This window comes from Dendrobates tinctorius, unplaced genomic scaffold, assembly GCF_039654945.1.
Source record: "Dendrobates tinctorius isolate UK_male_01 unplaced genomic scaffold, ASM3965494v1 ptg000174l, whole genome shotgun sequence".
Taxonomy (NCBI): domain Eukaryota; kingdom Metazoa; phylum Chordata; class Amphibia; order Anura; family Dendrobatidae; genus Dendrobates; species Dendrobates tinctorius.
In genome coordinates this window covers 7,499,284-8,017,499 of record NW_027361841.1, presented here as the reverse complement: position 1 = coordinate 8,017,499, position 518,216 = coordinate 7,499,284, and the positions used below count along the sequence as shown (strand labels likewise).

Below are 518,216 nucleotides of genomic sequence, written 5' to 3'. Positions count from 1 at the left end.
AGTCCGAAACGAGGGAGGAGATGTAGGTGGTTCTGAGCCATGGAGTGCTTTGTGGGTGAGGGTAATAAGTTTGTACTGGATTCTGAAGTGGATGGGTAGCCAGTGTAATGACTGGCACAAGGTAGAGGCATCAGCGTAACGATTGGCGAGGAATATGATCCTGACTGCAGCATTCAAGACAGATTGGAGGGGGGAGAGTTTGGTAAGAGGGAGACTGATTAGAAGAGAGTTACAATAGTCCAGATGAGAATGAATAAGAGAAACAGTAAGAGTATTTGCGGAGTCAAAAGTAAGAAAAGGTCGAATTCTAGAAATGTTTTTGAGGTGCAGATAACAAGAGCGAGCCAGTGATGTGGGGGGGGGGGCAAAAGAAAGCTCGGAGTCAAGTATGACCCCAAGACAGCGGGCATGTTGCTGGGGAGTAATAGTGGAACCACACACGGGAATGACAATGACGGGTATAGGTACATTAGTAGCTGGAGGAAACACAAGGAGTTCAGTCTTTGACAAGTTCAGTTTCAGATATTGTGAGGACATGATGTTAGATACAGCGTTTAGACAATCGCTGGTGTTTTCTAAAAAGGCAGGTGTGATGTCAGGAGAAGAAGCGTATAATTGGGTGTCATCAGCATAGAGATGGTACTGGAAACCAAATCTACTGATTGTTTGACCAATAGGGGCAGTGAACAAGGAGAAGAGGAGGGGGCCTAGAACCGATCCTTGAGGAACCCCAACAGTAAGGGGAAGATGAGAGGAGGAGGAACCAGCAAAAGATACAGTAAAGGAGAGGTCAGAGAGATAGGAGGAGAACCAGGAGAGAACGGTGTCCTTGATGCCGATGGAGCAGAGCATAGTAAGAAGGAGCTGATGATCCACAGTGTCGACTGCTGCAGAGAGATCCAAGAGAATTGGCATGGAGTAGAGACCATTAGGTTTAACTGTTAGTAGATCATTACAGACTTTAGTGAGGGCAGTTTCAGTAGAGTGTAAAGAGTGTAAACCGCATTGGAGAGGGTCAAGAAGAGAGCTTCTTAGTTTTGTATTTTTGTTGGAAGTATCCTTTATATATAGTATTAGATCACATACAGGTATTTAAGATGTCAATTGCCAGCAAATGCAAATGTTACTGCCAACAGTGGACCTTGTTTGGATGTCCAACTACATTCAGCATGGCAAAATATTCCTACAGCATAACTAACCTTATTGGTAGCATGCTAAGGTGTGCAAGTGTATGTATTTCTGTACCTCAAACTCCATTCTAAATGAATTGAGATGTTTAGAAAATTGTTTTTTCAATTTTTCATCATTTGCATACCATCAACATCTCTAATAATCCTGTAATTTCCGTAAGTCCACATCTTCTCCATCTTGATGTTACGATTTCAATGTTGAGAATTGCAGGAACATTTTGCCTTCAGTATTCTCTCCTGACTTCAAAACTGCTTATTTCCCAAACAGCCATTTCAATTTTCATTTTATTATAGCTGTTTAATAAAATAAACCTTAGCTCTTAACGGTTCCTGACGGCAGCAAAGACAGTTTTTCTGTATAGATATATAAGCCTCCTCAGCTCTGTTTAGAAATAGGAGGTGTCCATTACAACAAATATATTCATAAATATTCATGCTTTGATGAGAATAACTTTAGAAGCTTTGTGACTGATACTTCTGGCCATGCCAAGCTGAGGCTATCACACACCTGGGCATCACAGTCCGAAAGGAGGATAGCTGTTCCATCTTTGTCAGAAGAGATTGAACAGGGCCATTCCGAATAAGAATGGCACAACTGCACATGTGCCAACTCCCAGTACCGTAAAAAGAGGATGCCATATACTATGGAAGAATAGCTAGTATCTAACAGGCATGCCAAACTTCTCATATAACAACTACTAGACAGATCCATGGGCAAAGATGTAGGCAAAAGTATCTGATATTGATTTTTGGAAACTGATTATGTGTGGCCATGTTTTAAGATTTTTTGTCACTGAGCTATGGTTGATTTTTGTGAAATAATCATATGTCCATAAATTGTTAGTTTTCTCAAATTCTTTTGCTATTTTAATCCAGTATAGCTTTATTTTAGCAGTCAAATATATCCTTTAATTGTATTTATTCTTTATCTATTTTTTAAATACACTAAAATGTCTAGTATATAAGTTAGAAAAAAGTTGTTCAGATGTATACAGCCACTTACATTTTCATAGAATGTAGCAGTTTGTACTGTACATGTTATGAATAAATATAACACATAAGACATTTGTTGAAAAGTTATGAACATTTTTTTGCTGTATTTGCTGTATTTTGCTGTATTTACCATATGTTATTTCAATTACTTTTAGAAATGTTCTCTAATAAGTAATTTCTTATATGTTTATACTTTTCCCTCTGTGCTTTTAAAAAATGATTTTCTGAGTGTCTCTCTGAGTTTTCTTATTCCACTAGGAAATGTTTTGTGTCTGGAATATAAGTGTAAAAACAGAGCTATGTATTCCTCTCTTCTGTACTTATAAAGATTCAGATTGATTTATAAATGAATATAGTTAGTCATTGTTTCTTTTTACCAGAAATAATTTTTTCTTATTTTATTTTAATATTGATTCCTTTTGAAGTATCCAACACAATAGACAGTATTTTTACTAATCCTATCATTATATTGTAAATATACACACAGAAAAAATAAAGTCCATTATTTGAAATCACAAAAACATGATTTTACTTTTTTATTTAAAAATAGCAAACACAGTTAAGCTCACCTAACGTCCATTCCACTGAAGCCATAGTCTTCTGTAAGAAAACACAAAAATAAAAACAACCTGTCTGTCCTTCTGTCCCACACCATAATCCATGTCTGTGATAAATAGTTTTCAACCTTTACGGTCCCAAGATGAGACCATCCAGGCTGAGAACCACTGCGGAATGAGCTGCTGCAAGCTCAGCCACAGTGACTAGCAGTGACATCATCACGTTTACCACAGGTCCCTGAGGCTACATTCCCAGCTGGGCCCCTGAACTGCAGTGACCTCGGTGATATCACCACTAGAACAGTGAGAAAAAGTTTCACAGTGCAACAATGAGTTCTCACAGTGAACTGAGGCAAACTCACTGATTTGATATGCAATTGATGAAAAAATGTTTTCAAAATGTTGTTTTTCTCAGTATTGAATATCAGCACCATGCACAGAAATACATGCACTTATACATTTCATCATGCTATTACTGAGTTTACTAATGGTTGTCTGAGGACTGTTCAGTCATTCTGAGTACATTTTGACATGCAAATCATCAAGATCTGCTGCTAGCATCTCCCTTTTCTAGACTAATGACATCCCACATGTGCATGATGAGAGATAAATCCGCAGACGCTGCAGGCCGCACAGGCTATTCACAGTAGCACCATCCACATGCATTCTCATGTTCAAAAACATGGCTTTGTGCTGTCATGTTGAAAAACAGCTCCTGTGATACTTTTACATTTCTTTGCAAAGGCAATGAGAAGGATAGATCTCTATTTCATCTTCCATTGCTATATTTCTCTACACAATGATAGACTTTGAGAGCAATAGCGTGTACAGTGGGTACAGAAAGTATTCAGACCCCTTTAAATTTTTCACTCTGTTTCATTGCAGCCATTTGGTAAATTCAAAAAAAGTTCATTTTTCTTCTCATTAATGTACACTTTGCACCCCATCTTGACTGAAAGAAACAGAAATGTAGAAATTTTTGCACATTTATTAAAAAAGAAAAACTGGAATATCACATGGTCATAAGTATTCAGACCCTTTGCTCAGTATAGAGTAGAAGCACCCTTTTGAGCTAGTACAGCCATGAGTCTTCTTGGGAATGATGCAACAAGTTTTTCACACATGGATTTGCAGATTCTCTGCCATTCTTCCTTGCAGATCTTCTCCAGTTGTGTCAGGTTGGATGGTGAACAATGATGGGCTGCCATTTTCAGGTCTTTCCAGAGATGCTCAATTCGGTTTAGGTCAGGGCTCATGCAGGGGCATTCAAGAATGATAGCAGAGTTGTTCTGAAGTGTCTCCTTTGTTATTTTAGCTGTGTGCTTAGGGTCATTGTCTTGTTGAAAGGTGAACATTCGCCAAATCTGAGGTCCAGAGCACTCTGGAAAAAGTTTTCATCCAGGATATCTCTGTACTTGGCCGCATTCATGTTTTCTTCAATTGCAACCAGTCATCCTGTCCCTGCAGCTGAAAAACACACTTAAAGCATGATGCTGTCACCACCATGTTTCACTGTTGGGATTGTATTGAGCAGGTGATGGGCAGTGCCTGGTTTTCTCCACACATACCGCTAAGAATTATCACCGAAAAGTTTGATACAGGAAAGATATATATCTTTGTACCGTGTTAGCCATTACACTTAACTTCCTCCACTCCCTTGCAGTGTCCTGCACCATTGCCAGCAGCTGCTTAATGCCTGTAAGCAGCGCATGGCAGGGACATCATGCGATGCTCAGAAGCAGAACACAGCTGCCAGAATACTCAACGGGACTGTTCATTGCAGAGAGCAGTGAGTATTCAGTGCTCTTCAGTAGCGCGCAGTGGAAGCCAGAGCCTTCCAGCTGCTGCCGGCGGTCATGTGTGCCGATACTTAAGAGAAATGAATATTCTGAATATTTATTTCCCTTAAGTAGCAGCACATGTGACCGCTGGTAGCAGCAGAAAGCCGGTGGAGACATTTTGGGAGGAAAAAAGTGCATATTATAGTCCAAAAAATACGGTAATATTTTCGAAGTTATGATGAAGTGGCGAATGTAACGCATTTTCTTATGTCACTGGGTGGTTACGGTAACACTTTCAAATTAATATTGGCAGAAGGATGATGATATGTATGCCATGTTTCCTCTCTATGAATATATAAAAATCGTGATCAGAAACATGACAGTAATATCTCCAGCCTGGGACCTCCAGGGGCAAAGATATCATAGAGGTTGGGGATTGCATAATTTTCTAAAAAGAATTAACCACATCCCTGAGAAGCCCAGTTATGAGGTATGTGGGAGTGTCTTGTGTTAATAAAAGCAAATTCCTAACTATGATCAATGTCTGTCTTGAAAGATAAAGTTCACTGTAGTTCTGTCCTTTTCTAGAAAACAAAGCTTCCCTTCTTAAAATTTGAAGCTAACTATGTCACATCAGATTTATTAAAATGCTTCTGTTTATCCTTTTAATTTTAAATAACTTTTTATACTGTATTGCTTTGTCCATTTTGTAACATTTTTGTATATGTTTATGAACACTAGCAATGTTTTGGATTAAATATATCAAAATGTAATAGATTGCTCTATGTAATAGATTGCTCTATATATTGCACCCCTGAATCCAAACACTGTCTGTAACGTGTGTCTAATGGGAATGTATAAATGGTTGGTGGTGGCAGTTAGTTCTTTTTGTTATTCTGGGGTTTGGCAGTGACCATACTGTGCTATATACATATATATTCCATGAATTGGAATTGGATGTGTACAGTATATACCATACACTCACTGTTAGTTTCCCAATAACTGGACTTTTAGTGGAAAGATCCGTAGCCTTGTCCATTACTCTTCAGTCATTTGCGTAATTATCCTGACCATTGGAGGCAGCGGAGTGTTGTTCTCTGACAACTGGTGGCAGCTGTGGGAACTGCATGATCTCTTGGCTGTTATCCTTGACACTTGGCACTTGCAAAGGGAGCTGCCAACAGCAAATCTTGATGATTTGCTTGCCCAAGTGCATTCCGCATGGCAGAGCATTCCTCAGACAACCACTAAAAACCAATGGTTGCATGCCAAAGTGTATAAGTTGCTGTATTTCTGTATTTTATGTGATGTATATATATATATATATATATATATTAAAGGTTTGATTTTATCAGTATATATGATTGTATAACTGCTGAACTACAAAAATAGTTAACTGTTACTCATAATGGCTTACTCATGCCTCAGCTATACATAAAAAGACCCTTAATATTGGAAGGATTGGTGGTATATAATTATGTTGAAGCAGCCTTATGCTCTTGATATACTGTACATACAAAAGTATAAGCCGAGTTTTTCAGCACATTTTTTTGTGCTGAAAACGCCCCCCTCGGCTTATACTCGAGTGAGATGTCCAGAACATGGAGGGAGATTGGCAGCGGTGGAGCATTGGGTCACAGAGGTAGGAGGCAGCTGCTGAGGCTAACTTCGGTGCCCGCTGCTAAAGAGAAATGAATAGAGTTGAGCGAAACGGGTCGGTCATATTCAAAAGTCGGCGACTTTAGCTGAAGTCGGGTTTCATGAAACGAAGCCCAATCATAGCATGAGGTCAGCCATGAGGTCGGGGACCAGAGCGCCAAAGTCGCGTTTCAAAAGATGCTTCCAGCGTCCTTTTTCAGCCAATGATGGAGGATGCACACTGTGGGCAAAGCGATGACATAGGCATCAGTCACCACCATCTTTGAGAAGGGTATGCAAGTGATTGGCTGGCTTCGTGTGGCGTCACAGGGGCTATAAAAGTGCGTGAACGCCGAACACCATCTTACTTCTGCCGATCTTAGCATTAGGGAGAAGTTGCAGCTGCTGATTCAGAATAAGGGAGAGCGTTAGGCAGGGAAGAAGAGGAAAAAAACTGCTTCTGCTGTTAGCGATTTCCACTTACAACACAACACTTTGTGTGCAGTGACAGGGGAGGCTCTATTTTTGTGCATCAGCTCTGTTGGTTATTAGGCTGCCTTATAAGGCTCCCTGATAGCTGCATTGCTGGTTGCACACTGCTGTGCAAACTGCATTTTTAAAAGCAAAAATACTTTTCTTCCTCTTTTCTGCACAGTTACCAAGCATTCATTTTTCCACCCTTTTGTGTGTGCAGCAGTCCTGCTTATTAGGCTGCCTGCATCCATACTTGGACTGAGAGCATCATTGTCAGCGTCCTCAAATCTCTAGTGAGATCCAAATTCTCACTAATCCTATAGACACCCTCCACCTTGTCATACACCATCCAATTTCAGCCTGTTACATTGAGGTGTAATCTCTTCTGGGCCTGAGACAATAGTTCTGTATCCTCAAATCTATAGAAAGATACAAAATCTCCCCAATCCTATAGACACCCTCCACCTTGTCATACACCATCCAATTTCAGCCTGTTACATTGAGGTGTAATCTCTCCTGGGCCTGAGACAATAGTTCTGCGTCCTCAAATCTATAGTGTGATTCAAATTCTCACCAATCATATAGACACCCTACATCTTGTCATACACCATCCAATTTCAGCCTGTTACATTGAGGTGCAATCTCTACTGGGCCTGAGACAATAGTTCTGCGTCCTCAAATCTATAGTGATATTCAAATTCTCACCAATAGTAGATACACCTTCTACCTTGTTTTACAGTACCATATAGCTGGTGGTATTTTGGGTACATTGTCACAAAAATGAGTAAGTATGGTGGAAGACGCCATGGAAATGGGCGGGGGTTGCCAGCTGGTCCCGATGGTGGTGGTGGTGTTGCATCTGTTGGTAGTGGCAAAAGCACAATAGCACCTAAGGCAGGAGGTGTTGCACCTGCGTCATCATCTGGCTCCTCAAAGCCTCAAAAGCTCTCTTTTCTGGGAGTGGGTAAACTGCTTTTGAAGCCGGAGCTTCAAGTTTTGGCTTACATTGCTGACACAGCCTCCAGCTCTCTCGCCTCCTCTTGTGAAGTTTCAAAAAATAAAAGCACTGAGTCGTCAGTGGAGGCTCCTGGTCAGGAACAACACCTTTCCTTGTGTCCATCACCCCTACCAAAAGTTAAGGATGTGGCAGGCCACACTACCGATTACTCCATGGAGCTCTTTTCACATACCATGCCTGGGTTAGCAAGACAAATCGTGAATTCCCCAGTTCAAGATGAATCTGACATGGAGTGCACTGATGCACAACCACTGTAAGATTTTTCTGCTGGTACATTCACTCAGAGCACTACATTGTCCTCGCAAATTGAAGAGGAGGTGATGGATGACCCAGTTGTTGACCCAGGTTGGCATCCATTGGGTTAAGAGGGTGCCGCTGCCAATAGCTCAGAAAGGAGGAGGAGGATCCGCAGCAGGCAATGACATCGCAACAGCTGTTATCTGGCATGACCGTAGCAGTCCAAAAACATGTTACAAAAAACAAAAAAGTAGCAGGACAGCTTGGCCAGACGGTCAAATTAGCACAGCGCACAAGGTCTCAAAATGTCTTCCATAGTAGGAAGAGTGGAGTGCGGCACTTTTTTGAACAAAATCCTAATGATCAGGCAAAAGTTATCTGTAAGAAGTGTGCAAAGACCTTTAGCCGAGGGAAAAATCTGAGAAATTTGAATACCAGTTGCATGCTTAGACATTTAACCACAATGCACTTGCAAGCATGGACGGACTACCAAACCTCACGTAACACATGTGCACCTGCTCCGAATGAAGGTAGTCAGCAACGCTACATCGCTTCCCCCACTGTAAGACCACCGGTTAGCACACCACCAGCAGCAAATGTCGAGGTGTCATCACAAGGGCAATGCAGTCATGGAATCACTATGTTATTGCTACGAAAGACTGAATCTAGGCCATCAGCAACACCACCAACACCATCACCATCACCAACCCTCTCTCAGACTGCCATGTTCACTGCTAGTTCCACCATATGCAGCTCTCAAGTCCAGCTCACCCTACCAGAGACTCTGAGTAGGACAAGAAAGTACTCATCCTCTCATCCGTGTACACTGGCTTTGAACGCCCACATTGCCAAACTAATCTCATTAGAGATGATGCCTTACCGATTGATTGAAAGCAAAGCTTTCTGCGAGTTCATGGCTTATGCAGTACCACGCTTTGACCTACCCAGTCGGCACTTCTTTTCGCGAAAAACCATCCCAGCCCTCCACGTGCATGAGAAAGACCGCATTGTCCATGCACTCAAGCAATCAGTGAGTGGAAAGGTGCACCTCACAACAGATGCATGGTCCAGTAGGCATGGCCAGGGCCGTTACGTGTCCATCACTGCGCCCTGGGTTAATGTGGTGGATGAAGGGTCCACAGGGGACAGTGGTGGTGGGACAGTGCTGCCTAGCCGATGGTATAGGAAACAGTTGGCTGTAGGCGTTCGACCCTCCTCCTCCTCCAGAAGCGAAAGCCCGTCCATAGAGCGCAATCGCACGAGCACTCCATCCGCAGCTGCCAGTGTTGCACACAAGGTGTCCCACTATCGAAAAGCTAGTGGAAAGCGTCAGCAGTCTGTGTTGAAGATGATGTTTTTGGGCGACAGCAGACACACCGCGGAGGTACTGGCCGACTACTTGCATCGACAAACTGAGTCATGGCTGGGCAATCTACATCTTGAGGCAGGCAAGGTAGTTAGTGATAACGGCCAGAATTTTGTGGTAGCCATAGCCCTTTCAAAACTCAGACACATACCTTGCCTTGCTCACACCTGAACCTGGTGGTGCATTGCTTCCTCAATAATTATCCGGAGTTAACACCCCTGCTCCATAAGGTGTGAAGACTGTGCTCGCACATCCGCTGGTCGCCCGTACACTCCAGTCGTATGCAGAAGCTGCAGCGATTGCTCCACCTTCCCAAGCACCGCCTAATTATCGACGTTGCAACAAGGTGGAACTCCACCCTGCACATGGTTGAGCGGCTGTGCGAACAGAGGCAGGCCGTAATGCATTTGTGGGAGGATACCCGGACAGGCAGTTTGCAGGCAGACATGGAGTTGTCTTGTGTGCAGTGGTCAAAGCTGAAAGACCTCTGTAAAGTCCTTCAGTGTTTTGAGGAGTGCACATGGCTGGTAAGCGCAGATGACTCCATCATTAGCATGAGCATCCCACTTATGAGTCTGCTCATGCAAACTTTGATGCACATTAAGGAGCAGGTGTCTGCAGCAGAGGAGGAAGAGGAGGAGGGAAGCCTTGAGGACAGTCAGCCATTGTCTGCTCAGGGGAGTCTCGTGGATAAGGTGGAGGAAGAAGAGGAAGAGGAGGAGGAGGAGGATGATGGGGATGATTATTTTGGGGAGGAGGATGCTTCTCAGGGGGCAAGAAAAAATGTTGGTGTGGCAAGGTCAGGTACAGGGTTTGTGCGTGACTGGAGGGATGTTGATTTGCCAGAAAGTGCTCCTCCACCCAGCACTCACAGTGCATCATTGACACCTGGAACATTGGCCCACATGTCTGATTATGCCTTGCAGATCCAAAAATGGGCCCCCCGCATTGCCAAAATGATGAACGATGACGACTACTGGTTGGCCAGCATCCTGGATCCATGCTATAAAGGCAAATTCCAAAACATCATGCCACAGGAGAACCTAGAGCTAATATTGGCTAACAAACAATCAACTCTGGTAAACCGTTTGTTTGAGGCATTCCCAGAACACAGCGGCGGTGATGTTTTTCCAACGAGCCGTAGGGGGCAACATGGAAGAGGTGTTCGTGGTGCACACAGCCGAAGTGGTGTTGGACACAAGGGTTTCATGACCATGTTGTGGACTGATTTTTCAAGTACCGCTCACACGACTGGTAATACATCGATCAAAAGTGACAGGAGACAGCAGTTGTCAACTATGGTACCAAACTACTTCTCCTCCCATATCGATGTTCTCCCTCACCGGTCATTCCCCTTTGACTATTGGGCCAGTAAACGTGACGCCAGGCCCGAATTGGCACAATATGCCTTACAGGAGCTCGCTTGCCCTGCTGCTAGTGTGTTATCTGAACGAGTCTTCAGTGCTGCTGGATCAATCCTGACAGAAAAAAGGACCCGTCTGTCAACCCAAAATGTTGATGATCTAACCTTTATTAAAATGAACCATGCATGGGTTTCAAAGGATTTTGTCCCACCCTCCCCTGCTGACATGTAGGTTGTGAGAAAAATGGCTTGCTTTTGTCCTCCTCTTCGACGGACTTCTCCAATTACTCCATTTGCAGCTGCTGAATGTCCACCTCAACATATGCCATTTTTTCCACCTCCCTAACTGGGCTGCCTCCCCCCCACAGGGCCAGCGTCACCATCTGGTGCATGCACCCATGCGAGTGCCGTTGCCCTGGACAGGTGGGTGGGCACACTCTTTGGCAACGGCACTGGCACAAGATCCCTCATAGTAGAATCAAGTGTCTTTGATGGTGGGGGTGCACACCCGCCGTCAGACACACCGGTGTACTATGAGGGGCCCTGTGCCAGTACCGCCGCCCACGAGTGGCCTCCCCTGCTTGCTCAGGGCACCAGCACTTGCAATACTTACCTCTCCCTGCTCCAACACTGTGTAGTCTGGCCTGTTAAATACTTCACTGGGACTGCCAATACAAATTTGGTGAAATGATAGATGATGGTTAAGACGTAGCTATGCCCTGTCCTGCTGGGCTCTATCTTCAGATGATCAATGGCTTCCATTTGTTATGGACGTCAACTCACAATGAGATGCAGTGGTGGTTTATCATCAGCTTTCATGGTTTTCCGACTCACAGATGTGTGACATTCCTGCCCACATTTTTAAATGAGTCCTCTCATGCCAATCCAATAGAATCGCCTACAGCCTGTGGCTTCTGTCTTTTGCACTCCAAAGTTACCTGACAGATCATGATAGGCAGTGAGGACAATGTCTACATCTGTCCCTGTGATCACAATTTGATGGAGATGAGTAACAGTGATGGGTTCCACAGTACTGCGATACAGCAAACCTTTCTTCACAAGAACTGTTTTCTCTGTCTCCACAGACAAAGTAGTTGAGGGTCAGCATCGCCTCTGAGAATTCTCCCGGGAGTTTTCACCGTGATTAGTAATTCCAAAATTTCTGCAATCAGTCAACTTTCCGTCTGTACTTGTATCCATCTCGTTTCCTCTTGCAGAGAGTCTGGACTGTCTTACTGAGACTGAAATTTTATATGAAGATTGAAAAATACCCCAACAGTGTATACTGGTGTACGCTTCGAATACATAACCCTTTTTCTTCTTTTTAGATTCTTGTCTAATCCATACTGAGGCTGTGAGTGTCTTTGTCGGACTCCGGAAATATACACGCAGATTTTTAATGTTTAAACTATGCTATATATACCTGCTATCCAGTGATACTGTACCCTTTCTCAACTTTCTACAATCACGTCGAATCCATACTGGACCTGAGACCGTCTGAGTCTGCCTCCTGATATATAGACATAGGTTTTTCAGGTGTACACTATGCTACATATATACCTGTTATCCGGTGATACTGTACCCTTTCTCAACTTTGCACAATCACGTCAAATCCATACTGGGCCTTAGACCCTCTGAGTCTGCCTCCTGATATATAGACATAGGTTTTTAATGTTTAAACTATGCTATATATACCTGTTATCCGGTGATACTGTACCCTTTCTCAACTTTGTACAATCACGTCAAGTCCATACTGGGCCTGAGACCCTCTGAGTCTGCCTCCTGATATATAGACAAAGGTTTTTCAGGTGTACCCTATGCTACATACAGTATACACCTGTTATTCAGTGATACTGTACCCTTTCTCAACTTTCTACAATCTTGTCGAATCCATACTGGGCCTTTGAACGTCTGAGTCTTCCTCCTGATTAGAGATGAGCGGTGATCGAGTCGACCTGTTCACCAAGTTAAAATTCCAGCTGTTTTGGGCGGTGTTCGAGCCGTTCATCGAACTTGAACACTTTGCTTAAAATTCGTCTGTTCGAGGTTCCGTTCGAGAACGGTTCGTTCACCAAAAGCGTAACTTCATTTTCACATTAATAATGGTTTTCAATGTTAATAGACTGTTTCATGGCATAGTAGCTGTGTGTGGTAGCAAGCGGTGTAGTACACCTGTCAAGGAGCTACAACGTGTGTGTTTCTAATTATTTTTTACCGCATCTTGTCCAGAAAATCCTTTTGGGCCTTGTAGCACTGTCTGCTACTCAGCAGAGGAGCCCACCAGTGAACCAAGCTATGCCGCCTGTTTATGTAAGAACTTCGTGCTACTCAGCATAGGAGCCCAGCTGTTAAGCAAGCTACAGCACCTGTGGTTTGGACACTTAATTTTTTCATTTTTTCTGGAAAGCCGGTTAGGCCTAATTCCGGAATTCCGGTTGACCTGCACTTACTGGTAAATCCTCATTCGCGGGGAAGAATTGTAATCCCAGATCCCCATCACTAACGGGGTTCAGCGGGTTATCTGCACCTGTAAGCGACACACGCTGGACCTTTCAGTGTAGCGCGCATGCAGCCCCGGACATGTAAGGGCATGACAGACCTGTTATTGATCAATCTTGCGTGCCAGAGCCTCGCGTGTCCCTCTAGAAAGCTTGACACGTACAGCGGGGGCATGCCGGAGTCTAGTTCATTGACGGAAATAAGCTGACAAATCGCTAGCACAACTAAAAACAGACATCCACCACCACCCACAGAATCAACAAAGCTTGCAATCTGTCAATCTTTTCTGTAGCTGGCATGGTTGAGGTTTCCCGGGTGGAGTCGAATTAAGCCGCAGGCTCCACTCCTGGTGGTGCCCTTCTGGACATTCCTTTAAGGTTCAGCTTTGCAACCATACTGCCCCCGGAAACCAAACACTTTGCCTTCATGGATGCTGTTCGAAGGTTCATGGAATAACACCGCCCGATCAACAGTTGGCCTAATTTATGGTGGGAAGTCCGACGGTATATGATCGTCTTCGATTTCAGATTTTTACTTTTTTTTGTATTTTACATTTTTATTCCAGCCTTTCTTGACTTCATAAGGGCATGACATACCTATATCTGTGTCTCCTCCTCCTCCTTTTACTCCTCTACCTCTTTTCTCTATGTAGTTGCCGTTTTCCATATGTTATTTTTGTATTCTGAGCATTTTGTCTGCTTTGGGACACCTTAAAGGTGTTTTGTAATTGTTCTCTGTGTGTTTGTATGTGTTTGTGTTTGCATGCCATTGTTTTCAATGGTGTTCGACGTTGTTCATCGAACGTTCGACAAACATTCAACGAACTTGCCTCCTGTTCGACGAACCAAAATGAACTGGAACACCAGCGGGGTGGCTCAACACTACTCCTGAATATATAGACGTACATTTTTAATGTTTAAACTATGCTATATATACCTGGTATCTGGTGATACTGTACCCTTTCTGCCAGGAAGTCCTCCTCCACCCACCATTCTAAGTGTATCATTGACACCTGGAACATTGTCCCACATGTGTGATTATTGCTTGCGGATCTTCTTGTTATATTGTGGTGTGATCCATCCTGAGTAGTGTTGAGCATTCCGATACCGCAAGTATCGGGTATTGGCCGATATTAGCGGTATCGGAATTCCGATACTGACTTCCGATACTTTTGTCATATCGGATTCCGGAATCGGAATCGGAAGTTCCCATCATGCTTTGAGCCTGCTTGCTTTGATTAAGCCAATGGGAATCCTCCGAAGTGTGGGCACATCCTGTTAGGCATGTAGGCATGTTAACTATTGGCATGGCTGTGATTGGCTGCCGAAATGATGTCATGATGCACTATAAAAGCCAACGCAGCTGCCATTTCTGGTTCACTCTGCTGTGAATTCAGTTAGGGACAGGCTGCTGTAGAAGACTGTGAGGGACAGTTAGAAATAGCAATTCCACCAAACATCTAGTGCGTTACCCAGGCTACATAAACCACCACTGTAGCCTTCTTTGCCCTAGCAGCAGTGTTCACAGCTGTCTGCAAGGGCTGTGTGAGTGCAGCTCACGCTGTGGAGTGGGTCCTGCAGCCACGTCAGGCTGTAGGCCACCCAGTGTGATCACTGCTGCCTCATACATCTTTTAATTTTTGAGCTGCATTTTTTACATAATTTCAATCTAGTGTGCTTCCATCCGTATCCATATACGTTGGTTGCAAACACTAGTAGTAGACAGCGGAGCCTTTCTGCAGCCTTTCAGTGCTAGTGTCCACTTTGCTGCACTGTTCACGGCTGTCTGAGAGGTCTCTGACTGTGTGTGAGTGCAGCTCACGCTGAGTAGTGTGTCCTGCAGCTACGTCTGGTTGTAGGACGCTCAGCGTGTCACTGCCTCACACATTTTTCTTTTATTGCAGCTCATTTTTTCTTCTATTAGTGTGCATCCATCCGTCTCCATCTACGGTGGTTGCAAACACTATATAGGAGTACACAGCGGAGCCTTTCTGCAGCCTGTCAGTGCCAGTGCCCACTTAGCTGCACTGTTCACGGCTGTCTGAGAGGTCTCTGACTGTGTGTGAGTGCAGCTCACGCAGAGTAGAGTGTCCTGCAGCTACGTCTGGTTGTAGGATGCTCAACGTGCGTCACTGCCTCACACATATTTGTCTTTGAGTGCAGCTCATTTTTTCTTCTCCTATTAGTGTGCATCCATCCGTATCCATCAACATTGGTTGGTTGCAAACACTATATAGGAGTAGATAGAGGAGCCTTTTTTTCTGGCTTGTGCCCTGCCAGCGCAGCCAGATTAGTATTACCCAATTTTTTTGGAGTCTCATCTTTTGCATTGTAGGTTACCTGCCTGCATTGTAATAGCTCCAAAAAGTTGGTGATACTATCAGTTTCAATTCTTTGTTCACATACTTTGAGTTTGTTTCCAACAAAGAAACCACAAAAAAAGTTCACCAAACACTACATTTGGAACTTGTGTAGGCCACATCAGCTCCTATTAAAGTGTAGTCCACACACACACACTTCATAAAATTAGTGTTTCTTGTACCTGTAACCAGCTGTTCAGGAATAAGCACACTAAGGCCCCCCTTTGTACGTTTCTGCCTATCTTAAGCAGTCTGGCAAGATGAAGAAGGCAGGGAGTAAGGCGCGTGGGCGTGGGCATGGGCGTGGAGTTTCAGCAGGGAGAGGACGTGGGGATTCTGCAGGGAGAGGACGTGGGGATTCTGGGCCTGCTGCGGGCACCAGTGGATCAGCATCCCCCAGTTTTAGCAGGCAACAGTCCTTTATGTGCAGCTTTGTAGGACCTCAACGTACCCCACTGCTGCGGGAGGAACAAATTGAAGCCGTTGTCGGATGGATGGCAGCTAACGCATCAACTTCAATTACTTCCACAGCCTCTCAGGACCAGAGCACCGAAGAGCAACCATCTGTCTCTTCACCACCTGCCAAAGTGCCCAGGCAGTCAGAGAGACATGGACAGGAGCCATCACAGTCTCTACTTCTGTTCTCGGAATCTGTTGGCTTGGAAAGAGGGGGCCAGCCAAGCAGCATTCTGAATGTGAAGAAGAGGGAGTATGCAGTGATGCGCAACTTCTTTGTCCCTCTGAATCTGAAGAGGCGAGTGGGCCAGTGCCTATGGTCAGCACACCTCAGTACGCATCAGATGATGACGAGACTCAGTTGCCACTTTCTGGTGCGTACGGTGCTGGCGAGACAACCCCGGAGAAGCAGCTGTTTGAAGAGGGGAGGGAAGATGATGAGGTCCTTGACCCATCATGGCGTGAGGAAGGTGGTGGGAGCAGCTCGGAGGAAGAGATTCCCCTACCGGCCAAAACAGGAGGCAGAGGGAGGGGGAAGACTTGGTTGCCTGTACCCTCCACTTCGGCACCCGTTAGGAGCATTCCTCATTCCAAAGGCAAAACGGGCGCTCCCAAGACTTGCAGTGCGTGGTCCTTTTTTGACACAGTTGCAGATGACATTTGCTTTGTCAAATGCAAGCTGTGTCATCAGATAGTCAAAAGAGGGAGAAATGTCAGCAACCTCAATACCACAAATATGTGGAAACATGTGCGCACCAAGCACGAGTTGGAGTTGCAGAGACACCCTGAAGACGTAGGCCAACGTACAGCACCACCTACCACCTCTTCAGTTCGTGTTGGGGCCTCTTCCTCCAGCTCACACACTGCTGGTTCGGCTTCCTCACAGGATCGCCAAGGAAGAACCTCTGCCACTGTTGTCCGGAGACCCTGTCAGATTCCACCCATAGCAGCACGTTCCCATCCATCACAGCCATCGGTAGCACAGGCATGGGATAAAAGGCGCCCTTACTCGGCAAACCATCCCCGAGCACAGTCTCTGAATGCTGGCATTGCCAAACTTCTGGCAGTTGAAATGCTGTCATTCAGGCTGGTGGACATTGACACCTTCCGGGACTTAATGGCATTGGCAGTCCCCCAATACAACGTGCCCAGCCGCTTTTATTTCAGCAGGCGAGCCGTCCCTGCCCTGCAGAAACATGTTGAGGGCAAAATAAAACATGCGCTACTAAACGCCGTTAGTAGCAAGGTCCATCAGACCACCGATGCGTGGACCAGTAACCATGGACAGGGACGATACCTTTCCCTCACTGCCCACTGGGTCAATGTTGTGGAGCCGGGTACAGATCTGGAGAGTGGCGCTGTACGTGCTTTTCCAACGCTACGGATTGCAGGACTCCAGTCTGTACACATAGACTCCTCCTCCTACTCAAGTTCCTCAGAAACAGCAGAGCAGGAGCCTGTTACGACCGATATGAGCACAGCCGTGGCCAATCGTCAACAGGCTGTACTCAAATTAATTTCTTTGGGGAATCGAAGCCACACAGCGCAGGAGCTCTGGAATGCTATCAAGCTGGAGAGCGATGTTTGGTTTGGGCCAGCGAATCTCCAGCTGGGCTTGGTAGTGTGTGACAATGGCCGAAATCTCGTGGCAGCTCTTGGCCTAGGCAACCTCACACACATCCCATGTCTGGCACATGTGCTTAACTTGGTCGTGCAGAGCTTTCTGAGGGACTATCCGGATCTTGATGCACTGTTGCACAAGGTCCGCATAGAGTGCGCTCACTTGCGGCGTTCCAGCACGGCAAGATCGCGCCTCGCTGCTCTGCAGCGACGATTTGGCCTTCCGGAACATCGCATCATATGTGACCTACCCACCCGGTGGAATTCAACGTTACATATGTTGGAGCGGTTGTGTGAGCAGCAGGCAGCAGTCATGGAGTACCAGCTGCATCAGGCGCAAACAAGTCGCACTGTGCGCCGTTCACACTTCAGCACCATTGAGTGGGCCTCTATGAAGGACATCTGCCTCGTTTTGCGTGCCTTCGATGAATCCACGCGGATGGCGAGTGCAGATGATGCACTAGTCAGCATGACTGTCCCCCTTATCTGCCTGCTTCAACAAACACTGCAAGCACTAAGGGATGAGGTTTCGGAAGAGGTGGAGGATGAGGAGTCCCAAATGCCATCTGCTTCTGGACAGTCTGCGCTACGTGTTTCCTCACAAAGGCCTAGGCAGGGGACACTTTGTGAGGAGGATGAGGAGGAGTCGATGGAGGAGGAAGACATCTCTCCAGAGGAGGGAGGTACACAAACCTCTACTCAGTATGTACAGCGAGGGTGGGGTGATGCAGAGCAGGCCGAGGTCATGCCTCAAACAGGGGACAGCGGTTCTTTGGCAGTTGGGAGTCTGCAGCACATGGTTGATTTCATGCTGCAGTGCCTGAGAAACGACCGCCGCATCGCCCACATTCTCGTCTCGGCTGATTATTGGGTGTACACCCTCCTAGATCCTCGCTACCGGGACAGCGTACAAAGGCTCATACCAACGTTGAACCGGGAGCGTAAACTGCGGGAGTACGAAGAGTCACTGGTGCAGTCCATAATGTTTTCCATTCCACCCGACAGCATTGTTGCTAGTGCTTTACAAAGCAGCTCTGTGCGTCGAGGCAGTGGAGGAAACTCTGCACAAAGAGGGAGCAGAGGCAGCGCCGCAGCACAAGGCAAGACCACTATGGCCCAAATGTGGCAAAGTTTTGTGTGTCCACCACAATTGTCTACACCATCAGCGACGCCTCGAGTCAGCAGGAGGCAACGCTTCCGTCAGATGGTGTCAGACTACATGTCTTGCCCTGTCACTGTACTCCCAGATGGCTCTTCCCCCTTCAAGTTTTGGGTCTCTAAGCTGGATACATGGCCAGAGCTTAGCCAGTATGCATTGGAGGTGCTGGCTTGCCCTGCTGCCAGTGTATTATCGGAACGTGTCTTTAGTGCCGCAGGTGGTGTACTAACAGACCGTCGCACGCGACTATCTTCCGATGATGTTGACCGGCTGACTTTTCTGAAAATGAACAAGGCCTGGATCTCCAAAGACTTTGCCATTCCTCTTACACACTAAATTAGTAGTTGGCAACTGTATCCAGGTCTGCTGGTGTGTTCATTTTTCTACCACCTGAACTATAATCCCTGTGCTTCAACACAGCCAGTTGTCGCTCAGATGTGTCGTCTGCGCAGAGAAACACACTAGCTCCTGTGTTAGTGGGGTTCAGTAACGCCAGCTGATCCCCTGCTGTGTGGACGGCAAAGTCACCAGCTCCATCAACATCCAAACCACTACTGATTTTTAACCGTGCCCAACTTAGGTCTCTGGCTCCACTGTCTCTACTATTTCCCCTGACCTCCAACCCCGCCATCTACATCTCTGAAGTCGCGTCAGTACAATCTACACTTGTTCCTGTGTTCCTGTAGCTCAGACCCATCAGTTTATCCCCTGATGTGTGTCCGGCAAGGTCTCCTGCTCTGTCCACATTCCCATAACCAGTAGTGGGAATGAGGACAGAGCTGGCGAACTTGCCGGACAAACATCAGGGGATCAACTGACGGGACTGAGCACCAGTAACACAGGAACAAGTGTAGATTGTGCTGACGCCACTTCAGAGATGTAGCTGGCGGGGTTGGAGGCCAGGGTAAATAATAGAGACAGTGGAGCCAGAGGCCTAAGTGGAGCATGGATAGAATCAGTAGTAGTCAACAACCTCCATAAAAACCGCTGCCCATTGGCCTCTGCATGCGGCATGCGTAATCCTGGGCTCCAACAGTGTCAGTTGGTGATCAGAAGTGTCGTCTCCACAGAGCCAAACACATTCGTTCAAGTGTTAGTGGGGTTCAGCACTGCCAGCTGTTCCCCTGCTGTGGAGATGGAAAGTCTCCTGCTGCCTTCACCTGCCAAAATCCAGTAGGCCCCAGCCTGCTCCACGCCTAATCCTGGGCTCCAACAGCGTCAGTTGGTGTTCAGAAGTGTCGTCTCCACAGAGCCAAACACATTTGTTTGAGTGTTAGTGGGGTTCAGCACTGCCAGCTGTTCCCCTGCTGTGGAGATGGCAAGTCTCATGCTGCCTTCACCTGCCAAAAGCAACAGGCCCCAGCCTGCTCCTCGCCTAATCCTGGGCTTCAACAGCGTCAGTTGGTGTTCAGAAGTGTCGTCTCCACAGAGCCAAACACATTCGTTCAAGTGTTAGTGGGGTTCAGCACTGCCAGCTGTTCCCCTGCTGTGGAGATGGCAAGTCTCCTGCTGCCTTCACCTGCCAAAAGAAACAGGCCCCAGCCTGCTCCTCGCCTAATCCTGGGCTCCAACAGCGTCAGTTGGTGTTCAGAAGTGTCGTCTCCACAGAGCCAAACACATTCGTTCAAGTGTTAGTGGGGTTCAGCACTGCCAGCTGTTCCCCTGCTGTGGAGATGGCAAGTCTCCTGCTGCCTTCACCTGCCAAAAGCAACATGCCCCAGCCTGCTCCTTGCCTAATCCTGGGCTCCAACAGCGTCAGTTGGTGTTCAGAAGTGTCGTCTCCACAGAGCCAAACACATTCGTTCGAGTGTTAGTGGGGTTCAGCACTGCCAGCTGTTCCCCTGCTGTGGAGATGGCAAGTCTCCTGCTGCCTACACCTGCCAAAATCTTGTAGGCCCCAGCCTGCTCCACGCCTGATCCTGGGCTCCAACAGCATCAGTTGGTGTTCAGAAGTGTCATCTCCACAGAGCCAAACACATTCGTTCGAGTGTTAGTGGGGTTCAGCACTGCCAGCTGTTCCCCTGCTGTGGAGATGGCAAGTCTCCTGCTGCCTTCACTTGCCAAAAGCAACAGGCCCCAGCCTGCACCTCGCCTAATCCTGGGCTCCAACAGCGTCAGTTGGTGTTCAGAAGTGTCGTCTCCACAGAGCCAAACACATTCGTTCGAGTGTTAGTGGGGTTCAGCACTGCCAGCTGTTCCCCTGCTGTGGAGATGGCAAGTCTCCTGCAGCCTTCACCTGCCAAAAGCAACAGGCCCCAGCCTGCTCCTTGCCTAATCCTGGGCTCCATCAGCGTCAGTTGGTGTTCAGAAGTGTCGTCTCCACAGAGCCAAACACATTCATTCAAGTGTTAGTGGGGTTCAGCACTGCCAGCTGTTCCCCTGCTGTGGAGATGGCAAGTCTCCTGCTGCCTACACCTGCCAAAATCCAGTAGGCCCCAGCCTGCTCCACGCCTGATCCTGGGCTCCAACAGTGTCAGTTGGTGTTCAGAAGTGTCATCTCCACAGAGCCAAACACATTCGTTCAAGTGTTAGTGGGGTTCAGCAATGCCAGCTGTTCCCCTGCTGTGGAGATGGCAAGTCTCATGCTGCCTTCACCTGCCAAAAGCAACAGGCCCCAGACTGCTCCTCGCCTAATCCTGGGCTCCAACAGCATCAGTTGGTGTTCAGAAGTGTCGTCTCCACAGAGCCAAACACATTCGTTTGAGTGTTAGTGGGGTTCAGCACTGCCAGCTGTTCCCCTGCTGTGGAGATGGCAAGTCCCCTGCTGCCTTCACCTGCCAAAATCCAGTAGGCCCCAGCCTGCTCCACGCCTGATCCTGGGCTCCAACAGTGTCAGTTGGTGTTCAGAAGTGTCATCTCCACAGAGCCAAACACATTCGTTCAAGTGTTAGTGGGGTTCAGCAATGCCAGCTGTTCCCCTGCTGTGGAGATGGCAAGTCTCATGCTGCCTTCACCTGCCAAAAGCAACAGGCCCCAGCCTGCTCCTCGCCTAATCCTGGGCTCCAACAGCGTCAGTTGGTGTTCAGAAGTGTCATCTCCACAGAGCCAAACACATTCGTTCGAGTGTTAGTGGGGTTCAGCACTGCCAGCTGTTCCCCTGCTGTGGAGATGGCAGTCTCTCCTGCTGTCTCCGCATTCCAAAGACAGTAGGCCTCTGCCTACACCCTCCTATTTCCTGGGCTTCAACACAGCCAGTTGTAGCTCGGAAGTGTCGTCCACACGGAAAGAGACACTTGCTCCCGTGTCTCAGTGGGGTTCAGTAACGTCAGCTGATCCCCTGCTGTGTGGATGGCAGTCTCTCCTGCTGTCTCCACATTCCAAATACAGTAGGCCTCTGCCTACACCCTCCTATTTCCTGGGCTTCAACACAGCCAGTTGTAGCTCGGAAGTGCCGTCCACACGGAAAGAGATACTTGCTCCCGTGTCTCAGTGGGGTTCAGTAACGTCAGCTGATCCCCTGCTGTGTGGATGGCAGTCTCTCCTGCTGTCTCCACATTCCAAATACAGTAGGCCTCTGCCTACACCCTCCTATTTCCTGGGCTTCAACACAGCCAGTTGTAGCTCGGAAGTGCCGTCCACACGGAAAGAGACACTTGCTTCCGTGTCTCAGTGGGGTTCAGTAACGTCAGCTGATCCCCTGCTGTGTGGATGGCAGTCTCTCCTGCTGTCTCCACATTCCAAATACAGTAGGCCTCTGCCTACACCCTCCTATTTCCTGGGCTTCAACACAGCCAGTTGTAGCTCGGAAGTGCCGTCCACACGGAAAGAGACACTTGCTCCCGTGTCTCAGTGGGGTTCAGTAACGTCAGCTGATCCCCTGCTGTGTGGATGGCAGTCTCTCCTGCTGTCACCACATTCCAAATACAGTAGGCCTCTGCCTACACCCTCCTATTTCCTGGGCTTCAACACAGCCAGTTGTAGCTCGGAAGTGCCGTCAACACGGAAAGAGATACTTTCTCCCGTGTCTCAGTGGGGTTCAGTAACGTCAGCTGATCCCCTGCTGTGTGGATGGCAGTCTCTCCTGCTGTCTCCACATTCCAAATACAGTAGGCCTCTGCCTACACCCTCCTATTTCCTGGGCTTCAACACAGCCAGTTGTAGCTCGGAAATGCCGTCCACACGGAAAGAGACACTTGCTCCCGTGTCTCAGTGGGGTTCAGTAACGTCAGCTGATCCCCTGCTGTGTGGATGGCAGTCTCTCCTGCTGTCACCACATTCCAAATACAGTAGGCCTCTGCCTACACCCTCCTATTTCCTGGGCTTCAACACAGCCAGTTGTAGCTCGGAAGTGCCGTCCACACGGAAAGAGACACTTGCTCCCGTGTCTCAGTGGGGTTCAGTAACGTCAGCTGATCCCCTGCTGTGTGGATGGCAGTCTCTCCTGCTGTCTCCGCATTCCAAATACAGTAGGCCTCTGCCTACACCCTCCTATTTTCTGGACTTCAACACAGCCAGTTGTAGCTCGGAAGTGCCGTCCACACGGAAAGAGATACTTGCTCCCGTGTCTCAGTGGGGTTCAGTAACGTCAGCTGATCCCCTGCTGTGTGGATGGCAGTCTCTCCTGCTGTCTCCACATTCCAAATACAGTAGGCCTCTGCCTACACCCTCCTATTTCCTGGGCTTCAACACAGCCAGTTGTAGCTCGGAAGTGCCGTCCACACGGAAAGAGACACTTGCTCCCGTGTCTCAGTGGGGTTCAGTAACGTCAGCTGATCCTCTGCTGTGTGGATGGCAGTCTCTCCTGCTGTCACCACATTACAAATACAGTAGGCCTCTGCCTACACCCTCCTATTTCCTGGGCTTCAACACAGCCAGTTGTAGCTCGGAAGTGCCGTCCACACGGAAAGAGACACTTGCTCCCGTGTCTCAGTGGGGTTCAGTAACGTCAGCTGATCCCCTGCTGTGTGGATGGCAGTCTCTCCTGCTGTCTCCACATTCCAAATACAGTAGGCCTCTGCCTACACCCTCCTATTTCCTGGGCTTCAACACAGCCAGTTGTAGCTCGGAAGTGCCGTACACACGGAAAGAGACACTTGCTCCCGTGTCTCAGTGGGGTTCAGTAACGTCAGCTGATCCCCTGCTGTGTGGATGGCAGTCTCTCCTGCTGTCACCACATTCCAAATACAGTAGGCCTCTGCCTACACCCTCCTATTTCCTGGGCTTCAACACAGCCAGTTGTAGCTCGGAAGTGCCGTCCACACGGAGATACTTGCTCCCGTGTCTCAGTGGGGTTCAGTAACGTCAGCTGATCCCCTGCTGTGTGGATGGCAGTCTCTCCTGCTGTCTCCACATTCCAAATACAGTAGGCCTCTGCCTACACCCTCCTATTTCCTGGGCTTCAACACAGCCAGTTGTAGCTCGGAAGTGCCGTCCACACGGAAAGAGACACTTGCTCCCGTGTCTCAGTGGGGTTCAGTAACGTCAGCTGATCCCCTGCTGTGTGGATGGCAGTCTCTCCTGCTGTCACCACATTCCAAATACAGTAGGCCTCTGCCTACACCCTCCTATTTCCTGGGCTTCAACACAGCCAGTTGTAGCTCGGAAGTGCCTAGTTATGGGAATGTGGACAGAGCAGGCGACATTGCCGGACACACATCAGGGGATTAACTGACCGGACTGAACACCTGTAACACAGGAACAAGTGTGGATTGTGCAGACGCCACTTCGGAGCTGTAACTGGCGGGGTTGGAGGACAGGGGAAATACGAAAATCAGTGAAGCCACAGGCCTAAGTGGAGCTTGGTTAAAATTAGTAGAAGTCTACAACCGATCTTAAAATTTCTTCAATGCAGCCTCAGCCTGCTCCGTGCTTGTCCCTGGGCTTCAACTCAGCCAGTTGTTGCTCGGAAGTGCCGTCTTCACAGAGTAAAACACTAGCTCCTGTGTTTGTGGGGTTCAGTAACGTCAGCTGTTCCCCTGCTGTTTTGATGGCAATCTGTCCTGCTGCCTCCCAATTGACAGCACATCAGGCCTCAGCCTGCTAAGTGCTTGTCCCTGGGCTCCAACATCGCCAGTTGCTGCTCATAACTGACTTTGGCACGGGTACTCCCTCCTGCCCAGCTTGGTTCCAGCCCTGCCTGCTGTTTCCGGGAAGTGTCAATGTCAGTTTGCCACCCCAAGTTGCCATGTCGTGTTGCGGTTGGGTTAACCGAGGCTAGGGTGCCAGCAGTTTAGGTGCTTCCTATGTGAATTGCGGGTTCTGGTAAGAAAGGCTTGTTCCGTAGTGCCAGTAGGACAAGCACCCCCTGTAGGACTGTGTGATTTGGTAACTGCGGCCAGCTTGCGGCATGCCAACGTTGCTTTTCAGGGGTAAATTCTGCTACCCCTCCGGGTTCCAGCACCGTCAGCTGGTTCTCGTCAGAGCCTTTGGCCTAGGTGCCTCCATCTCGGTATCCGAGTTCCGGCAACGTCTGCTGGTCCTTGGTAGTGCTTTGTAGCACAGGTACCTCCTGCTTAGTAACCGGGTTCCAGCACCGTCAGCTGGTCCTCGGTTGTGCCATTGGCTCTTATTCCTTCTGCTGCCCCTCCGGGTGCCAGCACTGTCAGCTGGTCCTCGCTATTTCCATTTGCTCTTGCAGCTTATGCTACCCCTACGGGTTCCAGCACCGTCAGCTGGTTCTCGTCAGAGCCTTTGGCCTAGGTGCCTCCATCTCGGTATCCGAGTTCCGGCAACGTCTGCTGGTACTTGGTAGTGCTTTGTAGCACAGGTACCTCCTGCTTAGTAACCGGGTTCCAGCACCGTCAGCTGGTCCTCGGTTGTGCCATTGGCTCTTATTCCTTCTGCTGCCCCTCCGGGTGCCAGCACTGTCAGCTGGTCCTCGCTATTTCCATTTGCTCTTGCAGCTTATGCTACCCCTCCGGGTTCCAGCACCGTCAGCTGGTTCTCGTCAGAGCCTTTGGCCTAGGTGCCTCCATCTCGGTATCCGAGTTCCGGCAACGTCTGCTGGTACTTGGTAGTGCTTTGTAGCACAGGTACCTCCTGCTTAGTAACCGGGTTCCAGCACCGACAGCTGGTCCTCGGTAGTGCCATTGGCTCTTGTTCCTTCTGCTGCCCCTCCGGGTGCCAGTACCGTCAGCTGGTTCAAGAGGACAAAGAACAGGAAGACAACCACCAAGATGCAGAACAACAAGAGAGAGAAGACAAAGAAGCATAAAAAAACAAAGCAGAAGAACATTAAGCATAAGACTAATACTCTGAGCAAATGATATTATCTTATTTATAAGCAGAAGAAGACTAAGCAGTGTAAGGGGGTGAGTCCGTTCCTCCTCGTGGTGCCCCTGGAAAAGGCCTGCTGCTGCAGGCCAAACTGAACGCGGACAAATCCTGTTGTAAATCTTTTGTGACAGGCAGAACGGAAGGTGTAAACTTCTAACTTTTCTAGATAACAACTACAGGAATGCCTGACACAAACAAGAATATGATGAAGAAGAATAGGAAGAAGATGAAGAAGTTGAATATGTAGAATAATAATTGTTGAATAAGAAGAATATGAAGAATGTAAGAAAAGGAAGAAGAAGAAGAATGTAAAAAAGGAAGTAGAAGAATTTAAAAAAAGGAAGAAGAAGAAGAATGTAAAAAAAGGAATAAGAAGAAGAATGTAAAAAAAGGAAGTAGAAGAATGTAAAAAAAGGAAGAAGAAGAAGAATGTAAAAAAAGGAATAAGAAGAAGAAGAAGAAGGTAAAAAAGGAAGAAGAATAAGAAAGAAGAAGAAAGAAGAAAGAAGAAGAAGGCATACATGTCTGGCAAAATATAAATGAGGCTAACATAGTCAATATCTTTGTAACTCCTAACGTCTTTAAAAAAAAGTTTAATTCCTGCTATTCCATTTGATTGGGCTAAACCTCTATGGCTTTAATGTCTCCTCCACCTCCCACAATACATTCTACATTATTCTTAGTTGTTTTTCTTCATGTAGAATTAACCTACAAGGAAAGAAAGGGTTTTTTTTAATTCCGATATTTTGGCCCCATTGACTTGCATTGGTTCCCGGTATCGGAATCGGCGATACCGATACTTTTTTTTAAGATTGGCCGATCCATTCCGATCCGATATTTTCAAGTATCGGCTGGTATCGCTCAACTCTAATCCTGAGCGTGTGACAGTCTGTGGGTAACTCCTGCAATTTAGATGTACAATTAAAAATTACCCCAACAATAGTGTATACAGCTCTATGCTTGTGATACATTACCCATTTACTGCTTTTTATATTCTGGTCTAATCCAAACTGACGAAGTGAGTTATTTTCTGACTGTGGAAATAAATACTGAGATTGACAACAATGACCCCTACACTGTGTACAGCTGTACTCTTCAGATCCATTACCGTTTAACGGCTTTTTATATTGTGTTGTAATCCATACTGAGCCTGAGAGCATCTGTGTCTGCCTCCTGAAATATCTATGGAGATTTAGAATGTTTAAACTATACTATATATACCTGCTATCTGATGATACTGTACACTTTTTCTACTTTTTATATTCTTGTCTAATCCATACTGAGCCTGTGAGCGTCTCTGTGTGACTGATGGTATATATAGGGAGATTGACAATCATCCTTTGACTGTATAGAGCTGTAGGCTTCTGATACAATACCATATATCTGATGTTATTTTAGGTTCATTTTCTGCAACATTTTGAAGTTTGGTGGAAGAGGCCACGGACGTGGGTGTGGGGGGGCCAGTTGGTGCTGATGGTTGTGGTGCATCTACTGGTAGTAGCAAAAGCACAATAGCAGCTAAGGCAGGAGGTGTTGACCCTGCGTCATGGTCTGGCTCCGGAATGCCTGGAAGGCTACCTTTTCTGGGAGTAGGTTAACCGATTTTAAAGCCGGAGCATCAGGAACTGGTTTTGGCTTATATTGCCGAAACAGACTCCAGCAAATATGGCCTCCTCTTCTGAAGTTTCAAAAAATGCAAGCACTGAGTCGTCAAGTGCTGGCTCCTGGTCAGGAAGAACCCCTTTCCTTGTGTCCTTCACCCCCACCAAAAGTGAATTCTGCAGCAGGCCACACTTCACATTAGTCCATGTAGCTCTTTCTATCATACCATGCCTGGGTTATCAAGTCAAATCGTGAATTCCCCAGTCCAAGATGAATCTGACATGGAGTGTGGGTGGCCAGTCAGGGCAGTGGGTTAATCAGTACCGGGCCAGTGTCTCAAAGTGATGTGTCACGTTGGTGGTGATGACCCGTTCCGTGGCCCTGGGCGTCCATGCAAAGGGGTGAATAACGTTTATAGGTGAATGATACGTGACGCCACCTGTGGTTTCTGATCAGATTGGCCCGCGCTGCAGTGTCGCTTCTCTGGGACAGATGTTGTGGTGCAGCTAAGATGTAGAAGCCATGCACAGGTAGGGCCGTAGTCGCAGGGCAGATGAAAGAGTTGGTAGATGGTGTGCAGTGCAGGAAGTAGCAGAGCTGTGCGCCAGGCGCAGGAGAAAGATGACAGACACAGTCGTGCAGTTCCTTTACCTGTACTTGGTAAGTGCCGTCCAGGACCCAGAGTACAGATGGAGAAGGAGTTGTTCAGCCTGGAAGCACATTACTAATTCTCTCTCTGCAGATAGGTAGTGTGGCCTCCGTTCTAGCGCTTATCTGAGGTACTCGCAGTACTGAATTCACTGAAGTTCCCCCTGTTGACTCTCTTTTGGAACTTTCTCGTATGGCAGGCAGCCATCGCCTTTTCCTTCTGGCTCACACACGTCGCTGCTGGGGCCTCCGAGCCTTAGTTGGGAACAGAGCATTTACAGCTGCTACTTCCTCCGGTTTCTGCTGCAGGACCGTCAGTGTCCCTACAAACTCGGAGACCGGAATCCCGACCATGCGCTCCAGCTAGGAGTGAGCCTTAACTCTGCTCATCCTCCAGCTCCCCTTCTCACGTCCACACACTTCCCCTTCCCTTCACAGACTGCCCTAACTTACCTCCTCCCGACCACTGAGAGCAGCTCCTCAGCATTCAGGTTCAGAGGTCTCCCTGCTGGCCTGGAGTGGGAACTGTGTTGTGTGTTGGTTTAGGTGCTAGAGAGATCCTTCGTTGCTCCCAAGCATGACATCACACTCCCTAGGAGGAAGGTAATACCACTGTGGCGACCGTACTCCTGGGGGCGCCACAAGTGCACTGATGCCCAGCCACTGCTAGATGATTCTGCTGGTACATTGACCCAGACCACTACATTCCCCTCGCACTCTACACAGCCATAATCTGACCCTGATGAAACTCAAGTTCCTGTTCCCGCATACTATACCACCTTACACAGTAACAAAGAGGAAGGTGCAGATGAAAGTGCAGGTTCCTTGTGCAGGTGGGGGGGCATACTCATGGGCGACTGCACTGGCACAGGACCCCTCATAGTACGCAAAAGTGTCTCTGCCGGTTTGAGGCCCTGTGCCAGTGACGTCGCCAACGAGAGGGCCCCCCCAGCTTGCTCAGGATCACAGCACTTGCAAAGTTGAAATACTTACCTCTCCCTGCTCCACTGCCGTGACGTCTTCCGCGTTTCCTGACAGTGACATTCTGGTCAGAGAGCACGATGACATCACGTCTGTACGCTCTCTGCCTAAACAGTCCAAGTGCAGTGAGATGGAAGATGGGGACGACGAGGAATCCAGACTAGTACAGGGATTCCCTAGCGAGGAGACTTATTTAATCGTTTTCAATGTTGGGACAGCTATTTTTGGGGAGCACTATACTCTGGAGAATGATATAAGAGGCCAACCATACACTGGAACATTCCAAAGGTGGATATCAGACACTGGAGCAGCATTTACAGGGCCCATTATGCACTGGAGCATTAGAAATGGGGCCCATTATATATGGAGCATTATTTGGGCCCATAACACAGTGGAGCTTCATCCATGGGGCCCATCATATACTGTAGCATTATGTGGAGCACATCATATACTATTTCAAACATTATATGGGACCAATGATTCTGTATGGAGAAATATATGGGCCTCATTAATCTGTATAGTGCACTATGCGGTGGCCATAATACTGTATGGAGTAATATACTGTCCATTTTTGGAGCTATTGGAGAATTTAAAATGGATATCAGTCATGAGATGTAATAAGTGAAGTATTTTTCATTGTACTATACTGCTATTTCTCTGCCATATCAGAGGATCATGAATTGTGGCATGTGTTAAAAGAGCCCAGTGACACTCTTTGGCCCAGGGCCCACGAAAATCTGGAGCCAGCCCTACCCCCCCACAACTTTAGCCAAATAACCCTCATTTTTCAATGCCTAACTATTATTATAAAGTAAATTAAGGTTGACAATCTTAAGTAATAAGAATTGATGTTTTTGGCATTAAAATGGGCACTGTAGGTGTGTTTCCTATCCTCCACTCCCTGCCGACCTTGGCCGATTTCGTTCGACCCGACTTTTGAGAAAGTCGGGTTTCATGACACCCGATTCGACCCGAAAAAAGGCAAAGTCGTTCATCTCTAGAAATGAATATTCACTGCACTGATAATGAATATTCATTTCTCTGTAATGACACACACATTGTCAACTGCAGTAGCTGGTCCTGCAGCTGCCAGTTGGTCAAGTGTGCCGCTACTTAAGAGAGGTGAATATTAATTTCTCTTAAGTCACGGCACACGTGACCATCCGGCGGCTGACACTGTGATTGCTACTTAAAACTCACTGCTCTCCACACACATAGTTCTGGCATCGGGAGTGATGAGTATTCCAGAAGCTGTGCTCTGTGAGGAGTGCATAACATCCCTGTCATGCACTGCTTGCAAGCATAAAGCAGCTGCTTGCATGATAACAAGAGGTTGCGAGGGAGCATGGAAAGGTAAGTGTAATGGTTTATTTTTTTATGTTTTTTTGATGGGGAACAATCATACCAGAATAAGAATGGTGTCATGCGTACATGGATAGGGATGGAGCCATGCACACAATGATAGGGATGGAGCCAAGCACATAAGGATAGGGATGGAGACATGCAATCAAAGATAATTATGGGGTCATGCATGCAAAGATGGGGATGGCGCTATGCATACAAGGATAGGGATGGAGCCATGCATTCAAGGATAGGGATGGCCGGTGACTAATACAACAAGACACAGGGGATAAGGAAACATTTACAACGGTGGGCCCTGCGATAGGGAATGGGGGTGTGGAGACCTCTAGCTCTAACTCGCCTAACGTTCCCTATGCAGGCTCCTCACCTGTCGCCGATCACAAACCTGTCACCCTAGCGCACCCTACACCTATCCATCGCTAGGGAGCTGGCTGGCGCAGGCACTAGCCCCACCGCTGCACTAACACCAACATGAGGAAAAGTTACAAACAGGGAAACACTTAGCTTTGCTCTGATGCACTTGCTCCAGGCAACAGAGTCCAACACCTGGGTGCAGCTGTCCAGCAAAGGAGTCCAGCACCTGAGTGCAGCTGTCCAGCAATGGAGTCCAGCACCTGAGTTCAGCTGTCCAGCAGTGGAGTCTAGCACCTGAGTGCAGCTTCCAGCAACAGAGTCCAGCAACTGAGTGCAGCTCTACACCACAGCTGCCACTCCACCAAGCTTTGCAAGAATTATTCACTGACACTATAGCTGCCACTCCACCATGCTTTACACGAACTCCTCGCTACACCATAGCTGCCACTCCAGGACTCTGACTGAGCTGTCCTGGACTCTCCTCAGCTCCTTCCTTCACCCAGCATGGTTGGAAAAGCCCAACAATATCACCAACGTGAGTCAGAACAACTGACACACCTTTATTGAGTAAACACACCTGTTAGTGATTCCCGTGCAATTACACTAACCACCACCGGGGGAAAACTATCTCTAAAAACACCAGTGCAATGACCATAATGGCCACCGGGGCAAAACTATCTCTAAAAACACCAGTGCAATGACCATACTGGCCACCGGGGGTAAAACTATCTCTAAACACAAAGCTTAGAGAGAGGGAAAAAAAAGGTTACCAGAGCTCTTATCTGACATGATCCCGCATGGATCATGACAGAAGCCATGCATACAAGGATAGGGATGAAGAGCCATGCAGATAAGGATAAGTATGAGGAGCCCATGCACACCAGGATGGGGATGAGAGGACAATTCATACCAGGTTTATACTCAAGTCAATAAGGTTTCCCAGCTTTTTTTTAGGTAAAATTAGGTGCCTCGGCTTATACTTGGGTCAGCTTATTATCGAGTATACAGTGCCTTGCGAAAGTATTCGGCTTTCTGGAACTTTTCAACCATTTCCCACATATCTTGCTTCAAACATAAAGATACCAAATGTAAATTTTTGGTGAAGAATCAACAACAAGTGGGACACAATTGTGAAGTTGAACGAAATTTATTGGTTATTTTAAATTTTTGTGGAAATTCAAAAACTGAAAAGTGGGGCGTGCAATATTATTTGGCCCCTTTAACTTAACACTTTGTTGCGCCACCTTTTGCTGCGATTACAGCTGCAAGTCGCTTGAGGTATGTCTCTATCAGTTTTGTACATTGAGAGACTGAAATTCTTACTCATTCTTCCTTGGCAAACAGCTCATGCTCAGTGAGGTTTCATGGAGATCGTTTGTGAACAGCAGTTTTCAGCTCTTTCCACAGATTCTCGATTGGATTCAGGTCTGGACTTTGACTTGGCCATTCTAACACCTGGATATATTTATTTGTGAACCATTCCATTGTAGATTTTGCTTTATGTCTGGGATCATTGGAAGACAAATCTCCGTCCCAGTCTCAGGTCTTTTGCAGACTCCAACAGGTTTTCTTCAAGAATGGTCCTGCATTTGGCTCTATCCATCTTCCCATCAATTTTAACATTCTTCCCTGTCCCTGCTGAAGAAAAGTAGGCCCAAACCATGATGCTACCACCACCATGTTTGACAGTGGGGATGGTGTGTTCAGGGTGATGAGCTGTGTTGCCTTTACACCAAACATATTGTTTGGCATCGTTGCCAAAAGTTTGATTTTGGTTTCATCTGACCAGAGCACCTTCTTCCACATGTTTGGTGTGGCTCCAAGGTCGCTTGTTGCAAACTTTAAATGACACTTTTTATGGATATGTTGGAGAAAGGGCTTTCTTCTTGCCACTCTTCCATAAAGGCCAGATTTGTGCAGTGTACGACTTTGTTGTCCTATGGACAGACTGTCCCGCCTCAGCTGAAGATCTCTGCAGTTCATCCAGAGTGATCATGGGCCTCTTGGCTGCATCTCTGATCAGTCTTCTCCTTATTTGAGATGAAAGTTTAGAGGGATGGCTGGGTCTTTGTAGATTTGCAGTGGTATGATACTCCTTCCATTTCAATATGATCGCTTGCACAGTGCTCCTTCGGATTTTAAAAGTTGTGGAAATAATTTTGCATCCAAATCCAGCTTTAAACTTCTCCACAACAGTATCACGGACCTGCCTGTTGTGTTCCTTGGTCTCCATGATGCTCTCTGTGCTTCAAACAGATCCCTGAGAATATCACAGAGCAGGTACATTTATACGGAGACTTGATTACACACAGGTGGATTATATTTATCATCTTTAGTCATTTAGTACAACGTTGGATCATTCAGAGATCCACAATGAACTTCTTAAGTGAGTGTAACAACCCTGCTGGCATCACTGCATGGCCTCCCATCCCCCGCACACCAACTTACTTTCTGCTTCAAGCCATGCTGTGAATTCTGTCTGTTTCCAGCTCTGTACCTCTGCTCTCCATGTTTCCTGACTGTGTGTATAGGGGGCGGCGCCTGAACTCTCTGGTTCTTATGCAATCAGGGTGTACCTGGCTAATGGGTCCCTGACCAATCACCAAGAGCCCTGGACTATTTAACCCTGCCACACCCACTGGAACATTGCCTGAGCAATGTCTAATCTCAGTTAGTATCTTGCTACTGAGGAAGCCAGGCCCTGTTCTGTGTATTTCCTCCTTCTCTGGAGGAATACTTCTTGTCTTGCCTCATACCTTGTCTGCTTGCCAGGAGGCTGAATATCCTGGCCCTTGAGTCTTGGTTCCAGTACCCTGTCTGTAATCTGTCCTACCTTAATCTCCCTTTCTCCTTGTCCGTGGCTTCCTTCCCTGCTGTGTCTTTCCTTGTGTCCTCCCTGTCTGTGCATCTGCACCCTTGCAGCTCTGTCTGTGAATCTGCACCCTTGCAGCTCTATCTGTTCATCTGCACCCTTGCAGCTCTGTCTGTGAATCTGCACCCTTGCAGCTCTATCTGTGAATCTGCACCCTTGCAGCTCTATCTGTTCATCTGCACCCTTGCAGCTCAGTCTGTGAATCTGCACCCTTGCAGCTCTATCTGTTCATCTGCACCCTTGCAGCTCAGTCTGTGAATCTGCACCCTTGCAGCTCTATCTGTTCATCTGCACCCTTGCAGCTCTGCCTGCACGGCTCTCTAGCCGTTCTGCCTGCACGGCTCTCTAGCCGCTCTGCCTGCACGGCTCTCTAGCCGCTCTGCCTGCACGGCTCTCTAGCCACTCTGCCTGCACGGCTCTCTAGCCACTCTGCCTGCACGGCTCTGTAGCCGCTCTGCCTGCATGGCTCTCTAGCCGCTCTGCCTGCATGGCTCCCTTGCCGCCCAGCCTACTCCACACTCCTGCGGCTCTGCCTACTCCACACTCTTGCCTATATCCATACCTGCACCTCCTGTGTGAAAAGGTCCAAATCCTGTTCCAACATACACCACTCCCTCCTGCCTGCACCTGCTGTGTGAACAGGTCCCTACCTGTCCCTTCTCATACCACGCCAGTCTGTCTGTGTCTCCAAGCCGTGCCCGCCTGTCCTGTGTCTCCAAGCTGTGCCCGCCTGTCCTGTGTCTCCAAGCCGTGCCTGCCTGTCCTGTGTCTCCAAGTCGTGCCCACCTGTCCTGTGTCTCCAAGCCGTGCCCGCCTGTTCTGTGTCTCCAAGCCATGCCTGCCTGTCCTGTGTCTCCAAGCCGTGCCCGCCTGTCCTGTGTCTCCAAGCCGTGCCCGCCTGTCCTGTGTCTCCAAGCCGTGCCGGCTTGCCCTGTGTCTCAGCCTGCTTGTCACTCGCACCTGTCCATGTGTCCTGTTCCCGAGTGGGATCAGCAGCCACAGCCAGACGCCACCCTGGAATGGCACCCAGCCGCTACCTGCTGCACAAGCCTGACCTCACCATCAGAGGCTCCAGTGAAGACCGAGGTAGCTGCCGTAGTTACACCCCTTCCAGAGTAGTCTGGTTTGTGGCACAGTGGGGCCACAACCCCCTGGCTCGCGCCACTCAGCCAAGGCGCGAGCGTAACAGTTTGCTCAGGCCATGGTCCCCGCTGAGTCCCATGTCCCTCCGCTTGCGGAGCATGATGAACTTTCTCTCTGCCAGTATGAGCATCTGGAAGAATTTGTTCCGCCCTGCTCGGTTCCGCTTGTTGAGACTTCTGAACCCATCATTGTCTCCAATGCCATCTACAACCAGCTCCTGGCTTATGAGAAGCTCAACCCTGCAGACCCACCTACATTTTATGGGAACTCTAAAGAGTGCCAAGGGTTCCTGGAACAGTGCGTGCTCAACATCCAGGGGAATGCAGCCTGTTTCCCGTCTGACTGGCTCAAGGTGGGATACATCATATCCTACCTGGCTGAAGATGCTCTGATTTCGATCACTCCCCTCTGGGAAGCAGGGGATCCTATCATCTCGGACTTTGAGGCCTTCCTGGTGGCCTTCCATAAAGCCTTTGAAGTACCCAGTCCAGCTACGTCTGCCAAGTCTTCCCTTTCCAGATCCGAGAGGTGCGCCAGACGGGCTAAACCAGTGAGGAAACTGCCTCGTCAGACCGCGACCGTCCGAAACCCTCCAGTTCCTCCACCTGTTAAAGCAGCTACTTGAGTTGAACCCAAGAAGACTGTTAAGAGTGGGATGGCAAAGCAGCAGCCTGAAACCAGTCGTAAGATGGGCATACAGTATTGCTGCGGTTGTGTGGAACACCCGGACGGCTTTTGTCCGAAGGAGCGCAAGCTCCAAAACCTTGGGTCAGTGGGAGAGTCTGTCCTTGGTAAGAGTCCATCCTCCTCACTAAGATCGGTGACTGTTCGTGTGCCTTGTGGGAGCTTCGGCCCTGCAGATGTGTTAAATCTGCAAGCCAGACGAAGTCTGTGTAGGGTTCCTGTTCCACAGCTCCAGAATCCGGTGACGGTGTTTGGTGATGGTCGTGCCCTACTTATGAACAGTCGAGTGTCGAAGGGACAACTACAGCTCCAAATCGGAGCATTATATTTGGAGAAGTTTATTTTACACTTGCTGACCAGTTTGCCCATCGGTCCTTCTGAGCCAGATACTCTACTGCCCGTTCCGGTTCGACGACCCAGCGTGGTGCCGCACTTGGAGCTACCTAGTCACCAAAGGTATCTAGTTTCAATGTTACATGGTCAGGCTACAGTGTTACCTTCCCCATCTGTTCTGCTGGCTATTGGGTCATGGTGTGCTGATGTCACTGAAGAAAAGGAAGCAGTGGCGCCCTCTCCACACACCTCCTGTGACCAGTTCCCAGAAGCATCCCTGTCTCTTGAAAATTTTTCTTCAGGCCATGGGCAGAAGATGGATCCTGTACGGATGCCTTCAGATTCCATGTGGCAGGTGGATGAAGAAGTTGGAGCAGAAGCTCTTGTACGTCTGCTTTTTACCAACCCAGAGGAACAGGTCCAGTTCTCTTCTGATAACCGGCGAAGGATGGATCCAGTGTGGGTACCCTCAACTTCTAGTTGGCCGGCTAATGAAGATACTAAGGAGGAGGTCCAATTTACTTGGGATATCAGGCTGAAGTTGGACTCTGTGAAGGTCTCTTCTGTTTCGAGCTGGCCGGCTGATGTAGGGGTCAAGTCTGAGGCTTCCAGGTCCCTGCTTTCTGCTACCCAGGAGGAAGAAATCCAAGTCCTTATACCCTCTGTGTTGGAAGATGACTCCATCAGGCACCAAGAAGCTTGGCACTCTGGGATTCCTGATGGCACACATATTCCACCCTACCTGAAGGATGTCGTGTCAACCTGGAATGTGTGTGGTCCCGTACTCCTTCTTCTGGTCATTCTGGAAGGCTTGAGGAAGAGGGGCCGTAAAGAGGGGGGTGCTGTAACAACCCTGCTGGCATCACGGGATGGCCTCCCATCCCCCGCACACCAACTTACTTTCTGCTTCAAGCCATGCTGTGAATTCTGTCTGTTGCCAGCTCTGTGCCACTGCTCTAAATGTTTCCTGACTGTGTGTATAGGGGGCGGCGCCTGAACTCTCTGGTTCTTATGCAGTCAGGGTGCACCTGGCTAATGGGTCCCTGACCAATCACCTAGAGCCCTGGACTATTTAACCCTGCCACACCCACTGGAACATTGCCTGAGCAATGTCTAATCTCAGTTAGTATCTTGCTGCTGAGGAAGCCAGGCCCTGTTCTGTATATTTCCTCCTTCTCTGGAGGAATGCTTCTTGTCTTGCCTCGTACCTTGTCTGCCTACCAGGAGGCTGAATATCCTGGCCCTTGAGTCTTGGTTCCAATACCCTGTCTGTACTCTGTCCTACCTTAATCTCCCTTTCTCCTTGTCCATGGCTTCCTTCCCTGCTGTGTCTTTCCTTGTGTCCTCCCTGTCTGTGAATCTGCACCCTTGCAGCTCTGTCTGTGAATCTGCACCCTTGCAGCTCTGTCTGTGAATCTGCACCCTTGCAGCTCTGTCTGTGAATCTGCACCCTTGCAGCTCTATCTGTTCATCTGCACCCTTGCAGCTCTGTCTGTGAAACTGCACCCTTGCAGCTCTATCTGTTCATCTGCACCCTTGCAGCTCAGTCTGTGAATCTGCACCCTTGCAGCTCTATCTGTGCACGGCTCTCTAGCCACTCTGCCTGCACAGCTCTCTAGCCGCTCTGCCTGCACGGCTCTCTAGCCGCTCTGCCTGCATGGCTCCCTTGCCGCCCATCCTATTCTGCACTCCTGCAGCTCTGCCTACACAACACTCTTGCCTATATCCATACCTGCACCTCCTGTGTGAACAGGTCCAAATCCTGTTCCAACATACACCACTCCCTCCTGCCTGCACCTGCTGTGTGAACAGGTCCCTACCTGTCCCTTCTCATACCACGCCAGTCTGTCCTGTGTCTCCAAGCCGTGCCTGCCTGTCCTGTGTCTCTAAGCCGTGCCCGCCTGTCCTGTGTCTCCAAGCCGTGCCCGCCTGTCCTGTGTCTCCAAGCCGTGCCTGCCTGTCCTGTGTCTCTAAGCCGTGCCCGCCTGTCCTGTGTCTCCAAGCCGTGCCCGCCTGTCCTGTGTCTCCAAGCCGTGCCCGCCTGTCCTGTGTCTCCAAGCCGTGCCCGCCTGTCCTGTGTCTCCAAGCGGTGCCCGCCTGTCCTGTGTCTCCAAGCCGTGCCGGCTTGCCCTGTGTCTCAGCCTGCTTGTCACTCGCACCTGTCCAGGTGTCCTGTTCCCGAGTGGGATGAGCAGCCACAGCCAGACGCCACACTGGAGTGGCACCCGGCCGCTACCTGCTGCAGAAGCCTGACCTCACCATCAGAGGCTCCAGTGAAGACCGAGGTAGCTGCCGTAGTTACGCCCCTTCCAGGGTAGTCTGGTTTGTGGCACAGTGGGGCCACAACTCCCTGGCTCGCGCCACTCAGCCAAGGCGCGAGCGTGACAGTGAGTTTGCTGCACTGAAAGTAAAAAGGGGCCGAATAATATTGCACGCCCCACTTTTCAGTTTTTGAATTTCCACAAAAATTTAAAATAACCAATAAATTTCGTTCAACTTCTCAACTGTGTTCCACTTGTTGTTGATTCTTGACCAAAAATTTACATTTAGTATCTTTATGTTTGAAGCATGATATGTGGGAAAAGGTTGAAAAGTTCCAGGGAGCCAAAAACTTTCGCAAGGCACTGTATATGGTATGTGGCCCAATATTAAGGTGATTGGTCTTATCACAAAGCCCTAGACATCTGCATATACAATATGCATCCTATTAAAACATCTGCATCAATTCAGAAAATGTGCTATATTATATTTTTTACAGCATTTCTTTTTAGAATATATTTCTTAAGATTTCAATTATAATTCTGTAAAGTAGGAAACAAACAGATAGGCAATGTACCTTTATATTATCAGGAATAATTCTATGTGTTATGTATTATTATATGGTGTACTTGATAAGGCTCTTTGAAAGCTTCAGTTGTAATTTTGATATATTTGTCTATTACAAGATGCTGCATCCATCCCAGCTACTTTCTCTGTATGTCAATTAGGTTCACAATGGCATTCAAGCAAATTAATAAGGAACTGCACAAAAGCAGCATATAAACAAGGCAATAGCACATAGGCTGCAGTAAATCATACTCATATATTGCTAGAATACAACGTAGAAAAGACATACTGTAAATTACATCAGCAACACATCCTACCATAACAGCCTTTCAAGGTCATCAATAGGTACAATAAATTATTTTTTAATAAAGATGTTGCCACAAGAAGGCTGAATAATTTTCTACAATACGCTTGATATATGACAAAATAATATTTATCTCTTGTACGTACTGTATATGAAATAAATTTTACATAGAGAACATGTGCCCTTAATTTTAATTTACGATACCTTACTGAATAATGCAAAGTAATAAGTATGCATTGCTAAATTATAATCTATAGATATGTGTTCAGTGGGGGAAAAGTATTTAGTCAGTCACCAATTGTGCAAGTTCTCCCACTTAAAAAAAGATGAGAGGCCTGTAATTGACATCATAGGTAGACCACAACTATTAGAGTCAAAATGAGAAAAAAAAATCCAGAAAATCACCTTGTCTGATTTGGCAAGATTTATTTTTTAAATTATGGTGGAAAAAAGTATTTGGTCATTAACAAAAGTTCATCTCAATATTTTGTTATATATCCTTTGTTGGCAATGACAGAAGTAAAATGTTTTCTGTAAGTCTTCACAAGGTTGGCACACACTGTTGGTGGTATGATGTCCCATTCTTCCATGCAGATCTCCTCTAGAGCAGTAATGTTTTGGGCCTGTCACTGGGCAACACGCATTTTCAAATCCTTCCGAAGGTGTTCTATGGGGTTGAGATCTGGAAACTGGCTGGCCACTCCAGGACCTTCAAATGCTTCTTACAAAGCCACTAATTTGTTGCCCTGGCGGTGTGCTTGGTATCATTATCATGCTGAACTACCCATCCATGTTTCATCTTCAATTCCCTTGCTGATGGAAGGAAGTTTGCACTCAAAATCTCACTATACATGGCCCCATTCATTCTTTCGTGTACACGGATCAGTTGTCCTGGTCCCTTTGCAGAGAAACAGCCCCAAAGCATGATGTTGCCACCCTCATCCTTCACTGTAGGTATGGTGTTCTTTGAATGCAACTCAGCATTTTGTCTCCTCCAAACACAGCGAGTTTTATTTCTACCAAACAGTTGTACTTTGGTTTCATCAGACCATATGACATTCTCCCAATACTCTTCTGGATAATCCAAATGCTCTCTAGCAAACTTCATATGGGTTGACTTAAGCAGGGGACATGTCTGGCACTGCAAGATCTGAGTCCTTGGTGGTGTAGTGTGCTATTGATGGTAGCCTTTGTTACGGTGGTACCAGCTCTATGCAGGTCATTCACTAGGTCCTTCCGTGTGGTCCTGGGATTTTTGCTCACTGTTCTTGTGATCACTTTGACCCCACAGGGTGAGATCTCGCGTGGAGCCCCAGATCGAGGAAGATTATCAGTGGTCTTGTATATCTTCCATTTTCTTACTATTGCTCCCACACTTTATTTCATCACATCAAGCTGCTTGCCTATTGCAGATTTAGTCTTTCCAGCCAGGTGCAGGGCTACAATTTTGTTTCTAGTGTCCTTTGAAACCTCTTTGGTCTTCACTAGTGATGAGCGCGCACTAAAATGCTTGGGTGCTCGTTGCTTGGGTTGAGCAAATTGGAATGCTCGGGTGCTCAACCCAAGCAATGAGCCAATGTAAGTCTATGGGAAACTCGAACATTTTTGCCGCGTCTTTTTAGGGTCTAAAAATGTCAGAAATTGATGGGAACAGTGCTCAAATGATTTGGGAACATCATGGGGAAGACCTCTGGAAGCATTTGTGACTCCCAGGTCACTGCTGTGAACAATGTTGTCAGAGTCTTATGCCACTTAAATAACCCAAAAAAAGTTCCTCCACTACCTGGGCTATGTTCACACGTAATGTTTTTGATGCGTTTTTCAAGTTTAGCATTGCTTTCATCCAAGACAAATGCATGCACTGGGAAATGTCATTTAAACATTTTACAACCTTAGTTGGAGATGTGGTGTGTGACACACTATAACAACTCCTGGAGTGGACTCTCTAGACCGTGATACCAACCCACCTTGGACAAGCTGACCTAGTGAGGACCACCCCCTATACAGGGAGCGTCAGAGGCAGGCCCAGGGGTATAAAGTACCATGACTGCTGTAACCAGGTGTCCGGCTCAAAGGAAGCACGAGAGACCGTGTCAGCAGGATGAAGACTGGGACATGCAGGGTACAGGAGTGCGCAAAGCATGTACACTGGGGCTCGCAGGGTACAGGATTGTGCTGAGCATGCACACTGGGGCACGCTGGGTACAGGAGTGCGTAGTGCATTTGCACGTAGGTACGCAGAGTACTAGACAATGCAGAGCATGTACATAGAAGCACACCAGAGTACTAGACAGGACAGAGCGCCTACTAAGAAGCACGCAAGAGTACAAGGTAGTGGACCTGAGTACAGAGAGCGACCGTGCAGGCATCAAGCAGGCCTAGCAAGGAAGCCAAAACGATAATCAGGCGCCGCCTACAGGAAGAGGCCGCCTGATATAGGGAATAGGCACCAGGACTTCCGGGTCAGGTCCTCCTGGACGATGGAGACATCGCAGTCAGAGCTGTGGGTTGTGTGCAAGCGTGCCCGATGGGACCTGGGACCGGGTGCGCAGCCACAGAGTCAAGAGCACGTGACACGCATGCGCACCCTACGGTAGCCCAGTGCCATTTGCTAGACCGGAGGTGAAGATGTAGGGCAGCATACACCTGCTCCGGAGGTGTGCGGTGAGAGAGGCATAACACACATCATCAGACACATCCTGTTTCATTTATGATGGAGGGACTGTTAAAGGAGGACAGCCATCAGGCAGACTTTAATATTCTTAAAGGGACCACAGTTGGTTCTCACTATTCTTAGAGAGCCATCAGCCGGCTATGATTTGTTGTTCCCATTATTAAACAGTGGGTCTCCTACTGTATACTGTTACTGCCTATGCATTGAATGCCGGGCCTGCCCCAAATTTGGATACACCCCAATAACACCAAAAAAAGACTTCCTGGATAGCCAAATGAAACCAAAATTCCCATTATCTAATATATAAAGCTCAAGTGTGTGTACGTATGTATGTATGTATGTGTGTATGTTCGGGATTGGCATCCGCACCGTCACAGCTACAGCCAAAAAATTTTGGCACAGTCACATGTCTGGACCCCGAGAGTGTCCTAGGCTATGTTGTGAGGTGAAATTTTAACCCCGCGCATTCCAATTCACCAAACAATTTTGCCCCTATCTACATAATGGGGAAAAAGTGTGTTTGTATCAAGCCCCGCCCCTCATTATGATGTCATAATGGTTGCCATGGCGACGCTAATGTCATCATAGGTTGCAAGCCTCGCCGCTCATTATGATGTCATAATGGTTGACTATAGGATGGAGGATGTGTGATGGGTATATTGGCACTGGACTATGGGATGGAGGATATGTATGACGGGTATATGGGCACAGGACTATGGGATGGAGGATGTGTGATGGGTATATGGGCACTGGACTATGGGATGGAGGATATGTATGACGGGGATATGGGCACAGGACTATGGGATGGCGGATATGTATGATGGGTATATGGGCACGGGACTATGGGATGGAGGATATGTATGATGGGTATATGGGCATGGGACTATGGGATGGAGGATTTGTGATGGGTATATGGGCATAAGACTATGGAATGGAGGATGTGTGATGGGTATATGGGCATGGGACTATGGGATGAACGATGTGTGATGGTATATGGGCACTCAACTATGGGATGGAGGATATGTATGATGGATATATGGGCACGGGCCTATGGGATCGTGGATATGTATGATGGGTATATGGGCACGGGACTATAGGATGGAGGATAATTATAATTTGCTATAACTAACCACAGTTAGTTACTATGCCCGGGCAGCGCCGGGCTCTTCAGCTAGTCTAATATATAAAGCTCAAGTGTGTGTATGTATATATGTGTGTATGTCCGGGATTGGCATCCGCACAGTCGCAGCTACAGCCACAAAATTTGGCACAGTCACACGTCTGGACCCCGAGAGCGTCCTAGGCTATGTTTTGAGGCAAAATTTTAGTCCCGCGCATTCCAATTCACCAAACAATTTTGCCTCTATCTACATAATGGGGAAAAAGTGTGTGTGTATCAAGCCCCGCCCCTCATTATGATGTCATAATGGTTGCCATGGCGACGCTGATGTCATCATAGGTTGCAAGCCCCGCCTCTCATTATGATGTCATAATGGTTGACTATGGGATGGAGGATGTGTGATGGGTATATGGGCACTGGACTATGGGATGGAGGATATGTATGACGGGTATATGGGCACGGGGCTATGGTATGGCAGATATGTATGATGGGTATATGGGCACGGGACTATGGGATGGAGGATATGTATGATAGGTATATGGGCATGGGACTATGAGATGAAGGATGTGTGATGGGTATATGGGCACTCGACTATGGGATGGCGAATATGTATGATGGGTATATGGGCAAGGGACTATGGGATGGAGGATGTGGGATAGGTATATGGGCATGGGACTATGGGATGGAGGATGTGTGATGGGTATATGGGCACTCGACTATGGGATGGAGGATATGTATGATGGGTATATGGGCACGGGCCTATGGGATCGTGGATATGTATGATGGGTATATGGGCACGGGGCTATGGGTTGGAGGATAATTATAATTTGCTATAACTAACCACAGTTAGTTACTATGCCCGGGCAGCGCCGGGCTCTTCAGCTAGTTATAAATTAAATTTGGTAGTTCCATACTGTTTGCCAATGCATTTAATGGAACGCTTGGCCTGCCCCAAAATTTAACACACCCCAAAAACCCTTTGAACAGATGTCCTGGATTGCCACATGAAACCAAAGTTCCCATTATTATGATTTTTGTACTCCCAGAAAGTTTGCCCATGAGGTGAATACAAGGCCTGCTCCAAATTTGGACGTACCCAAATAACCAAAAATCAGATGTTCTGTATTCCCACATAAAACCAAAGTTTCCATTATTATAAATTTAGTAGTCCCATACTGTTTGCCAATGCATTTAATGCAAGGCCTGGCCTGCCCCAAAGTTTAACGCACCCTGAAAACCCTTTGAACATATGTCCTGGATGGCCACATGATACCAAAGTTCCCAATATTAGGAAATTGGTACTCACACTGTTTGACTATGCAGTAAATTGCAGTGTTAAGCCTGAAGAACCTGCATTGGAGAATTTCAGTGTTGAGGATGAAGAACCTGGAGTGGAGAATTTCAATGTTGAAGCTGGAGAACCTGCAGTGGAGAATTTAAGTGTTGAGAATGAAGACCTGGCAGTGGAGCATTTCAGTGTTGAGCCTGAAGAACCTGCATTGGAGCATTGCAGTGTTGAGGCTGAAAAACACCTGGCAGTGGAGCAATTCAGTGTTGAGGCTGAAGAAACTGAAGTGGAGAATTGCATTGTTGAAGCAGCTGACCGACCCCTACAGTTCCCATTATTAGGAACTGGGTCATCCATACTGTTTTGCAATGAATGCAAGGCCTGCCTCAAATTTGCACTCAACACCAATCACCCTTGGAAGAAATGTGGAGGAGGGCCTCATAAAAAAAATTCCCATTAGAAAGGAGCGAGTCTCGTATACTTGTAATGCCCATGCACTGAGTGTATGGGCTGACAAACATTTCCCCCTGGGAAGTACACATCAACATACTGTATAAACATTTTTTTACAAGCATCATAAACACCCTTGAAAACAATAACGCGGCTGTTGCATCACGGAACAAATTCATCCAGGTGATCTAGTGGTAGTGTCTGAAGAGACATGGAGGATGGCCTCCAAAAAATCTTTTCCCAATTTAAAGGAGTGGGTCTCCTATACTTGTAATGCCCATGCAATGTGGGTGTTTATTGTGGCACAATTTCAACATGCCCTTGTACTTTGCCTTGCTTTCTGCATGCACCATCACCATCATGTCCACTTCCCCGTCCCCTGGCACGTGCCTTGTTAATATTAAATGGACTACAATATTTTGCATATTCACTACAAAGGCCTGACATTAGAGCGAACTTATATGTGATCCATGTGTGGGAAAACCACAGTTAAAAATGTCTGGCCTGTAGTTAACACCTTTTTTAAGCAAACTGGAGTCAATGACTAGACTAAGACACAACAAAAACAGTTCAATGGAGCCCAAAAAAATGCCCCAATTTTTTTCCCACAGATACGTGAGGCGTGTGACGGAGATACCCCACTTTAAATTATCTGGCATGCATTTTTTTTAAACAGCAAACTTGTGTCAATAAGTAGGTTAAGACACAGCAAAAACAGTTCAATGGAGCACAAAAAATTCCCCAATTTTTTGCCCACAGATAGGTAAGGCGTATGACGGAGATACCCCACTTTAAATTATCTGGTCTGTATTTTTTTAACAGCAAAAGAGTGTAAATAACTAGGCTAAGACACAGAAAAAAAATTTCAATGGAGCCCTAAAAAATCCCCCAATTTTTAGCCCACAGATAGGTGAGGCGTGTGACGGAGATATCCCACCTTAAATTATCTGGCCTGTATTTTTTTTAAAAATCGCAAAATAATGTGAAAAACTAGGCTAAAGGATACAGCAAAAACAATTCAATGGAACACAAAAAATGCCCCAATTTTTAGCCCACAGGTAGGTGAGGCGTGTGACGGAGATAACAGACTTTAAATTATCTGGCCTGCATTTTTTTACAGCAAAATTGTGTCAATAAGTAGGCTAAAACACAGCACACAAAAATTAAACGGAAGGCTGAAATGGCACTATTTTGAGCGCAATGATGTGTGATGCCTGTGATGCAGATACCCCACTTTGAAGTATCTTGCCTGGTTTGTTTTATTGTTTTTTGGCAGCAAAATAGTGTCAATAACTAGACTAACACACAACAGAAAAAATTCAATGGAGGCCTAAAATGCCACAATTTTAAGCACAATGATAGGCAATCCGTGGGGCGGACAAAACACAGTGTAAAATATCTGCCCTGTAGGTAAATTGTTTTTTTTAAGCAAACTGGTGTCAAGAACTTGTATAACACACTCCAAAAAACTCTTACAGTACCACAAAAATGGCAGAATTTTATGGGCACTCAGATGTGATTGGTATGACGGCCAAACCCCCGTATGTATATACGGTCAATATCAGTAATAGGCAAGGCAGCAGCAAACAGCAATGATATGGACCCTCTAGCTGTATGCAATAAAGTATGCCACATACACTGCCTGCCTACCTATTACTGATATCTATATACCCCGTAATTAGTCCTTAGAAGGACTGTTGGTTTAGCTGGATTTGTGGACTCAACAATTGTATACCCACACTAACTGATACCCCACCTTTTCTGTCCCTGTCTCTACAGCAACTCACCCTGCACTGGTGATTCCAGAGCTGAGTGTGATGAGCAGGGCGGCGCCAGGTCTGATATAGACCTGATGGTGCTCTGCGGCCAGCCAATCTCTGCAATGCCATAACCAACATGGCTGCGGCATTACAGTGCATGGCAGACAATCCCTGCATGTTGATTCGTGCTCTAAAGAGTGCCAAACATGCAGGGCGGGGACCCAAGCTCCCACCGAGTAACTCCGGCAATGCTCGGCGCTCGCCGAACATTGCAAGCACTGCAATGCTCGGGTGAGTACCAAGCATTACTGAGCATGCTCGCACATCACTAGTCTTCACCATAGTGAAGTTTGGAGTGTGACTGTTTGAGGTTGTGGAAAGGTGTCTTTTATACTGATAACAAGTTCAAACAGGTGCCATTGCTACAGGTAATGAGTGGAGGACAGAGAAGCCTCTTTAAAAGTTGCAGGTCTGTGAGAGCCAGAAATCTTGCATGTTTTTAGGTGACCAAATACTTATTTTCCACAATAATTTGAAAAATAAATAATGCCAATTCAGACAAGGTGATTTTCTGGATTTGTTTTCTCATTTTGACTCTCATAGTTGTGGTCTACCTATGAGGTCAATTACAGGCCTCTCTCATCTTTTTAAGTGGGAGAACTTGCACAATTGGCGGCTGACTAAATCCATTTTTCCCCACTGTACACAATCTTAACATCACAGTAAATATCCATTTTTATATCCAGTCTTTTAAATATCTATCAACCTTTTTTCTTTTAAATACAAAATAACATTTCATTTTATATGTATGGTAGATTTATTTTGAGTCATCGGTGCTCATGTGTGGCGCCCCCAGGAGTATTGCTGCCACAGTGGCTTTGCCTTCCTCCAGGGAGGGTAATGCCAGGCTTGGAAGCAGTGAAGGGTCTCTGTCGCAGTTAACCTATACATGCAACACAGTTCCACTCCAGGCCAGCAGGGGGGACTCTGAACCAGAATTGAGGGGAGGAGTGCTCTCTGAGGGCCAAGAGGAAGGAGTGGTCAGTTAGTGTGAGGAGAGAAGCTGGAGGTTGAGCTGAGGAAGGAGAGCTCCCTCACAGTGAGGGCGCACGAACTGGAGCCTGGTCTCCACGGTTGTCCGGATACTAATGGTCTTGCAACAGATACCAGAGAAGTAGGAGGCTGTAAATGCCCTACTCCCATCTAAGACTTGGAGGCACAACAGCACGGAGTGAGCCAAGGGAGGAGTACGGCTACAGCTGTCTGCCATACAAGGTAGTTCTAAGAGACAATAAGAGAAGTTCTAGGAGTACTTCACTCAAATAAGCACTGAGAAGGAGATTGCACAGCCCATCTGCTGAGAGAGAATCCCTGAGCTGCTTCCAGGCTAGCCTGCTCCAGTACCATCTGTAATCAGGACCCTGGACTGCATTTATCAAGTAAAGGTACAGAAATTGCACCCCGCTGTGTCTTTGTCTGCTTCCTACCCTTCCGGCACTGCTACATCCCCATGCCCACCACATCTACACTGCCCTGGGACTACAGCTTCACCTGTGGGGAGCTTTCACATCTTGGCTGCACCATACCATCAGTCCCAGTGGATCTGCACACAGCGTCGGCTTAACATCTCACTTGCCGAACACCACGGGTGGCGTCACGAACTATTCCATTAACTATATTTCACCATTTCAATTCCCCCATTACTTGGGCGCCCAGGGCCAAAGACCGGGTCACCGCTGCTGTGACACATCCCCCTGACACCGGCCTGATACCGAGTACCCCACAGCCCTGGGAGGGCGACCCAACTTGGCGTCACGAACAGGATTACGGAGCCCAGTATCCCCGGGTCCTGTCTGCCATAGACTGTGTTTGTGTAAAAGACTGTGTTGGCGCCATTGACGCCATTGCCGCGCTGCTTGGCACGCGCGGGAAGCAAAAGAGGCAGGCCTTCGTGGGCGGAGCCTGCCATAGAGCGCGAAGAAGTGAAGTGCTGCGCGGGAAGTGAGGACAGCGCATGAGAAGGGGAGGAGCTGAGGCCTACAGCCCGGAGCGTCGGGCCTGTGAAGCGGCCTCCGGTGAGCTCACACAACCCCCGGCCCTGGCTAACGTTAACTAGGGGGGAAGAGAATGTCTGTGGCGAGCAACAATGCAGCGGCGGAAGCCGGCGCCAACCCTGCAGTGCCACAAGGAGTAGCGCCTGCCGCAGCGGTCCCCATAATGCCGCTGTCTTTGCCCTACCTCCTGGGAGCGGCCTGGCTACTGCAGTACTCGGGTGAGTCACATACCCTGAGTGAATTTATAGAGAGACTGTGCAGTTTGTTTAAAGTATACCCTCTGTTTGAAAGCCAGAAAGTGAACATCCTCATTGGACAGCTAACGGGTGCAGCACAGAGAGAGGTGAAAACATGGCAGGATACTGACAAGGAGACTGTTAAAAAGATTCTAGCCAAGCTGAGGAGCACCTTTGACACCAGCACTGCAGCTGAGATCAAGATGCAGGACAGTATAAGGGACTATGCTCTTAACCTGCAGGAGGTGCTGTGAGCAGTTAAGCAAGTTGATCCTGACAGTGTGAAGGAGGAAGATAAACTGTTAAAGGAGCAGTTCATTGAAGGACTCCTATCCAGTACCCACAGAGGACAGTTGTGCATCATAACCCTGCAAAACTCTGATCTGGACTTTGCTGATTTTAAGGACAGGGCTATTCGGGTACTGCAGGAATCAACTGACAGCCGTCCAGCGCCCCCTAGGCACCCAGCGATCACCTACCATCAGGAGGTAACATCTTTTCCTTCCATCCCTGTGGAGGCTGACGCACAGACTCTGGATAAAGATCCTACAGAAGAGCTGCGTCTTCAGGTCCAAGAGTTGACCAAAGGGATGGCTGCACTTACTAAAACCATGCAGTCCCTGCAGGTGTCCTCCAAAGAAAAGATTCAGCTTGCTTCCAGTCCAGAGGATGTCCTGTGGCTCCGGAGGAGGAGAGCCCCGCCACTTCGAGGAAGGAACAATGATCGCTATGACCAGGATGGATGTCCCATCTATCGTCGCTGCTACAAGACAGGTCATCTTGCAAGATTTTGTCCTTTAAACGAGCAACCCCTGGGGCAGAGGGCCAACCCCCAGGAGTAGGACCACAAGGCCCAAGGAACTGGAGAGCCAAGTATGTTGGAGGGAGACCGATCCTTCCAGTGGTGATTGATGGCATCCCCATGAACGCTTTGCTGAACACTAGCTCCCAGGTGACCACTATGCCGTACATTCTTTACAAGAGGTATTGGGCTGATTCTGAACTTACCCGTGGCCCAACTGATGAACTGACAGTAGTTGCCAGTAATGGTTAGTCTTTGCGGCAGATTGGATGTAAAGAGATTACTGTTAAAGTGGGTCGGGTAGAGCTAAAATCTCAAGGTCTGATAGTTGTTGATATTAATCGACATGAATGTAATCCCATGATGACTCTTGGTACAAATGTCATTGAAAATTGTCTTTCCAAGGTTATTGTCTTGTTGCAACAGGTGGCTGAGACTGCTGGTTCCAGTGAACAACGAGTCCTGTAGAAGGAGATCAAGGCCCTGATGCAAAGACAACAGGTAGAACTCTCTGGCGGAGAAATTGGTAGTGTCAGAGTGAGTGATGCTTTCCCCATTGCAATACCCCCCAGATGTGAAATGTTGATTTGGTGTCGGACAGCCATAGGCCTCAGAGGGAAGGATTACCAGGCATTGATAGAACCAGTATATTCTGATAGCAGGCCCACTGTCCTGACAGCCAGAGGGGTGGTTGATGTACGTAAAGGGAGAGTACCTGTACGCCTTTTGAATTGTGGGGAGAAGGAGGCCACAATACCTCGGTACGCCACAGTTGATAAGCTGCTCACTGTTAATAACAACTCTTTGCAGGCAGCAGAGCCCTTTTCTCATCCGACCAGGTGGAGGACAATGGCTCTGGAAAGCAGCTAGAGGAGTGGTGCCAGCAACTGCAGGTGGGGACTGACTCTACACCTTCATACCAGAAAAATGGGGTTTACAGAGTGACACAAGAATATGAGCGGGTATTTAGCAAATACCCACTAGATTTTGGGCAGGCAAAAGGGGTTCAACATCATATCCCCACTGGGGATCATCCACCCATTAAAGAAAGGTACTGGTCTATACCCCCAACACAATGCCAATGTGCTAAGAGTATGTTGAGAGAGATGAAGGAAGCAGGGGTTATCAGAGACAGTTGTAGCCCCTGGGCAGCTCCAATAGTTTTTGTAAAGAAAAAGGATGGTACCATGAGAATGTGTGTTGATTACAGGAAAATTAACAGCATTACACATAAAGATGCCTACCCATTACCCAGAATTGAAGAGTCATTAGCTGCACTTAAAACTGCTAACTACTTTTCCACCTTGGATCTCACCAGTGGGTATTGGCAGGTTCCCATGGCAGAAGCAGACAAGGAGAAAACAGCATTTACCACTCCGATGGGTCTCTGTGAGTTCATTTATATGCCATTTGGGCTCTGCACTGCCCCAGGAACATTTCAACGTTTGATGGAGTGCTGCCTGGGACACATGAACTTTGAGACAGTCCTGTTGTACCTTGGTGATGTCATTGTTTTCTCCAAGACGAATGAGGACCATCTGGAACACCTGGCTGAAGTGATTGAAGCTTTGTCCAATTTTGTCCTGAAGGTGAAGCCTTCCAAATGTCACCTCCTGAAGCCTAAGGTACAGTACCTCGGTCATGTGGTGAGTGCAGAAGGTGTGGCACCAGATCCTGACAAGGTCACAGTCATCCGTGACTGGCCGAAGCCCAGCAACCTCCATAAATTATGCCAATTCCTTGAACTGGTAGGCTACTACCGAAGATTCATCAAAGGCTTTACTGAAATAGCCACCCCTATGCAAAATCTTCTGGTGGGGCAGTCCAAGAAGGCCAAACAGAAAAATCCCACCTTTGAATGGACTGAGGAGTTGGAGAGATCCTTCACTCGACTGAAGATGGCTCTCACAAGAGATGAAGTTCTGGCCTACCCAGATTATGACAAACCCTTTGTGTTGTATACTGATGCCAGCAACGTGGGACTGGGAGCAGTACTGTCACAGTTACAGAATGGCAAGGAAAGAGTGATCTCCTACGCCAGCAGGAAGCTGCGTCCCACTGAAAGGAACCCTGACAACTACAGTTCCTTCAAGCTGGAGTTCCTCACCTTAGTCTGGGCTGTGACTGAAAGATTCAAGCATTACCTAGCATCAGCCAAGTTTACCATTTTCACGGACAACAACCCGTTGACTCACTTGGACGCTCGGCTGTCTAACTATGAGTTTACCATCAAGTACCGGGCAGGGCACAAGAATGCCAATGCTGATGCGCTGTCCAGAATGCCTAATCTGCCAGATGCAGGAGAAGACCTTGAGGCTCTTAAGAAATAGAGTTACCTCCCATCCACCGGCCACTTGCGGCCCAACGTGCTCAAGGAGTGAGAAACAGACGGTCTGGCTTGAAAGAAGTCACCCTAAATCCAATACCCCATCATGACTGGGCAGAAACTCTGGATAATGACCCCGCAGTCCATCTGGTGAAGGAGCTACTGTCACAAGCTGACTCACACCCAGAGTCGAATGCTCCTGAGGAAACCCAGCAGTTGTGGAAGGAGAGAGGCCGGCTGTTCATTTATAAAGGAAAGCTGTGTTGGAGGAGTATCAATGCCCGCACTCATGAGTTGGTCTGGCAGGTGATAGTCCCAAAGAGAGAGGCATCAAAGGTCCTGGAAGCATACCACAATGGAGCTGGACACTTCGGATGGAAGAAGTTGGAAGCATTGCTGCGGGAGAGGTTCTACTGGGCTGGTATGAGGAAAGCCATTGAGAGGTGGTGCCGAGAGTGTGGACAGTGTAACCTGCGCAGAAAGGATCGAGACAGCCAGAGAGCTCCTCTGCAGCCAATAGAAACCAAACAGTCACTCGAGTTGGTAGCCCTGGACCATGTGAAGCTGGTTCCAAGCCGGTCAGGCTACATCTATGCTCTTACCATTGTGGACCACTACTCAAGATTCCTGGTAGTTGTGCCTGTCAAAGATCAAACAGCCAGGACAGCAGCCAGAGCATTCCAACAGCACTTCTGTAGACCACATGGATATCCTGAGCAAGTGCTTACAGATCAAGGTCCCGCCTTTGAGGCACAAGTGTTCCAGGAATTCTGTAACTTGTATGGTTGCAAGAAGATCCGGACAACACCCTACCATCCACAGACCAATGGCATGTGTGAGAAGATGAACCAGGTAGTGATTGACCTACTGAAGACATTGCCTTTGGAGGAGAGAAATCTGTGGCCAGAAAAGTTGCCAGATCTGGTGGACCTCTACAACCATATTCCAGTGAATTCCACCAACTGTGCCCCAGCCTGCTTAATGAGAGCAAGACCTGGCAAGTTACCTATTGATTTGGACATGGGAGTCCTTACACCAGAAGTAACATCACCAGATGCTGACTGGGATACAGAAAGACAACCACAGTACAGAAGAGTTCAAGAATGCGCGGAAAAGAGTCTAGCTCAGGCAAGACAAAAGAAGGAGAAGCTTTACAATCAAAATGCGCCTGCAGTTCCCTTGTCACAAGGAGAACAAGTCCTCAAGAGGAAAAGAAGACTGTATAAGCTGTATGATCAATGGGAAGCTGAACCCTACACCATTCTACCCTCAAACTTTGACAATACCAAGGTGTGCCTTATTAGTAAAGATGGAGGAGAAACCTCAGCAGCCGTGTCAAGGGATCATTTGAAATTATGCCCTGACCAGTTAAGAGAAAGATTGGAAGAACAAGATAACATCCAACCCATAGAGGAAGAAAAGGTCAGCACCATACTTGGAGACTTCCCTGCTAATTGGACTAAAGTAAATGATGCAATAGTGGTGCCAGTGTTGACCTTTCCCCAACTGGTAGCACATGAAGAAGTGACTCAAGAAAATCCCGAAGATCAGGAAAATCAGGCAACAGATGCCACACCAGCAGTGGAGCCAGAGAACCCTCGCCCTGCCAGTGGTGAACCTGTTATGCCCATGGTGAGTCTAAGAGTTCACAGACAATCTAGTATCCCTGTGCCATGCAGAACCACCAGTAGTGTATCCAGTACATTACACACTACACCAGTATTACGCAGGTCTACCCGTACTACACAAGGTATACCACCCATCAGATATCGTATCTAGCTAAGTTTATGTAAATGTTGAAATTGTGTATATATGTAACTGTTCTCAAGTTTTGTGCCTACAGGTAATCTGTAAGAGTTTCCTTTGGAATTTGCCAGTTTTGTTTTATGGACATTGTACCACAGGACTTGTGTGGTCAAAAACTTTATTTATATAGTTCACCATTTGCCCAGGAATGGACCATGGACATTGATGCTTGGACTTGTCATCATATGACTATTTTTGGAGCTTGTGGCTTTTGTACATTTTTCATTTTTCAAAATCTTGTACAATTATATTTGTTATATGTTCATATGTTTTTTATCAGCCCAGGAGTGCTGACTTTCACTAAGGGGGAATGTGGTGCCCCCAGGAGTATGGCCGCCACAGTGGCTTTGCCTTACTCCAGGGAGGGTAATGCCAGGCTTGGAAGCAGTGAAGGGTCTCTCTCTCAGTTAACCTATACATGCAACACAGTTCCACTCCAGGCCAGCGAGGGGGACTCTGAACCAGAATTGAGGGGAGGAGTGCTCTCTGAGGGCCAAGAGGAAGGAGTGGTCAGTTAGTGTGAGGAGGTCCATGTGTGCAGATGTGTGGAGAGAAGCTGGAGGTTGAGCTGAGGAAGGAGAGTTCCCTCACAGTGAGAGCGCATGAACTGGAGCCTGGTCTCCATGGTTGTACGGATACTAATGGTCCTGCAACAGATACCAGAGGAGTATGAGGCTATAAATGCCCTACTCCCATCTAAGACTTGGAGGCACAACAGCACGGAGTGAGCCAAGGGAGGAGTACGGCTACAGCTGTCTGCCATACAAGGTAGTTCTAAGAGACAATAAGAAAAGTAGGAAGAACTTCAGTGTAACTCAGTACTAGGAGTACTTCACTCAAATAAGCGCTAAGAAGGAGACTGCACAGCCCATCTGCTGAGAGAGAATCCCTGAGCTGCTTCCAGGCTAGCCTGCTCCAGTACCATCTGTAATCAGGACCCTGGAATGCATTTATCAAGTAAAGGTACAGAAATTGCACCCCGCTGTGTCTTTGTCTGCTTCCTACCCTTCCGGCACTGCTACATCCCCATGCCTACCACATCTACACTGCCCTGGGACTACAGCTTCACCTGTGGGGAGCTTTCACATCTTGGCTGCACCATACCATCAGTCCCAGTGGATCTGCATGCAGCGTCGGCTTAAAATCTCACTTGCCGAACACCACGGGTGGCATCACGAACTATTCCATTAACTACATTCCACCTTTTCAATTCCCCCATTACTTGGGCGCCCAGGGCCACGGACTGGGTCACCACTGCTGTGACACATCCCCCTAACACCGGCCCAGTACCAAGTACCCCACAGCCGTGGGAGGGTGACCCACATGCACTACATCTGTTCAGAAGTTAATGATACACTTTCTTTAGATTTTTCCTCAAAATAGACTTTTCATTGGCATTTCTAAAAAAAAGGAACACATTCATTTACTAAGAATGTATTAATCTAAATCTGCAGGAGGAGTGGGCAGATTTGTTTTGGAATATGAAATACTTTTTGTTGTGTTGAAGTGATGTACCAAATTACAATGGAATAACCCTACAACTTAATAAACACAAAGGCTATGCATGTTCTTTATTGTGATGTTCCACTGCACTGACTTTCTAAGTGGGTTGAACCATGGTGGAGGAGGTGATGCCAATATCAAGCAAAGCGTTTTGTATTGCAGTTTCTGACCACCTCAAAGACATGTTAGTGCAGTTCCTGTCTACTGATTCCCTTGACTCAAATATGTCCTTGGCAATCTGTCTTGATAGGTGGTTGCTCAAATGGAGACACTACCACACTGCTGACTCTGCACCTCCACCTATACTTGGTGCACCTATTACTCTTACTTCTTTGTCAATGCATATTAGAATGACCAACTCGCATTAACAAGGGTAAGGCACCAAGCACAGAATCTTTATGGCAACTGTGGAGGGTCAGGACATCAGATGCATCCCTATCCAAAACAACTAGTGTCAGAAAGACACCAACACCTACTTGGGACCAAGGTTGCCCAACTGGGTGCACAGGTATTTTTCTATGATTTTGCAAAATTATTGCTCCATCCCAGTCTTATCTTGCAAAATCTGTGTGACCTAAAGACCTTTATTGACTGCATCTCAGCCAATTTGTTAATGCGAAGGTGGAAAAGGATCTTGGTTTACTGTAACTAAAATTATATTTTCCCATGAAAGTTAATGCTGTGAAGAGTATTACTTAGAAAGTTTCCCTTGAAATTATGTTATTTATTTTTTTAACTTGAAAACTTGTATGTTGCCATGTTCTTGGGCATGCCTTGGGTATGTAAATATATCCCAGTTATTGACTGGCACCAGAGTAATATTGTGCGCTGGTATCTGCCTAAAACTATACCCAGTGGTTTACTTGATATGCTTACAAATTTTTCTAATGTATTTTCTGTTTCTGAATCTGGAAAATTACTTGCACACATTATGATTGTCCCATTGAACTGGTACTCAACTCCAATCTTCCAAAGGATAAAATATATAATATTTCTGGACCAGAATGTCAGTCCATTAAAGATTATATAGCAGACAGCCTGAAAAAATGGTTCAGAAAGTTGTGGGAAGCAGGGTGTATTGCAGTCCGCGCTAGCCGAGGTTCACAAATCACCTGGGATACAAGATGTTGTAGCAGTGTACTCCTTTATTTCCTCCTACGCGTTTCGGCGCCCTTCCTGGCACCTTCCTCAGGGATATATCCCTGAGGAAGGTGCCAGGAAGGGCGCCGAAACACGTAGGAGGAAATAAAGGAGTACACTGCTACAACATCTTGTATCCCAGGTGATTTGTGAACCTCGGCTAGCGCGGACTGCAATACACCCTGCTTCCCACAACTTTCTGAAGGTTTTTTCCACGTTTGAGTGGTTGGTGGAGGTCCTGCAGCAGCTGATTCTGTGATATGCTCTCAAGCCAGTTGTGGGTTACACAACTGGAATAGGTGAGTGGAACTGTATTATACCGCTCATACTTTAAGTGTCACTAGTGATAGGGCACTATTGCGCCCCTTGTTCCCCCCACCATTTTTTGTATTGAAAAAATGGTTCGTCACACCATCTATATCACCAGTAGGCACCGGATTCTGTTTTGTTGGTAAAAGAGATGGTGGTCTCAGACCATGCAACTATCAGGAGCTGAACAAATAGCAATGGAAAATCAGTAATACTGCCATTCATTCCTGATTGCTATAACCAACTTTTAGGAGCCTTTCAGTTCACCAAGCTTGATCTCAGGGGTCTGCATAACCAGATCCATATTGGAGAAATGGGTATGAGTGAAAAACAGGTCACTGTGAATGTCTTGTAATGTCTTGTAGGCTAAGAAATACAATTTTGGCTGTTTTGCTATATATTGTTAATGAAAAGAAAGAGAAGACCAGGCTACAAAGCACTTCCACTCACATGCATCGAGGATCCAGATGCGTGGATGGATCAATTTAACATTTTTAGTTTTAAAAGCCTAGCAAAGGGTTGCTAGATATCATATGACAAATTTAAAAAACGTAATAAAATAAACACAATGCGCTTTGACTGAATAGCGTTCATACCACTTTGAACTTCTACCATTACCCATTCCCCTTAAGGCCTCTTTCACACTTCAGTTTTTTGCATCAGTCAAAATCCGCCAAAAGGACGGATGCTGGATCCGTTTTAGAGAGAGAGAGAGAGAGAGAATGAATTTATTTTTTTTTGTCCGGCACCCAGAAAGAATTTTGGGTTAAATGAGTGTCTGGAGGATCCGCCAGAAAAAAAACGTTGCAAGCTCCGTTTTGAAATCTTTGAGGATGGTGACGGACAGCAACTTTTGGCGGATCCTCAAAAAAAACGGATGCAACGGACAGCAATCCGTCACAATCCGCCATTAATGAAAGTCAATGGAGAAAAAAAACGGATCCTCAAAAGAAAATTGAGGATCCGTTTTTTTAAAAACCTGGCGGATTGTGACTGATTGTAAAAAACTGAAGTGTGAAAGAGGCCTAAGGTGATGTCGGTAAGTAGAAATGAACCACTCCAATTACAAAAGGTGTGGTGAAGTGTCTGCAGTCATCAACCAAATGGCAACTTGACAACTTGCATAAGATGTTCTCAACAACAGAAGCACAAAACCACACAAGTTCAAGTACAATGGAATGACAAAATATTAGAATAATATAAATAAATACTAATAAAGACAATGCATTTTGTTATATCTCTTCCAGGTTGTTTCATTGTCTCCAATGTTAATCTATCATATTTTTATTTTGTGTTTTTTATTTTTTTTTCAGTTTTTAGTTGCCTTATATACTCGAGTATAAGCCAAACCGAATATAAGCTGAGGTACCTAATTTTACCACAAAAAAACTGGGAAAACTTATTGACGCAAGTATAAGCCTGGTATGCATGATACACTCATTCCTATACTGGTGTTCATGGCCTCTTCATCCCTATCCTGATATGCATAGCCTCCCCATCCCCATCCTGGTATGCATGGCCTTCTCATACCAATCCTGGTGTGCATGGCCCCTTCATCCCTATTCTGATATGCATGGCCTCCTCATCCCCATCCTGGTAGGCTTTGTCCCCTTATCCCTATCCTGGTATTCATGGCATCCACATCCTCATCCCCATCCTGGTATGCAAGGCCCCCTCATCCCTATACTGGTATGCTTGACCTTCTCATTCCCATCCTAGTATGCATGGCCCCCTCATACTCATCCTCATCCTGGTATACATGGCACTTTCACCCCCATCCTGGTTTGCATGGCCCCTCATCAGAAAAACATTAAAAAAACATAAGCCATCCTGCTTATCTTCCCTGCTGTCCCTTGCAGCGTCCTGTACTGATGCCAGTAGCTGATTTATGCTTGTAAGCAGCGCATGGCAGTGTCGCCATACACTGCTAACAAACAAAGGACAGCTGCTGGAATACTCACTGCTCCCCATGCCTGGTCTATGGGCATATGGAGCAGTGAATTTTCATTGATATTTAATAGCGGGCACAATAACCTCAACCGCTGGCTTGCTGCCCGACTGGGCGATTACATGTGCCTGCTACTAAAGGGAATGAATATTGACTGCTCTTCATGCATATGGGAGTGGAGAGCAGTGAATATTCATTCCTTAAGTAGCGGGCACAAGTGATCAACCAGCCACTGTAAGAAGACGGCAGCTGCAACTAATGTCCCTGCTATTAAAGAGAAATTAATATTCACTGCTATCCATACTTATGGGAGTGGAGAGCAGTGAATATTCATTCCCTTAAGTAGTGGGTACACTTCAGAGCCCAACAGTTCTAGGAAGTCGGTTGCTATGGCTAACAGTGTGTCCGCTATTAAAGAGAAATGAATATTCACTGCTCTCCACTCCCATGGGCATGGAGAGAAGTGGATATTCATTTCTTTTTACCAGCGGGCACAGGTATTACCTGCAGCAGCTTGCTCCTGCCTCCTGTGACCCGCTGTCGCACCGCTGCTCCCTCTCCGTCTTATAGTCTGAAAAATACCGTAAGTGGGACCCTCACTCGAGTATAAGCAAAGGGGAGCTTTTTCAGCATAAACATATGCTGACAAAATTATACACGAGTATATACGGTATATTAAATTTTTATATTTTTAATATTTTTATTTCTAATATACCTTAATGTATATTTTCCAGGGATTTTATATTTATGAAATTCCCCATTTCCCTACCTATATATTAACTCCTTAACCCCCCGGTGCTTTTTCGGTTTTGCTTTTTCGTTTTTTGCTCCCCTCCTTGCCAGAGCCATAACATTTTTTATTTTTCCATCAACATGGATATGTAAGGGCTTGTTTTTTATGGACTATTTGTACTTTTGAACCACATCATTGGTTTTACCATGTCATGTACTAGAAAATGGGGAAAAAATTCCAAGTGCGGTGAAATTGCAAAAGACGTGCAATCCCACACTTGATTTTTGTTTGGCTTTTTTCTAGGCTCACTAAATGCTAAAACTGACCTGCCATTATGATTCTCCAGGTCATTATGAGTTCATAGTTACTAAACATGTCTAGGTTCTTTTTTATCTAAGTGGTAAAAAAAAATTCCAAATTTTGTTAAAGAAAAAAAAATTGCGCCATTTTTCGATACACGTAGTGTCTCCATTTTTCGTGATCTCGGGTTGGGTGAGGGCTTATGTTTTGCGAGCCGAGCTGACATTTTTAATTATATCATTTTGGTGCAGATATGATCTTTTGATTACCCGTTATTGAATTTAATGCAATGTTGCGGCAACCAAAAAAATGTAATTCTGGCGTTTTGATTTTTTTCTCAATACACCATTTAGCGATCAGGTTAATCCTTTTTTATTGCTAGATCAGGCGATTCTGAATACAGTGATGCCAAATATGTGTATATTTTATTTTATTTTTATTTTGTTTGGGGCGAAAGGGGGGGTAATTTGAACTTTTATATTTTTTTATTTTTTTAGATTTTTAAAACGTTTTCTTTTTACTTTTGGCATGCTTCAATAGTCTCCATGGGAGACTAGAAGCTGCCACAACCCGATCGGCTCTGCTACATAGAGGCAATTGTCAGATCACCTCTATGTAGTAGAATTTCTCACTTGCTATGAGCGCCGACCACTGGGTGGCGCTCACAGCAATCCAGCACTGACAACTATAGAGGTCTCCAGGAGACCTCTGGCTGTCATGCCAATGAACTGCTGACCCACAATCAAGTGACACGGGTCACGGATGTGCGTATTTCCGGTATATATTTTATTCTAATTGATAAAATATTTCTCTAACCGTATGGGCTTCCTCTCAGGATCGGTACTGGTCCTTTGTGGGGAATCTCTCAGGGTATATCGGAAGGATCTCAAAGGTGGATTCGCCGTCAGGACCATGACATAAACACAGTGATATCTGTTCTCAGTCTCAGGGTTACTGTAGAGAAAGCTCCCATAACTGATTGGTTAAAGAGAGGACCAAAGATAAAACAGCCAGAGTGATCAACAGAACAGGCCACTATATGTGTTATCCCGTTTACCAGGTGATGTGTCCTGAAATGTTTTGTCCACTAAACTAGGAGACAAACTAAAGTTTACCACCATCCCGGAAAAGGAACAACAGCAGGATGTGGACAACCATTGGGAATTCATATTGCAGAAACATTACTTTCAGAGTTGTGCCTGCTTGTAAAACTCCATTAGTTGAGTTTAGTCACTCACACCTAACCTTAATGTTATATTTTTAATATTTTGCTTAGATAGCTCTCCCATTTCTAACCTAATTCTTCCCAGGACTTTTCATTAAAATTTTGGTAATGACAAATTCACTGATATAACTGGTAGTGTTGAGCGATACCATCCGATATCCAGAAATATCGGATCGGATTGGATCGGCCCGATACACAAAAAGTATCGGGTATCGCCGATTCCGATACCGGAAGACCCATTCAAGTCAATGGGACAGAAATATCGGATTTAAAAAAAACCGTTTCTTTCCTTGTACATCCAGTTCGGGAGGGAGGAAGAGTGTGGGCGGTGCGTGGGCGGACACTGTGCGTGTCTGTGTGTGCGGGCGGGCTCTGTACGGACCTGCCGGGGGTCTGTGCCGGCTGCCGGGGGTCTGTACGGGCCTGCCGGGGGTCTGTACGGGCCTGCCGGGGGTCTGTGCCGGCTGCTGGGGGGTCTGTGCCAGCTGCCTGTATGGGCCTGCCGGGGGTCTGTGCCAGCTGCCGGGGGTCTGTACGGGCCTGCCGGGGGTCTGTGCCGGCTGCCGGGGGTCTGTGCCGGCTGCCGGCGGTCTGTATGGGTCTGCCGGGGGTCTGTGTGTGTGCAGGCATCGTCCGATGAGACTACAAGTCCCATCGGGCGATGCCTGCTACAATGACAGTGATTGACACATTAGCCAATGATGGGACAGTAGTAGTCCAATCATGCAGCTAATGTGTTGAATGTAAAAAGAAAACATACATACTACATACATACAACATTCATACAATATACATACTACATACTACATACATACTTCATATATACTACATTCATATAACATACATACATACTACATACATACTACATATATACTACATTCATACAGCATACATACATACTACATACTACATACATACTACATACTACATATATACAACATTCATACAACATACATATGTACTACATACATACTACATGGATACTACATTCATACAGCATACATACATACTACATACTACATACTACATGCATACTACATACATACTACATATATACTACATTTATACAGCATACATACATACTACATATATACTAAATATATACTACAGTCATACAGCATACATACATACTACATACTACATACATACTACATATATACAACATTCATACAACATACATACATACTACATACATACTACATATATACAACATTCATACAACATACATACATACTACATACTACATACATACTACATACATACTTAATATATACTACATTCATACAACATACATACATACTACATACATACTACATATATACTACATTCATACATACTACATACATACTACATATATACAACATTCATACAACATACATACTACATACATACTACATTCATGCAGCATACATACATACTACATACATACTACATATATACAACATTCATACAACATACATACTACATACTACATACATACTACATACATACTTAATATATACTACATTCATACAACATACATACTACATACATACTACATATATACTACATTCATACATACTACATACATACTACATATATACAAAATTCATACAACATACATACTACATACATACTACATTCATACAGCATACATACATACTATATACATACTACATATATACAACATTCATACAACATACATACATACTACATACTACATACATACTACATACATACTTAATATATACTACATTCATACATCAAAGATACATACTACATACAAACTACATATATACTACATTTATACAACATACTACATGCATACATACAACACACATATAACATGCTACAGATATACTACATACATACTACATTCATACTACATACTGCATACAATACATTCATACATTCATACAATACATACATATAGACATACAGTACATATAATATAGAGTACATACTCACCATTACTTGTCACATTGTTCCCCGAAGCCAGTGTCATCTGTGAAAAAATATGAAAAAAACAACCCACCGATACTCCCTGTTCCGCAGAAATCCACGAGTGTCCCACGCTGACCTCCCATGGAGAACAGCAGCATCAGCTGATGCAACCGCTCTCTAGGGGGCTCCAGGAATCCAATGATGGGAGGTAGGTATCCTTCCGCACTGTATTCCTCCGACACTGTAAAAAAAATAGTCGCTAGTCTCACTTTATGGCAAAAGCTGTGTGGGAACTTTCTCTTTTGTTCCTAGTATTCATAAATTGATAGTATTTTAATATTAACAGTATTTATTAAAGATAAAATTAGAAATATCTTAGAATAGAATATATTCCCAAGATAGTGATAGCACTTTATTGCAGATTAGGCTGCGTTGGTAATGTTTTAATAAAAATGTGAAGTTTTTAAATAAAAACTGGTACCAGGAGGCGATCCATAGCTAGCGGTTGTCACCAATTAGCACTTTGAGTTACAAGTAGTATAAATACAATTATTTAGACAACGTTTAAAAAAAAAGTGCCTCTCCCTGGAGAAGAAGTTTAATGATAGAATTTAAATTGTTAACTGCTGGCAGAATTGTTTGAAAAAATCTGAATCATTGCTTGTTCTTCTGTAACATCTTTGCTTTATTTTCAGCCCGCGGATGTGCTGGGTTTAACAGGGGGGAATGTGGCGCCCTTGCGGGTCCAGTCGCCACAGAGGTACTGCATCTCATCCAGAGGTGTGGTATCTCACAGCCAGGTAAGATGGGGGCACCTCACCACACTCTTTACACTGCATTCAATGCACACACTAGCTAGTCAGGGTACCTGGGCGTACCCTACAGGAGGAGAGCCTCATCTCAGACTGGTCAGGAAAAGGTGTTGGGAGCTAGTGGGGAAGGTAGGTAATGGGGAGGAGCTTAGAAAGTGGAGTGAGGTAGAGCAGCCAATGGGAACAGCGAGTGGGCAGAGCTTAGTGAAAGAGTGGGAGATTTGAAAGGAGTTGAGAGAGTTCCCTCAGGGGAAGAGCAGGTGTAAGGATGCGCTTGGAGCAGCTCCTGTCAGGAGGAGCTTCCTGATAGATTGGCTGGGAGGGAAAGCTCCTGTGAGGAAAGAGTGGTATTTCTAGAGTCCCATGCTGATTGTTATCAGGTGGGTGAAGAAATTAGGTCGCTGAAGGGTCTCAGCCCCTAGCCTAGCGAAGTAAACAACTAACTTAACTAGCAAGCTGACAGTTGTGGTTGCTGTATGGGCCACAGTGAATCCCACAGTTACCTTCCCAGAAAGGCAGCCACATAGGATCAAGAAACTGCCTGAGTGATGAATTCTGACAGTATCAGCGGCAGCTAGCCTGGGACACTGACTGTGAAGGTGCTGGAAAGGGAGGAAGGAGAGGAAACCAGTACAGTGAGACGGCCTAGGAAGGAACATACTGAAAGGGAGTGTTGGAGGGGTGTACTCATCTACCTGGAAGTTTACTGGACCCCTGACCTGGAGGACTCAGCACTGAAGTGGGCATCTGTACTGCAGACAAACTGTGAGTAAAGCCCATTGAGCTACATGCGATTGTGTCCTCCATTTTATTCCTGCTCCACTCCACACCACAACCCTACCAACAACTTCATCTATTCTGCCCTGGGACTACAGCCCTACCTGTGGAGGGCTACAACATCATGGCTGCGCCCAACATCCTTCCCAGAGGAACAACACCGCAGCGCTGGTCACCTCTGACCAGAATACCACAGGTGGCGTCACGTATCCAACCATAAACTTTATTCCCATCTCCATAAATACCACACAAGCAATTGCCTGTGACCGCCTGGGGCCACGGACCGGGTCCCAGCCACCGTGACACCACCCCCCCATTGAAGTCGACGGGCCTGGCTCCAAGTACCCCACAGCCCCCGGGGTGCATCAAGTGCAACACCTGAGATCTGGATACTGAATGACTTGTGCTTAGCCGGTTCATGGACGCTCTATAAACAGTTGTTAGGCTTCCACAAACATTGCAATGGTGACAATAGCTCAGATAGATAATTTATGTTTCTGATAACTAGTCTAATTTTGCGTTAGTCAACAAGTGTGATTAGTATCTAATTCTGTGGCCAATATGGCAAATCTATGGCCTTGGTTTTATTTGGTTTATTTATATACTCCTGGCATACTCCTGTCAAGAGTAAAAGAAAAGTCAAAGATGCTATATGATTTTTACAGGATGAAAATGATGAAATGGTAAGACAGGATGTTGAGAAGGCCGAACTTTTAAATTCCTATTTTGCATCTGTTTTCTCTCAGAAAGGAAATGTAACATCAACTGTTTTTCACTGTCCTATTAAGGGAATAGAAGAATCCAGGATATCTATAAACAGAAAGATAGTGAGGAAACACTTAGCTAACCTAAATGAATTCAAGTCTCCAGGTCCAGATGAATTACACCCCAGAGTACTGAAGGAGATAGCAGAAGAAATTTTTGAACCCCTCTCCACAATCTTTGAAAATTCTTGGAGAACAGAAGTCCCAGAAGACTGGAGAAGGGCAAATGTTGTTCCTATCTTCAAAAAGGGGAAGAAGGTGGACCCAGGCAACTATAGGCCGGTGAGTCTGACTTCTATACCAGGAAACATCTTTGAACAAATTATTAAACAACATGTATGTCAGTACCTGGATAAGAATGAAGTGATTAAACAGAGTGAGCATGGGTTTGTAACTAATAAGTCATGTCAGACTAACTTAATTTCCTTCTATGACGGAATCACTGATTGGGTGGATCAAGGAAATGCTGTAGATATAGTATATCTTGACTTCAGCAAAGCATTTGACAAAGTATCTCATACAATCCTTATTGAAAAAATGACTAAGTATGGAATGGACAAGGCAACTGTTAGGTGGATTCATAACTGGCTTAGTGATCGGACCCAAAGAGTGGTCGTAAATGGCTGCACATCCAGTTGGAAGAATGTCTCAAGTGGGGTACCACAAGGCTCTGTCCTGGGCCCTGTATTGTTCAACATCTTTATCAACGATTTAGATGAAGGAATTGAGGGTAAGCTGATGACACAAAGCTAGGAGGGATAGCTAATACTAGAGAAGAGAGAGAGAGGATTGAAAAAGATATAAATAAACTGGAGCAGTGGGCAGCAACTAACAGAATGGTTTTTAACAGGGAAAAATGCAAAGTACTACATCTGGGCAATAAAAATGAAAAAAGCATATACAGAATGGGAGGAATAGGGCTAAGCAACAGCACATGTGAAAAAGACTTGGGTATACTAATAGATCACAGACTGAATATGAGTCAACAGTGTGATGCAGCAGCAAAAAAGGCAAATGCAATTCTAGGATGTATTAACAGAAGTATAAAGTCTAGATCACGTGAAGTCATTATTGCCCTCTACTCCTCTTTGGTCAGACCTCATCTGGAATATTGTGTCCAGTTTTGGGCACCACATTTTAAAAAAGACATCAACAAACTGGAGCAAGTTCAGAAAAGAGCGACCAGAATGGTGACCGGTCTGCAAACCCTGTCTTATGAGGAAAGGTTGCAGGATTTGGGAATGTTTAGTTTGCAAAAGAGAAGACTGAGAGGAGACTTAATAGCTGTCTACAAATATATTTAAAGGGCTGTCACATTGTAGAAGGATCATCTTTATTCTCATTTGCACAAGGAAAGACTAGAAGCAATGGGATGAAACTGAATGGGAGGAGACAGATTAGATATTAGAAAAAACTTTTTGACAGAGTGATCAATGAGTGGAACAGGCTGCCATGAGAAGTGGTGAGTTCTCCTTCAATGGAAGTCTTCAAACAGAGGCTGGACAGACATCTGACTGGGATGATTTAGCAAATCCTGCTTTGAGCAGGGGGTTGGACCAGATGCCCTGGAGGTCCCTTCCAACTCTACGATTCTATGATTCTATGAGGCCGGGCACGTCTAGTCGGAATGTGGCCAGAAGTATACTATTGTTTCTGCTGTATTGTGATCCAGTCCTGACTTGTGATGTCAACTTTGTATGACTACGTGATTCTACTGACCTTAATCACATTTTGCCTGACTGCTTTAGCTGACATCCTTGTGCCAGAACACTTCTACTACTGTGATTTTGCAATATCTCCAGATTTTGGGTCTGTTTTTGGCACTCCAGTTACTGATCTGGGTAGCCTTACCAATTCTGCTTAAAAATTTCTCCTCTAGCAAGGTCCGGGTATTGAAATAGAGTTTTAAGGGTCAAGGTTAGGAATATGCTAATTGTAGTGGCTGGAGCCTAGCTTACATTAGCTAGACTTCTTGTACTAGTGTCCTAATTGTTAAACAAAAATAGGAAAAAGCACAGCTGAATTAGGAAGTCAGTCCAGGGTATTATTCACCTCTTTCATTTGATCAACAAAATCAGGTTACAAGGTTATGCATTTTAGTATTGCACCAACGCCTTCTTCAGGCCAAACATGAAGTTCAATAGGAGCAGTTGGGACGCCCTCACACCCAGGGCTGTGGGGTACTCGGTACCGGGCCCGATGAACTTCAATGGGAGATGTCACGGCAGCTGTGACCCGGCCCGTGGCCCTGGGCGCCCATTGTAAAAAGGGGTTGTTTCAGTGTGCTTATGGCAATGGAAGTTTATAAGTGATTCATGACGCCACCTGTGGTGTTCGGTAATGAAGATGTAAGCCGACGCTGCAGACAGTTCCTCTGGGACAGATGGTGTGGTGCGGCAGTGATGTTATAGCCCTCCACAGGCTGGGCTGTAGTCCCAGGGCAGAGTAAGTGAAGCGACACGTAGATGGTGTAGTGTCTGGCACAAGGGATGTATCAATGCTGGGCAGGTTGGCGCAGGAATAAGTGGAGGACACCAGGGCATGTAGTTCCAAAGCTTTACTCACAGTCTGTTGTACAAACAGGTGCCTGCCTCCATGCTGTGTCCTCCGGGTCAGGGACTCAGTCAACCTCCAGGCCAGATGGAATACTCCTTTCCAACACTCCGCCAACATGTGTTTTTCTGAACGTCTCCTCTTAAAGCGCCTTTAAGTGAAATATTCCTAGTACTGAGTTACACTGGAGTGCCTCCTGTCTGATGTTCTTATGAACTCTATTTGTACGGCAGACAGCTGTAGCCTGCTTCGGGGACTCCTTGCTACTAAGTCCTGGCTCACTATCCAGTTGCTGTTGTGCCCCCAAGTCTTGTGTGGGAATAAAGTGGTCACTACTTCTATTCCTCCGGTGTCTGCTGCAGGACCATTAGCATCCATACAACCTCGGGGACCGGGCCCCGGCCTTGCGCTAAGAATTTCTAGGAAGGGTTCTCTTCTAACCCACATTCTCTGTTCTCTTTTACTCCTCACGTTCCGTACTAATCTTTCTTTCTATGGAGAATCAGGCTTTCAGTCTATGTTGCTCTCTCTCTTCCTATCCCATGCCAGCAGACCCAGGTCACTGGGATCTGTGGCAGCACTTCCATCCATCTATCCCTCTTTCCGGGGATCTTCTCTCCAACTCCCTAACCGACTGACCTCTCATCCTAAACTCTTCCCACTCCTTGTAATGTAAACTAACTCCACCCACCTCCCAGCACGTTTCGTGTTCCATGTAGGGAGCCACCAATGGGTGCTTTGCTATACTCCAAGCAGGGAGTCGCCGAAGGTGCTTTGCTACACTTCTTTGTGGTGTGTGGTGCAGGTGTTGGAGTGTGGTGAGGAGTCTCCACCTTACCTGGGTAGTGGGATACCACACATCAGGAGGAGGTGCTGTATCTCTGTGGCGACTGAGCCTCAGGGGCGCCACTTACCCCCCGTTAAACACAGCACATCCGCAGGCTGCAAGGAAAACACAGTTGACAATACAGGAAAATACAAAAAAAAATTATATTGCATAATAAACAGGTCTTATACTAAACTTCCCAATGTGGGAGGCACTGTTTCTTGAACGTTGTAAACAATTTAACTGTCTATCTATATTTAAAGTTATGCTACCTAATTTTAATGTGCTATCGAGCAAATTCAGTATCAGCTTTGGAAACACATTTTCTAACACCACATTTCTTTTCTTTGTGATCTGTCACATTTTCTACTTTCTTAAGGAGTGACAACCGTCAACACCTGGTTCGTCACCTGCATCCTTTTACTCAATTTTCACATCTTTACTCATGTATTGTAAAACATTCTCTATATTTCTTTCTCAATTGGACCCTATAAAATCTGTCATTAATACTGTTACTACAAATTATCACTTTCTAATTTCTTGTTCAAAAATACTAAGCATTATTCATAAGTGCAAAGAGTAGACATTGGACCGGCCATCATGTCTGGAAATGTCCATATAACGAGGTAGTCATTGTTCCAAGGGAAAGGTTCCTATGTAAAACCAGGAGAAAGCACCTAAAGAGGTGCAAACTATTTACAAATACAGTTCAGGATCACTCAGCGTCCATGATCTCCACAGTTCAAGTATGAAAAACGCTGCCAATAAAACTGGGCAACAACAGGATCAACAAATAAACATCATAATCAAAAATAGAAAAACTGGAACTTGCTAATACCCTCCTGGGCAACAAAAGTTAGTTTAAATCAAGGGTATGGCTAGTGATCCCCTCCTGGTTTTCTGAAAGCTGGTTTCTTGGGCTGCTTCCAGGGGAGATCCTCTTGGTGTCCACCAGATGTGATTGCAGTGGTTGAAGATGCTGCCTGAGGTACAGCAGGGGCGGTTACTTCAATAGTTGCTGGTGGCGTCTCAGCCACCTGTAATTCAGCAGGAGTAGCAGCTGGTACTGAGGGATACCGTTCCTTGTTGGTGGGTGATGCTGTCACTCCGATCCTTGGTCTAACATCTGGGGAGGCCGCGGCCTGTTGGCGTTGGTAGGAGGCCACGCAGGGGCTTTGTGGCCAAGGGATCCCATGGTGCGTTTCAATGTCCCAAAGTGGCCAAGACTCTTCCAAGCCCTGAAGGTGTCGTATGGTGCACGTCTGTTCCAACTGCACCCTTCTCAGCAGGGATTTCTTCCATTTCCCCATCTCCGTCAGCCTAGGGCCCATGGATGACTCATCCAACACCTCCATTTCAAGCTCTAACAAGCCAGCCTCTGACACTGAGAATTCAGGGGATAGTCCGTTAGGAGTGCCAGCATCTATACCTGGTGCCTCCCGGTGGTGCAGTCCCGTTACCGGTACAGGCATGGTGCGGGCCCGAGTGGCAGCGGTGGTGGTTGTAGTTGTCCGGTCCACAGGAATGTCTGGTGGGACCTGCGCAGCCGTGTCAGGTCCAGACGGGAGCTCCCCTTCCTTCGCTTCAGCTCCCAAAGCTTCACACAGCGGCGGTGGTAACGTAGAGATTACAGGAGTCGCTGCCAGTGGTTTTGCAGCAGTCGCATGCTCTACGGGGTTTGTTTGGGGAAGATCCGGTGCAGCGACAGCGGGTACCAGTGACTGGGGTACCGCGGGTGTAGGCCCCTCCTGGGTGTGCTGCAGATTCAAGGTCCATAAGGCTTCCTGCCTCAGTTGTAAACAGTGCATCAGCTGGGCAATCTCGTCTTCCAGCTGCTGGCAGTTCATCCTGGAAGCCGGGTCAGAGCCTTCAGCCATGGCGCTGGGGAGATTCAGCTCAACCTCCTCGCGCTCCGCAGGCCTCCTCCCTTCTCCTTCCAATATGGCGTTCTCGCATTCTTCCTCCTTCCTGGGTTCTTTTCCCGCAACTGGCTTCCGCTCCTCCTTCTGGGAGCGGCATCTTCTTCCAACTCCTCCATACCAAGCCAGTATACGAACCCCTCGGGGTGTGGGCCATGTTGCCGTCGCATAGAAGTTCAGACAGGGGAGGCCCAGGACAGTCCGCGCTCTTTTCTTAGGACCACCCATATTGTCACGCCCTTCTTCACCGCACTGGCGGCCATTTTTAGTGTTCATTTTATTCTATTAAATTGGGTCTTCTGCACATTTTCAAAAGATTTAAGTCTTAGGCACACAGAACCCTTTGGCATCGGGTCTCATGATCCTGTTTGTGACGCCAAAAATGGGACGCCCTCACACCCAGGGCTGTGGGGTACTTGGTACCGGGCCGGTGAGCTTCAATGGGAGATGTCACGGCAGCTGTGACCCGGCCCATGGCCCTGGGCGCCCATTGTAAAAAGGGGTTGTTTCAGTGTGCTTATGGCAATGGAAGTTTATAAGTGATTTGTGATGCCACCTGTGGTGTTCGGCAATGAAGATGTAAGCTGACACTGCAGACAGTTCCTCTGGGACAGATGGTGTGGTGCGGCAGTGATGTTATAGCCCTCCACAGGCTGGGCTGTAGTCCCAGGGCAGAGTAAGTGAAGTGACACGTAGATGGTGTAGTGTCTGGCGCAAGGGATGCAGCAGTGCTGGGCAGATTGGCGCAGGAATAAGGGAGGACACCAGGGCATGTTGTTCCAAAGCTTTACTCACAGTCTGTTGTACAAACAGGTGCCAGCCTCCGTGCCGTGTCCTCCGGGTCAGGGACTCAGTCAACCTCCAGGCAAGATGGAATACTCCTTTCCAACACTCCGCCAACATGTGTCTTTCTGAACGTCTCCTCTTATAGCGCCTTTAAGTGAAGTACTCCTAGTACTGAGTTACACTGGAGTGCCTCCTGTCCGATGTTCTTATGAACTCTACTTGTACAGCAGAAAGCTGTAGCCTGCTTCGGGGAATCCTTGCTACTAAGTCCCGGCTCACTATCCAGTTGCTGTTGTGCCCCAAAGTCTTGTGTGGGAATAAAGTGGTCACTAATTCTATTCCTCCGGTGTCTGCTGCAGGACCATTAGCATCCATACAACCTCGGGGACCGGGCCCCGGCCTTGCACTTAGAACTTCTAGGAAGGGTTCTCTTCTAACCCACGTTCTCTGTTCTCTTTTACTCCTCACGTTCCGTACTAATCTTTCTTTCTATGGAGAATCAGGCATTCAGTCTATGTTGCTCTCTCTCTTCCTATCCCATGCCAGCAGACCCAGGTCACTGGGATCTGCGGCAGCACTTCCATCCATCTATCGCTCTCTCCGGCGATCTTCTTCTCTCCAGCTCCCTAACCAACTGACCTCTCATCCTAAACTCTTCGCACTCCTTGTAATGTAAACTAACTCCACCCATCTCCCAGCACGTTTCGCGTTCCAAGCAGGGAGCCACCAATGGGTGCTTTGCTATACTCCAAGCAGGGAGTCGCCGAAGGTGCTTTGCTACACTACTTTGTGGTGTGTGGTGCAGGTGTTGGAGTGTGGTCAGGAGTCTCCACCTTACCTGGGTGGTGGGATACCACACCTCAGGAGGAGGTGCAGTACCTCTGTGGCGACTGAGCCTCAGGGGTGCCACACAGTTAAATAGGAAAAAGTGTGGGAGAGAACTAACAGCAAGGGTGAGGACATAAATAAATGGACATAAATAAATCATATGACACAGTAATAAACAACCAATATAATAAAAAGAAAATATATTTCCATTGTCAATGATTTCCAATAAATCACTATAAAGCAGTAAAACAGTAATGGTCTCTGTTCATAGATCCAAATATGAGTAAGTTAGGATTGGGTATAAAAAATATTGTGCTAAGTAACTAATGTTATAAAGCTATAGCATTATTTACTTAGCAACTTCTCTTTTTTCTTTATTATACTCAGTACTAATTTACCCAGCTTTGTATGAACAAAAATCGTTTTACTGCTTTAGAAATGATTTATTAAACAGAATACTGTGATCATCATTAGTTAAAATTAGAGTTGAGCGAAACGGGTCGAAAAAATTCAAAAGTCGCCAACTTTTGGCAAAGTCGGGTTTCATGAAACGAAACCCGACCCTAGGATGAGGTCGGCCACGAGGTCGGCGACTTACGCGCCAAAGTCGCGTTTCAAAAGTTTGTTTTGCGCTCTTTTTCAGCCAATCAGGATCCACGGACACTGTGGGCAACGTGATGACATAGGCACGGGTCACCACCATCTTTCAGAAGGGCATGCAAGTGATTGGCTTGCTTTGGTGGGTGTCACAGGGGGTATAAAAGGGCGTGCACGCCGACCGCCATCTTACTTCTGCCGATCTTAGTATAGGGAGAGGTTGCTGCTGATTCTGTAGAGAGAGCGTTAGGCAGGGAAGAAGACAAAAAAACTGCTTCTGCTGCTAGCGATTTGGCCTGCACAACACACAAGTCACTGTGTGTGCAGTGCAAGGGGAGGCTATATTGTGGTGTATCAGTGGTGTTGGTTGTTGGGCTGCCTTCTAAGGCTTCCTGAGACGCTGGCATTGCTGTTTACCCACTGCTCCGCAAACTGCTTTTTTAAAAGCAATCCAATCTCCCTTATCCTCTCGTCACTTTGGTCACAGGCAGCTGTGCCATCGAGCGTGTCACATAGCGCTCAGATATCAGTGGGCCGCACACAATCCACAAGTGTCCACTGTCCACAAGTGTACGCAGAGATTCAAAATCTCCATTATCCTCTCGTCACTTTGGTCACAGGCAGCTGTGCCATCGAGCGTGTCAGATAGCGCTCAGATATCAGTGGGCCGCACACAATCCACAAGTGTCCACTGTCCACAAGTGTACGCAGAGATTCAAAATCTCCATTATCCTCTCGTCACTTTGGTCACAGGCAGCTGTGCCATCGAGCGTGTCACATAGCGCTCAGATATCAGTGGGCCGCACACAATCCACAAGTGTCCACTGTCCACAAGTGTACACAGAGATTCAAAATCTCCATTATCCTCTCGTCACTTTGGTCACAGGCAGCTGTGCCATCAAGCGTGTCACATAGCGCTCAGATATCAGTGGGCCGCACACAATCCACAAGTGTCCAGTGTCCAAAAGTGTACGCAGAGATTCAAAATCTCCATTATCCTCTCGTCACTTTGGTCACAGGCAGCTGTGCCATCGAGCGTGTCACATAGCGCTCAGATATCAGTGGGCCGCACACAATCCACAAGTGTCCACTGTCCACAAGTGTACGCAGAGATTCAAAATCTCCATTATCCTCTCGTCACTTTGGTCATAGGCAGCTGTGCCATCGAGCGTGTCACATAGCGCTCAGATATCAGTGGGCCGCACACAATCCACAAGTGTCCACTGTCCACAAGTGTGTGCAGAAATTCTAAAACTCCCCTGTCCTATAGACACCTTGTACCTTGTTTTACATTACTATATAGTTTGTTGGATTTTGTCTACATTTCTACCAAAAATGAGGAAGGCTGGTGGAAGAGGCCGTGGAATTGGGCGGGGGTTGGCAGCTGGTAATGATGGTGTTGGTGGTGGATCTGATGGTAGTGGCAAGAGCAAAATAGGACCAAATGCAGGAGGTGCTGACCCTGCGTCATCGTCTGTCTACATAAGGCCTCGAACGCTTAGTTTTCTAGGAGTTGGCAAACCGCTTTTAAAGGCAGAGCATCAGGAAAAAGTTTTGTCTTACATTGCTGACTCAGCCTCCAGCTCTATCGCCTCCTCTTCTTCAGTTGTAAAAAGTAAAAGCACTGAGTCGTCATTGGAGGCTCATGTTCATGAACCACACCTTTCCTTGTGTCCTTCACCCCAACCAAGATTGAAGGATGACGCAGGCCATACTACTGATTACTCCATGGAGCTGTTTTCACATACCATGCCTGGATTATCAAGTCAAATGGTGAATTACCCAGGCCAAGATGAATCTGACATGGAGTGCACTGATGCACAGCCGCTGATGGATGATTCTGCTGGTACATTCACTCAGAGCACTACATTGTCCTCGCAGAGTACAGAGCCAGATTTTGACCCTGATGAGACTCAAGTGCCCCTTCCCGCACACTATACCACCATACACGGTGACACAGAGAAAGGTGCACATGACATAGAAGAGGAGGTGATGGATGACCCAGTTGTTGACCCAGATTGGCATCCATTGGGGGAAGAGGGTGCTGCTTCCAATAGCTCAGATGAGGAGCATCCACAGCAGACATCGACATCGCAACAGCTGTTATCTGGCAGGCCCGGAGCACTCCAAAGACAGGTTCCAAACATCAAAAGAGTTGCTGGACAGCTTGTCCAGAGGGTCAAAAGATCACAGAGTGCTAGGCCGCAAAATGTCTGCCAAAGTAGGAAGAGTGCAGTGTGGCAGTTTTTTGAACAAAATCCTCATGATCAGGCCAAGGTTATCTGTAAGAAGTGCGCAAAGACCTTTAGCCGAGGGAAAAATCTGAAAAATTTGAATACCAGTTGCATGCTTAGACATTTAACCAGCATGCACTTGCAAGCATGGACACAACACCAAACCTCAAGTGCCACATGTGCAACTGATCACAACGAAGGTAGTCAGCAACGCTACATTGTTTCCCCCACTGTAAGCACACCGGTTAGCACAGCAGCAAATGTTGAGGTGTCGTTGCAAGGCCACAGCAGTCAGGGAATCCCACTGTTATATCAACGAAAGACTGATTCTAGGCCATCAGAAAGAACACCAACTCCATCACCATCATCAACCCTCTCTCAGTCCGCCCTGTCCACCGCTACTTCCACCATATGCAGCTCTCAAGTCCAGCTCACCCTCCCAGACACTATGAGTAGGTCAAGAAAGTACTCAGTCTCTCATCCGCGTACACTGGGTTTGAACGCCCACATTGCCAAACTAATCTCGTTTGAGATGATGCCCTTTCGGTTGGTGGAAAGCACAGCTTTCCGCGAACTCATGGCCTATGCAGTACCACGCTATGACCTACCCAGTCGCCACTTCTTCTCTCGCAAAGCCATCCCAGCCCTCCACCATCATGTGAAAGACCGCATTGTCCATGCACTCAAGCAGTCAGTGAGCGGAAAGGTGCACCTCACAACTGATGCATGGTCCAGTCGGCATGGCCAGGGCCGTTACGTGTCCATCACTGCGCACTGGGTTAATGTGGTGGATGCAGGGTCCACAGGGGACAGCGGTGGTGGGACAGTGCTGCCTAGCCCACGGTCTAGGAAACAGTTGGCTGTAGGCGTTCGACCCTCCTCCTCCTCCTCCAGAAGCGACAGCTCGTCCACAGAGCGCAGCCGTACGAGCACTCCATCTGCAGCTGCCACTGTTGCACATGATGTGTCCCCCTATCGAGCAGCTAGTGGAAAGCGTCAGCAGGCTGTGTTGCAGATGATGTGTTTGGGCGACAGACACACCGCCGAGGTGCTGGCCGAGTACTTGAAGCGACAAACTGAGTCATGGCTGGGCAGTGTACATCTTGAGGCAGGCAAGGTAGTTAGTGATAACGGCCGTAATTTTGTGGCAGCCATAGCCCTTTCAAAACTCAGCCACATACCTTGCTTGGCTCACACCTTGAACCTGGTGGTGCAGTGCTTCCTCAAAAATTATCCGGAGTTAACAGCCCTGCTCCAGAAGGTGCGAAGACTGTGCGCGCACATCCGCCGGTCGCCTGTACACTCCGTTCGTATGCAGAAGCTGCAGCGATTGCTCCACCTTCCCAACCACCGCCTCATTATCGACATTGCAACAAGGTGGAACTCCACCCTGCACATGGTGGAGCGGCTGTGCGAGCAGAGGCAGGCCATAATGCATTTGTGGGAGGATACACGGCCAGGCACTTTGAGAGCAGACATGGAGTTGACAGGCGTGCAGTGGTCGAAGCTGAAAGACCTTTGTAAAGTCCTTCAGTGTTTTGAGGAATGCACACGGCTGGTAAGCGCAGACGACGCCATCCTAAGCATGAGCATCCCACTTATGCGTCTGCTCATGCAAACTTTGACGCACCTTAAGGAGCAGGCGTCTGCAGCCAATGTTGATGAGGAGGAAGAGGAGGAGGGAATCCTTGATGACATTCAGCCATTGTCTGCTCAGGGACCTCTCCTGGATGAGGTGGAGGAAGAAGAGGAGGAGGAGGATGATGGGGATGATTACTTAGGGGAGGAGGATGCATCTCGTGGGGCAAGTGAAAATGTTGGCGTGGCAAGGTCTGGTACAGGGTTTGTGCGTGACTGGAGGGATGTGGATTTGCCAGAAAGTGCTCCTCCACCCAGCACTTGCAGTGCATCATTGACACCAGGAACATTGGCCCACATGTCAGATTATGCCTTGCGGATCCTAAAAAGGGACCCCCGCATTGCCAAAATGATGAACGATGACGACTACTGGTTGGCCAGCATCCTGGATCCACGCTATAAAGGCAAATTACAAAACATCATGCCACAGGAGAACCTTGACCTATTATTGGCTAATAAACAAGCAACTCTGGTAAATCGGTTGCTTGAGGCATTCCCAGCACACAGCAGCGGTGATGGTTCTCACACGAGCCGTACGGGCCGGGGGCAGCTTGGCAGAGGTGTTCGTGGTGCACACAGCAGAAGTGGCATTGGAGACAGGGGTTTCATGACAATGTTGTGGACTGATTTTTCAAATACCGCTCACACAACTGGTAATACTGCATCGATGGAAAGTGACAGGAGACAGCAGTTGTCAACTATGGTTACAAACTAGAGTTGAGCGATACCGTCCGATACTTCAAAGTATCGGATCGGAATGGATCGGCCGATCTTAAAAAAAAGTATCGGTATCGCCGATTCCGATACCGGAAGTCCCATTCAAGTCTATGGGACTTCCGGTATCGGAATAAGAAAAATCCTGTTTTTCCCTTGTACAGCCTCTCTGGGGTCTGTACGGGCCTTTCGGGGGGCTGTGCCGGCCTGCCAGGGGGTCTGTGCAGGCTCCGGTGGGCTGTGCCGGCCTGCCGGGGGGCTGTGCCGGCCTGCCGGGGGGCTGTGCAGGCTCCGGTGGTCTGTGCCAGCCTGCCGGGGGGGGCAGTGCAGGCTCCGGTGGGCTGTGCCGGCCTGCCGGGGGGCTGTGCCGGCCTGCCGGGGGGCTGTGCAGGCTTCGGGGGTCTGTGCAGGCATCGTCCGATGGGACTACAAGTCCCATCGGGCGATGCCTGCTACCATGACAGTGATTGACACATTAGCCAATGATGGGACAGTAGTAGTCCCATCATCCGGCTAATGTGTTGAATGTAAAAAAAAAAAAAAAAATTACATGCTACATACATACAACATGCATACTACATACATGCTACATTCATACTACATGCTACATTCATACTACATATATACTACATGCAACATACATACTACATATATACTACATGCAACATACATACTACATATATACTACATGCATGCAACATGCATACTACATATATACTACATGCTACATACATACTACATATATGCTACATACATACTACATATATACTACATGCATGCTACATACATACTACATGCATGCTACATATATGCTACATACATACTACATGCATGCTATATACATACTACATGCTACATACATACCACATATATACTACATACATACTACATGCATGCTACATGCTACATACATACTACATACATACTACATATATGCTACATACATACTACATATATACTACATGCAACATACATACTGCATGCTACATACATACTACATGCTACATACATACCACATATATACTACATACATACTACATGCTACATACATACCACATACATACTACATACATACTACGTGGAATTTCCCACACAGCAATGGCATAAAGTGAGACTAGGGACTTTTTTTTTTTTAAGTGGCGGAGGAATACAGTGCGGAAGGATACCTACCTTCCGTCATTGGATTCCTGCAGCCCGTAGAGAACGGCAGCAACAGCTGATGCTGCAGTTCTCTACCCAAGATCGTCGTGGGACACACTCGTGGACTGCTTCGGATCGTGGGTGAGTATTTTTGTGGTTTGTTATGTTAATATTTATTCCGTAAAAGACAATGGCTTCGGGGAACAATGTGACAAGTATTGGTAAGTATGTTACTCTATGTTATATGTACTGTATGTCTATGTATGTATTGTATTAATGTATTGTATGTAGTATGTATGTAGTATATATGTGGTATGTATGTAGCATGTAGTATGTATGTAGTATGTATGTAGCATGCATGTAGCATGCAGTATGTATGTAGCATGCATGTAGTATATATGTAGTATGTATGTAGCATGTAGTATGTATGTAGTATGTATGTAGTATGTATGTAGCATGCATGTAGTATATATGTAGTATGTATGTAGTATGTATGTAGCATGCATGTAGTATATATGTAGTATGTATGTAGTATGTATGTACTGTCCCATCATTGGCTAATGTGTCAATCACTGTCATGGTAGCAGGCATCGCCAGATGGGACTTGTAGTCCCATCGGACGATGCTTGCACAGACCCCCGGACATCAGCACAGCCCCCCGGCAGGCCGGCACAGTCCCCCGGCAGGCCGGCACAGACCCCCACAGGGTGCACAGACCACCGGCAGGCCGGCACAGCCCCCCGGCAGGCCGGTACAGACCCCCACAGGGTGCACAGACCACCGGCAGGCCGGCACAGCCCCCCGTCAGGCCGGTACAGACCCCGGGCAGTCCACACAGCCCCCCGGCAGGCCGGCACAGCCCCCCGGCAGGCCGGCAGAGACCCCCGGAAGGCCCGAAATGACGGCGCATCATGATGCGCACACACCGCGCATCATGATGACGTCAGGCTGTCAATCAACTTTGAAATTCCGATTCCGATGCCGACTTCCGATATTGAAAAAATATCGGAAGTCGGTATCGGAATTCCGATACTTGCGGTATCGGAATGCTCAACACTATTACAAACTACTTTTCCTCCCATATCGATGTTCTCCCACACAGGTCATTCCCCTTTGACTATTGGGCCGCTAAACTGGACACCTGGCCTGAATTGGCCCAATATGTCTTACAGGAGCTCGCTTGCCCAGCTGCAAGTGTGCTATCGGAAAGAGTCTTCAGTGCAGCTGGATCAATCCTGACAGAAAAAAGGACCCGTCTGTCAACCCAAAATGTGTATGATCTAACCTTCATTAAAATGAACCACGCATGGGTTTCCAAGGATTTTGTCCCACCTTCCCCTGATGACACATAGGGTGACAGAAAAATGGCTTGCTTTGGTCCACCTCTTCCTGGTACTTCACCTATTTCGCCTTTTGCATCAGTTGAATGTCCAACATCAACATATGCCTCTTTCTAAAACTCCCTAACTGTGCTGCCTCCCCCCCCATGGCCGTGGTCACCACCTAGCGCACGACACCGTGCGAGTGCCGTTGCCCTGGACAGGTGGGTAGGCCGACTCTTGGGCGCGGGCACTGGCACAGGGTCCCTCATAGTGCAATCAAGTGTCTCTGACGGTGGTGGTGCACACCCGCCGTCAGACACACCGCTGTACTATGAGTGGCCCAGTGCCAGTACCGACGCCCACGAGTGGGCCCCCCTTGCTTGGCCAGGGCCCCAGCATTTCCAATCTTTACCTCTCCCTGCTCCTCCGCTGTGTAATCTGGGACGTCAAATCCATACTGTGCCTGACACCGTCTGAGCCTGCCTCCTGATGTATAGACATATATTTTGAATGTGTACGCTATCCATACATGTTATCCGGGGATACGGTACCCCTTCTAACCTTTGTGCAATGACGTGCAATCCATACTGGGCCTAACACCGTCTGACCCTGCCTCATGCTGTATAGACATATATTTTGAATGTGTACGCTATCCATACATGTTATCCGGGGATACGGTACCCCTTCTAACCTTTGTGCAATGACGTGCAATCCATACTGGGCCTAACACCGTCTGAGCCTGCCTCATGCTGTATAGACATATATTTTGAATGTGTACGCTATCCATACATGTTATCCGGGGATACGGTACCCTTTCTAACCTTTGTGCAATGACGTGCAATCCATACTGGGCCTAACACCGTCTGAGCTTGCCTCATGCTGTATAGACATATATTTTGAATGTGTACGCTATCCATACATGTTATCCAGGGATACGGTACCCTTTCTAACCTTTGTGCAATGACGTGCAATCCATACTGGGCCTAACACCGTCTGAGCCTGCCTCATGCTGTATAGACATATATTTTGAATGTGTACGCTATCCATACATGTTATCCAGGGATACGGTACCCTTTCTAACCTTTGTGCAATGACGTGCAATCCATACTGGGCCTAACACCGTCTGAGCCTGCCTCATGCTGTATAGACATATATTTTGAATGTGTACGCTATCCATACATGTTATCCGGGGATACGGTACCCTTTCTAACCTTTGTGCAATGACGTGCAATCCATACTGGGCCTAACACCGTCTGAGCCTGCCTCATGCTGTATAGACATATATTTTGAATGTGTACGCTATCCATACATGTTATCCGGGGATACGGTACCCCTTCTAACCTTTGTGCAATGACGTGCAATCCATACTGGGCCTAACACCGTCTGAGCCTGCCTCATGCTGTATAGACATATATTTTGAATGTGTACGCTATCAATACATGTTATCCAGGGATACGGTACCCTTTCTAACCTTTGTGCAATGACGTGCAATCCATACTGGGCCTAACACCGTCTGAGCCTGCCTCATGCTGTATAGACATATATTTTTAATGTGTACGCTATCCATACATGTTATCCGGGGATACAGTACCCTTTCTAACCTTTGTGCAATGACGTGCAATCCATACTGGGCCTAACACCGTCTGAGCCTGCCTCATGCTGTATAGACATATATTTTGAATGTGTACGCTATCCATACATGTTATCCAGGGATACGGTACCCTTTCTAACCTTTGTGCAATGACGTGCAATCCATACTGGGTCTAACACCGTCTGAGCCTGCCTCATGCTGTATAGACATATATTTTGAATGTGTATGCTATCCATACATGTTATCCGGGGATACGGTACCCCTTCTAACCTTTGTGCAATGACGTGCAATCCATACTGGGCCTAACACCGTCTGAGCCTGCCTCATGCTGTATAGACATATATTTTGAATGTGTACGCTATCCATACATGTTATCCAGGGATACGGTACCCTTTCTAACCTTTGTGCAATGACGTGCAATCCATACTGGGCCTAACACTGTCTGAGCCTGCCTCATGCTGTATAGACATATATTTTGAATGTGTACGCTATCCATACATGTTATCCGGGGATACGGTACCCCTTCTAACCTTTGTGCAATGACGTGCAATCCATACTGGGCCTAACACCGTCTGAGCCTGCCTCATGCTGTATAGACATATATTTTGAATGTGTACGCTATCCATACATGTTATCCAGGGATACGGTACCCTTTCTAACCTTTGTGCAATGACGTGCAATCCATACTGGGCCTAACACCGTCTGAGCCTGCCTCATGCTGTATAGACATATATTTTGAATGTGTACGCTATCCATACATGTTATCCGGGGATACGGTACCCCTTCTAACCTTTGTGCAATCACGTGCAATCCATACTGGGCCTAACACCATCTGAGCCTGCCTCCTGAGACATATATTTTGAATGTGTACGCTATCCATACATGTTATCCAGGGATACGGTACCCTTTCTAACCTTTGTGCAATCACGTGCAATCCATACTGGGCCTAACACTGTCTGAGCCTGCCTCATGCTGTATAGACATATATTTTGAATGTGTACGCTATCCATACATGTTATCCAGGGATACGGTACCCTTTCTAACCTTTGTGCAATCACGTGCAATCCATACTGGGCGTGAGAACGGCTGGCGAGGAGACTTATTTGATTGTTTTCTATGTTGGGACAGCAATTTTTGGGGAGCACTATACTCTGGAGAATGATAGATGGGGCCCACCATACACTGGAACATTCCAAAGGTGGACATCAGACACTGGAGCAGCATTTACAGGGCCCATTATACACTAGAGCATTAGAAATGGGGCCCATTATGTTTGGAGCATTATTTGGGCCCATAAGACAGTGGAGCTTCATCCATGGGGACCAACATATACTGCAGCATTATGTGGAGCTCATCATACACTGTTTCAAACATTATATGGGACCAATGATTTTGTATGGAGAAATAGATGGGCCTCGTCATGAGATGTAAAAAGTGAGGTATTTTTCATTGTACTATACCGCTATTTCTCTGCCGTATCGGAGCATGATGAGTTGTGGTATGTGTTAAAGGGGCGCTCTTTCGCCCAGGGCACATGAAAACCTGCAGCCAGCCCTCCCCCCCCACAAATTTAGCCAAATAACCCCCATTTTTCAGTGCGTAACTTGTATTATGAAGTTAATTAAGGTTGACAAGCTTAAGTAAGAAGAATTGATGCTTTTGGCATTCAAATGGGCACTGTAGGTGTGTTTCCTGTCCTCCTCTCACTGCCGACTTTTATTCCCCATTGACTTACATTGGGTTTCGTGTTTCGGGACGACCCCGACTTTTCCCTATAATCGGACGATCTTGCTCGACCCGACTTTTGGAAAAGTCGGGTTTCACGAAACGAAACGCGACCCTAAAAAAGCAAAAGTCGCTCAACTCTAGTTAAAATGTAATATTTTATTATTGAAACCCAAATAACAGAGTAAAAAGAAGTAAAAAAATATAAGATTCAGAATATCCAAGGTTAGCAGACACAAGTATAACAATGTTATTTTATGGGAAACAGATCGCACATTGCACAGCCACGAAACATCAAGGCATGTTCTAAAATCTGAAAAAAATGTAATTTTTGAAATATTTCACTCAAATTAGTTTTATAATTTCTCTCTCTCCATGATGTAATGCATGGTGTGGTGTTGAGGTAAAATACCATTGTATGCACTTGTTTATGTCAAATACCGCCAGTCAATTAACATCAGTAGATTGTATAAAGTGCTTACCTATAGTGAGGCATCAATGACGAACCAAATTAAGTTTCCAACACATGCTCCATGTAAGCTTTTTCAAGGGGTACTGTTAGTAAATATCCTGCCAGGTATATATGAGGACTGAAATGAATGTCAGCTGAGTAGAAGAAATGGTGTGTGGTCAATGACAGAAGCAGTTGATTCAAATGCGGCATTAAGAATGGAGATTGCATGTCATGGTGAATTTTCCCAGTGATGTCACCACACCTGTCCTGGGTATCCTGGGTTTGCTACCTTCCCAATTGGGAAGATCTTTATAGTGGAGTAGGTGTGGGCTGAAGTGGCATGTAGAAGACAATTGAAAGAAGTGTTCTTTCTCTACACATGTGAAGTGCTCTTCCTGTACAGAATAAATATTGCCATCTACTCTCACATCAAATTGGAAATCAATTAATTAAATGTTTCATTGGTGTGCTTTGTAACTTAGTTTAATGTTAAAAGGATTTTGATTGAAATGATTCATGAAAGAGCATAAATCAGCTATTGTTTCATGCCAGATAATGATAAGATCATCAATGTATCTTATCCAGGACTTCATCTGATCAGTTGCTCGAGTCCCGTCATCAAGAAAAATCCTCTTCCTCTAATATTTGAGGAAAAGGTTGGCATACAATGGGACACAGACAACATCCATGATGGTGCCTCATTTTTATAAAAGAATCTTTCTGTGAAAACCAAAAAAGCAAAAGCATTATAAATGAGAATGAGCTGCTAAAGCTCCACAATCAAATCACACAGCTAGGCATCCCACTTGCCAGTCCCTAGAAAAAAGCCAGCTGGATCCAACTCATCATCATGTCATATGTATGTGTAAAGATACTCAATATACATTGTAACTAGCAACATATTAGGTTCAAGTATGATCTATAGATTTGAGTTAGGCCATCTGTGCTATCACAGATATAGGTTCCACAATTGGATTCTGTAGCAATATGTTATATGATGATGTGACCTCTAGGGGTCTCACTACGTTGATGTATGTACTATAGAGTTTAAGAACTTGTTGGTTAGTTGTTGTTAGCAGACATCTTGTAATGGAGGAATGCTTTGAAAGTCTCATGTAATAAAAAGCCTGGAGATATCCAAGGAGTGTGATCCATAACAGGAAACAAATAACAGAACATGGTGGCAGCTGGGCACAGAACCTGCAAATCCTCAGAACTTGTGTGAGGCTGAGACTGTACAGAGGATCACAGAACTTGTAAGTACAGATTCCCTGACATTACTGCAAAATGGAGTCTGGTCTGAAGCCCCCTCAGGGACTGGATGTTAGGGCTGGTGGAACGCACCAAATTAAAAAATAATAGTAGGTACATTCGCAGCCCGGGGTCCACCGTGCAGAGGTGGTACACTGCTGCTAGATAATGGTGGGAGTATAAAGCGGTGTGGAAAGTCTCACGTGGGTTAACGTCACCAAATGTGAACAGGAGCGAACTCTGTTAACCACAGAGCCTCACTACCGCTGAACATAAATGCTGGAGCCTGTTTAGCTCACAAAGCCCAGCCAATGAGTGCACAGAAAGCAGTCACAGAACTCTGCCTCAAGGACATGGGGTCAGAGTCCCTCTAGACCTTCTGAGCGCGCTGCGTCACAACTGCGTACGCCGCTATAGATGCTGACTATGAAGTGTAGAGCATGTGCACTGAGGGGTGCCGCATCACTGATGGAGACTGATGCCTGTCTCAGACTCTGTCCTACCTTCACCTAAGCCTGGGCGCTTAACAGGCTAGGCTGCACAACACATGCGTACCAAGGGTAGGGGTTTCTTAATGAGTCATTCACCAGAGACATTCATACATGCATACAACACTCACTCCTCATAGTCTGATAATGCAGTCTATACTAGCGCATGGCCGAGTGGCCATGCAAACCTTTTATAGCCACGTGCTTCCGGGACCTTCCTGGCTTTTCGGATGGACCAATCTGAGCTGGAGAAGGACCTTAGCACGTGACCTTCGATCTCCAATGGGAGATCACTCCACGGGCATGCTCAGTGGACCGACAGGAGGACTTAGTCCCTGGAGAGACTCGCTGCTGACCAGCATGCGTTGCTATAGTTGGGCCAGAGGTGGCAGGAGCAACCAAACCCACAGAGCTAGTCTGGGCAGAGCGCCGGGACCCACGAGTCTGCTGAACAACCTCCTCTGCGGCTGGAAAGGAATGGGAGACCGCCGGAAGCAAGACTCGGGATTCCCACTGTGCAGCGACAGGAACCCGACGCCTAACATTACCCCCCCTCCTAGGGCCCCCTCCTCTCTGAGGCTCGCTCCACTCAAATTCCACAATGAGAAATGGAGTGTGGATGTTCTCCACTGGCTCCCAGGTCCGAGCCTCTGGACAATGACCCTTCCAATCCACCAAATAAAACTTTTTGCCCCACATCACCTTGCATCCCACGATGGCATTGACCTCAAACACGTCCGAAGACAGGTCTGATCTCCCGGCAGATGACTCTGAGGACCGGGACATGTGAACAGGCTTAGGAATGGACACATGGAACGTGTTAAAGATAGCCAAGTGTGGTGGAAGGGCCAGACGGTAGACCACAGGGTTGATCTGCTCAAGGACCTTGAAGGGGCCAATGTAGCGCAGTGTGAACTTAGCGGACTCAACCCGCAGCCTGATGTTTTGGGCGGAGAGCCACACTAAGTCGCCAGGGGCGAAGGTCGGAGCAGGGCGCCGGTGTGCGTCAGCAGAGATCCCCATTCTCTCCTTGGAGGCCCGGATAACATCCTGAGTGTGATCCCAAATGTCACGTGCCTCCACCGCCCAGTCTGCCACCCTAGATTCGGTGGATGACACAGGCATGGGCACAGGGACGCACGAATGCTGGACATAATTTTGGAGGAATGGGGTCTGACCGGTGAGGTCGGCCACAGCGTTGTTCAAAGCAAACTCCGCTCACGGCAGCAAGGATGCCCAGTCATCCTGCCTGGCCAAGACAAAATGTCATAGATATGTGACCAGGGTCTGGTTGGCTCTCTCTACCAACCCGTTTGTCTCGTTTGTCTCGGGATGATAGGCAGAGGAGAGATTTAGCTCAATGGCTGAGAAGGGAACAGAGCTCTCTCCAGAACTGAGATGCAAACTGAGGACCCCGGTTGCTGACAATCTTATCCAGCATGCCATGCAGGTGGAAAACATGCTTAATAAACAACGCTATCAGGCCCCATGCAGAAGGTAGCCGAGAGAGTAGGTAGTACCAGATGCACCATCTTGGAGAAATGGTCGGTGACAACCTAAATGACGGTGCTGCCACTGGACTTGGGCAGTCCTACCACAAAGTCCATACCGACCATCTCCCAGGGCCTGTCTGCTACAGGTGTAGAGTCAGTGGGCCGCTGCCGAGAGGACCGATTCTGGGCGCAAGAGACGCATGCCTCAATGTAGTCCCTGACATCACGGGCCATATGCGGCCACCAGTATGTCCTCGCCAGAAGCTCAGAGGTCCGTTTGGTTCCAAAATGTCCACCCACCCTGGACGAGTGAGCTCAAGAGAAGACCTCCGGTCGCAGACGGGCAGGGACAAAAGTCTTGCCCGGAGGTACAGACTCGAAGGTGACCAGAGCCACGGTCCTCAGGCTCTCAGATGGGACTAGCAGCCGAGGCTCCTCCTCCGATGACACCATGGAGCGGGAGAGAGTATCGGCCCGGACGTTCTTCTCCCCGGAGAGAAAATGCATGGTGAAGTGGAATCGGGAGAAGGACAAGGACCATCTGGCCTGGTGAGAATTCAGCAGCTGGGCTGTTTGTAAATAGACCAAATTCTTGTGGTCGGTGAACACCTGGAAAGGGTGGCGAGCCCCTTCCAGGAGGTGTCTCCACTCTGAAAAGGCCAACTTCATTGCTAGCAACTCCCTGTCCCTGATGAAATAATTACTCTCCGCCGGTGTGACGGTCTTGGAGAAGAAGAAGCATGGGTGCTTCTGACCTTGTGAGTCCTTCTGGAACAGGACCACTCCAGCACCAACGGAAGAGGCATCCTCCTCCAGAATGAAGGGTTTATTCACATTGGGGCGATGTAGAATGGGTGTGCTAGCAAAATGGGATTTAATAGAGGAGAAGGCCTTGGAGACAGGTTCTGACCACAACTTGGGGTTTGCACCCTCTTGGTGAGGGCTACCAAGGGCGCTACCAAAGTTGAGAAGTGGGGGATGAATTGGCGATAGTAATTTATGAACCCCATAAAGCGCTGCACCGCTTTGAGAGAATGGGGTTCCTGCCAATCCATCACCACCTGTAGCTTGGCAGGATCCATGGCCAAACCCTGGGCGGAGATGATATAGCCCAGGAAAGGCAAGGACTCCTGCTCAAACACACACTTCTCCAACTTGGCAGAGAGGGAGTTTGCCTGCAGGAGGTCAAAAACTTTGCAAACATCTCTCCGGTGGGAGTCAATATCTGGAGAGTAGATGAGAATATCATCTATATAGACTACTACCGAGGTGGTAAGCATATCTCGGAAGATATCATTCACAAAGCCTTGGAAGACGGCTGTGGCATTACAGAGCCCGAAGGGCATCACCAGGTATTCATAGTGCCCATCCCTGGTGTTAAATGCCATCTTCCATTCGTCCCCATCACGGATGCGAATCAGGTTGTAAGCCCCCCGCAGATCAAGTTTGGTAAACACTCTCACTCCCCGTAGCCTATCAAACAGCTCCGATATCAGGGGCAGAGGATAACAATGATGGCATTAAGACCCCTGTAATCGATGCAAGGACGTAGATCCCCACTCTTCTTCTGGACGAAGAAGAATCCCGCCCCCGCTGGTGACACTGACTTCCTAATGAATCCTCTTGCCAGATTCTCCCTGATGTATTGCGACATGGCCTCTGTCTCTGGGAGAGATAGGGGATAGACTTGACCCCGGGAAGGCTCAGCACCAGGCAAGAGGTCAATAGGACAGTCATAGGGGAGATGTGGAGGAAGGGTCTCCGCCGCCTTTTTGGAGAACACGTCCGCATACTGTTGATAGTGTTTGGGAAGCGAGGAAAGATCTGCAGGGACCTTGGTGGAGGCCACCTGGATGCACTCCCTCAGACATCTACCCTCACATGACTTACTTCCCAAGGACCACTCTATATGGGGAGAATGATACCGCAACCAGGGGACCTCAAGAAGGACCTGGTCCTCCATGACGAGGAGGGATATCATCTCCTGATGAGATGGAGACACCGAGAGTAACAGAGGAGCGGTTTGGTGGGTAATCTGTGAGGGCAGAGTTGCGCCGTTCACTACTCTGAGGGTGACTGGCTTGGACATCATAACCAGTGGTATTGCATGCCGTTGAGCGAAGACAGATTACATAAAATTGCCCTCCACTCCAGAATCCAAGCAAACCTCCACCTCCAGAGTGGAAGAACCAAACCCAAGTGTCCCCTTAAAGGACAACTTGGGGGAAAACACTGCGGATTCTAGTGAGCCACCTCCTACGGCCTCTAGGGGCGAGTGTCTTCCCAGCCGCTATGGGCACCGGTTGGCAAAGTGACTGGACTGCCGGCAACCATCAGAGATCACAGGGGCTCGAGCGGGCCGGGGCCTGGATCCCTCGCGGGAAGCCCCCTGATGCTCGGACGCCCGATTGGGAGATTCCAGAGGTTTAGCAAAACTGGGTGCCAACCTAAACCTCTGCCTACACTGGGACCGCTCCAACCTTCGCTCGGCAAAGCAAAGGTCTATACGGGTGGAGACGGTGATAAGCTCCTACAGTGTAGCAGGAATCTCCCTGGTGGCCTGAGCGTCCTTCACATGGCCAGCCAAACCTCTCCAGAATGCCGGAAAGAGGACCTTATCTGGCCACTCTAACTCCGAGGCCAGCGTCCGGAGCTGGATGGCAAAGTGGCTGACCATGGATGAGCCCTGTGACAATGCCAGCAGCCAGAGCGCGGTGTCATGGGTGACTCACGGTCCCCGGAAGACCTGCTTCAGAGTGTCCAGGAACCGTGAGGCACTCTGCACCACATGATCACCACGCTCCCACAGCGGTGTGGCCCACTCCAAAACCCTGCCTGACAAGAGGGAAATAATAAATCCCACTTTGGCCCGCTCGGAGGGGAACCGTGCTGCCAGCAGCTCCAGCTGCATAGAGCACTAGCTCACGAAACCCCTACAAGAAGCACTTTCACCCGAGAACTTCTCAGGCAGCGGGAGGCAGAACAAAGTCAGGGCAGGGATGGCAGTGGTCACACGGGAGACAGCCTCTGTGGCTGCCTGAACAGCGACCGCAGTACCATCTGCAGCTGAGGCTGAACGCTCGAGATCCGCCAACCTGCCCTGCAGCTGCCGGATGGACTGCAGAAATCGCTGTTCGTCCGCCATTACTAGCCAGACCCTGGCGCTAGTATAATGTTAGGGCTGGTGGAACGCACCAAATTATAAAATAGTAGGTACGTTCACAGCCCGGGGTCCACCATGCAGAGGTGGTACACTGCTGCTAGGTAATGGCGGAAGTATAAAGTGGTGTGGAAATCTAGACCTTCTGAGCGCGCGGCGTCGCAACTGTGGATGCAGCTATAGACGCTGACTATGAAGTGTAGAGCACGTGCACTGAGGCGTACCGAGTCACTGATGGAGACTGATGCCTGTCTCAGACTCTGTCCTACCTTCACCTAAGCCTGGGCGCTTAACAGGCTAGGCTGCACAACACATGCGAACCAAGGGTAGGGGTTTCTTAATGAGTCATTCACCAGAGACATTCATACATGCATACAACACTCACTCCTCATAGTCTGATAATGCAGTCTATACTAGCACATGGCCGAGCGGCCATGCAAACCTTTTATAGCCGCGTGCTTCCGGGACCTTCCTGGCTTTTCGGATGGACCAATCCGAGCTGGAGAAGGACCTGAGCACGTGACCTTCGATCTCCAATGGGAGATAACTCCACGGGCATGCTCAGTTGACCGACAGGAGGACTTAGTCCCTGGAGAGACTCACTGCTGACCAGCATGCATTGCTGTAGTTGGGCCAGAGGTGGCAGCAGCAACCAAACCCACGGAGCTAGTCTGGGCAGAGCGCTGGAACCAACGAGTCTGCTGAGCAACCTCCTCTGTAGCTGGAGAGGAATGGGAGACCGCCAGAAGCAAGACTCGGGATTCCCACAGTGCAGCGACAGGAACCCGACGCCTAACACTGGATGTGACTTCATGTAATCTGTCCCAGACTTGGAGACATTGGAAGGAAGAGTTTACACTGTATGTGGATCTCACAGTGGCCCCCAGTGATGACAAATGGAAAGTAAAGCTGTTTTATTACCTTATTGGGGAAAATGGCAGATAATTAGCCCACACCTTACTCCCACACGCAGACAACCTCCTTCTAGCAGATATTGTGCCGGCATTTGATAAACACTGTGACCCAAAGAAGAATGAGACAGTGGAAAGATATAACTTTTTCACAAGACATCAGGAGGATGGTGAAAATGTGGACAGATGTCTGACAGAGCTGAGGAGGCTGGCAACAACATGTTGTTTTGGAGACATCAGGGACGGTCTAATCAAAGGCAGAATGGTATGTGGCATAAGAGACAGTCATCTCAAAGAAAGATTACTGAGAGAGGAAGACAAGACTTTAGAGAAATGCATGCAAATCTGCAGGGCTGCTGAGCTGTCAAAACACAGCCTGAAGACGATGGCAGGCACCAGTGATAATGATGATGATAAGGTACATGCAGTATCTATGAAAGGAAAGACAAGACCAAGCTCCCCTATAAACACTTTCCACTGCAAGTATTGTGGGAAAAGACATGAGAGAGACAAAACCAAGTGTTCAGCATATGGTGAAACCTGTAGATCATGTGGAAAGAAGAATCATTTCTCAGCTGTCTGCAGGCAAGGAACAGGCAAACAGTACAGACAGCTCCTCACTGTGACACCAGACACTGACAGTGCAGAGGACATTACATGGCTACAACTGCTGCCTGCAGCAGAGAAAGTCAATGTAGTCAGGCAGTCAGTAGGCAAGGATGCCAAGCAGCTTTATGCAACATTCTTGTTGGATGAGAAGCCCATTAGATTTCAACTGGATTGTGGAGCAAGCTGCAATGTAATTCCATCTGCTCTGCTGAACAAACAGGTTTCTGTTGAGCCAGCTGACAAGGTACTGGTGATGTAGAACAAAAGTGTTTTGAAACCGATGGGGACATGTAAGCTCAAAATACGGAACCCATGTAACAGAAAAAGTTATAGAGTAGAATTTACCGTGTTGCATGGTGGTAACCATGTACCATTATTGGGAGTAAAAGCTGTTCAGGCAATGGACTTAATAAAAGTACAGTCTCAGATATTTTTGTCTGTTGACATTTCCCAGGATGTACCAAATCCCAAACTAAACGCAGAGCACAAGTTGGATATTCAGAAAATAAAAACGAAGTATGCTGATTTATTTGAAGGTGATGGGTGCTTTGAAGGTACAGTAAATACAGTGGGGAAAAAAAGTATTTAGTCAGTCAGCAATAGTGCAAGTTCCACCACTTAAAAAGATGAGAGGCGTCTGTAATTTACATCATAGGTAGACCTCAACTATGGGAGACAAACTGAGAAAAAAAAATCCAGAAAATCACATTGTCTGGTTTTTTTTCATTTTATTTGCATATTATGGTGGAAAATAAGTATTTGGTCAGAAACAAAATTTCATCTCAATACTTTGTGATATATCCTTTGTTGGCAATGACAGAGGTCAAACGTTTTCTGTAAGTCTTCACAAGGTTGCCACACACTGTTGTTGGTTTGTTGGCCCATTCCTCCATGCAGATCTCCTCTAGAGCAGTGATGTTTTTGGCTTTTCGCTTGGCAACACGGACTTTCAACTCCCTCCAAAGGTTTTCTATAGGGTTGAGATCTGGAGACTGGCTAGGCCACTCCAGGACCTTGAAATGCTTCTTACGAAGCCACTCCTTCGTTGCCCTGGCGGTGTGCTTTGGATAATTGTCATGTTGAAAGACCCAGCCACGTTTCATCTTCAATGCCCTTGCTGATGGAAGGAGGTTTGCACTCAAAATCTCACGATACATGGCCCCATTCATTCTTTCATGTACCCGGATCAGTCGTCCTGGCCCCTTTGCAGAGAAACAGCCCCAAAGCATGATGTTTCCACCACCATGCTTTACAGTAGGTATGGTGTTTGATGGATGCAACTCAGTATTCTTTTTCCTCCAAACACGACAAGTTGTGTTTCTACCAAACAGTTCCAGTTTGGTTTCATCAGACCATAGGACATTCTCCCAAAACTCCTCTGGATCATCCAAATGCTCTCTAGCAAACTTCAGACGGGCCCGGACATGTACAGGCTTAAGCAGTGGGACACGTCTGGCACTGCAGGATCTGAGTCCATGGTGGCGTAGTGTGTTACTTATGGTAGGCCTTGTTACATTGGTCTGAGCTCTCTGCAGTTCATTCACTAGGTCCCCCCGCGTGGTTCTGGGATTTTTGCTCACCGTTCTTGTGATCATTCTGACCCCACGGGGTGGGATTTTGCGTGGAGCACCAGATCGAGGGAGATTATCAGTGGTCTTGTATGTCTTCCATTTTCTAATTATTGCTCCCACAGTTGATTTCTTCACTCCAAGCTGGTTGGCTATTGCAGATTCAGTCTTCCCAGCCTGGTGCAGGGCTACAATTTTGTTTCTGGTGTCCTTTGACAGCTCTTTGGTCTTCACCATAGTGGAGTTTGGAGTCAGACTGTTTGAGGGTGTGCACAGGTGTCTTTTTATACTGATAACAAGTTTAAACAGGTGCCATTACTACAGGTAATGAGTGGAGGAAAGAGGAGACTCTTAAAGAAGAAGTTACAGGTCTGTGAGAGCCAGAAATCTTGATTGCTTGTTTCTGACTAAATACTTATTTTCCACCATAATATGCAAATAAAATGAAAAAAAAACAGACAATGTGATTTTCTGGATTTTTTTTTCTCAGTTTGTCTCCCATAGTTGAGGTCTACCTATGATGTAAATTACAGATGCCTCTCATCTTTTTAAGTGGTGGAACTTGCACTATTGCTGACTGACTAAATACTTTTTTTCCCCACTGTATAGGCTAGAAATTGACCACACCGTGCAGCCTACCAGATTACCTACAAGGAGAGTGCCTGTAGCTTTAATGCAACCGCTGAAAGTAGAACTGCAAGATTTACAGAGAAGAGGCATGATAGCACCAGTCCAAAAGAGCACAGATTGGATCAGCAGTTTGGTCATAGTGCAGAAACCATCTGGCAAGTTAAGAATATACTTTGATCTTAAGCCACTCAACAAGGCGCTGAAAAGAAATCATTACCCCATGCCGACGTTAGATGATGTTCTTCCAGATCTATCAAAAGCTAAAATATTTTCTGTATGTTATGTGAAAAATGGATTTTGGCATGTGGCACTGACTGAAGAATCAAGTTTATTGACATTTTCTTCACCATTTGGTCTCTTTAAATGGCTGAGAATGACCATGGGACTAAAACCTGCTCCAGAGGTGTACAAGCAGACATTTATGCAGGCTTTGGAAGGACTTCCTGGAGTGAAGACAATAGCAGATGACATACTAATAGTGGGAGAAGGTGAAGATATGGAATCTGCAATCAAGGATCACGATCAGAAGATGATACAGTTTTTGGACAGATGCAGAGCAAAACACATAAAGCTGAACTAGGACAAATTCAAACTGAAAATAACAGAAGTGGCCTATATTGGACATCGTCTGACTTCAAATGGTGTAAAAGTGGATCCTGAAAATGTGAGAGCAATACAAGATTTGTCTACCCCTACTGATGGAGTACAACGATTTTTGGGCATGGTAAATTATCTCTCCAAATTTTGCTGTCAGCTGACAGACATGTGTGAGCCACTGAGACAGCTAACCCACAAAGATGTGCTCTGGGAATGGACAGAAAGCCAGGAGACTGATTTCCAATCAGTAAAGAAAGCTATTGCAGATGCAGCAACCCTAAAGTATTTCGATCCAGATCAAGAAGTAGTGGTACAGTGTGATGCTTCAGAAAAAGGCCTTGGAGCTACATTAATGCAGAACAAACAGCCACTCACATTTGCAAGCAGAGCCCTTACAACAACAGAGCAGGGATATGCTCAGATTGAGAAGGAACTACTGGCTGTGGTATTTGGGTTGGAGAAGTTTCACTAATACATCTATGGTCAACGGGTAAGAATACAATCGGATCAAAAACCTTTGGAGAGCATTACAAAGAAAACACTACTAAATGCCCCAAAGAGACTACACCGTATGCTGTTACGACTTCAGAAATATGATTTTGACATTGGGTACTGTCCAGGAAGAGACTTACTGATTGCAGATACGCTAAGCAGAGCTTACCTTCCTATCACAAATGATGAGAAGAAAGACATTGAAACCATCAATATGTGTAACTGTCTTGCAGTGTCAAAAGAAAAGTTAAAGCAAATCCAGACTTTCACAGAAAAGGATAAAAGTCTCCAGAGTTTAAAGACTATCATCTTGCAGGGCTGGCCAAAATACAAGCAACATGCTCCAAGGGAAGTTTCACCATTCTTGCACATAAGAGATGAATTGTCAGTGCAGCAAGGAATCATCTTTAAAGGAGACAGGGCGGTTATACCAGAAGTTATCAGAAGAGACATACTGAAAACATTGCACTCTGATCACTTAGGAATGGAAGGATGTCTACGTCGAGCGCGAGAATCTGTTTATTGGCCAGGTATGAATGACCACATTAAAAATTATATAGAACAATGTGAAATATGTGCATCCTGCAGTGATAAGCAAGCAAAGGAAACATTGCAACCACATGAAATTCCACGTAGGTGATGGTCAAAAATAGGAACGGACTTGTTCACATGGAATGACAAAGAATACCTGATTACAGTGGACTATTTCTCTAACTTCTGGGAGGTTGATTTGTTGCGGGACACAAGGGCAGGAATTAAAAAACTCAATGCCCATTTTGCCAGGTATGGCATTCCAGATATCATTTTCTCGGACAATGCAGCGCAGTTAACTTCAGAAGAGTTCAAAACCTTCAGCAAGAAATGGAAATTTGAACACCAGACATCTTCTCCCAGATATCCTCAGAGTAATGGCAAAGCAGAGCCAGAAGTAAAAATAGCCAGACTCATGCAGAAAGCAAAACAAGCAGGTACTGATGTATATCTGTCTATACTGGATCATAGAAACACACCCACCCAAGGCCTAGACAGCAGTCCGACACAGAGGCTCATGAGTAGGCGTACAAAGACACTCTTACCAACTGCTAGTCATCTGTTAAAGCCAAAGTTGCTGGGAAACATCAAAGCTCAATTACAGAAGAATCAAGATAGGCAAGTTTTCTATTACAATAAATCTGCAAAGGATCTGCCTGAGCTCCAGAGAAATGACAACATTCGGCTGCAGCCATGCAGCACGTTTGACAAACACTGGCAAAAGGCAAAAGTTGTCCAGAAACTAGGACCTCGGTCCTACGAAATTCTAACTGAGGAAGGAAGAAGACTAAAGAGAAATCAGAGATATCTGAGGAAATCACAAGAAAGAGATGATTCATGGCCTTTTGAGCAGTATCCTGACACCCAAGACAACGAGGCAGCAAGTACAAGTCAAGTACCAACAGGGACAGCTGACCATCAGGGTGAAGATTCTGGCCAGAGACAGGCAATATCAGAAGGCATATTACCAGGATCAGAAGAACTACCAGATGTAGACAGTGACACATCTTATGCTACTATAGCTGGCAGAATTATCAGAAAGCAGGCGCACCTCAAGGATTATATCTAACTGGACTTATTATGTTATAGCTTTAACTTGGTCATGATATACATTTTTTTATTAATTTTATTGTTCTTCCATTTAAAAGAGAAAGGATGTAGCAATATGTTATATGCGATGTGGCCTCTAGGGGTCTCACTACGTTAATGTGTGTACTATAGAGTTTAAGAACTTGTTGGTTAGTTATTGTTAGCAGACATCTTGTAATGGAGCAATGCTTCACAAGTCTCATGTAATAAAAAGCCTGGAGATATCCAAGGAGTGTGATCCATGACAGGAAACAAATAACAGAGCATATTCATTACATTTTTATTTAGAATATTTGATAAATTTACAGATCAGATCGCATAATCCCCCTATTCCGGACACAATTGGGTGTCCTGGAGGATCAATCAGATTTTTATGGATTTTTAGCAACAGATAAAAAGTAGTGATATTAGTTCAATTAACCATCAAAGGGAACCTGTCATGTGAAAAAATGCAGCCACAGTTTCAGTCACTGCTCTGTGTATAGAGTGTGTCAGCTTTACACGCACCCCTGGCACTGACAAACAGCAGGCCTTAATGTCATAATGCTGAGCTCCTGTTTTAAACTGGCCATTATTGATTGTAAAAGAAGAGAACACTTGGACCTGTAGACCTCTTGGTATCAACCCTTTCCCAAGTTACTTTCCCTAGAAGGTCTTACTCCAGCAAGTTCTAGTTCTTTAATGCACTAGTTCTTTTAATTTATTTATTTGTTCCTAATTGTCTGTTTAATTAGGATATAAAAGCATATCTGAATCTTCTTTCACAGGTTTAGTGATTTGAGAAAGTCACCAACAACGGTCATAGGCATTGTTTTTATTGTATTTATACTGAACGCTTATCATGTCACATTATTTCTATGTGCCCTCTGCCTTGTTGTTACTGTTGTTCCTCACTTTTAAGGCCGGTTTCACATTTGCGCTTCAGGGCGCAGCGACGGCCTGCGCACGGCCGCCGCTAAGCCCTGCCCCCTGCCGCGCCTCCACTGGTACCTCCGCCTCCGGGCGCATGACGCTGCATGCGTCATGCGTCCCCTATCTTTATCACTGAGGACGCAGGCTGTGCGCAGTATGAGTCTGGCAGCGCCTGCGTCCTTTTGACGGTGCGCCGAGCCCAACCAAATTGCAACAGGTTGCGTTTGGCGCCGGTCAGCGCACCGTCAAAAGGACGCAGGCGCCGCAAAAATGCATACTGCGCATGGCCGGCTTCCTCAGTGATAAAGATAGGGGACGCATGATGCATGCAGCGTCATGCGCCTGGAGGCGGAGCTACCGGCGGAGGCGTGGCATGGGGCGGGGCTTAGCTGTGCCCTGAAGCGCAAATATGAAACCGGCCTAACCTATTTAAACTGCTCTTGCTCTTTAGAAAGGCATCCGTATGACACTGAAAGGCTTAGACTTGTAACCCGATTTTATTGGTGTAATAAAAAGTGGTGAACAACAACCTCAAATTGTTCTCTTTAGCAGTGTTTTTTTCCAATTCCAATTTTTTCCTTTTTTGTCTACATTCCTATGAGAGTGTGGAACCCTGCCTAATTTTTGTGTGTGGGAATAGCAGAAGCTGAGATTCTAAAAATAAGACCTAAAAACAGACTTGTGCCTGGTTGTAGCACAACTCTCATAAGTGGGATTATTACCTTAAGAATCTGTTTATGTGTTATCTAACCTTAATCAAAGATTTTGCACTATGAAGTGCAATGTGTTTTTTCTTATCTAAATGTTCCTGATCAAAGAAGGAGACTCAATGCTCCCCTGATCAGCTGATTGGTAAGGGTACCAGAACTAAGACATCACTCCCCTCTGCCACTCCCATGCACCCACACCCGCTAACATTACATTTCTAGAAAGCCCATTAAGACTGAAATCACACAATTGTTGATGTGGTTTTGGTTCTGATTTTGAACCAAAAACAAGATTAAGTTCAAAAGTAATAGAATATATGAATAAATTGCTTAGACTTATTTTTTTACCAAATCCATTTCTTGCTTTACCTCAACTATTTTTTAGAAAAAGGCCTTGGTTAAACATATATCCAAGTCAGCATGCTGTGTGCTTTCAACCTTAATATTGTAAATCAGAATCTTAAAAGGAACCTGATGTCTTGTTTATGCTGCTTGAACCACGGGAACATATATCAGAGTTTGAATTAGTTATTTAAGTCATTCATGTGTTATCTTAAACAAGGAGACAGTTTAGAAAAAACATCCTGTTAGTTTGACCACGAATGATGCAACGTGGATGATTCTCCCTGTCTCGCACCCAATGAATGACACGTTTCTCTTAAGGGAAAGATCTGTAAGGATGTGTGTGCAGGGTAGGGGTAAGCCACCAGGGACTTGTTGGATTGGTCATCTGAGTTGCATCGTCCCTGATAATGTTTGTTCAGAATATTAAGAATGAAACATACATGGTGAAAGTAATGGAGCTAGATTCTAGTTCATGATGCATATAGACAGTAAGCTGCTAATCAGTGTTGGGGGCATGGTTGTGTGGGGAAGGTGAACAGAAGAATGGACTCGTCAGGAGAAAGAGGGGATGGTTTGTGAACTTTAGACAAATGTTAGTAATGACAGAAGAGAAACAGCTAGGAAAAGTGTAGAATGGGTGCAGTACCCTGGTTTGACCATAAGATGGCAGTGGGGAGTGTGAGTACAGGACTTGACAGCAGCTTATGGCTCTAGAAACCGTTAGTCATGGGGGTGGGGTTACAGGGAACCGGGAAGGATTTAAATAGGACAGGAGGGTTCCAGAAAGTTCCAGTCCCGGGAGGAGCTCATAAGGAGAGGACTCAGTGAAGGAGTACGGACAGTGTGGAGAGCTCAACTAGGGGACTGAGGAGAAAAAGAGTCAGGGGGGTGGCCCCGACACGTAAAACCGCAGAACAGACGAGGCCCCGGGGGTACCAAATTGACAACGACCTCTGACCGGTGAAGTGGTGGCGGTAGAAAGGCCTAGTGAGAGATTTTCAGGAAACCCCCTCCCTCTAGATAGTCTCCTGGCTCTAGCTGCTGTGTGAAACCTGATACCACAGTTGGTCTGCAGAGCTTCAGGAAGGAAGATATAGCTATGCTGGCTTCTCAGGCTCATTGGTCCCGAACACATCACACTTTATAAGGTTGGTATGTAATGTTTTTAGTCATTACTATTGTTTATTTAGCTTGTTTTATGAATGGATAGAGAAAGGTTTGTGGATATTTCATATAAATAAGGCAGATTTTCTTACAAATGAAAGTGTGCTTCTCAGGCACATTGTTCCCTAATGCATATTCTCTCTCTTGCTTCAGATTATCTTCTGAAATGGAGAAGAAAATGTATGATCTTTCAAAACCCCATCATGTTGAGGAAGTGGGAAACATGCTGTTAAATGATGATGATGATGCAGACCCCACAATGAATGAGGATTTTGAAGAAAGTGGGATTGATTCTCATGATGAGGTGGAAGTCTGTGAACTAAATTCTGAAACAGAGCAAGATGGTGACAGTGATGAGGAGGAAGAAGATATAGAATCTTATTATATGGGAAAAGATAAAAAAAACAAATGGAACAAGAATCCACCCATAAAAAAACGTATGGAACCTCATAACATTATCACTCACCTTCCTGCAGTTATGGGAACAGCACGTAATGCAAAAAATGCAGCTGAATGCTGGAATACTTTTTTCATAGATGACATTCTGGACTCTATTGTCATATACACTAATCAATATATAGTCAATATAAAGCACAAGTTCATCTGTGACAGAATCCTGAAGCCCACGGATGAAATCGAACTGCGTGCATTTTTTGGATTATTATACCTTGCAGGAGCTTATAGGGCAAATCGGCAAAGTTTGGAGGAACTTTGGGGTATAGAAAGTGATGGAATTGAAAAATTTAGCCTTGTTATGTCTCTAGAAGGATTCAAGATTCTAATTCGTTGCCTTCGGTTTGATGACAGAACTACCCGAACCGAACGTAAAACATATGACCGGCTTGCTCCAATTCGCGATGTATTCCAAAAATTTGTGGAAAACTGTAAGATAAACTATCGCCCTGGGGCAAATGTCACAATTGACGAAATGCTCCCTGGTTTTCGTGGCAGATGCGCATTTCATCAATACATACCATCAAAACCTAGCAAATACGGAATAAAAATGTATGCCCTTGTTGATGCCAGTAAGACCTACACATACAACATTGAAATTTATGCTGGAAAACAGCCAGATGGTCCTTACTGTGTCAGCAACAAACCCACTGATGTTGTGAAAAGAATGTCTGAGCCCTTATTTGGATCAGGACGCAATATAACTGCTGATAATTGGTTTTCAAATTGTGATCTTATTGATTATCTAAAAACGCAGAAGCTTTCATATGTCGGAACTGTAAGAAAAAATAAAAAAGAATTGCCACCACAGCTTGTTAATGTGATAGGGAGAAAACAGTACAGCAGTATGTTTGCATTCCATGATGGAAAGGTTTTGGTTTCCTATGTACCACGCGAAAAAAAAAAATGTACTTCTTCTCTCAACGCTTCATAATGATGATGCCATCGATTCTAAATCTGAAGCACAACAAAAACCAAAGATTATTACATTTTATAATGAAACCAAAGGGGGTGTTGATACAGCTGATCAGATGTGCTCAACTTTCAGCGTCAGCAGAAACACCAAGCGCTGGCCAATGGTCATATTTTTCGCTATGCTAAATTTGGGTGGTATAAATTCACAAATCATTTACCTTGAAACCCAGCTTGAACCACTCCGTAGACGATTGTACCTGAAAAAATTGGCCCATGAACTAATGCTTGGAGAGCTACGCAGGAGAGGTATGAAAACCATCAGTATCCCCTCTGGCCTTCAAATTAAGGCCCCGTCTCACTAAGCGACTTACCAGCGATCCTGACACCGATATCAAGGTGTCAGGATCGCTAGTAAGTCGCTATGTGATCGCTGGTGAGCTGTCACATAGACAGCTTCACCAGCGATCAGCACAGCGATGCCGAGCGCCCGGCATCTCTGGCCATCCTGTAAAAAATAGAATCAAAATAAAAAATATAGTTATTCTCACCATCCGATGTCCCGCGCAGTCTTCCGGCCTCTCTCCACGCTCCGGTCCCAGTGATCCTTTGCATGAATGACCGCGAGATGTCACGGTCTTGCGGGATAACAAAGTCTCGCGGTCATTCGTGCAAAGGATCACTGGGACCGGAGCGTGGAGAGAGGCGGGATGGCTGAAAGGGACATCGGAAGGTGAGAATAACTATATTTTTTATTTTTTTTATTATTTTTTTACACCTGATCGCTGGTCTCCCGCTGTCACACACAGCGATGTGTGCTGGCCAGCGGGAGACCAGCGACCAAAGAAATGTCCAGAGATTTCTTGCAGCGATCAGCGATACCGGCAGGGGGGCCGCTCGCTGATCGCTGTCACACACAGCAATCTCGCTGGTGAGATCGCTGTTACGTCACAAAAGTTGTGACTCAGCAGCGATCTCGCTACCGAGATTGCTTAGTGAGACGGGGCCTTTAGGCTCAAAAGATTCCGCCCAGATATTGATACTGAGAATCCAACACCTGTACCACCTCCCAAAAGAAGGAGATGCACCACCTGCACCATGGAAAGCGGGAACAGAAGGCTTTCTAATTATGAATGTCTCAAATGTCATCATGCAATCTGCCTGACACATGCAAAAATGTATTGCAATTCTTGCTCTTTGCTTTGCAAATGTGTTTTTTTCTGGGGAACCTTCAGGATCTAATTCAGATTAATTCTGTGTGTAATATTATTCTAGGTGCCTAGAAAATGTTTTTGTGCCAAAATTTTCTCTTTTTAATAACCGTTACTTGATATCATTGGGGGCTATTTGGTGGGAGTTTTGAAATTTGTGTATATCAAAGTTATTACTTTTATGTTGAGTAAATGGGTTTGTTTTGCACCTGATAATGTGTAGTCTCTTTTATTACATCCCTATGAAGGTCTCTGATCACTTTTAGATCACTGAAATTGAGAAAATTAGATATTCTAGGCATTTTTCTAGCCTGCGCTTGACAGGCACATTCCTCCATTACGAGTTAGTGCGAATTTTGTTCCTGACTGAGGGTTAATATTTTAACTATATATTCCGTCTATCTATCTATCTACCTACAATACCTGGTCAAAAGTAGTGGGGAACACCTTAATCATTGATTTTCATGTTTTTCATTTTGTCAAATTGCCATAAGTGTATAAGTTTCAGTCTCTAACAATGCAGTCTGTCTTTACTAATATTTTTAGCATTATTTGCTTGTTCCAAAGATCTCACTAAATTCAAGCATGGTCTTGTATTAGGACCTCATTGTTGTAACAAGTTCATGCAAATTGTTCCTTCTTAAATATTTCACAATCAACTGTGAGTGGTATTATTGAAATGTAAAGTGTTCATGAACCACAATAATTTAGCCATAAAGCAGCAGGCCACCTGACGGTAAAGTGAAGGTAGTCAAGTGTTGAAGTGCAAAGTACACCTAAGTTACCAGCTTTCTGCTGGCTCAATATTGGTTCCAAACCTCCTCTGACTTTAATATCAGAATATCAGAGAGATTCATGGCATGGATTTCCATGGCTGAGGAGCTGCATGCAAGCCTTACATCACGAAGCACAATGACAAATGTCATGCTGAGCGGTGTAAGGCATCCTTCTGCTGGACATTGGAGCAATGGAAATGTGGGGAGTGATGAATATTTTTCTATCCAACAGTCTGATAAACAAGTTTAGACCTCTTTACTCAAGTGAAGGAAAATCTTTATGCTTCAATTTATCAAGACATTTTGGACAATTGCATGCTTTGAACTTTGGTGCAGACCTTTTTCTATTCCAGCATGATTGTGAAACAAGTACAGTAAGCAAGGTCCATATAGGTATGGTTTTGTGTATTTTTATGTAGAAGAACTTGACTGGTCAACATACAGCTCTGGCCTGATTTCCATGAAACATCTTAGGGATGAGCTTGATCGGGATTGCATGGCAAATTCCAGAGGTGCGATATCATGCGGGAGAGGAGCCCTCAGCAGCCAATGCCTACTTCAGCTGGATGTGCATCCAAGGGTGCACATCCAGCTGAAGTGTATTTCAGGGCAGGGGCTCTCAGGCCAATGGGACACTAGTTATATCAGTGCATTTTCTCTTATGCAACATCAGAGTTTGACCTCACAAAGTCAGAAAACCTTCCCAGAAGAGTGGAGGCTGCAGAGGCAGGACTAACTCTGTACTGATGTCTAAGGATTTAGAATTGGATGTCATACAAGGTGTAATATGCAGGTGTCTCAAAACTTTTGTCCAAATAGTGTGTCTGAAAAATACCAATACCATAAGGCTAAGCTAGTGCCTTTCTATTTAAAAATGTAAAGATGTAATTTTTAAACAGAATTAATGTTATAATAATAGCCAACTACATCAATATGTGCTGACATCTATATATAACTGTCCTCTAAGAGTGTTCATGTCATAGCCCAGAGATCATCATAGTCAGTTCACATTGTGCAAGAGCATATGATTCTCATATAAGCAGGTGTTCATTTTATAACATTCTTCCTATCATTAATCTTTATTAAGCAACTAACCAAAGAATTCGGCAAGTGTTAAAGTTTTGAAAGATTTCGCTATAACAAAGAAAAAGCCAAGTTTATTCAAAGAATTTGCCAAAATGTCTGGACAGAAGTTTAAAAATGGATTATATTTAACGCACAAAGACCAAGCTTGTTCTTAAATGTACTCTCCCAAAAATAATGTGCATAGACTGGCATTAACTTTATATGTGTGATGTGATCTGGTATTAAATTTCAAACAAATATTTTTTCTTTATTCTTTGCAGTCATAAATGTAACTATTAAAAATTACTAAGCTAACACAGACCTGTGGTGATGTTTTAATATCAGTTGAGTATATCTTGACCTATCAGCAAAAATTTGTTAAGGACTACTGACACCTAGTAAAATGTTATCCTTTAATTTAAATTAGTCGAGCTGATATATACAAAACACTACAATAAAGGTAATTTTGCGCACAGTGTTTTTAGGAATGAAGAAGGGCATGATTCAATGAGAATCTAGATACATTCTAGATACATTCCTGGAGGGGTCTAGTTTCCAAAATAGCATCACTTGAAGGGGATTTCCACTGTTTAGGCACATCAGGGGCTCTCCAAATGTGACATGGCGTTTGCTAATGATTCCAGTCAATTTTGCGTTCAAAAAGTCAAATGACGCTCCTTCCCTTTCATGCCCTGCCATGCGCCCAAACAGTAGTTTTCCCCCACATATTTAGTAGCGGTGTACTCAACAGTAATTGTGCAAAAAATTGTGTGGTTAAATTTCTCCAGCTACACTTGTGAAAATGAAAAAAATTGGGTTAAAAAAACTTTTTTGTGGGAAGGAAAAAATGTGATTTTTTTTCATTTTCTTGGCTCTTAGTTATGATTCTCTGTGAAACACTCGTGGGTTCAAAGTGCTCACCACACATTTCAATAAATTCATTGATGGGTATAATTTCCAAAATGGCATCACTTGTGGGGGTATTCCACTATTTAGGAACATCAAATGCTCTCCAAAATGAGATATGGTATCCACCAATTTTGCTCCTTCTCTTCTGAACCCTGCCATGCACCCATAGAGTAATTTTCTCCTAAATTTGAGGTATCAGCATACTTAGGAGAACTTGCACAACAATATATAGGGTCCTATTTTCCCTGTTACCCTTGTGAAAGTTAAATAAATTAAGGCTAAAAGAACATTTTTGTGGAAAAAATGTTTTTTTTTTAATTTTCACAGATCAACGTTATAAATTTCTGTGATGCACCTAAGGATTCAAGGTGCTTACCACACATTTAAATAAGTTCCTTGAGGGGTCTAATTTTCAAAATGGTATCACTTGTTGGAGGCTATCACTGCTTAGGGACGTCAGGGTCTCTTCAAACGCAACATGGCTTATCCACTCTCGATGCCATTCAATTTTGCATTCAAAAACTCAAAAAGTGCTTCTTCCCTGCCAAGCCCTGCCTTGCACCCAACCAAAAGTTTTCCCCAGCATATGGGGTATCAATGTGCTTATGAAAAATTGCACAACAAATTTTGGCTTCCGATTTCTCCTGTTATCCTTGTGAAAATAGAAAAAATTGTGTCTAAAATAAAATTTTGTGAAAAAAGTGAACTGTTCATTTTTTCTTTTCACATTGCTTCAATTCCTGTGAAGCAGCTTAATGGTTACTAAACTTCTTGAATATGGTTTTGAGCACTTTGAGTTTTGCAGTTTTGGTTGTTTGGGTATTTTCTGCCATATAGGCCACTCAAAGTCATATCAAATGTGATGTGGTCCCTAACAAAATGGGTTTGTGAATTTTTGCTAGACAAATGAGAAATTGCTCGTCAACTTCTAACTTCCTAACGAAAAAAAATGTATTTCCAAAATTGTGCTGATGTCAAGTAGACATGTGGGAAATGTTATTTATTAACTATATTGTGTGACATAACTTTTTTCACAAATAACCGCAAGTCATAGCAAACAAATTTTACTACGATCATCAAGTAAAATATGTCACAAAAAAAACAATCCGTTTGAAGCGTTTTATAGTTATTCCCACATAAAGTGACACTGGTCAGAATTGTAACATTTTACCTGGTCATGAAGGTGAAAACAGGTTTAGGAGGTGAAGGTGCTAACAAGTACAATAATTTTATATTACATCCAGCTGAAGACACAAAGTACAGTTTCTGATACATTTTCGATTGACTATTATCCTTAGTCCTATTTTTGGTCCATTATGTTGCCTTGTGATCCATGCACCTACGACATGGGTGAGTAAGCTAAACTTTCTATGTCACATATTTACTAATGTGTGAGTCAGATTGACAAAATGGATTAGAGTACTACATGTAGTGATTTTTTTCACACATGTATAATTCACTTGCATTGGACCTTTTGCTGTCTATGTGTGGTCAGTATGGAACATAGTCAGAATGCAAACCAAAATTATGCACGTCTAAGCAAGCTCAATCAAAAATATGTGTTGCGTGCTTAAACTTATGGGATTCACTTACATAATTTATGTAACTGCTTGTCTGAAATTGCAAACATGGATTATCTTGGATAAAAAAAAATCTCTCTGGTTTCAATTGTATTGAAATGCATAGTCAGGTACAGTATAACAACTGGTCGTTAAGTGTTATTACTGTGTAGTAATGATGGACTATTCTGCTGCACTGGGCAGTCAAACATTTTGGGAAGAGATACCAAGAGAGCACATAGTAAACAAAAGGGAACAAAAAAGGCATAGTCAGGTAACAGTACAGAGTCAGAATACCAGGAAAATAGTGGATCAGAGCAAAGAGGCTAGGCAAATGAATGCTCAGAACGAGGTCCAAGGGCAGGCAGCAATAGATCAACAGAGGACAGAAATAGAAGGCAAAGTACCACCGGGCAAATGATGTACGAGGATTGGCAGAGATCTGGGACTGACAGTTTAGTTAACCCCTTCACGACCAATGATGCCACATAGGCATCATGAAAACTGGTGCCAATCTGACCAGTGACGTCTATGCGGCGTCATGACTTTAAAGCCCCCTGCGGGTCGGGTGACCTAGGTCACTGAAAGGTCACCCGACCCGCAGATACAGGGGGCTTTGTTCTTCGGCTTAGGGGGCGTCGCTTCACCCCCACGTGACTACGATCGCTCTGATTGGCTGTTAAAAGTGAAACAGCCAATCAGAAATATTACAATCCAGCCATGTCCTACGCTGCTGTAGCATCGGACATGGCTGGTGACAGCGATCCGACCCCCACCACCCTTTAACGGTGGTGATCTGCCCCCCACCACTGAATGACAGCGATGTGCCGCCGCTGTCATCATCTCCCCCCGCCTTCCCTCCGCTCGCCCCGGCTTCCAATCGCCCCTCCTCCCACCCCCCGGTACTCACCGAGTGCCGTTATGGCTCCCGGTGTCCCGCGGGCCCGGACCATGGGCGCCGCCATATTGGAAAATGGCGGGCGCATGCGCAGTGTGCCTGCCGGCTGCAATTTCCATTCATTCATTTTGATCACTGTGATAAACTCTCACAGAGATCAAAATAGAATGAATAGTAAATAAACCCCCCGTTTATCACCCCCATAGGCAGGATCAACTAATAAAATAAAGAAATTATTTTTATTTTTATTTTTCCATTAGGGTTAGGGTTGGAAAGAGGGTTAGGGTTAGGGTTGGAAAGAGGGTTATGGTTGGAAAGAGGGTTAGGGTTGAAATTATGGATAGGGTTAGGGTTGGAATTAGGGTTAGAATTAGGGTTAGGGTTGGAATTAGGGTTAGGGTTGGAATTAGGGTTAGGCTTGTGGTTAGGGTTATGGTTAGGGTTGGGATTAGGGTTAGGGGTGTGTTGGGGTTAGGGCTGTGGTTAGGGGTGTGTTGGGGTTAGGGTTGAAGTTAGAATTGTGGGGTTTCCACTGTTTAGGCACATCAGGGGGTCTCCAAAGGCGACATGGTGCAACCATTGATTCCAGCCAATTTTGCGTTCAAAAAGCTAAGCGGTGCTCCCTCCCTTCCAAGCCCCGACGTGTACCCAAACAGTGGTTTACCCCAACAAATGGGGTATCAGCGTACTCAGGAAAAATTGCACAACAAGTTTGCGGGTCTAATTTCTCCTGGTACCCTTGGGAAAATAAAAAATTTGGGGCTAAAAAAAATATTTTTGTGGAAATTTTTTTTTTATTTTCACGTCTCTGCGTTATAAAGTTCTGTGAAGCACTTGGGGATTCAAAGTGTTCACCAGGCATCTAGATAAGTTCCTTGGGAGGTCTAGTTTCCAAAATGGGGTCACTTGTGGGGGGTTTCTATTGTTTAGGCACATCAGGGGCTCTGCAAACGTTGGACGACCGCAGACCATTCCATCAAAGTCTGCATTTCAAAATGTCACTACTTCCATTCCGAGCCCTTACGTGTGCCCAAACAATAGTTCCCCCCATATATGGGGCACCAGCATACTCAGAAGAAACTGTACAACAACTATTGGAGTCCAATTTATCCTGCTACCCTTGTGAAAATAAAATATTGCTGGCTGAAAATCATTTTTTTGAGGAAAAAAAAATATTTTTTATTTTCACGGCTCTGCGTTATAAACTTCTGTGACGCGCTTGGGGGTTCAAGGTGCTCACCACACATCTAGATAAGTTCCTTGGGGGGGTCTAGTATCCAAACTGGGGTCACTTGTGGGGGGGTTCCACAGTTTAGGTACATCAGGCGCTCTGCAAATGTAACATGATGCCCGCAGACCATTCCATCAAAGTCAGCATTTCAAAATGTCACTACTTCCCTTCCAAGCACCGACGTGTACCCAAACAGTGGTCCCCACCCACATATGGGGTACTAGCGTACTCAGGACAAACTGGACAACAACTTTTGGGGTCCAATTTATCCCGCTACCCTTGTGAAAAAAAAATTGCTGGCTGAAAATCATTTTTTTGAGGAAAAAAAATTATTTTTTATTTTCACGGCTCTGCGTTATAAACTTCTGTGACGCGCTTGGGGGTTCAAGGTGCTCACCACACATCTAGATAAGTTCCTTGGGGGGGTCTAGTTTCCAAAATGGGGTCACTTGTGGGGGGGTTCTACAGTTTAGGTACATCAGGGGCTCTGCAAATGTAACATGATGCAAATGTAACATGATGCCCGCAGACAATTCCATCATAATGTCACTACTTCCCTTCCGAGCCCCTACGTGTACCCAAAAAGTGGTCCCACCCACATATGGGGTACCAGCGTACTCAGGACAAACTGAACAACAACTTTTGGGGTGTAATTTATCCTGGTACCCTTGTGAAAATAAAAAAATTGCGCACTAAAAAATAATTTTTTGAGGAAAAAAATATTTTTTATTTTCACGGCTCTGCGTTATAAACTTTTGTGAAGCACTTGGGGGTTCAAAGTACTCACTATGCATCTAGATAAGTTCCTTAGGGGGTCTAGTTTCCAAAATGGGGTCATTTGTGGGGGAGCTCCAATGTTTAGGCACACAGGGGCTCTCCAAATATGACATGGTGTCTGCTAATGATTAGAAGTAATTTGCATTTCAAAAAGTCAAATGGCACTCCTTCCCTTCTGAGCCCTGCCGTGTGCCCAAACAGTGGTTCCCCCCACATATGGGGTACCAGCTTACTCAGGACAAACTGGTCAACAACTTTTGTGGTCCAATTTCTCCTGTTAGCCTTGTGAAAACTAAAAATAGTGTGCTAAAAATCATTTTTGAGGAAAAAAAAAATATTTTTTATTTTCACTGCTCTGTGTTATAAACTTTTGTGAAGCACTTGGGGGTTCAAAGTGCTCACTACACATCTAGATAAAATCCTTAGGGGGTCTAGTTTCCAAAATCGGGTAACTTGTGGGGGAGCTCTAATGTTTAGGTGCACAGGGGCTCTCCAAACGCAACATGGTGTCCGATAATGATTGGAGCTAATTTTCCATTCAAAAAGTCAAATGGTGCTCCTTCCCTTCCAGACCCTGCCGTGCGCTCAAACAGTGGTTTATAACCACATATGAGGTATCGGTGTACTCAGGAGAAATTTTTCAACAAATTTTACAATCCATTTTATCCTGTTGCCCATGTGAAAATGAAAAAACTGAGGCTAAAAGAAAATTGTGAAAAAAAAGTACTTTTTTTTTACAGATCAATTTGTGAAGTACCTGGGGGTTTAAAGTGATCACTATGCATCTAGATAAGTTCCTTGGGGGGTCTAGTTTCCAAAATGGGGTCACTTGTGGAGGAGCTCCAATGGTTATGCACACAGGGGCTCTCCAAACGTGACATGGCAACCGCTAAATATTCCAGCATATTTTCCATTCAAAAAGTCAAATGGTGCTGCTTCCCTTCTGAGCCCTGCCGTGCGCCAAAACAGTGGTTCATGACCACATATGAGGTATCGGTGTACTCAGGAGAAATTGCCCAACAAATTTTAGGATCCATTTTATCCTGTTGCCCATGTGAAAATGAAAAAATTGATGCTAAAAGAAAATTTTGGTTGGAAAAATTAAAATGTTCATTTTTTCTTTCCACGTTGCTTTAGTTCCTGTGAAACACCTGAAGGGTTAATAATCTTCTTGAATGTAGTTTTGAGTAGCTTGAGGGGTGCAGTTTTTAGAATGGTGCCACATTTGGGTATTTTCTGTCATATAGACCCCTCAAAGTGACTTCAAATGTGATGTGGTCCCTAAAAAAAATGGTTTTGTAAATTTTATTGTAAAAATGAGAAATCGCTGGTCAACTTTTAACCCATATAACTTCCTAACAAAAAAATATTTTGTTTCCAAAATTGTGCTGATGTAAAGTAGACATGTGGGAAATGTTATTTTGTAACTATTTTGTGTCACATAACTCTCTGGTATAACAGAATAAAAATTCAAAATTTGAAAATTGCAAAATTTTCTAAAATTTGGCCAAATTTCTGATTTTTTCACAAATAAACGCAAAAACTATCGACCTAAATTTACCACTAACATGAAGCCCAATATGTCACAAAAAAAAATCTCAAAATGGCTAGGATCTGTTGAAGCGTTCCTGAGTTATTACCTCATAAATGGACACTGGACAGAATTGAAAAAAATGGCCTGATCATTACGGTCAAAATAGGCTTGGTCATGAAGGGGTTAAGTAGCTGGGTAATCACTTAGAACAGAGAACACCTGAAGGAAGCTTGGTATTTACCAGTCTTAGATCAGACAGCTTAACTGTCTATCAAAGTATCAACAGCTCAGCAAGCCCCTACACTAGATTGGAAAAATGAGCTGTCATTCAGTGTCAAAGAAATACTGAGGGGAGGAATCAAAACAGTTACTATTTAAAGAGAATCTGTCATGTGAAAAAACACTGCTAACCTGCAGATATGGGGTTAATCTGCAGGTTATTAGCGTTCTGAAGCTGTGGCACTGAAAACCCAGCTACCAGGGGAAATAGACTTCCAAACCTCAGACTTTGAATCATAGAGGTGCATCCACACACCAGGACTGACAGTTCAGCAGTGCATCAGTACAGAGCTGGCTGTCAGTCAGTGCCGGGGTGTGTTTATAACCACTGCTCACTATGTAGTGGTGAATGAAGCTGGGCTTCTGTGACTTAAAAACCTGAAGCTGCTGGGCGGAATGAAGTTAATATCAGCTTGTTTTTAAATGTGGGGACCACATAGCTTTAGAAAGCTATTAATCTGCATATTAACACCATATCTAGAGGTTAAAAGTGTTTTTTTTCACGTGTCAGGTTCCCTTTAATCACTAAGGAGCTCTACCTACAATTTAGTATTAAAGCAAGGGTTGTGATATTAGTAGCTGTTGAGGCAAAACTAATTTTTCACATGTCTATCATTGCTTTAAAACATTTCCTATTGCCGTTATTATGACAAACACCACTAGAGGGTGATATAATACCAAATAATATACTGTATAAAAGGCAAGCATACTGGGCAATTATATGGAGAAGCAAAATCGACAACTGAAGTTAGCCTAAAACACGTGAACAACATGCTAAAATATTTTTGTATCAATTTTAAAATGCAAATTTGCAGCATAGTATATATGCAGATGTTCAACTGTAGATTTTCCTTCTCTACTAAATCACTCTCCATCACACTTCACCTTTCACCTCACAGAAAGGAAAGTTCATGCCTATTAGCATTGAAAAGTGGCACATAGCAATGGAAAGCCAAATAAAGCCAGTAAAGTTTCCGACATGATTCATTAAACCACACAACATTTTATAGAGGTTTATATGGTTGTAGCTCTGCCAGCTCCACCCAGTCAGCATTTGGTTCTCATATCGGGCACAGTGACAAGGATTTTTTTTCTGGAAACTTTTACGATAAGGAATTTAAAATATATTATAGAATACAGAATGTTTTCTGTTTTTCCCTAAATTTAATCGAAAGAGCCAATTATTGCCCAGTGTGAACCTATGCAAGGGTCAACCAAGAAACAAAAGGCACTTTTCTCTCAGATTAATTGGTGTAAAAAATGCCTAATCCTTTCCATTTCATAATTCGCTGTTTCCAAAATGAGAGTAAATGGAAAGTTGTCAGTGAAGGGAATAGATCTTGTTTATAATCAGCAGCTGAAGAGTTTACGTCAAGTGGTTCCAGTCTACACAGTTCTGCAAGCTACACTAAATAGTCTGTACTCTAAGCTAATACATTCAGTGGCATGTAAAAGTTTGGGGACCCCTGGTGAAAACTGCTGTCATTGTGAACAGTTATGAAAGTTGAAGATGGAATGATCTTTAAATGGGGTAAAGTTAAAGATGACGCATTTCATTTGTATTTTAGGTAAAAATATATATATATATTTTCATCTTTTACATTTTAAAAATTTCAGAATGGAAAATGGGTTGATGCAAGAGTTTTGGCACTCTGTATGGTTAATACACAGTAGCACCCACTTTTGAAAGTAAAACGCTTTTAGTAGTCAGCCAAGAGTCTTTCAATTCTTGCTTGAGGGATTTTCATCCATTCTTCCTTGGAAAATTCTTCCTGCTCTGTGAGATTCCTTGGTCTTGCATGCACTGCTATTTTGAGGTCTACTCACAGATTTTCAATGATGTTCAGATCAGGGGACTGCGAGGGCCATTGTAAAACCTTGTGCCTTTTGAGATAGTATATGTCACGCGGGGCTTAGGTCAACTAAGGCAGAAATACCTGGGGCCCCTGTGATGTCCCTTTAACTAGGGGAAACCCTGTCTGACCCTCAACCCAGGGTTTTTGCTGAAGGTGCAAATGCCTGAGCCTCCACCCTTTCCTTATCTCCTGCTCAGCCCTAAGCTTAACCCTCCACCCTCCACCCAGTGAGGAGACAAACCACCAAAGCCCCAAACAATAAAGACAGACAGGGAGAACTTAAACTGCACCGCGCTGCATACACACAGGAATATACAGTAATGTGAACAGGGCACAACAAAACACAAATATGGGAAGGCGAGAAGGTAACAATGGATCATACGACACCAGATATGAATCTCTCTCTCTCTCCAACACCTCCACTCCAGACCGGAACCACTTGGTATGACACACAAGCTATAATCGGCGACGCCCATAGGCCAGCACGACTATTGAAAGACCGTGGGCGTGACCAAACATCCAACCTGATCTTCAGCTAGATTAACCCCCGATAGCCTGAGAAACTCAAGCCGGCGCCACTGAGGCTATAGTGGACGGAGGTGGAACTACCTCTGCCTGCCGGACGCTGTGGTGTGAATAGCGTCCGACATGACAGTACCCCATCTTCTATGAGGGACCCCAGGGCCCTCAAGACTCATAGGACCCGGCTTGTCCGGATGACGACGGTGAAAAGAACTGACCAGCCGATCTGCATGTATGTCCGAGGCTGGTACCCAAGTCCTCTCCTCCGGACCATACCCCCGCCAGTGTACCAAATACTGAAGAGTACGGCGCACTACTCGAGAGTCCACTACCTTGGAGACCTCAAACTCTAAATCGCCATCCACCATGACTGGAGGTGGCATCGGCGTCGTGTCCACAGAGCCTACCACCTTTTTCAATAAAGCCCTGTGAAACGTTGTGTATCTTGTATACCGCAGGGAGTTCCAACCGATAAGCAACTGGGTTAATGATGGCAGCAATCTTAAAAGGCCCAATAAACCTTGGACCCAATTTTAAAGATGGAATTTTGAGTTTTATATTTTTAGTCGCTAACCACACCCATTCACCCACACACAGGTCCGGACCTGGCACGCGTCTACTGTCAGCCACCCGCTTGTACCTCGCACTCATGCTCAACAATCGCTGTTTCACCCTCCTCCAGACCGATGATAATTGAGCTCCTAGCTGGTCCTCCTCCGGGACGCCCCCCGAGTCACCCTGACGTAAGGTACAAAATTGAGGATGTTGACCGTAAACACAAAAGAACGGAGACTCTCCCGATGACTCTTGACGGTGATTATTTAACGCGAACTCGGCCAGAGGAAGGAAAGTAGACCACTCCTCTTGGTTGTCGGATACAAAGCATCGTAAATACTGCTCCAGATTTTGGTTCATGCGCTCAGTTTGACCATTTGACTGTGGATGAAACGCCGATGAATGTGACAACTTGATCCCCAAACGTGAGCAAAAAGCTTTCCAAAACTTCGCAACAAATTGAGTTCCCCTATCAGATACTATGTCCGACGGAACTCCGTGGAGTCTGACCACCTCCTGCACAAACACCTGAGCCAACGTCTTTGCATTGGGCAAGGAGGGCAATGAGACAAAATGCGCCATCTTTGAAAATCGGTCAACCACCACCAGGATGACCGTGTTCCCCGCCGAGACTGGCAAGTCAGTGATAAAATCCATGGAGATTTCTGTCCATGGCCTATTAGGTACCCCCAGAGGCTGTAGCGTGCCAGCAGGATGGTCTCGGGGAGACTTGGCCCTGGCGCACGTGATGCAAGCTGCCACGTACGAGACCACGTCCTGCCGGATTTTGGGCCACCAGAAACGACGCGATACCAGCTCCAAGGTGCCCTTAACCCCTGGATGACCAGCCAGTACTGAGTCGTGATGTTCCCTCAACACCTTAAGACGAAGATGAAGGGGTACAAATGATTTGTTGGCGGGAAGTCCTGGCGGTACCTCCTCTTGGGCCTCGGCAATCTCCGCCTCTACCTCAGTCGTGAGAGCCGAAACCACTACACCTTCCTGGAGGATGGGTATCGGCTCTTCCCGAGGTTCTACCCCCGGAAAACACCTGGACAAGGCATCCGCCTTGGTGTTTTTAGCCCCGGGACGGTAAGTCACCAGAAAATTGAAACGTGTAAAGAACAATGCCCAGCGAGCCTGCCTAGGAGACAGACGCTTGGCCGACTCCAGATAGAGCAGGTTCTTATGGTCGGTGATGACTGTGACCTGGTGAGCCGCCCCCTCCAAGAAGTGTCGCCATTCCTCAAAAGCCAATTTGATGGCCAACAACTCCCTGTTGCCGATATCATAATTCCGTTCGGCCGGCGACAGCTTCTTGGAGAAGTAGGCGCATGGATGCATATCGCTCAAAGATGAGCACTGTGACAGTACTGCCCCCACTCCCACCTCAGACGCATCAACCTCCACCACAAAAGGTTTAGACACGTCCGGTTGCACCAGAATGGGGGCTGAAGCAAAACTGTTCTTCAGACGCTCAAATGCACGTATCGCCACCTCAGACCAGCTAGTCAGATCGGTACCTTTTTTGTCATGTCCGTGAGCGGTTTGGCTATAGTAGAAAAGTGTTTTATAAATTTCCTATAATAATTAGCAAACCCAAGGAACCGTTGGAGCGCTTTCAGATTATCAGGCCTTTCCCATTGTAGCACCGCTTGCACCTTAGCGGTGTCCATTTTAAACCCTGCGGCGGACACAATATATCCCAAAAAAGGCAACTCCTGAACAAAAAATAAGCATTTTTCCAGCTTAGCATAGAGCTTATTCTCACGGAGCAACTGTAACACCTGCCTGACATGCTCTAAATGAATGTCCCGGTCGCTCGAATAAATGAGGATATCATCCAGGTATACAATCACAAATTTCCCCAGGACATGAGCAAACACGTCATTAATAAAATGTTGGAAAACAGCAGGCGCGGTTGTCAACCCAAATGGCATAACCAGGCTCTCAAAATGACCCTCAGGAGTGTTAAAGGCCGTCCTCCACTCATCCCCCTGACGGACCCTTATGAGGTTATACGCCCCCCTGAGGTCAAGCTTGGAAAACCACTTTGCCCCCGCCACCTGGTTGAACAACTCAGGGATCAAAGGCATCGGGTATGGATCACGGATCGTAATCTGGTTTAACTCCCGGAAATCCAGACACGGCCGTAACCCCCCATCTTTCTTGTTAATGAAGAAAAACCCCGCTGCTACAGGCGACGACGAAGGCCGGATGTGTCCTTTGCTCAGACTCTCCGCGATGTAGTCTTTCAGAGCTTGTCTCTCTGGACCAGAAATATTAAACATCCTGGCCTTAGGTAATTTGGCCCCGGGTTTTAACCTAATCGCACAGTCATAGGCTCTATGTGGAGGCAGTTCTGAGCAACCCTTCTCAGAGAAAACATCCGCGAAATCCTGCAAAGCCTCCGGAAGGCTGGGCGTCACGGCGGACACACATGTGGCCAAGCAATTGTCCTGGCAAAAACCACTCCATTGGACTATGTCCTGAGTTTTCCAATCAATCACTGGGTTGTGCCTGGACAACCATGGAAAACCTAAGACCATTTGTGCTGGGAGATTACGGAGGACCCTACTTGTAACCCACTCCGAATGTAGGACCCCAATGTGGAGTTTCACCTCAGCCACAAACTCCGTAATCTCCCCCTGAGGGAGGGGAGCGGCATTAATGGTAACCACCTGAATAGGATGAGGGAGTTTTTCGATCTTAAACCCGGCAGTGCGTGCAAACTCCTCATCTATGAGATTGGTGGCGGAACCGCTATCCACAAACACTGATATTGGTAGCTCTCTGCCCGCGATAATAACCTTGGCAGGGAGCATACATTGAGATACCATCATGGAGGATATGCATACGCTCAGTTGGGTCTCCTCCATACCCACCGAGCTTAGTAGTTTTCCGCCGGTGTGAGCTTCTTCGGTAGCACAGGACAAGCGTTAACATAATGATTCCTTTTACCACAGTAAAAACATGCTCCGGGCTTCGTGAACCCAGGGACGCGACGCTCAACCTGTGACACCCCCGCAATTTGCATAGGTTCAGTGGGCTCACCTGCAGCAACCACACTTGCACCCCTGCTTTCCCCCAGGGGTAGCGTCTCCTGTGCCCCCTGACGCAAACGGCGATCAATACGTATAACCAAACTCATGGCAGACTCCAACGATGCAGGAGTCTCATACATCAGGAGGGTTTGTTTAACTCTTCCTGAAACCCCATGAATAAACTGACTCCGCAGCGCTGGGTCGTTCCACTGTGTGTCTACTGCCCAACGGCGAAATTCGGAGCAATAGTCTTCCGCCATACGTTCCCCCTGACGGAGGGCGCGGATTTTAGATTCTGCTAGAGCTAATCTGTCGGGATCATCATAAATGAGCCCGAGTGCAGAAAAAACATTATCGACAGAATGAAATGTAGCAGAGTCAGCTGGTAAGGAAAATGCCCATGCTTGGGGGTCCCCACTCAGTAATGATAACACCAGGCCCACCCGCTGAGCCTCATTACCTGAGGAGACCGGGCGCATGCGGAAGTATAACTTGCAGGCCTCCCGAAATATGACAAATTTGCTGCGTTCCCCTGAGAATCGTTCTGGCAGCGGGATCTTCGGCTCTGCACCGACACCTGCAGATGACGTTTGCACCTTCGCTACTACCAGGCCCTGCTGCTGAACTGCCCCTTTCAACTTGGAGACCTGTAAGGACAACGCCGCCAACTGGCGGGTTATGGAATCCATGGGATCCATGGACTCCTGAAAAATGTGGGCCGATTATAATGTCACGCGGGGCTTAGGTCAACTAAGGCAGAAATACCCGGGGCCCCTGTGATGTCCCTTTAACTAGGGGAAACCCTGTCTGACCCTCAACCCAGGGTTTTTGCTGAAGGTGCAAATGCCTGAGCCTCCACCCTTTCCTTATCTCCTGCTCAGCCCTAAGCTTAACCCTCCACCCTCCACCCAGTGAGGAGACAAACCACCAAAGCCCCAAACAATAAAGACAGACAGGGAGAACTTAAACTGCACCGCGTCGCATACACACAGGAATATACAGTAATGTGAACAGGGCACAACAAAACACAAATATGGGAAGGCGAGAAGGTAACAATGGATCATACGACACCAGATATGAATCTCTCTCTCTCTCCAACACCTCCACTCCAGACCGGAACCACTTGGTATGACACACAAGCTATAATCGGCGACGCCCATAGGCCAGCATGACTATTTAAAGACCGTGGGCGTGACCAAACATCCAACCTGATCTTCAGCTAGATTAACCCCCGATAGCCTGAGAAACTCAAGCCGGCGCCACTGAGGCTATAGTGGACGGAGGTGGAACTACCTCTGCCTGCCGGACGCTGTGGTGTGAATAGCGTCCGACATGACAGTATATTGTGAATTTTGATGTGTGGTTAGGATCATTATACATTTATAGAAGCCTGCCTCTTTTTAATTTAAGCTTTATTACTTATGGTGTTACGTTTCCATCAAGAATTTGTTGAAATTTCATTGAGTCTATTCTTCACACTACCTGTAAAATGTTCCCTGTGCAATTGGCTGCTACACAACCCCAAAGCATGATTGATTCATCACCATGCTCAATGGTTGGCTAGTAGTAGTGATGAATGAGCATTAAAATGCTTGGGTACTCGTTATTCCAGTTGAGCAAATCGTAATGTTCAGATGCTCGACCTGAGTAAGGAGTATGATTGAAGTCAATGTGAAATGCGAACATTTTTATGGTGGTCCCTTGAAGGTCTAAAGGGGGTCTAAAAATTGCTAAAAATAATGTAAACAGTTTTTGAAATGGCATGGAAACAGCATGGGGAAGATCCCTGGAAGCATCTCTGAATCCCAGGTTGCTGCTAGGAACAATGTTGTCAGAGTATTACGCCACTTTTACGGACTGACAATAAAACATAACGAACTGCACATTTGACTAGAAAAAAAAGTTAAAAAACATTCTTTCCAGGGAAAGAATTTGTACATAAGGCAAAATAAATAATAGAAAAACATGCTTCTCCGCACCTTGGCCTAAGTTCACATGCAGTGTTTTTGCTGAGGTTTTGCACATTTGCATTGATTTCAATGATAAAAAAAAATTCCACAGGAAATGTAATTTTATGATTCTAAATACCTTATCTGGCCATGTGGTGTGCAAGACATGATCAGACGCATTGAAAGTCTTTTTATTTTTGAAGGGCCATCAGACGACCATCACTATTTGTAGAGGGCTATCAGGCATCTTGTGGACAGATGAGACCAAGATAGAGTTTTTTGGTAAGCACATAATTCTACTGTTAAGTGAGATTCAGGGAGAGGGATGAAGGGGCTTACCACGCTGAGAATGTGTAGCTGGAAATTTGTCCCAGAGTTCATCCTGACAGTGCTGTTTCCACTAGTGATCACAGGAAGGTAGACGTAAAAAGGGGAAAGATTCCAGCACAACCATCCAGGGATAAAATGGATTTGCCTTTTAATGTTTTAACTACGTTTGAATAAAGAATCCATTTAATCCCTGGATGGTTGTGCCGGAATTTTTCCCCATTTTTTGTCAATTCTACTGTTTAGTATAAGTGGGATGAGGCCTTCAAATAAAAGAACACAATAGTTACAGTCAAATATGGTGGAGGTTCAAAGACATTTTGGGATTGTTTTGATGCCTGTGGCCTTGAATGTCTTGAAATGTGAAGATTCTCAAAGGATTTTGAGTCGCAATATAGTGCCTGGGGTCACAAAGCTGGTTTTGCAGTATAGTAGGTCATGAGACTTCCAGCAGGACAAAGACACACTTCAAGAACCACCCAGAAATAGATGGAAACAAAGCACTGGAGAGTTCAGAAGAGGTAATTCAAGTTCCAGTAGCGTAAAGACTCCTATCACTACTTCTTACATACAGATGCTACTGATAAACTGTGAATGGACACATTATATAATTTAATTTTGCCTGCTTTGATGAATTTCTGAGTATGGAACACAATAAAAAGCATAAATCAAGCAAAGAGTGCGTAGGAAAAACAGCAGCAAAGCTTAAAAACTATAAGGCAATAATCCCTGATTAGATGCCTGTCATATGCTACTCCTATTTCCACAACTCATCGTAGACTAATTGCAAGTAAGAGAGGTATTGTAGAATACAGAAGGAATTTGAATCAGCCCTGAAATTCTTTTTTTCTTGTACGTGGTGATAGGCATCAGGTTTCTCCCTCTGCACAGGAGGAATCCTGAGTTTTGCCTGCTACGGTCTCCCATTCAGTCACAGCTGCAGAGGAGCCTGCTCAGCAAAGACGTTATTCCCAGCGCCTTGCTCAGGCTAGTGCTGTCGGCTTGGTTGCTGTTGCCATCCATGGTTCAGCTATAGCAGCCTGCACTAGTCAGCGGCGAGCAGCTCCTAAGTCCCTTTTTCACTCCACTGAGCATGCCCGTGGCTCAATCTCCCATTGGAGTTCAGAGGTCACATGCTCAGGTCCCGTGACTGTTCCGATTGGACCACGGGGAAGGTCCCGGAAGGTCACCGCTATAAAAGACTCACATAGCCGCTTGGCCATGCGCTAATATAGACTCATTTTGTCAGTGGAATGTGTGATGATGGGTGCATGAGACTGGTGACTGACTCCTTATAACTCCCGCCCTCTGGTTGTGCTTGTTATAGGGTTTAGAGTTAGAGTCAGTGCCAACGGATGTCTATACTCTCGCCACTGTGCTCCTATGTGTCAGTACACATTAGCGTCGGTGGTGTCGTCCTGTACGTGGCACTACCGTACCGCTCCAAGTCATTGCACCCACCAGTGCAGTGCCGCGTGCAAGTTGTGCGCTGGTTAGCTCAACCCTGGGCGCTTAGTGGCACAAGACAGAGTGGCACCATGCACACTTGTGCGCTCCTTGTACTTTTATATTACTTTTCTGCTGACACCGCAGCTGCGGCGCCGAGCGCTGGTGGTCTAGAGGGACCCTATCCCTTGTCTCTGGGGCAGGGTTCTGTGACCGTTTAGTAACGCTCTCCCTGCCGCGTCCTGTGAAGATAACAGGCTCTGGCATTTGCTCCAGTGGCTCTGTGAGGTAACAGAGTTCGCTCCTGTACACACCGGATCAGTGGCTAACCCGCCGGTGTTCAGTTAATATTCCGCCATTACCAAGCAGCAGGTTACCATCTCTGCACGGTGGACCCCGGGTTGCGATCGCACTTTGTTATACTTTATATTTAGTGCAATCCACAACCCTAACACGTGGTAGAAAGAAACTGTGAAGTAACACAAGTAACACTGTCAGCGTTAATGAATTTCTTAGTACAGATGACCGTAAAACACGAATTAGTCAATGAGTGCATGGAAAAAAACAGCAGCAAGGCTTACAATTTATAAGACAATAATCCCTGACTAGATGCTTGTCATACTCTATACCTGCTGCCACACCTCACCATTGATAAATTGCAAATAAGGGAGTTATTATTGTAGAATATAGAAGGCATTTGAATTGGCCCTGAAATTCTTTTTTCTTGTACCTGGCAGCAAGAAACTGTGGATTAATGCAAGCAACCCTGCCAGCTTTAATGAATCTCTGAGTAAATATGACCTTAAAAAACATGAATTAGTCAATAAATGCATGGAAAAACAGCAGCAAGGCTTACAATTTATAAGGCAATAATCCCTGACTAGATGCTTGCCATATGCTATACCTGCTGCCATACTTCACCGTTGATAAATTGCAGATAAGAGATGTATTTTATAGAATATAGAAGAGATTTGAATCGGACCTTTTTTCTTGTACCGAGCAGCAAGAAACTGTGGAATAAGTCAAGTAACACTGCCAACTTTGATGAATTTATGAGTACAGGTTACCATAAAAAACATGAATTGGTCAATGAGTGCATGGAAAAAACTATCAGCAAGATTTAAAATTTATAAGGTAATAATTCCTGACTAGATGCCTGTCATATGCCGTACATACTGCCACATCTCACCTTACATGAATAGCAGATAATAGCGGTATTATTATAATGGAATAGAAATTATTTGAATTAGCCTTGAAAAATCGATTTGTTTAATGTAGCAGCATCAAAGACTGTTATTTCATCACCCCTGGTGGGTAATATAGTGGAGCGTTTCACATCTACTCAGATTGATATGGAGGATACCAGGATCCTCTGTACTTACTGTACAAACCCTCCTATCCAGGCTGTGACAGTGACTGTGTATGCAGTGTGAGAGCTCCCTATGTGAGGACCACCTGACAGCCCATGACAAGGCAATGGATCATATACTAATAGAACCCATAGGCTGGTTTCAAAAAAATGTTCCTTCAAATAGACGGTGGATCCACCTAAAAGCATTTTTTTTACATTACTAAGGAGTGGGTCTCCTGCACTGATAAAGCATTTGCAATAAGTGCAAGAGATGTCAAAAATTAGAAGGAGGCACTCCAATACCCCTTGGAAGACATGTAGTGGAGGGCCTTTTTCCCATTATTAAGGAGTGGGTATCCCAGACTTGTCATGCCCATACACTGAAAAACATTTGGCTGAAAATCATTTACCCCTGGGGTAAATTTATAGAGGGTAGCATGATCATCCTGTTCAAATGGGGATGGAGTAGTAGGAGGAGGATGAGACAGAAAAGATGAAATCCTGAAGTGTATACCCATGTTTGTGTTGGAAGGGATGCATGCAAATAGACAAGAAAAAAACAAAACATTGGATTTGAGTTGATGTTCTGCTGCTGTCAAGTGTTCGTGTACAGAAGTCTGACACAATTCAGAACTTGTTCATTTTGAAAAGAGTCAGCCTGTAAGCACTTTCAGTTGACAGGCAGATGCGCTTATCATATTTCCCCTGGTAGCAGTAAAAACCTGCTCTCACAAAATGCTAGTGGCAGGGCGGGCCACAACCTCCAAGGCATAGAGAGACAGGTCATGCCACGTGTCTTTAAAAACAGGGTGGCACATGTTAAGGAGCTGAAACTCCAAAGCCCTTCATCCAATTTTAATGTGGATACCCTCAAATGAAAGCTGAAAGTCTGAACTTCAACTGCATCTGAATTGTTTCGTTTAAAATTCATTGTGGTAATGTCTAGAACCAAAATTAGAAAAATGTTGTCTCTGTCCAAATATATATGGACCTAACTGTAACTACTAACCAGCAAAGGATAAACAAGCAACTGTGGGCTGATATTAATTGCCTAGGAAGTGGCATGGATATTGCACACACCCCTTCCAAACTAAGAACTGCCTGTGGCAGTGGCAAGTTGGGTAATAGTTGTGAAGTTGATGTCAGCTGGCATCAAGCCCACGTGTTAGTAGTGGAGTGAGATCTACAAGACCCCCCCGTACTAACCCCAAAGTCAAATGTAATACTGACAGACAGAGAGTAAAGTCCTTTAATTGAAAAAAACACACAGGCTCATTTGTTCCTCATCTGTTAGCCAATAATGCATTTGTCCCATGAAGAGCCCAACTCCGTACATCTGGATGCATAGCTGAGATGATGGGACCGCTCAGCCATGCATCCAGGAGATGTCATTAAGGTTACCACAGTTAATTTCCTGGCATACAGTGAACTCACATATTTCTTATGATACTCATTTTAATGAGTGAAAAGTGTGTTAAGGGCTCTTCTTAGAAAGGTGTCCCCTGTCCACCCTGGCACCTGTCCTGTCCCTATTAGAATGTAGAGATGTTAAGGAAGGAGATAGGTCTCTTTTAGATGTCCATTTTCATGTTAGTGTTATATCCATATTTTTTGCAGATAGAATATACAGGGTGGGCCATTTAAATGGATACACCTGGGTGGGCTGACTTCAAAATGGCCGTCATAGTCGCCACCCATCTTGAAAAGTTTTCCCCCTCCCATATACTAATGTGCCACAAACAGGAAGTTGATATCACCAACCATTCCTGTTTTATTTAGGTGTATCCATATAAATGGCCCACCCTGTATATACGAGAAAGACAAAATGCATTACTATACAAAGTAAGGGAAATTTCATTAATGTAGACATAAATGATGAAAAATGATGATAATAATAAAAGCAATTGATGACAACCAAAAGAACATGTAATACTGTATGGCTGAGAAATGTAACCCAGAAAAATTTGTAAACTTTTTTCAGTGTTATATATCACAAAAATGTACCCCAGAACCAGGAATAGTGTATGGCTAAAAATGTGAACAAACAATCAAAATGTTTAAACTTTTTTTGCACTGTTATATACTCCCAAAATGAGACAGAAAGCACATAATACTCTACTAATTAGTAATGTAATCCTGAAATATTTTTTTAAGCTTTTTGTAACTTTTACATAGCCAAGAAATGCAAGAATAACCGTACTAAACTGTATGGATAAGCCATTGAATTCACAAAAAATGTTTAAACTAAAATATTTTGAAAATCTAGTTGATGTACAGAAAGTGCAAAGCCAGGCAGAAATTATGAGGAGGGTCATCCATACACCCCTGAAAGGCAGCAACTGGTGGGTCTCATTAAAATATTGAATATTACAAACACTTTATGTGCTGTTGTCATCTGGTGGTGTGGAAAAGTGTTAATCCTCGCTTTGCTCATTTTTATGAGAGTGCGTCTGTCCGAATTCTCTGTTGACAGGCAATAGCGCCTGTTTGTTATGACCCCCCAGTGGTCCTAGAAACCCAACCATGGCAGCACAACACCTCGAAGGTATAGAGGGACAGCTCATGCCAGGTGTCCAGATTTGAGAACATATAGTTGAAAGTTTCAGAGGAATTAAGGAGTACGCTGGTTTTATTGGTCAGGTATTGCTTGACCATCTTTAAAAACTTTCCCTCCTTTTCAAAACTATCCTGTTATTAGGCCCTGGGCTGGTGTCATGAAATTGGCTGATGCCTCTAACAGTATAACCCTGCCTCTGCTGTGTGTCTCCCTGGCCTCTCTTCCTTGGTTGAGCAAGAAAGTTTGCCCTCTGCCACTAGTGTTGTCAGATGGGAATTTTTTAAACATATTTTCCACAATGGCTTTCTGGTCTAGAACTATTTTAGAAGACCTCTCAACCCCAGGAAGAAAAGATGCAAAGTTCTCCTTGTAGCATGAGTTTAGCAGGGTGAACAACCTGTACTCTTGTTTGGCTAAGATGAATGTAATGCCAGCGCCACGGAAAAGGCAGCGACATATGAAGTCAGCCATATGTGCAAAGCTCCATACAGCCAATACTTCCCTGTCTCCAGCATGATGGTGACTCTCCATCTCCTCCTCCTCCCTCTCTTCCTCTTTATCACCATCCTCAGCCCATCCACAAAGAAGAGACAAAAGTTGTGTGGGTAATTGCTTCTGTTGTGCTAACCACCAGCTCCTGTTCCTCCTCTTCCTCTTCCTCAGTGTCTACCTCCTCATTGATACCCAATCAGTGCTGAGCAGATAAGTTGAGGCTGGGCTGGCTACAATCTCTCTGTGTTATGTCTTCATCCATCCCCTGCTTCACAGGCAAAGTTTGATGTTTAATTGTGTTAATTGTGAGCAGCAACTGTTGTTTAAGTAATCACAGAAGGGGCATAGCTGCACTGACTGGCATCATTGTCGGTCAACATCTTTTTGGAGTCCTCAAAGTCTTGGAGAACTGAACAAATGTCAGACATCCATGACCACTCTTCAGTTGTTATATGTGAAGGCTGACCAGAATGCTGATGGGCCTGCTGGAGCTAGTACTCAACTACTGGCCTCTTCTGCTCACAAAGCCTTGCCAGCATGTGCAGTGTGGAGTTCCAGCTCATGGTGAAATTGCACACCAGTCAGCGAGCTGGCACATGCATGTGCTGCTGCAGCACTGCCAAAGTTATGTCAGCTACAGTAAACTTGTGGAAATGGGTGCTAACGTGGCATACATTGACCAGAACCTCTGACAAATCTGGGCATGTTTTCACAAACTGCTGAACTACCAAGTTGAGCATATATGCCAAGCATGGTACATGTTTGAGCTTGTCAAGCTTCACAGCCGCCACCAGGTTGCTCCCTTTATCACACACAACCATGCCTGGTTGGAGATTCAGTGGTGAGAGCCACAGATCTGTCGGGTCTGTTATTCCTTTAAGTAACTCTGCAATGTTGTGCAGTTTGTCTTTTAGACAAATTACTGTAGCTTCAACAGAGCCTGTTGCCACTTCACTGAGGCAGTGCTGCAGAGCTTCCATTTCCCAACTGATGTGGATGACTTGCTCTGAAATAGCACATCAGAGACTGAGGATGAGGAGGAGCAGTAGGATGTTCAGAAACATCTGTAGCTGGTGGAGGAAACCCTGGTAAAAGTAGGGCCAGCAATCCTTGGCATCAGGAGCACATGTGCTTTGTCAGGGTATGACTTGAGGATTTGAATTTTACATTGAGCACTGCCCATTTCTCAATGAGTAACGACCACATCTGAGCACTGTGATACTCAAATGATAACACTGAGTATCACCGAGCACATTCGCTGATCCCTAATTTTTATAGTCCCCAGACTCTCTTGTAGGGTCTGTAGGGTCTGCTCATCCCTAGTTTTTACAAATTTTAAACCACCAGTCTTTTACACAAAACATGCTAAACTGTATGAATGACAATATACTCAATTCTGTCACTAAAAAAATTGGCCATGTGCAGCAGCTATGTACAATATTTAGCAATGGATGGTGAAGCCCTAAGCCCTGCCTGGAGACTGTATTCTGCCACCCTATTTGCTCCAACAGTTGTCCCTAGGCTAAATGCAGAATGTATTGCATAGAATCAGAAAAATAACAAGATGAGCTGTTATGAATGAGTCACCGGAGGAGGAAAAAACAAAAACACAAGCTAAGTCCAGAAAACCGGAGAGGTTGGTAGCTAGCGGATTGCAGACCCCTGATCCTATTCTCCACAACTAACAGTAGCCGTGGGGTTTCCTACGGTGCCCCAGACCCCTCGTCACAGCCGGAGAGCTAAATAAGCCTAAAGAAAGAAAGGGGAAATCTAAACTGCCCCAGAGCAGACCCCAAAGCAATAGACAGTCCCCAACATGTATTGACGGTGAAAAACAGATGAAAACACAAACACAGACTGAAAGACAGGCTGAGCAAACGTTGGGGCCGAACTAACTAGATAGGAAAGGACAGAAAAGATGCTGACTGCAATCCGCAAAAAACCCTGCCAAAAATAATGTCCAACACGTCTGATAGAAAAGGCCCTGAAGTCACTAGACTTCAAAATCACTATATCAGCACTCAGGTATATTCTGAAGACAGAGCAAAGAGATCAACTGATCAGAGACAAAAATGGAATTCAGGCCGTCCCAACCAGGGCAGGCTGAACACAAACACTAAGTAAACAGACAAAATCTCATGGAAAAATAGCAGAGCAAAAACTTAGCTTTTAGTAGACAGGAACTAAACTGGATGCCAGCGCTCAGAGCAGAAAGGATCACCAGCAAACCTGCAGGGCGTCGGCTGCCTTTTATCCACTCAGAAATTCCGGATGTCCAATCACACTCCACCTGTTCAGATGACAGGTTCTTACCATCCAGATCAATTTCACTACCTCCTTTCACCAGCAGAGGGAGTTCATCAGACATCAGAGGTGAAGGAGAAAATGAACTCATAACAATGAGCCTTTAGAAGGACTTTTATTATAATGGGTCAGCATCAGCACCAGTAGCACCACTAGAGGACTCTAATTAATGAAACTGTGCATACACAGGCCTGGAACACTACTCTCTCCCTCCACTCACAACTGTCCATAGCTGTGCAATGATGTCAATGTGCCAAGCATGGAAGTGCTGGACCTTTTATAACCTCTGATGAGGTAATGTGGCCAGTCAATCACAATAATGCCACTTCAAAGATGGCTATGGCATTACGGTGACTGGCAGGCAAGCTCTGCCTGTTTATTGGCTGTGTAACAGGAGCCAAACATGCGAGGTGGGGATTCAAGCATTCAAATCGAGCACTAGCCAATGCTCGATGAGTGCTGAGCAAATCCGAGAACCCAGATACTGGAATGATATCTGAGTATCACTAATAAAGAACATTTGCATCTATTTAGTTCTTACTATGAAATGTACTTGTTGGTGTATTCTAATGTATCAAGTCTCCAACAGATGTAATACTAGAGTTGTATTTATGAACCTAGGAAAATGATAAATATTACATAGTAGGGAACCTAGATTGTGAGCCCCAATGGGGACAGTGATGATAATGTGTGCAAAACTGTAAATGCGCTGCGGAATATGTTAGCGCTATATAAAAATAAAGATTATTATTATTACATGGTAGTCCAGAAAAAGAAATGAACAATGGTTATTGATATATTAAAAGGTCTATCTCATGAGGACAACTTTTCAAATGGAGGCTAGAGAAGTCAGACGTCTGGATTCACTAGTTCACATTTTATTGCGAAGGGCAGCTAAGGCAGCACATATAGATGCAGCAGGTCATTCAAGTAACATATCGATGAGCAGGTTCACTAATACATTTTATGCTACATGTTCAGGATCACAGAGGATCCTAACAAGGTGAAGCTTCATTCACAAGTCCATTTCTTTTCTAAAAAAACAGACTGATTTTCATCAGGGTTTTGGATCAGGTTCCATTGGTATTTGGTCAGTACTTCAGTTGTTATTTTCAGTGATTTTCTTGTATACCCCCCCAAAAAAAAATAAACACAATGCAAAGCTTTATCTTCCCATTGCAATATGAAAAATTGACAGCACTTGGATTGCACATGGATGGTACTGTGTGCGGCCATTTTGAAGTCGGCCATTTTGGATACAACTTTATTTTTTTTAATGGGAAGAGGGTCATGTGACACATCAAACTTCTTGAGAATTTCACAAGAAAAACAATGGTGTGCTTGGTTTTAATGTAACTTTATTCTTTCATGAGTTATTTACAAGTTTCTCTTTGTTTACCGCCATTGACATGTCGCAGAGGTTAATAGAGGAGAGGATAGAAATTATGTTGATGTCTGGTGAATGCAGTACCCGGGTCATTGCAGCAGATTTCAATGCAAGACACCCTACGCAAGAAAACTGTCACCATTCCTATTTTATTTAGGTGTATCCATATAAATGGCCCACCCTGTAGAATACCTTATGTACGGACCCTCCATTGTGGAGCCAACTGCATAAACAACAGTGTCTCCATCTTTGAGCTACCTCATTGCCATCTCACCCTCATTGTTGCACTATATGTGTGCTAATTGTGCAAAGTTTTGTTCTTGTTTTTGATATGATTCCAGCAGCCTCCAATTTCTACTAGAAAACTGCTGTATAGATTTTCACTCAGTATGATACATTTCTCTGTTTTTGTTTATTTTATGTTTTCCATTGTATATTTTATGTTTCATAGACCTACCTTGAAAAAGGTCACATATGGGCCGAAATGTTGGCTTAATGTCTGTAATTCAAGTCTTCATATAAATTTTCATTTACTTCAACCTGAAGTGCCAAAGTTTACTTTTATTATTATACTAGCTGACGAACCCAGCGCTGCCCGGGCATAGTAACTAACTGTGGTTAGTTATAGCAAATTATAATTATCCTCGATCCCATAGTCCTGTGCCCATATACCATCATACATATCCACCATACCATAGGCCCGTGCCCATATACCCATCATACATATCCTCCATCCCATAGTCGAGTGCCCATATACCCATCACTTCACACATCCTCCATCCCATAGTCCCATGCCCACATATACCCATCATACATATTCTCCATCCCATAGTCCCATGCCCATATACCCATCATACATATTCGCCATCCCATAGTCGAGTGCCCATATACCCATCACACATCCTTCATCTCAGTCCCATGCCCATATACCCATCATACATATCCTCCATCCCATAGTCCCGAGCCCATATACCCATCATACATATCTGCCATCCCATAGTCCAGTGCCCATATACCCATCACACATCCTCCATCCCATAGTCCCGTTCCCATATACCTGTCATACATATCCTCCATCCCATAGTCCAGTGCCCATATACCCATTACACATACTCCATCCCATTGTCAACCTTTATGACATCATAGTGAGCGGCGGGGCTTGCAACCTATGATGACATCAGCGTCGCTATGGCAACCATTATGACATCATAATGAGGGGCGGGGCTTGATACACACACACTTTTTCCCCATTATGTAGATAGGGGCAAAATTGTTTGGTGAATTGGAATGCGCAGGGTTAAAATTTTGCCTCACAACATAGCCTAGGACACTCTCGGGGTCCAGACGTGTGACTGTGCCAAATTTTGTGGCTGTAGCTGCGATGGTATGGATGCCAATCCCGGACATACACACACACATACATACATACACACACTTGAGCTTTATATATTAGATAACAGAATAAAAAAAGTTTAAACATTTTGCTTGTTTGTTCACATTTCTTACCCATACACTATTCCGGGTTCTGTGGTACATTTTTGTGATATATATTACTCAAAAAAAGTTTACAAATTTTCCTGGGTTACATTTCTCAGCCATGCAGTATTAAATGTTCTTGGGTACATATTGTTGGTATATAATACTCAAAAACCCTTGCTCAAAACTTTATTATTATTATTACTATAATGCTTATTCACAGAGTATTTAATCTTTTTAGGTACAGTTAGCCGCGATATGAGCCTTAAAAACTTTTTAAAAATTTATCAGTATTATATTGCTCATTCATAGGGTATTACATATTCTCAATTACAGTTCTTTGCTATATAAGCCTCAAAGAACTTGTTACAAATTGTATAGGTATTATATTGCTCATCCATAGACTTTTACATATTCTTGAATAGATTTTGTTGCTAAATATGCCTAAAAAACTTGTTTAGAAATGTTATCTGTATTATATTGCTCACCTATAGACTATTCTGTGGTATGTATGGAGCACATTTCATCGCTATAAAAGCCTCAAAAAGCTTGTTAAAAATTAATTGATATTACACTGCATTCATAGACTATTCTGTGGTCTGAAGTATATTTTGTTGGTATATAACACTCAAAAATTAATATATTATTATATTGCTCATCCATAGAATTTTACATATTATTGGGTAGATTTCATTGTTATATGAGCCTCAAAAAACTTGTTAAAAAATGTATCGGTATTATATTGCTCACCTACAGACTATTCCGTGGTCTGGAGTACATTTTGTTGATGTATAACCTTCAACAAACTTGTTTAAAATAATATCGGTATTATATTGCTCATTGAAAGACTTTTACATATTTTTGGGTAGATTTTTTGTTGCTATGTAAGCCTGAAAATATTTTAGGCTGTGTGCACACATTGCAAATTTGTGGCATTTTTGTTGCATTTTTCGGCGCAAATTTGTCACAAAACTTGATGCCAGCAAAGTGAATGAGAAACCAAATGTATCATGAACACGTTAAGTATTTTTGACTGGAAGATTTGGTGCAGAAAATAATCTACAGGATGTCAATTCTCTGTGTATTTGTGTCCCACATTTTTCACCATTGTCTTCTTTCAACTTGATCAAAAACACAGGAAAAACATAAAAAACGCGTGGTTCTCCAACAGCATTTTTCCTGCTAAGAGATGTAGAAATGATGCATAAATTTTACTCAACGTGTGCACATACCCTTCTCATTATTATATTGCTGACCCATACAGTATTCTGTGGTCATGAGTACATTTTATTACTTTATAAGATTCCAAAAAACTTGTTAAAAAAATCTATTATTATTATTATTATATGTGTGCACACTTTGCAGATTTTGTGTCTTTTTTAGCACGGATTTGAGACAAAACCTGATGCCAGCAAAGTGAATGAGAAACCTAAAGTGTCATGCACACATTAAGTATTTTTGACTTACAGATTTGGTGCAGAAAATAATCTGCAGTATGTTAATTCTGTATGTTTTACAGCTGCCTTTTTCACCATTAATTTCACTCAAACCATCCCAAAATGCAGGGCAAAAAAGCACCAAAAATGCACATTTTTGCAGCTGTGCATTTCCTATCAAGAGATGCAGAAATAGTGCAGACATTTTACTAAACATGTGTACATACCTTTATCGGTATTATAATGCTCACCCATAGACTATTCTGTGGTCTGAAGTACAATTCCTTGATATATAACCCCAAAAAGTGCAGACCTTTATGAATCTAGGAGTAGCAATGCATGACAAGTTAAACAGAATGTGTATGAGGCGTTCCTTTATGTCTAATACAGGGTGTATCTCAGTCCCTCTGAGTCTTTTGGCAGTTCTTGCCTCTGTCATAAATTAACCTCTTCCCGACCGCCCACAGTAGATAAACGTTGGCGCTTGCTGGGCTTTGTGCAGCGCCGACGTTTATCTACTGTCGGCGGTTTTGTGCCCCCCGGGACCCCCTCATACCTTATAACGCGGGGATCCCGGTGCACAATGCATGCTGGGACCCCCGACGTCATCGAGACCTGATTGGTTCAGGTCCTGATGATGTCGCGTCACAGCAGCCAATGAGAGAGCTCGCTGGGAAAGCTGCTTGTTTCCCGGCGATCTCCCTCATTATAACGCGACTTCTCCTCTGAGCTCATGCTGACAGATGAGCAGAGGTGAAGCAGCGTTACAGTGTGACTAGATCGCTGCCTGGCACAGCTGATCGCTGCCTGGCACAGCTGTGTCAGGCAGCGATCTTGTCACACAGTAACGCTGCTTCTCCTCTGATCATCTGTCAGTGTGAGATCAGAGGAGAAGTGGCGTTACTATGTGCCGGGCAGCGATCTTGTCACATAGTAACGCTGCTTCTCCTCTGATCATCTGTCAGTGTGAGATCAGAGGAGAAGTGGCGTTACTATGTGCCGGGCAGCGATCTTGTCACACAGTAACGCTGCTTCTCCTCTGATCATCTGTCAGTGTGAGATCAGAGAAGTGGCGTTACTATGTGCTGGGCAGCGATCTTGTCACATAGTAACGCTGCTTCTCCTCTGATCATCTGCCAGTGTGAGATCAGAGGAGAAGTGGCGTTGCTATGAGTCAAAAATACAAAAAATAAAAAACACAAAAATAAAAAAAAAAGTAAAGAAAAAAAAAAGCAGGTAGGCAGGCTAGGGCTATGTCTAGGGTTAGGGCTAGGGCTAGGGTTAGGGCTAGGGTTAGGGTTAGGGCTAGGGTTAGGGCTAGGGTTAGAGCTAGAGTTAGGGGTTTGTTGGGGTTAGGGTTGGAATTCGAATTGGGGGTTTCCACTGTTTAGGTACATCAGGGGCTCTGTAAATGCAATATGACGCCCGCAGACCATTCCATCAAAGTCTGCATTCCAGAACGTCACTACTTCCCTTCCGAGCCCCACCGTGTGCCCAAACAGTGGTCCCCCCCACATGTGGGGTACCAGCGTACTCAGGACAAATTGGACAACAACTCTTAGGGTCCAATTTCTCCTGTTACCCTTGTGAAAATAAAAATTGAGAGCTAAAAGATCATTTTTGTGGAAAAAAAATGATTTTTTTATTTTCACGGCTCTACATTATAAACTTTAGTGAAACACTTGGGGGTTCAAAGTGCTCACCACACATCTAGATAAGTTCCTTGGGGGGGTCTAGTTTCCAAAAAGGGGTCACTTGTGGAGGATTTCCACTGTTTAGGCACATCAGGGGCTCTGCAAACGCGACATGACACCCGCAGACCATTCCATCAAAGTCTGCATTCAAAAACGTCACTACTTCCCTTCCGATCCCCACCGTGTGCCCAAACAGTAGTTTTCTTCCACATATGGGGTACCAGTGTACTCAGGACAAATTGGACAACAACTTTTGGGGTCCAATTTCTCCTGTTACCCTTGTGAAAATAAAAAATTGGGGGCTAAAAGATCATGTTTGTGGAACAAAAATGATTTTTTATTTTCATGGCTCTACGTTATAAACTTCTGTGAAGCACTTGGGGGTTCAAAGTGCTCACGACACATCTAGATAAGTTCTTTAAGGGGTCTAGTTTCCAAAATGGGGTCACTTGTGGGGGTTTCCACTGTTTAGGCACATTGGGGGCTCTCCAAATGCGACATGGCGTCCTATCTCAATTCCAGCCAATTCTGCATTGAAAAAGTCAAACGGCACTCCTTCCTTTCTGAGCTCTGCCGTGTGCTCAAACAGTGGTTTAGCCCCACATACGGGGTATCGGCGCATTTGGGAGAAATTGCACAAAAAATTTTGTGGTTCATTTTCTGTTTTTACACTTGTGAAAATAAAAAAAATGGTTCTGAAATAAAATGTTTGTGAAAAAAAGTTAAATGTTTATTTTTTCCTTCCGCATTCCATTCATTCATGTGAAGCACCTGAAGGGTTAATAAACTTCTTGAATGTGGTTTTGAGTACATTGAGAGGTGCAGTTTTTAGAATGGTGTCACTTTTGGGTATTTTCTGTCATATTGACCCCCCAAACTCACTTCAAATGTGAGGTGGTCCCTAAAAAAAATGGTGTTGTAAATTTTGTTGTAAAAATGAGAAATCGCTGGTCAACTTTTAACCCTTATAACTTCCAAAAAAAAAAAAAATTAGGTTTCCAAAATTGTGCAGATGTAAAGTAGACATGTGGGAAATGTTATTTATTAACTATTTTGTGCGATATCACTCTCTGATTTAAGGGCATAAAAATTAAAAGTTTGAAAATTGCAAAATTTTCAAAATTTTTGCCAAATTTCGATTTTTTTAACATATAAGCGCAGTTCATATCTAAGAAATTTTACCACTATCCTGAAGTACAATATGTCATGAGAAAACAATGTCAGAATCAGCAGGATCCGTTGAAGCGTTCTAGAGTTATGGCCTCATAAAGTGACACTGGTCAGAATTGAAAAAATTGGCCTGGTCACGAAGGCAAAAACAGGCTCAGGCGCGAAAGGGTTAAACTGAAATTTCTTATTTTTTATTACAAAAACAATTTAGATTTGCTTAAACTATGTATTTTTAACCCCTTTTTAACTTTTGCCTTATATACAGGAAAAAGAGGAAAAATGTTCCTTAACATTTTTTTTCTTGTAAAATTCAATTTCTAATCTGAAATTAAACATTTCAGTGTAATTTGTGAAGGAAGAAAGAACTGACAAATATTGGAAGGAAGAGGGGCTCAAATACTGTATATCCGTGTATAGACATAAAGGAGGGCCTCATATACATTATGTTCAAATTGTCATGTACTGATACTCCTAGGCTCATAAAGAATATGCACTAAGTGGAAAGCCTGCCAAAAGTTACAAGCAGGGTCATCCATACACCCTTGAAGGCACCAACTGTAATACCTCATTCAAATATTGTGAACAAAGAGTAGTTGTGCTACTCCTAAACACATGCCTTGCACATTTTTATATCTGCTAGATCCCTGGGAACCAAGTTTTCTTGGCAAATTGATGCTACATTTTTTTAATAAAAAGCAGGCCAAGCATTTTTTTTTAAAGATTACAAATCACCGTAATTTACACAAAGAACAATTAACTCTATGGATGACAATAGTCATTTTTGGAACAAAACATTTTATGAACTGTAGCAGGAAAAGCTGTTTTTAAAAATGTTTAACTACTAAAATTTTACATAAAGAATACTAAACTGTATGAATGACAATAGTCAATTTTTGGAACTAAAAATGTTGTGATCTCTAGCATGACAAGTGTTTTTAAAAAATTTTAATCCACAAGAATTTTACTCAAAGCACGTTTAATTGTATGAATGACAGCAGTCAATTTTTGGAACCAAAAATTTTGTGAACTGTAGCAGGACAAGTATTTTTTACTCGAGTATCTGGTTGCTCGCATGTGCTCGGTACTTGAAGAGCATTGGCTGTAGCTTGTATTTGGAACTTGCATCCACGCCCCATATGTTTGGCACCTTTTACACAGACAATAAGCTTGCAGGATTTGCCTTCCAGTCACTGTAATGCCATAGCCATCTTGGTGGTGGCATTTATGTGATTGACTAGCCACATTACATCATCAGAGGTTAAAAAAGAACAGGCGCCACCACACTTGTCTCACTAATACCATTGCACAGCTCAGAGACAGTTGTGATTGGAGACAGAGAGCAGTTATCCAGGCCAGTGTGCGCACAGTTTAACTAGTCAGGGTCCATTATTGTTGAAACTGGTGCTGATGCTGAACCTTCATACTAACAGTCCTTCTAAATGCTAATCTTGTGCATTGCTGTTCGTATCATACACATTCTGCATTTAGCCTAGGGACAGTTGCAGGAGCAGGGAGAGTGGCAGAATGCAGCCTCTAGACAGGGCTTTGAAATCCCTTGCTAAATTTATAGCTGGCACATGTGACCACATTCTTTTTGAGGGGGGTGAAAAATTTGACATCTTGAAAAGTTTCCCCCCCTTCCATATACTAATGTGAAACAAACAGTAAGTTGATATCATTAACCATTCCCATTTTATTTAGGTACCCTGTAGAGTAAAAGTGTGACACCATTGTTCTCAGCAGTGATCTGAGAGTCAGAGATGCTTCCAGGAGTCTTACCGATGCTTTTCTCCTTCCATTCAGCATTTTTTCCATACATTTCCACATTTTCACTGCCTTCCCAGACCTCCTTGTAGGGTCTGCCAGAAAAATGCTTGTGTTTACTATTAGCTCCCATTATACTCATTACTTGAAACGAGCATGTATGAGGAAATGCTTGGTTCAAGTGACGAGCATCTGAGTATTTTAGTTCTTGCTCATACCGAATCTTTATATATTTTTCCTCTCCCTAATGTAAAGCTGAGCTATTGGAAGTGTATAGCATTTCATAGCTAACTTGTAATTGTGACACATAAAATATTGTCAACTAATCTTTAATCCTCTATGTGACATACAGTGCTGACTTGCTCTGATAGCAGGATTGCATGCTGGACGCACTCGGCAACATGTGGTTCTCCTCCTGGGATCACCCAACAAGCCAGTCTATTCTTACCATATGTCCTTTGTTCAGCTCTCAATGATGGGTTAAGCAGTCTGCAGTTTCCATTTGCCTTTTCACTTTCAGTTATGAAAACCAAAAGGTGAACTGTCATGTGACAATCAATAGCAACTACGGTGTGTTTTATTATGTCAAAACTTGTCCACGACACCAGCAACAGCGTATAGAGACATTCTCATTACCATCACACATACTTAGTAATGCTTTCATAATGTAAGAATGGCATGAATAATACACATTTATTGTGAACCTCCTCGATGTTCCTTTCCTAGCAGATTCATAGGTTATAGAACCTTATGGAATGTTTCAGCTATGTTACATGTTTCTGTATGTATGTTCACGATCAAATAGACCTCAATTTTATTGTGACTATAAAAATGTTCTGATGGATCACTTCATCTACATCAGTTATATCCAGTAGGTATCCCTGTTTTTGGATTTGTGCCTTTAGGTGCAACGCCCAGGAAAAAAATTGTATGGTGAGGCCATTGCCTTCCCCAAGATGACAGTTAAGTGCTGCTATGCATTGAGTATTCTGCACAACCCCAAACAATGGCTATTGTTTCCTCTTCTGTTACCCAGAGCACTGTGATATCTTCCCACCCCCAAGGCTGTGTTGTGTGTATGCTTTTTCATATATTTATCTATGTATGTTTTTATAACTTGTTTCTAAATGTTTCTATTTCCTCCAAATGTGTTTAGCTACATAATATATATATTTTCTATATGTATCCTATGAAATGTAAATGTATAGAAGATGTTGGCCACAAATACAGCAGTATGAATTGATTTGTGTGTGTTGATCCTTTTCTAGTTGAATGCGAAATTTAGCAGGATTTATAGTCCACACAATATGTTAGGATGACCACCATCAATATTTCTAAGATATGCCAGCACATTATGATACATAGTGGTCAAAGCTCTGGGATCACCAATGGTCCAGAAAAGGAAGGAGAGACAATGCTATTTTACTGTAGTCCTGTAGCCCTTTCTTGCCTGGCTGCACCTCAGTAGTCTGTGGCCACCAGGCCATAGCCCAGGGAAAATCCTATCTGCCAGAATCTCTGGCTTCTCTCTTAATTTATAGTCCTTTCATGCAGGAAAGATCTCTTTGTACCGTGTTAGCCAGTAGATAGAAGAATATTTAGAATTCAGAGTCTTCAGTGGTTGATACCTTTTAATGGCTAACTGAAAAGATGGTTAGCATCTTTACAGTTAGCCATTAAAAGGTATCAACCACTGAGGACTCTCAATTCTAAATTTTCTTCTAATCCTTTCATGATGTCATATCTGACGCGTGACACATACAGTGGGGGAAAAAAGTCAGCCACCAATTGTGCAAGTTCTCCCACTTAAAAAGAAGAGAAAGGCCTGTAATTGACATCATAGGTAGGCCACAACTATGAGAGTCAAAATGAGAAAATAAATCCAGGAAATCACGTTGTTTGACTTGGCAATATTTATTTTTCAAATTATAGTGAAAAAAAGTATTTGGTCACCTAGAAACATGCAAGAGTTCTGGCTCTCAAAGACCTGTAACTTCTTCTTTAAGAGGCTCATCTGTCCTCCACTGAATACCTGTAGTAATGGCACCTGTTTGAACTTGATATCTGTATAAAAGACACCTGTCCACAACATTAAACAGTCACACTCCAAACTCCACTATGGTGAAGACCAAAGAGCTGTCGAAGTACACCGGAAACAAAATTGTAGCCCAGCACCAGGCTGGGAAGACTGAATCTACAATAGACAAGCAGCTTGGTGTGATGAAATCAACTGTGGGAGTAATAAAAAGAAAATGGAAGACATACAAGACCACTGATAATCTCCCTCGATCTGTGAACGGTGAACAAAAATCCAAGAACCACACGGGGGATCTAGTGAATGACCTGCATGGAGCTGGGACCACCGTAACAAAGGCTACCATCAGTAACACACTATACCACCAGGGACTCAGATCCGGCAGTGCCAGATGAGTCCCCCTGCTTAAGCCAGTACATGTCCAAGGCCGTCTGAAGTTTGCTAGAGAGCATCTGGATTATCCAGAAGATTATTTGGAGAATGTCATTTAGTCTGATGAAACCAAAGTAGAACTGTTAGAAACAAAACTTTTCGTGCTTGAATGAGACAGAATGATGAGTTGCATCCAAAGAATACCATACCTACTGTGAAGAATGGGGATGGCAACATTATGCTTTGGGTCTGTTTTTCTGCAATGGGACCAGGACGACTGATCTGTGTACATGAAAGAATTAATGGGGTCATGTATCGTGAGATTTTGAGTGCAAATCTTCTTCCATCAGCAAGGGCATTGAAGATGAAACGTGGATGGGTCTTTCAGCATGATAATGATACCAAGCACACCACCAGGGCAACGAAGGAGTGACTTCGTAAGAAGCATATGAAGGTCCTGAAGTGTCCTAGCCAGTCTCCAGATCTCAACCACATAGAAAACCTTTGGAGGGATTTGAAAATCCGCGTTACCCAGCGACAGGCCAAAAATATCACTGCTGTAGATGAGATCTGCATGGAAAATGGGCCAATATACCACCAACAGTTTTTGCCAACCTTGTGAAGACTTACAGAAAATGTTTGACCTCTGTCATGGCCAGCAAAGGATATATAACAAAAAATTGAGATGAACTTTTGTTAATGACCAAATGCTTATTTTTCACCACAATTTGAAAAATAAATCTTGTGAAATCAGACAAGGTGATTTTTTGATTTTGAATTCTCATTTTTACTCTCATAGTTGTGGTCTACCTATGATGTCAATTACAGGCCTCTCTCATCTTTTTAAGTGGGAGAACTTGCACAATTGGTGGCTGACTAAATATTTTTTTCCCACTGTACATGACATAGGGGTAGGCTGCAAATCAAACAAAGAGAATGAGGATGCCATCAGGCAGGAGGTGGTAACAGGGCTCCTATGTGGTAGCCACTGAATGTTGAACTGACTGCTGGTCCACAGTCCTCCAAATGAGGTTGCTCATCTACATATACCAGTCGTATATTCTCCTATATATTGTGCTGTAGGAAGTATTCTATATATTCTATGTGCTCAGACATCAGATGGTATACTCAGGATAATAAGTGACTGCCACATCATATGCTATAACCTTCTTTATTTGCTGTGGATTTGAAGTTGTTTACATTGGTGACTTGGTTGATCAATTATGTTTGAAAAAATAAATCATATGTATCTATATAAAAGACTTATGTTATGTGTTACCACCTTTACTCCAGTAATATGTTTTTTTTTGGAGTGTAGAAAAGCACAGAATACCTTGCTTGACTACACCTCTAAAAACATATATCCAGAATAATGATAGGAATATCTGACCACTACGAACCCTCATATGCACTGGTCTGAGTGCTGTTAGTTTCTTCCACAGGCAGCACTCAGACAGACAATAAGGTCATGTTAATATAGTCTAAGAAGCATCCAGAAGTAAACATATTAAAGGTGTTGCCGGTCTTAAGCTACAAGTCTGCAGTCACTCTACAGTATATGACTGCAGACTTGTGAATCCTCACATTGCACATTGCGGTGTCAGAAACGACCTCACTCAGTACAAGTGTATTGAGCTAGGCTTTAAACAGATTAGCTGGAATGTGACCAGGAGAATGCACATCACATACTTTTGCAGTCACATAATTGCCTGCTTCCGGAACCGGAGAATCCTCACAGTGTGTAATGCGTGCGATGTGAAAATTGAGGAGTGCGATGTGAAAATATTGAGGAGTGTATAGTCAAACAATGCTCCTGCAATGCTGATGTTACAATATGGAAAAATGGCAACATAAACTCTGATTAGTTCAACAAGTATCTTTATTGGATTGTGCGCATTTTCCTGATATAAGAGAGATAAATGGAGTCTGAAAACCTTATTTATACTACTTTTTAAAAAATGAATGTGAAGATTATCAAAGCAGAAGTCCATGGAATTACCAAACACTAATGTTAAACCATTAGTGGAATACTGGGGCACTGTGTTGGCCTTGCTTTGCACTCTTTTGTTAATTTGTACACTTTTTGCACCACTATCAACATACAACTGTACAACAAAAGTCTCGTAATCAGGTTGTCTTAAAAAATACCATATTCAATTGTAGGATAAAAAATAAACAATAAAAAAGTAAACAGTTGCATAAAACATCCCGATATTAACTTATAACTTACAAAAAAGAAGAGAATGGAACACCTTAATAATATAGTTTAATAAATAAAAGCCGGAACGACCAGTCCTTATTAATTTAACCCAGCAGATGAAGCTACGTACAAACAATACTACACAAAGAAGTCTATACCCCCTTAACCCATTCTAGTCTCTGAAAGCTGTAATACAAAACCTGAAGTGGCTTCACTTTCCTAGGATATTCTTGGTACTACATTGTCTTGTATGCATTGTTTCTTCCCATTTGAAAAAGGAATATTAATACAAGAAATGTACACAATGGAATAATATGAAAATGTCCATGGATCACTGAGCTCAGTCTATGCAGATAAGATTCTAGCACGCTTCTCTCTTTGCTCATGATGTCTCCTGTTCCTGCTCTTTTTGTTCTCTTGGACATGTTTCCACTTAGCTCCACCTTTATTGCGTTGCCTCTTTTTCTCTTTATGCCACATTTGCTCGCAGTATTCATCCATACTGAAGGTAGGGCTGCTGAGAAGTTGCAAATAATCTTTGTACCTCAGTCTTGACTCTGTGATTAACTCTCGGCCTCTAGCCTCGTCCTCTTCCATCTTCTGTGTTTGTTCCATCTGCTCGTTCTCTATCACTTTTACATTCAGCTTAACCAGGGTGTGAATGAATGTATTTTCTTGTGCATTACAATAATACATTCCAGAATCCTTCTTCTGTAGACTGCGGATCAATAGCCCATATTCAGTTTTAATGACTCTTTCGTCAGGTATTATCTGTGAAAAAAATAAAAAAATATTTTAATAACGATGCACTATTTTCAAAGTAAACAAGGTTTCATAAGAGATTGTACTTTATGGCACTACATTTTTTATTACGCAAAAGATCTCAAAACACTGTATTTTTGAGAATTTTGCAAAATATTGGAACGTAGTGCACTGAAAACCTTCTGCATAGCTGACTACCATTACACCGCATTACCAAAGTGCTTAAAACAAGGAGCTGGCCATATATTATACTTGCTTATATACAGTAGCTTCATCTTTACTAAGATGTTTAATAGAGGGGCTACAAAGACACTAAACATGAGAAAGGTTTTTTCCTTTGGTTAAGAGATGATGAGAATAAACAAGTTAAAAATAGTTGAAAGCCAATAATGCTAAATAGAGCTGTAAGGGCATAACAAGAGCATTTAGATAAATAAAGGGTAAAGGGGGTAATAATGAGGGTAGTAAGAAGGCATTAATGTAAAACACCAATCACAACAACACAGATTGAGACAGAGAAACTTATTGCTAAAAAAAGAAAAAAATAATCCAAAAATATTCTTCAACTACGTAAACAGTAAAAGATTCAGGACTTACAGTGTTGGCCCTCTCAAAAATAATCTAGGTGAAGTGGTGGAGGAGAGTGAGGGAAAGGCCAATCTATTAAACAACATCTTTTATACAGTAGCTACACAAGAAATCTTTTGACATATGATATGATAAGAAATACAGAAATTCTCCATTAAATGTCACTTGCCTAATCCCGCAGGAAGTACAGTGCTGCCACAAAAACACTAAGGTAATGGAATACACCCCTAAGCACTGCAGAAACGAAGTCTATGATTGACAGACCATTATTTATATATTATTATAACATAATAACAACAAAGGATGCCATATTACGGCCTCAAGAAGAAGCTATTTCCGGCCGAGTGATGTGCCTCCGGTCCGGCAGCATGCGCGGTATTACTTAAACAGTGCACACACTGCCCCTGTATGCCAGCACGTCCAGCCAGGTGCGGGAGCGCCACTTTTGTCCTACACCACGCCACCAATTCAGGTAAATACACGGCAGTGCTCCTACCATTCTTTTCATTAGAATAACCTACCTTAATGCATAATATAATTTACAGACATATTCCCATATGGATTACCATTTCAATTAAGGAGCTCATGTCATGCTACTAATGCAGGTAAATCCAACATTATTTATGGTGTACCCATCAACCTTCCCTATTATCACTGCTTAAATTCACTTTAACCCCTTATATAATCTTTAGATTTAGGCTATGTGCCCATGTAGCGTTTGTCAAGCAGAATATTCCTGAGCAGAAATGCACACCATGCTCCTGGGAAAACGCATGCGTTTTTTGACGTGCTTTTTTAAGCGTTTGTCAAGCGTTTTAGCATGCATTTTCCTAAGCGCTTTTGCTCATACAATTCATGGTATGCGGAATCTCGGGCGATTCCGCAAAATTAATGAACATGCTGCCTTTTTTACCGCTAAGCGATTCCGCAGTGGTAAAAAACGCACCATTGGCACAACATGAGTGTTTTCAATTAGGAATGTATGGAATACTTTTTTTTAAGCGTTTCCGCAGCAGAATCGCGCATTTAAAATCACCGCGGAAACGCTTAAAAAACGCTACATGGGCACATAGCCTTACCCTAATAAGGGTTACAACCTTTACTGAAGGATACAAATTATGCCACCAATGCAGGTATTCCTATGATCAACATCACCTATATATTTTGGACTACTACCCCTTCAACTCACCTTAACCTATAATGTAACTTCCACATCTATCCACACATGGACTGCCACTTATGTTGAAGAGCTTACACTGTACCTAAGGTACTTCACATCTACAATCTGCATATTGGGTGCATACATTTGGTCTTATTTTAATCATACTATCATTCTTCACAGCACCAGGGGCACCCACGATAAGAGTCTCTGCCTTTTTTCCATTTGTTCTATACTATATATCTCATACAACCAAGGTAAAAAATATTTATTATATTATTCTCCTATGTATGTTCTATTATGTTACTGCTTCAATTTGTGATGTACTGTACTTTTGCTATATTTAACTATATTTATTATAGCCAGTCGCCATATATACATTATATCATGAACATTGTGTTGTTATATAAATTATGAATAACCATTGTAGATATGCTCTTTTGGGTTGCTATATTTAGTACTCAGGTTATACAATGGCATTAATTCATTTTTTAACCTGTTCTTAACCTTATGACCATTTCCTTTTACTATCATCCTTGCTATATTATGTTTTTAATTGTATCTTATTCTTTTGTTTTAGTAACCCCATGAGTAAGACCCAGGAGGGTCGAAACGTTGGGTACTACAGTGTTATTACGTTATCTTGAACCTTATATTTTGTGGCACCATTTTTTCTGCTTAGATTTTCGCTTAATAAAACCACATTGTTTTGCATACTATTTGAGAGTGGGGTGAATTTTTTTTATTCATATTACATCTTCATTCAGTTGTCTGTGATTTTTCACACACTCAAAAAACAGCCTGAGTGCCATTAGTGTTTTTGATCTAATGTTTATCAGTGTTTGGTTAGGAATTCAGTCTGTACCATCAGTATTTCATCAGTGCTTTTCATGTATGAAAACAAATAAATTAGTCTTTAAAACAAAATTCCCGACCATCAGAGACTGGTCTAGGCTTGATTTACTTTTTAAGCTCCCTTTCCCTATTTCTAAAGAGACTTAAAAAATATACAACCATTTAATCTCATCGACAAAATTTTATAAAACAATGTTTCTCCTCTCTTGAGAAAAGGAATTAACCCCTTTCCTACATTAGACATACTATTCCGTCCATGTGACCTGGGACCTAAATCCCAAGGACGGAATAGTACGTCTAGCGCGATCAGCTGTGCTCACGGGGGGAGCGCAGCTGATCATGGCCGGGTGTCAGCTGATTATCACAGCTGACACCCGGCACTATGTGTCATGGGCGGTCACGGACTGCTCCGACACATTAACCCCTGACACACTGCAATCAAACATGATCACAGTGTACCGGCGGCATACGAGAGAAGCGCGCAGGGAGGGGGCTCCCTCCGTGCTTCCCTGAGACCCACGCAGCAGTGCGATGTGCAGCGCTGCTGCGGGGGCCTCCTTCCCTGCAGGTCCCTAGATCCAATATGAAGGCTTTGTCCTTCGGGGGCCTGCAGGGAGCCAGCTTCCTCATGCCTGCAAAGCGCCGGCATGAGGAAGCCTCCAGGACTGCCTGTGACAGATCGCTGATCTGTCACAGTGATCTGTGATGTGACAGATCAGCGATCTGTCACATGACAGTGATGTCCCCCCTGGGACAATGTAATAAAGTTTAAAAAAAGAAATGATATATAAAAAATCGCTAATTAAAAAAAAAATATTCCCTAATAAATTCATTTTTTGAAAATAAAAAAACAAACAATGAAAAGTATACATATTTGGTATCGCCGCATCTGTAACGACCCGCCCTATAAAACTGTCCCAATAGTTGACCCCTTTATTGAACCCCTTAAAAAATAAAAATAAAAAATGAAGCAAAAAATAATGCTTTATCATCATACCGTTGAACAAAAACTGCAATAACGTGCGATCAAAAAGACAGATATAAATAACCATGGTACCGCTGAAAATATCATCTTGTCCAGCAAAAAACGAGCCACCAAACAGCATCATAAGCAAAAAAATAAAAAAGTTATAGCTCGCAAAATAAAGCGATGCAAAAATAATTATTTTTTATATAAAATTGTTTTCATTGCATAAAAGCGTCAAAACATAAAAAAAGACAAATGAGGTATCACTGTAACCGTACTGACCTGAAGAATAAAACTGCTTTATCAATTTTACCGCACACAAAATGGTGTAAACGCACCCCCCAAAAGAATTTCATGAAACGCTGGTTTTTGTTCATTCTGCGTCCCAAAAATCGGAATAAAAAGCGATCAAAAAATGTCATGTGCCCGAAAATGGTACCGATAAAAACATCAACTCATCCCGCAAAAAATAAGACCTCACATTACTCGGTGGGTCAAAATATGGAAAAATTATAGCTTTCAAAATGTGGTGATTAGTGTTGAGCATTCCGATACCGCAAGTATCGGGTATCGGCCGATATTAGCGGTATCGGAATTCCGATACTTAGTTCCGATACTTTTGTCATATCGGATTCCGGAATCGGAATCGGAATAGGAAGTTCCCATCATGCTATGAGCCTGCTTGCTTTGATTAAGCCAATGGGAATCCTCCGAAGTGTGGGCACATCCTGTTAGGCATGTAGGCATGTTAACTATTGGCATGGCTGTGATTGGCTGCCGAAATGATGTCATGATGCACTATAAAAGCCACCGCAGCCGCCATTTCTGGTCACTCTGCTGTGAATTCAGTTAGGGACAGGCTGCTGTAGAAGACTGTGAGGGACAGTTAGAAATAGCGATTCCACCAAACATCTAGTGCTTTACCCAGGCTACATAAACCACCACTGTAGCCTTCTTTGCCCTAGCAGCAGTGTTCACAGCTGTCTGCAAGGGCTGTGTGAGTGCAGCTCACGCTGTGGAGTGGGTCCTGCAGCCACGTCAGGCTGTAGGCCACCCAGTGTGATCACTGCTGCCTCATACATCTTTTATTTTTTGAGCTGCATTTTTTACATAATTTCAATCTAGTGTGCTTCCATCCGTATCCATATACGTTGGTTGCAAACACTAGTAGTAGACAGCGGAGCCTTTCTGCAGCCTTTCAGTGCTAGTGTCCACTTTGCTGCACTGTTCACGGCTGTCTGAGAGGTCTCTGACTGTGTGTGAGTGCAGCTCACGCTGAGTAGTGTGTCCTGCAGCTACGTCTGGCTGTAGGACGCTCAGCGTGCGTCAGTGCCTCACACATATTTTTATTTGAGTGCAGCTCATTTTTTCTTCTATTAGTGTGCATCCATCCGTCTCCATCTACGGTGGTTGCAAACACTATAAAGGAGTACACAGCGGAGCCTTTCTGCAGCCTGTCAGTGCCAGTGCCCACTTAGCTGCACTGTTGACGGCTGTCTGAGAGGCCTCTGACTGTGTGTGAGTGCAGCTCACGCTGAGTAGAGTGTCCTGCAGCTACGTCTGGTTGTAGGATGCTCAACGTGCGTCACTGCCTCACACATATTTGTCTTTGAGTGCAGCTCATTTTTTCTTCTCCTATTAGTGTGCATCCATCCGTATCCATCAACATTGGTTGGTTGCAAACACTATATAGGAGTAGATAGAGGAGCCTTTTTTTCTGGCTTGTGCCCTGCCGGCGCAGCCAGATTAGTATTACCCAATTTTTTTGGAGCCTCATCTTTTGCATTGTAGGTTACCTGCCTGCATTGTAATAGCTCCAAAAAGTTGGTGATACTATCAGTTTCAATTCTTTGTTCACATACTTTGAGTTTGTTTCCAACAAAGAAACCACAAAAAAAGTTCACCAAACACTACATTTTGAACTTGTGTAGGCCACATCAGCTCCTATTAAAGTCTAGTCCACACACACACACACTTCATAAAATTAGTGTTTCTTGTACCTGTAACCAGCTGTTCAGGAATAAGCACACTAAGGCCCCCCTTTGTACTTTTTTGCCTATCTTAAGCAGTCTTGCAAGATGAAGAAGGCAGGGAGTAAGGCGCGTGGGCGTGGGCGTGGAGTTTCAGCAGGGAGAGGACGTGGGGATTCTGCAGGGAGAGGACGTGGGGATTCTACAGGTAGAGGACGTGGGGATTCTGGGCCTGCTGCGGGCACCAGTGGATCAGCATCCCCCAGTTTTAGCAGGCAACAGTCCTTTATGCGCAGCTTTGTAGGACCTCAACGTACCCCACTGCTGCGGGAGGAACAAATTGAAGCCGTTGTCGGATGGATGGCAGCTAACGCATCGACTTCAATTACTTCCGCATCCTCTCAGGGTCAGAGCACCGAAGAGCAACCATCTGTCTCTTCACCACCTGCCAAAGTGCCCAGGCAGTCAGAGAGACATGGACAGGAGCCATCACAGTCTCTACTTCTGTTCTCGGAATCTGTTGGCTTGGAAAGAGGGGGCCAGCCAAGCAGCATTCCTGAATGTGAAGAAGAGGGAGTATGCAGTGATGCGCAACTTCTTTGTCCCTCTGAATCTGAAGAGGCGAGTGGGCCAGTGCCTATGGTCAGCACACCTCAGTACGCATCAGATGATGACGAGACTCAGTTGCCACTTTCTGGTGCGTACGGTGCTGGCGAGACAACCCCGGAGAAGCAGCTGTTTGAAGAGGGGAGGGAAGATGATGAGGTCCTTGACCCATCATGGCGTGAGCAACAGGAAGGTGGTGGAAGCAGCTCGGAGGAAGAGATTCCCCTACCGGCCAAAACAGGAGGCAGAGGGAGGGGGAAGACTTGGTTGCCTGTACCCTCCACTTCGGCACCCGTTAGGAGCATTCCTCCTTCCAAAGGCAAACCGGGCGCTCACAAGAGTTGCAGTGCGTGGTCCTTTTTTGACACAGTTGCAGATGACATTTGCTTTGTCAAATGCAAGCTGTGTCATCAGAGAGTCAAAAGAGGGAGAAATGTCAGCAACCTCAATACCACAAATATGTGGAAACATGTGCGCACCAAGCACGAGTTGGAGTTGCAGAGACACCCTGAAGACGTAGGCCAACGTACAGCACCACCTACCACCTCTTCAGTTCGTGTTGGGCCCTCTTCCTCCAGCTCACACACTGCTGGTTCGGCTTCCTCACAGGATCGCCAAGGAAGAACCTCTGCCACTGTTGTCCGGAGACCCTGTCAGATTACACCCATAGCAGCACGTTCCCATCCATCACAGCCATCGGTAGCACAGGCATGGGATAAAAGGCGCCCTTACTCGGCAAACCATCCCCGAGCACAGTCTCTGAATGCTGGCATTGCCAAACTTCTGGCAGTTGAAATGCTGTCATTCAGGCTGGTGGACACTGACACCTTCCGGGACTTAATGGCATTGGCAGTCCCCCAATACAACGTGCCCAGCCGCTTTTATTTCAGCAGGCGAGCCGTCCCTGCCCTGCAGAAACATGTTGAGGGCAAAATAAAACATGCGCTACTAAACGCCGTTAGTAGCAAGGTCCACCTGACCACCGATGCGTGGACCAGTAACCATGGACAGGGACGATACCTTTCCCTCACTGCCCACTGGGTCAATGTTGTGGAGCCGGGTACGGATCTGGAGAGTGGCGCTGTACGTGTTCTTCCAACGCCACGGATTGCAGGACTCCAGTCTGTACACATAGACTCCTCCTCCTACTCAAGTTCCTCAGAAACAGCAGAGCAGGAGCCTGTTACGACCGATATGAGCACAGCCGTGGCCAAACGTCAACAGGCTGTACTCAAATTAATTTCTTTGGGGAATCGAAGCCACACAGCGCAGGAGCTCTGGAATGCTATCAAGCTGGAGAGCGATGTGTGGTTTGGGCCAGCGAATCTCCAGCCGGGCTTGGTAGTGTGTGACAATGGCCGAAATCTGGTGGCAGCTCTTGGCCTAGGCAACCTCACACACATCCCATGTCTGGCACATGTTCTTAACTTGATCGTGCAGAGCTTTCTGAGGGACTATCCGGATCTTGCTGCACTGTTGCACAAGGTCCGCATAGAGTGCGCTCACTTGCGACGTTCCAGCACGGCAAGATCACGCCTCGCTGCTCTGCAGCGACGATTTGGCCTTCCGGAACATCGCATCATATGTGACCTACCCACCCGGTGGAATTCAACGTTACATATGTTGGAGCGGTTGTGTGAGCAGCAGGCAGCAGTCATGGAGTACCAGCTGCATCAGGCGCAAACAAGTCGCACTGTGCGCCGTTCACACTTCAGCACCATTGAGTGGGCCTCTATGAAGGACATCTGCCTCGTTTTGCGTGCCTTCGATGAATCCACGCGGATGGCGAGTGCAGATGATGCACTAGTCAGCATGACTGTCCCCCTTATCTGCCTGCTTCAACAAACACTGCAAGCACTAAGGGATGAGGTTTCAGAAGAGGTGGAGGATGAGGAGTCCCAAATGCCATCTGCTTCTGAACAGTCTGCGCTACGTGTTTCCTCACAAAGGCCTAGGCAGGGGACACTTTGTGAGGAGGATGAGGAGGAGTCGATGGAGGAGGAAGACATCTCTCCAGAGGAGGGAGGTACACAAACCTCTACTCAGTATGTACAGCGAGGGTGGGGTGATGCAGAGCAGGCCGAGGTCACGCCTCAAACAGGGGACAGCGGTTCTTTGGCAGTTGGGAGTCTGCAGCACATGGTTGATTTCATGCTGCAGTGCCTGAGAAACGACCGCCGCATCGCCCACATTCTCGTCTCGGCTGATTATTGGGTGTACACCCTCCTAGATCCTCGCTACCGGGACAGCGTACAAAGGCTCATACCAACGTTGAACCGGGAGCGTAAAATGCGGGAGTACGAAGAGTCACTGGTGCAGTCCATAATGTTTTCCATTCCACCCGACAGCATTGTTGCTAGTGCTTTACAAAGCAGCTCTGTGCGTCGAGGCAGTGGAGGAAACTCTGCACAAAGAGGGAGCAGAGGCAGCGCCGCAGCACAAGGCAAGACCACTATGGCCCAAATGTGGCAAAGTTTTGTGTGTCCACCACAATTGTCTACACCATCAGCGACGCCTCGAGTCAGCAGGAGGCAACGCTTCCGTCAGATGGTGTCAGACTACATGTCTTGCCCTGTCGCTGTACTCCCAGATGGCTCTTCCCCCTTCAAGTTTTGGGTCTCTAAGCTGGATACATGGCCAGAGCTTAGCCAGTATGCATTGGAGGTGCTGGCTTGCCCTGCTGCCAGTGTATTATCGGAACGTGTCTTTAGTGCCGCAGGTGGTGTACTAACAGACCGTCGCACGCGACTATCTTCCGATAATGTTGACCGGCTGACTTTTCTGAAAATGAACAAGGCCTGGATCTCCAAAGACTTTGCCATTCCTCTTACAGACTAAATTAGTGGTTGGCAACTGTATCCAGGTCTGCTGGTGTGTTCATTTTTCTACCACCTGAACTATAATCCCTTTGCTTCAACACAGCCAGTTGTCGCTCAGATGTGTCGTCTGCACAGAGAAACACACTAGCTCCTGTGTTAGTGGGGTTCAGTAATGCCAGCTGATCCCCTGCTGTGTGGACGGCAAAGTCACCAGCTCCATCAACATTCAAACCACTACTGATTTTTAACCGTGCCCAACTTAGGTCTCTGGCTCCACTGTCTCTACTATTTCCCCTGACCTCCAACCCCGCCATCTACATCTCTGAAGTGGCGTCAGCACAATCTACACTTGTTCCTGTGTTCCTGTGGCTCAGTCCCATCAGTTTATCCCCTGATGTGTGTCCGGCAAGGTCTCCTGCTCTGTCCACATTCCCATAACCAGTAGTGGGAATGAGGACAGAGCTGGCGAACTTGCCGGACAAACATCAGGGGATCAACTGATGGGACTGAGCACCAGTAACACAGGAACAAGTGTAGATTGTGCTGACGCCACTTCAGAGATGTAGCTGGCGGGGTTGGAGGCCAGGGTAAATAGTAGAGACAGTGGAGCCAGAGGCCTAAGTGGAGCATGGTTAGAATCAGTAGTAGTCCACAACCTCCATAAAAACCGCTGCCCATTGGCCTCTGCATGCGGCATGCGTAATCCTGGGCTCCAACAGCTTCAGTTGGTGTTCAGAAGTGTCGTCTCCACAGAGCCAAACACCTTCGTTAGAGTGTTAGTGGGGTTCAGCACTGCCAGCTGTTCCCCTGCTGTGGAGATGGCAAGTCTCCTGCTGCCTTCACCTGCCAAAATCCAGTAGGCCCCAGCCTGCTCCTCGCCTAATCCTGGGCTCCAACAGCGTCAGTTGGTGTTCAGAAGTGTCGTCTCCACAGAGCCAAACACATTCGTTAGAGTGTTAGTGGGGTTCAGCACTGCCAGCTGTTCCCCTGCTGTGGAGATGGCAAGTCTCCTGCTGCCTTCACCTGCCAAAATCCAGTAGGCCCCAGCCTGCTCCTCGCCTAATCCTGGGCTCCAACAGCGTCATTTGGTGTTCAGAAGTGTCGTCTCCACAGAGCCAAACACCTTCGTTAGAGTGTTAGTGGGGTTCAGCACTGCCAGCTGTTCCCCTGCTGTGGAGATGGCAAGTCTCCTGCTGCCTTCACCTGCCAAAATCCAGTAGGCCCCAGCCTGCTCCTCGCCTAATCCTGGGCTCCAACAGCGTCAGTTGGTGTTCAGAAGTGTCGTCTCCACAGAGCCAAACACCTTCGTTAGAGTGTTAGTGGGGTTCAGCACTGCCAGCTGTTCCCCTGCTGTGGAGATGGCAAGTCTCCTGCTGCCTTCACCTGCCAAAATCCAGTAGGCCCCAGCCTGCTCCTCGCCTAATCCTGGGCTCCAACAGCGTCAGTTGGTGTTCAGAAGTGTCGTCTCCACAGAGCCAAACACCTTCGTTAGAGTGTTAGTGGGGTTCAGCACTGCCAGCTGTTCCCCTGCTGTGGAGATGGCAAGTCTCCTGCTGCCTTCACCTGCCAAAATCCAGTAGGCCACAGCCTGCTCCTCGCCTAATCCTGGGCTCCAACAGCGTCAGTTGGTGTTCAGAAGTGTCGTCTCCACAGAGCCAAACACATTCGTTCAAGTGTTAGTGGGGTTCATCATTGCCAGCTGATCCCCTGCTGTGGAGATGGCAGTCTCTCCTGCTGTCTCCGCATTACAAAAACAGTAGGCCTCTGCCTACACCCTCCTATTTCCTGGGCTTCAACACAGCCAGTTGTAGTTCGGAAGTGCCGTCCACACGGAAAGAGATACTTGCTCCCGTGTCTCAGTGGGGTTCAGTAATGTCAGCTGATCCCCTGCTGTGTGGATGGCAGTCTCTTCTGCTGTCACCTCATTCAAAATACAGTAGGCCTCTGCCTATACCCTCCTATTTCCTGGACTTCAACACAGCCAGTTGTAGTTCGGAAGTGCCGTCCACACGGAAAGAGATACTTGCTCCCGTGTCTCAGTGGGGTTCAGTAATGTCAGCTGATCCCCTGCTGTGTGGATGGCAGTCTCTCCTGCTGTCACCTCATTCAAAATACAGTAGGCCTCTGCCTACACCCTCCTATTTCCTGGGCTTCAACACAGCCAGTTGTAGTTCGGAAGTGCCGTCCACACGGAAAGAGATACTTGCTCCCGTGTCTCAGTGGGGTTCAGTAATGTCAGCTGATCCCCTGCTGTGTGGATGGCAGTCTCTCCTGCTGTCACCTCATTCAAAATACAGTAGGCCTCTGCCTACACCCTCCTATTTCCTGGGCTTCAACACAGCCAGTTGTAGTTCGGAAGTGCCGTCCACACGGAAAGAGATACTTGCTCCCGTGTCTCAGTGGGGTTCAGTAATGTCAGCTGATCCCCTGCTGTGTGGATGGCAGTCTCTCCTGCTGTCACCTCATTCAAAATACAGTAGGCCTCTGCCTACACCCTCCTATTTCCTGGGCTTCAACACAGCCAGTTGTAGTTCGGAAGTGCCGTCCACACGGAAAGAGATACTTGCTCCCGTGTCTCAGTGGGGTTCAGTAACGTCAGCTGATCCCCTGCTGTGTGGATGGCAGTCTCTCCTGCTGTCACCTCATTCAAAATACAGTAGGCCTCTGCCTACACCCTCCTATTTCCTGGGCTTCAACACAGCCAGTTGTAGTTCGGAAGTGCCGTCCACACGGAAAGAGATACTTGCTCCCGTGTCTCAGTGGGGTTCAGTAACGTCAGCTGATCCCCTGCTGTGTGGATGGCAGTCTCTCCTGCTGTCACCTCATTCAAAATACAGTAGGCCTCTGCCTACACCCTCCTATTTCCTGGGCTTCAACACAGCCAGTTGTAGTTCGGAAGTGCCGTCCACACGGAAAGAGATACTTGCTCCCGTGTCTCAGTGGGGTTCAGTAACGTCAGCTGATCCCCTGCTGTGTGGATGGCAGTCTCTCCTGCTGTCACCTCATTCAAAATACAGTAGGCCTCTGCCTACACCCTCCTATTTCCTGGGCTTCAACACAGCCAGTTGTAGTTCGGAAGTGCCGTCCACACGGAAAGAGATACTTGCTCCCGTGTCTCAGTGGGGTTCAGTAACGTCAGCTGATCCCCTGCTGTGTGGATGGCAGTCTCTCCTGCTGTCACCTCATTCAAAATACAGTAGGCCTCTGCCTACACCCTCCTATTTCCTGGGCTTCAACACAGCCAGTTGTAGTTCGGAAGTGCCGTCCACACGGAAAGAGATACTTGCTCCCGTGTCTCAGTGGGGTTCAGTAATGTCAGCTGATCCCCTGCTGTGTGGATGGCAGTCTCTCCTGCTGTCACCTCATTCAAAATACAGTAGGCCTCTGCCTACACCCTCCTATTTCCTGGGCTTCAACACAGCCAGTTGTAGTTCGGAAGTGCCGTCCATACGGAAAGAGATACTTGCTCCCGTGTCTCAGTGGGGTTCAGTAACGTCAGCTGATCCCCTGCTGTGTGGATGGCAGTCTCTCCTGCTGTCACCTCATTCAAAATACAGTAGGCCTCTGCCTATACCCTCCTATTTCCTGGGCTTTAACACAGCCAGTTGTAGTTCGGAAGTGCCGTCCACACGGAAAGAGATACTTGCTCCCGTGTCTCAGTGGGGTTCAGTAATGTCAGCTGATCCCCTGCTGTGTGGATGGCAGTCTCTCCTGCTGTCACCTCATTCAAAATACAGTAGGCCTCTGCCTACACCCTCCTATTTCCTGGGCTTCAACACAGCCAGTTGTAGTTCGGAAGTGCCGTCCACACGGAAAGAGATACTTGCTCCCGTGTCTCAGTGGGGTTCAGTAATGTCAGCTGATCCCCTGCTGTGTGGATGGCAAAGTCTCCTGCTGCCTACACAGTCGTACCACTACTGATTTTTAACCGTGCTCCAATTAGGCCTGTGGCTCCACTGTCTCTCGTATTTCCCCTGTCCTCCAACCCTGCCAGTTACAGCTCCGAAGTGGCGTCTGCACAATCCACACTTGTTCCTGTGTTACAGGTGTTCAGTCCGGTCAGTTAATCCCCTGATGTGTGTCCGGCAATGTCGCCTGCTCTGTCCACATTCCCATTATGGGAATGTGGACAGAGCAGGCGACATTGCCGGACACACATCAGGGGATTAACTGACCGGACTGAACACCTGTAACACAGGAACAAGTGTGGATTGTGCAGACGCCACTTCGGAGCTGTAACTGGCGGGGTTGGAGGACAGGGGAAATACGAAAATCAGTGAAGCCACAGGCCTAAGTGGAGCTTGGTTCAAATTAGTCGTCTACAACCGATCTTAAAATTTCTTCAATGCAGCCTCAGCCTGCTCCGTGCTTGTCCCTGGGCTTCAACACAGCCAGTTGTTGCTCGGAAGTGCCGTCTTCACAGAGTAAAACACTAGCTCCTGTGTTTGTGGGGTTCAGTAACGTCAGCTGTTCCCCTGCTGTTTTGATGGCAATCTGTCCTGCTGCCTCCCAATTGACAGCACATCAGGCCTCAGCCTGCTAAGTGCTTGTCCTGGGCTCCAACATCGCCAGTTGCTGCTCATAACTGACTTTGGCACGGGTACTCCCTCCTGCCCAGCTTGGTTCCAGCCCTGCCTGCTGTTTCCGGGAAGTGTCAATGTCAGTTTGCCACCCCAAGTTGCCATGTCGTGTTGCGGTTGGGTTAGCCGAGGCTAGGGTGCCAGCAGTTTAGGTGCTTCCTATGTGGACTGCGGGTTCTGGTAAGAAAGGTTTGTTCCATAGTGCCAGTAGGACAAGCACCCCCTGTAGGACTGTGTGATTCGGTAACTGTGGCCAGCTTGCGGCATGCCAACTTTGCTTTTCAGGGGTAACTTCTGATACCCCTCCGGGTTCCAGCACCGTCAGCTGGTTCTCATCAGAGCCTTTGGCCTAGGTGCCTCCATCTCAGTATCCGAGTTCCGGCAACGTCTGCTGGTCCTTGGTAGTGCTTTGTAGCACAGGTACCTCCTGCTTAGTAACCGGGTTCCAGCACCGTCAGCTGGTCCTCGGTTGTGCCATTGGCTCTTATTCCTTCTGCTGCCCCTCCGGGTGCCAGCACTGTCAGCTGGTCCTCGCTATTTCCATTTGCTCTTGCAGCTTATGCTACCCCTCCGGGTTCCAGCACCGTCAGCTGGTTCTCGTCAGAGCCTTTGGCCTAGGTGCCTCCATCTCGGTATCCGAGTTCCGGCAACGTCTGCTGGTCCTTGGTAGTGCTTTGTAGCACAGGTACCTCCTGCTTAGTAACCGGGTTCCAGCACCGTCAGCTGGTCCTCGGTTGTGCCATTGGCTCTTATTCCTTCTGCTGCCCCTCCGGGTGCCAGCACTGTCAGCTGGTCCTCGCTATTTCCATTTGCTCTTGCAGCTTATGCTACCCCTCCGGGTTCCAGCACCGTCAGCTGGTTCTCGTCAGAGCCTTTGGCCTAGGTGCCTCCATCTCGGTATCCGAGTTCCGGCAACGTCTGCTGGTCCTTGGTAGTGCTTTGTAGCACAGGTACCTCCTGCTTAGTAACCGGGTTCCAGCACCGTCAGCTGGTCCTCGGTAGTGCCATTGGCTCTTGTTCCTTCTGCTGCCCCTCCGGGTGCCAGTACCGTCAGCTGGTTCAAGAGGACAAAGAACAGGAAGACAACCACCAAGATGCAGAACAACAAGAGAGAGAAGACAAAGAAGCATAAAAAAAACAAAGCAGAAGAACATTAAGCATAAGACTAATACTCTGAGCAAATGATATTATCTTATTTATAAGCAGAAGAAGACTAAGCAGTGTATGGGGGTGAGTCCGTTCCTCCTCGTGGTGCCCCTGGAAAAGGCCTGCTGCTGCAGGCCAAACTGAACACGGACAAATCCTGTTGTAAATCTTTTGTGACAGGCAGAACGGAAGGTGTAAACTTCTAACTTTTCTAGATAACAACTACAGGAATGCCTGACACAAACAAGAATATGATGAAGAAGAATAGGAAGAAGATGAAGAAGCTGAATATGTAGAATAATAATTGTTGAATAAGAAGAATATGAAGAATGTAAGAAAAGGAAGAAGAAGAAGAAGAAGAAGAAGAAGAAGAAGAAGAATGTAAAAAAAGGAAGTAGAAGAAGAAGAAGAAGAATGTAAAAAAAGGAATAAGAAGAAGAATGTAAAAAAAGGAAGTAGAAGAAGAAGAAGAAGAATGTAAAAAAAGGAAGTAGAAGAAGAAGAAGAAGAAGAATGTAAAAAAAGGAAGTAGAAGAAGAAGAAGAATGTAAAAAAAGGAAGTAGAAGAAGAAGAAGAAGAATGTAAAAAAAGGAAGTAGAAGAAGAAGAAGAAGAATGTAAAAAAAGGAAGTAGAAGAAGAAGAAGAAGAAAGAAGAAAGAAGAAGAAGACATACATGTCTGGCAAAATATAAATGAGGCTAACATAGTCAATATCTTTGTAACTCCTAACATCTTTAAAAAAAAAGTTTAATTCCTGCTATTCCATTTGATTGGGCTAAACCTCTATGGCTTTAATGTCTCCTCCACCTCCCACAATACATTCTACATTATTCTTAGTTGTTTTTCTTCATGTAGAATTAACCTACAAGGAAAGAAAGGGGTTTTTTTAATTCCGATATTTTGGCCCCATTGACTTGCATTGGTTCCCGGTATCGGAATCGGCGATACCGATACTTTTTTTTAAGATCGGCCGATCCATTCCGATCCGATATTTTCAAGTATCGGCTGGTATCGCTCAACTCTAGTGGTGATGCATAAAAAATTTTTATTATAAAAAGCATCTTTTAGCATGCGACAGCTGCCAAAAATAAAAACCCGCTATAAATAGTAAATCAAACCCCTCATTATCACCCCCTTAGTTAGGGAAAAATAATAAAATAAAAAAAATGTATTTATTACCATTTTCCCATTAGGGCTAGGGTTAGGGCTAGGGGTGTGTTGGGGTTAGGGTTGGAGTTAGAATTGGGGGGTTTCCACTGTTTTGGCACATCAGGGGCTTTCCAAATGCGACATTGCGTCCGATCTCAATTCCAGCCAAAAAAGTTAAATGGCGCTGCTTCCCTTCCGAGCTCTGCCATGCGCCCAAATAGTGGTTTACTCCCACATATGGGGTATCAGCATTCTCAGGACAAATTGCAAAATAACTTTTGGGGTCCTGTTACTCTTGGAAAAATAAAAATTGGGGGTGAAAAGATCATTTTTGTGGAAAAAATATGATTTTTTAATTGTACGGCTGTACGTTATAAACTTCTGTGAAGCCCTTGGGGGTTCAAAGTGCTCACCACATATCTAGATAAGTTCCTTGGGGGTCTAGTTTCCAAAATGGGGTCACCTGTGGGGGGTTTCCACTGTTTAGGCACATCAGGAGCTCTCCAAACTTGACATGGCATCCGATCTGAATTCCAGCCAATTTTGCAGTGAAAAAGTCAAACGGCGCTCCTTTCCTTCCGAGCTCTGCCATGCGCCCAAACAGTAGTTCGCCCCCACATATCAGGTATTGGCGTACTCAGGACAAATTGCACAATAACTTTTCCAGTCCAATTTCTCCTCTTACCCTTGGTAAAATAAAAAAATTGAACCTGAAGTAATTTTTTTTGTGAAAAAAAGGTAAATGTTCATTTTTTTTAAACATTCAAAAAATTCCTGTGAAGCACCTGAAGGGTTAATAAACTTCTTGAATCTGGTTTTGAGCACCTTGAGGGGTGCAGTGTTTAGAATGGTGTCACTTTTGGGTATTTTCTATCATATAGACCCCTCAAAGTGACTTCAAATGTGATGTGGTTCCTTAAAAATAAAATGGTGTTGTAAAAATGAGAAATCGCTGGTCAACTTTTAACCCTTATAACTTCCTAACATCAAATTGTGCTGATGTAAAGTAAACATGTGGGAAATCTTACTTATTATTTTTTTGAGTGACATATCTCTGTGGTTTGAGAGCATAAAAATTCAAAGATGGAAAATTCCGAAATTTGCAAAATTTTCGCCAAATTTCCATTTTTTTTACAAATAAACGCAAGTTATATGAATGAAATTTTACCACTAACATGAAGTACAATATGTCACGAGAAAACAATGTCAGAATCACCGGGATCCATGGAAGCATTCCAGAGTTAATACCTCACAAAGGGACAGTGGTCAGAATTGTAAAAATTGGCCCGGGCATTAACATGCAAACTACCCTTGGGAGTAAAGGGGTTAAACATTGACCTATCTGATCTTGATGCAAGATCCATTTAATATAACTCGAATGATTTTTCCAGATGCATTCTTCTTTAAAAAAATCCTACAAAATACTGTCTCACTTGAATAGGAAACACAAATTTTTATAACACTAGGCTTATCAGAATCCAGTTTCTGTTGGAGATGTGGTAGCTACAAAGGCATGCTCTTCCACAGCTTTTGAATCTCCCCTGATATAAGACTATTCTGGATGGAGATAGGATTGACTCTGCGAGAGCTGGGAATTATTAAATGTTGGCAGCAGATTATTCAGGATGCTCTCCAAGCATGTTACAATAGAGCGTCTTTATTCAGGAAAAAACAGGAACAATATATGATAATGTCTGTAAAGAACTGTGGAATCAATGGCACTATATAAATGAGTAAAATAAACAAAATAAGCTTAATAGATCAGGAATAAATCATTTGTGTGTCTCTATCTGTGCAGATATACAGCAGGCTGCTTCTGCTTCTCTCATACACAGACACAGGAAAAACAGGAAATACAGTCACATGCTCTTCCTGTGTGAGCCTCTGGGAGTTTTTTTTTTACTGTATAAACAGCATACAAATCTGGCAACTGAACACTCATAGACAGGAATGGAGTTGTTGCACCAAACAAATTCCAACACCCCCACTCAACAACTACTTATCCTTTTAGTTCCACTGGGTTCTGAAGTCCGCAAACTTGACTCTTGATAATGGCTTTGTCATACCATCAACTATCATCTTGTCAGACTCACAATACACAAACCTCGAGTACACCACGTTCCACTAAGTCATGTAAGTGGTGATGTTTTACATCAATGTGCTTAGTCTTTGCACTAATCTTCTCACTGCTGGCAAGTTTAATGCATCCTTGATTGTCCTCATAGATAACTGTTGGTTGAGCTAGTGGCTTGACAAAATCTTCCAAAAGTTGTTTCAACCAAATTACTTCTTGACTTGCATAAGCAGCAGACATATATTCTGCTTCTGTAGAAGATAATGCGACTGACCCTTGTTTTCTGCTGAACCAAGAAATTGAATTTTCTCCTAACTTGAACAAGAAACCACTTGCTGATTTCTGATCACTTGAATCTCCAGCCCAATCTGCATCCCCATAACCTCTGAGAGTGAGATCTCCTAATGCAGATATCTTAAAATTTAGCCTTTAAGTTTCCTTAAGATATTGAAGAATTCTCTTAATTGCATTCCAGTCTCTTTGCAGTGGCTTGCTTACATGTCGACAGAGAATTCCAACTGTGGCTGTGATATCTGGATGAGTTGTGGTTGCTATGTACAGAAGCTCCCCCACTGCTTGTCTGTAACTTTCATTGCTGGGTAGCAGATCTTCTTCTCCTTCCATTTTTGGTTTCTGACATTCCAAACTGGTTTAGTATTGTGGAAATTTTAGAACTTTGGTTCAGAAGAAAACTCCCATCTTCTCTCTGGATTTGGATTCCCAAATAATATGTCACATTTCCAAGGTCTTTAGTCTCAAAGTGCTGGTTGAAAATTTCACCTAGCTTTGCAATTTCTTTTTCATTGTGGTAGCTCAGTAATCTTCCATGTCTGGAGTTGGTGAAGGGACTCCATCTCTTCATTAGCAGCATTTATCCACGTCTGTTTCTCGTGGACAGGCAGTTTTTTCATCTCTTGCGATGACTGTGGCTCTGGTTCATGAAGTGTTCTGACCGTATAAGAAAGGCATCTAGCTGGGATACCTTTGTTTGGCCTTTCGGATATCCTGACTGGAGGTTGACTTGGTTCTTCTGTGTCTTCCCTGGTGGCTTCAGAACTTATTCACACTTCAGTGTTTTCCTTTTAGGCATCTGGGTTTGGTGATTGAGTTTCCTGTTCTTGGCTTCTTAGGTTGAATAACTGGTGTAACTTCATGGAATTTGAGTGATACAGAGTTTTCATCAATCACGCCATAGGTCGTGAAAGGGTTAACGGCATAGGAGGACTGCAGTATTAAGCTAGGTTATCAAACTTGGAGTTATTCAGCTTGAGAAAGCGTCTTAGGGACGATCTTATTCCAATGTACAAATACATGATTGGGCAATAACAGAGAACTTTCTAATGAACTTTTTACACCTTGGCCAACTATAATGACAATGGAGAATTTTGGGCATCTAGAAAAAAAAAGGTTTCTCAATCATCACAGACAACAATTTCTTGCTGTAAGACCAGTGAGACTATGTTGGAATTGCTGATTAAGTAAAATAGTTCAAGGAAAGCCTGGATGCCTTTCTTGAGAAGTATAATTTTACTGGTTATGGGTACCAGATTCTGTGACATTGATCCAGAAAACAAGACTGATTGCCGTATGTGGAGTTGGGAAAGATTTTTTCCCCCACTAGGGCATATGCACACAAAGTCTTTTGAAGGCTGATTCCACCTGGATCCCACCTGAAAAAAAACATTAAAAGTCTTCTTCAAAGAAAGAACATAATGCATAGCAGTATAAAAACAACTTGCTGTGCATATGATCCATCATATGTCATTTCTTTTAACTGTTTAACTGCTTCCAAAGCTGGAAATCAATTAAAAGAGTAGATTGATCATTCTTTGGGCAACTTCCAATTGGAAGTCTCTCACTTTTACACTTTATCTTACAAAAAAATACTGTTGTCGTAAAATCGACAGATAGACTGACATGTGATGTTTATCATTAACATAAATGAGGCGCATTGCACCATATGTAACCTAGACAGTCATAGGTGAAGGGAAGCTGATAGGAAGACTGGGCGATTGAGAGAACTTGCCCGATTCTTGTTTATAGCGTAAAAATCCCAATGCCCATGAGGGTATGTGCGCTTAGCATCTTTTCCAAGGCAAAGATGCTTCAGAAAAAATACCGCTGGCATTTTCCTGAAGAATTTTTGCCTTGGAAAAGATGCTAAGCGCACATACCCTCATGGGCATTGGGATTTTTACGCTATAAACAAGAATCGGGCAAGTTCTCTCAATCGCCCAGTCTTCCTATCTGCTTCCCTTCACCTACGACTGTTTAGGTTACATATGGTGCAATGCGCCTCATTTACATCACAGGTTACCACGTGGTGACTAATCAGCAGTGCCCATCAGAAGACCCTGATGCAGGAAAAGGTGGAAAAGCGATCAATGGGGGAACAACAGTGGCAGATATGAGGATGTAAGTATGATTATTGTTTAAATATTTAAATATCTAACTACCTAATTCCTGTCACGGGGCAGTAAGGGGAAAAGAGGGGACGTGGAACCAGGGCCCCTGAACTGCCCCTAAGGCTAGGGGGGTTCCTGACTCGCCTTAACTTGGGGGTACACTTAATGGTAGTGAGGCTTAAGTCCCCGACCTGTTCCTATCTCCTGTTTTATCCCTGAGCTAAACCCCCACCACCTCCCCAGGAGGTGAGACAGGGAATAAAGTAAACTGCACCAAAAACCAAGGAAAAGGTAATACAGACACCTCGGGGTTAAATAAACTAAAAGACAAGACTTAGCTTGCTCTGCTACAATGCTCCAGGACAGCAGAGTTAGCCACTTGAAAACAGCATACAATTAAAGAACCACAGAACTCTGTCAGCTCCTGAACTCCAGCTTGGTTGGTCTCCAAAGAGGAACAATATCACCAGCAATTAGCTGGTGCACCTGGTGAGCTTATGTAGGAAGGTGGGAGTGGTTTCCACCTGCATAGATAATTAATCACAATGCAGTAACACCAGCGGCCACCGGGGGGAAAAACTCACCATCAGACTAACTAAACATGCAGTAACACCAGCGGCCACCGGGGGAAAAACTGACATTACCTCCTGATGGCCAGAAAGGGAAAAAGGTGATATATGAGGATCCAGATCTGACATCGATCCTAAAATGGATCGTGACAATACCTATCTGTCAATCAATCATCAACCCTGATGGACATTTTTAGATGTTATTGTTACTTCTGTGATTCCTCCTTGTATAAATGCAAAACTCCAATTAATATTCACCAAAAATTAACAATGATTGTGAATACTTGGTTTAATTTTACAATGTTAATACTAAGAAGACCTCCACATTGTACAATGACTAATATCTTAGCAGTGCTTATTACTGAAACTTTTACCTTAAATAACCTATTGTCTGTTTGATGTGGATCACATTATTTTTATTAATTCTTAAACAAAGACTGGTTAAAATGTCACCACATCTATAAGAACAAGCAATTTGGGATGACAGAATAAAGTTCACAAGAAAACCACTATAATAAAACTGGTATAACTGCATTGAAAAATATTTGAGGTACAGTGATGATTGGTATTAATGTTGTGACATCTTAAAGAAGCACTCCTATCAAAGTTTTTATCCTCTTATTATGTTGCAGTCATCTTATTATATAGCCCTGTGTACTTACAATTGCTCATTTTCCCTTCTACCCAGTTAATTATTTTCTAGTCAATTAGGTCTATGATATCACTTCATTAAAAGCAGACTAGATGAATCCTCCTAAGCTCTATGTAGAAACAGGAAGTCTATTTTCCTATCACGAGTTCCTTTTCAACTCCTGCCCCAGCTCTTCCGCTTCCTAACCTGCAAGGGACTTTGCAGTGATGACTCATGTAGGGAAAATAGACTTCTTGCTTCTACATACAGTATAACTTAGTAGGATTGAGCTAGTCCGTTTTTAATCACGTAATGTAATAGACCTAATGGAGAGGAGAATTAACTAGGTAGAAAGTGAAATTTAGCAATTGTCAATACACAGAGCTATATACTAGGATTACTGCAACATACTAACATAAAAATTTGATGGGAGTGCTTCTTTAATTACCAATTTTTCCTGAAAAAAGGAAATATTGTATAATTGCTTAAACTGTTGCGAATACAGAGTTTGTAGTTCGTTAATACAGTATATTAAGTTCTTAATGTCAAAGATAGGCATGCATAATTCATACGCTCATGAGTACATACTATGTGGAAACAACCAAAAAGCGTACATGAGTTAAAAAAGTTTCTACATTCAGTTAGTACAGTGCTGTGCAAATTAATTGGCACAAAGCATTTTTTTAAGTAAAATTGTAAGCTGGTTACCAGTCAGTGATTCAAGCCAGTTTTAACTGTTTTGAACAGGCACTCACACCTGTTCAAAGCAGTTAAAACTGGTTTGAATCACTGACTGGTAACCAGCTTACGATTTTACTTAAAAAAATGCTTTGTCCCAATTAATTTCCACAGCACCGTAGACCTCTTCAAGCAGTAATTTGGTTTCCAAGCGCAGAACTCAGATACTTCAGCTATTGACACTAATGTGTTATGAGGTCTATCTATCTATCTATCCCATATCTATGTAAGGGAGATGGCCGCACCGTGGGTATCTGCGTACTGGGGCCGGAATGGATGAGGCTGTGTCCCCGGTTTTCATGGGGAAGCTTGAGCCGACAGCACCCTCCTCCTGTCTGAGGGGGTTTGACTAAGGGCTACCAGGGGCAGTGCTGGGTGCGGGAACAGACGGAGTTGGCGGGAAAGTGCAAGCCGAGGCTAAGGAGAGTGAGAGCTCCTGCTTCAGGACCATTAGGAGCTGAGGTGCATGCCTGGCTGTGAGAGAGACAGTTAGTGATGGAGTTTGGAACCCGGCCATGACAGAGATGCACCGCTGGGACGGTGAAGCCCGTCGTGTGCAGGTCAGTACCTGGACTTTGAGGTGCCTATCGCTCTGTAATGGTCAGTGCTGCGGGAGTGCCGCCTGACAGAGACTGTGACCGGGTACTGCTAATTCCTGATGCCCCGGTGCATATTCATCGAATCTTGCCTAATTCTGACATGACTGTGGGCCAACACTTTGCCGGCCATGGGAGTCTCCTTACTGAGGACTCCACGGGACGTTTCAAAGACTCAAAGTTGCCAGCCGGGCACGTATTTTCGCCTTCTTCAGAACCCCCACGGATCTAAATTGTGCCGACGACTGTTAGCGCCATCATTCGCTCCAGGACCTCTTCTGACAGGAAAACGTCTGACTGATAAGTGACTTCTTTAAGAATGACTTTATTATTCCTGCATTGATTTTTCCCTACTACACCCTTGTATTCCTTATACTGCCTGCATTTTACCTCATGTTTTCCCTATCTCCCTGCATGGAGTAATACCCTGTTAAGTAAAAAACTTGATAACCCTTGATCTGCCTTCTGAGTGTCACTGCATCCCACAACCTGCTTACATCTATCTATCTATCTATCTATCTATCTAGTATCTATCCATCTATCTAATCTCTATCCCATATCTATCTATCCATCTATCTAATATCTATCCCATATCTATCTATCTATCTATCTATCTATCCATCCATCTATCTATCTAGTATCTATCCATCTATCTAATCTCTATCTCATATCTATCTATCTAATATCTATCCCATATCTATCTATCTAATATCTATCCCATATCTATCCCATATCTATCTAATATCTATCCCATATCTATCTATCTATCTATCTATCTATCTAATATCTATCTATCTATCTATCTTTTATCTATCCCATATCTATCTATCTATCTATCCCATATCTATCTATCTATCCCATCTCTATCTATCTATCTACCTATCTATATGTATATCTGCGTATCTGCGTATCTATCTATCTATCTATCTATCTATCTGTCATCTATCTCATTTATTTTCCTAAAAGGGTTTGCCGCTTAGTATTCAAACTTGAAAACCCCCAAAAATTCAGAAATAACTCAACATACAAATTATCTGCACATATAGCTCTGCACAAGAGGGGCACACTCTGATGCAGCAGCTGAAACAGTCACGTGGCCACCGCCATATAACATCAGATGGTGGATAAGACTGTGACTCTCAGTTGTTTGTATATGGCAGAAGTGCAACCTGAAGTTCAAAAAATTAGAGGCGGATGGAAATTAAAAATGAAATTAAAAGTTTAATAAATTAATATATTTTCTAGCTATAAAGACTCAGCAGTTTATGAATAGAAGAATATTACTTACTCTGTGTATACTTAAGATGATCAAATTATGTTTTCCATTGAGACCAGACGCTTATACCACCATAACACGTGGTCATATTTTGCAAATTGTTTCTTTCATGAGTTCCCTATATATATATATATATATAGTATGAATATAACATATACATAAACATTTCCTTTAAAACAATGTCTGAAAATCTAAATTCTGCTTAGTTATGTGATTTAGTGATGGCAATTTTCTGCATTGTATATGCTATTATATTTGTGTGTCTTTTGGCCCATGGTATGTGTCAATATTGTAGGTATATATAATTTCTCACAACTTTGTTGACAGCAAACTCCGTGAAATCATACTAGTATGTAAATCATAAGGGTCTAGAAAGTATAATAAAACAAGAGAAGGAAATAGGCAACACATTTGTTATTGGTCTTTGCAAATGCGGCCATCTCTTTTGTTGGGTAAACAGTCTTGCTATAACTAGAGCACATGTGAACCATCTTCTCAGAAAAGACAGCTGCTTTTGGGTGGTAGCATCTTCAAAGCATACCTTTCCTCAAGCTCCAGTAATGAGAATGGACATTACAATGACAGATTGCTTTCGGAATAAAAAAAGGCCACAGATGGACGTGTCACTAATGTGTTAGAAGATAGGTTATGTGTTTCTAGGTAAAAATGAAGCATGGGTTCCTGTGAAATTAATAGTCTGTGTAATGCATGGATATGCTCAGAGGCTTTCATACCTACAATCAGCTCTGGTAATTTTTTGAGTTTTGGGATTTATCTCTATTAACTCAAAATGCCCAAATTGGAGCATGTAAACTACACTGTAAATGTTTGGTTTCTTTTTACATTGGGAGCATTGATTCCCAGTGAAAGGTATTCAGCTTTCTATTTTACATGGTGGAAGAAGAAAAAATGGGATCTAGCAATCAGCGAAAATATCAATTCTACTGAAATTTTAGAAGAATCTGCATACGCCCAATTTCGGATTTTTTTGTCATTTAATTCCAGGAGGAGTAAACAAAATGGCTGGTTGCCATTTTTTAACCATAAAGTGTCATCAAATGTGAAAAATACAAAAAAAAATTATAATCACCTTAACACTCACCTCTCTGACCCCTCCGCATCTTCCGAGAGCTCCTGTGAGCACTGAAATCTTTGCACAAGATCACCACCCACATTGCAAGGTAAAAACAGTGTAAATATTTGGCCGAATGGCCGTGAGCAGAAGAAACGATGAGGAACAGAGAGGTGATGGTGAGGAGTGGTGGGGCTATAGAGGTGAGTGGTAAAGTAAGGCTGGAATCACAGTAGAATGTGGCATCTGATGCAAGAGCATCAGATGAGATACGGTAATGACCCTTGGCTCCAGCTCTGCTGCTAGCGGGAGCCGAGTGTCATGCTACTATGCTCCGAGCCTCTTGAATCAGAGAATAGCAGCATAGGCGCGGAGAAGATGGAGAAAGAAATGTATCCATTTCGTCCATGGCCTGACTCACTCTTTATCGGACTGCACTGGGATGACATCCGAGTGCAGTCCAATATTTCACTCGCACCCAATGAGTGAGTGAGTCGAGTCTCGCTGCCAATCGTAGCTCGTTGCGATTGTTTTCTCATGCTGAATTGGCATGAGAAAATAACTACAGATCTGAGCTGCCCAATAGAGTAACAATGGGCCGAGTACTATGCGATGTTTTATTGCATAGCACTTGGCTGTGTCATACGGTAGTGTGACATTGGTCTAAGTATAATGATTTTTTCCTATTATTAACATGTTACGTATATTATGTTCTGGGGTCTGGAGAGACTTCAAAAGATACTAATAGATATTAATTTTGTTTTGTCAAGAAAAACTTCTCCGCAAATCAAATTTCCTGAGGAAATCAGCTTGATCAGGTGATTTCAAATTTTCCCTGATCCGTTCATCTCTAGTAGGATCCGCTGTGAACTACTGTTATGTTATTGTTATGATATAGTGAATATAAGTTTTACAGATTGGTTTCTTTTCCACTGTCTTAGGCTATGTGCCCCCATTGCAGAAATTTTTACTGAATAAATAACCATGCACTACAGAGATTGGGGTTAATTTTAAGCCCTTCATGACATGGCCAATTTCTGTTTTTGCGTTACACTTTTTTCCTCTCTTCTTCCCATGTCCATAACTCTTATTTTTCTGTCCACATAGACATAGGAGGACTTGACTTTTGCAGGACGAGTTTTACTTTTGAATGACACCATTTATTTTACCATATAATTCACTGGAAAATGGGGAAAAAATTCCAAGTGCGGTGAAATTGTGGAAAAAAAACAAACTTCTGATATTATTTTTTGGGAATTGTTTTTATCGTGTACAATTTATTGCAAAAACGAACATGCAATATCATTCACCTCATCAATACAATAACAGTAAAATCAAGCATGGCCAGTTTTTTTAAAAAAAAGGAAAAAAAAAAGTTTCGGGTTGTGTTGCAATATTGCGAGACCCGTAACATTTTTAGCTGTGTGATTGCTTATTTTTTGCAGGGCGAGAGAACGTTATTATTTACTAGCTGAAGAGCCCGGCGCTGCCCGGGCATAGTAATTAACTACCAGTTGTTTAACAAACTATAATGATTATATCTATATATATAAAGCTGAGTGTATAGCCCCACCCACTCCACATAGCAACATTCACTATAATATCCCACATCATCTTGTCAGCAAGAGCTACTGAACTACTAACCCTAATATCCCACATCATCCCGTCAGCCAGAGCTACCGGACTACTACCCCTAATATCCCACATCAGCCAGAGCCACGGGACTACTAATATCCCACATCATCCCCTCAAAGCCACCGGACTACTACGCCTAATATGCCACATCATCCCATCAGCCACAGCCACCGGACTACTAACCCTAATATCCCACATCATCCTGTCAGCCAGAGCCACCCGACTACTCCCCCTAATATCCCACATCATCCTGTCAGCCAGAGCCACAGGACTACTTCCCCTAATATTCCACATCATCCATTCAGCCAGAGCCACTGGACTACTAACCTTAATATCCCACATCATCCCATCAGTCAGAGCCACCGGACTACTCCCCCTAATATCCCACATCATCCCGTCAGCCAGAGCCACAGGAATACTACCCATAATATCCCACATCATCCCGTCAGCCAGAGCCACTGGACTACTCCCCATAATATCCCACATCATTCTGTCAGCCAGAGCCACAGGACTACTACCCCTAATATCCCACATCATCCCATCAGCCTGGGGTCAGAGCCAGAGCACTGAGTGGAATGACCCTAACTTCCATACCAGAGATCCCTTTAAGAGAAGCCTGGCATCAGAACAAGAGCGCTGAGTGGATTTGCCCTGACTTCCATACCAATGATCCCTTTAATAGAAGCCTGGGGTGAGAATCAGAGCGCTGAGGGATTTACCCTCACTTCCATACCGGGGATCTCTTTAAGAGGGGCTTGGGGTCAGAACCAGAGAGCTGAGTGGAACTGCCCTAACTTCCAAACCAATGATCCCTTTAAGTTGCCCTGGGGTCTGAACCACAGCACTGAGTGTAACGGTCCTAACTTCCATACCTTGGATCTCTTAAAGAGAGGCCTGGGGTCAAAACCAATGCGCTGGATGGATTTGCCCTGACTTCCATACCAATGATCCCTTTAATAGAGGCCTGGGGTCAGTACCAGAGCATTTGAAGGCAATTGCCCTGACTTCCATACCGGGGATCCCTTAAGAGAGCCTGGGGTCATAACTAGTGTGCTTAGTGGAATTGCCCTAACTTCCATACCAATGATCCCTTTAAAAGACCCTGGGGGGTCAGAACCACAGAGCTGAGTGGAACGGTCCTAACTTCCATACCGGGGATCCCTTTAAGAGAGGCCTGGGGTCAGTATCAGATGGCTGAGGGATTTGCCCTAACTTCCATTCCAGAGACCCCTTTAAGAGGGAAGATGTGCCTATGGGATGGAGGATGTGTGATGGGTATATTGGCACGGGAGGGGGGATTCATTTCTGTCATGTGCTCTCTGCTCCTTTCTGAGGGGCAGACAATAGCGGGGAGCTTATGATCCCAGGGATGCTAGATTTCTCCCACCATGTCAGTGTCTGCAGAGGTGTTGACGAGTGGGAAAACTGTTGCTCATAGAAACCAATCACAGCTCAGCTTCTTTTAAACAGCTCTGGTGAAATGAAAGATGCTTAGTGATTGGTTGTAAAGAAAACTGCTGCTCATAGCAACCAATCACAGCTTCTTTTAAACAGCGCAGGTAAAATGAAAGATGCTTCGTGATTGTTGGTGATACACACACATTCAATTTTATATATATATCATGTTGGGACAGATGTGACTTTTTGATTGCATGTTACAGCCTTTTTTGTGGAATTGTGGCAACCAAAAATGCGTAATTTTGGCATTCTTGAATTTTTTTCATTAACGGTGTTTACCGGTCAGGTTAATTGCTTTTATATTTTGATAGGTTGGATTTTTATGCAATTCCACATATCTGTATTTTTTATTATTCTACTATCTTTATTTTCAATGGTGGGAAAAGGGCGTGATTTTAACTTTTAGTTTTTTTATTTTTTTTAATGTGACAGCCACAGAGGTCATCAGTTGACCCACAGCTGTCATGACAATCCATCAGCAACCTATGATCACATGGTTGATTGACAGCGGCATTTAACAGGTTAACAGTCGGAGACAGAGCTCCACTCCATCCCGCGATTGTTAGGGACAGGTCATGGCTGTAATACACTGCCATCACCTACTGGGGCAAGCCTGATACATACACCTGCTTCTGATTTGCGCCATACATGTAGCAGATGTCATGAAGAGGTTGAAGAGAAACAAAAGGTCGAGAAGTTCCTGTGAATTTGATGTCAGTGGGGATTTAGCCAGGTAGTTTTTGTCCAAATTTGTAGAAATCAGCACTAGGGTAAGTAAAAGGAAGTGTGCACCATTTCTGTAAATTATTAATAACAATATTAGATTTCACTTAGCACTTTGCCAAATATGAAGTTCTTTGACTTGTTGTATTTCCTTTCACATGGAGAAGAAACTTCTCTGAGTCTTTTAAGTCTTACAGCAGAAGGGCATACATTGTCTTTATTAAATGTCTTGTGAATAAGAAGAAGGAGTGGCTTTGACATTGATAAAATTGCCGACTGAAGGTTAGCGTGCAGGAATGACACCTAATATAATTCTTTCCAAATGTCTAATTAATGTTACTGCAGCTTTGCCCTTAGCGAGCCGCATGTTTGCACAGAGCATATTTTTAGTAACGTAAAGCCTCTAATAATTAAAGCAGGTCTGTGTATTTTGTTTTTTAGTAATACAATTACACTTGCTTATTTTCATTTACAGTCTACAGAAAAATAAAGCCTAACAGATGGCTTAGATAGCTGGAAGGACTGTGGGAAATGTAATGTGCTTACAAATATAAATATTATGTACTGCAGCAACATGTATTGTAAGCAATTCGCACGCAACGTGTCTAAACTATGGCAGGTTTACATGCAATATCTCCCTTCTGGAGAGCCAAAAAATGGATCAAGGTTTATCAATTCAGTTCCCCAAAATAATTAAACTCTCAGATCACTTTTGGTGAACTTCTACTAATATACATGGGATATGCACAAAAAATAACCTACCATATGTCGTCTACGGTACAGTTATTTTACTGCTTCATGACGACCCAATACTACAGAAAAGATGTCATAAGACATTCATATTACCCCAGCTGTCCATTATCAACAAACATGGGCAGACAGAATAACTGCAAAGAATTTTATTAAAGGGGATGTCCAGGACTTTAACATTTATGGTCTATCCATAGGATAGATCTTCAGTGCCTGACCGGTGGGGGTGCGTCACCTGGCATCCCCACCGATGAGTTGTTCCTGGTGTCAGCAGCGGCTGGAACTCTTTTATTGCAGTGCTGCACAGCACAATTCCGTCAATGGAAAAGTGGCCACAGCAGGGTACTGAAGATCCACCCCCTATTGATTTGAATAGGGGTGGTTGTGCAGTTTCCGTCCGCGGCCACTATTTTGGTGATGGAATTGTGTTGCACAGCTCTGAAAGCTAAGCAGTTTCGATCACCGCAGAAACCAGGAAGAACTGATCGGTGTCACATCCCCACTGTTCAGACATTAATGATCTATCCTAAGGATAGGCCATCAATGTTAAAGTCTCGGACAACCTGTTTAATCCATAGTATTGCTTATATATTATGTATACCTGCCATTGACATTTTTGAGGGCATCCATATGATATAGGGAATATCAGTCATGGACATTTCCTTCTTACGTAAAAGGGGATCTGTCTATACAGTATATAAATCATAGAGAGGAGTCAGACCATTGTACTGACTGATGCTAAAAGAGGTGAGTTCTGATAGCTAGACCCCCAAATATATCATCCTAATGAACTAATAGAACATTTGTTAAAGAATTTTTTTTATTTTTGTTATGGGTGTGCCAAGTAATCAAAAGTCCCAAAAAGAACCATGGGATTGAGCCCACCCCAAGAAGCTAAGCACTAAGCTATACATTAACAATTTACAGTAGTAATAAAATCCAATTTTCTTGTTTTAATTTTCAGCGAGTTTTTCATCTTCTAGCAACAGGCCCATGGCTTTCTTCACCTCCTCTACTTCTGCGTTAGAGAAATTGAGCCACTTAACTACCGGGAAACACTGACGAAGTCCATGTATAAATGATTAAGTGACAGACAAATGTACAAAATAACATCTGCTTAGCAACAACTGTTTGATTATACTCATGCATGTATGATATGACTGGTGATAACGGATAGTTAGTAAATCCTATGGGACAAAATTACAGTAATTTGGCCACGATAACTGTAAGTCCAGTAAAGGCTATCAGCTTTCATGGTTTTCATGTATACTGCTAAGTGATACGTTGTTAATTTATTAGTGAAGCCCGTCAACTTTTCCCCATAAACTTTACTGTTAGGAAAGAGATGTGTATTATTCTTTCACTGCCCCTTCACTGTTTAATATAAAAACCCTGAAATAATAATAATTTATATTCCTTTATTTAATCAAATCCCTTCATGCAGCGTGATTTATTCTGTTAACCTGACCTTAAGAACTTGGCAAAGAAAAATCATTTATCAGAAAAGGTTTTCCTACATGTCATAAAAAAATGAAATGGAAAATCATACAGGATTGGGAGTGCTTCCTCTGATAGAGATAAATCGCTTCCAATAAAGCATAAAACACATTTACAAAGGGAAGGACACACAATTTTCGGTCTTATGAAATCTGATAATATTTCCATTGTAGACGTACAACCAGGATGACTTACCTCTTCCTGCCGCTCCTCCCCTGTGTGCTGAATAAACCATCTGATAGATGCTTGCTGTGACTTAGGAACACATTCAAGAAAAGTAGAATTCAGCTCAACACCAAAAATGACTTTTTCCTCGGGAGCTTCATTCGAAGGCTCTGAATGAGATATAGAGGTAAAGTCAAGAAAATGCAATCCGTTCTTAATTTTCTTATAAAGAGGTAAAAAAACAATACAATGGGCTGTAGGTTACATAGATATACACAAGTGGGTTTTGTGCACTAACCTTGCAAACCCATTTGAGCAAGCATTATATCATCCATAGACAAGTAGGGAAATTTTAACAGCGGCCATGTCAGTTTTTTTTCTACACTGACCATACCAGTGCTCAAAATCCATGCCTATATTAAAGTTACTCTGCAACAACACTTACATTTGTCATCAGAACACAATGTCATATTATACAGATGCAGGTGTATGCACCTTGCCCTGAAAAATATGCTTTAGCATTAACAAAGCGCAACCACACAGTTTGCCTTGTGCAGCCACATTACACAAACTGATAATGAATACTTTGCAAGCCAAATTAGCATTATTTGAAAAAAATGATCTGATCAGCTGTCATGTGCCCTTAACAGCCGCGGTTGGAATCACGACCCACTCGTGGCTGCTAACTGGTTAAATGGCACTGTCAATCTCTGACAGCGGCATTTAGCTAGTGAAAGCCGGATGTGCGTCTTAGCTATGGCTGTCGGCGCCCGCGTCACAGAACCGTGTGTCGCCAATGGGTTGGCATGACATCCCGAGGTCTTCAGAAGAAAAAAAGAACATACCAAAACATTTTAGCACAGTCACAAGTTCAAAATCAGGTTATTTTTCTGAATTTTAAGAGTTTTTAAAATGTTCTTGTTCAGATATCCAATATTTTTAATACTTTTTTATGAGCATAATTTTTTATGTATTTTTTTTTCTGATGCCAGTGTAAAGAAAGGGAAACACATTTTTATTTTTCACTTTTTTTTGTTTGTTTTTTTTTAAATGGGTGGGCTAAAAATAGTGATTGGACAAGCGGCTGGCTTGTTTTTTATAATTTTTTTCTTATATTATTTTTTACAGACTCTTGCCTACCACTGAAACCTTCAAAAAGAACCTGAAGACCTACCTCTTCCGACAAGCCTACAACCTGCAGTAACCGCCGATCCACCAAACCGCTGCATGACTAGCTCTACCCTCACCTACTGTATCCTCACCCATCCCTTGTACAGTAGATTGTGAGCCCTCGCAGGCAGGGTCCTCTCTCATCCTGTACCAGTCGTGACTTGTATTATTTAAGATTACTGTACTTGTATGTATTATGTATACCCCTCCTCACATGTAAAGTGCCATGGAATAAATGGCGCTATAATAATAAATAATAATAATACTTATATCACACATTGTGCATTTTTATATTTTATTTCCTCTGTAACTGAGGCTTACATATTTGCCCTAGATGCATCAGCCTCCTGGCTGCACAAAAGAGCTGGTCTCGGTCTGTTAAGGCCCAGCAGATACTGCTCCCTTCCAGCACTCGGTGACCACATGATGTCTATGCCCGAGGAGGAAGTGAGGTTAATGCTTCCTATACTATATACACAGCTCTTGTTCAGCACTGTGTACACAGTTATAAGGAAAGCAGAGATGGTAATAGGCCATGTCTGCTTTTTCTGTGGGGAGACTGGCTTTGTCTTACAGCTGGCTCTTAGCTTTGGCAGCTGCACAATGACGTTCAGCTGCTTTCTCTGCAATGACATTCTAAAACAGCCCTATCGATTAAAATCTATCAAAGGAGTGACATGTAAAGTTCTTGTCCAATAATGTAAATGGATGGGTTGAATGGAAGATGACGTGAACCAGTGTACTCTGCAAGGATTGTGTTACAATGCAACAAAAATGGAGCCTTCAGAACCAACATGCAACTTTGCTTAGTGGACCTTCACCAGTCTTTACTCAGTGCAAATATAACCCTATTGGTATAAGACTGGTCTAAGTATTAAATATATCTGTTCACGTCAAAGTACTTTGCTTACTATACTTACTGTCATCCACATCCCAGCACTGTGTAAGAGGATCCCCATTTTTCACATCTTGTCTTCTTGAACGCCTTGGGAGAAGGTAACATTTGAAGTTAGTGATGTCTCACAGGCCATACTGTATCTTTTTTAATAAAAGTATTTTTTAATACTTTTGCATATCATGCAGACTTGCATTTATAATAAGCGTCTAGTGAAAAATTCTTTATGATTTACCTTTTTAATGTAGGTATGTATCTTGAACAAGAATTTCCATCCCAAGCACAGTATGGGTCTCTAGCAAGGCAGCAGTCTGTGCAAGCTTTTCCATATGTATCACACCTATGCGGTGACAGCTGAACCAGACCATCCTTCGAAGTAATGTAAAGCTGGTGCTACATTGAAAAAATAGAAATCTGGTCAAAAGAATCTATCAAATATGCACTTTGCAGGTGGCAATATGTAGTGGAGCAAGAAAAATGTAATACAATTGGACAATACATTAAAAAGGTTATATGAAATTCGAAATTTATATGAGACTCTGGACAACAGTGGCCCTATTTCTGAAAAAATGTATCTTTGTGTTTCTAATATGACCCCTTTAGGCTTGTTCACACGTCTGACATACACAGTGTAATAATGGTCTGTGATGGCGGAATTGGCTCTTGGCCTCGGGACGAACTCAAACCTTCAGGACAATTTTTAATTTTAATTTAAATGCATGTAATTGGGTCTAAATATATTGAGTAACTGAGTAAACTTAAAATCTCAGTCAGCTAGCCATGTGGGTGCAGTGGAAAATGTGTAACTCTTTAATCACCCTTGTATTGTGCTTTTGTTAGGGGTTTATGACCAGAGACTACATCAAAGTTGAATATGCAAGGAAACAAAGAAAGTGTAAAAAACAAATGGTTCAAAATGTTAAATGGAAATTATTTGCAAATATGATTTTTAGTATAAAAATATGCATTGCATTTAAGTTTAAAGAAAATGTCTCTAAAGGTGGACAACCCATCAGTTGTGACACTGTATGAAATTCTATTCAGGTTTTATGTACTTATTTACCGGTATGTCCCTGAAAGAGCTAAGTGATACAATAGATATTACCACAATACCATCTGGTACAATAGTTGATACACTTATTTCTTTTTTTTTTTTTTTCTTTACACATTTATGGTTCATTCTTAGTGAATGTCCAACCTCTGGGACCCACATTTCAGAAGGGAGCTTGCTCAAATAGCGTCCTGGCTGTTGGAATATTTACTATGAATGGAGGGTTGGCATGCTAAGCAATCTGTCAGCAAGTTTTTGCTATGTAATCTGGAGACAGCATGAGGTAGAAGCAGAAAGAGAGATTTCAGCGAAATGTCACATTTTAGGCTGTATGTTGTTGTTTCCATATAACAAAGGTTTTATCACCAGACGATTAACACAGACCAGACTGGCTCCCTTGTGCTAAATTGTCCTACCATGACCCTTCTGTGATAAGCAGCCCAATGTCAATAGACAATGTACACAGAAAGCTGGGATGTGGGTGGGATTAGCTATCTGAGCTCTCTGCTACTAGCTACAATTAAAAACTCTGATTGTGTCAGAATGGCTGCACCCAGTAAACTAAGTGATACATTGCTACGACACAGCTGTCAGGTGACCCAGGACCAGGGGCTCTTTCCCTGTCCCTAATACTAGAGAGCACCCTAGCTCGCCCCTGCTCCCTGGGATACTTCCGAAGGTGAAGATGCTGGGGCCTCTGGCCTTGTCTTATCTCCTGAGTTATACCTCCATCTGTTCTCTTCCCCCACCCAGGGAAGAGGGACACTACTGTGCCCGTAGTACACCAACCTGACAAACAAGGCAACACAAACAAGGGTTAACAGAAAACTCCAGGCATACAAATATTCACTCACATATAATAGAGGAATGCACCAGGGTGTGGAGGTAGGGGAATAAACCAAAATAGAGAAGGATAGGGAGTTACCATGCATACAAACCAAGCAATAATCACTAATAACTCCTATAGCTCTCCTCATAAGAACTCCTCTCCCTCCATTAGCCATGGAGCAATAAAGCTATCTCTGACAAGGATTTGTATCAGAGCCCAGATTATAAAGGAAAAAGGAGTGGCTAACTAAACTCAAATGTGAGTTTTCCAGAGATTTCCAACATGGCCGATTAATCCCTGTTCTGCCAGAAGGAATAAACACACTTAAATGAGGGAGAAGTGCTTCTCCTCAATGCCGGAGTAACAGCAATCAGACGCTGTAGTCTTCTGGCTCCACACTGTCACGGTAACCCTGTCACATACATCTTGGAATTGGAGTCTCTTTTCCTACATTTTATGCTACTGTCAGATGAGGTAGCAAAAACCTACTGACAGATTCCCTTTAACTTGTAATGCAGAAACCCCATTCTGTAGATTAGTTCTGGCATTCAGAGATGGTACTTAGATCTTTCAGAGATTTCAGACATACGCCATAAGTATGCCATAATTGTCTAAGATGGGAATACCCATCTAAGTCCTCAACAAAGTATTGAAATTTCAGGAGCCAATTTGGCAGTAATGCAGGTCATTTCCAAATATATCATATAGAATAAAACATTTATAGAGGACATGTGACCAAAAGTGGCCAATTTTTGAGCTTATGTTATTCCCGCTGCTCCCCTGATGGTTATGTTCTAAATTGCTCCAGACACATGAGCCTTATTAATTAGAGTTGATTTTTAAGGTCTTTTCCAAGGGGGCGTTGTTTACAGAGTAATAATGCAGAGAAGCCTAAAGACTTGTCCCCAATGTGACATGCCCCCTCGGAAAAAATAATCACTAAATAAAAATGCTCATATCACTGGAACATTATGACAGATTTAAAAGGCAAAAAAAAAGGGAACACTCAGGGAAGCAGTGAGAATAAAATATGAGCAAGCGCTGGCCACTTTTGATCTGGTGGCAGGTTCTTGTTATAGAAAACGTAGTGGATGTAGTTGTTTTATATTTAAGGTAGAATATTATTAATAAAGTGTTTCAAAATTAATATCTAAGGGGTAAGGTTTCTCCTTGTGAAGAGTGACATGCCAGCTCTGGCTTGTCAATGAAAGGAGGCTTATTCGCCGTGCAGTGCTCCTCTGGGAAAATAATTATATGCATATTGCCTCTTCAGAAAGAAAGAGAACTTTTACTCTACAGCGCCACCTATTGGTAGTAGCGATCCTACAAGTCACAATCAACCCTTTAACGAGTCTTGTAATATGACTTCGGATAAAATTAATATTAAGCTGATACATTTTGTAACAATGTTACTGGCTTATCCAAGTAGTTATTTTTTCAATACTGAGCCCAGGTTAAGCCATTACATGTGGCATAGAGGGGAATACTTTGCTAACTGGAAGCACCAGTTTAACTAAACTACTAGAATATAATTGTAGAGCAGCAATCACAAGGTGTAATACTGCCACCTGCTGCCAATTCTATAGCATTGCACATCAGGGCTGTAAACTAAATCAGTGCACGATGATACATTGAAATACATTTCTTTTCTTTTTTGCTCATGTCAGCTCATGCTCAATATGCCTCACTAATATTTAACATCATGTACATATCTATATGTCACATTGTCAGCCACTATCTTTTTTTATCTGTACCGTGTATCCTTTCCTACCTTTCTGAGAATGGATCATCTAACTATTGCTGACAATTCCTGAGCTTATAGAATCATTTGGCGACATTATAACCAATATTGGCCAAAGCACAGCTGGTCTATGTATGCCAATAACATGGTTACTGCAGGCCAGATAGGAGAAGCTGACCGTAAGAACTTGTGAGGTCCCTGCCATCATTATCCCTTGGAGAAATGACAAATCTTACGGGTTATTATGGATAACAATTATTTATTTCTACACAAACATTTGACCAGCATATTGTACAGAGAGCCATTTACAATTCTCTCTTACCTGCTTAATGGATAGCTCAATGTTTGTAATTGGTGATGGTTTCTGGAAAAGAAGCAACATTGGGTATCAGAACTGTCACTAAATACAGTCATGGCCAAAAGTGTTGGCACTAGAGATGAGCGGAGCATGCTCGGGTGATCTCCGAGTATTTGGATGTACTCGGAGATTTAGTTTCTGTCGCCGTAGCTGCATGATTTGCGGCTGTTAGACAGCCTGAATACATGTGGGGTTGCCTGTCTGTTAGGAAATCCCCACATGTATTCAGGCTGTCTAGCAGCCGCAAATCATGCAGCTACGGCGACAGAAACTAAATCTCCGAGTACATCCAAATACTCGGAGATCACCCGAGCATGCTCCGCGAAATCTCAACTAACGACTATATTCGCTCATCACTAGTTGGCACCCTTTAAATAGGTCCAGAAAATAAAGTGTTTCTCCAGGAAAATGTTTACAATTACACACGTTTTGTTATATACATGATTATATCCTCTGCGTGTATTGGAACAACACAAATGAACAGATAAAAAAAAAGGAAAATTGGACATAATTTCAGACAAACCCCCTCAAAATATGTTCTCCTGTGTTTTTGCTTGTTCTTTATTTTTTTTGGCTGGAGTTAAGAGATTCCAAATGTTTTCGCCTGATTCATTAACGGCAACTTTTTGACAAGTTGAAAAATCTGATGCAACTCTGCTCCAGTCTCCCTGGTGCAGTTCTATGCATATCTTTGTTTAAAAGTCTTTTTTTTTTTTTAAACGATGCCCAAAAAGTTGCAAAAAATGGATAACGGCAGAAAATAAAGCTATTTTTGACTTTGCACCATCAATTTGGTGCAATAAATCTCAGTGAATGCCAAAGGGCCAAAAAAAAGAAAAGTGAGTTAAAAAAAATTAAATACGGGGCCTAAATGTCAATAAAATTGGAATGCAAGTACATTAATGCTTCTGGGTCAAATCAAAGTCTTTTCAATGTTTGATCTTTTGTTTCCACTAAATAAACTGTGAACATTTTGGGACTGTTCTGCAGCCTTCATTAACCCCATGTTAGCCCTCGTCACTCTCCGCTTCACAACTTCTGCCTCTTCCATAACAAAGCTGCCTCCTCACAGTGTGTTGTGTCCACAGAAATCTGCCCATATAATGGGTTTCATAGCCGTGTTTATCACTGCCCTCATCTACTAAAACAGAACAGACTTTCTATTGACAGACAATTCTTGCCTGAAGTGGATAATTGGTTTTCAATACCTTAAATATCTGCAGCTCTTCCAGCAGAACCTCTTCCATATTCCAGATACCTTTGGCGACGCTAATTACTTTAAGAATTGTCCCAACATCTGAAAGACAAGAAGAGTCAATCATTTCATTACATTCATTTTAGTTCTACGTTATTGTAATAACTTCGCAGATTACTCACTGGCAATTGTTTTTTCCTTCCTTTCTTAGCCAAGTCATAACTTTTTTTTTTCCATGCAAGTTGGATCATTGAATGACACCATACATTTTACCATATAATGCACTGAAAAATGGCAGATATGTTGCCGTTTTCTGAGACCCATAACATTTTTATTTTTCAGATGAACTGTATTTGGGCTTGTTTTTTTTTTTTTTGGTGGTGAGCTGATCTTTTTTATTAATACTATTTTGGGATGCATATGTTGCTTTTTTATTCCATTTTGGGGGTGGGGAGATGTGGAAAAAAAAACCCAGGAATTCTGTCATTTTTATCTTTTTTTCAATCTTTCTTATTGCTTTATGTTGTTAATGGAGGAGTTGAATAATTTGATATTTTCATCAGTCTGATGTTTACTGCATCAGTTATTAATATGGTAACTCATCAGTATCCCATGATCACCTCGCAAAGGGGTCAATGACCACTCGAAACAGGGTATCCATAGTACTGAGCAGCTTTCATTGTCACACTTTATGGGGTTGATCAGCAAGCTCTGCTCTCTGCTGTTAGCAGTGAATGCCATCTGTATCACTCAGCTGGAATTTTCTAGTTATGGCACGGGCTCAGTTCCTGATCCTGCACCATACGCTCACATTTGTTAAGAACTGGTTAAAGTAAAAAATAATAATACACATTACAAAGAAAACTTATACATTTTAAAGAACATTGCTTCCTTAGATGTCTAAAAATGTTTTTAAAGGGTTATTCTCATCTCAGCCTTTTGTTAGCTAAGACAAGAGTATTTTTATCCAAACCCCATCACCATAGAAATAAATAACAGTTATGGGAATAATGTAGAACAATGTACCACGCAATTTCTGTACCTCCAGAATTAAGACAACGTACAGTATAAAAATAATGAAAATATTAATATAAAGGCCTGTTATTAGCATGTGACGCTTACACAAATGTCACTGTCAGAACCTGACAATTCCACAAAGAATGGGAGGTGATACAAAGCTACTTCTTAACTCTTACGCAATTTGTCATAAATCTCTTCTGACAATTAACCAATTTTTCCCCGACAGTATTAATACTCCCTTTGTCTTCAACAAAATGAGTTATTTAGTAGCTCCGGTATAAATGATACAATTTAGGAATCTCCCCTTAATGCAAAAAGGGTTATTCTCCTTTTCACAAATGGGTATTGTTGGAGAAAGGCTGGAAAGGCATTCTGCAATTTACTGCTTTTTAATATGTTCAGGCGTTCTTGAGATAATAACAGTATTCTTTTGTTTACAGCTCACTGCCTTGGAGACCGACCACCACTGCTAGACGGGAGAACACGAGCAGTCTTTACAAGCTCATTTCTACTGAGCTAGTAAGCACTATTTTGAAGCTGGCCAGGATTTCTGAAGGGTACCATGTAATCCTGGCCAGCTTCAATGAATTGCTTACAAGCTAGATAGCTATGGTGGTCAATTTCCAGGGCTACGAGCTGTAAACAAAACAAAAGTGTTACTACATCAAGAACAACTGCAAATGTTAACAAACAGTAAAATTAGCCACAGTGGCTCAGTAATTAGCACTGGGGTCCTGGGACATCTTCAAGGAATTTGTATGTTCTCCCCGTGTTTGCGTGGGTTTCCTCCGGGTTCTCTGGTTTCCTCCCACATTCCAAAGACATACTGATAGGGAATCTAAATTGTGAGCCCCAGTGGGGACAGTGACAAGAATATTTGTAAAACAATGAGGAATATGATGGCACTATAAAAGTAAGCATAATAAAAAATGGTAAAACTGCTTCTTTTTACAATCACTATCTGGCAATATTCCTCCATGAAGATGGGAATTATCATTTAATAAGAGTTTGGCAGCGCTTAAATTATTTATCACCTCGTAGTAAAGATGCTAGACAATATGAAAAGCTCTTTCAGCTGTATAAATATACACACTATAAAATCTCATGCTTTTACATGGTATTGGGACTTACTGGTTGCTTTAATTAAAATTGTTTTCATTTACAATAAAATTCATATACGTATTAAACTAAACAACATATTACACATATAGTTAGTTTGCTTCTAACAAATGTTACTGCAGGAACCAAGGCAATGACACGATAGTAATAAAATAATGCAATTTACCTGTCCCGAGAAACATGACATCATACTGGCCATCTTCTGCGATCACATGGTCAACCGCGATCTGCGTTAGCTTGTAGTCCACATTGAGTCTGGTGAACACAGGTTTACCATGCAGAGGGTACACCGACTTATACATAAGCGGGTGGTTCTTTACAAAACTAATAACATCATCTGGGAAGTCTTTGGTTGATTTTATCATGGGGTCATAAGTGTTGCTTGGGCACTGAAACAAATGATACAAACTTGTAAAAAAAAATGTGATATCTGGCAGAAAATCAGTATATATTACAATCCGCTATTAATAGGAATGAACATATTTGACTTCTAGAGCAAACAGTCTACAAAGCAGCATGCCTATACTAAGAGAAATGAAAATCATGGCAAAATAGCTCTACAAGGCATTTATCTAGGTCATAGCCCCATCTAGTGGTCACTGAACATATTGCTGACATTAGACGTGTAAAACGTATACACCTCAGTGCTAGAAGAGATCAACCTTTCCTCATGTACTCAAATATCCAGATACAGGACAGATGTATTAATTACTTCACATAATATATTTATAAGGGTGACATTCCTGTTTTCTATGTAAAAGACATGCAGCTTACTGTACATTAATTACATGCTCCTATGATTTACTGAAAAGTTACAGAATTCTTACAGAATTCCATACAGGAAAGATGTATATCTTTGTACCGTGTTAGCCAGTAGATAGAAAAATATCATTTATGATGACCTTTGACACTCTCAGTGCTGGAATGAATGTGTCGCATGGATTTATGTCTTTTTACATCAACTAAGGAATTTCCTTTTAAAACCTCGTGGGGGCATCACAACACAGAACTAGACCCCAATCAGAGGACCATAAAACATCCAGACTCCTTATCTATGAACTGGTCCAATGTTTATATTTATGTTTCTCCCTCTCCCATATTGATAGTTCTGCTTCACGTCACTTGTCTTATCTATTGCATTTTTTCTAGGCTGTATTGTGCATAAATATGTGACTTCAGATTTTGTATTAGTCTAGCCTGATGAAGAGACCTGAGTAGTCTCGAAAGCTTGCAATGTGTTACCATCTTTTCAGTCAGCCATTAAAAGGTATCAACTACTGAGGACTCTTAATCCTAAATATTTTTCTACAGAATTCCAGCTGTTTCTTGGCATTAGTCATATCCTTATTGTCTGATCCAGCACTTTCATTCTGACATGCCATAATACACCGCACTCTGTTGCATTACATTCATTTCTGCTGTATACATCACTTATAACCATGCACTATGCTTTCTGATGTGGAAGATGCTGGGTGATATAAGAGCAGTCCATTGTGAATAGCGCAATGAATCATGGTCTATCAGTCATGACGAAATAGTTGGAAATCTGGACATGTAACGCAATGCAATGTCCAATATTTGCAGGTATTTTGATGTGGGCATTTGATTGTAGACATATTGTCTAACATATGTTCTGATTTATTTTTGTTGCAGTTTTAGGACCCATATTTTTATTTTAGATTAAAAAAACTGTTAATAAGTTGGTGACATTCAGATACTTATATGTGTAGATATTTTTGTCATTATATTTATGTAATAAATAATCATTGTCTTCCATATATATATATATATACACATATACAGTTTAAACAAAAGATGAGGCAGCACATGCAAAGACAACATGCAGTTGGTGGGTGACAGCTCAGTAACCCAATAATTTAAATGCAAAATAAGCAGGCATCACACTGTAGGAATATCAAAGTGAACTCTTAATTTGCCATGTGTGCAAGAAAAAGCATTATTTCAGCTTCAAAGAGCCTTTATCTAATAGTTCATAGAGTGCTGCAGATACATATACAGTCATGGCCAAAAGTGTTGGCACCCTTAAATACGTTCCGGAAAATTGTCTATTTCTCCCAGAAAATTATTGCAATTTCATGTTTTGTTACACACACTTTTATTTTATTTATGTGTATTGGAACAACACAAAAAAGAGAAAAAAATGCAAATTGGACATACAGTAATTTCACACAAAACCCCCAAAATGGGCAGAAGAAAATTGTCATCACGTTTCCAAAATTGTGGGTAAACAACTTTGTTTCAAGCATGTGGTGCTCCTACAAACTCACCTGTGGCAAGTAACAGGTGTGGGCAATTTGAAAATCACACCTGAATTCAGATAAAAAGGGGAGATGTTGACTCAATCTTTACATTGTGTGTTTGCCACACTAAGCATGGAGGACAGAATGAGGAGAAGAGATGTTGAATAAGCAGCCCCAATCAAGTTCCAAAGAATTTCAAGTTGTCCAGCAGGCTCAGGGTGCATCAGTGTCAGCACAAATTATCTATTGACTTTTGAATGAAATGAAACACTATGGCAGGAAACGCAGGAGGATCCCACTGTTGACACAGAGGCATAAAAAAGCTAGACTGCAGTTTGCCAAAATGTATGTGAGTAAGGCTGGTTTCACACTTGCTTTTTTTTGCAGCGCGTTTTTCCCGCAAAAAAACGCATTGAAAAAACGCATACAAAAGCATACAACTGCTGCGTTTTTTTCAAGCATTTTTATGAGCATGCATGAAAAAAACGCAGCGTTTTTATGCGTTTGTATGCGTTTTTAGTGCGTTTTTACCGCGTTTGCGTTTTTTCCAAACATTAGGTGGACCCTCACACTAACCCAAACCATGACTTTACTAACCCTAACCCTGACCCTAACCCTAATCCTAACCCTGACCCTAACCCTAACCCTGACCCTAACCCTTAACCAAACCATACTTAACCCTAACCCAAACCCTAAACCCTAACTAACCCTAACCCTGACCCTAAACCTAACCCTAACCCTGACCCTAACCCTGACCCTAACCCTTAACCAAACCATACTTAACCCTAACCCAAACCCTAAACCCTAACTAACCCTAACCCTGACCCTAAACCTAACCCTAACCCTGACCCTAACCCTAACCCTAACCCTGACCCTAACCCTAATCCTGACCCTAACCCTTAACCAAACCATACTTAACCCTAACCCAAACCCTAAACCCTAACTAACCCTAACCCTGACCCTAAACCTAACCCTAACCCTGACCCTAACCCTGACCCTAACCCTTAACCAAACCATACTTAACCCTAATCCAAACCCTAAACCCTAACTAACCCTAACCCTGACCCTAAACCTAACCCTAACCCTAACCCTGACCCTAACCCTAACCCTGACCCTAACCCTTAACCAAACCATACTTAACCCTAACCCAAACCCTAAACCCTAACTAACCCTAACCCTGACCCTAAACCTAACCCTGACCCTGACCCTAACCCTAACCCTAAACCCCCTTAACTAACCCTAACTCTAACCCAAACCCCTAAATTCCATGGTTAACAAAAAAAAACGCATGTGCAAAAAAACGCATACATAAGCATGCCAATGCGCGCATATGCGCACCCATAGACTATAATGGGTGTCTTGCTGTAAAAAAACGCATTGCGTGCGCATGCGTTTTTTTGAGGCAAGTCGGACGCACCAAAAAATGCAACAGGATGCATTTTGTGCGCCTGAGCGCATACCGCAAAAAAACGCATGCGCGGAAAAACGCGTACAAACGCATGTGTATGCGCACATAAGCGCATCCCATGCAAAGTATAGGAAAAAAAAACGCATGCGCTATTTAGCGCTAAAATACCGCGAAAAAAAACGCAAGGGTGAAACCAGCCTAAAGGGGGTTTTACACATAGCGATATCGCTAGCAATATCGCTATAACGTCACCGATTTTGTGACGTTATAGCGATATCACTATGTCTGATACCTCCGACCAGCTCCCCCGCTGTCCATCGCTGATCGCGCGAGATTGGCCGGCTCCATTTCTCGTCGGGCGCTTCCTGCTGGTCTTCCTGTGGCGCCGACGAGCGATGTGTGGAGGCGGGCGGGAGGACGTCTTCATTGACGCGTCTGAAAGGTAAGTATCGTCCGCTGTATTGCTGCTGCATCGCTGTGAGATCTGCCTGTGTGGTAGCTCACTAGCGATCATTTAGCGATGCACCAGTGATCCTGACCGGGTCGTATCATGGTCGGGATCGCTGGTGCATCGCTAAATGTAACGGGACCTTAAGCCAAAATCCTTCATGGAATGCATCTTGTGGACAGATGAGACCAAGATAGAGCTGTTATATTGCTGCTTTGAAAATATGTAAATTGCACTTTATTGAATGATCACACAGTGATGTCATTCTAAATTAACAAACCTTTATATGTGTGTCTGCTGCACTCTACCAACTGCTTGATAAAGGGTCTTTGGAGATCAAACTTTGCTTTATTTGCACACAAGGCAAATTCAAATTTTCTTCACTTTTTTGATATTCCTACAGTGTGGTACCTGCTTTTTGCATACATATATATATCTAAAATTTTCACATAAGTTGTTCTTTCCACTGTAATTTGAGCATGCATAAGAACACCAATTATAGAGAAAACCAGCCAACAAGTCACTGGCATAGCTGATCTGAATTTACTAGAACCCAGCAGCTCTATGCTAGCATGTGATCGCCAGGTGCAATTAAAGTATCAACAAAGCTGATTATGTTATCTACTGCATAGCATATCATTGACCTCTATATAGCCAGCAAAGAAAAGGACAGAAGTGTTGGTAAAGTACTTATATCTGTTCCCCAGGATCCCAAGATTTGTCTTAAGTTGGAGATCCAACCTGCTCATGCTAGATTACAAGAGGTTTATTCTGAAAAATTCTTGCCATAAATTTAGTGTGGCATAGGAGCCCATGCTAAAGTGCTGAAAATGTATGGTTCTTAGTTGTTATCAGGTTAAATAACATCTTCTTAATCTTTATTTTCCATTGTCTTTCAAACTACAGTCATGGCAAAAGTTTTGGTACCTTTGAAACTGTTCCAGAAAATGAAAAAAATGATGAAAGGTTGCAAAGCATCGTCCATATTTTCAATAAACAGCCCCAATCAAGTTCCAAAGAAATTTAATCTGTCCTGCATCCTCAGGTTACATCAGTGTCAGAGTGAACTATCCATCAACATTTGAATGAAATGAAACCCTATGGCATGAGACCAAGAAGGACCCCACTGCTGACAGAGACATAAAAATATCTAGATTGCAGTTTTCCAAAATGTACGTAAGACAAAATCCTTCTGGGAAAGTGTGTTGTGGACAGATGAGACCAAGACAGAGCTTTTTTGTTATGCACATCATTTTACTGTTTCCAGTAATGAGACGTACAAACCTACAGTCAAATATGGTGGAGGTTCAAAGATGTTTTGGGGTCATTTTGCAGCCTCTGGCACTGGATTGATTGACCGTGTGCAAGGCATCATGAAATCTGAAGATTGCCAAAGGATTTTGGGTCTCAGTGTAGTGCCCAGTGTCAAAAAGCTGAGTTTGCATCCTAAGTCATGAATCTTCCAGCAGGGCAATGACATGAAACACACTTCAAGAAGCACTCAGAAATGGATATAAACAAAGCATTGGAGAGTAATAACGTGGCCAGCAATGAGTACGGACCTAAATCTCATTGAACTCCTATTGAGAGATCTTAAAATTGCTGTTGGAAGAACATATGAGACCTGGAGCAGTTTGTAAAAAAAAAAGAGTGGTCCAAAATTCCAGTTACAAGGTGTAAGAAGCATGTTGATGGTTATATCCCCAGTATTAGCCACTGTGCAAGATGAAATTACCTTGCAACTTCCTACTCAGTTTGCATAGGAAATTCTTACTCTGTGTGAGGTGATCTGTAAAAGCCTATTACTTCGGCCCAATACTGGTAAAATCAGGCCTGTACCAAAGACACAAGGATGTTTGGAACTGTGCCATGGATCATCGAGAAATGGGGGCAGTTCAACGGTTGAAAAGCCCCTTTTTTAAACTATTTAATCTAGTTTGGCACACATACATATAACATAACTTTATTACAAAAGACTATAATTTAATATATTCATAGACTGGATATATATTTCAATCAATGACCACCTGTGTATATACTTTTTCACATTTACGTCAGTTGTGTTACTTTAAAGTCAAACGTCTGCAGAGATTTTTCCTTTTTAGAAACAGCAAATGGCTGCATCATAAACTCATTTTACAACATAGAATGCAAGGTGTGTATTTGATTTCGGAGCTGTCGGAACAAGTCTCCGGACATGCACTACATGTGACTCATTTACACCATTATGTAATCTGCTTCAAAACTGAGAAGCGTGGCTTTAAACTTAAAATCAAAATTCCCTATTCTTATTTTATACTGTTTTTTTGGGGTGTGGAAATATGCCCAGATGTTTTGGTTTACCTCTAACATTTTTCCCAATTAAGCAGTGTTTACATTGACTGTATGAGGTGGATCAAACACACAGTAGATCATAAAGTTTCCATACACCAGTGGTCTGGCTACAGTGACATTAAACAGTAACCATACTGGCAAGAGACAAAAGCACATCAAAAATATGAAGTATTCCTGAAAAATCAATGCCAGGCTCAGAAGCAGTTTACGGGCAGACTGGATGGGCAAGTCTCTTTTCCATCTGTACAGCTTCAAACTAACAAATTTTTTTCTAATGCCCTTTTAGTTTATTGTTTATGGTTCAAATTTCAGTTCTGAACTACTATTGAGAACAGAAAATGCAAAAACAAGATGATAGATCACGACACATAATTTTATGAGAAAAAAACTATGGATTGTGAAGAACAAATCATTAAAGATAGGTGAACCCGAACATTAAAGTTTGGCATCCATACCGAACACATACTGTTCGGGCACAGACGACGAACACGGATTTCACCAGGAAGTCCATGTTACTGTTCGGGTTCGACTGCCCAACACTGGGTGTTTGTCGCGCTGTCATGTGCAAGACAGCACAGTAAACACTGCTTCTGATTGGTGGTGAAATCATCACTGTCGGTAAGAGAGCCATGGTTCCCACTCTGTGAAAAGACAGCATGAGTGCTCAGCTGTGATCGGAGGTGTAAAGTTTACTTCTGGTCCCTGGTGTCAACGGATGGGACTACAGGTCCCATCATCTGACACATGCTTCTGCTAATAATAGCGAGAGCAGGAGCGGCTGATGGGTGTATTCATTTGCCGGTTCCTGCTCTGTTAATAAATAATTAAAATGAAAAAAACCTGCGTGGGTTCCCCTGTATTTTTGATAACAAGCCAGGCAAAACTCACAGCTGGGGGCTGCAACCTACAGCTGTCAGCTTCAACGAGGCTGGTTATCAAGAGTAGAGGAGTCACCACGCTGATTGTGGAAACTTCACACTAGACCTCCAGCAGCTTGGATTGTGTGCCTCTCCACTCTTCCTCCAGAGTCTGGGACCTTGATTTCCAAGGTCTAGTGTGAAGTATCCACAATGAATGATGGTTTCAGGAGCCATGTCATCTGCTGGTGTAGGTCCACTGTGTTTTATCAAAACCAAAGTCAGCATAGCCATCTACTAGGAAATTTTAGAGCACTTCATGCTTCCCTCTGCTGACAAGCTTTTTGGAGATGGAAATTTAATTCTCCAGCAGGACTTGGCACCTGTCCACACTGCCAAAAGTTTCAATTCCTGGTTTTAAAACAAATAGTAAAACTTGATTGGCCAGCAAACTCACCTGACCTTAACCCCATAGAGAATCTATGGGGTATTGTCAAGACAAAGATGAGAGACAGCAGACCCAACAATACAGATGGGCTGAAGGCTGCTACCAAAGCAACCTGGGCTTCCATAACACCTCAGCAGTGTCACAGGATGATCGCCTCCATGCCACACAGCATTGATGCAGTAATTGATGCAAAAGGAGCCTCGACCAAGTATTGAGTGTATTTACTGACCATACATTTCAACAGGCCAACATTTTGGATTTTAAAATAATTTTTTCAAGCTGGCGTTATAAAGTATTCTAATTTACTGAGATAATGACTTTTGGGTTTTCATTGGCTGTAAGCCATAATCATCAACATTAACAGAAATAAACATTTGAAATAGATCACTCTGTTTGTAATGACTCTATCTAATAAATTAGTTTCACTTGTTATATTGAAGAACTGAAATTAGCTTTTGGATAATATTCTAATTTTGTGAGATGCACCTGTAAATGGCAGGATTCCCAAGTTATTATTCCTTGAATTAAAAATGTGTTTTATAGTATAATGTTTTGGAAATTGCATCGGGAAATAATATTTATCCCATATACATATGTCTTGTATTTGCTACATTTACTAGCAACAAGCACATCTTGTGTATCATGAATAAAAACATGGCTTTTGAGTTAACAATAATTTTAATAAAATAAATATATACAAATATAGCCATACATATCTTTCATATGTACACCAAAATTATATATTTTTTTAACAAAATATTTATTTGAAAAAGCAAATAAAACATATTTTTGATTAGTGAGGATGCCGAGTGGTCATTATCTTTGTCTGACAGGTGAAGACAGTTTCTGTATGACCGATGCCAGCTTTCCAGACATTCAAAAACCTTGTGCAGATTGTTTGGTCTTGTAAGGCATCCAAAACAGTATCGATGGCTTTCCTGGCATGCAGCCAAACAGGCCTGTCAAGTTCACGAAGATACCATGCCAGGCCTTTCCCAAACGCCTTCTCCCCATCATCATTCACTGTGCACAACACATAATCTAAAATGCCACTATCTACCTCGCGCCTGGTGGTGATGGTGATGGGGAGCTCTCTCCTGCACTGAACTCATCGTGGGATGGGTGAAGCAACAGGGGAGTTGTCAAGCGGAAGGATAGGGCTGCTGCTCTGACTTTCTTGCACTTCCTCTGAGGCTTGAGCTGATGCTGGAGCAGCTGCTGGGCAAGAATCAGATGATCGGCCTGCTGCTGGTATAACGTCCTCAGCTGAATCAGCCACTAGATCCAACAGGGTGATATCTGACTCCTAGGACATCATCCTGTAGAGGATGCTGTTGACTCTCATGTCTGTATATATCCACTGCACCAGGGTCAAGGGATATCATTCACTGGTTAAAAGGACAAAAAATTAAAAAAAAATAATAATAATCGCTATTATGTAGGTTTGAAACTTTTACTATTGTTAATCATTATCTTGACATTCAAAATTAAAATTAACAAAATGAATAAACATTGTTATGGCAAATATAATACTGGAGATCACATAAAGGCTACAAAAATATAACTACAGGCTTACGTACAAAATACATCAGGAAACTGTCCATGTGTGGCCTTACAAATACTAATTATGCAGTGCTGATGGCCATGTATACATTTACATAGTGGAAATTACAAAAATCTGAGAGGCAGTTTGCTTAAAAAAATGAATGTGCTAAAATTGTTATTATAAGACATACAGAAACACAACTTTAATGAGTTTTCAGGTACTTACTCATTGTTGTTTGCTCTTCTCGTGAACTGGCCTCATAGCTCAGGTACATCTGCTGGCAGATATAGGTCCAGGATGCATCTTATTGGCTACGGTCATGGTAGGTTTGGTCATGTTTGTCCCAAAGTTCTGGCTGCTCCTGGATCAGATTGATAAGCATCTCCACATTTATGTGTGGTGGACTTGTCCTGATCACAATGGAGACGTGTTTATGATTTTTTTTTTATAGATTTCCTGGATGCTCTGGACTTACATCTTTCTGCAATTGGCTGATGCAATCTCCTGGCCCATTGGAGAAATTTGCAAGAAAATCGCATGACATTCAAATCTATTGTCTTGCATTGGCAATTTCTATCGAATTTTCGCATCCACTAGCAGCATGGTGTGATTTTTTTAAAGTACGATCTCTATCCGATACCAGTTGAGAAAAAAATTACAGAGGAGCACTGTATCATGGAATAAGATTGGTCCAATTGCAATTCGATTTTTTATAGGATTGCACTCATCTGATTTATCCACAAGTGTGAGAGATTCAGGCCGATTATGCTAATGACAGTTGGCTGAAGCTTTGTCAGAGAGAATCACAACACAAGGGCGGAGAAGTCGGTGATGACATCCGAGTGTAGACTTGTATGAGTCCATATGATCTGAATATCTGAGCCACTTGAAGCATGGTGTGATTGTTTACTCATGTCGAATCAGCATGAGAAAATTATTGCAGATCTGCACTGTCACATAGTATAACATTGGGCCGAGTGCTATCCTATAAAACATCATTACATAGCATTCGACTGTATTATACGGCAGTGTGAGCTTACCCTAATGTAGACAATATTATGGATGGTAGAAGATAATTTATTTTCTATACTAGATGAACAAGAGACTGCCCTATTCAAATTTAAACAGTTATACGATAACACACATCCAGTTGAAGTTAGTGCTTGTGTCGGCGGGCTCCCCAGCTCACATGGGTCCGATCATGGTCGTAACCTCTGTGATCACTGCCGTTACATCCCTGCTCATATTATTAGATTAGGCGAGCTGCTTAGCACTATATCAGCTCTTTCCATAGAGAGAGCCACCCTAGTTTACAAGGCTAACATTGATGGGCCTGGCTGCATCCTGCATGGAAATATAAAAATGTGCAGTAAATTAGATATAATATGCATGAACTATTGATTGATATTTGGACCAAAATGCACAAGTTTTAAACCCATGTCAATGGCACTCATTGTCTTGTCCTCACACCAAAATCAAAATCGAAAACACAGCAACAGGACAAAAAGAATTCCAAAAACACAGCAGAAAAAAGGCAATGATATTTACCAACACAGGTCACAAACTAAATGCACTTACAGGATGCAGCAGACCCTCTTCATAGCCAAATACCTTGTATCTTGTGAATAGTAATTGAGGAAACTATTAATATCTGCCAAAAACATTGAACACTTGGAACCTAAGTTAGGCAAGCAAATAAAATGTCAATAAATGTATGACCATATTAAGTGAATCAACAAACTTCAAGGCTACCATCATTCAAAGGAGATGTCTATAGAATTTCTAGAGAAATTCAGCAATATCCACTTCCGTTGTGCATCTGATGGATACGATGTTACACTCACTTTACAAAACAAACACAAAAAAATATACAAATAAATGTTCCAACAGAAATAGCCAGTGGTTTCAGTTTGGAAAACTAATATTTGCTCAGGAGAATCTCTTATAATATACAATCACAGACTCAACACTTATGTTCTCTATTATATGGGATTATTTACAGCTGGTCCACTCAAAGCACTGTTCACAAAGGCGTCTAATAAATGGTCCTCATGTCTCCGTTTGTAAAATGAAGACTTTGTAGCAGAACAAGTTTATTTATCAATGACGCATATTGTAACCATGAAAATTCAACTGTGGCGTCTGCTGATATTTGAACAAGATATTAATCTCTTGTTTTTCCAAAGAATTAAGTTCCTTCAATTAATAAATGCCAGAATATAAACTGATCCACAAAGATAAAATTGAGTGAAACAGAGAATAAATCTTGTACCTTTACACCATTGCAGATCAATGCACCTGCTCTTTAACATTGTCTTATAAAAGGTAGGATGATGAAAAACGACGGTATGGAGACAGGGGCGTAACAATCGCAGTTACAGAAGTTGTGACTGTAATCAATCCCATCTGACCATCATGTGGGGGTGGGTTGGTCTGTGGGGGGGGGCAGTTGCAAATCTTCACCAGATTCATCAGTTGCAACTTTTTATAAAGTCGCAAAATTTGGCGCCACTTCACTTAAGACCTACTTGAGGATAAGGAGGAGGTCGCAAGACAGTTCAAGACATGAAAAAAGGGCCATTTTTTACTTTTCAGTAAATTCATAAATAACATGTGCCATTTTCATACGTTTGGCAACAAAGACGTGAAGTCAAGCCCATCAATAACCTTACTGGAGAGGTTAATGACATTATTTGTATATTATAACCATAACTACAATATAATAAAGCAGGAACTCAAGCAAAATTCCATTTATACAGAGTGAAAGTGGAGCTTATTGTTATTCTTCTATGTACATGATTTATTGGACAGATGTTACATACGAGTGACTGCAAATTTGTCAAAGGCTTTATGGTCGAAACATTGTTTTTATTTTAAGAAAGACTCATTTACATTTGATAATAAAAAAAGTCATCATTGAGATAATAATTTTGTTAAACTTCATGACAAAGGTAATTAGCTCAGTTTTCGCATGGCATCCAATCCTCTGATCCTTCAAATACACTTAGAAATAAAAATCTTGGCTACCTTGGCTTGGCTTGGGACCACATACATACAGTGTTACATTTCTCCTATTGAAACATGGTTATCCAAGTGGTTGTAACAGGTACCTAAGATTGTTATGAGTATGTTTGGGTGGCAACAGAGTAATATCTAGTTATCGATCTATCAGTTTCATTTCATATGATGAAATCTTTAGCCATTACATAGGGAAGTAATCGCATGCACATCTATTGCCTAACATTAATAAAATTGGAAACAGTCAACGCATTTCTGATCTTCCTCGGAATTTTTAGTTGCTGATGTTAGTTAAGATGAAAGCGGTATAAACATAACTATATTTACACTAAAGCCTTCTCAATGTGTCCCATAAGACACCAGCGAGGGCAATCAAAGGTTATGGTCTTCTTTTCGAGCAAGTAAGAAAACACTAATATTCCAAATTAAACATTATATTATCTTTAGCTGTAGGAAGAACAGCATCACTAAAAACACTTTGCCTATACTGCTGCAGAATACTTTTTACAGTTGTCCAATTTGCTAATTAGTAGTTTGATGGAAAGTCATACAGAAACTTTCCATCTACATAATGGTTCTACATAATGACTAGTGATGAGAAAACAATGCCATGACACTGCGCATTTCTTGAGAGAAATAAAACATAACATTTTGTCATGCCAGCGCTAACATGTTTGATAATTATTACATCCATACACTGCAACATGTCACTGAAAGTTTACAGTGAATTATACAGAATGGGAATGCTGATATAATTTTATTTATATCCATCTACGTGAAGATAAAAAATAGAGAAAACAAATCTATCGGAAGTTAGTCATTTAGGTCTGGAGCTTGACAGATAGTATGTGCTTGTTTTGTTACCACATTGTAATTACCATGCTGGGCATGGCACAAACAGATATGTTTAGGAATTTTGTGCCCTGAGAACATAACTGTCAATCACAGAGGTGATGGAGTGTTTGTGCATTGTCACGTGTGCATTCTTATACGCAGGAAACAACTGAGTACAAGTCAAAACAAGTACCACACACTAGACACCACTGGGATAAAGGCCAAATTACCTTTTGACCTAAGGGTCAGCCGTTAGGCATGTAATTTGTAACCTATGATAAAGTACACATGATGGATAGATGCCTGTATGGTGCAAGTAAAACAATTAAAGTCAATGTTTGAGTAGTTGTGAGAGTTTAAAGATCTGCACCAACGAGAAAATCTTTCTTTTCAACTATATTTGCTGACATGGATATCCCATTAGAGGCAACCCACAGTTGGAAAAACAAAAAAAATTTAGTGCAGCGATACCTTGATTTTCCTAAATGCTCTTATGAATATAATGTCCTGTCATCTTATAGTAACTATAATCATAATAATTCTGGTGAATGGGATATCACACCAACAATCATTATCATCCATACACAAGATAGGTGGTAGGGGTTAGAGATGAGCGAATATGTTCAGAAAACGATCGCCAAACATTAAGTCGGCACGAATATGGCACATTCGGATTTGCGATCGGAAAAAAAAGCAATTTTTTATTAAAATTGGAAAAAGGCGAGAAAATTTGTTAAAAGTGTGGGAAAATAATTGCATTGCCACTAAAGAATTTTAAAGTAGATAACAGATAGACAGATAGACCCCCAAATTGACTATTATTTCCCAAATTGTGCCCCCAACAACTCATTCCCTAATCCCCAATCCTCCCCCCATCACATCTATTTTCCTTGCTTGGGCAGCACTAAATGTATTTTAGTCCTGCCAATAAAGCCTATTTGAGTTTGAGTTAGATAGATAGATAGATAGTTAGACAGATAGATAAAAAGCCAGCAAATAAGCATCCGCGTAGAGTAAAATAACAGCAGGACCCGACAGGATAGAATAGATGGATTACATAAAGTACAGGGTGGGCCATTTATATGGATCCACCTAAATAAAATGGGAATGGTTGGTGACCAAGATCGTCACTCTGAACTTGCAGAATGGGCAAAACAAATATTGGAAAAGGACCCTCAGTTTACACAGAACATTATGTTCAGTGATAAGGCAAACTTTTTTGGGTGGGACATTTATATGGATACACCTAAATAAAATGGGAATGATGACAGTTTTCTTGAGTAGGGTGTCTTGCATTGAAATCTGTGGCAATGACCCGGGTACTGCGTTCACCAGACATCAACACAATTTCTATCCGCTCCTCAAGTGTTAACCTCTGTGACATATCAATGGCTTTAAACAAAGAGAAACCTGTAAATAACTCATGAAAGAATAAAGTTATGTTAGAACTAAGTACACCATTGTTTTTCTTGTGAAATTCTCAATTATTATTATTATTATTATTATACATTTATTCCATGGCACTTTACATATGAAAAGGGGAAATATAGACAAGTACAATAAACATGTGTATGTAAGACAAGGGACACACAAGTACAGAAGGAGAGAGGACCCTGCCTGCGAGGGCTTATAGTCTACAGGGATGGGTGAGGATACACTTGGAGAGGGTAGAGATGGTTATGCGGTGGTTCAGTAGACTGAGGATCATTGCAAGCTGTAGGCTTGTCAGAACAGGTGGGTCTTCAGGTTCTTCTTGAAGGTTTCTGTTGTTGGTGAGAGTCTGATGTGTTGCGGCAGAGAGTTCCAGAGTATGGGGGAAGCACGGGAGAAGTTTTGTATGCGGTTGTGGGAAGAAGAGATAAGGGGGAGTAGAGAAGGAGATCTTGAGAGGATCGAAGGTTTGGTGCGGGTAGGTACCTGGAGACCATGTCACAGATGTATGGAGGACACAGGTTGTGGATGGCTTTGTATGTCATGGTTAGGGTTTTGAACTGGAGCCTCTGGGCAATCGGAAGCCAGTGAAGGGCCTGGCATAGGGGGGAGGCTGGAGAATAGCGGTGAAACAGGTGGATTAGTCGGGCAGTATAGTGTAGGATAGACTGTAGTGGTGCCAGAGTGCTAGAGGGGAGGCCAGAGAGTAGGAGGTTGCAGTAGTCAAGGCGGGAGATAAGGGCATGCACTAGTGTTTTTGTGGTTTCATGGTTGAGGAATGTGCGGATCCGGGAAATATTTTTGAGTTTGAGGCGGCAGGAGGAGGCAAGGGCTTGGATATCTGGTTTGAAAAAGGGCAGAGTTGAGGATCACCCCAAGGCATCGAGGGCACGGGACGGGGGAAAGCAAGCAGCCATTGACATTGATGGATAGGTCTGGTGGAGGGGTAGAGTGATATGGGGGAAAGATAATGAATTCTGTTTTGTCCATGTCCAGTTTGAGAAAGCGAGCAGAAAAGAAGGCTGAGATAGCAAACATTGTGGGATTTTGGTCAGTAAGGAGGTGAGGTCAGTTCCAGATAGGTAGATCTGCGTGTCAGCGGTGTAGAGGTGATACTCCAAACCGTGGGATTCTATGAGCTGTCCCAGGCTGAAGGTGTAGATGGAGAAGAGTAGGGGTCCTAGGACTGAGCCTTGAGGAACACCGACAGACGGGGCGAGGTGAGGAGGTGGTGTGTGAGAGGGAGACACTAAATGTTTGGTTTGTTAGGTATGATGAGATCCAGGATAAAACTAAGTCTGTGATGCCAAGAGATGAGAGAATCTGTAGCAGGAGGGAATGGTCCACGGTGTCGAAGGCAGAAGACAGGTCAGGAGAAGGAGGACAGAGTAGTGTCGCTTGCTCTTGGCGGTTAGTACGTCGTTAGTGACTTTAGTTAGGGCAGTTTCAGTTGAGTGATGTGGTCGGAAGCCAGACTGTAATCGGTCAAAAAGGGAACAGGAGGAGAGGTGGGAGGCCAGTTCAAGATATACTCAATAAGTTTGATGTGTCACATGACTCTCTTCCCATTGAAAAAAATAAAGTTGGATCCAAAATGGCTGACTTCAAAATGGCCACCATGGTCACCACCCATCTAGAAACGTTTGCCCCCTCCCATATACTAATGTGTCACAAACAGGAAGTTGATATCACCAACCATTCTCATTTTATTTAGGTGTATCCATATAAATGGTTCACCCTGTATATACACATATAATAGATAGATATATACTGTAGATGACAGTGACTTATACAATTAGGACAGTGCTTGTGCAGCTTAGTGTACATGTATTTAATTATTAAAAGATGATTTTTCTGAAAAAAAAATGGCGTGGGCTCCCGCATAATTTTCAGAATCAGCAGAGGGAAACTCAATGGCTGAGGGCTGATGTTAATATTCTGGGAAGGAGCCAGCAGCCATAAAGGTTCACAGCAGGCTATTAATATCATCAAACAGCTGTTTGCTTAGCCTTTACTGGCTAGTTTACAGGGGGACCCCAGAAAAAAATTGAACCCCTGTAAAATGTAACTAACAAAGACTAGGCAGACAGCTGTGGGCTGCTGAAATTATTATTATTATTATTATTTATTTATTTATATAGCACCAGTGATTCCATGGTGCTATACATGAGAAGGGGTTACATACAAATTACAGATATCACTTACAGTAAACAAACTAGCAATGACACACTGATACAGAGGGGAGAGGACCCTGCCCTTGCAGGCTTATATTCTACAGGATCGTGGGGAAGGAAACAGTCAGTTGGGGGGTGGCAGTAGCTCCGATGTTGGTAAGGCAGTAGCTCCGGTAGTGGTGAGGTGACAGCGGGGTCATTGCAGGCTGTAAGCTGTCTTGAAGAGGTGGGTTTTTAGGTTCCATCTGAAGGATCTGAATGTGGTTGATAGTCGGACATGTTGGGGCACAGAATTCCAGAGGATGGGGGATATTCGGGAGAAGTCTTGGAAGCGATTAGGAGGAGCGAATAAGTGTGGAGGAGAGAAGGAGGTCTTGGAAGGACCAGAGATCACGTGAGGGGACATATCGGGAGACTAGTTCAGAGCTATATGGAGGAAACAGGTTATGGATGGCTTTTTTTGCTGAAAAAAGAGAGAGTACAGCACCTCCAAAAATCATACGATGATCTAATGCCTCTCGGCAAAATTGTATAACTGAACATGAGGTTCTTAGTTTAACATTCTGATCAGACTGTATGAAGCCCACTGCCATGTCATGGCAAACCTCGAAGTGGGTCCTACCACCCTATTGGAGCAGAGCTGTGTGCCGACCATCGCCACAGCAGCAATGCACCACCAGAGCAGATGGCATGGTATCATCAGACCGCACAGCTCCACCAGCACAGCTTTGGATGGCTTTGTAGGTCAGTATTAGTAATTTGAACTGGAAACGCTGTGGGAATGGGAGCCAGTGAAGAGATTTGAAGAGGGAAGAAGAGGAGGAGTAGCGATAAGAGAGATGAATTAGTCAGGCAGCATAGATAAGCATAGACTGGAGAGGTGCAAGAGCAGGGAGTCCACAGAGGAGGATGTTGCAGTAGTCAAGGCAGGAGATGATGAGGGCATGCACAAGCATTTTAATAGATTGAGGGTTGAGGAAAGGACGAATTCTGGAAATGTTTGAGCCAGAGGCAACAGGAAGTGGAAAGAGCTTGGATGTGCGGTTTGAAGGACAGGGCAGAGTCAAGTGTTACTCCAAGGCAGCGGACTTCTTGTACGGGGGAAAGCATGATGTCATTTATTGTGATAGATAGATCAGGTAAGGAAGATCTGTGAGATGGAGGAAAGATGATGAGTTCATATTTGTCCACATTGATTTTGAGGAACCAAGAGGAAAAGAGGAAGGATTTTGGGACCATGGATATTGACTCCCAGAATAAAAACATCAGCTCTCAGCTGCCCCAGAAAAGGTGCATCTATAAGATGCGCCAAATTTGGCACTTAGCCTCGCTCTTCCACTTGCCCTCTAGCGGTGGCAAGTGGGGTAATGGTGGGGGGGTTGATGTCACCTTTGAATTGTCAGGTGATATCAAGCCCAGAGGTTAGTAATGGAAAGGCATCTATAAAATACCCCCATTACTAACCCCATAGTTATATTATAAAAAAACACACAGAGAATAAAGTCCTTTAACTGAAATAATGACAGTCCTCTATTGAATCTAAATTAAACTATACTCACTGAATGCCTAATCCACTGAAGCCGATGTCTCCTGTAACAAAAATAAAATAATAAACCACAATATTCCTCACCTGTCTGCCGTAAAGATAATCCATAATATGATCCCACATGATCTTGATGACTGAGAGCAGTCACTCAGTGACTGCTCTAAAGGACAGCTGGTTACACACTGACACAGAAGGTAATCGCTCCTGCAGTGTATAGCACTGAGCTGCAGTGAGAAAGTTCACACAGTTCATCGGTGAATATAATGTGTTTCTTATTTTTACTAGACTATATATTTAATTATTATACTTTTTTTTCTTTTTTTAAGTTTCAGCACAGAAGCCGGCTGATGAGAGACTACTTCTCCCATCAGTGGCACTTGTTATCATTGTTATCTGTGACAGCAGTCGAAGCCTGAGCTGAGGTAAGCTCAGTTGGAAATTCCAACGCAGCAATGGCATAAAGTGAGACTAGGGACTTTTTTTTTTTAAGTGGCGGAGGAATACAGTGCGGAAGGATACCTACCTTCCGTCATTGGATTCCTGCAGCCCGTAGAGAACGGCAGCAACAGCTGATGCTGCAGTTCTCTACCCAAGATCGTCGTGGGACACACTCGTGGACTGCTTCGGATCGTGGGTGAGTATTTTTGTGGTTTGTTATGTTAATATTTATTCCGTAAAAGACAATGGCTTCGGGGAACAATGTGACAAGTATTGGTAAGTATGTTACTCTATGTTATATGTACTGTATGTCTATGTATGTATTGTATGAATGTATTGTATGTAGTATGTATGTAGTATATATGTGGTATGTATGTAGCATGTAGTATGTATGTAGTATGTATGTAGCATGCATGTAGTATATGTAGTATGTATGTAGCATGTAGTATGTATGTAGCATGCATGTAGTATATATGTAGTATGTATGTAGCATGTAGTATGTATGTAGTATGTATGTAGCATGTAGCATGCATGTAGTATGTATGTAGTATATATGTGGTATGTATGTAGCATGTAGTATGTATGTAGCATGCAGTATGTATGTAGCATGCATGTAGTATATATGTAGTATGTATGTAGCATGTAGTATGTATGTAGTATGTATGTAGTATGTATGTGGTATGTATGTAGCATGTAGCATGCATGTAGTATGTATGTAGTAAATATGTGAATCATAGAATCATAGAATCGTAGAGTTGGAAGGGACCTCCTGGGCCATCTGGTCCAACCCCCTGCTCAAAGCAGGATTCGCTAAATCATCTCAGTCAGATGTCTGTCCAGCCTCTGTTTGAAGACTTCCATTGAAGGAGAACTCACCACTTCTCGTGGCAGCCTGTTCCACTCATTGATCACTCTAACTGTCAAAAAGTTTTTTCTAATATCTAATCTGTGTCTCCTCCCATTCAGTTTCATCCCATTGCTTCTAGTCTTTCCTTGTGCAAATGAGAATAAAGTTGATCCTTCTACAATGTGACAGCCCTTTAGATATTTGTAGACAGCTATTAAGTCTCCTCTCAGTCTTCTCTTTTGCAAACTAAACATTCCCAAATCCTGCAACCTTTCCTCATAAGACAGGGTTTGCAGACCGGTCACCATTCTGGTCGCTCTTTTATGAACTTGCTCCAGTTTGTTGATGTCTTTTTTAAAATGTGGTGCCCAAAACTGGACACAATATTCCAGATGAGGTCTGACCAAAGAGGAGTAGAGGGAAATAATGACTTCACGTGATCTAGACTGTATGCTTCTGTTAATACATCCTAGAATTGCATTTGCCTTTTTTGCTGCTGCATCACACTGTTGACTCATATTCAGTCTGTGATCTATTAGTATACCCAAGTCTTTTTCACATGTGCTGTCACTTAGCCCTATTCCTCCCATTCTATATATGCTTTTTCCATTTTTATTGCCCAGATGTAGTACTTTGCATTTCTCCCTGTTAAAAACCATTCTGTTAGTTGCTGCCCACTTCTCCAGTTTATTTAAATCTTTTTGAATCCTCTCTCTCTCTTCTCTAGTATTAGCTATCCCTCCTAGCTTTGTGTCATCAGCAAATTTAATCAGTTTACCCTCAATTCCTTCATCTAAATCGTTGATAAAGATGTTGAACAATACAGGGCCCAGGACAGAGCCCTGTGGTACCCCACTTGAGACATTCTTCCAACTGGATGTGCAGCCATTTACGACCACTCTTTGGGTCCAATCACTAAGCCAGTTATGAATCCACCTAACAGTTGCCTTGTCCATTCCATACTTAATCATTTTTTCAATAAGGATTGTATGAGAGACTTTGTCAAATGCTTTGCTGAAGTCAAGATATACTATATCTACAGCATTTCCTTGATCCACCCAATCAGTGATACCGTCATAGAAGGAAATTAAGTTAGTCTGACATGACTTATTAGTTACAAACCCATGCTGACTCTGTTTAATCACTTCATTCTTATCCAGGTATTGACATACATGTTGTTTAATAATTTGTTCAAAGATCTTTCCTGGTATAGAAGTCAGACTCACCGGCCTATAGTTACCTGGGTCCACCTTCTTCCCCTTTTTGAAGATAGGAACAACATTTGCTCTTCTCCAGTCTTCTGGCACTTCTCCTGTTCTCCAAGAATTTTCAAAGATTATAGAGATTATATATACTGCTATCTCCTTCTGTACTCTGGGGTGTAATTCATCTGGACCTGGAGACTTGAATTCATTTAGGCTAGCTAAGTGTTTCCTCACTATCTTTCTGTTTATAGATATCCTGGATTCTTCTATTCCCTTAATAGGACAGTGAATAACAGTTGATGTTACATTTCCTTTCTGAGAGAAAACAGATGCAAAATAGGAATTTAAAAGTTCAGCCTTCTCAACATCCTGTCTTACCATTTCATCATTTTCATCCTGTAAAAATCCTATGGCATCTTTGACTTTTCTTTTACTTTTGACATATCCCCAAAATCCTTTATTATTGCTTTTGACATCTCTTGCAAGCCTCAATTCATTTTCAGCTTTAGATAATCTGATTTGTGCCCTGCAGGTTCTGCAGACAGCATTATATTCTTCTTTAGATATGCCTCCCTCTTTCCATTTTATAAACATTTTTTTCTTCCTTTTTAGCATGTGCTTAAGTTCTGTGTTCATCCATCCTGGTTTCCTTAACTGCTTCCTATTCTTCCCTCTTTTCGGAATTGTTAACAACTGTGCTTTGAGAATTTCATTTTTCAAGATTTCCCATCCTTCCTGGACATTTTTGTCTTTAAGGATATCCAGCCATTGGATCCCTCCAATTCTCTCTCTGAATCCCTTAAAATCTGCCTTTCTGAAATCTAACCTTGACGTCTGAGTCTTCACAGGTCTTCCGCCTCTAGTTATCCAAAATTGTGGTATGTATGTAGCATGTAGTATGTATGTAGTATGCAGTATGTATGTAGCATGCATGTAGTATATATGTAGTATGTATGTAGCATGTAGTATGTATGTAGTATGTATGTAGTATGTATGTGGTATGTATGTAGCATGTAGCATGCATGTAGTATGTATGTAGTATATATGTGGTATGTATGTAGCATGCAGTATGTATGTAGCATGCAGTATGTATGTAGCATGCATGTAGTATATATGTAGTATGTATGTAGCATATATGTAGTATGTATGTAGCATGTAGTATGTATGTAGCATGCATGTAGTATATATGTAGTATGTATGTAGTATGTATGTAGTATATATGTGTTATGTATGTAGTATGTATGTAGTATGTATGTAGCATGTAGTATGTATGTAGCATGCATGTAGTATGTATGTAGTATTTTTTTTTTTTTTTTTTAACATTTAACACATTAGCCGGATGATGGGACTACTACTGTCCCATCATTGGCTAATGTGTCAATCACTGTCATGGTAGCAGGCATCGCCAGATGGGACTTGTAGTCCCATCGGACGATGCTTGCACAGACCCCCGGACATCAGCACAGCCCCCCGGCAGGCCGGCACAGCCCCCCACAGGGTGCACAGACCACCGGCAGGCCGGCACAGCCCCCCGGCAGGCCGGCACAGCCCACCGGAGCCTGCACAGCCCCCCTGGCAGGCCGGCACAGCCCCCCGGCAGGCCGGCACAGACCACCGGAGCCTGCACAGACCCCCTGGCAGGCCGGCACAGCCCCCCGAAAGGCCCGTACAGACCCCAGAGAGGCTGTACAAGGGAAAAACAGGATTTTTCTTATTCCGATACCGGAAGTCCCATAGACTTGAATGGGACTTCCGGTATCGGAATCGGCGATACCGATACTTTTTTTTAAGATCGGCCGATCCATTCCGATCCGATACTTTGAAGTATCGGACGGTATCGCTCAACTCTAGTGATGAGTATATGGGCACGGGACTATGGGATGGAGGATATGTATGATGGGTATATGGGCATGGTACTGTGAGATGAAGGATGTGTGATGGGTATATGGGCACTTGACTATGGGATGGCGAATATGTATGATGGGTATATGGGCATGGGACTATGGAATGGAGGATGTGTGATGGGTATATGAGCATGGGACTCTGGGATGGAGGATGTGTGATGGGTATATGGGCACTCGACTATGGGATGGAGGATATGTATGATGGGTATATGGGCACGGGCCTATGGGATCATGGATATGTATGATGGGTATATGGGCACGGGACTATGGGATGGAGGATAATTATAATTTGCTATAACTAACCACAGCGCCGGGCTCTTCAGCTAGTCTGACTATAAAACTATTACTTGAAGAGTAACTTGTCTGCTTATTGCCTGCTCCTATGTAACTTTCTGTTAGATGTGCAGATGATATGTATGGTACTGTACATAATAGTAGCAATGTGCATGACACAATTGTAATGGCACTCAAAGTAATTATTAATTGTCCCTGTTATATAGTTGATCCAAATTTCTAGATTGTTCTATATGGTGGGCACATTGTCATGGGCATATCATTATGGATGTTATTACTGGGTTGGCACAGCTCTTGCAACAACAATACTGTATGGGCACAGAAGGCCCAATCAAAGGCAGTACCAATGTGTAGGTACTATAGTCCTGCAGTAAAGCACAGGGACACGAGATGCAGTGATGAGCAGAAGGCAGATCAAGAGTTAAAGGGGGTTTATTACAGGGGATACTCCATGCAGGGAGAGTATTGGTGATGAAGGGGGTGAAAGCAAAATGCATAAAACAGAGGAAACAATACAGTTGCCTAAGCATCTGGCAAACTTATCAGTCTGAAGTTCTCAGGGCGGTGCAGGCTTGTTTTTCCACAGTGGCGCCAAAGAAAACGTGTGAAGTCTCTGGCTTGGTCCTGAAGATAATAGAAGCGGTGTGTCCGGGTTCCCTTGAGCGAGGTCCTGCAAGGATGGAGCAACGTGCAGGTCGTGAAGCAGTCTCTGGTTCCACAGGAGTGTCGCAGAGTTCAGTGGCGGAGGTAGGATGCAAGCTAGCCAGCTCTGGCTAATAGTACTGTTCTGGAGTGGGCCGCGTGCCCACGTTAGTCTGTGGAATGGCACGCTTCGTCAATTCCATCTCAGAGGTAGGAGAAGGCACGCAGTCAACTCCCTCACGGTCAGCAGAGGTGCGTGGCAGCGTATGGCAGTGAGGGACGGTGTTGAGGAGTTGTCTCATGGAGCGAGTTAACTGTCTCCTGCTGCGTACTCTGTCTTCCTGCCGAGTCCCCCCTGTTCCTGCGCACAGCACCTTTTATCTCACACACCCCCTTCAGTCCATTGCAAATGCTGGTCCAGGTCTAAATGCTCCCCCCTGCAACAATGGTGACAGTCCCTTTGGTTCCGGGTCCATCTCCTACAGTCCCTTAAATGGGAATCTGTTAGCAGGTTTTTGCAATTTAATCTGAAAACACCACAATGTAGGAGAAGAGACCCTGATTCCAGGGATGTGTCACTTGCTCACCAGCTAAATGTAGAAGAAATACAATCAGTGTTATATCAGCACATAATCACTGCAGACTAGGTGTCACGTGCAAACCTGTGCAGTTATTCTGTGTAACCACACCCCAACACTGATTGGCAGCTTGCTAAAAATATGCAGTATATACAGGAAGCAGCAACAGTAGCGTTGTGGGTGGGATTATACTTAGCTTAGCATTCTGACCAATGCTACATCTACAGCAGAGAAAACAGGGATTTTATTAAAACTGCAGTAAGCAGCCAAATAAGTGATACATAGCTGGAATCAGACTACAGGCCCCAACCTACATCATGCTGCTCTCAGATTCCATAGCAAAAATGCAATTTAACTGTGAGGACAATCTGCTGTGAACACTACTATTTGAAACAAATTACAAGAACAACCATAAACATTTGCATTGCTCTTTTTTCAAAATGGACTCAAATCGCACTAGAGAGTAAATTAGTCAATTACTAATGTCATTTCTGTCATTGCATCTGGGCCATCATAAAACAAAGTTTGTAATCAAGTTTTAGGCATCAGGATTCTCCCAAAGCATGGGATAGATCCCAAGCATTGCCTGTTGCTGTGGTCTCTCATTCTGGCCCAGCCGTTGCAAGTGCTGCTCAGCATAGATGTCCGTCCCAGCATTTTGCTCAGGCTCATGAGATTCATTTGATTACTGCTGGCTCTCCAGCCAAGTCTATGGTAACCAGCGAAATGCAGGTGCAGCCTGGTGCTTGGAAGTCTAAGTCCAGCAGAGCTCACCAGACTGAGCATGTCCATGATGTGGTGTCTGCTCATTGGTGGTCAGACGTTTGCTGCTCTGTGGAGGTGGCAGCACCAGATTGGCCCATGAGCAACATCTTGGCCGACTGGGCATGAGTGTTTGGGGTGGAGCCTATTGTATAAATGGTCCCCAGCGGGCGTGCTAGTATCACTTATATGTGGTGTATGTGAGTGGATACTGTACAACTCTGTTTGCACGTGTCATGCTATACACTGAGAGTAATGACCTAGGCAGGTAGGGTTAGGACTGGGTAACTTCTTCTTGGCTTAGAATCTGTTTCCTTCTTGAGAGCGGTTAGCACAGTTGAGTTACAGAGCAAGTCCAACCCTCAGGCTATACCTCTCAGGGAAAGTGACAGAGTCGTGCACCAATCGTCACTTGAGTTCTTTTCCTTGGCTTGCATTAGACACCTTGTGTGCAGTTTGCACAGGTGAGTTACAGAGCAAGTCCAACCCACATGCTACTTCCCCATGACATTTAACAGTGTTTAGTGCCTTGCGTACTTTTAGCTGTACCACTCTGTGCTGTAACCGAGCTGGGTACTCTGAGTTGTGTTCACACCGTGTGCGTTTAAGGTGATTGCTTGCAGTCTAGTTCCATCATTGTTCACTAGCAGCAGTTATTTCATTTCTGGACAGTGGACCCAGGGTTGCGATTGAACTTTATTTATTTTTATTTAGTGCAATCCGCCAAGACTAACACAAGGTTCTTCTTGTCTTTGACCCTTTTAATTGTTTTAGTAATCTTTTGAATTATTAACATTCCCAATACCAATTTTTTAATGAAATATATGCTACTTAATAAAACCTGAGTAACAGGTTCAATTGCATAAACCCTGAAAGGTTCTGAGTTATTTGAAATAACACTGTCTATGTCAAATTCATTTTGAGGTTGACATATATTACTAACAAGTGAAAATCAATATTTGGATGGCATCCTAGGTAAAGTGACTAAGAAAACCAGAGGAAGTTTAAAAATTCAATTCACTGAATAATACAGGCTTTCTATGTTTCAATTGCCAAACTCAACTTCATCAAGTTGCAAAGTGCCATGATGTCTGCCAATTCCTAAATATTAAATATTAATGAGCTATTTCAGGTGAAAAACAAAACCAAGGAACGAAAATGTTAAAGTCACTGTTTTCAAATAAAACACAAACATTGTTTTAGAGATTCCATTACCACAAGCTGAAGCATGTTATTAGATAGAACGACTACCGGAAAAAGATTAGTCATGACGATAAAGTATTGTAAAAGGTGTCTCCCAGAGATGTATTGCAACATAGGTTACAACTGTCATAAAAAAGTGAAGCATTTAGTCAGTTAGCAATAAAATGTAATTATGATAAGCCTTAATGTGATCTAGAAAAACAGATGCAAAGTGTTTGACAACACAATGCACGATTGTCTAAACCAATAGTGGAATTCCCTTAAGGTGAAAACGCCAGATGAAGAGCTTTCTGAGCGTAGTAAGTTTAAAAAAGAGAGATTAAAATCATAAAAGGAGAATCTGATCACCTGATGGAGTTATGCATATATGGACCCAACTTCTCAAAAAGCATGAAATTAATTCAATAGGTGCAGCCAACCTGGTGCTGATGGAAATTCCTCCAAGGGAGTGCTGACAGTTTGTAATGAGGCTGGAGATACCAGGTGAAGGGCGCCCCACGATAGCAGATGTAATCAAATAGAAAAATTATCTAAAAAGTACCAGAAAAATAAAATAAAATTGTATTTAAAAAACACAATACGTTGAGGAAGGCTGGATACAGCCAAAATGCATTTTGTTTTTTAAATACAATTTTATTTTATTTTATTTTTCTCGTACTTTTTGGTATTTTTTCCATTTGATTACACCTGCTTTTGTGGGAATGCCCATCACCTGGTATCTCTAACCTTAAGATTAGTGTGATGAAGGGCAAAATTTGCAGATTTGCCACTATATTTGACTAATACAAATAGTAAGCAATTTTAAAAATTGAAACAACAGTATAAAAAAAATTACATACTGTGCCTGGGCGCGGGTAAGGGATTCTTCCATCATATTGTACCCACTTGTGATCCGGACTTTCTTTATGAGCATAAGGACCATTGAACACTCCCCTTATATCTGCCATGCTATAGACACATACAGCTGATGCTTTAAATATAGAGCTAAAAGAAATAGAAAATAATTTTCAGATGTTAAGATGAGCAGTTAATAAGAATCATCCAAAATATTTTAAAATACTGTAACCACTTTTTTTGACTTTAGCAACGGCTCCATCTCAGTGTGGTTATTCCACCAATAATAATTTATTTTCATTGCTTGCAGAAAAAAAAGACAGAATTCTTTTAGTATAAATGTAAATCTGCTAATGCGTGAACTGGAGATAAAAATCAAAATAATGCTGACAGCTCTGCTATACATCATATTAAAACAACATGAAGGAATAATGAGATCACTCAGTGAGGGGCTACTTCAAGTTCAAGAATGGTACACATGGAAGAAACATTTTCCATGATTTTGGTAGCATACCTTAATTACTCAACTTCTGCCTAGTACACGTTTACTATGAAAGGCTCTGTGCGACATCATCCCAGGGCTTATGGCTCATAGATCACATAGATATCATACACCATATGTTAAAGTCATAATAATTCCTATTATTAAAAGGTCAGGTGAAAAAATAAGATGCAGCTATTACCATTAGCTACATCTATCGTCGGACTACTTTGGTAGTCTGGATGTAATCTTTACATTTAAGGACCCAATGATTTTATGGACTGCATTTAATCCTAATTCAAGGTGTATTCTACAGAGGTTTGAAGAAACTGTCATGATTTATTTGAAAAATTAGAAAATAAAAAAAAACTTGCCATTGTTCCCTTATTTCCCTTATAAATGCAAGTTTCTCATGCATACAACAGTAAAGGTAAAAGGTTTTAAATTAATCATGTTTAACCTTAGATTTGTCATTTCAGATATTGATGAATGATGATTAAAGATACTGCTGGATTTTGTAAAGTTGATCTGGACTATCGGTTCTAATTGAATTAATTTTTTAGGGGTTTTTTTTGCTAAGCCAAAGAGTAACATTACTTGACAAGTTATTGAGCTTATTGAAAATAGAGATATAGGCATCCCATCTGACATAAACCTAGCCTCTTTTGACTTCCTCTTGAGTATCACGAGAACAAGGTCAATCTAAAATCAACATACTTGGAATGTTCCGCAAACCTCTCCAAATAGAGCATAAAGAAAAATTAGTCTGCTATGTCAACAATCATGATCCATTGCTCCAGTGAGGAGAGGCTAGGTTCATGCCAATATCAAGCAGGTGGACACTAGTAGAAGATTTTACTTATATTTTCATGCAATCAGACATGTGTTTTTATTACTGTTTATATTACTCATTCCTGTCCTTGGTGATTTGATGTTTCACTAATGAAATAATAATAAACTGTGAAAGTGCTTCCATCTGAACAAATTCGCAGCGGAGAGTGCAATCCACAGCTAGAACAGAAGCAATACCTTGTGGAAGTGAAGATCCCATACACAACTGGATTCCGATCATCCTTGGTTGGAAGTAAAAATACATCTTCTATAAAGGGTAAAATTGAAAACACTTAAGTTACCGACATTATAAGATAAGAAACAGGATAGAAATTTTTTTGAACAGATTTCAGTACGCTCGCAAAAAATTATTGGTCTAAAAACATATACTAATCATTGGCAATATTTCCATTTAGAGTCAATCTAATACAGAGGTTGGACAAAATAATGGAAACACCTAACGTTTTGGCATCATAATCTTCGAACACATTATAAACATACAAACCGTGACATATGGTAATGTTTTGTAGTTGATTATTTCTGTTATGTGATATGTGTATGTAAATTAACTGTTTGTTTTGCAGAATTGTAAGAACATTGATGAGAACCTGATACCAATGGCGGACCTCTCGGATTTTCAAAGAGGCCAAATTGATGATGCTTGTATGGCAGGCGCTAGTGTAACAGAAAGTGCCTGAATGCTTGGCGTGTCAAGAGGTACTGTCTCCAAAGTAATGACTGCATTTGAAAGAGAAGGAAAAACATCCGCATCAAAGCACAGGTCTGGCCGAAAGTCGAAATTGACTGAGAGAGACCATCGGACTCTAAAGCGAATTGTGAGAGAGGTTCGCAAAACCACGGCTCCGAAAATCACTGCTGAGCTCAATGAACACCTACAGAACGCAGTTTCCACGAAAACTGTTCGTCGGGAGTTGCACAAATCAGGATTCCACGAAAGAGCTGCAATTAGAAAACCGCTGCTTTCAATGACAAATGTTTCCAAGCCTTTAGAGTGGCGTAGAAACCTCCAGAATTGGTCCCTCGAGCAGTGGAAACATGTGATATTCTCAGACGAATCATCGTTTACCCTATTTCCGACCTCCGGCCGAGTGTACATTTGGAGGCAGCCGAAAGAAGCATTCTATCCAGACTGCCTTCTCCCAACTGTAAAACATGGCAGAGGTTCTGTGATGATCTGGGGTGCTATTTCATGGAGATCCGCCGGGCCAATGATATTCCTTCATGGAAGAATTAACAGCCGAGATTATTTAGGCATTTTGGGTGACCAAGTGCATCCTATGGTTCAAGCACTAATCCCGGAGGGGAATGCCATTTTTCAGGATGATAATGCACCAATTCATACAGCTAGAATTGTTGAAGCATGGCACGAGGAACATTCTAATGAAGTTGAGCATCTCATCTGGCCCACACAATCCCCAGGCCTCAACATTATTGAGCATTTATGGTCGATTTTAGAGATTCAAGTTAAACATCAATTTCCGCCGCCATTGTCGCTCAAAGAACTGGAGGGTGTTTTAACTGAAGAATGGGCTAAAATTCCTTTGGAAACAATTCACACCTTGTATGAATCCATACCTCGGATTATTGAGGCTGTAATCGCCGCAAAAGGTGGACCTACACCATATTAAAATAACTTTTGTTGATGTTTCCAGGTGTTTCCATTATTTTGTCCAACCCCTGTATATAAAGCTCAATGTGAGTGTGTGTGTATATATGTGTGTGTGTATGTCCGGGATTGGCATCTGCACCGTCAAAGCTACAGCCACAAAATTTGGCAGAGTCACACGTCTGGACCCCAAGAGCGTCATAGGCTATGTTGTGAGGTGAAATTTTAACCCCGCGTGTTCCAATTCACCAAACAATTTTGCCCCTATCTACATAATGAGGAAAAAGTGAAAGGAAAAGTGTTGGAGGCAAATTGACAGCTGCCAGATGTGAACAAGGGGGACTTAAAGAATGAGAGCGATGGCGCCAAAGAATATATACCATACAGTTGCTAAGGTGGGGCCCTGACATGGGATACTCACCACACACGGGGATATGAACACACACACAAAATGCGCCACACACTACCACGTGCTTCAACACATATACCACCTTCAGCACACATTTCACCACACATACAGCAACCTCGCCACATAAAAGACGAAACACAAAAGTCGCCACTCAAAACTCGCCACGCTGTCCCAGAGCTGTTTAAAAGATGAAAAATGAGCTGTGATTGGTTGCTATCAGCAACAGTTTTCTTTGTAGACAGTTGTGGTAACTGAGGCCTAGTGTTCTTATCATTTCTATGGTGTCATCGTCCTTCTGTAAAGCTGGAAATAGCACTATTTATTACCGTGCCAACACAGACCACTCTGACACAGACTGCAGGGGGAGCCCAGTATCACACAGGAGAGGATTAGATACACAGCTCAGCAGTCAGTATCACACAGGATAGGATTAGATATACAGCTCAGCAGTCAGTATCACACAGGATAGGATTAGATACACAGCTCAGCAGTCAGTATCACACAGGATAGGATTAGATATGCAGCTCAGCACACAGTATCACACAGAATAGTATTAGATACACGGCTCAGCAGACAGTATCACACAGAGTAGGATTAGATACACGGCTTAGCAGTCAGTATCACACAGGATAGGATTAGATGCACGATTTTTATGTGCAATATAATCATTATAATTTGTTATAACTAATCACAGTTGGGTACTATGCCCAGGCAACGTCAGGCTCTTCAGCTAGTATTAACTAATACTATATATATATATATATATATATATATATATATATATATACACACACACACAGCTCTGGCAAAAATCAAGAGACCACTTTCAAATGTTCACTTTTTCTGATTTTTCTCTTTATAGGTATATCTCTGAGTAAAATGTAAATTATTCTTTTAGTCTATAAACTTCTGACAACATGTCTACGAATTTCAAAACAAAATTAAATTGTATTTTTTTCTGATGAAGATTGATGGTCTAAATAAAAAAAAAAGTGCTTTCAGACCTCAAATAATGCGAAGAAAACAAGTTCATAATCATTTAGAAACAAGAATACTCTTTTTTTTAAATGGAACCTGTCACCCCTCCAGGTGTTTTTAAGTAAAAGATCCACCTTGTGCAGCACTAATGCTGCATTCTGTCAAGGTGGCTTTTTTACTTAGCGTCCCTTCCACTGCAGAAATAATCATTTTTAAAATTGTTCAAAAATACCTGAATTTTGACAGGGGGGCAGGTCTTTCCCCCTCTGACAGACGCCTCACATCCATCAGTCATTTCGTATTTGGCACCGCCTCCTCAGTGTTCTTTTGAAATGCTGGCACCTGTGCTGTACTATAGTTTCGTGGGCATGCGCAGTTAGCGCTACCCGATGTGCCCGTGCTCTCAGATCACATACTGGCCTTCATATAGCACGGCCACAGATCCCGCCCCACAGTCGCTTACGATTTATTCACACTGCGGGGCTGGGAATCTTGGGCATGAGAGCCGCAGAGAACTACTGTGCATGCCCAAGATTTCCAGCCCCGGAGTGTGAATAAATCATATGCTACTGTGGGGAGGGATCTGTGGCCACGCGATGTGAAGGCCAGGATGTGATCTGAGAGCACGGGCAAGTCGGGCAGCGCTAATTGTGCATGCCCACAAAACTATAGTACAGCGCAGGCACCAGCATTTAAAAAGAACACTAGGAGGCGGCTCCAAATACGAAATGACTGATGGATGTGAGGCGTCTGTCAGAGGGGGAAAGACCTGCCCCCCCCTGTCAAAATTCAGGTATTTTTGAACAATTTTAAAAACAATTATTTCTGCGGTGGAAGGGACGCTAAGTAAAAGAGCCACCTTGACAGAATGCAGCATTAGTGCTGCACAAGGTGGCTCTTTTACTTAAAAATGCCTGGGGGGGTGACAGATTCCCTTTAACTCAGGAAGAGATCAGAAATCAATATTTTGTGGAATAGCCATGATTTTTAAAAACAGCTTTCATGCATCTTGGCATGCTTGCCACCACCACCAGTCTTTCACACTGCTTCTGGCACAAACATTTAAGCAGTACTTCTTTGTTTGATGGCTTGTGACTATCCATCATCCTCTTGATTACATTCCAGAGGTTTTCAATGGGTTTCAGGTCTGGAGGATGGGCTGCCCATGACAGGGTTTTGATGTGGTGGTCTCTTAATTTTTGCCAGACCTGTAGATATACTTGTACATAAAAGCTATGAGGGATATTTAATTAAAAATGGTATTCTTATTTCAGTATTAATAAAAAGCTCTCTGAAGTAAAATATGCCAAATTGGCACATCTTGGATGACCAATGTGTCGCAAATTGAAATTTATGGTAATTATGAGATTAAGCAGATTTTCTGTATAATTCATGCCAGTTTCAGAGATAAAGTGTACTGGATCTGCTGGCCATCTTTATTTAGATGGACAGTGGAAAAAAATTAAAAAATATTTTTTTTTTTGTGTGCAGGTCTCTTCATAAATGTGGCCAAATATTTTTAAATAGAATACTAATCTAGTTGACATTGACTTGTCTCTTGTCCAAACAAATAAAGAAACTATTTACCTTTGCAGTCTCTCCATGTCATTATAGTGTACCTATGTACATCTCCCTTATATAAAATGATGTATGTTGAATATTTTTTGTACATAATCTAACAGCATATAGACCACACACATGGGATTACTAGTAAAGGTTACGTTACCTGCAATGTATGAAATCAGGAACGCACCACACCCGCCATGCATTTCGCAATGAAATGCTTTGTCCAGGGAATCCCTGATTTAATACACTTCATACACTGCTGTATTTGTTTCTCCCATTCGTATTGCTCTATTGTGATATTGGTTTAACATAAATGTCTTTTTAATAAATTTACAATAAAGATTTTTTTCTTAGTCCTCTATAAAGAAGTTTCAAATCTTTAAGTGTTTTTGTCTGTTTCATGGTTCTTTTTGGCAGTGCTATTAGTGGATCAAGAAATTTTGGTGCAGCAATTAAATGTTTGACCAAATATAGCAGGGTAGTTTTCATGTTGATAATTTTTTATGGCCCATGAATGTTGGTATAAATATCCAAATGACCTCTGGCAGAAAAACGGTTCTCCACTCATGATCTAGGCTGATCAATTCTCTGATCTTCAGGCTGATATATTCTATCTACCCTGATTTTTATTATGCTTGTGGAAAATATTCTAGACTGAGTACATCTGAAATAAATTCGTAGTTGATATAATTATTGGATTTTTAGCCTCTGGACATGATAACTGTGACAAATGTAAACTTTTTGAAACATTTTTATAGCACTATCACTATGTTTCAGGTACACAAAAAAACCCCCCACAAAACATAAAACTGACAATGATAATAAATAAATAATAACAAAAAATTGACCATTTTCCATCAAAAATCTTATTTTTAGAATTACCCATAAGTTGCAATATTTGTCTACACAGGCCTGACTACCTGAGCTACATCACTCATTGCTGAACTAAATCATGATAAAATATTTCTTAACAGGAAGTGACCTGGATGAGATTGTGCAGCATTTATGTAGCAATCAGTTTCTCTGAGGTCAATAATACAACTGCCAATTACATTTTCATCAAAAGCTGTTATCGAGATAAGACATGTCATGAGATAAAACTGTACACATCATATAACATACAAACTGTACTGAGAGGCAAAATTAGACAGGTGAACAAATTCATCCTAATTTATCATACTTTGTGATCTAAGAATCTGGAATGAATGTTACATATGAAGTCAGATTTACCGCCCATGACTGTTCATGTGACAGCCCTGTTCTACTTACAAGACACTTTCCTGAAGCAATGGAAAGTATTCAATCATTCATGGCTGAATATCAAACTGATGTTTTATACAGTATATGTCTCAAAAAAGATGAGTGATGAGTGAGATTCCAATCAACTTACGCAGTTCATCAAAGAATGTGTCCCCCCCATCTGGACCAGGTATGGAGCACACCAATCGTGCCTTCAGAAACGTAGTCCATTTATTTATCAAACTGCGCTGGCCTCCAATGTCATTCTGGAAGGAAAGGAAAGATTATATCAATGTAGTCTAATTTCGGAGAAAATTAAAATATGTGTTCTGCTAAAGGCAAACAAGAGAATAATATAATTAGCTGTGTCTAAGCTAGTAAACCCCATGAACTGAAGCATATTTAGGAGAAACATAATTATCACCACTAGAAATGTTGACTAATTGCATAACAGTTCATGTTAAGACATATGGATGAAATTGCACTTTTAACAGTAGAAATGTGCAGAATATCACAAAAAGTGACATTTCTTAATAAGACTTCACGCAACGACACAAGCAGTGACCTAGAGACTCATGTAAGTAATGATACCTGCTCATTAGCACAATATTCCAATAATTCATTTTTACTTCATATCATTACATCCCCTATTTACATGTGTTTAATGATAAGTAATACTGGCATTTGATTAACAAATTATTGATCACTGGGGGCTTTACTACTGAGTCCTTAAAATGGAGCTCTAAAGAGTGAAGGTCGAGCATGCACCCTTGTATAATGGACTGTAAGAGATAGCAGAGCACTGTACTCTGCTACAGTATTCCATGCAGTCCCATAAATAATAAAGTGTGCATGCTCAACCTTGGCTCCATTCAGTTCCCCTATTCTCAGGACTGCAGAGTGTCCCAGTGGTTGGACAACCTGTAGGACATAACTCATTAACTTGGCTCCTATCTTTTAACCCCTTTAACCCCAAGGGTGGTTTGCTCGTTCATGACCGAGCCAATTTTTACAATTCTGACCACTGTCCCTTTATGAGGTAATAACTCTGAAACGCTTCCATGGATCCTGGTGATTCTGACAATGTTTTCTCGGGACATATTGTACTTCATGTTAGTGGTAAAATTTCATTCAAATAACTTGGGTTTATTTGTGAAAAAAACGGAAATTTGGTGAAAATTTTGAAAATTTCGCAATTTTCCAACTTTGAATTTTTATGCCCTTAACCCTCCGTCAGGAACAATGGATCTGACAGGCGCAGCTCTTCTACTTTCATTTCTCCCTTCTCACCAGATTTTCAGGAAACCCCATTCCTCAAGATAGTCTCCTGGCTCTAGCTGCTGTGTGAAACCTGATACCACAGTTGGTCTGCAGAGCTTCAGGAAGGAAGATATAGCTGTGCTGGCTTCTCAGGCTCATTGGTCCCGAACACATCACACTTTATAAGGTTGGTATGTAATGTTTTTAGTCATTACTATTGTTTATTTAGCTTGTTTTATGAATGGATAGAGAAAGGTTTGTGGATATTTCATATAAATAAGGCAGATTTTCTTACAAATGAAAGTGTACTTCTCAGGAGTTTTGAAATTTGTGTATATCAAAGTTATTACTTTTATGTTGAGTAAATGGGTTTGTTTTGCACCTGATAATGTGTAGTCTCTTTTATTACATCCCTATGAAGGTCTCTGATCACTTTTAGATCACTGAAATTGAGAAAATTGGATATTCTAGGCATTTTTCTAGCCTGCACTTGATAGGCACATTGTTCCATTACGAGTTAGTGCGAATATTGTTCCTGCGGAGGGTTAAATCACAGAGATATAGCACACAAAAAACTTAATAAGTAACATTTCCCACATGTTTACTTTACATCATCACAATTTTGGAACCCAAATTTTTTTTTTGGAAGTTATAAGGGTTAAATGTTAACCAGCAATTTCTCATTTTTGCAACACCATTTTATTTTTACGGACCACAACATATTTGAAGTCACTTTGAGGGGTCTATATGATAGAAAATCCCCAAAAGTGACACCATTCTAAAAACTGTACCCCTCAAGGTGCTTAAAACCATATTCAAGAAGTTTATTAGCCCTTCAGGTGCTTCACAGGAATTTTTTGAATGTTTAAAAAAATGAACATTTAACTTTTTTTCACAAAAAAAATTACTTCAGGTTCAATTTTTTTATTTTACCAAGGGTAACAGGAGAAATTGGACTGGAAAAGTTATTGTGCAATTTGTCCTGAATACGCCAATACCTGATATGTGGGGGGAACTACTGTTTGGGCGCATGGCAGAGCTAAGAAGGGAAGGAGTGCCATTTGACTTTTTCAATGCAAAATTGGCTGGAATTCAGATCGGGCGCCATGTCACGTTTGGAGAGCCCCTGATGTACCTAAACAGTGGAAACTAGACCCCCCAAGGAGCTTATCTAGATATGTGGTGAGAACTTTGAACTCACAAGGGCTTCACAGAAGTTTATAACGTACAGCCGTACAATTAAAAAATCATATTTTTTCCACAAAAATGATCTTTTCACCCCCCAATTTTTATTTTCCCAAGGGTAACAGGACCCTAAAAGTTATTGTGCAATTTGTCCTGAGTATGCTGATACCCCATATGTGGGTGTAAATGATTATTTGGGCACATGGCAGAGCTCGGAAGGGAAGCACCACTATTTGACTTTTTTGGCTTTTTTGGCTGGAATTGAGATCGGACACCATGTCGCATTTGGAAAGCCCCTGATGTACCAAAACAGTAGAAACCCCCCACAAATTACACCATTTTGGAAACTAGACCCCGCCAAGGCACTTATCTAGATGTGCGGTGAGAACTTTGAACCCCCAAGGGCTTCACAGAAGTTTATAACGTACAGCTGTACAATTAAGCAATCACATTTTTTCCACAAAAATGATCTTTTCACCCTCAATTTTTATTTTTTCAAGGGTAACAGGACCCCAAAAGTTATTGTGAAATTTGCCCTGAGTACGCTGATACCCCATATGTGGGGGTAAACCACTATTTGGGCGCATGGCAGAGCTCAGAAGGGAAGCAGCGCCATTTGACTTTTTGGCTGGAATTGGGATTGGACGCCATGCTGCGTTTGGAAAGCCGCTGATGTGCCTAATCAGTGGAAACTCCACAAATGACACCATTTTGGAAACTATACCCCCTAAGGAACTTATCTAGATGTGTGGTGAGCACTTTGAAACCCCCAGTGCTTCATAGAAGATTATAACGCCCAGGCATGAAAAGAAAAAAACCCATATTTTTTCCACAAACATGATCTTTTAGTCCCCAATTTTTTTATTTTCCCAAGGGTAACAGGAGAAATTGGACCTCAAAAGTTGTTGTCCAATTTGTCCTGAGTACCCTGATACCCCATATGTGGGAGAAAACTACTGTATGGGCACACGTTGGGGCTCGGAAGGGAAGTAGTGACGTTTTGGAATGCAGACTATGATGGAATGGTCTGCTAGTGTCATGTTGCATTTGGAGAGCCCCTGATGTACCTAAACAGTGGAAACCCCCCACAAGTGACCCCATTTTGGAAACTAGACCACCTAAGGAACTTATCTAGATGTGTGGTGAGCACTTTGAACCCCCCAGTGCTTCACAGAAGTTTATAACGCCCGGGCGTGAAAATAAAAAAATCATATTTTTTTCCACAAAAATGATATTTTTGCCCCCAATTTTTTATTTTTCTAAGGGTAACAGGAGAAATTGGAACCCAAAAGTTGTTTTGCAATTTGTCCTGAGTAGGCTGATGCCCCATATGTGGGGGTAAACCACTGTTTGGGCGCATGGCAGAGGTTGGATGGGAAGGAGCACCATTTGACTTTTTCAACGCAGAATTGGCTGGAATTGAGATCAGACGCCATGTTGCGTTTGGAGCGCACCTGATGTGCCCAAACAGTGGAAACCCCCCAATGCTAACTCCAACACACCCCTAGCCCTAGCCCTAACTCTAGCCCTAACCCTAACCCTAGCCCTAACCCTAACACTGTCCCTATCCCTAGCCCTAACCCTAATGGGAAAATGGAAATAAATACATTTTTTTTTTAAATTTTATTATTTTTCCCTAACTAAGGAGGTGATAACGGGGGGGTTGATTTACTATTTTTGGCGGGTTTTTATTTTTGGCAGCTGTCGCTGTCGCACGCTAAGAGATGCTTTTTATTGTAAAAATAGTTTTTGCATCACCACATTTTGAGACCTATAATTTTTCCGGATTTTGACCCACAGAGTCATGTGAGGTCTTATTTTTTGCGGGATGAGTTGACGTTTTTATTGGTACCATTTTCGGGCGCATTACTTTTTTTATCGCTTTTTATTCCGATTTTTGGTACGCAGAATGAACAAAAACCAGCATTTCAAGAATTTCTTTTGTGGGGTGCGGTTACACCGTTCCGCGTGCGGTAAAATTGATAAGGCAGTTTTATTCTTTGAGTCAGTATGGTTACAGTGATACCACATTTATGTCTTTTTTATGTTTTGGTGCTTTTATGCAATAAAAACAATTTTACATAAAAAATAATTATTTTTACATTGCTTTATTCTGTGAGCTATAACTTTTATATTTTTTCACTGATGATGCTGTATGGTAGCTCGTTTTTTGCGGGACAAGATGACGTTTTCAGCGGTACCATGGATATTTATATGCATCTTTTTGATCGCGCGTTATCGCACTTTTTGTTCGGCAGTATGATAATAATCATTATTTTTTGCTTTGTTTTTTATTTTTATTATTTAAGGGGTTCACTAAAGGGGTTAACTAATGAGACAGTTTTATAGGGCGGGTCAATACGGATGCAGCAATACCAAATATGTGCACTTTTATTGTTTTGTTTTTTTATTTCCAAAAAATGAATTAATTAGGGAATATTTTTTTTTTTAACTTATTTAGCGATTTTTAAAAAAATTATTTTGACACTTTTTTTAACTTTATTACATTGTCCCAGGGGGGACATAGCTGTCATGTGACAGATCGCTGATGTCACATCACAGATCACTGTGACAGATCAGCGATCTGTCACAGGCATAGAATTAGACTTCCTCATGCCTGTGCTTTGCAGGCACTGAGGAAGCCAGCTCCCTGCAGGCCCCCGAAGGTCCCTGTCGCCATCTTGGATCCGGGGACCTGCAGCAGCACTGCACATTGCGCTGCTGTGGGGCCTCAGGGAAGCATGGAGGGAGCCCCCTCTCTGCCAATGCTTCCCTTTAACCCCCGGTACACCGCGTTTTTGATCGCGGTGTGGAAGGGGTTAACGTGTCGGGAGCGATCCGTGACCGCCCCTGACACATATTGCCGGGTGTCAGCTGTGATAATCAGCTGACACCCGGCCGCGATCAGCTATGCTCCCCCCGTGAGCGCAGCTGATCGCGCTAGACGTACTATCCCATCCATGGGCATAGGGGCCCAGGTCCTATGGACGGGCTAATACATCTGATGTCAGAAAGGGGTTAAGGCAGTGTTCCCCAACGCCAGTCCTGAAGAGCCACCAACAGGTCATGTTTTCAGGATTTCATTAGTATTGCCCAGGTGATGGAATTATTGCCTGTGCAGGTACTGCAATTATCACCTTGGCCATACTAAGGAAATTCTGAAAACATGAACCGCTGGTGGCTCATGAGGACTGGAGTTGGGGAACACTGCTTTAAGGGTATGTGTTATTTGGCATATTTTGAGTAACTTTTTGCAGCTGCTTTGGCATCTGCTTCTTTTTTCTTTCATTATGTATACAATAGTGAGTTGAAGCCAATTGAAGAATTGTCAGGGCACTTCCCTGAAAAGTTAAAAGAAGCTCAAAAAGATAGACCATATGAACAGCTGGTCATTTTGACATTGCAGCGCATACAGTAAATTCTATTTATCATTTTTCGAAGCTGGTTTCGGGGTGGACTCACTGGAAATACGTGGTGAGCACATACCTTATCCACAGAACAGATGACAAATGTATGCTCACTGGGGGGCAGGCTGATGAGACCAGCAAGTATCCTGAGAATGGAGGACCGTAAGTCACCCATGTGAACAGAGCTGTAGCAACACTGATGTAGACACTGAATGAAGCAGTGGTTGAACTTGCTCACTACTGTTCTATTCACACAGCAAGCAAGTTCCCAGCTGTCAGACCTTCATTGTGCACACAATTGTGTTCTATTTCATGGATAGGTAATACAGTATGTGTTAAGGCCCCTTCACATTTAGCGATGCACCAGCGATCCCGACAACGATACGACCCGGTCAGGATCGCTGGTGCATCGCTAAATGGTCGCTAGTGAGCTGCCATACAGGCAGATCTCACATCGATGCAGCAGCGATACAGCGGTTGTTACTTACCATTCAGACGAGGCGATCCTGACGTCCTCCCGCCCGCGTCCACGCGTCGCTCGTCGGCGCCAGCAGGAAGCAGCCGACGAGAAATGGAGCTGCGCGATCTCGCGCGATCAGCGACAGACAGCAGGGGAGTCGGTCGGAGGTAAGTATCACACATAGCGATATCGCTAGCGATATCGCTGCTGCGTCACCAAATCGGTGATGCTTTAGCGATATTGCTAGCGATATCGCTTTGTGTAAAACCCCCTTTAGTCATGGAACATTACCATTAAGACTAGCTAAGTTGATGGTAGACTGGCACATTTCCCCACCAGGTTGTCTTATGGTTTGCTGTCCTTGTGCATCATCACACATGCACTGCAGGATACACAGATGACAATACACCAGGCCAGCAAATCAAACACTGCACTGAGGAATCCAGAAGGTTAGGAGATTTGTGCAGTTCATGTCCTTAGCCAAGGACCACTGACCTGGACCGCGGACCTTGGTTGTGCAAAGCGATCTGCTCATCTATAGTATATGGTAGGTCCAGTGGATATTATATACATAGTAGTTGTGATACCTATAACAGTACATTGTACAAACACAATGGATATTATATTATTGTGAATTTACATTTACAGTATATATCCATTTAAAATAACATTGTTTTTTTTACATCAGACAAGCGTTTGGCATTCACTTGCTCTATTTTGTCCTTGGTTCTTAATACAGGGTGAAAGGGAGAAATGTAATATATCCCAGCCAATACAAAGATAAACTGCTATGAATTGTTTTGACTTTGGAGCTTATTTTTACAAACTATTCATTATCACTTCAGGATTTATCAAGTTAAACTCCCTGAAATATTTTCTTGAATTAGAGCTGCAATAGGTTTTTAAAGGGGCCTCTCAAGAATGCATTATGTCTAAAGCAAGGCCAAGGTCGTCATCTGTTCCTAAAGCAAGAATCTTATATATGGTACGTGACAATTGATATGGTTACAGTGTTGCACAAAACTGCACATTTCAAAGCAGATAAGACAATTCTTGTGTGTGGTTGAACAGATAAGGTTGAAAAAGAGGACTGATAAGGAATATAAAGATCAGAAAGCAGTATTCAGGAAGAGCTAGGAGACTCTGGTCACCCATGCACTGACACATACTAGATATAATGTAATAAATAAGTGCTAAGCACATACGTAAATTGCAATGCTGAACAGAATATATTTTCCTCCAAACAAGGAACTGCAGATGATCATGAAACGTTGCTACCATATACTGAGGCCATTGTATTTTTCTTACTTTCTTACAGCGAGGTCATTTTGTTTTTTCTTATAGTGGTAGGAAATGAAATAACGGATTTCTATAGCAAACAGATGTGACTATGCACTGACCACATTGTTAATACGTGATGGTGTTTGAACAGTGCTCGGTGCCTTCAGGATCTGTCAGGTGTTAGAAAGATCGTCACTTCGCCATGACATCATGTCTACCTTGATGACAAATTATCTCTATTTTCACAGATGTTATAACTTCTATAGCCAGAACTGAACAAAACTTGGCAAGAAGCGTTATTCTTTATCTGTGCTAAGGTAAAAAGGAGGAGAACATAAGGAAATGTAAACTTTTGATTCTTGGATTAGATAGTTGACATTTATTTTAAAAGGCAGCAGATTGCAGATAAAATTCTTCTGAAAGCCAGTTTCAAGATATTTATCAGGTTAAAGTGCTACACTTCACTGTGTTTGAAAGTTTAAAGGCCCTGTCTCACATAGCGAGATCGCTAGTGAGATCGCTGATGCGTCACGGATTTTGTGACGCAACAGTGATCTCGCCAGCGATCTAGCTACATGTGACACATAGCGGCGACTGGCCCCCCCGCTGGATATCGCTGATTGTGCTCGAATGTCCTGGGCCATTTTTCATCATTGGCGTCCCGCTGGCCAGCATGCATCGCTGTGTTTGACGCCGACGAGCGACCTCGTTGGCGACGCAGAACTCAGGCTGGAATAGTTCAGAATAGCTGCTGTGTGACAACGCACCAGCGATCCTTACCAGGTAGTATCCTTGTCGGGATTGCTGGTGCGTTGTTGAAGAGATCTGCCTGTTTGGCAGCTTACTAGCGACCATGTAGCGATGCACCAGCGATCCTTGTCAGGTCGTATCGTTGTCGGGATCGCTGGTGAGTCGCTATGTGAAATGGGACCCTAAGGCTAGGATGTACATGCACACACTTTGTAAATGATTATGTACTGGGAGGTGCTCTACTTTTAAGACAATAGGGTTCATATATACATAGCCTGCGAAAACTTAAATTCACCTCAATGTCATCTGCAGTAATGAAAATGTGTCACCATAGTGTGTAGTATGTGCCTTTGAACAACTTGATTTGCTATACAATATGGTTATACAGGTGTAGCAAAGGTTATCATGACTCACAGTCACAACTCACCATTTTCATAACGTGTCATAGAGGGTTATCACAATTAAAGGGGTTGTCTGGGCAAAACTTTAATTTTAACTGGTTCCTTGGTAAATTAAAAAGCAACAAACAAAGCTATACTCACACTGGTCACTCCTTGGTTGTTTAAACTCACACGAAGTAGGTACTGTTCAAAGCGGCCGCAGAACCACTGGAACCTGTGATTTGTTATGCAAATTGCCTCTTCAGAAAGAAAGAGGACTTTTACTCTACAGCACCACCTATTGGTAGTAGCGATCCTACAAGTCACAATCAACCCTTTAACGAGTCTTGTAGTATGACTTAGGATACAAGCCAAATCAGAATCTCAATTTGCAGACACGGTGTTTCGAGCTGTTGGCTCTCGTCAGTGCAAAGTATGAGATCTGATTTGGCAAGGTGAGAGGCTCTGGACTAGGGTCTAAGAAGTAAGGTTTCTCCTTGCGGAGAGTGACATGCCAGCTGTGGCTTGTCAAGGTAAGGAGACTTATTCGCCGTGCAATGCTCCTCTGGGAAAATAATATGCAAATTGCCTCTTCAGAAAGAAAGAGGACTTTTACTCTACAGCACCACCTATTGGTAGTAGCGATCCTACAAGTCACAATCAACCCTTTAACGAGTCTTGTAGTATGACTTAGGATACAAGCCAAATCAGAATCTCAATTTGCAGACACGGTGTTTCGAGCTGTTGGCTCTCGTCAGTGCAAAGTATGAGATCTGATTTGGCAAGGTGAGAGGCTCTGGACTAGGGTCTAAGAAGTAAGGTTTCTCCTTGCGGAGAGTGACATGCCAGCTGTGGCTTGTCAAGGTAAGGAGACTTATTCGCCGTGCAATGCTCCTCTGGGAAAATAATATGCAAATTGCCTCTTCAGAAAGAAAGAGGACTTTTACTCTACAGCACCACCTATTGGTAGTAGCGATCCTACAAGTCACAATCAACCCTTTAACGAGTCTTGTAGTATGACTTAGGATACAAGCCAAATCAGAATCTCAATTTGCAGACACGGTGTTTCGAGCTGTTGGCTCTCGTCAGTGCAAAGTATGAGATCTGATTTGGCAAGGTGAGAGGCTCTGGACTAGGGTCTAAGAAGTAAGGTTTCTCCTTGCGGAGAGTGACATGCCAGCTGTGGCTTGTCAAGGTAAGGAGACTTATTCGCCGTGCAATGCTCCTCTGGGAAAATAATATGCAAATTGTGATTTGTTAATGTGTTCAGGGGACTTCTGCAGCGCATCATCAATGAATTCACTGATAATGCATTGCGGAAGTCATCAGACCAATCACTGGCTGCAGTGGAACTGTTGCTCTCTGTACTGTGGAAAATTTCTTCTGGTGTAAACACCGACCAAGGAGTAGCCTGCACTGGATCACGGGAAGTATTGGGAGGTATTACCTTGTTGTTTTTAATTTACCAAGACAACGGTAAAATTAAAATTTTGATGGGATAACCCTTTCAGCCTCTTGAAAAATGGAAATATCAGCTTAAACGTGTCCTCTCACCATATGCAAATGAACCTGGGCTAGTCTGGTGAGCCGTCAACTCCCCAAGTCCAGTCCAGATTGAAATTCTCTGCGCTGTCCAAATTTTCTTCTTAGGCAGCAAGGACATACATATAATGAAGTGAGTTTACTAGCATTGGGGAACCTGACAGGTTCATTTTAATATTGCACAAACCATTGATGTCAGGCTGGGTGTCGAATTACATTTTTTGAGTCTTTTTATCCTAGCAATTTGTTATCTGAGTCACAGCAACCTTTGCTAAATTTGTAAGCTGGACAAACAGCAACATGTGCAACATGAGCAAGCAGGGCAGTTGGTTTACTGAGCTCTAACATGGGTGATATTATGGTATTATGTAATGGCATTATATAGACACATGGTGGTATTGTCTTAGCACTTGGGAAGAATTTTGGTCTGAGATATGAACAGCAGAAATATGTGTTCATTATATTGCAATGCTATTTTTTCTGTAATTTGCTACTATTTTTATTGAGACTATTATAACAGATTAGCATTTTCCACTGCCATGAACACATACAAAGGTTTAGATATAGGCGCCACCTGCAGAAGTAAGTAGCATGCTATCGATGTCCACAGCAAAATGCTCAAATGAATGTGAGTAGGTTGTGAAAATTCTCCATTCGCAAGCATGACATGTGGATTGTGTTTGGATTTCAAGTGGATTTTGTGGCAGAATCCACAATATAATCTGCATGAACTCTACATCGAAATCCTACTTCCTAGCGATTCGTACTCATAGAGCTGTGTTATTTAACCTGCTTCCTTCAAACACACATAGGAAAACATGGCCCTCACACTAATTGCATCTTATTAGTGGTGCAATTTGTTTGTTACCTAGTTGTGAATGATGGTTTATTTAATAGATTACATAATAGGACTTACTATGACCTACGCCATCCCTGGACTAATTACTATGACATGTTTAGAAGATGTTACCTCACAAAATTTCTGGATAATTAATTTATTATCATTATACGAGGTGACACTGACTCAGAGTGTTCATTGTAATCATTTCCAGAACTGAAGAATAATAAATAGACAAAAACCTACATTGATTCCACATCGAGATCCCACTCACTCTTCTTAAATAACACTGACAGGACTGTGGTGGTGATGGAAGCCGAGCCGTATACATGAGACGCGGTACCGGTTCCAGGCAGGGATTGTAGACCATAGACATTTTAGAATAAGGTTCCATAGAAATAATAAGCATGCCATTAACTTGAATACTAAGAAAATATTACCAAATTCTAAAAGCAACATGCTGAAGCCGACTGTATAACATTGGATGTGGAAAGTTAAATCCTGTGCAGAATATTCAAAATGTGGCATGTACCTGGCAGCGTAGAAATCCTAGATTTTAAACAATGAACATATTTTGGCAGTGCTAATATTACGACTCCCTAGCCAGTGGCGCTATCACATGCGCTTATTAAAAAAACAATAAACTGTAGAGCTGTGCGGTGCCAATTGATTTTATAATCATGGAAAGGGCACATTAAAGATACAATCCACATAGGTGTCTGTTATGCCTCGATATAACTTCGCCCACGGTATGCAAACAGAATCAATGTGGTTGCAAGCAGGAGATTGCTTTTTTCTTGTAAAGTGAGTTTACAGTCTGAAATGTGCAAGCTTCTGCCAAAAATATGTCTACATATAATAAAAGTACACCAACTGTAAGAACGAAATGGCGCACACGAAAGGTGTCTTGGAAAAATCCAGGATGCAAGTGAAAGTATTCTGGAAGGACCTCAGAGAAGCACATGGCTACACAGCTAAATAATGGGGAAGATAGATAGCTCTGGGGAAAAAGTGCACTTTGTGATATGTCACTGATAAATACTGAAGAAAACTGCAATCATTGTGTCAAATACTCCCGAGAATTGATTCCAGACAGAGACAGATCATTACAAGTGCTCTAAGCCCTGGGTGACATACAAATACACTGCTTGAGCATTTAATTATAATCATTTCAAAGTTTTCCAGATTTATACAATATGGTTAATCCCACAAAGACTTAAAAGTTCACTCTGTTATCAGTGTAAATCATATTCGACAGTAGAAGCCAAGTTACCCCCTGTACTTCAGTAATTACATGATCAATGTGGTCCCCTATCGCTTGTACTGCGGAGTACCTCCAGAATTCATTCTTATGGGTGCTGTTTGTATGTAACTTCAAAAGTGGCACAACAACATGTGTCCAGCATCTTCATATGCTATGGCTGCCAGCACCAACTAAGAAAATGGCCTTGCTTCCTCTTCCTCATATAATGTGCTCATTTTATATTGTGTAACTGATGATCAGGAATGCAGAAATGGTAAAATAACATTGCTGCCTTTCTTTTCAGTGCACAATTTGCATGCTTTGGCATCTTGGGAATTGGAATTATATTAAAGTCATTAAAATCTAGTCTGGCATATGGTCTTGGGTCTGAATACATTTAGGGACCTTGGATCTGAATATTCAGGATTGCAGTTTGAATTTATTCACAGGTCTTTTTTGGAATAACATTAAAGTGAACCGGTCATCAGGATTTTGCTAAGTAAACTACAGACAGTGTCAGGATGGTGCTGTAACACTGATAAAAAAGATACCTGGGTTGATGAAATCCATCTTGTGGGTGTTGTTTAATCTTTGTTTGCAGTTATCAGATAATGAGATTCTCGTGCTTCCGAGCGAGCCTGTGGACAGGGTGTTTTTTTGGTGCTCTGCTCTCATATTCGTCCTTATGGGCTTAACTAACAGGTCACTGATCCCTCAGTGACCTGCCTCCTGTTTTAATACTGCCTTTAGGTGCTGGCTTTGAAAAAAGGGGATTGCACAGATTACAAGCATTACCGTACTTGCAGATAGATGCTACTGCGCAGGAGCCGGAACCATTATGCTGGAGGAATAAAAAAATTTTGCTCCAGCAAAATCAAAATGGCGCCACCGGTACATGCGCAGTAGCATCTATCGGTAAGTGACAGATGCAACTGCGCAGGTGCCGCTGCTAGTGAAACTTGCTGGAAGTAATTTTGTTTTTCAAAGCCCACACTATAAACTGCAACATTTGAAATAGGGGGAAGGTCACTGGAGGATGACAGACCTGTCAGTTAAACCACAATAATGAAGATAAGGCCAGAGAGCACCAAATAAAGCCCCGCCCACAGCCCGCCCCGAAACACAAGAATCTCCTTAACTAAAAAATTGAAAACAAAGATTAAATGACAATGACAAGATGGATTTCATCAACTCAGATATTATTTTAATCAGTGTAACAGGGCCAACCTGATAGTGTCTGTAGTTTACTTAGTTTACTTGATGACAGTTTCGCTTTAAACGGAATCTGTTGAAAGGTTTTTTGCTACCCCATCAGACAGCAGAAATGTATCACTTAGTTTTCTGGGAGCAGCAACTGTGATAAAATCACAGTTTTAGCTGCTGCATATGTGGCAGGGCTCTGAATGCTGAGCCCTGTATGACCCCACCCACGTCACTGAATTACATCTTTCTGTTTTCATTGTACATTGACAGCTGCTAATCAGTAGTGGGGGCAGGTTTCACAAAGCTGTTGACTAAATGCCCCATCACACACAGCGATATCGCCAGCGAGATCGCTGATTTTGTGATGCCACAGCGATCTCACCAGCGACATTGCTGTGTGTGGCATGGAGCAGCGACCGCCCCCCCTAATGGTTATCGCTGATCGCGCTGGAATGTCCTGGGCTGTTTTTTGATCATTGGTCTCCCGCTGGCCAGCGCGCATCGCTGTGTGTGGCAGCGAGAGACCAGCGATCAGCGACACTGGTTTCCAATGTAAACAGCGGGTATCTAAGAGCCGTGCGGCTCTTAAGGGGCCTTTACACATAGCGATATCGCTAAAGCATCACCGATTTTGTGACGCAGCAGCGATATCGCTAGCGATATCACTACGTGTGATACATACCTCCGACCGGCTCCCCCGCTGTCTGTCGCTGATCGCGCGAGATCGTTCAGCTCCATTTCTCATCAGGCGCTTCCTGCTGGCGCCGACGAGCGACGCGTGGATGCAGGCTGGAGGACGTCATCATCGCCACATCTGAAAGGTAAGTAACGACCGCTGCTGCGTCGCTACGCCGCTGTGAGATCTGCCTGTGTGGCAGCTCACTAGCGACCATTTAGCGATGCACCAACAATCCTGGCCGCGTCGAATCGCTGTCGGGATCGCTGGTGCATCGTTAAATGTAAAGGGGCCTTAAGATACCCGCTGTTTACATTGGAAACCAACTTGGTCGCTGGTCCTGATCGCTGGAGGGGCTGTCTATGTGACAGCTCACCAGCCATCAGCCTAACTATGTCCCAGCTGGGACATCGTTATGTGTAACAGGGCCTTAAGAGGCAAGAGATAACTAGTCCTTTAATGATAATCTCCTGCTGATAATGCATTAATTGCTATTGAAACAGCACACAGTCTAATGTGACACATTACTTGTATCATGGTCTCCCTTAAATCATGCTGCTCTTGAACTACATAACAAAACCCTATTGACAAGTTCCCTTTAATGTCTTATCTTGGAAATTCAATTTTATTTTTTTGTGGTCTGAATTGTTTAGTCTGGGGGTCTGATTTAAAGAGTTAACTCAATAGGAAGAATAGGAGATAGCTCCTAAATTGGTTAACATCCCACACATCATCTGAATGGTCCACCTTTATCTCTGTTAGAATGCAGCAGTAGTGTACATGCTTGACCTTCACTCCTATCATACCCTTTAGGACTGCCATACATACCCAAGTACAGCATTCTGGAAGTACCAAAGAAAATAAATGGAGTTATGGTTGAGCATGTGTACTGCTTCTCCACTGTAACAACAGCTATCACCTTTCCCATCGATAGGTGATAATTTCTTCCTACCAGAAGACTTTTTTCTGTTTTAGGGTCTGATCTGTAATACCAAAACCTAAGAAAAGTTATTACCAGTTTATGCTCTTTCATTGCCTTTAATGAAAAAAATACATTATGATGGGTTCCCAACCAGAATTCAGTCCAGAATAGACAAAATCAGACTTGTTTGCTACAAATATGTATACATATTCCTAAAAATGCATTTTGACAGCAATAAAGAGGTTAATTCATTGATATTTATATAGCAATGCATTTTCCATCAGCGGTATAGTATACACTAAATTGTGGGCATTTCTATGCCCCCACATAAACTGAAACAACGGAAAACAATGTAGTTTCTGTTCTTGCTAAGTACTGAATCAAATATTGGCTTTCAATGCCTATTTAATTACATTGGCTCACAAGTCACATTTTAATAGAGCTAACCCTTCACTGTGGAAATAGGGTCGAAGAGGGAAATCATTGTAGAAATGTATGTTTGTGGTTTATAGAACATATCCATATCTTCCGAAACCATGGGAAAATGTTTACTTTAAGGCACAGTATTTTCTCTGTAATGATGACTTTGTTATAACACAGGGCCTCTAACCATCGGAAATTCTGCACAACAGGACACTCACCCGGAGCTTATCTGGAACATCCCAACCCATGAAGAGATGTATTTTACTGATTAGGAGGTGAAAAGAGCATTGCTCCAAGATATATCATAGAGAAGACCACAAGGACATCCAGGAAAAACTCAGACAATACTTTATTGCAAACAGCACATATGTAACACATCACACTCCATGTTTAGAAGTTTTCCTGATAAGTTAGGAGCAGCATGAATGGGATTGAATGCCTACATGTCAATAGTGATATTTCATATCTTTAAGCCTGTCAGCTGCAATGAGCATGGAGTCTCTGACACATCTGTAGATGGTTCTGATTTAGTTTGACTTTTTTATGATATCATGAACGATAATTTTAGCGTTGTGTGTCACAACTTTGGTGCATAACAACCGGGAGGATGCAAAAGACCCTCCATGCTTGTCATTGTAGACAACCTATAAACGCCGGCCAGTGGCTGGTGTTCATAGGATATGATGGTTTTTGCTATGATCGTGATGATTTTTGCGGAGCTTCAAGTATCCTTAGGGGACTATGGAAGCAAGTAAAAAATAGACAAAAGCTTTTAAAGATATTAAAAAAATTAAACATAAAAGTTCAAATTACACCTCTTTATTGAAGCCAGTAAAAAGTGAAAAAAAATAAATGTTTTTAAAAATATTTAGAAAAATTAAAGAAATATAAATGTTAAAATCATCTCCTTTTCCCCCATTCAAAATAAAACAATAAAAAAATAAAATTCCACATATTTGGTATTGATGAATTAAAAAACGACCAATCTAACCAAATATAAATATTGGTAAACGGCATAATGAGAAAAAAAACATAACTCCATAATTTAGGTTTTATTTGGTCACCACATTACAATAAAATGCAATAACAGACAAGCAAAAGATTGTATCTACCTCAAAATGGTATCATTAAAAACTTCAGCTCGGTATGCAAAAAATAAGCTCTCACCGAGCCCCAGATCTCGAAAAATAGAGACGCTACATGTCTCGGAAAATGGCACCATTTTTTTGTTCACAAACTGTACATGACTTTGGACACCCTGTGGTATCAGCCCTGGCCCATTTTTGTAACCAATTGGGGCTGATTAACCCTTTAAACACTGCTGTCAACTGCCACAGCAGTATGTAAGTGGTTAAAAGCGGTTAAAAGATCGTACTCGCGGATGCCAATCATTGCTATGGTACCCTGAGGTCATGTGATGACCCCAGAGTACACTGGCCTGTGAGATCCAGCTATAAGCAAGGTCTCACATGCTCTGTCAAAGAGTCATTCACAGGTCTCTGACCTGATGTAAATGATAGCTTCATACTGGAAGCAATCAAAAAATATTATGTACCCCAAAATGTTACCAACAGAACCCCTAACTTATCTTCACAAAATCAGCCCCCACTCAGGCCCATCATCTGTCACTGGAAATATAAAAAGTTCCCATGTTACTGGTAGAACAAAGACTCTGGAAAAGAGACACGGCTCCCACCTCTCCTCAACTAAAATCCAGAGAAATGTGCGCTCCCAAATCCAAACCCACCTTCTTCTGAGACCCACTGGCGCCTAAACTGCAATAAGTGGCCACATGCTTGGTATTATGATAGCAACGAGAGCACATTTAAAAATTTACTGTGTGCATGTCTTCAGAAGCACAAGCAGGGCACAATATATAGGGGCGTCACATTATTTTTTGGGGCACTACACTGTAGGGGGGCATGATATATGGGAACTAAACTGGCATATTTGCAATCCTCCAGAAAATAAGCCTGGCTTGGATGTTAAAAAATAGTCGCTGCAATCGTAGATGAGTTCATTAAAAGGTGCAATTTCTACAATAGGATCGTTTTTGATGTTTTTCTGCTGTAATGGCACCTTTGGGGCTCCCCAAATAACCCCCACAAACTATTCTAAAGCTCCAAAAGCTAAATAGTGCTACTTCCTAACTAGCAGTAGTTTCTGATGACATATGCGGCATTACTGCATTCAGGAGAAAATTGCGCCATTTCGCCTTAATGGCTTCTTCACAATGGGGGGCAAGAAGCCATTAAGGCGAATTGCCCCCATTGTGAAGAAGCTATTAAGGTGAAGCGGGGCTGTCGGGGTGAGACAGCGGGCACCAGGAGACCGGGATACACTTCTATGTAGGTAATAACATGTTGATGAAGTAGCATTTGCTTTTTGTAGATGCACTGAAGCACTTTAAGACTCTATATGCCGGTGTATGACTATTCACCGTTATGATACCTTGCTGCAATAGATTGGCACCATGCATGTTTAAATTATTTTGCTGTTGGTTGACATCAGGGGATCGCCTTAGGCACTATATTTAATTTTTCTGCTACTAATTTTACCAACACTGGTTCTCCTTTTGTTCACTGTCCCTTTTTTTACCTGTTTGAGAAATTCCCTTTGAATATTGGATTTTTAATATTATAACTAAATATTTAATTTTATCTATTTTGTTTGCCTATGCCTCTCTATCCCCGTTTGATTGGTTGAGGTTGATGTATGCATAGTATTGATATGAGGATAGTAATATACCTTCAATGGACATTTGATATTCATCATTCATAAAGTGCAGAAAAATGCATATTAACCCTATTTTTTTCCTATTGACAAATGGTCCAGTGTACAGAGTCTAATACTTTTGTACCTTATGTTAATTTAGCATTTTCTCCATATATCGCATAGGGAATAGGTCTTGTTAGCCGTGTTTGTTAATAAGAGTCCATTTTTACTGTGACTTTCACCCAGAAGCTACAGACTACTTTAAGGCAGTCTGTAATCTGCAGATGTACAGTATTGTTTGGGATTGCCACTGGTACTAATAGGGTTAATATCACTAGTATCTCGACATTAGGAAATTTCTGTTTATTTTTTGTAACGTGCCTCCAAACTAGAGTTGTCAGAATGTTTTCGCTAGGCTTTCTTTGCGGGAATCACAGATGGATGGAATTTTTATGACAATGCACATACATTGCCTCATTTTTTCATGCTTTGCCTACTCTGTGTTTATTACTTCAATATGTTTGTTCCTCACATAGCCATTAACTTAAAATATTCACTTCCATTGCAGATCATGCTAAATACACCAAACTCTATGAAAGTGTCTTAGATTGTAAGTAGATCAAGATTAATATCGTTTTCTACCCTGTAATAATTATTTCAAGCGTTACTTCAATATACAGCAGCACATACTTTCACGCTGTACTGGAGACATATGAAGATTTCCTGCAATCTACTGTACAAGGTTTCAGTAGGTAAAGCAACAGATGTTTGTCCCTAGGCAAATTATTCTAAGATTTCTATAATTTTCCAGGCCTTAAACCAAATAGGAAGCAGACTGTTTTATGTAACCGCTGTCCCCTTAGGGTAAAGGATCAGAAGAATGGAAATTGGGCCAGTACTTACGGGTACAGGCATCACTGTACTATAATATTATAGGTAATTCCAAAAGCAGGGAGATGTTTCAGCCATTTCTGTCTAAAGCTTTAACTCACAACTGGCATAATATTAGAGGAGACAAGCAAATAACATTTCTATTTATGGGTAAACTTTTTTCCGCTATTTAATGTTTCACTTACAAAGTGAATCCCAGTAAAATATTTGTCCAGATTAAGGTACTTCAATTTTGGACAATTTACTGAAACATTTTTCTGCTAAATTAAATGCTTAAAGTTTGTGATGGATGATTTCCAACTATTGCAAAGCGTAGCATATAGGTTGCCATTCGTTTCTGGCATTTAATATATAGTTAAAAGGTAACACCATTGAATGTATGGCATAAGATATTTCATATTTACTTGTGGAGATGACAAGTCATATCAATAATCTATCAGATCATCTTTATACATATATTTATGATTTTTAATGACAAGGAAAGGCAGGTAGTATGGAGCACTTATTTAATAAACCACATAATATGTGTGCAAATAGATGGGCTTGTGCAAAGAAAGGAAGACCATTGTTTTGAACACTCTTTTTGTCCTATTTAGGCATTCATAGGTGAATCAGGAGATGTCCAATTGCTTGTTTTCAGCAATTAGCTGAAAATATCCAAGCCCTTTCCACTTCCTGCCAACTTCAGCTCAAAAATACTTCCTAGATCCGTATATTCCTCAACCAAGAATCTGCAAAAACCCTAGTCCACGTCCTCATCATCTTCATCTCCCGCCTTGACTACTTCAACCTCCTGCTCTGTGGCCTCCCCTCTAACACTCCTGCACCCCTCCAATCTATTTTAAACTCTGCTGCACGACCAGATCTACCCTCGCCTTCTGTATCCCCACCCATCCCTTGTAGATTTTGCCTCCTCTCTCCTCCTGTACAATTCGATTACTGTACTTGTTTTTTTATTATGTATACCCCTCCTCACATGTAAAGCGCCATGGAATAAATGGCACTATAATAATAAATAATAATAATTAGCTGTTTTGTGTGGAGCAATCCTGCAGTAAATATACAATTCCCCTGAGCACCAGTACAGGATAAATGAAGTATTATGTAATTCTCAATAATTTGACTTTCTGTATGCTGTACAAATGAGCTTATTGAAATCAGAACCATTTAGCACAGCTATAAAATGGTGGTGCAACAAGTAGGATCCTAGTCCGTAACCATATAGATATAGAAACTTGGCACACATGATAAGTCATTTCCAGTGAAAAGGTAGTTTTTAATGTACAGTACATACAGTATATAGACGTTTCGGTCACCTAGACCTCCATCACAGTACTAAGTATGGTACTGTTGTTGTTTATATCGTACTCAAACGGAGAGCCAAGAAATGTGTGATCCCCCCGGGTATGGGGACACAAAGCACAATTGTGCAGAGTCAGTCCGGTATATGTGCAGCGTGTGGGGCAATGACACGGCATCCACCGCGGGTCAATGGCGCCATTGACCCGCGGTGGATGCCGTGTCATTGCCCCACACGCTGCACATATACCGGACTGACTGCACAATTGTGCTTTGTGTCCCCATACCCGGGGGGATCACACATTTCTTGGCTCTCCGTTTGAGTACGATATAAACAACAACAGTACCATACTTAGTACTGTGATGGAGGTCTAGGTGACCGAAACGTCTATATACTGTATGTACTGTACATTAAAAACTACCTTTTCACTGGAAATCACTTATGTGTGCCAAGTTTCTAAATCTGTACAAACGAGCTTAGACCTCCAGAGTGAGGCATGCTGCTTGTAAGTACTCTCTAGTTTGGCAAAACATAAGGGGATTCAGTGTTCGTGCATCAATGAAAACAAGGGATGTGCTGCTGAAAATATGCATGCTGTAAGAGGACAAAATGACTATATAACAATCGTCTTGTCCCTAGTTTCTTTATCAGCCCTTTTGAGAACCTATCAAACTTTGTATTGTCAATTGGCTGTCACAAAGAAATCTGCTCATCTAAATGAACCTTTAAGGGTACCTGTCATGTAAAAATTGCTGTTAACCTGTAGATATGAGGTTAGTCTGCAGGCTAAGAGCATTCTGATGCTGCATGGCGCCATTCCTGCTTGGAGGAAATAAACTTTATTACTCCTGGCAGTCTCGGGCTTACAGTTATAGGTGTGGGCAGGTGTGGCTTCAGTAACCACTCCATGGATAGCAAGCGACACCTGTAACTGTGGCCCCAGCACTAACTGACAGCTAGCTCAGCATTAGCACTAACTATCAGTCAGCACTAGGGCATGGTTACAGATGCTGCTCAATATGCACTAAACGGTGACTGAAGCCACTCCGACCCAACCCTATGACTGAAAGACCAAAGCTTCCAGGAGAAATAAAGTTAATTTCTTCCTGGCAGTTGTTCTCTCAGTGCGGGCACCGGGCAGCTTCAGAATGCTATTATCCTGTAGAATAACCCCACATCTGGAGGTTAATGGCACTTTTTGCACGACAGGCCACATTTAACTTAGAATTATAACACAATATTTGAAAATGGCTCCATAAACTAGACATCCTCTTGAAAATGCAACCGTCTTACTTTCTTGTTGACTCACGCCACCAACCACAAGGAGGAGAGTTCAATGCTGGCTGTGTTAATTAGATCACTCTTGCCGTAATGGTTTATTTCCAAATAAACAAGGGATTTTGCCACCCACTGGGATATGACCACAGGGACCCCCTAGCGATCTTGATTTTGGGAGTGTGAAACCTCAAAACTGGGTCTCTGTAGCCCTGTCCTGAATGTGGCCTCTACTCCATGCATATCTGTGGAAGTAGCCAAATGTTAAACTTGGCAGTCTCATTAACCCATACACAATGAATAAAGCAGAGGTTGAGCCTTTGCACCTCTGCTCCATTCAGGATGAGGCTGCAGAGTACAGTTTCAGATCCCCAATCTCACCATTGCTGAGGGACAGACTGCTGGGATTGGGGCCCTGGAACCTCAGAACAGGGGAAAGGAACCCAAGTGATCATCAATCTATTTAGAGTTTGGGAAAATTTGTTTTTTGGAATAAGCCTTTCAGGGAGCGTAAATTAAAGGTTATTTCACACAGGCTAATGAACTGCTCATAAATAAGTGTCAATCAACAATGTAGGCCATCGATATGAGCTTATTTTTCTAATTTTACATGATATAATAATCAGGTTGCGTAGTATGCATGAATGATCACACTAATGCTTCAGATTGTCATCCCTTCATATCACCTGTTAACACAGATGGATGTATTAGCATGCAAGTATGATATTTAGGTCAGAGCAAAAGATATGATCTAACTAACAGGTCAAGGAAATTCTTATCCTCTCTTGCTGACAACTTTATCTTCCAAAAGGTAGGGGAGAAAACAAGGGGAAATGCTACCTTGGATCTAATCATTATAAACAGGGAGGAAATGGCTGAGGAGGTAAAAGTGGCTGGGACCCTAGGAGGTAGTGACCGTGCTATTTTAGAATTTTGGATAACTAGAGTAGGAAGACCTGTGAAGACTCAGACGTCAAGGTTAGACTTCAGAAAGGCAGATTTTAAGGGATTCAGAAAGAGAATTGGAGGGATCCAATGGCTGGATATCCTTAAGGACAAAAATATCCAGGAAGGATGGGAAATCTTGAAAAATGAAATTCTCAAAGCACAATTGTTAACAATTCCAAAAAGAGGGAAGAATAGGAAGCATTTAAGGAAACCAGGATGGATGAACACAGAACTTAAGCACATGCTAAAAAGGAAGAAAGAAATGTTTATAAAATGGAAAGAGGGAGGCATATCTAAATAAGAATATGATGCTGTCTGCAGAACCTGCAGGGCACGAATCAGATTACTAAAGCTGACAATGAATTGAGGCTTGCAAGAGACGTCAAAAGCAATAATAAAGGATTTTCGGGATATGTCAAAAGTAAAAGAAAAGTCAAAGATGCTATAGGATTTTTGCAGGATGAAAATGATGAAATGGTAAGACAGGATGTTGAGAAGGAGGAACTTTTAAATTCCTATTTTGCATCTGTTTTTTCTCAGAAAGGAAATGTAACATTAACTATTCTTCACTGTCCTATTAAGGGAATAGAAGAATCCAGGATATCTATAACCAGAAAGCTAGGGAGGAAACACTTAGCTTACTTAAATTAATTCAAGCCTCCAGGTCCAGATGAATTACACGCCAGAGTACTGAAGGAGATAGCAGAAGAAATTTTTTAACCCCTCTCCATAATCTTTGAAAATTCGTGGAGAACAGGAGAAGTCCCAGAAGACTGGAGAAGAGCAAATGTTGTTCCTATCTTCAAAAAGGGGAAGAAGGTGGACCCAGGCAAATATAGGCCGGTGAGTCTGACTTCTATACCAGGAAAGATCTTTGAACAAATTATTAAACAGCATGATTAAACAGAGTCAGCATGGGTTTGTAACTAATAAGTCATGTCAGACTAACTTAATTTCCTTCTATGACAGAATCACTGATTGGGTGGATCAGGGAAATGCTGTTGATATAGTATATCTTGACTTCAGCAAAGCATTTGACAAAGTATCTCACACAATCCTTATTGAAAAAATGACTAAGTATGGAATGGACAAGGCAACTGTTAGGTGGATTCATAACTGGCTTAGTGATCGGACCCAAAGAGTGGTCGTAAATGGCTGCACATCCAGTTGGAAGAATGTCTCAAGTTGGGTACCACAGGGCTCTGTCCTGGACCCCATATTGTTCAACATCTTTATCAATGATTTAGATGAAGGAATTGAGGGTAAACTGATTAAATTTGCTGATGACAGAGAGCTAGGAGGGATAGCTAATACTAGAGAAGAGAGAGAGAGGATTAAAAAAGATATAAATAAACTGGAGCAGTGGGCAGCAACTAACAGAATGGTTTTTAACAGGGAAAATGCAAAGTACTACATCTGGGCAATAAAAATGAAAAACGCATATACAGAATGGGAGGAATAGGGCTAAGCAACAGCACATGTGAAAAAGACTTGGGTATACTAATAGATAACAGACTGAATATGAGTCAACAGTGTGATGCAGCAGCAAAAAAGGCAAATGCAATTCTAGGATGTATTAACAGAAGCATAATGTCTAGATCACGTGAAGTCATTATTGCCCTCTACTCCTCTTTGGTCAGACCTCGTCTGGAATACTGTGTCCAGATTTTGGCACCACATTTTAAAAAAGACATCAAGAAACTGGAGCAAGTTCAGAGAAGAATGACCAGAATGGTGACCGGTCTGCAAACCCTGTCTTATGAGGAAAGGTTGCAGGATTTGGGAATGTTTAGCTTGCAAAAGAGAAGACTGCAAGCGACTTAATAGCTTCTCTACAAATATCTCAAGGGCTGTCACATTGTAGAAGGATCATCTTTATTCTCATTTGCACAAGGAAAGACTAGAAGCAATGGAATGAAACTGAATTGGAGGAGACACAGATTAGATGTTAGAAAAAACTTTTTGACAATTAGAGTGATCAATGAGTGGAACAGGCTGCCACGAGAGGTGGTGAATTCTCATTCAACAGAAGTCTTCAAACAGAAGCTGGACAAACATTTGTCTGGGAAGATTTAGTGAAACCTGCTTTGAGCAGGGGGTTGGAACAGATGACCCAGGAGGTCCCTTCCAACTCTACAATTCTATGGTTCTATGATCTATGATAATTAAGCTAATTATTACTAATCGTTTGCTCACTAACCGTGTTTACATGTGATGATAATCAAAAACGATCACTCATATCAATTGTATGGATGACTGTCACCCTCTGTAAATGGCCCTTGAACAAAGTGGTTCCTCCTTCATTGTTTCTAATCTTTTAGGCTTTTGTAGAAAAAAATATCCTACACAAACTCATACCTCCGCATATTGTATCCAAAACTTCTCACTCATGATTTTGGATGTTCCAAAAGACTGTCTGATAAAAACAAACATGGTGGGGAAGCATGCTATATACAGTGGGGAAAAAAAGTATTTAGTCAGTCAGCAATAGTGCAAGTTCCACCACTTAAAAAGATGAGAGGCGTCTGTAATTTACATCATAGGTAGACCTCAACTATGGGAGACAAACTGAGAAAAAAAAATCCAGAAAATCACATTGTCTGTTTTTTTTTTCATTTTATTTGCATATTATGGTGGAAAATAAGTATTTGGTCAGAAACAAAATTTCATCTCAATACTTTGTGATATATCCTTTGTTTGCAATGACAGAGGTCAAACGTTTTCTGTAAGTCTTCACAAGGTTGCCACACACTGTTGTTGGTATGTTGGCCCATTCCTCCATGCAGATCTCCTCTAGAGCAGTCAGTGATGTTTTTGGCTTTTCGCTTGGCAACACGGACTTTCAACTCCCTTCAAAGGTTTTCTATAGGGTTGAGATCTGGAGACTGGCTAGGCCACTCCAGGACCTTGAAATGCTTCTTACGAAACCACTCCTTCGTTGCCCTGGCGGTGTGCTTTGGATCATTGTCATGTTGAAAGACCCAGCCACGTTTCATCTTCAATGCCCTTGCTGATGGAAGGAGGTTTGCACTCAAAATCTCACGATACATGGCCCCATTCATTCTTTCATGTACCCGGATCAGTCGTCCTGGCCCCTTTGCAGAGAAACAGCCCCAAAGCATGATGTTTCCACCACCATGCTTTACAGTAGGTATGGTGTTTGATGGATGCAACTCAGTATTCTTTTTCCTCCAAACACGACAAGTTGTGTTTCTACCAAACAGTTCCAGTTTGGCTTCATCAGACCATAGGACATTCTCCCAAAACTCCTCTGGATCATCCAAATGCTCTCTAGCAAACTTCAGACGGGCCCGGACATGTACAGGCTTAAGCAGTGGGACACGTCTGGCACTGCAGGATCTGAGTCCATGGTGGCGCAGTGTGTTACTTATGGTAGGCCTTGTTACATTGGTCCCAGCTCTCTGCAGTTCATTCACTAGGTCCCCCCGCGTGGTTCTGGGATTTTTGCTCACCGTTCTTGTGATCATTCTGACCCCACGGAGTGGGATTTTGCGTGGAGCACCAGATCGAGGGAGATTATCAGTGGTCTTGTATGTCTTCCATTTTCTAATTATTGCTCCCACAGTTGATTTATTCACTCCAAGCTGGTTGGCTATTGCAGATTCAGTGTTCCCAGCCTGGTGCAGGGCTACAATTTTGTTTCTGGTGTCCTTTGACAGCTCTTTGGTCTTCACCATAGTGGAGTTTGGAGTCAGACTGTTTGAGGGTGTGCACAGGTGTCTTTTTATACTGATAACAAGTTTAAACAGGTGCCATTACTACAGGTAATGAGTGGAGGAAAGAGGAGACTCTTAAAGAAGAAGTTACAGGTCTGTGAGAGCCAGAAATCTTGATTGCTTGTTTCTGACCAAATACTTATTTTCCACCATAATATGCAAATAAAATGAAAAAAAAACAGACAATGTGATTTTCTGGATTTTTTTTTTCTCAGTTTGTCTCCCATAGTTGAGGTCTACCTATGATGTAAATTACAGACGCCTCTCATCTTTTTGTCACGGGGGCTTAGTTCAACTAAGGCTGAAATACCCGGGGCCCCTGTGGTGTCCCTTTTACTAGGGGAAACCCTGTCTGACCCTCAACCCAGGGTTTTTGCTGAAGGTGCAAATGCCTGAGCCTCCGACCTTTCCTTATCTCCTGCTCAGCCCTGCACTTAACCCTCCACCCTCCACCCAGTGAGGAGTCACACCACCAAAGCTCCCACACAAATAATGACAGACAGGGAGAACTTAAACTGCACTGTGCCGCACACACACAGGAATAAACAGTTATGTGAACAGGGCACAACTAAACACAAATATGGGAAGGAGAAAGGATAACGACGGATCATACGACACCAGATATGAATCTCTCTCTCTTGAACACCTCCACTCCAGACCGGAACCACTTGGTATGAAACACAAGCTATAATCGGCGACGCCCATATGCCAGTATGACTATTTAAAGACCGTGGGCGTGACTAACCTTCCAACCTGGTCTCCAGCAGGATTAACCCCCGAGAGCCAGAAGATCAAACCGGCGCCACTGAGGCTATAGTGGCTGGAGGTGGAACTACCTCTGCCTGCTGGATGCTGTGGTGTGAACAGCGTCCGACATGACAGTACCCCGTCTTCTACGAGGGACCCCAGGGCCCTCAAGACTCATAGGACCCGGCTTGTCCGGATGACGACGGTGAAAAGAACTGACCAGCCGATCCGCATGTATGTCTGAGGCTGGAACCCAAGACCTCTCCTCTGGACCATACCCCCGCCAGTGCACCAAATACTGAAGAGTACGGCGTACTACTCGAGAGTCCACCACCTTGGCGACCTCGAACTCTAACTCGCCATCCACCATGACTGGAGGTGGCATCGGCGTCGTGTCCACCAAGCCTACCACCTTTTTCAATAAAGCCCTGTGAAAAACGTTATGTATTCTGTACACCGCAGGAAGTTCCAACCGATAAGCCACTGGGTTAATGATGGCAGAAATCCTAAAAGGCCCAATAAACCTTGGACCCAGTTTTAAAGATGGGATTTTGAGTTTTATGTTCTTCGTAGCTAACCACACCCATTCACCCACACACAGGTCCGGACCTGGCACGCGTCTACTGTCAGCCACCCGTTTGTACCTGGCACTCATGCTCAACAAACGCTGTTTCACCCGCCTCCAGACTGATGACAATTGGGCTCCTAGCTGATCCTCCTCCGGGACACCCCCGGAGTCACCCTGACGTAAGGTACAAAACTGAGGATGTTGACCGTACACACAAAAGAATGGAGACTCTCCTGATGACTCTTGGCGGTGATTATTTAATGCGAATTCGGCCAGAGGAAGGAAAGTAGACCACTCCTCCTGGTTGTCGGACACAAAGCATCGTAAATACTGTTCTAGATTTTGGTTCATGCGCTCAGTTTGTCCATTAGACTGTGGATGAAACGCCGATGAATGTGACAACTTGATCCCCAACCTAGAGCAAAAAGCTTTCCAAAACCTCGCCACAAATTGCGTACCCCTATCAGATACTATGTCAGACGGTACTCCGTGGAGTCTGACCACCTCCTTCACAAATACCTGAGCCAAAGTCTTAGCATTGGGCAAAGAGGACAACACCACAAAATGCGCCATCTTTGAAAAACGGTCAACCACCACCAGGATGACCGTGTTCCCTGCCGAGGCTGGCAAGTCAGTGATAAAATCCATGGAGATTTCTGTCCATGGCCTATTGGGTACCCCCAGAGGCTGTAGCGTGCCAGCAGGACGGGTTCGGGGTGACTTAGCCCTAGCGCACGTGATGCAAGCTGCCACGTACGAGACCACGTCCTGCCGGATTTTGGGCCACCAGAAACGACGCGATACCAGCTCTAAGGTGCCCTTCACCCCTGGGTGACCAGCCAGTACCGAATCGTGGTGTTCCTTCAACACCTTAGGCCGAAGATGCAGGGGTACAAATGATTTGTTGGCGGGAAGTCCTGGTGGTACCTCCTCTTGGGCCTCGGCAATCTCCGCCTCTACCTCAGTCGTGAGAGCCGAGACCACTACCCCTTTCTGGAGGATGGGTACCGGCTCTTCCCGAGGTTCTCCCCCCGGAAAACACCTAGACAAAGCATCCGCCTTGGTGTTTTTAGCCCCGGGACGGTACGTCACAAGAAAATTGAAATGAGTAAAAAACAATGCCCAGCGAGCCTGCCTAGGAGACAGACGCTTGGCCGACTCCAGGTAGAGCAGATTCTTATGGTCGGTGATAACTGTGACCTGGTGAGCCGCCCCCTCCAAGAAGTGTCGCCATTCCTCAAAAGCCAGTTTGATGGCCAACAACTCCCTGTTGCCGATATCATAATTCCGTTCGGCCGGCGACAGCTTCTTGGAGAAGTAGGCGCATGGATGCATCTCGCTCAAGGACGAGCCTTGAGACAGTACTGCCCCCACTCCCACCTCCGACGCATCAACCTCTACCACAAAAGGTTTAGACACGTCTGGTTGCACCAGAATGAGGGCTGAAGCAAAACTATTCTTCAGACGCTCAAATGCACGTATAGCCACCTCAGGCCAGTTCGCCAGATCGGCACCCTTCTTTGCCATGTCCGTGAGCGGTTTGGCGACAGTCGAAAAGTGTTTTATAAATTTCCTATAATAATTTGCAAACCCAAGGAACCGCTGGAGTGCTTTCAGACTCTCCGGCCTCTCCCATTGCAACACCGCTTGCACCTTAGCGGTGTCCATTTTAAAACCGGCTGCGGACACAATATATCCCAAAAAGGGCAACTCCTGGACAAAAAATAAACATTTTTCCAGCTTAGCATAGAGCTGGTTCTCCCGGAGCAACTGTAACACCTGCCTAACATGCTCCAAATGAGTGTCCCGATCGCTAGAATAAATGAGGATATCATCCAGGTATACAATCACAAATCTCCCCAGGACATGAGCAAATACATCATTAATAAAATGTTGGAAAACGGCAGGCGCGGTGGTCAACCCAAACGGCATAACCAGACTCTCAAAATGACCCTCAGGAGTGTTAAACGCCGTCTTCCACTCATCCCCCTGACGGACCCTTATGAGGTTATACGCCCCCCTGAGGTCCAGCTTGGAAAACCATTTCGCCCCCGCTACCTGGTTGAACAAATCCGGGATCAACGGCATTGGGTAGGGATCACGGATAGTAATCTGGTTTAACTCTCGGAAATCCAGACACGGGCGTAACCCCCATCTTTCTTCTTAATGAAGAAAAACCCCGCGGCTACAGGCGAGGACGAAGGCCGGATGTGACCTTTGCGCAGACTCTCCGCGATGTAGTCTTTCAGAGCTTGTCTCTCAGGACCAGAAATATTAAACATCCTGGCCTTAGGTAATTTGGCCCCGGGTTTTAACCTAATAGCACAGTCATAGGCTCTATGTGGAGGCAGTTCTGAGCAACCCTTCTCAGAGAAAACATCCGCGAAATCCTGCAAAGCCTCCGGCAGGCTGGGCGTCACGGCGGACACACATGTGGCCAAGCAATTGTCTTGGCAGAAACCACTCCATTGTACTATGTCCTGAGTTTTCCAATCAATTACCGGGTTGTGCCTGGACAGCCATGGAAAACCCAGGACCATTTGAGCTGGCGAAAACAGCGATCAATACGTATCACCAAACTCATGGCAGACTCCAATGATGCCGGAGTCTCATACATCAGGAGGGCTTGTTTCACCCTCCCTGATACCCCATGAATAAACTGGCTCCGCAGTGCTGGGTCATTCCACTGTGTGTCTACAGCCCAGCGGCGAAATTCCGAACAATAGTCTTCTGCCAAGCGCTCCCCCTGGCGGAGGGCGCGGATTTTAGATTCCGCTAGAGCCAGTCGGTCAGGGTCATCGTAAATGAGCCCGAGGGCAGAAAAAACATTATCGACCGAATGAAATGTAGCAGAGTCAGCTGGTAAGGAAAATGCCCATGCTTGGGGGTCACCACTCAGTAATGACAACACCAGCCCTACTCGCTGGGCCTCATTACCTGAGGATATTGGCCGCATGCGGAAGTATAATTTGCAGGCCTCCCGAAATACGACAAATTTGCTGCGATCGCCTGAAAATCGTTCTGGCAGCGGAAACTTCGGCTCTGCACCGATACCTGCAGATGCCGTTTGCACCTTTGCTACTACCAGGCCCTGCTGCTGAACTGCCCCTTTCAACTTGGAGACCTGTATGGACAGCGCCGCCAACTGGCGGGTTATGGAATCTAATGGATCCATGGACTCCTGAAAAAATGTGGGCCGATTATAATGTCACGGGGGCTTAGTTCAACTAAGGCTGAAATACCCGGGGCCCCTGTGGTGTCCCTTTTACTAGGGGAAACCCTGTCTGACCCTCAACCCAGGGTTTTTGCTGAAGGTGCAAATGCCTGAGCCTCCGACCTTTCCTTATCTCCTGCTCAGCCCTGCACTTAACCCTCCACCCAGTGAGGAGTCACACCACCAAAGCTCCCACACAAATAATGACAGACAGGGAGAACTTAAACTGCACTGCGCCGCACACACACAGGAATAAACAGTTATGTGAACAGGGCACAACTAAACACAAATATGGGAAGGAGAAAGGATAACGACGGATCATACGACACCAGATATGAATCTCTCTCTCTTGAACACCTCCACTCCAGACCGGAACCACTTGGTATGAAACACAAGCTATAATCGGCGACGCCCATATGCCAGTATGACTATTTAAAGACCGTGGGCGTGACTAACCTTCCAACCTGGTCTCCAGCAGGATTAACCCCCGAGAGCCTGAAGATCAAACCGGCGCCACTGAGGCTATAGTGGCTGGAGGTGGAACTACCTCTGCCTGCCGGATGCTGTGCTGTGAACAGCATCCGACATGACACTTTTTAAGTGGTGGAACTTGCACTATTGCTGACTGACTAAATACTTTTTTTCCCCACTGTATAAAGGTCCTTTCTTACATAGAGAGATCGCTAAAGCATCACTGATTTTGTGACGAAACAGCGATCTCGCCAGCGATCTCGCTTTGTGTGACACGTACCTGCGACTGGCCCCCCTGCTGGATATCGCTGATCGTGCTCGAATGGCCAAGGCCATTTTTTCGTCGTTGGCGTCCCGCTGACCGGCATGCATCGCTGTGTTCGGCACCGACTAGCGACATCGCAGAACTCATGGACGCAGGCGGAAGTCGTCAGAATCGCTGCGGTGTGACAGGTAACAGCGACCCCCGACGGATCGCTGTGTCACTGCTGCGTCGCTGGAGAGAATTGCCTGTTTGGCAGCTCACTAGCAACGATTTAGCAATGCAACAGCGATCCTGACCGGGTCGTATTGTTGTCGGGATCGCTGGTGCATCGCTAAATGTAACGGGACCCTAAGAGTTAAGACTTCACCGACATTTGCCTGCTTGTATAACTATATATTTTTTATTTGTACGTCCCATGGTTGCACTGCCATTGAAATGTCAGTGATGGGTTTATGCATGTAATGTGGAGATGTATTGCTTTAGTGTGCCATCTGCAGACATTAAAATACAAACAATGCAGTTAAGAAAGCCTTGAAAGCATTGAAACCATATTCTGTCAAATTAGTAAATATATTTATACTTTATTTTATTACAGACATGACTTGGCCAAATTTCCACTGTCATCTTTAACGACGCACAAATAAATTAGCAAAATTGTTACAGCCTGTAATTATTTCACATGTTATAACGTGAGGAAATTTGCAAAACAAGACCTGCTTCAGGTATTCTATGTTTCATAGTATAACATAAAGCTGCCCTAATTTAATTATTCTCACCTTACATACTCTTCCAACTCGAGAGAATATTGTTTTTTCAGAGGCACTGCCTTCTGGGGATGCTTCCCGAAAGAAAAAGTAAATCTTGTCATCATCTGGATTATATGTGTCTGGTATGGAATAAGCACCAAAAAACTTTGCACCTATAATTTTAAGACATAGAAATCAGATTATGCTGGAGGTTGTGTTTGCTTTGCTTCTTCTGTACTTTACTGTAGAAATAGATTTATTTGCTCTTAAATAAATTATAACATCACTACCTTTCCTTTTATCCCGTTTGCCAATAATCAATTTTTTGTTCCATTTTAGTTTATTTGTTTAGTTTATTAATTTTAGTTGAGTTATGTTTTCAATTAATCTAGTTTATTAATCCCATCCAGTCACAATGATTCCTCACCTGTCTGAAGTGCAGCTAATCTATGGCCCCTTACCAACCTGAGAATACCAGCCTCCAGCTGTCTGCTTTAGCAAGGCTGGCTGTAAAAAATGGGCCATGCCATTTCTTAAAATTATTTATTTAAATGATTAAAAAAACAACGTGGGTATCTCTCTATTCTTGATAAACAATCTTGCTAACGCTGACAGCTGAGGGTTCCAGCCCCAGCTGTCAGTTTTGCTTGGCTGGTTATCAAAAATACAGGGGAACCCACGCTGTTTTTTTTTAATTAATTATTTTATAGCGCAGGTGTTGGCTGATGAATACTCCCATTTGCTGCCGCCTGCTCTTTCTGTTATTATTGGCAGCAGACATACGCTGATGGGAGCAGTAGTCTGGTCATCAGCCTGCGCTAGTGAACAGAGGTAAATTTTATACCTCCAATCACAGCTGCACGCTCATGCTGTCATTTTACAGCGTGGGAACCGTGGCTGTCTGACATGTGAAAATGATTTTACCGCCAATCAGAAGCAGCATTTGACATGCTGTCATGCACGTGTCAGCACAACAAACACCCGGTTATTGGGAGGCCGAACCCAAACAGTAACAGGGACTTCCTGGTAAAGTCTGTGTTCAGTGTCTGTGCCCGAACAGTAGGTGTTCGGTACGGACACCGAAGTTTACTGTTTGGGTTTGCCCATCTATAGTTGTGAGGCTATCATAACCTTTAATTATTTTATCTATTTTAACTGGATAAAACCCTATAGCGATTTTCTCTCTTTCTTAGTTTTCTTATCATGGTGTATAGGCACAGGTGAAAAGGTGGGCTCATAAAAGTCCATGATGGGATATCACTAGAATCCACCTTACAAGGGTTATTTCAAATTGTGCAATCAGTGAGTTTTGGACTTATGTACAATGGGGAAAATAAGTATTTAATACAGTGCCAATTTTGTAAGTTTTCCCACGTACAAAGAATAGAAAGTTCTATCATTTTTATCATAGGTGCACTTCAACTGTCAGAGAAAGAATCGAGTAGTAAAAAACAGAAAATCACATTGCATGATTTTTTAATAATTACATTTTATTTTATTGCATGGAAAAGTATTTGATCACCTACCAACCAGCAAGAATTCTGGCTCTTATAGACCTGTTAGTTTTTCTTTATGAAGCCAACCTACTCAGCAGTCATTACCTATATCAATTGAACCTGCTTGAACTTGCTAACTGTATAAATGATACCTGTCTACATACTCAATCAATCACACTCTAGCCTATCCACTATGGCCAAGACCAAAGAGATGTCTAAGATCACCAAGGACAAAATTGTAGACCTGCACAAGGCTGGGATGGGCTACAGAACAATAGGCAAGCAGCTAGATGAGAAATCAACTGTTGGTTTATTAATTAGAAAATGGAAGAAACACAAGATGACTGTCAATCGGCCCCAGTTTGGGGCTAAGTGCAAGGTCTTGCCTCGTGGGGTAAGGATGATTGTGAGAAATGTCAGAAATCAGCCCAGAACTACATGGGAAGACCTGGTTAATGACTGTAAGAGAGCTGGGACCACAGTCTAAAACATTACCATTACCATTATGCCATCATGGATTAAAATCCTGTAGGGCACACAATGTCCCCCTGCTCCTGACAGAACATGTCCAGACATTCAGGTATTTGAAGTTCACCAATGACCATCTGAATGATCCAGATGAGGCATGGTAGAAGGTCATGTGGTGTGGTCAGATGAGTCCAAAATAGAACTTTTTGGTATCAACTCTATCACTCTGTGTTTGGAGGAAGAAGGATGAGTACAACCCCCAAAACACTGTCCCGACTGCAAAGCATGGTGGGGAAAACATCATACTTTGATGGTGCTTTTCTGCAAAGGGAACAGTATGACTTCACAGTATTGGAGGGAGAATGTATCTCCAAATTTTGGCCTACAACCTCCCTCCTTTAGTAAGAGCATTGAAGAATTGAAGATGGGTTATGGCTGGGTCTTTCTGCATGACAATGACCCAAAACACACAGCCAGGGCAACTAAGCAGTGGCTCCGTAAGAAGCATTTTAAGGTCCTGGAGTGGCCTAGCCAGTGTCGAGACTTGAACCCAATAAAATAAATTTGGAGGGACCTGAAACCCAATTTTGACCAGCAACAGCCCTGAAACCTGAAAGATCTGTATGGAGGAGTGGGCCAAAATCCCTGCTGCAGTATGTGCAAACTTGTTCAAGAACTACAGGGAACGTCTGACCTCTGTAATTGCAAACATAGGTTTCTGTATCAAATGTTAAGTTCTGATTTTCTATTGTATTAAATTGCAAATTAATTATGTAAAAATCATACAATGTGATTTTCTGGATTTTTTTAAAGATTTTGTCTCTCACAGTTAAAGTTTACCTACGATAAAAATTAAATACCTCTCCATTCTTTGTAGGTGGAAAAAATTGCAAAATGGGCAGTGTATCAAATACTTATTTTACCCATTGTATATGTAATGACCCTGATAAGTAAGTGACACTACTTTTCTCACAAAGAGCAAGCATAGCTTATTGTCCTAAAGTTTTCCCGTATAAACTGTGGAATTTTTTCTTCACCCTATTCTTTATAATGTGCTACCCTGAAAATACTACAAAGAAGGGATAAATGGTGAATTTTTAACAACCTCGTTATTTTTTTTACTTTTAAATCACTTAAAAACAGTTATAAACAAAGTTACTACATTTTCAATTGCCTTATCTTTGTGACCTTTTATTAATATTGTACTGTTTCTAAAAAAGAAAATGTTACCATTAAGCCAGTAATGATCAGAGTTATCTGTTCTGATGAAATGATGTTCATTGGGTGGTCCAAGTGAACGAGTAAATGTTGTTTCTTTTCCAAGGAAATCTGAAGCTGTCCCAGCAAAAAGATACTTATCTGAAAACAATAATAGCAATACATTAGATAATGCCTACTTTTAATATTGAATTAGTAGAAACAACAAGGCACTCAAAAATTGATCAGTTCGTAGAAGGTGCACAAGTAGGGTCTCCAGCCCATGTAGTAAACAATACAAAAAATTGGCACTCATAAATTGGTGAAAAAATGATTTCTCTATTTATTGGCATCCAGATAGATATTTGCTTAACGTTTTCGGTCCAATAACGGACCTGCAACAGAGATTCTCTAAGAAATACTTACAGAAAGATAAGGAATTAATCTCCATGTTATAGACATTATATCTGAAGAGAATTATACAGTGGGGCAAAAAAGTATTTAGTCAGTCAGCAATAGTGCAAGTTCCACCACTTAAAAAGATGAGAGGCATCTGTAATTTACATCATAGGTAGACCTCAACTATGGGAGACAAACTGAGAAAAAAAAATCCAGAAAATCACATTGTCTGTTTTTTTTTCATTTTATTTGCATATTATGGTGGAAAATAAGTATTTGGTCAGAAACAAAATTTCATCTCAATACTTTGTGATATATCCTTTGTTGGCAATGACAGAGGTCAAACGTTTTCTGTAAGTCTTCACAAGGTTGCCACACACTGTTGTTGGTATGTTGGCCCATTCCTCCATGCAGATCTCCTCTAGAGCAGTGATGTTTTTGGCTTTTCGCTTGGCAACACGGACTTTCAACTCCCTTCAAAGGTTTTCTATAGGGTTGAGATCTGGAGACTGGCTAGGCCACTCCAGGACCTTGAAATGCTTCTTACGAAGCCACTCCTTTGTTGCCCTGGCGGTGTGCTTTGGATCATTGTCATGTTGAAAGACCCAGCCACGTTTCATCTTCAATGCCCTTGCTGATGGAAGGAGGTTTGCACTCAAAATCTCACGATACATGGCCCCATTCATTCTTTCATGTACCCGGATCAGTCGTCCTGGCCCCTTTGCAGAGAAACAGCCCCAAAGCATGATGTTTCCACCACCATGCTTTACAGTAGGTATGGTGTTTGATGGATGCAACTCAGTATTCTTTTTCCTCCAAACACGACAAGTTGTGTTTCTACCAAACAGTTCCAGTTTGGTTTCATCAGACCATAGGACATTCTCCCAAAACTCCTCTGGATCATCCAAATGCTCTCTAGCAAACTTCAGACGGGCCCGGACATGTACAGGCTTAAGCAGTGGGACACGTCTGGCACTGCAGGATCTGAGTCCATGGTGGCGTAGTGTGTTACTTATGGTAGGCCTTGTTACATTGGTCCCAGCTCTCTGCAGTTCATTCACTAGGTCCCCCCGCGTGGTTCTGGGATTTTTGCTCACCGTTCTTGTGATCATTCTGACCCCACGGGGTGGGATTTTGCGTGGAGCACCAGATCGAGGGAGATTATCAGTGGTCTTGTATGTCTTCCATTTTCTAATTATTGCTCCCACAGTTGATTTCTTCACTCCAAGCTGGTTGGCTATTGCAGATTCAGTGTTCCCAGCCTGGTGCAGGGCTACAATTTTGTTTCTGGTGTCCTTTGACAGCTCTTTGGTCTTCACCATAGTGGAGTTTGGAGTCAGACTGTTTGAGGGTGTGCACAGGTGTCTTTTTATACTGATAACAAGTTTAAACAGGTGCCATTACTACAGGTAATGAGTGGAGGAAAGAGGAGACTCTTAAAGAAGAAGTTACAGGTCTGTGAGAGCCAGAAATCTTGATTGCTTGTTTCTGATCAAATACTTATTTTCCACCATAATATGCAAATAAAATGAAAAAAAAACAGACAATGTGATTTTCTGGATTTTTTTTTCTCAGTTTGTCTCCCATAGTTGAAGTCTACCTATGATGTAAATTACAGACGCCTCTCATCTTTTTAAGTGGTGGAACTTGCACTATTGCTGACTGACTAAATACTTTTTTTCCCCACTGTATATCTGATGATGCTTAGAGGAAACGGGAAAAAATAAAAGACATAAATATAATCCATCAATTGCACATATTATCTAGCTTGGATACTTGTGATTGTACCATAAGTGCACGTGATCCGTGAAATATAGGCGTATATATAAAACGGTGTTAAGGAAAATAGCCAGAAGTTTATCCTTAGCAACTATTGACCGCACAGCACACTGACAGGCGCACTTCCCAATGCTGGATTGAGTCCAGCAAAAATACATAGCGCAGGCGCCAAGCGGCTGCATCATGTCACCGCTATGACGTGGTCTGGGGAAGTCCCCGCCGGGTTAAAAACCCGGGTAAAAGCATATTTGCATGGGCAGACCACACTTCAGATATGCACTGAACAATCAGTAATAGATGGTTCAATGTTTATAGACAGCTATTGTTCTCAGCAGCACAGGTCCTCTTAATGCACCAGGTCAATCGGGAAGAGCCGAGGTTAAGCACCAGAATATCATCCTCCTGCTGCCTGCTTTGACTTAGCTGGTAAATAAAAATAAGGGAGAACCCACATTATTTTCTTAAGGTCCACCCATTTTTAATAACCAGCAAAGCAGACAGCTGAGGGCTGATATTATTAGGCTGGGAAGGTCCATTGATATTGTCCCTTCCCCAGCATAATAAGACCAGCTCTTAGATGTCTGCTTTGACTTGGCTGGGAATAAAACTGTAGGTGTGACCTTACAACATTGTTTTCTTTAAATGATTTATTTAGGTTGGGTCACATGATGCGTCGGCCATTACTTAGCATGGCTGCAATGGAGCTGGAATTACCCATAGCCTTAAAGCTTGTTGGCTGTGCTGTAGCCTTTCAACAAGCTTTATTAGGCTGCCAAACCTGAACAGTAATACTGACAAAAAAGTAATAAGTCGATGTTCGGGGTTTGGTACCAGGCACTATGTGTCCCGTATGAAACCTGTACTTTACAGTTCGGATTCACTCATCCCTAACGTTCACCTTTTGCGCAATCACAAAAATCATTTCACCTGACAAATAAGTGTTTTACTTGTTTGTCAGATATTTGGCAGCCTGTTCAGACTGTTCAATTATCGCAAAGCAAGTGTTCCTAGAAAGACTTGTTTCATGATAATCATACATGTAAATACACAGAAAGTGTTCGATTTACATGCAGAATTACCAAAGGGGATATTAGACATTAAAAAGTGTCTTTTCAGAATGTGTGATGAAGGCAGGACAGATGCTCAAACGTCCTTTTTGTAACTTTTCTCTATTATATGGCCAAGACTGAGGACTGCCCTTTATTAATGTAGAATTTCCTAATAACGCATCTGAAAATAAATTGAAGTTCTTGTGGCTTGGTGCACGGAACTGCAATATTAAATAACCATAGGTAGGGGAAATTATTATAGCTATTTTCATTGTCTTTATTACTAAATATTTTTGCTTCATTAAACTGTCATCTAAAACAAATTGCCCTTGTCCGTGTTAATGCCATAGGCAAATACACATTTCCTTCCTAAGAAAACTTCCCCTCGTTTTTTTTTTCCTTAATGTTATATCCTTTAGACAACATCAGTTGGCTTTAAGGTATCAACTGTCAACCTATGAAAAGTGAATATCACAATGAATAATTGATGTTGTTTTTGTTAGCCACATTACAGAGCGAGGATAGCCCCAGTTTTGTCACTGACAAGCCTTTGTTGACATAACGATACATATGTATCTGTTCAGGGAAGTTCCTTGTGCAGGCACTGCTGTCTGAGAATTCTTTCATCTCTGTCTGTCAGATACGCATATAGTATAACATAAGTGGTTTAATTTTTCACACATGTACGGTGAAATGGAATAAATGGAGATTACAAGCTTTTTACTGCATGCTGTGATCCATGACAAATCCGGGATGTCTGTATCTTTCATCAATATTCAATAAACCATTTTTAAGCATGCTAAGAGATAAAAGCTTCTTTCGGGACAATAGTTTTCATTATGATTTCGGGTTCCACATAATAATCTTCATTATTACTAAGCATGTATTTTTCCAGTCAAATTCAACTTCAGCTTGGCAAGAATCTGCATATTTATATATATATATATATATATATATATATACACTAGCTATTGAACCCGTTCTACGCCCGGGTGGCAAGCATTTATATTGGTATATGGTCTCCATCCTGTTATGTGCTGCTTCCATCCTGCACCCTAAAGTGGCTGGATTGCTTTGCTGACATGTCTATAAAAATGGCGCCGGAAAGTACGGGCTACGCAGGTGCCGATACCGGCACCACAACACGCCCTCTCCTGACATCACAGCCTTATATCAAAAATTTCCGCCCATCAACAAAATGGCGCCTGAAGTGCGCTATACGCATGCGTCATTTCCGACAGGATTTATGTCCCGGCTTCCAGCCCGAAGAGACCCCAAGGCAATATCAGATAGGTAAGTTGTTGTGCCGGAGATTGCGGTATGCGTTCAGTGCTGACTAGTGTTGAGGGATACCGTCCGATACTTAAAAGTATCGGATCGGAATGGATCGGCCGATCTAAAAAAAATATCGGGTATCGCCGATTCCGATACCGGAAGTCCCATTCAAGTCTATGGGACTTCCGGTATCGGAATAAGAAAAACCCTATTTTTGCCTTGTACAGCCTCTCTGGGGTCTGTACGGGCCTTTCAGGGGGCTGTGCCGACTGCCCGGGGGTCTGTGCAGGCTCCGGGGGTCTGTGCCGACTGCCCGGGGGTCTGTGCGGCCTGCCGGGGGGCTGTGCCGGCCTGCCGGGGGGCTGTGCCGGCCTGCCGGTGGTCTGTGCAGGCTCCGGGGGTCTGTGCCGACTGCCCGGGGGTCTGTGCGGCCTGCCAGGGGGCTGTGCCGGCCTGCCGGTGGTCTGTGCAGGCTCCGGGGGTCTGTGCAGGCATCGTCTGATGGGACTACAAGTCCCATCGGGCGATGCCTGCTACCATGACAGTGATTGACACATTAGCCAATGATGGGACAGTTGTAGTCCCATCGGACGATGCCTGCACAGACCCCCGAAGCCTGCACAGACCACCGGCAGGCCGGCACAGCCCCCCGGCAGGCCGGCACAGCCCCCCGGCAGGCCGCACAGACCCCCAGGCAGTCGGCACAGACCCCCGGAGCCTGCACAGACCACCGGCAGGCCGGCACAGCCCCCCAGCAGGCCGGCACAGACCCCCAAAGCCTGCACAGACCCCCGGACAGTCGGCACAGACCACCGGCAGGCCGGCACAGCCCCCCGGCAGGCCGGTACAGACCCCCGGACAGTCGGCACAGCCCCCCGGCAGGCCGGTACAGACCCCCGGACAGTCGGCACAGACCCCCCGAAGGCCCGAACTGACGGCGCATCATGATGTGCACAGACAGCGCATCATGATGATGTCATTTCGGCAGCCAATCAGAGCCACAAAAGTGGCTCATTGCATTTTGGACTTCCGATTCCGGTATCCGATACGAAAAAAGTATCGGTACTCGGTATCGGAATTCCGATACGGCAAATATCGGCCGATACCCGATACTTGCGGTATCGGAAAGCTCAACACTAGTGCTGACGCATACTGCAATATCCTGAGCCACAATTCTCATCCCCGGATGCGTAACTCTGTGGGGTTCAGACTGTGCAGGCGCGCCGCGCTTGCGCAGTCTATAAAGGCTTCGGACAGAGTAACGCTCCTAGCATTATATTATAGATATATACAGTGCATATATATATATATATATATATATATATATATAGCTTTTGTGGGTAGGGTCTTCGACTCTGCTATGGTCACACCACTGCTCCTGCTGTTTTTATTATACTCCTGGTTTACACTTAACGCTGGCACCGTCCTAGCTGCGGGTGGTGCTTGCACACATTGATCTCCTGAAAGCCTTCAGGAAAATGATTGCATATGCACCACCAATGAGGCCATTTTACTGAAGATTGCCAGGAGATGAGTTTGTGCTTGCACCACCACTGGCACCATTTTCCTGGAGACTGCCAAGAAAACATTATGCGCAAGTGCTGCTGATGTGAGATTTGAACCAGTTGCACGATAAAAACAACATGAATAATGGAGGGGTTGTGGCAGAGCCAAAGACCCTACCCACAGTCCTGCTCTGATACACGAAGCTATGAGTATAAGAAAACTTCAAACTTTGATTACACAAAATTCACAAAACGATTTTTCACCACAGGTATCATTTTAATCAGTATCACAGCGCCAATATGGCCATGTATCCTTTACTTAGCAAAATGCTGCTGACAAGTACTCTTTAAGAATTCAAGCATCTATTTTTATTGCAGAACTTACTCTCATACTCACCAGAAGCTGTTTTCATCTTTTATTAGTGCAACTCCAGTCAGTCTTCTGCAGTTTCAGACTTACCGGATCACTTCAGTGTTTGCTGGATGATCCCGAATTTTCAAATGAATGTAAGTTTATGAAAGCCAGAACAAGGTTCTCACAGACTTACACTGAGAACTTGTGATCGTTACATCTGACTTCTGTTCAGTCAAAAGCTGCAGTCACAAAATGGTGCCGCGAGACTGGAGCAGCACTGGAAATGCCTGAAGACGGCAGCTGGTAAGTTTAATACTAGACTCAGGGAAATTAGATGCTTTAATAATGTTTTCAGTAATTAATATGTAATGCTATAATTGCTCTACAAATTTGTCTATCTCATATCTATCCAACATACTGTAGATGCTTGTATTTACCCATTGTCTATTTTTTTAAAAAAGAGGGCAGTACTCTTCTTGGAGGCTGAGTTCAAATCATTGGACTGAGGACAGCATTCCTCCAAAAAATAAGTTCAGAGAAAATCACTGCACATGCACAAGAAAAATAATGCTTCAGGTGAGTATTTATTGCTGATAGGTGAAGCGACAATTTAAACGACGTTTCAGCCAATCACTGGCCTTTATCATATAGTCGCCTTTTCAAAAAACCATCATGGGAAAACCAGGTAAGTAGTGTCACCGCAATAAAATATGATAAGACAGAGCCTATTGTGTCCAGTTTAGAGTCAATGCCCAGTGTATGCAGTGGGTTCAGGAGGAGCCGCTCTCCAGGGGGTATGGGCTTGATTCATTGGTGGCGCAGTGGAGGATGCAGACACTTCTGTGTCCCTGAAGTTTTTTTATTGTGGTGACACTACTTACCTGGTTTTCCCATGATGGTTTTTGAAAAGGCGACTATAAGATAAAGGCCAATGATTGGCTGAAACGTAGTTTAAATTGTCGCTTCACCTACCAGCAATAAATACTCACCTGAAGCATTATTTTTCTTGTACGTGTGCAGTGATTTTCTCTGAACTTATGCTTATGGAACCTCGGGTTCCTTTCACTGGCATCATTTCACAAAAAGTCGAGTGCTAACCATTTTTTCCTCTTATCTTTCTTCCAAAAAATAACAGCATTCCAAGTTGCATTGTAAAAAAATGGTGCAGTTTCTTTACACATATTATATGCAACATATTTGCTCCGTGATGGAACTTGACTCTTGGGAAGGCTCTATGTGGTAGGATAAAACTTAACGTTTGAAATGGAAAAAAGTACCCAACTTTTTTCAACTTGTAACTTGGTGTGCTGCTATTTTTGCATCTTTTTATCTCATTCACTATATAGGCAACACTTGTGACACAAATCTTAATGATTGCCATGCAGTCTGGCTTTGTAAACATTTGTGTATGATTGGGTTATTCTAAAGAGCTGGCGGCCATCATACTGTTAGGGGGAAGGGTGTGTTCATACATTATAGAATGAGTGAGACAACGGTGTGGACATTACACAGTTTGGGGGAGGTGTGGCGGTATCATACCATGTAACATAGTAACATAGTTTTGAAGGCTGAAGGAAGACCTTATGTCTATCTAGTTCAGCCTATTTTTAGTGCAGCCGTTCTGCATTGTTGATCCTGGGGAAGGCAAAAAACCCAGAGTAGAAGCCAATTTTCTCCATAGGGAAAAAAATTCCTTCCCCTAAGCTGGATCAATCATCTACCTGTAATATTCTGTTATTCGCAACCTTCTATACTGTTACTCACAAGAAAAGCATCCATTCCTTTCTTAAATTCATTCAGTGAGTTGGCCATCACCACTTCCTCAGGAAGAGAATTCCAGAGCCTCACTGCTCTTACCGTGAAGAACCCTCTTCTATGCTGGTGCAGAAATTGTCTTTCCTCCAAACGAAGAGAATGCCCCCTTGTTCTTGTCACAGTCCTTGGTACAAACAGTTCATTGGAGAGATCTCTGTATTGCCCACTGATATACTTGAACATATATATTAGGTCTCCCCTAAGTCTTCTCTTTTCTAGAGTAAATAGACCTAATTTTGATAACCTTTCTGGGTACTGTAGTGAACCAACTCCATTTATCATTTTAGTAGCCCGCCTTTGAACCCTTTCAAGTTCAGTAATGTCTTTCTTGAGCACGGCGTCCAAAATTGCACACAATACTCCAAGTGTGTAGAGAGCAATGGTTGTAACATACTAAGTGGGTGTGTGGATGCATCATACTGTTGATCAGGGTACATCTATGCTTATTACATATAATTAAGGCTGACCTAACAGGAACAGTATGAATAGCTGGTTTTTATAAAACAATATTAAAAAATATTATATAAAATAATAATAATAATAATAATAATAATAATAATAATAATAAAAATATCAGAATTAAATTTGGCCTGTAATTTTGGCCCTATACAAAAGGTATCTCATGTAGTCCTTTGGAAAAAATAATTCCCTACCTTTTACATAATCCATATAATATAGCTCAGGGGCAGACATACCACCAGTGCAGCTGCATCAGGTCTGGAGGTCGAGGGAGGTCCCTGCAGGGCAGCTCCAATGAGGGCATTCTGGCCTGTTTCTCTGGCCCTGAGGCTTCAAGGGGCCCATGGCCACATTGCCCTCATGTGCGGCGGGCAGGGAGTGATCTCTGCATCTCCGCTGCCTACAGGAGAAAATGGCAGTGGAGTGGAGCTGCAGGCATCCGTCCTCTGTTTCCTGCCCGCACCTTCTGTCTGACACAGCTGTGCGGCTGCATGACATCAGCATTCAGTGTGTGCCTTTGTCTGAGAGAAAGCGTTCAGCGTGTGGCTTTGTCAGAGAGAAAGTTACCAGCAACGATGATGCTACGGCTGTGGAGGAATGAGCGAAGAGGTAAGTGGAGTTGTGTGTGTGTGTGTTTTTTTAAAAATACAATGGGGATGGTGGAGAGGACAATGATGGAGGTGGTAGGGGAGAGGGCAATGATGGAGGTGGTGGAGAGGGCAATAATAGGGGTGGTGGAGAGGACAATGATGGATGTGAGGAAGAGGACAATGATGGGACTCGGGGAGGAAGACATTGAGGGATGTGGGGGCTTGAGATGGTAGTAAAGAGGAACTTATAAGGAACTTATGAGGAGGGGATGGGGAGGAGGACATTAGATATGGCTGAGAAATAAATTTGGTGGTGGAGGAGGGTGTTAAGCCTCTGATAGTGTCCTCCTCCATCTCACAATTCATTGTGATGCTATCGGTAATTTAAAATTTATTGGGGAGTGGGAGAGGAGAAGGTAAGGTGCTTAGGACACTTTACAATGAACTAAAAGGTGGGAGAAGATGCTGTCAGGGACTTGTAATGAATTGGGAGGTGGCAGAGGATGCGCAGTACCTGATAGTGTCTTCTCCGTCCCCCAAATTCATTATGATGCTATCAAGGACTTATACTAAATGGAGGAACACAGGACAGGGACTATGGCTTTGTGCACATGTTCTGGATTTGCAGGAGAAAATTCTGCTGCATATTCTAATGTGTTGGCAGAAAGAACGCTGCAGAAAACATGTTTATTTTTATGTCACTTTTTTTACACACTTTTGTTGCTTATTTTCCCAACACATTACTATGGGTGAAATAAGCTGCAAGAATTGATATTATGCAAATTTTAATCTGCTGCAAATCTGTAAGTAAAAAATATGCAGTGTGTACATGAAACTTCAGGGATCTCATTCATTTTTCTTGTACGGTAAAACTTTGCATATTTTCTGTGTGCACATAGCCTTACAGTTAATTGGGGAGGGTCACAGACTGAATATTTTATATTATTGGGTGGCAGAGAATATAGTTATCTGGGGGCACAGTACTACTTATCGCTTTATAGTTTTATTGGTGGGGTACATGTCTGTATTGAGCGGGGAGACACAAATATGTTTACAATCTTAGTGGCCTTGTTATTTTCAGGGCTGTGATGATCATCGTGACAAGATGAGTAGTGGCTGGGACATGTGCTATTAGAAAAGAAGCTTGCCCATGCTCCATCAGCCGTCATTGCATTATATACGGCTGAAAGAAATAAAGGCAGCACAAACAGCCTGTTGCAAATGGAATAGTGCTCCCTTAATTTTTTTTAGCAGCATATATCTAACAAGAGAGGATGGTATGTAATTAAAAACAGTGTTCTATATAATATATATACATGCCGATATGTAAGGGATGTATATATGTATATGTATGCATAAAAAGCAGACTACGTAAGATATATACGTGTGTGTGTGTGTGTGTGTGTGTGTGTATATATATATATATATATATATATACACAGTGGGGAAAAAAAGTATTTAGTCAGTCAGCAATAGTGCAAGTTCCACCACTTAAAAAGATGAGAGGCGTCTGTAATTTACATCATAGGTAGACCTCAACTATGGGAGACAAACTGAGAAAAAAAAATCCAGAAAATCACATTGTCTGTTTTTTTTTTTCATTTTATTTGCATATTATGGTGGAAAATAAGTATTTGGTCAGAAACAAAATTTCATCTCAATACTTTGTGATATATCCTTTGTTGGCAATGACAGAGGTCAAACGTTTTCTGTAAGTCTTCACAAGGTTGCCACACACTGTTGTTGGTATGTTGGCCCATTCCTCCATGCAGATCTCCTCTAGAGCAGTGATGTTTTTGGCTTTTCGCTTGGCAATACGGACTTTCAACTCCCTCCAAAGGTTTTCTATAGGGTTGAGATCTGGAGACTGGCTAGGCCACTCCAGGACCTTGAAATGCTTCTTACGAAGCCACTCCTTCGTTGCCCTGGCGGTGTGCTTTGGATCATTGTCATGTTGAAAGACCCAGCCACGTTTCATCTTCAATGCCCTTGCTGATGGAAGGAGGTTTGCACTCAAAATCTCACGATACATGGCCCCATTCATTCTTTCATGTACCCGGATCAGTCGTCCTGGCCCCTTTGCAGAGAAACAGCCCCAAAGCATGATGTTTCCACCACCATGCTTTACAATAGGTATGGTGTTTGATGGATGCAACTCAGTATTCTTTTTCCTCCAAACACGACAAGTTGTGTTTCTACCAAACAGTTCCAGTTTGGTTTCATCAGACCATAGGACATTCTCCCAAAACTCCTCTGGATCTTCCAAATGCTCTCTAGCAAACTTCAGACGGGCCCGGACATGTACAGGCTTAAGCAGTGGGACACGTCTGGCACTGCAGGATCTGAGTCCATGGTGGCGTAGTGTGTTACTTATGGTAGACCTTGTTACATTGGTCCCAGCTCTCTGCAGTTCATTCACTAGGTCCCCCCATGTGGTTCTGGGATTTTTGCTCACCGTTCTTGTGATCATTCTGACCCCACGGGGTGGGATTTTGCGTGGAGCACCAGATCGAGGGAGATTATCAGTGGTCTTGTATGTCTTCCAGTTTCTAATTATTGCTCCCACAGTTGATTTCTTCACTCCAAGCTGGTTGGCTATTGCAGATTCAGTCTTCCCAGCCTGGTTGGTGCAGGGCTACAATTTTGTTTCTGGTGTCCTTTGATAGCTCTTTGGTCTTCACCATAGTGGAGTTTGGAGTCAGACTGTTTGAGGGTGTGCACAGGTGTCTTTTTATACTGATAACAAGTTTAAACAGGTGCCATTACTACAGGTAATGAGTGGAGGAAAGAGGAGACTCTTAAAGAAGAAGTTACAGGTCTGTGAGAGCCAGAAATCTTGATTGCTTGTTTCTGACCAAATACTTATTTTCCACCATAATATGCAAATAAAATGAAAAAAAAACAGGCAATGTGATTTTCTGGATTTTTTTTTCTCAGTTTGTCTCCCATAGTTAAGGTCTACCTATGATGTAAATTACAGACGCCTCTCATCTTTTTAAGTGGTGGAACTTGCACTATTGCTGACTGACTAAATACTTTTTTTCCCCACTGTATATATATATCTTTGTCACCATAAAATTAGGGGGGCCCAGACACATTTCTTCCACAGGGGCCACAAGCTGTCAGTGTCTGCCCCTGGTGTAGCTATCTATGCCGTCAGTATCAAATGCCAGACAAGCTTATTTGGTGAGCTTTTTTTGTGTGTGATATGTAACATGTCAATTCAGTTTGCAGGGAAACACTGATTAATGATGTTTTTCTATAATAACAGTTGAGATACGATTATTTTAAGATATCACTTCAAGGAATTGTAACAATGTACATTCCAATAGTGCTCTACAAGTTACTACAAGTAGATTATTTTTATTTATGATCTTATGGACTACACAACATGAGGTCAACACATGGATGAAAGTACAGCATGACGTTGTCCATTTCTGAAATTTATCTTCCCAAGCATTGATATACAGCGTTAAAACAGTCAGTCTGGTGCACAATTAGGCTCTGACAGACCTTTCCTATAATCAAATGTGTCTATATGTCTAGCTTTAATCTAATCATTGTATATTTTAAGGAAACCTGAATGCTGATTACTCAAATCCAAAAAAACAGAAGCGAGCAAACTTCAGCGACAAAAGAGTCTTTCAGCAAGTATTGGATGTGGAGGTCAAACAGATACTGAATGTCACCAGATGTTAGACCACACAGGTCTGCTGCTGTCATCTCACCAGACGTTTCACCAGGTAAATTAGAAATATACACACAACTTTACTACAATTTTAAGTTTCATAATGTAAACAGCAGCTTAAGAAAAAACATGTTTTATTCTATCCATCCATCTATCTATCTAGTATCTATCTACCTATCTATCTAGTATCTATCCCATATCTATCTATCGATCTATCAATTTCCCCCACATCTATCTACCTAAAACAAAAAGTAAAAAAAAGTAGGCAGCACCCAAGAAAATGAATATGAAATCGTAGATTTTAGTAGCCCATATGCTGTGGCAACATTTCAGTTGGAAACAACCTATTAGGCACTGGGATTTTCCCGCTGCACGGGATGGATCTCAAGCCTTGTCTGGCCCTGCAGTCTCACATTCGGGTCCGGCTGCTGACACTGCTGCTCAGCGCAGGCGTCGGTCCCGCTGTGTTGCTCAGGTTCATGCCATGTGTTTGGTTACTGCTGACTCTCCAGCTAAGTCTTTAGTAACCAGTAACATACAGGTGCAGTCTTGCGCTCTGGAGACTAAGTCCAGAGATCACCTTACTGAGCTTGTCCGTGATGTGGCACCTACATATTGGAGGTCGGATGTCAGCTGCTCTGGTGATGTGGCAACTCCGGATTTGTGCACGAGCAAGTTCCTGTCCGACTGGACATGAGCCTAATGTATAAAATGCTCTCTGAGGCACACGCTGGTGAGCTAGTATCATTTGTGATAAGGTTATGTGTGTGGTAACTATACCACTCTGCCTGCATGTGCTATTCGTCCGTCTAGCTTGGGACTGAACTTGTTGGTAGTCAGCTAGCATCAGTGGGGGCAATTAGGAGCTTGGCATAGCATCTGAAGTTTGCAGAGCATGTACAACCCATAGTTACGGCTCCTTACTCATGGCCTGTTTCGATACCGTTTGCTACGGACACGGTTCTGTTGCAGAGCGGGTTCAGTCCACATGCTTTGTCCTGTGACAGATAACAGGACTTAGCACTTAGTACTCGATGGGACTGTTCCTCTCTGTGGAGTAGCAGAGCTTGGAACTCTGCATTTTGTTCACACTGAGTGGCGTTAACTCTGTGTGTATGAGCATTTGCTCACTGTGTGCACCGCCATTGTTCACAGTAACAGCAGTTCCACATCTCTGCACTGTGGACCCCGGGTAGCGATTGCACTTTATAATTTATTTTAATTTAGTGCCATCCGCCAACTCTAACACAACCTTTCTCAAGCTTTGGCTTGAGAAGTAGTAGCTTCAAGCCAATGTTCCATCCCCTGATGATGCCACAAAAACGATGAAACATGTTGGGGTGACCAGTGCACTGAACTTATATGTCTTATTCTGGCAGATAGGTGTTAGCACCCAGGGTATTAATCATAAAGTTAGAGATTCTAAGCATTGAGCACTTTACTATTGATAAATCGAGGCAGATTGGGGACATTATTTTATATACCTGTGATAAAACACTCCGGGATCGGCTTTGCTGGGGTCAAAGGTCACGTGCGTTCAGCATGAAACTCAGGCACAGAGCTAGGATTCGGGTGTAACTGACCCTGGGTCAGGTTTATTAACGGTGAAAGCAATGCAAAAGGAAATAAAACATAAAAAAAATCCTTGCCTGTCCGGCACTAACTAAACAATGGACAACCTAACTACCAACTGGCGGGCTTCTCCCGTCCAGCCAAAGCACAGTTGCAGTGGGCACTGCTTTCACTCACGTGTGTCTCTCACACAGACAGGCTCTCTGTGTTCCCAGGCTGAGACACTCACACAACCACTTGGCATCCTTTTATATCCACCTCACATTATTCATTAGCAAGCAGGTGCGATACTGACCAGACTAGGCCATATAGGAAAGGAATCTGGGCGAAATATACCTGCCCTCATCCACTATTCCCACATGATTCTCACATACCCTAAAGCATTTCTATAAAATAACATAAATCAATTAAAGATACATTTTAAGGCTTATAGTGAGGGTTATTTGGGGTTCTCCACAATTTGTTATTAATCCAAGATATGTGGTTTAACCTTCCTGCCAAGGTTCTTCAAAAACTGTGTGCGGCTATGTGCCCACCTAGCGTTTAAATCCGGACACTGAAAACCGGACTCCTTCCCAGAAATCGTGCGTTTTTTTCCACGCGATTTTACTGCAATTTCAGCGCGATTATGTTCGCGATTTTGCTGTGATTTTCGCGTGCGATATTCAAGCACTTTCCAAGCGATTTGAAGCATCGCTTGGAAAGTGATTGACAGGTTGGTCACACTCGTCAAACATAGTGTTTGACAAGTGTGACCAGCTTTTTACTATTGAGGCTGCCTATACGGCATCAATAGTAAAAGATAGAATGTAAAAAGTAATTAAAAAATAAAAAATTGGGGTATATTTACCTTTCCGACGTCCCGCGCTGCATTTCCGGGCCTCAGCGTTCCCAGTAATGCCTTACGAGACCTGTGATGACGTTGGTCTCGCGTTGCTATAGCGATCTCACGAGACCGCTAGAGTCACACGAGACTACGTCATCACAGGACCTTGCCGCAAGGCATTACTGGGAACGCTGTGGCCGAGGAAGGCAGCGCGGGATGTCGGAAGGTAAATATACCCCGATTTTTTATTTTTTATTCTTTTTTTTACAGGGGTATGGTACCCAGGGCCTGAGGACAGTCTCCTCTCCTCCACACCGTGGGTACCAACCGCACATGAGACGCTTAACTTCGCGCATGGTGGGCATAGCCACATGCAGGAAGTAAGTGGTCCTCAAGCATTCCTATGGGTGCGGAATCACGGCAAATCTTTACGATTCCGCACAAAAGAATGAGCATGCTGCGATTTTTTCTGCGATGCGATTCCCCGGCGGAAAAAAGCGCAGCATTAGCACAGCATGTGCGGAATGCCATAGGAATGCATGGGGTGCATTCTGTACAAGATTTTTAAACATTTTCGCAGTGTTTTCGTGCCAAAAATCGCGGCAAAAACACTTAAAAATCGCATCGTGGGCACACAGTCTGCAAGTGTACCTAGAAGAGTTGATGCCCTATTGATGGCAAAGGGTTGTCCCACCAAATATTGATTTTATTTATATTTTCTTTTGAAATAAACTATGAACACTTCTATTTTTGAAAGGATTCCCACTTTCCACACCTGCCAAAAACTTTTACACAGTATTTTATTCAAGGATGGATATAAACTAAAAACTGAATATTTCTAATATTCACCATTTTTACAAAGCTGTTTAAACCACCATCTGAGCAAACATACTGTCAATTGTATTTAATGGAAAAATTGTTCTTTAAGAGTCCCAAATCCTCAGTTTATAGTTAGATTTTTCTTGAAACTTGCATAACATTTATAGTAATATTAATTTCTAAAGTTATGCATTATCTGCAATTCCAAAATAAATGGAAAGTTATATGGAAATTATAATATCCTTTCTATTAAAAACTTCCATTTCAATAGCATGAAGAATAACCCTATTAAAAGCAGGTTAAACTTTTGGCTTCTTTTTTGCCACTTTTTTTGCTGAAGAGGTTGGATCCTCTGAGAATTAAGAAATGTTTTCTCTTTCCTTGTTCCAATCAGGTTTATGTTGACATGAAATATGGATTCCTTGACTTTATACTAATAGAGGTTGTTTTACAAGTGAGATGTCATTTCAGCATTGTACAATTGTTCATGATTGAACTCTTGGTCTGACTGAGCCAAATCATTTGTCTGTAAATCAGACACTGTGTTTGTGAATATGTCTACATTTGCTTACAAATCTCAATGAATTACTATGAACCTAGCATGTGCAGTCAAGGTTACTGCAAATTTTACTTTGTGTTTTCCATTGACTAACCACTACATTATATCATTTCTGTTAAAAGAGGCCGCTAACATTTCATGCAGAAAGCTGCATAAAAAAATTCAAAAGGACCATTTTACCTGAAATATTTGTGGTTTCTTGACTTTAATCACCTATCTGTAAAATACATGTTTATTTCTTACTGCTTATACCTTACCTAAACATCTGCACTGTATCGAGATTTCTTTCCTCACATCAACATACTATAATCGTAAATTTCTCAATATTTTTGGACTAGAGTGGATCGTTTGCCATTTGACTTCAAGGGTTTATCGAACTTTCCCCAACTTTTTTTTTTTTAAGCCAATAAATTTGCTCAAATCTCTAAACTGTAAAGCTTGTAATTGATTGGAAAATTCATGTGGGGAGAGAAGTGAGGGACCAAAAGAGCTTACATACAATAGAAGAGAAGACCTTGTTGATCATGAGATTACACTCTACAGGAGAGAGAGAAAGAGAGGACTCCGTTGACCATAAGTGCTTACACTCTACAGGAGAGAGGACCCTGCTGACCATAAGAGCTTACACTCTACAGGAGAAAGAGAGAGGACCCGGCTGACCATAATAGCTTACGTTCTACAGGAGAGAGGACCTTACTGACCTTAAGACCTTACACTCTACAGGAGAAAGAGAGAGGACCCTGCTGACCATAACAGCTTACACTCTACAGGAGAGAGACAACCATACTAAACCCAGTGACTCTTGAGATGGAAATGACTCTGCCATACATACGTGGTCAAAGTTGTTGATGTCCCTCGTTTAATGACAGAAAAACCCACAATGGTCACTGAAATAACTTGAATCTGACAAAATTAATTTTAAACAAAAAATCTATGAAAATGAACAAATGAAAGTCAGACATTGCTTTTCAACCATGTGTCCACGGAATTCCTTAAAAAATAAAACTCATGAAATAGGCCTGGACAGAAATGATGCTACCCTTAACTAAATATTTTGTTGCACAACATTTTGAAGCAATCACTGCAATCAAACATTTCCTGTAACTGTCAATGAGACTTCTGCACCTCTCAACAGGTAATTTGGCCCACTCCTCAAGAGCAAACTGCTCCAATTGTCTCGTATTTAAAAGTTGCTTTATCCAGACAGCATGTTTCAGCTCTTTCCAAAGATGCTCAATAGGATTTAGGTCAGGACTCATAGAAGGCCACTTCAGAATAGTCCAAAGTTTTCCTCATAGCCATTCTTGGATGTTTTTAGCTGTGTGTTTTAGTTCATTATCCTGTTGCAAGACCCATGACCTGTGACTGAGACCAAGCATTGTGACACTGAGCAGCACATTTCTCTCTAGAATCCCTTGATAGTCTTGAGATTTCATTGTACCCTGCACAGATTCTAGACACGATGTGCCAGATGCAGCAAAGCAGCCCCAGAACAAAACAGAGCCTCCTCCATGTATCACAGTACATGGAGGACAAATCAAAGGACAAATCACCTAACATTGTTCTTTTCTTGATATGCTTAATTTTTCTGTCTGTGAACACAGAGCTGATGTGCCTTGCCCAAAAGTTCCATTTTGTCTCATCTGTCCATAGGACATTCTCCCAGAAGCTTTGTGGCTTGTCAACATGTAGTTTGGCAAATTCCAGTCTGGCTTTTTTTTGAATTTTTTTTTTCAACAATGATGTCCTCCTTTGTCGTCTCCCATGAAGTCCACTTTGGCTCATAGAACGATGGATGGTGGGATCTGACACTGATGTTCCTTGAGCTTGAAGTTCACCTTTAACTCGTTTAGAAATTTTTCTGGGCTCTTTTGTTACCATTCGTTTTATCCGTCTCTTTGATTTGTCATCAATTTTCCTCCTGCGGCCATGTCCAGGGAGGTTGGTTACAGTCCAATGGAGCTTAAATTTCTTAATAATATGTGCAACTGTAGTCACAGGAACATCAAGCTGCTTGGAGATGGTCTGATAACTTTTACCTTTAACATATTTGCCTATAATTTTCTTTCTAATCTCGTAAGACAACTCTTTCCTTTGCTTTCTCTGGTCCATGTTGAGTGTGATACACACCATGTCACCAATCAGCACAGTGAGTATCTGTAGCCCTCTATACAGGCCCACTCATCGATTCCCAGATTGTAGACACATGTGATGCTAATTAGTGGGCACACATTGATTTAACATGTCCCTTTTGTCACATTATTTTCAGGGGTACCATTTCTGTCCAGACCTAGTTCATGAGTTTTATTTTTTTTAAACTTCTGTGGAAGTATGGTTGAAAAGCAATGTCTGACTTTCATTTGTTCATTTTCATAGATTTTTGATATATTATTATTTTTATCAGGTTCAAGTTATTTCTGTGACCATTATGGTTTTTTATGTCATTAAATGAGGGGTACCAACAATTTTGACCACGTGTGTATAAACTGTACCCAACTGAACAGTGATGACCCAGGTACTTAACCACCTTTTTCCAAGGTATGATAATCCACTAAATGTCATAGCTGAAGGGAATTGTTGGGAAGCCCGCACAACCATGCAAAAGGACACTAACATATTTTATGAAGAATTGTTTTTTGGAGGTTTTTTTGCACCCCACAAATCGAATCTTAAAATGTTCAATATTGTATAAAACAGCAAATTTCAGGATATTCCACTCAAATTGACTGGGATCGAACCACTCATCTCTAATCAGGACATATAAATTTTGGAGTATTCTTGATTGCATTAAAACCTACTACCTCCCCTATTCATTAACAGGTTTTCAGTCATTTTCCTTAGTAACGCTTCTTGAAATGTTGAAAAAGAATTGCACAAAATGTAATTGCAAAAATGTTTTGAGACTTTTGACATTTCTAGGTCAGTTTTGGCTAACTTTACCAACTTTTTGAATATTGGGCAGAGTTTGGGAAGTACAGGGGGTTGTCAATCATGCCCGACACATTTATCATCACTATTTATGACATAAAGGTGGTCTAAATTATAACGTAAAGGTGATTTAATGTATCACATTTACTCCAGAGCATACTTCATGAAGACTGGCAAACAAAGCAGCATGATATGTTTTATGATTTCATTGCTATTAATATAAGAAAGTGTAAAACAATGGAATTGACCCAAAAAAATAAAAAAATAAATAGAGAACATAGAAAGCAATTTTTTGGATGATCTTTTTGTTGTATTTTGTTAAACAGTTCCCTCTACTATATAAAATATACTGGGTGGTCTCTCCAAGAAACATCCCATCTGTATAGTAAAATATATTAGCAAAAATTAATCCTCTTTATTTAAGCAAACATGGTCACTTCTTCATATCAAATGAAAGTGTTTTAGATTTTTTACGCTATTGAAAAACGCATTATTGTTGTGCACTTTTTGTTGTAAAAAATGTAAAAGATGGGTATCAAATCCACATATTCGTGCCACTAAAATTAAATCTGCACCTGGAAAACCATGGCACCATACACCTAGTGCATCTTGTCAGTGACGTGCACCTCTGGGAAAAAAAACGTTTATTTTTGGTATCACCACAATTGAACTCATCTGGAGAATCATATTGGTCATTTCTACTCCTATAGTGAAAGCTGCAGATTAGAAATTGAATAAATAGGTAAATAAATAAAATGAGGAATTGTGCTTTTATGACTATTTTGCTGCTCTTGGCGTTTTTTCCCAATTTTTAGTTCATCACATGGTAAAATGGATGGTGTCTTTCAAAAGCACAACTCATAGGTCATAAAACAAGTCCTCATATGGCTATATCGTCGGAAAAATTTGAAAGTTATAGCTCTCCGAAAAGAAGGTAAAATTGAAAATGCAAAAGCATAAAATCAGGATGAAATACTAAGTTTTAATGTATTTTTTTAACTGGTTTCATCTGATACACAAGCATATTGTATTTGCAACTAAGTTTGGTTTTGCGTTGAGTACAAAATGTGTTAAAAGTACTCCAGACAAGATTTTTTGCAAAATGAGTCTACTTTTCTGTAAATTTAAATGAGCAAATTATATAAAAATGCAATTAATATACATTTTGCTCTATCTTTAATTTATAAAAAAATGAAATTGCTAAATGTTATTTTTTTCATGGCTTACTTTTTTCTTATTCATTCATAATAAAATAAAAAGGTTGAAAATTGTAAAGAAAAACTTGTACACTCAACACCTGCACATCATTCACACACAGCCAAAACGTCTCCAGGATTAGCCAATTTTTAAGGAAAAGAATGATGTAGATTTTACCCCTGACACCACCATCCATCATCTCTTTCATATCTTTCTATTAGAGGCACATTCTTTGTCTTGTCATTAGTGAAAACTACGTATGAATGTGAATGAAACTGTTGTCTTTAGGTTTCTGAACAAAGTAGTTGTCTCAAAGATTCTGGCCTCCCTGTGTCTTACCTGTCATTATAGAAGCAAAAGGTGGATGAGGATCAAAGGGACATTTCAACCTTCCTGACTCTAGGTTTTGTGTGTCAAGCTTAAATACTATTTCCTGCAAGAAAAAAAATCATGTTACCATATGAGAAAAATCTCTGAATACATGATGTCCCTCTGCCAAAAGCATTTAAAGGGGTTGTCCACTACTTTAAATTAACCCCCCAATGTATCCCCCCGGGGCCCCTAATGAATTTTGTCAACACCTTATGTTGCCTATACTGCCTGTGAGTGGCGCTATCCGTGGCCACTCACAGGCAGCACGTGACCCAGCACTGATGTCACGACAAGTGAGGCGTGACTCAGCGCTGGGTCCCCGTGGTGACTGCTGGGTTGTGGGCAGGGTTACCCCATCACACCCAGCATCCACAGCATGCTTTCTCAATGAATCGGCGCGCGGTGGATGCCGGGTGTGACACGAGGGGATAACCCCGCCACAGCCTGGCAGCCAGCGCAGAAGGAAGAAGAGGGGACTCCCGGCTGCTGCCAGCAGTTGACGGGACGTCAGCAGAAGCAAGAGCTGGCTTCAGCCTGGGGTCATATGCAGCCTGTGAGCAGCCAGCGATAGCGCCACTCACAGGCAGTATAGGGAACATGAGGTATTTACAAAATTCATTAAGGAGGGATACATTGGGGGGTTAATTTAAAGTAGTGGACAACCCCTTTAACATAGAGGGGTAAAACGAATATGGGATTAAAAATGATAGGGGCTACTTTTAATTTGTATTATTTAACAATTATTTTTAAGAAATTTCAAAAACGGAAAAAAAAAATCATGCGTGATCCTCATTTTAAAACTGTTGTGACTGTGTTGTGTTGTGTCATTGCATTTCCACTTTCTGTGTCCAAGGTTTTTAGAAATATACCGGTAGATATCTCAGGGGCGGACACAGACAGAGGAGTGCCCCTGTGCATGAACGTATACAGGCCCTTTACAGACCCATATTTTGTCATAATACACTTTTATGTGTCTGTGATACATGCTGCTAGCCGCTTTGAAGGTTGAAGTGGGCCACCTTTCCTTCTTGTGCATGGGTTGGACCAATGGATAAATCAGACCAATGGAACAGAAGTCTGTGTGTGGATGCCCAATTAAGAAGACTATATATCCTGCTGCTAATAAAACAAATCTGATTATGGATAGAGTATCAGGACATCAGATATATATATATATATATATACAGTATATATATATATATATATATATATACACACACTTATGAACTAATGAATCTAGCAGATTAATATCAGTGATATATATGCAATATGTAATGTAAGTCTATTGTTGGATGGTTTCTATATTTGTTTCTATGCCCCAACAAGATATATTTTTTTCTAGTTAACACACCATGAGGGCGTGCATGACATAAAGGGAAGCTGTCATGTACAGTAACGCTATTAACTTGAAGATATGTGGCTAATCTGCAGGATAATAGCGCTATGATAGCGTGCGGCACCCGGGAGGCAATTAACTTTATTCCTGGCAGACTCGCTCTTTCAGTCACAGGGGTGGCGCCCGCACAGTTTCCGTCTCATTTCTGTGTATAGTGAGCGGGGGCTGTAACCGTACCCTGGCAATCACTGACATTGGGCTCAGCATTAGTCATAACATATATATATATATATATATATATATATATATATATATATATATATGAATTATTTTTCTATAATCTTTAAGTGTGAAAATAAAGATTTTGAAAGTGGTGAATAAATCCCTTGGAGTCTTTTGGCTTTATAACCTATTACTCGTTTTGTGTGAATTATTTTTTTCTTGAAATATATTATTGAAAAAGTCCCGTATAATGAAGGTCAATGTTGTTGCATGATACAATACACGTACCTCTTTGTTGCTTCCAAGTTCAATGTATCCACACAGAGGGTGAAAGGCTCCGGTTCCGCATGTATATATGTGGGTTTTGTTGTAGTGATGTAGAACTTTAATAAAATTTGCACATTCTTCCTAAAATTAAAGAAGACATATACATAGCAATAGTATAAGTAGCATTGCATGAAAACTAATGTCCGAAAATGAACAGAAACAATAACTTTGTGTTATTTGTTATCTCTAAGAAGTGAATGTGTTTATCCATGACAAAAACTTAACAGGTGATAGATGTTGTCCTTGTCAGCAGAACTGTGAAGGATCTGCATGTGGACAATATTTTTATTTATTTTTATATCTTATATGACTCCATCATATTTCAGCGATTTACAGACATCATCATCACTATCCCCTGTGGAGCTCACAATTTCAATCTCCTATCATTATGTATTTGTGGTATCAAACATCCGTCTAAGTCCTACTTGATTGTATATGTGAGTATTCAAATATGATTGGAGACCATTCAGTACTACAAATAATTGATGTACTGAATAGTTTGAAAAAAGTCATAGACCAGAGAAAGCAAAAAGTTAAAAAACAGTACTGATATAAGAATGGGCAGAGTTTATAACCACTTAGAATGTCATTGGGAACATGCGATGGAGGAGGAGTTCCAGATAACAGCTGCCCCTACTAATGATACATGTTTGGGTGGCCAGACAGCACTCAATTTAGCACTACACGTGTAGAGGAAGAGAACGTGAATTCGTATGTAATTAGTGGGAGTCTTGAATCACAACAATCAGGGTTGGTGGTTTGGTGACACAATGGGCAATTAAATTGATGGAAGTGCACTCTAAAACTCCTGCCTTAGGCACCAATAGTGCTGGTTCTTCCCTTCGTACAAAGAAGTTCTAGCTTTAAATGACTAAATATATAACAGAGAAGAATGGATCTTTTAAAATTCAAATTTGCTAACTTTGCCAAATTCTCCCCAAAAAATTGATTTACGGTGAATAAATGTGTGTAAATCCTTTTACTGGAAAGCGGTAATTGCTCAGTAAACATACTTGGGGGAGAGAACTTAGATAAAGCTACATTAATCATAAGAGTTAACACTATACAGAAGAAAGAGAGTGAGAGAGACACAGGCTGACCATTAGAGCTCACACACTACAGTAGAGAGAGAGGACCCCGCTGACCATATGACCTTACATTCTACAGTAGAGAGAGGACCCTGCAGACCATAACCGCTTACACTCTACAGGAGAGAGAGAGGATCCTGATTACCACAAGAGCTCACACACTACTGGAGAGAGGACCCCACTGACCATAAGAGCTTACATTCTGCAGGAGAGAGAGAGGACCCTGCTGACCATAAGAGCTTATATTCTGCAGGAGAGAGGACCCTGCTGACCATAAGAGCTTACATTCTACAGGAGAGAGAGAGGACCCTGCTGACCATAAGAGCTCACACACTACTGGAGAGAAAGAGGACCATGCTGACCTTAAGAGCTCACACACTACTGGAGGGAGGACAATACTGAGCATAAGAGCTCACACACTACTGGAGAGAGCGAGAACCCCAATGATCATAAGCGTTTACACACTACAGTAGAGAGAGAGAGAAAGTGGACCACGTTGACCATAAGAGCTTACATAATACTGAAGAGAAAGAGAGAGAAATGACTCCACTGATAATAAGAGCATACATTTTATAAGAGAGAGAGTACCCTGCTGATCATAAGAGCTTAAACTGTACAGAAGATAGAGGACCCTGTAACCTTAAGAGCTTACATTCGACATGAGAAAGAGAGAGAGAGGACTCTACTAAGCATAGGGGCACATAAACTACAGAAGAGAGAGGTTTACTAAGTGACTTTGGAGAAGAAAACTATTCTGCTGCATAAACTATGCTCCACTGGAACGGGTGACCTCAGATGTCCTACGTACTGACCACCACTGTAAAAGGTATGATATTCCATAATTTGTCATAGATGCAAGGCATTATAGGGAAGCCTGCGCAGACATGCACAAAGACATTAGCCCCATTTCTAATCCTTCCGCAGTGTGGTAAATGGTGCCGGGCAAGTTTTTTACTTTTGTGAATCTTGAATTGGATATCAAAGTGTTTGATTCTCTTCAAATAGTGAATTTCAGGAAAATTAACATGAACTCGATCTTCCGTGGATTGATCCACTCATTTCTGATAGTAGCAGTTGAGCGGAGGTAGTTATTTACCTTAATCAGATGTAAATATACAGCAGGTTTTCTTAGAGGATTTAAAGCAAAATGTTCTAAAATGACGAGAGTCACACTTGTTTCAGAGCGTCCTTATAACAGTAGTGAGTCACTCAACGAAATAAAGATGTGCAGAGTGACCTGCATTGTGTGAAGCCATCAAATGGGACTTGGACAGGGTTAAGAAAAGACAGCCATATACATGAATAATAAATAATATATGTATTACTCACAAAGAGGTTTTTCTGGGGTGAGTCCAAACACCCCAAAGGGTGTTCTGTGTGTGGGGGGAGGAATGATTTTGGTTACCATATGTAAGTAGCGTAAGACTGAAACCCTCAAGGTCTCATAGATAAAAAAAAATAAATGTTCAATTTGTATAATTATGCTATATTTCAAATTATCACATTATTACTTTATCATGTGTAGCTTTATTTTTTTTTTTAATTTAGCCTAACTTTTTTTTTTAAATCTCAAGTATCCCACAATAACTATCCTAATCTTGCATATTTCAGTTAATGAAGTTGAGGAGAGTTAAACCAACTTTTTGTACTTTTTTAAACATTATTAAAATTTTTAAAGCCCAAACTAGCAACATCCCTAAGGTCTTAAAAGTAGAGCCTTTAACAATAATGATAATATTCAAAGTGGATACTAGATAATGATGTCTCTCTTTCTAAATAAAAAAATATATATATAGAAATCAGTATAAAGGAAATATGTGTATAGAGTTCTGTGTTATCCACTGTAAATACTGTTTTCTTTAAGTCATTAAGTAAGTAAAGTACTATGCAAATATTTCACACCTTAGCTTATTGGAAAGTACGGTAATTGCCTGTAATTCATCATAACCAGAAGGTTTTGTTGGATGCAGTCCATGTGTTACAGACAAGCAGAGAACTATATTATACTCATGATTTGAACTAAGCATGACTGTTCATAAATACACATTCATATTACAAAGCACACTAGTGTTTTAGGTTAGTTGCCTATTTCTTGAAAAGTTGGGTGTCAACCTTGATAACCACTGTTATAGATATCACTGAGGTTATTACTGAACTCACAGTGAATTTTGTGTAGTAATTCGACCTGTAGAAATTGTTTCTACAAGAAAATGTTATTTTGAAAACTCCATCCATATTGACTGTGAGCAATGTCCATCTAAGTTGCGAACTCTTGAAAAAAAGAGTTAAATATATGAAAACTCTGCAGCCAGGTAAAGCCATTAATGAGCTGTGTAATTGTTAAACTGCCCATAAACATTAGATGAAAACTGGTTGAATCCTTCAATTTTGGTAGGATAACTTTATATGTATCTGTGCCTTCTAAAAGTCCCAATATACAGTAGACTAAAGTCACAAAAGCCCTTGATATTAGCAGGACCAGTTGACAATGTACTGGGTATGGAGACCACATGATTCAACCCAACATATGAAAAGAGAGTTAAGGGTTGAGCAATTTGAATTTCAACACCTGACTCTTGAATGTGGGCACCTTTATTCTCCCTCAATTGCAAAAGTCAGAAGATGTAAGAATCATTTCAACTACCTGATGATTTTGTTCTTGAGCAGATAAACTATTACTAAAGCGGCTTACTTCCCTCTTCCTACTAAGAACACAAGTACTGTGTGATTGGCAAAGTATGCATATGTATACAGTTCTTAGTATCGATAGCTTCCAGCCATCTAAAGTGTATGGTAAGCCTTACACTGTACAGTGTCCATACGAATGCCTTAGAGCGTTAAAAGGCCATGGACTAACTGTATTTATTCCTTGCCCTGCTGATGTGTCTCCTTATCCAAAAGAGTTATGGACTGAATTTCCAATGTTTGGCAAGTATATTAGGTTTTCTTTTTTGACGGAACTTTTGAATACACTTTGAGTTGCACCAGGAAAGTTCACTCATGTCTTGTTCACTGGTTATTTTTAAGAATTATACTATTTTTTCAACTTTTAATCTATGCATTGGATTAAGATGACACATTGCTGTGATATAGTAGCTATAATGCTGTAATATAGCAGCCCATAGGAATGTGTAAGGGTGAAAAATGCCCTTGTATCTACTTTGTAAGCCCTGCCCCCATTTCATGAGCAATAATGCTAGTTAATGTGAACCTGTCACTAAATTCATGCTGTCAAAACAAAGACAGTATGAATCAGAACCTGGCTCCATGAGTGTAGTCTTATATGTTTTACTCTGAAACACAGTAGTATTTCAGATAAAACGTAGCTTGAGAAGTCGGGCTGGGACTACTCAAGATAACGCTACTTGGCCCTCTACCGATGGAATGAAGTATGATGAGGAGTGATATGACTAATGCAAAGGGCCTGCAAAATACTCTCTAAACCCTCTTCAATGAGAACCTACCACTGGATTAATGCTACCTGAATTATGTGTAGCATTAATCAGAGACTGGCTTCTCAATTGCAGTCAGGTATGTTTTAAAAACATGATTTGAAGCGCAATCTTAGTACTATAGGGAAAGACCTGACTAGTCAAGCGAGACCCCAGCCAGCTTCTCCCTATCCCCTTCATGTTGATTGACAGGTTTCTTCCTATGTAAATACATGGGAGAGACCTATCAATCTACCGAAGTGGGACTGGGAGAAGTTGGCCCTGGGACCATGCTGAACTTATCAAATCTCTCCATGCAGTCCCCATCCAGCGATATAATTCATGTTTTCTCTGAAATGTTGCAGTGCTCCAGAGTAAAACATATCTGCTACAATTCCGCAGCCAAGTTCTGTTTCACGCTGCCCATACTTCAGGTAGCATTAATAGTGACCACAACCCTTTGAGAGGAAATTAGAGATTGTTTAGCAGACCGACGGTATGACAAGAAGTATACGGCTAATGTTTACCCCATCAGTAGGTAACCAAGTGTTGTCATCTTAGGTAGTGTTGTAGCAGACTGTTGGTATACTTCACCCCCCTCACTAGGGGTGAGCAAAGGTATAGCAAATGAGTGAGGCATATAAGTGCCTTGAATACTGCACTTTCCCCTGTTGGGAGTATGGAAAAAAGAGCAGAAATAGTTTATATAGCGTTAAAGAATGCTAAGTGGGCAAAAGGAGCTAGAGATAACCATGTACCTGAGTAAAAACAAAAGGGATTCCCTCATGGTTGCATCATCTACTACCTAATGATCCAAAAGTGCAAAGAAAAATGCCTATTGTGTACAGGTGTGAATAGGAGCCACCTCACCTGACATCATCTGGAGCTTTGCTGGTGGGAAAGGGATTCCGTTGCAGCAGAGACCCCTTGATGAAGTGACAAATGACAACCAGAATGATGATACGGGCACAGTTAGATGCTTTTGTGTCTGTAATGGAGTAGTTGTCCAAGTTGTCAGGTTTTGGCTAACATTTGTGTAAGTCAATGTCTGATGAAGAGACCCAAGTAGTCTTGAAAGCTTGCAATTTGTTACCATCTTTTCAGTTAGCCATTAAAAGGTATCAACCACTGAGGACTCTCAATTCTGAATATTTAACCAGAATGAAGGTCACAGATGTGTCTCAGAACATGACTATGACTTCAGTCAAAAGTACATCACATTAACTGAAAGGGGAATCTCCCTCCCTGTAGATGATGGCACCAAGGAGCCAACCCAGCAGAGCAGGCTAATATGGAAATTGCCACTGTGATAGGCGAAAGTACTGTAAAATGTCATGTGAGATTATAATGAGTGATCCTCACCCCATGATTGCTATTGTCTCTGCGACGTGAGCCATAAGGCTGTGAGACATGAATAATTGAGAAAGTCGTAGTGTCCTGAATAAACTAACTGGGATGTATTAGGCTGTTCATTTATTGTATGTTTTTTGTAACAGAGAGATGGTCTTTCTCCTGACTGCTAGTCTGTATGCAAACTCATGGGGGAGGGGGCAGTACAACCTCATTAATTATTAGTGCAGAAATGATCATTTTCTGCTACACTACAGAAGCGTCACTTCCAGGGTGTTACAGCTAGACCTGGATCTCCCTGGGGAAGCATTGACACTAAGCTAGTAAGCTTGTATGGCTATAGCCCCCTCCCGCTGATTGTATAGACATGTATAGTCCTTGCCTTACAAGTCCATTGCTTTATTGCTCTCTTTTCAGAGCTCACAGCTTGGAGTGAATACTGTCCACATGTATTTTATTGTACATCAGAGACAATGCACCATGTTTGGAGTCCCCCTAAATGTAATCTTCATCTGAAGGCAAGACACAATGTTTACACAGAAGATAATTACATTGAAGTACTTACATTTTCATCTTTCCCAGCAAGCTTACAAAAGTCTTCTCGGTCTTGTGTGGCTGGCCAGTGAATCTAAAAATGGTAACATTTTACATGTTATAACAAAGTGTTATGATTTTAACATTACGTCTGAAAACAAATATATTCTGAACACTTTTTTCTCATTTGATACTGAGCTCATAACTTTCATATAGTTTACAACTGAGCAGAGGAGATGACGTGCTTCAACTAAAGCATGAACGTAGTGTCCATGTTAGGATACGAGAGTCTTACCGATGACACCATTGGGGAAGTATATGTTTATCATAGACCAAAAGCTTTAGGAGAGTCGTTCCCACCACTAGCCTTAAGTGGGTCTGTGCAGAACAGACAGAGTTTACAATATCCCTCTCACAAAATGTCATAGTGAACATAACCAACAACAGAACTACGTAACTATCATAAATTAAAACTACAGTTACAAAGCTCTGGGAGACAGATCCATTACTATTTATAATTTTGAGGTTTTAAGGATTTGGTGGAAATTATTATTATTATGATAATTTATATGAACAGTTAAGTATGCAGTCTGCAGTGAAAGATGTTCCCTTTGTTTTATTTTATAACTGGAATATTTATATATGTGACAATAAATAGTATGGAAAATTTGGAACAATGAATAGCTTTGTGATGAAATATAAACTGTAATATATTGCAATATATGATAAGGTATAATATGTATATCACTGAACATGGTTTTCAGGGATATGCCAAATGTAGTGGTAGTAAATGGTATAAAATAACAAAAGTACAATTATTTACCTGATCATGTGCAGACACAGACAGAAAAGGGCCCCTGTGCAAGAACAGTATAAAGGCCTCATCACACACAGCGAGATCGCCAGTGAGATTGCTGTGTGTGACATGGATCAGCGTCCGGCCCCCCTGCCGGGTATCGCTGATCGCGCTGGAACGTCCTGCGCCGTTTTTTGTTCGTTGGTCTCCCGCTGGCCAGCACGCATCGCTGCGTGTGGCAGCAAGAGACCAGCGATCAGCGACGCTGGATGCTGGTTTCCAATGTAAACAGTGGGTATCTAAGAGCCACGCGGCTCTTAGATACCCGCTGTTTACATTGGAAACCAGCTTGCTCGCTGGTCCTGATCGCTGGTGGGTCTGCCTATGTGACAGCTCACCAGCAATCAGTTAACTATGTCCCAGCGATCCCATCCACGTCGGATCGTTGGTGGGATTGCTGGGACATTGATACGTGTAACGGGGCCTTAAGGGCTCTTAGCTGTCCAATAGCTCCTCATAATGCACAAATCTAATTGCTTTGAAGGTAGAAGTGGGCCCCCTTACCTTTTAGACCCCTGAGTGGCTGCACAGGTTGCACCAATGATATGCTCATGATGAATTTCTCATCACCCCAGTACCTTTGCAGGTCTCTGCCTAATTCCTTGCAGTGGCTATATGCTGTTAATTCACTTGGCTGTTATATTAAATCAGCAATGTATAGCACAAGACCCTCCTAAATATGGGGCAAGCTCAGCTATGAAGCCCACCTCATATATCTTCAGAGACTTCTTTCTCTTTGGTTAGGGATGCATTCAGAAATTTGTAAAACAAAAAAATGGATTTTCAGTTTCCTGAGACCCATATTTTTATTTTGCTATTAATAATAATAATAATAATAATAATAATAACAACTAGCTGAAGAGCCCGGCACTGCCCGGGCATAGTAACTAACTGTGGTTAGTTATAGCAAATTATAATTATCCTCCATCCCATAGTCCCGTGCCCATATACCCATCATACATATCCACGATCCCATAGGCCTGTGCCCATATACCCATCATACATATCATCCATCCCATAGTCGAGTGCCCATATACCCATCACACATCCTCCATCCCATAGTCCCATGCCCATATACCCATCACACATCCTCCATCCCATAGTCCCATGCCCATATACCCATCATACATATTCGCCATCCCATAGTCCCATGCACTATACCCATCATACATATTTGCCATCCCATAGTCGAGTGCCCATATACCCATCACACATCCTTCATCTCACAGTCCCATGCCCATATACCCATCATACATATCCTCCATCCCATAGTCCCATGCCCATATACCCGTCATACACATCCTCCATCCCATAGTCCCGTGCCCATATACCCATTATGACATCATCACCATGGCAACTGTTATGACATAACCGTCGCCATGGCAACAATTGTGACATCATAATGAAGGGCGGGGCTTGATGCACACACACTTTTTCCCCATTATGTAGATAGGGGCAAAATTGTTTGGTGAATTGGAACGCGCGGGGTTAAAATTTCACCTCACAATATAGCCTAGGACACTCTCGGGGTCCATATGTGTGACTGTGCCAAATTTTGTGGCTGTAGCTGCGACGGTGCGGATGCCAATCCCAGACATACATACATACATACATACATAAACACACTTGAGCTTTATATATTAGATAATAATAATCTTTATTTATATAGCGCCAACATATTCCGCAGCGCTTTACAGTTTAACAGTTTCAAAACACAAGTCATAAGTAACAAAATTAATAATACAACAATTAAAGCAAAATAAGATGACCCTGCTCGTGAGAGCTTACAATCTATAATGAGGTGGGGAGATACAAAGTACAGGAGTGTATTTACAATGGTGTATTTACAATGATGGTCCAGCCATCTTGAGGGAGTGAGGGATGGATGGAGATAGTGCATGGGCTACACATGCACACTTACACATAGAATGACTTTGATTAGTGAATGTGATAGGCCGCTCTGAACAAATGTGTTTTGAGGGAGCACCTGAAACTATGCAAATTGTGGATAGTCCTAATTTCTTGGGGTAGTGCATTCCAGAGGGTTGGCGCAGCGCGGGAGAAGTCTTGGAGTCGGGAGTGGGAGGTATGGATTAGTGCAGAAGTAAGTCGAAAGTCATTTGCAGAGCGCAGCGGTCGGTTAGGCCGATAGACAGAAATGAGGGAGGAGATGTAGGGGGGTGCCGCACTGTGGAGAGCTTTGTGGATGAGAACAAGTTCCTTGAATTGGATCCTATAATGAATGGGCAGCCAATGTAAGGACTGGCGAAGAGCGGACGTCTCCGAGTACCGATTAGCCAGATAGATGACCCTTGCTGCTGCATTAAGTATGGACTGGAGAGGGGATAGTTGAGTAATTGGGAGGCCAATTAATAGAGCGTTGCAATAATCCAGGTGGGAGTGGATCAATGCTGCAGTGAGGGTTTTTGTTGTTTCCATGGTAAGAAAAGGGCGGATTTTAGAGATGTTCTTTAGGTGTAAGTGGCAAGAGTGGGCAAGAGATTGTATATGGGATGTGAAGGAGAGATTGGTGTCAAACATAACACCCAGACAGCGCACCTACTGCCGGGGTGTTATTGTGGTGCCACCCACGGAGAGGGAAATGTCAGATTTAGGTAGGTTAGTAGACGGCGGGAGCAGAAGAAGTTCAGTTTTGGAGAGGTTGAGTTTCAGATAGAGAGCGGACATGATGTTGGAGACTGCGGACAGACAGTCACTGGCTTTCTGTAGTACAGGGGGGTAAGGTCGGGGAATAACGTATATAGTTGTGTGTCATCAGCATAAAGATGATACTGAAAGCCAAATCTGCTGATGGTCTGTCCAAATGCGGCTGTGTAGAGAGAGAAGAGAAGGGGGCCAAGGACTGAGTCCTGAGGTACCCCGACAACGAGAGGAAGAGGAGATGACGTGGAACCTGAGAACAAAACACTGAAGGAGCGGTCAGAAAGATAGGAAGAGAACCAGGAGAGAGCAATGCCCTTAATGTCTAGTGACTGGAGCCCAGAGAGTAGGAGATGGAGGTCAACAGTGTCGAAAGCTGCAGATAGGTCGAGAAGAAAGAGCAGAGAGTGGTGATCATTACGTTTTGCTGTCAGAAGGTCATTGGTCACTTTGATGAGTACAATTTCAGTCGAATGTCGGGGCGGAAGCCGGACTGTGAAGGGTCTAGAAGGGAGTGAGTGGAGAGGTAACGGGTAAGGCGGGAGTAAACTAGACGCTCCAAAAGTTTAGAGATAAAGGGGAGATTGGAGACTGGTCTGTAGTTGTTTGTGCAGGATGGGTCGAGAGCGGGTTTCTTTAGTAATGGAATAACAATGGCGTGTTTGAAGGAGGATGGGAAAATGCCAGAGGAGAGGGAGAGATTAAAAATTGCCATCAATGGAGATGTGTGAGCATAAGCAGATTATAACAAGGGCAATCTGGGCTACTGCGAGGGGCCCAAGGCTTCAGGCGGGCTCAAGGCCAAATAATCCAAGGGAGGATAAAGTGTAGCCAGGGCCATGGGCAGTTGATGGTGTGGGCCCCCCATTCACCCCAATACCTGATATTTTACATAACATGTCATATGTATCCCTTGAGAGGTCATGACCTTAACACACAGGTGCTATGGAGCGATTTTTTTTTGTGCTGAGATGTAATTTTCATGGATACAATCTAGGGGTACATACGACATTTAAATACCTTTTTATTTCAGCAAGAGTTGCGGCAGCAAAAAAACTACAATTCTGGAGGTTTTTTTTCTCTTTGGAGCATTTACTTTACAGATTAATTATCTTATATTTTGATAGATCTGATTTTTATAAATGCTGCAATATCAAAAATATTTTTTTGATTAAGTACTTTACTTTTAAACTAGAAAATCGATGGGGCGATTCAAACTTTTATATTTTTTAAAAATAGTTAATTTAGTTTATTTGTTTTTATTACATTTAGTTTATCAGAGACTTGAAAATGTGATAGTTTGCTATGAAGCACCAAGATGGCAGCATCTGGCTCACACATGCAGACCCCAGTGCGGGTGTACAGTAACGTTTATATGCACAAAGGAGGTCATGTCACTTTTTATTTTCCAAAATGTAAAGTAAGATAATGGAAGCTATTATGTGCTCATCTATAAAATAATAAAATAATGGTAGGAAAATGCCAAGTTGCGCAATAGCAATCTTTACATTTTATGTTTACTGGTCTTCTACAAAATCTTGGTTTTCTAGGAAAGCTGCATGCAGTAATAGCTGGGAGATCTCTGGCACCTAATGGGACTGATTTTTGATGTTTTTCTTATATAACAAGGCATTGATAATATATACCATATTCCGCAACAAGAGTGGAAGACACAACATCAATTGTATGTTTACACCTATGTTATAATGGTTTCCTCATACTTGAACAATTAATTTTGGATACAATTTACAAACTTAATAATACCAGAATTGCATATGAAATGAAGAAGGACTATCATCACTCATAGCATCACAGATGAGAAACATGTGGTTTATGATGAGAGTAGACATTGGTAAATATGTAATAATTTTTATTTCTATAGTACCAACATATTCCGCAGCACTTTACATTTTAGGCCCTGTACATATGTAATAATGCCATATTTACATATATACAAGTTCTCCATTGCACTAAAGCAAAGAAACAACAGTAAGTGATGGCACGTACAGTATGCTACTCACGATGCTACTCACGGACATTGTCCTGACAGGTGTGTATTTCACTTAGAATTAGGTAACCAGCCAAGCTTAACACTTCAACACTGTTCTCTCAATTATGATTGGTCTTTGGACTACCTATTCTGAGATATTCACATGAATCCATAAATAACCCATGGGGCAGCACGGTGGCTCAGTGGATAGCACTGCAGCCTTGCAGCACTGGAGTCCTAGGTTCGAATCCCACCAAGGACAACATCTGCAAGGGTTTTAAATGTTGTCCCCGTGTTTGTGTGGGTTTTCTCCGGGTACTCCGGTTTCCTCCCACATTCCAAAGACATACTAATGGGGAATTTAGATTGTGAGCCTCATAGAGGACAATGATGATAATGTGTGCAAACTGTAAAGGGCTGCGAAATATGTTGGAGCTATATAAAAATAAAGATTATTATAAGATTATTAAATAAACCATTCAGTTTACATAGGCTGAGAGCAAATCAGTAAGAAAACTATTCTGAGACTTGACACCTATAGTGACAAATCATTAAATCTGGCATGATCTTGTCCTTATCAAGATTATCAAACATGAATCAGACAGACGAAACAGTAAATGACAAATCAACTGAAGATGTTTTCCATAATATCATATGGGAAGTTCCAAGGACAACCATTGTGTCCATATGCTGACTGGAACATAGATACCTATACTGTATATTTTCCCAACTAAAACTTGCTGATGGATCAACTTCTCTAGTGGCCTGTGTAGCCCTACAATGCCATTTTATGCTGGAAGCTTTGAAGCCCCATTTGCTTTCTCAGTAGTTTAGAACTTTGATGAGGAACATCTGTTTCCTGAATTATCTGTGCCAATGTCTGCTTATCAGTCTATGCACAACTGCGCTCAGACTTATACCTCTTTTAGGATTTTTTTTAGACTGGTTGAATATTTAGTAAGAAACATTATTTGTAGTTTAAGAAAAAATAAATACCATACTTATACCTGGTCTATGTGCTTATAAGAATGCAATTCACTGTGTATGTCCGGTCCTTTGCGGTCCACTCTAGGAACGCGTTATTTAATTAATAAAAACAGAATTTTATACTATATCCTGTGAGACAGCGCCTTCAGATCGTCATTTTTTTCCTTCCTGTTCTTTTGAGCATTTTCAATATGGCATACAGCTAAAAAATAAACAACTACTTGGGAAGGGTTGGGTGGTCAAGCGCCAGTGATGTCCCATAAACTGGGCACAATGTGTTCAATGGGCCGATGCATACTGAGAGTAAAAAACAGCCTTGGGCTAGAAAGCAGATTATTGAGAATTGGTGAATATTTCCAGCATTATATCACTGCAATCCAAAGCATGTGCAATATCTGCGGCCCATTACTGTTTTATTAAATACAGGTGTAGACAGCTAAGTGTGAACAGCTATTAAGAACAACAAACCAGAAGCCAGACCACTGGAGCCCTAAAGCACACCTGCTCTTCCAACCGACTGTCAGACTAACTACATTTCCAGCCTAGGACCAATAGGTTTTATAGATGACAGTTGGCATAGTGAAAAAGGATGTTGGATATCATACAACTGCAATCAGAGCAGAGAAAAATATAGTACATGGCTTTTTTTCCTGGGTTAATAGATGATTTTCAGTAGATTGAAATCACTTAGTTCCCTAACCAGTATATAAATGGGGTGTTACAACAAAAAGAAAATCTATGTTAACTGCACGGCTTGCTGCACATTTTCTTTGGCATAAGATGGATAATATCTGTGGTAAAGTGTTAATACATATGGATTTACTATAGTTTTGAACTTTCCATTGCCCATTGTTCATTATTTCAAATGCTATCAATTCATACATAAGTAACCTGTATATTAAAGGGAATCTGTCCCCAGCTTTTTGCCACCTAAATATAAGAGCAACATAATGTAGAGACAGACAATTCACTTACTAGTTACTTCTTGTAGTTTTGATAAAATTACTGTTTTATCAGTAGTAGATAATAAATAGAAAACTAGTACACCTGCTGCCTATGCACAGTGTACATAGAAAACTGCTAATCAGTGGTGCTGGTGGAGTTATAGAAAACTCAGCTTTAAGAGAAGTGGTAGATTTGCAGCAGATAAATAAAACTGCAAAATACAACACACAGCCCAGTGTTAGACTGCTAGAATGAGGTCCTCTGCCTCCACATCATGCTGCTTTCAGATGGGATAACAGAAACCCAGTCACAGATTCTTTTTGTAGAAGAAGTCTCAGCATTTTTTTCCATAAATCCTCCTAATTATATATGTGATGTAGTGGAAGTGTTTTAAAATACGTACGCATCGTGATCTTCCCCAATTTCCAGTTTTGCTCCGGTCCTCTTCGGTCCCATGTGACCTGAAAGCAGATGATGTGGCTCACACATACAGTTATGTGTGGAGTAGAATGCCTTTCTAGTGTAAGCTTATAGGGTCTTGTTTTAGTTCTCATAGACTTACATTGGAACAGAAACACTGCCCCACACAGTGTGAGCCAGTAACCTAAAAAGTAGCCATGTGGGCCAGAAGAGGACCAGTGCAGGTTTGGAAACTGGGAAAGAACACAATTGATTAGTATTTTAATACACTCATGCTACATAACACACATAATTAAGAGACTTAAGGTAAAAAAAAAAGACACTGAGACTTCTTTAAAGTGAACCTGTCATGTCCAAATTGCTATCAACCTATAAATATGGAGTGAATCTGCAGGTTAATAGCAATTTAAAATCATGCAGACTGAAAGCCCGGCTGCATGGAAGAAATGACCTTTATTCCTCCAGGCAGCTTCCAGCTTTCAGTCAAAGGGGAGTGGCCAGGATAACTTGAGTCACCATTCCATACATATTGAGCGGCAGTTGTATACACCAACCAGCGCTGACTGACAGCAGGCTCAGCAGTGCATCAGGTTCCCTTTAAGGCACCGGTTTTTATGTAATATCCTAATACATATTGGTTACATTGATAGTGATTTGCTTAGTCATTACAGCGTTACTGTAATTAAAAAAAACAATTTGCTTATACAATAGACTAGTATATCCAAAAAAGGCAAATATTTCAACCTTAAACTGTAAAAGAAATTGAATAAACAGGTTTATACCTGATACCAGAGAATATTACATTTTGATTAGAAGTGCTTCTTCCAGCCCTTTCATTATAGTCCTTTAATTTGCGTTTTCTTGTTTTCTTAGCCAGGCACAGGTTACATAGACTTTTGGTAAAATGCAATATATACTTGGCAATGAAATGATGTAATAACATGCAGAAGCCATTGCTGATAGATGAGATAAGTCATTTTTAGAAAGCCCCAGACTATTTTCATTATAAGCAAACTTTTATAACGAAGAAGTATTAACTTTTATGAACATCAAAGATTAAGGGGAAAGGCTCTGACGTACAGTAAAAGATGGCGAGAGCGAGCAGTAAATCAGCTCAGTGCCGAGCTGAAAAGCCACTGTGGTACATATAGGAAAACTTCATGTCTGCAAGTTGATGCTACTATAAATATTTCACTACCAAAAATTGGCAAGTGAGTTATTTTTCCTGTTTGAAATTTTCATTTCTTTCCTGTTCCCACAGAGTATTTAACTTGACGTTTTGGGAAATATTAGGCAATTTTCAGTGCAGTGGATTTGCATTGGATTTTAAGTGTATCTGTTTGACGCATTATAGAAGATTCTTGCACTATTCTTACTTTTAGTTGAAATATTAAACTTGGGGTTATGTTAAACTTCACTGAAGGACATTTGTTTCTCGAAGGTCTGAAGGTCTAATCACTTAACTGTGAGGTCTATTGTAGCGACTCGAGGGTCAGATTCCTTACGCTACTTTCATTTAATTGAAATCACTCACCGGTGATTAGACAGGTTTGGGTTTGTTTTAGCAATTCTGGACCTTTCACTTATCCATAGCTATTTCTGATGCTCAACTGTATTTTATTCATCCACTCCTTGTTTTACTACAGTTTGTGTTTTTCTCATTATAGGTGTGTTAGATGGAGACTCTAAACTGCTAGGAAATAGAGATGTAACATTTTATGGGATGGCTAGACATAGAAAATACCTAGCTGTAAAACCTTGTTCTATTATTAAATGTTAAGTGTTACGCAGAAAATATGTTCGACATTTGCAATAATTTTGCAGCAGACCAACTTGATTGTGATACTTAAAATTTATTTTTCCTGACATGAAAAGGTGGTAAATTACTGTCATTTCCAACTTTTTATTCTTCTTATTTTTCCACCATTCTCAACACTTTTTAAGAGTGAGGCTTTGCACACATGTTTCGAAAAGTTTGCTATACTTTACATCAGAAAGTGGGTTGAATTCTAGTGCAAATCTATGCCAGCCATAGCTCGTACAGCAAGCAAAGTACCTAATTTATTAAGAGGCTTGTACCTCTTAATTATTAGATGCACCTTACTCCAGCATTATTGTTATAATAATTAATATTAGTAAGGCCAGGACACAGAACACCGGTTTTAATAAGCTACCTCTAGTACATTTATGAAAGCACTAGTACTTTTATTTCTTTTTTGAGTCCAATATAACAAATTGCTTAGCAATTTGTATGTCAAATAGAATTTATATTTTGATATTTGAAGCATTAAATATATTATGTTTCTATATATCAATCTATCCATCCTATATCTATATTTAATTATTGTAATAAAGTTACATTAGTTCAACAATTTGAGTATTTCAAAAATAAACTATAAGTAGCTACTAGAGCAGGGGTCTTCAAACTGAAGCTCAAGAGCCACACGTGTCTCGCGGGCCCGTGATGTCTGGCTCGCGACTGTCTGCCAGCTTGGTGCATTAGCACCAGATGTAGATAACTTTTAAGAGTAGATCTTTAGATGGTGACTTGGGTGTAGCCCTGTACAGAAAAGCAGATCTGGATTGGGGTAAGATAGGAAACCATGGAGGTTGGCAACCTGGCTTTGTGTGATTTCAGGGGAAAAGCTTTGGCTGCCATTATACCAGTAATGAGGGCTCTGGTTGTCCCTACTGTGAGTGGGGCAGGAGCTGAATGTCACTTGTGACTAGAGACGAGTGAATATCTTTGGCTCCCTCCTTATTCTGCTAGCTATAGAGCTTACTGATCAAGCTGCCTCGGGAACCCGGATACCTGGACTGCTCCTGCTATGAGCTGTTCAGCACCGCAGCTGCATGTGTCACGGCTGTGTGACGGTCACAACACATGCATGGAGAGCCCAAAAAAGAGGCTCTCCATTCATGTGTTGTGACTGTCACACAGCCATGACACGCGCAGCTACGGCGCTGAACAGCTGATCAGCAGGAGCAATCCAGGTACCCGGGTTCATCTCCATTCATTTGTTGTGACTGCCACACAGCTGCAACACATGCAGCTGTGGCACTGAACAGCTGATCTGCAGGAGCGATCCAGGTATCCGGCACCTTGTTCGGTAATCGCTATAGCTTGCTGAATAAGGAGGGAGCCGAAGATATTCACTCATCTCTACTCGTGACCCTCTTTCAGAGTTAAATGTGGCTCACGACCCTTTTTCATATCTGAATGTGGCTCTCAAGATCAGTAAGGTTGGAGACCTCTGTACTAGAGCATTGCAATCTAGCTTTCCATAAGTCAAGCTTTTAGGCTTGAAATGAGAATGTGCTAAGTTACTAATGAGTAAAGCTTTGTATCTCCTTTTACGTATTAACTGTAACTTGTAGAACTGATATTTGAAGCCGTTTATGATGTTATCAGCTTTCATAGTGCTTCCAGTGAAAATGAGCCATGAATGAATGTTTTGTCCCATGATATGTTGTAACATTTATGGTATTTAAAGCAGATAAACGTCTTCAAATGCCTCTGCTGCCTAAATGCAAACTATTTTGTGGTATCAGAACATTCCTCCATCCTTTATAGGTTGGCATTTAGCAATAAAGTAATGTCTCATGAATACCTGACATGAGATGCCATACTTATCATTTTAACCACGATGTTTAGAAATGTGGTATTCTGGTGGGCACAGGAAAACAATATCCACCAAGTAGTGCTATATAACATACATGCAGAAAAACAGCATGGTAATATCTGCACATAACACATTATGATGATAAGAGGTTATTGAATTTGCATATTTGGACCTCCTAAAAGTCTTCAAGGTGCTAAATATACTGCTCAAAAAAATAAAGGGAAAACAAACAGCCTGTTGCAAATGGAATAGTGTTCCCTTTTTTTTAGCAGTATACATTACAAGCCTTCAAGAATGGCTATGTATGTTGAAATGCTTCGAAATAAAATTAACAGTTATATAAAATAGCACTTTATTAACCCCTTAATGTCCAATGACGTGCACAGTATGTCATCAGACATCTTGTGACATGGTTGTTCCAGGCATCTGGCTTTCAGCGCCACCCGGTGGTCGGCACTGAAAGCACAGCAGTAAATCTGCTACATATGGGCGATCTGCTCATCGCCCATATGTAGCAGAGCCGATCGGGTTGCGCAAGCTTCTAGCCTCCTATGGAGGCTATTGAAGCATGCCAAAAGTAAAAAAAAAAAAATGTTTAAAAATAAAAAAAGATTAAAAAAACCTAAAAGTTCAAATCACCCCCCTTTCGCCCCAATCAAAATAAAACAGTAAAAAAAAATTCCCACATACACATATTAGGTATCGCCGCGTTCAGAATCTCCCGATCGATCAATAAAAAAAAGCATTAACCCGATCGCTAAACGGCGTAGCGAGAAAAAAATTCAAAACGCCAGAATTACGTTTTTTTGGTCACCAAGACATTGCATTAAAATGCAATAACGGGCGATCAAAATAACGTATCTGCACAAAAGTGGTATCATTAAAAATGTCAGTCCGGCGCGGAAAAAATAAGCCCTCACCCGACCCCAGATCATGAAAAATGGAGACTCTACGGGTCTCGGAAAATTGCGCAAAAATGTTTTGTTTTTTTTTAGCAAACTTTGGAATTTTTTTTCACCACTTAGATAAAAGAGGACATAGACATGTTTGGTGTCTATGAACTCGTAATGACCTGGAGAATCATAATGGCAGGTCAGATTTAGCATCTAGTGAACCTAACAAAAAAGCCAAGCAAAAAACAAGTGTGGGATTGCACTTTTTTTGCAATTTCACCGCACTTGGAATTTTTTTCCCATTTTCGAGTACACGATATGGTAAAACCAATGATGTCATGTACAAGTACAACTCGTCCTGCAGAAAATAAGCCCTCACATGGCCATATAAACGGAAAAATAAAAAAGTTATGGCTCTGGAAAGAAGGGGAGGGAAAAATGAAAATGTAAAACCAAAAATACCCCTGGTCGTTAAGGGGTTAAAATCAGTGTATTATATGCTCTGGGTCTGATAATGGTTCTTAACTTACTGAATCATACAAAAATAACAATGGATAACTCCAATGCACAAATTTACCTGACCAGAGAAATACCGTACTTTTAGCATTTTTCCAGTTTCTGGACACCACTCATACACAGATGTGTAACAATGGCATGAACAGTTTTGCAAAGAATTACAGCAGGCATTTGTGTTGTGAAATATTTGTACTGCCTACTTGTCCAAGAAGTTTTACACATGTGATGGCACAGTTCATTAATCCACTCATGCTGCAGCCCTTTTTCATTTTTGCATTTCTGTTTTTCGCTTCCCTTCTTCTCAGAGCCATACCTATTTTTATTTTTCCGTAAATATGGCCATGTGAGGGCTTGTTTTTTGCGAGACGAGTTGTACTTTTGAACGACACCATGCGTTTCACCATATCATGTACTGGAAAACTGGAAATTGCAAAAAATAGTACAAATAGACAACTGTTTTTTGGATTTTTTTTTACCTTGTTCACCAAGTGCTAAAATCAACCTGCTAGTATGATTCTTCAGGTCATTACAAGTTTGTAGACACCAAACACGTATAGGTTCTTTTTATTTAAGTGGTGAAAAAAATCCCAAATTTGTTGAAAAAAAAACTGTGTAGCGCCTCAATTTTTATGATCTGGGGCTGGGTGATGCCTTATTTTTTGTGTGCCAAGCTGACGTTTTTAATAATAAGATTTTGGTGTAGATATGATGTTTTGTCCGGGTGTTACTGCATTTTAATGCAATGTTGCGACCAGAAAACCATAATTCTGGCATTTTGATGTAATTCCACTACACCGTTTACCGAACAGATTCTTTTTATATCTCGATAGATCATGTGATTCTGAACCCTGTGGTACCAAATATGTGTATTTTCTATTTTTTTAAATTGTTTTATTTTGAATGGAGGGAGATTTGAACTTATTTTTTTAATATTTAAAAAAAATTTTTTTTTTTTTTCACTTGCTTCAATAGTCTTCATGGGAGACTAGAGACTGTGCTAATCTGATTACCTCTGCTACACAGGCGATGATAAGATCGCCTGTGTGTAGCAGAGATGCTCACTTGCTATGAGCACTGACCACAGAGTGGCACTCATAGCAATCTGGCAATTACAACCACAGGTTATCATGCCAACCCATCTGTGATCCACGGTCATTTGACACGGGCTCCGATGGGTGGTATTGATGCATTTCCGGCGCGATCACATTAAATGCCGCTGTCAGAGATTGACAACGACATTTAACAAGTTAACAGCAGTGGATGGATCGAGATTCCACCTGCGGCTGTTAGGAGTCCATGTCAGCTGTTCAAAACAGCTGACTATCCTGGGAAAGATGTGGGCTCAGCTCCGGAACCCACATCAAAGGGAGAGACACGACATGTGCAGTACATGTACGACGTATGTCGTAAAGGGATTAAATTACCCAGATCTAAGGTGCCATATTTAGTAATCAGCAAATGATCTAAATGATCTGGAAGTTACAAAAACAAAGTGGTTTATTGGACAAATATAATATAAATTTACTGATAAAAAGTGGAAATTTATTTCAAGAAATTCATGCAAAACAGTATTGAATCTAGAAAAATCTGATGACACCAATATAATCTCTTAAGCTTCACTAAACAAGAACACATATGACTTCTTTGGCAGAGAATATAAAGAGATTTTTTGTGAACTACAAGGGGAATTTAATGATGAGATTAAAATTGAGAATATGTAATCTAGTAGAGCAGTGAGAAAAAGAGTGGATCTCTAGACTTAGATCATTCAAGTGAGGAAATCTATTGATATTATTAATCTTAGCAGATAAACAGTTTCATTGGACCTAGCTAGTACCACATACATTGGGTGATCTATGTTTCCAGGTAAAAAACATTCATGAAAACCTGTCTGACTGTCTGCTATAAGAAACTCCTCCACTTCATGTTATTAAATTTCTAACAGTCTTCATGAGCCATCTAATGGGTAAAACCTAGACTTTATATAGCTCAATGTGCAGTATAAATGATGCCTACTTATTCCACACAACAGATGATGTGGGGGGAAAAAGGATCGGGTGTGCTGAAATTTATTTTTGAGCCATTTGTTTTCCCAGAATAGACACTGGAGAAACAGGCCCACTCAGCTTGAGAGTGCATAGGTTGGCGATAGAGGGTCAGGAAACAATGCAGTCCGCCCATAGCTTCTATCTAAGGTGTATAATAATCTTAAGGCTATGTGTATACATGCGGAATTCCCGCGGATTTTATGCGTTTTTGCCGCATTTTTTGCCTCGAAAACGCAAAAAATAAGCAACCCATTGAATTCAATGGCATTACGCACATGCTGTGCTAATGCTGCGCATTTTTCCATGGTAAAATCGCATCGTGGAAAAATACTCAGCATGCTCATTCTTATTGCGGAATCGCAGGAATTCTGCACACATAGGAATGCATTGTTCCCCTTACATTCCGCATGTGGCTATGCCCACCATGCGCAAAGTAAGCGGGAAATGTGCGGATAGTACCCAGGGTCTGGAGGAGAGATTCTCCTACAGGCCCTGGGTACCATATCCCAGTAAAAAATAGAATTAAAATAAAAAATCGTGATATTCTCACCTTCCGGCGTCCCCCCAAGCATCCCCAGGCCTCAGCGATGCTCCCGGCAAGTCCCGTTCCCAGCGATGCCTTGCAACAATGACCTGTGATGATGAAGCAGTCTCGCCTGATGCTACGTCATCTGGGGCATTGTCACAAGGTATCGCTGGGAATGGGACTTGCCGGGAGCATCGCTGAGGCCTGGGGACGCTGCGGGGGACGCCAGAAGGTGAGAATATCACGATTTTTTATTTCTTTTTTTATTATTTTTAACATTGTATCTTTTACTATTGAAGCCGCATAGGCAGCCTCAATAGTAAAAAGTTGGTCACACTTGTTAAACACTATGTTTGACAAGTGTGACCAACCTGTCAATCAGTTTTCCAAGTGATGCTACAGATCACTTGGAAAACGCTAGTATTCTGCAAGCTAATTATGCTTGCAAAACACTAGAATTTAGCGGGAATTACGCATGCGGATTTCTCACATATTTCCTGCTGCAGAATTGCGGAATTGCCGTGGAAATTTCAGCGGGAATTCCACACATGTGCACATAGCCTAACACTCATCTCTGTCTCACTTATTGGAAATATCTGGCAATTATATCTTTAAGTTTTCCAAAAAATCATCTAAATCTATACCTAATGCAAAAATATATGTCTAACTGAATTGCAAAACACCTACATTTAATATTTTTCATATTTTTAGGTGTATGAAAAGAATGTGGAATACTGCCAACAGAAGCACCTGTAAATTTGTATAATGTGCAAAGCTACCTTTATGCTACTGCAACAAAAATATATTGCCTTTGGCATATTTTAACTACATATGATATATGTTATGCTGCTAAGATATGATGTATGATGACAAATCACGCAATGTTATGAAACAATCCAGACTAATGTAACTATTGGTCAAAATGGAAAATACCATTTATAAAAGTTCTCTCTATTCCCTTTTCTTCTACAAATCCTCTATGCTCAGCATGCTTTTTAAGATGTGTAAGCTGCCCATGCCAGAGGCACTAATACAACCCTATATCATGCAGATTTTGAAGTGATGACAAATTGGATGGTTCCTCCCCTTTGATTTCCACACGTGTCTATGGTTTCCAGAAAGAATTAAACGTTTTAATTAATCTGACCTGAGAACAATTTTAAATTTTTCAATGGTCCATTTTAACTGACTTTTGGCCCAGAGTAAAAGGCAGCTTTTTTGATTGTGTTGATATATACGGTTTCTTCTTCGCATGATTAATGTTTTACTTGCATTTGTGGATTGCATGTCGATCTGTGTTCACAATAGTTTCCGGAAGTATTCCTGAGCCCATGCAGTGATTTACATGACCAAATCATGCCTGCTTTTAATGCAATGCCCTCTGAGGCCCCATAGATCACAGTCATCTATTATTGATTGTCAGTCTTGTCCCTACTGCACATAGATTTTGCTAGTAAATCTGAATCTTTTTAATGATATAATGTACTGTAGGTGGTGGAATATTCGAAGTCTTTGCAATTTTGCATTGAAGATTATCTTTCTGGTATAGTACCACAATATTTAGATGTGGTTGTTCAGAGATTTGTGAAATTTTGACCATCTTTGCTTCTCAGAGACGCTGCCTGTTTATCAAGCTCTTTTCTCTGTACAGTTATGTGCTGTTAGGGTTGGCGGATCACACGAAATATAAATTATGATAGAGTGCGATCGCAATCCGGGGTCCACCGTGCAGAGATGATATACTGCTGCTGATGAACAATGGCGGAGCCGTGCGGCAAACTTCACCAAGGAACACGCTGTGTTAACTCCACACAGTGTGAACGGAACGCAAGATACCAGTCTCTGATAACGTCTCAGAGAGGTACACACATGTAGAGGAATACCAGCTCAACTAACTGCCGAGTGACAAATAAAAACCCAGAGAGATTAGCAAAATTAGGATTATTTAGTCTAGAAAAAAGACGACTGAGGGGAAATCTAATAACCATGTATAAGTATATAAGGGACAATACAAATATCTCTCCGAGGATCTGTTTATACCAAGAAAGGTGACGGTCACAAGGGGGCATTCTCTGCGTCTGGAGGAGAGAAGGTTTTTCCACCAACATAGAAGAGGATTCTTTATTGTTAGGGCAGTGAGAATCTGGAATTCCTTGCCAGAGGAGGTGGTGATGGCGATTTCAGTCGAGGGGTTCAAGAGAGGCCTGGATGTCTTCCTGGAGCATAACAATATTGTATCTTACAATTATTAGGTTCTTTAGAAGGACGTAGATCTGGGGATTTATTCTGGCGGAATATAGGCTGAACTGGCTGGACAAATGTCTTTTTTCGGCCTTGCTAACTATGTTAAATATAAATAACTAACTCAGCAGACCACAGAGTGTTGCAAAAATATAAGTACCAACTCAGCTAACCACCAAGAGGTACAAAATGAGGTTTGTGCAATATCCAGTAAAAACAATAGGGTTTAAGCACGTGGGTTGACTGTGCCCTGTAAACAGCCCGTGCTAACCACACATGTGGCCAACACAGATGCTAGGTCAAATGAAATGAAAAACCTGCCTCTCTAAGGAAAACTAGGCGTTCACACAAGCTGACAGAGCAGCAGAGTCTCCACCAACACACACAATGCAAATGATACTAGCGCACAGGTGAGCGCCATTGATAGCCTTTTATACCTTAAGCTCATGTCCAGACAGACAGAACCTTGTCTGTGGACCAGTCTGAAGCTGCCACATCACCCTAGCAGCTGACGTCTGAGCACCAATGAGAAGGCGCCACATCACGGACATGTTCAGAAGGGTGAAATCTGGACTTAGGCTTCAGAGTGCAAAGCTGCACGTGTATACCAGTAGTCACCATAGGCTTAGCTGGAGAGCCAGTAGCAACTGCACATGCAGCATGAGACTGGGCAAGGTGCTGGGTCCGAAGTCTGTGCCTATCAGTCATCCCAGCGGCCAAGCCTGAATGGGAGATCACAGCACCAGTCAAGACTTGGGATCCATCCCAAGCAGTGGGAAAATCCCAGCACCTAATATGTGCCTTAGATGAAAATTAGCTGCTTTTCATCAGTACCACTTACTTTTTCAGCCTGTTGTTAAACCTGCCCCAACTTTTTGTAAATGTTTAGCTGCCATCAATTTCTAAATGAGATGCTTCTTTCAAATGAGATGAAAAAAAGTCTAATTTTCAATTTCTAATATGTGTTCTATGTTCTGCTGTAGATAAAATTGGTTTACAAAGAATTGCATTTTTGTTTTCTTCACATTTTAACCAGCATCCCAAATTTTGTGTGGAAATTGGATTGGCTTTGAACTGGGCATTGATAATAGGGTGGATGGTCCCTCTCCTCTTGAATCCGCACTACATGGTGTCCATGGTTTCCATAAAAAAAAAATATCACATTTTAAATCATCTTAACAGAGAACAGTTTTCCATTTTTCAAAATTCATTTTAAATTAGTTCTGTGCAAAAAATTTAGGCAGGTATAGATAAATGCTGCAAAGTAAGAATACTTTTGAAAATAGAAGCATTTATAGTCTAATTTTATCAATTAACAAAATGTAAAGTGGATGACCAAACAGCATCCAATCATTAGTCTTCTATGCACATTTGAACACAATTTTCCTGCAGTTTCTTTGAAAACTGTGTGCAAATGTGCCTGGAATAATTGATGCTTGGATGCTGTTTTGCATGCAAAGGGCAGTAACAACAGATATTCCTCAGAACTACCAACTACTACTACTATGTCCTCAGAACTACCATCTCTTATCCTGGGAGACTTCAACATCCCCATTAACAGCCCTACTTCCACATCTGCACCCCAGCTTCTATCACTAACCACCTCTCTCGGCCTCTCACAGCTCTCAACCTCTGCGACACACAAAGATGGTAACACCCTTGACCTGGTCTTTGTCCGGCTTTGCTCAATGTCCTACTTAAATAACTCACCGCTTCCCCTCTCTGACCACAACATTCTCTCCTTCACGCTCACAAATCCTCATCCACCCCAGCACACTCCTACCTATCAAACATTCAGAAATCTACAAGCCATTAACCCTCAAACACTTTCAGACTCCCTACAATCTTCCCTGTCCCCAATCTCCTCTTTTTCCTGTCCTGATCTGGCTGTTCATCACTACAACAACACTCTTACAACCACCCTTGACCAGGTAGCGCCCCTCACCCTCAGAACCTCCAAACACAGAGTAAAACAGCCCTGGCTCACATCGCAAACTCAATTTCTCCAAAGATGCTCTAGGAGTGCTGAACGCCGATGGAGAAAAACCCGCACACCAGAAGACTTCATCCACTTCAAATTTATGCTAAGAACCTACAACTCTGCCCTTCACCTCGCCAAACAGACCTACTTCACCACCCTGATCTCCTCACTAGCCAACAACCCCAAGAAACTTTTTGACACCTTTCACTCCCTCCTCAGGCCAAAAGCACAAGCTCCTATCTCAGACATTTGTGCAAATGACCTGGCCTCCCATTTTATAGAGAAAATAGGTAATACCCGTCAGGAAATCCGCTCCCAACCACCAAGTGCTGTGACTCACATCCCTTCCTGCATCTCCCCTGGCTCACTTTCCACATTTGATCCCATCACAGAAGAAGTCTCCAGACTCCTCTCTTCTTCTCGCCCAACTACATGCACTACCGACCCCATTCCCTCACAACTCCTCCAGTCTCTCTCTCCAGTCATCACAACTCACCAAACTACAATCTTTAATCTCTCCCTCTCCTCAGGCATTTTCCCATCCTCCTTCAAACACTCTATCATTACTCCATTATTAAAGAAACCTGCTCTCGACCCATCCTGCACAAACAACTACAGACCAGTCTCCAATCTCCCCTTCATCTCTAAACTCTTGGAGCGCCTAGTCTACTGCCTCCTTACCCGTTATCTCTCCACTCACTCCCTCCTAGACCCTTCACAGTCTGGCTTCCGATCCCTACATTCGACTGAAACTGCACTCATCAAAGTGACCAATGACCTTCTGACAGCAAAACGTAACGGTGAACACTCTCTGCTCATTCTTCTCGACCTTTCTGCAGCTTTTGACACTGTTGACTACCGTCTCCTACTCCATAGGCTCCAGTTACTAGGCATTAAGGACACTGCTCTCTCCTGGTTCTCTTCCTATTTCTCTGACCGCTCCTTCAGTGTTTTGTTCGCTGGCTCCACGTCATCTCCTCTTACTCTCGCTGTCGGGGTACCTCAGGGCTCAGTCCTTGGCCCCCTTCTCTTCTTTCTCTACACAGCCCCATTTGGACAGACCATAAGCAGATTTGGCTTTCAGTACCATCTTTATGCTGATGATACACAACTATATACGTCATCCCCCGACCTTACCCCCGCTGTACTACAGAACGCCAGTGACTGTCTGTCCGCAGTCTCCGTCATGTCCGCTCTCTATCTGAAACTTAACCTCTCAAAAACTGAACTTCTTCTGCTCCCGCCATCTACTAACCTCCCTAAATCTGACATTTCCCTCTCAGTGGGTGGCACCATAATAACACCCCAGCAGCAGGCACGCTGTCTGGGTGTTATGTTTGACACCAACCTCTCCTTCACATCCCATATACAATGTCTTGCCCGCTCTTGCCGCCTACACCTAAAGAACATCTCCAGAATTCGCCCTTTTCTCACCATGGAAACAACAAAAACCCTCACTGTAGCATTGATCCATTCCTGCCTGGATTACTGCAATGCTCTATTACTTGGCCTCCCCACTACTCGACTTTCCCCTCTCCAGTCCATACTTAATGCAGCAGCCAGGGTCATCTACCTGGCTAATCGGTACTTGGACGCGTCCTCTCTTCACCAGTCCTTACATTGGCCGCCCATTCATTATAGGGTCCAATTCAAAGTACTTGTTCTCACCCACAAAGCTCTCCACAGTGCAGCACCCCCCTACATCTCCTCCCTCATTTCTGTCTATCGGCCTAGCCGACTGCTGAGCTCTGCAAAAGACTTTCGACTAACCTCTGCACTACACCCCCCACTCCCGACTCCAAGACTTTTCCTGCGCTGCGCCAATCCTCTGGAATGCTCTACCACAAGAAATTAGGACTATCCACACTTTGCAGTTTTAGGCGCTCTCTCAAAACACATCTATTCAGTGCAGCCTATCACGTTCACTAATCAGTCATTTTATGTGCAAGTGTGAGTATGTACCCCATTCACTATCTCTGTCTCCCACCTTCCCAAGATGGCTGGACCGTCATTGTAAATACATCATTGTAAATACACACCTGTACTCTGTATCTCCCCCACCTCATTGTAGATTGTAAGCTCTCACGAGCAGGGTCGTCTTATTTTAATTACTGTATTGTTAACGTTGTTACTTATGACTTGTGCTTTGAAACTGTTAAACTGTAAAGCGCTGCGGAATATGTTGGCGCTATATAAATAAAGATTATATATATATATATATATATATATATATATATATACAGTTGTGGCCAAAAGTATTGACACCCCTGCAATTCTGTCAGATAATACTCAGTTTCTTCCTGAAAATGATTGCAAACACAAATTCTTTGGTATTATTATCTTCATTTAATTTGTCTTAAATGAAACAACACAAAAGAGAATGAAGCAAAAAGCAAAACATTGATCATTTCACACAAAACTCCAAAAATGGGCCAGACAAAAGTATTGGCACCCTCAGCCTAATACTTGGTTGCACAACCTTTAGCCAAAAGAAACTGTGACCAACCGCTTCCGGTAACCATCAATGAGTTTCTTACAATGCTCTGCTGGACTTTTAGACCATTCTTCTTTGGCAAACTGCTCCAGTTCCCTGATATTTGAAGAGTGCCTTCTCCAAACTGCCATTTTTAGATCTCTCCACAGGTGTTCTATGGGATTCAGGTCTGGACTCATTGCTGGCCACCTTAGAAGTCTCCAGTGTTTTCTCTCAAACCATTTTCTAGTGCTTTTTGAAGTGTGTTGTGGGTCATTGTCCTGCTGGAAGACCCATGACCTCTGAGGGAGACCCAGCTTTCTCACACTGGGCCCTACATTATGCTGCAAAATTTGTTGGTAGTCTTCAGACTTCATAATGCCATGCACATGGTCAAGCAGTCCAGTGCCAGAGGCAGCAAAGCAACCCCAAAACATCAGGGAACCTTCGCCATGTTTGACTGTAGGGACCATGTTCTTTTCTTTGAATGCCTCTTTTTTTCTCCTGTAAACTCTATGTTGATACCTTTGCCCATAAAGCTCTACTTTTGTCTCATTTGACCAGAGAACATTCTTCCAAACCTTTTTAGGCTTTTTCAGGTAAGTTTTGGCAAACTCCAGCCTGGCTTTTTTATGTCTCGGGATAAGAAGTGGGGTCTTTCTGGGTCTCCTACCATACAGTCCCTTTTCATTCAGACGCCGACAGATAGTACAGGTTGACACTGTTGTACCCTCGGACTGCAGGGCAGCTTGAACTTGTTTGGATGTTAGTGGAGGTTCTTTATCCAACATCCGCACAATCTTGCGCTGAAATCGCTTGTCAATTTTTCTTTTCCGTCCACATCTAGGGAGGTTAGCCACAGTGCCATGGGCTTTAAACTTCTTGATGACACTGCGCACGGTAGACACAGGAACATTCAGGTCTTTGGAGATGGACTTGTAGCCTTGAGATTGCTCATGCTTCCTCACAATTTGGTTTCTCAAGTCCTCAGACAGTTCTTTGGTCTTCTTTCTTTTCTCCATGCTCAATGTGGTACACACAAGGACATAGGACAGAGGTTGAGTCAACTTTAATCCATGTCAACTGGCTGCAAGTGTGATTTAGTTATTGCCAACACCTGTTAGGTGCCACAGGTAAGTTACAGGTGCTGTTAATTACACAACTTAGAGAAGCATCACATGATTTTTCGAACAGTGCCAATACTTTTGTCCACCCTCTTTTTTATGTTTGGTGTGGAATTATATCCAATTTGGCTTTAGGACAATTCTTTTTGTGTTTTTTCATTTAAGACAAATTAAATGAAGATAATAATACCAAAGAATTTGTGTTTGCAATCATTTTCAGGAAGAAACTGAGTATTATCTTACAGAATTGCAGGGGTGTCAATACTTTTGGCCACAACTGTATATATATATTGATTTGGTTTAGGTTTCTCTTTCCGTTAAACTGATCCCGACTTCCTTTTCATCTTCAGTTTGTTTGAAGGAGGAGACAGTGATGCCAGCGCTGATTGGGTGCTGGCATATGTCACAACACCGCAACACAGCCCCAGGGAGAGCGAGTGCCGATGCCGTGGAAACGGCGCCGGCATGGCAGATGAGTATATGCTTTATTATTTTAACAGGGCTGAACATTTAATTTAAGAAGGGGTTGTCCTAGTAGTGGACAATCCCTTTAATGGCTGATTTATTTATACTTCAAGTGCATCTAATAGCCACCGGTGGATCCGAGATCCATCTGCCGCTGTTAACCAGTTAAATGCCATGACATGCAGACAGGTAGTGTGTCATTAATCCCACCCATCAGCACACCCATCACAAGATCGCGGGGCACTGATGGGTTGTCATGACAGCCATGGGTCTGATGAGGACCCCCCGCTCCTGTCATCATGATCCTCCTGTAAACACCGGCCTGTGGCTGGCGTTCACAGGAGAGCATGAGAGCACTGCTGCGTATAGCACAGGCAATCGAATGATCGCACCTTCAATTCTCCTAAGGGGACTATTAAAATACAGGAAATAGACATATTTGTTATCGCTGCATTCAGAAATTTCAGATGTATCAAAATATTTTAAAAATTAATCTAATTGGTAAATGGCCTAATGAGAAAAAAATAAAAACGCCACAATTAAGTTTTTTTGATCACTGCAACATTGCAATAAAATGCAATAAAAGGTGATCAAAACATCGCATCTACCCCAAAATGGTATAAGTAAAACCTTCATCTCAGGCCCAAAAAATAAGTCTTCACCCAGCCCCAGATTGTGAAAAATTAGACCGCTATGGGTCTTGGAAATTATACACATTTTTTTTTTTTTTTTTTTTAATTATTGAATGTTTTTTTACCTCTTAAATAAAATAAAAACTACATGTTTGGTATCTGCTTACTCATACTGACCTAGGGAATCATATTGACTGGTCAGTTATACCATATATTGAAGATGGTAAATAACAAAAACCAAAAAAATCTTGTGGAATTGCACTTTTTTGTAATTTCATTGCATGTGTAATTTTTGTTCCAGTTTCCCAGTACACTACATGGCAGAATGAATGGTATCATTCAAAAGTAAATTCTTATTGCAATAAACAAGTCCTTATATGGCTATATGGCTGGAAAAGTAAAAGAAAAAATATGACTCTTTTAAGAAGGGGAGAAAAAAACAAAAACAAAATAAATGGAAAATCGTCCGGGGTGATGGCATATATTTAGAGATTACGGTAAGTAAATCGATAACAATATTAAATATTATCAACAGCCAAAGATTAATCTCCCATAAAAATGTCATTGTTTGAGTATAATCTACATAAGTCCACATCATGCAGGAGGGTCTTATCTATATTTAATATAGTACATGGAACACAAGACTGGATTTACCAAAGTCTGGAATTAGTACATCTGAAAATAGCAGGCAGCAGATGTCTTACTAGTGCTGCATACTGACGACACCGGCTCGTCCCATTGGCTAGCGAGATTATACTTCTGAATAGTATTTCAGAGCAAAGAGAGCATGATGAAGTAAACTGACAGACTGGTATTTACCACCGGACTGGAGATGAAGGAAATTGTTCACATGTTTCTGTCTTACTACTAGATCTGTCTCATTAAGAGGATGTTAATTCTCCATTTAAGTGGTCTCTTGTTATGGTTGGTTTTATAGCAGAGGTAAAGTAGAAAATAAAAATCTAATGTAAAAAAAACATCGGAGGTTCTCTAATTTCGTAGCATAAAAGCTGATAAATTGTAGGATATGGAAGTAATTTGGTTCAATATCATATGTGCAAGCATACAAATTATTCAGGCATAATTAAATAGTGAAGGAAATTATTCAGTTGCTTTTTAAATATATTGGCGAACACAGTAAGGAGCATTTATTATAGCCAACGTATATGCTCAGTGGTCCACTAATCTGGGAAGCAGGAATGTCAAGGTTATACTCACCACAGTCCTCTCTACTGAGCATTGCCACTTGAATTTTTTTAAGGTTTCATACCAGGTCAAGAAGCACAAGTTATGCCACTAATATTAATAGGTCAGGTAAAACATCAGAGTAATTGTATATTCATACATGTGAGTCTTAAAAACTCATGGCTTCATTATTACTTGGTTAGACTAAGGGTCCCGTCTCACTAAACGATGCACCAGCGATCCCGACAATGATACAACCTTGTCAAGATCGCTGGTGCCTCGCTACATGATCACTGATGAGCTGTCAAACAGGCAGATTTCACCAGCGATCAGGACTAGCGAGGACGCTGAGTACCTTGGATACCTGCGTGCTCGCACTGGGAGCTGGTATCCAAGGTAAATATCGGGTAACTAAGGGCGTGCATCACTTAGTTACCCACTGTGTACCTTGGATACCAGCTCCCAGCACCAGCAAGCAGGTATCCAAGGTACACAGTGGGTAACTAAGCGACGCGCACGCTTAGTTACCCGATATTTATCTTGGGTACCAGCTCCCAGCGTCTGCTTACAGCGCTGTGAGCTTGCTGATCATTGGTCTCCCGCTGCCACATGCAGCGATGCGTGCTGGCCAGCGGGAGACCAACGATCAAAAAATGGCCCAGGATATTAGAGCACGATCAGCAATACCCCCCGGGGGGGGGGCGGTCGCTGATTCGTGTCACACACAGCGAGATCACTGTTGCATCACAAAATCAGCGATCTCGCTGTGATGGGGCCTTTATACATACCAGCACTGGTCAACAATTGTCAGCTCTGGGAGTAAGGATACAAACAGTGTACAGAGAGGAGCACCATAGCTCAGTACAATCTTTACTGGCTTTTATAGCTCAGCTCCTATTCATTTGAGTAAATTGCTCTGCCGTACCTGGGAGTAGGAGCTACACAGTGTCTTGGAGCAGTAAGGGCCCGTTACACATAGCGATATTGCTAGCAATATCGCTGTAACGTCACTGGTTTTGTGACGTAGCAGCGATATTGCTAGCGATATCGCTACATGTGATACTTACCTCCGACCGGCTTGCCCGCTGGTTATCGCTGATCGCGCAAGAACGTCCAGGACCATTTCTCGTCATACGCTTCCTGTGGCGCCGACGAGCGACGCGTGGACGCGGGCGGGAGGCTGTCAGGATCGCCGCATCTGACAGGTAAGTAGCGACCGCCGACCGCTGCTATGTCGCTGGTGAGATCTGCCTGTGTGGCAGCTCACTAGCGACCACTTAGCGATGCACCAGCGATCCATATCATTGTCGGGATCGCTGGTGCATCGCTAAGTGTAACGGTACCTGTAGTGTTCAGCTCCGCAAACTGTTTACAAATGGAGACTCCTGGGGCTGAGATCAGCTGATTAGTAGGTTGCGGGTAGAGATAAGCAGATTTTTGCAGAATTCAAAATTTTCCCCCAAAGTTGCTAAATTTTTCTCCAAAATTTGATTTGCAGCTAACAAGCCTGTGCCTATTTTGGTACTAGACAGGAAAGAGGTGGAGGGGACAGAATGAGGAGAGAGATTTTGTTTCCATATGATCTGTCTACTCCACTTATTCAGTGAATCTGGAGAAGGAATCCAACTCTGTTGTACAAAAAACTACTGATCTCCGATGACCCAGTGTTGTACCAGCCACAATTGTACAAGGTATGAACATCCGATTTATAAACTGGGATTTGATGTTGTAGCTGTTGGGCATTATGGGGAAGCCCGCTTAAAGGGAACCTGTCAGCAGGATTGTGCACAGTAACCTACAGACACCGAAATAGGCGATCCAAAAGATGTTACTGTGCAGGCACTGTCAATGCCATCTTAGCTGACACAATGTTTTTTCCCTCTAGTAAAATGGCACTGGTGGTGGCACCTGGGCAGTAGCATCTATCGTGCTCTGAAGTATGCTACTGCGCCAGAGCAGCTGACGTCATTTTGAGATTTTGAGGAAGACTTTTTTTCTAAAGAAATGTATATGACTAAATAAAATAAATATATGAATATCATAGATCCGATCATGCTACAGTCCAGGCGCCGCCGCCAGTGCCTGCATGATGAATGTAATTTTTTTTTCAAACCATAACATATACAGTATGTAAAAAAGGGATCAGTGACCTGTAATAAGCCATATAGATGAAAATCTAAGCAAAGCACCACATAAAGACCCCCCACAGGCCGCCCCGGGGCACGAGAATCTCAATAGAGTCAGATGTCAGACCACCAACGATATGATATTAATGATGATTAGCTGCCATAAGTGCTCATGAACATGGCCATATTTTCAGTCCGAGTGTGATGCGGCAAAACATCAGATCACACTTGGATCAATGATATTCTATGGGGTCGTGCACACGTCTGATATTTTCCTTGGACCAGAGTGTGATTTGCATAATCAACCTGATTTTCCTAGATGAGAGAATAATGTGACCCTAGCCTAAGGCCTGGATCACACATCCGTTTTTAGACGTCCGTCAAAATCCGCCATTTTGCAAAAAAAAGGATCCGCCTTTTTTTTTGCGGATCCGTTTTTTTTCCCATAGACTTGCATTAGTGGCTAAAGCGGATCCGTCCAAAAAACGGATCTGTTAGCATCCGTTTGTGGCAAAACCGAAACGGATCCGTTTTTTCACACTTTGGCGGACACCAAAAAACGGATGTGTGAAACAGGCTTAAGAATAGGTCATTAGTATCCTAGCAGTGTAAAACTCTCTTATGGATCAGGTCCAGGAGAGTATTTGACAAAGAATAACTTATGAAAATGCCAAACTGATCCTTGGCATTATATATTTCTCCCTGAAAGGGACACAAGTTTCTAGAATAAGCAGTTCTGTAGATAAATCTATGTAATTCTTGATGAATGTGTGAACGGTTTTCCCATAGATGTGTTTATAGCTTTGGTGTTTTGTGTTTAGATCTAGCGAAAAAGCTCAGTGTCAGTCTGTGTACATAAAGTTCATATAACACAGCTCGGCATCCACTGGAGGTACTCCCCAGGAAGTAACTGCATTGGAAGAAATGTTTGAAAAGACATTTATCAAAAGAACATTGTTTGAAACACACCAACCTTTCTTATATTTTTGTTTACATCAACCAGATTGAGCATATAGATGTAATCTCTAGCTCCAAGGAACAGTCGGCTCCTCTCTTCATCAAGCAGCAGGGTCTGAAAACCCAGGCCTTCAGACGATGACTCCAGAAACGGGATACAGCTGTTTGACAGAAGCAGGTCTGTGGGAAAAGCAAAGACATTTTAGGAATAAAAATGTTTACTTATCAGGCCACATTCACACTAGTGATTTTTCAAGATTTTTTTTTTAAATATATGTGAACCTTTGAGTGGGAGAGATATTGTAAAACTCGTGCATATTTGCTTCAGCTGTCAAATGTAGAATTCATTGGTCTCAGGGTCAATTCACGAAAATATGAAATGTACAATATCTGTCATCATTTCCCAAATCCCAGGTACATAAAAACCTACATTTACAAGTTTAAGAGTAGATACTAGTGGGATTTTTTTTCCTCTAAAAAGTTGAAATTCTGAAACCTGAGAACCATATTAGCCTTCAGCATATGAAAATGGACGGAAAAATGCAAGTGGTCGGATCTTCATGTTTCTTGAGCAAGCAGTGATTTCAATACCTAGAATTAGGTAAGCAGAAAATGGTAAGGAACGTTGCTTTGGGAATAGCAAAGCATCTTGGACACGTAGTGAAAGCAACTGCGAGCTAGACTGAATACCTTATTATTTAGAACAAGAGATTGTTCAGAAGTACAATGCAAGTCAATGGGGTTTGGTAAAATCCCATTCACACCCAGTGGAATATCTAAGCATGATTTTAGGACATTGTACCCAATGTAACGTTTGCAATCCACAGCAAAATCCTGCTTTTCATAGACACTGAATAGAATATAAATCTTCTCTCGTTCTCCTACTGTTTTGTCTGTTTCATTATACTATTAGCTGTTATGCCACCATGAAATCACAGTCATGAATGCTAAAGAGTGCAGTAGTTCCTTCACAGACACAAAAAAAACATGGGGCTGAGGATACTTTTTTGCATTCAAATGGAAGCATTGTTAATGGCAATAATTCATAATAAATATTTTATTATATATTTTATGTAACAATAATAATCTTTATTTATATAGCACCAACATATTCCACAGCGCTTTACATTTCAACAGTTCATATAAATGCCATAAGTAACAACATTGAAAGTAATACAATCATTTAAAGCAAAATAATGACCACCCTGTCAGTAAGAGGTTACAATATACAATGAGGTGGGGGAGACACAAAGTACGCGGGCTTATTTACAGTGATGGTTCAGCCATCTTGAGGGAATGGGGATGGATTAAAGCCCCCGTTACACACTGTGATATCGCTAGCAATATCGCTGTAAAGTCACCGATTTTGTGACGTTGCAGCGATATCGCTAGCGATATCGCTGCATGTGATACTTACCTCCGACCGGCTCCCCCCCTGCTCATCGTTGGTCGCGCGAGAAGCTCCTGGACCATTTCTCGTCGTCAGCTTCCTGCTGGGCTTCCTGTGGCACCGACGAGCGAGGCATGGAGGCGGGTGGGAGGACGTCAGGATCGTCGCATCTGACAGGTAAGTAGTGACCCCCAACCCCTGCGATGTCGCTGGTGAGATCTGCCTGTGTGGCAGCTCACTAGCGACCACTTAGCGATGCACCAGCGATCCATATCGTTGTCGGGATCGCTGGTGCATCGCTACGTGTAACTGTACCCAAAGGCTGCATGAAGTAGTCACCATCCAGTTTTTGTGGTGCTGTTGGGTGCGGCGGAATTTGATGGAGGGTTTTTCTCAGATAGATAGTGAATGGGCCACACACACACTTACACATGTAATATATATGTAAAGTATAAAGCTGTCCCACTATGGCAAGGTGTACCCATTTGAGACAGTAACTACACTAACGGTTAAAACCTACCTAGTGTGAATAGTGGCAGAGTCTCTGGGTCCCAAACGGACAACCAGCTTCAGAGGGACTATAATTGAACTAACACACATTGTTTTTTCCTTTGGTTTTACATATAATATATATATAAAGCACCATAAAATAGTTGTCTAGCTGCTGGGCAAGTCAAGTGATTTCCTTCAGAGCCTGTACTGCATCTAAAGGAAGAGAAAGTATAAAAACAATAATTACACAACTGTTCTTCAGCTAAAAACTGGCATTGACATTTCTATATGTATCCATCACAAAATTCACCACAGAGAAGCAACCCAGGTAAAGAAGAAAGTACATTAGGTTAAAAAAAATATATTTTATTAATAATATTAAAAAATGTGTTTTTAAAAAAACAATAACAAAGAAAGGTGTTAGATAAAAAAGAGGGACTCACCACATGTCACAGCAATTATATTCTGCTTAATTGTCTGCAAAAAACTTGCATAAAAGGGTGGAGATAAAAGGTGGGCAAGCAGACCACACTATATTGAGAGTGTATCAGAAGGAGCCTTCCGAAAAAAACAGAGCAAAACGCGCATCGGGGCAGTGGGAAATCATAATATTCACCGGGATTGTGCAATACAAGTATGCATTATTTTATACTACTACTCTAGTATTATTTTCTCCCTGTTAACTATGGCACCACACTTATGTCTATGGCTAACAGGGACTCAGTCTTGACCTCACTAATAGGCTAATGCATAAAGCTTTCCAAACAGGCATGTTCATATAGCAGCCGCCTCACACTTATTGTTGACTTGGTTTGTGTTTCACATAAAGGTTAAGTGCACCTTACACAATAACTCTATTCTGCCTTTTAATTGAATACATTTTTAGGCATTAATAGTAGACTTAGGGTCAGCCCAATTATCGTTAAGGTATGCTATATTTGTGGCCTTCTGATACACTCTTAATATAGAGCGGTCTTGCGTGTCCACCTTTTATCTCCACCCTTTTACGCAAGTTTTTGCAGCCAATTAGTAATCCACAGAATAAAGTTACTATATGTTTGGTTCCCGTGACATCTTGTGAACAGAGTCCCTCTTTTAATCTAGCAACCTTCTTATTGATTTTTAAAAACACTTTATTATTATTAATAATAATAATAATAGTAATAATAATCATAAAACATTATTTTTTATTTGAACCTAATGTACTTTCTTCTTTACCTGGGTTACTTCTCATTTCATATATATTTAGCTGTGGCTGGGATAGCACGCGTGCGGGCTTACGCGTGCAACAGATATTACGTGCAACAGGATCAAGTGTTTTGCAGTTAGACAATGCAGTTGGACAGGGCAGGAGACAGGTAAGGTGCATAAGTTTTTCATGCACGCATGCTTCTTGGTCAGTCGTACTACATATGCATTGATCATATTAACCTGCTGCTTATTTGTCTTCACTTCTGCTTTTTAACAACTCGCCTGCCCTTTTACACATTCTGTGCACTCTCTGCATATCCACCCCTCCCTTTTCCCCTCTCCCATGTTTAACTCTGAGGCTCTATTGACATTTCTTACCCACACCAAACCATCCAAAACCTCCATGCAGCACTCAAAACGTTCATACAAATCATCCCACCACCTGCTTTTTCTGTTTTTTCTCCTTTTAATAGTTGCAGGTGACATCTCCCCCAACCCTGGGCCTCCCTCCACCAGCATACGTTACTCTCCTCCAGCTGCATATAGAAACCCTGCTAATCTTATTAACATTCAGTGCATTCCTTCTCCTCTCACTTTCCAATGTGCTCTCTGGAATGCACGGTCTGTGTGTAACAAACTGACTTACAGTCACGATCTTTTTCTCTCTAATTCCCTTAACCTTCTGGCTATTACGGAAACCTGGATCCAGCATTCAGACACCACCGCTGCTGCCGCTCTCTCGTTTGGTGGGCTGAAATTTTCACATACCCCCAGACCTGAGAACAGACAGGGTGGAGGTGTTGGTTTGCTCCTTTCATCACAATGTGCTTTCCAGGTCATCCCCCCGGTTCTCTCACTTACATTTCCTTCCTTTGAAGTCCACGCCGTCAGACTCTTTAAGCCCTTCTCCTTACGAGTGGCGGTCGTTTATCGCCCTCCAGGCTCCTCCCGCCAGTTTCTAGACCACTTCACCACCTGGCTTACTCACTTTCTGTCCTGTGACATCCCCACCCTCATCATGGGAGACTTTAACATCCCCATCAATGATCCGCTCTTCCAGTCTGCCTCTCATCTTCTTTCTCTAACTTCTTCATTCGGCCACTCACAGTTTACTAATTCTCCTACACATGAGGACGGGAATACTCTGGACCTGGTTTTCTCCCGTCCCGGCTCGCTGCACGACTTTACTAATTCACCTCTCCCGCTCTCGGACCACAACCTTCTTTCCTTCTCTGTCAAGAATTGTCTCCTCACCCGGGACACCCCCACTTACCACACTTATCGGAATACACGTACCATTAATACCCAACAGCTTAGGGACAATCTCCACACATCTTTAGCCCCCATCTCCACCCTCTCCTGTCCAGACATAGCATTGTCACACTTCAATAATACACTGAAGAATGCCCTAGATGAAGCCGCACCTTCTATACGCAGAAAGACCCGACACAGACAACGGCAGCCCTGGCACACAACGCAAACACGCTCTCTTCAGCACTGCTCGAGGTGTGCAGAGCGGCAGTGGAGAAAATCTCTCTTAGCAGAAGACTTCATCCACTATAAGTTCATGCTCAAAACCTATAACTCTGCCCTTCATCTGGCCAAACAATCCTACTTCACCACCCTCATCACCTCACTATCCAACAACCCAAGACGACTTTTTGAAACCTTAAACTCCCTCCTGAAACCTAAAGTACAGGCCCCCATCACCAACCTCAGCGGTGAGGATCTGGCCACTTATTTCCTAGAAAAAATCAACCACATCCATCAGGATATCTCAGCCCTATCTCCTCAGTGCCTGGATCCCCTTCCCTGCCGCACCTCAAGCTCACTAGACATCTTTGAGCCTGTTTCAGAAGAAGAAGTTTCCAAGCTCCTCGCTTCTGCTCGGCCTACAACCTGCAACAGTGACCCTATTCCTTCACAGCTCCTGCAGTCTCTCTCACCAGTGGTCACCACTCACCTGACTAAAATATTTAACCTCTCTCTTTCTTCAGGTATATTTCCCTCCTCATTTAAACATGCCATCATAACCCCTTTACTTAAAAAGCCATCCCTGGACCAGAACTGCACTGCTAACTACAGACCTGTCTCTAATCTTCCCTTCATCTCTAAACTCCTGGAACGCCTGGTCCACTCCCGTCTAATCCGCTATCTCTCGGATAACTCTCTTCTCGACCCCTTACAATCTGGTTTCCGCTCTTTACACTCTACTGAAACTGCCCTCACTAAAGTCTCTAATGATTTAATAACAGCTAAATCGAAAGGTCATTGCTCCCTGCTGATTCTCCTGGATCTCTCTGCCGCATTTGACACTGTGGATCACCAGCTCCTCCTCACTATGCTCCGCTCTATAGGCCTCAAGGACACAGCCCTCTCCTGGTTCTCCTCCTACCTCTCTGACCGCTCCTTCACTGTATCTTTTTCCGGCTCCTCTTCCTCTTCTTGTCCCCTTACTATCGGGGTCCCGCAGGGCTCAGTCCTAGGCCCCCTCCTCTTCTCTTTATACACTGCCCCTATTGGACAATCAGCAGATTTGGGTTCCAGTATCATCTCTATGCTGATGACACCCAATTATACACTTCTTCCCCTGACATCACCCCTACCCTAATTCAAAATACCAAGGATTGTCTGTCTGCTATCTCTAGCATCATGTCCTCCCTCTATCTGAAACTAAATCTCTCTAAAACTGAACTTCTTGTGTTTCTCCCCTCTACTAACCTCACTCTACCTAACATCGAAATAACCCTGGAGGGTTCAACCATAACTCCCAAGCAGCATGCCCGCTGTCTTGGGGTCATATTCGACTCTGAACTTTCCTTTACTCCGTACATCCGATCACTCAGTCGCTCTTGTCACCTGCATCTTAAAAACATCTCCAGAATCCGACCTTTTCTCACCTTTGAAACTGCTAAGACTCTTACTGTCGCTCTTATTCATTCTCGTCTGGACTACTGCAACTCTCTTCTGATCGATCTCCCTCTTACCAAACTTTCTCCTCTCCAATCCATCTTGAATGCGGCAGCCAGGGTCATATTTCTGTCCAGCCGCTTCACCGATGCCTCCATCTTGTGCCAGTCATTACACTGGCTACCTATTCGCTACAGGGTCCAGTATAAACTCATCTCTCTCACCCACAAAGCTCTCCACTGTTCTGCACCACCTTATATCTCTTCTCTCATCTCTGTCTATCGCCCTACACGTGCCCTCCGTTCTACAAATGACCTAAGACTAACATCCCCCGTAATCCGAACCTCGCACCTCCGTCTCCAAGACTTCTCTCGTGCTGCTCCAGCTCTCTGGAATGCACTTCCTCAGACGATCAGACTGATACCTAGCCCTGACCTATTCAAGCGCGCTTTGAAAACCCATTTCTTCAAACAAGCCTACTACATCAACTACTCAGCAAGCTAACTTTGCCCTGTTCCCTCCTTCCAAATATTATTCTGAATCTGCACCCTACTATTCATCTGTCTCCACACCCTTCATGCACATGATAACTGCACTTGATACTTGTCTATTGCACTTAAACACACGGGCTGATGACCGGATCATGCAGCTTTATATGAAAATCCCTATTATAATTGCCAGACCTGAATTAACAAGCATTTCTCACCTACTGTGTCCCCCCATTTCCTTGTAGATTGTAAGCTTGCGAGCAGGGACCTCACTCCTAATGTCACTGTTTAAATTGTCTTAACTTGTATTGAATTTATTGTCTGTACATGTCCCTGCTTAATTGTAAAGTGCTGCGGAATATGTTGGCGCTATATAAATAAAAATTATTATTAAATTATTATTATTCTCTGGTAAATTTTGTGATTTTTATGTTTTTTTTTTTGCATTTGGTTATGGGTAACATTATTTTTGGACTATATTGAGTTATAATTTCTATATGTATTGTATATTTGGAATTATGATAAAAGGTTATTTTCCTGTTCAATTTGAACTCTGTATATTGCTTTGGTCACAGGAAATTACGTAGTTAGCAACAATATTGGCAAAAAAAAGTAATGAAAGGAAGCAGCGAACAAATCACACACTCCACCACGTACTTTTACAGCCTGTCCTTTAGTACCACAACAGCAAAATTTATGATGATGCTTGTTCTGTGCATGCAAAGTCTGAACAGGTCGTAGTATTTTGCGAAAATGAGAACGTTCTGTAGCTCTGATTAGTTCCTAGAACAACAAGATCCTATTAGCTGACTGCTGAGCTCAGAAACATACAATAGTCAGTGCAAGGCCAGAACCAGCAATTATTGTGTTTAAAGACTGTTGAGCAATCTTGGGTTTATAAGTTTGTTTCCAATAAACACTTCCAACGTCAATTGTGTAGAAGAGAACAGGAGGGGTCAGCCAGTATTACTTCACAAATCGAAATAAACAAAAAACAAACAGTATTTGTGCGTGCCTACTCTAGATGACATGAGCGACATTATGAGTGTTAGGATCTCTGCTTTTATTATCATCCAAACATCTGTTTGCTAATCAATATTATATTATATAATTGTGATTAAGAGTCACACAACAAAAGAACTAAATGTTTATTACTTTACCTTTAATATTTTCACTTTTGAAAGAGTCCAGTAATTGGTATAGACACTTGTAGCTGGTATAAACCCAAGAAATATCATCATATCCCATTGACACAGGTGCAAAATAAATAATGCCAAGGATTGAATGTGATAAAAATGAGTCTATTATTTGTCATCTTCACTGAATAAACTCATTTTTCTCACCTTCAGCTTTTGGGACACTTGCTATTCTATTTTGCTTTTCATCCTGGTAAATGCAACTCTAGCTATATGGGACTTTCTTGTTGATGACCTATTCCTTGGTGTCCAACTTCTGGGCCCCCATTGATCAGTCGATTTTAGGGGCTGCCAATCAATGGACATATTGATGACCTACAAGACATCTCCGTGTCTGGGTATTGACTGCAGTAGCATCATGCCGAGCTGTTAACGAATAGTAAATTTATATACAGTTCTTCAAAAACAGAGATTTATTTTTTGTTCTGTTTGTAAAGTCCCATCGCGGATTTATTTTTACTGCCTGTTTGTGCTGTGCATGTGCGAAAACTGATATTCACAATGCAAATGAGTCCAGATGCAGCCGGTTATAGGAAGTTTCGCCCCCAGCAATTTGCCCCAAGCAGTTCGTCCCCAGGTACATTTCGCCTTCGCACATTTCGTCCCTATCATTTTGCCCCCAGGAAGATTCGCCCCAAACAAATGCTGGGGATGAAATGTGGAGGGGCGAAATGTACCCGGGGGCGAACTGCTGGGGGCGAAACATCCAAATACCGAGGCAGCCATTACATGGAAAGGCAGGATGGAGCTCTAATTAGTGAAGGAGCGGAAGGCCTAAACACAGTCTGAGACCAGCGCTTCTGCGGTCTGTAGAGCCAAGGGGGTGAGGAGTTCTCTCACCCAATCCTTGCTGAACCTGTTCATTTTGAAAATATCCAGCTCTGATAGCTGAGTCATTAGATGCAACAGGACACAAGCTCAGATAGTGGGAAGCTTACTGCCTCCATTTCATTTGGTCTGTCCAAGAAAGTGAGGAGCCTGACACGGGTAAGGATCAGCAGCCAAGATGAGATGGCTCTGGGTAAGCTTCAAAGTATGAGGGACACAAGCACAGGAGGGTATCAAGAGGAGGACAAAAAATAAAAGCACTAAGAATGAAATGCAGATAACAAGATACAAACAAATAAACTGATATCTGAGAACCCATGACAGGAAATTGAGATCCAGGTAACACAGGTCACAGGTAGAAGAGGTTGAGAAACTAATAACGGCAGACAATATTTCACAAAATGAGAATGAAATGAGAAACGAGGTTTGAACAGAAGCAGAAAATATCCCTGGACGTGGAAATAAGAATGCCAAAGTGGAAAAAGAAGAGGAAATTACTATATGATAACAGAAGGCACTAGTTTACTATATAAAGGACAGTCTGAGCCCACTGCTAGTGTCACACCACACACTCTTATTCTAGTGGTGGACTATAGTGGAGCAGCTGTGGTTTATACTCTGGCAAGCGGCAATAGCTGCAATGCGAGTAGCACCACCACATAGCTGGCTATATGTATTTAGAGAGTTTTAACGTGCTTGTCATAAACTGCTCCTTCACCTTTGATTAACTTCATATGAACATTATTGAGCAGCAGCATGAGCAAATCATAATACATTGCTTAACAGTTGTCATCCACTAGTAGCTGGAATCATGGTACATATATTAAAGGGATGCTATAAAAAAAGTTTAAAGGGTAACTAAACTTTTTTTTGTATTGATCTGTATTTATAAAGTTATGAATCTTTGTAATACACTCCATTTTCTGATATTTAATACTTCTATCTTTAATATCATGCTGAAAACAGGAATAGTGTCCGAAAATGGGGGGAGGACAGCAGACAAACTTGGACAAGAGAAAAGATTTTGCGAGCACTGCAGCTCACATCAGCAACTAAGAGAGCATGAATTAGGCAAACTGTCCAGCACTCTCAGCAAGATGTTAAAGAAAACACTCACTTCTGACTGGTATTAAACTGGGAAGTGATGAGTATTATTTCTTTACTATTTTCTCTGCATTGTAAAAGTAAATTTTAATTTCATAGTTACTGTATATGCCCTTATAGTCTCAAAAAACTCTTTGTGCGCTATAACATACTGGGAAGTTTAAGAGCCAGAAAATTATTAAATGTTTTGCTTTGTAGAGCAAATACATTGTTAATAACTAAAAGTAATTAATTACTGACCATCTATCTGCGGCCATGACAGTTCTTTAAGAAAGGCTACAGTGAGAGGCAAGCCTAGATGTCAGGTTACCAAACTTCTGTGAATGTAAAGCCTGCAATTAAAATCCAGTATCAAGTCAAGTGAATTTATTTTTTTTGCTCCTGTGTATTAGGTTTACAAACGTATTTTTACATATATATATATATATATATATATATATATATATATATATATATTGTATTTTGTCTGAAGTAAAAATAATGCAATCTGATCTGATCTATACAGTAATAAATAGGTTTTCTGGGCTAGGCAACAACTTCGGCAATGACTATATCATGCCAAATTCTAACAGTGTACTGCCGGTTTGAGCAGCACTGAGCAGAATAGTGAAAAACATGAGAAAGGAAACTAGTTGGCAAGTGACTGCAAGAATGCAAATCAATTATGACCATTCATGTGACAACTGCTCAAACAGTCAAACAGAGCAGAATCTTAACAGTGTGTACATTATACAGTGCTAGACTTCAGCATGATATAGTCCTTCAATTTATCTTTAGGCCACCATCATCACCAGACAAATTTAGACAGAATTTAACGCACATTGGCACATTGAGCGCATTACGGTTTAAATAATCATGCCAATTGGGTAAATGTATGCATGTTGCATTTTTGTTTTATTACTATAAGGTATTCAATGGGTTCAAAATTGGAATTAGCATCTGTAATTAATAAATCATTGGGTTTATTTAATTTCAGTTCAATATTAATTTGATTATTAAGCAACAAGTTTAACACTCCATAATCTTCACCTAATTAACGCTTCATTTTATATTTCACCTACATATAGTATTTATCACAGTTCTTGAAATACACCATCAAAAATTCATTAGCGAAGTTCATGTTAGTCCAGATCTATCCTTTATCCTTGAATTGCTGATTAATATTTAATAAGGAATGTGTTAGCTCCAGTTTCCATTTATCTAATGACAGATGTTCTAAAGGGAGCCAAAGCCCATAAGGTATTTATTAGGTCAAAAGAAAGCTGTCCTTAGATTTTCAGACATCGCTAACGAAGCTCAGATTAATACCAAATCAATAAATGTCTATGTAAAATAGGAAGATTGGCAGAGTTGATAAAGTCTTTTTTTCATCTGTGTTTCATCTGTTAAGTACTATCAAAGATTAGAAGATGATCAAAGTTATCAGAGAAAACAGAAATTCATTAAACAGAGTAATTTTAGATGGGATGCTTAAAATCAATCAGTTTGTTTGGAACTTTGAAGTTAAAAAATGAAAAAGTTTGAATCCAGTTTAAAATCTAACTTTCACACGTATACGAAATGAATTCATGTATATCATCTCATCTGAAAAGAAATGCTTTATGTTTATGTATTTCAACCTTTGTTAAAATGTTATTGCATTATATATAATTGGAATACCATGATGTCTGTGCCAAAACCAAGTATTAAATACCGGTTTCCTCTCTTCAGACAAACGGCAGAAATTTTCTTTTTCACTTGAATACAGGTAGGTTATTCTTAGCTTCTTTATTTTTGGACAAAGAATAGGAAATAGGGTAAATTTACAGGTCTGTGAAATGGTAAAAAGGCTCAGGGATATCTGCTCATTTAAAATTATGATTCATCAGTAAAATTAAGAAATGTGGCCAAACAAGTCGAAAGTTGATCAAAATGGATGATTTCTTGAACATTCATCTTGTGAAATTTAACAGTGTATGGTATGCTCATTTCAACAGTCTACATCTGGAAAGAAAAAGTAAGTCACGTACTGTATAAAATTTTCATTGAAAAGAAAGTTTACCAGAATATCTACTGAAAGATTTTTCAGAATAATCATTAATCTATCCCTAGACCATAGTATTTCACATTTAAATGAAAATGTACACAAATGTGTAAAATTAAGTTTTAAGTATTTGTATTATTTTATTGATTAGACCATCTCTTTTCACTTTAATATACCTAAAGTGTAACATCTCTTTTTGTGGAGAGTAAGAAGCCCGTGTGAGGAGACTTAATGGACATGCTATTCTGGAAATTAAATATGCAAATTGCCTTTTCAGAGAGGAAGAGGACTTGATCTCTAATGCCATCTATTTGCAGTAGCAATCCTAAAAGTCAAATTCGACCCTTTAATGAGCCTTGCCACATGTATTACCGCAAAAGCTAAACCAGACTCTCTATTTGCAGACACAAGCATGTTTTTTGGGTGTTTTATCTTCATCATTGCAAAGCAAGAGGTATTAATTTGGCTGGATGAGCATTACATGGCCTATATAACTCCTCACACCCGCATGTAGGCAATTCACTATCCACAAGGACAGATGTTACCCCTTAGGTCCCCACCACAGGCCTCTCACGCAAGTGAATCAGACCTTCTGCTTTGCACTGATGAGGGGAAAACATCCTAAAACACGTGTGAAAATAAAGTGTTTGGTTTAGCTTTTATCGTCAGTCATGTGACAAGGCTCATTAACCCCTTCACAACCTTTGACGCCACGTAGGCATCATGAAAAGTCGTGCCAAAATGAACCATGACGCCTATGTGGCGTCATGAATTGATTGCCCCCCTGCGGGTCGGGTGACCGGGGTCACTGAAAGGTCACCTGACCCGCACACAGAGGACACCTTACAGTTAACCACAGGGGGTGTGGCTTAGCCCCCACATGCCTACGATCGCTCTGATTGGCTGGAAAAAGTGAAACTGCCAATCAGAGCGATTGTAATATTTCATCAATGAAATTTGATGAAATATTACAAATCCAGCCATGGCCGATGCTGAAATAGCATCGGGCATGGCTGGAGACACTGAACTGACCCCCCAACTGACTGACAGTGCCGATCGGCCGCCGCAACCATCTGACGGCGCCGATCGGCAGCCGCTGTCAAAATCTGCTCCACCCCGCCTTCCCTCCGGTCCCCCCGCCCTCCGATCATCCCCTCTCACCCTGCACGGTGGCTCCAAAGTCCCTCTGGCCGGTTTGCCGCCGTCCCGGATGATGGGCGCCACCATCTTGGAAAACGGTGGGCACATGCGCAGTGCGCCCGCCGGGAATCTGCGACCTGCAGATTAATTCATTTATTTTGATCACTTTCGCAGTGATCAAAATAAAAAAAGTAAATCACCGCCCTCCCTTATCACCCCCATAGGTAGGGACATATAATAAAATAAATAAAATATTTTTATTTTTCCATTAGGGTTAGGGCTAGGGCTAGGGTTAGGGCTAGGGTTAGGGATGGAATTAAGGTTGGGATTAGGGTTAGGGGTGGGTTGGGGTTGGGATTACGGTTAGGCTTGTGGTTAGAGTTATGATTAGGGTTGGGATTAGGGTTAGGGGTGTGTTGGGGTTAGGGTTGGAGATAGAATTGAGGGGTTTCCACTGTTTAGGCACATCACGGGGTCTCCAAACGCGACATGGTGCCACCATTTATTCCAGCCAATTTTGCATTTAAAAAGTTAAACAATGGTCCCTCCGATTCAAGCCCCAACGTGCACCCAAACAGTGGTTTACCCCCACATATGGGGTATCAGCTCACTCAGGAAAAATTGCACAACAAATTTGGGGGTCCAAATTTATCCAGTTACCCTTGTGAAAATAACAAATTGGGGGATAAAAATCATTTTTTGGAGGAAAATTTTTTTTTTATTTTCACGGCTCTGCTTTATAAACTTCTGTGAAGTACTTGGGGGTTCAAAGTGCTCACCACACATCTAGATTATTTCCTTGGGTGGTCTAGTTTCCAAAATGGGATCACTTGTGGGGGGTTTCCACTGTTTAGGTAAATCAGGGGCTCTGCAAATGCAACATGACACCCGCAGACCATTCCATCAAGTCGGCATTTAAAAACGTCACTACTTCCTTTCCGAGCCCCAACGTGTGCCCAAACAGTGGTCCCCTCACATATGGGGTACCAGCGTACTCAGGACAAACTGGACAACAACTTTTGGGGTCCAAATTTATCCTGGTCTCCTTGTGAAAATAAAAAATAGTGGGCTAAAAATCATTTTTTGAGGAAAAAAAATATTTTTATTTTCACGGCTCTGCGTTATAAACTTATGTGAAGCACCTGGGGGTTCAAAGTGCTCACTATGCATCTAGATAAGTTCCTTAGGGGTCTAGTATCCAAAATGGGGTCATTTGTGGGGGAGCTCCAAAGTTTAGGCTCTCCAAATGCGACATGGCAACTACTAAATATTCAAGCATATTTTCCATTCAAAAAGTCAAATGGCGCTCTTTCCCTTCCGGGCCCTGCCGTGCGCCCAAATAGTGGTTTATGACCACATATGAGGTATTGTTGTGCTCAGGAGAAATTGCCCAACAAATTTTATGATCCATTTTATCCTGTTGCCCATGTAAAAATGAAAAAACTGAGGATAAATAAAATTTATGTGAAAAAAAGTACTTTTTTTATGGATCAATTTGTGAAGCACCTGGGGGTTCAAAGTGCTCACTATGCATCTAGATAAGTTCCTTGGAGGGTCTAGTTTCCAAAATGGGGTCACTTGTGGGGGAGCTCCAATGTTTAGGCGCACAATGGCTCTCCAAACACGACATGGCAACCGCTAAATATTCAAGCATATTTTCCATTCAGAAAGTCAAATGGCGCTCCTTGCCTTCTGAGCCCTGCCGTGCACCCAAATTGTGTGATGAGGGCTACTTCATGTGGATGGGGAGGGTCTGTAGCTATGGAGGATGGGGTTGTTGCTATAGAGGGCATGTTTGGAGTAGAGTAGGAGGTTACGACTAGTTCTCATTTCAATGCCATAACACCCCCCCCTTGGACGTTCTGTTCAGAATATCTAGAAAACCGTGCAAACTAGTGACAGAAAGTAAATTACTTATTGTCATATTTCTGCAGCCCAGATATGTACTGAGATTATGTGAAAAGCCCGGACAACCCCTTTAAGGTCAAAATAGGCTGGGTCGTGAAGGGGTTAAAGGGTGGATATTGAATTACAGGACTGCAACTTCCAATAGATGTATAAATATTGCAATGTCATCAAAAGTCAAGTATCATAAAAAAACCCTTTAAAATTATCATTTTTATTAGATATGCTTTAAAAAAATATACAAAAAAGACAAACAGAAACAATAATATTAAAAATAGATATCCACCCTGACAAGCCCTAGATAGCCCTGTACTCTGGGTCTTCCTTGCAGCAGAGGCTAGCACACTAAATATGCATCAATGGGAACCACTGCTCCTTGATGGCTGTCCCTTCCAGTCCCTATATATCCCTATTCTCGGGTTCAAGGACAACCAGCTTATACAATTCTTATTCAAATTAGCATCATAGAATATTGTCTGTGATTAAATGCAACACTGTTAAAACCTAGGATTCTCTATCTGGCACTTTCATCTATGCATGCTTCTTATCCCGGCCTTCTGATGAACCTCTTTTAGGGAAATGATTTGAGGCATTACATATGGGATGAGAAACCCTATTTTTATATTGCAGTATATTCTGTTATCTATCATTAAATACTGAGCACAGTCACTTTATAATTGCATAGAGACATGGTACATGGGATAAATAATCACTATTCATATTCTCTTGTGTATGATTAACTCCCCAGTACCTGAAATATACTATAGCAGAGACACTTTATCTTCTTACTAAATGTTGCATGATTATAAATGTAACAATTGCATAGTCAGCTTACATTTCCTAGCATAAAAGAACAGCAATTAATGGTTGGTGTGTATTATCATATCTGTTATCTCTGACTTTTGAACAGGAGATTAATATACATACCAAGTACTATAATTTGATGGTTATAGTGACTTGAATGTCTTATAGGTTTTATTTCTAATAGATGTTGGTATTAATCAGCAGTGTAAGATTAACATTGTGAGGAATCCTATGTGTCTTCACCACCCTGGATCAGCATATCATGATGCTGATATAACAATTGTGTAAGCTGGTTAGAGAATAAGGATATAAATAGACTGAAAGTCCCGCTGTCGAGGAGTGGGGGCACCAACTGTCGCATTTTTAGGGTGTCAACCTCCGATGCAAGGTAAACCCAGAGGACAGGGCTCTCTAAGGCTTGTCAGGGTAGATATCTATTTTTAATATTCCTATTCCTGTTTATCTTTTCAATATATTTTTTAAAACATTGGCGTCGGGAGGATGGGAGCAGGAGTGGAATGGACGACAGCCGTTTCGCGTTGCAGTGGCGCTTCTACTGGTCACACCAATAGAAGCGCCACTGCAACGCGAAATGGCTGTCATCCATTCCACTCCTGCTCCCATCCTCCCGACGCCAATGATTTAAAGTATTGGAATAAACAAGTTTTTTTAACCGGTGAGTGCCATCCATTTTTTTCAATTTTTGCATCTATTGTGCCTATTTTCTTTGGAGTGGCACCCCGGCTCACGGAGCATTTACTACTGTATATATGCCTGCAGTATCAGTTCACGCAATACCTGTGCATTGAGTGGGCTTCCACGCTGTGCGGAATTATACTTTGTTACAGATATATTTTTTAAAGCACATCTAATAAAAATTATAATTTTCATCCCTGAAGAGGCAATAGGATCTTTAATGTACATAAAGGGGAAGAACAATAGATTTTTTCCAAATGTAGGCACAAGAAAACCAAAGCATGACCATCTATTTTGTAGTAACATCTATAAACACTGTAATAATTTTACAAAACAGACACATTTTTCAAAAGACGTCTTAATGAAGGTACCATCTTTCAAAATGTAGTGTGTAAGTTGATCCAATTCCATGTAGTTTCATAAGCCTCTTTGGAGTTTACTAATGACTATGGTTGTTAAACCAATATCATCTGAGAAAATATTCCATCATTTTGTATTTCCTGTGCTTTGTAATCTGTAATTATTTGCATGGTTGAAAAATGAAACCCAACAATTTAGTTCTTCCATATGTGATATTATCCCTGATAAAGAAAGCACTAAGTGTAAGCAGAAATACCATTTTCTACTAGCATAATGCACAGAATTTTATATATCCTAATATAGAATAATGGATTAACTAGAACTGCTCAATTTAAAAAGATAACAAAGGATTATGTGCAATCAAATCCAAATGTGGAGAGCTCACGTTGTAGTGGGCACAAGGTATCACAGGTACATAAGGCAGAATGCTTATATAATATTAAACATAACTATATATGTAATTACTGATTCAGCACATATCACTTGACAAGTATATCATGTTAAATGTATACATTAACTAACAACTAGGGCTGGGCAAATTTATTCGAGCGTAATTGAATTCTCCTCAAATTTTACAAATTCTCAGTAATACAGATTTTTTTCTATTTGCACCATAGGGATGACAGGACAACTGAGTGGTGCAGTATTAATTTTGCTTGCTTCTGTATCATAGCTTTGGTTATGGGGCAGGGGCAGACACTAAGAGCTCGGGGCTCCTTTGCAAGAAATGTTTCTGCGCACTCCTCCCTGCTTGACACGCCACTTATGATGAAGGGAAGATTGCCCTGATTATTACCACCCTGCAAGCAGGGGCACACAGAGAAATCAAAGGGTCCCATAGCAAAAGTTCTATTTGGGCCCCCACATCTCTACAAATATATATATTTATATTTTTTCACTGAGATGGATATATATATATATATATATATATATATATATATCCGGTAGCATTCGGTTCTGCTGGTTCCAGCGCAGTCGTATTTGCAGTCAGGTCACAACTAGCATACGACACTGTAAGACATGGCTAACACTTGAGTTGGCACATAACAGCAAGTGTGCAAAGCACATACTCGTGGTTGCGTGATAACTGCTGGAACCGGCAGAGCCCACCTATGAATATATGGTAGTATACTACAAATAAAAGTATGGAATAGCATAGCAGAGTGCACTTAATTGCATGATTAGCTACTTACATATTTCACAGCAAACCAATACAGAATCCTCTTTTGCACGTTTACTGAAGGAGACCATATAATTTAGCCTAAACAGGATTTCTCAGGATCATCAGTCGTTGGTGCGTTATATATACTAATGCTACACTGGCTTTGTCGATTTATTTGTTGACTTGTCAACTGTTTCTTACATATAATTTGCCACATTTTTCTTATGTTCTGTTTTTCTTCTGTATTTTTTAGGCAAATTTTTCAAAATGTTACTCTCTACAGTGTTATGTTTGAAAAAGTCAAAATGTCACGTATTGTACACACAGTTTGGACTACATAATACATTTTTCATCTGATTTCATTACAACCCCCATTCAAGTGCCAGATTCTTTCTATTTTTAACTTCACATGTCCGTCACTCATGGTCTGAATATGGATTCTGATGTCTGGACTGGCTGTAGGTTTCCAGACCCAAACTCAAAAGCTTAACATATGAGTTGTATCATTACCAATTTAATATTCCCCTTGATGTTCACCATGGTCAGCCTTTATTCAATTGCTACTATAGTACAGGGTACAATATAGCAAGTCTTACATAGTATGGAACCAATATACGGTATTTGTATAATATTACATATAGCTCACACAAGTTCCTTTTAATGGCAACTGTGATAAATTAGCATCTAATGCAGATTTAATTAGGTCTTTGAAAGAATCAAGCAGCTGAACAAATAAATTCCTTAAGGATACAATGTTTATTTCTGTTGAATTCACATTTATTAAAAATCTAGCATGTGACTTCATTTTGTGGAAGAGAACAGGTTCACAAAGAATTAATAAAATAAACAATTAGTCGGAGACAAATACACGACATGGTGTAATGATTTTATTACTTCACCACTTCTATCTAATAAACTCTCATGAGTCTTTGCTAAACAGGATACATTTCACTTGTGTTATTAATACCAGCTTTCATTTGACCAAGCTGAGAATCTTCCATGTCATGGACAAAAGGAAGACAATCCATTGCTACTGCTTTCTCCTGTTTAAGGGCCTCCACCATTTTCATTTTCAGAGTTCCGGGCAGCTGCTTAGAAGAACCCATGGCTGCTGTTTTTTGGCACAAGGTTAGAGGAAGCTGGGTTTTTATAAAGCTGGGAAATTTGCATCACCTGGCCTTTCCTAATGGTGATTGTGAGCAAGTCATAACCCTAACAGGCTAATTAAGGTCTGAACCTTGGTTGACGTTATCTGAGAACTCAAGTTTCCAAGGGTTCCCAAACTTTTGCATCAGCCCATTTTCCCTTTTGTAATTTTTAAAATGTAAAACATGACAACATAGATTTGATTTTGCCTAAAATACAAAATAAATTTGTCATCTTTACCATTAGAGCTTTTAAAGATAATTTAATCTTCAAATTTTCACAATAGCAGTCATTTTTACCCGGGTTGCCCAAACTTTTACAAGCCACTGTATCCTATTCTTAGCACGAAAATAGTTACAATTTGCAATTTGTTTAAATGTTGTGTATTTGAGTAAAATAAAAACAAACAATTAAAAACTGACACATAATTAAAATAGTAATCAAGGCCTTTCCTTAAGGCCCCTTTACATTTAGCGATGCACCAGCGATCCGACCAGCGATCCGACTCGGTCAGGATCGCTGGTGCATCGCTAAATGATCGCTAGTGAGCTGTCACACAGGCAGACCTCACAGCGATGCAGCAGCAACGCAGCGCACGATACTCACCTTTCACACACAGCGATCCTGACGTCCTCCCGCCCGCCTCCACGCGTCACTCGTCGTCACAGCAGGAAGCAGACGACGAGAAATGGAGCCGGACATTCTCGCCCGATCAGCGATATCGCTATGTGTAAAACCCCCTTTAGTACTAAAATAGTTAAAGTAACATTCCCAAAAGTATTTTTTTCAAAGCAAAGTGATATTATATGGTCCCTTATTAATAGTGTGTTGAAACATTTGATGATGTATTATTTGAAAACTAATGAAAATTTAAAAAAAATTTAAAATAATATTTTTATTTCAATTTCAAGACTGATGTATGTGCATAGAGGTCCATTTAAATGCAAAAATGTTCCCCTTCAATTAATAAGACCACCTAGACAGAAAATAAGCAAAGAATTTAATGCAGCTGAGAAAACGGAAAACGACTCCCAATTAGTCTGCACTTGAAAGTCGAATGCAAGCGATTAGCTCTTCAATTGATTGCAGATCTGACTACTGATCACCACTTAGCATTTAACTTAATATATGTTTATGTTTTAGGCTAAATGCCAAATAGTGATAAGTAGTCAGTGTTTCAAATATGCAGTGGTTATTTCAAATAAAATAACAACATTAGAGTCATGGGCTCTAAGGCTTATTAATGCGGATATGACTAAGGAGGTACTGAAAAACATATTGTTTATAAATAGCAGACTGTAATAAAAAGGTGTCAAAAGACAACGTGCATGGCATCTCGTTGTGTATGAATTCAAAGAGCCCCAGACTGGTCAGTGAGCCATTGCATTCCATTATTCACTGCTCAAAAGGTTTACATTTGACTCACCTCTTCCGACAAGCCTATAACCTGCAGTAACCACCAATCGACCAAACCGCTGCATGACCAGCTCTACCCTCGCCTACTGTATCCTCACCCATCCCTTGTAGATTGTGAGCCCTCGCGGACAGGGTCTTCTCTCATCCTGTACCTGTCGTGACTTGTATCGTTTAAGATTATTGTACTTGTTTTTATTATGTATACCCCTCCTCACATGTAAAGCACCATGGAATTAATGGAGCTATAATAATAAATATTACAATCATTTGGAATTATTGGTCTGTATGACTTCACGTTCTGCCATCTCTATCATATTTTTTTGTGCACAAATAGTGGTTATTCCCATTATATTAAATTGGTAAAATTGCAAAGGGCTTTGCAAACATGCAACCTTACTTGTTTCTCTGTTCTCAGTAATGGATGGATTTATATTTTATATTCATTTATTTTTTCCTTACATCACATTGCCTAGGTTATCAATGCAATTAGTCTAAACAGTATATGAAGCAGGAACAACACACTCCACCAACAAGAAGACGGCTGGGGAGCAGTGCAAGATGTTGAGAAAACCTCTTTAATGGTTAATGCACTATAGAAATCTAGTGCATACAGTATATTATCAGTTTTACTTATTTTCTTTTCTTCATGCATTAATATTTAGGGATGTATTGTGGACACTTAATCCATATTTCTTCTAAATTGGTAAAATGTTCCACTAAAGCGATGCAAAGCATAGTTTGAAGTTCAAGCTATACTTAAGTCTGCCACATAACCACTGAAGAGTTGAGTACAAGCTGTCATATGTAATTTCATTATACTATATAAAATGTGCTAGCTCAATTTATCACAGTATCATATCTAACACAGGCAAAGATTCAGGTTACTGCCCTAACTTAGTATCGTACTATCTGACGTAGGTCAGGTTCATACTGCGTTAAGGCAGCCCGTTCAACACATAGCACTGACGGGCTGCATTAACGCTATAGCATAATGCGATCGCGTTATGCTATACTGCTAGCACAGATGCTTCATCTGCGCTATCAGTGACGGACCCTCGGACGCTGCAGCCCGCGTCCGAGGGTCCATCACTGAATGACGGCACATCGCTAGCGCATGCCGATTATGGCATGCGTTGGCGATGCGCCCAATAATAGTGGTTAATGGCAGCATTAACAGACTGCGTTACACCGCGTTATGCCGTGGTGTAATGCAGTCCGTATAACGGACTGCCATAACGCAGTATGATCCCAGCCTAAGGCAGAGAGGTCCATTGCTACCCCTTGCCAACACTTGTTCACCTACATGCTTGAGAAACTTGTGTTTTTTTCTAGTAAAGTCAACTGTAATGTTAATAAAAGTCATGAAAATTCAGTTCTCTCTCAAAAAATTGTGGGCAGATGGGATGTTAAATGTTAGAAGAAATCAGCCTGGGGGACATTCATGTACTAATTTATGAAGTATTCACTTAGACAGCCTTGGGCATTACAGATTGAAGAGAACATCCACATAAAAAAGATTGAAAAAGTCTGTGCGTATATATGTACATATATATATATATATATAATATTATATATATATATATATATATATATACACACACACATATACAAACACAGATTCACTGCGGTACTGTAAGCCCAGAATTTGAAAACAAACAAGTTACTGTAATGTGTACTTAATAGCATGCACTACGCCATTAGAGAGAGTGGTCTGTTCGGACAATTTTGTTGACACATGATTATCTGAAGAACGTATGGGAGGTAACATATACCGTATATTAATTCTAATACTTTTCAAGCATTTGGACATATGTGGGACAGAAGCAGCTGGTGCATGTCATGGTTTTCTGTAAAATGGTTACGTAAGTACACATAAACATGGGATGTGGTCTGCAGTGAACTCACTATAACTGTTTAACCCTATAAACAGCAGCTTGATGTATTTATAAGGGTAGGGGAGGCAGCATATATCCTTGGTGTAAAATATACTTTGGCAGTACAAAGAGTCTAATGATAAGAATTATTATACAATGCTTTGCAAACGTTTTAGGCAGGTTTGGAATCAACATTGCAAAGTGAAGCCCCCGTTACACACTGCGATATCGCTAGCAATATCGCTGTAAAGTCACCGATTTTGTGACGTTGCAGCGATATTGCTAGCGATATCGCTGCATGTGATACTTACCTCCGACCGGCTCCCCCGCTGGTTATCGCTGACCGCGCGAGAAGCTCCTGGACCATTCCTCGTCGGCCACTTCCTGCGGCGCTTCCTGTGGCGCCGACGAGCGACGCGTGGAGTCGGGCGGGAGGACGCAGGATCGCCACGTCTGACAGGTAAGTAGCGATCCCCGTCCCCAGCGATGTCGCTGGTGAGATCTGCCTGTGTGGCAGCTCACTAGCGACCACCTAGCGATGCACCAGCGATCCTGACCGCGTCATATCGCTGGTCGGGATCGCTGGTGCATCGCTAGGTGTAACGGTACCCTAAGAGTGCTTTCACAAATAGACGAGGCAATAAATTAGCTTTATCAATTAACGCACTGTAAAGTGAATGAACAAAAGAGAAATCTTAATCAAACCAATATTTGGTGTGATTGCCATTTGCCTTCAAAACAGCATCAATTCCCGTGGGTACAGTTGCGCACAGTTATTGAAGGAACTCTGCAAGGAGATTGTTCCAAGCACATTCGTACAACAGGTCTGTGAATATAGATTTGTGTAAATCCTTCTGCTTCTTCATGTAATCCCAGACAGGTGTTACGGCTGTTGCTAGTACGAAAGAGGACAGAAAAGGTACCTGAGAGTGGACCCTCTGGGTCACGGCTCCAGAGCCCCCGAGGGCGAGTGCCCAGGTGAAGACCGCCCCCTATACAGGGAGCGTTAGGGACAGACCCCCATAGGATAGAACCGCGACAGCCGGAACCAAAGGGGCAACTGGGCAAAACAGACGGGTAAGGAGGCAAAGAGGTATCCGTAGAGTTAGACACCGAAACACACAGGGACCAGGCAAGGCACAGGACTGGATAGCCAGAGGTAACAGGGCCTGGATGTTGCAATTAGAGAAGGAGCACAATGAGGTATCAGGAGAGGGAACGAACAACAGGAAGGTGCAGAGTGGAACAAGATAGAGGCAGGGAACGGACAGGGGAGTTCAAAGAGTACGGGAGGCAAGGAACCGTGAGGACAGAGGGCAGAGGCTGTGCAGACAGAGCACAGAAGAAAGGTACAAGGAGGTGAAACACAGCATAGACAGAAACGCAGGAGGGGGGCCTGGGGACACAGCGAATGCCGCACGGAGCAGGGTCACCGTATTAGATAATCTGGCGTCTTACCAGTCCCGACGTCAGGCATATGTAGCAGTGGGCGCCGCCATGTTGGGGGCAGGGCCAGCACATCACTCTACCTAGGAGGTAGTGCGCCGGGAGCAAGGCTGACAGAAGGTGCTCGATGCCGCGGGAGCCGGAGGCCGGGCGCGGGGACGCGCTGCAGGGCAGGAGCGTGCCGGGTAGAGCGCGCCGAGAGGTGAGGGGCCGTGACAACAGGCTTGATGATGTTCTGATCAGGGTTCTGTTAAGGCTATATTGCCTTGTTTTTCTTTATGTTGAATATAGTTACTAATGTCATTGTATGTTTGGGGTCGTTGTCTTCCTGCAGAATAAATCTGAAGTCAATCAGATGCCTCCCTGATTGTACGGCATGATGGAAAAATACATTTAGCACAGTTAAACCTTACCAAATCCCCAAAACCTTTTGCTGAAATGTAGCCCAAAACTTGCAAGGAAGCTCCATGATGTTTCACTGGTGCCTGCAGACACTCATAATTCTACTGTTCTCCAGCTTTCTGGTGAACACACTTCCTTTTGCTGCAGCCAAATACTTTCAATTTTAACCCATCAGTAGTGATGGGCATGAACAGAAGGTTGGCTCCATGATTAGCACTGCAGCCTTGCAGCGCTGGGGTCCTGGGTTCAAATTCCACCAAGGACAACTTCTGCAAGGAGTTTATCTTCTCCCCATGTTTGCGTGGGTTTCCTCTGGGTACTCCGGTTTCCTCCCACATTCCAGAGACATACCGATAGGGAAATTAGATTGTGAGCCCCAATGGGGATAGTGATGATAATGTGTGTAAAGCGCTGCAGAATAAGATAGCGCTATATAAGCAAAGCATAATAAATAAATAAGATAATAAAGTGCTGAGTGATCGTGCTTGACTAACGTCTTATCCGAGCATACTCAGGTGTTATAAGAGCCTCTGGGAACGCTAATATATTATTTTATAGTCCCTGCGGCTGCATGATTTGTGGATGTTAGACAGACACAACATGTGCAGGGATTGCCTGATTGTTAGGGAATCCTCACATGTCTTCAGGCTGCAATTCTGTCCTGAAGTTTTTAGCTGCAATCCGGAAATGAAGACCACCTGATCAGACTTCTTTGAATATTAGATTACTCTAGTTGATTTCCACTGCTACCAGTTCTGAGCTGATGGCACTCCAGACACCTTCTGATTTCAAAGGGAAGTAAACATGATTTGTGTTTTATCTGCTCAATTAAAGGAAATTTGTCAGCAGGTTTTTACAAGGTTATCTGAGAGAAGCATAATGTAGTAACAGGGACTTTGTAGTTTTGCAATAATCCTTGTTTTATCTGTTGGAGATGTACAAGTGCTCAGAAAGTTTATCAGTGTATTACCCCACCCACACTCCTGACTGGCAGCTTCCTGTGTACACTGTGCATTATGAGCAAACTGCTAAATGGTGGGGTACAAACACAGAATCAGAATACAAAATCCACCAAAAAAAGAGTAAAATCAAAAATAGCTTTATTTATCTCCATCAAGTATGAGGCACTAAAGGCCCCATTACACGCATCAATGTCCAGGCGATCCCACCAACGATCTGACGTGGATGGGATCACTGGGACATAGTCAGCTGATTGCTGCTGAGCTGTCACATAGACAGACCCACCAGTGATCAGGACCAGCGAGCAAGCTGGTATCCAAGGTAAACAGCGGGTATCTAAGAGCCGCGCGGCTCTTAGATACCTGCTGTTTACATTGGAAACCAGCTCCCAGCGTCGCTGATTGTTGGTCTCTCACTGTCACACGCAGCGATGCGTGCTGGCCAGCAGGAGACCAACAATCAAAAAATGGCCCAGAACGTTCGAGCGTGATCAGCGATACCCGGCAGGGGGGCCGGTCGCTGATGCGTGTCACACACAGCTATATCGCTGGCAAGATCACTGTGGAGTCACAAAATCAGCGCTCTCGCTGGCGATATCGCTGTGTGTGACGGGCCTTAAGACAAACTACATAAGACAAGGTCATATCATTACAGAGTTTCCGTTAGAAAAAAGGCTCAGGTGCAGAATAAACACACATGCAGCTGTACAATACAACCTGGCAAGAGTGAGTTACGGGATATACAGACTCCAATAAAGTGACAGTGCTTCAAGTCTATCCAGAAAAGTAAAATAGTGACCCAGTGTGTAGCCGTGTCAATCATATTACAATCAACACAACAGCATAGTAGCACTCATGGTAGCACAAAAGCCCACACACCAGATCACAGTATTTCAGTAATTCTTATCCATGGTTGCAGAGTACACCGCACGTGTAGCTACTATGCTATATTACTTATTGTGTTGATTGTAATATGATCGCCACGCAGGGGCGGACACTGACAGCTTGGGGCCCCTGTGCAAGAAATGTGTCTGGGCCCCCTTCCTTTTATGGCGACAAAGCTAATATACATCTATATATATATAATATATATATATATATATATATATATATATATATTGCACCACACACATACATGTATATATTACATAGTCTCCTTTATTATGTATATTGCGTCCCTTATTATGCAGTGCCCTCTCTTGCTATGTACAGCACCGTTCCCTACATATTGGATTATATAGAGCCCTGGTTTTTATTACATACCATCCTGTCTTGTTAGCTGTATAATGCAATGATGGCTAGGAAAGCTTCCTTTCTAATGGAGGAGATAATGGACTGGTCGACTGGTAACCGGCTCCTCCATCAGCAGTCATTTTATATCTAAAAAGAGAGGGGACTATGTAATAAAAGAGGGCACTGTTAGTAACAAAATTAACAAGAATACACTATGTAAGAGACAGCACTGTACATAACAGCAGAGGAAGCTATATAATAAGGGACGGCACCATATATAACTAGAGAGGATGGTACGTAATAAGGGACGGTATTATACATAATAAAAGAGGAAACTGTAACTAAGGATGGTGTTAGCATATAGTGTACTCACTAATTCTGTATAAGGGACTGTGTTATACATAATAAGTACGTATACTATATGCTAAGGGACTGTGTTAGACATAATAAGAGATAATAATGTCTTCCTCCACCTCCCCCTGTTCTTAAGTCCATTATAAGTCCCCCTTCCTCCCATCCCAATCCCCTACACCCCTCATTGTCCTCCTCTCCCCGCATCCCATTATTGTCCTCTCCCCCACCCCATCATTGTCCTCTCCCCCACCCCATCATTGCCCTCTTTCCCACCTTCGTCATTGCCTTCTCCCCCACCACTATCATTGCTTTCTCCCCTGCCACCCCATCATTGCCCTTTCTGCCACCCCATCATTGCCTTCTCCTCCACCACCCCATCATTGCCTTCTCCTCCACCACCCCATCATTGCCTCCATCCCCATCAATCCCTTCATTGTCTTTTCCACAACCACCATCATTGCCTTCTCCTCCACCCCATCATTGCCCTATCCACCAATTCCATCATTGCCTCTCCATCACCCCCATCATGGCCTTTTCCCCATCACCCCCATCATGGCCTTTTCCCCATCACCTCCATCATGGCCTTCTCCCCATCGCCTCTCATCGCCTCCATCATGGCCTTTTCCCCATCGCCTCCATCATGGCCTTTTCCCCATCGCCTCCATCATGGCCTTTTCCCCATCGCCTCCATCATGGCCTTTTCCCCATCGCCTCCATCATGGCCTTTTCCCCATCGCCTCCATCATGGCCTTTTCCCCATCGCCTCCATCATGGCCTTTTCCCCATCGCCTCCATCATGGCCTTCTCCCCATCGCCTCCATCATGGCCTTCTCCCCATCGCCTCCATCATGGCCTTCTCCCCATCACCTCCATCACGGCCTTCTCCCCATCACCTCCATCACGGCCTTCTTCCCATCACCTCCATCACGGCCTTCTCCCCATCACCACCATCATGGCCTTCTCCCCATCACCTCCATTATGGCCTTATTCCCATCACCTCCATCATGGCCTTCTCCCCATCACCTCCATCATGGCCTTCTCCCCATCACCTCCATCATGGCCTTCTTCCCATCACGTCCATCATGGCCTTCTTCCCATCACCACCATCATGGCCTTCTCCCCATCACCTCCATCATGGCCTTCTCCCCATCACCCCATCACAGCCTTCTCCCCATCACCTTCATCACGGCCTTCTCCCCATCACCTCCATCATGGCCTACTCCCCATCACCCCATCATGGCCTTTTCCCCATCACCTCCATCATGGCCTTTTCCCCATCACCTCCATTATGGCCTTCTTCCCATCACCTCCATCATGGCCTTCTCCCCATCACCGCCATCATGGCCTTCTCCCCATCACCTCCATCATGGCCTTCTCCCCATCACCTCCATCATGGCCTTCTCCCCATCACCTCCATCATGGCCTTCTCCCCATCACCCCATCATGGCCTTCTCCCCATCACCCCATCATGGCCTTCTCCCCCTACACACACACACATAGATCCACACACACACGACACACATACATACACACACACACATCGCCTCCACACACATACTACATCATTGCCTTCTCCCCATCACTCCCATCATCATACTACATACATACACGCACATACAGTCACATGTGCACACACACAGCAGCAGTGACAGGCAGCAAAGTACCTCACATGTCCGCTCCGCAGCATCACCGCCTCCGCCCTCCGGCTGCTTCCTGTGTCTCTTGCACAGCGGCTGCGCCGCTGAATGATGACTTCATTCAGCGGTGCTGCTCTGTGTCAGAGAGACTCAGGAAGCGCTAGCGCCGGGCAGGAAGGATCCTTGCAGCTTCGCTCCTGCTGTTTTCTCTTGCAGGCAGCGGAGCTGCAAGGCTCTCTCCCTGCCCGCCACTACACATGAGGGCAATCTAGCCAGGGGCCCCCCGGAGCGACGGGCACGGAGAAACTGGCCAGATTGCCCTCATCATTAGCCGCCCTGCAGGGGCCCCCTGGAGCCTCTGGGCCCTGGTGCAATGCACCGGTTGAACCGATGGTATGTCCGCCCATGTCGCCACGGCTACACACTGGGTCGCTATTTTACTTTTCTGGATAGACTTGAAGCACTGTCACTTTATTGGAGTCTGTACATCCCGTAACGCACTCTTGCCAGGTTGTATTGTGCAGGTGCATGTGTTTTTTCTGCACCTGAGCCTTTTTTCTAACTGAAACTCTGTAATGATATGACCTTGTCTTATGTAGTTTGTCTTTTATGAGATAAATAAAGCTATTTTTTATTTTTACTCTTTTTTAGGTGGATTTTGTACTCTGATTCTGTATTAGTATACAATATTGCTGGGAGTAATTCCATGGGTATTGCATGCGGTGGGGTGGTTACTCTAGCCTAAGGCCACCTCCATAAATATTTATACTGTTCCAAAGATTTTGTCTGCTAAACGGTGGGGGTAGGGTAACTCAGATAACCTGGGCTGCAGTGCACATGAGATGTCATTCCCCAGTAATAATCTCCTGATGATAAAACACTAATTGTATTGAAGCTACCACATACCACCTAGTGAGTGACACATCCTTGAAAGCCGTCTCTCTTGCTATACATCGTGCTGCTCTCAGATTAAGTAGCAAAAACTTTCCTTGGCCAACTACTGATTCTACAGTTGTCAACACTGCTTATTTCTTGGTGCTTCTTAAAAGAGCACTGTGTTTATGCAGCACTACTAAAGTCACCTGCATCCCTGCTGTCTCCACCTGGCTATAGTGAGTCTTGAACAGATCCTGCAGGAATTATCCCTGCCGTGTTGTGCAGGTTGTGTCTTCTCCAGCCTATCCCCTTCTAGACAAGGAATATATTTGGCTGCTGCTCCCTTACCTTTACCTGAGCTTAGGTTCCTAGTTAGTTGTCTCTAGATCTGTTGGTACATGTTTGTTCTGTCTTCTCTGCTACTGACCCTGAACTTTTACAGTTTATCCTGATCTCTCCACTTCTGACATTGGCTATGTATACTGAACCTGTGTTGCCTGCCTAGACCTTGGACAGTCTGACTATGCTTGTTTTGCTTTTCTGTATTTTGCATACCTGCTCTGACCTGTGAGTCCCAAGGACTGCCCTGGAGTGGTACCTGGTGACTACCTGCAGCCAAGCCTATCCTCACCTAAAGAGGCTCTAGTGAAAACCAGGTAGTCACTTAGCTACGCCCCTCTAGGGTAAGCCCAGCCAGTGGCGCAGTGGGTCCACACTGACATCTGACACAATCGTGACCTGTCTTGTGACACTGTCTGTCTTTGTCCAGTTCTGTCCCTCCTGTTACTGACATGATTAGTTTGACTACTCTTGCCTCTGTCTCACTCATGTAGTCTGCAGCTCCTCCATGGATGCAACTCATGTGCTGTTTCTATTTTATATATCAAGGCATTATCAATGATGTTTGAGTACATTAAAGCTGTTTACTACTTCAACATTAAAGGCCCCGTCTCACTAAGCGATCTCGGTAGCGACGTAACAGCAATCTCACCAGCGAGATCGCTGTGTGTGACAGTGATCAGCAAGTGGCCCCCCTGCCGGTATCGCTGAAAGAAACCTCTGGACATTTCTTTGGTCGCTGGTCTCCTGCTGGCCAGCACGCATCGCTGTGTGTGACAGGTGGGAGACCAGCGATCAGGTGTAAAAAATAAAAAAAATAAAAAATATAGTTATTCTCACCTTCCGAAGTCCCGTTCAGCCATCCTGCCTCTCTCCACGCTACGGTCCCAGTGATCCTTTGCACGAATGACCGCGAGACTTTGTTATCCCTCGAGACCGTGACATCTCGCGGTCATTCGTGCAAAGGATCACTGGGACCGGAGCGTGGAGAGAGGCAGGATGGCTGAACGCGACGTCGGAAGGTGAGAATAACTATATTTTTTATTTTGATTCTATTTTTTACAGCGATGACCAGCGATGCCGGGCGCTCGGCATCGCTGTGCTGATCGCTGGTGAAGCTGCCTGTGTGACAGCTCACCAGCGATCACATAGCGACTTACTAGCGATCCTGACACCTTGATATCGGTGTCGGGATCACTGGTAAGTCGCTTAGTGTGACGGGGCCTTAATGGCCTACCCATAGGATGGGTCACCAATGTCTGATTGGTGGGGTGCGACACTCGGCATCCCCACTGAGCAGCTACAGATAATTATTGTGGTTGCAGAGTGTTGCACACCCCCATCAATCAGACATTGATGACCTATCTAAAGGATAGGCCATCAATTTTAAAGTAGTGGATAACCTCTTTAAATCTGTGAAGGTGGAAATCCATTCAGACAATTGATTAGGGATGTTTTTCAACTAAACACATATAAGACCTATGCACAGGACGACTGAGAGCCCCATAATCAAAAAAATTTGGGTCTTTGCGATTGGACCATTTGTTACAAATAGATACTACTTTTCCATTCACACAGGAACTTTGTGTCCCCTGTTCCCAGAATCATTTGAAGTGCCAGGATTTTGAAACCTTAAATATAAAAAATGTATCATCTATCTTGTTAGAATCAAGAAAGATTACATACCAGATGCACAATATAAAATTATCACTACATTTAAAAGGGTTGTCCACTTTCAGCAAAGTGGGCCCCAAATTATGTAAAATACATAAATTAACACATTCAGCAGGTAGTCACTCTCCTTGGGTTTAACACCCGCTCCCCAATGCTGTTTCAGTATGGGCGTTTCTAGAAAGAAATTTCTAAATCATTGCAGTCTTTGTTAGGGTTGGCAGATCGCACTAAATAAAATAAATAATAAAGTGCGATCGCAACCCGGGGTCCACTGTGCAGAGATGTAAAATTGCAGCTAATATGAACAATGACAAACTAAAGGCAGTGAGTGAACTTGTTAATAGGACTGCGTTAACTCCACGCAGTATGAACAGAACGCACAACACTCAGCTCTGTTCCCTTCACAGAAAGGTAGAACCAAAGGGTTGCACTCGCTCTGTAACTGACCCGCGCCAATCACATATGTGGCCAAACAAGGCTTGGGATCCATCCCATGCAGCAGGAAAATCCCGGCAACTAACATTTGCCCCCTCCCTGGTGACGACTGCCAAGCTTGAAAGTCGCCACAAGCTGGGAGGCATGGATGTACTTTTGTTCATCGGCTGAAACTTTCCTTTGCTCCAACCACACAGGGGTGCTTTTAGTACAGGAGGAAACTCCCCGTTTGCAGATATGTGACCCAAAAATGACCCACCGGCTGAAGGTTAGCTGGTGCATAGATCTTGCTCGGGGGCAATTGGTCCTTAAGACACAAACTCTCACAGAAACTGCCCCATTTCTGTATGCCCCCTGTTACCCAATCAATCTGGGGGAATGAAGGCGCAGCCAAGACATCCCAGAAATACGTCATCTATACCCCCAGAGACAACAAGAAAAGAGACTATCTCCTGATGTTTTGGAGACATAGTGAGAGTAAGAGGTATACTTTGATGCGAAAATTGGGGTTGGTAAAAAGGTTCCATTAGCTACCCGAATAGACATCAGCTTAGGAAGCATCGCTAATGGAATTTCATGCCGTTGGGCGAAGGTAGCAGACATGATGAAATTGCCCTCAGCCCCAGAGCCCACGCAAGCCTCAGCATTGAGAGTAATTGACCATAATGTTAATGAGACCCCAAAGGTCAATTTGGAAGCCACAGCTACTCGGACCAGTGAGCCTCTCCCTACAGCCACTGGACACTGTGACTCCTTCTGATGCTTGGGACTCTTATAGGCAAAATAGCCGACTTGCCCGTAGGCAAAACAAGTCAGTTGTGGATGTACTGAGTGGGTGTTAGATTCTGCCCAGGAGATATCCATGGGTTCTACAGGGTCATCAACCTGCGTTAGACAGTTAGCAAAGTTCGGAGCCAACAGAGTCCCAGATCTACTCTGAGCTCGCTCCAACCCCCGTTCAGCAAGCCGGAGATCTATGTGAGTGGACAGGGATATTAATTCCTTCATAGTAGTGGGGATCTCTCTCGTGGCCAAAGCATCCCTGATATGATCTGCTAAACCCCTCCAAAAAATAGGTATCAGGACCTTATCAGGCAACTCCAACTCAGTAGCAAGAGTACGAAACTGAATGGCTAACTGACTAACCAAGGGCGAGCCCCGAGTTAATGCCAGAAGCTGGAGTGCCATATCATGGCTTACTTGTGGCCCTGAAAAAACCTCCTTCAGGGCACCCAAAAAACAAGAGGCATTTATGATTAGTTGGTCACCTTGCTCCCGTAACAGCTTAGCCCACTCCAACCCTCTGCCTGACAAAAGGGAAATTACAAATCCCACCTTGGTTTGCTCAGTTGGGAACCGTGCAGCCGTGCTAACTGCACACATGTGGGAAACAGATGCTAAGGCACGGGTACAAAAAGCCCTAACTAGCTAAAACTCAGGAGGTAGCTAAGCACACACACGTGCACACAGAGTGGTAGCGTATCCACTTACACACACCAACCATAAATGATACTACTGCACTGGCGTGCACCTCTGAGAGCCTTTTATATATTAGGCTGATGTCCAGACAGACAGGACCTTGCCCGTGGACCAATCCGGAGATGCCAAATCAACCAGGGCAGCTGATGTCTGACCTCCAATAGGAAGACGCCACATCAAGGACATGCTTAGAAAGGTGATCTCTGGACTTAGGCTACTTTCACACATCCGGTGTGTGGGGTCCGGCGGCGTGCGGCGAAAAGCCGGGCCGCCAGATCCGGCCTGCAGCCGTGACACCGGATGTGTGTGCGGCGTCTGATACGGCTCGGACATGATTTAAAGGAGCCGCAGCAGGAGGTGGACAGAGACAGCCGCTGAGAGAGACAGCTGCTGAAAGGGAGGTGAGGGCAGGGTAGGAGAGGAGAGGGGAGGGGAGAGGAGAGGGGAGGGGAGAGGAGAGGGGGTTGGAGAGAGAGAGAGACATGTGGGGTTAACACTCAGTGTCCGGGCGAGAGAATCTCTCTCTCTTGCCGGGCACTTGTGGGGTTAACCCCACAGAGAGATCTCTCTCACCCAGACACTGTGAGTGTTAACCCCACAAGTGCCCGGCGAGAGAGATCTCTCACAAGTGTCTGGGTGACAGAGAGAGATCTCTCTCTCTCTCACCGGGCACTTGTGGGGTTAACATTCACAGAGTCCGGGCATGCGCTGTGGAAAAAGCCGGTCCGGCGCTGAGAAAAAACGTTGCAGAGAACGTTTTTTCCAGACGCCGGACCGGCTGTTTTTGCCGGATCTGGCAAAAACCGGATACGCCGCATAGGCATCAGGCGCGATGCGGTGATAATGAAACTCTATGGGGAAAAAAACGGATCCGGTGGCAACAGGCGCCGGATCCGGTTTTTACACTTTTCGCCGCATCGCGCCTGATGCACAAAAACTGATGTGTGAAAGTAGTCTCCAGAGCACAAGGCTGCACCTGTATGCCACTGATTACTAAAGGCTTAGCTGGAGAGTCAGCAGTAACCAAATGCAGGCATGAACGTGAGCAAGACACCAGGATTGATGCCTGCCCTGAGCAACAGTCTCAGCGACCGGACCCGAATGGGAGACCGCAAGGCCAGATGAGGCTTGGGATCAATCCCATGTAGTGAGAAAATCATGGCACCTAATAGTCTTGATTTCTATACATTTTACATAGCATATACAATTTATTTGTAACCGAGGTTATACATAAAAAAAAACAATCTCAGCATGTACTGGCATTGTTTGCTACACAGCTTGACCCCCACTTCCCTGACTTTGACAACCACTTTAATGATGAATATTTATTAGCACTATCTAATTCTGTGCAAGCTTATATGAGTCAGACTTAAAATTATATAAATTTTTTACAGTTGCTCACGCTAGTTAATAGATTTGGCACATCATTACATTGTCTAGACTAAGTTCATCACAATTAATTTGACCTACTTTGTGCCAGAAAATTAAGTTATCTTCCCTTTTGCTAAGCCATACCCTTATAAATAAAGCCACGCCCTTTAATACACACAATAATTACCTTAAATATCATAAATATCCTTGACAATATTGATACCATTTCACATTTGGAAAGATTTTTATTCTGCAGTGTTATATTTATAGCCTGAAAAAAATAACTATTCTCTCTCTTGAAAAAACAGATACCTTCATGGTACAAGTAAAAGTAATTGGTGGGTGATATATGGATCTATTTTAATATTTTGAAGAACAGCAATTTGAAAACGATTCTACTTAGACATGATCTCAGCTTACTCTGGATTTTTATAAATTCATGAAACAAATTATATTGCCGGGCCTTACAGTGGAGAGATGTCACTTGTTTGGCTTTTTGAGTTAGAAAAACACACTTACTGTAAATCTTACATGGTAAAAAGTTGACTGACCTTTTCATGTTTTATTTATTGTTCGTCTTTGAACATTTCTTAGTGACCTCTTTTTTAATTCTAGGAAGTGTAACAAAAAAAAGACATTCTAGAACTTTCAACATCACTAATATTTTGGAAATGCAATCGTCCCAGACTGTTTATTTGGGGGCAAATATTTACTGACTGTAAATTGAGATCATTATGGCAAGCGTGTAAATAGCTTTCTGCAAAATATCTGAATACAAGATGTTTACCGGAGGAGTGGCTACATGTTCCTGGGTATTTCTGCAAAATCTGTACTAGCGCTCACTATAGTTGCGGTGAATTGATTAGCAGAACCAGGTCCAGTGGCCATGTCGATAATCTGTGGTCATTGGATGGGAACCCTCGAGAATTGCCTCCAACCGGACAGCATCCGCTGCACTTCTTTTGATTTGCCTGCCTGATCTGCCGCAAAATGTGTGCCACTTCGGAACGGAGATGATGCGTTTAAAAGAACAGCAGCGGATACCTCTTGGGTACACAGATCTAGTAATATATGTGCATGATATAGTGCTTTTATATTATCAACGATCAGATAATTCATCCTGTGAATAGATAAGAAAAAGCCTTCAGAGATCCAACAATGTCAGAATCTGTAGTGGCAAGGGGGCAAAGAAACACTGTCAATTTCAAATAGGATTGAAATACAGAATACAACCTATACATATACAGTATATGTACCGTATATACTCGTGCATAAGCCGAGATTTTCAGCCCCTTTTTTGGGCTGAAAAAGACCCTCTCGGCTTATACACAAGTCATACACCTGAAAGCCTGCGAGGGAGGGGGAACAAGAGACATGATACTCATCCTCCTGGTGTCTGCATATCCGGCTCTGCTACATCTCAGTCCCGGCAGTCTGCATCTCCCTTCCTGTCTTCTTCCCATAGGGGTGGAGCCACATATTAATGACTTTAATGAGCGGTACCATGTGACTGCATAGGAAGAAGACAGGAAGGGAGATATAGACAGCCAGGACTGAGATGTGTAGCAGAGCCAGATATGCAGATGCCAGGAGGGTGAGTAGGACTGGGGAAGGGTGAGCCAGCCATGCCATATTCACCTCTCAGTCTCCCTGGTCCTCTGTCTGTGACACTCAGGTCACAGGGTGCAATGACGTGGTTATTGCGCACCCTCTGCCTGAACAGTCACTGCAGAGAGCTGGCGATGCTGAGGAGCAGCGGGCAGCTGATGAGAGGTGAGTATGTCATTTTTTTTTTAAAACGCAGCAGCATTATATGGGGCATATATTAATATGGAGCATCTTATGGGCCACCAATAACCTTTGTGTAGCATTAATCTATGGAGCATATACAAGGTTGGACAAAATAATGGAAACGTTTTGGCATCATAATCTTCGAACATACTATAAACATGCAAACCGTGACATATGGTAATGCTTTGTAGTTGATTATTTGTGTTATGTGATATGTGTATGTAAATTAACTGTTTGTTTTGCAGAATTGTAAGAACATTGATGAGAACCTGATACCAATGGCAGACCTCTCAAATTTTTAAAGAGGACAAATTGTTGGTGCTCCTATGGCAGGCGCTAGTGTAACAGAAAGTGCCCGAATGCTTGGCGTGTCAAGAGGTACTGTCTCCAAAGTAATAACTGCATTTGAAAGAGCAGGAAAAATGTCCGCAGCAAAGCACAGGTCTGGCCGAAAGTCGAAGTTGACTGAGAGAGACCGTCGGACTCTAAAGCGAATTGTGAGAGAGGATCACAAGACCACGGCTCTGAAAATCACTGCTGAGCTTAATGAACACCTACAGAACCCAGTTTCCACGAAAACTGTTCGTTGGGAGCTGCACAAATCTGGATTCCACGGAAGAGCTGCAATTAGAAAACCGCTGCTCTCAATGACAAATGTTTCCAAGCGTTTAGAGTGGTGTAGAAACCTCCAGAATTGGTCCCTTGAGCAGTGGAAACGTGATATTCTCAGACGAATCATCGTTTACCCTATTTCCGACCTCTGGCCGAGTGTACGTTTGGATACAGCCGAAAGAAGCATTCCATCCAGACTGCCTTCTCCCAACCGTAAAACATGGCGGAGGTTCTGTGATGATCTGGGGTGCTATTTCGTGGAGATCCGCCAGGCCAATGATATCCCTTCATGGAAGAATTAACAGCCGAGATTATTTAGGCATTTTGGGCGACCAAGTGCATCCTATGGTTCAAGCACTGTTCACAGAGGGGAACGCCATTGTTCAGGATGATAATGCACCAATTCATACAGCTAGAATTGTTAAAGCATGGCACGAGGAACATTCTAATGAAGTTAAGCATCTCATCTGGCCCCCCCAATCCCCAGACCTCAACATTATTGAGCATTTATAGTTGATTTTAGAAATTCAAGTTAGACGTCGATTTCCGCCACCATCGTCGCTCAAAGAACTGGAGGGTGTTTTAACTGAAGAATGGGCTAAGATTCCATTAGAAACAATTCACACCTTGTATGAATCCATACCTTGGAGAGTTGAGGCTGTAATCGCCGCAAAAGGTTGACCTACACCATATTAAACTAACTTTTGTTGATGTTTCCAGGTGTTTCCATTATTTTGTACAACCCATTAACCTTTGTGCAGATTATATGGGGCATATATATTATTATGGAGCATGTTATGGGGCCACCATTAACCTTTCTGCAGCATTATATGGGGCGTATTTTAATATGGAGCATCGTATGGGGCCACCATTAACCTTTGTGCAGCATCATATGGGTCATATATTAATATGGAGCAGCTTATGGAGCCACCGGTTTACTTTTATTAGTGTCTATTTTTATTTTTGAAATTTACCAGTAGCTGCTGCATTTCCCACCCTTGGCTTAAACTCGATTCAATAAGTTTTTCCAGTTTATTGTGGCAAAACTAGGGGGTCGGCTTATACTCGGGTCAGCTTATACACAAGGATATACGGTGTATATATAATAGAGGTATGGGTCACCGAGGAGGAAAAAACAACACAAGCCAAGTCTCAGAAAACCAGAGGGGTTGGTAACTATGCAGATTGCAGATCCCTGATCTTACCACACAACTAGCAGCAGTCATGGAGCGTACCTATGACGATCCCAGATGCCTTGCCACAACCGGAGAGCTACATAAGCCTATAGCAGGAAAAGAGGAAAACTAATTGCCCCAGAGCAGACCCCAAAGGAAAGACAGCCCCCCCACAAGTATTGACGGTGAAACAAGATGAAAACACAATCAAAGGCAGAAAAATAGGCTGAGCAAACGATGGGGCCCAACTAACTAGCAAGGACAGGAAAGGAAAGACACTGTCTGCACTCTGCCAAAAACCCTACCAAAATAATGTCCAACTCTTCTGATAGCAAAATTAACCCTGAAGTCACTAGACTTCTCCCACTATTTCAGGACTCTGAAATATTCTGAGACAGAGCAAAAAGAGGCCAATCTAATAAGGGACCAAAAGGCAAATACAGATAAATGGGAGTGGAAATTCAGCACAACCCCAGCAGGGGCTGGCTGACAACAAAAAAACGAATTGACCAACACGAGCAAGTGTGAACAATAGCAAAAACAAACTTAACTTGAGAAGACTGGAACAGAGCTGAAGTCCAAGACCTGAGAAGCAGACTGAATCACCAGCGCCAGGATAGGGCGTCGGCTGTCTTATATCCAGTCTGATACTCCAGAGATCCAATCGTTATCCTCCTCATCAGGTGGCAGATCACTACCAATTAGACTAATCTCACTACCTCATGTCACCACCAGAGGGAGAACGGAAGGAGCAGAAAATGAGTTCACAACAGTACCCCCCCTTGAGGAGGGGTCACCGAACCCTCATCCATGCCACCAGGCCGATCAGGATGGGCCCGAACCAATTTATTGGCATGAATATCAGAGGCAGAGACCCAAGAATTATCCTCCTGGCCATAACCCTTCCATTTGACCAAATACTGGAATCTACGTCTAACCAAACGAGAATCCAATATTTTCTCTACCTCATATTCCACATTGCCTTTAACCAATACAGGGTCAGGAGGTGCCGCCACAGGAACTACTGGCTCAACAAACCTCTTCAACAGTGACTTGTGAAATACGTTATGGGAGCCTTCTTCGGAAAAAACGCCTTCATTCCTCTCCATTCTTATTTAGTAGCCACTCTGCCCGTTTTTTTATCGGGACAGAGCGGTATACACACTTGAACCCATTAGATATGGGTTCAGTGTGTTGCATACTTTTAACTTACGAATTAGATTGTGTTGATGTAGGAGACTAGCTTGCCTTTTTTGGTGACTATTGCTCTCCACACTCATGTAGGGAATATGCAGTGGTTACTGTCACCATGATAGCCCATCTTTTTGACTGAAAGGAGGGACTAATTATTCTCTCCCTAAATATATTATAAAGTATGGCCGCTTATATATAAAGAGGAAATAAATGATCACTATTATTGGTGAAAGGATAATTTTTGCACTCTTTATTTACACTAGTTATATCAAATGAGTAATTACTCTTTATTACTTTTCACCACTGGTAACTGATCACTTATGATGGCTCAGTGGTGAAATCGTCAGACATTTGTCTTAAACTCACCACGATGAAGTTGGTTCTTATCCTCCTTTGTTTCTTTTTCTTTTTTTATGTTTTATATATTTCTTATATTTCTTTTTATTTAATTATAGAAGTCTATGTTATCATATTGATTGTCTGAGTTGGATACACAATACTATCACTATTTGGAATATATGTTTTTTGATATACATGTTATTTTGCCTGCTTTTGTTTTTCTTCTCAAATATCTTTGTGTGCAACATGTGTGGGTTGACGCCCTTTTCTTACGACGGGGGGCCATGTCCACACAGCATATAAGGCTATCACTTGTATAGACTGATTACAACTCTGTACTGTAACCTGAAGAAGAGGTGCGGTTTGTCTCCTCAAAACTCGTAGTTTTTGTAGTACATTTAATAAAGAACTTGAAATATTTATATGGATTTCTGAAGAATTCGTGTCACTATAGCAGCGCGGTTGCTCAGAAGTGCATTTCTTGATCCTCAACTTGTGATTCTTAGTGGACGTTTCCACCTGCACGAGCTCTGCAGCAGCTATACAACTGCAAAAAATGTTGTGAGTGGTTGTGTCTGAACACAACCCATAAAGGGTGAGTACTTCAGAGTACTTTTTTCATTTTCATTGATTTATACCAGGTGAAGCCCTATGTCTGCGCCCCCTCCCTTGTTTTTCCTCTGTACACCAAAGAGGCATTTCGATCCCTTTACAAACAGGGAATTCTCCCTCAAAATCTGGAACACAGTCCGGACATGTTCCACATGGGAATCCCAATCACTAGAAAAGATCAAAATATCATCCAGATAGATGATCAAAAACGTATCCACAAAGTCTCGGAAAATATCATTCATAAAGGACTGGAAGACAGAAGGGGCATTGGAGAGCCCAAAAGGCATCACCAGGTACTCAAAATCTCCCTCCGGAGTATTAAACGCCGTCTTCCATTCATCCCCGTGCTTGATGCGAATAAGATTAAACGCCCCCCTGAGGTCAAGCTTAGTAAACCAGCAGGCACTCTTAACTCTGGAGAATAAATCAGACATCAGAGGTAACGGGTACTGATATTTAACCGTCATTTTGTTAAGGGAACGATAATCAATACACGGTCTTAATGAACCATCTTTCTTGGCCACAAAAGAAAAAATCCAGCGCCTAAAGGTGACGAGGATGGTCTAATATGACCCTTCTCCAATGACTCCTTAATATAGGATCGCATAGCATCATGTTCGGGTACAGATAAGTTGAAAATCCGACCCTTGGGAAATTTGTACCCAGGCATCAACTCAATTGCACAGTCATAACTCCTATGAGGAGGCAAAGACGCAGACTTACTCTCACTAAATACATCAGAGAAATCAGCCATATAATAGGAATATCATGAGACTGAGGAGAGGTGGAGAAAACAGGAGCATCCCTAAGAACACACTGACAACCCCAACTCACCACAGACACAGATTTCCAATCCAAAACTGGGTTATGAGTTTGCAACCAGGGGAAACCCAGAACAATAGTATCATGCAAATTATGCAGCACCAAAAATGTACAATTTTCTTGGTGGTCTGGGGCAACTCGCATTATCACCTGGGTCCAATACTGAGGTTTATTCTCCGCCAAAGGAGTGGCATCAATACCACTCAAAGGAATAGGCATCTGCAGAGGCATCATGGACAAACCACAACGTTTAGCAAAGTCCAAATCCATCAGATTGAGAGCTGCTCCTGAATCCACAAAAGCCTTAGTGGAAAATGTGGACAAGGAGCAGATCAAAGTAATTGCCAAAAGGAACTTAGGTTGCACACTGCCCACAGCAAATGTGTGTGCAAAACATTTCTCTTGTTTAGGGCAGACAGAAATAGTATGAGAGGGGTCTCCACAGAAAAAACACAGCTTATTACGCCTTCTAAACTCCTGACGTTGCGCCCTAGACAAAACCCATCACATTGCACAGGTTCTGACATTTGTTCAAAAGGTGGCAGCGCCTCCCATGTAGTTTTACGTTCATGTAAACGTCGATCAACTTGAATGGCTAATGACATAGAGCCATCCAGACCAGAGGGAACAGGAAATCCCACCATAACATCTTTTACAGTCTCTGATAAACCTTTTCAAAAGAGAGCTGCCAATGCACTATCATTCCATGTAGTAAGGCCCACCCACTTTCGGAATTTTTGACAGTACAACTCTGCAGGATCCTGACCCTGGTCTAATGCCAACAGAGTTCTCTCAGCTTGATCAACGGCATTGGGTTCATCATACAACAACCCCAAGGCCTGAAAAAATGCATCCACATTAGTCAGAATAGGATTTTCAGGTGTCAGAGAAAAAGCCCAATCCTGGGGATCGCTGCGCAGCAAGGAGATGACAATTTTAACCTGCTGCACAGAGCTCCCCGATGAGATAGGCTTCAAGGCAAGAAATAATTTACAATTACTCTTAAAATTCAGAAATTTAGACAGATCCCCAGAAAACACATCAGGAGTTCAGCAGCGTGTGACTGAATGAGATAGGTGGAAATTCCCTGTACTTCAGCAGCAAGTTGCTCCACATGATCAGACAGTTGCTTAATCTCCATTAGGAGAGGTTAAAAAAAAATCCTCCTACGGCCCCCCAGAGAAAAAGAGGAAAAAATATAATTATAAAAAAAAAAAAATTCTGACACTTTTTTTTTTCTTTTTAAACAATTTTCTCCTGCTTTTGAGTACCCTAGAATCTGCGGTATGGCTGGTAATTCTGTTAGGAATGGGTCACCGAGGAGGAAAAAACAGCACAAGCCAAGTCTCAGAAAACCAGAGGGGTTAGTAACTATGCAGATTGCAGATCCCTGATCTTACCACACAACTAGCAGCAGTCATGGAGCGTACCTATGACGATCCCAGATGCCTCGCCACAACCGGAGAGCTACATAAGCCTAAAGCAGGAAAAGAGGAAAACTAACTGCCCCAGAGCAGACCCCAAAGGAAAGACAGCCCCCCCACATGTATTGACGGTGAAACAAGATGAAAACACAATCAAAGGCAGAAAAATAGGCTGAGCAAACGATGGGGCCCGACTAACTAGAAAGGACAGGAAAGGTAAGACACTGTCTGCAATCTGCCAAAAACTCTACCAAAATAATGTCCAACACTTCTGATAGCAAAATTAACCCTGAAGTCACTAGACTTCTCCCACTATATCAGCACTCTGAAATATTCTGATACAGTGCAAAAAGAGGCCAATCTAATAAGGGACCAAAAGGCAAATACAGATAGATGGAAGTGGAAATTCAGCACAACCCCAGCAGGGGCTGGCTGACCACAAAAAACTGAATTGACCAACAAGAGCAAGTGTGAACAATAGCAAAAACAAACTTAGCTTGAGAAGACTGGAACAGAGCTGAAGTCCAAGACCTGAGAAGCAGACTAAATCACCAGCACCAGGACAGGGCGTCGGCTGTCTTATATCCAGTCTGATACTCCAGAGATCCAATCGTTATCCTCCTCATCAGGTGGCAGATCACTACCAATTAGACCAACCTCACTACCTCCTGTCACCACCAGAGGGAGAACGGAAGGAGCAGAAAATGAGTTCACAACAGATCACCCTATTTTTCAAGGGAACAATACAGAAAATATCAGGAAATATTATAGACAGTATACATTAGGAATCTACCTCCAAAAAAAGGGTGCACCAGGATTATCTTAAATATAATGCAAGTACTGTATGTACTTAGACATTTCAGGAGAGCTGACAGGTTCTAATAAAGTACTCAATAAAACCGTTCAGGGACAACTATCACATATTTTGTGCGTCATGTCTGAACATGCATGTTTTTTATTTTTGCTGACATAGACCGTGCATATTCCCAATGCTACACAAGTATTCTCATTACATGAGTCCCTCCCCACAATTGGACTGACATACACAGCTGATATGCAGGGCTTTGTCTGCTATTATGCAAATACTACAGCTGACCATCAGTCACCATTTTTTGAGTTTCACAATCAATGTTTCATTACAAGATATTCAGAGAGGAGAGAGATGTCTTTTGCTTTTTTAGAGTCCCATTGCACTAGTTTCCTGAAATGGAACAAGGATGAATAATATTGTATATTTTATTTTTTTCATTTAACCACACCCAAAACTAGATATTTAATATTGGGTGAAATTCTGAGTTTCAAGTTTTCCCTTAGGAAACGCAATCATTTGTTGACCTCCGCTCAAACATTAGACTCAATAACCCTAAGTAAATATTTCCTAGTGAAATTTATTCTAGTTACCATCATACAGTATATTTATATTTTATTTTCTTTAACACAAAGGGCTATCAAAAGGTTAAAAATTATAAAATTACCTACACTCACCTTACCGCTCACCACACTGGCCACTGTCTGTTCCTCGTTGCATCTTCTGTCGCCATGACCACTGAAATCCAGGGATTCTTCATGTTATGCCAAGTCTTCCAGCATTGATGAGGTCTGAGATGGTTCTGCGCAGAGTCCTCCAGGGCCTCATGTCCTGGCTTAGCGGCTCTTTGCACTTGCTGTGCTTATAAGATGTTACGAGGATTGGACAGGGGCCGATGAGCAGAGAGGATGGAGAGATGCGTGGTGAGGTGAGTTTAAGTATTCTTTTATCTCTTACTTATTACGTGTATTATCATCTGGGGTCTGAAGGGACTGCAGAGCGTAATCACGGAGATTCAATTTGCAAATAACTGATACAAATCGAGTTTGCTGGGACAAATCCCCTCGATGTGGTGAATTTGAATTTTTTTCCAGATCCGATCATCTCTAATTATTATTTGGCATGTTTATACTATGTGTCAAAGCAAAGTGTATTAAAGCATAAATACTGTTTGCTTACACATTTTTGAATACATATCCTTCTGAATTAATAAAAACTTGCCACACTTTGTTGCTAGTATGTGCTGACAAAGGTATTGGATTGTGTGCGAATATCCTGTGCATTCTTCTGGATGCACGATACAATAGGGAATACAGCCAGCTCAGGATATTCAGACATGACCTAACATCTATATATTTTCAATGCTTTGAAAGAAGAAGACCGGCTGTTTTCAAAGACCAAAATTAATAGTAATTGACAATTTCCTGACAAGGAAGCATTTGTTGTGATGTTCAACCTTTTTTTGGTAGTGGGTGGGATGCGAGTGAAGGCTTCATTATAAAATCACAAGGAGAGTCATTTTCCCCTTCTCTTTCATTGTTCAGTACATTTAAAAAAGAAGACGAAATGCTGTCCAATTATAAGTCACTGTAAACAGGGCTACACCTAATAATCATTTTATTTCTGCATTTTTTGCCTATGACTTAGCCGCTATGCTGTTAAACAATCACTTCACAGTTCTTTGGGTGTAACAGTCCTTTGATTTTACTCACCTACACACTTGCCTTAGAATACTATAAAAGCTTGGCTTGACGTTAGTAAAGATTCAAGTCATTTCATCCCCACTATTTATGTAATAGCAAATATATTTACATGATTTTTAAGCAGTTTATTGCATTTATTGCAACTATCTAATTGTTTGACGATTTAACATCTTATTTTCTATGAATGCTGCGGTTTATGGAACAATGACACACAGCAGACTAGAAATGTTTGCCTACGGAATACAGGAAAATGTGACTTCCAGGGTTGAAACCTAACGGTGACCTGATTCTTTGTAACCTTTTACTTCCACATTTACACCTGGAAATTATGGACCACCCAAATGTATGCGTTTTTGTATCAGACTAACAGGAAATCTGAACTACTGGTGACAGATTTTACTCAATAAAATATACAATATATTTGTACATATACAAAACCATACATCATAACCAAACGTGATGCAAACAAGTGCGTTATACAATTCTGTGCAAATTAAATCATTATAGAAGTTATGTTTATCACTTATAAGCTAACCACAGAGCCATAATTCTCGTAAACATGTGCTGATGTACAGCATCAAAATCTGAATTTTCTGGTCACTGTGCAAATCTCAGTGCTTAAATTCCTAGAAATATTCTTAAGGCCGCATCACACACAGCGATCTCGCTAGCGAGATCGCTGCTGAGTCACAAGTTTTGTGACACAACAGCGATCTCACCAGCGAGATGGCTGTGTGTGACAGCGATCAGCGACCGGCCCCCCTGCTGGTATCGCTGATTGCTCTGGGAAACCTCTCGACTTTTCTTTGGTCACTGGTCTCCCGCTGGCCAGCACACATCGCTGCGTGTGACAGGTGGAAGACCAGCGATCTGCTGGTAACTAACGTACACATCGGGCAGCCAAGGGACGGGCGTCCCTTAGATACCCGATGTGTACGTTAGTTACCAGCGCGCTGATGCAGGGAGCTGGTAACTAACGTACATTTCGGGTATCTAAGGGATGCACGGCCCTTGGATACCCGATGTGTACGTTAGTTACCAGCTCCCTGCATCAGGGCGCTGGTAACTAACGAACACAGCGACTAGTACATTTTAATAATATTTGTCACACTTGTTGTGGTCCTAAGTTTAAATAGATTGCTGAAATGTAACATAATATTGCACTAATATACTGCATTAAGAATGAAATCATTATCTTTTTTACTCTATATTACATGAACACATGATACAAAACTCATTGTTTCTTTTGAAGTTGATTTTTATGGATACTAATTTCAGAAACTTGAATGTCACACGCACACCAGACACTTTTTTATGTACTAGGTTGGCATGGTTTGCTCATGTAACTATTTTCAGAATATACCAGTAACTCAGCAAAACCTCAAATAAATATACTGTATAAGCCAAAACACATCTCAAATTCTCTTATTCACTATTGTGCCTGAAAAAAAAAAATAAAACCAAGCGAATTGAGAATTTAAAAATCACGCAGATTTTACAGGACAAGTTTACTTCAGTTAAGTTATTCTCTTTGAATTGAATGTTCCTTATTACACTTCTGGGGTCTCTGCGAACTCCATAGCATAACAAAAGCAGCTTGTAATAAAAAGAGAATAATAATACTCACGTCACTTCTCACCTGTCCTGCCGTCCATCTTTTCCTCCGCTTCTTTTTTTCACCCTTTCACCATCACACCTATTCTCCCAGATGTCCTGACTGCAGGATGGGTCTTCTGGGCTGACTAGGATTCAGAGATCAATGTGCGCCATACTGTCACTCAGGCGTCTCACATGTTTTGTTGTTACCGCATGATGAGTGCTGCAATGTCACAGTGAGCAGTGACCTCAATAGATCTAGCTAACCCCATTGACTTTTCCTGGTGTGAAGACATTGGAGACAATGCAGATGATGGCCAAAGAGGAAAAGAAGAGGTCCTGAGGATCGGACAGTGGGCTGCAGGCGTGGCAGAACGGAGAAACAGTAAGGTGAGTATTATTTTTTAATTTTTATCCATTTTCATAGTCGTCTTTGGTTAAAAAAAAAATGGCGACCATCATTCCCACAGAGCAAATCGTAAAAAAACAATCTATTTGAAGAATACAGATTTATGTAAAATTAGATTGGAATTCAATAGCACTCAAATATATTTACTAATTTCTACAAATGAATTAATATATTTTGAGCAGGGGATATTACATTTCAACAAAAATGCTGTGTCAGCCGCTCATAGCACAGAAAATAGGAACCTTAACGATTCCAATCAAAGACATAGAAAGTATCAAGCCTCTGTTATAAACTTACCTTTGTAAGAGAGTTTGAGCCGGGGAATATTTTGTCTCATGCTGTCAGTTGTTGGCAAAAATATCAGAAAAAACAGTGATAGCATTGTAGAGATATCCTGTGGTGTTAGCCATCTGCTGTGACATTTGTGACACTTCTTTTCCATGGTGTTGTATCTGGCACCTCTTCTAGGGAATGACCTGTCTGAAAGAAGAAACAGGTTTTTATGACTTGTTATTGGAAGATGATACTGTGTTACCGGTAAATGCTACAAATCTTCCCCATTTTATTGGATAATGTTAACTGACACAAGAAATTAATTACAAAGCAGACCACAGATTCGCTGGGCACTGGTCTATGTAACGTAAGATTTTAATATAAAATGATGTACTATATAAGTCATTTGTCTTATAAGCTTCCAAGGAATTACTTTACAAGCAAAACCTAGGACCATTTAGAAGCACTTACTTTATAGATGCAGTAATATTCCATATATTACATTTATTTTCCTTTAACCAATGAGAAGCCTATTAGAAGGTCTACTCTTCTTGTACTGCATAAATACAATTTTTTTAGTGCAAGAATGGACTGAGATGCTACAAATGATGCAAGAAAGTATCTGACTATTCCTTTTCCATTTTCAAAGGAAAGAACCACCATAACTACTTGTACTTTGGGTGATTGAGCAATGTATTTTGGGGATCTTCAGGGATCACAATGTCATGAGTCAGCCCCAATAACGTGAGATTCCCATATGTCAGTTATTTTATGCCTGAACTTGAAACACAAATGATGATAAAGTTGTGCACTTTGTACACCGATTCATCTTTCATAACGAGATCAAAGCAGGATCTAAGAATCCAACAAATTTTACTCTCATGAAGTTGTTCTAGGACCAGTCCAGCATAACAAGTAATGCACCATATGCTGGGAACACGCCCATTATTATTGTTATTATTATTATTATTATTATTATTTATATAGCACCATTGATTCCATGGTGCTGTACATGAGATGGGGTTACATACAAATTGCAGATATCACTAACAGTAAACAAAGTAACAATGACAGACTAAAACAGAGGGGAGGTGACCATGCCCTTTTGGGCTTACATTCTACAGGTAAAATATAATGTCATCACTTCTGGCATTAATGTACCTTTGGGGTCTCATTATCATGCCATTTGTAAAACAAACAATAGATTATTTCCACATTATTTTTCATTATCTTATACATTACTTCTAACTAGTGATGAGCGAACGTGCACGGATAACATCTTATCTGAGCATGCTCTGGTGTTATCAGAGTATCTCGGGCGTGCTCGTATATTATGTTTGATTCCTTGTGGTTGCAGGATTTGCGGCAAATCATGCAGCCACAGGGACTTGAACATACTATACGAGCACTCCGAGATGCTCAGATAACACCAGAGCATGCTCAGATAAGATGTTATCCGTGCACGTTCGCTCATCACTACTTCTAACCATTTTGAGAACCGGAAGGCACCACAAAAATGGGAACACCCGTTACATGCTAAAACTGATGAACAAGTCAGAAGAGAAAAAACGGGGAAGGATCACCAAGTAAGTAATACAAAAGTCTTTACCACACTGCAAAGTTAAAAACATTTAAAGCCACATATAACGACACATTAGCCCGTAATAGGGCTATGCCCCTTCCAAAACCCCCCAAATCACAGCAGCAATAGAAAAAAACACACAACATTGTGGATATATAATAGCACTATTGATAGTGGCACCCGTCCCAGTAGGCACAATAAAAAGATGTATCAATAGCATTGGCACTAACACATAAGGTACCAGCGTGCAAATCAAGAAAGTAATGGAGAGATTGCGCCGACCAACTGTAGAACCATTTACGCCTGCTAATGAATGACCAGAAATAGCAGGCTCTGAAGCAGGCACAGTGTGACAAAATTCAGGCTCTCAAAATCAAAGAGATGAGAACATAGAAATAGCAATGTCCAGCAGTGGACCATAAATCAACATAGTACCTGGAGACAGGCCAGACAATAACCACAATGAAGGATTCCTGTAAGCAATGAGAAATGGTGTTTCAAATAAGAAAAAAATCCTAAGAGTTAGAGGAAATAGTGCTGAAAAAGGGATGATGGGGGAGGCAAGGGCACAAGATGTGCCAAACGCGTGTCGCCAGGTAAACTGGCTTCTTCAGGGGCAATATTTATACATCTGACAGAGGCAAATAAATGGTAAACCCATGGTAGGTTACTTGTGGTGGTCCTCTGTATAGGAAAGTATAATGCATGTATATAAAGATTTATATATTCGGTTAAATACACACTCAGTGCTCATAGCCTTATTCAAATATTTAGCTTGCCAAGATTGCCAGGGAGTAAATTTATTTGTCTATTGCCAAAAACACACCCTAAAAAACATCCATTGTGTTGCACAAAATATAACTTTTTTTTAATATGCCTAAATTGACTTTAATGTTTACATTGAGTTTACAGCGTAAATGTGCCTCCAGTAATTGCCTCATTCAATGTAGAAAATTGTTCTGATGACAATCAGCTATTCATACATGGCAGTCCCGCTCATTGTGTCCCCTTATAAATGTCCTGACCGCAAACAGCCCAAGGCTTTCAATTAACTCGCACAGTGCATCGCGCCATATTCAAAGCCGTAAATATATCTGTTGACAATGGGACAGTATGCGGCATGTTGTATTTGTTTACTTTTACTATTCTCTTGTGCACATGGAAATAGTAATAAGACAGGACGCAATTACCCAAAATTCCCAAGAAAGGCTTTTATTATTGGATGCATGAAATCCTCTGGCATCTAATGCAGCTAAGTAATATAATTACAGGTTGCGGAGTAGCATAGAGTTTCAGATTTTAGGTGGGATCTTTTGAAGTAAAAACAAACTTAATGCTAAAAAATTCCACAACAATCCCTCCCAGCTGCTGTTATCTCCAGCTGCAGCGAACCAGCCTGTGTCATCAGTATAATTTACAGTCCCATAAGAATTAAATGTTTCTGAACATACTTTCAAAGGAACTTTGTCAATTAGGTTTATGTGGATGAAAAAAAAATCTGCTTTGTCGATGCAGAAGAGTGATATTTCTAGCTTTTACAATTTATAGTATGCATCTTCTTGGGGCAATGAATTCAGTTCTTCCTTCAGTCTATTAACACCCGGATCTTCCCTGTAAATGTCCCCAGGATGTTGTCCTGAAGCCAATTGTGAAACAGTCCTATCATTACAGCAAATGTCTCTAATTATATACACTATTTTATTCAGATGCTACAAGTAAAAATTATTTCTAAATCAATACCATAAGTTCTAGTGTAACTATGAAGTTAATTAAAAGGAAAAATACAGCTGCACTCTGAAATACTAAGAATAATAAATTTAGAAAATTGGAACTGCATTACTGCCATAGAAATAAGAAAAATGCTACATTAGAATATTAGAAAATGGGAATCGCAATATTGCTATAGAAAAATTACACTAAAAGAAGGCACTTAGCGCATAAATTGGCCAATATATGGGAACCCAAAAGCCATTGTCAAGGCGTACAATATTGTTGGGTCTTTGAACCTGATAACACACCTCTCCTGGGCTAAAAAGCTTACAATTTATAGGGCAGGAGGGAACCAGCTAATTAACACAGCCTTAGGCTGTTGGGAGTAGGAGTGCACATGTCATAGGAGTTTGCCACAAACAGAAAAACTGACCAGCACTCGTGCAATCCAGTTTTTCTGTTGGTATAAAAGTTAATTGAAACATGGTAAAAAAATAACGTCCCACATTTTTTAAACAATGTAAGTAGCAAAATTGCAGATGAAATTTAATCTTCAAATACATTTTGTAACAAAAATGAAAACACATATTATACATACTGTACGTATATTCATCTTGGGCAAGTTTTGAACTTGTCTACAATGGTGTGCATTCATAATCACTAAACATAACTGTAGCCCTTTGCTTCATAGTAGAATAGGAATGGCTTCTAGGAAAGAAAGTGTTTTAAGGGAATCTGCCAACCCCTGGGACGCATATGACATATTAATATGGGGATACAGGTATTAGAAATGTTAAAATAGTCCAACCTGTATTCCTCATATGAACAGTCTTGCTATTGAGAAATGTTATAGTCTGTCTTTATGCTAATGATTTCTTCCAGGCTCCGGACAGCGCGGTGCTTGTAAGAAATCCCTGCCTCCTATCGTCATTGTAATACTACCCACTTCCCATGCAGTTGTGGCCTCGGAATTCTGTGCCTGCGCCCTTGCAATCCCTCCACAATACGTACCTCTTCCTCCCTTCTTTGGGCACTGCATTCAGGGATCTCCTGCGCAGGTGTCAGTGAGTCACTGTGACCTCCGGTGTCCACGCCAATAATATCCTCTCCCCACTTCCTCCCTGCACAGTCATCACTAGGAACCATGTGTACATGGCATTGACTAAGCAGAGAAGTCTGGAGAGCATCTTATCGACACATACACCGGAGGTCAATGGAGCAGAAGTCGCCGGCGCCTGTGCAGAAGATCCCTGAATGCAGTGCCCACAGAAGGGAGGAAGAGGTACGTATTGTGGTTGCAGGTTGCAAGGTTGCTGGTTGCAGGGTGCAGGCGCAGGATTCTGGGGCCATAACTGACGCTGATGGGAGGAGGGAAGTATTAAAAGGAAGACAGGAGGCAGTGATATCTTCCAGGCACTGAACACTCCGGTGCCTGGAAGAAATCATTAGCTTAAAGGCAGAATATAACATTTCTAAACTACAAGACAGCTAATATGAGGCATACATGTAGGACTAGTTTAACATTTCTATCACCTGTATGCCCATATTAATAGGTCATATACATTCCAGGGGGAGACAGATTCCCTTTAAAGTGAATAAGCAATCTCTTTACAGAATAGATCAGGGTCTCTAGTGCAGGGTTCCCCAATTCCAGTCCTCAAGGCCCACCAACAGATCATGTTTTCAGAATTTCCTTAGTATTGCTCAGGTGATAATTGCTTCACCTGTGCAATACAAAGGAAATCCTGAAAACATGATCTGTTGGTGGGCCTTGAGGACTGGAGTTGGGGAACCCTGCTCTAGTGCCACCACCTATTGGAAATAACAATCCTAATACCAACCCTTTAAAGAAAATCTGTCAGGAGGGTTTTGTTATGTAATCTGAGGACAGCATGAGGTAGGGGTTAAAACACAGATTTGAACGATAGGTCAATTATCAGGCTGTGTGTTGATGTTTAATAATAATGAAGGTTTTATCACCTGGTGATTGTCATTGCCTGAACTACATGGCATACATGGCCTATGCTTACTAGACTGGCCACAACCCCTCCTCCTCAGATAAACAGCGCACTGTCAATAGACACTGTACATAGAGAGAGTGGTGTGGGTTGGGTTAGATTTTTGAGCTCTGCTTCATACTGCATCTAAGAATTTTGATTGTATCACAACTGCTGCACCCAGTAAACTTTGCCTACATCATGAAGAGGTAGCAAAAACCTGGTGGCAGATTTCCTTTAAAAAACCTTATCACAAGACGTAGGATAAGATGTCAAATGAGAAACTCCATTTGCAGTCACAGGTTGGCCTTTCACTCAAAAATCTAGTTCTCCTGCTTAGCACTGATGAGGGACAAAAAGCCCAATACACGTGTCTCCAAATTGATGCTCTGGCTTGGCTGTATATCCTTAATTATGTGGTAAGGTAATTTAAAGGGTTGATATTTTGATATTGACTTTTAGGATTGCTATTTTAATATTTAATTTCCCAGAGAAGCATTACATGGCCCTACACCAACTTGGCACTCTGCACAAGGAGAAACTTTACCCCTTAGACCTAAAGTAAATAAGAACCTGGTGCAGCTACATTTTACTTACCAGTCCAGTTTTGAAAAGATCTCAGTTAAGAAATGCATACAAAACAAACTTTTTAATGAAGAAAAGGATTATTATTATTATTTATTTATATAGCACCATTGATTCCATGGTGCTGTACATGGGAAGGGGTTACATACAAATTACAGATATCACTTACAGTAAACAAACTTACAATGACAGACTGATACAGAGGGGAGAGAACCCTGCCCTTTTGGGCTTACATGCTACAGGATGGTGGGGAAGGAGACAGTAGGTTGGTGGGTTACAACAATTCCGGTGTTGGTTGGGGTGATATCTCCGGTAGTGGTGAGGAGGTAGCGGGGTCATTGCAGGCTGTAGGCTTTCTTTGAAGAGGTGGGTTTTCAGGTTCCATCTGAAGGATCCGAATGTGGTTGATAGTCGGACATGCTGGGGCAAAGAATTTCAGAGGATGGGGGCTATTTGGGAGAAGTCTTGGAAGCGGTTGGGTAAGGATCGAATAAGTGTGGAGAGAAGGAGGTCTTGGTATGACCGGAGATTACATGAGGGAAGATATCGGGAGATTAGTTCAGAAACATATGGGGGAGACAGGTTATAGATGGCCTTGTAGGTCAGTATTAGTAATTTGAACTGGACACGCTAAGGGAATGGGAGCCAGTGAAGAGATTTGCAGAGGTGAGAAGCGGAGGAGTAGCGAGGCGAAAGATGAATTAGTCAGGCAGCAGAGTTAAGGATGGCCTGGAGTGGTGCGAGGGTGTTAGCAGGGAGACCACAGAAAAGGATGTTGCAGTAGTCGAGGTGGGAGATGATGAGGGCGTGCACAAGCATTTTAGTAGATTGGGGGTTGAGGAAAGGACGGATTCTGGAAATATTTTTGAGCTGGAGGCGACAGGAGGTAGAAAGAGCTTAGATTTACGGTTTGAAGGACAGGGCAGAGTCAAGGGTTACTCTGAGGCAGCGGACTTCCGGTACTGGGGAAAGATTGATGTCATTAATTGTGATAGATAGGTCAGGGAAGGAACATCTGTGAGATGGAGGAAAGATCATGAGTTCAGATTTGTCCACATTTAGCTTGAGGGTATAAGGGTTTGATATAGTTATATAAAAAAGCAATGTGTTAAGTTATTAATATTGCGAACCCCCATAGAGAACATATGATCATTGCTTCTGACTTAAAAAGTGGCATTACATTTACAAATGTAATACTGTTTCTTATTTGCCCAAATGATGAAGATAAGAAAAAAGCCTCTTAAAATATCTGAAACTGACTGAATATGTGGATATATTTAAGTAATGGCTAGATATCTCCCTTGAAGTGATTTTCCCATTTCATACATTGACAGTATATCTTCTGGTCCCTTTAAGCTCTGTCATAGTGTTAAATTATACCAGACTTTGTAATCAGGTATATCGTTAATTGGGCTTGTTGACCTCATTAGTATGTTGTTTTAACTCTTTACTTTCAGATTGCTATCCACAGGATAAGCTATAAATATATCATAGATCTGAGTCTCACTGCTGATACACATCCATCTCAGGAATTATGCCCTGTCACTCTCCATACATATCATGTTATTATGCCATAAATTTGAAAGATTGGAATGTGCATGTTAGGAAAACAATTATGTCTTACAAAACTGCTGTCAAGTGGATTTGTATGACTGAAGAAATCAATATGATCTATTTTTCATAACTCTTTCTAAAACTGAAAGCTGTATGTTACCTAATTGGTTGCTTTAAGGACTGTTCCGTATTTGAAATTCCACTACACTTTATAACATTAGGTAATTTAATCCTTTGTAACACCATGCACTACATGAATATCATGGAATGCTTTGTATTAAGGCACCATGCAATTTATGAGCTGTATCCATGACTTGTGCCCATGAGATCAACAGTGATTGACAGCTGTATACTGAGCTGACAATATAAGAGAATATCAGAGAAACCGTCAGACCCAGCTATTTAACCTGTTAGAAGCCATGGTCTATAGGTGAGGTCTTTCAAGATAAAAGGGGACTCCTTATGTCAGCCCTTTAGCACCATTGACATGATTATGAAATTCCAAAGGATTATCATGACAGCTGAGTCCTAACAAAGACTTTTAGGCTTTCCATAAGCATTTGCCAAAGGCATAGCCTAATAGATTGCCTCATCACATTTTCCTGTCCCCCACCCTATTACATATGAACACTGGACTTGGACATTTGTGCATAAGTGCTCAATGGTAAGACAGGAAAAATCAGTCCTTAAGTGAAACTCAAGATCCCAGATCTTATTTCCTTTGAAATCTACTATTATGTAAAATTAAATAGACACTGACAGGTAATAATGCTTTTGAATACCACATATGCAAACACTGCTTCCAAATACTCAGTGAGAAAAATTTGTCAAATTAAAATAAAAAACAAAGTCCCACAAAAATTAAATAAAATATTACACAGCAAATTGTAAACATTCAAATTGAGCAATAACAAAAATGATAAAAGGATGTCCTCCTCTATTTCTTTTTAGCCCATAAACTTATTGATATATAAAATAAGCTGAGTTTTTACCCTTTCTGGATCAAGCACTGCTTCTCTGCCGCTGTTCTGATCTTTGTCGATTGGTTATAATGGTGACATCACACCTACAGAGCTACAGCCAATCACTGAGCTCAGTACTTGTGCCACCTACGTCAACTAATCAGCTAAGCCACTTAACTTGGTGATTGGCTGCAGTGCTGTCTATGTGATTTCACTACTGCAGCCGATCAATAAAATTTGAGCAATGATAGAGAGCAATGCTAGAGCCGTGTAGGGTAAGCAGAGAGATCAGTTTGTTATTTTTTGCATCTTTTAGCTTATGAGAAGAATAACTGAAAGCAAGTAACCCTTTCACTTAGAAATTAGAGAAATCAACTATTTTGTATTAAAAAAAAACTAAAGCTAATGAATATTTAGGCCAAATAGTAATATTGAAATGTAGAACTTAATAAAAAGAGTCCCTTATACATCTATATCAATGGAAAAATAAAATTGTTTTGGCTCAGAGACACAAAAATAACTTTTTTTCATAAAATATTTCACTGTATAAAGGTACTAAAACATAAAGGAACTGATAATTTGGTTTTACTGAATTCATATTGAGGTACAGAATAAAGTTAATGGAAACAGCAAAAAAAGTAAGAAAAATAGTATAAAACAGCTATATCAAAAGAAAACAAAAAAGTTTGGGCTCTTGGAATATGAGATGAAAAAATAAAAATTCTCCAGGAAGATTTTACACCTTAGGCCGGGATCACACATGTGAGGAATACGGCCGAGTCTCGCACGTTAATACCCAGCACAGCCGCCGCCACTCAGGAGTGGAACGTGCGGCTCCATGTATTGCTATGCGGCTGCACGCTCCGATCCGAGTGCCGGCGGCAGTACCGGGTATTAACATGCGAGACTCATTCGTATTCCTCGCATGTGTGATCCCGGCCTTAAAAAAGGTTTCCCAATGTAATGATGCATGGTAAAATGAGTCTTCTTTAGACTATAATCACTAACACTGCAGAAGAAATACAAAGAATTTGCCTTTGCCTTGTTATTCGTACATCTTCCAGGCTATGAGTGAGCCAGACTCTTTGTTCAATATAACAAAAAGTTTGGGCTCTTAGAATATGAGATGAAAAAATAAAAATATTCCAGGAAGATTTTGCATCTTAAAAAAATGTTTCCCAATGTAACTATTCATAAGAGAGTCTTTCAGAATTCTGAAAGTGATGCTTGGTAAAATGAGTCTTCTTTAGAAAATAATCACTAACACTGCAGAAGAAATACAATTTCCGATGTGATGCGTAATGTTCAGTATTTGCCAGATGCTTGAAATCTTATCCTAATAGTAAGCTTAAACCCAACGGTCATATGTGTAAGCTACATATCTTAAATAGTTACAATTTCAGTCCTATTTTTTGGCATGTGTTTTTAAAGACAAATCAAAATACTTGGCAGCAACTAGAACACTGAAAACATTTAATTGGAATATTATTGTAATTAATATTTCACTTCAAAGAAGGAAGAAACTTCCAGCACCAATGATCCATTTAAAACTCTTTTATGGCTTTAATAAAATATCCACAATTTACGTCCTGACACAGACACAAAGTACAGTTACTGACACGTTTCGGAATGATTATGAGCCTTAGCCATAACATACACTATGCCTATGACTAATGGCATATGCTAAGTCTAAGGATCATAATCGATCCGAAACGCATCAGTATCTGTACTTCGTGTCTTCACCTAGATATACATTTTGGCTATTCTACACTGTGTTCCAAATTATTATGCAAATTGGATTTAAGTGTCATAAAGATGTAATTTTTTGTTTATCAAATAAACTCATAGATGGTATTGTGTATCAGGGCTCTTTGGATCACTGAAATCAATCTCAAATGCCTGTGATAATTAGTTTATCAGGTGAGCTCAATTAAAGGAAAGCTACTTAAGAATGATGTTCCACATTATTAAGCAGGGCACAGGTTTCAAGGAATTTAGGAAATAAAAAGGATCTCTCTGCTGCTGAAAAGCATCAAATAGTGCAATGCCTTGGTCAAGAGATGAAAACATTAGATATTTCCCAAAAACTTAAACGTGATCATTGTACTGTTAAGAGATTTGTGGTTGATTCTGAGCACAGACATGTTTGTGCTGATAAAGGCAGAATGAGGAAGGTTTCTGCCAGGCAAGTTCATTGGATTAAGAGAAAGGCTGCTAAAAAGCCATTACAAACCAGCAAACAGATATTTAAAGCTGCTGGTGCCTCTGGAGTCCCTCGAACCTCAAGGTGTAGGATCCTTCAAAGGCTTGCTGTGGTGCATAAATCTACTATTCGGCCACCCCTAAACAGTGTTCACAAGCAGAAATGGTTGCAGTGGGCCCAGACATACATGAAGACTAATTTTCAAACAGTCTTGTTTACTGATGAGTGTCGAGCAACCCTGGATGGTCCAGATGGATGGAGTAGTGGATGGTTGGTGGATGGACACTGTCCCAACAAGGCTGCGATGTCAGCAAGGAGGTGGTGGAGTCATGTTTTGGGCTGGAATCATGGGGAAACAGCTGGTAGGGCTCTTTAAGGTTCCTGAAGGTGTGAAAATGACCTCTGCAAAGTAAAGGCAATGCAAATAGCCATCAACAGTGAAGTTGGATGAAGACCATTACTGAAGGGAGGATATGGAGGATATGCATGATGGGTATATGGGCATGGAACTATGAGATGAAGGATGTGTGATCGGTATATGGGCACTCGACTATGGGATGGCGAATATGTATGATGGGTATATGGGCATGGGACTATGGGATGGAGAATATGTATGATGGGTATATGGGCATGGGACTGTGGGATGGAGGATATGTATGATGGGCATATGGGCACTAGACTATGGGATGGTGGATATGTATGACGGGTATATGGGCACGGGACTATGGGTTGGAGGATATGTATGACGGGTATATGGGCACGGGACTATGGGATGGAGGATGTGTGATGGGTATATGGGCACTGGACTATGGGATGGAGGATATGTATGACGGGTATATGGGCATGGGACTATGGGATGGACGATATGTATGACCGGTATATGGGCACAGGACTATGGGATGGAGGATGTGTGATGGGTATATGGGCACTGGACTATGGGATGGAAGATATGTATGATGGGTATATGGGCACTCGACTATGGGATGGCGAATATGTATGATGGGTATATGGGCATGGGACTATGGGATGGAGGATGTGTGATGGGCATATGGGCATGGGACTATGGGTTGGAGGATGTGTGATGGGTATATGTGCACTCGACTATGGGATGGAGGATATGTGTGATGGGTATATGGGCACTTGACTCTGGGATGGAGGATGTGTGATGGGTATATGGGCACGGGACTATGGGATGGAGGATAATTATAATTTGTTATAACTAACCACAGTTAGTTACTATGCCCGGGCAGTGCCGGGCTCTTCAGCTAGTTGCATATAAAAGAGCAGGTGCATTTATACAATTATATGCTCTATGGCTGGAACTATTATATGTTAAATATTGTCACTACTATTATAATTGGCTCAAAAATAGATATGTTTAAAATATCTGATACTAACATATTATTACTTTTTAGACTTACTCCCTTCTAAAGCTTACATCTAAAATTTAAACCCAATTTTGATGTATAATATTTTCATTCAATATATAAGTATCTATGGAGCAAAACTGCAAAGCTTAAAATGTAACCCCCATGCCCCCATAATCTCATTTTCAATGGCCTATCTGCTTCCTTGTTATGCTCCTACACACACAATTTTTCTCTTCCCGTGAATCAAACAGCGGTGAGTAGGCCTTTGTCTGCTACTCTTTTTGCACATATTTGACTTAGTGGACTTTTAAATCAAAATAAATCAAAAAACATATTTGCTGTGGTGCACCATCGTTTCTATCAGGGCTTCAGGATAAACATACATACCAGTAAGCACAGTTATCTGACAAGCTTCAATCCAATTTTATGAACATTAATCTATGCAGATATGTGTAAATCGCCATTTCATCTGACTGAAATCTGTCCTCACTGCAAGAAAACTGATCTAAAGCCCCCCAATCACTTTAGACTAATGATGGCCAAACCCAACAATATCAACAGTTTTGATCAACAGTCTAATGTGTATGGGGGGCCTCAGACAGATGATTGCCAAGGAGTTAAAGAATCCATTATGTTCAATTTTGGACTCCAGATCTTTTTGTTCTTCCTGACAAGCTGGCATCTGAAAAATCTGACAAATCAGAGAGAATAAGCATACTCAGCAGAGCGCGTGCTCCTGTATATGGGAAATATGGCCATGGCTGCCAGATGAACGAGCAGCTGAAACTTCATTTGGCTGACAGTACTTTAAGATGGGGGGCTTTAAATATGTCAAATTTTGTCTTCAAATTAAGTTTGCAGTGTGTAAATTGTATCAATAAGGTATTTTAAAGACTTCTTAGGCAATAAGACAGGTTTTTATAGGGTTATCATAACAGATAATTCTAACAAAATATTAATTTGTAAGTGGACAACTCAAATCAGTCCGATGGGTCAAAAAATTAGTGTATGTATATAGTGTTTAAAGGGTACCTTTCAACCACAAAATGAAAATTAAACTATTTATACAACAATTTTATAGGGGACTTCACCCATATAAAGAAAAATCACACCTGCTGTATAGATTTCAATGTTTTAGTGGCTGAGAAAAATGTTTTATTTCATATGCAAATGGTGTGGCCAAGGACTCACAAATTCATTTTTCCCCCTGAATGAGCACTTCCTCTTGACACATCTTTACTGACAGTGCTCTCTTGCCAAGAACATGTAATGTCCGATCTTAGTCCAGGGTTCACCTTGTGCGCTTTGACCATTCAAGATCCCAGCAGCGCACACATAGTGTGGATGCGCTTTCATCCCAGGCTCATATCTATGGCTGATGCTTCCAGGTGTATCGGTGGTTTCTCAGCCACTAATACACTGAAATCAATATTGCTGGTGTGATTTTTATAGGGACTTAGTCCTCCATAAAGAGTATACATTATAAGGCTAAGTTCACACGTGGCAGTTTTTTCGCGTTTTCGCGGCGGTTTTAAACGCGCGATTTTGCCGCAAAAATGCGAAAAATAAGCATCCCATGCAATCCTGTGGGATTCCACAATGCTGTGCTAATGCTGTGATTTTTTCCGCAGCGGAATCGCTTCATGGTAAAAAACGCAGCATGCTCATTAAGGCTGGTTTCACATTAGCGCTTTTTAAGCGCACGCACGGCCGGGGGTAGCTCCGCCCCCGAGCCGGCTCTCTGCCCGGCGTGCCCGCCCCTTGCTTGTAGCGCCGCCTCCTAGCGGACAGCGGCGCCTGCGATCGGCGCACCCTATCTTTAGCATAGGGTGCGCAGATCGTGCGCAGGCCGTGCTCTAGTTGCGCTTTGACCTGCGCTGCGCACTTTTGACGGTGCGCCGTGTGCGCCAAAATCCGAAAAGTTTGATTTTGGCGCGCACGGCGCACCGTCAAAAGTGCGCAGCGCAGGTCAAAGCGCAACTAGAGCACGGCCTGCGCACGATCTGCGCACCCTATGCTAAAGATAGGGTGCGCCGATCGCAGGCGCCGATGTCCGCTAGGAGGCGGCGCTACAAGCAAGGGGCGGGCACGCTGGGCAGAGAGCCGGCTCGGGGACGGAGCTACCCCCAGCCGTGCGTGCGCTTAAAAAGTGCTAATGTGAAACCAGCCTAATTTAGCGGAATCGCGGCGATCCCGCACCCATAGGATTGCATTGTTCCGCTTACTTCCTGCATGTGGCTGTGCCCACCATGGGAAAAGTAAGCAGAACATTTGTGGATGGTACCCATGGCCCGGAGGAGAGGAGACTGTCCTCTGGGCTTTGGGTACCATATCCCTGTAAAAAATAGAATTAAAATAAAAAATATTGTTATTCTCACCTTCCGACGTCCCACGCAGCCTTCCCGCCTCTCTCCACGCTCCCGGTCCCAGTAATCCTTTGCGAGAATGAACGCGATGACGTTGAGATCTCGTGGGAGCGCAACGTCTCGCGGTCATTCGCAATGACATCACGGGAGCACGACGTCTCGCGGTCATTCGCGCAAAGGATTACTGGGACCGGGAGCGTGGAGAGAGGCAGGAAGGCTGCGCGGGACGCCGGAAGGTGAGAATAACAATATTTTTTATTTTTTTATTATTTTTTACATTTTATCTTTTACTACTGATGCCGCATAGGCAATATCAGAAGTAAAAAGTTGGTCACACTCGTCAAACACTATGTTTGACGAGTGTGACCAACCTGTCAATCAGTTCTCCAAGCGATGCTACAGATCGCTTGGAAAACGCTAGCATTCTGCAAGCTAATTATGCTTGCAAATCGCTAGTTTTTCCACGGGAAAATCACGGGAATTTAAAATGAGATTTTCCCGCGGAATGGAATCTGGAATTCTCGCAGTAAGTTCCATGAGAGTTCCGCTACGTGTGAACGTAGCCTAATACTTTAACTTGTGTTTTGAGAAGGACACACACTGTCTTTAAATCAAAGCACTTTAACAAACTTTTGTGTTGCTCTAAAATTCTAGTAGGTGTACGACACTTCTTTTATAGCATTTTTTAAAAGTATGGTTGGTAAAATGATCATTAACTCTAAACAATGAAAGAGATGTCTATTGCAGAATGTATTACACAGCAAAAGCCACTGATAAGAAAATGTAAGCAAATCATAAATGGAACCACATAAATCATTATATATAGCAAAATACAACAGACCTACAGTATTTCTCGATTACATTAAACAGCTGGACCTCCGCATGTTTTTCTAATTTCATTACTATGGAAAGAAGCCAACGAATGGTAGACAGTGGCAAGTAAAGGATTCTATCTACACACACCATTTGTTCACACCATAAAATGTAAAACGACACACTTTGTCACATAAGCACCACACACTAACATACACTAATATAATCCTGTTATTTCAGAAGCATGTAACTTGTGACAGGTGTGTGTATCGATGTCACAGCTGTGTCCTTTAACAAAACCTCTATGGAGTTCGCATATTTTAGAGCTTTATTTTTTGCAGTCTTCATTATTTTCTCTGCTGAAATACATATATATAAGACCATACACAATGTAATATGAATTTGTCCTTCTCTAAAGGGAATGTATCAACATGATTTCACACCCCAAACAATTTATAGTCTTTCTTTAATGGGGGAATACACTTTCCATATAACGGTATTGCTGGATTTGTCTTTGAAAAAGCTGCATGTGCATTAAAATAGTTTGGGGTGAAATCCTGCTGATAGAGCCCTTTAAATGCTATGTAGTTAATAGGAAATAACAATATGGTGTGACTCATAGTTAAACCCTATACAATAAACTATAAACTATCCTATTTGTTTAATATGGGTCCTTAAAGTGGTCTTTGCACAGACAGCTATGGTATATAAACAGGATGTGACTAAAAACACAGAATAGAGGAGCTCTTGCCTGGCTATATTCAAAACTCCCATGGCAATAAATAGAGAGACTAAAGGGAACATAGGGATAAATGTTATAATTCAAATGGGCAAAGTCAGGAGGCCTCAATGCACATTAGATGGTTGGACACTACCAAGATCAGGAGGTGTGTAAGACACATGAAATGTCACAGGAAATGATGTAGAGTTTACCCTATCCTACTATTAGGCCACCAATGATATTGGTAAGATATTCCCTTTAGAATTATTTAGTTTTGGAAAAGATCTACTGTCTTTAGATTTCTATAATTCCAAATACATTTTTTTTGTGTATATAGCTGTTCCCTATTTGTGCTATAAGAGCAGATCAGCAGAAAGCTACCTGATATGTTTTACAATAAAATGAAACAATTTAATTTTGATTGATCTTTAATTGTTCTTACTTTTGGCTTTTTATGATACCATTGGCAAAATAAGAGCGCTACATTAGCGAATGTTTCTGGCTGATAGCAGAGAGAGGTAATTCCACCATACACATTACACTAATGTCGGCCAAACCTGCTGACATAGATCCGTTCAGCCAACACTCTACGGCCTTGAGCACATGATCGTATTTTTTGTCCAAGTGTGAGCCGACAAAACATCGGGACGTGCACATGTCCAATATTTTTCTCGGAATGAAAAAAATTTACATCTGAAAATCAGATGGCATTCGTCCATGCAAATCAGTGACTCTGAGGAAAACATTTTTATGGTTTGACAAAATGGAGAAGATGAGGACATTTGTTTTTGCCAACTTCTTCACATCCGAGAAAATCGGGTGAACAAACTCTGATCAGACTTTGATTAGCATAATTGGCCCAATTTTCTTGGGTGAGATAAAATACAGTGGTGGGACACTAGCCTAATGTGCATGAAGGCATTGTCCAACAGGTCATTGGGGAAGTTGTCGGTCGGCATTTCAGATTTCCTACTGCTGATCACTTTTTTCACCAGGAGATTCTCTTTCAGAATACGGCCAATAGACATTTCTACTGAAGGCTTTCTGACAGAGGACACAGGAGTGCTCGGCTAAGAGAGAGCGCTCCTGTGTATGGGAGATATGGCCAAGATGGCTGCTGCTAGCACGATCAGCTAAAGCATCTTTTGGCTGAAAGCCAACTAATGTGTATGACTGGCTGTAATATTAAAAAGAATAAGATCAGAGATAGTTTCTTGGACACTCATTGCTATCTGATGACTATAGTTGGCCTTATTTGCATTGCAGACTTCTATACATATCATATTTACACCTTTATATAATTGGAACCATCAGATCTTCATTGTTAGCAATAGTAGAGCAAATGTGTACAAGATAACAATCACTATATGTATTACATGATCTTATTACAAGCTTCTCAAAGTCCTTCACATAATCATATCTGCTTGGGTTATTCAGGATATCATGTCTACATCTAATGAGGTTGGAAAGGGTAGGATAGCTACTGTTGATACCAATGGTTGAAAGATCTCTTGAAAAATCCTAATGAACTTTTCAAAGATACCCGAGAACTGTTTAATTTGTCTTCCTTTTCATTATATTGATATAGACATGATGGATTCAAATGACAGTTTGCTCCCTGCATAGGGTTATCCTTTATGTACAAGAGCTCCACAAACAACACCAGAGCTAAATAGCCACAGATACGTTTTCTAGTGCACTTTATGACTGTCATCATCCACTAGATTTCAAGAACACACAAGCCATTTGGCTTTATTTGTCCCTTGTACAAAACAAAATTCAATCAATGTATTGCAGAATTTAAGTACTTTCTGGCTGATCTTGAATAATTAAACACAATGGGATAAGCATATAGTATTCTTCATAGACTAAGGAGAAAAACAGAGACATTTATATATTTTCCTATTACATGTTCATTTTTAATTTTCTACATAGGCAGAATTATAGAATATAATGAAATGACAAAGAACACACTTGCGCTCCTGGGCTGTATGCAGGCTGAAGCTGCTGGTGGTTTAACAGGCTATGTATGCAATCCTGTCTAAATCTTGCATGCACTGAAAAATAAATCTTAAAATGACAACGCTACAGTCCTGCTGAAATGTAAAGGACAGTGTGTGTAAAGTACGAACCAGCCCTTGGCCGGTATCTACACAGGGATTGCAGCACTTACTCTTTCCTAGATGAGTGTGGTTTGCATCCCAGTCGACCTGTGCTGGAGCAGTCCTCGTGGAGTGGGCGGTATGCGGTAGGAGCGTCCTCCCATTGCTCTGCCTTCCCTGGTACTACCAATAGTACAAAAACTCGACATGCTCCAGCCGGAAGCACCGCCATGTAGTAACGAGTAGCGACTGCATCCTTTGAAAGCATCATTTTTTTGGTCCATTTACAAGCCTGTCGCATAGGGCATACTTCAGCAGGACTGTAGCGCGGTTGTTTTAGGATTTATTTTTCAGTGCGTGCAGAGTTAACGAATATGGATGACAAATACTGCATTTTCATTTCTATTCACTATTTAACTTTCAAGAGCTTAGGAGTATGGTTGCATTGTGGAAAAATAATCAAGGAAATAAAACATAACATAATCAGTAATATATAATATACAGAAGCCTTTACTTAATAAAGTACCAAAGGTTTCAATTAACCATTTATTAAAGTGGACTCTTTGTTTAGTAAATGAACATTTTTGTTTTTTTGTTTATTTTTATCACATTATTACTTTTTTTGTTCCTAATTTTCATACAGCTTGCTTTTTATAATATCATATAAGAGAGGCATACAAACTTTAAGGTTCAACTCTGTTTCCATTTATTCAATTGCTTAACTTTAGTATGGGCAGCATGGTGGCTCAGTATATGCACAGTTAAGGGCCTGTCACACTAAGCGATATCGCTAGCAATATCGCTAGCAATATCGCTATAACGTCACTGCTTTTTGTGACGTTATAGCGATATTGCTAGCGATAACGCTATGTCTGATACTTACCTCCGACCGCTCCCCCGCTGGTCATCGCTGATCGCGCGAGAACGTGCTGGACCGTTTCTCATCATCAGCTTCCTGCTGGGGCTTCCTGCTGTGGAGACGAGCGACGAGCGATCCCCGACCCCAGCGATGTCGCTGGTGAGATCTGCCTGTCTGGCAGCTCACTAGCAACCACTTAACGATGCACCAGCGAACCTGACCGCGTCATATCGCTGGTCGGGATCGCTGGTGCATTGCTAAGTGTGACAGTACCTTAACTCTGTCATGTTGGCTCCTGGGATCAAATCTCACCAAGGACAACATCGGCAAAAAAATTGTATGTTCACCCTGTATTTGCATGGGTGTATTCCCACACTCAAAAGATTGTGATAAAACACTCCGGGATCGCCTTTGCTGGGGTCAAAGGTCACGTGTATTCAGCATGAAACTCAGGCGCAGAGCTGGGATTCGGGTGTAACTGACCCTGGGTCAGGTTTATTGACGGTGAAAGCAATGCAAAAGGAAATAAAACATAAAACAAATCCTTGCTTGTCCGGCACTAACTAAACAATGGACAACCTAACTACCAACTGGCGGGCTTCTCCCGTCCAGCCAAACCACAGTTGCAGTGGGCACTGCTTCCACTCACATGTGTCTCTCACACAGACAGGCTCTCTGTGTTCCCAGGCTGAGACACTCACACAACCACCTGGCATCCTTTTATATCCACCTCCCATTATTCATTAGCAAGCAGGTGCGATACTGACCAGACTAGGCCACATAGGAAAGGAATCTGGGCGAGATATACCTGCCCTCATCCACTATTCCCACATGATTCTCACATATCCCCCCTCTGCTCAGACCACTCCGGTCGAGCAATGACACCCGCCAAACAGTGCACTCGGGACAGGGCATCAGCATTTCCCATCTGTACGCCTGGGCGGTGCTCCACTGTAAAAGTGTAGGCCTGCAGGGCAAGGAACCACCGGGTCACCCGGCTATTCCGTTCCTTGTTCAAGTGCATCCACTTGAGAGGGGCATGGTCAGTGATCAGCCTGAACTTTCGGCCCACCAGGTAATATTTGAGGGCCTCTAGAGCCCACTTAATGGCGAGGCACTCTTTTTCTACGACTGCATACCTTTGCTCGTGTTTATTCAGCTTCCTGCTGAGATAGAGGACTGGGTGTTCCACTCCGTCCCTCACTTGTGAGAGTACGGCCCCGATACCGGTATCAGAGGCATCTGTTTGTACCACAAACTCGCTGCAGAAGTCCGTAGTCACAAGTACGGGCTGAGAGCAAAGTGCCCGTTTTAGGCTATGGAAGGCTTCTTCAGCCGCTAAACTCCATTTAATCATGACGGAGTCTTTCCCTTTTGTAAGATCCGTCAGGGGGGTAGCGATGGCTGCAAAATTGGGTATGAACCGGCGATAATAACTGGCGATCCCCAGGAAGGCTTGCACCTGCTTCTTGTTGACAGGTTGTGGCCAGTCCTGAACCGCCTGAATCTTATCAACCTGGGGTTTAACAACACCCCTCCCAATTACATACCCCAAATACCGGGCTTCTTCTAGCCCGATGTGACATTTCTTGGGGTTCGCGGTTAGACCTGCCTCCCACAGGTCATCAATCACAGCTTGTACTTTCTGGAGATGAGTCTCCCAGTCCAAGCTGTAAATGACAATGTCATCCAAATAGGCCGAAGCGTACCGCCTATGTGGCCTCAGGACTCGATCCATCAGTCTCTGGAAGGTCGCCGGTGCCCCGTGCAGTCCAAACGGCATATACACATACTGAAATAAACCTTCCGGCGTAGCAAATGCGTCTTTTCTCTGGCAGCCTCAGCCAGAGGGATCTGCCAATACCCCTTTGTTAGATCTAGGGTCGTAATATACCAGGCTTTTCCTAACCGATCTATTAACTCGTTGACCCGGGGCATAGGGTAGGCATCAAATTTTGAGACCGCATTCAGTTTCCTGAAGTCATTGCAGAACCGGATGGTGCCGTCCGGTTTAGGAATTAGCACAATCGGGCTGGACCAAGCACTGTGCGATTCCTCAATGACACCTAACTCTAACATTGCCTTCACTTCTCGGGAAACGGCTTCACGGCGCGCTTCCGGGATTCGGTAGGGCTTTACGTGAACTGTGACACCAGGTTCCGTTACAATGTCATGTTTCATTAGCGTAGTCTGCCCTGGTTTTTCTGAGAAAAACTTTTGGTTGTGAAGTAGAAACTGCCTGACCTCAGTCTTTTGCCGCTCCGAGAGAGTCTCTGCAACCCGCACCTCCGGTACGGTATGCGAGCAGACAGGACGGGCCAGCTCCGCTGACAAGGCAGACCGATCTTTCCAGGGTTTTATCAGATTTACATGATAAATCTGTTCAGGTTTCCGTTTACCTGCCTGGTATACTTTGTAGTTTACTTCACCAACTCTTTCCTTAATCTCAAAGGGGCCCTGCCACTTTGCCAGGAACTTACTGTCCAACGTGGGGACCAGGATCAACACCCTATCTCCGGGTGCAAACGTACGGATCTTGGCGCCCCTATCATAGATTCTTTTTTGGGCTCCTTGAGCCTGCATCATGTGTTCTTTGACTATAGGCATAACAGCCGCAATACGGTCCTGCATTTGTGTGACGTGATCTATCACCGTTTTAAACGGAGTGACCTGACCCTCCCAGGTTTCTTTTGCAAAGTCTAACAGTCCGCGAGGACGTCGGGCGTACAATAACTCGAAAGGCGAGAATCCCGTGGAAGACTGGGGTACTTCCCTGATGGCAAAAAGCAAATACGGAAGTAAATAGTCCCAGTTCTTCCCATCCTTGTCTATCACCTTTCTCAGCATCTGCTTCAGAGTTTTATTGAACCGTTCGACCAACCCGTCTGTTTGAGGGTGATACACGGATGTGCGTAACGGTTAGATTTGTAACAATCGGCAGAGCTCCTTCATTACCCTGGACATAAAGGGGGTCCCCTGGTCGGTGAGTATCTGTTTTGGTATACCGACCCGACTAAACACATGCACCAGTTCCTTGGCAATCGTCTTGGTGGCCGTGTTACGCAAAGGGATGGCCTCCGGGTAACGAGTGGCATAATCCAAGATGACCAGGATATGTTGGTGTCCACGTGCAGACCGTGGAAGGGGCCCAACTAAATCCATCCCAATCCTCTCAAACGGGACTTCAATAATAGGTAGGGGTACCAAAGGGCTACAGAACCGGGGCTTAGGTGCAGAGGCTTGGCAGTCAGGACAAGACTCACAATATACACGAATATCGTGATGCATGCCTGGCCAAACAAAACAGTGTAATATCCTTTCGGTGGTTTTCTGGACTCCCAGGTGACCTCCCATCACATGTCCGTGGGCCAGGTCCAGCACCTGCCGCCGGTAGGGTTTTGGCACGACTAATAGTTGCACCGTATCTTCCCCCTTTTTCTCTATCTGATAGAGTAAATCATTCTCCAGAGCCATGTAAGGATATGCCAGCCTAAAGCCAGGTTCTACGGGTACCCCATTTATCACTTTTACATTTGTCCTAGCCTGAGAAAGGATAGGATCCTTTATTTGCTCGCTTTGGAAGTCATCTTTCTGAACTTCTAAATCCGGCAAACGGGGAGGTGGACGGCTGTCGGCCTCCTCCTCTTCCCCGGTCTCCTCTGTATCACCCGCCATAACTGAAAACGGGAACTGCAGGTCATTTCCCGCAGACTCTTCCCCAGAGTCTTCCGGGGAGACCTCTTCCAGGGGTTCGGGACCCACACGCGCCCTGGGAGAAGAATCATGTACACTATTACCCAAAGGCATCAACTGATTCTCCCACAATTGCCAGAAGTGGGGAAAATCCCGGCCCAGGATAACATCATGCAATAACGCCGGGACGAGTCCCACTTTATGTTGCACAGACCCATAGGAAGTTGTAATGCATATGACCGTGGTGAGGTACAAACAGGTGTCTCCATGCACACACGTTACAGAAAATTTGTCTGATGGTCCAGTCGGGGCTGATACCAGACTGGTCTTCACCAGAGTCACCACACTTCCCGAGTCTAACAATGCCACCACATTTTTGCCATCAACAGTTAAACCACACAAGTGTTTTTCCACATCCTTTTGACCGGCATTCACACTCACTACCCGTGCAACCATAGACATGCGGTTTTTAGAGTCTGTGACGTCGCACTGCATGGGTTCAGTAGTGACCGGACAGTTCGCAGCAATATATCCCATCTCTTGGCAGCGGAAACACCTAACGGGCCCCTTGCTTAGACCATAGTTCGTTATTCTCGGCCTCGCAGTGAGGGCAGTCCCATTTTCCTCCCCCACTGTCTTAGGGATTTTTCCATCTCCCCTACTCCCTGGAACAGTCTTACCGGTTCCACGTGGAGATGATGAAGAACGAGATGGGGTAGCGTCGTCTCGGAGTCCTTCCGCCACGGAGTAACGTTCAACCAGATCCACCAGTCGATCTGCCGTCGTAGGATTTCCATGGCTTACCCACTTCCTCAGGGCTGGCGGTAGAGCTCTCAGGTACTTGTCCATGACGACTCTCTGGATTATCTCTGGCGCTGTCAACACCTCGGGTTGTAGCCACTTCTTCGTCACGTGGATCAGGTCGAACATCTGTGACCGCGGTGGTTTATCCGGCTGATAAGTCCATTGATGCACTCTCTGTGCACGGACAGCGGTCGTCACTCCCAGCCGGGCCAAGATCTCGGCTTTCAGTTTGTCAAAGTCCTGCGCAGCTTCAGGCTGTAAGTCATAATAAGCCTTTTGGGCCTCACCGGAAAGAAACGGGGCAATCAGGCCGGCCCATCTTGCCTTCGGCCATTTTTCTCGCAATGCCGTCCGTTCAAACGTTTTGGGCCTCACCGGAAAGAAACGGGGCAATCAGGCCGGCCCATCTTGCCTTCGGCCATTTTTCTCGCAATGCCGTCCGTTCAAACGTAGTCAGGTATGCCTCGACGTCATCTTCGGTCGTCATCTTCTGCCAGTACCGACTCACGTGAATCACTCTCGACTCTGCTTCCAGGTTAACATCAGGTAAGCTTGCCAAGCGCTGCGCCACCTGCTGGAGAAGCGAACGATCGATAACTGTCATGTCCACCAACTCCTTCAGCTGGGCCATCATCACCCGATTAGCTTCTTGCTGGACGGCGGTGGACTGTACCAGCGCTTTCACCACGTCCTCCATGCTCATGCTTGCAACGTGATGCCCGCGTTCTCCACCACAATGTGATAAAAGACTCCGGGATCGCCTTTGCTGGGGTCAAAGGTCACGTGCATTCAGCATGAAACTCAGGCGCAGAGCTGGGATTCGGGTGTAACTGACCCTGGGTCAGGTTTATTAACGGTGAAAGCAATGCAAAAGGAAATAAAACATAAAACAAATCCTTGCCTGTCCGGCACTAACTAAACAATGGACAACCTAACTACCAACTGGCGGGCTTCTCCCGTCCAGCCAAACCACAGTTGCAGTGGGCACTGCTTCCACTCACGTGTGTCTCTCACACAGACAGGCTCTCTGTGTTCCCAGGCTGAGACACTCACACAACCACCTGGCATCCTTTTATATCCACCTCCCATTATTCATTAGCAAGCAGGTGCGATACTGACCAGACTAGGCCACATAGGAAAGGATTCTGGGCGAGATATACCTGCCCTCATCCACTATTCCCACATGATTCTCACAAGATATAATGAAATAGGTGTGAACATACACTTAATTGTTTAGCCACGCCAAGTGTACACCGAGCGCCTGTACTTGGGCTAAACATTCATTTTGTGCTGAAAAAAATCACTTTAAAATCAGGCAGGCAAAAGGGAAGGGATCAACATGAACTATGTTATCATGAAGAGAACATTGTACAGGCAATATTTTATTTTTTTCATTCTTTTCTAATCATAGTGTACTTTTAAAGAAAATATACAGTATCAATTGCCCTGAAGTGATATCAACCGTTTGTCATTTTAAATTCTTCCCATAATTGTAAATTATTAAATTCATCTACATATCCAGCCCAAAGAGTATGAACAACTATGCAGTATATAGTTGTTACTAGAGTTGAGCGACTTTTGCTTTTTTAGGGTCGAGTTTCATTTCATGAAACCCGACTTTTCCAAAAGTCGGGTCGAGCAAAATCGGCCGACTATAGGGAAAAGTCGGGGGTCCGACCGAAACACGAAACCCAATGTAAGTCAATGGGGAATTAAAGTCGGCAGTGAGAGGAGGACAGGAATCACACCTACAGTGCCCATTTGAATGCCAAAAGCATCAATTCTTATTACTTAAGCTTGTCAACCTTAATTTACTTCATAATACTAGTTACGCACTGAAAAATGGGGGCTATTTGGCTAAAGTTGTGGGGGGGTAGGGCTGGCTCCAGGTTTTCATGTGCCCTGAGCGAAAGAGCGCCCCTTTAACACATACCACAACTCATGATGCTCCGATACAGCAGAGAAATAGCGGTATAGTACAATGAAAAATACTTCACTTTTTACATCTCATGACGAGGCCCATCTATTTCTCCATACAGAATCATTGGTCCCATATAATGTTTGAAACAGTATATGATGAGCTCCACATAATGCTACAGTATATGTTGGTCCCCATGGATGAAGCTCCACTGTCTTATGGGCCCAAATAATGCTCCAAACATAATGGGCCCCATTTCTAATGCTCTAGTGTATAATGGGCCCTGTGACTGCTGCTCCAGTGTCTGATGTCCACCTTTGGAATGTTCCAGTGTATGGTGGGCCCCATCTATCATTCTCCAGAGTATAGTGCTCCCCAAAAATTGCTGTCCCAACATTGAAAACAATCAAATAAGTCTCCTCGCTAGGGAATCCCTGTACTTGTCTGGACTCCTCGTCGTCCCCATCTTCCATCTCACTGCACAGTATTTCAACCTTGCAAGTGCTGTGATCCTGAGCAAGCAGGGGGGGCCCACTCGTTGGCGACGGCACTGGCACAGGGCCCCTGATAGTACGGTGGTGTGTCTGACGGCGGGTGGGCCGAACCTGCACTTTCATCTCCCTCTTCCTCTTTGTCACCGTGTAAGATGGAACTGTATATAGGAAGGGTAACCTGAGTTTCATCAGGGTCAGATTCAGGCCGTGTAGCGTGCGAGGGGAATGTAGTGGTCTGGGTCAATGTACCAGCAGATTCATCGAGCAGTGGCTGGGCATCAGTGCACTTGTGTCGTCCCCAGGAGTACGGTCGCCACAGTGGCATTACCTTCCTCCTAGGGAGTGTGATGTCATGCTTGGGAGCAACGAAGGATCTCTCTAGCAGGTTAACTGATTGGGCGGCGTTATTCCCACGAGTCACGACCCTCCAAACAGCGTTCATGAAGGCAAAGTGTTTGTTTTACGTGGGCAGTATGGTTGCAAAGTTGAACCTTTAAGGAATGTCCAGAAGGGCACCACCAGGAGTGGAGCCTACGGCGTAATTTGACTCAACACGGGCAACCTCAACCATCCAGCAACAAAAAAGATGCACACATTGCAAGCTTAATTCCGTTAACGAACGAGACTCTGTCATGCCCCGCGGTCCGAGTCCGGCTTACTAGAGGGACACACGAGGCTCTGGCACGTGAGATTGGCCAATAACTGGTTTGTCATGCCCTTACATGTCCGTGGCTGCATGTGTGCTACACTGAAAAGGCCAGCGTTTGTCGCTTACAGGTGCAGATAACCCGCTGAACAACGTTAGTGATGGGGATCTGGGATTACAATTATTACCCGCGAACGATGATTTCCCAGTAAGTGCAGGTCAACCGCAGTTCCGGAATTAGGCCTAACCGTCATTCCTGAAAAAATGAAAAACTTACGTGTGCAAACCACAGGTGCTGTAGCTTGCTTAACAGCTCGCCAGCCGTTCTCAGGCCCAGTATGGATTACACGTGATTGCACAAAGGTGAGAAAGGGTACCGTATCCCCGGATAACATGTATGGATAGCATAGTGTACACATTCAAAATATATGTCTATAGATCAGAAGGCAGGCTCAGACGGTGTCAGGCCCAGTATGGATTTGACGGCCCAGACTACACAGCGGAGGAGCAGGGAGAAGTAAAGATTGCAAATGCTGGCGCCCTGCCCAATCAACTGGGGCCCACTCGTGGGCGTCGGTACTGGCACTGGGCCCCTCATAGTACGGCGGTGTGTCTGACGGCGGGTGTGCACCACCACCGTCAGAGACACTTGATTGCACTATGAGGGACCCTGTGCCAGTGCCCGCGCCCAAGAGTCGGCCTACCCACCTGTCCAGGGCAACGGCACTCGCACGGTTTCGTGCGTTAGGTGGTGACCCCGGCCATTGGGGGGGGAGGCAGCACAGTTAGGGAGTTTTAGAAAGTGGCATATGTTGATGTTGGACATTCAGCTGATGCAAAAGGCGAAATTGTTCAAGTCCCAGGAAGAGGAGGACCAAAGCAAGCCATTTTTCTGTCACCCTATGTGTCATCAGGGGAAGGTGACCCATGCATGGTTCATTTAAATGAAGGTTAGATCATCCACATTTTGGGTTGACAGACGGGTCCTTTTTTCTGTCAGGATTGATCCAGCTGCACTGAAGACTCTTTCCGATAGCACACTTGCAGCTGGGCAAGCGAGCTCCTGTAAGGCATATTGTGCCAATTCAGGCCAGGTGTCCAGTTTAGCGGCCCAATAGTCAAAGGGGAATGACCTGTGCGGGAGAACATCGATATGGGAGGAAAAGTAGTTTGTAACCATAGTTGACAACTGCTGTCTCCTGTCACTTTCCATCGATGCAGTATTCCAGTTGTGTGAGCGGTGCTTGAAAAATCAGTCCACAACATTGTCATGAAACCCCTGTCTCCAACGCCACTTCTGCTGTGTGCACCACGAACACCTCTGCCAAGCTGCCCCCGGCCCGTACGGCTCGTGTGAGAACCATCACCACTGCTGTGTGCTGGGACTGCCTCAACCAACCGGTTTACCAGAGTTGCTTGTTTATTAGCCAATATTAGGTCAAGGTTCTCGTGTGGCATGATGTTTTGTAATTTGCCTTTATAGCGTGGATCCAGGATGCTGGCCAACCAGTAGTCATCATCGTTCATCATTTTGGCAATGCGGGGGTCCCTTTTTAGGATCAGGGGAGATGTAGAATTTCTGAACACACTTGTGGACACTGTTGTGTGAGGCCCAGTTAATATCACACCGCTATGTCACAGGCTCAATGTCGCAGGTGTGAAAAATGTCACTATAGGACAGGGGAGATGAAGAATTTCTGAACACACTTGTGGACACTGTTGGATTGTGTGAGGCCCAGTTAATATCACACCGCTATGTCACAGGCTCAATGTCGCAGGTGTGAAAAATGTCACTATAGGACAGGGGAGATGTAGAATTTCTGAACACACTTGTGGACACTGTTGTGTGAGGCCCAGTTAATATCACACCGCTATGTCACAGGCTCAATGTCGCAGGTGTGAAAAATGTCACTATAGGACAGGGGAGATGTAGAATTTCTGAACACACTTGTGGACACTGTTGGATTGTGTGAGGCCCAGTTAATATCACACCGCTATGTCAAAGGGCTCAATGTCGCAGGTGTGAAAAATGTCACTATAGGAGAGGGGAGATTTAGAATTTCTGAACACACTTGTGGACACTGTTGGATTGTGTGAGGCCCAGTTAATATCACAGCGCTATGTCACAGGCTCAATGTCGCAGGTGTGAAAAATGTCACTATAGGACAGGGGAGATGTAGAATTTCTGAACACACTTGTGGACACTGTTGTGTGAGGCCCAGTTAATATCACACCGCTATGTCCCAGGCTCAATGTCGCAGGTGTGAAAAATGTCACTATAGGACAGGGGAGATGTAGAATTTCTGAACACACTTGTGGACACTGTTGTGTGAGGCCCAGTTAATATCATACCGCTATGTCACAGGCCCAATGTCGCAGGTGTGAAAAATGTCACCATAGGACAGGGGAGATGTAGAATTTCTGAACACACTTGTGGACACTGTTGTGTGAGGCCCAGTTAATATCACACCGCTATGTCACAGGCTCAATGTCGCAGGTGTGAAAAATGTCACTATAGGACAGGGGAGATGTAGAATTTCTGAACACACTTGTGGACACTGTTGTGTGAGGCCCAGTTAATATCACACCGCTATGTCACAAGCTCAATGTCGCAGGTGTGAAAAATGTCACTATAGGACAGGGGAGATGTAGAATTTCTGAACACACTTGTGGACACTGTTGTGTGAGGCCCAGTTAATATCATACCGCTATGTCACAGGCCCAATGTCGCAGGTGTGAAAAATGTCACCATAGGACAGGGGAGATGTAGAATTTCTGAACACACTTGTGGACACTGTTGGATTGTGTGAGGCCCAGTGAATATCACACTGCTATGTTAGAGGCTCAATTTCGCAGGTGTGAAAAAAGTCACTATAGGACAGGGGAGATGTAGAATTTCTGAACACACTTGTGGACACTGTTGGATTGTGTGAGTCCCAGTGAATATCACACTGCTATGTTAGAGGCTCAATTTCGCAGGTGTGAAAAAAGTCACTATAGGACAGGGGAGATGTAGAATTTCTGAACACACTTGTGGACACTGTTGGATTGTGTGAGTCCCAGTGAATAACACACCGCTATGTCACAGGCAGAAATTGGCTAGTGTATGACAAACTACAAGGTGCATATAGAATTGGGCAGAATAGGAATCTCGCTAGAGTGTAGGTCTGTAAGAACGGAACATGTCCTCGACTTATCCTTAGAGTGACACACAGATAGCTGTGGCCATGATAACAGCCGTTACACGGTACTGAGAGAGGAGCGTGCACGTACACCACTGTCCAGTGTCCATAAAATTGTCAAGCTCCGTGTTTTTTAAGTATACGGACTGACACACGCTGTCTCTCTATAGTTTTGAATGTGATCAAACAGCAAATATACTTAACTGTTTGAAAAGCAGACAAAACTAGAAGGTGGAGGTCTGTAAGAACGGAACATGTCCTCGACTTATTCTTACAAAGTCACACACAGATAGCTTCACTGTGGCCGTGATAACAGCCGTTACACGGTACTGTGTGAGGAGCGTACACCGCTGTATGGTGTGAAAAAATGCACGCTCAGTACCTCACCAGGACAAAAAAAAAAAATTTGGATTGCTTTTAAAAAAGCAGTTTGCAGAGCAGTGGGAAAACAGCAATGCAGCTATCAGGAAGCCTTATAAGGCAGCCTAACAACCAACACAGCTGATCCACTTGCACTGCACACACAGTGACTGGTGTGTTGTACAGGCAAAATCACTAGCAGCAGAAGCAGTTTTTGGTGTCTTCTTCCCTGCCTAACGCTCTCCCTACAGAATCAGCAGCAGCAGCTCTCCCTATTCTGAGATCAGCATGAGTAACATGGCGGTCGGCGTGCACGCCCTTTTATACCCCCTGTGACGCCCCCAAAAGCAAGCCAATCACTTGCATGCCCTTCTCAAAGATGGTGGTGACCCCTGCCTATGTCATCACGTTGCCCACAGTGTCCGTGGATCCTGATTGGCGGAAAAAGGGCAGAAAACAAACTTTTGAAACGCGACTTTGGCGCTAAAGTCGCCGAGCTCGTGGTCGACCTCACCCTAGGGTCGGGTTTCGTTTCATGAAACTCGACTTTACCAAAAGTCGTCGACTTTTGAAATTTTTCGACCGGTTTCGCTCAACTCTAGTTGTTACATGTTTTGACCGTGGAATATTGATCTTCATTTTATGTGTGTGTGTGTGTGTGAGAAACAATCTCAAGAAGCTACATTTAAAAACAAGCTTGAATAAAACATTCACATTGGTCAAAAAAGCAGGTTGTACGTTAGATTGCATCTTTTTCTCTAAAGTACCGGAAAAAAAGGCAAGAAGCCAATTTCTGGCCACATATGTTTTAGACAGCTGTGAATAAAAGTTGAAGACGTCAATAGTGAAGTGAGGAAGAAGTGATGTGGGGAACACCCTTACAAAGCTTCCCATTGTAATACGTATATTGTGAAGGCACCCAGCCTACATTTAAGAGGTCTATTTTCGAGATTGCCTATTCTATATTACAACAACATATATTTGTAAAACAAGATTAAACTAAAGAGTCCTTGGATTGCAACACAAATCTGTGATTTAATGGGATAGTCAAAACATTTCTGTCATGACACTAATGCCACTTTCAACATGATGGGGCAAAAGGTAATAAAAAGACTACATTTAAAACAAGAAAATACATTTCATGTAGGAACAAATCCCAAGTTCAAAAGTGACAAAATATTTTATATGGTAAGCATTTTTATTATGAGACCTGCCATTCCAGAGGAAAATCTGTCAGTCTATCAGTAATTGAGGGTTTGAGTTAGTCATCCATTTACAGAATTGCCTGAAAACTCTTGATCACTATAATCTGTCAGTGTCGATCACATCAGCTTATACAAAAATATGAAATGACACAACATATAGTGTTGTCAACCTTGGGAGAACAACAACTAATCATCTCACCTGGTCTTTTCCACTGAAATGAAAAATGATTGTGTTTTATTGTTTTATCCAAGCAAAAATCTATTCTATTCAATATATATATATAATGCAAAATAGAAAGGAAATTGCCCATACAGTGGGTGGAGGAACTATAAGAAGATGCTTAGAGAAAGTTCTGAACTCGTGTTGTAACTTTTTTTGGCCCTAAAACAGATTGTGCAGTTCACGGATAGGACACCCATTTCCTATCATTTGGTTTAAAGATCTTTTGATTTAAATAGGTCATCCTCTATTTTTCATTGATGGCCTAGGATAGGTCATTAGGTCATCAATATCAGATCAGTGGGCGTGCGATACCCATTACCCCTGCCAGTTAGATGTTACCTGTTATCCTAAGGGAAGGTGCAGATAGTCGTACATGCACTCATCTGACAGAATCGGGACGATTCAACTCAGATCTGAATGTGATCAGAGTGTCAGCATAGTGTGATCCAATTTTCTCGGATAAGGAGATGGAAAAAAATGTCTTCATCTTCTCCATTGTGTCAGTGAGCGACAAACAGACTGCACTCAGATGTCATCTGTGTGATGTCCGATGATTTCCACTCACTCATTTACTTGCATGGCTTAATAGGATCTAAATATTGGATCAAACTCAGACATGCTGTGATTTTTCTTTTCCTTGGACCGACTTGATCCGAGGAAAAAAACGGACATGTGCATGGTACCATAGACTGAATGTGATCCGATATTTTGTTGGATTGCACTAGGATGGAAAATACAGTGGTGTGAACCTGCCCTTAGGGTAAGGCATTAATAAAAAAGTAGAAAGACCCCATAAGACCTTGAACTCTATATTAGCTATACGACTTTGGTATGAGTTGGCTGCTAATGAGCTGAGAACTGAAGCAAAGTAACTGTCACAGAAGCAAGTGATGGCAATAGAAAAAATGAAGTCATGTAGGTGTAAATAATGGCGGGAGCTAAGGAATCTGGAGTTTGTAGCCAGTCTGGGAGGTCATCTTGCACAAGGAGATGCTGAAGCTTGTTCCAAAGCTCATTCATGGAAGTGGAGATCAATCCTTGAGGCCAGGTGTATCATGGCATCCAGAGAGGAGGGTAAGTCTCTGGCAGCCAGTTTATCCTTAAATTGACCAGAGAGATCCTGCCAGAAGGTTGTCACTAGAGATGAGCCTGTGTGTTTGGCTCTCCATGCATGTGTTATGACTGTCACACTGCCATGACACATGCAGCAGCGGAGACGGACAGCTGATCAGCAAGAGCAATCCAGGTTTCCAGGTTGCCTCTGCAGCTTATTCGTTAAGTGCTATAGTTTGCCGAATAAGGAGGGAGCCGAACATATTTGCTCATCTCTAGTTGTCACCAAAGCTTCTATGTTTGGAAGCATAAGGCATACTGGGCTACAGAGTCCATGGCCTGCCTTGGATTCAGCAGAGACAAGGCAATAGAGGATGTACAGCTGGTAACCTATAAAAACGCATGGAACCTCTCCAGGAGTCTCTCAAGGTCGCAGGTCTCCAGACCACCATGCTCCCAAATAGGATTTTCCCAGGCAAGGGCTTGACCATACAGCAAAGAAACCATAAATGCTATCTTAATCTGGTCGACTGGAAAGAGGTAAGCATGGAGTGTAAAGTGGATCTTTCAATGGTTAATAAATCCACGGCTTTCTTTAAGGTCTCTATCAAAGTGGAAGTTGGAGCTTAGCCATTCTACCAGACACTAGAGCAACAGGAGGATCCCTTGTACAGTTTGAGGGTCCAGAAGGGTGCTAGCTGGATAACTTATCAGCAGACATAGCAGTGGACAGACTTTTCTGTTGGGTTGCCACCACACAGATGGCCTGAATTAACTGATCCTGAGAGAGAACCTTCTCAAATATCACTTGCAGCAGGGTCATGGGGTCACTGCATCCAGACATGTCAGCAAAGTCCATGGTTCGACTGTACTGTAATGCTGTGGGTATGGACCGACTATGCTATGGGTTGGGCTTACCCTGGAGGGGCTTGACTATGCAACTATCTGTTGTTCACTAGAGCCTCTGGAGATGAGGTTAGGCTTGGCCGCAGGTAGTCATCAGGTACCACTCCAGAGGAGACCCTGAGACAGCAGCAGCTGCCCGGAGGGTCAGAGGCTCAGGTATGCGGCACTGAGGGGAAAAGACAAAGCGTGGTCAGATGGTCTGAGGTTGAGGCAGGCAGCATAAGGGTCAATAGATGAAGCTGATGTCAGGAATAGTGAGGTCAAGCAGGATGGGAAAACAAGCCTGGTCTTAACGGGAAGTGGAATACAAAGATAGGTATGCACGATAACAAAAGGGTAGGAACAAAATGTTTGAGCAAGGGGTGGAGGGAGGAGCTGCCTTCTTTTGATCCTGCTCGCACGGGATAGGCCGGGGAGAGAAATCTCTGCAGGACACAGCAAGGTTCAACTCCTGCAGAGACTGGCCATGCCCCCCTAGGACTTGATGGAAACACCATGCTGTAGCAGCTGTGTGGAGGAGGACTGTATGAAACAACCTCAGCAAACAGAACTGATGCGAATCAAATAGATGCCACCACTGTGGTGACCACAGTGAGTTAGGTGGTGCTGAGGAGGCCTGCGAGTTGCCGCCATGACAGTAAGTTTGGCTATGTCACAGTCAGTAAGCTAACCAAGAAAAAATACAGTAATTAATGTCTGAGTCTTATGCGAAAATATAATACAACAATGTCATAACACTTACACCTAGTTTACAATGAATGGCTTATTCTGTAAATCCATATTTTCATCTGTTTGATTCAAAATGTCAATTTTAAACACCTCAAAAAATAAACCCAATTTAATTGAAATTAGCTTAAATGTTGGTTAATAGAGGATTAAAGTTCAAATCTTTCAACCAGTTGCATCAAAGTTCAGCCTGAATAAATTAATCTTTCAGATGTGGAAAGCGCATTCCTTTAGGCCTATTTATATGAACTCCTTTGGGCTTTTTCTTAGTTAAGTGCAAGGTTGAGTTTGACAAAGAACCTATTAATACTTGAATCAAGAGCCACCTTTAGTGAACGATTATTTATTGAAGCTTTGCACTTACACCAACTCTTTGATACATGGCTACTGTATTATATGAATCAATTTCTTTATATGCAGTAGCAATCTAGATAATATGGGTGGGTCTGTTCTTATCAACTGAATAGAAGAGCGAGGTTATTGAGAAATGATATTTGCCTCCACAACATCCCCTTTACTGCTTTGCTTTAGGATAAGGCTGCAATGTGATAACATCACATAAATTCTTATGCAGTCTCTCTTTCTTCACACATTGGCAGCATTTGGTCACTGTTAAGGCCGCATCACACTAAACGATGTCCCAGCGATCCCACCAACGATCCGACATGATGGGATCGCTGGAACATCGTTAGGCTGATCGCTGGTGAGCTGTCACATAGACAGCCCCAGCGATCAGGACCAGCGACGCTGGATGCTGGTTTCTAATGTAAACGTCGGGTATCTAGGAGCCGCGTGACTCCTGGATACCCAATGTTTACCTTGGAAACCAGCGTGTATGCCGGTTTCCAAGGTAAACAGCGGGTATCCAGGAGCCGCGGCTCCTGGATACCCGACATTTACATTAGCGTCCAGCGTCGCTGATCGCTGGCCTCTCGCTGCCACATGCAGCGATGCACGCTGGGCAGCGGGAGACCAGCAACAAAAAACAACCCAGGCCGCTCGAGCGCGATCAGCGATAACCAGCAGGGGGGCCGGTCACTGATCCCCGTCACACACAGCGATCTCGCTGGAGAGATCGTTGATGTGTCACAAAATCAGCGATCTCGCTAGCGAGATCGCTTAGTGTGACGGGGCCTTTAGGTCACTCTTGTCTGATTGACTTGCCTTTCCCACTCAAAACCTTATGCAGGTATCCTCATTTCCAGGGGCATCACATGAACAGATAGTATGGCTCTTGAAACTTCATCAGGACCCCTGGAAATAACGCCACCTGCACAAGATATCAGATCAGGAAGGAAGATCACTTAGACAAAAGTGACTAATAATGATGGGTGAACCTTTGGCTGTTCCAGTTCGGACAAACATAAACAAAAAGTATCTGAACTAGAGCCCCATTCAGATGAAGGGAGGACCGAACATCCATTATTTGCCATGCTCTCTGTTTTGCCTGCACTGGTTATCAAAAATAGAAGAGACCCCAAGTCATTTTTCTTTTTTATTTATTTATAGTGCACAGGTGCCAGCTAATGAATTCTCCAAGCAGCGGCACCTGCTCTCAATGTTATCAGCGAGTCGACATGTGAGACTGGAGGTAATCTTTTTACCGCCAGTCACAATTGCTGGCTCTTGCTGTTCTCTAACTGATCAGAGCTGTCGGTGTTTCTCACACTGTCATGCAGATAACCACATGGGAAACACCCAATGTTCGGGGGTGCTGAACCCAAGCAGTAACACAAACTTCCTGTAGAAGTTTGTGTTTGGGGTCCGTGCCTGAACACTAGGTGTTTGGTACAGACCTAGAACTTTACTGATCGGGTTCGTCCATCTCTAGTGACTATTGAATCAATGGCAGGGCACCAAAAGAGAAAAGCAGGGAAGCAGTAAGTGCAGTGTCAGCCACACAGTACTTGCATCTCATTTGCATAAAAGTTATGCAAAGAACTTCTGAAAAATAAGATACTGAATTTCTACAATACAGGAATGAATTTAATCTCTTTTCAGTGACTTTGCTTAAATGCCATTAGCTTGGCAGTCACGTAAAGTTAAGCCGTTATTTCCCACATTACCCACGGCCACTGTAGGTCTTAGCAGTGAGTCAGAACAGGAAAAGGAAGATGTGGCACCTAACCTCCTGGGCCAAAGCTTTTAGGGCAGAAGTTGGCTGGACTAAGGAGATGAAAGGAGTAGGTACTTCGACGAGATCAGTACAGACGGGCCGTATGCTTCACCGGGGTCACCAAATGTAGTGATTGATGAATTCATGACTGGGGCAAAACAGACTGAAGGAAATGTCATTGTAGTGAGGTCAGACCTGGAAGGAACTGGGAAGCAGTCTAGTATGGTCCGGTCCGGGCATGTACTGCACAGAAGTGACAGCAAGCAAGAGAAAGATCACAAAGCAAGTAAATGTGATGATGTACCAACTGTGAATGTAAAGTGCAAAATCCTAAGTAAAGAAAGTGTTAAAGTTGTCTCGGACTGTGTCTCCATTGATGTGAGTCGCCTAGAACAGGGACCATTATGACCTGGGAAGTGGCCGGGTAAAGATGTATCTGGAGATGCAGGTAAGCCGAGGAGCATAGTATTGTGTTATGATTGAGTCACCGAGGAGGAAAAAACAAAACACAAGCTCAGCCCAGAAAATCAGAGAGGTTGGAAACTAGCGGATTGCAGACCCCTAATCCTATCACACATCTAGTAGTAGCCGTGGAGTGTTCCAACGGTGATCCTAGACACCTCGTCACAGCCGGAGATCTAAATAAGCCTAAAGAGAGAAAAGGGAAAAACTGACTGCCCCAGAGCAGACCCCAAAGCAATAGGCAGCCCCCAACATATAATGACGGTGAAATAAGATGAAAACACTAACACAGATAGAAAGATAGGTTGAGCAAACGATGGGGCCCAAGCTAACTAAAAAGGACAGGACAGAAACGCTGCTGTCTGCAATCCGAGAAAACCCTGCTAAAAATATTACCAACACAACTGATAAGCAAAAAGGACCCTGAAGTCACTAGACTTCAAACCCTATATCAGCACTCAGAATATTCTGAAAGCAGAGCAAAAGAGAACACTTGTCAAGGAATAAGAATCCAGCACACCCCCGGCCGGGGATGGCTGAACTCAAAAAACAAGGTAAATAAAACCAAAACTAATAAGTTCAATAGCAGAGCAAAAACTTATCTTTGGGAAGCAGGAATCAGACTGGTCTCCAAGAATCCAGCAGAGAAATCACCAGCCACTCAAAAGGGCATCGGCTGCCTTATATCCAGTCTGAAGTTCCCGTTACCCAGTCACAATCCACCTGATCAGGTGTTTGGTTTCTTTCATCCAAATCAGCCTCACTACCTTCCTTCACCAGAAGAGGGAGATCCTCGGACACAAAAGGTGAATGAACAGATGAGCTCACAACAGTATTGTTTCATGTAGGGGAAGGGCTGGGCGCAGCTGCCACCAGAGTACAGGTCACGACTACGGTCCTGGCCCTCCCTTACAATTACATGCATTGTTATCAAAGGTCACATACTAGTTTAGGATTTAAAATAATTGGTTGGCACAATTGCCAATCAATTCAATGAACAAAGGCTTATGACAGCGATTATGTACCTGTTGAAGAGGCTGATCAGCTGGCCCATCTGTCAATTTATATAGGCAGATGTTAAGGATTACATTTTTATTTCAAATGTAATTCAATTGGCTATTAGAACTGTCAATCAATTCATGTACATAGGCATTTGTGTCAGTATGAATAAAGTTATTCTATACTATGTGATCAGCTATGCTGATGTCAGCAATCACATATCTGTTTGGGATGCCATTTAATTTGTTGTCACAACTACAAATCTATTTATGCTGATTTCACTGATCATGTTTTTTTCAAAAGTCACAACTGCCAATCAATCTGTGCACAAAAACAAATCCGCTATGCTTATTGAACTAAATAGATGGGGAGCACCTTATCAGTTGACAAAAAGCACAAAGAAACAGCGTGCCCATGCTATAAGCCACAGTACTCCTGATGAAGCTAGATTAATGGTGAAACATGGTAAGAGGCATTGTGTCCATAGGAGGGTTTTGAGGAACAGTGTTCTCAATTAGACAACAATATTGGAACATTAACAAAATTAGAGATTTAAACCAACAGCTGTGCTGTAATATTTAAGTTAGGTCATATCACATTAGTGATGTTTGAATAATGACAGTGTATATGGTGGCAGATAATCTAATGTTTCAGTCTATATAAACAATTGTATACGCATCTAGTATATGCTAACACCATTTCATGATCAGAACCATGAGACTGTCACACATTTACCTTACCCAGATCATTCAGGTTTTAGAAATATTCTAAAAGACCACCTTCTTATTAAAGACAAAATTCACAATAGAGAATTCAGCTATTTACCAAGACATACTTTTCACCTCATGAAAGGGTTACACTATTTCCTGCGGTCATGGATTTTCTGCTGTGGTGATAGAACAGATCCTCAACTGGAAGTTTAGTTAATAGACGAGGAGCAAATGTCATGCTGCCATTTTCCATAGACTGTTTGCCTGTTATAGTAAAGTTACGATGGAAAGTGATGTCTTTTCAATGTTGGAGGTAAATCTATACACGGCTGTCAAATTTCAATAGAAAATGAAATTCTCACATAGAGAAAGCTAAAACAACAAAAACAGTGAGTGCGAGGACACAAATCTATCATAATTAGGTGGTCCCACCTGTATTAAAATAATGACTATGTTCCATCTGGCCTGAAGCATATGGGAAAAAAAGAATTTCATAAATGTTGGGTCAATAGACTGTGAATGGTGTTGATCTTGGCATAAGAAATTAGATTCTAAAATTAAAAAGACAATACGTTTTTGTTATTAGATCTGCTTGTAGCAATTTGGACAAAAGTGTGCGGTAGTTACTGATAAACAAAACTACAGGAGATCATAATAAAGTCAAAATAATGGAAATAATGCAGGACATGTATTTATCATGTACTATGTGTATGGGCATACCATAACTGTATGTGACAAACAGGTGCATCTCACAAAATTAGAATATCATCAAAAAGTTAATTTATTTCAGTTCTTCAATACCAAAAGTGAAACTCATATTATATAGCGTCATTACAAACAGAGTGATCTATTTCAAGTGTTTATTTCTGTTAATGTTGATGATTATGGCTTACAGCCAATGAAAACCCAAAAGTCATTATCTCAGTAAATTAGAATACTTTATAACACCACCTTGAAAAAATGATTTTAACTCCTTTACCCCTGAGGGTGGTTTGCACGTTAATGACCGGGCCAATTTTTACAATTCTGACCACTGTCCCTTTATGAGGTAAGAACTCTGGAATGTTTCAACGGATCTTGGCGATTCTGAAATAGTTTTTTTCGTGACATATTGAACTTCAGGTTAGTGGTAAAATTTCTTCGATATGACTTCTGTTTATTTATGAAAAAAACAGAAGTATGGCGAAAATTTTGCAATTTTCACACTTTCAATTTGTATGCCATTAAAACAGAAATATGTCACACAAAACAGTTAATAAAGAACATTTCTCACATGTTTACTTTACATCAGCACAATTTTGGAAACAAATTTTTTTTTTATTAGGAAGTTGTAAGGGTTAAAAGTTGACCAGCGATTTCTCATTTTTACAACAAAATTTACAAATCTAGTTTTTGGGACCACATTTGAAGTCACTTTGAAGGGTCTATATGGCAGAAAATATCCCAGAGTGACACCATTCTAAGAACCCCTTAAGCTGATCAAAACCACATTCAAGAAGTTTATTAACCCTTCAGACGTTTCACTGGAGCAGAAGCAATGTGAAAGGAAAAAATGATGAACATTTAGCTCTTTAGTCACAAAAATGATCTTTTAGCAACAATTTTTTTATTTTTAAAAGGGTAAAAGGAGAAATTGGACATATAAAGTTGTTGTACAATTTCTCCTGAATACACAGATACCTCATATGTGGGGGAAAACCACTGTTTGGGCACACAGTAGGGCTCGGAAGGGAAGGAGCGCTGTCTGACATTTTCAAACAAAAATTGGCTGGAATTAAGATCGGACACCACGTCGCGTTTGGAGAGCCCCTGATGTGCCTAAACAGTGGAAACCCCACAAGAGACAACATTTTAGAAAATAGACCCCCAAGGAACTTATCTAGATGGGCGGTGAGCACTTTGAGCCCCAATTTAAAATGTAGAGCCGTGAAAATAAAAAATCATATTATTTCCACAAATATGATCATTTAGTCCCCAATTTTTTACTTTCCCAAGGGTAACAAGAGAAATTGGACCTCAAAATTTGTTGTCCAATTTGTCTTGAGTATGCTGATACCCCATATGTGGGTGTAAACCACTGTTTGGGTGCACGACATGGTCAGAAGGGAAGGAGCGCCATTTGACTTTTTCAAATTAAAATTGGCTGGAATTGAGATGGGACGCTATGTCACGTTTGGAGAGCCCCTGATGTGCCTAAACAGTGGAAACCTCTCACAAGTGACCACATTTTGGAAACTAGACCCCCTAAGGAACCTATATAGATATGTAGAGAGCATTTTGAACCCCTAAGTGTTTCATTAACGTTTATAACGCCCGTGAGTGAAAATAAAAAAATCACATTTTTTTTCCACAAACATGATCGTTTAGTCCCCAATTTTTTTTTTCCCAAAAGGTAACAGGAGAAATTGGACCTCAAAAGTTGTCCAATTTGTTGTGAGTACGCGAACACTTACGATTGTAGTCTCTCTTCTTTCTTCTGTCTTCAGCAGTGATTGTGGTGTCACAGACTTCTGTGGCACAAATCCCAGCACTGCAGGAGATCTAGCTGTGTGACCACACTGCAGGAATCATCAACTAGTGTGAGAACCTGCAATGCGGTAACAGACAGATCATAGAGTGGTCATACCGCTGCTGTGACCTGTCATTGGTGGAATCAATGATCACATCGATCCCACCAATCAAAGCTGGCCCTGATGACGCTGATGTTGCTAGGCACCAGCCTAGGATCAGAGTTCACAGCTCCGATCCTAGGCAGGTCACCGGCACATCACTGTCAGATCACAGCATGGTCACAGCGCGGCTGTGCCCTGTGATTGGCGTGATTGTCGATCACACCAATCAGCAGCTGCAGGCCATGCTAGGCATTTCCCCTAGGCACCGGCCTAGGATCGATGCTCTTACAGCATCGATCCAGGAAGGTCACCGGCAAGGCACAGCGTGGTCACACTGCGGCTGTGCCCTGCGATTGGCATGATCTCTCATCTGAGAGATTTTTGCTGATGCCTGGTGCCAGGCTCTGGCCCAGGATCGAGAACATCGGTACTTGATCCTAGGCTGGGACTTCACTGTTCCAGCTAATCTGATTGGCTGAAACAATGAGAGGCTGTGATTGGCTGTACAGAATTGAACAGCCAATCACAGCAATCATGAATGCGAGTGGGCGGGGACACCCCCCGGGGAGCCGACACCATCTTCCCACAGGTTAGATGTCGCCAGAATTTTAATGTGGTCACCGTGACTTCAGTCGCAGTGTCGCATTAAAAGGGCATGACGTACTATTCCATCCATGGTAATTAAGTCCCAGGTCACATGGACGGAATAGTACATCGGATGGCAGAGAGGGGTTAAAATCCTAAATGTTGGCATACTGCAATGTATATTCTGTAAACACACTCAATACTTGGCCGGGGCTCCTTTGGCATCAATTACTGCATCAATGCGGCGTGGCATGGAGGTGATCAGTCTATTGCACTGCTGAGGTGTTATGGAAGCCCAGGTTGCTTTGATTGCAGCCTTCAGATCTTCTGCATTTTTGGGTCTGGTGTCTCTCAACTATCTAATATATGCGTTTCACTTTCTGGATTGAAGAACTGAAATATATTACCTTTTTGATGATATCCTAATTTTGTGAGATGCACCTGCATTTATTTTCTATCAGCTAATTCTATAAAAGACATGCACTTGTGCTACTTGCCTTAGTGACCTTCCTTGACCATTTTCTGGCAAATCCCTCTCCAGTGGACTTTAAGGGTATGTGCACACGTTGCCGATTCTGCTGCGGATCCGCACGCGGATTTTCTGCGAATTAAAATCTGCAGCATGTCGATTCTTTGAGCAGATACGCAGTGTTTTGACACCTGCTCCATTACTGGAATCCGCAGGTGTCAAAACACAGGGGAAATCCGTACAAAATCTGCAGGTAAAATGCAGGTCATTTGACCTGCAGATTTAGCCAAATCCGTGTGGAACAATCCGCAGGGTAATCCGCAACGTGGGCACATACCCTAAAGGTGGATAAAAAACTGTAATGGGAATACTGAAAGATAACAATGGCAATTAAGTGCCTGACAATTGCCCGAGATTTGTCTATTAGTCTTTTTCGTAATGCCACAGACAAATTTGCCTGTCAGTATAATGACCCAAACACATTAAGGCCCCGTCACACTAAGCAACTTACCAGCGATCCCGACACCGATATCAAGGTGTCAGGATCGCTAGTAAGTCGCTATGTGATCGCTGATGAGCTGTCACACAGACAGCTTCACCAGCGATCAGCACAGCGATGCCGAGCGCCCGGCATCGCTGGTCATCCCTGTAAAAAATAGAATCAAAATAAAAAATATAGTTATTCTCACCTTCCGACGTCCCGTTCAGCCATGCTGCCTCTCTCCACGCTCCGGTCCCAGTGATCCTTTGCGAGAATGACCGCGAGATGTCACGGTCTCGAGGGATAACAAAGTCTCACGGTCATTCGTGCAAAGGATCACTGGGACCGGAGCGTGGAGAGAGGCAGGATGGCTGAATGGGACATCGGAAGGTGAGAATAACTATATTTTTTTTTATTATTTTTTACACCTGATCACTGGTCTCCCGCCTGTCACACACAGTGATGCGTGCTGGCCAGCGGGAAACCAGCGACCAAAGAAATGTCCAGAGGTTTCTTCCAGCGATCCCGGCAGGGGGGGCCACTCGCTGATCGCTGTCACACACAGCGATCTCGCTGGTGAGATCGCTGTTACGTCACAAAAGTTGTGGCTCAGCAGCGATCTCGCTACCGAGATCGCTTAGTGTGATGGGGCCTTTAGACTAAAGTCATCTCTACTTGTCGATATCAGCAGGATTATTTGAGAGTCTGTACATGACAGAATTCCAACTTTACCCCGTACAGATGATGTTGAGGAAAAGAAGATTTGGCCTTATTGAATTTCCAATAGCTGATCCTTTTATTTTCCCGTAGATAAGTTGATACCAGTGGAGTATGACAGTGTCTCTTAGAGAATAAATGAATGCTCAGCCAAGCTGAACATTCATGTGAATGGGGGAGTCAGAGGAGGTAGCTGGCAGCCAAATGATGGTCCATCTGGTAGGTCTCTAAAATGTATTGGGCCTTTACACTGACAGGCTAAAATGGTTTTGAATGTTATGTATTTCAATCTTTATACAATTGATGAAATGATCACTGGTTCAGGTCCCCCCCAAAAAAAAATTGGTAAAAACTGTTATTCGTTTAAATTATTTTAGTTTTTTTTTAAATGCTTCACACTGAAAAACATGAACATATTTGGCACTGATGCAATCAAGTAGATTAGTTTAGATGAGCACTTCACATCTAGATTTTTCTCCAGAAGGGAGCTGGTATTTCCAAGACTAAACATGTACAGCTCTCCATTGAGAACACTGTGGAGGTAATGATTATAATAAACTTCCCACAGCAGACCACAAAGATGAGAGATTTTCCATTTAAACCACAATGATATTCCTACAATCCAAGCTAGGTATTTAAAGAAGAACAATTCTAGCATATATAAGTGAAAATTTATCTGGCCTACCAACAAGAACATTTTTCATAGTGTGATTATTTAGAATGTGATAATTAAAGGAGAGATAAGTAAGCCTGCCAAGAAGGATATACTTATCATAGTCCACATAGACCACATTGTGCAAGTCAGTGGAGAAACTTTATACTTCATATGTGTTGCATGGCCATTATTCCACCTATTCACTGTAGAATTGCAATGGTGAATTAGCAAATAGTTTGAAACTGTAAAAATTATGAAGAAAGAAATGCTAGTGGATGTGATTAAACTATGGAAATACAGTTGCATCAGAGAATTAAAAATCTGCAAGTCAAAAGTAATACACAATGTACTCACGATAGCAAAACAGTGAGTATTCCGGCAGCTGTCTTTCGGCTTGAAAGCAGCGCATGACGTCCCTGCCATGCGCTGCTTACAAGCATAAAGCAGCTGTGGCACCGGAACAAGACGCTGCGCAGAAAGGTAAGTGTAATGTGTTTTTTATGTTTTTCTGATGGGGCCATGCATACCAGGATGTGGATGGAGGATACCAGGGTAAGGATGGGGTGATGCATATCAGGATGGGGATGGGGCCATGCATACCAGGATGCTATTAAAGACAAATGAATATTCATTGTGGTCCACACCCATGGGTGTGGAATACAGTGAATATTATTTTCTCTTTAGCAGTGGGCACAGGCTTTAGCCACAGCAGCTGGCTCCTGCCTCCTGTGACCCACTGCTCCGCCACTGCCACTCCTCCACCTCTCCACCACAGCCAGAGCAAGTACATCTGGACTATAAGATGCAGCCACATTTTTGGAGGAAAAAAGTGCATCTTATAGTCCGAAAAATATGATATATATATATATATATATATATATATATATATATATATTAGGGTTACAGTGCGGTGTATTGAAAAAATAAAATGTAACTCTATTCAAAGTCTCACCCCCTATAATTGTTACATATAATTATGTAATTTTAATATAGAGTAGCAGTAACTGCCCCACCACTCTTTGAAACGCTCTCCAATTAACTTATTGTAATTTGTAAAAAATATTTTATATTATTAATATTAGTATATTTTTCCTGTTTCAAAGTAACCTTGCCAGATTACAGACAATATTCAGTATTATTCAGTGTTTGAGGTAAGTCTACTCTCTAAATATTTACGCTTCAGCCTACACCACTCTTTTGTGTCTTTTACTGTCTAATTAAATTTTTGCCTCAAATTCACTCACTTTAATGGAGGGTAGGGTGAGCATGTGCAGTAGCACAGACTCCATTCACTGTCACGTCCCAGACAATAAAGTTTGTTGAAAGGCTGAGTGCAGGGTAGCCAATGAAAAAACTTTGAGGTTGTAGCCCCTCTCTCAGTCATTAGCATAGATTGCTAATGGCGAATGAGAAAGTGCACAGCCGAACACACATGGATTCACTCAGCACTAGCAGAAACGTATCAAATGTTAAAGAAATGTGGGTTTATGCTTGCTATTTAGACCTCTCACAGAGTTATTCACTGTTATCATAAAAAATGGAGCAGTAGTAAAGGAATTTGGTTAATTGGAGGCAGCACAATATTGGACAGCAGAGGATATTACCGGTTCTAAATCGGCAGGTGTTGGCTAGGATTTATTTCATGCAGTGTATAGAATCGCAGCCAACATGTACCAGTGCTATTGCCACAGCCAACAAAGTACTTTGGTTCTGTGAAAAAGTGAGAATCCCATCAAGGCAAAAATATCACATGATCAGTAAGGTGAAGAGTCTGTTTGGTCAATGGAAGAGTCTCAAGAAGAATGCTAGATGGTGAACCAAAACACAAGAATCCAAGGAAAAGGAATTCTTTAACAAATTTAATTATTTGTTGATTTCGCTCACGCTGATGCCATGAAACTTATAAAGTGTCAGGAAGACCGTGACTTCTGCCTTGCTAAGAGAGAAAAAGGTCATTGTGGAAGCATGGGACCTTTAGACAGAATGCTGGCCAAGGTGGAGGAAAGAAGATTTATGAGAGAATTTTAGGCAGGGAAATGAGGAAAAAAGGAAACTGAGCGAGTTCAGCAGTCGATAGCCTCGGCTGAGCTTTGCAGTAGTAGTGGCAGTTGCAGTGTAAAAGCGTTTCTGATAAGGATATTGATGATGGCGAAGGACATTTTAAGTCCCAAGAAATGTAAGTCAGAAAGATCTGTCAACATTGTGACTCCGAAAGTTGCTGCAAATTTAGACAGAACTAATACCAGTGAGTGAAAAGCCACCTACCTGCTTGCTGATGCTTCTCAGTCTCTTGGCCATGATCCAGACAGTCTCATGGTCAATAGGGAATCTATCAGACAGGCTCGTCGCTGCCATCAAGAGATTGCAGCAAATGCTATCAAAGATTCATTCCATGGCAGTGATCTACTGACTGTACACTGGGACGCTAAAAGGATTGCAAGCCAGATCTGCAATGAAACTGCTGAGAGACTGGCAGTACTAGTGTCATGAGGAGGAACTGAGAAGTTGTTGTTGGTCCTAGAGAAACTTAACAGCCCAGGAGCAGCACAAGCTAAGGTTGTATTAGAGGTTCTGTAGGAATGCAGCTCTTGGATAAAGTGAAGTTTATGTCATTGGACTCGACCAGTAGTAACACTGGCACAAAGGCTGGTGCTTCCGTCCTCCTTGAACTGAAACTGCAGAAAGAACTACTGAGTTTGCCGTGTAGGCATGGTATTCACGGGCTCATTACTGGAAGTGTGTATGAGAAATTGTGAATGTGTGCAATCTAAACTTATATATAATTCATTTACACTTCCAGTAATTATATTTTCTTGATTGTTTAATTAGCTGGACATAATGCAGTTTAAAGCAAACATTATATAATATTATGGAGATATTCCTCAATCTTTTCCTGACCATACTCACCATATATGTTTTGATTCTTTAAGACATTAGTGAGGCATTACATAAGCTGCCTTTTGCTGGTCTGCGATGACTAAGATTGAGGACCACCATTACTAAACCTTACACCACTGTTGAATTAAATGTCTTTTGAAGTCTTAATAGCCCTCACATAGTGTCATCACTTTCGCTCAGTAAAAGTGTTTATATACTTATGTATACTGCATTTTGGCCCTGTGTGCAACATTGAAAGTCTGTACTTTGTTCAGAGGGAGACATACAAAATAAATTATAAAGGTCACCTTCTTGGTGTATTCTATTCCAGCAAGACTTGTGCTACTTCCGTCTTTATAAATTGTCCCCTATATCATTCTAAGTGATATGGAGGGCATAGAAACAAAAAATGGTGTCATATATACTGGAATTTAAACTTGCAACACATAATATATCCATTATTACTAATGATTGAGAAATGTGCATAGACAATGTATAGGCAAAAAGCTATATAAAAGTTAACATCCTCAGTCTTATGAAATAGTATAGTAAAATATAACAATAACAATATTTATCATGATGCAGCTTCACCAATATATCTTGGGTATCTCTCCATTTCCAGATCTAATAGGATTCAAAATGGATACCTTGAACTTGGAACAATTCCACTATGGTGAATATTGTGATGGACTTAGGCTAGTTTCACACTAGCATTTATTCCACGCAGCGCACGGCGCCGCTAAGCCCAGCCCCCTGCCGGCTCCCTGCCCGCCCCATCCGGACGCTTGCGATCTGCGCACCCTATCTTTAGCATAGGGTGCGCAGATCGTGCACTGGCCGTGCGTTAGTAGGATTTTGGCGTGCGCTGCGCACTTTTGAAGGTGCGCCCGTGCATGCCAAACGCAGCATGCTGCATTTCAGCAACATGCTGCATTTGGCGCACGGGCGCACCTTCAAAAGTGCGCAGCGCACACCAAAATCCTACTAGCGCACGGCCAGCGCACGATCTGCGCACCCTATGCTAAAGCTAGGGTGCTCAGATCGCAAGCGTCCATGTGCGATAGTAGGCGGCGATGACCGGATGGGGCGGGCAGGGAGCCGACAGGGGGCGGGGCTTAGCGGCGCTGTGCGCTGCGTGGAATAAACGCTAGTGTGAAACTAGCCTTAGAGTACAGTAATAATTTGGGACAGTGCATTTTGAGTTTTTTTCAGTTTTGAAAAAAAAAATACTGTTATCAATGTGAGATTTGTCTCCAGTAAAATCTGATTTATACTCTAATGGTACTCTTATAAGCCTGATGAAGGGACGTAAGCAGTCCCGAAAGCTTGCCTTGTAACATCATTTACTACTATTTGTTAGCCATTAAAAGCTATCACACCCACAAGATTCCTATTTTGTTTCTCTCACTGAGAGCACTTTATATATATTTTGTTCCATTTAAGACATCCCTGCACTTTCGGATCTAATAAGAACTTCAGGGGTACCTTGTACTTAAGACAAATCCCACGCTGGTAAATAAGGAGATGGAGTTACTACATATTGCAATGGCACTTGAGAAATAATCTATTCCAAATAAATCTATAATATAAGCGAGCATTGAAGATATTCTTGTGTGCTGCAGGTGCGGATGTTGTAGTTTCATACAAGATGTCGCTACATTTTCTGATGTAATAAAATAAACAGGGATGCCGCTGACCTGACAAATCCCGCTATGGTGAATATAAAGATGGATTCACTGCATATTACAATGGCACAGAATAAGTAATATGTGCTGAATTAATATATACAATAAGTGATCTTGCAGATATACTTGTTTGAAGCTTGAAGTTTGGCCATTGTGGCACTGCTGATTGTGGCACTCTTGTTCAGATGGGTCTATACTTGCGCATACAGTGCTTCACTGTATTCTCACACCAAATCAGAAGTAGTCTGTAATAATAAGCTTAGTTCACAACAATTACTTCATACTATATGATGAAGCAATGGTGCGATTTAGGAAATTGCTTTGAACGTTTGAACTGCATACAAAACACACGTTATGGTCACATATCTAGTAATTAAAGCTCTCCTGTCTCCACACTAATTGGGATAGTATCTAGATCTAGATTTTGAACTGCATGTCTTCCTTTTTAATCCAAGTACATGAAGTCATTCCCTCCTTGTAGACCCAGTCATTTAAAGTCTTATCTGTCTTTTACGGACATCATGCTGTCTCCATCCCTTTGTTTCATCTTGCTATGGAATGAACCCCTCTGGCTACACTATCTTGTTTTCAAAGTTATTCCATTGTGATTTGGATCCTAAACTCAGATGAATCTTTTATGATCTCCACATGTTCTCTCAAAATCATTCGATAGGTTTAATCATTTTATAGCATGCAGTAACAATTATACATGGCTTAATAAAAATAGATATTCATTTTGTACAAGTATCTCCATTGTGTGCCTCCTGGATACAAGTCAGTCTTGTAGTTGGGTTTGCTCTCATGCATGGCATAACTGCCAAACTTTATAATGTGGCAACCAAGTTCAGCAATTCGGCACCCAAGCAGATACAGCTCCATAAGCACAGAATGAATTGCAGATGAATGTCCTCTGGCATCATATGATTCTACTTTGACAATGATTACAATGTTGCAAATGATTATCCATCCCTGTTTTCGCTCCATACCGCATTTAATGAAAAGTGACACAATCATGCGCTAAGGATATGTAGCAGAAAAGTATGTTGCAAGCATAACATTGTGGAACGAACATACATATGTTAATGAACTTTCACAGATGTCAACATGATTTATACATTATTAAATATATAGCAACTTTTAAATTTTGCTGAGGCTAGCAGAACAGTAAAATTTAAAAGGTAACTATAATTTAATAAAATATGTTTTATATTTTAGGGTTTGACAAGTGCTGCTTACAGTTGGGGGTTCAATACCTGAGAATGCTACTGATCAGTCCAAAGACCTCTCTGAAGTGCACAACTTCTGCATGAGTCGCTCGCTCAGAGCCGAGTACAGGCTCATTAGAAAATTTATGGATCAGTACACCACTATCAACAGAGAGAGGTTTATATGGGTTGCGCCACCATAAAGAATACATTTAACCAAGCAGAAAAGGTGGAAATAAATGGTTTTGCAACTTACAATTATTAAAAATTACACTCAATTCAAAAAATAACAAGCTTTCATTAGCTGGAGCATGCTCTCTGGTGCCGAGGAGCATCTGAAGCAAGCATGATTCTCAACTATATACTTCCCGTGCTAATTGCGGTACAGGCACACTGTAGGGCTCAGAAGGCAGGGGGGGCATTTGGATTTGGGAGTGCAGAATTTGTTGGGATATATTTTGGAAGGGCAAGGGGTCATTTCGCCTTTCAAAAGTCTATGTGTAGAACTGCAGTAATGTGGAAGCCCCTTTTATTTCCATTGGCAGATAACTGACCTGAGTGGGGACTTATTTTTTTGTGGATTGAGTTTAAGCTTTTATTGGGAATATTTTATGTAAAATTCTGGATGACATTTATCCTGTGCTCTACGCTGAGCACTTACATTATTATTATTATTTATTATAGCGCCATTTTTCCATGGTGCTTTACATGTGAGGCGGGGTATACATAATAAAAACAAGTACAATAATTTTAAACAATACAAGTACAATCGGGGACAAGATTACAGTTTTAGCAATACCATTTTTATTTATATTCAAAATTTTATAGGTTAGGCCGTACCATATACGGAAATACCAAATATGTATACTTTGATTATTTTTGTTTTTCCATGATTATATGTATTTACCGGGTTCATATCTTTCTTTTTTAAAATGTGATTTTTAAAAAAAAATTTGTATAATTTAACCCCTTTTTGACATCAGGCGTAATAGTACACCAACGTCAGACTCCCTCCCTTTAATGTGGGCTCTGGCGGTGAGCCCACATCTTCCCTAGCATATGTCAGCTGTTTTGAACAGCTGACAAGTGCCTGGAACAGCAGCGGGTGGAATTGCGATCCACCCGCAGCTATTAATCCGTTAAATACTGCTGTCAAACGCTGAGAGTGGCATTTAACATCGCGCCGGAAATCCGCCCACCGGTGACCTTTGTCACATGATCGTTGGTCACCTTTGGGTTGGCATGACAACCAGAGGTCTCCAACAGACCTTTATGGTTGTCACTGCCGGCTTGCTGTGAGCACCGCCCACATGTGATCATCGCCTATATGTAGCAGAGCCGATCGGGCTATGGCAGCTTCTAGTTTCCCATGGAGACTATTGAAGCATCCCAAAAGTAAAAAAAAATGTTTTTACAAAAATTAAAAAAATTAAAAAATATAAAAGTTCAAATCACCCCCCTTTTGCCCCATGCAAAATAAAACAAAAAAATCAAACATACACATATTTGGTATTGCCGCATTCAGAATCACCCAATCAATAAAGGAAAGGACTAACCTGTCAAAACGCCAGAATTACTTTTTTTGCTCGTCACAACATTGCATTAAAATGCAATAACGAATGCACCAAAATGGTATCATTAAAAACGTCAGCTCGGCACACAAAAAATAAGCCCTCACCCAACCCGAGAGCACAAAAAATGGAAACGCTATGGAAAATTGCGCAATTTTTTTTTCTAACAAAGTCTGGAATTTATTTTCACCACTAACATTAAAATGAATCTAGACATGTTTGGTGTCTATGAACTCGTAATAAATATAAACCTAGCACTCAACTTAAAGGTATTTGCAAGGGGGTTTATTGTAGTACACGAAAAAGACGTTTCGGTCAATGTGACCTTCTTCAGTTATGAGGAGAATCTCTCTCAGGTAATGAGCTTGTCAGAATATAGGAGAGGGGCAACCGTGCCTCCAGATGCGGAGTCCACATCATACCTTTAAGTTGAGTGCTAGGTTTATATTTGTTGCTTTAACGGTTTGGGAACCTAACCTTAGCACCATCTTGAGTTGTGCTCATGGTGTTCTTTCTATATGAACTCGTAATGACCTGAAGAATCATAATGGCAGGCCAGTTTCAGCATTTAATGAACCTAGTAAAAAAAGCCAAAACAAAAAACAAGTGTGGGACTGCACTTTTTTGCAATTTCACCGCACTTGCAAGTTTTTTTACCATTTTTCAGTACTTGACATGGTAAAACCAATGGTGTTGTTCAAAAGTACAACTCGTCCCATAAGTAACAAGCCCTCACCTCACCATATTGATGGAAAAATAAAAAAAGTTATGGCTCTGGGAATAATGGGAGTGAAAAATGAAAACGCAAAAACAAAAATACCTCCGGGGGTTAAAAAAAAATGTCTTTACTTATTTACCTTGTCCCAGGTTGGGACATCAACTTTCCATGCCCTGAATGCTGAGCTAATACTCTGTTAACTCAGTGTATCGCAGAGAGGGAGGAAGTGTGTCAGCTCCTTCTCTGAGCAGGAGCTCACAGGTTACGAACCTGGGTGACCCTGCTGCCATCTTTCAATCTAGGGTCACCATGAAGACTATCAGCACCACATGACAGCCATCTCGTTGTGCTGATCGAAGCCAAGAGGGAGTACCCTCTCTTTGCTATGCCGATCAATATCGATGTCACTATTGACAGCTACATCATATGCGTTAAACCTCCACGATCGTAGTTAGCACCAATCATGTGAGTTGCCCCAGGGTGTTAGTTCTCATATAGCAATGACACCTGCTTTCGATTGTGCCGTCACTCGGCGTGATCCCGCGCAATCGTCACGCTGTATATACACCACGGTTTGCGGGAACGCACCTCCTGCAGTGCCGTACATGTACAGCGGAGGTCTTAAACGGATTAAAGTCAAATTCAAACATGATGTCTGATGTGAATGATGTCTGTGTTTTCCATTATGATAGCAGTATTTGAAAAGTTATATAATGATGACAAAAATAATGTGCAGTAAAGCTTTACATGAATATAATGATGTGTTACACACACATACGCTCACCCACATATCATTGCTTTAATTTTCTCTTCTAAAATATTACATCACTAAGCTTGAATGGAATGTTAAGGTAATAAGTCTCATCTTACTTACATTTGTTTTCAAATATATGTTCCCTGATCTTTTGGTCAAAGTAATCAGAATACTATCAGATAACCTAGATGGCTTCAGTAGGATCAGATGACAATGTACCATCTATGGCCACCATCAGAAATCCCCCAGGTAACTGATCACACAAAGAAAATCAATTGTGATGAGATTTCTTTTTGTCCTTTCACCATTGCTACCACTCACATGAACCCGGACCAGAGCCTGCTGCCATTGCTCCTCTCTCTTGCCGGCATAAGTGATAACATGCACTAATTTGTGCTATGGTGATCCATGACTATGAGAAAGTTTCACAAGAAAGCATAGTTTAATGGCTAGCTTCAGCCTCCTCTTAGTATTACGTAAAGCTGGTAGCTACAAATAAATTAGTTGCTACTAAGCGAAGTAATATGACCATAGAAAGCATTCATACCAGGATATACATGTATTTTTGATCTAGTGAAATGAATTTTGGCATGTATTGGCAAATCTATGCAAAAATACATATTCCTTACAATTATGCACACAGAAATAGAGAAGAGCGTCCTTTGTGCACAGCTCAATGTCTACATATAAGAAAAAACTTGATGTAAGGTCCCCATACATAATAGAGTAATAGAAAAGTCACCCAACTTGGCAGGACGTATGAATCATTTGGTGTATTGGGGCCTTTTGACTCTTTTGCAACAGATGATGGTAGATGAAAGAATGATTAGGTATGCTAAATTTAAATGGCGATTCTTTTTTCTTCCGAGAGAAAAAGACACAGCAAGAGTTGTCTGGTGTTGGCTTACTTCCCTCTCGTAATTGAAAACGTATTCATACCATGCTACGCTACCTATGCTGTATGGCTATGGTTTTTCAATTTTGTGATGAATGAGTACCCTAAGGGTGAGTGTACTGAGGGAATTCCCTGCTGTCCATAGCTGCCTCACATTTCTGAACCCAGAAAAAAACTATAAAATATACATGGAAGAACTCAAGAACCATTTACTTGTTGTGAACAAGTCAAATAAGTCAAAGTAAAACTGAGTATGCATTCAATTTTGTAATAATAGCATCTCAAATTCTTAAAATATTGCTATTAACATCTACTGAAGTTCCACTTCTATTTCCTTCTTTTTGGCTTCATTTTAGGGACGTAGGACAGAATAAAAGACAAGCAGAGAATTATGCAGATGCATATACCCATGACTTCTAGCGAGGCCCTGGAGTCCTTGTTACACCACAGACAAATTTTTTAATTGTAGACAATTTTCTAATCTGAGGTAAATAATTGCATATGGTCTTTCACTTCTGGCTTTTATTCTTAAAGTTACATGTAACACACAAAGAATAACTTGCTTATGCAAAAAGGAGTATTTGATAGAGCACGCCATTTTTAATATCGGATGTTAGAAACAAACTAGAATAAAGGTACTGTCACACTTAGTGATGCACCAGCGATCCCGACCAGCGACATGACGTGGTCAGGATCGCTGGTGCATCGCTAAGTGGTCGCTAGTGAGCTGCCACACAGGCAGATCTCACCAGCGACATCACAGGGGTCGGGGGTCGCTACTTACCTGTCAGACGAGGCGATCCTGACGTCCTCCCGCCCGTGTCCACGCTCGTCGCTCGTCTCCACAGCAGGAAGCGCCGCAGGAAGCTGACGACAAGAAACGGTCCAGGACGTTCTTGCGCGATCAGCGATAACCAGCAGGGGAGCGGTTGGAGGTAAGTATCAGACATAGCGATATCGCTAGCAATATAGCTATAACGTCACAAAAACCAGTGACGTTATAGCAATATTGCTAGCGATATCGCTTAGTGTGACAGGCCCTTTAGGACTAGCTTTCTTTATCAAATTGATCAAGATAATGAAGGGTTTTAGCATAAAAAATGATTTAGAGTCAGAGGGTCCCTTCATTATATCCAGCCCTATAATGTAAGAGACCTCTTTTTCATACCCGAGGTCATGTCCTTTAACACAGATACTGTTCATAAAGAGGAGTTCAGTGGAAAGCCTTTCGGTTCATCACAAGTAAACTCATGGTAGCAGCTAGCAATTTTAAGATTGCTTCTAAAATATGTTTTTTTAAAAAAGCTAAGGAGCCCCATTAGGGAAGTAAACAACCAACAAAGCAAAACTTGTTATAAAACATACCATTTACCAGATTTACATGAGTGCACTACTAACGGTTATACACAACAGTAAAATATCAGCATCCTGAGGATCGACAGAAATGGGCCTATATTTTATGAAAGACTTTTTCACATAACATACTGTATATATAGTCATTAGTTTCTTACGTGAGAAGACAGCTCCCACATTCTTTTCGAGGTCATAAATGTGCCACATTATTAATCTAAGGCCAATAGGTTAAGAAATTAGATATGGATGACCATGATTGAAGCAATAAATAATTACACCCACCCTGCTATTTCAAAAAGCTGTAGGAGGATCCACTAACATTTTCTTGCACTCGTAAAATATGATAAAATATGATTTATCAGTATCAAGACTCTCAAAAGAAGAGATTTGTTTGGATAATTTTTAGACAGCTTTGCCAAAACACATACTTCATATTAGATTTCTATAAATACTTACTTACCAAATAGAAATCAGAGGAACTAGTAGGTGACTATAACCTATTTTTTTATCTTAGCACATTCTTTGCTTCTGGTACATTTTGATACATCATAAACAACCTTTTTTACCTCCCGTTAACGGTGTTGGGCATCTGCATGTATAATTAAAGCCTTTGTTTTCAAGGCAAGCTATCATCAAAACATTACCTATTGTTTAAATCAGGTTTTTGGGTAAAATGTATTATTTTTTATTTTTGTCAATGTCATTTATTATTTACAGATTACAAGCTGAATAAAGAACTATAAAATAGAAATATTTCAATTCTCACACAGGCTACTGGGGCTTTCTTAAACTCTCTTGTTTCTGAAAACAACACATGTACATAGAAGCAATGGTCAGACACTAACTTTTGCATTCAAACATCTAATGAGCCTGTACAAAGGTCTCCATTTAGGGAGGAGGTTCAAGGTCAGCTGTGATATCATTTATAGTGAATTATTATTATTTATTATTTTGGTGGGTCCTGTGCAGAGGTGATGATAAGGTTCAGCATGGGTAGGATTGGGGTGAGCCGCTAATTTAGGTAACCATGTTTCTAACTACGATGATGCACCCTAATCATAGTGGGTAAGGGGGAACCTCAGCAGATGACTACATTGTTACTGAAAAATAATCAGTATACAAACACAAAGACCGATATTACCACCATACAGTGGCAGTATATTTGTAGATACCAGTTCTGCAGAACATATTATGAGATTACAGGACAGTTATAGATAGTAACTAAAGATGACATTATTTCTGATTGAGTTTGCTCACTTTTCTTGGGCCCAGTCTACCATGATGACTTCTTCCAGCCATGACTATTCTGCATAGTTTACAACAAAGACACAATTGATTACTCTCATTTTCAGATCCATCCTTATCTATTCCCAATCTGCACAAATTTATCATCCTACTGCCACCCAAATATTGAGCTTGCTGCTGCCATGTTTTACCTATTAATGGACCTGCTGTGTGGCATGGTAACAGGACTCTTCTTATTGCACCACATGATTGTGTCAACTATTTTGCCATTTCCATAGTAAGATTCCCCCTTGCTTCTTAAATACCAACCTAACATTAAAGATTGCCCCAAATACCTCTAAAAAGTGATTATGTCCCCTAATACCCCCACTACTCATCACACACAGTATGACAGACCCCACAGCCCCCTCCACACAGTATAATTGCTCCCACATATCCCCACACAGCATGATAAACCACACAGTTCCCTACAAAGTAAGATGAACCACAAAGTCCCCCATATAGCAGGAAGATCCACTATACTCCCCACAAAATGATGGACCAGACAACCCTCAATATAGTATGATGTCCCCCCCAGCATCCCCTATGCAGTGTCATGGCCCCCAAAGGCCTACACACTAAGTTTAATGTTCCTATAACCTCTAGACACAGTATCATACCCCCACACAGTATGATGGCTCCACAGCAGTCCCCACCACATGGTATAATAGCGCCATAGCCCACCACGCAGTCAGCATCTCGGCAAAGGTGAAGTGACACCGTCACACCACTTGTGCCAAGACTCTGAGGCAGTGCATACTCCTGCCATTCTGTAGGTTGCAGGCCTAAAGTGACTACAAAAAAGTTAATATTGGTCATCACTCTGGTTGGGCCCCACTATGTGAGAGAGCTTGGGGCAACCACCAACTCTGCCCTACCAGTAGCTATAGTACTGATCCTGTGTTATGATCTGTGTATGGAGGTGTTACCCATCATAGTAATCCTGTCTGTGATAATTTGGAGCCAAGCTGAAACTCTCTCTGAATAGACAGGAAGTATGAATCTCAAAAAAAGGCTCATGTGGCCAATGTGAAAATTGCAGGCTTGCTATTTTTTTTCTTTAATAAAGATCAAGATATGAAAAAACATTGCCAAACATCTTTAAAATGACATGCAGCAGAAAAATCTGTTAACCAACAGGTCAGTTTGATGAACTTTTATTTAAAGCATTTGGGAAAGACAAAGTGACAAACTGTGGATTGAATGTATTGTTTAGATGACTTCATACTTCAGTAGACCAGAATTCAACAATTTTCCAATCATCAGAATCCGATTTCAAATGAAACAGTAAGGGTTGAACTAAAAGGACTATTTTAAGAAACATCTATTGAATATACATAACCAAGTAATACGATTCCTAACCTTGTCATAAATGTCAGAGTCCGTGCTGCCCAAGGTTCAAAGATATGGTCACAAACAAAGGCGAAGCATAAATGCGGTTTATTATGTCAATGCGTTTCAAGGTTTTCAAACCTCTTCATCAGGACAAAACCAGTGATATGTTCTTGACCCTTGCATCTACTTTATACAGTCATATGTTAAAGTTTGGGCACCCCTATTAATGTTAACCTTTTTTCTTTATAACAATTTTGGTTTTTGCAACAGCTATTTCAGCTTCATATATCTAATAACTGATGGACTCAGTTATATTTCTTGATTCAAATGAGGTTTATTGTACTATCAGAAAATGTGCAATCTGCATTTAAACAAAATTTGACCGGTGCAAAAGTATGGGCACCTCAACATAAAAGTGACATTAATATTTCGTAGATCCTCCTTTTGCAAAAATAACAGCCTCTAGTCACTTCCTGTAGCTATTAATGAGCTCCTGGATCCTGGATGAAGGTATTTGTGACCATTCCTGTTTACAAAACAATTCCAGTTCAGTTAAGTTTGATGGTCGCCGAGCATGGACAGCCCGCTTCAAATCATCCCACAGATGTTCAATGATATTCTGGTCTGGGGACTGGGATGGCCATTCCAGAACATTGTAATTGTTCCTCTGCATAGATTTGGAGCAGTGTTTTGGATCATTGTCTTGCTGAAATATCCATCCCCTGCGTAACTTCAACTTCGTCACTGATTCTTGCACATTATTGTCAAGAATCTGCTGATACTGAGTTGAATCCATGCGACCCTCAACTTTAACAAGATTCCTGGTGCCGGCATTGGCCACACAGCCCCAAAGCATGATGGAACCTCCACTAAATTTTACTGTGGGTAGCAAGTGTTTTTCTTGGAATGCTGTGTTTTTAAGCCTCCATGCATAACGCCATTTTGTATGACCAAACAACTCAATCTTTGTTTCATCAGGCCATAGGACCTTCTTCCAAAATGTAACTGGCTTGTCCAAATGTGCTTTTGCATACCTCAGGTGACTGTTTGTGGCGTGCTTGCAGAAACGGCTTATTTCGCATCACTCTCCCATACAGCTTCTCCTTGTGCAAAGTGTGCTGTATTGTTGAATGATGCACAGTGACACCATCTGCAGCAAGATGATGCTGCAGGTCTTTGGAGGTGGTCTGTGGATTGTCCTTGACTGTTCTCACCATTCTTCTTCTCTGCCTTTCTGATATTTTTCTTGGCCTGCCACTTCTGGGCTTAACAAGAACTGTACCTGTGTTCTTCCATTTCCTTACTATGTTCCTCACAGTGGAAACTGACAGGTTAAATCTCTGAGACAACTTTTTGTATCCTTCCCCTGAAAAGCTATGTTGAATAATCTTTGTTTTCAGATCATTTGAGAGTTGTTTTGAGGAGCCCATGATGCCACTCTTCATAGGAGAATCAAATAGGAGAACTACTTGCAAGTGGCCACCTTAAATACCTTTTCTCATGATTTGATACACCTGGCTATGAAGTTCAAAGCTCAATGAGGTTACAAAACCAATTTAGTGCTTCAGGAAGTCACTAAAAAGTAGTTAGGAGTGTTCAAATCATGAGAATGATAAGGGTGCCCATACTTTTGCACCGGTCAAATTTTGTTTAAATGCAGATTGCACATTTTCTGTTAGTACAATAAACCTCATTTGAATCCAGAAATATAACTGAGTCCATCAGTTATTAGATATATGAAACTGAAATAGCTGTTGCAAAAACCAAAATTGTTATAAAGAAAAAAGGTTAACATTAATAGGGGTGCCCAAACTTTAACATATGACTGTAGGTGCCCTGGCCCCTGGTTAGGGACTGTTGAAGTAGACATTGCAGTTGAACTTAGGGTAGCATCACAGTAACGATTTCTTCACATCCAAGAAAAACACTCCGATTATCTGATCGGACTTTGACAAGAATTTGATCAGATCTTAATCAGAGTTGCATCAGTTTTTCTCGAATGTGGAGAGAAAAGTAAAGGTTTCCATTCCGTCATTCAGTTTTTTTCACGGCTCCATAAACTTGCATTGTAGATTTTGATTCGACACAAACAACAAAATCGGACATGTCTGATTTTTTCCACAGACCACTTGATCCAAAGAAAATATCGAACATATGCACAGTCCCATAGCATATAGGTACGATTGTTATCCCAGAATACCATGGATAACACGCGTACAAGAAAATCAGTCATGTTCACAAGCATTTACTCTAATGTTGCAAACCTGCCAATCAATCAACCCTCTATAAATAAAACAGGTAAAAATGTATATACAATAGCCTTAATAACTTATAATTAAGTTAAATCCGTAAGCAGACACCTATTTGTGTTTTCCGTTATGGTCTAATAGAGGATAGCTGTATACTGTAATGAAAGTCTAAATTCAAAACGATGAATAACTTTACAAATATAAAGTGCAGCCCCAATACAGATGACATAAAACACATCACTGGCAGAAAAGCAATTCTGGAGGACTGTCTGCAACAAATTTAGCAAATGGTACATTTGAAAATACCCCCCAAGAAAGCACCTTTATCCCACATTAGTTGAATCCATATTGAATAATGTGCCCAGTGACTAGAAAAACACAACGATGCACAGTCTGTTCATTTCGTGATTCTAACTACTGCATAACTGTGTCCATTCCTTACATATACAGTGTCCAGAGCTCCGTGACAGATAGTTTCAGCATTGTATGAGCACTCTAATCTATTTGGATCACGCAAAAAAAGTGGGACTGGGTAACATGAAATCCCCTTCAGAAGAGACAGCCATGCCCTAAGGCAGCTGTTTCCTACGTAATGGCGTACTGGCCTGACTCTGAACTCAACGACATTGACCTATTAGGAAATACAAAGCACAGCTACCTCATTGCTAACTACAGTTCTGAAGTGTGGGAAGAATTGCTAAGAGAATAATAAAAGTTGCTAAATCTTTTAATGTTATATAGAAGAGTGTATGTGAAGATTTAAACTTGAGAAAAGACAATATGACTGGAGCGGGGAAGCACAAGTGGGATCTGTGAGTTGACCTGTAGAGATACGAGCGAATACAGTGTAAGGAAAGAGTCGAATGGCCTTAAAACTGGGATGAAGATCGCAACGTAATGCTTGGAATGGCTGTCACCTCTCCTGACCCGAGCGTGACAGCTGCATGGAAATACATGCTATCCAAAGAATAGTAAAGACGGTCACAAGGGAGCGCCAGCCATGGGTTCCGAAAGGGATCACTGCAGCTCCAGCCGGGTACATCAAAGGAGGAAGTAAATTACGATAATGGCAGAGCCCGGTCAAAAGGAGCGCAAAGAGCTCTTTGCGCTCCTTTTGACCGGGCTCTGCCATTATCGTATGGAAATACATGCTGTCACGCTCATGTCAGGAGAAAACACGGGCAGTCCGAGCACTGCAATGTGATCCTCTGCAGAGAATTACGGCCATCTGACTCTACACGTAGACTGGGGTTCTTAGCGCTGGATCTATTCTAGACGCCGATCAGTGTTAACTGCCGATCTCAAAATATTTACCGTCATATAACAGCCTGTTTAAACAGGCAAAACACGCTTCAGATGTGTACTGAAAAGGATCATTCTGTATACGTAGGCTGCCAATGTTCTCGACAGCATAGGTCCTGTTTACATAGGATAATGTTCTACCGAGAGTTATGATTTTTGTGCAAACCAAAAGATCGTTTCACTCAAGCAACGAGTGCTTTACATGTTTGTTGGATGATTAGCAGCCTGTTTAGACTGCATGATTATTGTGAGCACTTGCACCTTAAAACTCACCAGTGGAATTAACTCTGGGAGCCCACCATACAATTATATGTATACCTTCACTTTTTGTTTTTCAGTGTGCAGTTTTGGGGGTTTTTTTTCGCTTCTTCGTCATAGCCGTGTACGGTAAATACTTGTTTTTTTTCCAATGTCACTTATTGTTGCTATTACAGAGTTAAATTAATTTGTTGAAGGGGAATGGAAAAAAAAAAAGTAAATCCACTATCATGTTTTGCCTTTTTTTCTTTTGCAAGAAATAGCCTCAAAATTATGTAACAGTGATTGAGTATATCTGCAGGACTGTATGCAAACTGTAACAACCTAACAGGTCAAGGGCAGTAAAGGGGGATGCAATCTGTGTCTCACTGGCTGTAATTAAAGCTACAACTGGGAGCAGGGTCTGAAGATATGCCCGCACCTGTCAGGATGTACTGGGAGTTGCACATTTCTTTACAGCTGGGAAGAAGCCACAGTTCCTGAATGTATGGAGGAAAAGGGGTGGAAAGTAAATGGAAAAGTAATGTCCGTCCCTTTTTTAATCTTTATGTTGTTTTATTTTCCTTGACAGCTTGCTGTCAGCAATTTTCTAACTCTCATTCAGACTTTGGGTGAATTTCCAGGATACAATCGTAATGCATTTTTTGTCACGGTTTTCCAAAACAGGGGTAAAAATATTTTTTACACTATTTGGATAATCTAGGCAAAAAAAACAACTCTTTTTATCATGATTTAAAAAAATTGATTGAAGCAAAAATATATTACAATAATACCGACTTTGTATGCTGACTGCAAAAAAACAGAAGATATCAGTGGTGTGAGGAGATAAGGTGAGGCAAGATGTCATACTAGTTGCTACGTTTAGGCAGTAAACTGTGTAGTTTATTAAATGGCTTTTCCAGGACTACTTCATTTTTTCCTTGCTGGGCTAAGAAGTGGAAGGTAGTTGCTATCTAGCTGTCTGGTCTACTCGGCGCTGGCAGCCACTGACCGCTCCTGCCTGTGATTCTGCTGCCTCACGTCAACAGAGCAACTTTTCCGAGCTACTACGGGTGTGACTGCGGACATGTTGCTGATTGACAGCCGGCTCCCTGCAGTTATGCATTGGCTATCATAGTTGTCAGCATGACATTGTAGTCCTTCCCAGACAGCAGAAGAGCAAAAGAGAAACAGCTGCTGGGTCAATGCGGAAGCCCCAGAATTGTCGGCAGTAGTAGTCTGTGACTGCTCTAAATAGGCAGATCTGGGTCCTTGGCACAACAGGCAGCTAGTTATCATCTACTGGCATATAAATTCTTAGGCCCATAAGTAAAAAAAATGTAATAGTCCCAAATAATCCCTTTAAATAAACCAGTTAGATTACAATGTAGTGACTGAGATGACAATAGCATTATAAACAGGGCATCATTTTACGGAGAGTGGGCACAGAAGAGGGCATCACCAGTGGGGGAAAACTGCTGTAGTGTGACACACTTCTTGGGTCAGAGGGCCACCGGATGATTAATTGGGCCAATTCAAGCCTGAATGGAAACTAAAATTAATATTAAAGCAGCCTTCCTTAGAACATTGCTTTAGTAGTAGGATGTAAATTAACCTTGTACCAAAGTCCATATATTAGGCCATGGTCACATGTTCAGTATTTTACATCAGTATTTCTAAGCCAAAGCCAGGAGAGGAACAATCAGAAGAAAACTATAATAGAAGCATGTCACCACTTCTGTATTTATCACCCACTCCTGGTTTTAGCTTACCGATACTGAGATAAAATACTAACCAAATACTGAATGTGTGAACGTGGCCTTAAAGGGAATCTGTCACCTGGTTTTGGCGGGCGATGAAAACGAGGTCGGTCCGGTCCGATGGGCGGTGATCCCGAAGTGTGCCGCCTCCCCATCCTTGGCCACCGTCCGCAGTTTTTTGAGGAATAGGAGTAGGTCTCCGACTTTTGTTGCAGGCAAAATACATCCGGGGCTTAGTTAACCGGCGCATGCACAGTCAGGCTTTTCGACTTTGCCCGCAGTTGGGCAAAGCATACTGAGCGTGCGCTAGCCAAGAATGCTTAGCGCGCGAAACAAATGGCTGAGACCTACTCCTACTCCTATTCCTCAAAAAACTGCGGATGGCAGCCAAGGATGGGAGGCGGCACACATCGGGAACACCGCCCATCGGACCGGACCGACCTTGTTTTCATCGCCCGCCAAAACCAGGTGACAGATTCCCTTTAAAGGGGTAATTTAAGTCTAAAAAAAAAAACAGGAAAGACTGCAGCATACGTGATAATATACCAAAATACACTACTTACCTTTTCTCTCTCCTCATGATTCAGTGCAGAGGCTCTGACAGTGCCATCTACAAGTAGTGGACACATGGCTGCTGCAGTCATTTGGTGGCCTCAGCAGTCACAAGCTGTGTTACAGGCATCACCACTCAGCAATGGGAGCCATGAAGCTAGCCCTTCAGCAAATTAACATTACTGTTATGGCCACTAATTGACTACAGTGATCACAAGTCTACAAGGAGCACCATAGTTACTATTTTATTGTCATGCTGACATTAAAGGGAATCTGTCAGCAGGTTTTTGCTATGTAATCTGAGGACAGCACGATGCAGCAGCTGAGATGTGTCACTTATTAGGCTGTGCACTGCTGTTTGGTTTTATTACCGAGAGAATATCACTGCTTGGATCACAGTGCAAGCAAGCCCTGGTTCTGTCCATGCCCCCTCCTCTGATAAGCAGCTCACTGTTAATAGACAATGTACATAGAGTTGTGTGTGGGCGGGGTTAGCTTTTCAGCTCTGCTAGATGCCAACTCGTAAAAACTCTGATTATGTCACAACTGTTGCACCCAGTAAACTAAGTGCTACATTGTTGGAATCAGGGTCTTTTTTCCTACATTATGCTGCTCTCAAATGTGGTAGCAAAAACCTCGTGACAGATTCCCTTTAATTTGCATTTGACAAAGTCACCAAGTATTAAGGAGGTTGTCCACTACTAGGACAACCCCTTCTTAAATGAAATGTTCGTCCCCAATAAAATAGTAAAGCCTATACTCATCTCCCATGGTGGCTCCTAAGATTTAGGCTTGCAGAAAACATTCACAAACATAGGAACATGTTTGATACCTCTGATCAGAAGAAAACATAGGCCCAGTGTTCCTGCATTATGGAGATATACAGTAGGTACATTTTGTGCCATACTATCATACTTCATGCAGTGTTAGATTACAATGCAAAGCTTCTATGGCCTAATATCTCTCTGTACATTGCATATGGTCATTGGATGTATACATGTAGCACACTGGTAGTCTATCCCAAAATACACCATTGTGCATGAGCCCATGTGCCGAGCACAAATATCCTTCTAGTGACGCAGGAACATACTGTATGTTGTGTCTTATGTAAGTTTCAATGGACAGCTGGCATCACTGATCGCACTTAATGTACAGCAAAAGTATCACCAGATGTATCTTTCTACAACGCTGGAAGCCATCTCTGCTACATTTGAACCTATTGATGCCGCTTCTTGCCGTTTTCTTATGTCATTTCTATCCTAAGTCATATTGATCCCCACATTAAATAACAAATCCCACTAATAACCCGTTCAAAATAGCAAAGCCACTGCAGCTAATTTGTGCGGAAATCTGTCTTAATACCATATATACTGGAGATTTTCCGAATACCAACTCATCATGAAAAACAAAGGTGAAAAAACACGCTGTTCAGCACATCATGCCCTGGCAGCTCTTACAAGATTTCAGGTTTTATATCATTATGCATATTAATAACCATTCCTCCTATAAGGCTTGGGGAAATAGACCTCCTTGTAATGTAACCACCAGATCATTCTACATGAACTTCACATTTTCCCATATTCACATACAGTATAAACGATTTTCATGATGGTCGGTGACCACATGTTTCCATTTTGCACATGGCACTGTCCTATTTTCCGTAGCTGTTGCGTAACTGTATTGTTATTTTATTTTTTTTACAGAAATCAATAGGACTCATGGAATTAAGACATTTTGTAATATTTCTCTGCTTCTTTCTCCTTCCGGACTGATCTTTCACTTTGTAAACTCAATATTCAGCGAAGGCAGATTTTCATATCATTGAGATAGTATGACTGTCGCTTCACGGGAACTTGCAGCAGAATATTTGTATCTGCCTATAACATCTCCCTCCTCCTCGCTTGTCACTTTTCATAGAACCTTATAAGTACCAACTGTCATCTCCTGTCTCAGAAAAGGGAACATTTGTCTTCACTGAATATAGATTTCACAGATTTTACCCATGAATTTAAAGTGAATGATCAGTCTAGGAGGAGAAAGAAGCAGATTTCTCCTATAAGATCTGTTAAAAAGTTTCTTATTTTCATATGTTCTATTGATTTATTAACCCAAAATTAAAATGATGATAATTCTTTAATAGTGCAGACAGAGTGAACCCGAACTGTAAAATTCCAGGGTTCATACCGGACATAGTGCTAAACACCGAACACGGACTTCTAGAAGTCAAATTTACAGTTTGGGGGTCCGAGGAGGAGAGAGAGAGATTTTCCTGCTCCAAAGTTCAGGTCACAGTTGATTTCTATAGGGTTGAGGTTTAAGTTTGGGAACAGTTCTGGTGGAACTTTGGACTAATGTTTGGTCGAATCCAAACTTCCATGGGTCAGCTCATCTCTCCTCTATAGCATATTACCACGGGTTCTACCTCTTCACTTTACATATTTGTCTTCAGTAATATCCTGGGCACTACTGTAGGTCAGACAGCTTACAATTAGTGGTGAGCGAGTACACTCGTTGCGCGGGTATTTCCACGCATGCTTGGGTGACCTCCGAGTATTTTGTTGTGCTCGGAGATTTAGTTTCTGTCGACGCAGCTGCATGATTTGCGTCAGCTGGACAGGCTGAATACATGTTGGGGTTGCCTGTTTGTTAGGAAATCCCCACATGTATTCAGGCTGTCTAGCAGCCCCAGATCATGCAGCTGAGATGACAAACGAGTATACTCACTCATCACTACTTACAATCTAATTGACAGTGACATAGGACACAGTGTTTTTCCAGGTGGTTTACTATCTGGTTTCTGTTCTAGTTCCAACAACGGTTTTGAACGTAGAAATCATATAAAATTAAAGGCTATAAATAATGATTTATTATTAACCCAAGATACCAACTTGACTATAAGCGCATAATATTCGTCCAAATATCAAAGAGACACAATGGCTGCGCACAAAATGATGGCTTAACGAGCCACTGTGATGACGTCCAATACATAATACCTCTGAAGTAGCTGGATGGAGAACCAAGTAACAAAGCCACGTCCATAATATTGGACATAGTACTGTACAGTACTAACCATGAGCGGTGCACCCACACCAGTCTTACACACGGGATTATAATCACCCTGATGTAACGGTTGCCATGAAAAAGGACCTGGAAAGTTGAGGGAATGTTTTTGTCAAGAGAAGATGATGGGGTTTTTTTTAAGCGTATTGGTGCGAAGTGCCAGCAAGTTCGGACATTGTGGCGTCACAGATTAAATCTGCCGTCAAAGCTTACATGTTGAATACTGATACAATGTGCATTTCAGCTAAAAAAATAAAACTATTGATAGAGAATTTAGATTGTGAGCCTCAATGTGGACAATGATGAGGTCTGTAAAGCGCTGTGGAATTAATGGCGCTGTATAAAATGAAAAAATAGTGAATCGGTATAATATAGTTTGTTTTGCGAATTTGAAGAATCAGACAATAAAAGACTAATATGAGAAAATGTCCTGCAGGTTATTGCTAAATTCCAAACCACCAAACAATTGCTGCTTGTTAGGACCTCAGGGAGTCCTGCACCAAGAAGATAAGGGACTATTATTGAGGCAGGGCTCGTAAAAGTGCCAATTCAAAGGAGTGCTGTGAAAATAGGAGTGCTGTCCCATCAATACGTTTTTGGGTTTAGCTCACTTGAATTAATATTAAGGCACGGTTAAGCGTTGGCAGGCGGACAGGTGGGAAACATTGTGTCATTGGGATCCTAACAAGACGGCTTAAACAAAACATGGCTCACGTTTTGGGGAAGGGAATCGGCTCTGTTCAGCTTCAAATACAAGGAATGGTTCTGTCAGCTCTGTGGCCATGATCTTCTTCCCATTACTGCAGGGATAAATCATCGTGTTGTGCTCTGGTCTAATTACTTTGGAGAAGCAACAGAGGTGGATCTGGAGTATTAGGGTGTCAGCTAGGGTGTCAGGGAGAAGCTGAAGCAGAGGTCACACGGCTCATTAAGGATATGTACTGTATCATGTAAGAGATACGGAATCACACTGATCATGACATTACTGCTAAACATAGTATATTAATGATCTGGTGACTCCCCGTTACAAAAGGGAATTTCCAATAAATAAAGCAGAAATTTAGAGGCACGCCTCTCCGGGCTGCTGCGTTATGCTCCATAGACATAAGAAGAGGTCATGCAGCACAGAAATGGAGAATCCCACCACTAAAATAGCCGCATCCTGTTGGGACAATAATATGTTACTTCCAGTAGACATTAGCCAGAAGAGTCTCCCCGCAATTGCCAGAAAGGAGATGGCATTTCTGCATTCATTCCAAACGGAAGCCACTGAACTGGAGGCTGGGGGTCCTATCCTGCAAATAATACATCTACACATGGAGAGTGACGCTTCTGCCAAACACCCACCAATGAGGGTGCACACGAGGGGATGATGCGTGTCATTTCCGACATTCACAGTATAGTAACAGCCTGGCATGGGGATTACACTGCTCTGTACAACAGGAGACACCAGGCAGGCACAGGCCATTATTAGGGGGGTCACAAAGCATCATCCATCCTGGCACCCATGTATAGACGGGTAATGTCTGGGCCTCAGTCAGGAGCGTGGAGACTTCCCTGGAAGTGCTGGCAGACTTTCCCCAACTTGGAAATGACTGCCAATGTTTAAGAAAATAAAGAATTTCTAAGGCTTGTAAGTCCGAAAAACTCAGCTAAGGAATTCAGGCACATGGTGTACTATCAGCAGCGGTCACCGCTACCTAAATGTCCCTAATAGTTACTATCGGGCAATATCACATTAACAGATATTATAATTATAGAACTATTAAACTTTATGTAAAGCGCTGCAGAATATGTTGGCGTTATATAAAGAAAGATTATTATTATATAACAACGAGCTAAATGGAATTATAGTCATGAATGTAATACTAGAAGTGCAGGGACATTGCCAGATACTTTATAGATAGATAGATGGATGGATAGATAGATAGATATGGGATAGATAGATAGATAGATAGATATGGGATAGATAGATAGATAGATATGGGATAGATAGATAGATAGATAGATAGATAGATAGATATGGGATAGATAGATAGATAGATAGATATGGGATAGATAGATAGATAGATAGATAGATAGATAGATAGATAGATAGATAGATATGGGATACTGTAGCTATGGGATAGATAGAGAGATAGATATTGGATGGATAGATAGATAGATAGATAGATAGATAGATAGATAGATAGATAGATAGATAGATATGGGATGGATAGATAGATAGATAGATAGATAGATACATAGATATGGGATAGATAGATAGATAGATAGATAGAGGCTAGAGATAGATATTCTGCCTATGTTTCCATAGAAATATAATAGCTATATATGCTGAGCACACCCCTATGAAGCGAAGTCTGTGGCTCGTCACTTCTCCCGCACAGGTGTCTCCAGTATCGGACCCAGTCACTTTGTGAATCCCCAGCCATCCATACTTTGGGTTCTGTTCCTGCTTTGCTATCTATGCAGTGAATAAAAATCCCAAAAGGCAATGTACCTGTGAGCTCAGTGGTGAGAGTCCGGCAGATAGACGGCTGCAGTCCACCACTTCCAGGAGGTGATGACAGGACAGTGTGTGATCCGCTGCCGGGAGGTGTCAGGTCCTGCTTAATGACTGAAGCTGGGCTAGTGCTGCAGTGGGTGTCCTGCTGTCCGGGGTGCTGCCATAGCCGGGGCTGGAGCCCTCCACTCAGTCATCCACTCTGTCCACAAACCAATGCTTTGCCTGCGTGAGTGACTCCGGCTCCTCCGGCGGGGGGAGGAGGCGCCGCCCGTCCACTCTCCGATCAGGCGGCACTTGCTGGTCTGGCAGCGCTCGTGCTCACTGCTCGGCGCACACAGGGGCAGAGCGCAGGACGGGCGCTACACGTGAGGTATTACAGTGATTCATTGTTCAGCCAGCCACGACCTCGCCAGTATGAATGACATAACTGCCTCGGCACTCACACGGCGTGCCAAGAGTTAATGCAGTACTTAACCCTTCCGGAGAATGTTCCCGTATATGTACCGTACGGTGTGCGCCTCCACATTGCTGTTACTTGTACAGGTTACCTGGATGAATCGGCTTTAATGTGACACCAGATTAACAACCCAAAAATCTACTTTATAGAGTGGTCACTTCTCATTCCCTTCTGTAGGGGGCGATAATGAGGGCAAAAAAATTACTGACCAGTCTCTTAAACTATCATTCACTGTTTTGCAAATAAAGCAGTTTTCCTCTTTCAACTTTTTTTCCCAAATTCCTTGTGGACACATTAAAAATAATAATAACAACGTTCACAGCTCTGCAGTCAATCACTATTGTCGGTGGCGCATTGCATTTAAGGTCACATTCACACGTTCAGTATTTGGTCAGCATTTTACCTCAGTATCTGTGGCGCCCCTGAGGCTCAGGCGCCACAGAGGTACTGCATCTTCTCCTAAGGTGTGGTGCCACACCGTCTGGGTAAGATGGGAGCTCCATTCCACACTCCAACACTCGCACCCCACACAACAGGGTAGTTCTGCACAACCACATTGCGGCTCAGTGCTTGGAGAGTAGCAGAGCACCTCTGGTGGTTCCCTGCTTGGAACACTGGATGTGTTGGGAGGTGGGTGGAGTTTAGATCCATATAAAAGATTGGGAAGGTTTAGAATTAGAGGTTCAGTCTGACAGAAAGTCGGCGGAGTAGGAAGTCACTCAGAGAGGAGTGAGGATCCCTGGAAGAAGGGATGGAGGAAGGAGTGCTGCAGCTGCCTCAGTGACCTGAGCCAGCTGGCACGGGAAAGTAAGGAAGGTGGAAAGACGTAGAACTGTAACCTAAGTTTCCATAAGAAAGAGAGTCAAGTACGGAACGAAGGAGTAGAGAACAGAGAGGAGACGTGGGTTGGAGGAGGAACCCTGCCTATAGGTTCTCAGCGCAAGGCCGGGGCCCGGTCCCCGAGGTTGTATGGACACTTATGGTTCTGCAGCAGACACCAGTGGAGTAGTTGGCTGTAAATGCATTACTCCCATCCAAGACTTGAGGCACAACAGCAACATAGATAGAGAGCCGGGAGTGAGGCGTCCCCGAAGCAGGCTACAGCTGTCTGCCGTGCAAGTAGAGTTCTAGGAACATCTCTTAGGAGGCATTCCAGGGTTACTGGAGTGCTTCACACCAAAAGGCGCATTGGCGGAGTCATTCAGGAAGGTACATGTTGGCAGAGTGTTGGAGAGGAGAACCCCGACTTGCCCGGAAGGTTGGTTGAGTCTTTACCCCGGAGGACACGGCATGGAGGCAAGCACCAGTGTGTACCACGAACTGTGAGTAAAGCTTTGAAACTGCAGCTCTGGTGTCCTCCATTCATTTGTGCGCTAACACCTTCAGCACCGCTACAGCTGGGTACCAGCATCCATACCATCCTGCGCCTCTCCTCATCCATAGCACCTACACTGCCCTGGGACTACAGCTCCACCTGTGGGGAGCTACACCATCTTTGCTGCACCACAACATCAGTCCCAGCGGATCTGCATGCAGCGTCGGCTTAACACCTCCCTTGCCGAACACCACAGGTGGCGTCACAAACTATTCCATTAACTACTACAAACCACCCTTGATTTGGGGCGCCCAGGGCCACGGACCGGGTCACCGCTGCCACGACGCATCCCCCGGACACCGGCCCGGTACCGAGTACCCCACAGCCCGGGGAGGCGACCCATATCTATAAGCCAAAACAAGGAGTGGGTGATAAACACAGAAGTGGTGACGTGTTTCTATTAGGCCGGGATCACACATGTGAGAAACATGGCCGAGTCTCGCATGTTAATACCCGGCACTGCCACCGGCACTCAGGAGCGGAGCGTGCGGCTCCATGTATTGTTATGCAGCCGCATGCTCTGCTCCTGAGTGCCGGCGGCAGTGCCGGGTATTAACATGCGAGACTCGGCCATGTTTCTCACATGTGTGATCCCGGCTTTATACTTTCCCTCTGATTGTTTCTCTCCTGGTTTTGGCTTACAAATACTGAGGTAAAATTCTGACCAAATACTGAGGTAAAATACTGACCAAATACTGTACTGATAGTGTGAACGTGGCCTAACACCAAGTCCAGTGATTGGCTGCAGCGCTGTTTACCTCTACACAAACACTAGAGCAGCAGAAAAAATGCATAGCTGAATCCGGAGTGGGTGATACCAGCCGACTATATTATTTCTAACTTAGCCCCAACTAATTTGTACAAAAGGTGAAAGTGGAATGCCCTTTTAAATGATGACTTGAAGGGTTAATACACCTACATTTCTGGTACTGTGCCCCAAAATACAGGCTCCGTCAGACTGAGCGTATAGAGAGCTATTCTTCCCTAATACAATCCTTCTAGGGAAGAACACTTAGCCCATATGAACTTCAGATTTTCCTGTCCTCCTACTAAATCTGACCGTTAAAGGGATTGTCTACTTTCGGATTGCTTTAAAAAAATAAACTTATCTTTACTCACCCTCCCCTGGTCCAGCGTTGGCTCTCCGCTGCTGCTCCCATTGCCTGTTATTGTTTACAGTTCTGACGTCACGTTGACTGTGCTGCAGCCAATCAGGTTCTGAGTGTCTACTTACTCGGACCTCACTTATTGGCTTCAGCATTATCAATGTGACATCAGAGCTGCAGACAGTAACGGGCACTGGGAGCAGCATGGAGACAGCACTGGACCTGTTGTGGGTGAGTAAAGCACATTTTTATTTTTACAACAGGTGACAGAGGCTTTCTGAAAACAGAAACCCCTAATTAAAGGGCTTATCCATTACTAGTACAACCCCATTCTCACTCTGAATATTAGCCTGTGTGAAAATAAACACACTTGTACTCACCTCCCATGCAAGCGGTGTCGGCACTCGCATTCCTGGGGCTCACATGAGGTTATGGAACGTGATCAGTCAGCACTGGCGTCACTGTTCCAGCCGTCGGATGTACAAATTATCAAGAGGAAGTCAGGGCCGCGGCTGGCTGCTCACATCCTCTTGATTAGGCGGCAGAGTGACAGTGCTGATTGGACGCAGGGATCATGTGACATAACAACCTCACACGAGCCCTCGGAACGCGAGTGTCAACAGCGCTGGAACGGCGCCGGCACGGGAGGTGAGTATAGGACTTTTATATTATATCGGGGGCAAACATTCAGAGTGAGAAGGGGCTTTCCAAGTAGTGGACAACCTCTTTAAAGGCCCCATTACACATAACAATGTCCCAGCGATCCCACCAACGATCCGACATGGATGGGATCACTGGGACATAGTTAGGCTGATAGCTGGTGAGCTGTCGCATAGACAGCCCCTTCAGCGATCAGGACCAGCGAGCAAGCTGGTATCCAAGGTAAACAGCAGGTATCTAAGAGCCGCACAGCTCTTGGATACCCACTGTTCACCCTAGATACCAGCGTGCACGCTGGTATCCAATGTAAACAGCGGGTATCAAGAGCCGTGCGGCTTCTTAGTAACCAGATGCTTACGTTGGAAACCAGCGTCGCTGATCGCTGGTCTCTCGTTGCTGGTCAGCGGGAGACCAGCGATCAAAAAATGGCCCAGGACGATCCTGCATGATCAGCGATACCCGGCAGGGGGGGCGGTCGCTGATCCCCATCACACACAGCGATATCGCTGGAGAGATCGCTGATACGTCACAAAATCAGCGATCTCGCTGTGTGTGACGGGGCCCTAACTCTCTGTTTGTAAAATCAGTGGTTGGAGTAGAGAGCGCTCAGGCCCCAATGGCAGCCATATTACGAGAGTATAAAACACCGGAGCACAATATTACGAGTGGTTGAGAGATTTTTCCATCAAGTATTGTATAAGAATAGCGATGTGTCAGATACTACTAGCTAACAAATGGTTAATGCTATGTGGTCCATTTTCTTTCTATATAATCTCTAGGGGAACACTTGACATGGCCCCGGTGTTACCATAGGGATTGATTGACTCTTGTCTGTTTACACACCATTAGCAGCGCTTCTAGCCAAGCGAAAATGTTGCTGTTTTAATACAAAAGTAAAACATACAAACGAGTCCGTGGAAATGTCAGATATGCCATGTTATGTTATGTACATCCTCACAACCCAGCACGGGAACCTGAAAGATCGGATTCTAAAATATAGATTTTATATCTGATTTATTGGTTCGGGGGAGGAGAGGTTTTTATCCATTAAAGGCAATGTCAAATGGTGGGGTCACAGACTGTGCGGGATAGCTTCAATAAACACTGACCTCTTTCCATATTGTGTGTGATGTTCTTTACAGTCTGTTTAGACTATAAGCTCACCATAATCGCATGACTGCGCCAGCCCTCAGGCCGTACACGCATCCCACCATGAGACAATGCACGTACAGAGCAAAGGATCATGAATAGTGTTGAGCATTCCGATACCGCAAGTATCGGGTATCGGCCGATACTTGCTGTATCGGAATTCCGATACCGACTTCCGATATTTTTTCAATATCGGAATTCGGCATCGGAATCGGAAGTTCAGTTGATTGACGGCCTGACGTCATCATGATGCGCGGTGTGTGCGCATCATGATGCGCCGTCATTTCGGGCCTTCCGGGGGTCTCTGCCGGCCTGCCGGGGGGCTGTGCCGGCCTGCCGGGGGGCTGTGTGGACTGCCCGGGGTCTCTGCCGGCCTGCCGGGGGGCTGTGCCGGCCTGCCGGGGGGCTGTGCACCCTGTGGGGGTCTGTACCGGCCTGCCGGGGGGCTGTGCCGGCCTGCCGGGGGGCTGTGCTGATGTCCGGGGGTCTGTGCAAGCATCGTCCGATGGGACTACAAGTCCCATCGGGCGATGCCTGCTACCATGACAGTGATTGACACATTAGCCAATGATGGGACAGTAGTAGTCCCATCATCCGGCTAATGTGTTAAATGTTAAAAAAAAAAAAAAAAAAAAAAAAAATACTACATACATACTACATGCTACATACATACTACATATATACTACATACATACTACATACATACTACATACATACTACATGCATGCTACATACATACTACATATATACTACATACATACTACATACATACTGCATGCTACATACATACTACATACATACTACATACATACTACATGCATGCTACATATATACTACATACATACTACATATATACTACATGCATGCTACATATATACTACATACATACTACATATATACTACATACATGCTACATATATACTACATACATACTACATATATACTACATACATGCTACATACATACTACATACATACTACATATATACTACATGCATGCTACATATATACTACATGCTACATACATACCACATACATACTACATACATGCTACATATATACTACATGCATGCTACATACATACTACATATATACTACATGCATGCTACATACATACTACATGCTACATGCATGCTACATACATACTACATGCTACATACATACCACATATATACTACATACATACAATACATTCATACAATACATACATAGACATACAGTACATATAACATAGAGTAACATACTTACCAATACTTGTCACATTGTTCCCCGAAGCCATTGTCTTTCCGGAATAAATATTAACATAACAAACCACAAAAATACTCACCCACGATCCGAAGCAGTCCACGAGTGTGTCCCACGACGATCTTGGGTAGAGAACGGCAGCATCAGATGATGCTGCCGTTCTCTACGGGCTGCAGGAATCCAATGACGGAAGGTAGGTATCCTTCCGCACTGTATTCCTCCGCCACTTAAAAAAAAAAAAGTCCCTAGTCTCACTTTATGCCATTGCTGTGTGGGAAATTCCCACACAGCAATGGCATAAAGTGAGACTAGGGACTTTTTTTTTTTTTAAGTGGCGGAGGAATACAGTGCGGAAGGATACCTACCTTCCGTCATTGGATTCCTGCAGCCCGTAGAGAACGGCAGCATCAGCTGATGCTGCAGTTCTCTACCCAAGATCGTCGTGGGACACACTCGTGGACTGCTTCGGATCGTGGGTGAGTATTTTTGTGGTTTGTTATGTTAATATTTATTCCGTAGACGACAATGGCTTCGGGGAACAATGTGACAAGTATTGGTAAGTATGTTACTCTATGTTATATGTACTGTATGTCTATGTATGTATTGTATGAATGTATTGTATGTATGTAGTATATATGTGGTATGTATGTAGCATGTAGTATGTATGTAGCATGCATGTAGCATGTAGTATGTATGTAGCATGCATGTAGTATATATGTAGTATGTATGTAGCATGCATGTAGTATATATGTAGCATGCATGTAGTATGTATGTGGTATGTATGTAGTATATATGTAGTATGTATGTAGTATATATGTAGCATGTATGTAGTATGTATGTAGCATGCATGTAGCATGTAGTATGTATGTAGCATGCATGTAGTATATATGTAGTATGTATGTAGTATATATGTAGCATGTATGTAGTATGTATGTAGCATGCATGTAGCATGTAGTATGTATGTAGCATGCATGTAGCATGTAGTATGTATGTAGCATGCATGTAGTATATATGTAGTATGTATGTAGCATGCATGTAGTATATATGTAGTATGTATCATGTAGTATGTATGTAGCATGCATGTAGTATATATGTAGCATGCATGTAGTATATATGTAGTATGTATGTTGCATGTAGTATGAATGTAGCATGTATGTAGTATGTAGTATGAATGTAGCATGTATGTAGTATGTAGTATGAATGTAGCATGTAATTTTTTTTTTTTTTTTTTTTTTTACATTTAACACATTAGCCGGATGATGGGACTACTACTGTCCCATCATTGGCTAATGTGTCAATCACTGTCATGGTAGCAGGCATCGCCAGATGGGACTTGTAGTCCCATCGGACGATGCCTGCACAGACCCCCGGAGCCTGCACAGACCACCGGCAGGCCGGCACAGCCCCCCGGCAGGCCGGCACAGCCCCCCGGCAGGCCGGCACAGCCCCCCGGAGCCTGCACAGACCACCGGCAGGCCGGCACAGACCACCGGAGCCTGCACAGACCCCCTGGCAGGCCGGCACAGCCCCCCGGCAGGCCGGCACAGCCCCCCGGCAGGCCGGCACAGCCCCCCGGAGCCTGCACAGACCACCGGCAGGCCGGCACAGACCACCGGAGCCTGCACAGACCCCCTGGCAGGCCGGCACAGCCCCCCGAAAGGCCCGTACAGACCCCAGAGAGGCTGTACAAGGGCAGGAAAGGGTTTTTCTTATTCCGATACCGGAAGTCCCATAGACTTGAATGGGACTTCCGGTATCGGAATCGGCGATACCGATACTTTTTTTAAAGATCGGCCGATACCATCCGATACGATACTTTGAAGTATCGGATGGTATCGCTCAACTCTAATCATGAATGGTCAGGTCTTATGATAATGGATTGTTGATGATGAGGACTCTTACTGTTATAGTTTAGGTATGGCTTAGGTGGTATAGTGCGTATTTATATCATCGTAATAAGAACATTCCTAGAAAATGTCTTTAAAGGGATATTTCAATTAAAGGAGTAGCATCATCACAGTAATTACGTCAATACCTCTGTATTACACATCTGTGTCTCCATTTTGTAATCCATCAGCAAATTCTCATGTAAATGAGCGTGCAGGTTCAGGGGCTGGTTCTGCCCTTCTAGCTTTCCAGCCTCTTCCTCCTCCCAGTATCACCCTCCTGCTAGTGAATGACAAGTCACTCTTTTATGTGGCCTGCTCCCTTGGTCAGGGCGGTGCATGCACATCATTGTCCTGATGATGTCACGAGATAATTGAGACATGGATTTGTAATATAATTGTATAGAATTAATCATCATTGCAGGTACTTTACTGTGAGAACGTTGCTTTGGGGTCTAAACACCTGCTGACAAGTTCTCTTTCTTTCTGGAAACAGCTCCCACCTTGGGTATTGGCTGTCCCTGTTATTGCAGTTCAGATGAATCCATGGAAATATGCTGCTTTGCCTGACACAGCCATGAACAACATTAGTGCCGTTTAAGGGGAAGAAAAGTGAAACTTTTTTTTAATCCCTCCCAAAATTTTATTGTCACACAAGTAAAAAAAAAACCCAAAGTTCACGCACTGCATATGTGAAGGGGATTTTACACACGTGAAATTGGAAGCAAATTACAGTGCCAGCAAAGTGAGTTTTAACTTAAAGTGGTGCTCCAGCACCTAAAATGTATTTTCTAATTATCTATCTTTACACACTAACCACTTTTGTAATTTCCTTTATTACACAACACCTTATACTTCTCCCTACATTCATACCTTATCTCCATTTGCATTTTTTTTACTGCACTTCCTGTGACGTTTCTTTTGAGTTTTAATGTACTCTCAAATATGATATCATTGGAGGCCAGGGCGGCATTCACGCCCCTCCTGGAACAGGACATCATTAGGAGACAACACTAGTTTCTTGCATCCCTGCCCCCACTGAAGACGTCCTGGATCCTGGGTGATGAACACTGTGGGAGATGCGAGTGCAGCGCCAGCACTCTGCTTCTATCTCTGCCACCGTAGTTTCTGTGAAAGAAGATGTAGTCAGGGGGTGGAGATAGAAGGATTGAGTGACACCAGCGCCGCCACCTGTTTGATTGATTTGAGGGCAGTGCTAAACACTGTGGGGCAGAAGTGTCACTCACTGCTTTCTCACAGAAGCTACAGTGGCTGGAGATAGAAGCAGTGTGACAACTGCAACAATATGCAACATGTTGCGTTCGGCGCAGGTCGCTGCACCGTCTAAACAACGCATGCGGAGGCATCCGCATGGCCCTGCGCACCCATGTTAAATATACTGTTGTGGCCAAAAGTATTGACACCCCTGCAATTTTGTCTCCCGACGCCAAGACTTTTCCTGCGCTGCGCCAATCCTCTGGAATGCTCTACCACAAGAAATTAGGACTATCCACACTTTGCAGTTTTAGGCGCTCTCTCAAAACACATCTATTCAGTGCAGCCTATCACGTTCACTAATCAGTCATTTTATGTGCAAGTGTGAGTATGTACCCCATTCACTATCTCTGTCCCCCACCTTCCCAAGATGGCTGGACCGTCATTGTAAATACATCATTGTAAATACACACCTGTACTCTATCTCCCCCACCTCATTGTAGATTGTAAGCTCTCACGAGCAGGGTCGTCTTATTTTAAATACTGTATTGTTAACGTTGTTACTTATGACTTGTGCTTTGAAACTGTTAAACTGTAAAGCGCTGCGGAATATGTTGGCACTATACAAATAAAGATTATATATATAGATTATATATATATATATATATATATACACACAGTTGTGGCCAAAAGTATTGACACCCCTGCAATTCTGTCAGATAATACTCAGTTTCTTCCTGAAAATGATTGCAAACACAAATTCTTTGGTATTATCTTCATTTAATTTGTCTTAAATGAAAAAACACAAAAGAGAATGAAGCAAAAAGCAAAACATTGATCATTTCACACAAAACTCACACAAAACTCCAAAAATGGGCCAGACAAAAGTATTGGAACCCTCAGCCTAATACTTGGTTGCACAACCTTTAGCCAAAATAACTGTGACCAACCGCTTCCGGTAAGGCCTCTTTCACACTTCCGTTTTTGACCATCAGTCAAAATCCACCAGTTTTTTAAAAAAACGGATCCGCCATTTTTTTTGGTGGATCCGTTTTTTTCCCCATTGAGTTGCATTACTAGCGGATCTTGACGGATGGCCATCTCTCTCTCTCTCTGTATCTCTCTCTCCGGACTGCGGTTCCTTTAAAATTATGCATTCAACGGATCCATAAAAAAAAACGGTCCGGTGGCATCCGTTTGCATCAGTTACAAATGGATCCGCTTTCCGCCATTTTGGCGGATTTTAACTGACTACAAAAAACGGAAGTGTGAAAGAGGCCTAACCATCAATGAGTTTCTTACAATGCTCTGCTGGAATTTTAGACCATTGTTCTTTGGCAAACTGCTCCAGGTCCCTGATATTAGAAGGGTGCCTTCTCTAAACTGCCATTTTTAGATCTCTCACAAGGAGGTCTATGGGATTCAGGTCTGGACTCATTGCTGGCCACCTTAGAAGTCTCCAGTGCTTTCTCTCAAACTATTTTCTAGTGCTTTTTGAAGTGTGTTTTGGGTCATTGTCCTACTGGAAGACCCATGACCTCTGAGGGAGACCCAGCTTTCTCACACTTAGCCCTACATTATGCTGCCAAATTTGTTGGTAGTCTTCAGACTTCATAATGCCATGCACACGGTCAAGCAGTCCAGTGCCAGAGGCAGCAAAGCAACCCCAAAACATCAGGGAACCTCCGCCATGTTTGACTGTAGGGACCGTGTTTTTTTCTTTGAATGCCTCTTTTTTTCTCCTGTAAACTCTATGTTGATGCCTTTGCCCAAAAAGCTCTACTTTTGTCTCATCTGACCAGAGAACATTCTTCCAAAACGTTTTAGGCTTTTTCAGCTAAGTTTTGGCAAACTCCAGCCTGCCTTTTTTATGTCTCGGGGTAAGAAGTGGGGTCTTCCTGGTCTCCTACCATACAGTCCCTTTTCATTCAGACACCGACGGATTGTACGGGTTGACACTGTTGTACACTCGGACTGCAGGGCAGCTTGAACTTGTTTGGATGTTAGTCGAGGTTCTTTATCCAACATCCGCACAATCTTGTGTTGAAATCTCTTGTCAATTTTTCTTTTCCGTCCACATCTAGGGTGGTTAGCCACAGTGCCATGGGCTTTAAGCTTCTTGATGACACTGTGCACGGTAGACACAGGAACATTCTGGTCTTTGGAGATGGACTTGTAGCCTTGAGATTGCTCATGCTTCCTCACAATTTGGTTTTTCAAGTCCTCAGACAGTTCTTTGGTCTTCTTTCTTTTCTCCATGCTCAATGTGGTACACACAGGGACACAGGACAGAGGTTGAGTCAACTTTAATCCATGTCAACTGGCTGCAAGTGTGATTTAGTTATTGCCAACACCTGTTAGGTGCCACAGGTAAGTTAGCAGGTGCTGTTAATTACACAAATTAGAGAAGCATCACATGATTTTTCGAACAGTGCCAATACTTTTGTCCACCCTCTTTTTTATATTTGGTGTGGAATTATATCCAATTTGGCTATAGGACAATTCTTTTTGTGTTTTTTCACTTAAGACAAATTAAATGAAGATAATAATCCCAAAGAATTTGTGTTTGCAATCATTTTCAGGAAGAAACTGAGTATTATCTGACAGAATTGCAGGGGTGTCAATACTTTTGGCCACAACTGTAGGTACTCAGGCCACATGCAGAACGCATGCAGACATAGGCGGAGCTGACCAGAGGAGGTGCGGTGGTGGGCGGAACTTCACTGAGGACGTACGAAGCCCTCCGCAGCACCTCCATCCGCAAGTGTGAATCTAGCCTAAATGCAGCACTGCCTCCTGATGATGTCCTGTTTCAGTGGGGTGACAAATGCTGCAGGGAGTGAATGCAGATCCAGCCTCCTGTGACATTACATTTCAGATTCCTCTCAAACTACATGCCACAGTAAATACAGCAAATGAACGTATATCAGTACTAGATAGATGGGGTAAAGTTTTGGGTATTGTGTAATAAAGCAAATTATAAAAGTGGTTAGGGTGTAAGGCTAGATTGTTAGAAAATATATTTTAATCTCATCAGCATATCACATTTCTTTTCTCAATATGTGTGCAATTTGGCTATTTTGTGTTTTTAAAAATCAAAACCATTATTGCCGAAGAGCATATTGTGGCATGGATTTTATCTATTATATTTTAGTGGGTTCCCTAAAGTTAAGCTTCCATGATGAGTCTGTAGTGAGTTTTGCATATTTTACAGTTTATTTATTTGTTTATTCTAACAAAGTGGGTGTGATTTACAGTAGTCCTGTGCCCGCTGTCCATTTTTTCACGCAGTGTAAACTGACCCGTGGTGCCGCGTTTAAAATCCACATATTGTCAATTTCTCTCTCACGAGTATGCTGCGTTTTATGTGTGCATTTTGTCTATAGAATTGCATCATATGCGGAAAGTCTGCTAGTAAAAAAGCACAAATGCATTTTTAATTACGTTTATGAAATACCTGGCCAAATACCACGAAGGATCAAACACAAAGTAGCTTTACTTAAAGTATGACATACGAATTAGAAAACGCAGCGTCAAAAACGCTATAAAAATCTATATAATAAAACACAATGAAAAAAATGCAAGTAACCAAATGTATCCAGTAGGTGCATAAATTCTGAAGAAAATCTGCAATATCAAAAGCTTTCCAAATACTTATCGTGGGAACGTAGCCATATCTGCAAGTTAAAATGCATATACATATATAAGATGCAGAAATATTGACGATTTCAGTTTTGAAATTTGCATGTAAAATCCACTCCAAATATGCAGTATGTGAACTAAGCCTAACAACACAGACTGTGTTTTGACAGTGTCAGATAGTTGGACTTTCCTTCCAGACTGCATGAGAAATTGCTGGAAATCTGTTCTAATTACAAGACAATATGATTGTAGCCTGATAATATCACTTTCCTCAGTTTAAAGGCTTTTGTGGTGAAGTCTGACATTTTGGTTTAAGACCAGCAGGAGCGCTGTGTGACCTTGCCAAATCGCTCTATGTCTCAGTGCAGGCCAAAATTACACAGCAAACTCCTAGGGACAGGGATTGTTATTGCTTTGCTCTGGTGTCATAGCACTATAGGAGCCAAGTGCAGACACTGTAACTCACTGGTTTGATCATGTATTTTCTAGTATATAATTTGTCTCTTCAAGCTTCAAGTAGTAACAGAAACACTTTGATTTATTGTGCAGCGTTTCACCAGAAACATTCTTTTGTATACCAGGCCATTCCTCTTTCTTTTTTTTTTTTTTTCCTGAAATTGACTAGAAGAATGCAAGGGGTTGCTCATCATAAAATGAATTGGTGCCATTCACTGGAATCTCTGTTATCTTTAGAAAAAGCTTGACTGCACATTGTTGCAGACAAGTGCTAGTGTGCCACAGCCAGCAAAATAAAACATACCTGTATTACACCGCCCTCAGATTGTAAGCTACTCTAATCAGCAATCTCCCACCTGCTTGGAATTTCTCTGTTATTGTCCTTGAGCAGTGACTCAAAACAGGATTTCGTCACATAAATAAAACTTTTAAAGAAACATGGATATGATGTAGAAACATATATTTAATATCGATACTTGAAGAGTAACCGTTGCTTTAATTTTTAATGCATAAATTAACAGTACATGTGTTAGGCGCTGGGATACTCCCGCTGCACAGGATTGATTTCAAGCCTTGTCTGGTGCTGTGATATCCCATTCAGGCTCAGCTGCTGGAATGACTCCTCAGCACAGACTTCGTCCCAGCGCCTTGCCCAGGCTCATGCTGCACGTGTAGTTGCTACTGGCTTGCCAGCTAAGCCTATGGTGACTAATTCTTTACACATGCAGTGCTGTGCTCTGGAGCCTAAGGCCAGATTTCATCCTACTGAGCATGTCTGGGATGTGGCGCCTTCTCATTGGTGCTTGGACATCACCTACTCTGGTTATGTGGCAGCTTCTGATTGGTCCACAGGCAAGGTCCTGTCTGTCTGGACTTCAGCTGTATGTATAAAAGGTCCTCTACCTGTGGGCTAGTATTGTGTGTTTGGTGTGTTGGTGGCTGCTTTACCACCCTGTGTGCCGCTAATAGCACTGCAATTGTTGGTCTAGACAGGCATTGTAGTGTGGGAACTCCTGCTTGAACTTAGCACCTGCACCAGGCGTCCTCAGGCACGCATGCTAAAGCACATCCTGTGTCAGAGCAGGGTCAAGCACCAGCTTAGTCTTCCCTGGGGAGTTAAGTTATAGGGACCCCAATTATTATTTTCCTATACACCTGTACAGTCTAACAGGGTATAGTCCTTTTTGCGTTACTTCATTGTACCACTCTGTGGTGTAACAGAGCTTGTTACTTTGCGCTCTGTGCACACTGAGTGACATTTAACTCAGTGTGCTTAACGTGTTTTCTCATAGCCTTGCTCTGCCATTGTGCTAGCTGTAGTTTCTCCAACACTGCACGGTGGACCCCGGGTTGAGAACGCACCTTATTATAATTTCTTATTTGGTGCATTCCACCATCCTAACAACATGTGCAAATCAGAAACTGCTCTTTAAGGTCATGAATATGGACGCGACTCCACTCCCATAGGCGTGGCGTCCAAATTCATGACCTTCATGAGCGGTACTATGTGAACGCTCTGCACAGGAAGAAGCTGATGCGCCAGGATAGAGATGCAGGGAAGTTCAGCGACTGTGTGAAGGTAAGTATGATGGGGAGGACAGGGGAGCCCAGCCATGTATACAAGGGTGGGATCGGGGCCATGCATACAAGGGTGTCGCTGTCTCCCATCTCCCCTAGATGGGACTGTCTTGTTGCAGGAAAACAAGCCCAGTGTTCCCACTGATACAGGGAAACAAGCCCGGTGCTCCCACTCATTCAAAACCTATGGTGAGTTGAGTCACATTCACATTATAAATGTTATTATTAAGCAATAAGTATGCACTACTAAACTACAACCCCGTCCATAGCCCCATCCCCTTATGACCAAAGCCCTGCCCCTGCCACACCTCCATCCCCGCCCTGCCAGGCCATGGAAGAATGGTCTTGCTTGAAGCCTGTCCCTGGTGCAAAAAAGGTTGGGGACCACTGGCATATACCACCTCTACAGTTGGCACAATGCAGTCAGGCAGGAAATGTTTTCCTACCCTCCAAACTAGAGTCCAATGTCGGCATGTTTTACATTACTCTAGCTGACATTTGGAATTATGCTTCGTGATGTGATGCTTTCATGAAGCTGCTTCACCATGGAAATCTAGGCCAAGAAGAAAAAATGTTGCTGTCATGTCAATAATAGAGGAGGTTTGGATCTCTGGAGTTATTGAGTCACCAGAGCTTTGGTGACCTTTATGCACAATGCTCCTCAGAACTTGATGACCCTGGTCTGTAACTGTACTTGGTCTGCCACTTTGTGGCAGACTAACTGAGGTTTTTAAATATTTACGCTATTCAGCGATACCACTTAGGCTATGTGCCCATGTATGCAGAAAAAAACAAACTTCTTCCCAGGAAAAACGTGCTGTCTTTTTTGCATCTTTTTCAGCGTTTTTCCCAAGATTTTCGCGTGCGAAATTCAAGCACTTTCCAAGTGATCTGAAGCATCGCTTGGCATGTGATTGACAGGTTGGTCACACTTGTCAAACATACTGTTTGACGAGTGTGACCAACTTTTTACTATTGAGACCGCCTATGCGGCATCAATAGTAAAAGATAGAATATAAAAAAAAAAAAAAAAAAATCGTGATATTCTCACCTTCCAACGCGCAGCCTTCCCAGGCCTCAGTGATGCTCCCGTTCCCAGTAATGCCTTGTGAGACCTTTGATGACGTAAAGTCTTGCGATACTGTAGCGGTCTCGCGAGATTGTACGTCATCACAGGTCCTTGCCGCAAGGCATTACTGGAACAGGAGCATCGCTGAGGCCTGGGAAGGATGCGCTGGACGCCGGAAGATGAATATAACCCAATTTTTTTTTATTTTTTATTCTTTTTTTTTACAGGGATATGGTACCCAGGGCCTGGAGGACAGTCTCCTCTCCGCCACACTGTGGGTACCAGCCGCACATAAGCCGCTCACTTTGTGCATGGTGGGCATAGCCACATGTGGGAAGTAAGCAGATCTCATGCATTCCTATGGGTGCGGAATCGTGGCAATTCTTTCCGCAAAAAGAATGAGCATGCTGCGTTTTTTTCTGCGATGCAATTCCGCCGCGGAAAAAAATCGCAGCTTTAGCACAGCATGTGTGGAATGCCATAGGGAATGCATGGAGTGCTTTCTGTATGTGTTTTTTAAGCGTTTTTGCGGCGAAAATCGTGGCAAAAATGCTTAAAAATCGCAATGTGTGCACACAGTCTCACAGTTGATTGTGGAATAGTTAGGAGGAAGAAATTTCATGAACTGACTTACTGCAATAGTGACTCCTGTCAAAGTACCACGCTCAAATGCACTGAATGATGACCCATTCTTTTAGAGACGTTTGTTAAGGTAGACAGTATATCTAGGTGCTGGATTTTATTCACCTGTGCTAATGAAATTTAATGAAAAAGACATTAAATCTAAAGAAATTTTGAAAGGTATCATAAATAACTCATGGATGATATATGCATGTCTCTAACATAATACAGTGGCAAAATTTGCTAACAATCACACACACCACATGGGACTTATTTAATAGAGATGAATCGCTAATGAAATATTGATTATGTGGTATATATAATTATGTAGGCCAGATGGGATGTTTCAATTAAACTGAACAGGTAGACTATGGTGCATATATTAAGATGTACTACCTATACTGAAATGCATTGAACGTTTTATTTGATTCCTGTACAAGATGTTGTTAGGAACGGCGCAACGCGCTAAATAAAAATAAATAAAGTGCGTTTGCTGTTCGGGGTCCACCGTGCAGTAGATGTTACACCACTGCTAGGTAATGACAGACAAGCAATATGGCGGTATAATGCGCACAGATTAGACCACCCGAAGTGTGCAAAGCGGGCGCTGTTCACACACAGAGGCGCCGCAACATAAGCATACAAAAACACTGAGCCTGTTAGTATCACAGGCCTCAGGTAGATGCACACACGGTATCAGGTCACAGGAGCAGGACCTAAGACAGAGGAGCTGCATCTGTCTAGACCTACCGTGTGTGCGGCGTCGCTACTGCGAGCGCCAAAAAGGGCTGCAACTGCAGCGCGGCATAGGACACTGCCGCTTGACGACACAGCTACAAGCAGGCGCTATGTCGGACACTAGCATAGAGGTGCAGTGTGCACAGTGGCCTAAGGCTTGCCATTGACTGGTGCTGACTGCGAAACTAATTCCCAATCCACATGTGTAATATCAGAGGGAAGGGGTTTCTTAATAAGTCAGTCACCAGAATCATACATCCGTCACCATTCACACATAGCAAGTACAGTCTATACTAGCGCATGGCCGAACGGTCAAGCGCGCCTTTTATAGCCGTGCGGGACCTTCCAGATCTCCGAGATGGACCAAAGAGATCTGGACCTGGACCTGGGTACATGACTCCCGATCTCCAATGGGAGATCGTCTCATGAGCATGCCCAGTAGGAGCACAGAGGGACTTAGCACAGAGGGACTTAGTCTCAGGAGCGGTCTGCTGCAAATTAATCTTCTCTGCAGTAGATAGACAGCAGGAGACCGCAGAATGTGAGGCTCTGGATTCCTGCAGAGCAGACGCAGAACCCACATGCCTAACAGACGTGCTCCCATTATTTGTATGTGGGCATTTTGCTCCTTCTTCATTCTTTTGTTAACTGATCTTTTGAATAAAGATTATTTTTGTATATTTTGCTGCTATTTGGGAAGTTTGATTGTTTCTTTTTCCTTGTCCTTGTTAATTTTGAAAAGTGTATTATTTAATTCAATCTAGGAATGTGCATGTGAGCATTGGAAATTTACATGATTTCATTATCAGGAACATATATTAGTTTTCTTAATAAGCGGCGACATGTGTACTATTTTTCCCCTTCCATTATACTACCCCATTGGGCACACTGGTGGTAAAGAAAAGAAGCAATGTGATTATATGCCATGGCCAAATTCTACAGATACTGTGACCTCACCCATTGTTTTAAATCAGACCTCTATCTCCCCATCTCTTGAGAATTATTTGTCCAAGATGTCCACATTTGCAGGTGTTAAAATGAATGGAAGAGGATGACAGCTAGAACTAGCAGCCCTGCTGAGAAGAAAGTATTTGCTTCAAAAACAAGTGTATTAATGTTATCCTGCCAGCAGGTGATGTTTCCTTTTTTCTGCAGACAGCACTGCAGCAGCCGACTTTTCTAAAGGCTTATATGGGAGCTGTCCCACTACGTAACCTCACCAGGTGAGTGCACACTCTACTTCTTCCCACGTCCATCCTTACAGTGTCACCCAGCATGCGCATTGTGTCCCTTTGCAGTTTCTTCTACATCTACTTGTTGAATTCACAAATATTGAAAATCACTTTCTTTATATTTTCAGATGTCCATTCATTGACTTCTTAGCAAACTTGCATTGTTTGGCTTATGTTTATAAAGGGTACCCAATCTGAAAAACTAATGAGAAACAAAAGTAGGGTGAAAGCAGCAGCTTGAGTCTGAAGATACAAAAGATGGATTTCAGGCTCTCAGGAATTCCCTTAGGAAATTTAGTCAAACTTTAGTTAAAGAAACACGCACATTTTTAGACTCACAACTATACATCCACCTTAACTGCAGCAAACACTGAGATAAACAGAAACCTTTCATGTAGATTAATCAAATCTAAGGCCATACTGTGAAGGTGCATACATCCTGACTGATCAGAACCAACAAGCATTTCTCGGAATGCTCATTTTCTGAATATTAGTCAGGGCAAAATGTCGGGCAACAACCCGACAACAAGCAAAACACAAATGTGTTGTATGAAATTATTTTTAAGCTTGCTCAGTGAGGGAACTCATTCAATTAGTGCAACCACAGAGGCCCAATAGGTAAAGAGATCCACTTCTAGCTCCATAACTTGTGGATTCTGCATTATGATGAGCTATTGGACTATTTTGGTCCCATATATTGTTCTAGCAGAGGGGTCTTCTGTGCCTTCACTCCTAGTTATCTAGAAAGATAGCGTGCACTCAAGTCTTAGTAATGAGGTGCAGGTGTAATGGACCAATAGGTCCTATTACCAATAATAATATAAATTCACCGCACACTCAGAGGAATATAATGCCAACAAGTGTTCATTTTATTATGTACAAAACATGTGGGAGCCAAAAAAGAATATAGAGCACTAGATGGAAGCGATATACATATAACGACGTTTCGGCTCAGCCCGAGCCTTTATCAGTTTATCGCTGAATCCGGTTTCAGATCTTTGAATAAATAGGAAGAGAACTCCCAAGAGAATAGCCCAAGAAAAACGGCTGTAGCTGTAGTGCTGTAGAGCGGCGCTCCCGCGCCTGGCTGCAAAGGCGTCACTCCTAGTTATCAGCATTACATCTATATATATAAGAGGCATCGTGATTACTCGCTAATCCCGCCCCTGCACAGTAGCTCCTCCCCCACCACATTGCCAAACATAATCCCGCCCCCCACCACATTACCACACACAATCCCGCCCCCCACCACATTACCACACACAATCCTGCCCCCCCAAAACGCACATCTTACTGAATCCAGTTATTTTTCGATTTTACACTGTGAATAAAATGTATCATTAGTATTATTCAGATTTTTGATGATTATTATTGTTATTAACTTCATTTTAATTTAATTTACCACCTGCGTAAGCGCTATTGAATGTTGTCATTATTTACTTTAGTTTAATCACCAGCAGCGTTAATTAGATAGCAATGAGCGTGCCGAGCGTTAGCTGGCTGGAAACAGCTAGTTATTCTATATAAAGAGGATATGCTACAGAGAACAATTAGAGTATACCAGTTATTCTGCGTGCATGAACCATTTATCCATCTTAAGTTTAATGTGAGTCAGCAGTTCCATCCTCATACATTGGTCCATCAGTTCTATACTATCCATAGGAAAGAGCAACACCGTTTAGTGATCCTAAACACCAGTCAAGCTCCCGTGCTTCCCAGATTCCAGCCATCTAATCTAGAAGAATGTGCTATTATGTACAGTACTAGTGAGATTATGAAGATTAATAGAAATTCAGGATTCCAGGAAGGAATGATTGGCATTATTGCATTCATTAGTATAGAGTAATGTATAAATGTTTTTCTAACTCAGCCAACTGTACATTTTATATTCAATTACATGCTTCCAAATGTCCTCCTTTAAAATTAACCTCAGCGAAATGAGTTATTTTATGGAAAATTAAAATAATAAGATTTACATTCTATTTTGATGAATCCATCATGTTTTTTTTATCACTGTTTATGTTGGTTATTTAACCAGTTCATTAAACTTTCAAGTGCTGGGGAATATGTCGGCGCTATAGAAATAAAATGTATTATTATAATACTAGTATATAAACTTTACAGAACCTTTCCCACTTGCAAATCATCTCCTGCAAGATTGATACTCTTTGTTTCTGATGACATGTCAACAGTAGCTTTATTAAGGCGGAAGAGCTACTGGCCAAACTATGATGTGACATAGATACGAATAATGTTGCACAGTGATGAGTGGCCCCTTATAATGCTGCACAGTGATGAGTGGCCCCTTATAATGCTGCACAGTGATGAGTGGCCCCAGATAATGCTGCACAGTGATGAGTGGCCCCAGATAATGCTGCACAGTAAAGAGTGGGCCCTTACAATGCTGCACAGTGATGAGTGGGCCCTTACAATGCTGCACAGTGATGAGTGGCCCTTATAATGCTGCACAGTGATGAGAGGCCCCTTATAATGCTGCACAGTGATGAGTGGCCCCTTATAATGCTGCACAGTGATGAGTGGCCCCTTATAATGCTGCACAGTGATGAGTGGCCCCTTATAATGCTGCACAGTGATGAGTGGCCCCAGATAATGCTGCACAGTGATGAGTGGCCCCAGATAATGCTGCACAGCGATGAGTGGCCCCTTATGCTGCTGCCGCTGCCTCAATTAAAAAAAAAAAATCTATATACTCACCTCGTCGCTGCTGCTGCTACTCTGCAGTGACTGTTCAGGCAGAGGGAGCCTGTTACTACGTCACGGTGCCCTCTGACCTGAATGTCACTGCCGGAGGACGCAAGACAGCAGAGCGATGCACAGCGGTGGAACAGGTGAATATGGCTCCAACCGTCATACTCACCTCTCGGCATGTTTCTGCAGCCCCCTGTGCTTGTTTCATGTTCAGCGCGCTGTTCTTCCTGCCTTCAGTGGTCACTTCGTACCGCTCATTAAAATCATGAATATGCGCATATTCATGATTTTAATGAGCGGCACCACTTGACCGCTGAAGGCAGGAAGAACAGCACGCTGAGCATTGAAAAAGCACGGGTGGCTGCAGAAACATGCCGGGAGAGGTGAGTATGATCTCCGACACCCCCCGCTCCCCCTCCCTGGCCGATCCCCCGGTATATGACTTGCGTATAAGCCGCGCCATGTCTCGCAATGGAACACCACGCTATGTCTTATAATGGAGCACACTGCGCATGCGCTATAGTGTTTTCATAGTAAAGCGCACTGCGCGTGCGCTATCAATCGGGACAGAGTATACGTCAAAGAGTCTCTTATGCGCAGGCACTGTCAGAATACTAGATCTCGCGTGCGTTATAGTGTTGCAATTGGGACAAAACATACGTCAGAGAGTTTCTTATGCGCAGGCGCTGTCAGAGCACTAGACCGCACGTGCGCTCCAATGATTCCTATGCGCAGGCGCTGTCAAAGCACTGGACCACCACTAAAGAGAAGATAATTCACATAGGCGCATATTAGGGGTTCTCCATTCTAACAAAAGTGTGGCCAAATTATGAATAGCTATATATATATATATATCTACATGTCGGCGCATGACATAGACAATTAGACATACGCTTTGATGTTTCATTGAACAGAGATGTAAATCGATAAATTTCCTATGCGCAAGCGTTGTCAAAACACTGAACCACCACTGAGATGAAAAAGGGGGACATTCACATAGGCGCATATTGGTAGTCCCCCACTGCAACAAAATATTCTATATGTTTGTTGCAGTGCGGGACTACCAATATGCGCCTATGTGAATGTTCCACACTAGTGCTCTGACAGCACCTGCGCATAAGAAACTCTCTGACGTATGTTTTGTCCCGATTAAAACACTATAACGCACGCGCGATCTAGTATTCTTACAGCGCCTGCACATAAGAGACTCTTTGACGTATACTCTGTCCCGATTGATAGCGCACACGCAGTGCGCTTTACTATGAAAACACTATAGCGCATGCGCAATGTGCTCCATTATGAGACATAGCGTGGTGTTCTATTGCGAGACATGGCGCAGTGCTCACAGATCCATGTGCAGTCATCTAACTTTATTAACATCAGAGTAGCATGAACACTTACAAGATGGCCACAACCATGCCTCTCATCAGTTGCTCTGCTGCCGATCTTCCCCTTACAGGTGAAGCTTCTTTACTAATTGGATCGTTGTGTATTTATATGCATAGGACAGGGAGCACAGCAAGCTATTTCTCCCTAAGGAAGCCACTGGTGTGTGGTGATAAGCGTGGGACTCTATCCCACACCTTTTTCTTTCCCACTGGTATTCTGCACTATATCCCAGAGTTTATTTATGCTCTGGTGTATATATGTGCCTGTTTTCTCAAAAGAGCTCATTTTTCCATTGCCCATGCATCCCATGTGCCACTTATGCGGCTCAAGCAGCTAAGTTTTTTGGTAACTTGAGATTTTTACATCTGCTACTCTTTTCATAATGTGGGGCCCATATGGTACTGTGTGTATTTGCCTTTGAAATTTTTTTCCTATATATATAGGATTTGTCTATAACTATTATTTCAGTCCTTTCTAATGGTTTACATTGGGCTTTTTTGTGGGACTTGGTGTGGTTCGCTCAGGTCTTCATATTAAGACTGGGTCTATGATAGTAACAGAGTAACATAGTTAGTAAGGCCGAAAAAAGACATTAGTCCATCCAGTTCAGCCTATAAAATTCTGTCAGAATAAATCCCCAGATCTACGTCCTTCTAAAGAACCTAACAATAACTGTAAGATACAATATTGTTATGCTCCAGGAAGACATCCAGGCCTCTCTTGAACCCTTCAACTGAGTTTGCCATCACCACCTCCTCAGGCAGGGAATTCCAGATTCTCACTGCCTTAACTGTAAAGAATCCTCTTCTATGTTGGTGGAAAAACCTTTTCTCCTCCAGACGCAGAGAATGCCCCCTTGTGACCGTCACCTTCCTTGGTATAAACAGATCCTCGGAGAGATATTTGCATTGTCCCCTTATATACTTATACATGGTTATTAGATCGCCCCTCAGTCGTCTTTTTTATAGACTAAATAATCCTAATTTTGCTAATCTCTCTGGGTATTGTAGTTCCCCCATCCCCTTTATTAATTTTGTTGCCCTCCTTTGTACCCACTCTAGTTCCATTATGTCCTTCCTGAGCACCGGTGCCCAAAACTGTACACAGTACTCCATGTGCGGTCTAACCAGAGATTTGTACAGAGGCAGTATAATGCTCTCATCATGTGTATCCAGACCTCTTTTAATGCACCCCATGATCCTGTTTGCCTTGGCAGCCGCTGCCTGGCACTGGCTGCTCCAGGTAAGTTTATCATTAACTAGGATCCCCAAGTCCTTCTCCATGTCAGATTTACCCAGTGGTTTACCATTCAGTGTGTAATGGTGATATTGATTCCTTCTTCCCATGTGTATAACCTTACATTTATCATTGTTAAACTGCATCTGCCACCTTTCGGCCCAAGTTCCCAACTTATCCAGATCCATCTGTAGCAGAATACTATCTTCTCTTGTATTGACTGCTTTACATAGTTTTGTATCATCTGCAAATATCGATATTTTACTGTGCAAACCTTCTACCAGATCATTAATAATTATGTTGAAGAGAATAGGTCCCAACACCGACCCCTGTGGTACCCCACTGGTAACAGCGACCCAGTTAGAGAATATACCATTTATAACCACCCTCTGCTTTCTATCACTTAGGCCTCTTTTCACAGATCCGTTTTGCGCCGTTAGGCGAGATCCGGCTTTTTTTGTGTAAAACAGTTTTTCCCCATTGACTTGTATTAGCGCCGGATCGCGCTGGATGGCATTGCGGTTCGTCCGTTATCTGCCGGATCCGGCTATTTGTCTCATTACGGCGTCTGGAAAAAACGGCTACTGTAACGTTTTTTGTCTCCGGCGAAAAAGCCAGAAGCGCCGGATCCTGGGGGCTGGCCAATTGGATCTGAGCATGTGCAGGCTTACAAAAAACGGATCCGGTGGCTGGATCCGGCACATTCCGGCGCCCATAGACTTTCATTGTGGCAAAAAGCCGGAAGCGCCGGATCCAGCCACCGGATCCGTTTTTTGTAAGTCTGCGCATGCTCAGATCCAATTGGCCAGCCCCCAGGAAACAAATATAACCTGTTAGACGGATCCGGCAGAAAAACAGATCCGTTTCTACAGTAGCCCACCATTTATGCCGGATCCGTTTTTTCTAAAAATAGCCGGATCCTGCCTGACGGCAAAAAACTGATGTGTGAAAGTAGCCTAAGCCAGTTACTTACCCATTTACACACATTTTCCCCCAGACCCAGCATTTTTATTTTATATACCAACCTCTTGTGTGGCACGGTATCAAACGCTTTGGAAAAATCAAGATATACCACATCCAATGACTTGCCTTGGTCCAGTCTATAGCTTACCTCTTCATAAAAACTGATTAGATTGGTTTGACAGGAGCGATTCCTCATAATCCCATGCTGATATGGCGTTAAACAGTTATTCTCATTGAGATAATCCAGAATAACATCCCTCAGAAACCCTTCAAATATTTTGACAACAATAGAGGTTAGACTTACTGGCCTATAATTTCCAGGTTCACTTTTAGAGCCTTTTTGAATATTGGTACCACATTTGCTATGCGCCAGTCCTGTGGAACAGACCCCGTCGCTATAGAGTCTCTAAATATAAGAAATAATGGTTTGTCTATTACATGAATGTCATCCGCTCAATGCCGACTTTTATTCCCCATTGACTTGCATTGGGGTCGGGTTTCGGACAAAACGCCAACTTTTTTTGCCCTAGTCGGACCAGTTTCATCTGAAACAAATTTTGTTTCATGAAACCCGATCCGACTAAAGTCGCTCAACTCTACTCATGGGTGTATGCCATCCGGACCCGGAGATTTATCTATTTTAATCTTATTTAGCCGGATTTGCACCTCTTCTTGGGTTAGATTGGTGACCCTTAATATAGGATTTTCTTTGTCTCTCAGCATTTCACCTAGCATTTCATTTTCCACCGTGAATACCGTGGAGAAGAAGGTGTTTAATATATTAGCTTTTTCCTCATCATCTACAACCATACTTTCCTCACAATTTTTTAATGGGCCTACACTTTCACTTTTGATTCTTTTACTATTGATATAGTTGAAGAAGAGCTTGGGATTAGTTTTACTTTCCTTAGCAATGTGCTTCTCTGTTTCCTTTTTGGCAGCTTTAATTATTTTTTTAGATAAAGTATTTTTCTCCCTATAGTTTTTTAGAGCTTCAACGGTGTCATCCTGCTTTAGTAGTTTAAATGCTTTCTTTTTACTGTTAATTGCCCCTCTTACTTCTTTGTTTAGCCACATTGGGTTTTTCCTATTTCTTGTCCTTTTATTCCCACAAGGTATAAACCGCTTACAGTGCCTATTAAGGATGTTCTTAAACATTTCCCATTTATTTTCTGTATTCTTATTTCTGAGGACATTGTCCCAGTCAACCAGATTAAGGGCAAACTTTGCCTTCCTAAAGTTCAGTGTTTTTGTGACTCCCTGACATGTCCCCTGTTATGAACTCATTTTCTGTTCTACCAGTTGTGAGTTCTCCTTCCGGGCTCCCTCTGGTGGTAACAGGAGGTGGTGAGGTTGATTTAATTAGTAGAGACCTGCCACCTGATGATGAGGATAACGATTGGATCTCTGGAATCTCAGACTGGATTTAAGACAGCCGATGCCCTATTCTGGTGCTGGTGATTCCTTCTGGCTTTTCAGGTCTTGGTTTTCAGATCTGTTCGAGTCATCTCAAGCTACATGTTTCTGCTAATGTTCACACTTGATTTTGTTGGTCTATTCAGTTTTTTGTGTGGTCAGCCAGCCCCGGCTGGGGCTGTGCTGAATTTCCACTCTTATTTATCTGTACTTGCCAATTTGCTTTTTGTCCCTTATTAGATTGGCCTCTTTTTTGCTCTGTCTCAGAATATTTCAGAGTGCTGATATAGTGGGAGAAGTCTAGTGACTTCAGGGTTAATTTTGGTATCAGATGTGTTGGACATTATTTTTGTAGGGTTTTTTGGGCAGATTGCAGACAGTGTCTTTCCTTTCCTGTCCTTTCTAGTTAGTTTGGGACCCATCGTTTGCTCAGCCTATTTTCCTGCCTGTGTTTGTGTTTTCATCTTGCTTCACCATCAATACATGTGTGGGGGCTGTCTATTCCTTTGGGGTCTGCTCTGGGGCAGTTAGTTTTCCCCTTTTCTTGCTTTAGGCTTATTTAGTCCTCCGGCTGTGACGAGGCGTCTAGATTCATCGTAGGAACGCTCCACAGCTGCTGTTAGTTGTGTGGTTAGGATCAGGGGTCTGCAATCTGCATAGTTACCAACCTCTCTGGTTTTCTGTGACTTAGCTTGTTTAGTTTTCTTCCTCGGTGACCCATTCATAACAGTCCCCCTAGCGAAAGACAAGTGAAACTGTACAGTATTGTGGTCACTATTTCCTAGATGCCCAACAACCTTCAGATTTGTTATTCTGTCAGGTCTGTTAGATAGTATTAGGTCTAAAAGTACTGCTCCTCTGGTTGGATTCTGCACCAATTGTGAAAGATAATTATTCTTGGTTATTAGGAGAAACCTGTTGCCTTTATGGGTTTCGCAGGTCTCTGTTTCCCAGTTAATATCTGGGTAGTTAAAGTTCCCCATAACAAGGACCTCATTATGGGTTGCAGCTTCATCTATCTGCCTTAGTAGTAAACTTTCCATGATTTATGTTATATTTGGGGGTTTGTAACAGACCCCAAAGAGAATTTTGTTACTATTTTTCCATCCATGTATTTCGACCCATATGGACTCGACATCCTCATTCCCTTCGCTAATATCTTCCCTTAAAGTGGACTTTAGACAAGACTTTACATAAAGACAAACCCCTCCTCCTCTCCGATTTTTACGATCCTTTCTAAACAGACTGTAACCCTGTAAGTTACCTGCCCAGTCATATCTTTCATCTAACCATGTCTCGGTTATACCCACTATGTCATAGTTAGCTGTAGATATTTCTGCTTCTAGTTCTTCCATCTTTTTTGTCAGGCTTCTGGCGTTTGCGAGTATGCATTTTAGAGAATTTTGCTTTGTTCCAAACTCCTCCGTGTTGATTGTTTTAGAAATTTTCTTACCTCCCTTCTGAGTATGTTGTCTTGGATCTTCTTTGCCACACCTCATATCATTCATCAGTATAATATCTGGTTTCATGTTCGTGTCTAATGTTTTTCTTCCCATAGGTCTTTTTCTGTGTACTATAAGTACTTTTTAACTGTTTTTAAATTGTTTTGTGCTTTGTCCTCACATATTTTTTGTGTTATTTCTTGTGTCATTTTGATATATATGTAAAATAAAAATTATTTCTATATGCAATTGAGGTGTCTCCCATTATATGAGAAAAAAAATCAAAGCGACAGAATTAAGTTTTTTTGGTCGCTGTGACATTGCATTAAAATGCAATAATGGGCGATCAAAAGAACGTATCTGCACAAAAGTGCTATTACTTAAAGCGTCAGCTCGGCCCGCAAAAAAATAAGCCCTCACCAAACCCCAGATCCCGAAAAACGGAGACGTTACGGGTCTCGGAAAATGGTGCATTTTTTTGTTTTAACAATGGAATTTTTTTTCACCACTTAGTTAAAAGAGAACGTAGACATGTTTGGTGTCTATGAACTCGTAATGACCTGGAGAATCATAATGGCAGGTCACTTTTATATATAAATATATATATATATACAGTGTATATATATATATATATATACACTGCTCAAAAAATAAAGGGAACACTTAAACAACAGAATATAACTCCAAGTAAATCAAACTTCTTTGAAATCAAACTGTCCACTTAGGAAGCAACACTGACTGACTATCAATTTCACATGCTGTTGCGCAAATGGAATAGACAACAGAAGGAAATTATTGGCAATTATCTAGACACCCTCAATAAAGAACCACTTTCTGCAGGTGGAGACCACAGACCACATCTCAGTACCAATGCTTTCTTTCTGATGTTTTGGTCACTTTTGAATGTTGGTTGTGCTTTCAAACTCATGGTAGCATGAGATGGACTCTACAACCCACACAAGTGGCTCAGGTAGTGTAGCTCACACACAAGTGGCTCAGGTAGTGTAGCTCATCCAGGATGGCAGATCAATGCAAACTGTGGCAAGAAGGTTTGCTCAGTCTGTCCGTGTAGTGTCCAGAGGCTGGAGGCGCTACCAGGAGACAGGCCAGTACATCAGGAGATGTGGAGGAGGCCATAGGATGGCAACAACCCAGCAGCAGGACCGCTACCTCTGCCTTTGTGCAAGGAGAAACAGGCGGAGCACTGCCAGAGCCCTCCAGCAGGCCACAAATGTGCATGTGTCTGCACAAATGGTTAGAAACTGACTCCATGAGGATGGTCTTAGTGCCCAAAGTCCACAGATGGGGGTTGTGCTCACAGCCCAGCACAGTGCAGTATGCTTGGCATTTGCCACAGAACACCAGGATTGGCAAATTTGCCACTGGTGCACTGTGGTCTTCACAGATGAAAGCAGGTTCACACTGAGCACATGTGACACATGTGACAGAGTCTGGAGATGCAATGCAGAGCAATCTGCTGCCTGAAACATCCTTCAGCATGACCGGTTTGGCATTGGGTTTGTAGTGGTGTGGGGTGGCATTTCTTTGAAGGGCCACACAGCCCTCTATGTGCTCGCCAGATGTAGCCAGACTGCCATTAGGTACAAAAGTGAGATCCTCAGACCCCTTGTAAGACCATATTCTGGATCGGTTGGCCCTGGGTTCCTCCTAATGCAGGACAATGCCAGACCTCATGTGGCTGGAGTGTGTCAGCAGTTCCTGCAAGATGAAGGCATTGAAGCTATGGACTGGCCCGACCTTTCCCCAGACCTGAATCCAATTGAGCATATCTGGGACATCATGTCTCGCTCCATCCACCAACGTCACATTGCACCACAGATTGTCCAGGAGCTGGCGGATGCTTCTGTCCAGGTCTGGGAGGAGATCCCTCGCCGCCTCATCAGGAGCATGCCCAGGTGTTGTAGGGAGGTCATGCAGGCACGTGGAGGCCACACACAATACTAAGCATCATTTTGACTTATTTTAAAGACATTACATTCCACTTTAATTTTGAAATTTTGATTTCCATTGAAGATTTTTGTGTGATTTTGTTGTCAGCACATTCAACTTTGTACAGAACAAAGTATTCAATGAGAATATTTAATTCATTTAGATCTAGGATGTGTTATTTGAGTGTTCCCTTTATTTTTTGAGCAGTATATATATATATATATATATATATATATATAGTGGTGTAGTAACCACTGTGTCTGCTGGGGGGCGCTGTGTGGATGTCCCAGGAGAAAGGATGAATGGCAGAATACTGAATGGCCATTATGTATCTCAAATTGGGTGGCTTTGAGATGTGGCCAGGGTAGGTCACGTGTGGAATGCAGGGACCTGGTTGGTCCAGTGTGGAAGGTCCTGGCTAACAGCCTGTGGAGGGGCTGTGGTGAATGGCTGCACGTGTCTGAGAGTTCACAGGGGAGGGAATGAACGTCTGCAGTAAGCTGAAGCAGGCATGAGGAGACCCGGATGTGGGTGAGATAAATGAGGCTAAGAGAGCCTGTATGCTGGACATTGTACAACCTGTGTGAACACAGGGTTTACAGAGTGAGGCTATAATGGACGCTCTGCTGTTTAAATGCTGTTGAATATTGCTTTGGTTTATGATGATGCAGTAGACCGAGTAATGTTCGAGGGGACCAAAGGTGGTGCGTGCCAAGTGGGTGGGATACCACGTGACTTAGTCTATGCCTTGTAGAGGGGCCGGGACTTTGTGTTGTTTGATGATGTATGGTCGAATGAGGGAGACGTTTCTACTGTTGGATTAACAGACGTTGAGATGGTGACGCCTCCTAAAGTGGACAGGTCTGATGTAGAAGTGACTGGAAGAAGAAGTACATCTGCCCAACTGATGGACCTGACGTCTCGTGATAAGACAGATGGTGGGCTGGGAGATGAGGTGACTGGAGTGGACACATGGTCAGAGGGTAACTGGAGTGTTGACTCGGATGATCGGCGTGACTCAGACTCTAGGGGTGACTGTGGCTCTGAGAGAGAAAGGGACCACAGACTAGATGACCTAGAGAAAGAAGTCTTCAAGCTCAAAGGTCACCTGGCATCATGGCAAGGTCTGAATAAGTGCCTCAGAGAAGAGGTAGGAGTACTAAACGAAACTGTAAGAGGTCTTCTGCGGGAGAAGAAGTGGGACGAAGACTTACAGCGGCCAGGCCTGAATGAGGAACAGTGTGAAGACAAAAAGAAACTGAAAAGTATGGAAGCAGAGGTGATTCGTTTGCAGACAGAGCTTGCTGCTGCAGAATGTGCTGAAAGACAAGCACAGCAGGAAAGAGATGAACTGGCTGATGTGATTGCCAACAACAGAGGTGAAGGTGCTCTGGCTTTGGAAGAAAAGAGGCGGTTAGAGTCTTGCATTGTTCAGCTTGAAGAAGTGGAGGAAGAACACGGCAATGTTGAATTAGCCAATGACAAGCTGAGAAAGGCCACACTTCAGGTTGACCAGATGGATGCTGATCTGAAGACAGAACGTAGTAATGCTCAGAAGAATGAGAGTGCCCATCAGCAATTAGTTCGCCAGAATAAGGACTTGGAAGCAAAGGTTGCACTACTGGAGGAACAGCTTGATGCAGAAATTAAAGTGCGACAATCTGCTAGCAAACAAGTACGTCATACGGAGAAAAAACTGAAGGTTGTACTAAGGCAAATGGATGATGAAAGGCGTAATTCTGAGCAGTACAAAGGCCTGGCGGAGGGAAATGATGTGCGTCTGAAACAGTTGAAACGCCAGGTGGAAGAAGCAGAGAAATAGGCTCAACGTGGCAATACGTTGCACCGTAGATTACACTGTGAACTGGAGGTTGCTACGGAGACAGCAGATGCAAAGAACTGTGAGGTTAATGCACTGAAAAGTAAACTTAGATGTGGTGGGGTACCATTTCTTACAAGACGCTTAGATAGAGAAAGGATGGTGACTAACCAGTGTCTGACGACGCAGACAGACCGTGACTGGGGGGTCAAAGCCAATGACCAATATTCTGACTGCTGGAGGCGGGGGAGGTCTAACGTAGGAGTGAGGCCATATGACAGATGGAGATGGTTCTCTCGACCTGTGGGGCAAGGTGTAGTGAGTGCCCGGTCGCGAGACCCTGGTGTAATGTTGTGTGTTCAACCCCACAAGTTTGAATAGAGGGGGGAGGTATGTGGTGTAGTAACCACTGTGTCTGCTAGGGGGCACTGTGTGGATGTCCCAGGAGAAAGGATGAATGGCAGAATACTGAATGGCCATTATGTATCTCAAAGTGGGTGGCTTTGAGATGGAGACTTATGTGTTGATCAGCAGTGATACTGCTGAGATGCTGCTTTAATGTGACAGGGAGAAGTCTCCAGGTAACTAGGGAGATGGGTGGGCCAGTTACCTACAAACCCACCCAGGGGGTGTGTTTAAAGAACACTGTTGTAAAGAGTGTGTAAGTGCTTGAAGGACCTGAGATGAGGTCAGAGTCATGTGACCCGGTGGGCGAGGCTATGAACCATATATTGTGGCCAGGGTAGGTCACATGTGGAGAATGCTGGGACCTGGTTGGTCCAGTGTGAAAGGTCCCGCTGAGATGGAGCTTCCTGGCTAACAGCCTGTGGAGGGGCTGTGATGAATGGCTGCACATGTCAGAGAGTTCCCAGGGGAGGGAATGAACGTCTGCAGTAAGCTGAAGCAGCCATGAGGTGACCCGGACATGAGTGAGATAAATGAGGCTAAGAGAGCCTGTATGCTGGACATTGTACAACCTGTGTGAACACAGGGTTTACAGAGTGATGCTATAATGGACGCTCTGCTGTTTATATCCTGTTGCATATTGCTTTGGTTTATGATGATGAATAAACCTCATGGACTATACTGCTTTATGAAAACCCGTGCTGGATCTGGTTTTGTGGCGGCTAAGCGAGAATCCCCTAACTGAATGACAGCGCTACCTCACAAAATATATATATATATTTATATTTATATACAGGGTGGGCCATTATTATGGATACACCTAAATAAAATGGGAATGGTTGGTGATATCAACTTCCTGTTTGTGGCACCTTAGTATATGGGAGGGGGGAAACTTTTCAAGATGGGTGTTGACCATGGTGGCCATTTTGAAGTCGGCTATTTTGGATCCAACTTTATTTTTTTCAATGGGAAGATGGTCATGTGACACATCAAAATTAATGAGAATTTCACAAGAAAAACAATGGTGTGCTTGGTTTTAACATAACTTTATTCTTTCATGAATTATTTACAAGTTTATGACCACTTATAAAATGTGTTCAAAGTGCTGCCCATTTTGTTGGATTGTCAATGCAACCCTCTTCTCCCACTCTTGACACACTGATAGCAACACCGCAGAAGAAATGCTAGCACAGGCTTCCAGTATCCGTTGTTTCAGATGCTGCACATTTGTCCCATGAGGGGTCTAGCTCTGCTTCATCTCAATGGCAGACTGCATGGTTGCATGATGTGACCATGTAGCCTATCATCCAGCAGACACTGAGAACCTTGTGATCAGTGTCTGCCTGTGAACTGCTATTCCCTGTCTGAGGGCACCACAAGCGTGAAAAAGTTCTTCTCACGGTGCCAACAGACAGTTCCTATGAGTTTACATCCAATTATTTTTTTCTGGGGGGGCTGAGAGCCCCCACCCATCAACTTTCCCTCTGCTAGTTACGAATATTATGTGGGAGCTGTCATATTTCTCAGAAAAATAATCATTTATTAAATACATGTACAGTAAGCTAGACACACACTGTACTAAATGTATTTGACATTGACATTTATATATACACGTGGTCAAAATTGTTGGTACCCCTCTTTTAATGACAGAAAAACCCACAATGGTCACAGAAATAACTTGAATCTGACAAAAGTAATAATAAATCAAAAATATATGACAATGAACAAATGAAAGTCAGACATTGATTTTCAGCCATGCTTCCACAGAACTTTTAAAAAAATAGAACTCATGAAATAAGCCTGGACAGAAATGATAGTACTCCTGAAAATAATGTGACAAAAGGGACATTTTAAATCAAGTTGTGTCCACTAATTAACATTACAGGTGTCTACAATCTTGGAATTAATGAGTGGTCCTGTCTAGAGGGCTACAGATACTCATTGTGCTGCTTGGTGACATGGTGTATATCACACTCAACATGGACCAGAGGAAGTGAAGGAAAGAGTTGTCTAAGGAGATTTGAAAAAAATTATAGACAAGCATGTTAAAGGTAAAAGTTATAAGACCTTCTCCAAGCAGCTTGATGTTCCTGTGACTACAGTTGCACATATTATTCAGAAACTTAAGCTCCATGGGATTATAGTCAACCTCCCTGGACATAGCTTCAGGAGGAGAATTGATGACAAATTATAGAGACAGATAATACGAATGATAAAAGAGCCCCCCAAAATTCTAAACAGATTAAAGGTGAACTTCAAACTCAAGGAATATCAGTGTCAGATTGCACCATTTGTCGTTGTATGAGCCAAAGTGGACTTCATTGGAGGCGACCAAGGAGGACACCATTGTTGAAAAAAAAATCATAAAAAAGCCAGACTGGAATTTGCCAAACTACATGTTGTCAAGCCACAAAGCTTCTGGGAAAATGTCCTACGGACAGATGAGACAAAAATAGAACTTTTTGGCAAGGCACATCAGCTCTATGTTCACAGACCAAAAAATTAAGGATATCAAGAAAAGAACACTGTCCCTAATGTGAAACATGGAGGAGGCTCTGTTATGTTCTGGGGTTGCTTTGCTGCATCTGGCACAGGGTGTCTAGAATCTGTGCAGGTTACAATGTAATATAATACACTATAGGAACAGAAAAGCGCAAATAGGGTCTTATCCGGGTTAATATTAAGAAATATATTAGAAATCCACTCACCTGTTGTAGGAGAGATCAGGCATATAGGATTAGTAGTCAGCTGCTGCACGTCCAATGGTCAAACAAGTGACCGCTAATATATCAATTCTTATGGAACTTATTTTTGGACTTCCATGCGCTGCTTGACAAAATACGTGTTTCGAAGTAAAAGCTACTTCTTCCTCAGGGGGTGACAAACATCCCTGTCACCCCCTGAGGAAGAAGTAGCTCTTACTTCGAAACGCGTTGGGATAAAATATTAATCTTCTATCATAATTGGAATCCTGCATTTTGTCAAGCAGCGCATGGAAGTCCAAAAATAAGTTCCATAAGAATTGACAGGTTACAATGTAATCTCAAGACTATCAGTGTCAGAAAGCTTGATCTCAGTCGGAGGTCATGGGTTGTGCAACAGGATAATGACCCAAAACTTACAGCTAAATAAACCCAAGAATGGCTAAGAGGAAAACATTGGACTATTCTGAAGTATCCTTCTATGAGCCCTGACCTATATCCTATTGAGCATCTTTGGAAAGAGCTGAAACATGCCATCTGGAAAAGGCAACCTTCAAACACGAGACAACTGGAATAGTTTGCTCTTGAGGAGTGGGCCAAAATACCTGTCGAGAGTTGCAGAAGTCTCATTGACAGTTACAGGAATCGTTTAATTGTAGTGATTGCCTCAAAAGGTTGTGCAACAAAATATTAAGCTAAGATTACCATCATTTCTGTCCAGGCCTATTTCATGAGTTTTATTTTTTTTTAAATTCTGTGCAAGCATGGTTGAAAAGCAATGTCTGACTTTCATTTGTTCATTTTAATAGATTTTTGATTTACTATTACTTTTGTCAGATTCAAGGTATTTCTGTCACCATTGTGGGTTTTTCTGTCATTAAACAAGGGGTACCAACAATGTTGACCACGTGTGTATCTACCTATTCTCCTATTCTATTTGTATTAATGTATGTAATCCATCTCTTCTATCCTGTCTGCTACTGCTGGGATTTTACAGTACATGGCTGATGAATTGCCGGCTTTTCTTCTATCTGTCTATGTAATATATAAACTTAGATGATGTGCAATTTTTTTTTTCTCGCATCCATAGGCTTGCATTGGCGAGTCACTGCCGAGTCTTGGTGGCAATTGTAGTATGCTGCGATTTTACACACAAGCCGAATACGGTTAATAAAATAAATGCTGATATGAGCTGCCCAATATATTAACACTGGGCTGAGGGCTATGCGATGTTTTCTCACATAGCACTTGGCTATATTCTATGGTAGTGTGATGCTTGCCTTCATCAGCTGCTCCTGCGCTGTAAATAAATAATTAAGAAAATCTGCATGGGTTCCCTTGTATTTTTGATAACCAGCCAGGCAAAACTCACAGCTCGGGGCTGCAACTCTCAGCTGTTAGCTTCAGCAAGGCCGATTAGAAAGAATAGAGGGACCCCACACCATATTTTTTAATTATTTAAATAAATAATTAAAAAAATGGCATGAGGTCCCCCCCATTTTTAACAACCAGACTGGAAAAAGCAGACAGCTGTGGGCTGGTATTCTCAGGCTGGTAAGGGGTCATAGATAATGCCCCCAGCCTAAAAATAGCAGCCCGCAGGTGCCCAGAAAAGGCACATCTATTAGATGCACCAATTCTGATGCTTTGCTTGGCTATTTCCATTTACCCTGTAGCGGTGGCAAGTGGGTTTCATATGTGTATGGTTGCTGTCACGTTTGCATTGTCAGGTGACATCAAGCCCACAGATTAATAATGAAGAGGCATCTATAAGACACCTATCCATTGCTAATCCTATAGTTGTATGGTAACTAAAGAAACAGCCAGAATAAAGTCCTTGTGACGTCCGTCTGCGAGTCTGGGCTACAGTAAGACAGCACCCCGAGCAACCCCAATACCCTTTACCCCTATACAGGGATCTGGGTTTACAGCAGGGCCCGGAGGTAGCAGTCTGAATAAGAGCAGCGGACCAGAGCAGGACAGTCACCAGAAAGGGGTTAAAAAACGGGACCAAAAGCGTAGTCAGGAATCCAAGTCTAAACCAGGCGGGCAGCAGAGGTACAAAAACGGCAGACAGTAGCAGAGTTAAATCTAGGCCAAGGTCAGAGTCATAAACCATGAGGGAGGCAGAGGTACAAAATCATCAGGCAAGAGCAGAGTAAGAAATTCAGGCAAAGGTCAGAATCAAAGATAACAAATAACAAACTAGCACACTGGGGAAACCAAGACTACACTCACTGGCCACTTTATTAGGTACACCATGCTAGTAAGGGGTTGGACCCCCTTTTGCCTTCAGAACTGCCTCAATTCTTCGTGGCAGAGATTCAACAAGGTGCTGGAAGCATTCCTCAGAGATTTTGGACCATATTGACATGATGGCATCACACAGTTGGCGCAGATTTGTCGGCTGCACATCCCTGATGCGAATCTCCCGTTCCACCACATCCCAAAGATGCTCTATTGGATTGAGATCTGGTGACTGAGGAGGCCATTTGAGTACAGTAAACTCATTGTCATGTTCAAGAAACCAATCTGAGATGATTCGAGCTTTATGACATGGCGCATTATCCTGCTGAAAGTAGCCATCAGATGTTGGGTACATTGTGGTCATAAAGGGATGGACATGGTCAGCAACAATACTCAGGTAGGCTGTGGCGTTGCAACGATGCTCAATTGGTACCAAGGGGCCCAAAGAGTGCCCAGAAAAAATTCCCCACACCATGACACCACCACCACCAGCCTGAACCGTTGATACAAGGCAGGATGGATCCATGCTTTCATGTTGTTTACGCCAAATTCTGACCCTACCATCCGAATGTCGCAGCAGAAATCGAGACTCATCAGACCAGGCAACGTTTTTCCAATCTTCTACTGTCCAATTTCGATGAGCTTGTGCAAATTGTAGCCTCAGTTTCCTGTTCTTAGCTGAGAGGAGTGGTACCCAGTGTGGTCTTCTGCTGCTGTAGCCCATCTGCCTCAAAGTTCGACGCACTGTGCGTTCAGAGATGCTCTTCTGCCTACCTTGGTTGTAACGGGTGGCAATTTGAGTCACTGTTGCCTTTCTATCAGCTCGAACCAGTCTGCCCATTCTCCTCTGACCTCTGGCATCAACATGGCATTTCCGGCCACAGAACTGCCGCTCACTGGATTTTTTTTCTTTTTCGGACCATTCTCTGTAAACCCTAGAGATGGTTGTGCGTGAAAATCCCAGTAGATCAGCAGTTTCTGAAATTCTCAGACCAGCCCTTCTGGCACCAACAATCATGCCACGTTCAAAGGCACTCAAATCACCTTTCTTCCCCATACTGATGCTCGGTTTGAACTGCAGGAGATTGTCTTGACCATGTCTACATGCCTAAATGCACTGAGTTGCCGCCATGTGATTGGCTGATTAGAAATTAAGTCTTAACACACAGTTGGACAGGTGTACCTAATAAAGTGGCCAGTGAGTGTATATCTGGCGGCCTGCAAGCCCAGCCCCAAGGTATTTGAGGGATCAGATCATCCCTCACAGGTTCACGGTCTGATGACGTCATTAGGACCGACCCCAGGACCAGGCCAGATGGTGATGCACCAACCCCTTCATGACCGACAGAGTAGCGCAGCTTGCAGCCGCCAGATGCCTGCGGAGGAGGATCCTCCCTGTTAGCAGTACCCACAGGTGGACCACGGCGCCTCCCAGTGGCCGAGGCAGGAACAGCCATCCCCGAGTTTGAGCGTGACATGACAGTCCGGCGCCTCCCAGAGGCCGAGACCGGAATAGCAGAGCTCGGGTCTGACAGCGACGTGCCATTCTGGTGCCTCCTAGTGGCCGAAGCAGGAACAGCAGTCCCTGTATCCGATGGCGACGTGACAGTCCTTTATTAGAAATATGACTAAACACAGTTTTCCATTTTATTTAAAAATAAACACAGTTATACTCACATAACGCCTATTTTCACCAAATCCCTCGTTCTCCTGTAATAAAACTAAAATAAAAAAACAACAATATACCATCGCTATCGGTTGTTCTGTTCCACATCGTAATACACTTCTGTGGGATTAATAGTTTTCAACCTGGACGGTGCCAAGACACGGCCATCCAGGCTGAGAACCACTGGTGAATGAGCTGCTGCAAGCTCAGCCTCAGTGACTAGCGGTAACGCTTGGATTTGCATGCTCAGATAACTTTGACAAAGGTTTGAGACCTTAATTAGCCTTTTAGGGTTATAGCTTGTTTACTATTATGGTTAGGAAAGAAAAGGTGATGCAAATTTTCTAGCTTTTTAAAAACCCAGCCTCTTCTAAACTTGTGGCAAAAAACAGCAGCCATTGGTTCCTCTAAGCAACTGCCTAGCACTGAAAATGAAAATGGTGGAGGTCCACAAAGCAGGAGAAGTCTATAAGAAGATAACAAAGCATTTTCAAGTTGCCCTTTCCTAAGTTAAAAATGTAATTAAGAAATGACAGTTTACAGGAACAATAGAGGTCAAGATAAGGTCTGGAAGAGCAAGCAAAATTTCCATGAGAGCTGCTCATAGGATTGCAATAAAGGCAAATCAGAACCCCCGCTTAGTTTCAAAAGACCTTCAGAAAGATTTAGCAGACTTTGGAGTTGTGTTACCTTATTTTACTGTCCAGACACACCTGCACAAATATAGCATTCATTGCAGAGTCAACAGAAGAAAACCCCTCCTATGTCTTCACCATAAAATTCAGTTTCAGAAATATGGGAAAAAACATCTAAACAAGCCTAATGCATTTTGAAAATAAATCCTACTGAATGATGAGGTTAAAATAGAACTCTTTGTCACAATGATCAGAGGTATTTGTGAGAAAAAAGGGCACAAAATTTCAGGAAAAGAACATCTAGCCAACCATTAGGCATGGGAGGGGATGAATCATGCTTTAGAGTTGTGTTGCAGCCAATGGCACAGGAAACATTTCACTGGTAGAGTGAAGAATGGCTTCAATTAAATTTCAACAAATTCTTGATGCAAACATAACACCATCTGTAAAAAGCCTGAAGTTGAAAAGGATGGCTTCTATAAATGGGTAATGATTATAATCACACCTTAAAATCCACATTAGGTGAGGCGGGATAGCTTTCACATTGTTTTGATCAAAAACATGTTAACTAAGTACCGCATGTTATTTTCATGAACTATGTTAATTATTCATTTACTGCAGGGCATTTAATCATTATGTTTCTGTCTGTTTTTTTCTGTTTAGTGGCTAGTATGAAAGTGCGCTTACATGCTACATGCACAACAGTTTATATCCCAGTTCAAATCTTTGGGTTTTATTCTGTCTGTTTGCATCATGTGTATATGAAGGTGTGGCCTGCCTTTCTTTTGGGCTGGATGTTATTGATGTGATCTCCCTTGGCTGTGTGTTCACTGGTGGAGTAGAGTCACTGCCAACTCCACAATAACAGAAAGGAAACATTAGCTGCCCCGGCAAATGATAATATAGGCCGATTGGACACCTGTTACAGGTAGTTTATGGCTTCAGGGGTGCGGTTTACAGAGCAACATGAACAACGCTAATAAATATTTAATCCAGAAAGGTAGGCAGTGTTTATTTAAAATATACAAAAATGATAGAAAATGGGAACAAAACAATAGGATATACACAATTAATAAAACTACTAAACATGGTGTGCAGGAGTGGTTCTTATATAGGCCACTCTATGTCTTCCAGAATGAATCAAGACAGACACCCAAACTCTCATTCTTATTAGTTCAAGGTTACATCTGCATACTGTACCTTTACTTGACTGGTTGTGGGAGGTGCTAGGTATGTAACTAACTGAAAAAAAACCTTTAAAATTTAACTTTTATTGGGTAAGTATAAAAAATAACCCACCAAAAATTAAGGTGCAATAGTGCATAAAAGAGAATTACTACTAGAGGAGTAGACTCATAAATAGTACGAAATCTGATCTATTCTCACTATTTAGCACTGGAATAACTAGTAAGTTGATGCAAAATATCAAAAATCCTAATAGCTAAAAATCATGGACTGTCAAAGAAAATCCTATTAGTACAACTCCTCACAAAAATTGCACAACTCCTCACAAAAGGCAAATTGGCTAAGGTATGATAACGATGAAAATTATAGCACGATGAATGCTAAAAAGTGATTCCTGTGGTTGTGCTATATAGTTTCATACGAAAACCCATGATGTGTTGATATAGGCGCACTGTCCCTTGCTGTAAATCTATCTGGCAGCCTACCTATTTGCAGAGATTGGCACCCTAATATGACGAGATTTGGCACCCCCGCTCATCCAACGACTGTCCCTAAGCTCCAATTTATACCCTAACAAGATGCAGAAAGAGAAACAGAAAGCCAGGTCTATGTCTTCCAGAATGAACCAAGACAGACACCCAAGCTCTCATTTTTATTAGTTCAAGGTTATGTACGCATACTGTACCTTCACTTGGCTGGTTGTGGGAGGTGCTAGGTATGTTAGAATTTTATGAGATCCCAAACTTTCAGGATAACTTTGCCCCTTGAGGTCCCAGATGATAGATATTGTTGTCATGTTTCTTATCATGATTTTACCTGTCAATCGAAATGAAACATGACATGGGTAGCCATATCCATCAAACCAATATTAAGTTGGAGGGGTTTTGCCTTACTCACAGTGATGTCTCCTGACCTGAGTGTAACAGCATGTATTTCTATGCATCTGTCACGCTTAGATCAGGAGAGCCAATGGCCAATCTGAGGATTGTGATGCGATATGGCAGTTTTATTGAATCACTGACGCCAGCGCAGAGAGGTGGGGAAGATTATGACCGGGGAAAGGGTGAATTGTTATGATTTGGTCACTGAGGAGGAAAGCAATACCAAGCTAAACCACAGAAAAACAGAGGGGTTGGTAACTAAGCGGATTGCAGACCCCTGATCCTATCGACACAACTAGCAGTAGCCGTGGAGCGTACCTACAATGATTCTAGATGCCTCGACACAGCTGGAGAACAAAATAAGCCTAAAGCAAGAAAGGGGAAATCTAATCTGCCCCAGAGAAGACCCCAAAGGAATAGATAGCCTGTCTGCAATCACGCAAAAAACCCCGCAAAAAATGCCCTACACGTCTGATAGAAAAAATTCTGAAGTCACTAGACTTCGCCCACTATACCATCACTCTGGTATATTCTGAAAACAGAGCAAAGAGAGGCCAATCTAATAAGGGACAAAAAACAAACTGGCACAAACAGTAACATAAGGATGGAAATTCAGCACAGCCCCAGCCGGGGCTAGCTAACCACACAAAACTGAAATAGGCAAAACCAAATCAAATGTGAACAGTAGCAAAAGAACACTTAGCTTGAGAATGCAGGGAGTGAGCTGGACACTAAGACCTCAGGAGGCAGGAAAAAATCACCAGCAGGGATAGAGGGATTCGGCTGTCTTAAATCCAGTCAGAAACTCCCAATGTCCAATCGTCCTCCTCATTATCAGGTGACAGGCCTCTGTTAATTAGATCAGCTCCATTACCTCCTGTAACCAACAGAGGGAGCCCAGAAAGAGAACTCGTGACCCCTCTGTCAATACAACCATCTCCACTACCTTCACCAGCAACCAGAGGTAGGCCAGAAAGTGAATTAACAACAGTACCCCCCTTGAGGAGGGGTCACCGAACCCTCACCCACACCACCAGGCCGATCAGGATGGGCCCGGTGAAAAGCACGAACAAATATATCGGCATGAATGTCAGAAGCAGAGACCCAAGAATTATCCTCCTGGCCATAACCCTTCCATTTGACCAAGTACTGGAGTCTCCGTCTAACCAAAGGAGAATCCAATATTTTCTCTACCTCATATTCCACATTGCCTTTAACCAATACAGGGTCAGGAGGTGCCGCCATAGGAACTACTGGCTCCACAAACCTCTTCAACAGAGATTTATGAAACACGTTATGGATCTTAAACATAACTGGAAGAGCCAATCGAAAAGAAACAGGATTAAGAATCTCCAAAATCTTATAAGGTCCAATGAATCTTGGCTTGAACTTTGGAGACGCAACCTTCATGGGGATATTCTTTGACGACAACCAAACCATATCACCCACTTTAAACCGGGGACCAATGGTCCTATGCCGGTTGGAAAACCGTTGCGCTTTTTCCTGAGAGAGGGACAACTTATCCACCACTTGGTCCCAAATCTGCTGCATTCTCTCTACCACAGTGTACACACTTGGGCAGGTCGAAGATTCCACTTGCCCTGAAGAAAATCGAGGATGAAGCTCAAAGTTACAGAAAAAGGGCGACATCAAAGTGGCAGAACTAGCTCTATTGTTTAGCGCAAATTCGGCCAAGGACAAAAATGAGACCCAGTCATCCTGATCAGCAGATATAAAACATCTCAAATAGGACTCCAAAGTCTGGTTTTGTCTCTCAGTCTGCCCATTGGTTTGAGGATGAAATGCAGAGGAGAAAGATAACTGAATTCCCAGATTGGAACAAAAAGCTCTCCAAAATCTGGAAGCAAACTGGACTCCTCTGTCAGACACAATGTTCTCAGGAATCCCATGCAACTGAACCACCTGTTGTAAAAACAAGGGCACCAACTCTGAAAAAGATGGCAACTTTGGGAGTGGTACAAGATGGATCATCTTAGAAAATCTATCACAAATCACCCAGATAACAGTCATTCTCTGAGAGACAGGAAGATCAGAAATAAAATCCATTGAGATATGGGTCCATGGCCTCTTGGGTACAGGCAGGGGCATCAACAACCCACTAGAACGAGAACAGGGTTTAGACCGAGAACAAGTCCCACAGGACTGCACAAAATTCCTGACATCACGAGATAAGGCAGGCCACCAAAACAACCGACTCACCAAATCTCTGGTACCAAAAATACCTGGACGACAAGCCAACACGGAGCAATGAATTTCAGACATTACTCTCTTCCTCCACTGGTCAGGAACATGCAATTTTCCCATAGGGCAACGCTCAGATTTGTCCTCCTGAAATTCCTCCAGGGCGCGTCTCAAATCGGGCGAGATGGCAGAAAGATCTACCCCCTCACCTAGAATGGCAGTAGGCTCGGTCACAATAAGAGAATCCGCAAAGAAACTCCTAGAAAGGGCGTCCGCCTTAACATTCTTAGTGCCCGGAAGAAAAGAGACCACAAAATTAAAACACGTGAAAAGCAAGGCCCACCTATTATGTCTAGGATTCAAGCGTTTGGCTAATTCAAGATAAATCAAATTCTTGTGGTCCGTGAGGACCACAACTTGATGTCTAGCTCCCTCCAACCAATGTCTCCACTCTTCAAATGCCCATTTCATGGCCAACAATTCCCGATTCCCCACGTCATAATTACGTTCAGATGGGGAGAATTTTGGGGGAAAAGAAGGCACAGGGATGCATTTTAGAAGTCACCGGATCTTTTTGGGACAAAACAGCTCCTGCACCAATCTCAGAAGCATCTACCTCCACCTGAAATGGAAGTGAGACATCAGGTTGCCATAGAACCGGAGCAGAAGTGAATCTCTGCTTAAGCTCCTGAAATGCCGAGACTGCCTCTGGAGACCAATTCACCATATCAGTGCCCTTTTTGGTCAGATCAGTCAGTGGTTTGACAATACCAGAAAAATTACCTATAAATTTACGATAGAAATTAGCAAAACCCAAAAACTTCTGGAGAGCCTTCAAAGAAGTGGGCTGAACCCAATCATAAATGGCCTGTACCTTGGCCGGGTCCATTTCAATAGCCGACGGAGACAAAATAAATCCCAAAAATGAAATGCTCTGTACACGAAAGAGGCATTTCGATCCCTTAACATACAGGGAATTTCCCTCAAAATCCGGAACACAGTCCGGACATGTTCCACATGAAAATCCCAATCACTGGAAAAGATCAAAATATCCAGATAAATGATCAAAAACTTATCCACAAAGTCCCATAAAATATCGTTCATAAAAGATTGGAAGACAGAAGGGGCATTAGTGAGCCCAAAAGGCATCACCAGGTACTCAAAATGTCCCTCCGGAGTATTAAACGCCGTTTTCCATTCATCCCCATGCTTGATGCGAATAAGATTATACGCCCCCCTGAGGTCAAGCTTGGTAAACCAGCAGGCACTTTTAACTCTGGAAAATAAATCAGAAATCATGGGTAACGGGTACTGATATTTAACAGTGATTTTGTTAAAGGAACGATAGTCAATACAAGGCCTTAATGAACCATCTTTCTTGGTCACAAACCCCCCCAGCACCTAAGGGTGAAGAGGATGGTCTAATATGACCCTTCTCCAATGACTCCTTAACCCCTTCACCCCCAAGGGTGGTTTGCACGTTCATGACCGGGCCAATTTTTACAATTCTGACCACTGTACCTTTATGAGGTCATAACTCTGGAACGCTTCCATGGATCCCAGTGATTCTGACATTGTTTTCTCGTGACATATTGTACTTCATGTTAGTGGTAAAATTTCATTCAAATAACTTGCGTTTATTTGTGAGAAAAATGGAAATTTGGCGAAAATTTTGAAAATTTCGCGATTTTCCAACTTTGAATTTTTATGCCCTTAAATCACAGAGATACGGCACACAAAAAACTTGATAACTAACATTTCCCACATGTTTATTTTACATCAGCACAATTTTGGAACCAAAATTTTTTTTCGTTAGGAAGTTATAAGGGTTAAAAGTTGACCAGCGATTTCTCATTTTTACAACACCATTTTATTTTTAGGACCACATCACATTTGAAGCCACTTTGAGGGGTCTATATGATAGAAAATACCCAAAAGTGACACCATTCTAAAAACTGCACCCCTTAAGGTGCTCAAAACCACATTCAAGAAGTTATTAACCCTTTAGGTGCGTCACAGGAATTTTTTTGAATATTTAAAAAAAAATGAACATCTAACTTTTTTTCATAAAAAAAATACTTCAGGTTCAATTTTTTTTATTTTACCAAGGGTAACAGGAGAAATTGAACTGCAAAAGTTATTGTGCAATTTGTCCTGAGTATGCAGATACCTGATATGTGGGGGGGAACAACTGTTTCGGCGCATGGCAGAGCTCAGAATGGAAGGAGCGCCGTTTGACTTTTTCAATGCAAAATTGGCTGGAATTCAGATTGGACACCATGTCACGTTTGGAGAGTCCCTGATGTACCTAAACAGTGGAAACCCCCTACAAGTGACCCCATTTTGGAACTAGACCCCCCAAGGAACTTATCTAGATATGTGGTGAGAACTTTGAACCCACAAGGTCTTTACAGAAGTTTATAACGTACAGCAGTACAATTAAAAAATCATATTTTTTCCACAAAAATGATCTTTTCACCCCAATTTTTATTTTCCCAAGGGTAACAGGACCCTAAAAGTTATTGTGCAATTTGTCCTGAGTACGCTGATACCCCACATGTGGGGGTAAACCACTATTTGGGCGCATGGCAGAGCTCGGAAGGGAAGCAGCGCCATTTGACGTTTTTGGCTGGAATTGAGATCGGACACGATGTCGCGTTTGGAAAACCCCTGATGTACCAAAACAGTGGAAACCCCCCACAAATGACACCATTTTGGAAACTAGACCCCCTAAGGAACTTATCTAGAGGTGTGGTGAGAACTTTGAACCCCCATGGGCTTCACAGAAGTTTATAACATAAAGCCATACAATTAAAAAATCATATTTTTTCCACAAAAATGATCTTTTCACCCTCAATTCTTATTTTTCCAAGGGTAACAGGACCCTAAAAGTTATTGTGCAATTTGTCCTGAGTACACTGATACCCCACATGTGGGGGTAAACCACTATTTGGGCGCATGGCAGAGCTCGGAAGGGAAGCAGCGCCATTTGACGTTTTTGGCTGGAATTGAGATCCGACACGATGTCGCGTTTGGAAAACCCCTGATGTACCAAAACAGTGGAAACCCCCCACAAATGACACCATTTTGTATACTAGACCCCCCAAGGAACTTATCTAGATGTGTGGTGAGCACTTTGAACCCCCCAGTGCTTCACAGAAGTTTACAACGCCAGGGCGTGAAAATAAAAAATTCGTATTTTTTCCACAAACATGATCTTTTAGTCACCATTTTTTTATTTTCCCAAGGGTACCAGGAGAAATTGGACCCCAAAAGTTGTTGTCCAATTTGTCCTGAGTATGCTGATACCCCATATGTGGGAGAAAACTACTGTATGGGCACACGTCGGGGCTCGGAAGGGAAGTAGTGACGTTTTGGAATGCAGACTTTGATGGAATGGTCTGCAGGTGTCATGTTGCCTTTGGAGAGCCCCTAATGTACCTAAACAGTGGAAACCCCCCACAAATGACCCCATTTTGAAAACTAGACCCACTAAGGAACGTATCTAGATGTGAGGTGAGCACTTTGAACCCCCAAGGGCTTCACAGAAGTTTATAATGCCAGGGCATGAAAATAAAAAAATCTTATTTTTTCCACAAACATGATCAATTAGTCCCCAATTTTTTCATTTTCCCAAGGGTAACAGGAGAAATTGGACCCCAAAAGTTGTTGTCCAATTTGTCCTGAGTACGCTGACACCCCATATGTGGGAGAAAACTACTGTATGGACACACGTCGGGGCTCGGAAGGGAAGCAGTGACGTTTTGGAATGCAGACTTTGATGGAATGGTCTGCGGGTGTCATGTGCGTTTGGAGAGCCCCTGATGTACCTAAACTATTGAAACTCCCCACAAGTGACCCCATTTTGGACACTAGACCCCCCACGGAACTTATCTAGATGTGTGGTGAGCACTTTGAACCCCCAAGTGCTTCACAGAAGTTTATAACACTCGGACGTGAAAATAAAAAAATCATTTTTTTCCACAAAAATGATATTTTTGCCCCCAATTTTTTATTTTCCTAAGGGTAACAGGAGAAATTGGACCCCAAAAATTGTTTTGCAATTTGTCCTGAGTAGGCTGATACCCTACATGTGGGGGTAAAATACTGTTTGGGTGCATAGCAGAGCTTGGAAGGGAAGGAGCACCATTTGACTTTTTCAACTCAGAATTGGCTGGAATTGAGATCAGACGCCATGTTGCATTTGGAGAGCCCCTGATGTGCCCAAACAGTGGAAACCCCCAATTCTAACTCCAACCCAAACCCCAACACGCCCCTAACCCTAACCCTAGCCCTAACCCTAACCCTAGCCCTAACCCTAACCCTAGCCCTAACCCTAACCCTACCCTAACCCTAACCCTACCCCAACACACCCCTAGCCCTAACCCTAACCCTAATGGAAAAATGGAAATAAATACATTTTTTTAATTTTATTATTTTTCCCTAACTAAGGGGGTGATAACGGGGGGTTTGATTTACTATTTATGGCGGTTTTTATGTTTGGCGGCTGTCGCACGCTAAAAGACGCTTTTTATTGTAAAAATAGTTTTTGCATCACCACATATTGAGAGCTATAATTTTTCCGTATTTTGACCCACCGAGTCATGTGAGGTCTTATTTTTTGTGGGACAAGTTGACGTTTTTATTGGTACCATTTTCGGGCACGTGAAATTTTTTGATCGCTTTTTATTCCGATTTTTGGGACGCAGAATGAACAAAAACCAGCGTTTCATGAATTTCTTTTGGGGGGGTGCGTTTACACCGTTCCGCGTGTGGTAAAATTGATAAAGCGGTTTTATTCTTCGGGTCAGTACGGTTACAGCGATACCTCATTTAGGTGGTTTTTTTATGTTTTTGTCGGTTTTATGCAATGAAAACTATTTTATATAAAAAATAATTATTTTTGCATCGCTTTATTCAGCGAGCTATAACTTTTTTATTTTTTCGCTGATGATGCTGTGTGGCAGCTCGTTTTTTGCGGGACAAGATGACGTTTTCTGCGGTACCATAGATATTTATATGCGTCTTTTTTATCGCGCGTTATTACACTTTTTGTTTGGTGGTATGATAATAAATCATTATTTTTTGCTTCGTTTTTTATTTTTATTTTTTAAGGGGTTCACTAAAGGGGTTAACTAATGGGACAGTTTTATAGGGCGGGTCGTTACGGACGCGGCGATACCTAGTATGTGCACTTTTATTGTTTTTTTTTATTATTATTTCCAAAAAATGGATTTATTGGGGGAATATTTTTTTTTTTTTTCTAATTTATTTGGCGATTTTTTTTTAATTATTTTTACACTTTTTTTTATTTATTTTTTTACTTTATTAAATAGTCCCAGGTGGGACATCACTGTCCTGTGACAGATCGCTGATCTGTCACATCACAGATCACTGTGACAGATCAGCGATCTGACACAGGCACTGCAGAAGGCTTCCTCATGCCTGCGCTTTGCAGGCACTGAGGAAGCCAGCTTCCGCAGGCCCCCGAAGGCCCCCGTCGCCATCTTGGATTCGGGGGCCTGGAGGAAGGGAGTCCCCCGCAGCAGCGCTGCACATTGCGCTGCAGTGGGGGGCTCAGGGAAGCACGGAGGGAGCCCCCTTCCTGCCGATGCTTCCCTTTAACCCCCGGTACACCGCGATCGTGTTTGATCGCGGTGTGCAAGGGGTTAACATGTCGGGGGCGGTCCGTGACCGCCCCTGACACATTGTGCCGGGTGTCAGCTGTGATAATCAGCTGACACCCGGCCGCGATCATCGGCGCTCACCACGTGGGCACCGCTGATCGCGCCGACGTACTATCCCGTCCCCGGTCATACAGGCCCGGGTACCATGGACGGGATAGTACGTCGGATGGCAGGAAGGGGTTAATATAAGATCGCATAGCATCATGTTCAGGTACCGATAAGTTGAAAAGCCGACCCTTGGGAAATTTACACCCGGGCATCAACTCAATTGCACAGTCATAACTCCTATGAGGAGGCAAAGATGCAGACTTACTCTCACTGAATACATCAGAAAAATCAGCCAAATAATCAGGAATATCATGAGACTGGGGAGAGGTGGAGAAAACCGGAGTGTTGCTAAGAACACACTGACAACCCCAACTCGCCACAGACGCAGATTTCCAATCCAAAACAGGATTATGAGTTTGTAACCAGGGAAAACCCAGAACAATAATATCATGCAAATTCTGCAGCACCAAAAATTTACAATTTTCTTGGTGGTCTGGGCCAAAGGAGTAGCATTAATACCCCTCAAAGGGATAGGAGTCCGCAGGGGTATAATGGGAAAACCATAACGTTTAGCAAAGTCCAAATCCATCAGATTCAAAGCTGCTCCTGAATCCACAAATGCCTTAGCAGAAAATGTAGATAAGGAGCAGATCAGAGTAATTGCCTAAAGGAACTTAGGTTGTACACTGCCCACAGCAAATGTGTGTGAAAAATGTTTCTCTCATTTAGGGCAGACAGAAATAGTATGAGAGGCGTCTCCACAGAAAAAACACAGCTTATTACGCCTTCTAAACTCCTGACCTTGTGCGCTACACAAAACCCTATCACATTGCATGGGTTCAGACGTTTGTTCAAAAGACGGCAACGCCTCTCATGTTGTTTTATGTTCACGTAGACGCCAATCAACTTGAATGGCTAATGACATAGAATCATCAAGACCAGAGGGAACAGGAAATCCCACCATAACATCTTTTACAGTTTCTGATAAATCCTCCTGAAAGAGAGCTGCTAAGGCACCGTCATTCCCTGTAGTAAGGACCGCCCACTTTTGGAATTTTTGACAGTATAATTCTGCAGAATCCTGACCCTGGTTCAATGCCAGTAGGGTTTTCTCAGCTTGATTAGGTTCATCATTCAACAAACCCAAGGCTTGAAAAAATGCATCCACATTAGTCAGAATAGGATTTCCAGGTGTCAGAGAAAAAGCCCAATCCTGGGGATCGCCGCACAGCAAGGAGATGACAATTTTAACCTGCTGCACATAGCTCCCCGATGAGTTAGGCTTCAAGGCAAGAAATAGTTTACAATTATTCTTAAAATTCAAAAATTTAGACCGATCCCCAGAAAACACATCAGGAGTAGGGATTTTTGGTTCAACAGCAGGTGATTGATCGAGATAGGCGGAAATTCCCCGCACTTCAGCAGCGAGCTGCTCAGCACGAACAGACAATTGCTTAATCTCCATTACAGAAAAAATCCTCCTACGGCCCCAGAGAAAAAGAGGAAAAAATACATATAACACAAAAAAAATTCTGACACCTTTTTTTTACAATTCTCTCCTGCTTTTGAGTACCTTAGAATCTGCGGTTTAGGCTGGTGATTCTGTTATGATTGGGTCAGCGAGGAGGAAAGCAAGACCAAGCTAAGCCACAGAAAACCAGAGAGGTTGGTAACTAAGTAGATTGCAGACCCCTGATCCTATCCACACAACTAGCAGTAGCTGTGGAGCGTACCTACAATGATTCTAGACGCCTCGACACAGCTGGAGAACTAAATAGGCCTAAAGCAAGAAAGGGGAAATCTAAACTGCCCAGAGCAGACCCCAAAGGAATAGATAGCCCCCAAACATATATTGTCGGTGAGACAAGATGAAAACACAAACGCAGGTAGGAAAATAGGTTGAGCAAATGATGGGGCCCAAACTAACTAGACAGGAAAGGAAAGACACTGTCTGCAATCAAGCAAAAAACCCTGCAAAAAATGCCCAACATGTCTGATAGAAAAAATACTGAAGTCACTAGACATCGCCCACTATATCAGCACTCTGGTATATTCTGAAAACAGAGCAAAGAGAGGCCAATCTAATAAGGGACAGAAAACAGACTGGCACAAACAGTAACATAAGGATGGAAATTCAGCACAGCCCCAGCCGGGGCTGGCTAACCACACAAAACTGAAATAGACAAAACAAATCAAATGTGAACAGTAGCAAAAGAACACTTAGCTTGAGCATGCAGGGAGTGAGCTGGACACTAAGACCTCAGGAGGCAGGAAAAAATCACCAGCAGGGATAGAGGGAGTCGGCTGTCTTAAATCCAGTCAGAAACTCCCAATGTCCAATCGTCTTCCTCATTATCAGGTGGCAGGCCTCTGTTAATTAGATCAGCTCCATTACCTCCTGTAACCACCAGAGGGAGCCCAGAAAGACAACTCGTGACCCCTCTGTCAATACAACCATCGCCACTACCTTCACCAGCAACCAGAGGTAGGCCAGAAAGTGAATTCACAACAGTGAATATTCATTTGCATTTATGTACGTTTGACTAACTGGCATGCTACTATACATTTTCTGAGACTTACCACAACAAAACAGGGCAAACATAAAGCAATAAATGTTACATATCCTAAAAGGGCTCCCATAGACCTATTTCAGGTTACTTTTAGTATAGTATTCAAAAAAGACCTGACAGATTCCCTTTAATTTCTAATAAATGTGTTTTTCCCATTTTCTGCTTTTTAAACCTGGAGCGTGACTCATAGTAAGGTTCATCTGATAGTCAGATGCAGCTAACACCATTTTTGTAATGCTGCTGACTCTCTCAAGTTCCAGACTATTGATTGCTTTGTTCTTTTTTTTCTGCTAAATTAAGTTTCTGTTATAGTCTGTTGTATAAAAGTGTCTTTAGACTAATGTGTTTTAGCATCTCTGCTTCTCATTCTCTCACTTTTGCCATCTGTCACTCTCTCGTCCTCCTGAACAGTAGTATCCCCATTTTTTTCTTCTCGCTTCACTGGTGTCAGGTGACCCAGTCACATTTTCAGTGGCCTGCAGCCTTTCAACCTTCCTGCCTGTAAAAGTATCAAACTTCCAGCTACTCAAGAGGTAACACTGCCCAGAGCCAGAAATGCTGTTGTTTATATTTTCCTGTGGATATCTACTACTGACTCTAATATTGTGTTAACATAGAGTTCCTGAGAGACAATAAAAACATTTCCTCAGATCTCCAAGAAAGGGCAGAAATCGGTAACCCCTTAATTGCAGTAAGTGTTTCACGTGCCTTATGACTTCCCAATATCCCATTTAGTAAATCCTTTTAAGAGTTACCAACTTTTGAATGTTATTATTACCAAACTGACTTTTGTTATCTGTCAAGTATGTACATCTGGGAACCTCAAGTATTAGAATTTCAAAGTGATACGAGGAAGAACTTATAGTTAATCTTAATTTACAACTTATAGAGTTCATGAAGATCACATTCCCTTGAAGACAACATTTCTAAACAGAATTCAAAAAGCTAAAATGTACATAACAAGCAGAAGCTATACTTTTTGCTATTTTCATGATCACTGGTTCAGCTTTTATTGTTCATTTACAAACTGAGAACAGATTTCTAGAACGAGGAATATGTAACATAAAAATACTTCTTTTCTGGTTCAAATCACAGTTTTATTAGGGAACCTATTAGGTGCTTCCCCACTTGGAGGACCGCTAACTAGATTGGAGAAAAACTATTTCCAGCATCTCTGACTCTTTTGTAGCCTACATGGCATGACATATTGGTTTATCCATTAGCATTAAAGGGCATGGGGTGATGTTTCATTTCTCCTGTAGTGGCTCTGCAAGTAAATTAAACACTTTTTGATGACTTGTAGCTGTAGCTGATGATCAAAGTTCCAAGAGGACACTATGATAATTTGATCATCAGGCAACTTTTGTAGCAAACAAGGAATGGCCAAAGTCATTAAATCCTTTAAGGTATATATACACTGCTCATAAAAATGAAGGGAGCACTAAAATACCACACTAAAACATAAAAATGATCAATGTAAACAAAATCAATATCTCATGGGGGTTTTTATTTGGAATGATAGTTAAAATCAAAGTGGAAAGTTAAATTTCAAGCTGCTCCAACTTCAGTGGAAATGCCTCAAGACAAGAAGGCAAGGAAATGATGCTCAGTAGTATGTGTGGACTCCACGTGTCTGTATGACCACCCTGCAATGCCTGGGCAAGCTCCTGCTGAGGTGACGGATGTCTTACCAACGGTAACAGGAGAAAATGGACCCCAAAAGTTGTACAATTTGTCCTGAGTGCACTGATACCCCATATATGCAGGTAAACCACTGTTTAGGTGCATGGCAAAGCTCGGAAGGGAAGGAGTGCCGTTTGACTTTTCAATGTGAAATTGGCTAGAATTGAGATTGGACGCCATGTCACATTTGGAGAGCCCCTGATGTGCCTAAACAGTGGAAACCCCCAACAAGTGACACCATTTTGGAAAGTAGACTCCCTATGGAACTTATCTACATGAGTGGTGAGCACTTTGAATCCCCAAGTGCTTCACAGAAGTTTATAATGTAGAGCCGTAAAAGTAAAAAATTTATATTTTTTCACAAAAATTTTATTTTTGCCCTGAATTTTTTATTTTCCCAAGGGTAACAGGAGAAATTGGACCCCAAAAGTTGTTGTGCAATTTGTCCTGAGTGTGCTGATACCCTAAATGGCAGAGCTCGGAAAGAGAAGGAGCACCGTTTGAGTTTTCAATGCAAAATTGGCTGGAATTGAGATCAGACACCATGTCGCATTTGGAGGAGAGCCCCTGATGTGCTTAAACAGTGGAAACTCCCCAATTCTAACTACATCCCTAACCCCAACACATCCCTAACCCTAATCCCAAACCCAACCCTAATCCTTTAGCTCCAACCCTAACCTCAGCCCCCACCCTTACCCTAACTTTAGCCCCAACCCTGACTTTAGCCCCAACCCTAACCCCAACTTTAGCCCCAACCCTAACCCTAATGAGAAAATGGAAAAAAACACATTTTTTATGTTATTATTTTTCCCTAACTAAGGTGTTGATAAATGGGGGTTTGATTTTTTATTAGGTATAGCAGGTTTTTATAGCAGGTTTTTATGTTTGGCAGCTGTCACACACTAAAAGACATTTTTTATTGCAAAAAATAGTTTTTGCATTACCACATTTTGAGAGCAAATTATTTTTCTATATTTTGGCCCACAGAAGTCTTGTTTTTTGTGGGACGAGTTGTTTTTATTGGTACCATTTTCGGGCACATGACATTTTTGATCGCTTTTATTCCGATTTTTGGAAGACAGAATGAACAAAAGCCAGCAATTCATAAATTTATTTTTTGGGGGGGCATTTATACCGTTCTGCGTGTGGTAAAATTGATAAAGAAATTGTATTCTTCGGGTCAGTACCATGACAGCGATACCTCACTTATATTTTTTTATGTTTTGGCACTTTTATACAATAAAAACTTTTATGTAAAAAATAATTATTTTTGCATTGCTTTATTCTGAGAGCTATAACTTTTTTATTTTTCTGGTAATGAAGCTTTATAGCGGCTCATTTTTTGCATGACAAGATGACGTTTTCAGCAGTACCATAGTTATTTATATCCGTCTTTTTGATTGCGTGTTATTCCACTTTTTGTTCGGTGGGATGATTTTTTTGCCTTGTTTTTTTTAATGGTGGTTACTAAAGGGGTTAACTAGTGGGACAGTTTTATAGGTCGGGTCATTACAGATGCGGCAATACTAAATATGTGTACTTTTATTGTTTATATTTTTGTCGTTTTAATATTTATTTATTGATGGAATAAATATTGATTTTTTTTAGTATTTTTTAGTATTTTTAAAACTATTTTTACAATTATTTAAAAAATTTTTTTATTTAATTCTTACTTTTACACCTTGTCCCACTATGGGACACTCATTTTGTGCAGGCTGATCGCTTCTATAGCATGTGCTGGGCTGTGAGAAGACTGTGCTGGCCTGTGCGAAGACTGTGCCCGGCTGTGCGGGACTGTGCTGGACTTTGCAGGTACAATGCTGGGACTATGCCGGGCTGTGTGGGACTGTGCTGGCCTGTGTGGGACTGTGCCGGGCTGTGCGGGACTGTACTGGGCTGTGCGGGACTCTGCTGGGCTTTGCAGGTACTGTGCGGGGACTATGGCGGGCTGTGTGGGACTGTGCTGGCCTGTGTGGGACTATGCCGGGCTGTGCGGGACTGTGCTGGGCTGTGCGGGACTGTGCTGGGCTGTGCAGGTACTGTGCGGGGACTATGCCAGGCTGTCCAAATATGGGGTATCGGCGTACTCAGGACAAAATGCACAATAACTTTTGGGGTACTGTTTCCCTTGGGAAAATAAAAATTGGGGGAGAAAAGATAATTTTTTAAAAAAATATGATTTTTTATTTGTACAGCTGTACCTTATAAACTTCTGTGAAGCCCTTGGGGGTTCAAAGATCTCACCACATATCTAGATAAGTTCCTTGGTGGTCTAGTTTCCAAAATGGTGTCATTTGCACAAGGTTTCCACTGTTTAGCCACATCAGAGTCTCTCCAAATGTGATATGGTGTCAAGCCAATTCTGCGTTGAAAAAGTCAAATGGCGCTCATTCCCTTCTGAGGGAAACAGTGGTTTACCCCGACATATGGGGTATTGGCATACTCAGGACAAATTGCACAATGACTTTTGGGGTCCTGTGTCCCTTTGGAATATAAAAATTGGGGCTGAAAAGATCATTTTTGTGGAAAAAATATGATTTTTTAATTGTACGGCTGTTCATTATAAACTTTTGTGAAGCCCTTGGGGGTTCAAAGTTCTCACCACATATCTAGATAAGTTCCTTGGGGGGTTTAGTTTCCAAAATGGGATGACTTGTGGGGGTTTCCCCTGTTTAGGCACATCAGGGACGCTCCAAACGTGACATGGCGTCCAATTCCAGCCAATTTTGCGTTGAAAAAGTCAAACGGCACTCCTTCCCTTTCGTGCTTTGCCATGTGCTGAAACAGTGGTTCCCCCCACATATCAGATATCAGCGTACTCAGGACAAATTGCAAAATAGCTTTTGCAGTCCAATTTCTCCTGTTACCCTTGGAAAAATAAAAAATGGACCTGAAGTAATTTTTTTTGTGAAAAAAGTTAAATGTTCATTTTTTTTAAACCTTCAAAAAATTCCTGTGAAGCACCTGAACATAGTAACATAGTAACATAGTTATTAAGGTTGATGGAAGACCATCTAGTTCAACCCATATCCTATCCTAACTTGTCCTAACATGTTAATCCAGAGGAAGGCAAAAAAAACCCGTGTGGCAAACAGTAAGCTTCACATTGGGGAAAAAAATTCCTTCCCGACTCCACATACGGCAATTAGACTAGCTCCCTGGATCAATGCAATATTAAGGAAACTAGTGTATATACCTTGTAATATTATACTTTACAAGAAAGGCATCCAGTCCCTTCTTAAATTTTAGTAGGGAATCACTCATTACAACATCATATGGCAGAGAGTTCCATAGTCTCACTGCTCTTACAGTAAAGAATCCGCGTCTGTGAGTATGCTTAAACCTTCTTTCCTCCAGACGTAGAGGATGCCCCCTTGTCCCCGTCACAGGTCTAAGAGTAAAAAGATCATTAGATAGGTCAAAAGGGTTAATAAACTTCTTGAATGTGTGAGTACTGTCAGGGGTGCAGTTTTTAGAATGGTATCACTTTTGTGTATTTTCTTTCATATACACCCTTAAAGCAACTTTGAATGTGATGTGGTCCGTAAAAAAAAAGTGGTGTTGTAAAAATGAGAAATCGCTGGTCAAATTTTAACCCTTATAACTTCCTAACAAAAAATACACAAAGTTTCATTACATTGGAACATTGTTTACTAGTGGCTAAATCATCACAAAACTTACAATTATTTGTAATAAATGTCTTGCAGCAAAGTAAATGTACAATTTTACAGTAGATTCCTTTTTTATACATAATACACTTTATTTGGTTCAGGATAGTCATGGCACTGCACAGTGATTCGCTCATGCCTAGTTGCTGCAAATCACCCTAATATCGCTCATCAACACTTGCTAATTACTATTATTAACTAAAGTAAGTCAATTTCAGGCAAAATTTTAATTAGACAGGAGAAGACATGTGGAAGGCTGCTGTATAAATATTTTGAGGCTAGCTGAAGAGCCTGGCGTTGCCCGGGCATAGTAACTAACTGTGGTTAATTCTAACAAATGAAAATTATTATATTGCTCATACTGTAAATTGTGGCTGGTACACGAAACACATCCGGCGCAATTTTGTTGAAGCAAAATTATATTAATCCCTTAACGACTGCCAATACGACTTTTAATGGCGGCAGTTAAGGGGCCTTATTCCTCCTGCACCTCATGCTCCTTCTTTTTGCACAGCCTCCTCCTGCACCTCACACTCCTCCTTTATACATAGCATTTTTCTGCAGTACAGCTTTTCTCCTTTTATAGTCGTCTCCTCCGGCAGCCCCTCATCACACTCTTCCATATTCAATTGGAAACACTTGATCCTGTGAGAAATTGCATTAATTACAATAAAGCATATTGTATACACAGCCTACTTCTTCTGCAGCGCCACACTTTTCTTCTTTAGACCTAGCTCACACGTTATTTGGTCAGTATTTTTACCTCAGTAATTGTAAGCTAAAACTTGTAGTAAAACAATCAACGGAAAAGTATAATCAAAACACGTCATGGCTTCTATAGTTTTCTCCCACTCGTGGATTTGGCTTATACAGTGCGTTGCGAAAGTATTTGGCTCCCTGGAACTTTTCAGCCTTTTCCCACATATCATGCTTCAAACATTAAGATACCAAATGTAAATTTTGGTGAAGAATCAACAAGTGGAACACAATTGTGAAGTTGAACAAAATTTATTGGTTACTTAAAATTTTTGTGGAAATTCAAAAACTGAAAAGTGGGGTGTGCAATATTATTCGGCCCCTTTAACGTAATACTTTGTTGCGCCACCTTTTGCTGCAATTACAGCTGCAAGTCGGTTGGGGAATGTCTATCAGTTTTGTACATTGAGAGACTGAAATTCTTGCCCATTCTTCCTTGGCAAAAAGCTCGAGCTCAGTGAGGTTTGATGGAGATCATTTGTGAACAGCAGTTTTCAGCTCTTTCCACAGATTCTTGATTGGATTCAGGTCTGGACTTTGACTTGGCCATTCTAACACCTGGATATGTTTATTTGTGAACCATTCCATTGTAGATTTTGCTTTATGTTTGGAATCATTGTCTTGTTGGAAGACAAATCTCTGTCCCAGTCTCAGGTCTTTTGCAGACTCCAACAGGTTTTCTTCACGAATGGTCCTGTATTCGGCTCCATCCATCTTCCCATCAATTTTAACCATCCTCCCTGTCCCTGCTGAAGAAAAGCAGGCACAAACCATGATGCTGCCACCACTATATTTGACAGTGTGGATGGTGTGTTCAGGGTGATGAGCAGTGTTGCCTTTACGCCAAACATATCGTTTGGCATTGTTGCCAAAAAGTTCGATTTTGGTTTCATCTGACCAGAGCACCTTCTTCCACATGTTTGGTGTATCTCCCAGGTGGCTTTTTGCAAACTTTAAACAATACTTATTATGGATATCTTTGAGAAATGGCTTTCTTCTTGCCACTCTTCCATAAAGGCCAGATTTGTGCAGTGTACAACTGATTGTTGTCCTATGGACACTGTCCCACCTCAGCTGTAGATCTCTGCAGTTCATCTAGAGTGATCATGGGCCTCTTGGCTGCATCTCTGATCAGTCTTCTCCTTGTTTGAGATGAAAGTTTAGAGGGACAGCCGGGTCTTGGTAGATTTGCAGTGGTATGATACGCCTTCCATTTCAATATGATCGCTTGTACAGTGCTCCTTGGGATGTTTAAAGTTTTGGAAATCATTTTGTATCCAAATCCAGCTATAAACTTCTCCACAACAGTATCACGGACCTGCCTGTTGTGTTCCTTGGTCTTCTGATGCTTTCTTTGCTTCAAACAGAACCCTGAGACTTTCACAGAGCAGGTGCATTTATACAGAGACTTGATTACACATAGGTGGATTATATTTATCATCATTAGTCATTTAGGACAACATTGGATCATTCAGAGATCCACAATGAACTTCTGGAGTGAGTTTGCTGCACTGAAAGTAAAGGGGCTGAATAATATTGCACGCCTCACTTTTCAGCTTTTGAATTTCCACAAAAATTTAAAATAACCAATAAATTTCGTTCAACTTCACAATTGTGGTCCATTTGTTGATTCTTCACCAAAAATTTACATTTTGTATCTTTATGTTTGAAGCATGATATGTGAGAAAAGGTTGAAAAGTTCCAGGGAGCCGAATATTTTCACAAGGCACTGTAAATACTGAGGTAAAATACTGACCAAATACTGAACATGTGAATGTGGCTTTATACACTGCCTCCACCTGCAGCGCATCACTTTTCTCTATGCACTGCCTCATGCTGTAGCAGCACCTCACTTCTCTCATTTTCCCATCATGCCTCTCATTTTCCCCCTCACTCCTCTCATTTTACCCCTCATTCCTCTCATTTTACCCCTCACACCTCTCATTTTCTGATCACTCCACTATTTTCCCCTCAATCCTCTCATTCTCCACTCACACCGCTTCATTTTCACCTCACACCTCTCATTTTCCCCTCACTCCACTATTTTCCCCTCATTCATCTCATTTTCCCCTCACCCCTCTCATTTTCACCTCACTTCTCTCTTCCCCTCACACGTGCACAGCAACTTCCAGTAACGAGTACAGTGGTGTAATCCATGAGGCTCCTCCCTTTCACTTGATGTCATGCCTCACAGAAGCAACTCCATTCTAGACACAATGGAGCTAGATGTGGCCTGTGCCTGCCACGCACTGATACTTTAAAGGCGGCGGCCCTGATTGTAGCTCACAGCGGCTGGGACGTCGCAGCCGGTGATTTTTGCAGGGTGGCTTTTGATGTGAATGTGTCTCCGCCCATGTGTGCTAGCAATGTGGGCCATGTGGATGGGGCATTGCGTGTGGAGTGAATCATAGAATCATAGAATCGTAGAGTTGGAAGGGACCTCCTGGGCCATCTGGTCCAACACCCTGCTCAAAGCAGGATTCGCTAAATCATCCCAGACAGATGTCTGTCCAGTCTCTGTTTGAAGACTTCTATTGAAGGAGAACTCACGACCTCTCATGGCAGCCTGTTCCACTCATTGATCACTCTAACTGTCAAAAAGTTTTTTCTAATATCTAATCTGTGTCTCCTCCCATTCAGTTTCATCCCATTGCTTCTAGTCTTTCCTTGTGCAAATGAGAATAAAGATGATCCTTCTACAATGTGACAGCCCTTAAGATATTTGTAGACAGCTATTAACTCTCCTCTCAGTCTTCTCTTCTGCAAGCTAAACATTCCCAAATCCTGCAACCTTTCCTCATAAGACAGGGTTTGCAGACCGGTCACCATTCTGGTCACTTTTTTCTGAACTTGCTCCAGTTTGTTGATGTCTCTTTTAAAATGTGGCACCCAAAACTGGACACAGTATTCCAGATGAGGCCTGACCAAAGAGGAGAAGAGGACAATAATGACTTCACGTGATCTACACTGTATGCTTCTGTTAATACATCCTAGAATTGCATTTGCCTTTTTTGCTGCTGCATCACACTGTTGACTCATATTCAGTCTGTGATCTATTAGTATACCCAAGTCTTTTTCACATGTGCTGTTGCTTAGCTCTATTCCTCCCATTCTGTATATGCTTTTTTCATTTTTAATTGCCCAGATGTAGTACTTTGCATTTTTCCCTGTTAAAAACCATTCTGTTAGTTGCTGCCCACTGCTCCAGTTTATTTATATCTTTTTGAATCCTCTTTCTCTCTTCCCTAGTATTAGCTATCCCTCCTAGCTTTGTGTCATCAGCAAATTTAATCAGTGTACCCTCAATTCCTTCATCTAAATCATTGATAAAGATGTGGAACAATACAGGGTCCAGGACAGAGCCCTGTGGCACCCCACTTGAGACATTCTTCCAACTGGATGTGCAGCCATTTACGACCACTCTTTGGGTCCGATCACTAAGCCAGTTATGAATCCACCTAACAGTTGCCTTGTCCATTCCATGCTTAGCCACTTTTTCAATAAGGATTGTGTGAGATACTTTGTCAAATGCTTTGCTGAAGTCAAGATATACTATATCTACAGCATTTCCCTGATCCACCAAATCAGTGATTCTGTCATAGAAGGAAATTAAGTTAGTCTGACATTACTTATTAGTTACATACCCTTGCTGACTCTGTTTAATCACTTCATTCTTATACAGGCACTTACATACATGTTGTTTAATAATTTGTTCAAAGATCTTTCCTTGTATAGAAGTCAAACTCACCGGTCTATAGTTGCCTGGGTCCACCTTCTTCCTCTTTTTAAAGATAGGAACAACATTTGCTCTTCTCCAGTCTTCTGGGACTTCTCCTGTTCTCCAATAATTTTCAAAGATAATGGAGAAGGGCTCAAAAATTTCTTCTGCTATTTCCTTCAGTACTCTGGGGTGTAATTCATCTGGACCTGGAGACTTGAATTAATTTAGGTTACCTAAGTGTTTCCTCACTATCTTTCTGTTTATAGATATCCTGGGTTCTTCTATTCCCTTAATAGGACAGTGGAGAACAGTTGATGTTACATTTCCTTTCTGAGAGAAACCAGATGCAAAATAGGAATCTAATAGTTCGGCCTTCTCAACATCCTGTCTTACCAGTTCATCATTTTCATCCTGTAAAAATCCTATAGCATCTTTGACTTTTCTTTTACTTTTGACATATCTCCAAAATCCTTTATTATTTCTTTTGACGTCTCTTGCAAGCCTCAATTCATTGTCAGCTTTAGTAATCTGATTTGTGCTCTGCAAGTTCTGCAGACAGCATTATATTCTTCTTTAGATATGCCTCCCTCTTTCCATTTTATAAACATTTCTGTCTTCCTTTTTAGCATGTGCTTAAGTTCTGTGTTCATCCATCCTGGTTTCCTTAAATGCTTCCTATTCTTCCCTCTTTTTGGAATTGTTAACAATTGTGCTTTGAGAATTTCATTTTTAAAGATTTCCCATCCTTTTTGCACATTTTTGTTCTTAAGGATATCCAGCCATTGGATCCCTCCAATTCTCTTTCTGAATCCCTTAAAATCTGCCTTTCTGAAAAATAACTTTGACGTCTGAGTCTTCACAGGTCTTCCTCCTCTAGTTATCCAAAATTCTAGAATAGCATGGTCGCTACCTCCTAGGGTCCCAGCCACTTTTACCTCCTCAACCATTTCCTCCCTGAGTGAGTGTGTCTGTGTGGAATGGGTGGGGCTATGTGGAGTGAGCGTGGCTTGATACATACACACACACATACATACATTCAGCTTTATAGACAGTGGGTACGGAAAGTATACAGAACCCCAATGTCATTGTGGCTGAGCTCCACAGATGCAGTAGGGAAATGGGAGAAAGTTCCATAAAGTCAACTATCACTGCAGCCCTCCACTAGTCAGACCTTTATGAGAGAGTCGCCCGATGGAAGCCTGTCCTCAGTGCAAGATATATGAAAGCCCACATAGTTTGCCAAAAAACACATGAAGGACTCCTAGACTATGAGAAATAAGATTCTCTGGTCTGATGAGACGAAGATAGAACTTTTTAGTGATAATTCTAAGCGGTATGTGTGGAGAAAATCAAGCACTGCTTATCACCAATACAATCCCAACAGTGAAATATAGTGGTGGCAGCATCATGCTATGGGGGTGTTTTTCAGCTGCAGGGACAGGACAACTGGTTGCAATTAAAGGAAACATGAATGAGGCCAAGTACAGCAATATCCTGGATGAAAACCTCTTCCAGAGTGCTCTGGACCTCAGACTTGGCAGAAGGTTCACCTTCCAACAAGACAATGACCCTAAGCGCACAGCTAACATAACAAAGAAGTGGCTTCAGAACAACTCTGTGACAATTCTTGACTGGCCCAGCCAGAGCCCTGACCTAAACCCAATTGAGCATCTCTGGAGAGACCTGAAAATGGCTGTCCACCAATGTTCACCATCCAAACTGATGGAACTGGAGAGGATCTGCAAAGAAGAATGGCAGAGGATCCCCAAATCCAGGTGTGAACAACTTGTTGCATCATTCCCAAGAAGACTCATGGCTGTACTAGCTCAAAAGGGTGCTTCTACTCAATACTGAGCAGAGTCTGAATACTTATGACCATATGATATTTCAGTTTTTCTTTTTCAATAAATTTGCAAAAATTTCTACATTTCTGTTTTCTTCAGTCAAGATGGGGTGCAGAGTGTACATTAATGAGAAAAAAATGAACTTTTTTGAATTTACCAAATAACTGCAATGAAACAAAAAGTGAAAAATTTAAAGGGGTCTGAATACTATCCATACCCACTGTATATAGATTAGACTTACCCAAAACAGTGAATAATACTGAATGTTGTCTGTAATTTTTTTGGAGGATTTTGTGGCTTTGCTACTACTTTAGTGATAGGATTCACAAGCGTGAGGATCCTTGATGCTGGGTTGTGAGTTTGCTTATCCTGGCCAAAATATCAACCAATACCTCACATATTTATATGTATTTGGTGCACTTTATTTTTCAGGGTGCAGCCAAGCCTAGCACATTGGGTATTGTATACAGGGGTGTTCACATGGAATGCATTTAGAGAGTGCTGTCAAGCCCACCTAATCGAATAGTAGGGGCGTGACTAATAGGCTGTGAACCAGACACTATGCATTACCTGCATGTGGCTAGAGCCCTATACAGGCCTCTATTGTGCAAACATATATTAAGCAGTAACCCCGTCCATTAATTTGTAGGCTGTGTGTGACTATCTATTTAGTATTTTGCACCTGTGTTGCCAACATCTTTGCTACATTTTGATCACTGTGATAGACCCTGATCACAGTGATCAAAATAAAAAGTAAATCAAACCCCCTTATATCACCCTCTTGGTTAGGTAAAAAGAATAAAATAAAAAAATATTTATTTCCATTTTTCCATTAGGGTTAGGTTTGGGCTAAAGTTAGGGTTGGGTTAAAGTTAGGGTTAGGGTTGGGGCTAGGGTTAGGGTTGGGCTAAAGTTAAGGATAGGCGAGAGTTAGGGTTGGGCTAAAGTTAGGGTTAGGGTTGGGGCTAAGGTTAGGGTTGGCTAAAGTTAGAGTTGGGCTAAAGTTAGGGTTGGGTTAGGGTTGTGATTGAGTTTGGGATTACAGTTAGGGTTGGGATTAGGGTTAGGGGTGTGTTAGGGTTAGGTTTGTGGTTAGGATTTTGATTAGGGTTGGGATTAGGGTTAGGGGTATGTTGGGGTTAGGGTTGAGATTAGGCGCGTGTTGGGATTAGGGTTGGAGTTAGAATTGGTGGGTTCCACTGTTTAGGGACATCAGGGAGTCTCCAAATGTGACCTGACGTCACCTTTGATTCCAGCCAATTTTGAATTCAAAAAGTCAAACGGTGCTCCCTCCCTTCTGAGCTCTGCCATGCCCCCAAACTGTGGCTTTCCCCCACTTACAGGGTATTGGCATACTGAGGAGAAATTGCACAACAAATTTTATGGTCCATTTTTCTCCAGATACCCATGTGAAAAAAAAATTGGTTCCAAAGTAAATTTTTTGTGAAAAAAGTTAAATGTTCATTTTTTTCCTTCCACATTGTTTTAGTTCTCGTGAAGCACCTGAAGGGTTAATAAACTTCTTGAATGTGGTTTTGCACACCTTGAGGGGTGCAGTTTTTAGAACGGTGTCACTTTTGGGCATTTTCTGTTATTTCTGTTCAAATGTGAGGTGGTCCTTAAAAAAATGGCTTTGTAAATTTTGTTGGAAAATTTTTTAACCCTTATAACGTTCTAACATAAAAAAAGATGTTTCCAAAATTGTGCTGATGCAAAGCTCACGTAGGAAATGTTATTTATTAACTATTTTGTGACATCACTCTCTGATTTAAGGGTACGAAAATTAAAAGTTTGAAAATTGCAAAATTTTCAAAATTTTTGCCAAATTTTGTTTTTTTCATAAATAAACGCAAGTTGTATCAAATAAATTTTTCCATTATTATGAAGCACAGTATCTCACAAAAAAACATTCTCAGAATCAGTGGGATACCTTGAAGCTGTCATGCTGCAACTATGCAGGTAGCTGCAAGCTCCACTAGATGGCAATAGAGTGGAAAGAGGACAGCACGTCTGCAAGAGCAGACCTGCAACACTGCAGTGAGGTTACCACCAGGTGGCAGCAGAATAGTAAAACAAGCCGAGTCAAAACCTAAACCGTCATGCAGTACAAAGGGAAAAACAAGCAAAGAGTCAGGGAAGCGCCAGAGGGTCAATACCAGTCCGAAGCAGAAGTACCAGAAGTAAGAGACAAAGTCAGGTCAGAGTCAAAGTCGAGACAAACACTGGGAAATCAAAAGCAAAAAGCAACACTAAGACGGTACGGGCAGAGAGGAAGGAACAGACATGGGCAAAGCCAGTAAGTGCAGCAGGACAAATCAGGGTACTACTAGAGTCAGATACTCACGCTGTAGGCACAAAATATAACTGACATCGCCTGCAAGACGCAGCAGGAAGAAATAGCAGACCTGAAACCAAAACGAGGAAAGGCAAAGTTAACCCCTGACATGATCAAACCGGGAAAGGGGCATACAGGACTCAAAACCCAGTCTGAATCATGACAGAAGCGTTCCAGAGCTACAGTATAACCTCATAAAGTGACTGGTCAGAATTGTAAAAACTGGCTTGGTCATTAAGTACCAAATTGGCTCTATCACTAAGGGGTTAACTATATGTGTAAAATACAATTCTGCATAAAGTGTATAACTTTAATTTGCAGGAATAATTATCCACAGACCTTTGAGTTTGATTTTGGCTGATGACACAATTGTTGGCTTTAGATTAGGCCTGACAGGTGTTTGCTTTGTTTAGGCTGATCAAACAACTACAGAGATCTTCAAAGAGACAGGCTCATGTATTGTTATTATCAGAAGTACATTCTCATAACATCATTCTTTTCTACACACAATAACAGCACACTAAAACACAGGCGAAGCTACTTGCACACATTGCTGAATTGCTGAGCATTTTGTTTCTTTGACAGCCAAAATCGGGAACGCATAAACAAAAAGGACTTTCTACTTTTCTGTGTTGAGGTTTTAATTCTCTTTTTCACTTACAAATATGGATGTAAAAAGCTGATTAAAATATATCTCCTGGTGACATTGTACCTGGCCTATAATCATAGGAGTTGCACGGGATGTTGACAGGTAGGAGGAGGCTATATGGATTCTGACAGCGATGGACTACCAAGGAGACTGCTGAACTCTTAGCTCACGGAATCACCATCTTTTATAGACAGGTACTTGTGACGGACTCAGCTCCTGCTGAGCCCATTTTTTGAGTGGACCCTCTGGGTCGTGGCACCCACCCACCGAGGGCGAGCTGACCTTGTGAGAATCCACCCCCTATACAGGGAGTGTCAGGGGCAAGACCAAGGGGGTGAGCCACCACGACTGCTGGGACCAGACGGCCGGCTCAGGGGACACTAGACGAGTGTCTGATGACAAGGACGAGCAGGAAGCAAGACGAGACTAGACGTAGGTGCAAGGTATCTTCATTAGAATAACACAAGATCACATACAGAGAAAACAAGCAAAACGTGCAAGGTGCGCGCGTGGGCACGCCAAGGTCCATAACATGGTACGTGCCAGATGGCACGCCTAGGCACAGGTAATGGCATGATGGCATCGGACTCCGGACTGCTGGCAAACCGACAGGGTCCAGGGATCAGGCTGCGGACGTCAGCTCCGGACATCAGGCCGTAGTCATCTGGTTCCGGACCTCTGGCAACGGTCGGCAGGTTCCGGGCATCCGGCAGGCAAACCAGGGTTTAGGCAAGGAGGCACGACAGATATCCAAGCAGGGTGCGTGTTTAGGGAACACGCCAAGGTCCAAGGCTAGGTGCGTGTGTAGGGGACACGCCAGGGTCCAAGGCTAGGTGCGTGTGTAGGGGACACACCAGGGTTCAAGACTAGGTGCAAGGCAAGGTGCGTGTGTAGGGGACACGCCAGGGTTCAAAGTGAGGTGCGTGTGTAGGGGACACGCCAAGGTTCACAAACGAGACAGGGTGCGTGTGTAGCCACGCCAAAGCATAGAATAAGACAGTGCGTGTAGAGACACGCCAAGGCACAAGGTACAAGACAGTGCGTGTAGAGACACGCCAAGGTACAAGGTATAAGACAGAGTGCGTGTAGAGACACGCCAAGGTTCAAGGTACAAGACAGAGTGCGTGTTGAGACACGCAAAGGCACAAGACAGGGTGCGTGTAGAGACACGCCAAGGTTCAAGGCAGGGTGCGTGCTAGAAGCGACGCCAGGGTTCAAGGCAGGGTGCGTGCTAGGAGCGACGCCAGGGTTCAAGGCAGGGTGCGTGCTAGGAGCCACGCAGGGGGCACGCCACACTGGCCAGTGCACACGGCTGTACACAAACACGTGGCACTTACCACGGCACAGGAGACGGCCAAGGGGAACCCACGCCGGGGTTCAATGCAAGTACAAGGCAGGGAACAAGGCAAGGAACACAAGCAGAAACAGAGCCAGGTCAGAGCGAGGACAGAGTCTAGCAGCGGAGCGTAGGCAGAAGCCCAGAGCCGGGCCAAGGGAAGACCTTGGGACTAGACAAAGAAACGAGCACTAAGGAGAGGAGAAATGGTGCGTGTGCCAGGGAGCACTACAGAGCACCATAGGAGAGAGCGAGGCAGAGCAAGCAAAGACTGAGACCATAGGGAGGAACACAAAGCAAGGAATAGCAAGGCAGAGAACACAGGGAGGACTACAAGTCAAAGCATAGCAAAAGCAAGACATGGCAAAACAGGCGAGGCAGAGAACGCAGGAAGGACTACAAGTCAAAGCATAGCTAAGGCGAGACATAGCAAAACAGACTAAGACAAAGAACAGCAGAAGGACTACAAGGCAAAGCAAGGCAAAGACAAACATGGCACGAGAGACAACACAAGACATGGCACAAGACAAGAGGCGGAATACGAGCACGGAGCGTGTGCAGAGACACACTACAGAGCAAAGTGCAAGGGCACAGAATAGAGGGAGCAACCCCACAGACCCAGAGCCTTGCAGGGAAGCAACACAATAATCAGGCCCTGAGCATAGGAAGAGGCGGCCTGATATAGGGCATAGCACCTCCTCCTCCAGGTCAGGACCAGGGGAGCACTTCCGGGATTCTAGACATGACGAGATGATAGCAGAACCAGACAGTGCAGGATCTTAGGAAACGTCACATGATCAGGGTTTCAGACATGACGAGATGATCACCGAACCAACCAGTGCAGGATCCTAGGAAGAACACATGATCCGGGATTCTAGACATGACGAGATGATTGCAGAACCAGACAGTGCAGGATCTTAAGAAACATCACATGATCAAGGACTCCAGACATGACGAGAAGATCACAGAAGGCAGAGCAGAAACGCAGGGATCCTGCAGCTCAGACATGAGGTGAGTCTGCACACAGCTCTAGTGAACATGCAGGACAGCAGACAAAACATGCGCATGCACATCGCTCCAGGAGTTCTTGAGACAAACAGACATGGCAGACATGGCGGACGTGACAGTACTTTAGGCTCTCCAAGACACAGTTCATACCAGGCAACTTTGGAACAACTAGTTGCAAACAGTACATAACAGCAAAATAAAATGCAAAGGATACAAAATAAATCTTAGGCTGGAAGCTAACTAATCAAAGTCTTTGCTCAGCAGAGCAGGCCAAGTGCACAAGTCCTAACCAAACAATTGCTTTATTCACAGCAGTTTTTCCAGGAGCAGAGAGAGAACCCTCAGCTTGTGGAGGCTCTGGCCTTTTATACAATGCTGCAGATGTTTAGCCAGGGTCTTCACACAAAACATCTAAAATGGGTTAAAATAGCAGGGAAAATTCACATTTCCCTGCTACTTAACTGTCTGACTGGTTTATTTACACACTATATGACAGGAACTTAGGGGAAATGCACTCACTATCAACCACTTTTCCCCTGGTCCTGTTACAATATATATATATATATATATATATACTAGCTAAAGAGCCTGGCGCTGCCCTGGCATAGTAATTAACTATGGTTTGTTATGGCAAATTATAATGATTATATATATATATATATATATATATATAAAGCTGAGTGTAGAGCCCTGCCCACTCCGCATAGCCACAATCACTATAACATCCCATATCATCCCGTCAGCCATAGCTACCGGACAACAACCCCTAATATCCCACATTGCCCCATCAGCCAGAGCCACCGGACTACTACCCCTAATATCCCACATCATCCTGTCAGCTAGAGCCACCGGACAACTACCACTAATATCCCACATCATCCCTCCAGCCAGAGCCACCGGACTACTACCTCTAATATCCCACATCGTCCCATCAGCCAGAGCCACCGGACTACTACCCCTAATTTCCCACATAATCCCATCAGCCAGAGCCACCGGACTACTACCCCTAATATCCCACATCATTCCGTCAGCCAGAGCCACCGGACAACTACCACTAATATCCCACATCATCCCATCAGCCAGAGCCACCGGACTACTACCCCTAATATCCCACATCATACCATCAGCCTGGGGTCACAACCAGAGCGCAGAGTGGATTTGCCCTCACTTCCATATTGGGGATCCCTTTAAGAGGGGCCTTAGGTCAGAACCAGAGCGCTGAGTGGATTTGCACTAACTTCCATACCGGGGATCCGTTTCAGAGAGCCTGGGATCAGAACCAGAGCGCAGAGTGGATTTCCCCTGACTTGCATACCAATGATCCCTTTAATAGAACCCTGGGGTCAGAATCAGAGCGCTGAGGCATCTGCCCTAACTTCCATACAGAAGATCCCTTTAAGAGAGCCTGGTGTTATGAATGAGTCACAGTAGGAGGCAAAAACAGAAATACTAGCTAAGTCCAGAAAACCAGAGAAGTTGGCAGCTATCTGATTGCAGACCCCTGAACCTATCAACAACAACTAGCAGTAGCTGTGGGGGGTTCCTACGGTGCCCTAGACCCCTCGATCACAGCCGGAGAACTAAATAGCCCCAGAGCAGACCCCAAAGCAATAGGCAGCCCCCAACATATAATGACGGTGAAGCAAGATGAAAAAACACTCACACAGATAGAAAGATAGGCTGAGCAAATGATGGGGCCCAAGCTAACTAAATAGGAAAGGATAGAAAAGCTGCTGTCTGCAATCTGCCAAAACCCTATAAAAACAAGAGCCAACAGACTGATAGGGAAAAAAGCCCTGAAGACGCTAGGCTTCAAAAAGACTATATCAGTACTCAGGTATTTTCTGAAGACAGAGCAAAAAGGAATTCAGCTCACCCCAGCAGGGAATGGCAGAAATCCAGAAAAACAAGGCAAAACAAAACCAAAACACAAATGCAAAAAGCAGAGCAGAAAACTTAGCTTTTGAGGAGCAGGAATCAGACTGGTCTCCTAGAATCCCTCAGAGAGATCACCAGCAAGGCAGAAGGGCGTCGGCTGCCTTATATCCAGTCAGCAATTCCAGTCACCCAGTCATCATCATCCTGCACAGGTGCTTGGTAATCAGCCTCACTACTTTCCTTCACCAGAAGAGGGAGTTCATCAGACCTCAATGGTGAAGGGGAAAATGAACTCACAACAGCCTGGGGTCAGTACCAGAGCATTTGAAGGCAATTGCCCTGACTTCCATACCAGGGATCCCTTTAAGAGAGCCTGGGGTCAGAACCAGAGCCCTGAGTGGAATTGCCCTAACTTCCATGCCGGGGATTCCTTTAAGAGAGGCCTGGCATCAGAAACAGAGCACTGAGTGGATTTGCCCTGACTTCCATTACAACGATCACTTTAATAAAAGCCTGGAGTGAGAATCAGAGCGCTGAGGGATTTACCATAACTTCCATACCGGAGATCCCTTTAAGAGAGGCCTGGGGTCAATACTAAAGCGCTGAGTGGATTTGCCCTCACTTCCATACCGGGGATCCCTTTAAGAGGGGCTTTGGGTCAGAACCAGAACGCTGAGTGGATTTGCCCTGACTTGCATACCAATGATCCCTTTAATAGAACCCTGGGGTTAGAATCAGAGTGCTGAGGGATTTGCCTTAACTTCCATACAGGAGATCCCTTTAAGAAACGCCTGGGGTCAATATCAATGAGCAGAGTGGATTTGCCCTCACTTGCATACCAATGATCCCTTTAAGAGAAACTGGGGTCAGAACCACAGAGCTGAGTGGAATGGTCCTAACTTCCATACCGGAGATCCCTTTAAGAGGGAAAATGTGTCTATATGATGGAGGATGTGTGATGGGGATAAAGGCACGGGAGGGGGTGATTCATTTCTGTCATGTACTCTCTGCTCCTTTCGGGGGGCAGACAATGGCTGGGAGCTTATGTTCCCAGGGATGCTAGATTTCTCCCACCATGTCAGTGTCTGCTGAGGTGTTGTCTGTCCAGTGGGAAAACTTGCTCATAGCAACCAATCACAGCTCAGCTTCTTTTAACCAGCTCTGGTGAAATGAGAGATGCTTAGTGATTGGTTGCAAGGAAAACTGTTGCTCATAGCAACCAATCATAGCTCAGCTTCTTTCCAACAACTCTGGTGAAATGACAGATGCTTCGTGATTGGTTGGTGATACACACACACACCACATTCAGTTATATATATATATATATATATATATATATTTATATATAATGTATATAGATATATTCAAACAATGTAAAAAACATATAGTCAGCTCACCATAAAGGAGTTCCTCTTAATGCAATAGTCGGTGTTCACCTTATATTCTGCACGGATCCAGGCAGGGAGTGTGCCCCAACAAATAGAAATATAAGAGAATTGGGATCCAGCAAAAAGATGAAAGTTCACCAGAATTATAAAATCTTCTTCTTTATTTATCCATTAAATCATATAAAAAATATATGAGGAACTCCAAACAATTGGTAACATTCCAGCAAGGGACTACATGTTTCAGCACTATGTGCCTTCTTCACGGTCCTATTTGATAGGAAGAAGGCACATAGTGCTGAAACATGTAGTCCCTTGCTGGAATGTTACCAATTGTTTGGAGTTCCTCATATATTTTTTATATGATTTAATGGATAAATAAAGAAGAAGATTTTATAATTCTGGTGAACTTTCATCTTTTTGCTGGATCCCAATTCTCTTATATTTCTATATATAGATATATATATATATATATATATATATATAGATAGATAGATAGATAGATATAGCCACGATTCACAAAAAGTTGTGAAGCTGTATAACATAATAAAAAAACAAAGAAGCGATGAAATATCAGAAATTCAATTTAGATGTCTTTACTATTCATCTGTAAGAACCATGATGTGATGGAGAGCGATCCTTCAAACAATTTGATACTGCGGTTGCTAATCCTGGCAGTCAGTCACAATCCAGCTTCCACAATAACTGCATAGCTCCTGGGTCTGTGCAATCAGAATTACTTACATGTAGGTCATTTTATGTTAAGCAGTTATTGTTTAATTTGTAGGGGTTTTACTCAAAGAATTAGTCACTTGGCATAGTATGGCAACTTGTTAAACCACTGGATTACAGAGGTGATTCTAGGTGATAATATATCTATAATTGTGCCTCCAATGGAACGTTTCCAATTTTACTTTGGTCCAATGCCTTATGACTCCTCAGGAAACAATTCCAATAAAAAGTCCAATTAAAATATGAACACTTTCCCAAACTCCCCTACTAAATAAGGCTCTGTAATTAGCATATAAAAGTTTATAGATGAGCAACCTTGACAGTGTTACAATGTTACAATTCTGGATTTGTTGTCTTTAATTTGTTATATATTTTAAAGCTGAGATTGTAAATGTTGTTTTACCTTTGACAAGTAAATCCTTCCGTATATACACACAGGGCTTAAGCTTGTCTTGCCGACAGGATACTTCATGTAGGTAATTTACTGTAACTTCAAGTATTACACATTTTGTACAGTGTAGTGCATGTATTACACTATAAAAGAAAACTGTATATTCAATATAGGTGGAAATGCATTATAAAGCTATTAGTAAGAAATACTTTGAATTTTTCAGGAGATTCTCCAATCCCATCTGTTTTTTTTAATATTGACAGGTGATTTTAGCTACATGTAAATGTTAGTCTATACATTTCACTTTAGACAAGAAAATGCAATGGATCAACATTTCCCTGTCTCAAGGCATGACTGATTTTCTGATGTAAATGTAGATTTAACCTTAACTTCAAAATAAATTCAGCAGTCCACCCAGGGCATAATGTTCAAGTTAACATATGTGATAGGTTTAACCTCCTAGAGAGCCTAACTTGAAACATAGGGTCACGTTAGGCTGTTTTACTTATATTACAAATGCTTTCCATTTCTGTAAGTTCAGGTAGAAATAAAACCTACATAACCCCAGTTTTCTATCTTCATCTACTGTTTATATAAATCACAAACACAATAAAAATTCCTTTTTTCACTTGGACAGCAGTATGTAGTTTTTTAACGTACAGACATTTACGAAATAGTACACCGATGTCGGACTCCTCCTGTTTGCTTAGAAGCCTGCACCTTTCCAGGCACATGTGAGCTGATATACACTGCTGACATGTGCCCGCAACAGCCGCGTATGGATTCGCGATCCACCCACAGCTGTTAACTAGTTAAATGACAGCGGCATTTAACTTGCACTTCCTGAGGAAGGAGTTTTGTGAAACTTCGAAACGCGTCTGACCACTTTTTTCCTATCCTGCATCTTCTACGTCGGTCCCTCGTGGATCTGTGGTTTCTGTAGCAGCGAATCCTCCATGCTTATTACAAGCTCCATCTGGTGAGTGTATTATTTTTAAATTGATATACCTACACTGGATAATGCACTATTGCGCTATTTCTCTTCAATAGTATCCCTAAAATCGACAGCTCGGCATGCAAATAATAAGCCCTCACCCAACCTGAGATCACGAAAAATGGAGACGCTATGGGTCTTGGAAAATGGCACAATTTTTTTTTTAACAAAAGTTGGATTTTTTTTCCACCATTTAAATAAAAAAGAACTTATACATGTTTGATGTCTATGAACTCATAATGACCTGGAGAATCATATCGGCAGATCAGTTTTAGCATTTAGTGAACATGGTAAAAAAAAACAACAACTATGGGATTACACTTTATTTGCAATTTCACAGCACTTGGAATTTTTTCCTGTTTTCCATTACATGATATGTTAAAATCAATGATGTCGTTGAAAAGTACAACTCGTCTCGCAAGAAGTAAGCCCTCACGCGGCCATTTTGACCAAAAAATAAAAAAGTTATTGCTCTGGAAAGAAGGGGTGCAAAAAATGAAAATGCAAAAACAAAAATATGTCTGGTCGTTAAAGGGTTAAACTGTCGCACTGGTACCTAAAAATGCAATGAAACTGTAGTAAGTAACTGCAGCACTGTCCCCTTAAGATGTGTTCCAGGATGGGTGATAGATGCTGCAGGGAAGTTAGTGCAGCCCCAATTTCCTGTGACATCTTGTTTGAGAGCCTTCTTGAGCAAAACGACACAGCAGGTGCAGTAAAAAGATACATTTGGAGATTTGATAGATAGGTAGAAGTGTAGGGTATTTTATAATAAAACTAATTACTAAAGGGGTTACGGTGTAAAGATAAGTATTTAGAAAGGACATTTTAGGTGCTGGACTAACCCTTTAATAAGGAGTTAGTGACCCTTTGCAGATATAATATCTTTCACTTTTCTGGGAAGATTTTCTACAAGATTATGGGGTGTGTTGAACTTTTTGCCCCTTTAAACAGAAGAGCATTTGTGAGGTCAAGCACAGATATTGGGAAGACAGTATGGCTCACAATGTCTGTTATTGGCAATCCCAAAGGTATTCAGTGGAGTTGATGTTAGTTCTCTTTGTGTGCCAGTCTATTTCTTCTTCCACTCCAAACTAACACCAACCATGCTTTACAGTTAGTGTAAAGTGGCCTAGAATGGTAGTCATGACCGAGCTGCTGTCCCATTACGTTCTGGAACTTTGCAGGAAATCCGTGTACCGGTGTGCTGTTAGGTGTGGGTTGCATCACATTCACTTGTAGGCTACAGGCCTCCGTTGTCTCCACGCCTTCGTTTCCAGGATCCACCACAGACAACTCAGGAGACAGCTAATTAATTTTAACCAACAAAGGTTTATTCACGTTCATCAAATTAGAAGATGTGGGATAGGGCACAGCAGTTCTTGCTCCTTCTTTCCTCAGCACAACACATCTATTGCCCAACCATTCGTTCCTCCTGGACTATTCGTAGGTCTCCTGGCTCTGTCAGCCCCAGGGATTTCTTGGCCAGGTCCACAGTGCACCTGGGGTCTGCTGTCTTCCCTTCACACAGTTCCACGTCCATCTTCCCCTGTGCGCCAGAGGACTTAATGCGCCTCTTAGCCCCTGTGCCAGGCCTTAAGTTCCTGACATTGCCTGAATGTCAGTATGGAACTCTAGTTGAGCCTCCCACTGCTTTTGATAATAGGTATATGCTGGCCCTAGCAGCACACTGCACTTGAACTTGACTTTGTGCCTAGGGATGAACGAACAGGAACCGGAAAGAGTGGGGTTCATACTGGACACCTAGTGTCCAGTACTGAACCCTGAACACAGACTTTTTACTGTATGTACGGTTTCCTGTTTGGGTTTGCCAATCTAATAAAGCTTGTTGAAAGGCTGCAGTACAGCCAATCAACAAGCTTTTAGACTGTGGGCACTTCCAGAACTATCACAGCCATGCCTGTATAAAGGCCTGATCATGAGTGCCGCAGTCATTATGCTCTCATTAGAGAGATAGTGACTGCACACTCTGCAAGAAAATGCTGTGTGTACAGTTCTTTAACTCACTGTGTGTACTCTGCAGACCCCTACCTGTGGGAGTACTGTCCATTAAGCTACAGTGTGTACTCTGCACCCCACTGCCTTTGGGAGTTTAACTTTGAAATGTTGCCCTTTCAGCTGGTGGAGATGGACAGTTTTAAAAAAACTGATGTTGGTGGATGTCTCATAGCACATTGTTCTCTGCCATCACTTCTTTTCCAGGTGCGCCATCCTTGTCCTGCATAAATATGTTGCGGATCAAATCAAGCACTGCGCAACGCCATCAGTGGCAAGGTCCAGATAACCACCTATATGTGGACCAGTAAGCAAGGCCAGGGACATTACATCTCCCTAACTGCCCACCACATAAATGTAGTGGCGGCTGGGAGAGAGGCAGAAGGCATTCTGCCTCATGCTCTACCAATATCTACTATTGCTCAACATTTATCTGTCCAGGTTGCCTCCTCCTCGTACTCTTCTTTCTCCATCGCCTCCTCATTCATCACAAGAAGACCTGCACTACCAACTTGAGCACAGCCAGGGGGAAATGATAGCAGGTTGTTCTTAAACTCCTCTGTTTGGGCTACACATCCCACATCACGCAGGAGCTGTGGAATTGAGATCAAACAGCAGCCAGATGAGTGGTTGGTGCCATTGTACCTCAAGCCTGACCAGATGGTGTGCTAATGAAAGAAGAAGGACCAGATCACGGGTACCTGTTCTGTGCCGGGTCTGGAACTGTCGAGGCTGTCTCCTCTGTTGTCCAGGGGAAAGCTAATGAGACCAGACAAACTGACACATCTGGGAGTAGGGGGTGTGGCTAAGCAACTGCAGCCACAGCGTGCTTGTGAAAGTACTTAGTTTTGGCGGGAACAGACAGCACGCGGCAGGGAGAAGTGAGTGCTCTGGCCCTCGAGCCCGGTCACAGAGCAGACCCGCACCCGCAGATCCCCACGGCAACTAGTAGAGTCAACCAGGAGAGATGTGCAGGATGCCTGTTGGTCACCCTGGAGCTAGGTGCCAAACGCTCTGGGCTCGTGAGTACTGCGCTCTCGTCACCTCAGAGAGACTCAGTGTGGGACCATAAGCTGCATACGTCCACTGGTCTAAGTTAAACCCAGAGAGTGTTGAGACCTATACCCTCTTCGCTGCATCAGTAGATGGACTAAAGACTCAGCGGAAGGTACCGGAAGACAACCTCTGCTGCCAGAAGACAGAGCCTCGTTATCCATAGGACTTCATCGAATCAGCATCGCACCTGCCGTTGTGGGCGCCATCTTTGGTTCAGCAACATCCACCATCCAAGAATTGACCTACACAATAAGTCAACCAAAACAATTTCTGTTTATAGTTAATGGTATCTTACTTCATCATATACCCTGCATTTAATCACCTGTTCCCTCATTTAAGTTGCTTTATTTCCCTGCTTGGAGTGTTCCTCTGTTAATTAAATCCTTTAACCCTTGCTCTGCCTCTGCTGCCTCACTGCATCCCGCAACCTGCTCACACTATAACGGGCAAAATCTCATAGCAGCTCCGGGCCTAGCTGACTTTATGCACACCCCTTGTCTGGCGCATGTACTAAACTTGGTGGTGCAGAGCTTCCTGAAAAATTACCCACACATAATGGAGCTTGTGCTGAAAGTGCGGGCAGTGTGTGCACACTTTCGTTGTTCTCACCCTGCTGCTGCTCGCCTTTCTGCGCTGCAGCATCACTTCTGCTTTCCTGGTCATATACAACTCCTGAAAAAGAAGTCATAATGACTTCGAAATGCATTGAGTGAATAAACCATCAATTCTTTATTATAATCGTGTGGTCCGTAATTTGTACAGCAGTGTGGGTGACATTAACAAATTTCTCCATTTTGATACTACGTTCCTGGTCATCGGCTGATATGTGATATACCAACAAGGTGGAACTCCACCTTGCATACTGTATGTTGGAGAGATTGTGGGGAGCACCAGCAGGTAATAGTGGAGTTTCAGCTGCAGCATCCACGGCTGAGTTGCTCTGGAGAACAAAACCACTTCACCACCAATAACTGGGCCTCCATGCAGGATGTGTGCCATGTTGCACTGCTTTGAATATTCCACCAATATGGTCAGGTGTTCAATTACATCAGTGTTACTTTACAACTTATATGCCTGCTGGAAAAAAAACAGTTCAGGCCATGATGGATGAGGTGGTGACACAGGAGGAAGAGGAGCAGGAGTAGGAGCAGAGCCAATTCACACCATTATCAGGCCTGACATCCACATGTGGCTTAGAGGGTGGGTTACTGTCCCAACAATGGCCAGGTACCCAGCTGTACAGCCAGGGAACAGTTTGGGAGGATAATGATGATGATGAGAAGGAGGCGGGGAGGAGGAACAACTGTGTTCAGCAGATCATCTCACGGGCATCACTGGAACATGGCTGGGAGGAAATAGAGTACCCATATGATATAGCTCCCACCGAGTACAGACTGTCTTCTGTGGGCAACCTGGCACACATTAGCCAATACATGCTGCAGTGCCTGTGGAATGACCGTTGAGTTGCTCATATTGTTACCAGTGCACATTACTGGATGGTCACCCTTATGGATCCCTTCTACAAGGACAATGTAGCATCATTATTTCCATCACTGGAGATGGATTGCAAAATGTTTGAATATAAGCACATCCTGGAAGACAAACTAATAATTGCTTTACCCCCTGACAGAGGGGGCACAGTGGAATAACAAGGAGTGTATTCTTTAGCCCATATATGTGGGAGTACTGTGCCTTTAAGCTGCTGTGTGTATTCTGCAATCCTGCTATTGGGGGTGCTGCAGCCATTGTCTGGGTGTGAAATTTGTTATCAGCTTCTGTGAGATAAATGTGTAAACATGCTCATGCTCTTGCTATAAGTTTCTGTGTGGGTACTGTGCCTAAAAGCCTCTGTATACTCTGCAGCTGTGTGTGTACATGTAGTGTGCTTAAAAAATATTTTTACTCTACATTTGTGACCTTAAGCTCATTAAAGGATTTAACTACTCATTCTAATTACAGAGCCTCTAAACTGTCATGGATGTCTAATTCAGTCATGCAATATCAGCTGCTAACTCAGTTGAGAAGTGTTTAAGTTGCTTGACTTTTTACTGTAATCTAACTTTTTACTGTATGTTCGCCGAACCCAAGGAACATGAACATCCTCAGGTTCACTCTTCAGTATATGTGACTGTACTTCCCTATCTGTTAACCACCAGGAATTTCTTTTTCTACCCTTACTAGCCCTTTCCCACTGTGGGCTAGTCCCAAACATTTACTGTATCTCATTCCTGTACTTTGCGCTAACTACAGTTACTATCTTATAACAGTATGTACTAAGTCTATTCTTATCTTATGTCCTATCCTTTTATTGTGCACTATCCACATGTCCTATACCGCTGATACATTCCATGCATTTTATACTTCACATTACTATATTAAAAGTAGTTATACTACCCCATATCACAGTCTATTTTCAATATGCACTAAAACCATGGTATATAGTTAACATTTCCATAACACCATATGTATATAAAACGCATGACATTATTCACATTGCGCATTATTGAAGCGATTGGTGTCCTCAGGAGTAAGAACACAGAAGTAATGCGGAAGGCAGTGTAGATTCTTCTGGCACTGGTAAAATCTAGACTAGCCCAGATAAAGAAGATTGAGTCACTCCAAAGAATATGATAAATTGCTCCAGAATCCAGTAGTAGTTTGCACCACTCCATCCGATTCTTGGCATTCTGTTTTTTTATATAAGGCTTGAATTCAGTTGTTCATCCATGTTGTGAAGCTCCTGGCACAAAGTTTTTGTGCTGATATTAATGCTAGAGGAGATTTGGAGCTCTGCAGTTAATTCAGCAGAGCACTTAGTACTGTATACTAAAGGCCCTGTCACACACAGCAATCTCCCTAGCGGGATCACTGTGTGTGACGGGGATCAGCAACTGCCCCCCCACCGGGTATCGCTGATCGTGCTCGATCGGCCTGGGCCATTTTTTGATCGCTGGTCTCCCGCTGGCCAGCGCGCATCGCTGCACGTGGCAGCGGGAGCCAATGATCAGCGAGGCTCCCAGCGCTCTAAGCAGGCACTGGGAGCTGGTCTCTAAACGGCGCGCGTCACTTAGTTACCCAGTGTGTACCTTAGAAACCTGCGTGCTGGCAGCTCCCGGCGCGAGCACACAGGTTTCTAATGTACACATCGGGTAACTAAGTGACCCGCGCCGTTTAGTAACCCGATATTTACCTTAGAGACCAACGTCCTCCCTGGTGCTGATCGCTGGTTTGGCAGTTCACCAGCGATCATGTAGCGATGCACCAGCGATCCTGACAAGGTCGTATCGTTGTCGGGATCGCTGGTGCATCTTTATGTGTGATGGGGCCTTAAGTGCTCTGTAACGTTAACTGGTCTGCCTCGTTGTGGCCATATTGCTGTGGTTCCTAAATGCTTCCACTTTTCATTAAGATTACTCACTGGTGATAATGGAGTATTTAGGAGGAAAGAAATTTAATGAACTGGGATCCAATACAGTATCATGTTTCAATTCAGTGAGCTGTTGAGAACAATCCACTATTTTACAAATGCTTATGAAGGCAGATTGCATGACCAAGAGCTTGACTTTATACATATGTGGCAATAGGACTTAATAAAAAGCCTGATTCAGTGATTAATGGGGAGTGTCTAAATACTTTTGTCCATATGGTGTGTATATAACCTATAGGGGCAGTATGGTGACTTAGTGGTTAGCATGTCAGTGCTGGTGTCCTGGGTTCGAATCTCTCCAAGGTCAACATCTGCAAAGAGTTCGTATGCTCTCCCCATATTTGTGTGGGTTTCCTCCTACATTCCAAAGATATACTGATAGTGAATGTAGAATGTGAGGGCCATTGGGGACAGTGATGACTATGTCTGTGAATCACTGGGGAAATTAATAGTAATAAATAAATAGATGCTTTAACAAAGGAATTTTGTTAAACATGAATTTGGCCCACATGGTGATAGTATAATGTAAGTTTTCCAATGATTCGTAAATTAACATACTGCAAAAGTTTGGAGACTATTGGCCAGTAACAGAAATAAAAAAAAATTTGCATCTGGCATTTTTGAAGTTGGAGGTGTTGGTCAGGTTATTTGTTATGATTGCAGATATCATCATTTTATAGATTACAGTTCATAGAACCTTACAGATATGTTTGATTTTTATTCCCAGATATGTTATGTGTATTTAGCAAAAGTAGAATTGTAATGTAGCGTGAAAAGAGCTTTTAATCTTTACTTTACATTACAATTTTTTAGTTGTTCATGATTTTTTTTACCTTTTCTTATTTTTTGCCAAATTGTAAATTGTAATAATAATGTTAGATGCAGTGTCTGACTTTCCTATAAAGCTTCCAAACATCAATTTATTATAGATAATTAAGGAAATAGCTATCGCCTCAGCCAAACTGGAATTTTCCTTTTTGTCTGGTCTCCTGCTTTAAAACTTTTTAAGCAAACTAAAAGATTCAGTTTTAGCATCGTCCTACTAAGGATGTGTGGCAGTAAAGACAAATGTGCTATGATCAGAGTGACAACACAAACTAAAGTGTTACTTAAAATCAGACATGCGAGAAAATTATTTAGATTGTGCAGTGAAGATGTAATAACCTGAATTTGGAGAAAGCCTGGAGCTTTCACACTACATACTCCAAACCTGCCGCATCTTTAACCTTGGTTTTTAGAAAAAAAGGTAGTCATGTAGAAATGTAAGAGAATTGTAGGTGCTTTATCCTGATAGGTATTAAAGATGATCACTCCTTCAGGCGTCTACTGTGACGATAATACGAGCTTTGCCAGGTGAAGTAACTATTTATCAGTCATTTTTGTAGAACGTAATGATATTCTATGTGATTACACTAAATGTATAAGGTTTTAAAGATGATTGAACCTTTTGAAATGAGAGAGCAAAAAAGAGAGATACGGAGAAAGAGAAATGCAGAAGTCTATGACATGTACAATCTACCACTGTGTGTAAAATGGTGATGGCCATTTTAGGGCAATTCTCGTGAATCAAAACGCACATTATTTGAATTTGACAGAACCGGTGTATTTTAGGATAATTTGACTCAAATTTAATTTGCATCTAATCGATTTGATCATGTCTCAAAAGTTTTAAATGTGAAATTCTTCTAGTTCTGTATACTCTACATAGACTTCATTCTGTGACAATGCAAATTATTGGCAAAGAATTTGACTTTATGTAATGAACCGGTGAACTAACTCCGGCACCCTAGCAATGTACTATGCATTGTACAACTAGCATCACAATTAAGGCTATCCTCTCAAGATAGAAGGTATTAGCGATATGACATTGATTTATGGCCTTAAAGAAATATGGCCATAGTATGGCTTCATTCAAGGTTTGAGGTTTTCAGAGCTGTAATAATAGTCTATAGTGCATATACATCTTTTTTCATATGAGGCATATAGAAGTTGTTTTTAATCTCGTTCATACCATGGCATATTCAGTTGGGTATACCAAAATTCATAGCGATGGCATATTCAGTTGGGTATACCACGCAAAACTAACAATATTAGTATCCCAAAATTAATAACTCTAATTATGATGATACAATGTGTTATTTCTGTGGTGCTATATTGATATGTTCTATATGAAGCAATGTTATGCCATTCAATGCCAAAGCTCTGGATTAAAATTCCAGCAGGGCATGCCGTCATTGGAAGCCAAATGGTATACTAAATGCTGATAACTGCTGGTAGTGGCCTATAGGGGCTAGACAGCCAAGCACAAAATTCTGAACTGCCAGTTTTTATCAGGTTAGGTCCAAAAAGATAAGTTTTTTTTTATTGTGCAAACTAATAGTATAAATAGGATTTGTGAGCATCTTGAAGGATAAGTTACAATTCTTAATTTATGGATAACTCTATTACCTTTCCCTGGCCTTTATTTTTCTTGAAAATGTGCAGTTCCATAGGTATCTGCCAACCCTTATTTGCCTCGTAGTGTATCGGGTTTGGCCAAATGACAGCTAGGTCATTTATTTAGCAAGTCTAAATGCCGCAGTATAAGCCAACAGTATAAACTGTAATCTATAGTAAAAAATTATCATACTGCATATGATCAAATCTGATGATCATCGACTACTGAATTACTGAGAAAAGGGCACGTAAGAAAAAAAAAGAAAACGTAAACAGTAACTTGATTGAAGCTGCCTGTCCTCATTTCCCCTTTACACTGTAATTCAACAGAAATTAAAAATGGTAAATGAAGAGCAACTTTTACACTCTATTTACTTGCTTTACACAAACAATCAAACACAAGGATCATTTATATCTGTAGAATTTCCATTTCAATCAGGCAGGAGACATGAAAGCTAAAGATTTTCCACCAATCACTTTTACATATGTACAGAGAGATACCCAGCTTATTCATGTATCATTCCTTGATAGTTTGCAAATTACAGCGGAAGATGCTCCAGGGCATAACATCAGCCCTGCCATTTGTTTTTTTACATTAGAGCAGCATCAAACGTCTTCTGGAAGCAATTATGAATCTGCATTGTCTGTGTGTACTATCACTATATACATTTGGACTCCTGGTTTTGATTCCCAGTGTGCAAAGAGCATTAGAAAAGCTTTAAAGCAGTACCTGGTTGTGCATCATATATTAAAAGCAATAGATGTCTATACTGGCTACATTTAGTATGGCTTTGGCTTATGTGTAATGTATAATTGCTTATTAAGTAATACAACATGTTATAATGGCATTACTGGATTTATGTATGTGCACCGATGAGTTAGAAACTAGAAGTTTCCACCCAAAGCTCTCAACTTAAGAATAAAATGTTGTAGGTAATAAATAGTGAATGGTGGTTTACTGAGTTTTAAAATGTATAATGCAAATGTTATGGGTTGACAAATAACCTTTCAAAGTAACCTAATCTCACTATAGAATACCTACCACATAGAAAATGTAAGGTTAAACATTACAAACAAATTGGTTGCCGTTGTTTCATTTGTATCTATAAGTACTATGAATCAATGTGGTCCACCACAAGCTATTATTATGTGGTTAGACAAACTCTCTCAGTTAGGTTGACATAGGTTATTGGTGTAAAAGGCAATTGGGTAAATAACTGAAGCCAGGAAAAATAGCCATGGTTTACCGAAACCATCAAGTATCGTGAGAGGAAGGAGGACAACATGTTTCCTTATGTGTTATTTAGTCTGCTACATAAAAGATGAATTGAAAAAGTACTAAATGTACATTTATGTAAAAAGAAACCATTCACTAGTTCATTTGCTCCTACTACTATTCTCATCTTAAGAGTGTGTGCACAAGTTGCAAATTCTGCTGTGGATCCGCAGCGGATTTGGCCCTGCGGATTCGCAGCAGTTTCTGCTGGGGTATACAGTACCATTTAAGGCAATGCAAAATGAAAAGGCAGTGCCCACGGTGTGGAATTTTCCATGCGGATTTGCTGTGGTTTTAAATCCACAGCATGTCACTTCTTTGTGCGGATTCCACAGCGGTTTGCCATCTGCTCCATGACAGGTTTCAAACCGCAGGGGAAAACCGCAGGCTAATCCGCAGATAAACCGCAGGTCTTTTGACCTGTGGATTTAGACAAATCTGCGTGGAAAATTCGGCAGCAGAATCCGCAACATGTGCACACACCCTAACAGTGAATTCCCACTGCATTGATGAGGGGCAAACACCCCAAAATAAGTGTCTGCAAATGAAGTGTCTGATTTGGCTTCTTATCCTAAGTCATGTGGCAAAGCTCGTTAAAGAGTCGATATAGACTTTTAGGATTGCTACACAAATTAGGTGACACTAGAGTTTGTCCTTTTCCTCTCCAAGAGGCTATTTGTATATTAAAATTCCCAGAAGAGAATTGTTTGGCCTATAAGGCTTCTTTCACCAGCTTGGCTCTCTCCACATTGAGAAATGTTCTCTGTTGTGAATTCGCTTTCTGGCCTACCTCTGGTTATTGCTGAAGGTGGTGGAGCTGGTCAGGTTGACAGAGGGGTTGCGAGTTCTCTTTCTGGGCTCCCTCTGGTGGTTACTGGAGGTAATAGAGCTGATCTGATTAACAGAGGCTTGCCACCTGATAATGAGGACGATGATTGGAGATCTGGGGTTTCAGACTGGATTTAAGACAGCTGACTCCCTCTATCCCTGCTGGTGATTTTTTCCTGCCTCCTGAAGTCTTAGTTTCCAGCTCAGTCCCTGCATGCTCAGCTAAGTGTTCTTTTGCTATTCTGTTCACATTTGTTCTGGTTTTGTCTATTTCAGTTTTGTGTGGGTCAGCCAGATCCGGCTGGGGCTGTGCTGAATCACCATCCATATGTTACTGCTTGTGCCAGTTTGTTTTTGTCCCTTATTAGATTGGCCTCTTTTTGCTCTGCTTTCAGAGTATACCAGAGTACTGATATAGTGGGCGAAGTCATGCGACTTCAGTATTTTTGCATCAGATGTGTTGGACTTTTTTGCAGGGTTTTTTGCGTGATTGCAGACAGTGTCTTTCCTTTCCTGTCCTGTCTAGTCAGTGTGGGCCCTATCGTTTGCTCAGTGTATTTTCCTACCTGCGTTTGTGTTTTCATCTTGTCTCACCACCAATATATGTTTGGGGGCTATCTATTCCTTTGGGGTCTACTCTGGGGCAGTTTAGATTTCCCCTTTCTTGCTTTAGGCTTAGTTAGCTCTCCAGCTGTGCCGAGGCATCTAGGATCATCATAGGCATGCTCCACGGCTACTGCTAGTTGTGTGGATAGGATCAGGGGTCTGCAATCCGCTTAGTTACCAACCTCTCCGGTTTTCTGTGGCTTAGCTTGGGCTTGCTCTCCTCCTCGGTGACCCAATCATAACAGTTCTCCCTTAGATGCACTACAAGCTACACAGTTTGTTGCTCCAATAAGAAACTCCAAGAGTAGTAAACTTTTTGAGAATTACCACAAAATCTATTCAAACTAAACATGCAAAAGAACCCAGTAAAAAATAAAAAGTATTACATGTCTACAATTATGTTGTACAACATTGGATTTTGATGATAAATTCAAATCTTTGCAAAAAATAAGTTCACATAGCGAGTACTTTTAAACTGTTTGCACAATTATTGGACAATTTGTATGATGGTTACTTTTATTATTGAACAACTACAGGGCTGATGGCCAATCCAAAAGGATAAAAAACTTAAAATCTGAACATTTAAGAAAAGTAAAAGTGAGGTTTTGTCTTTCTTAGGAGACTATATATGTGTGTGTGTCACCCTCATATTGATTGTACAAGCATGGCTGAATTATGAATTATAAATGAAAAAAAGAGCTAACACTCCATTTTGACCCCTTTGTTCTATGACCCTGTGAACAGGTAATTGAAGCCCACAGAGGAAACAAAAGACTGTGTGATGATACTTTTCTCTACTCTGTAAATACGGTAAGTCCTCTTGCCTTCAAAGGACTGCACAGAGCAAGGGCCAGATGCCTAATATGAATATTTGCTTTTTGTGATTGGTGTAGGTTTTATAGCTATGGGAGACACATTTTTTACATAATTTTGCAGTGACCAACATAACGTGTTTACTTACATCGCTGTGCGGTCTGTGCATCAGCTCAGAATTAATATCAGCCACATGAATAAAGTTGTATATGCCATGTCTCATATCTATACAAAGTTAAAATCCTGATTGTAAAAAATGGCATTAATATCTCCTGCCTCAGACCTCAAGTTGGGCAAATATATTTAACCCCTTTCTGACATCGGATGTAATATTCTGTCCATCTGACCTGGGCCTATTTAACCATGGACGGAATATTACGTAATTTTTTAATAAAACACTGCAACCAAAGTCGCGGTGATCACATTAAAATTCTGGCTCCATCTTACCTCTGGGTAGATGGTGCTGTCATCCTGGGGTTGTCGCCGCCCTCTTGCACCCACAATTGCAATTATTGGCTGTTCAATTCTAAACAGCCAATCGCAGTATTTCTCACTGTCTGAGGCAATCAGATTCAAGAGCACCTATCCTAGACTGGTGCCTAGCAACCCCAGGCATGGCCTGGACCTTCTGATTGGTGAGATAAACGATTACATCAATTGCGCTAATCACAGGACACAGCCGCGGTGTGACCATGCTGTGACCTGGCTGTGCCGTGGATGTGACCTGCCTAGGATAGGATCTGTAAGCTTCCATCCTAGGCTGTTGACTGGCAACGCCAGCATCACCAGGGACAGCTCTGATTGGTGCGATCAATGTTATCATCGATCACACCAATGACAGGGCACAGCAGTGGTATGACCGCTCTGTGACCTGTCTGTGACCGTGCTGCAGGTCCTCAGAGTAGATGAGGATTTCTGCAGAGTGGCCATGCTACAGGATCTGCTGCTGTGCTGGGCCTTGTGGTGCCACAGAAGCCTGTGACACCACAACCCCTGCTGAAGAAAGAACAACAAACAGAGAAAACAAGACGGAATAAAGAAGAGAGAAAACAAGAATGTGTTTTGATCCCTGCCTGATCTCTATTTATCTACCCCAATCTCCCTCTTCCCTCTTCTGCCTCTTTTTACTCCTCCATATCCCTTTGCGCCACCCCTGTGTGCACATCCAGCAGTCGCCGAGCTTTAATTAGTGGGGCAGTTCACTCAACAGAGCTTGTACATGCTGTTTTCCACTTTTATTTTTCAGCCTCCTTTTGTGCCACCCCGTGCGCACATCCAGCAGCTGCCAAACTTTAAGTGATGCATTTCACTCATCAGAGCTCGTGTCTGCTGTTTTAGACACATTTCTTCCTCGCAACCTCCGTGCACACATCCAGCAGCCACCAAACTTTGAAAAGTGATACAGTTCACTCATCAGAGCTCGTGTCTGCTGTTTTAAACACATTTCTTCTTCCCAACCTCTGAGCGCACATCAAACTGCTGCTGAACTTTGATAAGTGATGCAGTTCACTCATCAGAGCTTGTGTCTGCTGTTTTAGACACATTTCTTATTCGCAATCAACCTGCAGCCGCCGAGCTTTGATAAATGGTGCGGTTCACTCATCAGAACTTGTGCCTGCTGTTATCTACTTTTCTTTTTCAGCCCCCTTTGCACCACCCCTGTGCGCATATCCAGCTGAGTTTTGATTAGTGATGCAGTACACTCATTAGAGCTCATGCCTGCTGTTTTACACTTTTCTTTTCACTGACATTTTTTCTCCCTGGTTGATGCTTTTTTTCAGACAAATAAGTTTACACTAAGCACTATTTCACACACAAACAGTTAGATAAAGTACTGATACAATCACCATATTCATTAAAAAAATGATGTCCCGCTAGTTCCAACAATGTTATTCAGTGGCGGAGGCATATGCTTTCCTTGCCTCTGACACTGATAGTGATGGAGAGGATCCCACATTTCTTTATTTTTCAGATTTTTCCTCCTCATCCTCTTCCTCTTCCTCATCCTCATCTTCCTCCTCAGGTCCTGCTGAACAACCACGCAGATGTCCCAGGACAGAAGATGTACCAGTGCCCCCCATTCCTGACCCTGTATGGACCTCACCCCCCAAAAATTATGAGCCACTGATTCCTGATTTTGTGGCAGAATCAGGAATCAAGTTTGACACCACTAGCTTCACAGAACTAGACTTTTTCAAAGTCTTTTCTCTGAGGATTTTGTTAACATCATGGTAGCCCAAACTAATTTGTATGCTCATCAATTTTTGGCACAAAACCCCAGTTCATCATTTTCGAACTGGTCTCATGTAGACACAGTTGAAATGATGTAGTTTTGAGGCCTGGTCCTTCACATGGGGATCCTGAAGAAGCCAGAACTTCGGCAATATTGGAGTGTTGATGTTTTAAACAACACTCCAGTGTTCCGAATGGTCATTGCCCAGACACGTTTTGAGGCCATCCACAAATTCCTGCATTATACTAAAAATGCACAGTGTCCCCCACGAGATGACTCCAACTTTGTCTCATCTGTTCAAAGTTCGGCCGGTCATCGAACACTTCAACAAAAAGTCTGCTGAAGTGTACGTGCCCCAAAAGGACATCTGCGTGGATGAGTCCTTAATTCATTTTAAGAGGAGGCTCAAATTCCATCAGTACCTGCCCTGTAAAAGGGCCAAGTATGAAATTAAACTCTATAAGCTGTGTTAGAGTTCCTCAGGGTACACCCACAGGTTGAGTTTATGAAGGGAAGGACACCCGCATTGAACCCCCTGAATGGCCGCCTGTCCTGGAAGTAAGTAGGAAAATTGCGTGGGATTTTGTGGACCTACTGCTGGATAAAGGTTATCACCTCTACATGGATAAATTTTATACCAGCATCCCACTCTTCAAAACCCTCTCTGTGCGGGGTACTGCAGCCTGCGGTACTGTCCGCAAAAATCAGAGTGGCCTCCCAAAAAAGCTAATTGGGCAGATGCTCAGAAGGGGTGACAGCAGAGCCCAATGTAGTGACCACCTGCTGGGGGTCAAGTACAAGGACAAGAGGGATGTATTTTTCTTGACCACTATACACGGTGATGGCAGCACCCTCGGCATTGTCCAAGGCACCTTTGCACAGGTCAGCAAACCAGACTCTGTACTAGGGTACAACAAAAACATGGGGAGTGTTGATCTCTCTGATCAACTCCTCTAGCTGTACAGTGCTTTGAGAAAGGCAAAGGTGTGGTACAAGAAGCTGGCCGTGCACATCGTACAGATGGCAATGCTCAACGCTTTCCTGCTGTCACGATGTGCAGGCGTCACCGAAACGTCACAGCCTTAAGTTCCAGGAGGTAGTGATCAAGACCCTGATATTTGGCACTCAGAAAGGAGTGAGCCCCAGTACTTGCAGACCTGAAGGTGCTCCTATCGTAACAGGTCAACATTTCCCGGGTGAGATCCCTCAATGTGGAAAAAAAGGTAAGTCGCAAAAGAGGTGCTGAGTGTGTTACAAAAGTGGAATACACAAGGACATCATTTATCAATGCGACACCTTCCCCAATAAACCTGGTCTGTGTATGAAAGAATGCTTTAGACTGTAACACACCTCCATGCACTACCAAATTCATTGCTGACTTACACAACTGACGTATGACAACCTGACAAACACTACACAACTCACGCATTTCACTACATTATAAAATTTACATAACTGTAAACAGTAGATTAATTCCAAAAAGGGGGTACTAGTTGGGCATTGCCACTGTTTAGGCACATCTAGATAAGTTTCTTGGGGGTTCTAGTTTCCAAAATGAGGTCACTTGTGGGGGGCTTCTACTGTTTAGGCATATCATGGGCTCTGCAAACGCAGCATGATGTCAGCAGACCATTCCATCAAAGTCTGCATTCCAAAACATCACTACTTCCCTTCCAAGGCCATCTGTGTGCACAAACAGTAGTTTTCTCCCACATTTGGGGTATCAGCATACTCAGGAAAAATTGCAAAACAACTGTTGTGGTCCAATTTCTCCAGTTATCCTTGGAAACATAAAAAATTGGGGGCTAAAAGATCATTTTTGTGGAAAAAAAGATTTTTTATTTTCATGGCTCTGCGTTATAAACTTTAGTGAAACACTTGGTGGTTCAAAGCTCTTACCACACATTTAGATAAGTTACTTGGGGGTCTAGTTTCCAAAATGTTGTCACTTGTGGGGGTTTTCACTGTATAGGCACATCATTGGCTTTCCAAATGCAACATGGAATCCGATCTCAATTGCAGCCAATTTTGGTTTGAAAAAGTAAAAAACGGCACTCCTTCTCTTCTGAGCTCTGCCTTGTGCCTAAACAGAGGTTTTCTCCCATACATTGGGTATCGGCATGTTCAGTAGAAATTGAATTATACATTTTTGGGTTCATTTTTTCCTGTTACCCTTGTGAAAATAAAAAAATAGTCTAAAGTTACATTTTAGTGAAAAAAGTTAAATGTTCATTTTTTCCTTTCACATTCCATTAATTCCTGTGAAGCATCTGAAGGGTTAATAAACTTCTTGAATGTGGTTTTGATCAGCTTGAAGGGTACAGTTTTTAGAATCACTTTTGGGTATTTTCGGCCATATAGACCCCTCAAAGTGGCTTCAAATGTGAGGTGGTCCCTAAAAAAAATGTTTTTGTAAATTTTGCTGTAAAAATGAGAAATTGCTGGTAAACTTTTAACCCTTATAACTTCCTAAAGAAAAAAATTGTTTCAAACATTGGGCTGATGTAAAGTAGACATGTGGGAAATTTCATTTATTAACTATTTTGTATGACATATTACTCTGATTTAAGGGCATAAAAATTCAAAGTTTGAAAATTGCAAAGTTATATCCACATTTTTTACCACTAACGTGAAATACAATATGTCATAAAAAAAACAAATCTCAGAATCACAAAGATCCGTTGAAGCATTCCAGAGTTATTACTTCATAAAGGGACAGTGGTCAGAATTGTAAAAATTGGTCCGGTCATTAACATGCAAGCCACCCTCGGTGATAAAGGGGTTAGGATCTCAGATCTCCTAATGTATAGTACCTGATCCATATCTTATTTACTGTCCCCTATCTGAGGTCAAAAGGGAAGTGACTCATACCTGGCAAAAGCATTTTATGGTTTACAGCCATTGTTGAGTACTGGGAGAAACAGCTCGCTGTAAAGACCCCTTCACACATAGCGAGATCGCTAGCGATCTCGCTAAAGCGTCGCCGATTTTGTGACGCAACAGGGATATCGGTAGCGATCTCGCTACATGTGACACTTACCTCTGACCCGG

At 42.9% G+C, this 518,216-nt stretch overlaps 1 protein-coding gene across 2 annotated transcripts; it reads right to left on the bottom strand.

Moving 5' to 3' along the window:
• Positions 1-140,460: 140,460 nt before the first annotated feature.
• On the bottom strand, positions 140,461-426,887 carry SEMA3D (semaphorin 3D). Of its 2 annotated transcripts, none has more exons than XM_073551303.1 (18): positions 426,509-426,887; positions 357,356-357,538; positions 310,260-310,423; positions 281,626-281,688; positions 275,153-275,272; positions 273,274-273,367; positions 252,153-252,281; positions 248,989-249,131; positions 216,663-216,777; positions 210,891-210,960; positions 209,386-209,530; positions 182,535-182,757; positions 180,243-180,331; positions 178,999-179,040; positions 175,291-175,448; positions 175,081-175,145; positions 173,021-173,160; positions 140,461-141,570 (listed from the first exon to the last, which is right to left on the bottom strand). In XM_073551303.1, exons 2-18 carry the CDS (start codon positions 357,498-357,500, stop codon positions 141,145-141,147), a joined length of 2,331 nt encoding a protein of 776 aa, XP_073407404.1. In that variant the 5' UTR covers positions 357,501-357,538; positions 426,509-426,887; the 3' UTR covers positions 140,461-141,144. The 2 variants fall into 2 exon arrangements, with proteins under 2 accessions (XP_073407404.1, XP_073407403.1); XM_073551302.1 differs by lacking the exon at positions 426,509-426,887 and adding an exon at positions 426,353-426,460.
• Positions 426,888-518,216: the final 91,329 nt, after the last annotated feature.

Excerpts from the sequence above, each read along its gene's own strand:
- SEMA3D (XM_073551302.1), bottom strand. The coding sequence starts at position 426,440 with ATGGCTGGGGATTCACAAAGTGACTGGGTCCGATACTGGAGACACCTG. Across the intron at positions 210,961-216,662 it reads CACATTCTTTGATGAACTGC|AAGATGTATTTTTACTTCCA; the intron begins GTAAGTTGATTG and ends TACCCTTTATAG. Across the intron at positions 175,449-178,998 it reads TTGAGCTATCCATTAAGCAG|CACCAGCTTTACATTACTTC; the intron begins GTAAGAGAGAAT and ends TTTTCAATGTAG.